We start from the raw sequence: 568,700 nt of genomic DNA, 5'->3' as shown, positions 1-568,700 counted from the left end.
CCCTATCAAATCAAACAACTGCACGAAATCTGTAGATGCTCCAACACCGGCCCTCTTGCCCAGGGCATCAAGCAGCATCAGCTCCTGCGTCTGCCTCTCGTTGGGCATCGACGTCACTCCTTGAAGCACGCAGACAACACAACAAAACGCACTGCCCCACACCAACACCCGAAAACCCTCAAACATGATCACTTTTGCCTCGAACTGGACGTGTCAAATTTTACCGCATTTTAACTTTCTGGGTGAATCGGGTGACGGAGACCGACTGAAGACAACCGAAGAAATGAAGATGGCAAGTGTACTTTGGTGTAGTTTCAACCAGACTGGCTGGAGTGTATTGTCGGAAGTAACGATAAGTGAAAGCTATCCGTACTTGGGACAATTAGATGATGAACTTTTGCAGCGAAGAGTTGCGATTCTGAGTTAGATGAAAGCAGGGACGGTGTTCTTATTTGGACTAATTTGTTATTGATGAGGTCTATCAGCGCTGGTACTGAGTAAATGTTCTTATCGTCCATTTATCCAATTATATGGTTATCAGCGAACCTCATCTTCATTAACATAAATCATCGGATTTTCACCTCTCTACTTTCTTGGAAAAAGTCGTCATTTGACTGAGTTCCTCTGGAAAGTGAGGTCAGAAAATTTTCCAAAGTTATTGGTCAGAATGAAAAAGGCATTACTGCACATTCAACAACAATAATGAGCAACAGTAATTAGTAGCAACATGAAAATTAATAGGCATGTAAGGAAAACCTTCACGATGAAGAAAATGGAGTACAAACTTCAATTATCGATTGATTCGCCAACTTCATTGCTTCGATTCAGCTACCCCTTACGACGATTCTGGTCCAAATCGAAATAATTATATATCATCACGTGACACTGAGATCCGGGTAGATTTTATTTCTTGCGTACATTCGTATTTCTTCAGCCTGTCATATCTCGAGAAATATACATTGAAAGACTATGCTGTGAAGAGCATTTCCCAGTAGGGAATAAATCCATATTAATTTTTATATTAATTCATTCTAAGAACTTTTCGAGCTCTACGAAAGTTTACTTGATTATTTTCCTCTATGTCTTATAGTTTACCCAACGCCAGCCATAAAGCGGATGAAAGCCTGAAATCAACGGCTTCATTTACGATTTGTTTATGAAAAATCGATATTTTTCGTCATATTTTCACTATACAGTATATCCCAACAGAAGTTTGACGCCGCTCAGAACACAGAAGTTTTCGAAAATAAAAAATAATTGTCAAATTCTGTTTTGAGGGAGACAAATTTCTATCATGAGTTCGTTCCGAAAAACGTCCCTTAACAAAAACCCCCAATATTTTTTGAATGAATTTTTGAAAACACATCAACAACCCCTTTCTTATTCAAAAAATGTTGTGGGTTGTTCCCACCCTCAGGTGTTTTTTTCGGAACAATGCCGTTTTGGGAATTTTTTCTCCCTAATACCTTTGAGTATTTGAAGGTTTAATGCTCAATGCTAAAACAGAACATAAAAATTTTTTTGGCTTCTAGGTTCTTGAGTTTGAACAGATTCAACTGTCTGCTCAACATCACCTTTTGACGATAAGTTCAATTATTACATTATTGCGTGAATAATGAACTGATTTTGAAAATTTTAACTGGGTTGTGTACAGGATGGGCAAAATTCGTTGTCCACTGAGGGGATCTCAAAGACTATAAGACCTAGAAGAAAACGGAAGACACATTTCCTAGATCTCTTTCAGACTAACAAAGAATGGTGAAGTTTAGCAAAAAGTGAGTGTTTGACGATTTAAAAAAGTTTTCATAACTTTTTTGTCTTTCAAGTAACAGATCTGAAACTTGAACCTTTTTAGGAGGCACTTTCATACGTAGAATCTACTGAAAATTTTTTTTTCCAATTCAAAAATAACAAACTCAATAAAAATTTGTATTTAAAAAACGAAAGTTCGCCTAATGATTCGAAAAGAAAAAATATTTTGAGTTCATCAGTGCCTATAGGAGTTTCAAGTTTCAGAACTGTAACTTCAAAGACAAAAAAGTTATAAGAACTTTTTGAAATCGTTAAAATCTCATTTTTTTGCTAATAACTCAGAAACGAAGAATCGTAGGAGGCTACGGTTCTCACCATTCTTTGTTTCTCTGAAAAAGAGAAATGTGTCATCCGTTTTCTTCTACCTCTTATAGTTCTCGTGATCTCCTCAGTAGACAACGAATTTTGCTCACCCTCTACAGAACCTAAATAACTTTCAAACTAACCAACGCTCGACATCTGTTCTCATTTCAATAAATTTTGAGGGTTGATGCCACCTTCATGGGGTGGTTTTTGCGGAACAAACTCATGATGGAAATTCTTCCACCACAAAAGAGAATTGGACCTGTTGTTTTTAAATCTTCGAAAATTCTTCGTTTCTGAGTTCTGGGGAGGGTCAAATTTTCGTTGGTACACCCTGTAGAGGGATGAGTTCCAGACGAAAACCTTCTCGAATAAATTCTCTACCCTATAGTGGAATTACCATCAAAATCAGACAGCTAGTACCAGAGACAAACATACAAACAAATAAACATACTTTTATAATAGTACTAGGTAAGGAAATGCCCAGAAATGTACCTCCATCCTTATTAGCATATTTATAAGATCCGCGGACGTTTGTACTTTGTTGATCATTGGATGTTGTGTGCTGTATGGGAATATCCCAAACTTCCAGCTTCAAGAAGAAGGAACTACTGTTCAAAATCACGCTCAATTCGAGGCTGAAAAAGAGATGGTTAAAATTGATCGAAGCCGTGATAAATTAGATGTCAGTTTCGTAAATTCGTGCAATATCTGTGCACCTCCTCAGTGTCGCAACGAGTTTCCGAAAAGGGCAGGTGAATCAACCTGAAAATCCAATAACCTTCGGTCGTTCCTCAAATTTTGATCACCGGAAGGGGAACCTCGTTATACCGAAATAAGATCTTAATGGATGTTTACGATCTGAAATTTCAGATTCCGATAGCTATCATGTCATTTAGGAAGGAGGAGACACTCCAGGGATTTGGCGTGTTCGGTGCGATTCCATGCATACGAAATTTTGCGCGCTCTCAAACTGATTATTTTCCTGAGATGAATTAATGGTGCAATTCGAGTTCATCGACTCTTTGTCGGAACAGTTTTTATGTTTTCGAAGTGGCATCCTGTACCCTGGGGAAATTCATCCGTTGAACTATACCACATACTACACAGGGTGTCCAAAAACTATTTCGATATAAACTATCTAGATATTTCTAGTGGACACTTTGCGTGAAACACCATGTAATGTCAGATTGAAATCATCTTCGAAGTTATTCAAAAACAGGGGTAGGTTCGAAATTAGGTAGATGATTTGATAAAATATGACTCATATCAAAAAATCTTTGCACTCCCAACAAAAATATTTTCTTTCAATTCTCTTGGATACTTAAAATTAAAAGAGATCTGTGAATTTTTATCGTGCTGACTCCATCCATTCAAAAATACTCCGTTGATGACGATACTCAATTCAGAAAAAGGACTCAGAAACCTTGTAGGAGTTAGAAAAAATGTTTTTCATAGAATTTTCCACCAAATCCAATAACTGCACTGCCAACGAAATAGTGTATAATTAAATAATCTCCCAAAATACCTATACAGGAGAGTCTTTGACTCGTACGAATATTTTAATAGTCGATGTTTGGGGACAAAAGAAACACTTTTTTCCTTTACCATTTTTTCCGAATCGGCTCGGTTTAAAAGATACAGGCTGTTGAAAAACCATAAGAAATGTTATTTTTAGTTCTCACAAACGGTTTTATCGAATGAAATGAATTTCGAAATATAGGTTTTCATATATTAATCTTGTTCGAACACAAGATATCACCCACGTCTTCCAGTTTTCTTATTATGACCATTACGTACCATGAAAATACCAAAAACTTAGAGAACCCAACTCTTGAAACTGAGTTGGCTGCTATCTAATGAAAGTTTGAACATTTTGTAAAATAAAAGTATTCCTCATATTTTATCGTATAATGCACCGTATTTGAGTGATCTGAAGTTCAAAAATAAAAAGTATGTGTGAAATTTGATAAATTGGGTACTTCGGCTTAATTCAATTCCTTTTAAAAGATCCACATATGTGTAGTGTCAGATTCAGCTAGTTATTCTGTAGGTAATTTTGTTTCTCCACGGCGGTCAAAGCTCATTATAAAAACTTAAAATTGCTATATCTTTTTATCAGGGCCGAATCGGGAAAAATGGCTAAGAAAGAAAGTGTTTCTTTTGACCACAAGAATTTACTGTTGAAATATTTGTATGAGTCAAAGACTCACCCTGTATAGGAAAACACTGAAAACACGTAATCATGAATCAGGGGACAAGATCTCTAAGCTTCTCATAGTTGAATTATCTCGACGAGCATAATTTCTCCCATTTCTAAGAAAATATAATTGAGCATGGCCGCGAAATCAAAATCAAACGTAAAATTAAACTTTGAACGAACAAACTTTCTACTCACAAGAATTGTCATTCATCGCTCGTCCAGATGATGGACACGATATATCTTTTATATTTACTTTCGAGTCACGGTCATCAATTATAACGTTCTCCATTGTCATTCCGTAACAGAGAATCGGAGAAATTAAATTTCTGCAAGAATGAGTTCGAATTGGTATTGAAAATGGGCGCAAAATGCAGAGCTTTATTAACTATAATTGGATGTCGTCTACTGGCCGAGAACTCTGTCAGGCAAATGTCTATTCATCTGGCAGATGGAATGATCACAAAGATGAGATTTATGAATGAAACTCATCATCTCTCTCGAGTTTTATCACAAATCATCAACAATTTTATTGCATCGCACCTACTCTTTTCAATATCATCTAACTATAAAAGCCTATTTCCAGATGGCATTAACATGTTTGCCATCTGCCCGTTAGATTGGTCTCTTTTTCAGGTTTTAGTTCTTAGTAACTCTGCATAAACCAACCATAACGTTATCTGGTGAATAGTTGGATTCATAAGCGGCAAAGAAGTGTAAGCTTTCTTTACTGGTTCAATCTGAACTTGTATCACTAGAAGTTCAGTGCCAAAGTGACAAGTCTACTTTATTTCTGATAAATGTTACCAACAGTAACACCACCTCGCAGACATTAAATGTAGGTATACAACAAATTGTCAAAATCTCGAAGCAATTCTTTTCCTTAGGATGTGGAATTTTATGTGAACATTGTCACAGATAAATATAGAGTTAGCTGCTTATATCCAAAGGTATCTTATATTTTCAATCAAGAACTTCGTGGTTCTGCGGTTGGTTTCGTCTTAACTGGTGCATAGGTAAAAGTGAAAGACACAACAAAGAACTTTCACTCGGATGAGTGCTAAGGAATGAAATCAGTGCAATCACACAATGATGACAAATTAACAACAGCTTTGTGTGGGAATTTTCCAGCTGAATCATGGAATGGAGCTACATGAAAATGAGAGTACAGCATGAAATGTCGAACTCACACCAGCAGTCAATTTAATTGTTTTCTTTTGAACCTATTTCAATCAATTGTTGTGGTTCCTACATAAAATAATATATTCCATATTGAATTTTTGTGGTAGTTTTAATATTTCTATCGTGACCTAAGCTGTAGGAAATTTAAAAACTAGTCGAACTATACAGGGTCATTCAAAACCCGAGTAGTATAATAAAGAGGCATATACAGACTTGAAATCTTGATAAAAAGTTAAAACTGAGCCAGATCCAAAAATTTTATTTTATATTATTTGTCAAGAATATCAACCTGTATATTCCCCCCAATTTTTCATCTCGAGTTTTCAATCTCCTGTATATTAATCTTTGAAACTGAATAAATTTTTTTACGTACTTACATCCCAATTCGTCAAAAAACCTCATTTTGGGTGGAGGATAAACCAACTTCTTAGGTTTTTTGGATGTTGAATCTAGAAAAAAAATCAAATGTATTCATTTCGTTCAACAATGCACAAGTTGAAATTCCGTATAATTTAATCCGTACTCAAGTTAGCAAGTAAGCTTCAGAAAGTGACTCGGTCATCATAGGAATGACGTTTTCGAAGAGTAAAAACGGTTGTTATTTGGTTGGAGAATATTTTAGTTATATCAGATTGAAATGAATCAAATGTGCTCAGTTCATTATATGAACATAATGAAAAGTTTCAGAAATTTCAGTGTTTTTTTTCGATACTTCAGTTTCCGATGAATATCTGAAATCCAAAATTTGTCGACATACCAACTCCAGAATTTAGAAAATTCATATCAATCCTAAAATATAATTCCTATTTATTCATGAAGATTTATTTGAAACAAAGGATTGGGATACCCAAAAAACGAGATTTTAACTTTATAAAACACATTTACTAGGGCACCACATAACAGAGACAATTTCAAAGCATAAAATTCGAATTTTCATTATTACCTACTTCATAACTAACGCATGTAATCTCATGCAATGAAAAGAATTAAAAACGGATTATGATGCCAAAAAGTATTGCAGTTTTCCAGTGCCGTTTTCGGAAGTAGGTTGAGTTTGTCAATTTTCAATTCACAATAAATCCAAGAGCTGGAATATTTTTGTCAATGGCACTCGATTTTTACTCAACATTTCACCGAATTACCTCTATACCGATTTCAGGAAAAAATCCTAGAATTCATACGGGCCAACAATGCAGTGATGAATTCATTTCACCAATTAGTTGAGTGGCGTATAAATACGGAATTCAAAATTACAAAATACGGGCATTACCCGTCACTCTCATTCAGCAACAATAATCCTCACGTGTAGTGTCACAACAATTTCAAAATTGGGAATTCAGCGTGAAATAACCAGAGAGACTAGCAATTAATGTTGTCAAATGTTGAATTCATAACATTCTGGATTGTGCAGAAATAATGGTTTTCCTATTAGAATATAAAATATTGTAACATCCTCAATTCGTTTGTCATGAATCCCTCATTACTATTGTTACTGAATACCTAACCTCTTATATAAGAGTTAGAACAGAAACTCATTATGAATAATATCTTCAGCATTGTTGGGTATATGGTATAGGTCGAAGAGAACAAATCATCATTATTCGAAAAATTTATTTGATTGATGAATGGTGCGAATTTCATATTGGCGTATTGTTTTCAAATCCTCTCTTGAATTGATAATAACATTCCATTTTTCGCAAAATTCTAGATTCCTGAGCTAGCCTTTGAGTCAACATCATTGGATTTATCTACATGTTTTCCCCTATTTTTGTCTTTCAAAATTAGTTGATCGAAGCCAACGGGGTTAAAACGTTAGCAAACGATTTTTTTCACGCATTTCACTGATTGGTCAAGTAGTTTTCGGGCATAAGCAGAGACTGTATAGAAACGAATATTTTTTATTGGTTTTTTGAAATCCGAATTGCTGAACAACATTAAATGGAATAATAATGGAATGATCACGCCTAAAGGCAATGAATACAATAATAAGGATAAATTCAGATGCATACCAACCGCCGATATGAATATCAACAAGTGTTACGATCTGAATTGAACTAGCCAATTTGGCATCGTCAAGGCCCCAAATGGAGTACGCCCCATCGAAGAAAAACAGATGCTGACCATGCTTTCGGTCTCATTTGACCTCATCAGAGCAAGATAGCATTTTTCTCCAATATTGAATAAAGTTCCATCAATTCCAAACGTTCTCCATCAGAGAAAAATGCTATGTTGCTCTGATGAGGTCAAATGAGACCGAAACCATGGTCAGCATCTGCTTTTCTTCGATGGGGTGTACTCCATTTGGGGCCTTTACGATGGCAAATTGGCTAGTTCAATTCAGATCGTAACACTTGTTGATATTCATATCGGCGGGAGGTATGCATCTGAATTTATCCTTATTATTAAATGGAATCTTTGTCTTTTATCCGATGCCTTGTTTAAAATGGTTTATAAAATGGTTGTATCATCAATACAAGCAGAAAATACGATGAAAAACGCAAGCTTTTCCAGATTTGATATTCTGAACTTCATTGTTTCTATCAGGTCATTTTTGTCATAATAAAATTCGCAATTTTTTATCGAATATATAAATTTGAATTGTGAGTTGTGCCTGACACACTCCTTCCTCACTTATGTATGAAAAGTTTCGTGAATTCAAATTGAAATTGAATTGTTCAAGCATTTTCCCATAAAATAATAGGTATAAATGCTTAATTTTGTGCGTTACTTTTTACTAACTTTGTATATTGGTACTTTCTGATTCTGAAATTGCCCGTAAGCTAAAAAAAAGTAGAAAATATCCGAATAAGATTCCAGTTATGTAGAGCAAACGGTTCTGAACTTATGGCTGTGATCATTGCTGATTAAAAGTGGATTTACAGCTCATGCAGATTTCAGAAATTGGCTCCCTATTTTTTCATCTATCAAATTTTGTTACTGATTTTGTTCAAATAGTTAACTATTTCTATCATTTGTGAATTTCAGATAGTATCTGTCGCATTTTTTCAAATATAGATTTCCAATTGTTCTTGGGAATTATTCTCCCAAATTAAACAATTATTGTTTGTGGAATAAATATCATATGCAAGCATAAATCTCTCTATAAAAATGAATATCCCTGAATTTCCTGAATTGGTATGGCAGTAATCAACTGAAAATCATAATAATTTTTGAAATAATACAGCGTTTGGTTTAAAAACGAAACGAGTCTCTGGATAAAGCTTTTTTTTTCATTCAAGATATGATTATTTTCAAGAAAAAACTTTTCCTATTGAAATGATAATGAAGAAAACGCACTTGTACTCGCATGCAAATAGCAAACGTAAGTTTTATTAGTTCTTCTAGCTCTTTATTCACCTCTAATCATACATTTTTGTGGTGCACACCTTCTGGTTTATTCGCAATTTTTCAAGAAATGAGCTTGGTATGAACCTTTTTGCTCTCTTCTTCCTAGTTGTGAGAGAAGTGAGATAGTTATGAAGGACCGACATAGTATTGTCTCGAATCGTAGATATCATATCAATCAAAAAATAAAAAGATAATCCCCAAAAAAATTCTACAATTCAGAAACTATTCGCCACACGATCTGAAACTTCGCAGAATCCTTCCAAACTTGATTTTAAGTTGTGTTCAAGTGCTTGGCTTATATTTCTTCAATATACGATGCCGAAAGTTCAATTTTTATGGATACATCCTATATTACACGATTTATGATCGAATATAGATTAAAAACAAGGAAGCATTTCACGTAACATGTATGTATCTCACCTTCTATTTCATTGTCAGTGGATCCCACCAAAATCAGTAGCACGAATTGAAGCACTAATTGGATGGGAAAATGTAGACGCATTTTTCTCACAAAACAATCAGACCGTGGTCTACAGTTTCACTTATTGTCTCGCACACAACTCGAAGATACTGAATCGGCAATACGAAGTCCGCACCATGAGGATCAAGAGATCCAGCCCATCGTGGTTAAAAAAAATGGGACGTTACCACGAATTCACACAAGAGATGTAGAAATGCTCTGGATGTGCTGCAGGAGAGGACGAAAGCTCACTGATAGTAAAAACTGAAAGTCAAGGTAGCCGCGGAGAAATTTAAATCTCAATTTTTAGACCAGTGGTTATCTCGAAGGTACGTGTATATATTACTTTTCGTTTTCATTATCTCCAGTTTCTCTTTCAACATTGTTATTAACGTCAGAGACGGACTACCTACGAGTACAGAGTAAATGGAGAAGAAGTGATAGCTGTCTCGTACTGAAATGAGGGCTTTCATCATCTTCTTATTTCCTCAACTTTAATCAGAAGCTGCAAGGTTTCTGAAGTTTCCTTCGACATGCTAGTTGAAAATCGAACATACAAATTTAGTCCTCGAACTGAAGCACTAAGTATAATGTGCGAAAGGTAAGAATGTCTGAGCTGTAAGAGAAAATAGAAGTTTCATCTCTTCCATTCCTGATTTTTTGAGGTTTCCCATTTTATTCATAATTCATTTCGATATTTTCAATTTTTTTATTGTGATAGGTATTACTGAAATATCGTTCTCAAAAAGTTTTTTCTTTGTTTGAAAAAACGGAAAAAATGTTTTTGAAAAAATTGAAATTAAAAACAAGAAAAATTCTACACCTTTAAATTTAAAGAGCTGTTATAGCTTCTTCTAGAAACATTTTGGGAAACAAGTTATTTGAACTTGCCCCAATATTTTCAATCGTGGAATAATGCAGTGAATTATTGACCATTAATTCTCGGACACCGTGTATAATTGATGATCTTCAAGAGTTTATTCAGGTTGATTCTTTGACTCGTACAAATATTTCAACAGTAGACTCATGAGGACAAAAGAAACACTTTTTCCTATAACATTTTATCCGATTCAGCCCTGATAAAAAAATATAGCCATTTTAAAAAATCACCTTCAGAATAACTAGCTAACTCATTGACACTACACGTCTGTGGATCTTTCAAAAAGAGTTGCATTCGGTCAAATTACCCAATTGTTCGAATTTCACAGATATTTAACATCAAATTACTCGAAAACAGCGCATTATATGAGAGAATTTGAAGAATACTTTTATTTTACAAAACCCTCAAATATTCATTAGATAGCATTCAACTTACTTTAAAGAGTTGGGTCCTTTGAGTTTTTGGTATTTTTATAGTACGTAATGGTCATAATGAGAACACTGCAAGACGCGGGTAGTATCCTGTGTTCGAAAAAAATTAATCAAATAAATGAAAAACCATATACCAAAATTCATTTCATTCGATAAAACAGAGCCGATTCGGAAAAAAAGTGTTCCTTTTAACCTCAAGAAACTTCTGTTGAAATATGTATAAGGGTCAAAGACTCACCCTGTATAACTATACACTAAACTATACAAATTCCAGAAGCTAGTACGGCTCTGGCTGTAGTGATTCCTTGTAAGTTTCTCTAACTGAAAGATTAAACATCATTGAACAAGTTCTTCGTCCTGTCATTACCATATTCTGGTCCGAACAACTTTCTCAGCTGTGATCTGCTGGATTTTGGAGGAGGGTACCTAGGCGGATATAGAAAACAAAAGTGTCTATATCTGTTGTTACGTAACATATGTTAAATGCAAGAATGAATCATTAATTTTTGAGATGGGGGGGAAGAATATCCGTAACAAAAAAATGTGATGTATAATTACGATTTTTCTTCAATTTCTGCCAAAATGATTCTCAAGAGATGTTTTCCTCATTTTTCATTTTAATAACCTTGTTGGGGAGAGACTTTTGAAATATTAACATATTTTTTCATTGTCCTTTATTAGGAATACCGCAAATATTGGACGCATAATGAAAATTTAAAAATTGTAACTTTCTGACCTGTGAACAAGCAGTGTCTCTTTGATTAATTACTGCCCATTTCAGTAAAACTTTGACTCAAAAATAAAGGATGTGAGGTAAGTCTACAATGGATTACGTGCATATCAGGGGAGTCAAGAGAATCAGCTGGAGTTGGACTCTTTCAGAGAAAAACTCTAAAAATTGCGTCTTTTATCCGAATATACAATCGCTAGATTTCAAGCTATATATTTTTATTTCGAGTGATTTTTTCCACAGAGAAAAACTGGTAAAAAAGTTGTAGTGTTGGAAAAATCATAAGATGTTGTCAAAGTTTCAGACTGAAATGAAGGAAATTCGAAACATTCACTCTTTTATGATATAAAGCATTATTTCCATTGACATCATTTGTGTTTTGCCAATCCGATAATAATTTTGTGACCAAATTTACACAAGGATTAAAATTTATCGCTAAATACCCGTGAAGTTCAGTTTACACACTATTATATGATTAATTGGCATTATTGGCTGGTTTATGCAACAACTAGGATGTCAAAATATTTTCCAACATTTTTACATACAGCGGTAGGTAACCACCATTGATATCCATGATATAAACTCAGATTTATTTATAAATCCTATATTTTACATGAATTAACAAATTTTGAAATTTTTCCATATTTTCTACATATATTATAACAACATGACTGACCGAATTTTCACACTTTCTCAAAAATTATTCCATGATTGAAATCTTTTATACACATCTTCAGTTCTTATATATACCTGATGATTCCATAGCGAAAAGTTTCATTGTTTTTATATCTGCATGATCTACATTTCCTTACATTCACTTCTTTCTCAGCACATGCAAATCAACACTTCATTATTAATAATTTCACTTGCACTAAATTTAATCCATTAAAGGAGTTTTTTGAATCAATAAATTATGGTTTATGTGTTCCACATACCTTATATGATTGTGTTTATTTTCCGAGGAAATCCTTTTGAGCATCCGATTTACATTCTCCTTCTTGTCGCATAAACTATCCAACACAATGAATGTGAATGGTTCGAAATATAAAGATATCAACTCAATAGAATAACCCTTTTTCGTTGTCACCTTTTATCAAAGGTGAATAGAAATAATCATGTTGTCATCTAATAGCAATTGGTCATATATTTCTATTCGCCTAGTAAAGAGCGTTTCCTAAACATGGCGAATAAATTCAAGGTGATTTTCTCTGATTAATTCGAAAAGTTCCTGTAGGCCTAGGTCCGGAAATGCTTCGTTTTCAAGATACAGGGCGATGTTTACAAATAAATAACATTTTGCAGGATATATTGAAAAAGGCTTGGGAAATTTCAATGAGATTTAGTGAGAATTTACGTCTAATTGAGGTGCTTGTTAAACGTTAAATATTTCATCGACGAGAACTACAGTGGCGTGCCCAACTTCCCTATTCTTAATAGTATCAACCTAGAATGGTATTACTACTGTGCAATTCAGAGCCAAAAAGGGACTCTTGTGTTTTCCACTAGGATACACAACATTTCAGTCTAAACAAAACTGTCCTTCTGTTCGAAATGAAATGGATATTCACTAAGTATTTCTTGAAAATCCGGCAAAAATTCATAACCTTATTATTCCTAATAATAAATATTATTAGATGTAAAAAGGTTTCAAAATCACGAGAAATATTGGAAATTTTCACCTCTATCTAAGATACAAGAGTCCGTTCTTCTCTTCATAATATCTAAGGCCCTGAAAGCAAAGCATTTCTGGACATAGGCCCACAGGACCTTTCGAACACCAAATCACCTATTATTATTAGTTCCTACATATTCAGAAAATAATACTCTGAATTTATTCACAATTTTCATTGATGTATAAAAAACATTTTATGACTCTTCATCAGTTGGATGAGTTCTAATATTGAGTTTTGAAAAAATGTTCCAGTCTTAATTCAAGGTGGTGCATGGTACTGAATAATAAAAAAGAAACATTTTCTTTGTTGTTATCAGCGACAATCAACAATTGGAAAGCAGAAGTACTGCGGCACGTTCAAGTGAACAGGAAGTCGACACCGATTGCTTCCGGTAACCCTAGTGATACCAAAGATTAGATACACACTGCTCTTGGTTGATACATCGGGCTCCAGTGTGCTTTCTCCAACATTCCTCTTCAGCAACCACGCAGTACCAACGTGGACCTTTCATTATGAAAGTGTGTCAACGACTTAAACTTAACCTTAACCTACACGCCAAGTCGTTAAAATTGAATTTGTATGCTGCTCTTGGACAGTCGTGATTGTTTGGGTAATATGGAATATAACAAACAACGGATTGATGCAGTGGCGTCGATGATATGGGGGCGAATAAAAGGGGCGAAAAAATTATACAGGTATATCTAGTAGCCAAGAATCATTGCATGTATTCATACTGGGACCTGACCTCAATTTCTTTCGAAAAAATCAACTGAATCCGTTTTCAAGGAAGTGAATTTAGAATGCCTTAAAAAATACCGGCATTTTTGTCTGTAAACATAAAAGAAACTAGAAACTACTAGAATCATTTTACGGGTTCTGGGTTAGAGATTTATATATTCTTGAATAGGATATCCTTCTCACATAAAATTCATAAGACTTTCTAGCCAGTGCAAAATCGAATTCGAATTGCTTATTTGGCATAATGAAAGTCTACCAGTATGATTCCTTTCTTGTCTGTCAATACATTAGCTTCAACTTGCATTCTATCAAGTTCTTTTCGACTTGTGAAACAAATCCTTGCAGGATTTTTATTCATTGTAAATTTACCTATATGTTGATATACTAAGCATGACGAGATACAAAGGCTTGCCTGTTCGTGCATCGCTGGAGCTATGAGAACATGCCCAACTATAGCACATGAGATCATCACAGATCTCACTCCTCTACATCTGGTGATAGATGGGGTGCCCACGATGACATCCGCAGAATATCTGGAGCTCGAGAATTGAAACTGAGAGAGCCTCTGTGTGTATGATTCAAAAAATAAGTATTGAGAAGACTTTAACACTATGCTATGTAAATGTGGAGAATGGGAAAAGTAATGCATACTCAAAATTCCAAAGTTAATAAATACTCAATGGTATACCTACACATGGGTCAAAAACCACGATAGTGGCTGGTGCTGGAATATATGGGGAAAATACCAAGTGTACAATATCGTTGGGCTCCTGCTCTAATGTTTTTCTGGCAGAGATACTTGCAATTCAAAGATGTGTAGACATGAACCTGGGAAGAAACTATCAAAGATTTGACATAGTGATCCATTCTGATAATCAAAACTGCTATCAAAGCACTGAACTCCTAAGTCATCGACTCAAAGCTGACTTGAGAGTGCCAAACGAAACTTAATGCAATAGGCAAGAACAACAAGCCTCTTAATTCTAAGTGACTGGTCGCTTTGGAATCAACGGAAACGAAAAGGACAACACATTTTGGACATGAAAAAAATTGCTGCAAGATGGATACCCAAATGTTTGAATGTTGACCAAAAGCGTGCAAGGGAAAAAGCATCGCGTTCGACCTGTGCTCGATTTGAAAACGATGTAGACTTCTTAAACCGAATTGTTACTATGAATGAGACTTGGGTACATTTCTACGATCCAGAAAGCAATGCAACAATAGATGGAATAGCGACACTCTGGTTCTCCAAGACTTAGGAAGTTTCGTGTCCAAAAATCTGACGGCAAAGTTCGTGCTTCAGTTTTTCGGGATTGCCATGGGGTAATCATGATTGATTTTTTGGATAAGGGCCGAACAATATCCGGAGATTACTATTCGACATTACTGACCACTCTACGGGAAAAAATTGAAGAGAAAAGACAAGGAGAGCTATCCAAAGGTGTTTTGATTTTGCAGGACAACGCCACTGCACACAAATCTCATGTTGCCATGCAAAAAATTCGTGAGTTAAGGTTTGAATTACTAGAACACCCCTCTTATTCACCAGATACCAGATTTGGCTCCATCCGACTATAATATCAGGACTTTCCTCAACTGAAAAAAAGGTTAAAAGGTCGTAAATTTTCTTCCAACGAGAAGGTAATAAAGGCTGTGTAGGTCTGGTTTGCAGAGCAAGAAGCAACATTTTTTCTTAAAGGTCTAGAGACGTTGCAGGTTCGCTGTAATAAATGTATCCAATTAAGAGGAGAATATGTTGAGTAATAAAATATTTTGCCATTGAAAATTTGTTTGCTTCTATAGTAGGCTAAGAACATTTCAATATATCCTCGTATCTGTGTTTATTGGGATGGACGAATGCTCCGCTTATGAATTTGAACAAGCTCCCGACTTCTCGTGTCTATTGTTCAGTATTGTTGCGTATAAAAACGGGAAGCGAATGAAAATCAATACGCCACTGATGAAAATTCGCGAACGACCTTCATATGGGACAAGGATGCTGCCGTATTGCAAATACCCCCGTTATTTTATTTTTGGATAATCCGGTTCGGAACTTTCTTCGTCTCACGAATGTAGGTATGTCAAAGCATATAAATGCTTCATCGTTCCATCAATTTCGCAACAATATAGAGTTGTATTAGTCAGCTTTCAGCGAAAGTTGATATAAAATCGTTTCTCATTGTTGGGAGGACCGTCGCCATTGTCAATTCGATGAGGGGATTTCCGAAATTTTCGATATAGCTTTCACCGACGAATGGTTTCACATATAAACAATAGATGTTTTATGAAAGATTCTCATATGTTTTTATGAAACAGTCTCGTCCGCTCCACATTCGATTCCATTCATTTGTTCGGAAATTTTTCCATGGTGGATCCGCCACGCCTTCATAATTGATACCATATTGACCAAGTACCAATTATGCTTCATCGATTATGTCACAGATTCCAAAATTTTTAAGTTCTCTCCATAATCAATGAAAAATTCCCAATGACTCAACAAAAAACAGTTTCACCTTCTATATTATTCTTCAAAATTCAATTATTCTAGTCTGTGATAAAGAGAAGTAATATAAAAAAAATTGCGTCAATGACTACAATTCTTCTCACTTCTATCCAATATCACCGTGTTCAAAAAAACTTATTACGATATTGAATTTCAGACAAACTCACCAAGTGTAAACTGAAGAGAAAATGGAAAAAACTGATTTAATCAATTATTTCGAAAGGAATTAAACAGGTATATGGCGAAATTTTGTGGTGTATCGACATGGTCCAACCCATCAGTTGTAACATGTTAGGTTTCATCAAAACAATGAAATATACAAGTTCAAGTACCAAGCATTTCATGTAAGAGTCATATTCTGACATGGTTAGGGTATGATTCCTAGATTCATGATAAAAAACTGGTCAACACTGTTTTTTCTCTCTTTTTTTACTGCTTCTGAGCATACCTGGGACTTTCATAAATACCTAAATACTAAATAATTGCTTGGAGCTTTAGTTTTTCAAAATCGCATATTTTTTTAAATTTTGACTTAAAACTACAGGAAATTTACTACATATTCAGGCAAAATTTTAATTCAACACTTTGAAATGATCTTTTATATGATTCCCTTGAATGAAGGACCTCTGTAGAAAGCCCCAACATTAGTCTGTCATCATATCAGAGTCCCAAACTCCTTTACAACGCGTTTTTTAATTGTATGTAAATCTTGATGGGATCTCACACTCTGCTCCTCACAAAATTGTCCAGATTTTGGGAAGCCATATACAAAAGAATAAGAAAAAATATATTGGTGTTCGTGAACCTATAAAAACCTTGTGAGCTGTAACAAAAGCTTCTGAAAAAACACGGTATAATAATATATGTTTTTTTTAGCTGGTGTTATAGGATAGGCGCTAAGGCCATGCAAAGCCTTGACCTAAAGATCTTTTTTGCAACTCCGCCCAAAATTTAGCTTAAATTTTATCGGAACTTTTATAGAGAACCCTGGAAAGTTCACGTATCATTTTGATCATTTTAGGCTCAAAATTCAAAAATCTTTTGAAGAAATCATAACGCTCTCGTACCTACGTAAAACCCATCGCGAAAAAAATGATTAGAGGGGTAGGTAGTCACATAAAAACAACCTTCATATAAATATTTTATTCACATTGACTAGAAGTAATGAGTTATCGCAATAATATCGATTTATAAATAGGAATGGCCGATACGATGAGCAATTTCAAGCATACCTACTCAAAATATAACAATAATTACATGGAATGAAGAAAATGACAAAAATGAAGTGAAAAAATTGTTTGAGTCCATCAGCTTTTTTTAATTCTTCAATGTCAACATACTCAATCTCATGTTGTTTCAATAATGGATGGAAATTATAAATATTGATGTTAGGAGTTCAGTTCCTTCGAATTTTTCAGAACGTTGATCATGAAATAGGATACTTCTTGTATTTTTTTCTTAGCAGAAGAATGCTAACTGCTAGTGTTCCTCATGAGGGAGTTTGAGCTCTTGAGGAAGATTGAATGGTGTTAAATAATTGGAGAATTGATAATGATTGTCATTCATAAAGTAACTAGATATACTTAAGTTGTAGCAAAGTACCTGTTGTGGTATCGCTGATTGGTTTGCTTCGAAGTTATATTATTAAGTCAGTTCAAATGATCTTCTAGGTTATGTCACTGTTTAGGGGGCCTAGTATTAGGCCTAGGCGATCTTCCCTCAAGAACAAAGGAAAAAAGTAAAAGCATACTCGTTCTATATCAATAAGATTCAAGTCTTCCTCAATTTTCAAGTAACCAATAATGAATTAATGTGTGGATATAATTCTCCAGTTTCTCCTCATGCAGAAACATAATTAGACCCATAGTACCTACTTCCCAATCAACGCATAATCCCATCATATCCGTTTATCTGATTCGACATGAATTTCTCGATAGTCGGTAGAAGTTTCCGATTTCAGTTAACCACCCGAACGTCAAACCCCAAACTCAACAACAGACTTGATCCAGTCCGTGGATAATGCGACGTTGTGGTAAATTCCAGGCTGATGGGGCTCGCCGCAACCGAAGCCCGCGCTCGTTATTCCTACCAGCGTCCATCTGCCGTTCTCCTGCAGGATAAGCGGTCCTCCAGAGTCTCCCAAGCAGGCATCTCGCATTCCGCTCTTGTGACCAGCGCATAGCATCTCTTCGTGAAGCTCCACTGAGATCTGCTTGACTTTGTGCCATGCTATGCATTCCTCTATATCTGTAGGAGGAAAACAACACTTGAAATGATAAAACAGCATGATTTATCAAGGGTGGCCACTGGCCGTATCTCGAAAATCCTATAATATTTACAGGGTAAGTCTCTAACTCAGACAAATATTCTTGAGGTCTCAAGAAACACTTTTTTCAAGCTCAAAGAAAATATTTTTCCACTGTTTCTCACCTAAAATCGGAACTGATGCACTCCTGAGAATGTTGGTGCCCATGAGTTCATTAGAAGGCAGGGTTTTTCCCCATCCTGCAACCACAGCGTTTCGACCCGATAGGGATATGTCGGAATCGGGGAGGCAAATGGGGGAAATATAGTAGGCGTATCCGGCTTCGGTAAGCAGCTCCAATAAAGCCACATCATAGCGGTCAGGCTGCGTTGTTCGATATTGAAATTTCGGATGAATCAGTCTTCTCCTCACCTGAAAACAAAAGTTTATTTTTACTCAGTGGTTTAGTATTTTTTCAGGATATTCATACAGAATCTGTGCTTTCTTGTCCATAACCTTCTTCATCCATTTGAACGCTCATTATATGCATTTACTCCTCGAGACAAGCTTAAAGAGGTATTAAATGTGGGCACCCCTCAAGTCAATTGAAGAGAGGCCAACATTTTCCATTTCAAGTTCCGTTATTTCAAAAATCACATTTTTTTTCACGTATGTGCATTGGTCTTCAAATCCATTGTCATATCTCCAAAATCATAGGAAGTATGAAAAAGATATTTAAAGTAGTTCAAAGGGCTCTGAAGCTCTCTAATCATATTTTGTTTCCCCTCCCTTCATCTTATTGAGAATTTTTCTTAATATTTTTATACTTATACCTCTTATAACTTCAGAGATACGCCGATGACAAGAAATGGCAAGAAAACCAACCCCTTATATTGTCAGTGTAGGTTCTTGAAACCAAGGTAATCAAAACATTGATATTCCTCTTTTGAATACTGGTTTTCTAAATTTGATGATATGACAGAAAGTTGTTTCATTAAAATCAAAATTTTTTGAAAACGCTGATAACTTGGAATGTGTTTTACAGAAAAAAAGCTCATTTTTTCATAAATATTGCATATCTTGAAATAAACAACCAATGCTAATAAACTGCTCCACATGAGTTATGGGTATTGACTTTAAGTGCAAAAATATATAGTTGAAATAAGATTTTTGTGATGAAAATTTATATTAATATGATTTCAAGTTGCAAATTAATTTTAGCCTGTAGGTCTGCAGCGTATATACAGGGTCGTTAGGAAAAATCGAGTAAAATAACGAAATTTTATTCCCAGAGAATTCAAGCATTTTAAGATTATCAATACAATGTATGGCCTCCACGGGCATCAATAATAGCTTGACGTCTTCTTTGCATACTACACACGAGGTTGTTGACCATCTCTTGGTTCCATAAACGGGGCAGAAGCTCTCTCAGATCATTTAAGGATTCTGGGGTAGGTTGATGATCATCTAATCTTCTTTGGAGCATGTGCCATGCATGTTCTATGCAATTCAAATCTGGTGAGTGCGGAGGTACCTATTGGTAAATGTGGAATACCAAGCTCCTCGCGCGTATTCTCCACTATGGCTGCACAGTGCGGTCTAGCGTTATCGTCTAAAAATTGAAAAGTTTCACCAATCGCAGCGTGACAATTTGGCACAACATTGTCAATGACATGCTCCCTATAGTGTAAGGCCGTCATATTCCCAGGACAAATGTGTAGATGTGTGCGCCCGTTGAAACATATCCCGGCCCATACCATAACACTACCCCTCGGAATGGATGGACTTCTTGGACATAGCGACGATTACGGGGTAACTATGCGTGGGATTGTCCATACTTTTATTCTTCGAGAATCTGAAAATCGTCCATATCTGGATTCATCAGTGAAAAGGACACTACGCCATTGATCGTTCCAGTTGATATGTTGCCTTGCCCATTCCAGTCTTTGACGCTTATGGTCACGTGTTAATAGAATTCCTCTTAATGGACGTCTAGAACCTAGATTCACCTCTCTTAAACGTCTTCTGGTGGTTTCGATGGAAACTTGGACCCCATCTGCATTTTGAGTATTCCGTAGCATTCTACACGTAGATGTAGGGTTTCTTCTCGCAGAAACGGTGGTGAAACGATCTTGAGCAGGTGTTGTTTTTCGTCGCCCACCAAACCTTGGCCTTTCCAACACGGAACCTGTCTCCCTGAACCTATTCCAAAGTCGAGATATCACACTTTGACTGACTTGGAGCCTTTCCGCTACAACAACCTGAGTTAGGCCATCCTGTAGCATTCCGATAGCCCTATTAGCCTCAGCGTTTGTTAATTTACGTCTTGGCATTTTCAGAAAACTCGTTTCAAATCGAAGCCGTTGATAAACTGACTTCATTTCAAAATAAGAACATTCATAAAGCATATGCAAAGAACCAAACTTCAGAAAAAAGACGACCAGATTGACGAAATGTCTGATTTTTATTGGATCGATTCAGGTTGTTATTGAGTTTTAAATGATTTTACAGCGATTTTCTCGAAGAGAACATACTTTTAAAAACGATTGAATACGATATCCCTAACTCTTGTGGAGCAGTAGCAGTAGCAGTAGCTCTATGTAATTCGATGAACAGCAGTTAAGGGATAAAGTTGCTTCAAAGCACAAATGATCACTATTGAAATCATGTTTGAATATATCGAAATAATTAGAAAAAAAACGAATCTTTGTTATCCAGTAAAAGTTATTTCGAGTCAGTGATTAATCTTTACCCTTTTCCAATATTTGTTAGTTTGTACAAGCTTACCCTGTGCAGCTCAGCTGGTGCAAGCTCTGAAACCTCCCCGGTGTCCTGGGTATCGAGCTCTCCCAAATACACCAAGATATCCTTCAATTTGGCGGTTATAATGCAATGCGCCGCCGTTGCGACATAACGATGGGACACTGTAATAAATTCAAGTTAATTCCAATCTGCCTGATGAATTGTGAGGTCGTCGTTAATTAGATTTGAGCGGTTAATGGATCCACCTAAATCAATCTAGTCTGCAAGCTCGTGCATCGGTCTATTCAACTATTCAACTATTGTCTTATTAGGACTTGCGACAAATGCAGAACACATTATTTGGCAGAATATCTTCTGTATTTGATAAATTGGAAAGATGACTGAGGAAGGGTACAGGGTATAAGTCCCCTGAGTCAAGCTTTTCAAGGAATTGAACATGTATGGGACATATCCCAATCAGGTTTGCCATTTTCATACTGGGATAAAATGGTTAAACTCATCGAATTAGAATTTTCACTAATTTTACGTATTTTGAAGACTTTAGGTGTCACTGAAGTTTCTGGAGTGTTACCTGAAACATAGCTTTTTCATACGGTAGTAATTGATAAATTATCTCAAATGAAAATGAGAAGTATGGGAAGTCCGGGACAGTTGAACCCCTTTTCACTCTGAAGACACTTAAGTTGTATCTGTAAATGGTAGCAATTTATTTCTTTGTGTGAAGATATCATGCCCAAATAGGTAACTATAGCTAATAGAAGAGTGATGGTGAGATGAACATTTTCAGTACAGCAATTCTTTTTGTAGGAACCGAAAATTGGCTTATGTCTCCATAACCTATGGGAGAGTTGAACAGGGGGCGAGAGAGACTTGACCATAAGTTTGTTTATCAGGAAAAACATTGAAAGAAAACAATTTCCAATGACCAACGATTGTTTATGTCAAGGTTTTCATCATCAGATGTATCAGCGTATGAAATACATATTTTCTACTGGAGAGTCACTCTCACTTATTTCCGAGATGTTTTTCACCTTTTTGAACCTTTGTATATTTTTATATTTATTTCTTTTATTCAATTTTCTTCTGCTCAGTGCGGGAAACGTGGAACACTGATTATGTCTCCCGACCATAGCATGGGTCAAGCACTCCCTTTTAGTCTATCCAAGGGATGTTTTCTTGAAACTTTTACAACTATGATTGAAAAGGCTCATGGTTCGTAAAACGATATTAATCAACGAAAGCATTAAAACTTAACAACACCACGTACCTATTAAACTTTTCAAACAGTGTAACAAACAAAAATTATTCAATTTCTTACTTCCTAACAACAAAATCACTTTCAACCCTCTCACTCCCGAACAGTTCTGATGGCGGCCAAAATGGAGCCGCCACTAGTTGTGCCTTGTTACGAGTATGTCGCAAGCTACTTACGATACCGGTAGCACGAAATTTGAATTGAAATATCCGAGGTGGTTCAAGTCTCCTACCTGGGAAACTCTCCCGGACTCCCCCTAGGTACAGATCTGAACCTTGAAGCACTGATTCAATTCCATTGTAAAGAGGACAAATTAAATGGTGTATTTTAACTCATTTCAACAAAAAATATACAATATACACATTTGTATTCACGTCATTGTGTGCCCTGAAGGGAGAAATATCCAGGATACGACTTTTAATGTCATACAATAAATATTCAGCCAAAAATATTCAAGAATGTATGTAAATGTAATCTCTGTGGGAATGTAATTTCGAAACTGTTCCAGTTTTGCTCCAGTCGTAATTTCATCAAAATTCGAATTGAAAACTCGTGAAGGTAACACTGATTGAACATGAACGATGAACTCAATTAAGGTTTCCATGTTTTATTAATGCGGAAATGAATTCAGATCGGAATGAATCGGCTCTCTGCGAATTTTGCAAATTGGACCGGACAGAATCGATCTGAGCTGGGAAGCGTGAAGTGTTATTAGTGGAAAGAAAATAGATCACCATGAAATATTGCAGGCCAGTTGACGTACTTCCGAGCTGAATGCTGATAATTCGAATCGTGAGGTTTCAAAAGAAGGAGAGGAAGAATGAAATGATAATTCATTAAATAAAATTGAATCCTCTAACGTTTCCACATATTCATTTCATCGATATATTTACGAACTATTATTATTACGACAAACATTTCACTACACCGCAGGTTTAGATAGTGTGAACGCCTTCATGTCTCTTTGAAGACATGAATATTTATGTATACATAAATAGCTATCAAAGATCGCATTTACCTAAAACGCCTCCGCACTGATATGAACCAATCTTTATATAGACCTGCCAAGGGTATTGCCCAAATTTAGCCTTATTACCACCAATAATCCTCTTCATGAACATTCTGTCTGTAGATATTCCACATTGTTCCTCTACTTCGTCAGTTCTTCTCTGCAAAATAGCAGTGGGAGCTACCTCTATCCTGAAAATAATTCGAGAGATGAGCTATGGTACGAAACCAAACATACAGGTTTATTTTCATTTTATGAATCGCCTACTCACTCTGAGTTCTTCTTTTCTTTCTTTTGCTCATCTGGTCGTTTTTTCTTCTGGGTAACACAGCAAGCTACAATCCATGAGCTAGCACCACATCCAGGCTGAACTGAACCACCTGCCATCCAGCAAGCTATGGATATGGTACAGGAATGAGAAATACCATGTATTTGACATTTCGCAGGATAACCAAAGAGAGTCACAAAAACTCGACCTGAAATTTTTAGATGATCAAAATCCTGAGAGATCAAAAAACGGTTTAGTGTTCGTAAGAAAACAAAAAGAGATTTTTAATACGTGGATAATTGAAAGCAATAGAATTAACATGCACCCTTGTTTTGCGAGGCAGACAATCTAAGGGAAAAGATAAAGAGCTGACTTAAATGGCGCGACATACCTTATACCCTAAGCAAAATAGAAGTTTGAATTCCTAGATGCACTCTCCTTAACAGGGTAAGGTAGCTGCAGGTTGACCGAAAGTTTTCAGCACTTTCGTCTGTTCTACTACGCCAACAGCACAAGGAACAACCTAACCTAACCTAACCTAACCTAACCTCATTCTATTCAAATGTAACTGTAGCCATCTTGATCTTCATTTTTTCCCGTACTAAAATTACAGGGAGTATCATGTCTTATGCTCGTGAATACCAGATCACCAAGCCCTAGCAACTCAGATCTGGCATATGCCAAAGCAATGCATTTGGCAGATACATCGACAGAATTATTCAACCTAAAAGTAGGTGATTTCTCTTCTTATTCATGTGAATTTTTTCTGAAACAATTACGCATAAAACATATCACCTTTGTTGACACTTAGTCGTGTCATGGTCATGATATACATCAGAAACTTAACGTCATTCATTCAACCGCCAACAAAGCTATTACATTCATCACGTAGATCCTTGACTGATGAAAACCGCATATTCACGAACCTCTATGGAAGGTGCGATTGGAGACTCAAAGGAGCCCTCAAGAGGGGTGACTGGTACAAAACGAAATACATCATAGAGAAAGGAAGAGACTGGGTTTTGAAAGAAATGAAGATATCTGAGCTACGAGGCAGAGGAGGAGCTGGTTTCCCCGTGTGGCTGAAGTGGTCCTTCATGAACAAACCGGAAGATGGAAGGCCCAGGTTTTTGGTGGTGAACGCTGACGAGGGAGAACCAGGCACCTGTAAGGACCGCGAGATACTGCGGCATGAGCCCCACAAACTTCTCGAAGGCTGCGTCATAGCCGGATTGACAATAAAGGCTAAGGCAGCCTATATTTACATAAGGGGAGAATTCTACAACGAAGCTTGTAATTTGCAGTTTGCTTTGTCGGAGGCTTACCAAGCTGGATTCATCGGGAGGAATGCTTGTAATACTGGTCATGATTTCGATGTATTTGTTCATCGGGGGGCTGGGGCTTACATTTGCGGGGAAGAAAGTGCTCTTATCGAATCTTTGGAAGGAAAGCAAGGTATCATATCAGTCAAATGTTGCTTTTGCACTAACAAATTCTTTGCGGACTTGTTTAAAGTAAAGATATCACATGTTTTCAAGCAAATATATTACATGTTCTCGAGCTCAACCAAAGATATTACATGTGTAATATCTTTGGTTTCAAGAGAGATCATATGCAGGGTGGAATGAGAGATCATATGCAGGGAGAGAATGGGCAAGTGTCCTAAAACTCCAAAATCGAATTTAAAATTATTTATGGAAACCCTTTTCCATTAGTTATAAAACACGTAAAAGATTCGCTTCAAAATTAAGAACTTTCAGAAATATACCCGAATATGTAAAAGCTTGTGACGTAGAATGCCTTTACTAAAGTCTAGTAATTTTTGTTGATTAGACAACAGTGGAACTGATTAAGAAGATATAGAATTCTATATCCACACAATACAAAAATTTTTTTCTGTAATCTGTGTCTAGACATACGATGACATTTTGTGTCATTGTTTGATATTTCTATGTACTGTTTGTTTTCCATGTCAAAAGTGATCACCAAACTTGATATTTATTAAGTCTATGATGATCATAAAACTTTCATGTCCTTTATTGATTCGACGGGCGTTGCCGGATCGTGAAAATGACGTAGAATGTTCATAAGAGAGCTCTCCTGAAATCAGAATTTTCGTAAGTGAATACAGACAAAACGCAATATGTTGAAATTCTAAAAAAATATATTTCGATACATTTGAGTTATAAGGATTTCAATGACATATATTTTGAAATTTAGGAAAATACCCCATTAATGGGAATAAATTTGGATATAGGTTAAAAACCTCAAAATAAGGCGAAAAGTTCCTCTGGATGTATGTCTGGATGTCTGGACTCTTTTTTGAAGAGTTACGTTGCTTAGAAAATGAAAATCAAGATTCTGCAGAGATATTTGCCGAATAAAGATGCACCTGACACTAATTTCCTCACTCATAGCTAGAGAGGGATGGGGGATGAGATCTCTTTTTGATTTCCTACCATAACTCTTCACAGGCTTCGAATACCATCATCCATCATTACAAATCATGCATTTGAATTACATTCAAGAACTTATCGTAATAATTAAACTGAAATCGGCCATTAAACCATTTCTTAACACCCCAAAACCAAGACGCAAAGATGTCATTCGGTTATATCCCCCTTTATGCAGGTATTCTATATATTGAATTCATTATTGAATCCCTTCTTCATGAGTTGATCAAGTGGAATTGGCTCTCGTGGTTTTGGTTCATGAACCAACTCCCACTAGGTTACGATCATTTATTGATATCAAGACTAGAACTGATTCATTTCTTCAACAATAAATGTCAAGCAAGTCTTACTCCTCTAGAACCTCAATGGAGACAACTGAATTGTTTCAAAAGCAAAGAGAAATTTCGAATATATCTCCTTGTTTTATGCCAACCGTTGGAAAGAATATCTTGATTTCAGCTAACACCATTCTCATTCTTCCAGGAAAACCCAGATTGAAACCACCCTTTCCAGCAGACATCGGCGTCTTCGGCTGCCCAACCATCGTTAACAACGTGGAGTCTATAGCGGTATCTCCTACCATCCTGCGCAGAGGAGGTAAATGGTTCTCGAACTTCGGACGTCCCAAAAACACGGGAACCAAGCTGTTCAACATATCCGGCCAAGTGGCTAAACCGTGCACCGTTGAGGAAAAAATGGGCATAGGCCTTAGGGAAATAATCGAAAAACACGCTGGTGGTGTGAAGGGTGGATGGGGCAACCTCCTGGGCGTTATACCGGGAGGTTCTTCAACGGCAATCGTAAAACCGGACAGTTGCGAGAAACTAAAGTTGGATTACGACGGTTGCTTGGAGTTTGGATCTTCGTTCGGCACTGGAGGCGTGATAGTGATAGGAAGAGATGCGGATGTCATCAAGGTCATAGCGAATTTGAGCCATTTTTACAAGCACGAGTCGTGCGGGCAATGCACACCCTGTAGAGAGGGCACCAATTGGATGATGAAGATTATGAATAGGTTCGTTACTGGGCAAGCGATTCCCGATGAGATTGATCTTTTGGATGAGCTATCGCGACAGATAGAGGGTCACACTATATGTGCCTTAGGGGATGCTGCTGCGTGGCCTGTTCAAGCATTAATTAAGAATTTCCGATCGGATATAGAGGAGAGAATGAAGGAGTTTCAGTTAAGAGCCCGTAGTTAGAAATACATATGATTTATATACATTTCATTTGTTTATCAATATATTAAGTCCTTTCGTTTGCATAAAAATTGTAGCACTTTTCTACACTCGATTTGATTTACACCAGTGTAGAGGAAGTGTAGTTAATCTACACATAGTCAAAAGGAGATGTAGAATAACTACACCTCCTCTACAATGGTGTAAATTCAATCAGCAAACGAATACTAAAATCGAGTGTAGAAAAGTGCTACACTTTTTATGCAAACGAAAGGACCTATTGATTATATTTACTGGATCAAACATACAGTTTTATTTGATGAATCGAAAGAAAAATAATACAGGGTATCTATTTTCTTAGTACTGCTCTAGCAGTATATTCTGTCGATAAATTGAAGATAGCTCTTGCTTCATAAAAATGTCTCAGAGATGCTACGTTGCGAAAATACAGGGTTTTCGAATATTTTCAGTAATTGCGACTTGAGACCAGTTTGGAAACTACCAAGATAGGTACGTTATTGTAGTCAGAAAGAATTTAATTTTGGATCACGAATTCTTCATCAATATCCTACCCAACCGTTTGAAAGAGATATTTTTCTCAAGAAAAACAATTACTTCAATTGGGAAACAATAGGTTCAATGCAATACAGTACGATTTCAAGGTCAGATTTCATTGAGTATTCCTCCTCTACCCTTTCAGGACTTTTATAACACTTTCTTGTCATGTCAAAAATAAGCTTTTTTTAAGGTTGGTGTTCCTGTAACTGGAAGTAATTCTTTCCAAATCACATCATGTTCTTAAAATGAGAATATGTGATGACTTGATGTGGCCAAAACTTGATGATAATCCTTAACTGAACTGAAGAAACACTGAATAACATGATTTTCATAGGAATGAGTCTTAGGTTACGGAGTTCCCTTTAATTGAATGCTGAAAATGTCCTCGTTTTGCTACAAACACTTCTGACAGCTTCTTCTGACAGATTCAAGATCTATTTAAAATGAAAGGATCACCCTTAACTTCTATTCTTCGGTTGGTCCAATTCAGAAAGAGGGATTTGAAGGAGGCTATAGGAAAAAAATCATATGGTTAATGATCACACGATCTTAGAGGAAATTGATGTTCGGTGAATGCCTGTTGTTGAAAATACCAGTTGAACCATTAATCAAAATTCAATTCAGCTCTGAAAGGAATGATAATTTCATCAAAAACGTTCCATCAAAGAAAATAGGTCGACAACCCAACATCGCCCTTTGACTGATGGCGCAAAAAACTCCGATTTTTGAGAAAGAGGTTACTGAATGAGAAAATTTTCTGGTTTTTTGGATGCTCAACATCCTCATATTTTGAAATTTGACATATCCAGAAAGATAAAACCAAGCTTCATAAGGAAAGAAAATTGATTCAAGTGATCAATAAATTGGTTGAGAAACCACTCGCAGAAGGGTAATCAACATTTGCAATTTACTGGTAATACTTCAATTTATAGGGTTGGCAACAAATTGTTGTCTCCTTTCAGAACCTTGTGCCAACGAAAACATCTGCCAGTTTATATTCTTTCACAACATTTTCAACATTTTTGGTTAATCATAGGTTTTTTTTTTGGTCGACCACTTCCTTTTTTTCTTTCACGTTAATAAATCGTGAAATATCGATATTTGGAATATCTGGAAATATTTGGAAATATTGATAATATAGATCCAGCAAAATGATGCATCCATAGCCTTCTTGGCAACGAATTTTTTCGACCTCATGTTAGTTATTTACTCCTAGCATTCCAACCTGGTCTCATCCTTCAAAACTATTTTCATAAAATCCCTCAGTTTGATGGTACATACACCTAAATAATTACGACGAAAAGTATTAGGATAACAATTCTAGCAGCAGTAGATATTATGGAAGTTTTTAGCATCACATTCAACGACTCATAAAAAATAGTCTGTTGGGATGAACACTCATCGTTGCTCATATAAGATCCATTAAAATTCGTTTCTCGACATGATTCTGCCGAAATCATTCTGGCTTTTTGACCGACTCTGCCACGTAGGTAGAACAATATTATTTCAGCTGGCTGTTCATTCATGCGAAATTCGAAATAAGGTAAAAACACAAACCCATTATTACTGACGAGATAAGCAGAATCGTGTTATGAAGTTTAGACGAAAAAGCCACGCAAGAGCGATATATTCCGGAAAACATAGCTAGAGGGATTTTCATCGTTTACCTAACGTATTATGGAAGCTTTTCAGCAGGAAGCTGGATGCTTGGGCCACCTTTGTTTTTCCTCGCGAAATGATGGATTGAAATTCGAGGCCGGAATCACCATCAAAGAAAATTTTGCTGAGGTTTTGATGGGTTTAACTCAACTGAGAATTATTCAGAATATCACTTTATTTTTATAAGTGTAGATAAAAATTAATTGACAGGATGGCCTTATGTAGATATTCCGCATTTTTCCATCTTTCAATTTATGGTTTCAGAATGTTTCATTAACAATTCTCTTTATCTTCATGAATAGCATAGTTTCGAAAACCTATACTCTTCACTTTTCAGTTTATTTCGATGAATTTTCATACCCTGCAATTTATGTATGTTTTTTCTGTATCTTGACGGTGTTGTTCAAAGTCAATCGAAGTTTCTATGCCTACCTGTATTTTCTAATCCTTTCGAGTGATCGTGAAAACTGCCATCTATACGATTTTCCTCCAGCCTCTTCGATATCAACTTCCACAAACTGAAACCTTGAACAACATGACCGCACAACAACAGTAACACAAATGTACGCATGTCTCGATCATCTTAAGCCACTGCTGTGATCATTTTGCCAGCAAGAATGATCTTCACCAGACTGCCAGATCTACTGTTAAAATATCTCTTCTGTTATAACCGGTTGAAGATGTCAATTTTGTTCTTTACCGACTGAAAGGCAATATTATTCTCTTATGGGGACTGTCGAATAGAATCGGATATTGGAGGAAGTGTACAAAGCAGGGCAGGATTAGCCCGATTGAAAAAAAGTTGTACAGTGTTTGATTAGAGAATTTTCTGTCTCTGAATCACATATCCCATTGGCATTGGCATTTGATAAAAACTTCCTTACCTGACACTTTGCTTATTATGCAGGGTATCCCAAACAAGACACTTCAAAACAATCCACACAGCTCATTTTCACAAAATACTCTCAATCGAAAACAAATAATGTATCGTATGACACATTTTTTCAAACATCATCTCAATCTATAGATTTCGGATTTTACGAATCGACTAGTAACAATGAAATTACCTGAGGTTCCAGGTATATATGTTCTCTTTCTCGTCCTTATCACATCCAAAATTCAATTGAAAGAGTCATTGTTCGTTAATTCCATCAGTTGATAACACATTTTACCCTGAACTGAAAATTGATGAAGGGATAAGGGTGGAGAGAAAAACCATACGAATTATCGAGAAAAATTCAACCGTTTTGGAAGGCTTTTTCAAATTTATCAGATCGAAACTTAGCGATTCTAAGGTTCGAATATTGATATTCCGATTCAAAGAAATGTGCCTGCCCTGTTATATCTCAAACTTAACAGTAAAAGAACGATGATAACGGCACCCAGCTGTCGGAAGCTGACCCACATTTAGATTACCTTATAAATACAATGAAACCGTACATTTATGATCGAAATGATCTGCTTCTTGTAGCTACCGAATTCGAATGATAAGTACCTAGGCATCTCATGAATGAACTCTTCTCTGTTAATTATGAAATGTGATTGACCAAATGCTAAAAATATTTTGTTGTTTTTTTCAGCGAACAAACCTACTCCTACGATTTATTTATTTATATGGATGACTAATACAGAATAACACCTAGTCAAGAATTTGAATACTGCAAGAAATGAAAATCATTGCTCTAATCAACAACAATTGCAATTCGATTAACAAGTATTAACAAAATTCCAAAAAATTGGCACATAACTACTTTCGTTCTCGATCAAATCAACTAACGATCTTCTTCCAGGGAAACTTGTAGATCTCCTCGTGAAAGCCAGTTGAACGTGCTTGATATCTCAAATATTTATCACGATATGAACCCACCACAAGTCCCTTGAGCAGGTTCTGAAGCTTTGTATTCAAGCTCTGTGGAAAATAATCGAATTTTGTGTTGGTAGAGCACTCGGTGGAAATTCGATTACCTTAAGTGTGTCTCTATTGTCAGTTGCTTTCAGCGAAAAAGTTAGTTGAATGTTGAGGATGATGCTTTTTTGCAGAGTTTCCAAGAGCCAGTCATCCATTCTACCTCCCTCTAAACCACCTGGAACAGGACGTGAGATTTATCAAGAGGGGGTGGGGAAACTGACCTTTCTGTATGTTGTCATAAAAAGACCATGAAATTCAGGGATTATCCAACATTGAAGCGGAATTGGTACAATAATAAATTTTTAGGAGGATTTTCATTGCAGAGGTTGAAAACTGTTTCCATTAATTAAGTAAACATGTCGATTTTTCAAGTATTAATTCAAAATATCGAATTTCAATTCGCGAGTTCTATACTACAGTAAATATTATTTTACCTTACCATATTCAGCAGTGGAAACTACTGACAACGAATTATACGAAATATTTTTAGCAGCCTTTATCGCATGCATGGCTAACTGTTCCTGAAAAAAACAAGCTTGTTAAGGATGCACACTGCCTGGAACGTTTTTCTGTTCCTCATTACGTACTGCTATTAATTAATGGGTAACAGTGAAGAGATTATTTTGAAGGTATTGAACGGGTTTCAGAATTTCTTGTTGGACAAGAATTGACAGAGGTTGACGAGGTTTGTCCAATTACATCAACAAACTCGATTTATTTATCAAGTTATTCTCTCCCTATTATAACGTTCAAAAGTGCCTCCATGAAAAATATTAAGGGCAAAACGGCTCCCAGTAGAATATACATAAAAGCTTATGCTCACCTGCAATATCCATGAATCATGTTTCTCCATAGTGTGAGCATATGGATATGTTATAGCGTCATCCTGTAAATTGAACATTATACGTTTTTACGACGTATGATTTATGCGTTATGGGAGATGAAAACGATGTTTTCAATTTCATGAAAAAACATGGAAAAATATGAAGATGAAAAAAGAGTACACTCATACAATTGACTAGAAAAAGAATAGACAAGTTTCCAACGGAGAATTAAAAACATAATAATTTGTTTTTGGTGAAAGTAAGAAGAAAACATTTTTCTCATAATAATAGTAAACGTCTGCTTTTTGTTGTAATACTTTTTTCCTTGTTGTGCAACGATAGGGACTGAAAGTTACTTCTTATATTGGTATGGTAAAAAAAATTGTTTTCGAAATAGGTACCTATACTCCATTCACATTTATTTTAGCAGTCGGTTGGCCATGAAATTTCTCAATTTTTTGTAACTAGAACGGAGTGAGGTTGGCACCCATGAAATGTCGTTAATGTCATAACGCCGTTGCCACAACTAATATCAATTTTCATTACGAAAATGCCGAAAGTAATTGAAAAAAGAGACAGGGTTTCAGGAAGTGCTATTTAGAATTCAGGTCCGCTCATTCAAATAGTTATGCCCTGATATTTTAAAATCCACAATACGTCAGACGGTAGCGAACATATTCAATGCAAGAGTATGTAATTTTTCTAAACGACTTATATTTCAGCTGAATATTTCCACAATCAGAAAGATTGTGAATGAAGAGGATGACAAAGAATTTCCTTCTATTGGGAGAGCCAAAAAAGCGGTGGCATTTGAGAATTATATGTTTGAGTGAATTAATGCGAAAAGTTTACCTAATTATTATAATTATATCAATGTATTAAGATGAACAGCCACAAATACGTGCCAGTTATCCTGTTAATTGTTTATTCATGTGAAATTTTTGTTCAAAGGTGAAGTTCATCTTGACTCGACACTTCCTTTAATTCGTTTTACTTATATTCGTGCAAGATGATTTTTGTTGAAGAATTTAACATTCCTATAATTATCTGTTGATTCCTTCGGGAAATATCCGTTCCCAACCACTGCATCATATGCATTTCATCTTCGGGCTAATATTTTTGAAATCTACAACTGATGTAACGTATTCAAACTTTAGCCAAAAAAGATAACAAACATTAACTCTCCTCAAGCTAGTGCATATTATGATATTATACTGATCTCTTGTATTTTCCATGCAAATAACTGGATTTGGTATGCCTTCAATCAGTTTGTATAAAATGCAATTAAGTTCGTCACATATTTTCCGAAGAGATTCGACATTGTGATAAAATACGTAATAACAGAAACTTTTACGTAGAACGGACAACATAGCGTTGATTTAAAACCCAAAAATGTTTCGACAAGCGTCATAACCCCACATTTTCGTACTATATAGAGTGTAATGTGTCAAATTTCCACCCGAGTGCTAAAATAAAAGTGATTCGAGTATACCTAATCCAGCATAGGTATACGTATTTCAGTAAAACAAACGAACAATGAAAAAATGGATTCATAAAAAATTTCACTACCAGCCAGTGTTCCCCAAATGTAATCATTTTTAGAAATATTGTTGGTGGGCCAATATCCTTCACATCAGAAACCATTGTCCAGATAAAACTTAAATGTTGAACAAACCTTGGTAAAACTATTTCACAGCCAAGTTACAGTTTTCAATTGATCGAATCCCTTTTGTAGAGAATTTTGTCAAAATAAAAAAATACAGGAACCCCAAGCAGCATCCGGCTAGTTCAGTACCTGGATTGGTGACCGGCCTGGTCATGAACTCGACGGAAAGCGCAAAAGCTCTTGACTTTATCCCACTGCTTCTTCCTTTCTTTCGAAGATTTGTTCACCTTCCAAAACTTTTCAGTGTAAAACGACAAAAGTCTGACAACCCAAATTACACTCACCTTCGGCGTGGAGAAGAGCAAGAATACGGCTGCGGTATTGTTTCCAATTTCCTCAAAGTACTCCCTGATAATCGCCGATTCAGTTTCCGAGAAGGGTTCATCTCCGCCATAATGCTCGTCATTTGTCTGTCTCGGAAAAGCGTCGAAGTGACTATCAAAGTTGTTTAATATATTCACGGCGTGTCCTCGTCTGAATCCTCTCATGTTCTTGAGCCACCGGAAGGCCTCGCCCTTCTGCCTCTAAAAGGAGTTTGAGGAGAAATTTTCGATCCGCCGGATGATCGTGATGTTGCTGAACTTCATAACTTTACCTTTTGATATACAAATTCGTATCCTTCCGGATTGACGAGCGGCAGGAAATGGTAGTCGTAAAGTGGCAGCAACTGAGCCAGGATCTTGGTGTTGGTTGTCCACTTGGTGAAACACTGGACCAGGGCTTGAGGACAGGCTAGGTCAGAGGCGTAAATTCCTGCAATAATATGGCATGTTCTCTTATTGGTAACAAATCCACTTATATTTGAATACAACTTGAAATCAAGGAATTCCAAATTCTTAAATAATTCTCAATAAACTCTATCTTGAATAAAAATGGTCGTATAGCAAATTTAAAGCCAAGAAGTTGTAGCTTCCAGTTTCTTGTTTTTTTATCTGATCTTCCAATTATTCTAGCATAAACGATTTTCAAGTAATCTTGAATTAACCACCGTCAAAGAACATTTTAATTTTTTTTCAGACTTTTTTTGGCTTAACCTCTGTATGGACCAGATAGCTTGTTCATTCAGCTTACGTTTATTTCCTCGAAGACCTTGAAGCGACCAGTTCTTTCTGAGCCAAAGATCTTTGCATGGAGCTATCGCACTTTGATTGGAACTGGATTATTTTGTCACTGAGTTATTGATATCTCAGTCAGCAATTCAATTCTCCATAAGATTCAGTAATCGTTTCTTCGAAAAAGTTTTTCCGTGCTTCAACTCAATTTGGAAAAGCAACAAAAAAGCGCTTTTGGCAGTTGTCTGCCTAATCAAGAGCTGAATCAAAATTATCGAGGAAACCACAAATGTTCAGTATGTCCATTACAGTTCAGTATAATCACGAAGATCATTGAAACATCCACAATACACTAATTCACAAAGTATTACTTTCCTAGAATGAACACCGAATCTCAACCGCTCTCAATGAAAACCAATAATTGATTCATAAAGCAGAACTATCTCGAAATGATCTCAATTATGACTGGCCGCTCAATATCGAACATAAAATATATCTTGTACAAAATGGCGAATGCGCCTATATTGCTCAAACGGATAATTGATGTTTCTTCCAGTTTTAAATTGGAATGAGGCAGAATTTCCAACAGCTGACCCACAAAAATGCGAAGTAAGGGATATTTCCCTTGCTTCTGCTTACCTCCAATGAAGACAATAATAGGCTTAGAATATCCAGATGTCAAAACAAGATCATAAATGGGATATGATTCTTGACTATCTATCGATTCAGTTCTGCCGATTTCATATAGCGTTGCAAAATAAGAATAATTCTTCGTGAAAACCTTCAGATAGTTTTCTAGCTGAAACAGATCAGCGAGGCGTTAAATATTCAATTATTCTTGTATCTTATACACCAACATACTTCTTTGAAGTTTGGTACTATATCTGAAAACTCAGGAACTATGGTTTTATTTTCAGCTACACTGAAATGAATTAATTCTGCCTCGAATATCAGGCTCTACTTGGAATAATATTTTCAGGCTTACCTGACATATCGCCCCTCAGTGTATTGTCCAAATTTCAGAAATGGGCAAGGCAGAAGGAGAGCTGTTATTGTTAAACAAATGTTCATATAAACATATCTTCTCTTCATGAATGTGAATATTTAATCTACTCTATAATATGGAGGTGATAATTATTATTTCGATTGACGTGATTGGCACTTGTCATTTCTGAAGTCAAGAATAGGCTTTTTCGAATGATTTTTGACAAGTGCAAAGCTGTAGAGCCAACATATCAGTTAAAGTTTTTTTTTAACAAAGGGAGCCCCAATTTATTTTTGTATTGATTGTTCTTATAAGAAAAAGAAAGTTGTTGAAGAAGAATAGAATCTGATTTAAATAAACTCTCCCAGAAATTTAGTTTTTCTTCGCAAATGATAGATATTTTTTTATAATGATAATTACAAGCAATCATTTAGAAGCTTATTTGATGGCGTTAGAAATGGGTGCTCTCAAATGTTGATGATGTACTTATGATATGAAAACACAGGTTTTAAATTTTGGGCAAGTCTGTATCACGAAATATTAAATATAAGGGGTAGATATTCAGTCCTTAAGAAATCTCCCTTTTCACTTCAGTAGAACGCTATAACGCAGTATTGTTAGTAGCATAACCAAAAGCTGTCTGTATTTCATGTTTTGAAGAAACTATGGGGAACTTTGATAGACATAATATTCGATTGAAGTCTGGAAATTCTTCAAAAACAACAACTATGAATTTTTTTGAAGCTCTCCATGAAAAATTGTATTTTTGGCAGGATGACAACAATTTGGGATATTGAATCATTTATTCATTAAATTTACAGATTTAGTAAATCATACATCAGTTCATTGAACTAACGGATGGAAACTCTATAAAAACCAAAGAGATAGCTTCATCCCTTACACCTTCATTTTCAATTGAAAGTGTACCATTGTGTTCTCCAAATCCTGAAGAAGGGTCCTTCGGAAGAATAAAAGTACGAATTCGTTGGCGTCTGTGGAAAAATCCTACGTGGATATGGAAAACTCACTCTTCGAGGTAAATATGTTTTCGAATCTGGAATTATTTTTGGACGTCCACCATTCTGGAAGAGTTGAGATATTTTTTGTTAATCTTAACTGAAAAACTTAAAATATATCTACCATCAACCAAGCAAAAAAATAAAGTTATCTCTCGCACTATTACTTGTCAATAAATATTGAATTGATATTGCCGATAATTGATGAAAATTCATAACTGAAACAGATTTTCACAAATATGAAGTTTTAAAACAAGTTTACATTCACCCACCTGAAGATATGCTTTCGTGATAGCGAAACACGGGTCGTGATTTAAAAACTCATATTTGTAGAAATCATATAATCTGCTTTCAGTTCACTTGTCAATTGATTTGATATTTTCAATCGTCACCCGAACTTGATTTTCACCAAAAATTCTTATTTTTCTTAAATATGCATTTCAGAAAGAATAATACTAGATCAGAAGGAAGAAGTTTATTCCAAGATATTATGAAGATGTAAAGGAATAATAAATATGAACTATTTCGGATCTGTCCATTTAAACCAATGTTTCACGTAGAAATGTTCATTTTCCTCTTGTTTTACCTTAGGCTTAGGTGGAATGTAATTCAATGGATGAGGGTTTGGTTTCAAATAAACTGGGTTTACTGTCCTTGCCATAATATCTATGGGAAACAGGGTTGATTCCCTGCACTTTCCAAAGACCTCAACCTCGGATGAATCGTCGAAGTTCTTGTCATATTTGTCTATCGTATAGGCAGTTGTTGGCTGAAACAAATAATGGATAGGTCAAAAATCATAGTCGTACAATTTTCTTCATCAGAAATGAAAAGGTAAGTTTCAGCCAGTTCCTTATTAATTTCAAATTCTCTTTAATTCCAATGCTCCTTTAGGGGTTTTTGAAAAGTTTAGAAACTTTTTATGAAAAAATTGTCTGTAAGTTTGATTTGATATAAAATACTGTGCCTGACTTATTGTCGCTTCAAAAGTTAACTCATAGTCATTAATTATTTTCGGGCAGATTCTCAACAGATATTTTTAATATGAAATGAAAATTACCCCATTAATATTGTATTGCCAATTATAAGTGTGCAAATGTGTTTTTCATATCAAATATTGATTAAGAAATTGATGGTAATATAACTACTCACCCCCAACACCAGCAAAACAGGCATAAATGCCAAAAGAAGTTTGAAGTAAATCGTCATTACCAACATTTCCGATTGGATCAATTGATTCTGAGTACATCCAGTAAGTCCTATTTATACCTAGGTAATATGTTTGTTTTACATCAAAACGTTCACTTCTGTATAAACATAAGAAAAAAACATAAATATTTTCATTCGACTCTTCCTTATTTTGTCTCTTCCGGTAACTTCAAATAGAGAGTTCAATGCGCGATCTATCTCTTTTATAATGAATTACTCCCCAATTTATGAAGAGATACAGGCTGTCTAATTAGCTGCCTATACAGGGTTTTTAATAAATGACCTCTCAGTGGTCGTCAATTTTGAATGGCTATGATATTAAATTCAAAATCCGATAAGGAGCAGCATAGAACTGCAACGTGATTTGTACAGGCCCATCAGTAGTTCCCCATTGATTATTATCGATGTTTTTTTATAGAAAATTCAGATGAATGATGAGAAATATGTTCACCTTTCGAAGAAAACCAATCGAATTCTTTTTCGTAAGCAATAAGATTAATACTTTTCTGACTGTTTCTCTCTCAACTAGCTCTTATTATTTACTAGATCACTAACTTTTATTTATTCTATAAATATGTTGAAATATTGAAAACTTTCACATATCTGTAGATATTTGTAAGTTAAATCAAACACAGATCTTCATGAAAATCTGAATTTCAAGTACAGAAACTCTCCAGAGGAGTTTTTGTGACCATAGCTACTGATTATCCTGAAAATTTCTGCAAATTTTGAAGAGACTCGATTCTACTTTTCGACGTTGATAAAAAAAACAAACAAATAACTTTATAATGTTATATTCGAGAAACAAGCTCTTTCGTTCTCATCAATATAGAATAATAAAATATTTATTAAATAATTACAAAATAAATAAAAATATCACGAACTCGAACTCGAGTATCATCATTTAAATATCCTTCAAATAAAAGTCCTCTTATTCACACTTCATCACGATGTTATAGCCCTATTGATCCACTCTACCGTATGGGCAACCCTGTGGTAGATGCCAGGTTGACCAGGCTGAGCACACGAGTACCCTGCCGACACTATACCGATCAGATACCACCTTCCCTGCCTCTGCAGCATCAACGGTCCCCCAGAGTCACCCTGGCAGCTGTCTCTACCTCCTGTTTTGTAACCAGCGCACATCATCTCGTCATAGATGGTGACTCCGATTCCTTTGCTCCTGTGCCACCTCTCGCATATCCTGTTGTCTATCACCGGGACTTGGACGGCTTGCAGGGTCTGAGGACGCAGCCTGGAACCGGGACTGAGGGCACCCCAGCCCGCTGCAACCCCAGTTTCTCCTAGAAAAGTCTCTCCTCTTGGGGGAAGGCAGATGGGGGTGATGTGCGGTAGCTGGTGGGCGGTGCGATCTAAGCGCAACACAGCTACGTCGAATCTGTCGGCTTGGGGGGTGAATTTGAAGAAGGGATGCACCTGAGGAAAGTAAGAGTATCAGAATGGAAGAAATAGGGAGGGTTTCTACAGAACTACGAGGTCGTCTGAAAGGTGTAGGGCGAGGTTGTCATAATTGTAATTGTATAAGAAAGTTTGGTATAGGGGGTGTTCCAAATTGTTTATCTTTGTCTGTTTGTCAAATATCTTGGTCAGATAGACAAGAATTTTGATCACGATTTTCATAAAAACTCCCTAAGAGACAACCATTTTCGGTTATATTCATCTTTATTTTAGATATTTTGATATTTTTTCAATTTCGGAAATGTGGTATAACTTTTCTATTCTTTGATAAGTATATCCACTTTCTACAGGCAATGTTTTCATTTTACGAGGATGTATTGATATCTATAATAGTTAGCCTAGACTAGTTTCATGCATAAAAAAAATATTGCGTTACCATAGCAACGAACAATAACTCATTAGAAGTGTCAGTGTGAAGTTCGAGGTCAAAAATGTAAACCAGAGTTACGCAACAAATTAAAAGAAAGAATGTGTCCACCGAAATTGTGAAAATCGAAAAATTGGAGTATCGAGCCATCATCAAGTACCTGTATTTAAATGAGTTAAGAGGTAAGCACATTTACGAAGATATGGTTAATAACCTCGGTGATCAATGTCCTTCGTATGCGACCGTGAAAAATTGGGCTGCAAACTTCAAAAGAGGTAAATTTTCCATTGAAGATGATGACCGATCGGGAAGGCCAGTTTCTGTGTCAGTCCCCGAAAATATCTATGCAGTTCATGACATGATTTTATCAGACTGTCGAATTGGGCTAAAACGGATATTTGAAGCACTGAATATTTCATACGAATGCGTTCATTTTATATTTCACGTCAATTTGGACATGAGAAAAATTGCTGCAAAAAGGATCCCCAAATGTTTGAATGTTGACCAAAAGCGTGCTAGATTTGAAAACGATGTAGACTTCTTAAACCGAATTTTTACTATAGATGAGACTTGGGTACATTTCTACGATCCAGAAACAAAGCAACAATCAATGAACCCTCTGGTTTAACAAGACCTAAGAAGTTTCGTGTCCAAAAATCTGTTGGAAAAGTTGTTGCTTCAGTTTTTTGGGATTGTCATGGAGTAATCATGATTGATTTTTTGGATAAGGGTAGAACAATATCCGGAGATTACTATTCGACATTACTGTCCACTCTACGGGAAAAAATTTAAGAGAAAAGACGCGGAAGGCTATCCAAAGGTGTTTTGTTTTTGCAGAACAACGCCCCTGCACACAAATCTCATGTTGCCATGCAAAAAATTCGTGATTTAGGATTTGCATTTCTAGAACACCCCCTCTATTCATCAGATTTGGCTCCATCCGACTATCATCTCTTTCCTCAACTGAAAAAAAGTTTGAAAGGTCGTAAAGTTTCTTCCAACGAGGAGGTTATAAAAGCTGTGAAGGTCTGGTTTGCAGGGCAAGCAGAAACTTTTTTTCTATATATCCAATTGAGAGGAGAATATGTTGGGTAATAAAATATTTTGACATGAAATTTTGTTTGGTTCTATAGTAGGCTAAGAACTTTTCAATATGTCCTCGTAGGTATAGGGTTCATTTAGGTAACGCCTTTCTTTCTTACGTACATAAAATCGACGAAGATAATGAAAAATAAAGAGTGTCATGAAAATTTTGAGAGACCAATCTAATTGGTAGATGGAGTGCATCTTTCTGCCACCTAACCATGAGATTGCATAAACTCACCACAGCTGTTTACTATTTAATAGTAGGTATTTCTTTAAAAGATTTGCAAGGTGGATTTTCTTTCCCAATATTCCTTCCTATTTAGCATCGTAATGAAGTGGAATAATTAGCATCGAAAGAAGTGGAATAATTAGAAATGTCTACACACAAAAGGTTAACTATGAAATTTTGTAATGAATTTAAAAATTTCTCCATGAGTGTTCCTCATAAACCCTTCTTCTAGCCTGATAGATTATGGTACATAGGTAATAACTAACCATAAATGTTCTAGGTAATTTGCATTTTTTTTTCAGTTCTATGAATGTTTTGTGGAGCTTTTCACCAGGAAAAAACGTAACTGAAAAATTCAGTTTAGCCTTCGAATTACACCCATCTTCCAAGAAACAGTCGTTGCCAACATTACGAATTCCTGCTTTCCGAACATCTTGCGGAATTCAATTTCCCCATCCGAGAAACGAAAATAACTCCATCACACATATTCCCAGATTTCGTCCCCCGCATTTCAAGGGGGTTCATAAAATTTCCTAGTTTCCGCGAAGTTTTCGCTGAAATTCCCCAACAGAATTAGCCGCTCTGAAACGATAAAATGAGCTATAACTCCGAGTTTCGACGCGCAAAAAGTTATAACCGACTAATGGAGGATGATTCGTTGACAGCGCGCTACCAACTTTCGTTGAAATAATTCATATCCTTCTAGTCATTTACCTCCCTGAATTTGCCGATGTCGGGAATTCAGAAAGTCGTAACCCCAATCGGAAATGAAAATTCCGACGATTTCATTGTGATAAATCAGATGAATCCGTGAATAATTGAGGAAGTTTTCGAGTGGCTTAGGTCCAGGCTATCCATAATCGGGAAAAAAGGGTCAGAAACCCAACTTTGTATATAATTCAGAATTTCTGTGAGAAATAAGGGAGAGAAAAGGGTGGGCAGAAGGTAAAAATATACTGCACAGATAAAATCTGACGGTTTGCGAAAATTTAACCTGAACTATTCAGCCATTCATTACCGTTCGATCCATAAATTCACCCTATCTTTTATGGCGAATTACCGTTGCTACCATAAAAATGGTAATATTGTTCCTAGAAATGCCAAAACCTTGTCTGCACTTGGTGAAGATTCGTATCATATTGCACATTGTTCCATAAAGCATAAAGACATGTCATATATGTTGAATCCCATTGAAAAAGCTAGAATTCTCCCAACAACTTTTGTTGTCATGATTCCTGTGCAATAGGGACAAGTACCTTTATTACGAACTTGTCTTAAGATTCATCAAGTTAATGAACAGAACGATTAATTTTTGTGGCTATAGGTGATTATCCGTGTTCGTTTTCTGCCAACGCTTTTTCACTGTAGAATCAGAGACTATACTTGATTGGAATTACTGGACATGTTTAGTTTATACATGAATGTATTAGTAGAATAAGCATTCTTCATTCAGGGTGTTTTAATACAATGCAGTTGCCTCAGTTTTTCTCAGAATATAGACAGCCGGTAGAATCAATTCAAGCTCTTTAGTTGGGGAGCCGACGATGCTAAATTAACGATGGGATTAACTCGAGCTTCGTGGAGACCTAGTAGATTTTGAAGATTGGACGAAAAGGTTCTATAATGCACTTTCAGCGGTGGGGAAGAAAACGTCTTCAGGTTTTCAAAGATGTAAGAAAAAATCGTCAGGTAAACATACTCGAGAGTGTCAGATACGGTATATGCCCTATGTGTCTATGATAATAAATTCATGTTAATCTGACAGTTTGCATGGTGGGGATGTCCTTACGGAAGAGTTGAAACTGGTAATAAACAAAAATTTCCAGCGTGTCCTTTGAAAATGCAAAAAAAAATCGTTACTTGTACATAACTTGCTTGTTGTTGTCTAACAAGCTAGTTAGATTTCCATACAGATGGTTAATCTCGGTATTGCAGACGTGTTGACCCATTATTCTGACACTAATCAGGGGGTTTTCTTAATCTGACAGTTTGAAGTTGATAACAATGCATTTTTTAAAATATCTCCCTTCCTGTACGTCTAATCGTTTCTGTGTTTATTATAAAAGTTGTAGATAATAAAATTCCATATAACTTTTGTCTGAAGCAATTTTTCATACCCTCAATTATTTTCGAGCTATAGGGTGATAAGGGCGAGGAGCTTAGCCACACACGCCAAGGTCGATGTAGAAACCCAGTTTAATGTACACTTCTCCTCAAATATCTCAAAAACGTTCAAACGTAGAAAAAATTGCTTCGGATGAAATTTGTAGGAAATGTTATGCTCTACAACTTTTATAATGAAGGCAAAAACAATTTGAAACCCAGAAGTGGAGATAATTCAAAAAAACTGATTTTTGTGACCGTTATGGCCAATTCTTATTGTTTCGGCTTGCTGATGTCAGATTATATTCTTTCCGGTATTCTTGAATCATTAGTTTCAAATTAAGAAAAAGATCCACCGCGCTCGAGAATGTACACGTGACGTTTTTTTTGCCCCCACACATTTTCGTCAAGCTTAAACGACTGTCAGATTGAGAGAATGTATACTATTCAACATGTAATTAATCACATGTATCAATCTGACACGCTCGAGTATGTACCACGATTTTTTCTTTTACTATTCTGACAGGCTGTCCTAGACAATTCCCCCTATATACAGGTGTAATTTTTGATAGAGGTACTCTACAGGGCTAAGGTATCTCCCCTTATATTAATATGAAACGCTCAGTTCTGGCGCGACCACAAAAACACGACACTCAATAGTCTCATTATCAAGGCTCGATTAGATTATAGTATTATCGATGCATTTCTCTCGATTAGAAACCAATGCCAATGTCGTTTCCGCGTTCATAAATCCAGACAACCAACTCGTAATATCAGCAGCGATCGGACAACACCTGTTTGACTGACGTGAACGAAAAGGAAAGTGAACCTCTTACCTTGGCCAAACATGGAATAAGATTCTCGCCGATAAACTTTCTTGGCGTAATAATTCTCCGTATAATAGTGACGATACTGGCGTCACTTTCACCTCTTCCTATTACAAAAGCATCGCGAACACTTAATACTTCCTTACGTCAAAAACAAATAATTAAGACATTTCGCAAATCACGCTTCGGTTTAGAAAGCGCATTGGATGGACATGAATATCAATGCATCATGAATGGTTATTGATGAGCCTCCTAAATATCCTTTCGCTTCCTGTGGGGGAGATGAAGCAGGGGTCTTTAATCGTAGGATGAATAAATTTCGAAGAAAATTGGTTGATATTATTGGTGGACTTAATTTTATGAGGTTTTGAATTGAGGCTCAGTTGTTCTATTTCAATAAGTTCTATGAAAAACAATGAGATACCAATCAACTCTCAGTGAACTCAGCTTCGAAAGTTCGACTGGAATCTGGATGGTTCCATAAAAAAATATTGGAATTTTCAAGATGAAACTCTATCTAACAGTTACGTGGACACCATCTTAACAATACGAAATAAAAGAAGGGTTCACTAAAAACCCGTTGAAGAAGTTGTTGAAGAAGTTGATGAAGAACAGACAAAGCCTTAAAATGAAGGCATAAGGTGTTCAATGAACTGGCTGACGAAATATAACTTATCCTGAGTGAATCATGCCAACAAAATGGAATTAATTTAACCAAAACTGTCAATTTTTGCTTGGATAAGGACATTTTTCAATGTGGATCTCAATTCCCGAATTCCCCAAAGAGTGGAGAGACATATGCTTTCGAAGGTTTTTCAGATTTGAGAATTGATATTTTGTTCAACAAATTCTACGAAAAATTCAAAAGGCACATGAATGATGATAGCAAGATTGAAATAAAGACCTTCGGAATGATGAGATTTCCGACATATTCTTTATTCAGAAACTTCAGAGGGAAGTTTTGGAGTATGTGTCCATTTCAATAGGGTTAATGTCGATCTAGTTATTCGTCTTGAAATAGTCAAGTTCAGTCAGACCTTTCAGCTATACTAGTCGTTCGTCGAAGATACTTCAACAATTCAAACCTGAATTTGGGAAACTCCGAAAGTGTAGGCAGGTAGCGGTTCGACAGCTGAATTGATGACGTAATCTCCGAGTGTGACGTGAACCTGTCTAGGTGTCGCTCTTGCAACACAATGACCTGCAGTTACCACGTGACGTCTACTGACTAGAGATCCTCCACATCTGCAAAATGAAAATCAATAATTACATCCTAACTAAAAACTTAGACGCTGCTACATAGGTATAATTTTCATATTCGCATTCATGATGCAACATGCGTCCCTTGTAGATAAAGAAATTCTGATTATTGACTATGGGTCTTAACTCAAAATCAGCGTTCATAAAGTTGATTGCAATGGGTTTTTCTCACTGATAGATAGTTCAAAAAGAAAATTTCTTCTTCGGCCTAGCAAAATGTATTGAGAAAATAATTGGGTAACATCTAGCATCATTTACAAGGACAGTGGAACACCGTTTTTTCAAACTTTCGGTGAGGAGAGCCTCTCATCACCTCTAAAAAAGTTTCAGAATTTCAGTTTTCGTAAAATTTTATAGTTTTTCAGATGTTGTTTTTTTATTACTGAGACTACATCATTTCTTTGAAATCTTCTTTTTATATCCTGAAAATCTCCACATATGTATAGGGTGGGCAAAATTGGTGATACCTGAACTACAACTTTTTAACCCAACGAGACAGAGAAAAATGAATGTACCATTCATGTCGTTCATTTTTCGAGAAACTAATAATGCCATCAACTGCATTCCTCTATCTTCTTTTATTTTTGAGTTTAGGCCAAAATTTAAATTTGGGCAATTTCAACTTTGGTCATTATCTCCGTTTCTGTTTGTGCTAAGATGTTGAAATGAAGACTCAATAGAGACACTTTTTTGATAGCAATTCAGTGGCGTACTATGATTTTTGCCTACAGGTTTATTTGCTGTGCTCTAACATAAAGTTCTGTTTTTTCTTATGAAAACAGTAGTTTAAAATGACTTAGAAAGAATCGCCATTTTGTTTACCGTTTCAGAAATACATATATTATACATCACCCTCAGTCTTTCTGAGTCATTTTAAATTTTCATTTTTCAGTTTTCATTAGAAAAATGCATCTTTATGTTATAGCACAGCAAATATACCTGTTATAATGACTAAAGTTGAAATTTTAATTTTGACCTATAACTCGAAAACAAAAGAAGATAGAGTAATGCAGTTGATGGCATTATTAGTTTCTCGAAAAAAGACGACCGTAATGTGCCATGCATTTTCCACCATCCCGTTGGGTTGAAAAAGTTGTAATTTTGCCCATCCTGTACACATAAGTATTTCGAAAGGAAAGTGACTTTTCTGAAGAGAAAACCAAACTAACTTTTGAGGAGTGGGTTATTTCCACACACTCTGCCTGAGAGTGTTTGGTCATCTTCTGGTTCAGATAGGGTATCTACATGACTTATGAAATCACTCAGTATTTCACAGAAAAAAAATTATCATAAAATGTTCATTTTAACATTGTTGATAAAAAAAGGGACAATATGAATAGATAAGGCTGACAGCAAGTTTCATGATCAATTAAACCTATCAAATTTAAAGTTACTTCATAGATTCTACTGAAAAGATGAACTGAAGGAGGCTGTAAATTGAAGGGACTTTATAATTTATTATGAAATTACAGTTTACACTTAGGTACATGCCAGAAATTAAGAAAGGTGTTCGATTTTATGAAAGTAATGAATGATTGCTTATGCTAGAAAAAAGGTAGAGTCTTTGAGACTGCTATTACTACATATATGTGTTTTTAACTCTTACTTCATCGTGTCATGGTTTTTACGAGGTAGCTCTTTTCAATCAGATTTTTATGTTTGCTGAGATGTTCCACAGATCTTGGCGATTCTGCGAGTATTCTGTGAAAATTTGTCGCCCTGAACAGGGAAGTATCTCTGACAGAATCTCTCCAAATTTTCGTTATGGTCTATCTATATGTATACAGAAAGCACAAATGTTCAACTTTAAGGATGCCATGGTATCGTCTACCAATAGATTTCCAATAAAATTTCACGAAGAACCTTGTGTTTGCAAGAGTACATTCAACTTTTTACGGGTGTATTCCACAAGTATATCCCATTCATGAAGTACGGTTCACAAATACGGAAATAATAACTATTTCCAATTCTTGTCGCATCATTCATGTCAGAGGTTATTCGCAGAAAGTCGGCAATGGCATAAAAATAAACACATCATTCCGGGAAAGCACTACATGAAGCTCGTTGAACTTTAACATTGATCCAGCAGGCGTGGAAAGAGAGAGGAGCTGCGCCGCCTCTTCCATTAATCAAGTTTATATTCGCTCCATTTCGGGTATAATAAAAATTTTACGCGCCAAATGACCCTTTCAAAAAGTCGTATATCACATGAAGGAACTACTGTGAAGAATAATGCTGGAGTCATTACTTATGATAGCATAAATTATTCTCGTCCGAGTTTCTTACTTTCAACTTTTACTCGTATTTCAATGCAGAAGTGAAAATGGTAGCTGTATTTACCTTGAGGAGCCGATCCTGATGTAGGCTTGCCAGGGAAACGTCCCAAAACCCGCTTCTTCACCTCCAACTATTCTCCTCTGGGCTTGTTGTCTTGGAGAGGAGATGCCACAACCTGGAAGATAAGTTTTTAGTTGAAATAGGTGAAAAATTCGTTCAGGAGATGCCAAAGGCAGAATTCTGATCTCAGGATGTAACTTAGGTAGGTATAGATATGGGGAGTCTTAGAGAGTTGAACCCCTTTTTACTCTGAAGCCACTTAAGTTGTATCTGTGAATGGTAGCAGCTTATTTTTTACTTGAAGATATCATGCTCAAATAGGTAACGATAGATAACAGTAGAGTGATGGTGAGATGAACTTTTTGAGTACAGCAATTCTTTTTTTAGGAACCGAAAATTGGCTAATGTCTCCCTAACCCATGGGAGAGTTGAACAGGGGGCGAGAGAGACTTGACCATAATTTTATCTGGAAAAACATTGAAAGAAAACAATTTCCAATGACCAACGATTGTCCATGTCAAGGTTTTCATCATAAGATGTATCATCGTATGAAATACCTACATATTTTCTATTACATAGTCACTCTGACTTATTTCCGAGATGTTTTTTACTTTTTTGAACCTTTGTATTTTTTTTTATAATTATTTCTATTAATTGAATTTATTTTTTTTGGAGCAAACTATTATTTAAGCTCAGTGTGGGAAACTTGGACCACTGATATGTCTCCCGACCATAGCATGGGTCAAGTCTTCCACACTCCCTTTTAGTCTATCCAACAGATGTTTTCTTGAAACTTTTACAACTATTATCAAAAACGCTCATCGTTCGTAAAACGATATTTATCAATGATAGCAATGAAACTTAATAACACCACGCACCTATTGAACTTTTCAGACAGTATAACAAACAAAAATTATTCAATTCTTTACCTCCTAACAACAAAATTACGTTCAATCCTCCCAATCCCGTACTGTTCTGATGGCGGCCAAAATGGAGCCGCCACTAGTTGTGTCTTGTTACGAGTATGTCGCAAGCTATTAACGATACCGGTAGTGCTAAATTTGAATTGAAATATTTGAGGTGGTTCAAGTCTCTCTACCTGAGCAAATCTCTCGAACTTCTTTACTATTTGTCTGTAATTTTCAATTTTCTGTTTTTTTTTTAGTTTTTTGGGATATCTGAACCCAATGTTTTAAATTTTCATGTCTGACTGTTTGTCTAGGGTGGGTGAACCCCTTATTATAAGTGGAGGAGGGGAATTCTCCAAGGGTGGTTTTAGACTACAAAAAACGTGCAGTACAATAAAATTAAGTGGAGCGGAGTAGAGTAGGGTGGAATGGAATACAATAGAGTAGGGTAGAGTAGAGATACAAAAAAATTCATGGCGCCCAAAAAAAGTTTAGTCGTTCTACCCTACTACAAATTTCACGTTTTATGTTTCCACGTTAACTACAACTCAAAAATTGTTTTAATGTTACACACTGTAGGTTCATTCTTCTGGAGCAGTGAAAACGGTGACAGTTTTTCGTAGAGAGCTAGTGTACGATTAAGACTTTTCAACGAGAGCACAATCAGATGCCACGGTTAGTTACCGCCAAAATACAATAATTTTCCATCAGAAACCACAGAGGCAGATCATTTCTATTATAAATTACACACTGTATCATGCTAGTTGAGCGAAAGTGGTTTGGCTGTCTCATCCGCACCCGACTGTACTTTCTCTGCTAGGCTCGGATATTTTTTACGGAAAATCACACAACAGAAAGCGAAACTGGATGACATTTCGAAGAAGTCATCCTTGCGTAATGGGCCCGTTTGGGAGACCCCAACTATATCGAAATGCTGTAAAATGTAGTGGAGATAGTAACCTGATAGGTGGAATAAGAAAGTAGATTTATTCAGCGTGACCGATTGTCTAAATGACGATTAATCACATGAGCAGGTCTGCGAAATGCACTGGGTGTTTTGGGTGTTTGGGAAAATTACATTTCTCAAAAATTACAATGGTAGACGATAGTATACTAGCTATAATATGCGAGTACAGAATGGGCAAAATTCGTTGTCTAATGAGAGGATCTCGAGAACTATAAGAGCTAGAAGAAACCGGATGACAAATTTGCAAGCTTTTTTTCAGAGGAACAAAGAATGGAGAAAACCATAGCCTCCTACGATTCCTCGTTTTTGAGTTATTAGCAAAAAATGAGATTTTGACGATTTCGATAAGTTCTTATAATTTTTTTTGTCTTTGAAGTTACAGATCTGAAACTTGAACCTTCTGCAAACACTTTTTTACTCCCTGGGAAGCCCACGTAAATGGAATTCCACTATAAACTTGTTTTTTCTTAATGTTGTGGTTATCAGAAGACAAACAAGGATTATGGAGAGATTCTGTGAGATTTTATATGAGCCCACCAATGTATATGTTTCCGTTTGAAAGACAGAAGTTGGATTTGGTAGCCGCTTAGGGGTTGAAGTAAGTCACTGAATTTTATTGCTATTCCCAAGTCTAGTCCCAATTTTCTAATTGGGGTGATTGAAAATCTAGACTTGGAAATCTAGACTTGAAACTCGGAGTTTGAAGTTCAGAAACAAAATTCCGAATAAAAGTTCAACTTTTCGAGTCACTGTAGGTTTTTTATCACTTTTTAATACATTGACTGAAAAAACTGTAGGTACTACGGAAAAGGATCGATCGTTACGAATGTATCAATTAACGTTTGAATACAAATAGTGATTTCAGAGAAAACATCGTAGTTTGCATGGTTAGTCAAGAGAATATATGAAGATATATTTTTTTTTGACAAGACTGAAAGATCTCCTAAGAGTAAATTTCACGATAGAGTAAGAGTAGTACCATGTTTCTGACAATACTTTTTTATTTTACTTGAAAGAAGATCAAAAATTGTTCGAAACCTAAATGCATCAAGTATCCTTTCAAATGAATAATTTCAAACATTCGATTAAACATGTGCGTTGAAATAGTTTTTGATTTTTAAATATCCTCCTTCTGACAACCCATTCTTTCAACATCTACCAACATTATATCTAATTAAAATCCATTTTCTGTTATAAATCCACGAAAACCTTTTGTTTTTTTGTTAATTAAACGTACAACTTTCAAGCTGCATCTTCGGTATCAACAAACTACATATATTAATTATATAAACTTCGTAATCTCTTTCAATAATACACACGTGATTACGAGTTTCGAATTTTAATATATTTATGCACTTTCTCGCTCGTTTAGAGAAGCTCATTATGGAAATTAGAAACGTGAAAAATTATTATCGACAGGAACCACTCTCACTTATTGTCAGTTGATGCTGACCTATCGTAACATGATAATGAAGATAGTGGATTATAAATTGGGAGGAAGAGTTGTCCAGACCTATCGCTTAATCATGCAATTATAATATTATGGGTGGCTGTTATGTAAAGAATAGAAAGTAATCTATCAGTTTTTTAATGTATTCTATTTATCATTATGGCTTTCAGGGGAAACACACACAAAAAAAAGTTCATTCAAAAGTCTCACAATATTAGCTGGTTACCTATAAGAATGAAGTTTGCAAACCTAGACGATCTTCAGCTCAATGAATCATTGGATGAATGAAGCTAGTGTCTTTTTAAAAAATGTTCCCAGGAATATATTGGAAAAGGTTGTCCCTCAATAGAAAAAGAAAAAAAGAAAACAACAATTTCATTGTTGCACTAAACAACTTGTGAAAGAGCATGAAATTAATGTTCCTATTTTGTTGAAATCTGATACGAATAATCCACATTTTTCAATTCACTATCCATTTTTTTTCGGATTGCTTCTGATTCAGATTTGGCAAAAATTAATTTATTAATTGTCGAAGTAAAAAGAACACTATTGTAAAATTTTACCCTATATGGGAAATGAGCTGAACAGCCCAAAAGTTGCCTAGTTCTGTTTAAATTTTCATCATTGGATTAATTAATACTACAATATCATGAAACAGAAAACAATGAAGAAAATTATGAGTTCTATTATTGCCATTTTGAAATTTCACTGCGAATCAAATGACTCAGTCATTTCATATCAGAAACCAAATTAAATGGCAACTATCGCACATTCAATGAGTGGAATTCACTAAATTAATTGTTCGTAGCAATCACATTCGAGCTAATTGGAAACGTTTCTTTTGTAATTGAATCATTTTAGCAGTTTCAGCTGATACTGAGAAGAAAACGGATCCATAAGCGAGCATGAAATTGGTTACCTTGACCAACCGGCCTTGAACGTGAAAGCTGGAAACATTTACGAATCAATTCAGCCTCAATTATTGAAGTTGTGTAAGCCAATTGAATTCGGACTCTTGTACAGATGCTGGAACCAGTGCAACCCTTCAATTCGGAAATACTGCACACCAATGAACTAATTCAGTCTGTGAAAAATATTATGTAGAAGGGATTGAAAGAGGTTTAATCTCGTGGATTATATACTATTATTTACGTTTTGGTAAAATCTTGGGTTCTGGGTGGTTCTAAGGCCAGCCCTGTGATTATACAATTCATTTCATAGTTTCAACTCCACATGAATATTTTTAAAATCACATCGCATCATTCTTATGATTTTATAGATAGAAGATAGAACTTCCCAAAGAAAAGTAAAACCATATTGAATCATCGTTTGAACGAACGTGTGAAACTTTTCAAATATGGACAGTCCGATTCTCGTCATCCTGAGGAAGTTGTGTAACAAGCCAATAAAAAATAATTGGTTATTTCGTAAACGGATACGTTTGCCAGTTTCTCTTTTCAATATAAGAACATCGACATCGACGAAGAAATTCAAGCATGAATAAGAGAGGAAAACATGCATTAGACAACTACAAACGTCGTATTATAGGATGAGCACTCAACAAGGGACAACGAATTCAGATTATCGCGACTGCTATTGGGAAGATAAAAAGCAGTAATGTCATTGTTGCGTACAGTCACTATAAAATTTTTTTGGGAGGGCCTGGGAAACTCAATGTAGTTTTATGCTTATTCGAAAATTTAGTAGATTTCAGTCTCTGGGAGGGAGAGGCACATAGAATTTTGTAGGAGGCAATGCCTATCCTGACCCCTACCTATCCCATTAACCATAAACTTGTGACAATTATTCCACAATTGATACTACACATGAGTGGCAGTAGCAGCCCATTGTTGAACCTACGGACACCTACAAGAAATGAGTTACAATCAAGCCATTGAGTGTTATGATCACCATATTTTGTGTGTTAAGAAAAGGAAGTTTTCTCTATGAAATTTTAGGTAGTATTGCTATATGATGTGTCCTGAAGAAGAACATACATTCAAGAACAAGAAAATGAAGATATGAAATACTTCAATGAATGGGAGAAAAAAATAAATCGTAATTGAGTTGAAAGAGCTTCACCCCAACGTTGAATTATTTCTGTTTAATTTAACGATCAATAAATGAATTAAATTGTTCCATCCAAGAATTTTCCAATCGAAGGCAGCCAAATTAAATTTCGAAAAATAAATAAATGAGAGAGGAAGGGTATATACATGGAAGGACTCGTAAGTGATATGAAAATAGAGCTTTCACAAACTCTGTCCTTGTTAGCCCAAAATCTACAGCCCAGCATATTACACCCACTTTCACCAGAAGAAATTTAAAAAGTTTCGAACCCATGCTCTTCTCATGCCACTTACGAGTATCATCGAGGGTAGTGACGGACTTTGCACTTTCTCTAGGGGCTTCCAGGGTGCCCACGGCCAGAGAGGGACTCTGGCCGGCTTTAGAGGCCCCTTTCTGACAGCATCCTCTCAGGAAACCATCGCACGGGCTCTCTAGCTGCCCTCCGGACAGCCAACAAGTCAGGAAGAATTCGCAGGAAGCTCCAGATATGCACATAAGGTCCGTACCTGGTTTCATCAAAAATTTTGGTGTTAATGAAGTCGTTTGGCAATGTGAAATTTTGATTTTTTGAAGCTTATGCAGCCATTTAGGTACAACAGGGGTAATTTCGGGTTTGATATTTTTTCTATTGTACAGGGTAAGGTACCAGTGATCGATTAGTCGATCTGACGTAGGCCACATTTTGAGACAAATATCATGTTTCTGATGGTTTCAACTAGAGGTCATTTCTGGAAAACTCTTTGAGTAAAATTTACGATTTTTTAATGAATTCCCAAAGAGTTTACCAGTCCTCTTCAGTTTTTTCGATTACTATATAGGTGGTCCGAAAGACACTACGATTTTTAGAAGATTCTATCAAAATGAAGACCACCTACTGGGGTATCCAATACACACAAAAAGTTCAGGGCATACCATTTGAAAAAATAAAGTTATTGACGTTTCTTTATCAATTTCATTTTCGAAAAATTGAAGTGTCATTTCATTTCAGATGGTTAAAGAAGTGAATAGTATTTTTCCATAGATCCTTATGCTGGTGGGCTGGGCATCAGATTAGGGAAAACAAGTGATAAATGACAGTGCATCCAATTAACTCCACATGTATCTGATACTTTTGAAATTAGAAAACGTGAACACTAATTGGTGGTAATAATTTATTCAATTTCAGTAGGAGAAGTGTTCGTTTTAATAGATTATATCAGGAAGTAAGACGAATGAGGCGTGTAATAGACGGCGGAGATATTCTATTACGATAGGAGTATCAGAATCTCACTTCATCAGGTTCGGTCATTTTTATAAATATTGAAAATCATTGAAAGTTTCGAGATTTTTAAAACTGGTGAATGAAGTATAAAATTCAACGATAAAATCTTAATTTAACATTAAACTTTCGACGCAGATATAGGCATGTCTATTTTTTTGAAATATTCTCAATTTGCTACCCCTTTCGGTTAAACTGTCTTACGAATTGTACGTTGTATGCTGGAGCTATCACTCCGTTGTCCTTCGTTTTGTTGTTTTGGAAATATTGTCAACCAATATTTGAGCAATGATTCAAATGTTTGAATGTTGACCAAAAGCCTGCAAAAGTAGAATCATCGCGTTCGATCTGAGATCGATTTGAAAACAATGTAGACTTCTTAAACCGAATTGTTACTATGGATGGCTTGGGTACATTTCTACGATCCAGAAACAAAGCAACAATCGATGGACTGGCGACACTCTGGTTCTCCAAGACCGAAGAAGTTTCGTGTCCAAAAATCTGCTGGAAAAGTTTCAGTTTTTTGGGATTGCTATGGAGTAATCACGATTGATTATTTGGATAAGGGTAGAACAATAACCGAAGATTACTATTCCACATTACTGACCACTCTACGGGAAAAAATTGAAGAGAAAAGACGCGGAAAGCTATCCAAAGGTGTTTTGTTTTTGCAGGACAACGCCCCTGCACGCAAATCTCAAGTTGCCATGCAAAAAATTCGTGATTTAGTGTTTGAATTACTAAAGCACCCCCCTTTTTCACCAGATTTGGCTCATCCGACTTTCATCTCTTTCCTCAGCTGAAAAAAAGTTCAAAAGGTCGTAAATTTTCTTCCAACGAGGAGGTAATAGAAGCTGTGGAGGTCTGGTTTGAAGAAACTTTTTTTTTTGAAAGGTCTAGAGACGTTGCAGGTTTGCTGTAATAAATGTATCCAATTAAGAGGAGAATATGTTGAGTAATAACATATTTTGACTTTGAAATTTTGTTTGGTTCTATAGTAGGCTAAGAAGTTTTCAATATATCCTCGTATATCTCTTTTAGTTCTCTACGATCCTAATGCCTGTTTAGGTAAATTACCCTATACATACATGAACACATTCTTCATAAAAAAAGTCATGGGAACTAGAGATATGAAAATTTAATTTTCATTGAATCACTTTGGACTTCTGACAAACGAAACTAGAAAAAGTTCATATATTTTCTCATTAGAATAAATCTTATTGTCCTCTGGAGAAAGCATGTCAACACGAACAATCTCGACGTAAAACACAGGAAATTTTTCATCTACGTCTAGAAATTGATTTCGAACTAACAATTCTGGAAATTCATGGCTCCATGAATGGAATAAGAGCCTCATGAATTATGAAATGAACAACAATTTCCGGTTCGAACAGTATAAATTGAATGTACAATACTACAAATGTTTATTGAGGAAGCCTGTAATGGGACACCGATTTCCAATTCAAATGGCTTTGTTCAACGCTCAGAGTGCTATCGCTCACAACAATGGAACCATGAATTAGATTCGGATCAACAATTGACTGTGTTCACTGTTATTGATGGTGGGCGAACTAGGGAATAACCAATCCACCTACTCTCATAATAAAGAAATTTTTTTTGGAAAATTGAATATGATCTAGGCTAAGTCGTAGGCTCTGGAATTTGGAATTGATGTAGTCCATACTTCACATGGTGTTTACTGAAAATTTCGTTCAAGATCCTACACAATCTGATTCTTTCCTAGGGCCTCATTTGAAGAATTCTGTTTTTCCAATACCTAATTCTGACTTGAACTAAACGAAGACTAGCATAACTGAAAAACACTCGTCAAATTAACAATTATCCTTTCATAATAACCCCCTTAGGAAGCAACTAATGAGAAGGAGTCTAGCAAAAACTGATGAGTGCAGATTCTGTGGGAAAAAAAACATTCTAGACCATCTGGTGACGGAATGTCCCTCCACTGCAAGACAATGCAAAAATTTTTTTGGAAGGGAAATTGAAGTCAATTGAAGTGCAATACAACCTCCCTCAAATTCTTCAAGAGCAATCAAGACGTTGTGTGGCACAATGTACCTATGTATTCTCTATGCTCTGTCCACTGTGAAAAACTCTGATGATGACGCAGGTAAAGATTATAGAGTAGAAAGATGATTGATGATGATTGTCTAATATCTTGGTGATATTATTGTAAGGTGAAGAACTGTAGATCAAATGAAATGGATTTTCCGAAATTGAGTTTTTTCTTATACTTTACCTACTAAGGAAAATGGAAATATAAGTACTAAAACTCATAATACGTGACTCGGTCATTCATTGATTTTTATTTTCAGTGCTCCGAAGTGGATAAAATTTTCAGGGCGCAAAGGCCTGCAAATACTACTGAATACATGATGTTCAGTGAACATTCTACTGCAAGTCAATTGAGAACTGTTCATCCACGTAAATTGTTGTATGCAGAAAGCATCCCTTGCATGAAGGGCCCATTTAGGGAAATTTATTACTTTTAAACGTCCATTCGAAGATAATCAACTGCTACTCCTTCAATATATTCAGAAATGCAAAGGTTCTATTGATTTCGATTTGGGAATCGAGTGACTGTTAAATTTTTGCTTCGAAAGTCAAAGTTTTATGAAACTTGCTGTGAGTATTTTGTTCATTCATTGATCCATCTGTATATTGTGACCATACCGTGAAGAAATCATAAAAAAAGCATAAAGAAACTATACTGACGGGCTTACATACAATTCTTGTATTTATACCTCTGTAAGGTTTTTTAATTATGGTTCTGAAAATTCTGAAAATAATATGTAAGTAACTGAAAGGTGTATGCTATGATGATATATTGAATATTTGTTCATATTAATTTCTGATATAAATTGTACACATTCAACTAAGTTTATTAATTCAAAACAACGTATTGCACAGAATTAACACCTTTGACGTAATAGCAGATCACCATATACTCCTGTGTCCTAATCAGAGCTCTATTCGTTGTCCATAATTTTGTATTTTTGTAAATTTTTAATAAATTCCAAATGAAAATATAGCACATCCGAATACATTATATTATTGATATCAATTGATTCCAAAGGATGTTCAGAAAGAAAACTAACCTCCTGGTCACGAAACAAAACCATACTTTTGTTTTGTAGCTCAGGATGTTTGTTTTCTGGTCTCAACAAAGTCGATATTGAAATTCAATACAAGGAATAGGAATTCGTATTTCGCGCCCCTCAATTCTAAAACAGAAAACTGTTATTATAGACAGTTCGTTTTCAGCGCTATCTCATTGTCTAATGTGTTTTCACTGGCCAAAATGTAGTCTGTTTTTAGTATTAGACATATGAGGACGTTTCCTATCTTTCTACGCTGCAGTGAGTCCTGTTGAAGTCACTGTATTCTACTCGTAGATAGAGGAAGTGGAAGATAACGTAAACAACAAGAAAAGTGTGTCAAACATCTCTATGTTTTTGTTGACATTTACTGTGCATCTACTCCATGTTTGTTTACGTTTACCCCAATATTTGAATGTTTATTATCGTACTTGTGTTCGATGTAATAGTGTTTTGTGCGTTTTAAGTCTTGAGTATCAAGAATTTCGGTGTTGACATGCCAGTAAATTGTCTAATTTGTGGAAAATATGCCGAAAAAGATAGATTCGGATTGGGGTAAACGTAAACAAAAACAAGTTGATGTTGGACACAGAGAGCTCTCCTTCGTAGCTGCGCAATGCGGTATCTTCTCTTTCCTCTATCTACGATTCTACTCTATAATCTTTGCATATCAGTTAGGATATTCATTTACTAGATTTGATTCCTGGAATTCTAACATAGCGAAAAATAGGGCAGCAGATAAAATCGAGAAAAAATATTAACGAAATCAACTTCGCATATTTCGGAATCAGCCTATAGCAACGATTGGGTAAGTCGATTCAATCGCGGGTGAAAATTCTACCCATCTAATTGCGAATTTCTCATCCGCTAGCAGTTTCCACACAGGCGGAATGATTTAATTTCTAATTACAGGAGCCGATATGATCCTCTAATTCAATTTCTCATTTTTATATTCCACGCTCATTGACGTTCATCATGAGTTGTTCGTACCCCGCCAAACGAGTTATTTGTAACGGAATAAACGATGGACTAATCGATTCAAATGTGATAAGCTGTGGATTTTGAAAAGTGAAAACTTTGTTGCAGCTAATATGAGGCAATGGAGTATGAGATAGATCGGTATAGAAACTTAAGAATGAGATTAATGGGATGATTCCATGTCTGGTTAATTCGGAGTTATGGGAACAGTTCTTCATTGAACATGAATTGGTTCAATCAACCTCTCGAGCTTGGGTTGTTTGAAAATAATTAAAGTTGTATTAGAGACATGGTTAAATAACAATCAATTGTAAACTTCCACAGCCAACCATAAGTGCGGAAAAGAAGAAAAAACCCACAGTAGTCACTTGAGCTTGAAGCCTTAACAGTCATTTTTAGTAAGGTTGAAGGAAGCTCTAAAATTAAAGGGTTTGATTATGGAACCGACCGTTATCTGAGAAAATATGCGTTTTATGCGATTGTAAAGGTTTTTCAAGGGGCTTGTAACGTTGGTCATTGTTTGTGCAAGTCCTAGAGTGTCCCTCCTGACCTGACTCCAGAGGGATGTCCTCTTGAACAATTCCCACTGGAGAAAATATATGGTGTTCTTTTGTAACCCCACAGAAGAATACTGTTCTTTCAGGAAAGATAACTACTGGAAATCGTATCACCAAAACATGATGAGTATTTCATATTCACAAGGATGTGGTTTTGACATATTTTTCTAAAAGTATTTTAAGTATTGGTTAGGTTAAATTTGTTGTAAGATAGGGAATAAAATATAATAATAAGACTTGAATCAAAATCCAGTATTGTTAGAAGAAAATTTAGAAAATTCACTAATGAAAAAACAAGCAGAAGATTCTACAGATGTTACGTTCTCAGGAAAATTGATTTCGTAGAAACCTAAATGGAGTTTGATATACGTGTTTGTGATATTTAAAATGAAATACACTCTGTAAAGTTAATTTTGGGAGAGGCGATGTTTTCAAGATCCGTTTCGTATAACAATTCTGATTGTTGTAATATTAGTTTTTATAATGTCTACCAAAGTCTTCACAACCTCTCTCACTCTCTTCATTCTCAATTCATAATCTTGACGATATTGAAATAGGTGATAGGATCTTAGTCGAATAAGAAGAAAAATTATCCCGCTTCTTATTGCTCTGCCAATTTCTACACATGTTATTCCCATGATTGCACAGCCGTGGAATATTTCACTCTTCTGAGCTTGCCAGGAACAATTCATTTGAATATTTCCAATTTCACTTGTGAAATAAGAAAAACCCGTTACATCTTTCCGGATGTTGGCCGGTATTGGATAAGAGTATGTTTGAGTTCACGAAATTCATGAAGTGCTGTTACCTCACGTTCTTCTAAAAGGTGACTGACCCTAGATGCACATCTGAAAGTGGACTACCAAACAATGGCAGCAGAAAAGGCTGCTTCTTGAATTGAAACGACGCTCGAAATGAAAGTATTGAAAATTGTTCGGTTTCAATGGTTATCGGTGCTAAATATATTTGCAGACAGAAACGAATTATTAATTTTTACAGGACCTAACTCGCTTCATTTCAAATTTAACGATTTCAAATATTTTTTCATTCCTGCACATATAGATATCTAGATATTATATTTTCGAACAGATTTCATGTTGTAATTCCCGGAAGGTATTGAAACCTACTATATTTCACTTGGTGTCTGTGCTAAAAACGTGAATCCATATATTTTACTGTATGTAATGACCCTTGTAAAATGACCTATTAATTTATGGTATTGCGAATGACCAAGACTCGACTGACCATGGCTAAAAAGCCTGGAAACTTCCCGTCAACGTATTTTGATAACTGACACATACAGGATGGTTCACGAATAACTTTACATGGTCTTACGCCACTAGAAGCAATATTTTTCTCTTAGATACAGGGTTATATATTGCCTTGGGGTTTTGGTGAGCTTTTACTCCCGAACCTTACAATGAATTCTTTTCAAATTTGTCATTTATTGTCATCCCTTTATATCAAATTCTTCGTATGAACTATACATTTTGTGATACATCATCATTTAGTGCGCATTTAACTTATAAGGGAGCAAGATGTATATCATAAGCTCCAACTTTCGAATATAAGAAAACTTTTGATTACTGAATCCTATTTCAAAAAAATCCCATCACATATATTTCAGGGCCGTTCTAGTGGGCAAAAACAATATTTGAAGGATAAATCTACCCAGAATCAGATGATATTATTGATATTATGGCCTGTACTTTTTTGGCATGGTTCATACGAAGAGTTTGACGGTCTGAGATGAGAATAACTGCCAAATTTGAAAGAAATGTGTTAGAGTTTGCTCATGTCTACTTGTTGTTTTCTTCCTCTTGTAGATAGTCACCGTAAAATCATGTAGAGTTATTCGTGGACCTCCCCGTAGGTATATACCAAACTTGGCCCTTAAAAGTCGACTGATGAACAACAGAAATAACGTCGAGTGTCTGAGCTAAGCTCGTCTATTGTCAATACTACCAAAGAAAAAACGCTTAAAGGAGCTTAAACACACAATTAAATTTTCACTGAGGGTTTTTTCCAATGGAAAATTATGTGGAGACTTTCATCTGCACTTCCTTAACTCTTCCTTCATTGTTGTTACAAATCCCCAAAGGTGGAATCATGCTCAATTTTCTTCGCTAAGGAAAGTGGAACTCACCTCTTTCCCTGATATCAGGTTCCTGTAGATCCTGAAGCGCACTGTCGGCGGCCAGCCAGTCGGTTTCATCCTGAGCTGCACTCACAGGATTCGAGTCTCTAAACGCCACAAGATCCGTTGGAAAAATCACTTTCGGTTTTCTCGAACCAGTCCAACCGTTTTGCCACCTAGTCGAAGGATCGTAGAAGGCATCTCTGCCAGTTATTTGAAAACCAGGAAAAGAGTCACTGAATCCTCTAAGTCTCCTGGGCAGACGGTACCCAGGGATCTCACTGTTCGGTGGACCGATTCTAATACTACTAAACACGTTTCTGGACTCTTGTTCGTTGATAGAACCCTCGTGAAGGTCTGAAGGGTAGATGTACTTCGATCTGTCCTCCCTATTGGAGTCGAATCCTTCGTAGGAGATGGACGTTGGCTCGTACTCCGGCCTGAATCTATCTCTGGGAAAGGATATGGGCTTACGAATCACTTTGTCACTCGTGAAAGGAGACGGTACGAAGCCAGAGTCGTATTTTCTCGAACTCCGATAACTTTTCCTTTGGACGTTGATTAATTTGGGATGAACCCTTCCTCTGTAATTATAAAGCATCGAATGGTCCCTGCTGAAATTCGGTGGTAAAATTTCGCCTATATGCTCATCTTTTGTATCCTCCTCCAGGTTATCATCTCTCCTACTGAATTTTTGCGCATTCTCTGATATGGCCCCATCTGGGTTAGCACTAGGTTCAGTCTTGCTGAGTTTCAGGTCTTCTAAATGTTCGATATTGCTGTTCTTCTGCAAATTCTCGTGGAATTTATCTGTTTCATGAATCAACAGATCGAGTTCCTCCCTAGTCAAAAATTTTTGCGACTTGTTCTCATAGTCCTCCTTCGATATCCTGGAGTTATTGGTGAAATTGCCGATTACGTAATCCGGACTTTGGTAGCCTTTGCTCTCGTAAAGTTTCAGAAGAGGTCTTATGAAATCCCTTTCCAATAATTTCTCATATTCTGTTTTTCCTTGTCTCTGTAGGAAATCGTTTATTACATCCTGTTGCTTTGCCGGTTCCTTGGGTTCTTGTACTTCGATGGATTCTTCTGCTCCAGTTTTGTCTCTTTTCTTGATGTTTTTGAGATAATGGTGAAAAACTTTGAGGTTTACGTGCTCCTCCTTGAAGTTAGGGTTGTTAGATTCTCCAGTTTGGTCGTCTAACAATAAGATTCTGCCATTGTACTGAGGTGTCGTGGTATCTTCTGGATGAGCATTTGAGGTTTCTGGAGGTTGGTCATCACTTCTTGCTTCTATACTTGTCACCTGGCTACTCACTGGTAGATAGTTTACTATTGTGTATGGAAGAAAATTTGTGTTTCTCTCATATGGCGGGTCTGCAGCTTGAATCAAGAAAATTCCTAAGACAAGAGCTAAGATACCAGAGTGTATTTGGTTCATTCTAACGAAATTCCATCTATCTCAGTCGGAACTATTCTTTTTCATCGCGAACGACGTACACAATTCAAATCTTTCAGTTTGGCCCTGTCGAAATGATTGAGTTTATCTATTAATCTGAACTGCCACTAACACCAAGAGCTGATGTTATACGTACAAGTTGAAGGTGAATGATTTCGTCTTCAGTCTTCAAAGGTCGGCAAGGACGATAAACAAAACACAATCACCATTTCACTCACAAGCACCGTTGATCATCGCAAGCCGACTGTTGGTTTGGAGATGTCTTCCATGCTAGAGAGTTAAAACTTTCACACAGGCTTATTCACTCACTTTCACTTTAACTTCTTCGAGTCCCCGTATAAACAACTCGAGGTGGAAATACACTCGTGCTTCTTGGGATACATAATAATTAATTATACATACAAAAAACTCACTGCCTTACACTACAAATTACGACAGGGCGTTCGGCATATTAAGATCTTTTAAATGTTGCCGTGACAGACATGACTGTACACCAAAAAATCATTCAACCTTTTCATTCTATAATTATGCATATGTAAATGCATAGTTGCGAAAAAATTCAAGGGGTGATTCCTTTCCAAAAATTAGTGTGGGTCTTCCACATAAAAGTTTTGAGCAAGTACTGCTCCCTGAAGCAATTTTTTTTTCTTAGAAACCAGAAAACTGAGAATCAAATTGAGCAGACAGGTATATTATGGAAGCGGGCTGGCAATAAAAAATGTTGTGGTGGTGTTTTTCTAATGTTGTCCCGAAATGAAACGAAATTTGGTCCAAAAATAACCAAAATTTGGTACACAGAAGTTTTTGATATGAGAAATCTCATAGTTCTACCAATTTTGACGATGGATGTCGGCCACCTGCATAAAATTCCATACGAAACCCAAATTTTTCTCGAATATCTTTCGTTTCGTGAAGAAATAGCAGGAGACAAGAAAATGTTTCAATTGAGTGGGCTTTCTAACGGTTTAATAATTTTAAGGAATTCACTTTCAGTAAAAGCTCATAGGAGGCCTTATTTGTTCGAAATGGATCAAGCTGTCAAAAATGGATTTTCCAATGGCATAATCTGAATAAGAAGAAAAGCTTATTTCGAAACAAATTTTAGGGGTGGCTTCTTCAACCCTTTGCAATTTTAGGGAAACATTACCAAAATAATGAATAGAACACGACGAAGAATATTTTTGAACACACGTCATAATACCTAACTCAGGATTCATTTTTATTGTGACCGAGTCGATTTTCTATGTACACTCAAATTTGACAAATATACGTCACAAACCCGTAATATTATTCAGCGTAATCCGTAGGAATAAAATGTCGATAAATTTTTTATTTATTTTGTCCTTCCTTCTCATCGAATCCTCACAATCTCTAGACGAAGACTACTTTAAGGTCCCTGTGAAACCCGAGCACTACAATATAACAATTCTTGTTCTTTTTAATGAATCAACATTTGAAGGATTTGTTGATATATTGACAGAATGCAAGGAAGAGACGAACAGTATAAAATTACATGCCCAAGAAATGGTTATCGATAAGGATAAAATCACAGTGAAAGAAGTGGAAGCATCCATACCAGTACCGTTGTCGGGTGTCGAAATAGATGAAAAAAATCAGACGGTTGTGATGAGCTTAGGAGAAAATTTGAAGAAAGATGTAAAATATGTGATTCACATCGAGTATAAAGGTATTTTTCACGTTTTCACTCATATCATTCCATTCGAGAGTACAATTTATTCACAATGAATTAAATATCGCCTTTGTATATTTCATACCCTACTATACTTCGATGATTTTTGTGCACGACAAGCCTTATCCTATATATCTAAATGAGCTCAGTTCAATGAATGTTGTTTGTAGCTTAGGAAACCATTATTTCAAAAGCTACGCCACTTCGAAAAGTTAAATCTATTCTGGAGGCCATTTTTGATCAGTGCGGTGAACAAATGAACAAATATGTAGATGCGTAGTCCGGAGTTCCTATGTGAATATTCTTCAGTGTACAGACAAGAATAGTGCTCAGACCGCACTATGCAACAGGAACCTCTTTGGTTGAATCAAGGTCCACAATCCGCACTCCAGTCCCTGTTGACAACACAGAGCCATCGGTGAACCAACTGAGACCTTCAGTCTCTTTGGAGAAAGACGCATTGGCATCCTTCGCTATCTTCAGAGCAACAGAGGATTTATAGCAATGTAGTTATACGAGCAAATGCTCTTGACTCATAAATGTCATCCAGGCAGACTAAACATTGGAATCGGAGGGGCGTAACTTTTGAATCAATGGTTCCCTAAAGTTAAATGGACTTTTTCCAAACTCAGTTGTCCAAATGGAATAAATACGAAAAAAACAAGAAAAAATCGCCTTCCATCAATTGAATTGGAGCTCAGTAATTAGTTGAAGATATACTAGAAAATGAAACATTAATAGAAAAAACAATATAAATAAAAATAAAAAAACAAATCTGTATTTGAAGAACTACCATAAGGGTGTTTGAAATAACTTAAATTCTGTCTAATTCTTTCTGCCTATGCCTATTAATTTATTGAATATTCGCCTTTACAGCTAATCTAACACAGTCACCATATGGATTCTATAAAAATTGGTATATGAATGCAGATCACACATACGGCACCCTTGCGAACACACATTTTGAACCGACCTGGGCTCGAAAGGCGTTCCCATGTTTTGATTTGCCGCACATGAAAGCCACATTCCAGTTAACCATGGGACACGATGAAAAGCTTTTCGCCCTGAATAATATGCCACTACTGAGCTCCGAGCCTGTAGAAGGAAGAGAAGGATACGTTTGGGAACACTTTGATAAGACTTTAACCATGTCTACTTACCTGGTGGCATTCGCAATCCTAGACCACGGTATGAAAAATATAACTTCAGGCAAGATCACGTTTTGGTATCCACCTCTATCGAATATTCCTCATGAGTACGCATTGAAGAAGTCAGTGGAAATGTTGAGCTATCTCGAGGACTACTTCGAGATGAAGTACGAACTTCCCAAGCTTGACTTCCTGGTGGTGAATTCCTATCCAACCTTCGCAGGTACTATGATCATTTACATTATGTCTCAAATTTTATGCTTCGTTTGATCCGATTCGCTGATTTTCATGTGTATGAAGCCTGGGGTCATCTCAGATAGAGGTACAGATACTCAGAGCCTTAATCCCAAATGTCAGCTGATCAGAAATACCCTATAGAAGAAGATATAACAAATGAGGTGCAATACCGTTTGAAGCCGATCGGAAGGGTAATTACGTAGGCAAAGTCAAACTCACTGACAGAACTAGTATTAGATGTAGCGTAGCTTTTGGACAATGGGTGAAGTTAGATTAAAATGACTTCAACTTTTGTGCGAAAATGTCTATACCATTGGAAGTGCTGAAGACACTTTAACGAGTTAGTCAAGTTAGTGAATCAGGAGTAAATCATTTAAATTTATTGCACGGTACCACCTAATTTCACGAGAATGCACGTAGTGTGAGGTGGCGTATGGCGCTACTGAAGAAACCCAAGTACTTCCAATCTGATATTGCACCTTCTTTGCTATATCTTCTTCGACGAAGATGCGACCCACTTAGGCTGGCCAGTTCTGAAGATTAGCATAGTGTATGATCGGCTGTTAATATAAGTCTATAATTTTTTTTCCGCTGACAGGCTCATGCCCACAATGACCTGAAGCTTACGTATTGGCATTTGAAGGAGCTTCTTAGTGTTGAGTTGATTCTACGAAAGTTTTTCTTGCGGGAGTCCTGGTATTAGCCTAGCTTGAAACACTGTGGTACGTGTGAGTTGGCCTGTTGGCCTTCTTCGTGTGCCATTAGCTTTTTCGGTCGTCTTCTCTGTAATCTGTACTGTCAACACACACTCATTGACGTTATAGCAGTGCAATAAGACGGCCAAGGTAGGAGAAGGAGTATAAACATAAAAAAAAATCAGCTCGAATGAACCGGTTTCTCCGCCAAAAAACCTGAGACAAAACTATGATATTGTCGAAAAAAATTTATATATATGAAAGACTTTCTACTTGAAATGTCTCACCTACCCGATGACTCATGAAGTCATTTGGTAAATAAATTCAACATTACCATTAAAAATCAGAAAAATCATAGGCACAGTAAGTATGACACTGTGTTTGAACTTTATGTGTTTCAAGTCATAAGATGCTACCTAGATCTTAGTTATTGGTTATTGGGTGTCAACATTAGTATGAGTTACTATAACCATTTCGGAAATTGAAACTGAATTAAATGATTTTCACTAGCATGGGTGAATTCCACTATAACTGGGTATTATAAATTACTCGATGCCACTGAGCTTCTTCAGATGGATGAAGGTGTATCTTCAACGACCTGAAGATGTTATTGTGATAGCGAAACACGTGAAGTGCTTAAAGAGTCACCTAGTGAAAATATATGCATTTGGATTAATTCAAGTACCCATTGGCCACGTCAATTCAATATAAGCATTTTGCTTTCTTCCAATGGATCCTAAAGCTTTGTTATTACCTGATCACCTTAGCTTCAAAAGTACCGATAACATAGGTACTTTCCGTAGATTGTAGAGACTGCTATTTCATACAAAAGCTTATTTTTTAATTGGATGAGTACTGGAGTCAAACTATGGACGCATATTCTGCAGGCTCTGCTTCTCACTAAGGCAGCATGGAATGAAAGGAATATTGTTCTGAACAATTCATCAAAAGTAGTGAAACTTCTGGTGGAAAAGTGGGCTGAAATCGATGTTACATTGTAGTGAATTTTCCTAATTTGAATTCTCTAATCCTGAAAAAAGGATGCAACCATCTGGGCAAAGAGCAGCCCTGTTTCAACTAGTTGGTTATTCATTTTCGGTAGGTTAGTCATGTCCGGTTCATCCTTCTTGAGATTTGAAGAATCTATCGAAAAAAAATAAACGCTGAATGAAGAAATCTTAAAAATAAAATCAAAGAGAAATGGTCGTTCTTCGAGAATCATGCGACATTAATTAGTATAACCTTCTGGATTCCAAAACTCGAACTATGAATAGGAATAACTCTGGCCCCATCAGTTCGTTCTGATCAATTCTAATTTGCAGGTGCTTGTGAGAATTGGGGACTTATCATTGCCGAAGAGAAAGCCGTACAGGAAGATCAAGTATTGCAAATTGTTGCTCACGAGTTGGTTCATATGTGGATAGGAAATGTAATAACTATGAAATGCTTTTCAGAGGTGTGGCTCAAAGAGGGAATAACAAATTATCACGATAGTATTCTGACAGATAAATTCGAAGAAACCACAAGTAGGGATTCAGATATTGCAGATGAGTTCACGCGTATCATGGGTCAAACGGATATTGGACCACTGAGCCTCGAACATTGCCCAACCGATGAAAGCACAATTTTGAAAGCTTATGGAAAGGATACTTATTTCAAGGGAAGTTTATTCACTAGAATGATACAAATGACACTTGGCTTGACGAATATGAAAAAGCCAATACAGCTTCTTCTGAACAAATTCAAATTTCAAAACTTCGATGAAGATGACTTATGGGAGGTTCTGAAAGAAACAACACCTCCTGAAAATTTTCCAAATCACCTAAGTTTCCATGAAGTCTTCAGATCATGGACCAAGCAAAAAGGATACCCCATAGTTGAGGTAACCAGAGATTACACTAGCGGAACCGCAACATTGCAACAAAGAATATTTCACTCTGAAGAACCAGATAAAGATGCGGGAATCTGCTGGTGGATACCTATAACTTACAAAACAAAATGTGAGAAAAACTCAAAGAATACAGTAGCGGAAATATGGATGACTTGTCCCAAGCAACCTCTCGTTATAAAGGAATTGAAGTCTTCGGAATGGATATTAGTCAACCTTCAAACCATGGGCATGTTTATAGTTAAATATGATGACGCCAACTGGAACCTTATAACTAAAACTCTGAGTGATAAGTCGCGCCTCGAAGACATTCCATCTTTGGATAGATTCAAGCTCATCCTGGACGCAAATCAGCTCACACAGTTCGGACTCCTTTCCCATGAATCATTGCTGACAACTCTTCTATACCTGCAACACGAAACAAACGCACTGGTTTGGTCCATTGCTCTAGAATATTTCAATCATCTGGATTGGTTATCGAAGGACATAACTGTATTGAAGGATGATTATATGAAAACTTTGGTTCAGACCCATTTTTCTGAAGAAATGTTCCAGTTGGGGGGTTTATCCGAGAAAGAACAGGATTTCAGGGAACATATTGTAAAAACAGCTTGTAATTCTGGTATTGTAAAATGTATCGACGAGGCTCTTAGACTTTTCAACGAGTTCGTAAATTCTTCCCAGACAATAACGCTGAAGGATAGACCTACTCGGAGGCTGGTTTTTTGTCTCGCCAATAGACATGGCCCAGAAGAGAATAGTATGATTCTCATGGATTTATATGACAAATATTCAGGAGGGGATGTAGGAAATGACGCATTGTGGTCCTTGCATTGTAGAGAACAAAAACCTGATACAGCAGCAAGAAGAATGTTTTCCAAGAATTCCAGGAAAATAATAGAATTATTCACTACCAGAAAGATGAAGATCAATCAAGTATCAAGCATAATCCAGGATATCGAACCCGTTCTGCGAGAAATTGACGGACCCAAGATCTTCGTTGATGGAATCCTCGAAATGTCCGATCGAATTCATGAAAAGGAAATGCTCAACCACTTGGAGAGTCTATTTGAAAATAAGATGTTTCTAATTGACAAATGGAAGACAAATCGGATCTTGAAGAGGATCAGAAGCAATATCGAGTGGAAGAAAAAGTATTCGGAGGAGATAAAATTGGCATTGTTGAAAATTACAGGGAGAAAAAATCAGAGTGAGGAAAGTTCCACCAAGCTTATCCCCGCTAGGAGCTCCAAACCAGTTGAAACACGAAGAATGTCTTCAAGATCTTCTAAATTATTTGGCAGGAATTGTTATTGGTCTGCATTGTGCTTAGTTTTCTTCACTTTATTCGAATAAATTATCGATTGTGGTAGTTAATAATCCATTCATCGCATCCTGGATGCGTTTTGAGTTTTCCTAGAAAATTCCCCTAGTGTCATCCCAATCACTCTATGAACACCAGTTATTTTTATGAAAGTCTGGCATGTCAAAGGCATGTTCGATTTTTTTGGCCCAAAAAAAAACAGCGATCGGAATAATTCATTATTGTTTGTGATATTCGAAATTTGCAATTTCGCTGTTCTGTGTAGATTACGCCATACATCATCATTTTGTTGTCCAGACCAAGGGATAAGCTGAGTCAATATTTCAAGTCACTTCCTATCATATTATAGGGTGCGGCAGAACCCATTGAAGAATTTCGTATTGGAAAGGTCATGCTCGGGCTGTGGTGAAGGCAGGTAGGTCCGCAAGAGCTCTATGTGTTCCTTAGGGTCTGTAGTTCTTAGTCGTCACCATGATTTGGACCGAAATGTGTCGGAAAATAAAAACTTTTTCAGTAGTGATGACTCGATGAGGCACATTTTCGAATTTCCATTACTGGCTGCTGTTAACCCTCGTCAACTCCATGAAAATCCAATTCACGCACCTAAAGTGGAGTGGAGTGATAGGCCCTCACTTTTCCGAAAAGAACAATGTTATCGTCACAGAAAGTTCTTAGTGATACATATACATAGCTCGAATTTCAATCTCTGTTTTGAGGCAGATGTTAATGGGGCGAATGTTCTCACTGAGAAGGGACATGGTTTGCTCATTTGCGACTTCTTAGCTATATCGTTTTAAAACTTGAGTACCAAAACTATAATGATATATATAATGATAAATAAAACCGTTTTTCTCCAACTCTCATCTTTTTTCATGGCATTTTGAGACTCGTAGATCCGTTCAGTCGTATCCTGTATATAATATGATAAAAGGTTTCACTGTGCTCCTGATAAGATTGACGCAGCTTTTGAAAACTTGTCCTTATTTGGTCTGGCCAAATGTGACTGCAAAGAATCATTCTTGAAAAACCATCTTAGCTGATAGTTCTTACCTAGTTCATATTCATCATTGTTGATGGAATATGTGGTGAAGGAAAAGGTCATTATAAAAAAATAATTTAATCTCTCAAGAGTGAGACTCATCAGTATTGGATATACACAGTTCCAAATTCGCCCAATGAATAAATATAATACCTGGAGACGATGACGTGTAATAATTCAGAAAATACGTAGTGAAAATCATATAGTTCAGTATCGGCCACATCTATTGTTGATAAAATAAGGTTCATTCGATTTGCTTTGATGATCTCTAATCTCCAAAATTTGCAGGTGCAGAAGAGAATTGGGGACTTATCATTGCTGAAGAAACAGCAGTACATAGTAAAAAGGCGGTCTTGGGTACTATCGCTCACGAGCTGGTACATATGTGGATTGGAAATTTAATGACAATGAAATGTTTCGGAGAACTTTGGCTAAAAGAAGGACTAACGACGTACTACACAAATATCTTGAAAGACGAATTTTATGAAGAGCAAATTGGGGATTCCGTTATCGCAGATGATTTCATCACCCTCATGGCTCAGTTCTCTACTACAGCACTGAGCCTAGAATATTGTCCGGATGATAAGGATGTGCTTATGGATATGTATGGCCAGAATACCTATCATAGGGGTGCTTTGTTTACAAGAATGTTTCAAAAGTTTCTGGGCATAAACGATCTCAAGAAAACGATGCAGGTACTTCTGAAGAAATTCACGTATAAGAACTACGATGAAGACGATCTAGGGGCGGCACTCAAAGAAACATCGAAATCAGAAAATTTCCCGGAACAAGCTGACATACATGAGGTCTTCAGCTCGTGGACCAAGCAAGTCGGATACCCTCTGGTTGAAGTTAACAGAAATTACGATACCGGATCAGCAAAACTGCAGCAAAGGAGATTTTACTCCAGAGACGAGGACAGCTGCTGGTGGATACCTGTATCTTACACTACGAAATCTGAGAAAAATCACGACCATACAGCCGCCAAAACTTGGTTGAAATGTCCAAAAGAACCGCTTGTTATATCTGACTTAAAGCCATCAGAATGGATCCTAATCAACCTTCAGTCAGCTGGTATGTTCATAGTTAAATATGACGATACCAACTGGAACCTCATAACGGATACTCTAACAAATGATGAGATCTTTGAAGTCATACCATTTTGGGATCGATTCAAGCTTGTACTCGATGCATCTTATCTTTCACATTTCGGACTTCTTTCACATGAATCAGTGTTGACAACTCTTCTGTTCTTGAAACATGAAACCAACGCAGAGGTGTGGAGGGCTGCTCTGACATACCTCTCCAAGCTGAATTGGTTATCAAACGACATAATTGAATTGAAGAATGAATATATGAGAATATTGGTTCAACGCCATTTTTCCACAAAAATTTTCGATTTCGAGTGCTTATCAAAAAAAGAACAGAATTTCAACGAACTAATTATAAAAACAGCCTGTGAATCCGGTGTTCAAGTGTGTACAGAGGAGGTTTTTAGACTTTTCGATGAATTCAAAACTTCTTTCCCGAACGTAACACTGCATGAAGATCTTCGAGCACTGGTTTTCTGCCTTGCAGTAAAATATGGTCCGGAAGAAAACACGAAGTTTATCTTGAATTTGTTGAAGTCAGTGGACTTGGGAATGGATTTATTGCCTGACCTCCAAGCCAGTTTTTTGTGTCTTAAAAACGAACCTAGAATTGGAAAATCTACTGGTAGTATCTTCCGAAATGATACAAATCAAATATTCGAGCTTTTAAAAGCCGAAAGCTTGGCGATAGATCCAGTAGATAGCATAATCCAGGAACTCGAAAACATTCTGCAAGATCGTTATGCAACTGCAGTTTTCGTAGATTCAATTCTCCTACTATCCAGTCAGATTCATGAGCCTAAAATACTGAACCGTTTGAAAGGTCTGTTCGAAGAGGAGAAGTTTCGAGTTTTCAAACAGAAAACGGATATGATCGTGGAGAGAATCAATAGTAATGTGGAATGGAAGACGAATTATTCCGAAGAGATCAAAATGGCGTTATTGAAAATTTTACGGAGCAAAAATCACACCGAAGAAACAACCACAACTCGTGTTCCAGGACAAACTGATAAGCCTGTGAGAAAACCTCCTTCTTCCTGTGAATTATTCGATGCGAACTATTATTTCACTGCACTGTGCTTTGTAATCGTGATTTTTTTCGAGTAAATTATTGATCGCAGAAAAACTTTTTATTTTAGAGTGGGAATTATAACATAGGAAGGCGTAGAAAGGCCACAAAATATTTTGAAAATATTTTTTTCACTCTCTCGTGATTTCAACTTATTTATTCATAGAGGGAAAGCTTCTATCATCAAGTAGAATACTCGAAAAAGGAATATAAAAGAACAACCCTTTTACATAAAAATCACATTATTTGTACATGTGGGAACCATAATATACAATTCGTTGAAACAGCAACGAATATACAGGGTCTTTCACGAGGAACCTCACCCATATATTGAACGAGTCAGAAATGCGTTCAGGTTTGTTTAGATTTTTAGATTCATAGTTTTGAAACTCAATTTGGTTTTTAAACACTTTTGCAGATCTCTTCCTCCCGATGAAATAAGAAGAGCAACGCACGAAGCATTCCTGAGACGTATAAATAAATGTCTAGAAATTAACGGTCAAAACTTTGAGCATCTTCTCTAGTTATAACTGCGAGAGCTTGCCATGGTTCTCCTAATAGTAACTTGAAGTCGGTTTCAAGAAGGGGTGAAAAATCTACAGCATGGTTCAAATAACAGTTTCTGAAAATTTCATCTTTTTGGCGTGAAGGGAAAAGAAATAGCTGAAAATTCAAGACGAAAAACAGTTTTTTGTGAATAACTCAGAAAATATCCACCTTAGGGCGAGGGTGTGATGCATACACTCACATTATTTTTTAATGTAGATTCAATATCTGCCATAAAAAAATGGGGTTCTAATTTGAAAAAATTGATTTTTCACGATTTGTCATCCCTAACTTTGAAAGCGATTTTTTCACCCCCTGTATCATGAATCGCGATTTCGATTTTTAAAGTGGATACATCAATCTTACATCTTGAAAAATCCCAAAAATGAAAATTTTCCATCCAAAAACCTCGAAGTTTTTCTTGTTTCAGCGGAGCTCTATTTTCGATTTTTTTTTCGAATTTTCCCGCTCAGAGAGAATTTTTCAACCAAAACTGAAAAATGTTACATCAAAATAACTTGAAATTTTCTAAGGAATCTATTTCTGCAATAAAAAAATGGTGTTCTAATTTGAAAAACGGAAGTTGACGTCATTTCCGGAAAAACCGGAGGTGCTCATGCCTTGAAAATATTTTAGATTTCATCAGCATCGTGAAATACTTATAAGTGCTGAATTTCATGAAAATACGTTCAGTAGTTTCCCGTATAAATATGGATGAGGTTCCTCGTGAAAGACCCTGTATATTACGTCCTATCATTAATGCTTCTGCTTATCGGAAAATGATATATTTCGGCATAGAAAACCCTATATTGAGTAGACACTGAATAGAGTTTTTTTTTTAATGTCGGAATTGAGCAAAACATATTTTTGATTATATTGTGGCTCTTCCACGCTTTCGTAAGAACGAAATCTTTTCAGTAGAAGATCTTTGTACTGTAATACAATGAAATTAAAGGCATCTAGGAAATGAATGAATTTTCTTCTTCACAAACGTAATCAGTGAAAAAGTGAAACAATTCGGGTGAGAGTTCCTTGAAAACTAATTCGATGAAAACTTGGGGACTAAATCTCGCTTATAGTTCTATTGATTCTACAATGAAAAATAGACAGTACAGAGTATATAGCTTCTTGAATAAGAGAAAACTCATTCAACTGCTAGTTACAGCATATTCCTTAAAAAATGAGGAAGGCATTACGAAGTGACGAGCTTTTTCATGCTTATTCAATTTTATATCCAGACCCATCTTAACTCCTTCAACCAGGGCTTAGTACTCCCAAAAAAAATTCATTAATATTGAGTGAATAAATAAAATTGACTCTAGGCCCTAAAATAACATCTTGCAATATTTTATTGTCATCCAGCGAATAGCTCCTGAGAAGTAAATTTTGTTTGAACTTTTCGTTTTATTTCCAGTGATACGATTATGACAAAATTCTGCAATATTTGTATAGGTACTCTTCAGGATCGATATTTTCTTTCATAGGGAACAAATCGAAGCAATATGTAACTCCGAAACCATCAAACGGATTCCTCCCATTGTCAAACTTAACCGACTCATAAGGAACCCAAATCAACCCTGAAAATTCATAGTTTGTAGCTTTCTTCCTTCGGAAATCAGAGTTTTGTCTTAAGAACAAATGTGCGAAAAAATCGTAAATATAATGAAAATAAGTTCAAGTTGATTTTTTCTGATGATCTCTTATTTCCCAAATTTGCAGGTGCTTGTGAGAATTGGGGACTAATCATTGCTGAAAAAGGTTCTATGGGAAAAAAAAGGATATTGTATATTATTGCCCATGAATTGGTTCATATGTGGATTGGAAATTTGATAACTATGAAATGCTTTGCAGAACTTTGGCTGAAAGAAGGAATAAATAACTATTTCACGAGTATGTTGAGAGAAAAATATGGTTCTGAAAGGAGAGATTCAATTATAGCAGAAGAGATCGAGAACACCATCGATCAAAAGTTCTCTTACCCGATAAGCTTGGATTATTGTCCGACAAATATTTTCCATACTATGCAAATGTATACTGATGGAACCTATGAAAAAGGAAATTTATTAACTAGAATGATACAAATGTCCCTGGGTATGAGAGATTTTAAGAAAACGATCAAGTATCTTCTGAACAAATTCAAGTATCAAAACTTCGATGAAGAAGATCTATGGGTAGCACTAAAAGAAACAACACCACCGGAAGATTTTCCGAAAGATCTAGATATCAGTACAGTATTCAGCTCGTGGACCAAGCAAAAAAGATACCCCATAGTTGAGGTAACCAGAGATTACATTAAGGGAACCGCAACACTTGAACAAAGAACATTTTCTCACAACAAAATAGAAGAGAAGGATGAGGGTTGCTGGTGGATACCTATATCTTACACAACAAATTGTGAAAAAAAATTCAAGAATACAGTCCCGAAAATATGGATGAAGTGTCCCAGGGAACCTCTTGTTATCGATCAATTGAGGTCTTCGGATTGGATTTTGATCAACCTTCAGTCAACGAGTATGTTCATAGTTAAATATGACGAAACCAACTGGGAACTCATAACTGAAACTTTGAATGATGAGTCGCTTTTCGAAATGTTACCCTTCTGGGACCGCTACAAGCTCATCCTTGATGCAGGGCATCTAGCGTACAATGGTCTCCTCTCACACAGCTCAATGTTGACAACTCTTTTATATTTGAAACACGAAACCAACCCAGAGGTGTGGAAAGCTGCAGTGGCGTATTTGGAGAAACTAGACTGGTTATCATGGTCCATAGTTGGATTGAAGGAAGAATACACTAGAATATTGTTGCAACCCTATTTTTCCGAAGAACTTTTCGAGTTCGAAGGTTTATCTAGGAAAAAACAACATTTCAGGGAAATAATCATAAGGTTGGCCTGTGATTCCGGTATTCTAGGCTGTATGGATGTGGTACTCGAACTTTTCAAAGAATTCAAAGATTCTTTCCCGAACCTTACGCTGAATGAAGATATACGAGCATTGGTTTTCTGCCTGGCCGTTAAAAACGGTCCAGAAGAGAACGGTCAATATCTTTCAAGCCTACTGGATCAAGATGTGAGCAAAGACTTAATTGAGGACCTAAGGGTCGGTTTGCTGTGTAAACCCTCAACAAAAACCGAATTCCCGAAATCTGTTAGAAGAATATTCCGAAATGATACACGAGAACTACTCGATTTATTGAAAACCAAAATGATGCTGATCGATTCAATACCGAGCGTTATCCGGGACATCGAGCCTGTTCTCGAAGAGCCCGATGGATCAGGGGTTTTCGTACAACAAATTCTCGAAATATCCGATCAACTGCATGAAACGCAAAGTCTAGATCACTTGAAGCAAGTATTTCAGAATGAGATGTTCCAAGATCACAAAGAGAAGACGAATCTGATCTTGGAGAGGATCGCAAGTAATATAGAATGGAAGAAGAAGTATTCGCAGGAGATAAAATTGGCACTGTTTAAAATATTACCGAAAAAAGCGGATATCAGAGAAATTTCCACAACTCGCTTGCCCGTGAGAATTTCAACACCGTCGAGGAAACGAACACATTCTAAAAGTTGTAAATTATTCGATAAGAATTATTATTATTTTGGATCGTTGTATTTCGTACTAGTTATTTTATTCGAATGAAATGTTGAACAAAATTTTATAGTTTGATTTTACTTCGAACTTTCCAGAAAATTGTATCTTCTAGGGGGAGTCCGCAAGACTTACTCAGGTAGGAGACTTGAACCTCCTCAAATATTTCAATTCAAATTTCGTGCTACCGGTATCGTAAATAACTTGCGACATACTTGTAACAAAGCACAACTAGAGGCGGCTCCATTTTGGCCGCCATCAGAACAGTTCGGAAGTGTGAGGGTTGAACGTGATTTTGTTGGGAACTAAAAAATTTAATAATTTTTGTTTGTTACACTGTCTGAAAAGTTTAATAGGTGCGTGGTGTAATTTAGTTTTATTGCTTTCATTGATTAATATTATTTAACAATAGATGAGCCTTTTTGATAATAGTTGTAAAAGTTTCAAGAAGAACATCTGTTGAAATAAGGAAGAGTGACTGAAATATACAATGCGCAAAAAAATTAACGCACATTATGGAAATCTCAGATTTATTCTACAACTGAAGGTGTTCTCAATGATAATTATTATTATCAGAATTATGCATGCATATGTTATCCACTTTCAACGGTTTTCTTCAATCCAGATGTTTTTTACCAGCAGGAATAAAAAAAGATGATATTATCAGATTTTGAATGTATTGGCCCCATTCTAAAATCAGTTGTTCTCGATCAATTGTAGTGATCAATAATTTTTCTTTCGTTTGATTTTCTACACTCGATCGCTATGCAACGCGAAACACGCAATTTGACCCAAAAGGAATGTGCCCAAGCGGTAGTTTTGCGAGAAGAAGGGTGGACATACACAAGAATTGCAGAAAGGTTTCCCATACGAGTGTGTCCAGAATGTTGCAGCGATTCAGGGAGACAGGTATGAATGTCCGAAGACCAGGACAGGGTAGAACACGGGTAACAACTGCCATTCAAGAACGTTACTTGAGAGTTTCTTCGTTGAGACAACGGTTTGCAACCGCTCGCCTCCTTCAAATTCAGCTTGAGCAAACTCATGAGGTGCAAATTAGCACTCAGATAATAAGAAATCGCCTCAGAGAATATGATTTAAGGCCTCGTGTCGCGGCAAGAGGCCCAGCTCTTACCCCAACCCATCTAAGGGCGCGTTTGGATTTTGCGAGAGAGCATATCCATTGGGAAGAGGCCGATTGGGAAAGAGTTCTCTTCACAGATGAGTCTAGATTCTGCCTCTACCATTGTGATCGACGTTCCCTTGTATACAGACGTCCACATGAAAGATATGCTCAGTGCAATTTCCTGAATACTACTGGTTTCGGGGGAGGATCGATTATGGTATGGGGTGGAATATCTTTGACTGCTCGCACAGACCTAGTGGTCGTTGATAATGGAGCTATGAATGCTGATAAGTATATAAGGAACATTCTTCAAGAGCATGTAGTGCCATTTGCCCCATACATTGGTGAAAATTTCATTTTTATGGACGATAATGCCAGACCCCATCGTGCGCGCATCGTTCAGGAGTACCTTGAAGAGGTTGAAGTCTCTCGAATGGAATGGCCAGCAAGAAGTCCAGATCTCAATCCGATTGAGCAGGTTTGGGACAACCTCAATAGAAGGCTGAGAAGTTCAGAAAATCATCCAGCTACCCTTAATGACTTATGAATCCAACTCGGAGAAATCTGGGAAGGATTAGATCAGAACATTTTAAGATCACACATTTTGAGTATGAACCGTCTTTGCCGAGCTGTAATTAACGGAAGGGGTGGAAATACCAAGTATTAAATCACTTATCAGCATTTCAGTATTTTGAAAATTGTTCATTTCTCTTCTTTCACATAAGATTCGGTGAAATCCTGAATTTTTCTTCCATTTAATGTGTCTTGTTTCGTTCAAAACCTTCCCGAGAGAACATAAAAAATAAGGTATGAAGTCAATGTAGAGTAAACTTTCATTAAAATTGATATTTTCGGAATGTGCGTTAATTTTTTTGCGCAGTGTATATATTTCATACGATGATACATCTGATGATGTAGACAATCGTTGGTTTCAATGTTTTTCCTGACAAACAAACTTATGGTCAAGTCTCTCCCGCCCCCTGCTCAACTCTTCCATGGGTTAGGGAGACATGAGCCAATTTTCGGTTCTTAAAAAAAAGAATTGCTGTGCTCAAAATGTTCATCTCACCATCACTCCACTATTATCTATCGTAACCTACTTGGGCGTTATATCTTCACGTAAAAAATGAACTGCTACCATTTACAGATACAACTTAAGTGGCTTGAGAGTGAAAAGGGGTTCAACTCTCTCGGACTCCCCATACATGCTCTCTATTTGAGGTTTTCATTTTAGTTGAAATATTTACAGAAAACATTTCTTTCCCCAATACAATACGTATTGGAACCAAATTCTCCTTTATTTGGTGCAGTAGGTCAATCGACAAGTTACAAATTACTCAACTTGGAATTCACTAACAATTTCGTTGATTTGGAATTATCGCTAATCTACTTATGCAACGTAACATTATATCAAAGAAGTATTCGTTTCTTGTGTTCTAGAATCCATTTGTAGGTACATCCTGGAATTATATAATTTTCATCTTATCATTCAGAGCCTCTTAAATCTTTGCTGTGACCATAGAAAGAGGTCTAACATCGCTGTTACTTTCCTCCATTCCTGTTCAGAACTCAATAATCTGATGAACGATCAAGATTAATATTCAGGTTGTTAATGAAGAGTTATCACTGAAAAATGATTTTTTGACCTCAAAATAAAAAAAAAAATTCGGATTCCTTATGAAGTTAAATCTTCTGTCGTAGAATCAGCAACTTAAATCCGATCTTTGAGAGCGTAACGAGCCTTGAGAGAGGAATCGCACATAAAAGAATTGCGACTTCTGCTACAATTAGTGGAAAGGTCACACTTTCATCATTTTCGAGCAATTTTCTCGGTTTGTTTATTGAACATTTTCACGGAACAAGTCGCGCGGATAAATGAACGTGTTCCAAATTAAAACAGCGACGCATTCATTTCTGCTACAGTTGCAAACAACAATGGTTTTCTGGTAGTTTCTTCTCGTGGCGAATTTGGGTAGGTAGGTACTCTCTGTTTTTTTATGAAAATTGCCGCGCTTGAAATGGTGGAATTGATAGGGAAGAGAAGTGCGAACGAAAATGATGCTTATAATGCGGAAAATTGATGCAATTTTTTAATTTCATTATTATTCTAGCTCACATTCCGATCAACATTTTTGCACTAATGTATGAGATGTTAAATTCATCAAATTTCGAACAGCACTATTCCTACTAACATTATGATATAATATTTCGTTATCTCTCATTGGGCCAGTCCATGTGAAAGCGATCAAAACGTGAAGCAAACTTTCTGTAAACTAATGACAGAGTCGCTACTTAAATATCAACAAATCAAATCAAATTATTTTACCAATAAACCATTGAGTAAAATAGATTTCTAAAAATACACCCAATGAAACCTATGGCTTAACAATTATTATTATATACAAGATGACTCATTGGTAAATGGGTGGAAGCTAAGGGTAGATAGAGGACACGAAGGTGCGTCACCCTATATTTAAAGGGTCTCTCTATCTTTATCATCAAGATACAGAGTGTTTTATTGATTGTGTAAATTTATTCCATTACCCATAACTTTCGAACCGCCCTATACAGGGCGAGTCTTCGACTCGTACAAATATTTCAAAAGTAGATTCTTGAAGTCAAAAGAAACACTTTTTTCCTATACCATTTTTTCCGAATCGGCTTGGTTTAAAAGATACATGCTGTTGAAAAACCATAAAAAAATATTATTTTAGTTGTATCTCACAAACGGTTCTATCGAATGAAAGGAATTTCGGAATATATTTTTTCATTTATTTGATGAATCTTTTCCAAACACAAGTTATCACCCACGTCTTCCAGTTTTCTCATTATGACCATTATGTACCATAAAAATACCAAAAATTCGAGCAACCCAACTCTTGAGTCTGAGTTGGACGCTCTGTAATGAATATTCGAAAGTTTTGTAAGATAAAAGTATTCTTCATATTTTCTCGTATAATGCGCCGTTTTCCAGTAATTTGAAGTTCAAAAATAAAAAACATCGATATTCGAAAAATTTGGTACTTTGGCTGAATGCAACTCTGTTTAAAAGATCCACATATATGTAGTGTCATAGATTTAGCTTGTTATTTTCAAAAGAATTTTGTTTCTCTAGGGGTGGCATAGCTCATTATGAAAACTTAAAATGGCTTTATCTTTTTATCAGGACCGAATCGATAAAAATAGTATAGGAAACTGTGTTTCGTTTGACATAAAGAATTTACTGTTAAAATATTAGTAAGATTCAAAGACTCAACCTGTATATTTTGATGATAGTTGGTGTGTTTATTCTTTGCAACAACTAGTTCATACTGACATATGGTCACTGAATTAAAAAAAAACACCCTGTACCTATATTTTAAGATTCCTCAAAATTGATAGGATATTCGAAAAAGCCAAAGGTTTGTCTGAACATTCAGATTTGACTTGTTATAGCTTAGGCGCTGGTGGAGTCGATTCCGCCAAAGTTTGAATCATTCTCTTAGCCCAAAATTCATCGACCGATAGAGCTCTATTGACTCACCCTGTATACTATTCAATTAGGAATGAAATTCGCACGAAATATTTTAACCCCTTCATATTCGAGCATTCTCTGACCCCCACTCTCTTGCGAATTTCTCCATTCGATCGTAAGAATGATACCTAGTTCGGAATATCCATTATTCTCATAATTTCAACTGAGATTTCGCCAGCAGGTTTTTAACGACGCGGAACGCAATACCTGAAAATACATGAGTGCATAATTTCGTTATTATTTTTGGTAAATACGAACAAAGCCAACTAGTTCAACGTTCGTCTTTCAACGCAGGTCATTAAAGAATTTTGTTTAGTAATATTCAATTAATGTCTTATCCTTGAAGAACCATATTGTGTATCATTCTTTCTTGTCCTGACTCAATAGGTTTTGTAATATCAAAAATGAACCTGAATATAGCCGCTTTGGTGGATGATCATTGATGTCAAATATGATTACTACATAATCCAGAAAATACTGCCCATTCTTTTCCGTTTTCTCAATATAAAGATGGCAGTTTTTAATCAAATCTATACAGAGTTTTACAAAAAGAGGTAAAAGTGATTCCCAAGGCACTCTTAAAATAACTAGAAACATAATTACATTATATTCACTAGCATGTTATTTAACAAATACACGTGTTTCGATTTCATTTGCAAGAGGGTGGAAGTAATTATATACCGTCATCCACCAGAAGATAATTTTATGATAGTGAAACATTTGTAGTTACCATTTTGTAGAAAAATACTCGTTATGCATCTCTTCCTCTACTAGGGGTGGAGGGTGAATGGCAACCCAAACTTTTTGTGTTAGAAATGGACAGACCATTTGTTGCTGAGGATGCTTGATGGGGTTTGGGGTTTTTTTTATTATGAGGATGAACTATTTAAACTTATTGAATGCTTTTTGGAGGTCAATAGCCAAATAATCCTCAGCAACAAAGGGTCTATCAATTTCTGATATAGTTATCGTTTGTTTTAACAAATTTCAAACACCCTCAAACTCTTCAATTATTCTTAAAACGTGGCGTAATTTATAATGAAAATGGACTTGATCCAGCATTCTTCTACATAATAGTGAATATCGATTTTTAGCATACTTTTCACTGAAATATGCGGGAGGAAGATTTGAATAAATTATCACATACTTATGCCGAAAATATCTTAGAGCCTGCTCTGTCCTTCGAAATCCGTATTCCGGCGTACGAATATTAAGAATCACGTGTGATGTTATTTTTTTATGTGTATATTGGAGGCTGGAGATGAAGACAATCGAGAAAGTTTTACTGGGTTGTTACCAAAAGTGAGTGGCAAGGCCGACCAAGGATCGAAATTACCTTCTTACGTAGTTCGTGTATATCCGTGATTGAAAAAAGAAAAAGAAATCATGTTTTGGTGATTGTCTTCAATTTCTAAAAAAAAACAGATCTTACGCCCGGATCTTGAGTGGGAGGATGAGAAACGAAGATGGTTATTTGTGTGGTGTTCTCCTGCGAGGCTTGAAAGTTGGCTGGAAATTTTCAGCGGCGTAGAATGTAGTGGGATAAGAGATTTGATACCACAATATGAAGAATCTTTTGCTTCGTCACCCTATCAACCATGTGTTTTTTTTTTCAGAAACGCTTACTATTGTCGATTCAAAATTGAATCTTATTATCAACTCATTAATTAGGAATCATTTTGTGACAACCACCACAATTATCTCCGCTACTGGTTATCACTAAACAATTTTGCTTATCCCGCATACTGAATATATTTCTGTTTCTGTTTTAGGGTGTCACAATGGAGGTGACCATCTCTATAATACCGTCCTGAAGTAAAACAACGTTAAATCAGTCACTCCACACTCCATTTATTCACATAAAAAAATGTTATACACTAGGTTCATTAGGGAAAATGCGTCTGATGGGAGAATGAAATTAATTAATTTCGAATCAAAAACATCGCACCTGTCTATTTGTTTGATATTCAAAGTTATTCTCTGCCATTTATACTGCAATGCCATTTATTCGAACTTATTTGATATTCCATCCTACTTATCTGTTCTAGAGGTTCTACAACAACAATATATTTGCGGAATTGTGACTTGTAAGTAAGTTACAAGTAGGTGGGTTAAACTGAGCTCATTCATCATCAGTTTAATTCCGTTTCGAAAAACGACATTGAATTATTTCGTTACAGTTTCGTGACTTATTCCAGCACTTAATTTGGCAGTCGTGCTGTTTACCATTAGCCTAACAACTGTGGGAAATTTTGAAAGAGAAAATGGAACAATAGAACAATTCATTGTTGCTCGCTCACACAAATATTTGCGATTCTTCGTAAAAAGATTTTTAAATATTTCATTCGTAGTCATGAATTATGATAACAAGACATAAACAGTTAGAGAGGTCATTATTGACAATTTTGTAATAACCGGATATATTTTCTGATGGATGAACCTTATTTAAATGGACTTGTGCTGAGTGTAGGGAAAAGTGCAAGAATCTGGAGAATCTGAAGGCCTTGGGAAGTCACCTACCTATGAGTGGGATCAACTTACCAGAAAATAGGGCTTGAATAGAGTTGGCTACTTTTCTCAAAATTCCAATTGAAAAACAATGCTAGTGACAGTAGTTTGGTTTAGTTTTTGAAGAAAAATTTAAAATCAAGAAAAAATGCTCTCAGTAGACACATAATTGAAATTTTATACCAACATAGAGTAGGTACACGATTAGAGCCTGAAATACTCTGAATTTGAGGATTGAAGTGAGTACAGAAATAATAGCATATGATTATCATACACAGTGTATAAGTGAGCTTTTAAAGCACACGCAAAGTTGCAAGTGCTTTGAAGGTATTTATACAGAAGTATCATAGATATTCTTATCACACCTGCATCATAACTGCAATAGGTACCAGTGCTAGAAATGAGACTCTCAAATCACAATAATATTTCTTATATTTAGACACATCTAATCAGGTATGTTATCTTATATCATATAGCATGGATTTATTCAATTTGTCGTCTACAAGTTTACATTTTACATGATTGATACCTATACTTATGAAGGTTCAAACTGGAGTTTCTAATGTTAGCCGATCTGCTGTATCACAATTGATACCAGGAAATTCCAAAAAATCTTGTTACAAAAATTTTTAAAAGGTGCTGGTAAAGAATTGAAAGAAATTGTGAATGAAACAGTAATGCTAAAGTATGTGATAGAAATGTCTAAGAAATTAAAATCTTCCACACTTTGGTGATCTACTGAAAAAAATTCTGCATCTCAGAAATCATTCGTTCAATTTTTGGCAAACCTTCAAGGTAAACGCCTAGACTTTACCCTTATAGCATAAAGTTATGCTACCTGTAGCTCACAACTATCGGAATCACTTCACACGAAGTTGAATTTTGGAGTACCGTCTAATTCATGATGAATATAAGGCTTGGGAAGCATATGATGAGGATGGGCTTATCAGAAACCGACGAGTGTGGATTCTGTGGGCTAGAAGAAGGAAGAAACTCCTGTTCACATGGTTACAGAATGCCTCTCAATTGCAAGCCTGTGCAAGAAATGCCTTAGGCTAGAAATTATACGAGGAATGAGTACTTAGCCTTTTTGGAATCCTCTCAGCAGATACTAGAGTTCGCTGTAACTCTGGAGCTGGAAGGCGCAACTGTGAGAAGATCTCTGATGGGGAGCTGACCTTAAGATCGAACAGGAATGTAACCCCAATACCGAACTATAAAACTATCCATTTGAATAGTAGAGTGATTTCCAACAAAATATCACTTTTTTCCTTCCCTCACTGTAACCATTTACAGGATAGAGAATAGGGTAGCATTTTCAGTTTCGTATGCAAAACAATACTTCAAATAGTTTCGAATCACCCAGTACGAGCCAGTACATGCGGAAAAACACACAAATGAGCTCCTCCATCTCTGCCAATCAAGAGCGTATTCGGAGAAATTCGAAAGATGATCAATCTTAATCTTCTGGTACCCGGTGCCAGTAGACACCTGAAAAACTTTCATGCAGAAATACCGGAAACGTCCGGTACCATTGACAGCGGAAAGTGGGATGGCGCCGAAAATTGAAGATACGGCGCTGATCCTCCCAGCTGCCAGGACCTAGCAGACGTCCGACCTTGAGAATAACAATCATTATAATCGTATAATAATAAAGACAGGGAGCCACAAGTTCTAGGGCATACTTTCACATACACTTTCTTTGCTTCTCCTCCTCATCTCGTGGCTAGTACTGAACGCGTGGTCCACTCCGTTTATGCAGAGATGGAGTGAATTCTTTCCAAGAGATATTTAAATATAGGAGCAGTTTTCGACAATTTGGAAGTTTAGATCCAAAGGGGTTTTGCTTTTGCAGGACAACGCTCCTGCACACAAATCTCATGTTGCCATGCAAAAAAATTGTGATTAAGGGTTTGAATTACTAGAACATCCCCCTTATTGACCAGATTTGGCTCCATCCGACTATCATCTCTTTCCTCGCAACTGAAAAAAAGTTTGAAAGGTCGAAAATTTTCTTCCAACTAGGAGGTAATGATAGCTGTGGAGGTCTGGTTTGCAGAGCATGAAGAATAATTTTTTGAAAGGTCTAGAGACGTTGCAGATTCACTGTAATAAATGTATCCAATTAAGAAGAGAATAGGTTGAAATTTTGTTTGGTTCTATAGTAGGCTAAGAATTTTTCAATATATCCTCGCATATCTCTTTTAGTTCTCTACGATCCTAATGCCTGCTTAGGTGAATTACCCTATACATACATGAACACATTCTTCATAAAAAAGTCATGGGAACTAGAGAGAGCTATAGAGGCGTGGTTTTTTGAAAATTAAGGTGATACCCACAACTGGAAATTCTTGTCAAAAAACAGAGGGTCTAATTTACGTTTTGCAACTCTTCTGAGATATGGAGTCGCTTCTAAAATAGGGACTTTTCTAACGTTGCTATTATTACCTATTTTGTTCTACGAAAATAGTAGTAGTAGTAAACTTTATTGAAACAATGTTTCAAAGGGCTAACGACCTAGGTCTTCCTGCCCTCTACGAAAATATAGGACTGTGGGTTAACTGTGTGAGTGAAATATGTACGTACTTTTGCGTAGTGCAGATTATGTCTACCAACCTTCTCAAATTTTCACGATTTACGAACGAAATACGAAATACCACCTTATCCATCTGCCGTGACGAGGTTTCGTGCGGAAAAAATGTAATCAAAATACTATTAGGAATTTTGCAACGATTAAAAATGATTAGTCTAGTCATTATGCAAATTATAGATTTGATATGGTAGTTGGGTAACCCTTCTCCCCATTCGAAGAAATAGGCTTATTAAGGACCCATTCATTCACTTGTTGCGAAAGTGAAAAGAAAAAAATATTTTAATTGGAGTAAATAAAATTTGGAGACTCGGAATGTGTACTTTCCACTTATTTTGATGAAAAACTCGATGCAGCATCAGAGAAAAACCTTGAATTAACTTGTTGAATGCTAGGTCAGTTTAAATATGAATCAAAAAGTACAATTATTGTACTAGTTTTGGTTTAATCTCTTTACCCAATACTTACATTATTTTCTTGATAGATATCTCTTCTTCCTCAAGATTTCTCACAAATCCAATTAATTTATGAGCCAAAGCAGAAGATCTATAATTATCCAAAATTGATGTTTCTCAATGAAGAAGGAGAACAAACAATTTGTTTTGTTTTGTTATCATATAACAGATAAAGTGGTGCTTAATCCTTTGTCCTTATTATAATTTATTAAATTATTATCCTTCACACCTCTCATCAGTATCTGCTTATCTATTGTTGTTAAGAATTCATTCCAGCTGGTTTCCCATGATGGAAAAGAGTATATATAATGCGGATATTAAGAAGATTGAATAATGTACCAAGCAAAATGCAAGAACTAATTCAATATCATCTCCAGAATGAAGCAATATTTTCGGCACAAACTTCAACCGATTTTGGGTGGTCTGGATAGATGTGGAATCTCTTCAGTTGTCTCTTCTCTGATCGTTCTTTAATCGTTTGAAGGAATTGTTTTTTAAATTTTTTTTTATAAAAACAGCATTTCTGTGCGTGAAGTGGTGAACAATTTTGTACATAAAAGTTTTCATACTTATTATCCCTCCACAATATCTTCACCATATTAATTTCAAATTCTCTTCTAATCTCTAAATAACTATCCATCTGAAAACGAGACGTTTAACACCACGTTTTATAACATCGGAATCTTCATGGAGTGTCGGTGTTGAATAAATGAACATCTCTCATAAATACTCTCGTGATGTTTCTAATAACATTTTGAAAATCTGTATAATCGAAAGTGAACGGTTCGCAGTTTCGAGGAATTCAAATGGCGATCCCATTATAATAGAAATTATACACCACTCTTCGATGAGGTGATTCTACACTGGCGTAACTACGTTAGGGGCATGGCAGGGGCCAGAAAAACTACTGAGAGTAGAAACTATTTTTTTTCCCTGATGCAATCTAATGCTTTCAAATCTCCAAACTGTTCGAAATGTGGCTGAATGAAATGACGAATTTTGAGTTTTTCGCCAAACATAGTGAAATGGAATGTCCTTTCTCGTATATCAATTGCATAATGGAAGAAGGCATGCTTATTTTGAGAATTAAAACGCAAACGCTTCGTTTTTTATCTACAGAATATTCGAATTCCAAGATCCTTATACTTAGGTATGTATTTTTTGAGATATTTTTCAAATATGAATGTCGTTATTCTAACTGTAGAAAAATTTCTTTCCAAACCAATTATTCCCTCTAATTTCTCATATTATCTTCAGATTAATATGTATCATATATACCTACCTTCACCCACTTGAAAAAGCTATAAAGTATTCTGTCTCAGAGACTTATTTTTTGAATGAAATAATGAGGGATCTTCAAACTTTCAGTACAAATACCTACTACAGAGTTGTGTCTTCAGTTAATTTTTCAGAATCCGAGTACTTATTTCAAAAAACATCTCTGAAAATTTTATTTTTAGCACAGCTGTCTTCAGAGACTGCTTATATTAATTAATATTTCTTCAACCTTCGACCAAAAACTCAAAATGAGTTTTCGAGTAATTGGTTGCATAAATGATCTTATTCCAGAGACTTGTGATGCCCAAATCTTGTATATAGACTATCACCCAAAGTGAATATGCGTCCTTCTATCATTTTTTTTTCAATTATGAGTAAAGTAAGCATTTTGTGTTTTAAAATGATCCAATTTTTGTTTCATCACAAAAAATTACATACAAATAGGCAAACTGAGGGGTTACATATTGAGATAATGAAAGGTTCAAGAGCAAAATAGCTCGATTTCTTTAGGAAAATTTCTAGTGGATCAAACCCTTATCAGAAAATCAAGTTAGCGCGCCCCTGTCGCAATTCGACGATGGTGAAAAACGCACGAATCGACTCTTGGGCACGGTACGTTAGAAAGTGAACGCGAATTCACAAACAATGGACGCTCTCAGCATTTCAAGAGAGCGATTATAAAAATTTACCATACGCCATCGAAGTGAAAACAACATGCAACATATGATGTGATTTAATTTTTGTAGCACAATCATTCAGAGTGGAAATGATAATGAAGAAAGTATTGAGTAACATGGAAATTTTTGTTTTCGATTGTTTCTCTTTTCTACGAACGAGCATCTCGTTAATTCGAGGGAAGAGAAAATGTACAGGTTTTTATTGGCGTCTACGGCATTCGATTATGAAGTATTATATAAATTAATTATATCCGAAAATTGTTCGTTTATCATGGATAAATCAATATGTAGAAAGGGATATGAAGATGTTTCGAAAAACCAGTGTTAAAGGGAATAAACTGCACATCCGGCACAACGTGTATACATCGAAAGCCGGCATTTTTTTGTTGTACGCCACTGATACATTCCAAAATACGAAATAAATTACTTTTTTGTCGTCCTCAACAAAAAAGGACATTTCTAGATACTAAAATATGCGTTAAAAACGAAATAGTCGACTATTTTTGAAAACAAGATAGTATTTTTCACCTTTTTTGTCATCCTTGAACTTGAGAGGAAAATTAAAATTTCCGCACTTGATAGGAAAACACCTATTTTCTACCCCAGTGCGTTTTTATCTACTATCCCATACCTCACTCATCTCAGTTTTGAAATTGTCAAGCCCGTGCAGTAAAGTCAATTTCTGCCTTGCTATTAGCTAAAAGCACAGAGCAGACAAAAAAACCGATTGTCTCTGGTTGAAAGTGATTTTTCCCGCACTGGGGGGAAAGTGATACTTTAGAATCTGAAATTAGTGAAGGAAAATGGGGAAGAAAAAGTTGTAAATTATATGTTGTCAACACATTGTAAAAGTATCCCTTTCGCCCTGGTTAGGAAAATATCATTATTTAAATAATTCAAAACTTTGAAAATAAAAGTTGAAATTATAATCAATTGAATATTTGGCTGTGGACCCAATAGTTTAGTTCAGGAAACTGCCACTTTATAAAACCACCTCAATTGATGATTGAAAGTTAAGGAGAATGAAAAACAAATCTTTCATAAATTGAAATTTATTCTGGAAAAAAGTGAAACTTAAAAATAATCAGCCTTACAAAAAATTGTTCACATATCAGTCTAATTTGTTAAATACAGTTTTAATCATTTCCCTCTTGTTTACCTTTCCCATAGTATTTCTTGGGATAGCCTCTACAACTTTCAAAACAGTGGGAATACTATATTTTGGTAACCTGTTAGATGCCCAGGTCTTCAAATCTTCCACAGTCATTGTTTTGTCGCCATTCAAGACAACAATTGCAGCAATCCTTTCCCCCCATTTTTCATCGGGAATACCAACTACTGAACATTCTTTGATATCTCCATTATTCAACAATTCCGTTTCAATTTCTAGGGCACTTATTTTGTAACCACCGGATTTGATGATATCAACATTAGCTCTTCCTAAAATTTTGAATAGATCTTTTTCAATATCATATTCACAAATATCTCCAGTTATGAAAAAACCATCATCTGTGAATTCCTTCATTGTGGCTTCAGGCCTCTCAAAATATCCTTTGAACACTCCATTACTTTTTACCAGGAGGAGACCAGATGGGTTTCCTTTTTCTTCTGATCTGTTTTTTACATCAACAGTTATTTTCCCATCAATATTACAACTTTCTACCAAAATTTCAGATTTATCGTTAATATCCTTCCCCTCAATCTTCACACATACACCAGGTAAAGGTTTTCCTACATAACCAGGTTGCCTCTTGGATTCATAAGGATTTGAAAGGCACATTCCTATTTCAGTCATACCATACCTTTCTAATAATTCATGACCAGTTATCTCCAACCACCTCTCAAATATACTATTTGGTAATGGTGCTGATCCACTAACCATGAGCCTGACTCGTGATTTCAATATGTTAAATATGTGTTCTTTCATTTTCGGATCTTTACTGAATACTCTATCATATTCTTCTATTAATTTTGTGTACATTGTAGGAACTGCCATAAGGACATTAATTTTTCTATCACTGAATTTTGGGTTAATTCCCAGTAGATGTGACCAAACACTGTTGGCATCAAATTTTGGCAACATTATCATTTTAGCACCCACTGTTAGAGGGCACAACATTGCATTTACTATTCCGTGAACATGATTCAAAGGCAATGTATGAAGTAGTAAATCTGCAGATGATAACTTCCAAGCTTCTACGAGCATATTGACTTGACTACATAAATTTTTATGACTCAAAATTACCCCTGCAAAATTTTGGATGCTTTAATTCTCATTCATTCAGCTAAACCTATGTAAATATTCACCTTTTGGGTGTCCTGTGGTACCACTAGTGTATAATATTAATGCATCACTATTTTTATAGAATAGATCAGACAATCCACCTTCAAAATCACTATCTTTTTCAGGAAAGTTTTGGGCACAATTAAGTTTCATTTTATCACTCAGTACTAACATTTGTGTATCAGTATTTTTTGCCACCCTGTGACTCATTTCCTTATATTTTGGGGATGTTATAAGCATTTTGGGTTTCGCATCACTGGCATAATATAAGAGAAGATTTTGTGGATGAAGTGGGCTCAAAGGAACCGCTGAAATATAAAGAGGAAAACTTATCTATTAACCTGAACTGCAACCTTCACCTACTCTTATTTCCAAATATGTGTAAAAAATGGTACAATGCTAGAGTCCCACATAATATGCGAGTTGAGAAAAACATTGGTAAAAAACATTTCAAAATTACCTATTTGACCAGACATCCAGATCGCCCATAATGTGATGATATAATTCACATTATTAGAACATAAAAATAGTACTCGTTCACTTGTTTTGCCCATCATTTTCTGTGTAATTTCTTCCGATAACTTCTTTGCACTCAAAAAAATATTTCCATATGTATAACTACCAACTGAATCACATAAAGCTATTTTGTCTGAAAAATTGACAACATTTGTGAAACAAGGTGCATCATCCTTCAAATTTATAGGAATTTTTGGACAAGGTTTAGACTGCAAGAATCTATAAAAAGTCTTCAGTTGTTTAAAATCTTTTTTATATCTGAAAATCATCTTCCAGCTGACTGAAAAAAAATTAATTTTGTAGTCAAATAGTGTAGTGCATTAAATAGAAGACTACCTGTATATTCCAATGAAGCCTGTTAAAATTTTCGAAGTTAAAATGTTTATATGCAAATATTTGATCAATTCACTTGACTTTTTGCGTTGTCTAATTGCTTAGCGCTACCAACAAAATAAAATATAAAAGTCCAGTGACAAAAAATATCATTATTCACATAAAATTCAATAAGTTACTCATTTATCAACAAATTTTATCTTTGCATGGCACATATCTGTTCTTTGACTTCCTCGATCTGACGAGCAGAATTTTCAATTGAATTCTGTTGGTAACCAAGATGAACTACCAACAATTGCATTTTCTTCAGATTTTTCTCACTGTTTTCCATTTGTTGTTCTTGGACCGCAAAATTACGGGCGGAATGCATCAATATCTGGGGGATGAAATTATGGTAGTTTTATTGCAGTCATCATTTGAAATGAAACCACAACTCACCTCGTTACTTTTAGATCCCCTGGTAATCTGTCTAGCAAGTGAGCAAATATTGTTTAAATTCATTTGCACCCTATCTGCCAATCTCATTTTCGAATCATCAAAGAGAGTTTTTGCACTTGTACTACTAGCTGATGCCATTATTATAAGCGAATAAAGATTAAATAAGTTAAGAGAGCGTAAGCGACATATTCTTTCATCAATATTTGTTATATACTGGAGGAAAATAGAATAGAATTTGGACTTCAACGTTCAAGGTGACTTATTATTTAACATGCAGGAATGATAATTTTGCAGAATCAATCATTTTTTTAATAAATTAGGCAACGAATGTATTGAAAGAGAAAATAATCGAAAATATCAGATGATTATACAGTGGCGTGGGCGTGAAGCAGAGACAACTCTGGCGTGAAGTGAACAAAAGAGACTTGTCTCTGCAAACAGCTGTCGCGCAGCCTGCACCACAGATCACATGGACGTGAGAACTTCAGGAATCCAGCTCAAAAACAAATAAACGATAATATAAAACGTGGAAATTGCAAATAACAGTAGATATAGTTATAACCAACAAGTCCAACAACACATTAATGGATGAATGTGCCAGCAACTCCATTTGTGCATCGATAGTGAGTCCAGGTAAAAAAAAAACAACGTTTGATAGATATGTTCTATTTTCTGAACTAATTTTGGGGTTAGGTAGAACGTCAAAAACGTTCAAAACAGATTGGAACAAGAATTGGTATTTTATATGAAACGGTGTGAAAATAAGCAATTATTTGAGAAAACGTGAATATCATTGTTGAAAAAGGTATAATACATAAGTACACAGTATGATACAACTTGAATATTTTTAGTTTGTTCAAAAACACTTGTTCAAAACTTGAAATTAATGTAAGTATATTTGTAACTTCTAGTGTTCATACATATATAATTGTTCTGAATTATTCAATAATATGAACTTCCTTTCCATTAATTTCGTTTATAGGTCCATACCCATTTGAAATTTATACTCCATCGTAAAGTTTTATATATGAGGAACTGATATTGAATCAATTATGGGGAAATCAATACAACCAAAACCCTTGCAAGTATTTCCTAAAAAAGGGATTTTGAGAAAAAATTCTCAATGCAAAAAGACTGACATAATAACTGTGTTACATAAAAAACCAGATATAATTGAAAATTACTTACGTACATTGTCGAATAATTTTGGATCTAATGTCACAAGTTCAAGTACTAAAAGAAAACGCGATGAAGAAGAAGTAGAAGAAATTGCAACGGTCAAGAAGCCCAGATTGGTAGAACGTTATGACGAGAGTATTGAGCACAATATACATATTTATAATACTAAGGATGATATAAGATTCGAGCATTTAACCAATCATTTAGAATATGACGATGAACTGAAGGATTTATTCCATATTGATGATGCAAAAAGTAGTAATGAGCATACATTTTATGTTGATTGGTTGCATCAACTTTGCGACGAAATAAGTTTGGAAGGGTTAGATGGTATAACTGTTGAAGGTAAGGAAAGCTGATTTTATCAAAGGAAGTGATTACTCAGATAACCCATTCTATTGAAGCTGATCTCTACCTCTCTATGCTATAGTCATTATAATTAGCATAATATTATTGTATACAGTTATCATATTGTGCTTAGTAGGTATACATTCAATACAGCCTAATTCATTTTTTTGCAGCTTTGTGGTCAAGAATAAAAAGTAATTCGACGCATCCTGTATTAATCGAAGGAAAAGAAGAAATATTCTGGAATTTATTGAAATCTATTGATCAAATCCAATTTTTTGTTTTGGAACAACCTCGAGGGAATTTGATGATTTACGATAAAAATAATTATGTATGCCCAGAAACAGGAATTGTTTTAGAACCTGTGAGTAAGAATGCCTCATGAAAAATTAACACGCACTAAATAGCACAATTTTGATTAAGTGGTCTTGATCCTTCACTTTTTTATTATTTATATATTTGAACTTTTTGGTATGTTATATTTTACCTCAGCTTGATACATGAAGAATCTCCGAGATTAAATTAACTTTCTTGTTATGAAATTTGTCTCAGATTACTAGATTACTAGATTACTGCATTATAGACACATAGCTAGTCTTGCAAAGGAATACAGCACATTTAAATGATGGATTGTTTTTTTTAGATGATAGATTATGGAGAAATATATCCATATGCAATGGTTAATAGAGATGGCGTAAAGGGGTCATGTGAGACTTACCATACCCGAATGGAAAATTCTGAAGTCGTTAGAAGACTTGGCTTGAAAGAAGTCTTGAATGTGTAAGTAAGAAAACTGAAGATCTATAGATAGTTAGTTTCATGGAATAATCAAACTCACTTTCTTCCACAAGAATCCCCTAGATCTCTATTAAAAAACTTATATTTCAGCTATGGCAATCGCTTAGTGATTGTAGCAAGTCAAAAAATGAGGGAACATGCCATTATAAGCGAAATTTCTGACCCAACCATTGAATTATTGGATAATGAATATGGTCTTCTAGAGAGAGTAGGCCGTGCCAGAGGATTTGGTGAATTAACACAAGGAAAAGTATCTGTACTCAACATGATTAAAGATTCCAGATCGATATTTCATGTGAGGAAGAGTCTGGAAGGAAAGAAACTTCTCAAGAAGCAATTCTTTGTGCTTAGAAACGCATCTTCTGGGCAAAATAAAACAGGAAAACTTTTACATCTTCCAAGATTTTATAGAATCCAGAAAAATAAGTCACTTTTACTTATTGAGGAAATTGTCGAGCTTCTTAGACAAAAACCAGGGTTCTCTCTAGAGTTCGCAGAGTTTAGAAAATATTTTCCACGTTCAACAGGAGTCAACAAAGTTTGTAAACTTCCAGAATTCACCAAATACATCAAGACAGATATTGTGAGTAGATTTTCTCTTTTTTCTTCAAATAATTTATAGTTACCTAGTACACAGTATATCGGGCCTCAAAATTGATCAAATGTAACCTTCATTAAAAGCATGTACCCCTATATAAGAAAAGATCTTGTGATATAATTCCATGGAGTCCCTTGGTTGCCCATAGGCTGCCTAATGTTTGAACTTCCCTTATTAGAAATTCACATTAAACATTTTTCAATTTTTATGAATGATACATCCAAGTTTGTTACCATATTTCTGAAATTCTTGTTAGTTTCATCCTTACAGATTTCTTTATCCTAATGCAACTGTGCATGAATGGAAATATAAGAAGAAGAATAAGGAAAAAAAATTGAGAATATTCCAATTAATTGATCCAACAGTTAACGTAACAGCTACATGGAATGCTGCAGATAATGAGGAAAATTTGGAAGATGAATTAGTAGGTAAGTTTTCCACCAAGTCACAGAGCTTGTTTTGTTCAGTTTATTAGACTTTTGTGTTGGCTCATTGAGAGGAAGCTAAAAATAATCTCAAATCATCCTGGTTATCCCAAATGAGTTGAAATCTGATAATTTCAGATGACTAGAACAAACCCAGTGGTTACTGGGCTGAATTTAAAGTTCTTTAACTTCTCGACAAATTGAAAAGTGTTACTCAATTATATGATTTTTGTTAAATGATTTTGATAAACCATTTGTGTGAGCCATCACAATAATGTTTTCATGTTGGTGTTTCTTTGCTTCCTGAAACAGTGTTTTGTACTATTAGACTCTCATGTTTCTTTAATCTTTGCTTTCAGAGGATGAAGGTCAAGGAAGTAAGTTCCTCAATTGTGAGTTTCTAAAGGAGGTGTTTTCATTTATTTTCAAGACAGGCAAACAAGGAACCACCCTGCAGGAGCTTGTGAAGAAAATTAGTTTTGACTACTATACAATACGATCGGCTATACGAAAACTGCAAGCTAAAAATGTTATTGACTGTTACAGAACTGAACAAGGAAAGCAAAGGCACATATAGTAAGTAAATTTTGAGTATTATTCAGAATGATTTCTATTGGTTTCTTTGTCTACCATTTTTCAGTAGTTCTGCCATCTACTAAAAACTCTTATTCTTGCTTGTGTAAAGCTTAATTTTGCCATAAAAATACCACCCCAAACCTTACAATCAATTATGAAATTTACTGTATAATGGGCATATCTCAACTTTATTTTGGTCATGTAAAATATTAGTGCAAGAAATTTTGGGTCTGAAGAAGTTGCATATGCATGATATTCTTCATTTAAAAGCAAAGCTTCATTAAACTTTTTCGAATTAATCAAGTTCAAAAATTGTCCGCATTATCTAACTTTCAATTTTGTTTTACAGTTATTTCGCTAGGTGTTTTCATTCGAAAAATGTGCCGATACCAGAGAAAAAAGTCACTAAAATTCCGGACACTTTACTTCAAAAAATTCTGAGAGACAAAAAATCATCCACCAATAAAATAAAATTTAATTTTCCGATTATGATAACTGGTGGAAGGATAATAAGAGATTCTTCGTTAAGTTATCCCCTTCACAGTCCAGCCCTCATCAAGGAGAAAACTTTTATAGATACAGAAATGATAGCTGATAAATGTGCCACGAATCTGAAAAATTTGAAATTTTCCTCCAACGGAATGACCATCAACCTGCCGGATATAAGAATAATTCCGAAATTTTGCGATGTGATATATGAGCATAAAAAGAAAGTTTGGAGTTTCCGAGAACTTGAAAATATCATAACTAGCTATAGCAATTTTAATACAGCAGTTAAGGTTATTCTCTTGAAATCAATGCTAATGGGAGGCAAAATTGATGTGAATAATATGCTGCAAGGAAACAGCAGCGAAAATGTTCGTATGGAAATGTTTGCTCTCGATTTTGAAGCAGCAGCAACGACCAGCAAACATATTCCATCAATTTATTTAACGAACAAAGATTTTTTACTGGGACCAAATCCTATTCAATTGAGTCACGAGAGGACTTCGGAAAATATGGAAATAACTATAACGCAATCTACACCACCTGATACTTATATCTATGAATACCAAACATATGTTTCCTTCGATAAAAGTATAACTACAGTCTCATTGGCGCGATCAAATATCATTTTGGAGGAGATAAATAAGCACCTGGTTATTTGTGATACCCACAAACTTCAGAGAATCATAACAGGTGTAGAAGTAGCTTCAGATAAAAAGAGGGAAGGTCATGGTAAAATAGACAAAAATACATTGTATCGTATCTTAGTTCGTTTATTGAATGAAGGCTATATTAAAATTTTCAAGATCTTCATGTTGTGGAAAGAAAAATATAAATCTCAATGGATTGTTGCACATCCATCAGTAGAAATAACCCATCCTTCGTTGTTATCAGCCAAAGAACAGTTGGTAGTTAAATTTTTTCTTGGTATGGATAAAAGAAATATTGCTTGCACAGAAAAATCTCCACCCAAAAAAGCATTAGAAAACACTTCCCCTTTTGACAGTCAAGAGGCAACATCCAGTACGCAAACATTGAAACAAATATCAAGAACCAAATCAACAGTTGTTTATAAACAAAATAGATTTTTTGGAAGAATCTTAGGTTATCAACCTAAATTTGTCAGAATGCAGTTAGTCCATGAACTGCTTTATTATCTTATTTATGATTATACTCCTCTAGATCAAATGTCTCGAAAGGACATTGCTGAAATATACACTCATTTCAATTCTGAAGAGCGTCGTGAAATACCACCTGTTTATCGAAAAAATATAGATTGGAAAATGTTCATTCCACCCCTACCGGTTCATAAGAATTTCCCAAGTGGATGGGCTCTACTTTGTGATGTAATTCTCTCAATTCCACTTTCTCTGTGGGTCAAGATATTCCATGTAACTATAGAATGCCCCAAATTATTCTCCTACTTGGAACATCCTGTGAGACAACATTATTTGATTAAAGACATTCCGTTGGAATTTAGACATGCCCTTATGCACAAGAGGAGATATTTATTTTATGCTGTGGAAATAATATACAGGTTATGTTTTATTGGATTAGTACAGTTGGGCCCTCAGTCTGCGGTAGTGAAAGATCAAATATTTTTATACCTAAATAGGAAAGCAGGTCTGCTTGATACTAGCTCTAGTGGTCCAAGCTATCACATGATAACCCAAAAAGAATATAAACAATTATCATTTACTTTCTCATCAAGCGCAGATGTTGAGAATTACTGGTGTCAGTTATGGTCAATAAGTATGAACACTGCGCTTGGTCAAAGAAAAGTTATGGAGGGAAAATCTGTGACAATTGTATCACCAACTTCTAAAAGTATACTATTGGATTCTTTAAAATCTAAAACGCCTAGTGAGGCTTTAGCTAATGATAACGGACAGATTCCAGGAGATAAAAGAGGTGCCGCTGGATTAGATTCTAGTATGTGGGGTCATATAAAGAGAAACTGGTTATGGTCCAGCAAAATACCAAAAAGTAAGGCTACTTCTGATTCAAATCCTGCGAGCACAAGAGCAGCTAATATTGCTTCCATCAAGCCAGTGGCAATAAAATATAAAGAACTTATGAGTAATAGTAGGAAAATCTTCATGACAAATAATCGCAATAAAAAATTTCCACTTGCTCAATGCAGACAAAAACAAAAACACAAAATAATTCATATGCCGAAAAAGGCCACTCCCAAGCCGAAGAAAACTGAAATTGATTTAAAAGATAAAGCAATAATCAAGAAGGTGGGACGAGCTTTCAGAGCCAAATTCAACAAAAACGAAGATAAGATGTTATATATTTTCAGAGCCGCAAATTATTTCCTCTCTAAAAATAAGAATATTTTCAAGGCATCTCGATTCCTCATACGAGATTTATTGCACATATTATGTCCAGAAAGTCAGGATAAAACGAGTGGAGCTTGTGCAAGAAGATTAACAAAATTGGAACGTAGTGACTTAAATATGAAGAGATTGAAAGAACATGTTTACGAATTGATTAGTTTAAAGGATTTATCAACACATTTCGCCCCAATTATTTTCAATCTCAATAAATCAACTCTGGCAGATACTTACAGCTCGTACAGTATTATGGATAAAAATGTAGTTTTTGTCCATGCAGTGTGGTACATATACAAGAACTATAATATAGTTGAAAGAATTCTTTCAGGTGAATCAAAGCATGTTGACTATTTCAGTCCAAATAATATAGAAACTTTCAATTCACTTCTTGTAAATTATGAAAATAAGAAATCAGTGTTCAGCAGCCCTTCCAGTCAAGAAGATATCGAAAAAGAAGCAGTTAAATCAGTACTCATGAGTGCATTGAATTGTTCAAAATTGGGACAGAATATTTCTTATCAATTTTTCCAAATCTGTAAAAAATATTCTGATACAGCTATAAGATCAGCAGTGACTAGTTCAAAAGGTTATCAAGCTATTTCCATCAGCAAGAAGTCAGGAAAGAGTGGAACAAACATTAAAATGATTCCCTTCCAGTTATCAATCACCTACAATCATATGCAAAAATCTACATTCAGTTGTTTGAGTATTCATACAATATATCAACATTTTCTGCACATTACTAAGGAGACGCCACTATTTGCAGATGTAGTGAAAACGAGGAATATTTTTAAATATAGTAGACTGTTGGCAAGAAATGAAGTAGCAACAGTTTGGCCAAGACATAATATCACATTGAATATTCCAGAGGCAACCTATGTTCTGAGTGAACAAGTCGATAAAGAATCTGTCCTAGTTATCAAATTAGCAGAATTGTATCAGAGATATTTGAAAGATAGGGTGAAAGATATTCATAATCCTTTGAAAAAAATAAAAAGGCCGAATAAAGGGATATCAATGAATATTATCGAACCCTCCATGATTTCCAAACGATTTATTGCTCTTAAGACAAATATAAGGCAACTGTTTTCGAACCTTCCCTGCTTTAATAACGAAACAATTAATACAAATATCCCATTATTCCTTGAATGCACTGATGAAGATCAAATTACCAAATACTTGAAGGTATTTTTAGAAGAATTATTGAAAATTACTTTGAACCTACTGAGTACAGCTCCTGATGGTCAAGAATTCTTGCAACGTTGTATCGGCAAATTTTATAGAAATAAAACAATAGACACATTGTTTAAAGAGTTAGAATTCAAACTCTTCAAATTAGGTTACATTGTGAGGGCATTCCTGATGCACCATCACTCGAACGACGTTATCGATTGTTTTGAAAATAAGGGTCTTGAGATCGATGAGGATCAGAAACAAATTATTGAGGCTTGGCTGGAAAAATCAAAAATGAAGTCTCTACCAACGAATACTACTGAGGAGAACAAACCTACTCTGGAACACAAGAAAATAAGCAGTTTTTTCAAATACAACATGGATAAAACAGATAATGAAACAAGAGTTATAACAAATGTAGACGATGTTCCTAAAATTGATGAAATCATAGATGGCATGCTGGAACCCAATAAAAATTTCAAAAGGGATATACCTCATGTCAGCGATGTTGTTTGCCTTTTGTCACAAGAGAAATGTCCGGATGCTGAAGATGAAAAAATATTAGAAGAGCTAAGGGAGAATTTAGTGGTTGAATATCCAACTCTAGATAAATTTGAAATTGAAGATCTGGATCAATTCAAAAGTTCGTATGAATACTTATTCAGTGATGAATGGTTACCAGATCTGGAGAAAATGGTTAACAGGTAAGTTTGAAATAATTTGATTCATAAGTAATTCTCGTGAAAAATGTTCGATTGGGATAAATTAACCCTTTGGGTGGAGGACATATAATTTATGACTTATATGTCTTATGTTCATATAGTGAAAAAAAAATGTAAATGTAAATATTAGTTATTGGGGAATGTTTGGTTAATAATTAATTTTTTCACTTAAAACTGAGCCATTTAAATTATATGATATAATTCGTAGATACTGCCACATCCAGGAATGTGACACTTTGGGAATGATACAAAAAATCAAAGATCAAGGAGGAACTAGTGCTGACCATTTATTAGCAGGAGAAATTATAAGTTATGTATACAATCAGAAAGTAATGGGCGTAACTGGATCACAAATTATGGTAAGTATCAAATAATATCTCCTTTTTCTAGTGACTTACAATTGAGGAGGTGAAGAACAATAACTTTAATGTTGTTTTCATTTAGAGAGATGAAGCTTGATTGGGAAAATGTTTACCTCCATTGACAAGCACCATTGCTAAAAAATTCTCAGGCCCTTCTGCATTAAGTCACATAAGGTGCCCTTCAATATTTTTTTACTATTTGAGGACCACAAGGTGCATTACTTACATTGAATTCTGGGAGAAGGGGTTCTTCAAAATTGCTGATAGAAATTTCTTCCCTCCTCCAGTACTCAGATGGAAAAAGCGCTTGACCTGCAATCTCGAGGTCTTGGGTTCGAGTCCCGCCGGGGGAGTTCAAGAATTTAATAATTTGTCACCACAGCGATAATTTTTTTCTCAAAAGGTTTGTTTTCAGAATACCTTCCTCTCGAAACAAAAAAACTTGGATCTCCATGTCATCGTTGAAATAGTATGCGATAGTAATATTTTACTGGAGGTGGGAATAACTGAGAAAATATTTGTTCATGTGGAGCAGAGTGATCCTTGGTTGGTTGACACCTTCCATTTGTCACCCCACGAAAACCATCTCCTTCATGCCTCTGTTAACGATGAACTACAAATTCTGCAAAAGAAAATAGCATCCAGGATTCAGTAAGTAATATTTCTACCTTTTCATTTACGATTGTATCGAAAAATAAGGAAACTATCCTCATAACATACATTACAGTGATTAACTGAGTGTTAAGTTGAAAACATAAAATCAATTTATTTCAGATCGGCGAAGCCAGTGAAGGTGTTAATGATGCCTTGGTTGCATCTTGATGGAACATTGAACCGTCCCCTTCTGAAAAGATGGTTAACCATAGTGTTATCTTATTGTTTAGAAACTTACAGCTGCTCATTTGAGCATATCATTGAAAGATTTCATCTTGTCAAACCAATGGAATTATATGTATTGCTCAAGGTGAGATCAATTGATTATGAAATTTTGTTGATGATCCTAAAATTATTTTTTTTATAGATTTTGCAAAGATTGAAGTGCTTGGACATTTATATTCTTGATTATAAGTCTGAAGATCTTTGGAATGATACAGTTGAGGAATGTGAAAAGCGTGAGTTAAAATTTTGCTTTTATATTTCATTTCCAGGTACAATAAAGGGTAGATAGTATTTGAAGAATCATAAAAAGTATGATTCAATTTAGATGGTACAATATTTTTTCTCATACATCTCGAGGTATATTGAATGTAACCGTGTTATATTGGAAATAATAATAATAATCTAATCATTTTATTGTATATTCTTACAAAATTTTCATCAAATTGCTTATGCTCTACTTTTTGCGAAAATATGCCAATATGTTTCAGGGATTTACCTGTATAAAAAATAACTCCCATGAAATAGGGATAGTACATAGTTCATTGAATATAACTTTCATTCGCTTTTTCAGGTCCAGCAACTATTCTAGATAGCTTGAGAAAAATGGCCATTGAGGTACAACCACTTGCTGCTGTGAGTTTGGGTCATTTACTGAGTAAAGAAAATATTGAGATCACTTAAGTTATGTTGTATATTGATTGTTGATAATTTTGAGAGTAACTTTTATGTGTAAATAAAGAAGGTTGTATATTTTTTTCGCGTATTATTTCAATGATCTGGGAAATTCGTAAAACCTTATAAAACTGAAACATAAAGGGACAAAACAACCGATGATGAAAAAGAAAGGAGCCTTTATAGGGTGGGCAGTTTCCACTCCATTTTAAATGAAAGAATGAAAGATATGGAATGCGTATTTCATGCTCGAAATATTGGCGGGAGGCATCGCTCTATTTTCAGGTCTTCCTTTGTAGACATAAAAAGGAAGCTGCATTGCAATGCCACAGGTGACTTTCAAGGCAGTCAAGGCCATACAGGGCCATAAAACTATCCAAGCATCAAAGTCCAACAAAGTCATTTTTGTTCGAGTACCTGCCATCTAATGTACTGAAAGGAGTAATATATTGAATAAGCTTTGTAAGAAAAATAACATTTATTGCGCCAAGATCCTCACTTGAAATGTCGTTCTCGATGAAGATGAGTAAACAATTCTCCTCGGTAAAACTTAATGAAAACGGTGAATAGAGCTGTTTTCCTACTGCAATAATCTTCCTGAACTTATTGCATATATTTGAACGAAATAGTTCATCTAATTCTCTCCGTTTCAATTTCAAACAGCGAAGACAAATCGCAGGACAAAGTTATATTTGATACGATATATTCAACGGAGGTTAATACTCAATGCTACCGGACATCCTCAAAGGCCACTTTTAGGCACTTCTGTCGTCTGTCGTGCAGCGATAAAAATCGCGGCGTTAAAGAAGCGTTTTGATTGTGAGTCCTTACTGTTGCTTGTCGTTTGCTTCTAAATTCCGAGCATAAGATGCCAAATACCGACATAAGCGATAAAAAACGCGCTGTATTATAAAGGTCCGATTCAAATCTGAGTGTACCTATATATTCAAAACGTCTTCGTTGCGTTCTATTGTTGCAAGTCACCAGAATTTCAGAACGCCGTCTAGTAATTGGCGACAGCATAAAAGCGAACAGATATAGAACAATATGTGCACAGGACGCAAATCGACAAGCGGCGAAAAACGCGTGTCTAAAACAGAGATATGGTATAAAAGATGCTTAAAGCAAATGTTAATCTTTGGCTTAAAGGACCATAATGAATGCGCAGGGACATGGAGTAAAGAAAAGCCAGTATTGGTTGTCATCCATAGATCTAGCGGATAACGTTTATGCCGCGTCCATACCGAAGCTTGAACGGAAACTCTGTCGAGAATATGCGTTCGATTGTTCGAACTTCGGTGAGGACGAGTGGCTATGCCTAGTTTAAGTACGACGTACGAAGTATCCACTTGATTAAGCGATATAATGATATTTTGATAACTACGAGAAAATATAACCTAACTCAAGCTCAGAAAGGTTTAAACAGAACTCTACTGTGTAGATCAGTGCATTTACTAACCGGCCTGGAAAGTAGTACTAAAAACATAGTATCGCAATGCATAAAGCTGCATTCACAATCAATTTGCGGGCCGAAGTGCACTTCGGCACGGAAGCTCAGCAGATGGCGTTCTCTCTTACCATTCGTAATTAAATTCATGACTAGCACGGAATTAAAAATTGACAAAATTTCTTGCTAGCTTCGTCAAGGAATTTTGTGCCGGTTATGGATGATGCTAATGCTTATGTTTTGATCAGTAACATGTTTAATTCATTTGAGTATTTTGTCAGAAGTTTATTGCGAATGGTAAATTTCGTGGCCACTTTCGTGCCGAAGTGCACTTCGGCCCGCGAATGGATTGTGAATGCAGCTTAAGCCTGCAAAAGAGCGCTTAACAAAATCAGTTAACCAGTCCTAAATATCACAAAAATAATAATATATCATGTATTATTCAACTAAACTGGTATCTAGTTTAGGACAATGATTATAGACTTAGTTAACCTAACCTGCTTTGCATCTCCTTTGCTTGGCTTGCAGCAAGGTTTTCAATTCTATTCGTGGTGAAACATGTGCCAGAAAATCTCGGAGCTGTTGAAGTGTTAACGGTTGTGGCCTGTGAACATCAAGAGCTCTGTGTAATTGTAATTGGTTCCAAGATTGATCGATTGGGTTAAGATCAGGGTTTCTAACAGGTAGGTAATGCTAGATGTGGAATTCCCTGCTTTTCTTCAGGTAATCATCTGGTGGGATCTACGTTAGGCTGTCCATTTATATCATCCAGAAAAACGAAATTTTCGGATAAATCTGCGTGCAATAGCGGCACTACTCCACTCCGATGATGAGTGATATATGAGCAATATATTATGTTTGAGAGTCCATTCTCTTGGAAGTAGTTCTAATAAATTAGTTCTGCCATCAACTTATTCAACAGAGCGCCGATTTCCTCGTATATGGAACGGTCCACACACTCGTCAATCAGAAAAATGCCTATATCACAACGCCAACGCCATTTCTTAAAAAGCGTCTCAATGCTAGATTGACTTCATGGAGACGTCTTCTGACTGTACTGAGGAATAATGAAGTTCCTGTGGCCTGTGGCACCACCAAGAAGTGGATTTGCTGTCTACTCATCGTTAGAGTTGTTTGTGTAGTTTGGTGTTATAGAAAACGAAGTACAGACTGAGGAGAAAATCATTTAACTGTGCATTTCTGGATATAAAATGATTGAATTTGATGAAAACTTGCTTCACGATCAACCGGAAGATGTTGGTATATATAATGGTTATGAGTTTGTGTGATTGAAAAAAATATTAGGATGATATGAAAAATATACCTCATCGGAATACACACATATCGTCAACTTTTGACGAGTAGTTTTATTACTGTGATCACTGATTAAGTAGACCTCCCTCTAAGTAATTTTGAAATCGAATGAATGAAAGTACGTACGGAGGCAACGCAGATCCATCCTGTTACCCGAAGTTTATTTTTCAGAGGAGAGAAAGATATATACAAATCGGGCCTTCCATCAAAACTCCAACAGATGAAATCTACGATTCTGTTGAATGGAAAAACCGTTTTTCCCTGTGCTGATGCCGTTCGAATGAACTCTGTACAGAGTGGGCTCGATCAATACCAAACTGTTACACACTCGTGAAACATAAAATGGAAATGGTGAATTTGAACGATATGTGATGAAATAGACGAAAACAAGATCATTTATTAACAAATAACAGTGGATAAGGCAGAAACGGTGCGACAGGTAGTAGAATGAGGAGCGCCGCCGCGACGGCCTGCGCCCTGACGCCGGCGTCGCTCGATAGCGACGTCCGCTAGTGCCGCACAAATTCTCCCGGCGTCAGGTTCTCATCCGTTTGACAGGCAAAAAGGGTAGCACGCGACTCAGCCTAACAATTTCTCCCATGGTAATAATTCATCAGTACAGGCCAAATTGTCAAACAAACGTCGATTTTCTCGACACGAGCAGGTTGGTAACGGGGTTTTGCCGAGGTTTCACAACGATTTCCATCGACGTATGTGTCTGATCCGATCCACGGATCGCTCTAACGAGGTAGGCGCGAGTGTTGGTGATTCTGAGTGATCGTGCATTAGGAGATGTATTAGGAGGGAACGTGCTCTAAACGGGGCCACGTGTGAAAGGGGAATTACGCCAGACTGCCTCACGGTGCGGGTTCCGGCGGGCCTCGTAGCCAAGGCCGGACATGTGCCACCAAATGGGGGAACCACCTCCGAGGAAAAGGCTTCAATTCCGGTAAGGAAGTTAGGACCATACCTGTAGGATGTTGCTTTCTTATGTATGTCTTGTCATACTAGGCTTATCAGTTTGTTTGATTGCTGCTAACCTCAACGGTAAGCAGCGAAACAACTTGTTTGGTATGAGCCAACAATTGGTTTTGAATGAGGAGCTTACCGCTATGACCACATAGGATTACGGAATATTGTCCTGATCTTTTCAACACACTCCTAATACGGATCAACAATATTTTAGAATAAAAGGTACTTGATTCCTTTCAACCTCAGCGAAAGGTAGCAAAACAACTTGCTTGGAATGAATCAACTGTTGGATTACAGTTAGAAGACTAATGTGGATATGATATACTTATTCAGGGATGAAGATCTCTCAAATACACACATTTAAATTTACTATTTTTGACGTGATTGCCATTAACCTTAAAGGAAACTAGCAAAACAATGGATGGTTTTATTAGGAAACGTACTCTCTGGACAATGGGGAATTATAGAATATCTTCCTGATCTTTTGAATAAACGAATCAATAATGTTTAACAATGAGTTTACTTGATTAATCAATGCTGAAGAGTTTTTGCACAGTGACTGCTGCATTTAAAGTGCAGTTTGCTGTACAGTAGTTCTTGCACATTGACTACTGGATTTAAAGTATAGCGTGCTGTACAGTTTTCCCACAGTGACTGCTGCGCTGCATTCAAAATGCAGCTTACCGTACAGTTTCTACGCAGTGACTGCTGCACTTAAAGTGCAGCTTACTCTGTACAGTCTTTGCAATGCGACTGCTGCATTTAAAGTGCAACTTGCTGTATAGTTTTGGCACAGTGACTACTGGATTTAAAGTATAGCGTTCTTTACAGTTTTTGCTCAGTGACTGCTGTATTTAAAGTGCAGCTTGCTGTAACTTTACAGCAGACTGCTTTGCAAAGTGACTGCTGCATTTAAAGTGCAGCTTGCCGTACAGTTTTCGCACTACTGGACTACTGGATTTAAAGTATAGCGTGCTGCACACTTTTTGAACATTGACAGCTGCAATCAAAATGCAGCTTGCCGTACAGTTTCTGAACAGTGACTGCTGCATTTAAAGTTAAGCTTGCTGTATAGTTTTGGCACAGTGTCTACTGGATTTAAAGTATAGCGTTCTGTACAGTTTTTGCACAGTGACTGCTGTATTTGAAGTGCAGCTTACTGTAACTGTACAGCAGACTGCTTTGCAAAGTAACTGCTGCATTTTTTTTTTTAGTGTACAGTAACTGTACAGTTCTGCGGGACATATACGCACCGTTTTGGTACAGTTACTGCATTATACCATCGCTGCATTCAAATGCAGCGATGCTGTACAGTTTTTGTATAGTGGCCGGATTTCACTAATTACTTCAATCCTAATGGAAGGTAGAAGAACAACTTGTGACATCCATACAGAACTAGAAAACATCATCGTTGATGTAGCAATTTGTTTGATTGTTGTTAATCTCAACGGAAAGCAGCATAACAATGTTGGGTATCAGTTATCAAGTAAATTGTAATTGTAAGTACTATACAGAATTTTAGAGTATTGTCCTCATCTTTTCAATACTCGTCATGTGTAAGAACGAACAATGTTTTACAATGAGGTAGCTTGTTTCCTGTCAACCTCAACGGAAGGTAGCAAAAAACAACTTGTTTGGTGCTAAGCCAACAATTGGTTTGTAATAGGAGATGAACTGCCACAGGTCCATACAAAATTAAAGAATATTATCCTGTTCTTATGAACGCACTCGTTACCAATCAAAAATGATTCACAATGAGTTTTCTTCATCTGTCAACCTTATGGAAAGGTAGCGAAACAACTTTCAGTTCGGTTAAAGAATATCATTTTTGAATATAGGTACTCGTCGAACAAATATCCAATGCTCAAAAACAAAGATTCCATTTCCATTTCCTAACAAGCCCACACATGATATAAGTATATTTTCATTTGGAAAACAAATAAGAGTTGCATGGCGGTATAAAACGTACCTACTGTATAGATCAGATAAAATATTATATCTCCTTAAGTATATATTCCCAATTTCAACATAATTTCATCATTTTCATTGATTGCCATCAAAAAAATCGAAAAATATCAAAATAAGTACCTAGTAAGATAACATATTTCGTGTTGGAATATTTGTTCTTATGTAAAACTTAAAAATTACAATTGACGTTGGATATTGAAATAAAAACAACTTCTACAATTTTTTCTGTAGTGCAGTCAACCCACTGAGCAGATTTGTATTGGGATACCAGGACAGCATTCTTGAGAATCTTCTAGTCTAGTCCTATGTAACTCCAGATAGATTTGTTCGGATAGGTTCAATTTGTTTTCGAACATGAATCTCAATGGAAAGTAGTGGAAACGAGGTGAAACTCTGAAAAGGAATTATTCTACCAGCAGGAAATGGAGCAGATTATTTCCTTATAAGCAGATACTCTAATCCCTTATATAGACTCATAAATGGATGAAGGTACCTATACTGTAGTGTGTAGTATCTTCATCCGCTTATATGAGTCTATAACATGTTATTGCTATATACCATATTCCATTTGATTGATGATCATACGATCGTAAACCTCAACGAAACGTGACGTATATGAAATAAATTGTCAGGGCTTTTGAATGCTTTTTATTCCGCTAGGTACTTGTTACAAAATAATTGTGTCACATTTTAATAGATAATACCTATGCCCATGTGGTGCTCAGCAAGATTTCAAAATATAACTCTTTTTCATTGAGAGCAAATATCTACTTATGAAATTACCATAAGCAGCCTAGTTAGGTATCTTTTTCATTCGATAAAATGCATCTTGCATACCCTTTTGCGGTTTATAATTTTGCAATTTCATGGACTTGTCAAATAGATAATGAGTCTTTAGTAATATATTACAATACCCAAAGAGAAACTGTTTGAAGACAGTTAGATAAAGAAAAGTTCAGTTAATATCTGTGAAATCAATTCTTAATTTTTAGTAGGTATCTGTTCTACCTATAACCTACAGGCTAAGATAATTTACTGTTGTAACGCCAAAATTTGTCTGTTCCCAGAATTCCTGATCTGATTTTGACAAACAGATGGACGAACTTTCCATTTTCGCCTTCCTATTCCTCCTTCCTCTATATATCAGGGAGACAAAACAATAACATTATTCTTCTCTTCAATCAATGACAAACCAATCACCAAATTCAATCGAATAAAGTGAAACATCTGAAAAACCCACTGACAATCTATTTATTTTGGCGTGTAGCCCAAACAAATGGGTATAGTGACCTAGATTGTTCAGATAACTATGACATATCTGCCTGTTACTCTTCATCCAACTGAAACATTCATTATTCGCCGAAATTTTTGAACAGTCAGGTTTGTGGATTGTCACTAAAAATACCAACATATCGACACTTAGAAATACTGGAAAAACAACGATGAAACATTCAAATTTGATGAAAATTTGTTGATAAATCATAGTCGCATTATGACGAAACTAGATGTAATAGTTATTTCATCATGAAACTCTGCTTCGCATCGTTCGGGAAAACGTTTTTTCCCTTTACCATTTTTTCCTATTCGGCACTGTTGAAAAGATACAGGCTGTTGAGAATCCATACAAAATGTAATTTCCAGTAATATCACAGAAGCGATTTTATAAAATAGAATTATTTTCGAAATACAGTTTTTCATTGATGTGCGATGAATTTTCTCCGAACACAATTAAAATGCCACCAAAGTTTCCATTTTCTTTATTACGACCATAATATACCATAAAAAACCCAGGAATTCAAAGATCCGAACTTTCGAAAGTGAGTTGGAGTGCTATTTCTTGATTGTATAGAGTATAGAATGATAATAATTATGAGTTCTTCACAACTGTTCATCTGCATCTCATGGAATGAATTGGGGACACCCTATTCATAAAACTCACCCAGATATTCCCGATAATGAACTCAAATACGACGGTGCGAGTGATCCACGTCGAAATCAATATTTTCTTTTCTGCTATTATCTGGATGGAAATTGCATTTCGAACGAGAAGAATCGAGAAGAGAAATCCATCTCCGGATATATTCTGCTAAAATTAACCCCGCTTTAATTCCAGAAATGATGGATCTCGCGACAGAAGCAGGGATGAAAATAGATGCGCGCGAAAATTCATTGAATTACGATTTTCCTGTTTGGCAAATGGAATATTCGTGTTGTTGAGATTGCGTTATTTCATGTTTTCAGCAAGAAAATTGCCATTTCTACTGAATCGAGCGTTGGATGGGAAATGAGAATTTCGTGGATTTTCTGAGAATTTCAGCAATAATACAGGGTGACTCGTCATTCGATCTATTTATCGATGGGCATTATTAAAAAAGTTGGTAAGGAATAAGGGAGAGATGATGATCTATTATAGTCATCTTCCAATCTAGAACATTTCATTGAGTTGCAAAGGTTTCATTAACTTCAGCAGCTGGAATCGTCGAATCCTTCATGATTTTGTGACAAACAACTTTTTTTTAGTGTATGAGGATATATTGTTTTTAAGCTATCCTATATCAGTCTCGTGAATGAAGAATAAAGTTTATAGTTTAAAAAGGAGTTACAGTACACTTGGACATCAGGGTATATTGTACATTGTACCCCTTTAGCTCGAAAGCTCTAATGATCCTCCCAGCCATTTTTGGACTCTTTTGGCTATGGTGGAAACCTTGGCAACGGATATAACAGGAGATATCGCAGTTTGAAATTTAAATTTTTAAAAACTGGCATTTCAACGATGAAAATCTTAACGAAGGGGTATAGGCCCACGAAATTGGTTGGAATTAATTCAGCGTACTTGAAAACCTATATTTTCATACCAAACTTTCGGGTATCTAACACTGTTTACGAGAAAATCGAATTTTTTTTTTCCACATTTCATTTTCGAGTTCACTTTGAGGGGGTCACTGTAGTGCAATTCTCTATTGAAACAAAAACTGTTTAGTTTTCTGGATTCTATAAAAGTTTCTACGCACTCCATATCCCAAGACAGTATTAGAACAACCCGTTTTTCCAACAGAGGAGCAAATATGTCATTTTAGGGAGGTCTAACCCCTTGCTCATTTTTGACCCAAAAAATCGTGATTTTCGGTCTTGACGAATTTTTAACTGAACCCATCTTTTTCAGGATTTTTCGGAGGTCAGCTTTCGAGTCGTTTATTTCTCGAAAAAGGTAACCGTAGACGGAAATGTGATACATAATCTGAAAGAGCAACTCTTCTAGTAATAAAACTGAGAATTTCATCCATCTCGGCGCAACCGTTCGGTCTTCACGAATTCTCTCGTGAAATTTGCAATTTATGAATAATGCCCTTTCCAAGATGAAAATCTAAACAAAGGGAGATAGGCTTTCGAAATTGATTGGAATAGATTCAGCGTATTCGAAAACCTATAGTTTCATAGCAACCTTTTCGGATATCCAACACTGTTTACAAGAAAATAGGATTTTTTATTTTTCCACTTTTCATTTTCGAGTTCAGTTTGAATGGCTCTCTTTTAGTTCAATTGTGTATCGAACCGTGAACTGTTTGGTTTTCTGGAATCTACTAAACAACTTCTATGCACTCCATATCCTAGGACAATAGTTAGACAGCCTAATTTTTAGGCAGAGCTGCAAATATGTCATTTTTGGGGGGTCTAACCCCTTGCTCATTTTCGACCCAAAAAATCGAGATTTTCGAAATCGAGTTTTTCTGCTTGGGTGAAAGCCTTGGCAATGCTGATTATAAAACCGGAAATCCCAATTGGATCAGACGAATAAATCAGGAGATATCGCAAATTGAAATTTGCAATTTTTGAAAAAATGCCATTTCAACGATGAAAATCTAAACGAAGGGAGATAGGCTCACGAGACTGATTGGAATAGATTCAGCGTATTCGAAAACCTATAGTTTCATACCAAACTTTCGGATATCCAACACTGTTTACAAGAAAATAGGATTTTTTATTTTTCCACTTTTCATTTTCGAGTTCAGTTTGAAAGGCTCTCTGAAGTTCAATTGTGTATCGAACCGTGAACTGTTTGGTTTTCTGGAATCTACTAAACAACTTCTATGCACTCCATATCCTAGGACAATAGTAGGACAGCCTAATTTTTAGGCAGAGGTGCAAATATGTCATTTTTGGGGGGTCTAACCCCTTGCTCATTTTTGACCCAAAAAATCGAGATTTTCGAAATCAAGTTTTTGTGCTTGGGTGGAAGCCTTGGCAATGCTGATTATAAAACCGAAAATCCCAATTGGATCAGACGAATAAATCAGGAGATATCGCAAATTGAAATTTGCAATTTTTGAAAAAATGCCATTTCAACGATGAAAATCTAAACGAAGGGAGATAGGCTCACGAGACTGATTGGAATAGATTCAGCGTATTCGAAAACCTATAGTTTCATACCAAACTTTCGGATATCCAACACTGTTTACAAGAAAATCGGATTTTTTCTTTTTCCACTTTTCATTTTCGAGTTCAGTTTGAATGGCTCTCTGAAGTTCAATTATGTATCGAACCGTGAACTGTTTAGTTTTCTGGAATCTACTAAACACCTTCTATTCACTCCATATCCTAGGACAATAGTAGGACAACCTAATTTCTAGGCAGAGGTGCAAATATGTCATTTTTGGGGGTCTAACCCCTTGCTCATTTTTGACCCAAAAAATCGAGATTTTCGAAATCGAGTTTTTATGCTTGGGTGAAAGCCTTAGCAATGCTGATTATAAAACTGGAAATCCCAATTGGATCAGACGAATAAATCAGGAGATATCGCAGATTGAAATTTGCAATTTTTGAAAAAATGATATTTCAACGATGAAAATCTAAACGAAGGGGGATAGGCTCACGAAACGTATTGGAATGGATTCAGAGTATTCGAGAACCTATAGTTTCATACCAAACTTTCGGATATCCAACACTGTTTACAAGAAAATAGGATTTTTTATTTTTCCACTTTTCATTTTCGAGTTCAGTTTGAATGGCTTTCTGAAGTTCAATTGTGTATCGAACCGTGAACTGTTTGGTTTTCTGGAATCTACTAAACAACTTCTATGCACTCCATATCCTAGGACAATAGTTAGACAGCCTAATTTTTAGGCAGAGCTGCAAATATGTCATTTTTGGGGGGTCTAACCCCTTGCTCATTTTTGACCCAAAAAATCGAGATTTTCGAAATCGAGTTTTTGTGCTTGGGTGGAAGCCTTGGCAATGCTGATTATAAAACCGAAAATCCCAATTGGATCAGACGAATAAATCAGGAGATATTGCAAATTGAAATTTGCAATTTTTGAAAAAATGCCATTTCAACGATGAAAATCTAAACGAAGGGAGATAGGCTCACGAAACTGATTGGAATAGATTCAGCGTATTCGAAAACCTATAGTTTCATACCAAACTTTCGGATATCCAACACTGTTTACAAGAAAATAGGATTTTTTATTTTTCCACTTTTCATTTTCGAGTTCAGTTTGAATGGCTCTCTGAAGTTCAATTGTGTATCGAACCGTGAACTGTTTGGTTTTCTGGAATCTACTAAACAACTTCTATGCACTCCATATCCTAGGACAATAGTAGGACAGCCTAATTTTTAGGCAGAGGTGCAAATATGTCATTTTTGGGAGGTCTGACCCCTTGCTCATTTTTGACCCAAAAAATCGAGATTTTCGAAATCGAGTTTTTGTGCTTGGGTGGAAGCCTTGGCAATGCTGATTATAAAACCGAAAATCCCAATTGGATCAGACGAATAAATCAGGAGATATTGCAAATTGAAATTTGCAATTTTTGAAAAAATGCCATTTCAACGATGAAAATCTAAACGAAGGGAGATAGGCTCACGAAACTGATTGGAATAGATTCAGCGTATTCGAAAACCTATAGTTTCATACCAAACTTTCGGATATCCAACACTGTTTACAAGAAAATAGGATTTTTTATTTTTCCACTTTTCATTTTCGAGTTCAGTTTGAATGGCTCTCTGAAGTTCAATTGTGTATCGAACCGTGAACTGTTTGGTTTTCTGGAATCTACTAAACAACTTCTATGCACTCCATATCCTAGGACAATAGTAGGACAGCCTAATTTTTAGGCAGAGCTGCAAATATGTCATTTTTGGGGGGTCTAACCCCTTGCTCATTTTCGACCCAAAAAAGCGAGATTTTCGAAATCGAGTTTTTGTGCTTGGGTGAAAGCCTTGGCAATGCTGATTATAAAACCGGAAATCCCAATTGGATCAGACAAATAAATCAGGAGATATCGCAGATTGAAATTTGCAATTTTTGAAAAAATGCCATTTCAACGATGACAATCTAAACGAAGGGAGATAGGCTCACGAAACGTATTGGAATGGATTCAGCGTATTCGAAAACCTATAGTTTCATACCAAACTTTCGGATATCCAACACTGTTTACAAGAAAATAGGATTTTTTATTTTTCCACTTTTCATTTTCGAGTTCAGTTTGAATGGCTCTCTGAAGTTCCATTGTGTATCGAACCGTGAACTGTTTGGTTTTCTGGAATCTTCTAAACAACTTCTATGCACTCCATATCCTAGGACAATAGTAGGACAGCCTAATTTTTAGGCAGAGGTGCAAATATGTCATTTTTGGGGGGTCTAACCCCTTGCTCATTTTTGACCCAAAAAATCGAGATTTTCGAAATCGAGTTTTTCTGCTTGGGTGGAAGCCTTGGCAATGCTGATTATAAAACCGAAAATGTCAATTGGATCAGACGAATAAATCAGGAGATATCGCAAATTGAAATTTGCAATTTTTGAAAAAATGCCATTTCAACGATGAAAATCTAAACGAAGGGAGATAGGCTCACGAAACTGATTGGAATAGATTCAGCGTATTCGAAAACCTATAGTTTCATACCAAACTTTCGGATATCCAACACTGTTTACAAGAAAATAGGATTTTTTATTTTTCCACTTTTCATTTTCGAGTTCAGTTTGAATGGCTCTCTGAAGTTCAATGGTGTATCGAACCGTGAACTGTTTGGTTTTCTGGAATCAACTGAACAACTTCTATGCACTCCATATCCTAGGACAATAGTAGAACAGCCTAATTTTTAGGCAGAGGTGCAAATATGTCATTTTTGGGGGGTCTAACCCCTTGCTCATTTTTGACCCAAAAAATCGAGATTTTCGAAATCGAGTTTTTCTGCTTGGGTGGAAGCCTTGGCAATGCTGATTATAAAACCGAAAATCCCAATTGGATCAGACGAATAAATCAGGAGATATCGCAAATTGAAATTTGCAATTTTTGAAAAAATGCCATTTCAACGATGAAAATCTAAACGAAGGGAGATAGGCTCACGAAACTGATTGGAATAGATTCAGCGTATTCGAAAACCTATAGTTTCATACCAAACTTTCGGATATCCAACACTGTTTACAAGAAAATAGGATTTTTTATTTTTCCACTTTTCATTTTCGAGTTCAGTTTGAATGGCTCTCTGAAGTTCAATGGTGTATCGAACCGTGAACTGTTTGGTTTTCTGGAATCAACTGAACAACTTCTATGCACTCCATATCCTAGGACAATAGTAGAACAGCCTAATTTTTAGGCAGAGGTGCAAATATGTCATTTTTGGGGGGTCTAACCCCTTGCTCATTTTTGACCCAAAAAATCGAGATTTTCGAAATCGAGTTTTTGTGCTTGGGTGGAAGCCTTGGCAATGCTGATTATAAAACCGAAAATCCCAATTGGATCAGACGAATAAATCAGGAGATATCGCAAATTGAAATTTGCAAATTTTGAAAAAATGCCATTTCAACGATGAAAATCTAAACGAAAGGAGATAGGCTCACGAAACTGATTGGAATAGATTCAGCGTATTCGAAAACCTATAGTTTCATACCAAACTTTCGGATATCCAACACTGTTTACAAGAAAATAGGATTTTTTATTTTTCCACTTTTCATTTTCGAGTTCAGTTTGAATGGCTCTCTGAAGTTCAATGGTGTATCGAACCGTGAACTGTTTGGTTTTCTGGAATCTACTGAACAACTTCTATGCACTCCATATCCTAGGACAATAGTAGAACAGCCTAATTTTTAGGCAGAGGTGCAAATATGTCATTTTTGGGGGGTCTAACCCCTTGCTCATTTTCGACCCAAAAAATCGAGATTTTCGAAATCGAGTTTTTGTGCTTGGGTGAAAGCCTTGGCAATGCTGATTATAAAACCGGAAATCCCAATTGGATCAGACAAATAAATCAGGAGATATCGCAGATTGAAATTTGCAATTTTTGAAAAAATGCCATTTCAACGATGAAAATCTAAACGAAGGGAGATAGGCTCACGAAACGTATTGGAATGGATTCAGCGTATTCGAAAACCTATAGTTTCATACCAAACTTTCGGATATCCAACACTGTTTACAAGAAAATAGGATTTTTTATTTTTCCACTTTTCATTTTCGAGTTCAGTTTGAATGGCTCTCTGAAGTTCAATTGTGTATCGAACCGTGAACTGTTTGGTTTTCTGGAATCTTCTAAACAACTTCTATGCACTCCATATCCTAGGACAATAGTAGGACAGTTTAATTTTTAGGCAAAGGTGCAAATATGTCATTTTTGGGGGGTCTGACCCCTTGCTCATTTTTGACCCAAAAAATCGAGATTTTAGAAATCGAGTTTTTGTGCTTGGGTGGAAGCCTTGGCAATGCTGATTATAAAACCGAAAATCCCAATTGGATCAGACGAATAAATCAGGAGATATTGCAAATTGAAATTTGCAATTTTTGAAAAAATGCCATTTCAACGATGAAAATCTAAACGAAGGGAGATAGGCTCACGAAACTGATTGGAATAGATTCAGCGTATTCGAAAACCTATAGTTTCATACCAAACTTTCGGATATCCAACACTGTTTACAAGAAAATAGGATTTTTTATTTTTCCACTTTTCATTTTCGAGTTCAGTTTGAATGGCTCTCTGAAGTTCAATTGTGTATCGAACCGTGGACTGTTTGGTTTTCTGGAATCTACTAAACAACTTCTATGCACTCCATATCCTAGGACAATAGTAGGACAGCCTAATTTTTAGGCAGAGCTGCAAATATGTCATTTTTGGGGGGTCTAACCCCTTGCTCATTTTCGACCCAAAAAATCGAGATTTTCGAAATCGAGTTTTTCTGCTTGGGTGGAAGCCTTGGCAATGCTGATTATAAAACCGAAAATCCCAATTGGATCAGACAAATAAATCAGGAGATATCGCAGATTGAAATTTGCAATTTTTGAAAAAATGCCATTTCAACGATGAAAATCTAAACGAAGGGAGATAGGCTCACGAAACTGATTGGAATAGATTCAGCGTATTCGAAAACCTATAGTTTCATATCAAACTTTCGGATATCCAACACTGTTTACAAGAAAATAGGATTTTTTATTTTTCCACTTTTCATTTTCGAGTTCAGTTTGAATGGCTCTCTGAAGTTCAATGGTGTATCGAACCGTGAACTGTTTGGTTTTCTGGAATCAACTGAACAACTTCTATGCACTCCATATTCTAGTACAATAGTAGAACAGCCTAATTTTTAGGCAGAGGTGCAAATATGTCATTTTTGGGGGGTCTAACCCCTTGCTCATTTTTGACCCAAAAAATCGAGATTTTCGAAATCGAGTTTTTCTGCTTGGGTGGAAGCCTTGGCAATGCTGATTATAAAACCGAAAATCCCAATTGGATCAGACGAATAAATCAGGAGATATCGCAGATTGAAATTTGCAATTTTTGAAAAAATGCCATTTCAACGATGAAAATCTAAACGAAGGGAGATAGGCTCACGAAACGTATTGGAATGGATTCAGCGTATTCGAAAACCTATAGTTTCATACCAAACTTTCGGATATCCAACACTGTTTACAAGAAAATAGGATTTTTTATTTTTCCACTTTTCATTTTCGAGTTCAGTTTGAATGGCTCTCTGAAGTTCAATTGTGTATCGAACCGTGAACTGTTTGGTTTTCTGGAATCTTCTAAACAACTTCTATGCACTCCATATCCTAGGACAATAGTAGGACAGTTTAATTTTTAGGCAAAGGTGCAAATATGTCATTTTTGGGGGGTCTGACCCCTTGCTCATTTTTGACCCAAAAAATCGAGATTTTAGAAATCGAGTTTTTGTGCTTGGGTGGAAGCCTTGGCAATGCTGATTATAAAACCGAAAATCCCAATTGGATCAGACGAATAAATCAGGAGATATTGCAAATTGAAATTTGCAATTTTTGAAAAAATGCCATTTCAACGATGAAAATCTAAACGAAGGGAGATAGGCTCACGAAACTGATTGGAATAGATTCAGCGTATTCGAAAACCTATAGTTTCATACCAAACTTTCGGATATCCAACACTGTTTACAAGAAAATAGGATTTTTTATTTTTCCACTTTTCATTTTCGAGTTCAGTTTGAATGGCTCTCTGAAGTTCAATTGTGTATCGAACCGTGGACTGTTTGGTTTTCTGGAATCTACTAAACAACTTCTATGCACTCCATATCCTAGGACAATAGTAGGACAGCCTAATTTTTAGGCAGAGCTGCAAATATGTCATTTTTGGGGGGTCTAACCCCTTGCTCATTTTCGACCCAAAAAATCGAGATTTTCGAAATCGAGTTTTTCTGCTTGGGTGGAAGCCTTGGCAATGCTGATTATAAAACCGAAAATCCCAATTGGATCAGACAAATAAATCAGGAGATATCGCAGATTGAAATTTGCAATTTTTGAAAAAATGCCATTTCAACGATGAAAATCTGAACGAAGGGAGATAGGCTCACGAAACTGATTGGAATAGATTCAGCGTATTCGAAAACCCATAGTTTCATATCAAACTTTCGGATATCCAACACTGTTTACAAGAAAATAGGATTTTTTATTTTTCCACTTTTCATTTTCGAGTTCAGTTTGAATGGCTCTCTGAAGTTCAATGGTGTATCGAACCGTGAACTGTTTGGTTTTCTGGAATCAACTGAACAACTTCTATGCACTCCATATCCTAGGACAATAGTAGAACAGCCTAATTTTTAGGCAGAGGTGCAAATATGTCATTTTTGGGGGGTCTAACCCCTTGCTCATTTTTGACCCAAAAAATCGAGATTTTCGAAATCGAGTTTTTCTGCTTGGGTGGAAGCCTTGGCAATGCTGATTATAAAACCGAAAATCCCAATTGGATCAGACGAATAAATCAGGAGATATCGCAAATTGAAATTTGCAATTTTTGAAAAAATGCCAATTCAACGATGAAAATCTAAACGAAGAGAGATAGGCTCACGAAACTGATTGGAATGGATTCAGCGTATTCGAAAACCTATAGTTTCATACCAAACTTTCGGTTATCCAACACTGTTTACAAGAAAATAGGATTTTTTATTTTTCCACTTTTCATTTTCGAGTTCAGTTTGAATGGCTCTCTGAAGTTCAATGGTGTATCGAACCGTGAACTGTTTGGTTTTCTGGAATCAACTGAACAACTTCTATGCACTCCATATCCTAGGACAATAGTAGAACAGCCTAATTTTTAGGCAGAGGTGCAAATATGTCATTTTTGGGGGGTCTAACCCCTTGCTCATTTTTGACCCAAAAAATCGAGATTTTCGAAATCGAGTTTTTGTGCTTGGGTGGAAGCCTTGGCAATGCTGATTATAAAACCGAAAATCCCAATTGGATCAGACGAATAAATCAGGAGATATCGCAAATTGAAATTTGCAATTTTTGAAAAAATGCCATTTCAACGATGAAAATCTAAACGAAAGGAGATAGGCTCACGAAACTGATTGGAATAGATTCAGCGTATTCGAAAATCTATAGTTTCATACCAAACTTTCGGATATCCAACACTGTTTACAAGAAAATAGGATTTTTTATTTTTCCACTTTTCATTTTCGAGTTCAGTTTGAATGGCTCTCTGAAGTTCAATGGTGTATCGAACCGTGAACTGTTTGGTTTTCTGGAATCTACTGAACAACTTCTATGCACTTCATATCCTAGGACAATAGTAGAACAGCCTAATTTTTAGGCAGAGGTGCAAATATGTCATTTTTGGGGGGTCTAACCCCTTGCTCATTTTCGACCCAAAAAATCGAGATTTTCGAAATCGAGTTTTTGTGCTTGGGTGAAAGCCTTGGCAATGCTGATTATAAAACCGGAAATCCCAATTGGATCAGACAAATAAATCAGGAGATATCGCAGATTGAAATTTGCAATTTTTGAAAAAATGCCATTTCAACGATGAAAATCTAAACGAAGGGAGATAGGCTCACGAAACGTATTGGAATGGATTCAGCGTATTCGAAAACCTATAGTTTCATACCAAACTTCCGGATATCCAACACTGTTTACAAGAAAATCGGATTTTTTCTTTTTCCACTTTTCATTTTCGAGTTCAGTTTGAATGGCTCTCTGAAGTTCAATTGTGTATCGAACCGTGAACTGTTTGGTTTTCTGGAATCTTCTAAACAACTTCTATGCACTCCATATCCTAGGACAATAGTAGGACAGCCTAATTTTTAGGCAGAGGTGCAAATATGTCATTTTTGGGGGGTCTGACCCCTTGCTCATTTTTGACCCAAAAAATCGAGATTTTCGAAATCGAGTTTTTGTGCTTGGGTGGAAGCCTTGGCAATGCTGATTATAAAACCGAAAATCCCAATTGGATCAGACGAATAAATCAGGAGATATTGCAAATTGAAATTTGCAATTTTTGAAAAAAATGCCATTTCAACGATGAAAATCTAAACGAAGGGAGATAGGCTCACGAAACTGATTGGAATAGATTCAGCGTATTCGAAAACCTATAGTTTCATACCAAACTTTCGGATATCCAACACTGTTTACAAGAAAATAGGATTTTTTATTTTTCCACTTTTCATTTTCGAGTTCAGTTTGAATGGCTCTCTGAAGTTCAATTGTGTATCGAACCGTGAACTGTTTGGTTTTCTGGAATCTACTAAACAACTTCTATGCACTCCATATCCTAGGACAATAGTAGGACAGCCTAATTTTTAGGCAGAGCTGCAAATATGTCATTTTTGGGGGGTCTAACCCCTTGCTCACTTTCGACCAAAAAAATCGAGATTTTCGAAATCGAGTTTTTGTGCTTGGGTGGAAGCCTTGGCAATGCTGATTATAAAACCGAAAATCCCAATTGGATCAGACGAATAAATCAGGAGATATCGCAAATTGAAATTTACAATTTTTGAAAAAATGCCATTTCAACGATGAAAATCTAAACGAAAGGAGATAGGCTCACGAAACTGATTGGAATAGATTCAGCGTATTCGAAAACCTATCCTCAATGAACTCGCTATTAATAGGGACAGGGTTGTGATATGTGGAGACTTCAATGTTAAATTTAGCGTCAACCGAGATGTGGATTTTGTTTCGGACAGGGAGGCGAAAGTGGTAGTCGATCTCTTGAAATCCTATGGTTTCAAACAAAAAATATTTGAGCCCACCAGGAATCAGAATTGTATAGATAATATATTCACGAACTTTGATGCACCTGGGGAATTGGCTGGAATAATAGACACTGAGTTCTCGGATCACGAAGCACAGTTTCTTCGCGTAGGAACCTTGAACAAGAGTTCGAATTACGTTCACAGAGCATTTAGACCACTAACACAGGCAGGATTCAACGAGATGCATTGTAAACTTGAGAATACATGTTGGGACTTCATAAATGCTGAGCTGGATGGTGCGGAATGTTTTGTAGAATTCCATAACATTTTTGTTGATATATTCTCATCATCTTTCCCCAGGAGGATGAAGAGGACAAAACTCATACAACGGTATTGCGGATGGTTCTCTGAAGAACTTCGAGAAATGAGAGAGACATTACTTTTGGTTCGAAATTTGTACTCTAAGTATAAAACCGAAAATCTTCTTTTAGTGCGAAATGACCTTACCAGGAAATACAGGAAGGCAATAAAGAAAGCTAAAGTTTCTTATTATGACGGAAAAATTGAGTCTTCAAACAATAAATGCAAAACTACTTGGCAACTCGTGAATGACCATCTGGGAAAGAATAGAGTATCACCCCCTATAAACATTGCTCCCGACGTATTTAACAAACATTTTTCCACAGTGCCGGAGACAATTAGAACACGGCTTGCCTCATCGCAGATGGAGTTCGGTCAATCATTTAAGAAGAGGGTTCCACACAACTTAGAATTTGTATTCCGCGAGGTGGGATTCATTGAGGTGCGTGAGGCAGTGAAGAGCTTGAGGAATAGCAAATCCACGGATTATTATGACCTTTCGGTGCAGATAATTAAAGCTAATATTAGCTCAATCATTATGCCGTTAACTAAACTGATTAATAAATGTCTACTGACAGGAAAATTCCCAAATTGCTTAAAAATCTCTAAAGTGATCCCAGTTCATAAAAAAGGAGATCGTAAGGATAAAAACAACTATCGTCCCATTCCAATTGTACCGGTGTTCTCCAAGATTCTTGAAAAAGTAATCGCAGGCCAGATAGTAAGCTACTTTGAACAGAATAACTTGTTCTCAGAAAATCAGTTTGGATACCGAAAAGGCAGAAGTACGGTCGATGCTATTATTCACTTCATTGACTTTACTGTCGATTGTTTTGAGCAAGGTGAACATTGCTTGGGATCATTCGTTGACTTGTCAAAAGCCTTCGACTGTGTCGATCGGAATAAGCTGCTTTTTAAACTGGAGAGATACGGATTCAATTCCACAGCCCTAAATTTGATCGATTCATTTTTGAGCGATCGTAGGCAAGCGGTTTACGTGGATAACATGTATTCGGATACGACAGACTTGACCCTTGGGCTGGCACAGGGATCAAATTTGGGACCTGTACTTTTCATAATATACATTAACGATCTGCCCGAATATGTACCTGAAGTAAAGACAACCCAATTTGTGGATGATACAACATTTGAGGTTAGATCACGTGACCTCGAAGACTTGGCCGAGAAAGCGCGGGTGGCTCTGTCGGGAGCTCTGGAATGGTTTACAGCAAATGGTCTCAGTATGAATGAAGATAAGACACAATCTCTGACCCTGAGTTTGAGAAAGAGATGTGATGTAGACAATGACAGCACGGTTAGGTTCCTGGGAGTGTATCTGGACGCTTCACTTACCTGGAGTACCCATGTTGATGAGCTGACATCCAGTCTGAGTAGAAATATATTTGCCCTGAGGGTTCTTTCCTGTTCGCTGTCCGAGAAAACACTTAGATTGGTCTACTTTGCTCTCGTGGAGAGTAAACTGAGGTATGCTGTCATACTTTGGGGCAACTGTGCTCGACGCGAATCAGTCTTCAGATTGCAGAGACGTGCGATAAGGATTTTGGGAGGATTGAGTTATAGGGAGAACTGCAAGCAAGTTTTCGAAAAGTTGAGAATTTTAACTTTTCCATCAATCTTTATTCTAGAAAACTTACTTTACATCCACGGCAGTGACAAGCATTATCCTTTGCAATCCGACGTACACGAATATGACACAAGAAATAAATCCCTAATCAGAAAAAATTTCTTGAGACTGAAAAAATCCCAAAGCAACCCGGAGTATTGTGCAGCGTCGTTATATAATAGACTGCCTGCCGAGCTGAGAAACCTTTCACATGTCAAGTTTAAAAAGCAAATTAAGGAAATATTGTTGGACAATGTTTTTTATTCGATTGATGAGTTCAATTCGTTCTGGAAGTCATGAGATTGTAAACTTTGTTTATCTTATTTGTTAAGTTTCAATTTGTCACGTCCTGTCGTTTTTTACAATAAGTGTGTATATTTTATATAAAACTGTGTAGATGTAGATGTGTTGATGTTTACCTGACTTGTGGAAACAATTTTTACAATTGTAGATACACCAATAAACCATTCATTCATTCATTCATTATAGTTTCATACCAAACTTTCGGATATCCAACACTGTTTACAAGAAAATAGGATTTTTTATTTTTCCACTTTTCATTTTCGAGTTCAGTTTGAATGGCTCTCTGAAGTTCAATGGTGTATCGAACCGTGAACTGTTTGGTTTTCTGGAATCTACTGAACAACTTCTATGCACTCCATATCCTAGGACAATAGTAGAACAGCCTAATTTTTAGGCAGAGGTGCAAATATGTCATTTTTGGGGGGTCTAACCCCTTGCTCATTTTCGACCCAAAAAAGCGAGATTTTCGAAATCGAGTTTTTGTGCTTGGGTGAAAGCCTTGGCAATGCTGATTATAAAACCGGAAATCCCAATTGGATCAGACAAATAAATCAGGAGATATCGCAGATTGAAATTTGCAATTTTTGAAAAAATGCCATTTCAACGATGAAAATCTAAACGAAGGGAGATAGGCTCACGAAACGTATTGGAATGGATTCAGCGTATTCGAAAACCTATAGTTTCATACCAAACTTTCGGATATCCAACACTGTTTACAAGAAAATAGGATTTTTTATTTTTCCACTTTTCATTTTCGAGTTCAGTTTGAATGGCTCTCTGAAGTTCCATTGTGTATCGAACCGTGAACTGTTTGGTTTTCTGGAATCTTCTAAACAACTTCTATGCACTCCATATCCTAGGACAATAGTAGGACAGCCTAATTTTTAGGCAGAGGTGCAAATATGTCATTTTTGGGGGGTCTAACCCCTTGCTCATTTTTGACCCAAAAAATCGAGATTTTCGAAATCGAGTTTCTCTGCTTGGGTGGAAGCCTCGGCAATGCTGATTATAAAACCGAAAATCCCAATTGGATCAGACGAATAAATCAGGAGATATCGCAAATTGAAATTTGCAATTTTTGAAAAAATGCCATTTCAACGATGAAAATCTAAACGAAGGGAGATAGGCTCACGAAACTGATTGGAATAGATTCAGCGTATTCGAAAACCTATAGTTTCATACCAAACTTTCGGATATCCAACACTGTTTACAAGAAAATAGGATTTTTTATTTTTCCACTTTTCATTTTCGAGTTCAGTTTGAATGGCTCTCTGAAGTTCAATGGTGTATCGAACCGTGAACTGTTTGGTTTTCTGGAATCAACTGAACAACTTCTATGCACTCCATATCCTAGGACAATAGTAGAACAGCCTAATTTTTAGGCAGAGGTGCAAATATGTCATTTTTGGGGGGTCTAACCCCTTGCTCATTTTCGACCCAAAAAATCGAGATTTTCGAAATCGAGTTTTTGGGCTTGGGTGAAAGCCTTGGCAATGCTGATTATAAAACCGGAAATCCCAATTGGATCAGACAAATAAATCAGGAGATATCGCAGATTGAAATTTGCAATTTTTGAAAAAATGCCATTTCAACGATGAAAATCTGAACGAAGGGATATAGGCTCACGAAACGTATTGGAATGGATTCAGCGTATTCGAAAACCTATAGTTTCATACCAAACTTTCGGATATCCAACACTGTTTACAAGAAAATAGGATTTTTTATTTTTCCACTTTTCATTTTCGAGTTCAGTTTGAATGGCTCTTTGAAGTTCAATTGTGTATCGAACCGTGAACTGTTTGGTTTTCTGGAATCTTCTAAACAACTTCTATGCACTCCATATCCTAGGACAATAGTAGGACAGCCTAATTTTTAGGCAGAGGTGCAAATATGTCATTTTTGGGGGGTCTAACCCCTTGCTCATTTTTGACCCAAAAAATCGAGATTTTCGAAATCGAGTTTTTGTGCTTGGGTGGAAGCCTTGGCAATGCTGATTATAAAACCGAAAATATCAATTGGATCAGACGAATAAATCAGGAGATATCGCAAATTGAAATTTGCAATTTTTGAAAAAATGCCATTTCAACGATGAAAATCTAAACGAAGGGAGATAGGCTCATGAAACGTATTGGAATGGATTCAGCGTATTCGAAAACCTATAGTTTCATACCAAACTTTCGGATATCCAACACTGTTTAAAAGAAAATAGGATTTTTTATTTTTCCACTTTTCATTTTCGAGTTCAGTTTGAATGGCTCTCTGAAGTTCAATTATGTATCGAACCGTGAACTGTTTAGTTTTCTGGAATCTACTAAACAACTTCTATGCACTCCATATCCTAGGACAATAGTAGGGCAACCTAAGTTTTAGGCAGAGGTGCAAATAGGTCATTTTTGGAGGGTCTAACCCCTTGCTCAGTTTTGACCCAAAAAATCGAGATTTTCGAAATCGAGTTTTTTTACTTGGGTGAAAGCCTTAGCAATGCTAATTATAGAACCGGAAATCTCAATTGGATCAGATGAATATAACAGGAGATATCGCAGATTGAAATTTGCAATTTTTGAAAAATGCCATTTCCAAGATGAAAATTTAAGCGAAGGGAGATAGGCTTTCGAAATTGCTTGCAAATTGCAACTTTTTGAAAAATGGTACTCGCAATAGGTTTAACGTGTTCGAAATCCTGTATTTTCATAACAAACTTTCAAATATCGGTCAGTATTCACTGGAAAATTCATTGTTCATTTTTCAATGTTTGACTTGCATGTTCACTTTGAAGGGCCCTCTGCCTACAATTCTTCATTGAATGATAAATTTTTTTTTTTCTTAAATCTACAAGACAACTTCCTTGCATTCTATATCCTAAAACAGCAACACTGATTTTACACAGAACCATTAAGTGTGAAGCTCATAGGGCAAACGGTGGAAATCGAACTTGCCTAATATCTGCTATACATGGCTAAGCTTGAATAAAAGTTTGTTAATCAGCAGAGTAGAATTACTTGCTTAATATTAGTAGTAGCCTGCAGTATTGTTGCAAACTAGTTTATGAAAGAGCAGATCTAGTACTTCTTGAGAAAGTTCAAGTGATCGAAGTCATGGGAGTCCCACTGACTCCAAAATGAAATATAAAAAACTTGGTAGTCGACATATATTTCATCTTTCGGAAATAACAACATTATAATTGGAAAAATATTCAGAATTATCCCAGGTCTTCAGAATATGTTACTAATAAGCATATTTGTACACATGAAAGCTACACCTGTAACAAACTATACGATTGTGGTTTTCATCTCAATTTGAGCTCATTTACGTTCTTTACAATGAATCTACCTATCCATCGTTTCAGATACTGAAGATAGAAAAACCATCTGATTTCGTTTCTTTATGATATGTCTGCAGATATGTTTCAGAAGAGTTTTCTTCATCGTTAGTCTTAGGTGGACAGATGGATAGATAGTTTATTGAAAAACCACCGTTAAATATTGAAAGGACTGGATGTACGTCATTGTCGTAGAATAAATACATTTTTCATGTTATCATAAAAAATGGGTTCTTTTCAGTATCAAAGTTGAGGATGAGAAGGATGGTCTTTGCACTTAGTTCCATGACCATATGTTCCATATTTTTCAAGAATAAATTACAGGGTTTCAGTGCATGTTCGGAGTAAGTCTGGTATATCCTTCACATATCCCATTTTTACTCCATCGATATTCACAACGTTACGAATTCTCGATGGCCGGATTGAACATCCGGGCGAAGGTACCTATCACGTGACGAATGATATTCTGTGCACATGTTGGGGATGGGGATGCAAGCGTGAATATATCCAGAATTGGAGAGCTTGCGTTTACGACCGAGTCAGCCGGGAAAGGTATGAATAATTCAAGTATCCCCTATTCGACGTCTATGCCGAACTGAAATAAAGGTCGTTAGAGTGTTTGCGAAAGTATGAGCTATTTTCCATAAACATATAGCGTGGAATATGCTTATAACCTCGTTTTCGTCGGTACTGTTTTTGCTGGAACGGACTTGAGATCTGAGAGCGCCTTAATTAGTCTGGGATTTTTTTTTCCGAGACTTTATTGAAACAATGTTACTGCGCTGAGTGATGCACTCTTGTGAGGTACCCGGAAATACCGAGCTCCAAGCACTTTTTTCATAAAATGCTCGTGATTACTGAACACTCTCGAAAAGTAATTCTACCAGGCACTTTTCGAAAAGAAGTGCTGTGTGGACATTAAACTAATGGTGACAGTTTTCAAGAATTTCTGTGAATAATTTCGACCGATTTCATTGGTGAGTTTTTGAGTTTGTATTTTTAGTATTTTATTAAACTGGTGCTTCCCAAGGTGAGCCGATCTACCCATATTGAAAGTTTTAAACAGAGTGTCTCCTTGACTTGTATAAATATTTCAACAGTAGATTCTTGAGGTCAAAAGAAGCACTATTTTCCTTCATCATTTTTTCCGATTGGGTTCTGATAAAAAGATATAACATTTTCCTAATGTGCTTTGCCACCCCTGGAAAAACAAAAACCTTCTGTATAATAAGCTAAGGCCCGGTACTTTCACCTTCGAATAAATTTTATTCACTGTCAATTAGTATCTGCCAAATAATTTCCTATCTGAAGGATACCTTATTTCGGTGCTTTCAGATGAAATTATTTGACTCATAACAATTCTATGAAAGCACGGTATACTACTTTTCACTGATTAATGTAAAATGACACACCGCATTGTAGAAATTGTCATAATACCAACTAGAAAGCAAATATTTCGTGAAAATCACAAAAAGAATAACCATACATCAAGAATTTAAAAAATTCAACCAATAATGACGTACCGACATTCGATCTATGACAAATAAACTCTTATTATTTAGTTTCAATGACAGATTTATTCGATGAATAACACTATCTGAAACTGAAAAGACAGCATTTTTACTTATTCTATGAATAAGACTTATCTATCGAATAAATTTATTTATTCGCACGTGAAAGTACCGGGCCTCAATCTGTGATACTACACATCTGTGGATCATTTAAACAGAGTTATATTCAGCCAAAGTACCCAATTTTTCAAATTTCGCAGATGCTCTTGAATTTTTGATCAAAAAATTACTCGAAAACGGCCCATTATACGAGAAAATATAAAGAATACTTTTATTTTACTCAGTTTTCAAAAATCCTATAGATAGCTTCGAACTTAGTTTAAAGAGTTGGGTTCTTTGAATTTTTGGTATTTTTATGGTACGTAATGGTCATAATGAGAAAACTGGAAGACGTGTGTGATATCTTATGTTCGAAAAAGATTAATCAAGTACAGGTATAACTATATCTCGAAATTCATTTCATTTGATAAAACCGTTTGTAAGATAGAACTAATTATAACTTTTTTTTGGTTTTTCAACAGCCTGTATCTTTTAAACTAAGCCGATTCGGAAAAAATGGTAAACGAAAAAAGTGTTTCTTTTATCTTCAAGAATCTACTGTTGAAATATTTGTACGAGTCAAAAACTCAACCTGTATAGGCGATTTTTGGTGAAGTTTTGACCAGCCCTTCCTTCTGTTGAAATGAAAGACCAAAAACATAGCAGGGATAATTCGACTACGAATCAATCGCTTGTGTTGGCATCTTTTGCATCAAGTTGGCGGAGATGCATAAATATAACAAGTTTCTTTAGTAGCCGAACTTCGCGAAAGAAAAAAACATCATTAATATTCCCGCAGATCGCTCGAAAGATTCGCCCAATGCTAACGAGAAAATGAGAAAGTTATGATGAGGCAGAAATTGTCGTAATTCCATTGATGAAAAACTCTTCAAAGGTAATAATCAAAGAGCTTAATCGAAAGAACGAAATAGGTATCCGGAAAAGTTTTTCGCATATACTCATTCCGAGGTGCTCCCTGGATCTCATCCTATTTTGCGAATGGGTAAAGTCTAAATTCGGATCGATTTTATGAGGAAGACCGATTCTGTAGCAGCAGATTGCGAATCGCTAACTTTAAATGAATCCTTTATTTGGAAACTCCAACTACTAATCGCAAAAATTTCAGGTTATGGAACTGTTAGGAAACTCTTTTTCTGACTAAATTGAACATTTTTTTTCGTGATTTGCCTCCGGAGAGCCGGGTACGACAGCCGTGGAACTTTTTTCATAACCTCATGAACTTGATGGTCTCAATATGGCAATATGGCCTAGCAGAATTGTTTTCTTTTTTCAGACGTGATGTTCATTTTTCGAACATTGTTTCAGGAAAAGAACAACAGGTCAGCGAGTGTTGAAATATAACTGATACAGCAAAAATTCAGTATGCCAAGTGGTGCATTGACAGCAGGATTGAAATTGATGCCGATCTACGTCAAATTTTGTTTTCCAATATGAATTGTCTTTGTTGTATTCAGTTTATTAGTATTTGTTCTTTTATTTCGCATCAAAGGATCTATGTTCAACTAGTAAGTCACCAGCGAGGTCACCAGTCTCAAAATGGCGTATGCGCCAGTTAAATTCATTTTATAGTCCGAGTAACAGCTGAACTTTATTCTATTTTTGTGAGTAAAATTGGCATTGTATGGCTGGAACGTCTTTGTATCGAATGTGAGGAATGAAAACTTCAAACAATCGTTATGGAAGAATTATAGTCTATTATTTTATTTGAATGTGATGACTGCTTAATGCTTGTACACAATGCTAGATACCTATTCCTTTCACTATTCTCATTCTCACAATTCTCAGCTAATTGCCTTGAAACTCTAGTAGTTTGGTCTTATAACTTCAAATGTTCAACCCCTATTTGTTGCATTCTACATTCGATTTTCGAGTAAATCCTTCTAATTACCTGTGCGTGGTAGTAAAATCAGGAATATATACAGCAAATGAATCGAATATCGAGTTTCTTTGCACATTACTGACTAAAAACAAACAAATACCTATGCGAACTACAACACTACAATTCCTGAATAATCTAGAACCTCCTTCTATCAATTAGATGATAACCCCTCTCCATATAATTGATAGATACCAAATTGGCCATCTATTATCCATTAACTGATTAACGTTTATCGTTACCTTGTGGTTTCCACGATAAACTACAGTTTGATTGTGTTCGATGCGGATCTAAATCAACACTAGAACTCGATATGTGTCATCAACTGATTTATTGTCATTATTAGCAGTTGAAAGAGGCATTCAGCCGCGGTTCTTCCACCTGGGGGCGTCTCCATGGCTTCTATTCGACTACTACGATCTTCAATCTGAAGATCTTGAAAGAAAGTCTTTGAAGTCTAGATGTGGTTTGCAATCAGTGAAGGAAATATGTTTGAGTGAATATTGGATGAAGAGAATATATTTTCAGATTATCTATATCATTTATTTTCACGATTGTTTCACGAAAAATACTACAGATTGAGTAATATACAATGTGAGTCTCTGACTCGGAATAATTTGAGTAAGTAAATCAAATTAAATTCGTGGTAAATATGCTCGTATAGTTCGATTAGTATTTTAAACTGCGTTTTGAGATTTGAGATATGACGTCATCGATCTATTTTTTTTTAATGACAAGGGCAAGAGGAAAAAACCTTATCTCCGGGTTTCATAAAGCTTGATCGCTGAATAAACGCTTGATTGACGAATAAACGTCAATTTGTTTTCAATCGATAATTCAGTCATGATCGTTCAGATCATCATTCTCGCATCAAATTATGATGTTCATACATCCATTCAATTATTCTCAATTGCTACTTCTTCAATATATTCAGAAATTAAAAGGTTTCAGTGATTTCGTTTCAGAAATCGAGTGACTGTCAAAGCGTTGATCGGACAAACAAAGTTTTATGAAACCCGCTGTATAACTATCAGGTACAAGGTTACTTTCCAGATCTATAGAAACTTGTCATGAATGAGAACCGAAACATCTTGTCGGCTTAGGAATAAGAATGTGAGATATGCCATTATTATTACATAGACGAAAGTCTCAGTGTGAATAGTATAGATTATTAAGTATGATAAAAAAATTCATATCTATGGTAGAGGGACATCTTTATTATGAATCAAGATTCACTTCTAGCAAGTTTCCTCCAAATAAAATTTATTTTTATACTGATTTCTGAATAGACGTTGTTGTGAAGATATTTCAGATCATTAACTTATTTACAGAAGCTATTTTAGTATTTATGGTGATTCACTTTCCTTTTACTATTGGAATATAAAACCACAGAGAAGACTTCATTTTATTTTTATATTACTCGAGAACTCTGAGAAGTGATATGTTTTGTACAGTGAACTGAATTACATTTTTTTCATATGACAAACTTTATAAAAATGCAACTCAGAAAGATTCCTGAAAGATCTGACAGATCAGAGTCAGAGTAGGTATAGGGAATATGAAAACAATGAATTATTCATTATATAGTGGAGATAAGTATATGTATTTAGTGATAATATTTATCAGCCAATGTGCATGTCTTGAGATGCTGAAGCCTGCAGCATGGTGAATTGTGGTGTGTTGTGCACCCTTACGTAAATCACCTCCAAATATTGTATCTTAGTGAATAATCGCAGAGTAAAACAAAAATAATGTTATTTATTTTCGTTATACTCTAGCACTCGATACATGGCTATTTATTTGATTCCTCTGTTTAGGACGATAGATAAGGGTTGATCATGGTTTCTGAATTACAGTTGGTAATTTTCTGATTAACATTTCACTTTTCAATTGAGTAATCTGTATTACAAATCACACTTTCTTAGTATCATTCCACCAATCTGAATTTTACTATATAACTTCAGCATGAAGAAGATATAATTTTTAATGCTTTGACTTTGATTTTCAAGCCATGAGTTGGTAAAAAAACATTGATAAATTTCGAACTTGATATCAATGTAGAATTATTTCTTCCATTTTCGCAAATGAATAGAAAATAGATTGCTTCCAACGAAATACCTCAGTGGCAGTGCTAACATTTCTATGATAATTCTTGACTATTTCGTAAAGCTTTTTTTCTCCTGGCGTTTCTTATGAGTTCTTTATTTCTACCATGTTATTTTGTGATTTCAAATATCTATTCTGATCTTTTATTGCACACATTAGGATAGAATTAGAATGCTTGTAATAACTGCTTTTACGAAAAGGAAAAGTTATGAAAATAAAGCTCGAATTAAAGCATTTTGATTGACGGATTTTGAGCTCCACTTGTAGAATCCTAAACGTCGTATTTCTGATCTCTCGAATTTCGTCTTTCGAGTGAAATCTGTGCCTGTTGATTGAAGCATCATTTGTTTAGAAACACCCTCTTTCGAGGGTGGTTCACCAGAAAAAGTGAGCGTTTTGAAATGGGAGTATTTGTCGGATTTCCTCGTATTGATAAAATTTACAGCCGCACGCAACCTATATTATATTTCTGATCCGATGCCAAGAGTCTTGCATTCATTACAACACTGAAGAATGTGTCTTGAAAGATAGCAATGGCACGTATCCAAGTGACGCGACGACTTGAACAAGGAGAATGCGAATTTCAGTTAATCACACCGCTTGATTTATGCCTTCTGAAGAACTTTGAGGAGCTCCATTATGTATACATTGTAGAGGTATGATACCAGTGAACATCACTAATGACACAAAATTACGTTCTTGAAAGCCAAATTGCGAAATGGGCTAATTGAAAAAATAAATCATGTATTTATAATCGAGAAAAAAGTTTGAAGGTTACATTCTATAAATCATCGCGAGAGATAGTCATGATTTCCAACAAACTCATAGGAGTCAAGTTTAAGCTCATTTTACAGGATTAAATGCTAAGAATTTCATTTGAATTTTCCTATAAGCGTTCAGTAAAACTGCATTTCATATTTTTCCGAAAATATCTCCCAATTCATGAACACTTTAAGATTCGAAGATAAGTCCTGGGGATTTCTTCAGAACAAAATCAGCTCTAGATAAATTCTGAAGTTTTGGAGATATAGGCATCTGAATTTTCTGAAAATTCTTATCCAATGGACTCGAATTTTCAACTCGATGGAGCCAAGCATCACAGACGGGTTCAGTATCTGGATGGGTGATCGCACTGATTTTGAATTTAACAAGCGCGTGGAAGCTTCTGAGTTTATGCTGATGTTTTTCTCGATTACATTTGTATTCATTCTCAAATATCTCGTTTATACTCAAAAAAGGTAAATATTCCATAATCGATGGGCCTTTTGCATTCTGCAAAGACTGTTCCCCCAATTTTCATGAATAAATGCACCTTCAAAATAAAAATTCACTAAATCACACCATTCCCGTTTAAATGCCGAATAATAAATTATCATTCAACTCAACGCCTCAATAATTTGAACTCTTCCACATCACATTTATCAGCGGATGCGAAACTATCATAAAACTTCCATTTTTTAGAAGTAATAAGTGGCCAAAATGATTCATTTTTATTCGTGATGTTATGTTTCATTTCCTGCTTTCAATTTAGTACAGCATCTGGTATATTTCTTTTATTATTGAATCAATATAGTTTCTATGGCATTTTTTTGTAAAATTTTTTTACTGATCACCACTAAAAATTCAGTGTTGTGGTAATGAAACAGAAATAACTTAAATTCTCATATAGAAAGCATCGGTCCAACATTAATTATTATATGTGAGGAATTTCTCAAGTCTAATCTATTAAATCTTATGGAAATGATTAAAAAAACAGTCAATAAATGGGTTAATGAAGATGAAGTGCTTAGTATTTGCAACAATGTGAATATATGGAGTTCCATTAAACAATTCCACCTTAAGAAATAGGATCAGGACGTTATAATTATTATTAAGTTTTCTATATCCTTCAACATGGAAATTCTTAGGAACATTCTGCCAAAATGAGTATCACAAATTTTCCGTTTCAACATGGCCTGCCGAAAAGTCGTGAAAATTCCATCGAGCTCAATTTGCCCCGGAGTTGACAGAAGTTTTTCCTTATACAAGGATTATATTAAGTTGAAGAAATTAACTTGAATCTACTGAGTATGCTAAGAAACTTTTCAGTAGAGCTAATGTAAGCGGAGTACACCTCGGGAAAACTTGCGCTGGGAAATTGAGAAAACTTTGGTTTTTCTCGATATTCAGCAGGAATATTCTCAAGCGAGAACTAATATAATTATACACAGTTCGCGAACTTCAGAAAGTTATTGAACTGGTTCGGTATTGGGCCTGGGTAGAATGTGGATACTTTGACTTTCGCCCATTGTAACAATTGGTTTCGCTCCGTTATATGAAATTTCTCGATATGAATCCGGAAGTATTTATTTCCTGAGAGCACTTCTGATTTTGATGCTGTCCTAAATTCATAAGGTCGCATTGATGTTGTTCAATTTTCATTTAGAGAATGATCTCAAGTAGTTTATTGTTAAATATCCAATGGCTGGAAACTGAAATATTTTAACTAACAAGGAAATAATTAAGATGGTCTCACAAAACTACAATTGCAACTTCAGTCAACCTCGAGTCAAACACTCCTAACCTTAAAATATCATTGTGAAATTTGCTACGTTATTCAAAAGGTTTGAATGGCAACAAATTTCAACTTTCCCCATGTAAATACTGCGAAATTTCATGTAGTTTTTCCATCTCAAATGGTACCGAAATGCAGAAAGATTCCTAGAGAAAGAACATTCACCTCCTTTGACGTCATTGATAAATAACGTCAGGAGACGTTTAGTCATATCGCCAAACCTATTTTGGCAGCGATAAATAAGCATAAAGCATTGATGTTGAGGCTTAGATAAATAACACGTTGTGATTTAGTGAATTGTAATGGGAAAATGAATCATTTCAATGAATCTTCCAAGAAGAATTGGTAATAAAATTGGGCAGATCCTCTACAGATATTCGAAATTTAATTAATTTGCAGCCCGAAATGCAGTTATTGAATTTATGTGCTAGAAATATAGAGAATCCAATGTTATAAAGCACGTGTCTCTTCGAGATGAGGAACTGATTGTTCTATATTCATCAAACCTACTGATTTATGAAAATTTGTTCGTAAGTATGTAGAAGAAAGAATGACAAGTCCAATTAAAACATTCATGGATAATTTTTGCTGTAAATTCGTCCTCAAAGAGTAGGGGTTCTTTGTTGACCAAACATGGATTGTTTAATCCATTCTTTATGAATGTGGACAAATTTTATGTTGCCATATCAGCATTGTTTAAGAGCCACAAACAAAAATCCCTTCTTGGAAAATAGTCTTCCAATTGCAATTCTTGTACCCTTCGATAGTGTCTAAAACTGTTCTATATTAGTGACTAACTTTCACTACCCTTGATCTGTATTTTGTGCTTCTTGTTGGTTAGGTAGGTCATCCCTTTGCTATATGCAGACATTGGTAATCATTTCGTCGTCAATCATTCGAGTTACGTACTCCGCTAATGTTCATTCCTCGCAGGTTCCAAAAATAAACAAAAACACAGATAATAATAATTTGACGCAGCTTGCAAGTGTGTGTGTTGGCAAAGCGCAACGCCGGTATGAGTCAATACACAAGGTTAATGCTGTCGGCATAAACGGGTTGCTTTTTCCGAGAGTTACGTTAATTCGAGTTAACAGTCCGCTATGTCTAACACCTGTTTCACGAACGTGTTTTACGAGTATCCGCATTGGTATAATTGCCTCTATATAACGCGTTTTTCATGTCCGGAAGAATTATGGCATATATTGCTGCTATGACAAAGTGAATAATTTATATTTCAGCCGGAGTATCGAGTCAGTCCAAACGATTAAAATACATACTTTTCATCAAATTTTCAGGCGTTTACTGTCTGCTCTCGGAGGATTTATAGAGACCAAGCAGAGATTCAAGCTTTCTCTTGCAGGAAAAATTTATTTGTTAGTTACTTCATTGATTGAATAACAAAAATTACTATCTCGCACATTGAAATTGACGCATTCGCCAATTTGCAATAGATACTTTCCTGTCATCATTAACATTTGTACCTTACAAGGTTCCAATACTACTACCCTACGCGAAATGTTCATGTGGAACCGTTTAAAATGATGCCTAACGGGGTATTCAATGTGAACTCTTTTTTCGTATGTTTCACACCTTTAAATATATCTAAACTCTTCATTCTAACTTTCATTCAAATGTTAATATGGGCTTTCTCTTCTCAGTTTGAGATAACTGAATACTTAAAACGCCAAATTAAATACTAATGAATCAAAGCTCAAAAAAGGGGACATAATATATGTTGTAACGCTTCTATGTTGTATAATAATTTTATCATATTTATCTTATTACTGATATAGATACAATATAGGTACATATACTTTTTATTGTTGGAATGATTGAATCAGGACAAATTGAATTTGTTTTTAGTATTCATAGAGAGTTGTCCCATTACTCAGAAGATGAACTTAGAAAAATTCGACGATTCAGCTTATATCTGAATTACGTATTAAATTTGCATTATCACACTTGTTAATACTATACTATTGAGCTATCGCCAAAAACTTCGTATGAAATGTTAATAGTTGAAAACTAATATTATTACAGATATGATATCAAATAGTGGCCAAGAGAATTTCGATAATTTGTTTCAAAGTAGGTGCGGAAACCATTATGGAAAGGAATTCGGTGTAATGTCAGCAGAGCCGTTACGCTCCTATATGCATATTCTACAGCAATGTCAGCAGGATATGCGAATAGATTAGAATTTCACCCTCTTATTGTCATAGATGAATGCCATGGGAATCAGCAAATTACTAATTGTTAATGAATGCGCCATTTGCACAAGTCTACCTAGGGGATTAGGGGTTGAATTTCCATGGAGACATGGATCATGAGGGAAAATTTAGTTTTTGGATGGATCCATGGGTTACACTTTAGATATGAGAGTTAGAGCTCTACATCCATTCGAGAAGATAATTTCTAATTTTATTTCCACACTTCAAAAGCAATGATATATGTATACAGGGTGTCTGTAAACAAATGCGAAGGATTTAGGGAGATGATTCCTCGATGAAAATCAGGAGGGGTATTTATTAATTAAAAACTGTCAACTTGTCATCGCCTTCCAAATGCTGTATATTGGAAGGGAGGTCGATTTCTAAAAAAATTTACAGAAACTACACCTGCTTCTTTTCATCGAGGAATCATCAACCTAAGTCCCTAAGTCCTTCGCATTTGTTTGCAGACACCCTGTACATATTCCAGTATATATAATTGAAAAATATAGATTTTTCATTAATACTCATTCGGTAGATAGTTTGGTAGTCATATAATATTCTGATGCTATACTCTTGTTGAGTATAGCATTAACCTCAGAAAATGGGGCTGGTATATTTATGATTATTTCTGCTTTAACCTTATACACAAGTTTAAAAATATAGAATTATGAATACATAAGTGCGTTCAGATTATGAAATATTGTATAAAAGCACTTGCATACTACATACTACTTTGTGCCAACTTTGAAGTGGTTATATATAACCGTAAAGAAAGTATGCAAAGACTGACTCAACTGCAAACGAATCACCTTATCGGGCAAGTGAAAAGCGCAATTCAAATTTCTTTTATGTGTTGTTGAAACACTGTAGCCAAAATACCTTTCCTTTGTGGCAACAGATAGGTCGATCATACAAGATAATTTCCGTTGCTGTAACTGTTTTCGAACAAAAATGGTCCAATAGTTCCAGCAGACTATAAGGCCCTTCAAACATATGTATGTTCTGGATACCTACATGGCATGCTTAACTTTTCCCGAGAATGGTGTTTACAATCAGGATGCGTTGTTCTATCGTGTAACATTCAATGTTCGCCAACTTTCATATGTTACTACTTGATCTGACATATAAGTGTGTCATTATGCCGGTCAAAATGGCGTACATTCAAATCTTGTACCTTGAAGGATATACTCTTTTCAATCTAGACTGTGATCGATTCATTCTATACAGTGAGAGTGGGCCACAAAGAACTAGTCCTATTTTGTGTGAGGTACATTTCTATTGGATATGCTGAGTTTGCTTCTTCTTTGAAATCGTACTTTTACATCAATTATGCACGGGAGAAACCGGTAGAGGAGAACGAGGTACTGATCGTTATGTTGAATTTGAATACACCGAATCTTCATTCTGCCATCATCCTCGAAACGGAGATATTTGTGAGGGAATGTGGATGAGGCAAATAAGATGTATCTCGACATGGAGTAGAGGATAACAAGGCACCTTTGACATCTCCTATCATTTCTCAAGGGATTATTCAATGAAAAACGCATCCCAAAATGGCAGTATATCCTTTTATTAATCACCAGTTCCAAAGGAGAGCCCGTAGAGGCCCCTATTCAGTTTTCCGTAAATAGAATACGTCTGAAAAGACTCGGATCCAATAAAACTCCTCATAATTCTTCCGAAATCATTCGTTCAATAGTGGGGTAAACACATTTGGCCTACTTTTTGCATCTTCGAATATGCTCTTTCAGCCATTTGTTGTTTTCACCGCCACAGTCGCATTCGGTTCTGGAACAAAGCCAGTGCGATTTTTCCATGAGGCAAACAAATAGGGGTTTCGGCTGGAAGGTGAAAATCGTGGAGGATGGTTTATTTTCCCATAAATTTTCGAGCGGCTATTTGTGAAAATTCCTCATCTCGTTTTTCATTCGATCCCTTTGATGAGGAGGATTACGAGCATGTGCAAGATTTAGCCCGGCATTTGATTACAAAGGATCCCATCGAAAAATTGCTAGAGCTGATGTTTCGCCGAGGAAAACGAGTTTCAGTTTATCTCGACGGTTTTCTTTGCGGATGAGGATGCAGGGGGTGGGAGAAATTATGTGTGGATGAAGTTCTCGGAGTGTATCGACGGAGATAAGATGAACCGAGAATTGCTCGCTTTTTTTAGATATACTAAGTGACACTGAGAACAGAACACCCAGTATTAATTAATTTATTACGGTTATTTTGTGTTCTCATCATATCATAGTCTAGCGGATTCTATGAGGAGGACTCTAGATAAACTGGTGCTGGAATTCCTCGCCATTTTTAGTCAATTCAAAAATGCTTTGTTACCTCCTTTAAACCATCCCAGATACTTGCGAGTTCATTAGCTCTTGGACTGGATGGCGAGCTGTACACAACATAGCGAAGAAAACAGTTTTGAAGGGGGTACATTAGATTTTAACGTCCAGTGCAACGAAACCCTCTTCAAAATTCACAAATCGAAGTTAAAGTTCAGCTGTTCTTTGCACCAAGTCAGGGTACGACTTCAAAGGATGGTTTCTCTCGAAAATAAAATGATTTGGCTTCTCAGAAACTATGCGCCAGATGACACTTAAATAGTACACGATTCTGATATACTCCATTCACTTTTATTTTAGCACTCGGTTGGCCATGGAAATTTGACACATTTCACGCTGTATAGTACGAAAATGTGGGGTTATGGCGCTTGTTAAAATATTGTTTGGTTTTAAATCAACGCTATGTTGCCCGTTCTACGTAAAAGTTCCTGTTATTACGTATTTTATCACAATGTAGAATATCTACGGAAAATATGTGATGAACATAATTGTAGTTTATACAAACTGATTGAAGGCATATCGAATCCAGTTATTTGCATGGAAAATACAAGAGATCAGTATAATATTATAATATGCACACAACAGATAATTACAAGAATGTTAAATTCTTCAACAAAAATCATCTTGCATCAATGTAAGTAAAAGGAATTAAAGGAAGTTTCAAGTCAAGATGAACTTCACCTTTGAACAAAAATTTCAGATGAATAAACAATTAACAGGATAACTGGCGCCTATTTGTCGGTGTTCATCGTAATAATTTGATATAATAATAATAATTAGGTATTTATTGGTACCTTCAGACATTTACAATGTATAGGACAAGTCAAATGAAAAATTGAAAAATCAATTTTCGGGAACTTATTCTACGATGACATTCATCGAAAATCCTATAGTAAACTTTTCGCATTATTTCACTCAAACATAAAATTCTCAAATGCCACCACTTTTTTGGGTCTCCCAATAGAAGGAAATTCTTTGTCGTCCTCTTCATTCACAATCTTTCTGATTGTGGAAATATTCAGCTGAAATATAAGTCGTTTAGATTCAGATGAAACATTATATAAATTCTCTTACATTGAATATGTTCGCTACCGTCTGACGAATTGTGGATTTTAGAATATCAGGGTATAACTATTTGAATGAGCAGATCTGAATTCTAAATAGCGCTTCCTGAAACCCTGTCTCTTTTTTCAATCACTTTCGGCATTTTCGTAATAAAAATTTATATAAGTTGTGGCAACGGCGTTATGATATTTCATGAGTGCCAACCTTCCTCCGTTCTAGTTACAAAAACTTGAGAAAATTATTTCATGGCCAACCGACTGCTAAAATAAATGTAAATGGAGTATACATGATTTGAGAGGCAAGTAGGTCCTAGATTTTTTTTGATTGGATGAGGAATATTAGGAAAACTAATTGTTTTTCCTGGATGGGCAAGTTTAGTTTTAATTCCAATAGTCTATGCAACGTGGATAAACTTATAAACAGTTTGTTCAATAACTATTGTTTTCGAAATAATGAACATTGGTGAGAAATTGAAGGATTTTTAGTTCTGGGTTGACGACAAGACGATGAGAAAGTATGTACGTAGGATTGAAGAAGAAACACTGCGAGTAAAACTTGTAGTGGAATCCTCCATCGCTAATCCTGGTTTTAATCTCCAATGTTTCATGAATGTTCGGAGATTCTCCCCAAAGTAGATTTCGCATTATCGACAGAAATTGTTCGAATAACTATCGATTGAAGTTGGAATTATTTCCGCTCCGTTAAAACTCGACGCTTGTACCAAACGGCTTTGACGATAGCTTCTGGATCCTCGTTCGACTGATTTTGGGCCAGGCAGGAACTCCTTTTGTCCCTAATATCCCCCGATGCAGATTATCGAAACTTTTTGGATTATACGACCGAACTTTCGCCTATAATTAAAAATATTCCGTCTTAATAGAGATGCCTTTCGCTTTGGGCATTAAAAACTTTATTATGGCGTTAAGGAAGAATGCGAGCCAACTTTTCCAATATTGTGTTATTCTAGGGGGAATTTGAAGGAAGTAAGGGCGGTAAACATTTCGATTTGTAGAATCGGGAATTATTTCGATAAACACCACAACTACCTTATTGTCATGTGAAATGGCACATGGTTCTTATCGCACCACAGACGATTCAGTTGTAGAAACAAGCGAGGAAGATCAAGCAAGAAAGTTTCAGATTCACTAGTTGAAGTAGTGGTGTAAATAAGCTGTTCAATGCGACCGACGCCTATTATTTTGTTTTTCTTATTATACCCCACCCCACCACAATGTTTAATTGAACAATGAGAACCATGTTGCACTCTATTTGAAACTTTGAAATTTGCTGGTCGAAATAATGCATCTAACTACAGTAGTAGTTGTTAGCGAACACATTACTGAGATTCGTTTAGCAATTTGAGAATTCAAAATGAGTATACGAGTAAATTAAATCTTCCTTTTTCATGTTTACGAATAATGTACATTTTATACCCACTCAAACAAACAAATTACAATTAGCAGCTTCATATATGGTGGAACTTTTCACTCTATTTGTTGACCAACAGTAAATACAGAACTTTTAAATGACGATTATTTCCCAGAATGCATTTGAATTGAACATAGTTCATAGGGAGTGGAAAAGTGGAACTTTTACACTCCACACTTGCACTCTTCGGGTGTTGATTTCGCTCGCTAGGAAACTCCTCGATTCTGGTACTGTGCATGAGCTTATAAAGGGTTTTTTAATCATGGCGGATCGAGGTTGAAATGGGAGTAAACAAGCTGTGTTTGAGGTATTAACGAATATTAATTTTTTATTGGAAAGCTCCATCTATGGCATAGATATAGATCAATTTAAGAGAAGATCTGGTTTTGTTCACTTCGAGAGCATTGGTGTTAATCAGGTATTTAATGGGCTGAGAATTATTCGGTATAGTCTAAGGACCGTATTAATAGTCAGATCTCAAGTATTGAGAATGTCTTAAGTAGCGTCTTGAGACATCAGTCTGATTAATAAATTTGACTTGAGACTCTGTCAAGATGACGTCTCAATCGGCGATCTCACTAGAGTAGGCGCTTATTAATAAATGTGACTCAAGTACTCGAATGATCTCAAGATAGGTTTTGGGAACGTCAAATTTTGAGTATGGTCGAACCCTGACTCAAGATGATCTCGAAATGAAAGTTGGGTTAGTTTGCTTTGTGGACTGACAGTAATTTAATTGTCTTTTGTGCTTCCAAAAATCGGCATTATTAAAGTCAATATGGAATCCATGGAAGATGTGGTCAACTACTACGACGAAATCGATTTCATGAAGTTTATCGCAACAGAAAATCAGACTTTTCAATTAATGTCCAAGCCATTGTTGGGCCTAATACAGAATTTTTGGGTATTGTAACAAGATGGGCAGGAAGCATGCACGACTCCAGGATCTTTCAAATGTCCAGAGGAGTTCACATGAGGTACACACAACGTGTATTGGATGGGCGATCGAAAATCCTGCTTCGTCACATTTTATTGTGAGTCACAGTATTGAAAAATATCAAGCAAAAATAAAAATACTAATTTCTCTTTTCGTTTTGTAGTCTCAAGTATATCTCAAGACCATTACTCAAGACATTTATAAGTTGAGTTTCAAGTCTCGTTTCTTCAGATAGTATCAAACTGACAATGACTTGATATGCGTTTATTAATAAGCCGTCATCTTGAGATGCTGTCACTATCTTGAGAAAGTATCAACTGAGATAGGTCTTGAGACCCGTTTTGAGAACTGATTATTAATACGGGCCTAACTTACGATGCTTTCGGTGAGATCAGGCTCATAATTTCTTAGGGCTACTTGCGACTGTATGCCCTCCTGTGACTGAATAAACCCAAACGTGACCTACATATCCTCCCATTCCGGGCATGGATAGGCACCAACCAGATCTGGCCGCCGCTGTATTCTTCTCGAGTCTCCATTATAACTGTGGACCAAAGACCTCCACTGTGACCTGTCTAACGCTGGTTGTTCCAGGTATGATTGGCATTAACTTATTTTAGGGATTGATGCAGTATATTCTTAAACCGCTTTTACTGGCCTCCTGGTTTCCAAGCTCCCTCTGTGCTCCATCTTATGTGCATTATTTGTCTTAGATGACGTTGTTTACGTTTGTTCAAGCTGTTTAATATGTCGCCTGTAGTGCGTCCAGCTTCCACTTCCGTAAAGAAGCGTTAGAAAGACCACTGCTTTGTAAACAGCTGTCTTGATCTTCAGATTGAGGTCGTGATTTTGAAGCACTCTGTCCTTTAGCTTCCAGAATGCCGTGATTTCCGTGTCCAGGTTAGCCCTAGTATTTATGAAGATTCCCAAGTATTTGAACTGCTCGACCTGTTCTAGAGTTTCATCCTCCAGGCTGACATCTCTTTGAAGGCTTTCTGGCAGACTTACCAGGATTTTGGTTTTGTCATTATTGAGTTTAAGACCTAAAGCTTCGTATATATGTTCAAAGGTATCCAACATTATCTGTAGATCCTCTGAGCTGCTAGCCTTAAGTGCGCAGTCGTCTGCATGTTGGAGTTTCGTGATAAACTCTGTACGGGCTTTTGCTCTGAGACGCTTCAGGTTAAACAGGCCTCCGTCAAGAATCGCTACGATCAGTGGAGTGGTAGAGCGTCTGTAGAAATTCCTGTTCTTGTTTTTTTTTTCTGATGATATTGGGATACTAGCAGAATACTGTTTCGTTATGTATTTTTTTGGTTGCATAGGTATTTATCCCCACTCTTATTGTGATTTGATAATAATAAATTTAACACATAACCATTATACATAGTTGTGTTTTTATTTACTATATACTCTAGTATTAGATTTGATAGACGCCGCCAGAACAACATAATCTGCTGGTATTGAAGTTTTCCTTTAGGAAAATAATTTGATTGAACTACTTTTCATCTAGGATAAGTCAGTAAATTTCTACCACCTTTGAATGTTGTGGTTGATACGACTGGTATCACAGAGCTTATACCAACTAAACCAGAGTTATTCAGAAAGGATATTGCTTTATCTTGCTTTATTCATGTGATACTCTGGATGCTCTGCTGTAACGTCAGTACATAGTGTATAGCCTCAAGCTAGATTTGTGGCAACCTGACAACGATAATTATAATTCCCGATTCAAACAACAAGTCAGCGTCGCAACATCCTTAGTATCCGAATAGCGAACACATTACGCGACTAACGTCATATCAGCGAATTTTATTGCGGAAATTGAAGGTGTGCGACGTGACATGTTACCAGAGATAATGGGAAGAACAAAGGACGTCACCGTAATTATATGCTTTTGTAAAATAGGGGGAGGACGGAATAAATGTTAGCTGTAAGCTATTAACCGACTCGGCTCCAGAGGAGATAGGGTTTGTGAAGTATTGGATCATCATTTAGACCCGTGGCGACTGCGTAATGAACTAATGACCCATGTTGCTTCCGGCTATCTCCCATGCCTCCATGCTCGCCTTATCGAGACTTCTGATAAAATTGCTTTCGGGTCCATTCGAATGGGCGTATAGCGGCGACATTACGCTAGCGGATGATTTATTCCGATTCGAATTTCTGATAATTTCGTGCTATATTCTCTGGTGGACACTGCTGCGAGGGTCAACTACAGGTATTGCCACCGACCTTAGATCTTCAGGGGATACAGTCATGAATTTTTTGTCAAGGGGCAAAGTTTACGATATCTATAATGAAAGTATTTTTCCAACGGTGCAATGCAACTCTAAAGAGACTTCGTATGAAGAAATGTTTTTCAGTAATATTTTTCATTATACAAGGTGAGTCTTTGACTCCTCGTACGAATATAATAGTAGATTCTTCGGGTAAAAAAAAAAAAAAATTCCAATACCATTTTTTCCGCTTCCGCCCTGATAAAAAGATATAGCCATTTTAAGTTTTCATAAAAAGTATGCTGTGCCACACCCGGAAAAACAAAATTACCTTCAGAATAACTAGTTGAATCTGTACACATCTGTGGTTCTTTGAAAGTGTTGCATTGCATCCAATTTTTCGAATTTCATAGATATTTTCAATTGTTGAACAAATTACTCGAAAACGGCGCATTATACGAAAATTGGAAAATACTTTCATTTTACAAAACTTTCAAACCTTCATTATAGCGTCCTACTTAGTTTCAAGAGTGGGGTTCTTTCAATTTTTGGTATTTTTATTGTACGTACTGGTCATAATGAGAAAACTGGAAGACGTGGGTGATTTCTTGTGCTCCAAAAAGATTCATCAAATAAATGAAAAACCATAATACGAAATTCATTTCATTCTTTGAAACCGTTTGTGTGAAAATAACATTTTTTTATGGTTTTTCGAAAGCCTGTATCTTTTAAACCGAGTCGATTGGGAAACAACGGTAAAGGACAAAAGGCTTGTTTTCGACATCAACAATCTACTATTGAAATATTTATACGAGCCAAAAACTCAGCCTGTATTTTCTTTATAGCAATTTTTTTTTATTTCGATCGTTCGAGGCTCCAACATTCTACAATCCCATTTGTTCCGATTTTGGTTTGTTATTTCCTGTGGAATCATAGACAAAGTCCTTGTAGCCTGTATATTCAGAGAAATAAAAAAGGGAGGGTAGTATTTTACTTGAATTCAATACCATATTACATCAAGTTACCTTCAGTGGTTCTTTCGAGACCGCCAAAGTGCTATAAATTAACAAATCATCCTTGTGGTAAAGAGAAATGGATTGTATATCCTTCGGTTGGAATATTTAACGCTACACTGTACTGATGAGTGGACAGTGATCCCAAAACCGGTTTACGGTTGCGTTTAGTTTAGACTGTCTGGGATTTCCTAAGCTCGTTCGTCTACCTGTAATTAACCACATACGAGGATGTATTGATATCTAGTTCGCCTAGACCATGCATAAAAAAAATATTGCGTTACCATAGCAACGAACAATAACTCATTAGAAGTGTCAGTGTGAAATTTGAGGTCAAAAAAGTAGAGTTAAGTAAGAGTTAAGCAATAAATTGAAAGAAAGAAGATGTCCACCGAAATTGTGAAAATCGAGAAATTGCAGTATGGAGCCATCATCAAGTTTCTGTATTTAAAAGGGTCTCGAGGTAAGCAGATTTACGAAGATATGCTTAATACCCTTGGTGATCAATGTCCTTCGTATGCGACCGTGACAAATTGGACTGCAAGCTTCAAAAGGGGTAAATTTTCCATTGAAGATGATGACCGATCGGGAAGGCCAGTTTCAGTGTCAGTCTCCGAAAATATCAATGCAGTTCATGACATGATTTTATCTGACCGTCGAATTGGGATAAAACGGATATCTGAAGTACTGAATATTTCATACGAACGCGTTCATCATTTAGTTCACGTCAATTTGGACATGAGAAAAATTGTTGCAAAATGGATCCCCAAACGTTTGAATGTTGACCAAAAGCGTGCAAGGGTGGAAGCATCGCGTTCGATCTATGGTCGATTTGAAAACGATGTATACTTCTTAAACCAAATCGTTAATATGGATGAGACTTGGCTACATTTCTAATATCCAGAAACAAAGCAGCAATCGATGGAATGGCGACACTCTGGTTCTCCAAGACTTAAGAAGTATCGTGTCCAAAAATCTGCTGGTAAAGTTCTTGCTTCAAGTTTTTGGGATCGAAATGGAGTAATCATGATTGATTCTTTGGACAAGGGTAAAACAATAATCGGAGATCACTATTCGACTTTACTGAACACTTTACGGAAAAAAAATTGAGAAAAAAGACGCGTAAAGCTATACAAAAGTTTTTTTTAGCAGGACAACGCCCCTGCACACAAATCAAATGTTGCCATGCAAAAATTCAAGATTTAGGGTTTGAATTACTAGAACACCCCGCTTATTAACTAGATTTGGCTCCATCTGACTATAATCTCTTTCCTCAAGTGAAGAAAAGTTTTGAAGGTCATAAATTTTCTTCCAACAAGGAGGTAATAAAAGCTGTGGAGGTCTGGTTTGCAGAGCAAGAAGAAACATTTTTTTTGAAATGTCTAGAGACGTTGCAGGTTTGCTGTAATAAGTGTATACAATTAAGAGGAGAATATGTTGAGTAATAAAATATTTTGACATGGAAATTTTTTTTGGTTCTATACTGAGCTAAGAATTCAATATATCCTCGTATATCTCTGACACAGTCGAGTGAGCAAAATGATCGATTTTTTTCTTACTATTCTGACAGGCTGCCCTATATACAGGTCTTTTTGGTAGAGGTACTTCGCAGGTCCAAGATATCCTATAAAGGAAAATGAAAATTTCAAGAGAAGTAATAAACTAATAGCAGGTACTGTATCTTTGTTAACGTTAAAAATGCGCCATCGCATTGAAACAATCTCACAGTGAAAAACGAAATTGGCAAAGCCCGACGTCCCATATACTTTTGTCATGTTTTACTGATACGAAATCAACGATTTTATAATAAGATCGCGGTAGATTTCCTTAAAACTTCTTGGCAGAGTTCCCATATATTCCATAACACTGGCTCTCCCATATATCACTGGAGTTGATTCATCCAGATTTAGCCACGTAGTAATCGAGAAGAGTGATTCTTTGCATTTTTCACGCCAGAAATTTCGTATATTTCGTGCATATTCGAATTTTGTTGGGGTTCAGGGTCATGTGATATTCAAATACGTAATATCATGGCTTGGATTCCACAATATTTTGATCTTTGATGCTGGTTGTTGGAGTGATTGATGTGGTGCATTTTTCGTAGGGTTGTAATTGATATCAGGTGTAGGAAATTTTGATGCTATTTCAGATAATTCGTTAATAATTATAACGCTTCGAAAAAGCCATGTTTTCGACAACAATTTGAAAACATCACTAAGTAACAAAAGGTCTCTCCTAAGCTACCCATCACCTCTTGTAGAGAGTGCATGTAAACTGAAAAGTTGCACAATTTAACATAAAATTTGTGTAGTGCGACTGAGTACTTTTATTGAAATTCTTGAATTTGTTGTGAATGAAAGATACGTTCTGTTTCATCACTTTTTTTCAAGATACGACCAGAAATTGTAATCTGTCTGTGTGTTGGCAAATAAGCTTGAAATTGTTACTTTGATAGAAAAGTAAGTCGCATAAGTTTAATCTCATCTGACCAGCTGTTGTATCGAATTATTTCTAGCTATAATTTTCCGTGGCCAGTGCATCACTGAAGAGAATCCCGACATTCTTACGCCATTGTTAGTCGGTCCATGCCAACTTTCGACATCAGAGAACAGGTGATCACAATAAAGCAGAAAACTAATAATAAACTTTCGAAGTTTTCAAGCGGCAACAATAGAAATCTTTTCAGTTAATTATATCCAGCATAAAACGATTAATTGTAAACGGTCTACATAATGAAAAATTTACATAAGTTCTGGACTGTGGAGCGGAAAGATGTTCAGTACAATAAATTCACGTTACCTAAATAAACGGGTCTCACTTATTGATCAGTACCCTACCATTTCGAATTGATGTTATTTTTGGACAGAAAAGATCTCGTATTCCCTCGGATGCGAATGGATGTTTGTTCTGATGATAGGGAAATAAAGTTTCATTATTGAACAGTTTTTATCCATCTTCAATTTTGAACTGCACCTATACTCCATTCACATTTATTTTAGCAGTCGGTTGGCCATGAAATAATTTTCTCAAGTTTTTGTAACTAGAACGGAGTAAGGTTGGCACTCATGAAATATCATAACGCCGTTGCCACAACTAATATAAATTTTTATTACGAAAATGCCGAAAGTGATTGAAAAAAGAGACAGGGTTTCAGGAAGCGCTATTTAGAATTCAGATCTGCTCATTCAAATAGTTGTTATACCCTGATATTCTAAAATCCACAATTCGTCAGACGGTAGCGAACATATTCAATGTAAGAGAATTTATATTATGTTTCATCTGAATCTAAACGACTTATATTTCAGCTGAATATTTCCACAATCAGAAAGATTGTGAATGAAATGGACGACAAAGAATTTCCTTCTATTGGGATACCCAAATACCCAAAAACCCAAAAAGTTTACTACAGGATTTTCGATGAATGTCATCGTAGAATAAGTTCCCGAAAATTTATTTTCCTATTTTCCATTTGACTTGTTCTATACATTATAAATGTCTTAAGGTACCAATAAATACCTAATTATTTTATTATTATATCAATGTATTAAGATGAACAGCCACAAATACGCGCCAGTTGTCCTGTTAATTGTTTATTCATGTGAAATTTTTGGTCAAAGGTGAAGTTCATCCTGACTTGAAACTTCCTTTAATTCCTTTTACACATATTGATTCAAGATGATTTTTGTTGAAGAATTTAACATTCTTGTAATTATCTGACAATTCTTTCGAAAGATACCCATTCCCAACCACTGCATCATATGCATTTCATCTTCGGGTTAATATTTTTGAAATCTCATCTGATGTTACGTATTCAAACTTTAGCCAAAGAAGATAACGAACATTAACTCTCCTCAAGCTAGTGCTTATTATGATATTATACTGATCTCTTGTATTTTCCATGCAAATATCTGGATTTGATATGCATTCAATCAGTTTGTATAAACTTCAATTATGTTCATCACATGTTTTCCGAAGAGATTCGACTTTGTGATAAAATACCTAATAACAGAAATTTTCACGTAGAACGGGCAACATAGCGTTGATTTAAAACCCAAAAATGTTTTGACAAGCTTCATAACCCCACATTTTCGTACTATACAGAGTGCAATGTATCAAACTTTCATAGCCAACCAATTGCTAAAATAAAAGTGAATAGAGTATACATAGATTGATGAACAAGTTCAGGCAGACGCGAGTGCTTCCGTAAAAAATAATTTAGGTCTTGTTTCATTCAATACAGAAAGGTTGACCTTTCACACAAACCTGCTTATTATTCACGTATCCTTAAAAAATAATTTAAGAGGTGTTGAATCTGAATCTTAGGCTTAAATTTTTTCCACACATAAGATCGTTAGTCCATAAACATGCTCCATGCTCAATTTCTCCCCATAGAAATTTATTGAATTGGTGTTTTGGCGCGATCTGGTCATGTTACAATTCCATTTTCAAAAAAATAAAGCCCGATGATCCGCCCTGTCGAAAAACCACACCAAACAGTCACACGCTGTGGATAGAATTTACAATTTTACACTTTGGACCAACGAGATTTCAATTTTGTTTCGAGAATTCCCAGAATCCAGATCGGTATTTCATTGTAGCGTTGTTTATAATACGATCTGGTAATTCATTATTGATTTACGTTGATGGCTGTTGTCCAAACTCAATATTATTCATCTATATCGTATTACCGATGATGGCAGCGTTGAATATTTTGTTTTGGTACCGAACGAAATGTAATAGTTTTAGGAACATTAAATCATTTTCCAAACAGAATTATTCGGATATCAAAGGATGGAGTGCTTTCGAGAGGCCCTGGTTCGACATAGGACATGAAATTGTTGGAATTATTGATATGCGGAAATTAAACAATATTATTTTTATTGCCTATTCATTATTGGTGGATAATTTATGTCTCTGATAACAAATATGATGGAAATTTTTTGTGTCATAATGATAAAATGGTTGTTTAGAAGTATTTAGATTATTTATTCTATGTTGACCATCTAGAAATACACTGTTTTCCAACATTGAACCATTCACAAAGAGTGGGAATATTGTCTGTTAAATTAATCTAAAAAAAACTATTGTAATATCGAGCTGTAGCTTGAAATTTAATGATTCGTGATACTCTGAGGAAATCCACTATTCACAACTTGTCTGTAAACAAATGCGAAGGCTTAGGGAGATGATTTCTCGATGAAAATGAGTGGGAGTAGTTGCTATAGTTTTTTTTCGAAATCGACCTCCCTTCCAAGATACAGCCTTTGGAAGGGGATGACGAGTTGTCAGTTTTTGATTTCTTTTACGGGTTCTAAAAAACACTGAGTCATAAAAATACCTAATATGAAGCACTAAGTAGACGTTACTGACACAAGTTTTTTAGATTTCATAACTTTATTATCAGGGGTTGAAAAAAACAACCCCTTATGATTTTTTTTCAAGTTTTGGAGGAAAATCATAAGGGGTTGTTATTTTCAACCCCTAATAATAAAGTTATGAAATCTAAAAAAATTGTGTGAGTAACATCTACTTAGTGCTACATATTATGTATAGTTTTATGACTCTATCAACTTGCCATCGCCTTCCAAAGGCTGTATCTTGGAAGGGATGAGGTTGATTTCGAAAAAAATTTATAGGAACTACCCCTGCTTATTTTCATCGAGGAATCATCTCCCTAAGTCCTTCGCATTTGTTTGCATACACCCTGTATAAAACACAACAAACAAGAGAGAAATTTTTTATTCTGACAAGTTTGAAAGTATACTTCATTTATTTGGGTGTGAATTAGGATCACTAATTTGGTGGATTTCAAACAGATCTCAACAAGTGTAACAAATCACCCTGACTGCCAACATCCGGCACCTCGAAATTACCGAATAAATTTGGCAGACTACAACAAAAAACCGTTTAAAATCAATTATCCTCAAGGAACAATCAGTTCTATAATTTGTTATAAGTTTTTTAAATATATTCGATGTAGAGTACTATTCAGAGAATTTCAGTGGGTTTAATCTCCTTCTGTTGTTGGGATCAGTTACTTCTCCAGCAAGAATATCTTCTTAACTCGAGTTGGATAGTGGTTCTTTAGGAAGAACAACCAAATCAGGGTGAAAAAATGCACATAAAAATATTTTTTTAGAATGAACGTTAGTAGAGGGCGAGGAGCTTAGCCACACATGCGAAAGGGCATGGTCAATGTAGAATCCCAGTCTAATCTATATTCATCCAATTGTCAAAATGACAAGCTATTTCTATGATGATAATTTCAGTCTCTGACTGAACCTTAGAATGTGCTATTTTCCAACGAGTGAATAATTTTCGCTTCAGCATGTATCGCTTAAAACCTCGCATTATTCGCCATATATCTCAAAAACGTTTGAACGTAGAAAAAATTTTGGGACAAAATTTGTGAAAAAATGTTATGCTCTACAACTTTTATAATGAATGCGAAAAAGATTTGAAGAACAGTGGGGAGATAATTCAAAAAAACTGATTTTTGTGGCCAATTTTAGTTGTTTCGGCTTTCTAAAACTGTCAGATTATATTTTTTCCGTTATTCTTGAATCATTAGCTTCAAAATAGAAAAAAATGCTACCGCGCTCGAGAATGTACACGTGACTTTTTTTTTGCAACTTTGGCGCCCTCCCACACATTTTCGACACGCTTAAGTTGTCAGATTAAGAGAATATATTCTTTTCAACATGTAATTAACCACATATATCTTAATCTGACGCTCGAGTATGTACAATGATCGTTTTTTTACTATTCTGACAGGCTCTCCTAGACAATGCCCCCTATGTATATACAGGTCTAATTTTTGGTAGAGGTACTCTACAGGATCCAAGGTACATATGTCCCCTTCGGCTCCCCCACTATTATAAATCCTAGGTTAAATTTCAAATTTGCTATTAAAATTAGTAAAACTTGATATTTTCCTTTTCCAGTATGGAAAATTTTTGTAGTGCTTGGTTCTGAAGAAACGGTCTGAAAATATTTGCATGAAATCTGTAATTCCTCGATTTATCTATTAGAAGAGTCCTCTGTTTCATTTTTTTATGTGACAATAGCTTCCAAGCTATTATTTTGGATGTAGGTTCATCTAATTTTAAATGAAAAGACTGATTAGTTGGCGAGGTCATTATTTTCCACGTTCCCAAAGGAAAAGCCAGTTGAAATCATTGCCTGTCTATCAGGAGCGAACCTGCATTCGACAAATCATCGATCCAGCTCGACTGCAGGTATAACAATCTCATTGATGGGGGAGAACTACAACAAAATTGTTGCTTTACACTCCATACACTGAACCAAAATGCATCATATTATTGTTATGCAAATTTGGCCGTATCAAATATGCAGCCAGCGACCGGGTCTCATGCCCTGCATTGAATGTGGAAACGTGCTCAGTGATAATTGCACAGAATTGACCTATTTCAATTCTACTTTCAGCATTATACGACCGTGTATTATTCCCTGCAAAATTCTCTGCAATTATGGGAACTGAATCCGAACTGAACATTGGCTGAATGGAGTGCGTCCATGGTGTTGAAGCGAGATAGTAATCCTTTAAAGTGTACGCGGACCATTACCGGTATGAGCATAATGGATCTTCCTATGGTATAGGTCCATGATTTTATCGTTCAACGAGATTGTGTTTGTTCCTGGAGTTCGTGTACTGTTTGTATTTCTTATGCATCTCTCTATCGGTGGGTTCATTTTGCGAGAGTTCACGTTATTATTACGATAACAACATGTACAACCGAGCCTTTTTATTCGTGAAGCTTGTCCCGAATTAATTTGATCGTGCTGTATAAGTAATGAGATGGTGTGCGGGCTTTCAGACAAACTTCAGTCCACTTTACGTTCTGGCAGTTTTGGTTTATTACTTGCAATAATAAACCACGTACAAAAACCTTATATTTTGAAGTTTAATGGACTCGACCATCATGAATTGAAGAAAAGAAAATACCGGTGAATTGGATTATTTGATAATTGAAATTGGGATAAGGTTTTGATATGACCTAGGTGGCCATATACAGAGCAGCTATAAACCAAAATGGTAACCTGTGATTCTTGTTTTGTCCCATAAATGTAGCATTCAGAGCTCAAACATACATGCAGCTATGTCCTCTTCAATGAAAGAACATATCTCCTTTCTGAAAATAACATCAATATAAAAAAGATCATTTCATGAATGGTTGAGTAAACAATTATAAAATTCTTCGAACCAATATAAAATGACATATCTCTTTCACGATAAAAAGTATGCAGATTCAAAATAATAATACGGAAAAACAAAATTTCCTATTTCTGAAACTCGAAAACTGTGAAATTATTGTATATTTGAACTTTCTATCCGGTTCTGAATTCTAAGTTAAATCGAGGAGCCTCTAATGCTCATAACGAAGAAAAAATCAAGATTCTTTCACTATGGCCTGAAAGGTTTCATCCTTCTTCAATCGAATGATCTCAAAAATTAAGTGAAATTGCCAGCATCATTCAGGATTCTGGATATGTTAGTTGAGATGACTGGTTGCATCCCTAATCCGGTACAACTGTTTCAAGTAATTGGTTCTACTGTTCAGCGGCAGTTAACACTGATTTAGAACATGTTTGTGTTTGATTAAACTGAAGTGGAAACGTATGTGTGCTTTGTTGAATTACGTCATGGCTGTTGTGGTAATCTGTCTTACATTCCTAAGCACATTCTGGGAAATTCTCCGAGAGCCATACCTGGGTGTATTGAGAAGCTTACTGTGGAGCTATTCTGTTTCGAGCTGTTTCATCGAGAGAAACTTTGACAATTCTAAATGGAGAGCGAATTCTCAGCAATTTTGATAAAAGATGGACACTCAATTAAACTTACTATTCGTGGAATAAAATACATTCTTCTTTCTTCAAATAACATTCAAGCTCCAACAATTCTATTCTTAGAGTTACTGTTTCTGGAAAATTCACAGGGAAACATTCCAAATCCACATCAAAATCTGAGAGGAAACAAATCGTTCATGTTTCAATTTGATGTCAAGACACTGTGTTAAGTTTTACTTTTTGAGATTCAATAGGAAATATCATCTTTCTGAAAATAACTCGAGAACACCTATTACCTTAAGGATATAACCAGCTTCAGATTATAAGAAAATGGATCAAGGAAGCGATACCAACGATTCATTTGATGAATCTGCCATTTTCGATCTGAAATGAAAACGTTCTGCCATTGTGACTTTGAAAATAGTTGAAATGCCTCCTTCACATAGTATTATATTACGCTGTTTTGAATTTTACACCATATTTCTGCTCAAATCCTCCTAAAATAACAACGGAGTTTGGCTCATTTGCAATAACCACATCTTAGTGCAGTTGAGAATGACACTTCATAAATAGAATGAAACACATCAGCAGTCACATCCATACGAACTGTCTTCTAGAGCACAACAAGTTACATTTGTAGGTACTTAAAAATAAAATTATTCTCCGAACGTTTTAAAATTCCAAGGGTTAGGTAATGAATTCATTCTGGACAGTTATGCCAAAAATTACTGCAGAGTATATCTATAAACGTAACACGATATCATGCACAAAAGAATTGGATTACTTATAAAATCGATATAATCTATAGTGCAGTTTTCTATTGAACCATCTACTACTTATTTTTTTTGGGAATCTACAAAACGACGCCCATTCACTTTCCATCCTAGGATAGTTTTTAAACTCCCTCTGTCCTCTGTCTCAGACAGAGGTTGAAATATATGATCTAGCCACTTGCTCACAATGTTGTCAATTGCATAGTTTCCTTTGAAAAATCGTTTTTCCTTTCAAGAAAGAGCTATTTACGTGAATTAAACTGGAAAATTTTGAGAGAAGGTCAGGTTTCAAAAACTCATTTAAAGACCCATCATTGCGTCACTAATTACCTCCACAGGGTGTTTAGAAATTTATAGGAAATAGCAACATTCAGTTCTATCCTGTATATCATCAAATTCTATTGAAAATCCTGCAGACTCGACACCAGGTGATAAACTAGATGAAAAAGGCTAGAAATAGACAACAACATGATCAAAATCTATACACACCTTAAAAAGTTATTTCGAAATGAATTTGGTGAAAAAAATTTTTTTCCAGGAGTGTATTTTTTTCCCTTTTAAAGAAACACAAGTACTGTGAAATCACCTCAGGATGACTTTACGTTGAGGAGAAACACATCATGCCTTCAGTATTTCGCGGCACACTGATTTTTTCTACTAGAATCAAGGGAACTCTTATCTGTTCGCTCTACTATATTTGTTGGCGCTGAAAGTTGTACTCCGCACGTTGACGTATATCGCGAAATAGAAAAACTAGGTCAATTTATTTTCCTGTTGACATATTTCCGGAGACTAGATGAAAACTTCAGCTTTGATTCGAAATCCCCCATTGATAGACGCCAGGCGATAATTAATTACAGTCGTGTCGAAAACAATTAATATAACAATGGGGGAGCGATTCGTTTGTTCTGAGAATAGGGCGCAAAAAGTGGTTTCCGAAGTGTGAATAAATCATCAGACAATACCTACCTACATTCGTCGAATTGAACAGAGAAATCGCAAAAAAAAATCGTAGAGAGCCAACAGAGGCGGATCGCAGTCGGATCGACAGTTTAATTGATACTTCAGGCGTCGTAGAGAGGAATTGTGAATTTTTTTCTACAGAAAAGGCGAGCACATAGATGTTCTATTTTATGAGACCCACTGGAAATGAAACTGAAGTTGGAAAAGGCCGGTTTTTTTTGATCGAACGTATAAAAATGGTTTTTTTCTTCTCTTTTCAGGATGATATCGATTTTGTTTGAAATTTCCCTATAATCTTTGAAGAATTGAATATTGTAATGCTTGAATTGGGTTAACTATTTTTGCTCTATGAATAATGATAATAAAGATTAACCATTGGCTATATATGCTGTACTATACTATACCATACTATAATATACTATACTATACTATTCTATACTATACTATACTATACTATACTATACTATACTATACTATACTATACTATACTATACTATACTATACTATACTATACTATACTATACTATACTATACTATACTATACTATACTATACTATACTATACTATACTATATTGTCCATTCAGGAATGATTGACATCTTGGGTGGCTATGGAAAATTGAATTTGAGTTGGTAATAGGCCATAAGTTAAGATTTTGTGTTGCGGAATTCAGGTTGGTATTGTAAATGAACAGTGATTAATTATAAGTGAATCTATGCACTGAACCACTGACTGACGATAATTTGAATTTTGTACTGCTGTTTATGTCCTTAATTCATTCGTACAAATTAGAAACATTATTCTATGAATTCTGAATGCAGATTAATATGCTCTGAATTGGAATATTTCTTCTTTTCAAATGCTTTTCTAGGTTATATTTATTTATTCCAATTCTGTGATTAAAACTGCAGAAATTCTTGAAGCTCTTTCATGAGCTGCGTCTGGACTTTCAAGTCCAACTGTGATGTCAATCATTTTTGAATGGACTATACTATACTATACTATACTATACTATACTATACTATACTATACTATACTATACTATACTATACTATACTATACTATACTATACTATACTATACTATACTATACTATACTATACTATACTATACTATACTATACTATACTATACTATACCGTACTAAGTTTAGTTTAGTATAGTACAGACACCACCAATCACCATTGGTGACGTCTGGTCCATAGAGGACAAGAGGATTTGAGAGCTTCAACCATTATTGTAGACATTGACTCAAAGATTGTGTTTCAAAAAGATTGCCATGCTCAATAGTTCGAGAAAACATAACTTTATTATGCCTGTAGAAGAGTAGACATTTTGACTTATCATTATGAGAAAGTATGCATATGGTCAGGGTTATTTCAAAAATAGTAAAGCCGTTTTTAGGAAAAGTCGGTCCTTTTATGTTGTTAATGACATTACTTGCAAAAGCTGTTTTCCTTCATATAAGTAGTTTGCTTTGCAATCATTTTGATTATCGTAACTATTCTATTCTTTTCTTACTATATGTACTATAATTTACTAGACGTGTAACATTGTTAATGTCTGACCTACAGTTCAATAAAACAGGATTTTTGAGCTCCAGATATTTACTTTTCTTTTCTTATGACCTCTTCATATTTTCTACTTTATATTCTGATTGGGATAAGTTTCAAAAAGCATCGCAAATTCTACAATCAAGGTTTACCTCATCCGAAGTATCTTCAAGATATTTCCACATTCATATTAATTGGGGTAATAAGTCTATGGGCATTTCCGTGCCTGCTTAGAATAGACCGATTAAATAACGGTCAAAGTGGTGACGAAAGAGCTCAACTGAAATAAGAATTTTTGGTCGAGTAATTCCCAAGAGTGGAGATCAAAATTTGTTGTAGAAATGGTGCAATTCAGCATCCTCCGACTTTGGTGAGCGGGACACTTGTGAAAGGGGAGATTTATGCGATCTCATTTTCAGACATTTGAAGCACTCAAAGCCGATTTCAAATGGAATCCTGAAAGTGCAAAAATGCAAATCGAATTCTTGTGAAAAGGCCGGTGAATATCCCTCCATTCATTGATGTTGCAATCTATTCACTGGCACTGAAATCTAGTTTGGTTGTTTTTCATGAGCCAATTCATACAAAATAATTATTTAGCTCTGTTCTAGTGACAACTCTGCCTCTGCTCTGTTAATTTCTCGACGAAAAACTTTTCTACTAAATAAATTACACCTAGTTTATTGACCATTGACCTTTCTACAGGGTGAGTCCTTGACTCGTACAAATATATTAACAGTAGATTATTAAGGTCAAAAGAAACAGTTTTTTTCTTCACCATTTTTTCCGAATCGGCTCGGTTTGGAAGATACAGGCTGTTGAAAAACCATAAAAAATTTTATTTTAGTTCTATCTCACAAATAAAACGCTTTCATCGAATGAAATGAATTTCGGAATATAGTGTTTCATTTATTTGATTAATCTTTTTCGAACACAAGATATCACCCACGTCTTGCATTTTTCTCATTATGACCATTTCGTACGCTTTGTAAAATAAAAATATTCTTCTTATTTTATAGTAGAATGCGCCGTTTTCTTGTTATTTGATGTTCACAAATTAAGAATTATCTGTGAAATTCGAAAAATTGGGTACTTTCGCTAAATACAAATCTGTTTAAAAGATCCACAGATGTGTAGTGCCACAGATTCAGCTAGTTATTCTGAAGGTAACTTTGTTTTTCCAGGGATGGCACAGCTCATTATGAAACTTAAAATGGCTATATCTTTTTATCAGGGCCGAATAAAAAAAAATGGTATGGAAAAAAAGTGTTTCTTTTGACCTCAAGAATCTACTGTTTAAAAATTCATACGAGTCAAAGACACACCCTGTATAGAATCTTGAGTTTATAACTTGTCAGCTTTATATACTACTGAAATTTCATTCACATTCTCTTTCTCTTACAGAATGACAGCGTAGTGGATACTAATCTTGCTTCAGAAGAAATGACAGCAGTGAACACGGTGAGTGAAAAAATTTCAAATGATTACAAACTTTTTTGATCGGGCCAGTGTGAGTTACATTGAGGACACCTGGAATTTAATGATGAAGATTCTTGAATGAAATTGTGTGGAATTTCAGAACGAAGTCAATCTCCCCTTTCAACTCATCATTTTTTGATAATTCCGAGAAGTGAAATATCTGCCCCTACCTGATCCTGAAAGTTTGGATGAGTTATCGATTTCCAAAAAAGCGTGTGAAATATTCCATTAACCGACCGAATATAGCTCGCTGTTTCACGGCGGGACTCGCTCCTTCATTAAAATATTCCTAAATCGGCGTAGAAGCCCTCGAAACTTAGAATATTGAACGTCGAAATTAAAATGCAAATGAAGAATATAAAACTAAACTTCATCCCCACAAACTTCAAAATTTAGACATCAAATTTTATGCTTCCATAAAGGGTCCAAATTAACTACATAAAGTGGGTGGAAATGGTCCGGGTCATAACTGAGTTAATATTTTAAACGACAATGACAATAAAGTTCTTCTCTGCATAGTAGTTGATTACGTCAATTGCATAATCTAATTCGAAGACCATAAACCGAGGGATTAGTATGGTAATATACAGAGCGAGCATTATTACAGCTGAGAAATTCCCATGTTGAATATTGTATCATATAAAACAGATGAATTAGTCTACTGAGTAGAATATAAACTGTATATGACGTCAGAACGTTGAGAGACGTACAGAATTGTTCGAAATAAAAAGTTCCTGAATCCTTAGAGGTCTTGTTTTGGGACAAGCATATTTCCAAAAAAGCATTGAAAAGATCCATTTGGGTCTCTGAATATGTGCTCAAATTCCAATCAAATTATACTATAGAAAAAGATGTTTGGACTTAACAAATTACACCTGAGTACATGGGTCAGAAATTGGCGAAGGTTACAATTTTTTTCAATCCATGGTTGAGTAAAATATGGAAAACTTCAGGAATGTTTTTGAAAGAGTGTAATATTTGCATCATTTTTTATCGGATTCAATTGAAGATCCTTTTCGCTAGAGATTTGGAGAGGATTGAAATATTTGCTTCTCCAACATGATAGCATTTCATAAATGCTGTATTTCCGAAATGAAGCAAAGATTCTTCCTCATATCTTTGACCAAAAGGTATACAGGGTATTTTCAAAGGTAAGGCTTTTTTTTCGACAGAAGATAGAACTCATCAAAATAAGTCGTTTAACCAAAAATTTTCTATATCAGGGGTTCCCAACCTTTTTTTACCAGGGACCTTTTTTATATTATTCTTGTTAGATAATAAATCTGAAAATTTTATGGAGCTCGAGGCAGCCGTTCGATCTTTACGATTATTTAATTGATTCCATCTTTTCGGAAATTTTTTCGAGTGGATTATCTCTCAATAACAATACCGCAGATGGAAATGTGATACATATTCTGAGAGAGCAACTCTTCTTGTAATAAATCTGAAAATTTTATGGAGCTCGATGCAGCCGTTACGTCTTGACGATTATTTAATTGATTCATTTTGGAAATTTTTACTTATAATCACAATTGAAGTTTGCAAATAAAAGATCGAAGGTTATCTTCAAAAATGAATGAATTTGCGACGTCCTCTAATTTTTCAGCAAGTTTGTATTGACTGTACTACTGATTCTATTCACTAACGCCATCTATTAAACAGTAGTTGGGAACCACTGGTCTATATAAAATATCCAAGATGGCTGAGATACAACCCCTAGAAGTTCGACAAAATTTCATTGAATTTCTAGTACGGGACTCGGGGACTGTGGAAGGTGACTCCGACAACGCAAAAACGAAACAAAACATAAACATATGGCTGGACAATGAATGGTTCAGTACCAAGTTCATCGGATTAGATGCATCAGGTCACTTTTGAGAGAATCATAATTGTTGTATCGTGCAATTTAGGGTGAATGAAAAATGTTGAGAATCGAGGCAGTTTCTTCAATGTGCTTGTCTTAGTTGTGTTGAAAAAGTGTTATGATGTTTACACATTTCATCCCATTTTTACGAAGATTGTTGGAATATTCGAACAAGAAGATTGTGATTGTGTCTGTTCTGTCAGTTGGTATCGAAATGAGCCATTTCATAAAATCGTGTAAGTTACTAAAAAGTAATGAGAACAATTCGGCAATCCTGAGTGTCCATTTTCATTACCACGTAAATATCGAACGGGCCAATATCCTAAACGAAACCACATGGTCGAATCAGGAGATTTTCCCACTGCTTTGCGATAATTCAGCTAACAAACGATGTAAGTTCGTATTAGGATTTATTTCAGTAATCATTCTCAATTTTTTTTTCAATTTTGTCATTTTGAAACGCTGCATTATGACCAGTTCTAGCTTCTGTTGAAAAAAAAGCTTCACCTTCAAATACACCCTGTATGTACCAAATAGTTCTGTGGGTAAATAGAAGCATTTTTTCAGGAAATATATTTCTCAGTAGATTCTTAACATTTGCGAAGCAGAAAGTATGTCATATGATGTGAAGCTTGTGGTGTAACACCACCAACACCAGTAACAAGTTGTTACTCTTTGGTAACACCTTGCCATTTTGCGAATTGAATATTGATCAGATGTGGACCTAGCGTTGGATTTCCCGGAAAGGCGACAAGAAATAGGAAGTCCGGGAAAAATATATAAGCGAACATTCCGTCTCCTCTCGTTTTCCCGAAACAAACTCCCCAACAAGAGCTAACCGCCAATCAGCAACATGAGGACAATTTTACGATGTTGACCGAGTAAGGCATTATTCCTATTTTCCTGGCCATCTGATACCCCAGCTGGGTACACTCTACGAAATGGCCAACGGCGACGTATCGAATCTACGGATGCTTTCATTTCCGAATAGATGAAATTCAATCTGATGTCGTCTTCCATTTATATTGTATAGCGGTACGTTTTGTTTATTACACGGTATCATTTCGATGAAATATGGGTGGGTTAGAATCAGTTCACTTAAGTATACTCAGATATAAGGCTCTTCTATACAGACCTGCTGTTAAAGGATTTTGAGATTTATTTTATCGTTCTAACATTATTGATAGTAATATTGCATTTCATTTTCTTGTATACAGATTTAGGCTTATTTTGTTTTGTTCATGACATGCTTGACACATATTCTGTTTATTATGCTTGTTGAATCATGACGTCATCATTTTTAAGATCATGAGAATTTTCACGGAAATACTTACATAGTTTATCAGGCTACAAGACCTACAAAGGGTACGTTCATTGTATCCGTGGAAAAGTATAGTTACAATCAAAGATTATAAAGTAGAAAGATGGGAAACGAAGGGACTGAAGTGATGTGAGCGCCATCTGTGTGTCAAATGTGTTACTAAGACCCCGAGACTGCTTGAAATATCAATTTGAGGGCCATTTGCAGAAACCTATGGAATTTGGTAAGATTTCAGATGCCCACTTTGATAAAAGAGGTTTTGATTGACTGTTTTGATTCTCGTAGTGCTTTCTGTTTATCTAGGACCATCTAGTTGTTAATTATTACATTTTTTGTCTGATTTCTTGGTGAAAACCTCCGAATTTCGTTCGAAAATTATTGCATGTAGAAGAACTGTGGATCAAATATAATGGATTTCCCGAAATTAAGGTTTTTACTCCACTAAGGAAAATGTAAATGTGAGTATTAAAACTCGTACCATGTGACTCGGTGGGCTCCGAAATGGATACAATTTTCAGGGCTTAAAGCCAATGATTTGAGCAAACACGACTGACTACACGATGTGCAGTGAACATTTTACTGCAAGTCAACACGTCTGATCACAAAACAAAACCATACTTTGGTTTTGTCGCTCAGAATGTTTGTTTTCTAGTCTCAGCTAAGTCCATATTGAAATACTTACAAGTAATAGAATTCGAATTAAGCGCCCTTCCAGTATAAAACAGAAAACTGTTGTTGAACAGTTTCCTGTATAGACCGAACTTTTTCAGCGCCATCTCATTGTCAAATGTGGCAAAAAGGCCGAAATGTAGTTGGTTTTTAGAACAAGAGATTTGAGTGCGTTTCCTATCTGTTTCCTCTATAATCTTTGGTTACAATAAATCGCTGCCATAGGAAATTAATTGCGATCAATATAAACAGATATACCTAAAATGTTTTGTCAGTTGAACTCAAAACAAAAACGAGAGTTGAGATCGCTTTATGGTAGAGAACACGATATTTCAACATCGAGCGATACTAGTTTATATGAATCTTAAAATAGTGGAACCTCAGACCTTCTTATGAACCTAAAAACAGGTGTTTTGCTGCCAAATCTAACATCTCTACCTGTCAGTGACTGTCACCTTTCTTACCGTTGAAAAATTGGTTATGAAGATATTTGTCATATCATCTGTTGTGAAATTGTGCTGAGAAAAGTTCTGTGAAGTTATTCCCGATATTTCTCCATTGAAAATGGAAATTGGATTATCTAGCCATCATCAAATACCTCTATTCAAAAGCGTTAAGAGGTAAGCATATTTACGAAGATATGCTTAATACCCTTGATGATCAATGTCCTTCGTATGCGACCGTGAAAAATTGGACTACAAGCTTCAAAAGAGGTAAATTTTCCATTGAAGATGATGACCGATGGGAAGGCCAGTTTCTGTGTCAGTCCCTGAAAATATCGATGCAGTTCATGACATGATTTTATCAGACCGTCGAATTGGGCTAAAACGGATATCTGAAGCACTGAATATTTCATACGAACGCTTTCATCATATACTTCACGTTAATTTGGACATGAGAAAAATTGCTGCAAAATGGATGCCCAAATGTTTGAATGTTGACCAAAAGAGTGCAAGGGTAGGAGCATCGCTTTCGATCTGTGCTCGATTTGATAACGATGTAGACTTCTTAAACCGAATTGTTACTATGGATGAGACTTTGGTACATTTCTACGATCCAGGAACGAAGCAACAATCGATGGAAAGGCGACACTAAGGTTCTGCAAGACCTAAGAAACTTCGTGTCCAAAAATATGTTGGAAAAGTTCTTGCTTCAGTTTTTTGGGATTGCCATGGTGAAACATAATTGATTTTTTGGATAAGGGTAGAACAATAACCGGAGATTACTATTCGATATTGCTGACCACTCTACGGGAAAAAATTGAAGAGAAAAGACGCGTAAAGCTATCCAAAGGGGTTTTGTTTTTGCAGGACAACGCCCCTGCACACAAATCTCATGTTGCCATGAAAAAAATTCGTGATTTAGGGTTTGAATTACTAGAAAACACCCCTTATTCAACAGATTTGGCTCCATCCGACTATTATCTCTTTCCTTAACTGAAAAATAGTTTAAAATGTCGTAAATTTTCTTCCAACGAGTAGGTAATAAAAGCTGTGGAGGTCTGGTTTGCAGGGCAAGAAGAAACATTTTGTTTGAAAGGTCTAGAGACGTTGCAGGTTCGCTGTAATAAATGTATCCAATTAAGAGGAGAATATGTTGAATTTAGACCAAGTTTTGTTGGTCAATTTTCATTTGTGCCTGTGTACAGGAGCACAAATGAAACTCCTGCACATATTCTGTTACCCTATTGAAACCTTCATAAGCTGAGGATAATACTCTCAACATCAACTCGCGGTAGTTTTGTCTCAGTAGAGACCAGACTTGCAGAAGTGCAAAGGAACAATAGATCTCATGGCCTCCATTCACCCTCTAAATATTCCCGTGCAAGAACAAGACAAATAAGCTATCTGCCATGAGTTGATCTTTGGTGTCTCGTGGCTCTACTGTTGAAATCAGTAAAGCAGACTAGCTCACTAAAAAGAGCTCATTGGGAAGAGTTAGGAATCCTCATGATAAGGCAGCCTAGGCTTCTGAGGACAACGTCAGATGTTAACTTCATAGACGATCTTTTGAAGATTGATTGAGTAGAATATTAGGAAAAAGACAAAATCGACCACAATCTCAATCTAATCAACGAGTCCAAAACGAACGACAGATCCAGCTCCTGCTCTTTAGGACCCGACAACCCCAACAACAAACATCCCGCATTCCACCTCCATGATCGATAAAACCATATTCAAAAGTCCCCCGCCCGCAAAACCAAGAAACTTCAATTGATAGCGAATACAGGACGCTGCCGGCATTATTCTAATGAAGACAAACGAGCGGGAGATAGATTATGCCCCCCCACAGGTTGCAGGCAATGAAAAGGGTAGAGTATAATGAGAGAAACTCTGACATGACATATTAGGCGGTTTTCCTAACTGCCGCAACGTGGGGCGCTCCCGGCAAATGAATGAAAGTAATCAGGGGTCTGGTCGATTTGGACGTTTCAAAATGGCGCGTCGCGACGCCCGCTATCGGACTCCGAAGGCTATCATAATTATTCGCCACGTCCGTTTTTGCTACGCGCTCTTCGATCAGGGGAATCACGAGCGCTGTCATTGCTGAACGTTAACTGAATTCGCTTTATTATTTCCGATAACGGAAACGTGGCATGACTGGCTGGCGTGGGCGTTGGGAGACCCCCATTCCGTCTGACTTTCAGACTTCGATGATTCTGATAGAACGAATTATAAACGGTGGGATATCTCTTGTTTTTTGTCATTTTTTTTTCAATATTGGCAGCACTGTAACTATTGACATATTGACACTTAAGCAGAATTGAATTTTTCAATTGAGAGATGAAAACTTTTCTACTGGGTGGTGGAGCGATTTGTCTGATTGAATCTGAACCCTTTTGACTTTAGACTTTAGGGGTGGGTTTTTACTATCTGAGTACATTATATTATTCCGGTTAATTCCAAGATGCCATTGCTATAGTGGTCCATTCGCTCTAGCTTTGAAAACATTCATTGGAAGCACTCTTGTGGGTTTAAGAGGGCATATCAGATATAGAGAGGGTAACTAACCTTAAAATCAACCATAATCTACAGATGAAATATAGACAGCTAAACTACTAAAATTTTTGGGATACCTAGCGGCAACATTTAAGTGAAAAGAGATTCTGGATACTGATCTTTCAAACTGACATACACTACTCAAAGTTTACGAAATAAAAATATATGAAGGGAAAAAAAAACAGTATGCATTAAGATGAGTGTCTGCCTACGGATAGCCTGCCTGAATTGGCAATAGAAAGCAAGACTGCTTTAGAGTGACGACGTAGTAGAAAAATGAACAAAATGAAGTTCTAGCTCTTCGTGGTTCTCTTACCGATTCGACATTAATTTTATCAATGAAAGTTGAAGGAAAGTTTTGGCAAATGGCACTCAAGACATTGGCTAGTTGTTGTAATGTCTGCGGTGGGTCAGGTGAGCGGTGTGATTGCTGTGTCATTGCAGACAATACAATTTCGCTCTCGATTTTTTGCGTCAAAAATGAGCAAGGGATTAGACCCCAATAAAATGACCTATTTGCTACTTTGTCTAAAAATCAAGATGTTCTATTACTGTACTAGAATATAGTGTGCATTGAAGTTGTTTTGAAGATTCTAGAAAACCAAACAGTTGATGATTCAATGGAGAATTGCACCCCAGACAGCTTTTCGAAGTCAACTCAAAAATGAAAAGTGGAAAAATAAAAAAAAATTGTTTTCTCCTAAACAGGGCCAGATATTTGGAATTTTGGAACGAAAATTATAGGTTTTCGAACAAGCTGAATCTATTGCGAGCGATTTCGAAAGCCTATCCCCCTTCGTTTAGATTTTCATCTTGGAAATGGCATTTTTCAAAAATTGCAAATTTCAATCTGCGATATCTCCTGTTATATTCCTCTGATCATTTGGGATTTCTGATTCTATAATCAGCGTTGCCTAAGCTTCCATCCTAGCACAAAAACTCGATTTCGAAAATCTCGATTTTTTGGGTAAAAAATGATCAAGGGATTAGACCCCAATAAAATGACCTATTTGATACTCTGTCTAAAAATCAGGATGTTCTATTACTGTCTTAGAATATGGAGTGCATTGAAGCTGTTTCGCAGATTCTAGAAAACCAAACAGTTGATGATTCAATAGAGAATTGCACTCCAGAGAGCTCTTCGAAGTCAACTAAAAATGAAAAGTGGAAAAATAAAAAAAAATGTTTTCTTCTGAACAGGGCCAGATATTTGAAATTTTGGTATGAAAATATAGATTTTCAAACACGTTGAACCTATTGAAGGCAATTTCGAAAGCCTATCTCCATTCGTTCAGATTTTCATTGTGGTAATGGCATTTTTCAAAAATTGCAAATTCCACTTGATAGAAGACACCTGATCAAGACCGAACGGTTGCGCAGAGATGGATGAAATCTTGAGATTTATTACGAGGAGAGCTGCTCTTCCGGAATATGTATAAAATTCGGATCTACGATGATTTTCCTGGAAGATATGTGACTCTAAAGTTGACCTTAGAATGATTCCCATAAAGATGAAATTAGTTGAAACTTCCTCGAGACCGAACGGTTCTGCCGAAATGGACTAAATTCTCAGATTTATTACAATTTTTTTCAGAATATGTAGCACATTTAGATCTATGAAAATTTTCCTGGATGATCAGTGACCTTCGAAAATTCCCAAAAAGTTGGGATCAGTTAAAACTTCCTCAAGACCAAACGGTTATGCCGAGATGGATTTTAGAATGCCTTGTATGGAAAATCATATACGAATGGCTGCCGCAAAAGGAACAAAACTATATACCGAAATATTTTCATTCAAGATTATTACTCATATAGAAATTCGGCTCCACACTTGAACACTACGAAATTAGAGAATTCCCTCAAACACGTAGGTAAGAAAATTTAGGGTCTTGAAACTTCTCGCAACTTCTGAACGTGAAAGATTGAAATAGTCTGGGGAAATCTGGGGCAATTCATGGAAGGAAAGCCTTCGAATTCTGCACGGAAATGGGTATTACACAGAAATCCGTCTCCCTGTTCACGTACGTATTCACAAAAGATCTCGTAGGAGGAGAAGGAAATTACTGCTTTTTGTTATTCTGAGATTGAAAAGGATTTTCACCGGCGGTAATTCGATGTGGTACTTCAGCAAGTTATTTCCAGCTGAACTCGAAAAAGTGGGGAATTGAATAAACGACTGTCTCGATTACTTTGTCATTTGGGAAAAAATGACTTGCCGACCGAAGTTTTAGGTTCGTAAGTTGGCAATACTGTGGAGTGTACGGGGAATTATTCAGATCGAGATGGCTCAGTATTCATTGATGGTAGATGCGGGTGATAAGGCCTAGCTAAGGATGGATCGAAAACTATGAACTTCAATCACCAAATTTTATTGTCAATCAAACTGAAACATCAAATACTCTCAAATAAAAACAGAAAAGGCAACTTCTGCTGTGTAGTAAAGCAATGTTGAACATTTTCAAAAGCCTTGTCAGTGGGCCACATACATACAAGGATATATTGGAAAATTCTTAGTCTACTAAAGGACCAAACAAAATTTCTTTATCAAAATATTTTATTACTCAACATATTCTCCTCTTTTGGATACATTTATTCCAGCAAACCTGTAACGTCTCTAGACCTTTCAAAAAAAATGTTTATTACATCCTCGTTGGAAGAAAATTTACGACCTTTAAAACTTTTCTTCAGTTGAGGAAAGAGATGATAGTCAGATGGAGCCAAATCTGGAGAATAAGGGGGGCGTTCTAGTAATTCAAACCATAAATCACGAATTTTTTGCATGGCAACATGAGATTTGTGTGCAGGGGCGTTGTCCTGCCAAAACAAAACACCTTTGGATAGCTTTCCGCGTCTTTTCTCTTTAATTTGTTCCCGTAGAGTGGTCAGTAATGTCGAATAGTAATCTCTGGTTATTGTTCTACTCTTATCAAAAAAAATCAAACATGATTACTCCATGGTACTCCCAAAAAACTGAAGCAAGAACTTTTCCAGCAGGTTTTTGGTCACGGAACTTCTTAGGTCTTGCAGAACCAGACTGTCGCCATTCCATCGATTGTTGCTTTATTTCTGGATCGTTGAAATGTACCCAAGTCCCATCCATAGTAACAATTCGGTTTAAGAAGTCTACATCGTTTTGAAATCGAGCACAGATCGAACGCAATGCTTCTACCCTTGCACGCTTTTGGTCAACATTCAAACATTTGGGGATCCATTTTGCAGCAATTTTTCTCATGTCCAAATTGACGTGAAATATATGATGAACGCGTTCGTATGAAATATTCAGTGCTTCAGATATCCGTTTCAGCCCAATTCGACGGTCTGATGAAATCATGTCATGAACTGCAACGATATTTTCGGGGACTGACACAGAAACTGGCCTTCCCGATCGGTCTTCATCTTCAATGAAAAATTTACCTCTTTTGAAGCTTGCAGTCCAATTTTTCACGGTCACATACGAAGGACATTGATCACCAAGGGTATTAAGCATATCTTCGTAAATCTGCTCACCTCTTAACCCTTTTACATACAGGTACTTGATGATGGCTCGATACTCCAATTTGTCGATTTTCATAATTTCGGTGGACTTCTTCTTTCTTTTAATTCATTGCGTTATAGTATATAGTGAGAAGGGGTTACAGTTCACTGCGACCTTAAGGTCTATTGTGCCCATTCATTGCGTTACTCTGGTTTACTTTTTTGACCTCAAACTTCAAACTGACACTTCCACTAATGAGTTATTCTTCGTCACTGAGACCAATACCTACCTTACTCATTTGTCAAGAGTTAACTGAAGTTCATCTCTACCTCGGCACCTCATCTCATAATTTTGATGATTTTACTAGCTGATATGCCCAAAATCTCCTGGAAATTGATTTGCCCAACACTTTTTTCATATTTTTATTCTATATTAGGAATCCTCAAAATAATGGACTGGAATAACCCAATCTCTCATTTTCATATTTTTTTTTATTTTGACTGAGGAATCTCTTCGTACCCTGTATTTTTTCCGGCTTGGTTCCAAACGTTCATTAATTCTGATAATAAACCAAAAATCAAATTGGAAACAGGTCTGTAAAGTTTATACTACAGTTCGGGGAATAAAGTAGAGCTGCCATCAAATTTTCCCCCGGACTTGATCTTCCCGGGATGGATTAATATATCCGAAGCCATTAGCGGGGCAAAATTTCGGCGAAAAGCTGTAGTTGAAATGGACATAATATAGTTATCTGAGCGTTCAGTGAAAAGTATCAAATTAACTTGTTTCCCCGTCGTAAAGCCCGTTCAAACCTAATCCGGCACTATCATCAAACACGGCCATTTATTTCGAGCGAAAGCGCCTCAGCCAACCTACATTTTCCCCCCTTACGACTTTGTTTTGCAGCTCTCCCCCGAATAAATTCGGTATCCGAAGAAATAGAACGCGAGATAAAGCTGCGCTCGCGAATGGCGTCAGTCATACCGGCCTGCATACGCTTTCCCTTCAGACTTTTTCGGAACCTCTCGGCGCAAATTATACTCAGTTACGTTAAAAGTGTTACAAACACAAGAAAACTCTTCTAACTCTTCATAACAGCCGGGTATGGACTGAAGAAGGCAGTGTACGTGGCTGAGGAGTTTGAGATGGTCGGCTATAGGTATCGCAGCATCTTGAGTTCGAAACCAGAGCTAAAGGGGAAATTTTTTAGTCCAAATGTTCTGTACTGCCTCTTACTTTTTGGTAAGGAATTGCGCCTAAGGTGTTAGGGCACAGTAACGAAGCCTATGCGGAAAACAACTCAGCACAAACTCTATAGTTAGATGCACAACATTGGTTCCTAGTAGAATCGAGATGATAATAATGCATAATAACGAGGATACTAATACATAATAAAGAAGGGAGAAGAACACAAAGATGACCAACCAAGGCATACCACAATCCCCCAAGAGAGTACTTCAGATATATGGCACTAAGCCAAAAAACTTTTTCATTGATGACCCTCATACCAATACATGGAACTCAAAGGACTTTGTGACTATGTGTGAACGAATTGAAAGTGGACTTCTTTACGACCCTCAGGAAGCCGAGATTTGCAGGGTGAGTTATGCTAAACTGGAGATTTCAGGAATATATACTCCATAACACTAAACGCTCACTCAGACACTACGAAAATCTCAGCTCCGTCATTGCAGATATTGAAAGAAATCACAAGGTCTTCAGACTAAACTGCACACATCGAGGGAGCAACATAAAATTAGGCAGAGCTCCAAAAGCTGCCGTTCATATTGGTAGGTACTCGTGGTTTTGATCAGAGTCATCTTCTTTCAATATCCTCTTAAACAACATCCATTATGAGACAAAGTAGCAAGTAACCTACAATGCTGAAAGACAGCAAATATTCTTGCTTATGTCCGGCATTGGTTTTCTTCAACATAGGATGTCTCATTGAGAGAGAAGTCATCGTTTTGATGCAAGCACATGGCCCAAACTTGTTCTGTCTTTGTGAAATATGATACAACATCCATCCTGATAACTAATAAATTCCCTTCATCCGAGGCAGTAGAACAGTTAAGAGATAATTTGATGATGAATCACTCTACTGCCATATACAGGGTCTATTTGAAGGTGAGGCTTTTTATCCAACAGAAGGTAGAACTGGAAAAAATGCATTTCACCAAGAATCACTTATACAAAACTTTCAAAATGACAAAATTGAAAAAAAAAATTTAAAATGATTACTGAAATAGATCCTAATACGACCCCAGACCGTTTGTTAGCAAAGCAGTGGGAAAAAACTTATCCCTGATTCGACCATGTGGTTTCGTTTAGGATATTGGCTCGTTCGATATTTACGTGGTAATGAGAATGGAAACTTAGGATTGCCGAATTGTTCTCATTATTTTTTAGTAACTTACACGGTTTTATGAAATGGCTCATTTCAATAACAACTGACATAAGAGACTTAGGACACAAGTGTAAAAAATAGAATAATACTTCGAAATCGCACCAATAAAATCCGTCTAAATTATTCACGAATTTTCTCACATTGGGCATCACAATCTTCTTGTTCGAAAATTATAAAAAACGTCGTAAAAATGGGATGAAATGGGGAAACATCAAAGCAATTCTTTAACATAACTAACTAAGCACTTTGAAGAAACTGCCTCGATTTTCTACATTTCTTTTCACCCTAAATTGCACGATACAACAATTATGATTCTCTCAAAAGTGACCTGATGCATCTAATCCGATGAACTTGGTACTGAACCATTCATTGTCCAGCCATATGTTTATGTTTTGTTTCGTTTTTGCGATGCCGGAGTCACCTTTCACAGTCCCGTACTTGAAATTCAATGAAATTTTGTCGAACTTCTAGGGGTTGTATCTCAGCCATCTTGGATATTTTTTATGGACAATTTTTGGTTGAACGACTAATTTGATGAGTTCTACCTTCTGTCAAAAAAGCTTCAGCTTTGAAAACACCCTTCATCCATGACCGTCTACTTGCCCTTTATCAGCAAGACCACGAATAATTCACCGGATACAAAACCCATCTAACGGAGGTGGAATATCATGGGTAGAAGACTATAGTCAGACAGTATAGCACATCTAATATGTCACAGAGTATATGTGAACGGTCTACTCCGGTAAATTATAACGGCCCGCTCTGGATGGAAGTCGAGGCAGAGGTTCCTGACACACGACAGGGTTGCCATAAAATGAATCCCCTAAAATCTATTTTCTCTCCTCATTGAATTGGAAATTCCATTTCCTCCATCTCTTCGAAGGTGTCCCGGTGATACATATTTCATGACAGCGGGCGGTCACATAGCGAGCCGCGTGCAGTTTCAGAGTAGGTATTTCAAAAATTGAAATAACATTGGTGGTTTTTTGTTTTATGTCGGGCCGTGCAGAGGATTCCTATCAACGGTTAGTCTACGAGCATGACGTTTTTCGCTATGCGCGATTTTCTGTGAATTTTTCATTGCCCGACACTACTATCTGACCGGAGATTTTTTGAAGCATGACTACCAAGGATAAGGCATCGATCTGTTCCCTGCTTGGTGAATTAGTAGTTTCCAAAAAGTTGTTATCAGGGAAAAACATAAAACGCATCACGCAGATATCTGTACCCTGAAGGAAAGATAGTGCTCGTTTAAAGAACGAAATGAGGTGATCTATCTGCAATATTAACATCTCCTATGCAGGTACCAACGGAACAAACTTAAATTAGTCATTTTTTCGATTTTGAAGTGACTGCCAATCATTTGTTAGGGCTGTATAGACGCTTAAATGCGCTTGTTCTGCTGAATAATGTATTTTGTGTTTTACGAGGTTGTATTGATATCCAGTTAGCCTAGACCAGTTCCATGCATAAGAAAAATATTGCGTTACCATAGAAACAAACAATAACTCATTAGAAGTGTCAGTGTGAAGTTTGAGGTCAAAAAAGTAAACCAGAGTTACGCAATAAATTAAAATAAAGATGTCCACCGAAATTGTGAAAATCGAAAAAGTGGAGTATGGAGCCATCATCAAGTATCTATATTTAAAAGGGTTAAGAAGTAAGCAGATTTATGAAGATATGCTTAATACCCTTGGTGATTAATGTCCTTTGTATGCGACCGTGAAAAATTGGACTGCAAGCTTCAAAAGAGGTAAATTTTCCATTGAAAATGATGACCGATCGGGAAGGCCAGTTTCTGTGTCAGTCCCCGAAAATATCGATGTAGTTCATGACATGATTTTATCAGACTGTCGAAATGGGCTCAAACGGATATCTGAAGAACTGAATATTTCATACGAATGCGTTCATTATATAGTTCACGTCAATTTGAACATGAGAAATTGCTGCAAAATGAATCCCCAAATGTTTGAATGTTGACCAAAAGCGTGCAAGGGTAGAAGCATCGCGTTCGATCTGTGCTCGATTTGAAAACGATGTAGTCTTCTTAAACCGAATTGTTACTATGGATGAGACTTGGGTACATTTCTAAGATCCAGAATCAAAGCAACAATCGATGGAATGGCGACACTCTGGTTCTCCTAGACCTAGAAGAAGTTTCGTGTCCAAAAATCTGCTGAAAAAGTTCTTGCTTCAGCTTTTTTGGATTGCAAAGGGGTAATCATGATTGATTTTTTGGATAAGGATAGAACAATAACCAGAGATTACTATTCGACATTACTGACCACTCTTCGGGAAAAAATTAAAGAGAAAAGACGCAGAAAGCTATCCAAAGGTGTTTTGTTTTTGCAGGACAACGCCCCTGCACACAAATCTCATGTTGCCATGCAAAAAATTTCGTGATTAAGGGTTTGAATTACTAGAACACCCCCCTTATTCACCAGATTTGGCTCCATCCGACTATCATCTCTTTCCTCAACTGAAAAAAAGTTTAAAAGGTCGTAAATTCTCTTCCAACGAGGAGGTTATAAAAATTGTGGAGATCTGGTTAGCAGAGCAAGGAGAAAAATTTTTTGGATAGGTCTAGAGACGTTGCAGGTTCACTGTAATAAATGTATCCAATTAAGAGGAGAATATGTTGAGTAACAAAATATTTTGACATTGAAATTTTGTTTGATTCTATAGTAGGCTAAGAATTTCTCAATATATCCTCGTATATTCCAAATACACGACGTGAAAGTATTTTGTTTTTCGTATGACAAATACATTGGAGAAAGTATTTCGTAATTTGTATTTCAGTTGGAACAAAACATGTATTTTTCCCAGCTCTGTGACTACTAAAATCGTAGCAGTTAATGTTGGCTACTAGAATAGTTTGTTTAGAGAAACTGCCACAAAACGTACAGAAAATTCACAATATGAGAATATTTCGATTCTATATAAACATTTTTGGTGTCACTTCTCATCCGCCATTTTGCAGCTTGCGTATTAGGGTTATATGTTCAGCAATTTATTTTGTAGCTCTTTTGAATTGAATTTCTGGTAGAAAACTATCAGAATGCCTACGTATTATAAATGCAGGCCAATCGTTTCTATTTATATATACCTCTCTTGAGTCTCGCAAATCCCAGGTCCCGAAGAATCAGAAACACAATCAGAAAGATCTATGGCGGTAATTTCTCCCGCGTTTCATTTCGCACTTCTCGAAAGGTGGTTGGTAAAAAGGCGCCGAGACGCCCGCGGCGCATAAAACAAATATGCAAAGTTCCATATATCAGGCGCAGTCATGCTCTTGTCACATTTGGGTATCAATGGATTTGGGGCTTTCCGCCATCCACGTAATTTTGAGTTATGCCACTCAGGGGACGCCAACAAAGAAGAATGTTCGAGAATTGCGATATAGGTCCAAATTGGAAAGCTCCTCGGCGCCGGATAAACGTAGGGATATACGTCAAATTTCCGTTTATGAGGTGAAAACTAAATTTACGCAGCTTGCGGCAGTTCGTTGGAACACAAAAGGTATTCGATGCATTCGGGATTAGGCGACATAGTGGAGGAATTTTTTATATATTTGACTAGGTTCAGCCGGAGGCTTTGGTCTCTTATTCTAAAGGTCGAACGACGAATTATTGGCTGGAAAAACACAGCCCCGGATCGATGATTTTTTCGCAAGGGGGCTGAAACTTGATAGAGGCGCCTCCTCTTTCCGATAATCAAAACATTTACGATCTTTTGCCTCAGCATTTTTTTTCTCCCATCTCTCTACAGCAAGCGTGATTCCTCTCAGAAACTTCTAAGAGCCTGTGGAGCTTTTTTCACCACATTTTTAAGATTGTTGATTAATATTCCATTTTCGTCGAGTTGTGAGTTGTGTTGTTGCGAAGGACAAGGTCGAATGAGACCGAAACAATGGACAGCATTTACTCTTTCTCGACGAGATGATATACTCTGTTCGATGATGGTTTGCTGGTTCAATTAAGATCCTAACGTTTGTTGATTTTCAATGAACGGGTATTATGTATCTGAATGAATTTCATTTATTTATATTTTCATGTTACCCTTTTGAAGGTAGCTTCATAATGCTTTGATTCCTATTGTTGAAAAATTCTTGTTAGTAATTCGCATAACCTTCTCTTGCTGCCAATTTCTTGTTACTAAGGAAGTTTGGCAGTGCAAGAAAAGCATGGTAGTTGCTTAGCGCAGGGTTCAGATTATATGGTAGACGCATAAAAACTTCTGGCGAGTCACTATGGACGTGTCTGCTCTGGCGCCATGCTGATTTCATAGTTCTGTTGGCCCATTCTGATAAATCGCTAGTTCAAACTGTCATATTGTTCACAGTAGAGACTTGAATTCAGTGTTTGTCCATTTGGGAGCAACTAGTGCCACCAAATGGATACAAGAACCTTCCTGGACCTGTTTTGGCCCTAGGGGTCGGCAAGACTTGTCTTGATGACAAACTTGTCTTGGGAAAAATATGAGAAATCTATAAAAATCTTGTCTTGACGTTTTCTTGACATATTAAATCTTGTCTTGACTCAAGAAATTTCAGTGGTAGTCTTAATTTTAAGTGACGTTGACTCTTCAGTATACAGAACGTCTGTAGAGCCATTTAGCAGCGATTCTGCATTAGAGAGAAACGTAAGTTTCAGTAAAAATTTAAAATGATTAGTGAAACTAAAGCGACTTTGACTACCGGCAGATTCGGGTGACTTGGGACAATACCCCAACTGCAGATTTCTTTGTTTTTCACCATTCATGAGTGAAGGGACAAACTTATAAGATTGTGTAGCGTCTTTTCGGTTTCCAATTGCAGTTTCAACAAGATTATCATTAATTATTTTCACTACACATTTTTTAGCAAAGGCAAGATCTCGAAATTTTCAACATTTAGAGTCATTCGGGGCAACTGTGCGTACTTTTGCCTATCAAGCCATACCCTGTTTCAAATGTTGAAGCTAGGAAAATTAAAAATATTCATAAGATAGAGAATTTTCTAATCTATAAGAAAACATCAAAAAGCAAACAAACAAAAACGTTTTTTTTTCGCAAAAAAAATTTAATAGTGAAAGTCGGAGTGCGTTCACATGCCCCGTATTGCGGGTAAGTGTGCGCACCCTCACGGGGTAAGTGAACGCAGTGCTTAGTGAACCACACAATCAAAACAAATTACAAAATAATGTCATCAAAATGTTACAATATCAGAGAAATGCTGTTTATTGTCAATATAGAAGCGCCTTTTTATAAGCACTGCATTATTGTTCGTGCCACAATTCCTGGTGAACACAACACTTAATACATTACCCTGTTGGTGGCTCTTCATATTTTTCCGAACAAATAGGACAATATCGATCGAGTCTTAACAAAGAAAATCAACAATGTCATAATTCATTCCTCATTGAACTAATGCCCATATAATGAAGCTATGCGCAGACTTACACGCGCACACTTTCCCCAGTAAGCCAAAATTTTAATTGACATTGTTATAGAGTTGAGCAGCTAAAATTTTTTATTATATATTTAGATTAATATGCCCATGATCGAATAAAATATTGTTTAACAATGTCGGACTCGGAACTTGGACCTGGCAGAATTTGCAGAAATGCGAAAAATTAACAAGAAAAATAGTGAATTTGATTGATTGCAAATAAAAAGTTAACGAAACGTCGCACGGTGCACTCCTATGAAAAACTAATTTGGTGATTATGTGCCCTTGCTTCACCCAAATGAACCCCTTTTTCATACATTGCATAGTCGAGATATATGCACTGCGCACACTCACCCACTGCGCTCAATTACCCCGAAAGTAAAAATTGCAAATATAGATTCCAATTGCAGTTTCATCAAGATTATCATTAATTATTTTCAATATACATTTTTTTATCTAAGACAAGATCTCGAAATTTTCAACACTTATAACTAAATGGACCAAACAAAGAACAGCAAGAGGATTGTTTTATTGCGAAATGTCACTTTTTCAACGAGCATGAATTTGAAATTGTTCGATAGATTATTTACAAGGTATCTATCCAGCACTACATCCAGCATCTACCTAAAAAATAATGGATCTCTTACTCCCCAACCGAATACATATATCCATTTATACTTTTCCTTCGTTTTGATCTCAAAAACGTTTATACCCACAGTCTGCAAACCTATGTATGTCCAGGCGGAGCACTCACTAAGTGCCTTCTCCTAATACATATTTTATTAATGGAGAAAACTGTAATCGTTCGAAGCAGTTGGTGAGGAATCCTCCTGAAGACCATTACTACGTGCAGTTTAACTTTCAGTCTGATATAGATTTCCCTGTTCAGTATCCGGAGCTCGAGGGTGTAGGTATAAGAGCTTTCGAATAATATATGAGGTCGACAAATACAACTTTAAGCTGCTTCAAGAAGGACCGCATTAGCTGTGTGGGAGATGCCAGCTGTGTTCCCCATAAACACTGACGAAATACACGCTAAGAGTCTGGCGCTTGCATAATATTTTGCCTCTCGCAAATTATTCTCCTTTTCTCCAAATTCGAAGGGAGGCGAACAATCTGCTTCATAAACTGAAATTGCTTTCGGTTTATTATTCTCGATAATAAACCCCAGGGGTCGTGCGCGAAAAAAAGGATTCTACCCTTATTGACATTCTCATAGCTAACGTTATGCATATTCCGGAAATGAATAAAAATCCATTGCATTGCTTCATCCCAAAAATCATACAGAGTGAGTCTTCGACTCGTACAATTGATTCTGCAATAGATTCTTCAAGTCGAAACAAAAGCTTTTTTCCCTTGCCATTTTTTGCGAATCGGCTCGGCTTAAAAGATAGAGGCTGTTGAAAAACCATAGAAAAATGTTCATTTTTGTTCTATCTCACAAACGGTTTTATAGTACGAAATGAATTTCGGAATATAGTTTTTCATTTTTTCGATTAATATTTTTCAAATACAAGATATCACCCACGTCTTCAAGTTTCCTCATTATGACCATTGCGTACCAAAAATACCAAAAAATCAAAAAACCCACCTCTTGAAACTAAGTTGGACGTTATCTAATGAATATTTGAACGTTCCGTTAAATAACAGTATTCCTCATATTTCTTTGTATAATGCGCCGTTTTCGAGTAATTTGATGTTCAAAAATAAAAAATATCTGTAAAATTGGATGCTTCTGCTGAATACAACTCTGTTCAAAAGATCTTCAGATGTGTAGTGTCATAGATCTTGTCTGAAGGGAATTTTGATCTTCCAGCTATGCTTCCAGAGGCGGCATAGCACATTATGAAAACTTAAAATGGCTATATCCTTTTATCAGGGTCGAATCAAACAAAATGGTGTGGGAAAAATTGTTTCTATCGAATTTCAACGTTTATTTATTGAAAATTTCTATGTACCTACATATTGCATCATTCGAAAAAGCCTCGTAGTGTTTTGTCGACAATTTTTTCATCTTCCTGATCCTGGATGTTCTGTTTAGGTGATAGATGAAACGGTTTATTTTGTGTTCCACCTTTTGCTAGAAAAAAGGTTCACAATTAAAAAAACTCCGATACAGGGTGAGTCTTTGACTCCTACAAAAATTTTAACTGAGAAATCCGATTTGGCCCTGCGGTAAAAAGATAAACTCATTTTAAGTTTTCATAATGAGCTGTGCCACCCCTGGAAAACAAAATTATGTTCAGAAAAATAAGCTGAATCTGTGAGACTACAGATCTGTTGATCTTTCAAACAGAGCTGTATTTAGACAAAGTACCCAATTTTTCAAATTTCACAGGTACTTTTTGATTTTTGAATATCAATTTACCTGAAAACGGCGCATTATACGAGAAAATTTGAGGAATACTTTTATTTTACAAATCGTTCAAATATTTATTAGAGAGCATCCAACTTAATTTCAACAGTTGGGCTCTTTGAATTTTTGGTATTTTATGGTACGTAATGGTCATAATGAGAAAACTGAGAGACGTGGGTGATATCTTGTGTTCGACAAAGACTCATCAAGTAAATGAAAAACTTTATTCCGAAATTTATTTCATTCGATAAAACCGTTTGAGAGATAGAACTAAAAATAACAGTTTTTTATGATTTTTCAACAGCCTTTTTTAATTTTTTAAGTCGAGCTCGGAAAAAATGGTAAAGGACCTCGAGATTTTAGTCTAGAAAAAATTGTACGAGTCGAAGACTCATCCTGTATGCATTGAGAAGTAGGGCTATGGATTCCAATCAACTATTATTTACATTTCTGTAACGACTGAATTTTTATAGCTGCTGTTGAATTTCATTCTGTTTTTCTTCGTTCATGCATGTTATGAAATCCTGTTCCTAAGGGTTTATAAGGATCCAAGATGGAGGTATTCTTGTGTTCCATTAGAATTAAAAGCTCTCCACACTAGGTTTAGTATATCGAGGAAGTATTGAACTTTGCGAAAAGAGCTGTATGAAGTTGGAAACCATAATGAAAATACCTTTCAGCATACAAAACTGTAATAATCATATAATAGGGGTTTCCAGATTTGTCAGGTGAAACCTTTCGAAGTTCCCATTCCATACACGAAACCGCCGGTTATTAATAACTTTACTGAAAGTCGCTCGCGTTCCTCAGAGATTACAGTCAGATATCTTTAATGTAATGAAGAATGGATGGAATGAATGTACGCTCCCCCTAGGGCTGAGAGCCTTTCCGCTAGGTTTCGACGGGCCTGAATAACCTCAACCAATTCAATTAAATGTTGAAATTCAAAAGAAACGCAGAATGAGATACATATCGATTCGGACAAGTTGCGTTATTTTTGTTCGCGAGCAATTTCTTCGGTCCTCGTTTATCACAGGGGGGAATTCATAAAGGAGATAAATCACAAAGAACGTTCTTAATATAATTAGAATTTGGCCAGAAGGAGCCTCGGGTCGTGAAGGAAAATAAATTTGTTGATGTTTACATCGCTTTCGTCGGAAATAAAGTTTGTATCTTTCCGGAACCACAACACAGGGAATATATTTGAAGAATGGGATGTGGGATGAGAAGAGGATCTAGATACGTCTCTTCCAGTTGTTTTGCGGTGGATGGATATCGAATTCGCTGTGTCTAAGCCGCTTCTTCGCGGGGATTTGTATTCGAGATGGTTTTGAAATATTTTATATCACAGGTATAACGGCGGAAATGAAATATTTTCGACACGGTGTGTATTCAACAGAAATACGATTTTTCCTTTCATTTTTGTCGCATGATGGATGAGATATATGTGTGAGACTCGTCATGGAAATAGTTTTCTGAAAATTGGTTCACAGGGGCTTTCTAAGAATTTGCATTTCATATAGCACAGGAAATTTAGGATGATGGTGAGATTTTGAATGGAAGGAGTAATTTTGTAACTGAAACACTCCGTATTCAATGCTCACTAACAGTGCAAGTGGAAATCGATTTTTATCAGACATTCAATTAATTCTTAACGTCCATATTTTACTGAAAGAGTCATTTTTATTCCATTCGATTACCATATTGTCCATAACTGCCTCAATTCCATGCTTTGAAATGCAGTATTCAGAATAAAATTATTACCATGAAGAGATTTTAACTCACCAACTCACAGCTCGTACGATATTCAATCAATTTCCTTTTCCAAATAAATATATGTGGAGTTTTTCATGTTCGAATAATAAGAATCTCAAGAAATTATATATTTACAAGTAAAAAAACAATATGTCGTTGAAAAGAATAAGAATAACAGGGTGTATTTGAAGGTGAGTTTTTTTTCAACAGAAGGTAGAACTGGTCAAAAAGAAGCGTTTCACCAAAAATCACCTATACAAAACTTTCAAAATGACAAAGTTGAAAAAAAGTTGAAAATGATTACTGAAATAGATCCTAATACTACCCTAGACCGTTTTTTAGCTGAGTTATATCGCAAAGCAGTGAGAAAAAACTTAGCCCTGATTCGACCATGTGGTTTCGTTTAGGATATTAGCGTGTTCGATATTTACGTGGTAATGAAAATGGAAACTCAGGATTACAGAATTGTTCTCATTATTTTTTAGTAACTTACACGATTTTATGAAATGGCTCATTTCGATACCAACTGACAGAAGAGACTTAGGACACAAGTGTAAAAAATAGAATAATACTTCGAAATCTCACCAATAAAATTCATCTAGATTATTCACGAATTTTTTCACAATAGGCATCACAATCTTCTTGTTCCAACATTCCAACAATCGTCGTAAAAATAGGATAAAATGGGGAAACATCATAGCACTTTTTCAACATAACTAACATAAGCACTTTCAAGAAACTGCCTCGATTTCTAGATTTTTTTCACCCTAAATTGCACGATACAACAATTATGATTCTCTCAAAAGTTACCTGATGCATCTAATCCGATGAACTTGGTACTGAACCATTCATTGTCCAGCCATATATTTATGTTTTGTTTCGTTTTTACGATGCCGGAGTCACCTTCCACAGTCGCGTACTTGAAATTCAATGATATTTTGTCGAACTTCTAGGGGTTGTATCTCAGCCAATTTTGATGAGTTCTACCCTCTGTCAAAAAAAACCTCACCTTTGTAAACACCCTGTATAATATAAGGTACTCTGAAAATTTCAAAAATTCTCAGTTTTATTCTCCCTCAATAATCTGCTTTCCTACAAATTATTTGGAAATATGGCCTTTCAGGGGAATCCAACACCTTACACCTCATTTTTCAGGATTTTTTTTTGGTTTGATGTCTGTCTCGAGAACAACCTGGGTTTTTTCCGATCGTGTTAACCGCAAATTAATAGTCATGTGAAATTGAAATTTTCCCCAATCTTCTGATCCGTTTAGAAAATTTCCACGGTTTAGGTAACATTCCATTTGCTGCAGAGTTAGGTTAGACAACAGAAAATTTGTACGTCTTGGCAATTTATCTTCGTCACCACCTCGGCAGATCCGGCCTCTAGTTCCTGCGTTTTTCAGGATGGAGTTGAAGTGGTTACATTGTTTCCTTTAGCTGCCCACTTTGAACTCGTTATGATTTTGACGAGGTCTGTTCGCGTCCTTTTGTTGCGAAATGATTTATTTAGGGAAGGAGGGTATTCTTGAATGAGATTAAATTTTTTCTTCCTTCCTTTTATTGGGTAACATTCTGTTCCATCTAAAACAAACCGGATTTCGCCGAAAGGTAATATCATTCAGTTGACGATATTTGAATTTCATTGTTTAACTGAGGGATCCCGATTTCCTCCATTTGTTTGAAGTATTGGTATTCTTTCGAATTGAAGTTTTTCGTGGACTTAATTCTGTTTCATAATCTGGTTGGTATACAGGATGTGCCGAAATAAAGGTAACAAATTTCTGGTTATAGATTCTCCGAAAAAAATTCAGAGATCCTATTTCTGATTTTCACCAGGAGGCCTCCCTTTGGGAGATACATCCTTCTGATCTTCAAAATAAATTAATTGAATTTTGCTTTGAAAACCTGTTTTAGATTTACTGGCCCATTCTATACTTCTTGTGTAACGTTCGAATCTAGATAGATAGTTTTTCTTCTCGAAAAGAAACTCATTGGAGGCTTTAATGAGACAGCATTTTTCTGAGAAATGCTTAACAACTTCTGCTAGACGAAGCGTATGTCCTGAATGAGAAATTCACGTCGAGTATGCAGCAGTCTGCACTAGCTTAATTACCTAACCATGTCCTCCCTCTCTCATCAGGATCATTCGATCTGTTCTACGACAGATGGAGTTTCAGGATATGTAGGTTCTTGTACGTTCAATAATTAATTAAATCACGCAACGGAAACAACCATCGAGCCTCCTATACAACGGACCAATTCAAATTGTTTTGATGATGATCGTATTTGCTCTATCATAATTCAGTTGATTATGATTATTTGACTCGCCTTCTGCATTGCCCTCGTGAAAAGCATTGGGTGCCCTGAATACGTATTATATACCTATTTCTAAAAATAGGAGTCCTGCCTCAATCCTACGGTTTCAAATTGCAAACTGTGTTCGATGTTACTGATTTCATCATTGTCATATCATATGTGCAGTTCAGATAACTATTGTCGGATAGTTATGGATCTGGGTGCCAAAATTTTTATATGATTCATTGGTGTGGCAGACCTTATTCATATCAATGTTCGTGCCATAAAGAACGTTCAGGACCAAGTGTGCCGCCATGAGAGACATTTATAAAAAGTATGCTAAATCACTAGTCTTCGTGTCTGCCACTTGGATTGATCTTTAAAAAGATGAAATCGAAGAGGCAGACATCTAGACCTCAACACTTTTGTTAATGGTGCATTTTGAAAGTTTGCCTGGCAGACCTAAATTGTTCGAATAAATACGATGTGATTGTACACGTCTTCAATTGGCAACGCTTCAAAAATGTGAGAAAAACGATGGGCTAAACAATTTGTTCGTGTCTGCCACTTGATTTGTGTCTTTTTCAAGGCCACAGTGTGGTCTTGTAATGCAGTTTTCGAAAGTTCAGCAAGTTTTACATTCCTCTTGATGCCACAGTGCCCCATAGAAGGGTCATGATGTGGCCTTTGGCTGGTTCCAGTATTTCCAAGTCAGAATAGTGTTCTGGCAGTTGATTTCTAGAGCTGTTAGTGTTAATGCGTACTTCTTTGACGTTTCTTTACGAATTCTAGTGCTGCTAGATCCTAATACGATCCTAGACCGTTTGGCTGAATTATCGCAATAAAGCGATGGGAAAAACTTATTTCCTGATTCGACCATGTGGTTCCGTTTAGTATATTGGCTCGTTCGATATTTGCGTGGTCATGAAAATGGAAACTTAGGATTGCCGAATTGTTCTCATTACTTTTTACTAACTTACACGATTTTATCAAGTGGCTCATTCGATACCAACTGGCAGAAGAGACTTAAGACACAAGTGTAAAACATGGAATAACACTTCAAAATTTCACCAGTAAAATTCGTCCAAATTATTCACGAATTTTCTCACAATGGGCATCACAATCTTCTTATTCGAACATTTCAACAATCGCCGTAAAAATGGGATGAAATGGAGAAACATCATTGCACTTTTTCAACATAACTAACATAAGCACTAAGCACTTTCAAGAAACTGCTTCGATTTTCTACATTTTTTTTTCACCCTATATTGTACGATACAACAATTATGATTCTCTCAAAAGTGAACTGGATGCATCGAATCCGATGAACTGGGTGCTGAACCATTCATTGTCCACCCATATGTTTATGTTTTGTTTCGTTTTTGCGATGCCGGAGTCACCTTCCACAGTCCCGTACTTGAAATTCAATGAAATTCTGTCAAACTTCTGGGGGTTGTATGTCAGCCATCTTGGATATTTTATATAAACCATTTTTAGTGAAACGACTTATTTTGATAAGTTCTACCTTCTTTAAAAAAAAGCCTCACCTTTGAAAACACAATGTATAGTCAGAAGATTCCCTATCTGTTCTCATCGAGGTGAGAGTTGTGTTGCTCTGACTAGAGCAAAGAAGATTAAAAACATGGTCAGCATCTACTCTTCCACCATAAGACATTATTTCTTTCGGCAACCTCCATAACATTTGCGGAACATTTTCTGTCTACCCATCTAATGAAGAAGTGACAGGTGTACAGGACGTCTATCCTTGGTATTCGTGTTATTACGTCTCTGACTAGACCAGGCTGATTTCTTGTGGTTCATTCAGAAAATGCCTGAAAATCTGAAGAATGTACAAATTTTCACTCACTTTTCCGCATTAATTGCGGAAAAAATGGAAAAAATTGTGTTAAGGGAATTGAAACCAAGTAGGAAATCGAAAGAAACATATTAGACATCCTTATCAACAATGGCTGACGGGAAAAGACAGTTCTCCATGAGAAAGCCTCATCTTCTCCAAAGTAGCTATTAAATTTTTCCAATTACAATGGATATAAAATTACACACGGTTAGGTTAGCGTCTGAATCCAAATAACTCGCAACAAAAGGAAGGAATTCCTGAATTCCGCCATGAAAATAAATCATCCGACGCATGGCGGAAGAAATGGCGCTCTCCTTTGTACTCGCTGGATATAAATGATATGAGAACATTTGTTTGTAAATTGCATTACTCTCAGACACAGCGATGCCAGTTTCGCTTCCTACCGCGGATGGTTGTAAATTCCAATTGCTCTCTTCATTACCATCATATTGTGCTCTGTATGAATGTATGAATTTTTCTCGCTGAACCAAATTGTCTTTGAAGTGAAGTATACTGGCGAATTTCAGTGCGACTAGTTCATTCTTGACGCTCAGGAAGCACGTAACGCTCAACGTGTTATATCGGGGACGTCACTAGGAGGTAGACGGTTGCCTAGGGCGCCAAATTTCGGGGGAGGCATTTGGGTTTAGTTAACAAAAAATTGGCATGTGTAGCAAAGTACCGAATGAAAATGCAATTTGGTCAGAATCAAGGGGAATGTACAGGGTGGGCAAAATTCGTTGTCTACTGAGGGGACCTCCAGAACTATAGCAGCTAGGAGAAAAAGGATGACACATTCTGGAGCTCTTTTTTAATGACTAATCCAAATCTGAAAACAGATCCAGCCTAACGGTCATAGATTTCGAGTTATAAACAAAAATTGAGATTTCGACGATTCCGAAAAGTTCTCATAAGTTTTTGTCTTTTAAGTTACAGATCTGAAACTTGAACCTTCTTAGGCACTTTCATACGCAAAATCTACTGACAAAATATTTTTTCCATTCAAAAATAACAAATTCGATAAAAGTTTGTATTTAAAACATTGAAAGTTCACTTAATGATTCAAAATGCAAAAATATTTTGAGCTCATCAGTGGATTCTACGTAAAAAAGTGCCTGCAGAAGGTTCAAGTTTCAGATTTGTAACTTCAAACACAAAAAAGTTATGAGAACATTACGAAATTGTCAAACTCAAAAACGGAGCATCGTAGGAGGCCGCGGTTTTCACCATTCTTTGTTTCTCCGAAAATAAGCTCGGAAATGTGTCATCCGTTTTCTTCCGAACTTTGCCCACCCTGTATACCGACTGATCTAAAATCGTGAAAGGTGCTGATGCATTTCACTGTATTCATTAATATGGCTGTAGCCTGTAAATTCGGCCACTTCAGAGGAGCTTGTTCACGAGCTATTTATTTTAAAGCGTGTCAAACTTGTCGGCTTCTCTTTGATAAATGTCACCAACGTTGATCGCATTTTCGTGTGACCCATTGGTATTTCATTTTCCGATTTCCAATCGAAATTCAGAATGTTGATTCTGAAGAGACTTTCCGCCTTCAAAATACTTCAGAAAGAAGTCTAGTAGCTAACTAGTAGCGTAGTTTTCGGTTATTCTTTTTTGGAACATAACTTCAATCCAAAATACTTAGAAGTTAAGCCGGATTCCTTGCTGAATGTCCTACTTGGAAAATTTGAAATGAGGTAGATATATATTTAATTCCAAATAAAACTGAACTGAAAGATTAATTACATGATTTTCATTAACAAAGTGTTATTCAACCACGACACGTGTTTCGATATCACAGTAGCATCTTCAGGTGGGTGAAGGTGAACTACACATAAAATATAACTGCAGAATGAACAAGACACAGTTTTGTAAAAAATGGTTGACCTTATTGGTGATTCTTTTCATCCGTTGAGTACCCTCGAAACCAATAGAGTGATTCCACTCACTATGTGACACGTCACGTGAAATTATATACCATATATTACGCACGAGAGCGGGGATTATTTCCACCTGAGTGGTAGTGAATATTAATGCAGATGATGGACCAATAAATTGAATAGTTATTTGCTTTAGTCAGATCGATAAATATATAAATAATTCCATCGGAATCAGTTGTTCAATTTATTTGCGCGTATTTCGAATGAATTTTATGTGTATAATAATACAGTGTGTTACACATAAGCGAGCCATTGGGTTTTGTGGCTAAATTAAAAAGTGAACCATCATTATGATTGTGTTTCAATGTCAGAATGTGCTATCGAAAAACCTATTTAACAAAGACATAGCTATTCATGAAAAATCGTTTAGCAACATGAAATATATTCTGCTGATTTGACTGATTTTCGAAATCACATGGATATTTTTTCTTCATTTCAACTTCGAATTCGAATAGAAAATCTATTGAGCATTCAGAAAATATGAGAAACATTTGTCTAAACATATTGTACTCTGAAGCTAGGTTTTCGTGGAGATCTCTGACGGTTACTGAGAGATTCAACCACATAGCCCTAACTCTGCAAACCTTCGAAGTATTTTATAAGTTTGGACAAGGCATAAAGCCTTTTATGGTTCACCAGGAGGTTTTTATGTGTGGATGAGGTGTTTCCTTGCCAAAAGAAGCATTTCCATTATCAGCTTCACTTTGAACGCTGATTTTGCTCAGAACTCAGTAGTGTCTACGTCTTTTCTGATCCATATAGAAATACTCTGTCCGCTATTCTGAGAAGAGCACATTTTGTCGTCCTTCAACAATGATTAACGGTCCCAAAATGTAAAAAACCAAGCAGGCTTTGAGGACCAGTTCATCTTCAACAAGAAGGTGTTTTGGAGATTTAGATCCTCGAGTATGGACTCAGAGACACAGTGTTCTGTTTCTTGATAGCAAGGACTATTATCGATCGAACTGTACTGAGTTAGTAGTGTCATGAAGCGTTTATGAAATCAACTGAAATTCTACTATTATTGAGATCTTAGGAACAGATATAGCCAATAAATTAACTCGTATCCTCACAAGAAAACTCATCGAATGCCATGTTGTAAAACGTTTTCTTTTAGTATCGATTCAGATTGAATAAATATCCCTCCGATTTTTCCCTTACAGCGTCTCGATAATAATTCAGTGTGCTACCCCTGCAAACGAAAGAGGCATTAAATGAAGAAGAAGGAATTCTGCGAAATTTATTGTAATTCAGCGCTAGAAAATAACTCGGGAAGATAAATTGCCCGGGGATGATAAAAAAGTAGGACCCGTGGAATTGCAGATTGACGGGCAATTTGTATTCTTTGATGGAGGAATTTTTCAGGATCGGGGATTAGTACATTTTATTATCGAAGTATTTTTTCACGTAAATCTCTTTGAATTTCCCGAGACGTATTTCGATTTCACGGCATCGAAGGTAATGAGTTCCAGGGGTGATGAATTGTTCCCTTCATTTATTTTGAGTGGATAGCGATGAAGCGTACTGGACATGGTCGTGATTGGATGAATGGCCTTCATTTTATTTCCGCTTCGAAGGCTTTTTCATATGTATGTTATCGACAATGAGTATAGTATTCTCTACAATACCTATATATGGAATGGTGTCAAAAAGACGAGAGCAGTATAGGGGGAGACGAGAGAGTAGAAGGTCATGAGGTTTTTGAGAAAAAATCTGTATTTTCTCATCATTGTGCTCCAAAAGTAGATATCTCTAAGAAGTGTGGGAAATACATTTCACACATTTGTTGACCTAATAACTTTTCTACGGCCTTTGTGTATCTATTTTCTTCCAATCTTTTCAATTTCTGAAGTATAATTTTCTTTCAATAGCCGAATAGAAATTATTTACTGAAATGACTGAGTGTAATTCAAATAAATACCACAGAATTGTAGCCGAAGTTTCAGCTTGTGAAAAAGTTTTATTTTATTCTATTTTGGAGGGCTTACATGCCTTCATTAATCTTATCAATAATTCTGACATTGATCAAAGAGATTGTGGAAGCCTTCATTCGTTTGTCTGTGACTGCAATTACGTACCTCAACCGTGGCATAGTGCTTAGCAAGAAAATATATGAATATTTCAACAGTAGATTCTTCAGATCAAAAAAAAACTTTTTTCCTTTATCATTTTTTCCTACAAGGCTCGGTTCGAAAGAAACAGGCTGTGGAAAAATCATAAAAAAATGTCACTTTTAGTTCTAAGTATATCTCACAAACGGTTTTTTCAAATGAAATGAATTTCGGAACATAGTTTTTCATTTATTTGATTAATCTTTTTCGAACACAAGATATTACCCACGTCTTCCATTTTTCTTCTATAATGACCCATACGTACCATAAAAGTACAAAAAATTCATAGAACCCAACACTTGAAACTAAGTTGAACGCTAACTGATAAATATTTGAGCGTTTTGTGAAATAAACGTATTCATTCATATTTTCTCGTATTATGCTCCGTTTTCCAGTAATTTGATGTTCAAAAATTAGGTTTATGTGAAATTTTAAAAATTGGGTACTTGGTTGAATACAACCCTGTTTGAAAGATCCACAGATGTGTAGTGTCACGGATTCAGCTAGTTATTCTGAAGGTAATTTTGTTTTTCCAAGGGTGGCACAGCTCATTATGAAAACTTAAAAAGAATATTTCAACAGTAGAATCTTGAGCTCAAAAGAAGCTCCCATACCATTTTTTCCGATTGGGCCCTGATGAAAAGATATATCCAAATGAAAAGATTTTCCAAAATGGAAAAAGTGTTTCTTTTGAGCTCAAGAATCTACTATTGAAATATTTGTATATACTTGTCAAACTCTCATCATGTATATTCCCGAAACTTTATCCTATGAAGTTTTTTAATGAAATAGATCTGACAATCGCCCCAAAATATTGGATTGTCTTCAAAGATTACCCCAGTATATAGGTAGTGATAAGGATTTTTAACGAGTAGGTACCCTAATACCCCTCATTAACTAATAAGGAAAAGTGTCCACAATGTCCACAATATTCCTGGTCATGTTGAAAAATTCGAAAAATGTTGAGGACCAATCTCTACTGTCTACTCTTTACTAGGAAGTAATGCATTTCTTTGAAGTTACCACAGTTATTGTATCATTCAAGATCCGTTCGTTTGACAAAGCGATGCCTCTGGTAATTTCTGATAATTGGAATGGTTGGGAGGTTGCTGAAGGGTCCTATTCAACGAGACAGTAGCATAGTTACGCACAGATTTACTGGAGCGTGTTATGAACTTCTCGATAGATTAGGGAAAGTTAATTTTTGATTGAATATCCGAACAATGACGGTCTTGTAATTGAAATTCGAAGGATCAAAGGAACCCCCAACTATTGATGTACACAATTTCGCAAAATCTTGTCAGTTTAAACTTCGCGGGGGATGAGGTTAAAATTTTACCAGCAGTGCGAAGACTGAATATTGGTGCGCGCAAATTGTGATCTAATTTAAAAATTAGATTTTGACTTTGGTCAATTTCAACAAACTGATATATGTGAATCTAACGTTTTATACATAATATGTATACAAATATGTATGTATGTTATGCAGGGTGAGTCTTTGACTAATATAAATATTACAACAGTATATTCTTGAGGTCAAAAGAAACACATTTTTTCTATACCATTTTTAACGATACGGTTCTAAAAAAAAGATAAAGCCAATTTAAGTTTTCATAATGAGCTGTGCCACTCCTCGAAAAACAAAATTACCTTCAGAATAACTAGCTAAATCTGTGACACTACACATCTGTGGATCTTTTAAGCAGAGTTGTATTCAGCCAAAATACTCAATTTTCCGAATTTAACAGCTATTTTTTATTTTTGAACAAATTACTCTAAAACGGCGCATTACACGAGAAAATACGAATAATACTTTTATTTTACAAAACGTTTCAATATTCATTAGATAGCTTCCAACTTAGTTTCAAGAGTTGGGTTCTTCGAATTTTTGGTATTTTTATGGTACGTAATGGTCATAATGAGGAAGCTGGAAGACGTATGTGATATCTTGTGTTCGAAAAAGATTAATCGAATAAATGAAAAACTATATTTCGAAATTCATTTCATAGGATAAAACCGTTGGTGAGATAGAACTAAAAATAACATTTTTTATGGTTTTTCAACAGCCTGAATCTTTTAAACCGGGCCGATTCGGAAAAAATGGTGAAGGAAAAAAGAGTTTCTTTTGACCTCAATAATCCACTGTTAAAATATTTGTATGAGTCTAAGACTCACACTGTATACGTCGAGCTCGATTCCTTCATATTTCACTTGTGCACTTGCAGCTTTCTGATGAGAATGCTGAATTTCCTGTGGATAGTGAGAATTCTAATTCAAAAGATAGTTGCGTTTATCAATATAAATTTCCAGGACGGAATGAAACTGCGATTAAATGCAGCATTTATTGTTATTATTAGATATTTTAAATGAGAAAAATGGCCATGTTGAGTTTTCTGGGACACAGTGCAACTCCCTTTAAAATCTAGAATCTAGATGTCTCAGCTAATGTAGCCCCCATTAAAATTAGAGTTCGCTAATAAGTGATGACCATAAACATGAACCAGCACCATTAATATGGGATTATTCAAATGGTTTCAATCGGGCACAAAACTTGAAGAACGTCTAGAGAAAATCAATCGAATGCTAGGCAACCAAGAGGATTTTCTACAACAATGTGACCACCGGTCACACCACCTCCAGGTTTAGTACAAGAATGGGATTTCTTCCATCATTTTCTTCATTCTATCAGCACCCGATCAACCGTGAGAGAGAGTTGGAGAAAAATGCACAAAACCCAACATGAATGCATTTCCCATCACGAGGTGAAATTCCCGAATTTGTTCGAGTTTTCCCCACTTCAAAATGCGGCAGGCGTAATCCGGTCGATGAAAGAATGGCGTAGGAATAAATTGGGGAGAATTGCCGGACCAGAGGCTGAAATATCAATCCTCCGGCCAATTTGAATTTAAGGCACATCGCCCCAGGACCCTCCTAAGGTTAGGTCAATATTTTTTCGAACGTGTAAATCTCTGAATACGCGATGCGAACTCTCCGTATTTGCATAAAGTCCTTCTACAAAAGGACCGGCAACTAAATCTTTCCCTGGGGTTGACAAGAACCGGAATACGCAAGCCATTCCAACACACGAGCGCCAATAGCCACTCTGCATTCACAACGGTAGGGAAATTCGGGAAAAATGGATTTATCATTTTGGGCGATTCGCAGAATTTTCGTATCGACCCGACTGATGGCGGGAAACCTTAGGGGATGGAGTCTTCGTTCGGTTTTGGAACAATTCGTTTTCTTTTCAATTCAATTGTTGGCTTTGGCTGAACGCGAGACAGAAAGAGGATGTGAGGAAAGTTGAAAAGTATTGTTGAAGTGCGTGATTTTACATGGAAATGGAAATTGTCGTCATAAACGTCAAATACTGTTGGAACAACATTTGATGTCTTGAAAGTGTTCGCTAATTTTCTCCACATTCTCTTTTATATGGAAGAGATATCGTTGCATTATGTAAAATTAATTCAGATACATATACTTCATTCAATTTTATTTTAGCAGTCGGTTGGCCATGGAAATTTGACACATCTCACTCTGTATAGTACGAAAATGTGGGGTTATGAAGCTTGTCAGAACATTTTTGGGTTTTAAATCAACGCTATGTTGCCCGTTCTAGGTAAAAGTATCTGTTATTACGTATTTTATCACAATGTCGAATCTCTTCAGAAAATATGTGGCGAACATAATCGAAGTTTATACAAACTAATTGAAGGCATACCAAATCCAGTTATTTGCATGGAAAATACAAGAGATCAGTATAATATCATAATATGCACTAGCTTGAGGAGAGTTGATGTTTGTTATCTCCTTTGGCTAAAATTTGAATACGTTACATCAGTTGTAGATTTCAAAAATATTAACCCGAAGATGAAATGCATATGATGCAGTGGTTGGGAATGGGTATCTCCCGAAGGAATTAACAGATAATTACAAGAATGTTAAATTCTTCAACAAAAATCATCTTGCATCAATATAAGTAAAAGGAATTGAAGGAAGTTTTAAGTTAAGATGCAACAAAAATTTCACCTGAATAAACAAGTAACAGTGCAACTTGCGCGTATTTGTGGGTATTCAACTTAATACATTGATGTAATAATAATAATTAGGTATTTATTAGTACCTTAAGACATTTACATTGTATAGGACAAGTCAAATGAAAAATAGAAAAATCAATTTTCGGGAACTTATTCTCCGATGACATTTATCGAAAATCCTGTAGTAAACTTTTCGCATTAATTCACTCAAACATAAAATTCTCAAATGCCACCACTTTTTTGGGTCTCCCAATAGAAGGAAATTCTTTGTCATCCTCCTCATTCACAATCTTTCTGATTGTGGAAATATCCAGCTGAAATATAAGTCGTTTAGATTCAGATGAAACATTATATAAATTCTTTTACATTGAATATGTTCGCTACCGTCTGACGTATTGTGGATTTTAGAATATCAGGGTATTTTCGAATTTTCGTAATAAAAATTGATATTAGTTGTGGCAACGGCATTATGACATTAACGACATTTCATGAGTTACTTCGTTCTAGTTACAAAAACTTGAGAAAATTATTTCATGGCCAACCGACTGCTAAAATAAATTTGAATGAAGTATAGGTAACATCTACTGTTATGAAAATCTACAAATGCTTCATCTAGGAAGAGTAAATGCTAACCGTCGTTTCGGTCTTATTCGACCTCGTCAGAGCAACTCAACTGACAACTGGGGAGAGTGGAAAAGGAAAAAAATAAAATCTTGAAATCTAAGGGAAGATGATAGTTATTCGATAACATCGATAACTCTGAACGTTTCAGGAAATTACCAGCTCTAGTCCGATTTCTACCTGCCCCAAAATTGCTCCGAATGTTCTGGAAACTATCATTCCCCCCTCAAGATTTACACGATGCTTGCTTTTACAGGATGAGTCTTTGACTCGTACAAATATATCGCCAGTAGATTCTTGAGGTCAAAAGAAACACTTTTTTTTTCACCATTTTTCCTGAATCGACTAGGTTTGACAGATACTGTTGAAAAATCATGAAAAAAATGTTATTTTTAGTTTTATTTGACAAACGGTTTTTTCGAATGAAATGAATTTCGGAATATAGATTTTCATTTATTCGGTGAATCTTTTTCGAACACAAGATATCACCCACGTCTTCCAGTTTTCTCCTAATGACCATCACGTACCATAAAAATACCAAAAATTCAAAGAACCCAACTATTGAAACTGAGTTTTACGCTATCTAATGAATATTTAAACGTTTTTTCAAATAAAAGTATTCATATTTTCTCGTATAATGCGCCGTTTTCGAGTATTTTGATGTTCAAAAATAAAAAATATCTGTGAAATTGGATATTTTGGCTGAATACAACTCTTTCTAAAAGATCCACAGATGTGTAGTGTCACAGATTTAGCTACTAACTCTGAAAGTAATTTTGTTTTTCCATGGGTGGCACAGCTCGTTATGAAAACTCAAAATGGCTTAAAATATCTTTTTATCATGGCCGAATCTGAAAAAATGTTAGAGGAAAAAAGTGTTTCTTTTGACCTCAAGAATCTACTGTTAATATATATGTACGAGTCAAAGCCTCAACCTATTTATTTCGTTCGGTACCTACCAAATATTTCAGTTTACCTTCACCCACCTGAAGATATTATTGTGATAGCGAAACTCGGGTCGAAATTCATTTTTGTGAAAATCGTGTAATCTGTTTCTATCGTCTCTCTTCTCTCTTTGCGTAAAATTATAAATATCGCCCCTGCGTTTTCAACACCTACGCGAACCTTGAATTATCCGTAATTCTACCGGAATTGGGAGAGATGGGGCAGAGGGGCCGGGAGCTGAAATCAAATTAGCAATGTTTCGTTGTAAACTACGAATGAGCACATCGTAGGCTGTGGACGGGTGGCAGCGGCCATCATCGTCGTGTACGATGGGCCTTGGTACGCTTCGTAAACCTCCTCGCTCTACAGAATTAACCCGTATCTGAAACAAATTCGCCTCCTAATTCTAATTCCTGCTCCGTAGGTCCCAGTATAACTGCAGAACTCAAAAGCGGTTCCTATTAGATTACCATGTTCATGTCATGTATTAATCTTCGTTAGGGGTCCATATGTTAATGCCATTCCTCTACACTATTTCGTTTCAACCTACATCTCCGTTTGATCTTTGCCCTTCGAGTTATTTCAACGGAGTTACTACAAGTTGGGTGGGTATGGTGTTTCGTATTGGAACACTGAGCTCATGAATGTGTGAAGTATCATACGAACTTACATATTTAGAGGCAAGTTTCAAGAATCTTCATCTGCCAACTTTCCATGCGCTTTGTGAAAAACGCTGCAAGTTCCCATGCATCTAGAACAGGCCTTCCTCGTGTAAGGTATGAGTATGAAAAGAGTTATCCGAATTCTGCGAAAATGGTTACTCCTTACGTGTGCCTATTAGACCTTTATAAAAAAATCACAATTTTGTTCTGAAAATTTACATGTTTGGGTTTTCAACTTTCCTTGAATATTTTCAGGCCTTGGAATCTTGCGGTTATACCGGAATATATCTTCAGATAACTGATTTATTGGCGAATTGAACAGTTTGGTTATAAAGTCAACGGTATATTAATAATTGGGATTCTTATGAAAAAAATTGTGAAAAAATCACACTTTATCGAATATTTCTGCTCAAGATTTTCAAATAACACCCTAAATTTTTCATTATTTCAGACGATTCGACTTAAAAAAGAGGAGGCCTTGCCTAAATAAACCCTAAACCTGAATTCAAAACTTTCAGAGTTCATCATTATCAAGGAAAGACTTGAAACATGGAAAAACAGCTATTTCAAACTGTATGCCACTTCCTGAAACCTTAGGTGGTATATAAAATTCGATGTTCCGATTAATAATTTTTACATTTCATTAATAAGGCCTCATAAATTGAAAAATTCATGAGCAATGGACGAGTTCAGAAACGATTGCCAACCTTGTAAATATTCGCCTAAACACTTACAACGAAAACGTTGAAAACGTTGGATTTGAAAGCCAGCGACATTCCAAGGATTATGAAATGATGAAAGCAACCGAAAGGCACAAATATAATTTGAAAAAAATACGTTCCTATTGTAAGTGTTCAGCCGAATATTTACAAGGTTGGCAAACGTTTCTGAACTCGTCTATTCATGAAAGGTGAAAACTATTCATCGGAACTTCGAATTAAAAATTTGATCTGTGGTTTACGCAAGTCAAAGACTAATCAAGTTTTCACTTGATAACCCTTCAATTTGTTTTTAGAGTTAGGGTTTTCTTTTTCCCCTAGTATCGACTAAAATTATAAATAATATTAATTAATTATATTAATTATATTAATATATAATATATATAAATATAAGTTGTAATTTGAAAATCTTGAGTTCTCATGAATTCATTTGCTTGATGATCTTTTTGAAAACAGCTTGTACCTACATTTTCCATCTGAACATAATAGTGTGTTTCGTGTATTTCTCAGTGTGGTGTAATCTACACTGCACTTTAAATCAGCTGATATTCAGTGTAGTTGCTCAAACGAATGAAAAAAACACTGGCGTTAGGTTATCACGCTCACAGACGAATAATTTTGATTCAATAGGTAATATGGTTACGTTTCTTAGAAGATTTGTTACTTTTTCATCCTCTTGTAAAGTGCGAACTTATCGCAAATTTTAAATTTAATTGTATCCATTTTGAAGCAGATTACTGTGGCGTCCGTGACATTAACTTCAAATTTTGTATTTCACACCACAGAACAATAATATTACACCTCTTTTTGACAAGGTGTAGATAAACTACACCTCCTCTACACTGTTGTAAATCAGCAAACGAAAACTAAAATCGAGTGTAAATTACACCGAGTGTAGAAAAGTGCTACACTTTCTATGCAAACGAAAGGACCTATAGTTTTATAACTCTACATAATATCAAAATTAAAAATGGTAAATATTTATTCGAAAAAACATCTCCAGCAGAAATAATCATAAAAGTATGAGGGCAGAGAATTTTGAGAAGAAGCTACGAATTTCGAAATAGGTTCCAAAGACAAAGTGGCCCAGTTAAAAGTGTGTTCATGGGGTCCATCGCTAAAACAAATAGAATCATAAGATATCGTATGTCATAAAGATCGTATAAACATATTCAGCGATATCGATTGAAATTTATTTTGGGAGGATTTTGCATCTCTTCATAAACTTTTTAGGGTTTTCACTCCCAATCTCTGAAACAAAATCAATTAAAAATGAAATCAACGATTTGCTCCTGCGTAAATTCTTGTTGACAATTAATGTCAGACAAAAAGCGACAATTCAGAAGATTTTAAAAGTAGATTTTTCCGTCTGATGAAGGAGTCTGATATAGACTCCGAAACGTTACGAAGAATTATAATTTCAACGTTATTTATTTTGAGTTCATTGTCAGGCAACAATTTTTTCTAGTTAATTTGCTCCTGACAAATTAGTGCAAGAATTTACGCAGGAGCAAATCGTTGATTTCATTTTTAATTGATTTTGTTTCAGAGATTGGGAGTGAAAACCCTAAAAAGTTTATGAAGATATTCAGCGATGTTCGTATAACTAAATTCTGGAATGAAAGGAGACGCGTGCTGGCAACAATCAAAAATAGGGGTCGCCTAATTTTGTGAGGATTTCTCAATAAATTTTGTTGCATTGATAGCGGGGCACCCTGAATTGGATCCCTATCATGGGTATTAGTTAGGTATAGATCGATCTATATCATCGAAATCTAGAAAAAAAAATTTCAATTGGAATTGAATTAACCGAAGTGCATCTAGAGCTCAGGTAAACGTGAATTTCCGAACCGTCCGGTCCTGATATTCCCGCCAATCGATAACCCAGAGATCCATTAATTTTTTCTCATTCATCATCCCATCTTCCTGGAGATTCGTTCGGACTAAAATGTGTGCGTCCACAGCCCGGAAAGAATAATTCCACCGTTTCTTGCGAGTTTCAAATCCCCTCGTATCATTAGGAATGGCGACCAAGCATTAAATCCAAATCTTCTCGAATCATCCTCGGCCTGGCCCGAATGCGTTCACGGAAATGGATCCCCAAAAAGGATTCCGCGCATAATAGAATCCTTTCAGACGTTGAAATGCACTTAAATTCTGCCTGTATGTACGACATATTATAATGCGCATAGATTTCATCCTAGGTGCACATTTTTGACGTGATTGCCGGGAATTTAAATTGGATCGGATGCGGATTTCTAATGCCGCTGCTTACGCACTCGACAAACTGACATGGCCGCCATTGCTGGATAAAGACTGACAACCCAGGTCGAGCGCACACGGTGCAACTGTTTTGTGACAAGGGTTGCAATCCAATTTCACTCTGCAACCGTTTTTCAACTAGAATGCAACTTTTTGTCACACATGGATGATTGCTGATCAGATTTATTACTAGAAGAGTTGCTCTTTCAGAATATGTATCACATTTCCATCTACGGTTACTTTTATAGGGAGATAAACGACTCGAAAGCTGACCTTCGAAAAATCCTGAAAAAGCTGGGTTCAGTTGAAAATTCGTCAAAACCGTACGGTTGCACCTAGACGGATAAGATTCTCAGATTTATTACTAGAAGAGTTGCTCTTTCAATATGTATTGCATTTCCATTTACGGTAACTTTTATAAGGAGTTAAACGACTCGAAAGCTGACCTTCGAAAAATCCTGAAAAAGCTGAGTTCGGTTAAAAATTCATCAAGACCGAACGGTTGCGCCGAGATGGATGAAATTCCCAGATTTATTACTAGAAGAGTTGCTCTTTCAGACTATGTATCACTTTTCCATGTAGGGTTACTTTTATCAAGAGGTAAACGACTCGAAAGCTGACCTTCGAAATATCCTGAAAAAGCTGGGTTCAGTTAAAAATTCGTCAAGACCGAACGGTTGCACCTAGATGGATGGAATTCTCAGATTTATTACTAGAAGATTTGCTCTTTCAGAATATGTATCACAATTCCATCCTTACTTTTATCGACAGATAAACGACTCGAAAGCTGACCTTCGAAAAATCCTGAAAAAGATGGGTTAAGTTGAAAATTCGTCAAGACCGAACGGTTGCGCCGAGATGGATGAAATTCTCAGATTCATAACAAGAAGAGTTGCTCTTTCAGAATATGTATCACGTTTCCATCTCCAGTTACTTTTATCGAGAGATAAACGACTCAAAAGCTTACCCTCGAAAAATCCTGAAAATGATGGGTTGAGTTAAAAATTCGTCAAGACTGAACGGTTGCGCCGAGACCGTTTTCTCAGATTTATTACTAGAAAAGTTGTTTTTTGAGGTTTGAGAGCTTGATAATATCGAAACATGTTTCGAAGTAGTTTTCTTCCAAACATAGCTTATATAACAATTATAAAGATATACCCATGTTTTATCAACGAACACCTCACAGAACTTCAAATAAATAATTATGCCATCCCCCCAAAACTCACCCCTGGAACCGCCACTGATACTGCCCTCCTAAAATCAGAAGCCGTATCTATAGAGAAGGTCAAGACGACAAAATTAAGCATGAGCTTTGTTCATAGCCTTCGGTTAAAAGTAATGTTTTGTTTCCGATATTTTACGGTATTTTACGATATTTTAGCTTGGTAGAAATATCTAAAAAATTGAAAACTGCCAGTTGTTTGGGGGTTCAAATGAAAGCAGAACCTTCAATTCATCATTTATTTCCAACAAAATCATCAGGGTCACCCCTACAAAGCAACGGCGTCAACATACATCAATTCTGGTGAAGCCTGAGCTGTGGATGCCTCTTGAACAGCTCCTCGAATTCGGAAACATTGTCGCAGTCTTTTCCAGCGCCCTTAACACCAGCACAGTGAACTTCGCCCAAATCCAACACCATTTGTTGTCCGTTAACTGTGCATTTACAGCGTGGAGGTTCTGGCTCGTTGCAATCGAAGAGTCTCTTGTGTTTCAGCCCTCTGCAATGATAGTGGTCGACGTGAAGTTCGGGTACGAAGTCCTCCCAGCATTTGCAGTCGGCCTCATCGTCCACGGCCTCGGTGAAGGCCACCGCGAGGATCAGGAAAGCTGCGATAAGAATCACGATTTTCCTGAAAGGAATCAGTAAATAATTGTTCTGATAGTTTCTGATATGATGAATATTGAAAATATGCAATTTATAGAGATGGAACGATGTATAGACTTCAATGATGAATGGAAATGATTGAAATTTACTTCAACAATGCCAAAAATGTCTGTTAAACGTAAACCTAAATGTTTTCTCAGGCGTTGTGAAGCATATTCTCGGCCAGCTATGTGAAATTGTTTAAAAAATTTGAGCTGATCATGTGAATAGTTGATCTTTGAATAGGTATGGCCTCTGTAACCCAGTGTGGGGAAGCTACGCTGTTCTTTGAAATTTGGCATTTCGTGAACAACTCTACACCGGATAAAGCTTCAGATAATGCTAATGGATCAATTAACACAAGACCTTAGGCTTGCCGACCACCAACAGCGTCGTGCGTTTACTGATTTAGAGTTGGCAATGCATGAAAATAAACCTGAATTTCACTGAAAAATCATTATGAGCAATAAGGCAAATTATCACTGGAGGCTTCGAGATGAATAAAAATCTATCCAAACTACTTTTTTTCGGAATGCACGTTACTACTAATCTAGTTATTTTGAGAAAATGGATCGGTATGAATGCTCGAAATTGAGACAGAAAAAAAGTGAACACTATACTTACATGGCTGCGTTATGGTTCAGGTGAATCTGTGTACCGGACAGAAACAATAATCCCCCTTTTATACGAAATCAACAAATGCTAAAAAGGTATTACGCGGCAGTCAACAATAAAGCGGAATAATTATTTCCATGGAAATCGAGGCTGTATAAGTAGCATTCGTGCGGAATCGATCAATGGTTAAACCCCAGCAGGTGCTATAAATAATACAAACATCTTGGGAATACCGAGAAGTGATTTATGGAGCTCCATTTTCCTTCCATTTTTAGATATTAGATTTCCGAGAGGCGTAATGAATTGATCGATTTTTCGAATTGATGCATTTCTACACGCATCGCACAAAAACGAGCCTTATTCTTACGGAATTTGTTTCGTCGACAATTTTCGAATTGATGTAGTGTTTTTCATTTTACGGACTCAGGGTCCGCTAATGCGGAAACCGAAGAAAATCGATGCGGAAAATCTTTTTTTTACCTACAAATCAGTTTTTCAGCTGTGAAGGTCTATAAATTCGGAATTCTCAGTTTTTTTGGTTAGAATAGAATAGTAATTTTGCAGACTCCAGATCAATTTACGTAGGTAATAATTGTCGTAATGTCTTATGGTAAAATTCACGGTAAAATGAAAATTAACCTAAACTTGTAGCGAATAAGCAATACATGAAGACATACTTAGGTATAGCCAACATTTATATGCCCTGAAATATTTTATTTTGTTCCTTATTGAAATTAGCGTTTACTGTTAATGTTTGAATTTACACTTTATTTTATTTTTTATTATTTAGTTCAGAATATTGCAATAAAGTTTTTACTTTGTCTTGAATAACTTCAAGGGTTGTAAATCTTTGATGATAACAGATGAATTCAGAACGTTTTTACAACGACGTCATAAACAACAATTTTCATCCAACGTTTCGATCTTATGTTTTTCAAAATACTCGCTCATTTCTTGATTTTTTTGTCGTAATCGGGATTGTGGTGAAGTAAAAAAGTTTTTACTTCCAAAAAAGTAATTCCGTGTTTCTAAAACCTTTTGTGCGTATCGTAAAAGAAAAGATAATTAACATTGTCTGAAAAACAAGAATAAATCCAATAATTTGGTTGAATCAACTCGAGTCGAATCAAGCTCTTTTAGCAGACAGTTTGACAACTTCTAGATTTCTCTATCAAGCAGCCGATCTTCGATGGAAGATGTTGAACATATCCTTTGTGGTGTCTTCATCCCAAACATGGTTGACTTCCTATATTTCTTCTTATGTGGTTCATCTTCAAACCTCGTACTTCTTGTTGTTTACTTCAGCATGCTAAATATCAACTTTTCCCATAGAATTGCAGTTTAATCTTCAGAATAAATTCTCATTGTCGTGACTATTGTATATGCGAATTGTTTCGAGAAATGTTATGTCTATTGTGTCTCCAATAGAGTATGCAATGAAACCTAGTCGCAGCTAGAACTTAAAAAATTTATTGCACTATTGACTATATTATGAATAATGGTATCAGGGATGCTTTCATTATACGCAATCTATTCATATGAACATTCATGAAGGCATAGAAAAATAGGGTGGATATTTTTTTCATCCATAGGATGAAGAGTGTAGTTGTCCTTCATGTGATACCCAAACCCAATTAAAAAAACATAAACAGACATTATTCCCCATTTCATTAATTGTTATTCATAAGTGCAATAACAAAGGTGGACGTGCTTCATTGGTGTTATATAAGGTATCGCGAGATTTTCCGAGAACGTAGTGTTTGCTGGAAAATCGACATAAAAGCGCAAGTTTTTTCAACTATTCATCAGTTCATCTTTGACAGTCGAGCAAACATAAAAATGTAAGTAGCTAACACAATAGGTACTTTCTGACAATCTGGATTAAAGGAGTGATATTTTAGACAATCGGAAACAAACTTAAATCCTAGAACTTTTATTTGGCTGATGCAAGATGTAGAATAGTTCGATATATGCATAACGCAGGGTGTTAACGAGTGTAGTTGAATTTTCCATTTACTTTAGCCTAATGAGAAGACCATGAGCTGTAAAATTAATACAGGGGTTGTAAAGCGCTGTTTCTATGAAGTAGCGACCCTTAACCCTTTCATTCAACAAAATCGGGAACCGTAAATAATTGTTCCTTTTCGAATCAGGGATGAAATATGAGATACCCCAGTACAGGGGATGTTATACTGTAGCAGCACATGATGGAAGATAGTGGCCATGTAACGACCTCTCATTATATTCACTTTCGTATTTGAGTTTGTGGCTTTATCGAATTTTTTCGATACACTACCATTCCTTGTTGCATGAAAATTGAAATCTTAATTTGAGGATTTTGAAATCGAAATTATATGATTTTTGTGTTCGTAATAATTATCACGATGTGTTGGTAGAACTCGGTAAAATGTTAATTGATGGTGGCTTCTTGAAGATTACTTAACTGTTATAGAGACACAGACTTTTATTACTCACTGTGTTTTATGTGGAATTTTGTTTTTATTTCCAATTTTTGAGAAACGTTTCATGATGCAAAATATTTTTGTCTTGAAATTTTTTCCGTCCAGCTGTGAGAGTTGGGTTGGTTAACAAACTGTCGAGGCCATATGTTTTTTCAACTCTTTTCCTTTTGTATAAAATAATAAAATCGGGCATTTTATATTAGTTGTAGCCGTATTCCTGGTCCGGTATTCGAAGATTTTCTTGTGAATTCATTGATACTTCCACACTGGAAACTATATCAAATTGAGAAAAATTGAGGGTTTCAGAAAAAAATGAGAAATAACTGCTCAGGGCCTCATGAATGCAAGTAGGCCCTCAACCACTGCATGTTGAAACTCATCTATTGACAGCAACAGATTTTTGGATTGTTCAAAATATTTTCACCATTTTTTTTTATTTGTTGGACATTCGGAATATGATGTTTTGACCCTTAAGCTACTTAGGACATACTCTCCTCGAGAATACAGTATTTGTACGTGCGTTGTAAACTTTTCTCTTGAAAATGTTGCCAGTTTACAAGTAACAGTAAAATTCAGTTTAGTGGTAGTAAAAACAGATAAGTACTATTGAAGCCAACTCGTTATAAAAAACCAAAAGCCACCTCAGACAGCCTATAGTATTTCAAATAGAATATTGAGCAAGAAGAGGCTGTTGAAAAACCATAAAAAATGTTATTTTTAGTTCTATCCCACAAACGCTTTTATCGAATGAAATGAATTTCGGAACACACGTTTTCTCATTATGGCCATTGCAACTTGAAACTAAGTTGGACGCTATCAAATTAATATTGGAATGTCTTGTAAAATAAAATTATTCTTCATATTTTCTCCTATAATGCGTCGTTTTCGAGTAATCTTATGTTCAAAAATAAAAAATATCTGTGATATTCGGAAAATTGGGTACTTTGGCTGAATGCAACTCTGTTTAAAAAATTCACAGATGTGTAGTGTCATAGATTTAACTTGTTATTCTGAAGCGAATTTCGTTACTCCAGGGGTGGCATAGCTCATTATGAAAACTTAAAATAGCTATATCCTTTTATCAGGGCTGATTCGGAAAAAATGGTGTGGAAAAAAGTATTTCTTTCGACCTCAAGAATCTACTGTAAAAATATTTGTACGAGTCAAAGTTTCACCCTGTATATCTTGTAAAGTATTAATATTTTTATAAGGCTCCTTTAGCTAAATTTTCATATGATTTCCTAATCAATTTTAAAGTTCCTTTAAATTTAAAGCTATCTCTAGTTTCATTTTTGATGAACTGAAGGAAGCTTGAAAATTAAAGGGAATTTGATTATGAAACTGGCTTTAGGTTTAGTCTCTGAATGCCCTTTTATTAGTTGCGACTCATTCTCTGATATTTGCGTTGAAACATTGCAATAATTGATCACAACCTGTGTTTGAGAGGCATAATTTTGTTTCCTATAGGGGTGGCTTTTCATCTCATTCCAACCGTTTTGGAAATACAAGTATGTAAGTGCACAACTAAAATTCGATCACAAATCATGAGCCATGAATTAACTGAACCAAATATATAAGTTCTATTCTAACGGAATTCCCATTCCAGGAAATCCATTATCCTCCTCGCTGCTGTGGCGGCCCTGTACTTGGCTGGCGTTGAGTCTATCGAAGACAAGGATAAGTGTAAATGTTGGCCTGAATTCGAACACGAACTTCTGGATGGCCATTGGCATTGTCGGGGGATAAAGCATCAGCGATTGTTCGAATGCAACGTTCCGCAGCCCCCTCTATGCAAATGCAAAGTTAATGGAAAAGAAGTTCTCCTAGATTTGGGCGAATCTCACTGCTTGTCCGTTAAGGAGGACGGGAAGAAGTGCGAGAATCACGACGAGTTCGATCAGTTCTTCGCTCAGCACCCTCACTTGAGAATTCACTGAATTGATGCCGGCGAATTTTAGGATGATTGAAAATGTGTCGGATTCCAAAACTGTGTCCATAAGAATAAAGTCAATGTATACTATGATGATTTTCTTTTTACCTTTGTATATCCATTTATAAAATGTATAGTATTGGAATACTTAATGACTTAATATACTCCTGGACAAAAAAACCTGACAGAAATTTTTTTTACCAAATTCATTTTGAATTAACTTTTGAAGATGTGCATCGATTTTGATCATTTTGTTGTCTATTTGTAGCCTATTTCATCCAGTTAATCCTCTGATGTCGAGTCTGAATTTCAATTGATTCAGATGGTATACAGGGTAGAACTGAAAGTTGCAATTTCCTCTAAATTCTGAACACCCTGTGGAGGTAATTAATGACGCAATTATGAGTCTTTGAATGAGTTGTTGAAGCCTTATATTCTCTTAAAATTTTTCTGTTTAATTCATGTCAATAGCTCCTTCCTGAAAGGGAACTATGCAGTTTATAACATTTTGATCAAGGAACACGGTTATCCTGTTGCGTAGCAACGTTATGATCAGTGTTTATGTAATTTATCTTGTCAGTTACAGTTCTCTGGAATTCAGCATTGCATTTAGCAAGTGATTTTTTTGTTATGCGATCAGAAGAAATTGCGCAAGCAGTTGTCCATGTAATCCATCGATTAGATAGGCCTCCACGTAGTCCCGATCTAAACACAATTGAGCATGTGTGGGACATGTTAGGGAGGCTTATTCGCAACCGGAAACCATCACAACTCTCAAAACAGCTCTTCTTGAAGAATGGGAAAACGTTCCACAACAGGCAATTGCCAATTGTATTGGAAGCTCAAATTGTAACTTTCAGTTCTACCCTGTATACCATCAAATTCAATTGAAATTCTCGTAGACTCGACATCAAGTAATAAACTAGATTGAATAGGCTAGAAAAAGACAACAAAACGATCAAAATCGATGCACACCTCAAAAAATTATCATTTTAACTTCCTGAAATGGTCACATCTCCAGCCTTCAATAAGGAGCGCTGATGACAAATGCTAAGTCTACAGAGTTTCCTTATGAATCTGAATCACTATAATCTCAAAATCAGATTGATATAGTGCACTTTGATTTAATTGAGCGTGATTTAATTAAATTGAGGCATGAGGTCGTGTTTTACATCGACAACTTGTGGAGAATCTGACATGCGTTAGCATCTTGGGTTTGTTTTTGTATTTTTGCACATCAAAAAATCTCGATATAAGAATCACCAGAATGAAATCTCCCCTTTCCTGTGTCTTTTGACGGGTTTTTTCTTATTTTAAAGTCACACCTCAGATTCAAGAAGTATATCTGACACTATGATGGTGTTGGATTTTGTTATCCGCAACTTTAAAAAGTTTTCTTCGTCTGTAAGCACGCGAGAAGCAAGCTGACGCGTATTAGTTCATAAATTGGGCCTACTGAGTTGGTGAGGATATTTATGTCGTTTTGTGAGAAACAACGTTTGTTAAAAAATCGTCCTGGCATATTTGCAAAAAAAACTATCCCTGATTCACTGAATTTATTTCACGTTAGACACCCGCAGTGTATACAAGGATATATTGAAAAATTCTTAGCCTACTATAGAACCAAACAAAATTTCAACGTCAAAATATTCTACTACTCAACATATTCTCCCCTTAATTGGATACATTTATTACAGCGAACCTGCAACGTCTCTAAACCTTTCAACATGAATGTTTCTTCTTGCTCTGCAAACCAGACCTCCACAGCTTGTATAACCTCCTCGTTGAAAGAAAATTTACGACCTTTTAAACTTTTTTTTAGTTGAGGAAAGAGATAATAGGTGGATGGAGCCAAATCTGGTGAATAAGGGGGGGTGTTCTAGTAATTCAAACCCTAAATCACGAATTTCTGCATGGTAACATGAGATTTGTGTATAGGGGAGTAGTCTTGCAAATACAAAACACCTTTGAATAGCTTTCCTCGTCATTTCTCTTTTATTTTTCTCATGTCCAAAATGACGTTAACTAAGTATATGATGAACGCGTTCGTATGAAATATTCAGTGCTTCAGATATCCGTTTTGGCCCAATTCGACGGTCTGATAAAATCATGTCATGAACTGCATCGATATTTTCGGGGACTGACACAGAAACTGACCTTTCTGATCGGTCATCATCTTCAATGGAAAATTTACCTCTTTTGAAGCTTGCAGTCCAATTTTTCACGGTCGCATACCAAGGGTATTAAGCATATCTTCGTAAATCTGCTTACCTCTTAACCCTTTTAAATGCAGATACTTGATGATGGCTTCATACTCCAATTTTTCGATTTTCACATCTTCTTTCTTTTAATTTATTGCGTAACTCTGATTTACTTTTGTGACCTTAAACTTCACACTGACACTTCTAATGAGTTATTGTTCGTTGCTATGGTAACGCAATATTTTTTTGTATGCATTGAACTGGTCTAGGCTAACTAGATATTAATACATCATCGTACAGTTATGAATTGAGCAGAACAGTGCAGTCAATGCCTACTGGGTCACGTTATCTCCAAGTAGTTTCCTCTTTTTCCTTCGAGATTGAATACGTTGTCCAGTTCTCGGAATTAATTCTAATAAATTGTGTGCGAAGGGCCATTTCGCGTCTGCACCGAACCTAAATGTCCCCGGAGGGTCAAATATCCTCTATGAATCAAACGTCATTACTACAATATCGAATAAGGCCAAAACGTACCGTTTCTTGGGTCGCATGATCAGGGAATACCAAACCTCTCCGCGCTATTTATGACCAGGAAATAAATTTTTACGATATTCGACCGTTTCCTGGCGAACGTGGATCCTTCGGATCGTAAAATGTAAAATTCGATCCAATCTGATAGCGCAGTAACGTTGGGAATTTATCCTGTTCGTTAAGTTGGGATAAATTTATCACCAGCTGTTTGCCTAATATTTCCATGCTGGGTATATTGATGCGATGATGAATATGCGATTATGCCCTTTTGCAGAAAGGAGAGATGGACTGGGATTCAGAGCCTTAGTAACTAATCTGACGCAAAATTAAAACTTAAGCGATGGTTTATAATCTCGAGATGAAAAAACGAAGAATAGAGTTGATGCTCTTATTTCGCACGTGCCATATATTTTTTCATTTTCAAATAATCAGTTATTTCTCAGTAGATAAAGCTTTTTTTTTCAGAAAAAATTGTTTAATAGGGTATGGAATTTTGAAGGTTGATCTTGATTTTCCCTGAATTAATTTCATGTTCACAGATTGAAAACCTGTAAACATAACTGACACAAACTTACATTATGCATGGTAATTTATGTGAAAAGGCACTTTTGCAGGAAAAATCTGAGGCCAAATTTCATCATTTTTCATCAATATGTCGAATACATCTTGAGTGAATCCAAATATTATGTTTTCGCACTTTCAGTATTATGATTATTGTGAAGCAAGAATCTTCATATGTTCAATTCTCTATAAATACACTGCGCAAAAAAATTAACGCACATTATGGAAATCTCAAATTTATTCTACAACTGAAGGTGTGATATTATCAGATTTTGAATGTATTGGCTCCATTCTAAAATCAGTTGTTCTCTATCAATTCTAGTGATCAATAGTTTTTCATTCGTTTGATTTTCTGCACTCGATCGCTATGCGACGCGAAACACGCAATTTGACCCAAAAGGAATGTGCCCAAGCGGTAGTTTTGCGAGAAGAAGGGTGGACATACACAAGAATTGCAGAAAGGTTTGGAGTTTCCCATACAAGTGTGTCCAGAATGTTGCAGCGATTCAGGGAGACAGGTATGAATGTCCGAAGACCAGGACAGGGTAGACCACGGGTAACAACTGCCATTCAAGAACGTTACTTGAGAGTTTCTTCGTTGAGACAACGGTTTGCAACCGCTCGCCTCCTTCAAATTCAGCTTGAGCAAACTCATGAGGTGCAAATTAGCACTCAGACAATAAGAAATCGCCTCAGAGAATATGATTTAAGGCCTCGTGTTGCGGCAAGACGCCCACCTCTTACCCCAGCCCATCGAAGGGCGCGTTTGGATTTTGCGAGAGAGCATATCCATTGGGAAGAGGCCGATTGGGAAAGAGTTCTCTTCTAGATTCTGCCTCTACCATTGTGATCGACGTTCCCTTGTATACAGACGTCCACATGAAAGATATGCTCAGTGCAATTTCCTGAATACTACTGGTTTCGGGGGAGGATCGATTATGGTATGGCGTGGAATATCTTTGACTGCTCGCACAGACCTAGTGGTCATTGATAATGAAGCTATGAATGCTGATAAGTATATAAGGAACATTCTTGAAGAGCATGTAGTGCCATTTGCCCCATACATTGGTGAAAATTTCATTTTTATGGACGATAATGCCAGACCCCATCGTGCGCGCATCGTTCAGGAGTACCTTGAAGAGGTTGAAGTCTCTCGAATGGAATGGCCAGCAAGAAGTCCAGATCTCAATCCGATTGAGCAGGTTAAGGACAACCTCGATAGAAGGCTGAGAAGTTCAGAAAATCATCCAACTACTCTTAATGACTTAGGAATCCAACTCGGAGAAATCTGGGAAGGATTAGATCAGAACATTTTAAGATCACTCATTTTGAGTATGAACCGTCGTTGCCGAGCTGTAATTAACGCAAGGGGTGAAAATACCAAGTATTAAATCACTTATCAGCATTTCAGTATTTTGAAAATTGTTCATTTCTCTTCTTTCACATAAGATTCGGTAAAATCCTGAATTTTTCTTCCATTTGATGTGTCTTGTTTCGTTCAAAACCTTCCCGAAAGAACATAAAAAATAAGTTATAAAGTCAACGTAGAGTTAACTTTCATTGAAATTGAGATTTTCAGAATGTGCGTTAATTTTTTTGCGCAGTGTATATTGAATTGTAGTGTCCAATACTTGATGAAAATCCATAACTCAACTAAAGAAACTGAAGTAAATGATTTTTATTAGAATGAGTTTCAAGTTTGAGGTCTCTATAATTGAAGTAGTTGCTGAAAATGTCCCCATCTCTGCTCCAAAAACTTTGCACATCCTTTCATTCTGACAGATCCGAAAACGTTATTTGAAATAAAAAAATAATCGTTAGTTTAATAAATTTTTTCAATTATTTTAGTCCACAGTTGGTCCAAATTAGAAAGTGTTATTTGAAAAATACAGTTCTTCAAATAAGACAACAGGAAAATAACATGGTGTAAGATCACATGATCGAAGATAATCATCATTATAAAGAAAATATGTAGTATAGATTTAACTCTCACTCTATGTGTGATGTTGATGGTCAAGCACGTTCATTTAAACTACGAATGTGAAACTGTAAACTTTAATATGCAATTAATTGATTGACACCTTGAAATACTGATGGAATTGTTTCCTCTTGGACATTTGGCTCACAATCTCAATGATACAACCTGCGACTAGGATACCTATTGAAATATTGCTCCCAAGCTTCTTTGGGTTCACAGTATACACTATCATATTGTTTTTCCGGGGCAGTGCAAGAAGTTTCGCCAATATCCATAACATCAACAATGCCGCCACGGCGACATTGACAAATTGGAGGTTTTTCTTCCCCACATCGAAAAATTCTATAGTGCTTCACTCCCCTGCATATCTCCTCTCCATTTTCTTTCTCGACCTGGAATTCCTCGAAACACTCACACTTTGCGTTGGTGAGAGGGATGACCTGTGACATTGCACAGAAAAATAACAATAGCAGCTCAGTTTTCCTGAAAGGATACGAAGAATGAAAAGATTTTTTCGAAGTAGAAAGTAGTCAATAAATAAATAAATAAATCTGATTTGCTTCTGACAAACAAGTGAATTAGAATTTACGTAGCAAATCAATTATTTCAAATTTTTAATTGATTTTGTTTCAGAAGATTGGGAGTGAAAACCCTAAAGAGTTTCAGAAGATGCAGAGTCCTCCCAGATTGAATTTCAATAGATATCCGAATCAAAAATTAATTAAAGCATATAATTGGTAGCCATTTGGAGGAAATTCCTTGAAGTTTGATCGGCTGTATCTTGTTTAATCTTGGGGAAATATTTAGGAAGAAGAAATTATAGCAAATTTGATACTCTTCAGCTTTGAACATGAACGTTTTGTTTGAGAACCACCTTGTTCAGAAGTCATGAGTGAAAAGTCGAAAAAGTACGAAATTTGGAAATGCTCTGCACTTCCTAAGTTAACACTGGGTCCTCGAGCTGAAAAACTTAACCGAACCTGCAGAACCTGCCTAGTTCCATTAACGTGAGGAATTTTTTACAGTCGATCCCCCTTTTTTGCTGTCTACTGGACTGCAATTCCAAGATTATTTCAATAGAAAGGGTGCAACTTTTTCATTATTTCCTTGTCCTGTACAATATCATTGAGTATTCAACCTTATTGATTACTATATTTACCAAAAATTCAATTTATTCTGTGTGTTTGGGATTCATACTAGGAAGAGCAGAAAAATTATAATTTAATTCAGATGTAGTTTGGCTCGAAAATAACGTTGTAAATGAGGGCTCATGGCTGGTTTGCGAAATTCAAATCAAATTTTTGGTGGTAACTCCCAAATCCCAGTAAAAAACCATTTTTGTATGAAAAATAAACTGTATCATTAATTCTATCAGTTTACGGCACTTTACCCCACATAAACCATTTCATACGGAATGAGGAACGACAGTTTCATCCCATGACAACGCAAAGTTTCCTGGACTCGTTTGTGGCTAAAATCCCAAGTGGGAGCTCTAGATGGAATACTGATGAATTTTTTACGGTGACGCGTCAGGAAAGAAAGAAACCCAACGTTGGGCTGAAATATATCCCGAAACTCCATATTTTCGTTCGAATTCAGTTCTCCGTAGGCAGAATGCACACACATATCGTATTTCATTGGTCTATAAATGAACAATTTGTAGTACGTTCAGGCTTTATTTTTCACTCGGAAACCCGATAGAGGTCCGAAATGTTGTGAACGTTTCGTGAGTGAAATGGATATTTGTAGGTAATGAAAGAGTCGTGTTACACAGCACGGTATGCAGAAATTCATCAAAGCCAGTTTTCATTGATAAGGCTCTATCTAATTCGGGCATACGAGCATATTATTCATTAATTTACAATGCAGAATGAGTTGTGTCCCAAATTCTTCTCATATTTATATATCATAGGGTTAAATCGAATTTTGATGATGATGATTTACATATTTCAGAAGATGAAAAAATCAAATGTTGAGTGTCTACTCGTGCAACAATATTACACAGGATGTTCACTTAAGCTGAAGCAAAAATGCAATACGGTATTTCTTACCGATGACATTATTATTTGAGGAAGAAACTTGGGACCAAAAATGCACCTTTCCTGAGATAGGGGGTATCAAAAATGAGCATTTTTTCAACGTTTTCGTTGATAAAATTGAGATAACAAGCCATATTTCGTTATCGTTTTCGATATATTAATAGCCCTTCATCATTCTAATGAAAAATCAGTATTTTATGCTTTTTCTGACTGTTATTCTTTGAAACGGTTAGATTTAGAGCATAAGAGTTACATTTTTGGCGACAAATCCTCCAGGGTTTGAGAAATTGAGGTTTGCAGATGTAAACTGGCATCACGCGAGAAGCTAGGGTGGTTTACACTAAAAAGGAGTTATTTTTCTGAAAGCCTTTCACATTTTAAAGATGAAAACGTGACTATAGTTTTTATTTTTGTGAACCTGTATCTCAAAAGGGTTGCATATTTGATGTTTTCTTCTCTATTTTTGCCTTATCGGTGAACACCGTGTACTATTTCATTGTCACAACCTTTGAGGTTCCATTGGAAGACAAGTCCTTAATGGTGAATTCCTAATAAATAATTCACCTCTGTGCTTTATGAACATAATTCTTCAATGTATGGAGTACCACGAGTGGATGACAATTATTCAAATGAAAATATAATTTAATCGATTTTTCATTTCGTTTCAACAGTATTGATTTTTCTTATGACTATTCAGGTTGCAAACCCTTGACTTGAGAGCGAATTCAAAATAAAAACTTCAAAAACCAATTCAAGAAGAGCTAATACCTACTGGTTTCGGCAAATAGAATGAATTACATATTATTCATCTAAATTTTTTTCGACTCCAAATCATTGAAGAGCTATATTTTTCATTCATTTGTCCATCAAATTCACAAGCTGTGTCATAAATTATCAAAAGTGAATAAATATAGTTTATTTTATATTGTTCATGCCTGTTATTATTATTTCGGGATTGTTATTGCTGTCATGTTCTTGCTGTCCCTGTGTTGTTTACCTGTTCATGTGTCAATGAAAAGAAATGTAAAATATGAGATATTTCAGGCTTATGACCATAGTAGTCGATGCCTTGACCATAAAAGAAAATTAATTGATAAGGAAATATACTCTTATTTTATACCGTGGAAAACTAGATACTTATAATAGTATAACAGTAGGAAACTGACTAAGTGGATCAGAATATCATAAAATAGTTATACTTTCGAACTCACATTTTTGAATGATGAAAGATGATAACTTCAACTTGTTTCTTTGGTCAATATTTTTCTAACATACGTGGGATTTCTTCGCTTCTATTTATAAATGTGAAGAACGTCTTGACCTTTATTCTCACTGTTTACTTTTAACAAACCGGTAATGAATTTAAATAAGTATTTCTCATCGAAGATAACTCATTTGAATAGTCAGGCAATATTTACCGATTTTCAAAGCATATACACTAACAGTTAGGTACTGGATATTCATTGGAAACAATTGTTTTGAGGATTGTATTTTTTCTTGTTCTTGGGTGATTAGAAAATCAACAAGAACGTGGCACTAGAAAATAATTACATTAATGATGAATTTTTTATGAACTCTACTCTTTTTTAAAACTCTAACCCTGAATGACGTCCGAAAAAATATCTTCAAAAAATAAATTTCGTTACGTATCTACATAAATTCAGAAATCCGATTAACCCCACCGATGTTCAGGAATGATCTTATTCATCATGTCTGAATTTTTTAACATAATTCCTCAGATAAACAGGGTGGTTCGAAACGAGAGGAAAATCCAGAAACAGGAGATACTTTACATACCTAATTATATCATGATAATTTTAGCAGTAGAAAGCACAGAATATTGACAGCGGGGCGAAGGTTGTTTTGAATCGCCCTGTATGAATATTATTAATGGGCATGATGTAAGTTTCTAGATCTAGTTCACTCGTATGAAATAATTTTATATCTATTTAAAAATTTACGAACAAGATATCACAGTCGATTTTTCTAAATGTTATCTGAGAGAAATCTAGGTTGTCTCGTTGTGTTGAATCTTGTATGTCATTAGTGTGCAAGTTATTTTCGATAACGATCTATATTTATGCAACATACTCTACTGTTTTAACGTTCTTCCGAATAGAAGTGTCCCATTTGTACTCACCCCACTCCCAAACTGAGCGGAAATATTTTAAAAATAATCACGAATTACCAAATTATTTTGGACGAAAGGAATTCCTAAATACGTATCAGTGAGGAAAGCTTATTAAACAATTTGCGATTCGAAAATACGTACTTACAACAATTCCAAGATATGATCACCCCACAGTTCGAAAGATCATCATTTTGTGTTTTCATCCAAGTGTGATACAACGAGTTTACTGTTCTATATTTTCGATTTGGAGATATTATAATGTGAGTATAGGTACTTTTTCCTTATAAGTATTCGATTCTCTTCTTCTTATAGATGTAGTAAAGAAGGAAAATAATAGACAAATCGCAGAATTGGCGAGTTTTAAGCAAACAAAAAATGGTTCATTTTTTCTTTCATATAACTATGAAAATTGAGAAGGAAATCTAAGAATTGAGTCTCAGAGATCTATGTATGATTTTCGACTGTTGCTGAATAATTTGATTAGGAACGAATCATTTCATTTTTCCACTGAAAGCTAAATTATATTCGTTTCTGAAATACATACACATATATTCTTGTGATTGTCTGAAAGCATAACTTTGTGTTAAGCAATAATAATTACATGAAAAACGCATGATTCTGATAGCAGGATAAGAAGTCAGATTTGAAGCTACTGATCGTGATGTTGACATTGAAATAAGTTATTCACCTATGATGGTGTATTTGAATCAAAAATAAATTTTCTTGCTGACTATATCAAGTGAACTGTAATAAACCTCGCAACTGAAAAAAAAAATTTTTCTATTAATCCTTTCAGTACCTTTCTCCATAGTGAAAAAATGTGTGGACAATTATTCCTCTATTTATATTTCGCCAGAGTTCTGGAAATTATGATAGTACATTCGATTGAAAAATTTGACCTCCTCATTCTTATTTTTTCTTTAAGTGTCCCTCCAGAGGGACAAAAACAGTGAAAGGGTTAATGAATTGTTATTCTTTGAGATGATGCCTTTATTATAATCGATGTTACGAAATATATTCGAAATTCGAATATGGTCCATCTTGATAAAGTATCTCAGAATTCGAACAAAATTTTTCATGTGAATTACCTCGATTATCAAGTTAGTAGTCTGATTATCCTATTAAGTATAGTTTTGACTAATATTGACGTCAGCATGGATAGAGCCATATCGTTTTCGCTTAGCTATCAGAGATAATAGATCGTCTGTATAAATTTTTATGCATTTATGAAAAATATAAGTTACTCTTAATGAAAAATTACTAAAAACTTGAGAAAAATTCAGTCTCTATGTCTCTTTTACAATTTCCAACAGTGTTACCACCCTAAGGTTGTAGGAATAACTTCATTTATTTTTCAAGGCCGCAGCTGAGCCTCTTCGTCCCTTTACTTCTGACCTGCATTGTAACCAACACTCAGGCCCTAAACAATTGCAAATGTTGGAAGGATTTCGAAGTGGTTACGAATCCCTTCGGCGATGTCTTCTGTCAGGACAAGAAGAACAGAACATTCAACTGTAACGAGGAAGAGCCGCCTTTGTGCCTCTGTACGCATAAAGGGAAAACTGTCATTTTGGATTTGGGGGAGTCCAACTGCCAGTCAATAGATCCCACCAGAGGCTCTTGGTGTGAAAACAGAGAGGATTGGGTGGCATATTTCGATCGACATCCAGAGTTTCTGATGCTCGATTGAGTTTCGAATAGAATCATGTTTGTGATCTTGTATTTTGTGATTTATTGGTGTATTTTATGTTATTTGTAGATTTATGTTGTTTTTATTCTGTTAAGTTTGAATATTTATTGGAATAAATAATGAAGAATATGACGTCTATGGAAATAAATATAGGTAGACTGTTAAAAGGCTACTCCAGCCACAAAATCATGTAGCAAAACTACAGGCAAATTCCCTGTAGAAACACTCTGTCGAGATAACTAGTACATCTTATACATTGCTTGAACTATCGAGTATTAACAAAGCTCACACATAATATTTCAGTGTTGAAGTGCTGAAAGAGTTTGTTCATTTCCATTAGAATTATTCGTACTGCACCTAAAGAGCTGAAGATTTCCTTCTCATTTACATGCACAAACTAATTTCATTAGCGTTTCTCAATTACAGATTCCAGAATGAATTATATCAATGAATATCTTCCAGTAATCTATTTAGGTCACCTTCATTCAGTTTCGTTATCCAGACAACGTAATAACAGAGATGGTTCAGAAAAAATGGGTTCATTCAGTCAAGGTTGAAGATAAGAATATAAATAAATATGAGTAAACAAGAGGAGCATCGACGAGACCTAGAAACAAATCTAAATATACAATAATTAATCACATCAATATCAATAATAGATGTACGAGGACTGTTTTCTCTTGGTCCAGTAAAGTGGAACAAACAATTAGTATAGTCCATTCACTTTTATTTTAGCACTCGGTTGGCCATGGAAATTTGACACATTTCACTCTGTATAGTACGAAAATGTGGGGTCATGACGCTTGTCAAAACATTTTTGGGTTTTAAATCAACTGATTGAAGGCATACCAAATCCAGTTATTTGCATGGAAAATACAAGGGATCAGTATAATATCATAATATGCACTAGCTTGAGGAGAGTTGATGTTCGTTATCTTCTTCGGCTATTCATCTTAATACATTGATATAATAATAATAATTAGGTATTTATTGGTACCTTGAGACATTTACAATGTATAGGACAAGTCAAATGAAAAATTGAAAAATCAATTTTCGGGAACTTATTCTACGATGACATTCATCAAAAATCCTGTAGTAAACTTTTCGCATTAATTCACTCAAACATAAAATTCTCAAATGCCCTCAGTTTTTTGGATCTCCCAATAGAAGGAAATTCTTATCATCCTCTTCATTCACAATCTTTCTGATTGTGGAGATATTCAACTGAAATATAAGTCGTTTGAATTCAGATGAAACATTATATAAATTCTTTTACATTGAATATGTTCCCTACCGTCTGACGTATTGTGGATTTTAGAATATCAGGGTATAACTATTTGAATGAGCGGACCTGAATTCTAAATAGCACTTCCTGAAACCCTGTCTCTTTTTACAATCACTTTCGGCATTTTCGTAATAAAAATTGATATTAGTTGTGGCAACGGCGATATGACAATGACGATATTTCATGAGTGCCAATCTTACTCCGTACTAGTTACAAAAACTTGAGTAAATTATTTCATGGCCAACTGACTGCTAAGATAAATGTGAATGGAGTGTACCTATAATTAGGTGAGCAACTTATCCTGAAAAGATCTAGATTGAAATGAGACAAAATATTTTTGCAGTATATTTTATCGAGTAAAACAATTAGCAATATTAGGAATTTTATATAGTTTGTGAGAATGAAGTGAAGATCTTAGTTTAACTTTTGCCAGGAGGGAATTATTGCCTAAAATCTTAAAGAGAAAACTGAAATAACATTTGTATACTCAAATATTTATTTTCAGGTATTTTTCAGGAAAATTTATGGTTTAAAACAAAGTTAACTTCAAATAGATCGAAAGATTCGACTCCTAAATTCAAGGAATAGGTCCTAGTTGAGAGCCACTAATATTATCTTATCGTAAAAACCTATGGAGCTGATCAGTTGAAGTCCGGGTATCTTGCGAAAAACTCGTCCCAATCCCTGGTGTTCTCACAGGGCCACCTCTTCAGTTCCTTCCCGTTCTTCATGGTGGAGCACCAAGTTCCCGTTCTGTCCTTCAGGATATTGTTCACTTCTCCGGTACACACGCATCTGGGGGCTCTGGGCGTGTTACAGGGCATGATGTGCATCAGTTGAACCCCAAAGCACTCGGGGCCTTCTTTTGAAATATGCGGTTTGTAGCCGTCCCAACATTTGCAGGTAATTGCCTTTCCGCTGGTGTACACGAGGCTCAGGAGTAACGTTGATGTGGTCAACCACAACCTGAAACAAGTGGAGTGGTGTGATTCGTTAAGGTCAGGTGAAATAACGAGGAGGATGTGATATATATGATGAGATTTTCGAATTGGATTTTTTGTGCTACGGTGGAAGCCTTGAAAATACTGATTCAAGAACCGGAGATCTCAATTGGATCGAAGGAATATTATAACAGGAGATATCGTAGATTGAAATTTGCAAATTTTGAAAAAATGCCACTTCAACGATGAAAATCTTAACAAAGGGAGATAGGCTCCAGAAACTGATTGGAATAGATTCAGCGTATTCGAAAACCTATAGCTTCATACCAAACTTTCGGATATCCAACACTGTTTACAAGAAAATCGGATTTTTTCTTTTTCCACTTTTCATTTTCGAGTTCAGTTTGAATGACTCTCTGAAGTTCAATTGTGTATCGAACCGTGAACTCTTTGGTTTTCTAGAATCTACTAAACAACTTCTATGCACTCTATATCCTAGGACAATAGTAGGACAACCTAATTTTTAGGCAGAGGAGCAAATAGGTCATTTTTGGGGGGTTTAACCCCTTGCTCATTTTTGATCCGAAAAATCGAGATTTTTCGAAATCGAGTATTTGTGCTTAGGTGGAAGCCTTGGCAATGCTGATTATAAAACCGGAAATCCCAATTGGATCAGACGAATAAATCAGGAGATATCGCAAAATGAAATTTGCAATTTTTGAAAAAATGCCATTTCAACGATGAAAATCTAAACGAAGGGAGATAGGCTCACGAAACTTATTGGAATAGATTCAGCGTATTCGAAAACCTATATTTTCATACCAAACTTTCGGATATCCAACACTGTTTACAAGAAAATCGGATTTTTTATTTTTCCACTTTTCATTTTCGAGTTCAGTTTGAATGGCTCTCTGAAGTTCAATTGTGTATCGAACCGTGAACTGTTTAGTTTTCTGGAATCTACTGAACAACTCCTATGCACTCCATATCCTAGGACAATAGTAAAACAGCCTAATTTTGAGGCAGAGGTGCAAATATGTCATTTTTGGGGGGTCTAACCCCTTGCTCATTTTCGACCCAAAAAATCGAGATTTTCGAAATAGAGTTTTTGTGCTTGGGTGGAAGCCTTGGCAATGCTGATTATAAAACCGGAAATCCCAATTGGATCAGACGAATAAATCAGGAGATATCGCAGATTGAAATTTGCAATTTTTGAAAAAATGCCATTTCAACGATGAAAATCTAAACGAAGGGAGATAGGCTCACGAAACTGATTGGAATAGATTCAGCGTATTCGAAAACCTATATTTTCATACCAAACTTCCGGATATCCAACACTTTTTACAAGAAAATCGGATTTTTTATTTTTCCACTTTTCATTTTCGTGTTCAGTTTGAATGGCTCTCTGAAGTTCAATTGTGTATCGAACCGTGAACTGTTTGGTTTTCTGGAATCTATTAAACAACTTCTATGCACTCCATATCCTAGGACAATAGTAGGACAGCCTTATTTTTAGGCAGAGGTGCAAATATGTCAGTTTTGGGGGGTCTAACCACTTGCTCATTTTTGACCCAAAAAATCGAGATTTTAGAAATCGGGTTTTTGTGCTTGGGTGGAAGCCTTGGCAATGCTGATTATAAAACCGAAAATCCCAATTGGATCAGACGAATAAATCAGGAGATATCGCAGATTGAAATTTGCAATTTTTGAAAAAATGCCATTTCAACGATGAAAATCTAAACGAAGGGAGATAGGCTCACGAAACTGATTGGAATAGATTCAGCGTATTCGAAAACCTATATTTTCATACCAAACTTTCGGATATCCAACACTTTTCACAAGAAAATCGGATTTTTTATTTTTCCACTTTTCATTTTCGAGTTCAGTTTGAATGGCTCTCTGAAGTTCAATTGTGTATCGAACCGTGAACTGTTTAGTTTTCTGGAATCTACTAAACAACTTCTATGCACTCCATATCCTAGGACAATAGTAGGACAGCCTAATTTTTAGGCAGAGGTGCAAATATGTCATTTTTGGGGGGTCTAAACCCTTGCTCATTTTTGACCCAAAAAATCGAGATTTTCGAAATCCAGTTTTTGTGCTTGGGTGGAAACCTTGGCAATGCTGATTATAAAACCGAAAATCCCAATTGGATCAGACGAATAAATCAGGAGATATCGCAAATTGAAATTTGCAATTTTTGAAAAAATGCCATTTCAACGATGAAAATCTAAACGAAGGGAGATAGGCTCACGAAACTAATTGGAATAGATTCAGAGTATTCGAAAACCTTTAGTTTCATACCAAACTTTCGGATATCCAACACTGTTTACAAGAAAATAGGATTTTTTATTTTTCCACTTTTCATTTTCGAGTTCAGTTCGAATGGCTCTCTGAAGTTCAATCGTGTATTGAACCGTGAACTGTTTGGTTTTCTGGAATCTACTAAACAACTTCTATGCACTCCATATCCTAGGACATTAGTAGGACAGCCTAATTTTTAGGCAGAGGTGCAAATATGTCATTTTTGGGGGGTCTAAACCCTTGCTCATTTTTGACCCAAAAAATCGAGATTTTCGAAATCGAGTTTTTGTGCTTGGGTGGAAGCCTTGGCAATGCTGATTATAAAACCGGAAATCCCAATTGGATCAGACGAATAAATCAGGAGATATCGCAGATTGAAATTTGCAATTTTTGAAAAAATGCCATTTCAACGATGAAAATCTAAACGAAGGGAGATAGGCTCACGAAACTGATTGGAATAGATTCAGCGTATTCGAAAACCTATATTTTCATACCAAACTTTCGGATATCCAACACTTTTTACAAGAAAATCGGATTTTTTATTTTTCCACTTTTCATTTTCGAGTTCAGTTTGAATGGCTCTCTGAAGTTCAATTGTGTATCGAACCGTGAACTGTTTAGTTTTCTGGAATCTACTAAACAACTTCTATGCACTCCATATCCTAGGACAATAGTAGGACAGCCTAATTTTTAGGCAGAGGTGCAAATATGTCATTTTTGGGGGGTCTAAACCCTTGCTCATTTTTGACCCAAAAAATCGAGATTTTCGAAATCCAGTTTTTGTGCTTGGGTGGAAACCTTGGCAATGCTGATTATAAAACCGAAAATCCCAATTGGATCAGACGAATAAATCAGGAGATATCGCAAATTGAAATTTGCAATTTTTGAAAAAATGCCATTTCAACGATGAAAATCTAAACGAAGGGAGATAGGCTCACGAAACTAATTGGAATAGATTCAGAGTATTCGAAAACCTTTAGTTTCATACCAAACTTTCGGATATCCAACACTGTTTACAAGAAAATAGGATTTTTTATTTTTCCACTTTTCATTCTCGAGTTCAGTTTGAATGGCTCTCTGAAGTTCAATTGTGTATCGAACCGTTAACTAATTGGTTTTCTGGAATCCTCTAAACAACTTCTATGCACTCCATATCCTAGAACAATAGTAGGACAGCCTAATTTTCAGGCAGAGGTGCAAATATGTTATTTTGGGGGGTCTAAACCCTTGCTCATTTTTGACCCAAAAAATCGAGATTTTCGAAATCGAGTTTTTGTGCTTGGGTGGAAGCCTTGGCAATGCTGATTATAAAACCGAAAATCCCAATTGGATCAGACGACTAAATCAGGAGATATCGCAGATTGAAATTTGCAATTTTTGAAAAAATGCCATTTAAACGATGAAAATCTAAACGAAGGGAGATAGGCTCACGAAACTAATTGGAATAGATTCAGAGTATTCGAAAACCCATAGTTTCATACCAAACTTTCGGATATCCAATACTGTTTACAAGAAAATAGGATTTTTTATTTTTCCACTTTTCATTTTCGAGTTCAGTTCGAATGGCTCTCTGAAGTTCAATCGTGTATTGAACCGTGAACTGTTTGGTTTTCTGGAATCTACTAAACAACTTCTATGCACTCCATATCCTAGGACATTAGTAGGACAGCCTAATTTTTAGGCAGAGGTGCAAATATGTCATTTTTGGGGGGTCTAAACCCTTGCTCATTTTTGACCCAAAAAATCGAGATTTTCGAAATCGAGTTTTTGTGCTTGGGTGGAAGCCTTGGCAATGCTGATTATAAAACCGGAAATCCCAATTGGATCAGACGAATAAATCAGGAGATATCACAGATTGAAATTTGCAATTTTTGAAAAAATGCCATTTCAACGATGAAAATCTAAACGAAGGGAGATAGGCTCACGAAACTAATTGGAATAGATTCAGAGTATTCGAAAACCTTTAGTTTCATACCAAACTTTCGGATATCCAACACTGTTTACAAGAAAATAGGATTTTTTATTTTTCCACTTTTCATTTTCGAGTTCAGTTCGAATGGCTCTCTGAAGTTCAATCGTGTATTGAACCGTGAACTGTTTGGTTTTCTGGAATCTACTAAACAACTTCTATGCACTCCATATCCTAGGACATTAGTAGGACAGCCTAATTTTTAGGCAGAGGTGCAAATATGTCATTTTTGGGGGGTCTAAACCCTTGCTCATTTTTGACCCAAAAAATCGAGATTTTCGAAATCGAGTTTTTGTGCTTGGGTGGAAGCCTTGGCAATGCTGATTATAAAACCGGAAATCCCAATTGGATCAGACGAATAAATCAGGAGATATCGCAGATTGAAATTTGCAATTTTTGAAAAAATGCCATTTCAACGATGAAAATCTAAACGAAGGGAGATAGGCTCACGAAACTGATTGGAATAGATTCAGCGTATTCGAAAACCTATATTTTCATACCAAACTTTCGGATATCCAACACTTTTTACAAGAAAATCGGATTTTTTATTTTTCCACTTTTCATTTTCGAGTTCAGTTTGAATGGCTCTCTGAAGTTCAATTGTGTATCGAACCATGAACTGTTTAGTTTTCTGGAATCTACTAAACAACTTCTATGCACTCCATATCCTAGGACAATAGTAGGACAGCCTAATTTTTAGGCAGAGGTGCAAATATGTCATTTTTGGGGGGTCTAAACCCTTGCTCATTTTTGACCCAAAAAATCGAGATTTTCGAAATCCAGTTTTTGTGCTTGGGTGGAAACCTTGGCAATGCTGATTATAAAACCGAATATCCCAATTGGATCAGACGAATAAATCAGGAGATATCGCAAATTGAAATTTGCAATTTTTGAAAAAATGCCATTTCAACGATGAAAATCTAAACGAAGGGAGATAGGCTCACGAAACTAATTGGAATAGATTCAGAGTATTCGAAAACCTTTAGTTTCATACCAAACTTTCGGATATCCAACACTGTTTACAAGAAAATAGGATTTTTTATTTTTCCACTTTTCATTCTCGAGTTCAGTTTGAATGGCTCTCTGAAGTTCAATTGTGTATCGAACCGTTAACTAATTGGTTTTCTGGAATCCTCTAAACAACTTCTATGCACTCCATATCCTAGAACAATAGTAGGACAGCCTAATTTTCAGGCAGAGGTGCAAATATGTTATTTTGGGGGGTCTAAACCCTTGCTCATTTTTGACCCAAAAAATCGAGATTTTCGAAATCGAGTTTTTGTGCTTGGGTGGAAGCCTTGGCAATGCTGATTATAAAACCGAAAATCCCAATTGGATCAGACGACTAAATCAGGAGATATCGCAGATTGAAATTTGCAATTTTTGAAAAAATGCCATTTAAACGATGAAAATCTAAACGAAGGGAGATAGGCTCACGAAACTAATTGGAATAGATTCAGAGTATTCGAAAACCCATAGTTTCATACCAAACTTTCGGATATCCAATACTGTTTACAAGAAAATAGGATTTTTTATTTTTCCACTTTTCATTTTCGAGTTCAGTTCGAATGGCTCTCTGAAGTTCAATCGTGTATTGAACCGTGAACTGTTTGGTTTTCTGGAATCTACTAAACAACTTCTATGCACTCCATATCCTAGGACATTAGTAGGACAGCCTAATTTTTAGGCAGAGGTGCAAATATGTCATTTTTGGGGGGTCTAAACCCTTGCTCATTTTTGACCCAAAAAATCGAGATTTTCGAAATCGAGTTTTTGTGCTTAGGTGGAAGCCTTGGCAATGCTGATTATAAAACCGGAAATCCCAATTGGATCAGACGAATAAATCAGGAGATATCGCAGATTGAAATTTGCAATTTTTGAAAAAATGCCATTTCAACGATGAAAATCTAAACGAAGGGAGATAGGCTCACGAAACTGATTGGAATAGATTCAGCGTATTCGAAAACCTATATTTTCATACCAAACTTTCGGATATCCAACACTTTTTACGAGAAAATCGGATTTTTTATTTTTCCACTTTTCATTTTCGAGTTCAGTTTGAATGGCTCTCTGAAATTCAATTGTGTATAGAACCGTGAACTGTTTAGTTTTCTGGAATCTTCTGAACAACTCCTATGCACTCCATATCCTAGGACAATAGTAAAACAGCCTAATTTTGAGGCAGAGGTGCAAATATGTCATTTTTGGGGGGGTCTAACCCCTTGCTCATTTTCGACCCAAAAAATCGAGATTTTCGAAATAGAGTTTTTGTGCTTGGGTGGAAGCCTTGGCAATGCTGATTATAAAACCGGAAATCCCAATTGGATCAGACGAATAAATCAGGAGATATCGCAGATTGAAATTTGCAATTTTTGAAAAAATGCCATTTCAACGATGAAAATCTAAACGAAGGGAGATAGGCTCACGAAACTGATTGGAATAGATTCAGCGTATTCGAAAACCTATATTTTCATACCAAACTTTCGGATATCCAACACTTTTTACAAGAAAATCGGATTTTTTATTTTTCCACTTTTCATTTTCGAGTTCAGTTTGAATGGCTCTCTGAAGTTCAATTGTGTATCGAACTGTGAACTGTTTGGTTTTCTGGAATCTATTAAACAACTTCTATGCACTCCATATCCTAGGACAATAGTAGGACAGCCTTATTTTTAGGCAGAGGTGCAAATATGTCAGTTTTGGGGGGTCTAACCACTTGCTCATTTTTGACCCAAAAAATCGAGATTTTAGAAATCGAGTTTTTGTGCTTGGATGGAATCCTTGGCAATGCTGATTATAAAACCGAAAATCCCAATTGGATCAGACGAATAAATCAGGAGATATCGCAGATTGAAATTTGCAATTTTTTAAAAAATGCCATTTCAACGATGAAAATCTGAACGAAGGGAGTTAGGCTCACGTAACTGATTGGAATAGATTCAGCGTATTCGAAAACCTATAGTTTCATACCAAACTTTCGGATATCCAACACTGTTTACAAGAAAATAGAATTTTTTATTTTTCCACTTTTCATTCTCGAGTTCAGTTTGAATGGCTCTCTGAAGTTCAATTGTGTATCGAACCGTGAACTGTTTGGTTTTCTGGAATCTACTAAACAACTTCTATGCACTCCATATCCTAGAACAATAGTAGGACAGCCTAATTTTCAGGCAGAGGTGCAAATATGTCATTTTTGGGGGGTCTAACCCCTTGCTGATTTTTGACCCAAAAAATCGAGATTTTCGAAATCGAGTTTTTGCGCTTGGGTGGAAGCCTTGGCAATGCTGATTATAAAACCGAAAATCCCAATTGGATCAGACGAATAAATCAGGAGATATCGCAGATTGAAATTTGCAATTTTAGAAAAAATGACATTTCAACGATGAAAATCTAAACGAAGGGAGATAGGCTCACGAAGCTAATTGGAATAGATTCAGAGTATTCGAAAACCTATAGTTTCATACCAAACTTTCGGATATCCAACACTGTTTACAAGAAAATAGGATTTTTTATTTTTCCACTTTTCATTCTCGAGTTCAGTTTGAATGGCTCTCTGAAGTTCAATTGTGTATCGAATCGTGAACTGTTTGGTTTTCTGGAATCCTCTAAACAACTTCTATGCACTCCATATCCTAGAACAATAGTAGGACAGCCTAATTTTCAGGCAGAGGTGCAAATATGTCATTTTTGCGGGGTCTAACCCCTTGCTCATTTTTGACCCAAAAAATCGAGATTTTCGAAATCGAGTTTTTGTGCTTGGGTGGAAGCCTTGGCAATGCTGATTATAAAACCGAAAATCCCAATTGGATCAGACGACTAAATCAGGAGATATCGCAGATTGAAATTTGCAATTTTTGAAAAAATGCCATTTCAACGATGAAAATCTAAACGAAGGGAGATAGGCTCACGAAACTAATTGGAATAGATTCAGAGTATTCGAAAACCCATAGTTTCTTACCAAACTTTCGGATATCCAATACTGTTTACAAGAAAATAGGATTTTTTATTTTTCCACTTTTCATTTTCGAGTTCAGTTCGAATGGCTCTCTGAAGTTCAATCGTGTATTGAACCGTGAACTGTTTGGTTTTCTGGAATCTACTAAACAACTTCTATGCACTCCATATCCTAGGACAATAGTAGGATAGCCTAATTTTTAGGCAGAGGTGGAAATATGTCATTTTTGGGGGGTCTAAACCCTTGCTCATTTTTGACCCAAAAAATCGAGATTTTCGAAATCCAGTTTTTGTGCTTGGGTGGAAACCTTGGCAATGCTGATTATAAAACCGAAAATCCCAATTGGATCAGACGAATAAATCAGGAGATATCGCAAATTGAAATTTGCAATTTTTGAAAAAATGCCATTTCAACGATGAAAATCTAAACGAAGGGAGATAGGCTCACGAAACTAATTGGAATAGATTCAGAGTATTCGAAAACCTATAGTTTCATACCAAACTTTCGGATATCCAATACTGTTTACAAGAAAATAGGATTTTTTATTTTTCCACTTTTCATTTTCGAGTTCAGTTCGAATGGCTCTCTGAAGTTCAATCGTGTATTGAACCGTGAACTGTTTGGTTTTCTGGAATCTACTAAACAACTTCTATGCACTCCATATCCTAGGACATTAGTAGGACAGCCTAATTTTTAGGCAGAGGTGCAAATATGTCATTTTTGGGGGGTCTAAACCCTTGCTCATTTTTGACCCAAAAAATCGAGATTTTCGAAATCGAGTTTTTGTGCTTGGGTGGAAGCCTTGGCAATGCTGATTATAAAACCGAAAATCCCAATTGGATCAGACGAATAAATCAGGAGATATCGCAAAATGAAATTTGCAATTTTTGAAAAAATGCCATTTCAACGATGAAAATCTAAACGAAGGGAGATAGGCTCACGAAACTTATTGGAATAGATTCAGCGTATTCGAAAACCTATATTTTTATACCAAACTCTCGGATATTCAACACTGTTTACAAGAAAATCGGATTTTTTATTTTTCCACTTTTCATTTTCGAGTTCAGTTTGAATGGCTCTCTGAAGTTCAATCGTGTATTGAACCGTGAACTGTTTGGTTTTCTGGAATCAATTGAACAACTTCTATGCACTCCATATCCTAGGACAATAGTAGGACAGCCTAATTTTTAGGCAGAGGTGCAAATATGTCATTTTTGGGGGGTCTAACCACTTGCTCATTTTTGACCCAAAAAATCGAGATTTTCGAAATAGAGTTTTTGTGCTTGGGTGGAAGCCTTGGCAATGCTGATTATAAAACCGAAAATCCCAATTGGATCAGACGACTAAATCAGGAGATATCGCAGATTGAAATTTGCAATTTTTGAAAAAATGCCATTTCAATGATGAAAATCTAAACGAAGGGAGATAGGCTCACGAAACTAATCGGAATACATTCAGAGTATTCGAAAACCTATAGTTTCAGACCAAACTTTCGGATATCCAATACTGTTTACAAGAAAATCGGATTTTTTATTTTTCCACTTTTCATTTTCGAGTTCAGTTTGAATGGCTCTCTGAAGTTCAATTGTGTATCGAAACGTGAACTGTTTGGTTTTCTGGAATCTATTGAACAACTTCTATGCACTCCATATCCTAGGACAATAGTAGGACAGCCTAATTTTTAGGCAGAGGTGCAAATATGTCATTTTTGGGGGACTAACCCTTTGCTCATTTTTGACCCAAAAAATCGAGATTTTCGAAATCGAGTTTTTGTGCTTGGGTGGAAGCCTTGGCAATGCTGATTATAAAACCGAAAATCCCAATGGCATCAGACGAATAAATCAGGAGATATCGCAGATTGAAATTTGCAATTTTTGAAAAAATGCCATTTCAACGATGAAAATCTAAACGAAGGGAGATAGGCTCACGAAACTGATTGGAATAGATTCAGAGTATTCGAAAACCTATATTTTCATACCAAACTTTCGGATATCCAACACTTTCTACAAGAAAATCGGATTTTTTATTTTTCCACTTTTCATTTTCGAGTTCAGTTTGAATGGCTCTCTGAAGTTCAATTGTGTATCGAACCGTGAACTGTTTGGTTTTCTGGAATCTATTGAACAACTTCTATGCACTCCATATCCTAGGACAATAGTAGGACAGCCTAATTTTTAGGCAGAGGTGCAAATATGTCATTTTTGGGGGGTCTAACCACTTGCTCATTTTTGACCCAAAAAATCGAGATTTTCGAAATCGAGTTTTTGTGCTTGGGTGGAAGCCTTGGCAATGCTGATTATAAAACCGAAAATCCCAATTGCATCAGACGAATAAATCAGGAGATATCGCAGATTGAAATTTGCAATTTTTGAAAAAATGCCATTTCAACGATGAAAATCCAAACGAAGGGAGACAGGCTCACGAAACTGATTGAAATAGATTCAGCGTATCCGAAAACCTATAGTTTCATACCAAACTTTCGGATATCCAACAGTGTTTACAAGAAAATCGGATTTTTTCTTTTTCCACTTTTCTTTTTCGAGTTCAGTTTGAATGGCTCTCTGAAGTTCAGTTCTGTATCGAACCGTTAACTGTTTGGTTTTCTGAAATCTACTTAACAATTTCTATGCACTCCATATCCTACGACAATAGTAGGACAACCTAATTTTTAGGCAGAGGTGCAAATATGTCATTTTTGGGGGGTCTTACCCCTTGCTCATTTTTGACCCAAAAAATCGAGATTTTCGAAATCGAGTTTTTGTGCTTGGTTGGAAGTCTTGGTAATGGTGATTATAAAACCGGAAATCCCAATCGGATCGGAGGAATATAACAGTAGATATCTCAGATTGAAATTCTTCAATTTTTGAAATATGCTATTTCGAACATGAAAATCTAAACGAAGGGAGATAGGCTTTCGGATTTGCTCGCAATAGCTTCGGCGTGTCTGAAAACCTATACTTTCATACCAAACTTTCAAATATCTGACACTGTTTACGAGGAAATAATTTGTTTTGTTTTTCCATTTTCCATTTTCGAGTTCACTTTGAACGGCTCTCTGAAGTGCAATTCTCTATCGAATCATCAACTCATTCAACTTGAATCTTCAAGTCGAAGTTTATGTACTTCATATTTTAGGACAATATTTTATTGGAGGCTCTGATTTTCAGATTGACATTGGCAAATATGTTCATTTCAGGGGTCTAATCCCTTGCTCATTTTTGTGAGTTTTTGTGCTAGTGTGAAATTCTTTGGGAACGCTGATTATAGTGAAAACGGGAGTCCACACTTGATTGAATATTTCTTGAGACGTTTTAAAAAAAATCTTCACCATGCTAAATTTTACCCTCATATATTATTTTAATGTTTGCTGTTTGGGCCGAAAACGTCTCAGAAAATCTATAGAGCCAGAATCCTATATGTCAATTATAATACTGTTTACCGTGGATTCAACGAAGGAATGTTACTCATAGTAATTTGCAAAAAATCTTGGTGGGGATCGACAAAATTTGAAATTAGCTAATTGCACCTTCACCACCTAAAACAACTGCTGTATGTTTCTTGTAATATAAAATGTTATTTATTATAACTGGATAATTGCAGTGAAAATCAAAAGAAAGCTTTCCTTAAAATCTTGCTAAACAATAAATAACAAATTTCAAGGCAAAAAATTTAAATTTATCAAAACATTTTCTGAGTATCCAGCAGTAGGTAGGTTCTGAAAGCATATTCGTGAAAAATACGAATCTAATCATTCAAACGATTGCAATTATTTCTGCTATTCGTCTGATCGCCAGAAAATTGAAATTCCACTGAGATAATTGGGAATAAAATGATTATTTTCCCAGAAATCAAATATCTTTCTCACCTACACAATGCCGGCATTACAAAGAAGGCGCTTATCATATTTACTCACATTTCTATCGATTTCAGGCACTGGTAAAATGCATAGATGTCAGCGAGACACGACAAGACGTTAACGCTGTTCAAACACTGTTAATTTCACCTAGGTATTTGCAAGAGCTTCTCGTCCACTGGCATTGTCATGAAGACGCCGCCGCCTTGTCGTTTAGAAACAGTTATCGAGAAACGTTACTTGTACCATCAAGAAAAAATAAAAGAGAACTTGTTTTAAAGAAGATGCAGTCAACCATACCAACGAACTATGTGCAGAATTAGGTTCTTGTGCCTTTACGCTGATAGAAGGAACTCGGGAATTATTCATTACCTTGTGGAGGAAACAAAGGTGTTCGTCTCAGTGGCGTAACGTGCTGAATTTAGTCGTGAAAATTATTTCAAGGAATGCAAAAGCTTTTCTCTTTACGTCAGAAATATTTAAAATAGATTTTATCTATACTGCCTATGTCAAAAGGTATTCTTGACATTAGTATTCGCTTACCTAAGCTTATGTCATTGACCTCAAAATACGATAATAATTATAGGGTATCCCATTTTGGGCACTTTTACGAGAGGTATTTTCCTCATCTTTAGAGGAAGAGGATTGCGGCTACCGCAATAGTGGGATACTTTTTTACGAAATTAAAAATGGCGTTACCAGAATTTTGTTAGCTCTTTTGGTTTTTGAGAAACAGGGCCGAATTGAAAAGTATCAATATTTAGGCACCACTCGTATCTCATTTACCTTTAAACTTATCGAAGAAGTTGAAGCTAATTCTGATAGAATTTTTTTCGTGGAATACAGTGTCATAGTTAGATTTTTCCTCACATTCTTTGTTTTTCAGTTATGAAGCAAACACGTTATTTTTTTGAATAGAACGCCCTGTATATTATGTTGGATTGATCATCGACTTGAAGGAATTATTTTTGTGTATAAGTTTTTATATTTATTGGGCGTGAAGTGGGCTTTCCAAAGATATATAATTGTATTCAATTATTTTCAAAAACAGAATTTAAGATTTTCTAAAATCTTCTATGTTGCCTTTGTAAATATAATTCCAAAGTTTTGAGCCTTATTTTTCCTTAGATTGTATAGAAAAAAACCATCATATCATACTTCTCATTATTTTTGTAAACCGCCATTAATATTTGATATTGTGTTGTGAATAAGAAATACCGAAACAGCAGAAATATTGCACTTATAATCAGAAAATTACAAGAGCGCGCTTTTGACATGTTGCTTCTGGTTCAACCCGAATTTGCCATATTGTAATTGGACAAAAAGAAAATTTCAGAGAAAAATCTTCTTTCTGAGCTTGATAACCTTTGATAACCAAAGAGTGCTCAAGCTTTTTGATATTCTGTTGTTTTTTTCTGAGATAGAAGATGAACCTTATTCTGTAGCAAATTTCTATTAGGAAATTCAAATTTTTCACAAAATAATGTTTTTGCTCCATGTCCAAGATAACAGAACAACTAGATAGGTAAAAAGTTTTTCGGATTCTAGAGAAGAAACCAGTTATGGTAATATACTCGAGTTTGAAGATCCATGGAATTTAATGAGAAATCATTTTTTTAGGTTTCAAAGTAATTGTAAGTCGCTATTTGCATAATTCTTACTTATATTTATATTACTGGTTTTGATCTCTTCTGTGGATATCATCTGATTTGAAAATAAACAAAGAATTTTTTTCCACCCTTAGTACAAGAGATAAAAACAAGTTGCTTTGGGATGCAATATACAATGATGTTTCCATGTAAATTCTATGAGAAGTTTTAGCTCGACTATCTGACTTTAGAAGGGATGAAATTATTCATCATTGAGACTATTTCTCAGTACGGATTTTTCCTCTAGAATGTAAAAAAATTGTTATTCAGTTGGTACTTTTTTGTGCATAAAGAAAAACCACATTTTTGTAGAAAATTTTCTTATAAAAATTCCTTATAAATTTTCCAAAAGGTAAGGCTTATGTTTTATCCCAGAAAAAACTTAAAAATATTAAAAAATTATATGCAAATGGTTTGTGCACTTTATGGCTCTCATATCAAAAGTTGCAAGCCTCGCAAATAGCAGACTTCATTGTGACCCACGTATTTTTTTTAAACCAAAAGCTGGGAGATTTTATAGGGTACCATCTTCCTGATGGATAGACCTTATCCAAATGGACCAAATTTTAATCAGGCAAAGATATGAAGATGAATTAGTAGTGGTCGACAAGAATAAGATGAAAATATATACAGAAAATAGATAAATCAAAGGATCTCCACCAATGTCTCGCATCAGCTCTCAGGCCGATTTTCCGAATGAGTAGTTTCGGCAACAAACCACCGACACCGTCTCCTTTTCTCTTTCCGGACATCTCAGTAAGCCGCGATAAAACTGGATGGCTATTGTTTATGGGGTCGTATATCGTATTTATACGCGGAGTCGAGGGAAAACGTCTATTGTCCGCGCGAGGCATTTGCCTCATCCGATATTGGTCCCGGAAAGCTGTGATGTATTAATATGCATATCAGATGCTTTATGGTGGTTACCTAGCTACTCTTTCACGTGCAACTTCTCGGGGGATCTGGAACTCCCGCAGTTTATCCTTGCCTCGGTCTTTTCCGAGCCAGCGGAGACGATAAAAGTTTGGGGGAAAGAATAAGTTTCGTTATAATTCAATGGGAGCGGAGTTATCATTGACACGTCTACTCCTATGTGGATCATGCGCCACCCTTGCTGTTTGAGATTCTGGAAAGATGAAAATAGCGAAATTTGGGATATTTTCATTCATTACTGTGTGATTTTCAGTCATTGGCTTAGGTCCAAACCGAGAATACTCATATTAATAAGTTGGATTTCTTTGCATGTTTTCATACAAATACCTATCTTTCTATATGTCAAATTCTGAATGTGGATGTTTATCCCACTAGCTGATCATTTTCTTATCACTATAATTTCCGAAAATATTTTACAATCATTAAAGTCTTCCTTGTACAGGGTGGGCAAAATTGGTGATACCTGATTTACAACTTTTTCAACCCAACGAGATATAGCAAAATGCATGGCACATTACGGTAGCCATTTTTCGAGAAACTAATAATGCCATCAACAGCATTCCTCTATCTTCTTTTGTTTTCGAGTTATAGGCCGAAATCAAAATGTCAACTTTGATCATTTTCTCCGTTTCTGTTTGTGCTAGGATGTTTGAATGAAAAAATTATACAGACGCTTTTCTTATAGCAATCCAATGGCGTGCTATAATTTTTTCCAACAGGTATATATGATGAGCTATAACATGAAGATGTATTTTTTCTTATGAAAACAGTAGTTTAAAATGAATTAGAAAGACTGAGGGTGATGTATAATATAACCCTGAAATGGTAAAAAAATGGCGGTTCTTTCTTAGTCATTTTAAACTACTGTTTTTATAAGAAAAAACAGAACTTTATGTTATTGCTCAGCAATTATGAAAAAATCATAGTACGCCACTGGATTGCTATCAAAAAAGTGTCTGTATTGTGGCTTCATTTCAACATCCTATCACAAACAGAAACGGAGATAATGACCAAAGTTGAAATCGCCCAATTTAAATTTTGGCCTATAACTCAAAAACAAAAGAAGATAGAGGAATGCAGTTGATGGCATCATTAATTTCTGGAAAAAAACATTAATTTTCCTCTATCTCGTTGGGTTAGAAAGCTGTAGTTCAGATATCACCAATTTTGCCCACCCTGTTCAGGTCTATAAAAATCACTGATTCAGTGATATTTTTCCTGAAATATTTCCAGAACAAAGAAAGTAATATTCTTGAGCTCTCTGATGACAGGAATGGTGGTGTACTATTGATAGTTGTACTGGGAAAACTAGCTATGAAACCGAAGGCTATCGAAACGGAAAGTTATCAGCCAACCTAGCACAGACATTCTTGGCAAAGAATGAAGAATAACAACTATTGTTCAGCACCCAATGTCCAATGTTGAAATTCAGAACAGTTGGCCACTATTCATAAGGATTCTTGAGTGATTTACTATTACAAGATTTTTGTTGCATGATCTAACCCACAAGGATATCAAAGAACCCAATACTGATAATTATCTCTGATGATAATCATTGTGTTTGTTGCAATAAACCTGGTTAATGTGATATTTATACTTTCATAGGCACATGAGACTTATAATATTCAAAGTATTTGGATTTTTATGTGAGAACTATTCAAGGGTCAAATGAACGTTATTTTTCAAACGAAGAATGTCTATTAATTGGAATATAATTGTTGAAAGCATAACTGATCTTCTCAAAACCTTTTCTATCCGTTTCAAGTCTTCCATGTTTCAAAATCGATAAATTCAACTATAAGTGAGACAGAAAGCAGATCACCCAGTATTAATAAACTCAGTAGAAAGAATTTCTAGGAATATATTTGTTTGAATCAGAAGTGGCTATTGTGTTATGGTCTGTTTCCATACCAGATAATAATTGTATTTTCTAGGTATAATAAGTTGCTTTAATTTGTTTATCATACATGTTAAGAGTGGGAAGACGAGAAAATTTTCAACAACTTAGCGGGTTTGAAAGGGGCGTAATAGTATGGGCTTACGTTTGTCCTTTAGAGTTGTACCTGCGATTATGCACAGAAGTGTAAACGTTAGTTTATTGTAGAGGTACAGGATGTGTCACAAGAACGAACCCATTTCAAGATCGTCACCTTAGACTCTACGAAACCACTTGTCCGCAAAGTCAAATGTGGACCAATGGTTTGAGAGCATAACAAGAAAATTACAGTGCAAACTGTTCATCAAAGGATCAGAAGTTTTCGACTTTCTCCAAGTTTGTCCTATCTAAACACAAGTGATCGACTGGCTTGGTGCAGAGAATGACTGAACTTGGAACAGAATTACATATCTTGCAAGGGTGATACTCGAGACCCACAATTTTTTGTGGAAAGGCATATGCACCATACTATTGAACCTTTTCCATAGGATAAGCTCCCATGCTTATTCTGGCATGCAGCCAGAATAACGTTGGCCCATTTGGAGCCTTGGAGATGTAGGGCATCTTCCGATCTTTCACCCTTAGAAAATGTCTGGGGCATCATGGAAAGGTATGCCTCGAAGTATTCCTGAGTACATAAGGCACATGTTTAACAAAAATTGGGTGTTCTATCTTACTTTGTATGTCTTGACTCCTATAAGAAAATCTGAAGAATGACTCGAAATGGAACAGTAAAATGAGATACGAATGACGAAACGCCAAATAAACTCTCGAGTTGTCCGAATATTGTCTTTCATATTTTATGACCTAACAATCATCCCAGCAGCATGAACTGATAAAAAGCCCCTCACTCTGGGGATTCGCGAATCTGCGATGCTCACACCCGCCTACTTCATTATTTTCGTGAAAACGGAGAAGGGAGAGCGGTGTCGGGAACTAGAAACGTCGAAACTTCATAAGAAATATACTCCCAACTCATGACCTGGATACGTCTCATTTAACTTTCTAAAAACAGGAGGCACCGTTTGTTTCATGTTCCGAACTTCTCTCTAAATGTCCGCCAGCTGAAACGAACTCGCCTCCAACTATTAATTTTGTTATGTAACAACTCTTTTTCCAGTGTTTACATTAATATACAAAAGTAGCAGCGTAGTCTTCTTCAATTCTTGAAACGCCGGAAGTTTCCTGCTTCGAATGCTATGTATATTCATTAGTTCTATGCCGGGGGACAGTTTCGGGCGACCCTAAAAGACAAATGAATTCTGCTGCTCTTCCGTCGAAATGGACTTGTAACTCACTAACGAAGAAAATTAAAATGGTCCTATTTAGTGCCGAATACTGTTTGTCCCTTCTTCGGAGCTGGGGGGGAGTTTTTTGGCCGTTTATAATTTCATTCCCAATTCTGCTCGGCTCAACCCTTCTCGGCTTCATTCGATTGGCGAATTCGACCAGCCGGATCATTTGGTATTCCAAATATAGAATGAAAACGAAATATTGAGTTATAAAAGCCTTCGTTATCCAGATTGTTTCACGGTCGAGGGAAAATGCTTGGATTTAGGGGTAAAGGACGTCTGGAATACAGATAATTCGAATAACTTCAAAACTCCTACTGTTTCAAGTTGACTAAAGTTTCATGCCACCTGCAAAGATAACCATATCCGCTTCAAGAATAATTAACATCGAAGCAGGCCTTGAAACCCAAGGAGATTAGTTAATAATTTCTCTAGTTTCAATCATAGAAATAGGAATAAAATTGTAGGCAAGAAAAGCATTGAACTGAAAAAAAAACTCGAATTGATGTGAATGGTGCATTGGTCAATTTTTACTCTGAGAATAAATATCTTATTAAATGGGCTCTATTACCAACATAATTACGATTTTCCCATAGCCTCCCCAGATGTCAATAATTCTTCGTCTTCAACTGATATCTAGGGGGCTATTACTATAATGACAAAATTTCTCGAAGATTCCCGATGGTTTCTTTCCCGATTAATACAACAGTTTTTTTTATAATCAATTCTACATTTATGTGTTTATTCCATTTCGAAACTTATTCTGAATAAACAAGCTCTTATTGTGGCAATAAAAAATTTCTATAATACAAAAGACATCAAATGTTCAAAAAGTGAATATGTTTCAAAACATGAAGAGAGCGATATTGAGATATCATAAAACCAAAACAGAGCTATAGATATTCTAATTATAGATATTATAAAACATCCAATAATAATCTTCTGATGTAAACATGAAAACTATTGGAACACCAAAATATTGAATATTTCCGACTTTCCAAAATGATCCCCAATATTTTTTTTGCACCTGCATCATAAATATATTATTTTCCATCTTCCAAATATTCATTCATATTTTGAGGATGATCATCAATATTTCGCTTAAGATTTACAATACTATGAGCCAAAAATACATCACTGGTATTGGGATTCATCATTATTCAGTATTATTATTATTTCTTAGTGAACCCATTGTCAGTTCCAAATCCTTAATTGAACTCATTGTCGATTGTCAAATGCCATATGTTTAATTTCTTCTGGTCATTGCCTCAAGAAGACGGTAAGAATTCCAGTAATTCTGCATCCTACTGAAAAACTGTTCTCAGAAAACTGTCGCATCCACGAAAAATTACAACGCAGATAAATTTTCATTGCCCAATAAAATCATTTGTTGTTTTGTTTTTATCGACGACAGTATGCTTAATGGATAGTTATTCAGGCTATTTCTATCGACGATGGAATAAGATAAAATGTGGTATTTTAAGGATTACACGATTTATGAGATTCTTCTTTCATATTGAAGTTGTTTTTTGATGTGAAGTAAGTATAATAAGTAAAATGAACTGTTTGGACATAAAAGAGTATTTTCATGTTTGTAATCTATATATAGTTGTACATCGAATGAGCATTTTCTTCGATCAAATTTGGGTTTTTGAAATGCCATACATATGTGCTGGCGCTGATCAATAATTTCGGTAACTGCTATAGCGGTTTTTGCCTTTCTGATTCAATTGGAATGAAATGAAGTCTGGATGCTACTCATACAACATTCTTTTTTCTTCAAGTGTTGATGAAAAACAACGTTTGTCTATCTATTTTTCAGTTCTAGCTCCAAATCCCAGATTCTGCCAAAAAGCAGAATGGCCGAGCCATACGAAGGGGTAAAAGCCCACAGCATAATTTTATTTTCAGTCCCGAGCGAAGTCAGTTCAGTTCAGTTGTAGTCTACTGAAGATGTAAAGATAGTTTCACTATGCCTAATGAAAATATGATAACATCTGTCTGAATGAATTACCTCCTCTCTTGGTCCTATCGCTTTCTTTCGATTCTTTGGCCCAGTTATAGTGTTCAAGTTTAAGCTGAGTTTAAGTTTGAACCCAGACCAACTTTGACAATTCCCTTCAATTTTGACAAGTTTAACCCGGCTCGAATTTGAACTGTACAACCTCGTAGGTCACAATAGTTATGAATCACCATGTATATTATCATTGAGTGGTAAGAAACAAAGTTTCCTGAATAATAATAAGAATAACTGCCTCTAGGATATCGTCAACAAGTCTTAGTCCTTATTCCACCACACTTGAAATATCAAGTCTCGTCTCGAAAACGAGACGAGAGCATCTCTAATGAATTTGAAGAATGCTTATAACTTATTTTGGAATTTCTGGACATAATTTTCCTAGCTCATAACATGGGGTAGATGTAGTGCTAAAGCAGAATGATGCACTATAATTTGTTAACGTAAAGAACTTTCAAGAACACAAAAATTTCATCTAGATAATGCTCAGACTTATACTGTTACTCGAATAATTTGAATTCTCAGAACATAGAAGTAAGAGGCCACCCGCCGTAGAAGCCAGACGAAGCATCCTCTGTCTTCTTATTTTCACGAGTTAAGGAGCAGTCGATGACTTCAAGAATAACCAACTGCAGTCGAGAAAAGCCACTGTAGAGGAGAATATTAATTTATAACATACCTAATGAATGTTTGTGAATAAACTGTCTTCAACTTAACTGGGCCCGGTAGAAAGAGAATGGCTAACGTTTTTCCCAATATTCGCGGGGCTTGAGCTGCAGAAATTGCCTCCACCTCCCCCCTTATATCTGCGCATATAACACAAAATTAAATCAATTGTATTCCTAGGCGTTCGCGATACTACCTTCAGGTTGCTCCACAATCTGAAATCTGAGACATTAGTTTCCCTCATAATTGCTCATACCGCTCGCTGAACTACCGAGCAGAACGGAGTGAACCGCCTAGCTCGGCATATCCTATATCGGCATAAGGTGGCTTTCATTTCCGCTTCCGTTCCAGACTGTCGCTTTAATAGACCCCCGTTTCTTCCCCCTCCAGGTCGGATCAAAAATGCGAGCTCGTTTTTTTTTTCAACGGCATAACGAAAACCGTAGTAATTGCAGAGGGACGCAGTTTTACTACCTGTGGGATTTAAAACGTGCAACGATGATAATTTCTCCATTATGAATTTTTACGCCGTTTCGGAGCTTTAGCTTTATTGTTTACTCGAGTTACGACCTTAATTTCAGTCACCTTGATGAGTTTGCGTTACGAAAAGGCTGACACGCGAAAGTGTCTACTAGAGAGTAATTCCATCTCGCCGAAACCGGAAGAATTTTTTTTTTTTCGTTTTCAGGCCGCTGATGGATGGCGGCATTTGCATACATTTTCTGCTGGGGAAGATGGCGTGGGAGTGGGGTATAAAAAGTCGTTTTTGTGTCGGAATATTCAGATGATTCAGAGGACTCAGTCGGGAAGTTTAAATGGGTTACGTAAACTAGAAATACTGGCGCTGCTCGATCAATTTTTTCATAGTATTCACTGAGCTCGGATTTCCTTCTCAAGATGAATTCCAGTCATTTTGTGAGGGTGCATGGAGACGGGAAGTTGAACCATTAGGTACTTAGCGTCTTTGGTTATAATTAACAAAGTTAATGTTGACTAGAAAAATTTTCATTTTAACATCCCTAAAACCCATCTTACTGAAGTGTATATGTAATTCAAAACTTCAGTTTAAAGGCTCAACAAATTTATTCACACAACATGTTTCGGCAAGAATGCCATCATCAGGTTGTGTGTGGTAAAATTGTGAAAGTGAAGTTGTTGAAATAAAACATCAATACAACAGAAAAAATTAATAGGATGCCCTGTTTGAGCTCAACAACCTGGAGTCTAGACTCTCCAATAAAGGATACAACGATATTCAAACAAACTCAATTGTTGGAAACTATATGAGAGTAGAGTGAATAGTTGTAAAAAGTTAAAGTGAAACACTCCAAGTAAGCGATGTAATATAATCACTTGAAGAGCCAAATTTCATATCAGAAATCCAAAACATATCATGCGAAAGGCATCAACTTCGGGATGTCTCTCATACCCAAATCTCAAGGTACTGGAGAAAATCATTCATTTTTCTCAAAATTGACTCAAAGCTACACTTTAATGAATTGTTATAACATTCTCATAACAAAGATAACAGGAATGAAAATTGTAATATCCTCAGACGTCTATTTCTAGATTCAACTTGCTGTCTAAGTTGATCAGTATGTTTCCCAGGTAACTTCAAAATCGACTCTGACAGTGGAACACGAAAAAATTTAACATTTAAAACAAAACACCCCGTATTTTGATAGATCATTGGATGGGACACTCTACACCCAAATCTGAAGATTTTCGGGACCTTATAAAGCTTCGGAATGTTATTTTAGAGCCAATTACTAGATTTCAACTGGGTCGCATCTATAGTTAGGAAATATTGTGAAAATAAAGCAAGCAGCGTTCGTCGATTCCAGTACCTGGATGGGTGAACGCTCTGCAATTTTCACTTTTTCATTTTTCTAACACAGATTCGTAATCTCAACTTTAATAATTCTCGAAGACTCTCTTTGAAGGATTATGGACGGATATCAAATTTCTGAATTGTAACTTGACAGGAAATTGATAATTTTCAATCTTGTTAAGTCATCCGATTTAGGTGTCTCAAATTAGTGGTGTCACTAAGCTTCTGAACTTTCTTTGTTCTTTTTCATAGCTTACGCACGTATATTCGTGGGATATTTGCAGCAAAGTGAGCTGGAGGATCAAATTTGAACATCAATCATTTTTGATAGATATGAAGGTAACTTCCAATTAAGAAGCTAGGGCGTTGCTAGGTGAAAACTTACTCATCCATCGATTGTCCTTGTATACGTTTTGAGTATCCTCGCCTTATTACAGACACTGATGAAGCTCATTCAACTCCAATGTAGTATATCTACGTATAGGGCAATTTCGACAAGTTGAAAGTTATTTTATTTTTATTGATATGCCATAGACAAAAAGAGAGATTCGTTGTCTTATTATACTGGTCAGAAATTTTCACAGGTATTGAGCATCCAGGTCTTCGGAATAGTAAACTGCTTCTATCCCGTTTTTTTTTTTTGGTTCATATATCATTCCGAGATGAAGACATTCAAATTTGGAATGTTATTGGAATTTTATTCCCATGAAAATATACCCTTCACGAATAGTTGCTTATCCTGTAAACAGCTTCAGTATCAATGAACTAGATACTTTCGGGGAGACATATCATGTCATAGAGATCATATGATTTCTATTGAAATATATTGCTCTCACATAATATCCTTGATAGCAGATTTGAACAGAGCTTGAATGAGTTTGCCTATGCCATCGCTTTTCCACTAGTATGGCATGGCATTCCCAACTCTGAAGGATTATTATTTACCTTCACTTAGGAGTTGAAGTCACGGAAAGACTGAAATTCTCTTTCTACAACTCGAGTCGTTTTATTTGTCACGTTGTCCAATATCGAGGATCATTTCCTCATGACTAGTCCGTTTCCTTATCTTCCGATCATCCTGTATCATCAGAAATACGGTTTTAGACCGCTCCAGTCAGACCTCCAGACAATCTAGGCCAACAACCCTAACCAAATCTGGCAACCGAGTAACTATGTGGATTTGCGGCAGCCTGATACAACATTCAGATTAAATTAAAAACTAGATTTTAAGCTCCCAACTGTGCGCATTGTTTGCATGTGAATTATTTCGGGCTGGTTGGACCATTTCACGGATTCTGCAGGAATAATCACACCAGCAATCAAAACTTAATTATGCTAAATGAATTTGGGATGGGTGGAGCGGAACCTGGTGCTGGATTTATGGCGATGATACTGAAATAAATGGAATAGAAGGCAATCTCTGGATTCTAGGCAGCGCTATACATTAAATATTCGTTGTTCTGTCGTTACCAGTTGTTTTATGGCGGTATAAAAGATATAACTACTTTCGGATGATGGATAATAAAAATTTTAAGCAAACCACTGGAATCACGGAATTTCATAATTGGGATTCTTTGAGTAGTGGCTCTCATATAGGATAAGGGATTAAATCACTTTTAGATCCTAGAAATGATGGCAGTAAACTTGGGAGGTATGCGCAAGGCGATCAAATAAGAAGGGAAACCGTGTATAATCTTAATCCCTAATCCTGCCAATAATCTTATTAAGTTCAGGTAATCCCATGCGATCCATCAACCCTTTCAGTTGGGGTGATGAATAGCCACTAAAACTAACAACACCCTTTCAAGACTAGGAAAATTTTACATATAGGCATCCAATATGTTGACGCACGGCTTAATTCTATATGAATATTCGAAATTTCTGGGTTTTGAGCCTGTGATCTGATGAAACTTCCAGAAAAATTGATTTATGGTAGCAGTCTACAGGTGACTCTAGTAGATGTATTGATATCTAGTTAGCCTAGACCAGTTTCATGCATAAAAAAATATTGCGTTACCTTAGCAACGATCAATAACTCGTTAGAAGTCTCAGTGTGAAGTTTGAGGTGAAAAAAGTAAATCAGAGTTACGCAATAAATTATACGAAAGAAAATGTCCACCGAAATTGTGAAAATCGAAAAATTGGAGTATCGAGCCATCATCAAGTATCTGTATTTAAAAGGGTTAAGAGGTGAGCAGGACTACGAAGTTATGCTTAATACCCTTGGTGATCAATATCCTTCGTATGCGACTGTTGAAAATTGGATTGCAAACTAGTTCACGTCAATTTGGACATGAGAAAAAATGCTGCAAAATGGATCCTTAAATGTTTGAATGTTTACCAAAAGCGTGAAAGGATAGAAGCATCGCTTTCGTTCTGTGCTCGATTTAAAAACGATGTAGACTTCTTAAACCGAATTGTTACTATGGATGAGACTTTGGTACATTTCTACCACCCAGAATCAAAGCAACAATCGATGGAATGGCGACAAGACCTCTGGTTGTCCAAGACCTAAGAAGTTCCGTGTCCAAAAATCTGCTGGAAAAGTTCTTGCTTCAAGTTTTTGGGATTGCCATGGAAAAATAATGATTGGGTTTTTGGATAAGGGTAGAACAATAACCGGAGATTACTATTCGACATTATTGACCACTCTACGGGAAAAAATTAAAGAGAAAAGACGCGAAAAGCTATCCAAAGGTGTTTTTTTGCAGGACAACGCCCCTAGACATAAACCTCATATTGCCATGCAAAAAATTCGTGATTTAGGGTTTGAATTACTAGAACACCCCCTTTATTCACCAGATTTGGTTCCATCCGACTATCATGTCTTTCCTCAACTGAAAAAAAGTTTAAAAAGTCGTAAATTCCCTTCCAATGGGTAGGTAATGAAAGCTGTGAAGGTCTGGCTTGCAGAGCAAGAAGAAACATTTTTTTTTAGGGTCTAGAGACGTTGCAGGAGTAATAAAATATTTTGACATTGAAATTTTGTTTGATTCTATAGTAGGCTGAGAATTTTTCAATATTCCCTCGTACATGCATCAGAAGAAATGGTTGGAATTTTTTTCGTGCCTGATTACAAATCAGAAAGAGTCTTTCCCACAAATTAAAATCAAATTCAAGTATCGTGTCCTCCAACCATTTACCTCATGCTCCATCATCGATATCTTTGACTCAAACTATGAACCATTGAAATCGGTGTCGAAGAAAGTTGGCCATCATAAGCACGAATATTCCCCAGAGGCTTCCTCGAGGAAAAAAAATTTGGAGGACCAGCACATCCCACAAAAGTTCACCGTGGTCCTGAAACTTCTGGAGAGACTGCATATCCAACGCTTGAACTCCTAAAAAGAAGAAATAACCTCAATATATCTACCGAACAGAACTCCGAACCGAATAGAACGTTCATATCCAGAAAACATGTTTCCTCTCTGGACGCAGTAAACTTATTACCCAGGGCGAATAAAAAGTTAGGAAAAGTCCAGGAATTGTGACACAAAAGGAAAGCCTTTGAGCCCAGGCAGCGGACGTGTGTTCGTATCACGGCAAATACGTTACTTCCTACATAATTGGGGGTCTCTGCTACTGACATGTTGTATTTTGTGGAAAAACTGCCGTCTGTGGTACATTGTGGCGATTATTTGAAATTATGCATTCCGCTTAAAACGACAGTATACGTGTCATGTCCATTGGGGAGTTTTGTGAAGGTTAAAAATAATGAATTGGGTCCTAATTCGAGAACGTTTTCGTTTTAAATTCTACTTTTCAGATGGATGTAAAAATTTTCTTTTCAGATTACTATTTTGTACTCAATTTGATTTCTACAAATAGATATGCTCTTTAGGTTCAATATATCGAAGAGAAATCACCATCATAGTTCAGTAGGATTGTTAAAATTTGAGGAGATATCCTTGTGAGCTAGCCAGATGCCCCAAGATAAATCAATATCGATGTGCGGTTAATGAGGACAAAGAATTTCATTTTCCCACCTTTTTCGTTGATGAAGTTCGTGAAAGGTGTGAGAAAATAGGTGTAATGAAACATGTGTGGTATATTTTGCTTTCATCCTCCAGATGTTCCATTGAAACAAATTTCGCACATCCTTCACGTTCTATCCAAGCTATTCTGGACATGCTGGAATATTTCACTAGTTCTTTATCGTCGATCGGATCAAATACATAGGGAAGAAGAATCCTTGGTCAATCTATGACACATTTGTAGAGTACAGAACTGTTGTTTGGGAGCAAATTTTAGAAATTGGCAGTATTTAAAACTTCACCGAACAAAAAATACATCGGGTGTACGCTGAAGTGAATCACACTGAAAATTACTCTACGAAAAGTGCGAATGAATTATTATATACATTGATAAAATATTCATATTTCCATAACTCAATCATTAGTTGAGCTTAAAGGTACACAATCTGAAATAACCCTACATACTGCGACAAATATTCCAGCAACATTGAAGGTTACTGTAACTGCATATTCGCAAGTTCTTATATGGTGGGTTTGAGAGTAAGAACTAACTTTTGAGAGGAAGAACTAAAGAATGATATCATTGGAAGATAGCGTTCACGAGATCGCTGTCTGCAAATTAGATTCGTAAATCGTTCAGTTCGAGTCAAAGACTCGAAGAGTAACAGACAGTTTGGAAATGTGGTGATGCAAATCTAGGTTTTCGTCTAGATGAATTCCAAGAAACTTTGCTTCGCTTTTTCATGGTAAATCATATCCAGTAAGTTTCAATATCTACAGATTTTCCAAGCAAGGGTGCGTGGTCTTTAATAATTCTGCTTCCATCTGCGTTCAAGGAAAGTCTATTTCTATTGAACCACTCCGTGATTTCCTATTGAAATTCCGTATGAGCTAATGAAGACACTAGTATCATCACTATCATCGTCATCATCATCGATAAAAAGCAGTGGACCTATGATGCCCCCTTGAGGAACTCCAATTTCAGTTGGTTTGAATCAGAAAATGATGTTTGGTCTTCTTGTTTTATAGTTACAACTTGCATATGGTCACTAAAAAAAGATCTTATCATTTTGATAATAAGACATTAATGACTGGAATACAGCTCTTATGTTTTGAGTTACTAAAGCAATTCCTACAATTTTTTCTAGACTCTAGGGAGTCTAGAACATTGAAAAAATTATCCTTCCAGCCACTATGACACTTCATACACTTCCACTCAACTGCTATTTCAGCTTTCTTACTTTTGAGGAGCCAACAAATTGTTGAACACACTTCCCTTCAATTTGTTTGTAGCTGGTTACAATATGCAAGTCTTCAAAAGAAGATAAATGGATCTCAGGGCTTCCTTTTTTGCTTACAAAAAAAGACGTACGGACTTGTATGATGAATTACAGTTAATCGACTTTGCTGGCCAACCCTACCCTAGCTTCTATTTCTCCTGTAATATTATCAATATTCGACCTCCTCAGGTAAATATTTATGTATGTTTTCCTGATATCAGTTAGATTTCAGAAGGAATAAAATGAAATAACTTTTCTCATAAACATGCTAATATTTTCCATATCCACATCCCATCATCCGTCAAACAAACTCCGGCCCCCTGAATTGAAGGGAAGAAACAAAAGCGAAAAACTTGAGACGACCGTTATTCCATTTTACCGATTGCAAAGAAACGCAGATGATTCTGCATTATTTCAACAAGAGAAGTTTGGCCAAACTTATTCGGTTCGGAGTTTTGAAAACTGTGTTACTTTGTGATAATCTCGAAGATTAAAATCATCATCTGTTTTTTGTTCTGATTGTCGATATGAAAGATATAGATTATGCTTTTTCAGAGCACAGTTGTGATCACAGCACTTTTGATGAATTGAATGCTAGTTAACTTGGCTAAGAAAAGAATAAGAGGAAGCGTTAATTTGGAAACATAAAAGTGTTTCGATGGAACCCGATATTGATATTATTCAGTCATTTTTGTTGAGACATTATGATTTTTCCTGTTATTTGTTGTTCATGGACCTATCATGCATTTCCATTTATTACGGAAAGGGGCCTCGAAATTTAGGTTTTGTAATAAACAGAATATTAAAATTCAAATTAAAAATCAATATAAAACGCGTTTGCCTGTGGACATAAAGAAGTAAATTTCTGGTATGACAATATATTGTTGATGTATAGTACAATATGATCCTGCATGGGTTGTGAACTGTAACAATAATAATTACTTCCATGCAATATGACTCTGACATATTTCATTGTAATAATGGACGAAATCAATGATTGGGAAGAGACCTTTGTAACACTAATCATGACGTGAAGGGTGAAATGGACTGTAGAATCACACTGAATCCCTTTCAAAAACAATTAATAACGAATGTTGTAGATCGAACACGTAGGTAATGATTCATTTATCCGCACCTACAATTTCAATATCTAAAGCTATAAAGATACTAACGTATAAGCAACCTAGGTTTTGATGAAAGATTTATTTTGGTATGGGCAAATATTTCATGTAACCGTTTTGTGAATGGTGCTTTCGATAAAATTTCATTTTTCCGATTAATTTTCCTGAAAACAGGACGTTATTTCTACCATAAATTTATTTCAATTTCCCTAAAAATCAGTACACTATTGTGAAGATTGTGTTTTGAAATGCAGTAAACCGAAAATACGTAGTAGAATTCATTCGACTAATAGTTTGGCTTATTCTGTCCAACGTTTCAGCTTGCAGTTGCCAACCGTCTTCAGGTGTTGCTATGTTTGAAACCAAGAAGGTTTTTTCTTCCCATTCACACTTCATTCGGAGTTTTTTTTGAAAGATTTTACAGTTTTTCTGAGGAACCATCTATGAATTTGATTTAGTTCAAGTGGAGGTTGGATTTTTAGTTTGTCTTCTCCTTAAATGTTCTTATTATTCGAGCTTTACTTGAGCCCTTGAGGATGCTGAAAAGTAACGCACTAAGTATTGCAATTTTTGACTATTCAGATAATAAACATCGAAATATTGAAGTTGATCTAGTTATCTGGTGCCCGTTGATGCTGTGAATTGACGAATTTGAAAATCAGTGTACAAAAGAAAGTGTCGTGAAAGTAAAAGCCAAACTTCACCCCCTGAAGATGCTACTGTGATAGCGAAACACGTGTCATTGAGCAGTTGCGGACCACTATTCATACAGGGTGACAATTTGAAAACTTGCCAGTCCAATTATTTCACGACAAGGATGTTTTCAGAGAAAATGCCGGAACAGGTCATTTTCCATTCGTAGGGGGACATTTTGAGCAGAATTGTAAGCCGAAATCTCCTCAACCCTAGGTGTAGGAGCTATCACCCCTAAATTCTCCATAGGGAAGAGGGGTGAGCTTCACCTCAATTGAAAGATCACTTGACCCTCTACATGAATACTATGGTTTGTAAATTTTTATTGAGTCCTTGAAGTAGTTACAGGGGCTGACAATTTGAAAACTTGCCAGGCCAATTATGTCTCGACAATGATGTTCTCAGAGAAAATGCCGGAACCGGTCAATTTTTATTCGGAGGGGTACATGTTTCTAGCAGAATTGTAAGCCGAAATCTCCTCAATCATAGGTGTAAGGGTTCCCACCCCTAAATTCTTAATAGGGAATAGAGGGTGAGCTATACCTCAGTAGTATTATTTAGAGGGACATATTGTCTTCCAATTGAGGTTTAGCTCACCCTCTAGTCCCTATGAGGAATTTAGGAGTGATAGCCCCTACACCTGGGTTTGAGGAGATTTATGCTTACAATTCTGCTCAAAATGTGTCCCTCTTCCTTTAAAAATGGACCTGTTTCGGCTTTTTATTTGAAAACATCCTTATCGAGACATAATTGGCCTGGCAATTTTTCAAATTGTCACCTCCTGTAACTACTTCAAGGAATCAATAAAATTTTGCAAACCATAGTACTCATGTGATCTTTCAATTAAGGTCAATCTCACCCCCTATTCCCTTTTAAGAATTAAGGGGTGATAGCCCTTACACCTAGGGTTGAGGAGATTTCGGATAACATTCTTCTCAAAATATGTTCGCTTTTCAATAAAAATTGACCTGTTCCGGCATTTCCTCTGAAAACATCCTTGTCGCGACATAATTGTCCTGGCAAGTTTTCAAATTGTCACCCTGTATGCAAAATTTGGCTGAAAACAATGAAACACAACACACTGTATGATATAGATATGATAAATATGATAAAACATTAAAAATAAAGAATCTTCTACTGAACATACAGTAATAAGCATAAATTCTCATTAGTAGCTACTCGAATCAAGCTCTCCCCAAACATTTTCTGGCAAATCTGTTGGGAAATGGACGGGAAAAAACGGGGATAATTAAGACACTTTCAACGTTGAAAGAACACCTTCAATGTAGATGAGGACGTAATGGTCTTCCGGCCACCAACCAATTCAATATTTAGGCCTTAGGTGGCTATTCAGCTGAAGGGCGTCCCATCTCTGTCAGGAATCTCATCAAAGGCGGCGTTGAAAAGCCACCACGTACACTCTCGAAAAACAATGGCCACTCTCGTGGTATTGAAGCCTTATAAAATTAAAATGCAATATTCTTGTGAGCCACAATGGGTAGATCTAATCAACGTCATCCCCGTGACGCTCTGGATACGTCCAACAAGTGGATGGCTGGAAAATTATTTCTGATCTGTGCATACGGGGATTCTCTGTTCTATCCGCAGACGTTGAATCCCATAAAATACGGTTAATGGACTTTTGAGCGGAATATTTTCCAGGGAATAAAGATACAGAATGTCCTTATTCGTCATAAGATTTGAAATGGACGAATTGGGGAACTTTTCCAACCTTGTGAATACTTGGAAAATTTATATGCCTTGAAGCATATTTTCTCATTATTTTGTATCTGTGACTTTTGGTTGGTTTTGAGGCAACCGAAAGAAACAGATGGAATTGTAAAAAATACCTCAGTTTCATCGTTGAACTAGTTCATCGTAAACTTTTTTCAGTTTTTGTTTTTTATTTCTTTCAACGATTTTAGTAGATCATATTTCTTATTCAGAAGGGCTGCTTTTTACTCCAAAAATGTTCGTTATTTCCAATAAATATGACCAAATAATCTTTTTCTTCTCTCAAGAAGAATTATCCATGCTTGAATTAAAATAAATTTAATACTCCAAAAACATAATTCTTTTTTCGTATCGATAACTGAATGGGGTATTTTCCTAAATTTCAAAATATATGTCATAAAAATCCTTATAACTCAAATATCTCGAAATATATTTTTTTCGAATTTTAACATATTGCATTTTGTCTGTATTCGATTACGAAAATTCTGATTTCAGAAGTGCTCTTGTGAACATTCTACGTCATTTTTACAATCCGGCAACGCCCATTTGTGTCAGTAATGGTCATGAAAGTTTTCTGATCACCATAGATGTAATAAATATCAAGTTTGATGATCACATTATTCTCATTTGACAAGAAAAACATACAATAACACAAAATGTCATCGGTTTTAAGAAGGTAAAGACACAGATTACAGAAACAATTTTTTGTAATCTGTGGATATCTTCTTGATCGGTTCCAGTGTTGTCGAATTAACAAAAATTACTATACTTCAATAAAGGCATTCTACGTCACAAGCTTTCACATAGTCGAAGTTTCGAAGGGTGTATTTCTGAAATGTCTGAATTTTGAAGCGAATCTTTTACGTGTTGGATAACTAGTAGAAAAGGCTTTCCATAAATAATCTCAAATTCGGTTTTGGAGTTTTAGGAAACTTGCCCATTGTATAAATTATACAGGGTGTCTGTAAACAAATGCGAAGGACTTAGAAAGATTATTCCCCGATGAAAATAAGCAGGGGTAGTTCCTATACATTTTTTTCGAAATTGACTTCCTTTTCAAGATACAGCCTTTGGAAGGCGATGACGAGTTAATAGTTTTCAATTTTTTTTACGAGTTCTAAAAAACACTGGACCATAAAACGATACATAATATGAAGCACCAAGTAGATGTTATACTGACAAAATTTTTTCATATCTCATAACTTTATTATTAGGAGTTGAAAATAACAACCCATTATAGTTTTCCTTCAAAAATTGTTTTCGTGGGATAAATTTTCGAAAAATAATATTCTCTCACGGTTTCTCATTCAATTCTGGAGGAAAAAAGTCCGTTGCAGAATTTCGATACAGTCGATACTTTTCTCGGAAAAAGTAAAAACTTACAAGCAGTATACTACTCTAAGAGGCAGAGAGTTGATGCATGTATTTTAGCGGGAGGTAGTCATTCTATGGATCACTTATACGATGAAATAGAATGAACAGTGATCATAACTGCTTGCAAGTTTTTATTTATTCCGAGAAAAGTATCAACTGTATCGAAATTTTGCAAGAGACTTTTTTTCCCCAGAATTGAATGGGAAACCATAAGAGAATTTATCCCACGAAAACAATTTTTGAAGGAAAACTACAAGGGGTTGTTATTTTCAACACCTAAAAATAAATTTATGAGATCTGAAAAAATTGTGTGAGTAACATCTACTTAGTGCTTCATATTATGTATCGTTTTATGGCCCTTCCAAAAGCTGTATCTTGGAAAGGTGGTCGATTTCGCAAAATTTTTATAGGAACTACCCCTGCTTATTTTCATAGAGGAATCATCTCTCTAAGTCCTTCGTATTTGTTTACAGATACTCTGTATTTATACCTATATCATAATTCCTACTTCCCTGCAAAAGTGCGAAAACCAAATCTCAAGTATCTGTACCTAAACTTCGAAATTCCATTTCGAACAAAGGTCTACTGGACGAATTTCAATGATTCTTTCTTTCAGACCAATCATGAGTTGACCAGTGTCCGTTTACCACTCCAACCTTACGCGGGAGGTCATGCAGTTTTTATGTACAGTACAGCTGCTGATGGAAATGTCACACTACAACTGAAGGAGCCTGATGACTTGGACAGGGGCAGCCTGGCTGCCATGTTGGCTAGGCTACAGGACGACGCAACTTTTTCCATTTCATATCAAGATACGGACATTTTGTCTGATGGAAGCATAGATGTGCTACTGGGAACGGGAAACGCTAATTCTGGTAAGTGAAAGTTTTGCAAAATACCACAGTATGTGCCCAACTCTGTGTGTTTGAACTGTCAAAATATAGACGAGGCTTACACCCTTTACTCCCTTGTATATTTTCTTGTTGTTGTATTTTAATTTAGCTGTGTATCGAATTCACCCTATTTTCTCAGCGTCGAGAAAGTTCATTCCAAAAATAAACACCCTTCGCGAGTCTGCGAGCAACACAGAGCATACTGACAGACTACAAACGAATGAATTCATATTACACCTATCAGCGAGCATGCATATTCGGCTGTTGATTAATATGCAAATCGGGAAAGAAGAAAGCCTTCACAGTCAGAATTCAATTCCCAAGCTTCAATTCCAAATGTGAATGATGTAGCGATCCCAAATGAACTGTCTGTAATAATACTCCAGTCCTCCATTCGAGCTCTTGACGTATAATTTAGTCAAAGTGGAAATGTTGCATGCAAATTTCGTCCGAATATTAGGTTGAATGGTGGGGAATTAGAGACAATTCCTAGTATTTTCTGGTTCGCAGAGCCATAGAAACTACACATATAGGCCTTAGAGTGGTTTGAGCATTCCGTGAATTCCCAGCGGTGGAGATCAAAAATTAGTGTAATTAGTGCTTAATGCTATTCGAATTCATGTAACTGAAACGGAATACAAAAGAGACCTGGAATTGTTGATGGCGCTGTATGCACGTGCATGACAATAAGAACATTAATTCAAATCTAAAATGAAACAGAATTAAAAAGACAGCAAGATTTAAAAAAAACAGAATATAATTCGAAGACATTGTGGTGAGTTCACTCTGCCAGTGAAACTTCTGATAATTGAAAGTAAAAGAGTAATCGAAGTGATAAGAGAATATAAAAATAAAAAGTCTTTAGGTCGAGATCAATGAATCTAATACATAGTATATAGGGTATCACCCTATGAGACAAAAATAAAGAGGTTTTTTGTCGAAAATTGTACATTCCTTGAAGGAACATGGAGTGAAATATGCAGCTCACAGATTACAGTGAAAAACATACAACATGACTTAAAAAATTTCATTCCTTCAACGTTAAATGCCAAGTACCTAGCTATGATAATCATTATGGTCATCCCAAATAGGGAATATTGTGAAAATATCGTTCGCAGTTGTCAGTATGATTTTTGTCTTTTGAAATTTGTTTGTTATATTTGAATTGTTCGTAACTGCGTCTGTTCACTTATGTGACGTTGTATTCTTTTATTTTCTCTTCGGTATTATTTATCTCTTATGGTTCTATATTATTTTGATATTATTTTCTATATCTATTATTTTGTACTTTATTACAATAAGACCAATAAGAAACTTTCCATTATCGTGTTTTCACAACGCCTTACGAACTAACCGAATCATTTTTCTGAAGTATACTCTATCTAATAGTTTTGTAGTTGAGTTATACAATAGAAAAACCCCTTCATTCAGAAACATTGTAGCTGGCTCGGTAGTCAGTGTATCTGACTAGCACTGCTGGAGCCCTGGGTTCGAGTTCTGGCTTGATGTGGTTATTTATGTTGCCTAAAAAGTATAAATAGGAACTGAAATTGATGAATAATTAGATTAATGTCAACAGATGACAATACCAGGATGAATGAAAGATTTGAATGGATTGATGGTTAGTAAAATTAGCCGACTTAAACTTAAGAAACATTATTGTACAGTCTAGAATTCGTATCTCAACAACGTAGTTTATTGCTGTTAAACTAGTATGAAAATTATTTCCTCACAGCCTTTAGCCCTTTATTCCCAACGTTTTTGTGTTTATTGGGTATCTTCAATATTTGCTTCAAGGTCGTATTTCGAAAAAAGAGTCTTTCCCAATATCGGTTCAGCTTGAACAAACGCAACAACGTCATCTAAGACAGATAATGCACATCAGATGGTTCCACAAAGTTTCGAATGCAGATGTCTTGAAGCGCGCGAGTTGTACAACAATTGAGACTCAAGTAACGAGGGCCAGACTCAGATGGAGCGGCCACATTCTGAGGATGCAAGACACAAGACTTCCCAAAATAGCTCTATATGGCGAATTCACTGAGTGAGCCCGGAAACCAGGAGGCCAGTATAAGCGGTACACTACATCAATTTCTAAAATCAGTTAGTGCCAATTATAACTGGGAACAACTAGCTTTAGACAGATCACAGTGGAGGTCTTTGGTCCACAGTTATAATGGAGACTCGATAAGAATACAGCGGCGGCCAGATCTGGTTGGTGACTATCCATGCCCGGAGAGTGGTAGGATATGTAGGTCACGGTTGGGTCTCTACAGTCACAGGAGAGCACACAGTCGCAATTAGCCCTGAAAAATTATAAGTCTGTTCGCACTTTTTTTTGCCTTTTTTTTTTGTTTTTTCCCTTTTTTCGTCTTTTTGTAGATTCATTCCCGGCAACGAGATACAGTAATGAATGAATGAATCATGTACTTTTCGTCCAATTTTTTGACCTAGAATGCACAGGATGTCCCAAATTGGATATACAGTGGAGGGATCTCACAAACTAGAATAGCTAGAGTAGAATCGATGACACTTTTTCGAGCTTTTTTTTACAGAAACAAAAAATGGTGAAAACTACGATACATTCTTTCTGAGTTTTTGATAGAAGATCAGATTTCGATGATTTTGAAATGTTCTCACAACTCTTTTGTCTTTGAAATTACAAATCTGAAACTTGAACCTTCTACAGACACTTCTGTTTTTCATGCAAACTTTTATTGAATTTGTTATTTTTGAATTGGAAAAAGCGTTTGTCAGTAGATTCGAAGTATAAAATTGCCTATACAGGGTTGAAGTTTCAGACCTATAACTTCAAAGAAAAAAAGTTATGAGAACTTTTCGAAATAGTCAAAATGTCCATTTTTGCTAATAACTCAAAAACGAAGGATCTTAAGAGGCTACAGTTTTCACCATTCTTCTTTTCTCTGAAAAAAATCATGTCATCGGTTTTGCCCCAGCTGTTTTAGTTTCCGAGATTCCCTTACTGGATATCGAATTTGGGACAATTTTTGTACAACCTAAACCTACCCTTGCAGCTGGAAACTGGAACCAAATGCCTATGCACTTTGCAGGATTTTCACACAAATCCAATGAGTCATTCGGGGTAACTGAGCGCAGTGGGTAAGTGTGCGCAGTGCGTATATCTCGACTATGCAATGTATGAAAGAGGGGTTCATTTGGGTGAAGCAAGGGCGCAGAATCCCCAGATTAGTTTTTCATAGGAGTGCGCCGTGCGACGTTTCGTTAACTTTTTATTTGCAATCAATCAAATTCACTAGTTTTCTTGCTAATTTTCAGCATCTCTGCAAATTCTGCCAGGTCCAAGTTCCGAATCCGACAGTGTTAAACAATATTTTGTTCGATCATGGGCTTATTAATCTAAATATATAATAAAAAATTTTGGGTTATCTTAGCTGCTCAACTCTATAAGAACGTCAATTCAAATTTTGGCTTACTGGGGAAAGTGTGCGCGGGTAAGTGTGCGCATAGATTCATTATATGGGCATTAGTTCAGTGAGGAATAAATTATGACATTGTTGTTTTTCTTGGTTAAGACTCGATCAATATTGTCCTATTTGTTCGAAAAAATTTGAAGAGCCACCGACAGGGGAATGTATCAAGTGTTGTGTTCACCAGGAATTGTGGCACGAACAATAATGCAGTGCTTATAAAAAGGCGCTTCTGTATTGACAATAAACAGCATTTCTTTAATATTGAAACATTTTGATGACATTATTTTGAAATTTGTTTTGATTGTGTGGTTCACTAAGCGTTCACTTACCCCGTGAGGGTGCGCACACTTACCCGCAATACGGGGCATGTGAACGCACTCCGACTTTCTCTATTAAATTCTTGTTTGCGGAAAGAAAACGTTTTTGTTTGTTTGCTTTTTGATGTTTTTCTATAGAGAAGAAAATTCTCTATCTTATGAATATGTTTCAATTTTCCTAGCTTCAACAGTTGAAAAAGGTATGGCTTGAAAGGCAAAAGTGCGCACAGTTGCCCCGAATGACTCTACTGGACATCAAATTTGGGACAATTTTTGTACAACCTAAACCTACCCTTGCAGCTGGAAACTGAAACCAAATGCCTATGCACTTTGCAGGATTTTCACACAAATCCAATGAGTACTAGATGTGCCTTTTCACATTAGAAGATAGTAATGAACATTCCATACTGCAAAAACTATCGATTCGTCGAAGAGAGCACAAAATCCAACGTCCAATCTACACTTCAAAGGACTGCATGCGCCAAAGTTGAAATCACGCGCGATCGGGCATGAATCGAAACAGCTAAAGCGAAACCTGATCGCACAGGCTATAACGCCGATCCTCTCTGGACCAAATCGCATAAATCGCCAGCACGAATTCCATTTTTTAAGTAAACGCTCTCTGGAAATTGCCGTCTATATATGAGGTCCGTCGCTCGAAATCGCTTTTTACGACTGTCATTTGTCACAAAGTTTTTACGGTAGACTACTTTATTATTCGATCCAAATTTGAAATATTATGTAGAACGGACGCGCGTCCATTAAAACCGATTCGACATGACGTTTTAATTGCCACGGCTAATCGGATCGTTGAGGGGGAAATATGGGTAGTTTTGGGTATTATTTCTGTGATCGAAAGCTATCGGTCATTATTTGGGACCGTTAGCAATAATCTGTCAGAAGCTTCTCGGCATAAATGATCAGGTTATTTTTCTGTTAGACCAGTTCACGTATTTTTTACTGAATCATTTCTCTTATTCTCTTCTTCTTCGAATGAAAATGATAAATGTTCAAACAAAATAAGTAATGAGTTACGTCATTACCGATTTACCATTCGGGCTGAAAGCCTTGCTTCGAGAGCCTTTTGTTTGAAGCTGAGATGTTGTAGATGTAAAGTTTATTGAGCTATTTCATCATTTCGAGCAAGAATTCACAAGCTTTTTTCAGAGAGTTGGACATTTGGTTAATTTATTTCTTTTCTTGAGAAATACCAAATTTTCTTTTGAAAAATGTGAAGTTTTTCAGGTAAGATTCATAAGATTACCAAAAAAATGATGTATTCGCAATAACAGTATAATAGAATATTTGAAACAGTGAAAATTTTACTGAAATCGAAAATCTGAATATTTTTTATACTTATAGTTACATTCACCACCACGTGCATCAAAAAGTTGCTTAGTATTTTGCATATTTCATAACTCTAAATGAAAACTCTGAAACCCGTCGATTGATTCTACATCACCCTCATTTTCTGGCAAAACAATGGAGTGTTTTCTTTGAGAATTCAACCAAAAGGTGTTTTCCATCAACCCCTTAACCGCAAACCAGTGGCGGCCCCAAAAATCTCGGTCAGCAAAGATGTGAAATCTCCCTTGTGTCTCACCTCTGCAAAATTGCCTATAGAAATTCTGAACATTACATAGCTCTCAATCAATTTTATAAAAACTCAACAATTCGAGTACATAAGTATATATATAATATTAATAAGAATAATAATTTATTAATCCCTTCAGACATACACTTATGTAGATATGGGACAAGTCAGTTACAATTGCTACAAATTTATGTAGACAATATACGCTCATCTCAAATATACAAAGACCGAGAGACGAAAGCGCCCCCTATAGAAACTTTCGGAGCGACCGCTCGTTCAGGTACCATTATACGTGACTTGGCACCATAAATAAATATATCAATGGAGCTTAAATATCAGTCATATTTCGTTCAGATTACGATAAAAATTAGATTCGCCTCTTATTTAATCTTTTTCTACTAATATCCCATAGTTGTGCCCGACAAACAGCGATCTGCCTACCCTACGATTTGAGATATCTCGATTTGCTTCCTCATGTTAGCGCTCGAGATGAGTTCGTTTCTCACCCAGCGTCCTTTTTAGTTCAAGTCACATCTGTTGTTATTTCTAAATAAAACGTTGTTTTCGTTTCTCTGACGCGTTTTGATCGTTTCCTCTAGGGTTATTTTTTTGCATCTTGTTAAAACCTGCACGTATATACTGGATTTGAAATTTTTTAAAAACGTGCCAAGACCTTGACCGAAAAATAGGTAGTTTAGTGCATGTACAGGGTGAGTCTTCAACTCGTACAAATATTTTAACAGTAGATTCTTGAGGTCAAAACAAACACTTTTTTTTTCATACTATTATTTCCGAGTCGGCCCTGACAAAAAGATATATCCATTTTAAGTTTTTATTATGAGCTATGCCATCCCTGGAAAAACAAAATTACCTTCATATTCAGAATAACTAGCTAAATCTGTGACACTACACATCTGTGGATCCAATAAACAGAGTGGCATTCAGCCAAAGTATCCAATTTTTCAAATTTCACAGATAGGTACTTTTGAATTTTTGAACACCAAATTTCTCGAAAACGGCGTACGTTACGAGAAAGTATGAAGAACACTTTTATTTTATAAAACGTTCAAATATTCATTAGATAGCGTCTAACTTAGTTTCAAGAGTTGGATTCATTGAATTTTTAGTATTTTTATAGTACCTACGCAATGATCATAATGAGAAAACTGGAAGACGTGGGTGACATCTTGTGTTCCAGAAAGATTCATGAAATAAATGAAAAACTATATTCCGAAATTCATTTCATACGATGGGACCGTTTGTGAGAGAACTAAAAATAACAGTTTTTATGGTTTTTCAACAGCCTGTATCTTTTAAACCGAACCGATTCGGAAAAAATGGTAGGGCAAAAAAGTGTTTCTTCTGACCTCAAGAATCGACTGTTAGAATATTTGTACGAGTCAAAGACTCACCCTGTATAATACCTGACGTTTCCTTATCAAATTGAAAATTTTCCATATCAGACTCCCTCTCGGCTGACAAGCTCCGCATCACCAGATATATCCTTTCAGAGCCCGCATCGTTGGACGGAATGCAACCGTTCCGAAATTGAATAATATAAACGTCGATCTTTCAATGAACATGTAGGTGGAAAATATCTACCCCGATACAAATCGATTAAACGGCGCTTGTCGACCGATGCGTGAATATCGCAAATCGTAAATGTGCGACGCTGTTGCTGCTGCCATAGTATCTGCCACATCAAGCGTGCCATGGAGCCGAGCACCGAACTGCGGCAACTTAACTTTACGAGCTCCTTTAATTTAATGCCCATAAAGATGGACCGGGATCTTTAACTTTCCGCGTTTTGATATCTTTCGGTGTCAAGGAATCCCTTTTGTTGCTTTTCCCAGCGAGCATGATTAAACTTTTGCCTTTCCTCTATTCCCTTTGTAGCGTCGTGGCCCTGGACCCTTAGGAGCTATTATTTCTCCGCCTCTCCTTTGTTCCTGATGTCTATCATAGCTGTGCAATAAATGGGTAATTCGTTTTCTGAATGTCACACCTTGCAGATCCCTCTAACCTTATCTCCCGAGAAATTTCAGGTGATGTGTGCAAACTGCCGAAACTAGGACGTCGATCGCTGAACCCCTCTCAAATTTTGGTGGGGTTGAGAGGTTTGTTATCTGTCAAATTTTCAGTATTGCTTATGATACTATATGGAGTGGCGTATATTTTCGTATTACACACACAAAATGACACTTAAGGCCGTATTCACTCTTTAAACGAGATTAATTTCTTAAACTTCTTTTTCTCTTTTTCATAGAAATTCTATGGTTATGGTTAAAAATCTTTTAAAAGCTTAGTCTTCGTTTAATGAAAAGATTAACTCGGCTATTGATTGCGAAATTAAAAAAAATCATGGGAAATTCATTTCATGAAATTATACATTTTCTCGCATAATACTGATTATAAAATTTGGCAGTTTTATAAATGGTTGATATGCAAAGAGACCTTTTAAGTGTCAGAGAACGTATTTTTCTCTACTACTGTAAATAGTTGAGGAGCCCAAGAGATAAATTCGGAATTTACTACAGCGTGTCAGATTAATATAAGGGGAGATACCTAGGACCTGTAGAATAGCTCTATCAAAAATTAGACCTGTTTATAGGGGGAATTGTCTAGGACAGCCTGTCAGAATAGTAAAAATAGATCATTGTACATACTCGAGCGTGTCAGATTAAAATATATGTGGTTAATTACATGTTGAAAAGTATACATTCTCTCAATCTGACAATTTAAGCTTGACGAAAATGTGTGGGAGGGCGCCACACTTGAAAAAAAAAAACTTCACGTATACATTCTCGCGCACAGTGGATTTTTTCTTATTTTGAAGCTTATGATTCAAGTTTAACGAAAAACATATAATCTGTCAGTTTCAGCAAGCCGAAACAATAAAAATTGGCCATAAAGGTCACAAAAATCAGTTTTCTTGAATTATCTCCTCTCCTGGACTTCAAATTGTTTTCGCATTTATTATGAAAGTTGTAGAGCATAACATTTTCTACAAATTTTGTCCGAAGCAATTTCTTCTACGTTTGAACATTTTTGAGTTATATATGGCGATGCATGTACATTAGACTGGGTTTCTGGATTGACCTTGGCCTTTCGCATGTGTGGCTAAGCTCCTCGCCCTCTGACACGAAAACAGTTAAGAGTATGTAAAATTGCTTAAGACAAAAGTTATTTAAAATTTTATTATCTACAACTTTCATACTGAGTACAGCAACGATTAGATGTATATTTTGAAAAAATTAATAGTTTTCATCAGCTGTCAGAATGAAAAACAACCCTGATTAGTGTCAGATTAATGGGTCAATACGTCTGCAACACTGAAATCAACCATCTGTATGAAAATCTGGCACGCTCGAGTATGTACAAGTAACGATTTTTTTTTGCATTTTCAAAGGACAGCTGTGACCTTGCGTCACTTCCGAATTGTCAGTCTCTTGAAAAATAGCTTCCTTAGGTTCCAATCAACATATTTTCTAAATATCTGATACGCTCGAAAAAATATTTTTTCAACATTTTCAACTCTTACGTACGGTCAGCCCCACCACGCAAACTGTCAGATTAACATGAATTTATTATCGGAGACAAGTAGGGCATATACAGTATCTTAATCTGACACGCTGACGATTTTTCTTACGCCTCTTGAAACTTGCTGGTGCTTTTCTCACCTCTGAAAGTGCATACATCATATAACCTTTTTTTCTTTCTACCATCTAATCTTCAAAATCCACTAGGTCTCCACGACGCTCGAGTAAATCCCGATATAGCATCGTCGCCTCTCCAACCAAAATTCTTTCATCAAGAAATTTCAGGAAATGTTTAGTGCGAGAGAAAAGAACAAAATGCTGTGGGTGTATACGTAGCTCAAAGCTGGAGGAAACCTGTATGGAATTAAAGCAAAATATTTATGTTAGACCAACAAATATTACTTTGTTCCCTAGAAGGTTATTTTCAAAGGCTTTCTTGCCCAAGTGGTAGTCCACACCTCTCTCATATGCATCAACTGAAGTTCCCTCTCCCACTCGTAACAGGAGTGAATAAAATAGCGTTTCCTGAATCCTGAATTATGTAAATTCGCTCCACATTCTATGAGAGGAATATTATTGATTCACTCTGAAATCAGAAATCGCATAAGACGATTCCATTACTGATTAGATCTACTTGCTGAAATTCCATCTGTACATAAACCATATAATTACTTATCTCAGGTTGGGCTGGAATTGAAATTTCACTTTGAGCTGTCGGTGTTTTCGTGTTTGGAGTTCCAGTCTGTGAAAGCTCGGTTCAAATAAGTATGGAAGGGCTTGAATAAATAGTGATAATGTTTGATATACGGCAGGAGATTCAGCGCAGACAATGTTTACCGGGATTACATTGGCTTTTGCTTACTATATTCACAAAAATAACAACGATTAATTATTTCGGTCGCGTTATGTTGATTCATTGTTTCGCTCACTGCAGTTCCACCGTCAGACGTCCTGTTTTTCGGAAAGTACAAATATTAAAACGCCGTAAAAACGGGACAGGGAAGGAATTATTCATGTAGAGGAACGAGAGTGCTCGTTCTGGGAAATGAGAGATTAAGTACTTCATTTCTGGAATATTCATTTCGACGAAACAATCGAGTGCAGTGGGGGAGTGCCTCTGAATTAAAAAAAATCTATATACAGGCTGATTGAACGACGAAACGAAGAGAAATAATGGATAAATGGATGTTCAAGGTTACCACCACCATAGTTTTGATGCTCACACAGTCTTGCCTATCGTGAAAATGGCATGAAAATACGTTAACAATTGTATAACTTTGACTGCGAATAATTTCATAAGAACAAGGTCGGCTCGTCAAAGGAGGAAAGGGAGACTAAGCCGCCTCATACAGCCTATCAACAAAATTAATGAAGATCATATATAATTCTGGCCTATTACAATATTCGTAAGGAATTAACGAAAAAAAAATTTTAGACCAGCAACATTGGCGTTTTCAACGACGTAATCATGGAAACAGACAATTTGTTACTGATTCAAAATATACAGAGTGGGTCTTTGACTCGTACAAATATTTTGACACTCTTGAGGTCGAAAGAAACACTTTTTTCCTTTACCATTTTTTCCGATACGGTCCTGATAAAGAGATATAGCCATTTCGAATTTTCATAGTGAGCTGTGCCACCCCTGGAAAAACAAAATTACCTTCAGAATAACTAGCCAAATTTGTGACACTGTGGATCTTGTAAAAAGAGTTGCATTCGATCGAAGTACCCAATTTTTCGAATTTCACAGATATTATTTATTGAACATCAAATTACACGAAAACGTCGCATTATACGAGAAAATATGAAGTATACTTTCAGTTTACAAAACGTTCAAATATTCATTACACAGCGTCCAACTTAGTTTCAAAGGTTGGGCTCCTTGAATTTTTTGTATTTTTATGGTACGTGATAGTCATATAGACACAACTGGAACACGTGGGTGATATCTTGTGTTCCAAAATTATTAATCAAATAAACAAAAATCTTTATACCGAAATTCATTTCATTCCATAAAATTGTTTGTGAGATAGAATTAAAAATAATTTTTTTTATGGTTTCTCAATAGCCTGTATCTTTTAAACCGAAGCGATTCAGATAAAATGGTGAAGGAAAAAAGTGTTTTTTTGAACTGTTAAAATATTTGTATAAGTCAAAGTCTCACCTTATAGAATGTAATCTAAACCCTTTTCGATTATAACATGGGAAAAGTATATAAATTTTCTTCTAGTTGAAGAGGTTTTAGAACTTATATGTATTTATTTAAATTCGAGTTCACAAAATTTTCTGAGAGTGATGCATTGAATATTGAAATTTTTTTAATCTTTTTACAAACCTATCCGAAAAGAAAGTTCAAAGACTGTTCATCAATGAATATAACCTGCCAAATTGTCCGAACAGGTTTTTGAGATTTTTTATTGGGAGAATAACTCAATTTTATATTCTGATTAAGACAATAATGTAGTAGGTACTGAGATATGGAAAAAAACATAGATTCTATATAATATAAGTCATGCACTATTGAAGAAATCTTCGACAACGCCACTGTAATCTACATAAAAAATGCCTGTAGATTTTTCGATATTACTGAATCTTTACGAGATCCCTATCTCGCACCAATTTGAAGAACTAAAAAATGAGTTTTCACTCATCTCTTGATAACAAAGAAAATAGGGAGATGCGGGTTTGTCCATTATCCAACTTTAAAAAATCAATAAAAGTGTAATAATTTCATTGAATGATGATAGCTTTGAAGGATTTCAAAATTTCATGGGAATCATTCGTGAAATAAAGAAGATATAAACAATTTTCTCATCATAAATCTAGAACAAAAGAAGAAATTCAGATTCGAAGGACATCACGTCGCAGGAACTTTTTTGATATGATATAATTTGAATGATAGAAGTGCTGAGCTTCGAATTTGTCTCCATCCCTGTATATAAAGTCTCTAGCCTTGTTGTCATATCATCTTACCGGAGATTCGGAGTCGATTGGGATATAACCCATTTATTTAGATGTCTAGAATTCTGAACCGTTCAACGTTTTTCTGGAGCGAAAGACATAAAATCAATCGGTCGCCCCGCATACATCGCCGTTTCATTTCGTATTCCCGATGCAGAGTCGGGATTCTGGATTTTTTCAATTGGGACACATCCTCCCGCTCTGCTCATAAAGATGTGCGGCTGGTAGATTCGAGCGGGAGGAAGACGTTTATCTGAAAATTTAAGCAGCGGTAACAATTTCCTGGCCCTGAGAAGCCGAACCTATAATATGAGGTGAATGATAAGCAATGTAATTTCCGCGAGGGGGAGTTTTCGGGCTAACTTTCCGATGCCTCTGTATCAACCGACCGGTAAGGATGGAAAACTGAATTATTTATGGATACATAACTGGAGGCGCATTTTGGTGCCGCAATGAAGGTTGCTGAAAATATTTCAAAGTGCAGAAAGTTAAAGTCTCTTGTCGAGAGTACACCTACTCTGCGTATAAGAGGGTAGAAAATGGGTTACCGTTTCATATTTTGTGTGATCATGAAGTTAACTAGTGAGTTAGGGGTTCAATCCCGATATACATAATAGAAACTATTCTTAAAACCCACCCCAGTAGTTCCAGGATTTTATTTATTCATCAACAAACTATCCTTCAAGTGCGATAAATTCATTCCAACGCTTTTCTCACTTTTCGATTTGTCTATGTTCTCAAAGTAGACCTCAGTTTCGATAATCACTTCTTCAGTTTAATCAAATTTCTCTCCCTGCGGGGCATCTTTTACACGTCTACAAAAATCAAGTAGTCCCTGGGGAGATTATGGTGGGTGAAGGACCAATTCGAAGCTTAATTCATTGTTTTAATTGACCTGTGTCATGGGGAATTGTCCTGGTAAAACAGCATCCTCCTTTTCATATAGAACCGTTTTTTCTTGTTTTATGATAAATGGATCCAAAAATGACGTGTAATATTCACTATTGATAGTTCTGCCTCTCACAAGATAGTCAATGAACAATATTTCATGTACGTCCTGAATATGAAGGCCATAATCTACTTTGGATTGGTCCAGCTGTATTTTCAGCTGAGTATTCTTTGGATTTCAGGTGTATAGTGGTGTATCCATGATTCACCACAAACACAGAGCACTATAATGAAAACAGAATTCCCTTCAGAATAACCAGCTAAATCTATGACACATGTAATCTGTAGAGTTTCATTCAGCCAGAGTACCTAATTTTTTGAAATTCACAGATATTTTTCATTTTAATATCAAAATATCAAAACTTATTTTTGACAATCGAGTTCTTGGAATTTCTGGTATGTAATGGTCGTATTGATGTTGGGAGATGTAGGAGGAATTTTGTGTTCGAAGAAGATTTATCACATCAATGAAAAACTATATTCTGAAAGAGATATAACTGAAAAGTACCTTTTTGATAAATTTTGAACAGCTTGTATCTTTTCAAATATGCCGAATTGGATTAAATGATAGGGAAAAGTAGTGCTTATTTTATTCGCAGGAATATTCTGTTATTTCTGTTAACGTACCGGGTGAGTCTTAGACTCACCATTTTTTCCAAATAGGTTCAGTATAAAAGATACAGACTGTTGAAAAACCATAAAAAATGTTAATTTCAGTTCTGTCCCACAAACAGTTTGATCGAATGAAATGAATTTGGGAATATAGTTGTTCATTTATTTAATGAATCTCTTACGAATACAATATATCACCCACATCTTCCAGTTTTCTCATTATGACCATTACGTACCATGAAAATACCGAAAAAACCCAACTCTTGAAACTTAAGTAGGATGCTTTCTCATGAATATTTGAACGTTTTGTGAAATAAAAGTATTCTTTATATTTTCTCGTATGATGCGCCGTTTTCGAGTGATTGAAAAATTAAGTATCTATGAAATTTGAAAAATTGGGTACTTTGGCTGAAAACAACGCTTAAACGTTTAAAAGATTCACAGATGTGTAGTGTCACAGATGTAGCTAGTTATTCTGAAGATAATTGTTTTTTCTAGGGGTGGCACAGCTCATTATGAACACTTGAAATGGCTATATCTTTTTAGCAGGGCCGAATCGGAAAAAATGCTATAAGAAAAAAGTGTTTTTTTGACCTCGTGAATCTACTGTTAAAATATTTGTATGTGTCAGTTCGAGGGCTCTTTTTATGTGATATAGTATTACTATCCTGATTCTTCTAGGTACAGCCTATTTAAGCTCACTTGAATAATGTGAAAAAAAAAACATTTTATGTTGCACCTTTGGAGCCCTCACAGATATGGAGAGCAGATTCTATCTTTCAGTTTCTGTGGGTGGCTTTACCGTCGTTTGGGGTTCAAATCAAAAGCTCCACCTGTTTTTTGGAAGCAAACGAACACACGAACAACAAGAAGCATTTTTTATGGTTTGTGCGCACTAGAAGAAATCTAACTGATGACTTCAAAACTATGTCACTCACAAACATCAGTCACTACCTAAACTCGCAAAAACTGGACTGAAATATCGGACAGAATTTGTTAGAGATATAACTGCTAGAAAACTGAAAATCGCCCCCATTATCGCCCCAACCCAGAACGATCCATCCAACTCATCACGAATCAATTGTCCATCAGAAAAGGAACGTCCAAACTTTTTCAAGATAGCTGCAAAAGTTAAAGTTCGCCCAATGAATAATGAAACAAGTTTCTGCGGGTGCGAAGTTCGTGGGACGTCCCGATAAGTAATTCATCACCTGCAAGCTACAGAACAGAACAGGCACCAACATGTACCACACCACTAACGAGCCGGCTATTAATTGGGTTTCGTCCGTCCCCTCCCCTCCATTTGCCTCGTTAGCTGATTGAGGGATCCAGGGGATGGGGGAGAATTTTCATGAACGGCCAGAAAAGTTGTGCGGAAAAAGAAGAGTTCGCCTATAGGGAAATTAGATTAGTTATCGTGCTGGCCCCTGAGATGGTGCTCGTGATCATCCCCGTGATGGCTCGCAAATCGCTGAGTCTTGTTGGTGGAGACGAGAGTGAGCTTCTTTTCTGTCAAAAATGCGAGGGGCAAGTTTTTATTCGGACGTGGTAGGTTCAGATAAGATGCCCTCTCTCGTTAATGCCAAGGGGGATGGAGGATTCATCCCAAGCTATACCCAAATCTGTCGCATCGTGATTTACGAGAAGAATTGTCGTTAATTCCAGACTATAACTTCCGATAACTTGAACATTACGCGTAAATCATCGTTGGACAAGTTTTGGTATTGTTCTGGTTGTCATTTTCAAAGCACCATCGAAATGATGGTACGTTTCTCTTTTTCTGCTTCGCATCTTTCGGGCAACGGCAGTTTCGTGCGTTTCCACGCTTATTAGGAAAATAACTACACTCCTGGACAAAAAAAATTCATCAAGTTAATTTTAAAATAAGTTTTTAAGGTTTGCATCGATTTTGATCATTTTATTGTCTGTTTGTAGCACTTTTCATCTAGTTTTTCACCTGATGTCGAATTCGCGGGAATTTGATTTGAATTTGATGGTATACAGGGTAGAACTGAAAGTTGCAATTTCATCTGAAATTGAAAACTGCCATCCCAAAAAGGCCCATCATGCGTTACTAGTTCGCTGATGTTCATGCAGAAATTTAAAGGAAATAGCAACTTTCAGTGCTACTCTGTATGCTATCAAATTCAATTGGAATTCCTGCAGGCTATCAGGTGATAAACTATACTCCATTCACTTTTATTTTAGCACTCGGTTGGCCATGGAAATTTGACACATTTCACTCTGTATAGTACGAAAATGTGGGGTTATGAAGCTTGTCAAAACATTTTTGGGTTTTAAATCAACGCTATGTTGCCCGTTCTACGTAAATGTTTCTGTTATTACGTATTTTATCACAATGTCGAATCTCTTCGGAAAAAGAGTATGTGACGAACATAATTGAAGTTTATACAAACTGATTGAAGGCATACCAAATCCAGTTATTTGCATGGAAAATACAAGAGATCGGTATAATATCATAATATGCACTAGCTTGAGGAGAGTTAATGTTCGATATCTTCTTTGGCTAAAGTTTGAATACGTTACATTAGTTGTAGATTTCAAAAATATTAACCCGAAGATGAAATGCATATGATGCAGTGGTTGGGAAGGGGTATCTTCCGATGGAATCAACAGATAATTACAAGAATGTTAAATTCTTCAACAAAAATCATCTTGCATAAATATAAGTAAAAGTAATTAAAGGAAATTTCAAGCCAAGATGAACTTCACCTTTGAACAAAAATTTCACATGAATAAACAATTAAGAGGACAACTGGCGCGTATTTGTGGCTGTTCATCTAAATACATTGATATAATAATAATAATTAGGTATTTATTGGTAGCTTAAGAAATTTACATTGTATAGGACAAGTCAAATGAAAAATTGAAAAGTCAATTTTCGGGAACTTATTCTACGATGACATTTATCGAAAATCCTGTAGTAAACTTTTCGCATTAATTCACTCAAACATAAAATTCTCAAATGCCACCACTTTTTTGGGTCTCCCAATAGAAGGAAATTCTTTGTCATCCTCTTCATTCACAATCTTTCTGATTGTGGAAATATTCAGCTGAAATATAAGTCGCTTAGATTCAGATGAAACATTATATAAATTCTCTTACATTGAATATGTTCGCCAGCGTCTGACGTATTGTGGATTTTATAATATCAGGGTAAACTATTTGAATGAGCGGACCTGAATTCTAAATAGCACTTCCTGAAACCCTGTCTCTTTTTTCAATCACTTTCGGCATTTCCGAAATAAAAATTGATATTAGTTGTGGCAACGGCGTTATGACATTAACGACATTTCATGAGTGCCAACCTCACTCCGTTCCAGACACAAAAATTTGAAAAAATTATCTCATGGCCAACCGACTGCTAAAATAAAAGTTAATGGAGTATATATGAGATACTCTACAAATAGACAACTATAAATGATCAAAATCGATGCACACTTTAAAAAGTTATTTGAAAATTAATTCGGTGAACATTTTGTTTGTCGGGTTTTTTGTCTAGGAATGTATTTCCACAATGTAACCTATTTTTTCATGTCTTATTATAGAATATAGTCCGTATGATAACGTGAGCATTAGATTTTGACAATTTGCAACGCTGCTTGTGAGAGATGTCTGACGTCATTACCTTGCTGAAATAAATAGATTACACTCCATAATTTCTTGTCGCTCTTGCTTCGTTATTCTCGATTTCTCTCGCAAATACATCCAATCTCGAAATAATGATACCTTCATCGCGACGTAAACGTTGAACAATGCTTTCCTCGTAGCACAACAAGATTTCAGCCCTACATTTATCCGACGTCAGGATTTACTCTTCCTAGACCTCATTATAAACGACAGAGATAATCCCCAATTCTTTCGGGATTCTCACACGTCGTATTATATCGAGAAATTTCCCGTCCCCCTTCACGGATCCCTGAATAAAGTAAGATCGAGATACGGCAGCAGATTATTCTGTCTTATTTCGTTCGTCTGACCGGCTTCGTACTTAGAAACGGAATTGGTAATTTGCAACCCACCTTTAAAGCCCCATGACCTAATGAATACTTCAGATTCGATTCTTTGAATTATAGAAACAGACATTCGCCGAGAATTGATGTTCGGTGCTCGAGTCGGGATTAAGTTTCCAGCTTCATATTTAATTCCTTGTTATGTCGAATATTCAATTTCTCCCTTCCTGGAAATGTGCTTATAGATATTGCCGAGTTTCGCAAAAATCCAGCTCTATATTCGAGAGGAGCTGCCGAATGCTGAGGCTTAGTAATAATCGATAGATTCTGCGAAACTCACATTATGTATATTCATGAATTCTGATCCGTTAATGAAAACAGATTTGGAGCAAAATGGCTTCCTCAACCCCATAAATTCAGTTGAGTTCATTCCTGGAGATGTTTTTATGTCCAAGGAAACAAGACAAACGTATTTTAATCAGTAAAACAAGATGACAATGAGTTTCCGAACAAAAGGTCAATTCTTGTTCGATATAGTAGAGGGATTAATTTTACACGAGTTCACGAGAAACACTCTGAGCTCAAAAGGCATACTTAAACTCAATCTTCTGAAATATTAACAAAACGTTCAAAAATAGACACGAAGTCACTCAGATCAGGTCAAGAATTCAGTCGAATGGCTGGGCTTCAGCCTTTCTCGATCAAGACTATTCCTGCCTAGGAGTCTTTAACTCCTACCAGCAGAAACACTCTTTTCCTGTACCATTTATTCCGACTCGGACCTAATAAAAAAATATAGCATTTTTAAGTTTTCATTATGAGCTGTGCTACCCCTGGATAAACAAAATCACCTACAGAATAACTAGCCAAATCTGTGACACTACATATCTGTGGATCTTTGAAAAACAGTTGCATTCAGTCAAAGTATATGAAGAATACTTTTATTTTACGAAACGTTCAAATATTCATTAGATAGCGTTCAACTTAGTTTCAAGAGGTTTCTTCATTCAAAGACTTCTTTGAATTTTTTGTATTGTACGTAATGGTCCTGATGAGAAAACTGGAAGACGTGATTGATATCTTGTGTTCGAAAAAGATTCATTCATTCATTTATTGCTGTATCCCGTTACAAAAAGACATAAAAAAAAGGAACAGACTTATAATTTCTTAGGGCTAATTGCGACTGTGTGCCCCCTGTGACTGAAGAGACCCAACGGTGACCTACAGATCCTTCCACACTCCTCACCAACCAGATCTGGCCGCCGCTGTATTCTTCTCGAGTCTCCATTATAACTTTACACTACTGTTCACCATAGACCTCCACTGTGACCTGTCTAACGCTAATTGTTCCCAGTTATGACTGGCATTAACTGATTTTAGGGATTGATGTAGTGTATCCTTAAACCGCTTATACCGGCCTCCTGGTTTCCGGGCTCCCTCTGTCAGTTCGCCATACAGAGCTATTTTGGGGAGTCTTGTGTCTTGCATCCTCAGAATGTGGTCGCTCCATCTGAGAAGGGCCCTAGTTACTTTGTCTCAATTGTTGTACAACTCGCACGTTGCAAGACCTCTGCATTCGAAACTTTGTGGAACCATCTGATGTGCATTATCTGTCTTAGATGACGTTGTTGCGTTTGTTCAAGCTGTTAAATATGTCGCCTGTAGGGCGTCCAGCTGTCGCTTCCGTAAAGAAGCGTTGGGAGGACGACTGCTTTGTAAACAGCTGTCTTGGTCTTCAGATTGAGGTCGTGAAACACTCTGACCTTTAGCTTCCAGAATGCCCGTGATGCCGAATTGATACCGTTGTGTATTTCCGTATCTAGGTTAGCCCTGGTATTTATGAAGCTTCCCAAGTATTTGAATTGGTCGACCTCTTCTAGAGTTCCATTCTCCAGGCTGATATGTGTTTGAAGGCTTTCTGGGGTACTTACCAGGATTTTGGTTTTGTCGATATTGAGTCTAAGGCCTAAAGTATATATGTTTATAGGTGTCCAGCATTATCTATAGATCCTCTGAGCAGCTAGCGATAAGTGCGCAGTCGTCTGCATATTGAAGTTTCGTGATAAACTTTGAACGGGTTTTCGTTCTAAGGCGCTTCAGGTTAAACAGTCGAAAAAGATTCATCAAACAAATGGTAAACACTATTCCAAAATTCAATTCATTTGATTGAACCGTTTGTAAGATAGAACTAAAAATAACATTCTTTATGATTTTTCAACACCCTGCATCTTTTAAATCGAGCCGATTCGGAAAAAATGATAAAAGAAGAAAGTGTTTCTTCTGACCTGAAGAATCTACTGTTTATTTAGAACGAGTCAAACACTCACCCTGTATAGTCTGTACTTTTACTCTATGGTGTTGACAACTCTGGAGAAATCCTCAGGATCAAGACGATGATTCATATCAATGATAACCACTTAAAGTGATACCTAATTCAATATTTAAAATGTAAGGATATGCTTCGAGGACAAAAAAGTTAATTTATTAACAGCTTGTGGTGGATCTATATAAACTATAAACTTCCAACTTGAGGACTAGAGATGATATCTTTTTATCTATCGAATATCAGAAGATAGGGAACTATTTATGAGACCTGCTCTGCAATACTCGAAAAATTGGGTCAAGAGGAAGACGTATAAATCAAAATTGTTTCAGCCCCCAATCTCAGCACTATCGAGAACCCTCGTGTGGCCGGAAGTCTAAAAACTTATTTTCGCCAGAGAAAACTGACTGAATTTCAGTTACGGTCGACGGATTCCAATATATCCGATTCCTTCGGCATCGGTGCTGACACGGTATAAAAACAGCGGGGAAAGTGTCAAATCGACAATAGCGGGAATACTTTGAATCATATGTGTCAAACCGGGACAACACAAAGAAAATGCCCCGGATACGTGAAAACCGAGAAACCTGGCGTGGAAAAGCTTCGTCTCATATTAGTTGCACGTTCGCCAGAGCTCTGTTTTATATTTGCGGCACAAACGTGGGGGCGAAACATTATTTCTTCGCGGCGTATTCGATGTCGAAAAAATCAATCTGTTGAATTGCAGGCGTGGAAAATGGAATCTCACGGCGAATTCATTCACTGATTCACGAAATAATGGGGTCCTGATTTTGGTTGATAACGATCTTTCCCAAAAAAGTCCAATGTTTTCGATTTGGGATAGGTATGTTGATTGAAGAAATTTCATTCAAAGCAGGGAGATATATCTCCTTGATTCAAAGATTCGCTTTTTACAAACAGAGCGGTGGTGTAACAGTATCCGAATACTCTACTCTCGAATACATTTCTTGTAGGTGTTCTGTGTAACCTGAAAAGTTTAAATTTTCGAAAAAGTACTCAGTACTCGTATATGTTCGTATCTCTTGTGTGAAAATAAACGATACTTGCGTCCCTTTATGCTAGTACTTTTTATACATTACATATATTGTAACGCATTATACAAATACCAACCCAATAAACACAGGTACGTGGGAAAAACGTTGCATTTTTGAAGTAACGCTATTTATCGTTGAATCAACGTTAAAATGTAATTGGGAAATACGTTTCATCCTAGTTTCATTGCAACGTTACCACCTCACGTTGATTCTAGGTTTGTTTCACGTAGCAACTAACCTCTTTGAAACCAAAATTCAACGAAGAAATAACGATGCAAATTATTTTCGAAATCACTTTTTTGAGAAGCGAATTCAACAATGTTTTTCAGTGAGGTTATTACCCATCAATTGAATCATATTTTCCATTCATCTTGGTTTTGTTATTTATTATTATTTGACATTAACCATGAACTACACCCTCGACAACCCCCATACCAGTAGCCAGGTACACCGACTACTGGTGAAAGTTCGTACCTATACTATACAGAAAAATGATTCAGTTACGAGGATGTATTGATATCTAGTTAGCCTAGACCAGTTCCATGCATGAAAAAAATATTGCGTTACCATAGCAACGAACAATAACTCATTAGAAGTGTCAGTGTGACGTTTGAGGTCAAAAAAGTAAACCAGAGGTAAGCAATGAATTAAAAGAAAAAAGTTGTCCACCGAAATTGTGAAAATCGGAAAATTGGAGTATCGAGCCATCATCAAATACCTGTATTTGAAAGGGTTAAGAGGTGAGCAGATTTACGAAGATAGTATGCTTAATACCCTTGGTGATCAATGTCCTTCGTATGCGACCGTGAAAAATTGAACTGCAAGCTTCAAAAGAGGTAAATTTTCCATTGAAGATGATGATCGATCGGGGAGGCCAGTTTCTGTGTCAGTCTCCAAAAATGTCGTTGCAATTCATGACATGATTTTATCTGACCGTCGAATTGGGCTAAGACGGATATCTGAAGCACTAAATATATCATACGAACGCGTTCATCATATAGTTCACGTCAATTTGGACATGAGAAAAATTGCTGCAAAATGAATCCCAAATGTTTGAATGTTGACCAGAAGCGTGCAAGAGTAGAAGCAATGCGTTCGATCTGTGCTCGATTTGAAAACGATGTACACTTCTTAAACCGAATTGTTACTATGGATGAGAATTGGGTACATTTCTACGATCCAGAAACAAAGCAACAATCGATAGAATGGCGACACTCTGGTTCTCCCGAACCTAAGAAGTTTCGTGTCCAAAAATCTGCTGGAAAGTTCTTGCTTCAGTTTTTTGGGATTGTTTTTTTTGTTAAAGGTAGAATAATTACCGGAGATTACTATTCGACATTACTGATCACACTACGGGAAATAATTAAAGAGAAAAGACGCGGAAAGCTATCCAAAGGTGTTTTATTTCCGCAGGACAAAGCTCCTGCACACAAATCTTATGTTGCCATGCAAAAAGTTCGTGATTTAGGATTGGAATTACTAGAATACTCTACTTATTTACCAGATTTGGCTCCATCCGACTATCATCTCTTTCCTCAACTGAAAAAAGTTTGAGAGGTCGTGAATTTTCTTACAACGAGAAGGTCATAAAAGCTTTGGAGGACTGGTTTGCAGAGCAAGAAGAAACCTCTTTTTTAGATCTATTTAGAGACGTTGCAGGTCGCTGTAATAAATGTATCCAATTATAATTTCAACGTTATTTATTTTCAGTTCATTGTCAGGCAACAATTTTTTCTAGTTAATTTGCTCCTGACAAATTAGTGCAAGAATTTACGCAGGAGCAAATCGTTGATTTCATTTTTAATTGATTTTGTTTCAGAGATTGGGAGTGAAAACCCTAAAGAGTTTATTAAGAAATGCAGAATCCTCCCAGAATAAATTTCAATGGATATCAGAATATGTTGAGTAATAAAATATTTGGTTAAGCAAGCTTTTCATATTATCAGCGAACTATAAACCGATACAACGCACTTCGTTGGCCCATTACCTTGTTATCTATGAGCAACGGAATTATTCGAAGCGATGAAGAAGTTTCTTGGCTCGAATCGATAACAAACCGACCAGGAAAATCCTCCTGGAAACTTTGTTCCTTTGCAGAGGTGCCGAAATCGGAAAAACATCCTATCGACGTTACAGTTGGATTTTTATGACGGTTGGGGTGACCTGGAACGTCAGAACTTTTAGTTCTCCAGTTCAACAATGAAACTCCCTCCCGACAATGTTGTCTTTCCTCCGCTGATGGCCTCGAGGAGTCGACACAATTTGTGAAATGTTGTAATTTCTGTGGATGTCCTGAAATAGTGTTTCTGCCATGGCTGTGTGTAATATAAATGTTCATTGTTGAACGGCATTGTTTGCTGATAAGAGTTAATTATGCCCTCGAAACCGGAATCCTAAGCCCCGCGCACTTCAGTCTGATGTTTTATCATAAGTTAGAATACCAAACCCTTCTAGTTTGGGAGGAACAGTAAAGGGCGAATCCGTATAAGGGTGCCTACAGTGCAATTAAAATATTGTTCTCCAGAAATTATTCCATTACGGACCATAAACAATGGAAACGGAACCAAATATTAAGTGGTAGCTCAACAAGGGTAATAGGAAAGTGATATTTCTTTGGTGGAGAGCTATTATTCAGACCCTACTCCTGACCCTGAAGCTCAAAACATTGAAACGGATTATGAAAATACGATCATTGATAAAACATATACAGAGTGTCTGTAAACAAATGCGAAGGACTTAGGGAGATGATTCCTCGGTGAAAATAAGCAGGGGTAGTTCCTATAAATTTTTTTCGAAATCAACCTCCCTTCCAAGATACAGCCTTTGGAAGGCGATGACGAGTTGGCAGTTTTTAATTTTTCATACGGGTTCTAAAAAATCTGAGTCATAAAACTATACATAATATGAAGCACTAAGTAGATGTTACTCACACAATTTTTTAGATCTCTATATTATTGGGGATTGAAAATAACAACATGTATTTTAGATTTTCGAAAAATAAAATTCTCTTATAGTTTCCCATTCAATTCTGGAGAAAAAAGTATCTTGCAAAATTTCGATACAGTCGATACTTTTCTCGGAATAAATAAAAACCTACAAGCAGTTCTGATCACTGTTCATTCCATCTCATCGTATGTGTCCCATAGAACGACTACCTCCAGTTGGTATTTTCAGTCCCTAATAACAAAGTTATGAGATCTAAAAAAATTGTGTGAGTAACACCTACTTAGTGCTTCATATTATGTGTAGTTTTATGACTCAGTGATGTCAACTCGTCATCGCCTTTCAAAGGCTGTATCTTGGAAGGGAGGTCGATTCCAAAAAAAAATTATAGGAACTACCACTGCTTATTTTCATCGAGAAATCATATCCTTAAGTCCTTCGCATTTGTTTACAGACACACTGTATATTCCTGATGCTCTAGACTACTCTAGAGTCTAGAGTACCTCTTCATCTCTATAATTGTTCAGTTTGGAAAAAACCGATTGAAATGATGAGAACGAGCAAGTAAATTACAAGTAAAAAAGTTCAATTTCGAAGGACCAAGTGACTTGACTCTTTGTGTTTCATCCATCAACGTTTCAAAATTTGTGGAGTGGGATAGACCTTTACGATAATAAAAAAGGGAGCAATAAATTAGCTATTATCTTATTCATTACAGACATAACACTCTCTTCTTGATTTGCTAATCCTTTTCTCTGAATTGTGGTATGAACCCTATGAAGCCAAAGTTTCGACACATACTGAATCAATTAGAATCGATTTTGGTGCAAGGAATACGTCAAAGAGCTAATGATAAACTTCCCAAATTGTTGATTGAAATTCCATTCACATCAATGAGCTAGGGCCTTTGTAGAAGCTCGAACTATAGGATCCAATATCTTGATCCTGCTTGTTACTTTGAAGTTAGCTCTTGAAGAAAAGCTCGTGTATATTTTCTTCAACGAAGTTGTGGAAACAGCTCAAATGAACAATTTAAAGGACCGTAATAACAAAAATGGGATTTCAGAAATTTACATCCCCGGAATTTGAACAAAACCTAGTATTTTCATGTTATTATTCATGATATATTACATATATGATAAAGCGATGACTAGATTCATGTCGACTTACCTATAAAATTGAAAACTGTGCCAGCAATTCATCAATAAAGTCGAATTCTCATATGAAAATAGAAATAAAGAAGGATAAATAATCTTGAAGATACAATTTCTTTGAGCACTCTAAATTCAAACATAAATGCATAATTTTTAAAGAGTATTGAAGATTTTTATCGCTTGATTTCTATAGGTGGAGGAAGGCATTTCTCCAATAAACTTCCTCCATGTTATTGGTGCAAATTTTTTGCTTGGTTTCAATTTCATCGAGCAAATGCATCAGTATTAAAACTTATAAGAAATGGTTGTTTCACCAAAATCATTTTTGTGTTATTGTGTCGGATTATAATGGACAAGTAAGTAGATGAGATACACTAAGAATGAATTGTATTCATACACGTTTCCTGAGATCAACTGACATTGAAAATTCTCTTGAATGAGGTGAAAATATTCCTTGGAACTCATCAACGAAAACAAAAAAAGTTTTCCATTTAAGTTCTCCAATAACTATTTTCAGCACTACGTGCAACAGCACCCCCAAAGTTCAATTCATGCCTGAATTACAGTAATGAGAGGAGGCCGGAGGTGAATGGACCAAACTCCTGAACAGTAATTCGCAAACTGGAGGCGTGAATGCATCTGAGGGTTGTTCGAGATAACTTCAGCCTCAACTCTGATACATGTCTGAAAATTAATGAAATCTTCAAGATTTTTCTTCGGAATTGTGGGCGAAGAAAAGTTTGTGAACTGTCCGTTCTAAGTTATGGCTATGGAATTTCCTAAATTGCACTTTTTTTCATCTTGATAAATAACGTCCAACACGAAATTTATAAGATCATATTGGGTTGATTCATTTGCCGATCAGCAACTGAAAAATTTCATAACTCAACTCATCTGATTTTTTTACGAACAAACATCTTCGATGATTGGAAGTCAGGATGAAAACCAAAAGTGTATTGAAGAATCGATTGAATGATTTGTACTGCCAATATTCTTAGACATAATCCTACATTCACGATATAAAAAAATTACCTACCTCCAGACAAATACACTTCAACAAGGAACAGAAAATTCATATCGCCAAACTTCAATTTCAAATAAATAACTGCTTCGTTTTATATTTTCCATTGAACAAGTCAAGATACCGGATTTCGTTGCTGGTCGAAACAATTTTAATAATCATTAAATTATTTATGTTTCAAGGACGAAAAACAGTTTATTATAGTTGAGCCTACAAAATGTTAGCAAGCTTGACAATAGAAAGTTGCATGGTAGACTTATTCGTCGATTTCTACATATCTTTATGAAAGTAAGAACTCACCTGTTTGCTGGCCTCGGCTACGTCGCCGTATTTCCCAATTCCCTCAGTTCTTGAGGAGTGTTAATGACTTCTGTGTCTAACACTTACGAATAACTGAAATATTCAAGTTCAAAACAGGGACAGCGTCTGTGAAGGGCCATATTTAACGTCAATAACAGCTGATATCTCTTACCTCTAACTTCTATAACTTACGGATTATGCTGAGGGATGTGGAGAATGATTTTCTGCTATTAGTGGGCGTTTCCAGGTTGGTTTCGTATAGAAAAGGAGGTAGGTTCTCAGGAATAAGAAACGTCAACAGGCTCTAGGTAAAGCTGGATGCGTTTACATTCGCGTTGAAAACTCTTTTTTTTCTATGGGGTCACCTGAGATCCAGATTTACGCCACCCAGCCTGAGTCATTCCAGCATTTGATAAACTAATTACTAAAGTGAAGACTCTTTCACTATTTCACCTGTCATTTCGTTATTAATGGAAATTTTTAAGCGAAATTTCAGGATCAGATAGTACTTGATGAGATCTTCAACATGAGGTATCGCAACACCCCTTGTAACTATTCAAAATCAAGGGATTTTCCACATTTTCATGTGATAAGTTTTCGTTGGACCTAGCTCACTGTATACCATTTAATAGTTACAATTTTTTTTGAGGAAATGGGTTCCCTTTCCCAATCTTCTTTCCTGCTCAGAATCTTGGTGAATGTTTTCTGGATGCTCGTTTTGTTTATCGTTACGTCACTGGAAAGATTAGAGCGAAGTTAAAGGCTCGCACTGTATATTTTATCTCTAATATAGGAGAAATTGGTCATTCGGCCAATTCTACTTCATTAATATCTGTTGCATCTCAAAATCCGACTCGCAAGTCAAAATTCTGACTGGCACTGGCACGATTTCGTAAATTCTTGATCGAAATTTCGACGTCATATAAAGCATAATGAATCCTCAGTGAAATTCCAATCTCTGGATGGCTTTTTTTGTCTCCGAAAATTGCCGCATTCTGTAGACGAATAAAAATTTATGAATCCCGGATGTAATTAAGTTGAATATTTTCGCTCATGAAAAATTCCATCTGACGACCGTGGTATATAAGTTCGGTGCATGTTCTGAGAGCTCCCTTTCATGCTTACCGAGGCAACGCAAGCCCGAGCCTCTCAAGAATGAACGAGAACATAAATAAGTATTCAAATTTCTATCAGGAAACGATTACTTCTTATTTCGAAGAAAGTCGAACTTCAAAGCAGCTACCGACGGACCATTAAGCCCCCGAAATTGATATCGAATTCATTCCAACTGATTTGGCCCCTACGAATAACTTGCCTTTCGCACTCCTCTCGTGAGCGAAACACAAGTGGACCGTAATAAGATGAAAAGCGCCGGGCTCAAGGAGGGAAATTCTGAAGATGCAACGACCTGTGCTAATTTGGAACATTAGCGCAGATAGGTGCGATTCCTGTGTCAGCGGGTTTGGATCAGAAAATTGCCGCAGGGTGTTACAGTTACTTGCCGTGATTTATACGCCGTGATTTGGGAGAAATCGCTCTCGATCGAAAAAATAAGGGCAAACATCATTTTTCAACGAGGCGGCAGTATGCGGAGTTGAAAAAGCTGCGTGTGTGGTGACTAAGATGGATTATACGGGTGAAGTGCACATAATTTGCAGTTTTTCCCGGATCCATACCATTTTCGGGGATAAATTAAACATTATTCAATACTGGCTTAACACTATGGAAAACTCACAGTAAAACTTAGTTCACATGGAAAACAGAACATCCAGTATAAATGCATTCATTAGAAAGAATTCCAGGAATATGATTTTCTCAAGTGAAGATAAGGCATGATGTTTTTCAACCATATCTACAGAGTGGGATGATTCATGTCCATTCTTGATAATATTGAATTTGAGAATTCGTGGCTATATTGGACTATGTATACTGGTAAAAGGGGAATTAAGCCCAGTTGAATTTTGTCGTCGTTTCGGACATTTATTGTTTGATCACATACAAAACAATTGGGTTGTCCTTAATCATGACTAGAAAGCATTTTAACATCTGCTGCTTTCTAGTCATGATATAGTATGTGATCAAACAATAAATGTCCGAAACGTCGACAAAATTCAACTGGGCTTAATTCCCCTTTTACCAGTATACATAGTCCAATATAGCCACGAATTCTCAAATTCAACATATCTACAGAGTTGTTTTTGTGTTATCGTCTGCTCTTACAAAAAAGTGTATATGTAAGCGATAATTGTATTTCTAGCTAAAATTTCCATTTGTCTTCGTACGAGATGAAAAATTTTGAGCGTACTATAAAACCAAACAAAATTTCAATGTCAAACTATTTTATTACTCAACATATTCTCCTCTTAATTGGATACATTTACTACAGCGAACCTGCAACGTCTCTAAACCTTTCAAAAAAAAAAGTTTCTTCTTGATTTGCAAGTCAGACCTCCACAGCTTTTATTACCTCCTCGTTGAGAAAAAATTCACGACCTTTTAAACTTTTTTCAGCTGAGGAAAGAGATGATAGTCGGATGGAGCCAAATCTGGTGAATAAGAAGGGTGTTGTAGTAATTCAAACCCTAAATCACGAAGTTTTTGCATGCCAACATGAGATTTGTGCGCAGGGGCGATGTCCTGCAAAAACAAAACACCTTTGGATAGTTTTCCGCGTCTTTTCTCTTTAATTTTTTCCCGTACAGTGGTCAGTAATGTCGAATAGTAATCTACTGTTATTGTTCTCATCTTATCCAAACAATCAATCATGATTACTCCATGGCAATACCAAAAAACTGAAGCAACAACTTTTCCAGCAGATTTTTGGACACGAAACTTCTTAGGTCTTGTAGAACTAGAGTGTCGCCATTTCATCGATTTGGTGCTTTGTTTGTGGATCGTAGAAATGTACCCAAGTCTCATCCTTAGTAACAATTCGGTTTAAGAAGTATACATCGTTTTCAAATCGAGCAAACATATTTGGGGATCCATTTTGCAGCAATTTTTCTCATGTCCAAATTGACTTGAACTATATGATGAACGAGTTCGTATGAAATATTCAGTGCTTCAGATATCCGTTTTAGCCCAATTCGACGGTCTGATGAAATCATATCATGAACTGCGTCGATATTTTCGAGGACTGACACAAAAACTGGCCTTTCCGATTGGTTATCATCTTAAATGGAAAATTTACCTGTTTTGAGGCTTGCAGTCCAATTTTTCACGGTCGCATACGAAGGACATTGATCACTAAGGGTACCTATTGAGCATATCTTCGTAAATCTGCTTACCTCTTAACCCTTTTAAATACATCTTGTTTCTTTTAATTTATTGCGTAATCTGGTTTACTTTTTTGACCTCAAACTTTACACTGACAGTTCTAATGAGTTATTGTTCGTTGCTATGCTAACGCAATATTTTTTTTTATGCTTGGAACTAGTCTAGGCTAACTAGATATCAATATAACCTCGTACATTAGCAAAGAGTAGAGTTGAAACCCTTTGACAATACGTTGTGAAGAACATCTTTGAATTATTCATCATGCCAAGAGTGAGTTAGCGAAAAAATTCTCAACAGCACACTACTCAAACAAGCTGTTTGTTAGTTTGATAGTTTTGATAGGCTAGTATGGGCTTACGCGGGGCTGGTTTGTCCTTTATGGAAATTCCACGAGGATGCACTTAAATAGTTATACAATGAAGCAAGTGCCAGAGGCCATAAATACTCCACTATATATACCAAGGCACTGTGGTGTTGAAGGAATTGAAAAAGCCGATGAACATGCAAAAAGAGCATCAAGGTTGATATCTGCTGGAACTGAACTTTTTTGTGGGCAATATAAAGCAGCGGTCGAACAATGGAAGTTGAACAACAGAATAACCCTCTGGGGAAACACTCCAGGACTTACTCAGTCAAAGAAATTCGTGACGATTTCACCGACCTACGCCAGAAAGCTGCTGAAACTGTCACGAGCTGAGCTTTGGGTGATGGTGGAACTGCTGATGGGGCAGCAGATGAGATTTATTGGCTCTCGGGATCAGAAGCAGCAACAGCTGAACACATGGTATGTAAGTGTCCAGAGCTGGCTGGCCTAAGAACCATTTATATAAGGAAACTGATCCTGGATACTCACGAGGAGCCAAGGCTCCTAAGGATGTTGTCGGTTTTATCAACACCATTGACGACTTTCTTGAGTGTCTATGAATGAGGAGGGTGGAGAACAAAAGATGGTCGCAGATCCTGGAAGGCTAACCGAGCCATCTGTCTTCTTTTCTTTCTTCTTTAACCTCTAGATATCCACTCCTGTACATAGGCCTCTTCCAAAGACTTCCATGCCGACCTTTGCATCTTCCCATCTCGCTTGAAGTTTTGAAGGAGAAAAATGTTGAAACCTATTTGCTTTTTGTGAGTGAACGTAGGTCGATTCGTACACCTCATAACTTTCAATTAAGGACGCGACAATCGTCCTCAAATGGTTCCAAATCTGTTTTATCGTTCACACAAATGAAACATTCCGAACGATTCAAGTTTGACAATCAAGTCCCCATCGATGGAGAATTACTTTATCACGAGTGTCATATTTACCACGTCCGACTGAAACAAAGGGAATTGATGGATTCATTGTTCCCTCCCCGTGTACAACGTCGAATCGAACTCATCGGGAAAGAGCAAACAAAAGAAACAATTTCGGCTTATTCGGTTATTGTAGAAAAAGGGAGCTGGAAGAGACATTGTCATCCTTGCATTCAATCATCGGGACGGGGGAACGGAAGAGGTTCGATTGTTTCTATGATTGAGCGGGTTCGAAGGACGACGCAATAATTCATGATTTCGAGTTGAAACGCCATAAATTACGGGAAGGATTTTCGGTGGGAACCGAAACGTGGACAAGTGAACCTAATCACGATATCTCGATTGAGGCTGTTTCATCCCTTCTGGAAAGGTGGTGCAGAAGTGCGATTAGGTTTGATTTATTTCCCCATATTTCCTCCGAATCATTTAGGAAAATGATTACGAACTCCGGCACCGGTCTGAAGAAAGAACTCCAGGTTTCTTAATGGAATATTGCTCTATCTCACGACAGTCACATTGGGAAGTCAGTGAAAAGTAGAGAACCCTTCAGAATTTTGTTGACCAAACAGTCCTTGACGAACGAGTAAACTAGTCTCTTGTAACAGAATGGCTAACAAGACGCCATCATATGGCTAAACTGCCCCCATACACTCGTCATGGTGCGAAATTTAAATTTTGTTTGATTTTCTTGGTTTACCTCAAAATTTTTCAAATTTTCTTTCGATAGGATCCTTATACAATGTATTAGAAGAGTTCAGGGTGCTTGATGCGATGACAACACGAAACAGAGCTCTATATTTCTTTATATAGATTTTAATAAGAATACTTCAGATGCATACCAGCCGCTGATATGAATATCAACAAGCGTTACGATCTGAATTGAACTAGCCAATTTGTCATCGTCATGACAACATGCTGACCATGGTTTCGGCCTCATTTGACCTCGTTAGAGCAACACAACTCCTTCTCCGATGAAAAACGCTTGGAATTAACGGACCCTTGTTGAGTTGTCAGTGGTTTGTAGTATCGGCTATCATTAATTGTCTTTATGTGAAATAGGTAGGTACTCTATGTTTCGTTGGTTTGCTTCAAGAGAAAATAATCTTTCCGGAATAATCTCATAGCTTTATCCTTAATCTTAAATTACTTATGAATCAGAACTGAGTATTTTGAACTACTCCGAAATCGACGCTTGTTTGAGGATTTTTGCAGACTTGCGATACCGTTTCTACTGCCATGTTTCAACAAGATTTCGGATATTTTCGTCGTCATATTGAACTGAATTCAGTTTCGAGTAGTTTATCCCTCAATAAAAGAAACATAGATAGAAATGTGATATATATTCTGAAAGAGCATTTCTTCTAGTAATAAATCTGAGAATTTCATCCATCTAGGTGCAACCGTTCCGTCTTGACGAATTTTTAACTGAACCCAGCTTTTTCAGGATTTTTCGAAGGGTCAGCTTTCGAGTAGTTTATCTCTCAATAAAAGTAACTATGGTTGGAAATGTGATACATATTCTGAAAGAGCAACTTTTTCAGTAATGAATCTGAGGATTTCATCCATCTAGGTGCAACCGTTCGGTCTTGACGTATCTTTAACTGATCCCAGCTTCTTCAAGATTTTTCTAAAGTCAGCTTTCGAGTCGTTTATCTCTCAATAAAAGTAACCGTAGATGGAAATGTGATACATATTCTGAAAGAGCAACTTTTTCAGTAATGAATCTGAGAATTTCATCATAGGTGCAACCGTTCGGTCCTGACCAATCTTTAACTGATCCCAGCTTCTTTGAGATTTTTCGAAGGTCAGCTTTCAAGTAGTTTATCTCTCAATAAAAGAAACAGTAGATGGAAATGTGATACATATTTTGAAAGAGACTTCATCCATCTAGGTGCAACCGTTCCGTCTTGCCGAATTGTTAACTGAACCCAGCTTTTTCAGGATTTTCGAAGGGTCAGCTTTCGAAGAGTTTATCTCTCAATAAAAGTAACTGTGTTGGAAATGAGATACATATTCTGAAAGAGAAACTCTTTTAGTAATAAATCTAAGAATTTCATCCATCTAGGTGCAACCGTTCGTTCTTGAAGAACTGACGAAGGTCAGCTTTCGAGTCGTTTATCTGTCAATTCTTTTCCGATATCTCTAAAACGGTGCCTGGACAAATGAAAAAAAAAAAGATGAACAAACATGGACCTACGATGGACAAACTACCCTGAAATATTTGTTTCAAAATTCGCATTTGGGGGTGCCAGCTTCACCACAGCCGTCTATAGAGACGCTGTGCTGAGAGAACTCTGTGGCTTCACATAGCTCAAATACTGCCCACATAAATTCCAACCATTTCCAAATGTCGGCTGTCTCAGCGTCCGACAATGCTGCATGGTCATAAAAGTACCCCGTAAATACCTCATTTAGTTCTACAAATTTCGAAACGAGAGTAAATTGAGATTTCGCATACTGAAAGGTTATGACCGTTACAAATACTTTACAATTCCAATTCACAGCATTATGCTTAAGAACATCAAAAGTAAATGGGATTGCATCATTACTCAAATCATTAAAATGTATATTGTGATTACGAAGAATTCTAGAAGTCGCTATAAGCTGATCTATAACCAGAATTGTTTCATATCTCCCTTTGCAATCGATTCTTCAACCTTACCACCACACCACGAATTCACCTTCCAGGGAATTTAAGACGCTGAGGCGGTTCAGCATGGTTTGCCACAGCATCTGGATTCCAAGGTCGTAAAACTCTAACGCATAAATTCGTTGTATGAAGCAGCAGCTCAAATTACAACCGCGTGCTGCCTTCTCTTGATAAAGCCACATGCTCGTAAAATGGTAAAATTCGGGCCCTACTAAATTCGACTTTCTCCGTCGAAAAGCTCTTATATCTGCCTCGCCTTCCCTGCACTTGAGGAAGGATATTTCCACGGAAATTAACGAATTCCTATGTTTTTGCTGGGCTATTCCATCATACCTGCGCGAATCACGTTAGCGTTAATTGAATGAGTTAATTGAATTACATAAGTTGTGTTATGGGATAGTGAGTTTATTGAAAGGATGAAGAATGAAGCTCTTGATGAAATATTATGCCATAGACATAGACCACACGTCTTGATCAAACACATAAAAAACTAGTTCAGAGTTATAAGTGCTTATTATTCTAGAAATATTGTGAATATTTCATCCATTTTCCTGCTTCATATAATTCTTTTTTATAGTTTTTCATAAGTCCAACTTCTCATATTACGTGAAGGAAGGTCATAAGTTATAACGATCTCCGGACTTGTTTAGATTTCAGCGAGTAGTACAGAATTCAAGCAAATTATAGGGTATAACGTCCATAATCACTTAAATTTGTTAAAAATAATGATCTCACTTGAAGTTCGTAGTGAGAAATAATGTTCGTCACCTTGTGAATCAAACGAATTACAGCCACAAGTAGACTAGCCATTTTTGCTGCCAAAACCTCACTCTGACTCTTTAAAGACATATCCATAGGTGATATGCAAGAGTAAAAATGATAGAACAACATTTGCTGATTGTTGAACACTTTTATTGATTTATGAGAAAGCCATGCATCCAGAAGGTGTTAATGTTTGGTTTGCATTTTTCTTCTAATATTATGGCAATTATGAACGTAGCCGTTCAAACATAAAGCAGAACATTATGCCTTGTCTTATTGAACTTTTGTATCTTGCAGTTTTATTGAAACACCTTCATAACAAATCAATCGGAATATTTGAAAATTGCACATTCTTCAATGGCTTTTTGACAGTTCAAAAGTTCGAATTAGTTGATGCAATATGTCCTCAACGGACAGCTAAGCAGAATTATCGATTTCGAATTGTCTTGCACTTAACCCTATTCATTGGGGTATGAAAAGCGTAATAAACGTCAAAAGTTGAAAGTAAACCGAATGATTTATCATGGTATTATTTCACTGTTGAGAAATGAAGCGGAACTAACTGGGAAAAATGTGACAAAAATATACGAATCGCTCCTAGAACGAAAACAATACGACTCATGGGGTAATTTGAAGGGCTATTCGAGCTGTTTTATACAGACGATAAATTTCTTGTCCCCGTTATATTTCCCTCTGACTTGAAAAAACAACAGCAGTATTCTTCCTTGTCTTCTGGTGGAATCCAATTCAACTTTGAGAAACTTGGAGTTTATAGGCAACCAAGTATTCGGCATTTTGAAGGTGAGGTTGTATCTATTTTTCAACACTGAATTGATGGAGATTTGATAGAGGCCTATTTAAGCCCAGAGGATCTACAGATGATGCTGGACACCTATAAACATATATACGAAGCTTAAGGCCTTATAGACTCAATATCGACAAAACCAAAATCCTGGTAAGTCCCCCAGAAAGCCTTCAAACACATATCAGCCTGGAGAATGAAACCCTAGAACAGGTCGAGCAGTTCGAATACTTGAGAAGCTTCATAAATACTAGGGCTAACCTGGACACAACAGTATCAATTCGGCATCACGGGCATTCTGGAAGCTAAAGGTCAGAGTGTTTTTAAATCGCGACTTCAACAATCTGAAGACCAAGACAGCTGTTTACAAAGCAGTCGTCCTCCCAACGCTTCTTTACGGAAGCGAAAGCTGGACGCCCTACAGACAACATATTAAACAGCTTGAACAAACGCAACGTCATCTAAGACAGATTCTAATGCACATCAGATGGTTCCACAAAGTTTCGAATGCAGAAGTCTTGCAACGCGCGAGTTGTACAACAATTGAGACTCAAGTAACGAGGGCCCGACTCAGATGGAGCGGCCACATTCTGAGGATGCAAGACACAAGACTCCCCAAAATAGCTCTGTATGGCGAACTGACAGAGGGAGCCCGGAAACCAGGAAGCCAGTATAAGCGGTTTAAGGATGCACTACATCAATCCCTAAAATCAATTAATGCCAATCATAACTGGGAACAACTAGCGTTAGACAGGTCACAGTGGAGGTCTATGGTGCACAGTTATAATGGAGACTCGAGAAAGATACAGCGGCGGCCAGATCTGGTTGGTGACTATCCATGCCCGGAGTGTGGAAGGATCTGTAGGTCACGGTTGGGTCTCTTCAGCCACAGGAGGGCACACAGTCGCAATTAGCCCTAAGAAATTATAAGTCTGTTCTTTTTTTTTATGTCTTTATGTAGATTTATTCCTGGTAACGGGATACAGCAATGAATGAATGATGTTGCCGATACTTGATAAAAATCTATAATCAATAATGAATAATGATAATAATACTTTCGGTCCCTCGGACCCCTTTCCATTTTAGGGGTTGCTACGACTAACCGTATAAAATGTCTCCCAACAAATTAAATTTTAGCTCTTTTTTAGAAGATTCTTTCGATCAATGAAATTCTTGTCCACAATTCATTGCTGAATTCAGTCTATTGCGAATATCTTTCAATTTACTGAAAGAAAACTGGTTCAAGGTGTGATCATTTGGTTCAAGTAATGCTCCTGCCCCATATCAGTGAACAGAAATGAATATATTAGGAATAACTGCATTCATGCGAAAAATTGGGCAATAGAATGTTCAAAAGTGCCTTCTTCTGAAGTTGCATACTTTTTCCCATGTTCGTTGCAATGATATCCCAGCAGATGCTCTCCATAATTCGAAAGAAATTTCGCTTGGAATTCTGGCTCGATATAACCTCTTATTTTCCCCAGCATACCGGCTTGTTTTATGGCCATACTGAACTCTCTACGAGGGGGTGTTATGAACAGCGATGTTCTCATAAATTGTGAACTGCTGTAGACGATTATCCAGGGACTGCACTCCAGATATTCCAAGGAATATTCTTGATACAATGTGTAGATAACGACGATCCTGGGTGTCTCGTTATTACATTGTTTCTGAACTCAATCGATCGATCCTTTCATTTTGTTTTGGAAGAAAATTACGTTCCTCGGCGTCTTTCCAATTTTCAGTGATAAATTCATGTTGAAATTGGAACTTTTTTCGACCGAGCTAAGAAAGGTTTTATACGATGTTGATCACTTTTTGAGTATCTCTCAACGAATAATGAAACTTTCAACTGCATTTTATTTTCTTCTTCAATCTATCCAGGTTAATGCTAATTCTACCGGTTCTGATCAGCAAATTTAGCATGAATTGACAAGCTATTCAAGAATGTACAAGTACCTACAACTACAATTGAATAATTTTCCTACTGACCCACCAAAAAATAATACAACTTAACATAACGACTTAATAATCAATATGGAAGACAAGAAGTCTTCTTTCTGCAGAAATACACCACTGGAGAGTAAAATAAATTATATCAGACACAAAGGAAAGAAGGGAGATTCAATTCTTTTTTTTGGTCCTCGGTTTCTTGCGGTTGAAAAACATACATGTGAAGGAAAGTTCAATAGGAATGAAGAAACTGACAGAGTAAAAGAGAACCTGCTCGAAAGGCCTGCCAAAGTTAGTTGGAAACTTGGGAACCAAAAAAGAACTATTGAATTTTTCTCGATAAAAAATGCCCTCTCCAATCGAGATAAGGCAGACAGAGTGCAGATCTAATCATTGCGGTGCATCCACACGCTGAGAGCTGTGCAGAATAGGTTTGTGGTTAGTATATAAACATTCACGAAAGACAGTGTAGTAAACTACTGTTGTTTTTATTGGATGCTTTGTTGCTTCCTCCAAACAATTTAATGAAGAAATGACGAATCAGTAGGCTCACCGTACAAAAATCATTTGTGTGATGTATTTTTGTTTTATACTTGAGGAGATAACCAACTGGTTGAATAGAAAACAATGTAGCCTATCTATACCTATGGTTGTAAAATAGTCTATATTATGTGAGGGATGTGAGGTATTTGAAGGGTTCATCTATGTTTCAGAAAAAGATACTTCTTAAGCAGATTTCACCCAGAACAGTGATTGTGGGGAGTAAATTATTGTCAAAAAACATGTACGAGTTAGAATCTCAGTTACATGATATGCTGATATAGCGTAGGATTGGACCGAAACGAAATTCCCAAAATAGCTTCCCGCTATGCACGCAGATAGCTTATTGACTGGAATTAAATTGAAAATGTGACAGCAGTTATGCTGCTGTAGAATAACAATGCTGTTATTCAACACTGATTGAAAATAAATGAACGTATGCGGCAACAGATTGTGGCATGCATATTTTGCTATTCCAATTCCTGAAATGATCGAAATTGTCATTTTTTTTCTCCCGGATCAGCAATATATGGATAGTTTCACGGAGCTAATTCTTTCTTTATGCTGTATTCTTTTAAATTTAAATTATCGACAATTTCGAAGTCATCTTATGACCGTTCTCAATTAACTTTCCATCCATCGTTTCAGTTACTGACAGAGAAAACTATTCTAAAACCTTTCTACAGATAGATGATAGGAAATTAATCAAACGGTTTTTCAATCTTCAGTATGGGGATTCCGGGAGAGTTGAACCCCTTTTCACTCTGAAGTCACTGAAGTTGTATTTGTAAATGGTAACAACTCATTTTTTTGCGTGAAGATATCATGCCCAAATAGGTAACGATAGATAATAGTAGAGTGATGATGAGATGAACATTTTGAGTACAGCAATTTTTTTTTTTGGAACCGAAAATAGGCTCATATCTCCCTAACCCATAGGAGAGTTGAAGAGGGGGCGAGAGAGACTGGACCATAAGTTTGTTTATCAGGAAAAACATGGAAAGAAAACAATTTCCAATCACCAACGATTGTCTATGTCAAGGTTTTCATCATCAGATGTATCAGCGTATGAAATTCATATTTCCTATTTCACAGTCCATCTCACTTATTTTCGAGATATTTTTACTTTTTTGAACCTTTGTATATTTTTTATATTCATTTTTTTTTTGAAGCAATCTATTTTATCTAAGCTCAGTGCGGGAAGCTTGGACCACTGATTATGGCTCCCGACCATAGCATGGGTCAATTCTCCCGCACTCCCTTTTAGTCTATTCAACTTCGAAAAAAAAGACAGGGTTTCAGGAAGTGCTATTTAGAATTCAGGTCCGCTCATTCAAATAGTTATACCCTGATATTCTAAAATTCACAATACGTCAGGCGTTAGCGAACATACTAAATGTAAGAGAATTTATATAATGTTTCATCTGAATCTGAACGACTTATACTTCAGCTGAATATTTCCATAATTAGAAAAATTGTGAATGAAGAGGATGACAAAGAATTTTCTTCTATCTGGTGGCATTTGAGAATTTTATGTTTGAGTGAATTAATGCGAAAAGTTTACTACACTATTTTCGATGAATGTCATCGTAGAATAAGTTCCCGAAAATTGATTTTTCATTTGACTTGTCCTATACATTGTAAATGTCTTAAGGTACCAATAAATACCTAATTATTATTATAATATCAATGTATTAAGAAGAACAGCCACAAATATGCGCCAGTTGTCCTGTTAATTGTTTATTCATGTGAAATTTTTGTTCAAAGGAGAAGTTCATCTTGACTTGAAACTTCCTTTAATTCCTTTTACTTATATTGATGCAAGATGATTTTTGTTGAAGAATTTAACATTCTTGTAATTATCTGTTGATTCCTTTGGGAGATACCCATTCCCAACCACTGCATCATATGCATTTCATCCTCGGGTTAATATTTTTGAAATCTACAACTGATGTAACTTTAGCCAAAGAAGATAACCAACATTAACTCTCCTCAAGCTAGTGCATATTATGATATTATACTGATCTCTTGTATTTTCCATGCAAATAACCGGATTTGGTATGCCTTCAATCAGTTTGTATAAACTGCAATTATGTTCGTCACATATTTTCCGGAGAGATTCGACATTGTGATAAAATACGTAATAACAGAAACTTTTACGTAGAACGGGCAACATAGCGTTGATTTAAAACCCAAAAATGTTTCGACAAGCGTCATAACCCCACATTTTCGTACTATACAGAGTGAAATGTGTCAAATTTCCATGACCAACCGACTGCTAAAATAAAAGTGAATGGAGTATAGGTTCTAGAAATTCACCCTGTATCTGCAGAGCCGACGTCACTCACTCCGATCATTTAAAATTGATAAAACCCGTGGGTGCAGAATACATCGGTGCGAATCCACAGGGCATTAATATTCCACCAGATTCGCAGGCTCACGGACAACAAAACTCCATTACTTTGCGCACAAATCACGATTGAAAAACTGTCCTACCGGTGCGAATGGGCGAAATATTTCAATATTAAATGCGGAAAATGCAGCAGAGATAATCTATAGCCGAAAGTGGAATATTCCTGGTCGATCCACTACTTTATCGTCGGACATTTTGCCGAGATGGTAATCCGAAGGACCGTTATATCTGCATTTTCTGCTCCGTGCCAAATTTCATAATGGATGTGGATTTTTCTTTCGCCGTTATTTTTCGACGTTTTACCCTTTTTAGGATGCTGCCGGCGCGGTTGGATTCGGTATTTTCATCAATAATGTAAACTCTACTGCGTAATCCTACGGATGGATGAAGTAACATTCATTTCGCATGTAGATTTTTTCGCGGTATTTGTTCCATTCTGTGTATGATACAATGATACATGCTGTGGGATGATGCGCAGGAATTTTTAATTTCGTGATCGTTTTCTGGAAATTCCTTCAAAATCATTTTTTGTTCTGTTCAGCTATTAATAGGAAATTCTTAAAAAATAATTTCCTTCAAGACCAATAATTTTGAATACCATAACATTTTTCTCGAGATAAGATTACCTACCTACTATTATCGATCAGTAAATTCCAATTATTCTGGTATTTTCGTATAACACTAGGATTTATTGAAAAATCTTAGCCTACTATAGAACCAAACAAAATTTCAATGTCCAAATATTTTGTTACTCAACATATTCTCCTCTTAGTTGAATACAATTATTACAGCGAACCTGCAACGTCTCTAGACCTTTCAAAAAAAATGTTTCTTCTTGCTCTGCAAACCAGACCTCCACAGCTTTTATTACCTCCTCGTTGGAAGAAAATTTACGACCTTTTAAACTTTTTTTCAGTTGAGGAAAGAGATGATAGTGGGATGGGGCTAAATCTGGTGAATAAAGGGGGTGTTGTAGTAATTCAAACCCTAAATCATGAAGTTTTCGCGAGGCAACATGAGATTTATGTGCAGTGGAGTTGTCCTGCAAAAACAAAACACCTTTGGATAGCTTTCCGCGTTTTTTCTCTTTAATTTTTTCCCGTAGAGTGGTCAGTAATATCGAATAGTGATCTCCAGTTATTGTTCTACCCTTATCCAAATAATCAATCATGATTACTCCATGGCAATTCCAAAAAACTGAAGCAAGAACTTTTCCAGCAGATTTTTGGACACGAAACTACTTTGGTCTTGCAGAACCAGAGTGTCGATATTCCATCGATTGTTGCTTTGTTTCTGGATCGTGGAAATGTACCCAAGTCTCATCCATAGTAATAATTCGGTTTAAGAAGACTATATCGTTTTCAAATCGAGCACAGATCAAACGCGATGCTTCTACCCTTGCACGCTTTTGGTCAGCATTCAAACATTTGGAGATCTATTTTGCAGCAATTCACCTCATGTCCAAATTGACGTGAACTATATCATGAACGCGTTCGTATGAAATACTCAGTGCTTCAGATATCCGTTTTGGCCCAATTCGACGGTCTGATAAAGTCATGTCATGAACTGCATCGATATTTTTGGGGACTGACACAGAAACTGGCCTTCCCGATCGGTCATCATCTTCAACGGAAAATTCACCTCTTTTGAAGCTTGCAGTTAAATTTTTCACGGTCGCATAAGAATTACATTGATCACCAAGGATATTAAGCCCTTCTTCGTTAATCTGCTTACCTCTCAACCCTTTCAAGTACAGGTACTTGATGATGGCTCGATACTCCAATTTTTCGATTTTCACAATTTCGGTTGACATCTTCTTTCTTTTAATTTATTGTGTAACTCTGGTTTACTTTTTTGACCTCAAACTTCACACTGACACTTATTGAGTTATTGTTCGTTGCTATGGTAACGCAATATTTCTTTTATGCATGGAACTGGTCTAGGCTAACTAGATATGAATACATCCTCGTTCATTTATTTGTATCTCACAAAATCATAGTAGGGCACTATACCCGCAAGAGGCAAGTATATACCCCTAATTACTTTTGACGTTATGTACATGATATACATATTGCATTATCCAATATTTTCAAATGTAGCTTTTTAAGTGGGGTATTTATAGTGCTTCTCCGTTGTAGGACCTAATTCCACGGTTTATAAAATCATTCCATCAATTCATATATTCGTGGGCGCACACAGAACCTGGCTTTCCTGATAGGTCTGCATCTTTAATGCAGAATTGACCTCTTGTGTAGCTTGCAATCTAATTTTCACGGTCGCATAAAAAGGATATTGATCGACAAAGGCATTAACTACATATTCCTTTGTATGTATGCATACCTTTTAACTTCAAAACAGATAGTTGATAAGTTGATTATGTCGGGTTTTACATTCTGAGGTAAAATTTTTCACTGGCACTTTTAAAACGTTTTTATTTGATACAATGGATAACCGCAATAGTCTTATTATCCATGGAACCGATATTAGCCAACTAGATAAATAACTAAGTGACATTAAAAAAAAAAACACTGAGTATAAATGAATTTATTAGTAATAACTTGCTTTTAAAAACTTCTGCATGGCTCACCATATGAGCCTGTACCATTTTTTTACATTATAATGGTAACTTCACGGAGAAGTTCAAAGTTTTTGCATATTAATCTGGATCAATTGCTTGATAAGGAATTTCTTGATTTTTTAGTAGGTAGGTTTAAATTCGAACACCAACAATTTCATGACGAAGCTCTCGATAATGAATGCCAGCCAGAAACTGCAGAGAATTGATGTCCTCTTGTTATTTCCGATAGCATTTTATTGTTTATCGAATAACTGGTGCTCGAGAACAACGACATACATTCAAATAAGCAATCTGCCGAAGCCGATAGCAGAATTGAATTGCTGTTTTAAATTATTCATTCTTTCTGACTTGATTAGTCGATCTGTTATGCAGACTCGAAATTGAAATTGAGACTTCCCATTTTGGATGGTAATTTATGCGAGATGAGATTGGATGTCATTGCTTAGGAAAAAAGAGCGGAGTCTTCTTTTTCAATTAGGTAAAATAACTCGGGGAGTACTGATCTGACTTTCAGATAAATTTAATTTCGTCCGGTGCTCTCATATCTACCTTACTTTCCGAATATGCAGTAAAAACTTCTGCGGAAATTATGAAATGATGTTGAATTATGTAATTTCCATTTCTATTGTGCTTCAAAATGATAAAAACCCCACTTTTGTTCTTCACTATACCTCTTTCTACCCGAGATTTATTGACCTATACCATTGCATGTTTCAAGGAAAATTTCTGAAATCTGTAATTTAAAACGATTCATAGGAAAGTCAATTTAGTTAGATCCATTAAATTTTGATTACTTGATTTCCTAAGGACGAACTATACTACTATTGTAATTTTGTTCTCTTTCCCCCTAAAGTAAGTGAAATTTGCAATGAGAGAATCTTTTTACAGAACTACGAAACACATATAATCAATAGTTTTTCTTTAAAAGTCTGGGTTACTCACAGAAATTTCTTTAATATCATCATCCCAGTCTCACAATCTTTATATTTAGCACCTATGCTCGTATGGACCCTCTTTCTTTGTGATAATATGAAATTACAGCCTGACAATTGAGTTGAATTCAAGTTTCGAACGAAAAAGGTGCTGAAATGGAGGGGCCAATAAACTAATTCGATAAAGTTATTGACATTCTGCGAAAATCGATGAAGCTTGAGACTGAGACGAGTTGGATTATACCCAGTATCTTCTTCGTGAATCAATAAATATTTAACTCTTCATTTCCTCTTCGGATCGTACATGATCTTTCGATGAATCTCGAAGCTGAAACTTGTGTTTGAGGGAATTGGATACTATTCAAGCTCGTTGGAGTAGAACTGCAAGATACCTCTGAAACTCATGGTGAAGACGCTGAGACACCAGCGGGATCGATGAGATACAGTTTCAATTCAATTACACACAGATACTTGTGTAAACCAGTATCAGCAACGAATATGCTACATTGCTATCTAACATAACACACTGCACTCCTTGGAAGTTTGAGCTTGTGATCTCATCGAATGTTTACCGTCACTGGCCTGAAGGGCTTGAATATTTAGTTTCTGAAAGTGAACGCCCTGCTATTACACTACAGATTGGAATACTTGGAAAGTTCAGGTTCATTTACAGAAAATCAGACATCGGCATGTTGTGTGTTGCTACTTGACAAGGATTGACGGACTGGAAAACCATTTATGTATTCAGATTGTCAATCTGGCCGAACAATTCAACCATCATGATGAAAGTGTTTTATTGAATAGAGGTACAAAACATTCACAATGAGGTGCCGCATTTGCGAAGCTTATTACTTTTGATAGGAGAGCCATACAGTGCTCAAATCTTCTGCGTAATAATCCGTATACCTATCATCAAGTTTTTATCGATTTCAAAGGTTAGCCTTATCTTATTGAAAATTGTTCAGAAAATTCAAATTTTTGGACGAAAAAGTCCAAGATAAAATAATGACTAGATGAAAAAAATTTCAGATTATAGAGAGAAAACAGTAATAGTAAATGGTTTTAGATACGTGAGATCATCGCCTTCAACAGGAAAAAATCGAGTTAAAAATTTCACATTATTTCAAGCTGCTATTTGCTTAATTCACTGTTTTAAACCCTCCTGCAAGCATAAGATAATTTTTTTGCTCATGTATTTATAATCACGAAATATTTGCACATGTTTCAATTGTAATTCGCGGTAAAATCATGTATTTCAGACCACTTACTGATTTTCTTCTCTAGAATCCGAAAACAAACAATACTCATTTATACTCCATTCACTTTTATTTTAGCACTCGGTTTGGCATGGAAATTTGACACATTTCACTATGTATAGTACGAAAATGTGGGGGTTATGACGCTTGTCAAAACATTTTTGGGTTTTAAATCAACGCTATGTTGCCCGTTCTACGTAAAAGTTTCTGTTATTACGTATTTTATCACAATGTCGAATCTCTTCGGAAAATATGTGGCGAACATAATTGAAGTTTATACAAACTGATTGAAGGCATACCAAATCCAATTATTTGCATGGAAAATACAAGAGATCAGTATAATATCATAATATGCACTAGCTTGAGGAGAGTTAATGTTCGTTATCTTCTTTGGCTGAAGTTTGAATACGTTACATCAGTTGTAGATTTCAAAAACATGAACCCGAAGATGAAATGCATATGATGCAGTTGTTGGGAATGGGTATCTTCCTAAGGAATTAACAGATAATTACTAGAATGTTGAACTCTTCAACAAAAATCATCTTGCATAAATATAAGTAAAAGGAATTAGAGGGAAGTTTCAAGTCAAGATGAACTTCACCTTTGAAAAAACATTTCACATAAATAAACAATTAACAGGACAACTGGTGCGTATTTGTGACTATGCATCTTAATACATTGATATAATAATAATAATTAGGTATTTATTTGTACCTTGAATACATTTACAATGTATAAGACAAGTAAAATGAAAAATTCAAAAATCAATTATCGGGAACTTATTCTACGATAACATTCATCGAAAATCCTGTAGTAAACTTTTCGCATTAACTCACTCAAACATAAAATTCTCAAATGCCACCACTTTTTTGGGTGTCCCAATAAAGTGAAATTCTTTGTCACCATGTCATTCTCTTCATTCACAATCTTTCTGATTGTGGAAATATTCAGCTGAAATATAAGTCGTTTAGATTCAGATGAAACATTATATGAATTCTCTTACATTGAATATGTTCGATACCGTCTGACGTATTGTGGATTTTAGAAAAACAGGGTATAACTATTTGAATGAGCGGACCTGAATTCTAAATAGCACTTCCTGAAACCCTGTCTCTTTTTTCAATCACATTCGACATTTTCGTAATAAAAATTGATATTAGTTGTGGCAACGGCGGTATGACATTAACGACATTTCATGAGTGCCAACCTCCGTTCTACATACAAAAACTTGAGAAAACTATTTCATGGCCAACCGACTGCTTAAATAAATGTGAATGGAGTATGGTTGTTATCATTTCCTTGGACATATAGAAAAGCCACGTTTTTGTGGGAAATTTGAATTTTCTCATCAATTTCTTATAATATAGGGGATTAAGGATAAAAAGAATAACGTGCAATAGGTTTGAGCACTCTAAGGCTCTTCCATCAAAAATCATAAGCGACGCAAATACTTCATTGTGAACCATCCTGTATGCGGTGTGCAAATTATCTCTGGCCAAAATTCAGAGTGATGCTACAGGCAATTATTGAGTACCTACGGTCGAATAATTTTGCTTTGTGAAGTTATTCAAGATTCTATCATTATGTAACAACAATTTTCCCACTAAAACATAGCATAACTTGAAAACAATCAACTCAATCATAATTTATTACCGATTAGGATTATTATTAGGGTTCAAGATTATAATATGCGTTGTATAGAGTACAAAAAAATGGGAACTTAACAAAATACATATAAGAATGTTGAATAACTTCACACCGGAAGCAAATTGAAACCTACTGCTGAGAACTTTTTTGTTGCAAATAACTTGCACACCCTCTATGAGTCAACGTTCTGTGGGGAACTGCAAAGAGATTTACTTCTCGTTTTTCCAAATTGTTTCCACTGAACTTCGTCGAGAATTCATATTTTAAAATTTGCAAAATATACAGGGTTTCCCATTTGCATGTATAATACTGCAAAGTGTGTAGGCAAAAAGCTCTATCTAATGAAGCGTTGTTAATGTAAATTGCAAATTCAAGGCTTACTCGGGGCCAAAATTATTCCTTTCAATTACGATTTGAAATGGTCGAAATTGATAATATTCCGTAGACGTCGGAGATATAATAAACCTCGATTTCCATCGTTCTCGGTTCACCTTAAAATACAGATCAAATACAAATAATATATTCGTTTGTTGGTATTGGAAAAATCATACCGAGTTTTTCGGTTCGTTTCTGCGGAAAATCGCGGCCCAGGTGTTCCGAAACGAAATGCAAATATTTGTGCGAAATCTATGAGAGACGAATATAAACACGAATCTGCTTATTCGGAAATCTCCACTTGCTGCGAAATACATTCGCCGTCGTTGAATCAGACAAAGGCGAGGGCAAAATCGATACGGTAAAGAAACAACAAGCAAAGCGGAATTGTGGATTGTCAGGATCACCGGGAAGGTGAATATTGCACGCACAAAAACGGCTCGTAGGACTTTTTGTTCGACCTGGTGATCTGCTTAGGTTGTGGCTGATGCTGTTCACGCTTCCATTGAATTTGATAGCCCTTCGATTTCCATACTGAAGCATCTAGTTTGCGCTAGATGTTACTCCTATGACAACTTTAAAGAGCTGTTATACCTATCTAGGCACATACAGAAGCATTCGAATACAGAGAACAGCTATACAGGGTGTTCTACAAGCTCTATGACAAACTTTAACAGAAGGTAGATGTGCTTCTTTTGACTATTTTGTTTCCTATGAACATAGGTCCGATTCGTTTTCGTTTAAGAGTTACAAGCATTGGTTTTTTTTCATGTTTGGATTAGGTAGACCGACAGAAAATATCGGTTGATATGGTAATTGACGTTATTTCAATTATTCATTTGACACTTGTTTAATTGAGGATGGTATCAACAGTATCCATTATGAAAATTTATGGTCACTGCAGAATCCATATGTCATTAGACAAAGACGATGTCCGATGTCAGCAACGTTTCAGGGTTTTCATGTTATAAATTATCGTTTAAATTCAGATTTGTATACAATTGATAACTTAGAGCTCAACCTTGTTGGAAATTTGTGGTATCAGCACGATGCTGCACCACCACAAAGAGGGGGAGACAAGTAGTCAGTTGGCTGAATGAACATTTCCCGAATAAATGTATAGGTCAAGGAGGACCAATATAATGGCCATCTCGTTCTACTAATCTAATAAATCCCTTAGATTTTTATTTTTGGGGTCATATAAAGGAGCTTGCTTATCATGTTGAAAATTAATCTCATTCACATTTACTTGATAGAATTCAAGATGCTAACCAAATACGAAACGACCCAAATCTAATCCGCCGAGTAACAGCATTTTTAGTTCTTCGATGTGAAGCTTGCATTCAAGCCGAAGGTGGACAATTTGAACAATTTTTGTAGTCCCATAAGTTCCATTGATTATTATGATTTGAACATAAACAATATGATTTTTCAATTGCTTGTATCTTCTAAACAAAAACGAATCGGCTATATATTCATAGGAAAAAAAATGTTCAGAATAAGCACAGCTACCTGCTGTCAAAGTTTGTCATAGAGCTTGCAGAACACCCTATATACAGAGTGAGTCATTGACTAGTACAAATATTCTAACAGTAGATGCTTGAGGTCAAAAGAAACACTTTTTTCGTATATCATTTTTTCCGAATCTGCTCGGTTCAAAAGATAGAGGCTTTTGAAGAAGCATAAAATAATATTGTTTTTAGTTCTATCTCACAAACGGTTTTATCGAATGAAATGAATCGTTTTTCATTTATTCAAAGAATCTCTTTCGAGTACAAGAAAAGCACTCTTGTCTTCCAGTTTTCTCATTATGACCATTACGCACCATAAAAATACCAAAATTTCAAAGACTCTTGAAACTAAGTTGGACGTAATCAGGGTCTAATCGGAAAAAATGGTATGAGAAAAAAGTGTTTCTTTTGACCTCTAGAATCTACGGTTAAAATATAGCAGCGTATAGCTAGCGTAACGGGGTACCATACAATTTTACGTATGATACAAGAGCTTAGGGAAAAACCCCAGTAAAAATCCCTCCCCCCAGGAGTGAAGTAAATTGTTCACAAAATAAAGCTGAAATATTTGAATTTGAAGGGCATCTCGCACTGCAAAAATTGATCTTACCCTCGAAAAAAAAACCGAGGAGTTTCCTCCAAGTAAACAGAAAATTTCATCTGAATCAGAAAAAAAAACGAAATCAGAAAAATGTGAGATAATAGAATTAGGTTATTATATTATAATATGTCAGTTTGACCTAAAATTCAAAACCCAATTAAAAAAAAATTCAAAAACTGCACATAAAGCCCTAAATCCATCCTGAAATTTATAAATGGGACAGTGAAACCAGATGATTTATGGTTTCTTCTGGTTCCCCTCATTCACAACTAGGGCTTTCAACTGAAATCTATCGGAAAAGCATACTATTGCAACGTCCGTGACCAGGAACTCTTTTCGAGGGATCACTAACTAATTCTTGGTTGAAAATGGTGCACCTATTCCATTCAGACTGACAAATGTCCTTGTTCCTGACATTAGAATTAAGAAGAGAGTTGAACCATAAGGGCTTACGCTACTTGGAATCATATTTTCTGGAATATAGGGCAGAATTGGAAATGAGTCGGGAAAGGAGAGATAGTTATTTCAAGAATTTATATCTGCAGTCTGTCAGTGTGGGGCGGTGCTGTGTTTCAAAGAACTGGTAATCATGGTTACCAGTTAATATGCATATTAAGGAGGTGAAGATATAAAAGTTTCAGTTATAATTCTCATAGAAAGATGCAGCTATGCATCAATTTTTTGCAAATGAGCACTATTAACCCAAACTGGGCAACAATATTCAGCAGCTAAACAAACCAAACCTTATTCGAACAGCAGTATTATGTTATGTAGGTAAAGGTAATTTGCTCGGCGGTGTATCAAGTCTTTTGGCGAACGCTTTGGCTCTATAACCGTTGGTATGAGAACAGACAAAAAAATGGATGCCAAGAACTGCATCTGCTTATTCTGGAGTATCCACTTACCGCCAACTTTATCCGCCGTTTATTCAGACAATGGCGGTATGGGGGCAGAATCGATACTGCAAAGAAACAACAAACAAGGAGGGAACATTGGGGCGGCTTCGAAACATCCAGAATGGATAATATTATTGGAAAATAATTCCGGAAAATCTACTTTGTCGGAGCCGCTCGCGTTTAATGTTTATGCTGAATAAAATCCGGCTTTACTCTCATGGCGGCCGACCTGGCCTTTAATGGCGGCGAAAACGAAAAGGGAAATACGGCGGATCTTCGAATCGACTAAATGCATATTGAATTGGCTCCGAACCCACGGTTCCGCCGCCTATTTCCTCTATTATCTGTCGATTCTTATTCTCGTATATAATTCGGCAGTATTATCTGGATCCAGGACGAAGATGCCATCAGACAAGTAATGGCGATTCGAACGTTGGCTTGTAATTATTTGGTTCTTATTGTCGAGGGAATTCGTTTGGTAGGGAGAAGCTACAGAAGCTAATTCAAATTGAAATGGGGTAAAAAAAATGTTTTACTTGTTTATTACTGCAGGGCTATGCCAATAGTTGGGGAGCCCAAGAAGGAAATTCGGGACTTACTCAAGAGTGTCAGATTAATATAAGAAAAGATAACTTGGATCCTTTAGATTACCTCTACCAAAAATTAGACTTCTATATACATATATAAAAGGAATTGTCTAGGACAGCCTGTCATAATGTTAAAAAAAAAATCATTGTACATACTCAGCGTGTCAGATTAATATATACATATGTGGTTAATTTAATGTTGAAAAGTATATATTCACTCAATCTGACAATTTAAGACTGACGAAATCGTGTGGGCGGGCATCAAACTTGCAAAAATAACTTCACGTCTACATTATCGAGCGCGGTGGCTTTTTTTCTTATTTTGAAGCTAATGATTCGAGAGAAATGGAAAAAAATATAATCTGACAGTTTCAGCAAGCCGATACAATAAAAATTGGCCATAAAGGTCACAAAAATCAGTTTTTCTGAATTATCTCCTCTCCTGAGCTTCGAATTGTTTTTGCTTTCATCATAGAAGTTGTAGAGCATGAAATTTTCTACAAATTTTGTCCTCAGCAATTTTTTCTACGTTTGAACGTTTTTTAGATATATGGCGATGAATGTACATTATAATGGGTAAATACATTGACATTGGCCGTTCGCATTTGTGGCTAAGCTTATCGCCCTTTAACTCGAAAACGGTTAAGAGTATGTAAAATCGCTTCAGATAAAAGTTGTATAGAATTTTATTATCTACAACTTTCATAATGAATACATAAACGATAAGAGGTACAGGAAGGGAGATATTTTCAAAAAATGCCTTTTTGTCATATTCAAACTGTCAGATTAAGAAAACCCACTTGATTAGTGTCAGATTAATGGGTAACACGTCTGCAACACCAAGATTAATCATCAGTATGAAAATCTGATATGCTCGAGTACATACTAGTAACGATTTTTTTTGCATTTTCGAAGGACCGCTGTGACTTTGAGTCACTCCTGACAACTGGCAAGTTTCTTGAAAAGTAGCTTCCTTTGGTTTCAATCAACATACCCTCTAAAAATCTGACACGCTCTAATTTTTTTTTAACCATTTCCAACTCTTCCGTACGGCCTGCCCCACCACGCAAACTGTCAGATTTACATGAATTTATTATCAGAGACACGTAGGGCATATACAGTATCTTAATCTGACACGCTCGAGTATGTACACCTGACGATTTTTTTTTACATCTTTGAAAACCTGCCGACGCTTTCCCCACCGCTGAAAGTGAATACATCATAGAACCTTTTTTTCTTTCTACCATCTGATCTTTAAAATCTACTAGGTCTCTACGACGCTCGAGTAAATCCCGATTTAGCATCGTGAGCTACCCAACTAAAAAACATTGTGCTTAGTGCTTGTGAAACCACTTGAAGTATTTGATGCGTTATTTACTTATTTCTTATTTACTCCCTATATTATTCATATTAGTTTTATTCCATTGACGTTCATTTTGAGAGCAAAAGTAATCATTGAGCCCTTCATAATTCAACAGATTCATTCTCCTATATATATATTTTCTGAATTAAACATAATATGTATTGATAATCCTGCATTGTTGCGCATATACCAATTTTTTTTTCAATTCCAGAGAACTACACTCATAATTTTTTTTATTACATTCAATTTTTCCAGGCCAGGTTGATTCACAAAAGTTAATTGATGAAATGTTCACGTAGATCCTCGTATATCCCGTTGAAAAACTGCCCACATGATAAAAATGCCCAACATGGCCTATTTTCATCAATATCTATTCAGATGGTTTGCTCATCCAACACATATTAGAGGTGCAATTTGATGGGTTTGTTTTTCGAATGGGCAATACTGTTTCTGGCTGAAAATAATGTGAAAAATAACGTTCGGATGAATGATTTATGATGTTTGTTCCGCTTCCGGGTAGCAGAATAGAGTGGTTTTTCCACATTTTTTGTATCATTAATGATTTTCAGCCTGAAGTTTTTCAATATAGTTCTAATTTTGTTGCCTGTGGAAAAAAACTGATACATACAAAGGAACCCTTTCAAACTCTGAATCGAGGGGATTCTATTTCTGGAATGGCTTCATAATACAACAGGAACTATGGATACTCCTGGATATACAGGGCGTTTCATCATTGCTTCAAATAACTCACAGATCAATACCCTGAATTTGTTCGCAATGGTTATGAAAACACTATACAGGGTGTCTGTAAACAAATGCGTAGGACCTGGATGAAAATAAGCAGGGGTGGGTCCTATAATTTTTTTTCGAAATCGACCTCCCTTCCAAGATACAGCCTTTGGAAGGCGTTGACGAGTTAACAGTTTTTTAATTTTTTTACTGGTTCTAAACAACACTGAGTCATAAAACAACATAATATGAAGCACTAAGTAGATGGTACTCACACAATTTTTTCAGATCTCATAACTTTATTATTAGGTGTTGAAAATAACCCCTAATGATTTTCCTTCAAAAATTGTTTTAGTGGGATAAATATTCGGAAAATAAAATTCTCTTATGGTTTCCCATTCAATTCTGGAGACAAAAAGTCTATTGCGAAATTTCGATACAGTTGATACTTTTCTCGGAAAAAGTAAAGACTTACAAGCAGTAAACGTATAGTATGGGAGAGAGTTGGTGCATGTATTTTAGCGGGAGGTAGTCATTCTTTGGAACACTTATACGATGAAATGGAATGAACAGTGATCATAACTACTTGTAAGTTTTTATTTGTTCCGAGAAAACTATCAACTGTATCGAAATTTCGACTCTTTTTCTCCCGAATTGAATGGGAAACCATAAGACAACTGTATTTTTCGAAAATCTATACCATGAAATCAATTGTTGGATGAAAATCATAAGAGGTTGTTATTTTCAACCCCTAATAATAAAGTGAGATCTAAAAAAGTTGTGTGAGTAACATCTACTTAGTGCTTCATATTATGTATGGTTTTATGACTCAGTGTTTTTTAGAACCCGTAAAAAATTAAAAATGTCAACTCGTCATCGCCTTCTAAGGACTGTATCTTGGAAGGGAGGCCGATTTCGAAAAAAAATTATAGGAACTACCCCTACCTATTTTCATTGAGGAATCATTTTCCTCAGTCCTTCGCATTTGTTTACAGACACCCTGTATACGATATACTTACATAATTTCGACGGGAAATTGGATCTTCTAATTGTCCGTCACAATCATCGTCAGATGTCATAGACACTCGCTTAAAAAGATGATTTTGGGTTATGGGAAATACTGATATAAGTGTAACAAGGAAATGCGAGCTTTTCCGCAGTACAGTTGAGGTTTTCCCCTCTAAAATTGATTATCGTTATATTTCTAGTCAAATGAATTATGATTTTTTCCTTTCATCGTTTTTTCATAAAATTCAAACGTTCAGTGAGGGTGAACATTTTTTTTTCTCAATCGTTTCCGCACACTGAGAAAACAATTTATCAACTATAATGCATATTTATTAATACGTAATATGGGCTTTATTCGAATATGGCGTAATGAATCAGAAATAAATGCTTTATTGGATTTCCTTAAATAAATATTTCTTATTTATTAATATATTGAAATATATTTATTACTAATGAATTGAGTTTTTCGTTAATATATAATAAGCTTCGTTATTAGTAATAATGAACTTTCTTAATAGTTATTATCAGGTTTGTTGAAAGATGAACCTATTGAATTCAGTCCATTAATAAAAGGATCATCAAAACTCTCCAATGAAATACATTTATTTTTAATTTATTATTAAAGATGACAAATTCGAAAAAGCTTGACATGTACCATTATCATTATCACTCAATTTGAAAAAAAAATAACAAAAAAATACAAAATAAGTCATAGTCATATCATCAGCACCATAAAAATAACCAACCTTTTCGAATGGGGTAATCCTTCCTCCTCTAGAATGTTCTCCACATAATTAAAAACACTCACTGAACCCACTTCACTTCACTCTACTGCCTCCACTCACTCTTTTTAACACCATAGACAAGAAATTATTTGTAGAAACCGCTCTAATAAGCTTGTTCAAACTCTCAAGCCACAAGAAAAAAAATCAGGGATCTATAATATTCAGATTAATCTGGAAATCTCCCTGTTTTGCATCAAATTTCAATAGTAGACTGAATACTAGAACCGACGCTTTGCTTTACCAATAGAGACGCTTGCTATCTATTGGTCGACAAGATTCGACAAGTCGTGAATGATTTCATAGCTGGCAAATAAATATTTTTTTGATGTTTACAAAAATAAATAGATTATTTATAAACTATATATTTCTGGGAAATAAAGGTTCAGACTAAGATAACAAAACGATATTCATTTCTATCAAAAAAACAATATTTGGACCAAATAAATTAGGCTTTAATAAATTTCTCATTAACTATGAATAACTGAAATTTTTGAATTTCTTTGAAAGAAATCACGTTTATTTATTATTGGCTTATTAAATTTATAGTGAATAAATTCGGATTAAATAAATATTTATTAAATGTAAACCATATCATTTTTCTCAGTACAGGTTGATGTTTGGAAGTAATAAAACCCAAGACACAAGTATTTCAATATCCGGCAAAATTTCACGATACCGCCCACGAGTATGTCATGACCAACTGTTCAACTAAACTGCCACTCAAATTAATCCCCTATGCCGCCCTCTCTCCCCCCTCCAACCAGGATATTCAAGGATAAACTGCTAATCCGATGCTCTTGCAATTTCATGTTCAAACTCCGAATTTATTCCGGTCTCAAATGAATGCCGAAAACTCTTCATTCTGCCCGAAACAAAAAGCGCCCCATGCTAAATAGGTAATACTGTTATTCAGAGCTCGAGTTTTGTGGGAACCGTTCGAAACTTCGACAATTCCCAAACAAACAACTAGGTACATATTGCATGATGGTCCTAATTAAGGACAGATGTTGTCCAATGAATTTCCGAAACCGCAAATTCGCATACTAAACGGCCGAGCCTCTCTCAACTCTGAACTTCGCTGTTGGCGCAGCTTTGAACGTCCATTCTTTCGATGGGGATTGTCGGATTTGTTCCATAATGCACGGAATTATGGAAGTACATACGAGGACGCCCTGTGATTTTTATGCATTCAAAACATGTCAGTATATTATGGTATATCATTATTCCACAACATGAACTGGAAGGGAAGCATCAACAGAAATAAAGCGTGGGCTCAACTATTCGCTTATGAAATATTGACCAGTCTTCAAAGAGAGCTGCACACACTGCAATGCTGAGGAGGAAGAAAGACTATGACAGGGAGTCATCCACCTAAACTTGAAGAGAGATACTTAGATATACGAGGAAGAACTGATATCTAGTTAACCTAGACTAGTTCTATGCATAAAAAAAAAATTGCGTTACCATAGCAACGAACAATAACTCATTAGAAGTGTCAGTGTGAAGTTTGAGGTCAAAAAAGTAAACCAGAGTTACGCAATCAATTGAAAGGAAGAAGATGTCAACCGAAATTTTGAAAATCGAAAAATTGGAGTATCGAGCCATCATCAAGTACCTACCTGTATTTAAAAGGGTTAAGAGGTAAGCAGATTTAAGATGATATGCTTAATACCCTTGGTGATCAATGTCCTTCATATGCGACCGTGAAAAATTGGACTACAAGCTTCAAAAGAAGTAAATTTTTCATTGAAGATGATGACCGATCGGGAAGGCCAGTTTCTGTGTCAGTCGCCGAAAATATCGATGCAGTTCATAACATGATTTTATCAGACCGTCGAATTGCATACGAACGCGTTCATCATATACCTAGTTCACGTCAATTTGAACAATTGAAAAATTGCTGCAAAATGGATCCCCAAATGTTTGAATGTTGACCAAAAGCGTGCGAGGTTAGAAGCATCGATCTGTGCTCGATTTGAAAACGATGTAGACTTCTTAGACCGAATTGTTACTATGTATGAGACTTGGGTACATTCTACGATCCAGAAACAAAGCAACGATCGATGGAATGGCGACACTCTGGTTCTCCAAGACCTAAGAAGTTTCGTGTCCAAAAATCAGCTGGAAAAGTTCTTGCTTCAGTGTTTTGGGATTACCATGGAGTAATCATAATTGATTTTTTTTTTTGTTCTCCGGTAGAACAATAACCGGAGATTACTATTCGACATTACTTACCACTCTTCGTGAAAAAAATAAAGAGAAAAGACGCGGAAAGATATCCAAAGGTGTTTTGTTTGTGCAGGACAACGCCCCTGCACACAAATCTCATGTTGCCATGCAAAAATTCTTGATTTAAGGTTTGAATTACTAGAACACCCCCCTTATTCACCATGGCTCCATCCGACTATCATCTCCTTATTCAACTGAAAAATAGTTTGAAAGGTCGTAAATTTTCTTCCAACGAGGAGGTAATAAAACTTGTGAAGGTCTGGTTTGCAAAGCAAGAAGAAACATTTTTTTTAAAGGTCTAGAGACGTTGCAGTTTCGCTGTAATAAATGTATCCAATTGAGAGGAGAGTATGTTGAGTAATAAAATATTTTCACATTGAAATTTTGTTTGGTTCTATAGTAGGCTAAGAATGTTTCAATATATCCTCGTATGGTTCAAAGTTCAAAAACCCCGACAGGAGTTGGAGCTGGAGTATTTCCTTTTCACTGGCAACCTTGCAAGGTACTGCCGCTTCACGAAGCACCTGATAAGAGTAGGTGTAGCAGACACTAACGAGTGCAGATATTGCCATTGGAACACCCTTCAGGGGAATCTTCGAGTGAAGTTTTACAATGTGGATTGAATCTCCCCACCTAGCTCTTTATTGATGAATTAGCAAAAAATGTCTTGAACACTAAGCAGTTCTTATTTGGTTACCTAGACAGGATTATCCTAACAAACTCAGTAATTCTCAACAGCTGTCCTGAATCGATGAAGAAGAAATCATAATCTTCATCTCCAAATGTTTCAAACCTCTCATCGCAAGCTTCCAAAACCTCATACCCACGCTAGACTTCTTACACCCTTGTGTCTCCCAATATGAACGAGGATGTTCGTTTAGTCCTGTATAGGAACCCTTTTTTGTGTTTACGTTCAATGAGTTTCCATAAGGACCTTTGGAATTTCATGACAACAAAGTTGAAAATTATTTAATCATCTTCACTGTCAAGAGATCAATTCTATGATTAGGGAATAGTCCACAATTTTCGAAACTATATACTTGGCCACAGCAGAAAAGAGGAGAGCATCAAAATCACCACTCTAAATGCACCAGTTGGGTCGAACTAATGGGAATAAATGAATCTTCTTCCGCAACTGAAAAGTTCATTCGGGCGTCAAAAGATATCAAACCTAGATAGATATGAGGTCTCAAGCCCAGATGCTCCAATCCATTATATTTCACCTCTTTTCTATTAACACACCCAAATAATGGCCAGCTGTGCTGTTTTCTCGAAAAGATGGATTAATAAGGATGGCATTTGGAAGAACCGCCTTCGGAGGAAACGCTTCATCATAGTCGCTAGTGTCCGGTCCAAGTTCCAAATTACTTCCATATATCATGTAACGCGTCTTTTGCACTTGTTCCATAGGAATGAGCAAATGGAAATGGGGAGGGTACTGTGAGAGTCGAGTATGGATGGCCGGAGGTGATTTTTGGATGGTATTGATTCCAGGGTGAGCCGGTATTCGGGAAATTAATTAAGAACTAAAAAAGAACAGAGGGGGGAGGTTCGATCATTTATTCATTTCGTTAATTAAGACGGACTTGCTCTCATTGAGAGAGAAGTTTCATTTATTTGAATGAATTGATTCTAATCTACAGAAGGAGGAAGCATCAGTGAAATGTTGATGTCGTAAGGACTGATTGTAGTTAACCCTTAATAACCTGAGTTATGATCACAATTCTAATTGAATAAAAATTCTTTATAGAGTGTACAAGACAAAAACAACTCAATTTCTGTTTGAAAATTGTATGGTTTTTGTTTGAGAAAAATGGTGTTACATATATGTAACGCTAATAGCTACAGTTACTGAGAAATAAAATAGATTTGCCAGTGAAATTTGCGTTACATATGTGTAACACTAGGTTATTATGGCTTAATATAGTCAGTTAGGTGGCAGAAATTTGCAGAATTGGTATGCATTCAAATAAATGAAGACCCATTCTTTAAGTTCTCAGTATGTATCACCTTTAAAGCTACTATGATTTTTCTGATAGATACCTAACTCTAAAGTTGAAAAATGGACAAATTGAAAATTTGATTTTCTGGTAAAGAGTGTAAGATATCCGAAAGGTTGGTGAGCAAATATAGGTTTTCGAAAAAGCTGAATCTGTTGCGAGCAATTTCGAAAGCCTATTTCCATCAGTTTGGGTTTTCATCTCCAAAATGGCGGTATCTCGCGTTATATTCGTGTGATCGAATTGGGATTTCCGGTTATATAATCACCATTGCCAAGGCTTCCACCCTAGCACAAAAACTCGATCTCGAAAGGAGAGGCAACTTCCTATCCAATAGGTCAGTAATAGAAGAAAGACATTTTTGAAGGCATTCCTCATGCGAAGGGTTGAAGTTACAGAAATAAATAAGACAGAGCAGATAAGTTGCTCTCCTAGGAATCAGAAATTGACGGTGAAATCATTTTTCCTTGATTCCATTCTGACAGAATGGTTGGGAAAATTTCTTTGGCCCGTCCTGTATAATTCGAATGGTGCCGAGGAGGAGTTTTATATCATCCTCAGTATCAACAATGGATGAAATTTTTCTTCGAATCTCGGAAGGAGAATATTTCTCTCTTACAAGAAAGGAAAGATTCAGAATATATGCAGATATGGATACGTTATTTTTCATTTCCATTTCACAAGAGCAATTCATCTTTTTCCGTGCGAATGTTAGGAATGGAAGTGAGAAGTGGAAATGAAATATTCAGAACATAAGGGAGTTCCATTAACGTATTGTATTCAGTTTCGAAATAAGTGATTGATACATTGTGCGCTTGGGGAAAACTCTCCGATGAGAGTGTCAGTTTCATCGCTCTTCTCACTTTGTGTATGGAAATATTTCTATTTCGCTACATTGAGCTATAATGCCCCAAGGGAGATCCATAACGAGTACTCTAGAATATTCATTAAAAATTCAGTCTGATCATATGAAGTCTCAACTGGAAGAGAAGCCCTCTTATAACAAGTCAAACAATAGAGAAGATGTTGTTTTGGATAGTCGTACTTCTATCTAGTGATAAATCTCGACCCCGGCGTAACCGTTCGTTCTTGAGGAACTTTTAACTGAACCCAACTTTTTGGTAATTTTTCGAAGGTCAATTTTCGGGAATTTTGTTCTTCTAGGATAATTATCGTATTTCTAGATGTGATACATATTCTGAAAGAACAATTCTTGTAGTTATGAATCTGAGAAGTTTCTCCATCTCGGCGCAACCCTTCGGTTGCGAGATTGGCTCGCAATAGATTCAGCGTGTTCGAAAACCTATATTTTCATATCGAAATTCAAAATATCTGGCCCGGTTCAGGAGAAAATAATTTTTTTTGTTTTTCCACTTTTCATTTTCGAGTTGACTTCGAAGAGCTCTCTGGAGTGCAATTCTCTATTGAAGCATCAACTGTTTGGTTTTCTACAATCTTCGGAACAAATTCTATGCACTCCATATCCTAGGATAGTAATGAAACATCCTGATTTTCAGGCAGAGTGCCAAATAGGTCATTTTAGGGGTCTAACCCCTTGCTCATTTTTTACCCAAAAAAAACGAGATTTTCGGAATCGAGTTTTTGTGCTAGGGTGGAAGCCTTGGCAATGCTGATTATAAAACCGGAAATTCCAATTGGATCAGACGAATAAATCAAGAGATATCGCAGATTGAAATTTTCAGTTTTTGAAAAAATGCCATTTGAACAATGAAAATCTAAACGAAGGGAGATAGGCTCCAGAAACTGATTGGAATAGATTCAGCGTATTCGAAAACCTATAGTTTCATACCAAACTTTCGGACATCCAACACTGTTTACAAGAAAATCGGATTTTTTCTTTTTCCACTTTTCATTTTCGAGTTCAGTTTGAATGGCTCTCTGAAGTTCAATTGTGGATCGAACCGTGAACTGTTTGGTTTTCTATAATCTACTAAACAACTTCTATGCACTCCATATCCTAGGACAATAGTAGGACAGCCTAATTTTTAGGCAGAAGTGCAAATATGTCATTTTTGGGGGTCTAACCCCTTGCTCATTTTTGACCCAAAAAATCGAGATTTTCGAAATCGAGTTTTTGCGCTTCGGTGGAAGCTTTGGCAATGCTGATCATAAAACTGAAAATCCCAATTGGATCAGACGAATAAATCAGGAGATATCGCAGATTGAAATTTGCAGTTTTTGAAAAAATGCCATTTGAACAATGAAAATCTAAACGAAGGGCAATAGGCTCACGAAACTAATTGAAATAGATTCAGCGTATTCGAAAACCTATAGTTTCATACCAAACTTTCGGATATCCAACACTGTTTACAAGAAAATCGGATTTTTTCTTTTTCCACTTTTCATTTTCGAGTTCAGTTTGAATGGCTCCCTGAAGTTCAATCGTGTATCGAACCGTGAACTGTTTGGTTTTCTATAATCTACTAAACAACTTCTATGCACTCCATATCCTAGGACAATAGTAGGACAGCCTAATTTTTAGGCAGAAGTGCAAATATGTCATTTTTGGGGGGTCTAACCCCTTGCTCATTTTTGACCCAAAAAATCGAGATTTTCGAAATCGAGTTTTTGCGCTTCGGTGGAAGCTTTGGCAATGCTGATCATAAAACTGAAAATCCCAATTGGATCAGACGAATAAATCAGGAGATATCGCAGATTGAAATTTGCAGTTTTTGAAAAAATGCCATTTGAACAATGAAAATCTAAACGAAGGGCAATAGGCTCACGAAACTAATTGAAATAGATTCAGCGTATTCGAAAACCTATAGTTTCATACCAAACTTTCGGATATCCAACACTGTTTACAAGAAAATCGGATTTTTTCTTTTTCCACTTTTCATTTTCGAGTTCAGTTTGAATGGCTCCCTGAAGTTCAATCGTGTATCGAACCGTGAACTGTTTGGTTTTCTATAATCTACTAAACAACTTCTATGCACTCCATATCCTAGGACAATAGTAGGACAGCCTAATTTTTAGGCAGAAGTGCAAATATGTCATTTTTGGGGGGTCTAACCCCTTGCTCATTTTTGACCCAAAAAATCGAGATTTTCGAAATCGAGTTTTTGCGCTTCGGTGGAAGCTTTGGCAATGCTGATCATAAAACTGAAAATCCCAATTGGATCAGACGAATAAATCAGGAGATATCGCAGATTGAAATTTGCAGTTTTTGAAAAAATGCCATTTGAACAATGAAAATCTAAACGAAGGGCAATAGGCTCACGAAACTAATTGAAATAGATTCAGCGTATTCGAAAACCTATAGTTTCATACCAAACTTTCGGATATCCAACACTGTTTACAAGAAAATCGGATTTTTTCTTTTTCCACTTTTCATTTTCGAGTTCAGTTTGAATGGCTCCCTGAAGTTCAATCGTGTATCGAACCGTGAACTGTTTGGTTTTCTATAATCTACTAAACAACTTCTATGCACTCCATATCCTAGGACAATAGTAGGACAACCTAATTTTTAGGCAGAGGTGCAAATAGGTCATTTTTGGGGGGTCTGACCCCTTGCTCATTTTTGACCCAAAAAATCGAGATTTTCGAAATCGAGTTTTTGTGCTTGGGTGGAAGCCTATGCAATGCTGATTATAAAACCGAAAATCCCAATTGGATCAGACGAATAAATCAGGAGATATCGCAGATTGAAATTTGCAATTTTTGAAAAAATGCCACTTCAACGATGAAAATCTAAACGAAGGGAGATAGGCTCCAGAAACTGATTGGAATAGATTCAGCGTATTCGAAAACCTATAGTTTCATACCAAACTTTCGGATATCCAACACTGTTTACAAGAAAATCGGATTTTTTCTTTTTCCACTTTTCATTTTCGAGTTCAGTTTGAATGGCTCTCTGAAGTTCAATTGTGGATCGAACCGTGAACTGTTTGGTTTTCTATAATCTACTAAACAACTTCTATGCACTCCATATCCTAGGACAATAGTAGGACAGCCTAATTTTTAGGCAGAAGTGCAAATATGTCATTTTTGGGGGGTCTAACCCCTTGCTCATTTTTGACCCAAAAAATCGAGATTTTCGAAATCGAGTTTTTGCGCTTCGGTGGAAGCTTTGGCAATGCTGATCATAAAACTGAAAATCCCAATTGGATCAGATGAATAAATCAGGAGATATCGCAGATTGAAATTTGCAGTTTTTGAAAAAATGCCATTTGAACAATGAAAATCTAAACGAAGGGAAATAGGCTCACGAAACTAATTGAAATAGATTCAGCGTATTCGAAAACCTATAGTTTCATACCAAACTTTCGGATATCCAACACTGTTTACAAGAAAATCGGATTTTTTCTTTTTCCACTTTTCATTTTCGAGTTCAGTTTGAATGGCTCCCTGAAGTTCAATCGTGTATCGAACCGTGAACTGTTTGGTTTTCTATAATCTACTAAACAACTTCTATGCACTCCATATCCTAGGACAATAGTAGGACAACCTAATTTTTAGGCAGAGGTGCAAATAGGTCATTTTTGGGGGGTCTGACCCCTTGCTCATTTTTGACCCAAAAAATCGAGATTTTCGAAATCGAGTTTTTGTGCTTGGGTGGAAGCCTATGCAATGCTGATTATAAAACCGAAAATCCAAATTGGATCAGACGAATAAATCAGGAGATATCGCAGATTGAAATTTGCAATTTTTGAAAAAATGCCACTTCAACGATGAAAATCTAAACGAAGGGAGATAGGCTCACGAAACTAATTGAAATAGATTCAGAGTATTCGAAAACCTATAGTTTCATACCAAACTTACGGATATCCAACATTGTTTACAAGAAAATCGGATTTTTTCTTTTTCCACTTTTCATTTTCGAGTTCAGTTTGAATGGCTCTCTGAAGTTCAATCGTGTATCGAACCGTGAACTGTTTGATTTTCTAGAATCTACTATACAACTTTTATGCACTCCATATCCTAGGACAATAGTAGGACAACCTTATTTTTAGGTAGAGGTGCAAATATGTAATTTTTGGGGGGGTCTAACCCCTTGCTCATTTTTTACCCAAAAAATCGACATTTTCGAAATCGAGTTCTTATTCTTGGGTGGAAGCCTTGGCAATGCTGATTATAAAACTGGAAATCTCAATTGGATCAGACGAATATAACAGGGGATATCGCAGATTGAAAATTGCAATTTAAAAAAAAAAGCCATTTATGAGATAAAAATTCAAACGAAGAGAGGAAGACTTTCGAAATTTCTCGCAATAGATTCAGCGTGTTCGAATAACTATATTTTCATAACAAACTTTCGAATATTTGACCCTGTTAAGGAAAAAATCATTTTTCTTTGTTTTTCCACTTTTCATTTTCGAGTTGACTTCGAAGAGCTCACAGGAGTGCAATTCTCTATTGAATCATCAACTGTTTGGTTTTCTAGAATCTTCAAAACAAATTCTATGCACTCTATCTCCTAAGATAGTGATAGAACATCCTGATTTTCAGACAGAGAAGCAAATATGTTATTTTAGGGGGGTCTAACCCCTTGCTCATTTTTGACCCAAAAAATCGAGATTTTCGAAATCGAGTTTTGGTTAAAGGATGGAAGCCTAGGCAATGCTGATAATGGAACCGGAAATCTCAATAGGATCAGATGAACATAACAGGAGATATCGCAGATTGAAAATTTCAATTTTTGAAAAATGCCATTTCCAGGATGAAAATCTAAACGAAGGGAGATAGGCTTTCGGAATAGATTCAGCGTGTTCGAAAACCTATATTTTCATACCAGAACTTCAAATACCTGGCCCAGTTTAGGTGAAAATAGTTTTTTTTGTTTTTCCACTTTTCATTTTCGAGTTGACTTCATACGTACGTCATAAAGAGCTCTTATTTTTTTTAGAATAAGGAAAGCTACCAACATAGCAAAAATTTTTAAGGAAATGTCTTTCGCTCTTTCATGTTTCCAAGGGAAAACTTGAAAAAAGTGTTTAAAAATTCCTGCATTGTTCCTGCAGCTTAAGCAAACGCCCTGTACCAATGCGAAATCCTGTCTTTTCGAAGTTTCATCCACTCGCGTTCGTCCACATCCTCCCTAACGATATGCAAATAGCGAATCCTCCGAAACAATGTTTCCCCAGCCCTGTTGCATGCTTCCATCCAATTTCCATCATCTCACGGGGCCTTTTCTTGCAGGTGGTGGAGGCGGCGCCGAGGCAGTCACGGCCACTTTCGACTTATTCGACTCGTCGAGCGGTCCTGACCTCACGCTGTCCCCGCAGACATTCACCAACTCCACGGAGACCTTCATCAACGACAACTCCGATAGCTTGGGGGGAGTCCCGCAGGATCAAGATGCAGGTTGGTGGACTGATTTCAGATCTGACTGGCGTACGCCGTCGGGGATATAGGCATGAATATATTGTGTGGCGAAAACTTTTTTCATTTTATAGTCAATCTGGCGACGGGAAGCAAATTCATATTGATTTTTGTCATGGATATGTTGTCTCGAAAAAATTCCCCTCCAGGTGCACTATCTCTCTTTCCAAAAGACTAATTCGGAATACCTAAAAAGTGCACTAGTAAAAGGTGGAATTTATGAAATTTTCCAAAAAATAATTTCTTTCCTGACAGACACCGATGGTCACAGAAATCTAGTCATTTCGGATTGACCTCAAACGGGCAAACGTAGACATAGAGACACGGACTGAGCATAGCATGAAATATTCTATTGGCGAATCCCTTAGAATATAGAATAACAGGAAGGAGCATATTGCTCATTTCAATTTGACCGGAATAGAGGAGAAATATGGCCGATTTATATTTCCGTTTCAACAGTGGCGTAGGACAATGAAGTTTCCAAAAAAACAACTTCAATAGTCAGTTGATTCTGATTAATCAAAAAAATTAGGAAAGCACTGACGTAAAGTCAGAAGCTTTTTCAAGCTAGTTCAAATTGATAATCGAAGCGGAAATTCACCCCGCCTAACAGTGCTTGGTTAAATACTTAATGGTATTATTATAAGGTCTATGACTTAACATCACCTACGCCCATGGAGTGTTATTGTCATAGGATAATCTTGTTATGTTATGAAATTCAGAAACTTACAATTAATACCTGATATTCAGCTTAAAAAATCACCTACCTATGAAGTGTAACACTGGAATTTTCATTTTTTAATGTTGAGCAATAGCCACAAGCAGCACAAGTAACCATGTTTTCCGATTTTGTAATATGATGTAGGAATACTTAAAAGGATTATAACACTGACTTTACTAGATTAAATACCAAATATTCACGATAAAATATCCAAAATCCTTATTTCCAGCAAATTTCAAGAATCCAAATTACCAAAATTAAGTTGAAACATCACTTTGTTCATTTGACTTCCAAGTCTGCCACTTTTCAAATCAAAATTTGGAAGACCAATATGGCCGTTTCCGTCGTACAATTCCCGTCACATTTATTCGAAAAAGGTCCTTCCTGTTATTCTAGGTTCTAAGGCGAATCCAAAAATCTAGACGCCCTCTGCCGACTGAATTACGAAACTACTTTGTCAGTACTGCAAAGTCAAAATAAGTTCCTTATGTTTTTTCTTATCTCACGTTTTCCAACAAAGTATTATAATTATTTTTTGCAGAAGTTATATTGGGATTATTGTCTGGGTTTCTGAATAGAAATATTAATTCCGAAAAAATATTGGATAATGTGTTTATACCAGTGCTTTCAACTGGCAGGAGTTCGGTTAAACGATTTTTCTTTGCAAGAGTTTTCTGCTAAATTCTATTGACGATTTAGAAATACAATTTCATAATTTTCATACTTCCAAATGAATGCTCTTTCTCATCTGTAGAACTTGTTCCATGAACTGAATCATATTTATGTCTCTTGAGATTTCAGTATAAGGAATACCTATATCATAACATGGAATTGAAATACTTTAAATAGAAACTTCACAAACTTAGTATATGCTGCCTCAACATTATTAGCTAGGTTTAATTCAAAAAAGAATCTGTGAAATAATAGGATTTTGTGTCTAGGTACAGTGGATCACCAATATCATCGCTCGATTTTATTTCACAATTCATCCTTTTCATTCCAAAGAATGTTGATCTTTCTTTACGAAACTAAATCAATCAATTCACTTCCGATAAATATCTTGATTTTCTAGAAAAACTCTCTTAGGCCGTACAAATCTCGAAAAGAGTACTGACAAACGTCAAAGTTTGTTTTCATTTCGCAGCGCCCTCAACGGTAATTGGATTCGCGAATTTTATAAAAAGAAAGAAATGATCGTCGGGCCAATTCCTGTCTCTTTTCTGTTGGCATAGAGGTGAGTAAGGACCAATCAAAATTCTAGAAAAAGATAACTAGCAGGCCCGATGTCCAGTTTCTCTCTGTCCCTTTTTTTGACAGTATTTCATGCACAGATAGGAAGGGAAGCACAGTACATGTCTCTATGTCTATGGGGGCAAACAAACCATCTATGGAGAATAGAGAGAAGGAAAACGATCGCTGCTTTGAGACCATAGATTTTTTGTCCCCTAAAATATGTACCAATAGGGTAGTTCATGCTTTTGCCAACAGGCGCGCTGGCCATCACGGGATGGCAAAATTTTGATTCAAACTAATTGTAGTTGGCTGAGTGAATTGTCTTCCTGGTGACAGATGATTAGAATATTATTGTTTTCAATTTTTGATAAGAGAACAACCATGGTGAAATGTTGAAGAGTGTGCTAGTGTAAGAGTGTTTTGGCATCGGAAAGAAAAGAAGAATAAAATTTCCTAGTGCATTTTTGAGAGAAAATTGGAAAAAAACCTTCCTCGAGAATCGACTCGGAATCGATTTGGGTGTCAAGAGCACTTTTGCGATGAAGATATCAAAAAGCTGATGGATTCATTATGAAAGAAATCGAAATTGTCATCCCTCGTGAGAAGTGGACTCTTCTGAATAAGAATATCTAACCAATAAAACTACACGGTTCAGAAGTAGATATTCTTGAAGAATTTTGTTGGCATAACATATCGTTTATAACGGTTCTCAGTTGAGTATTGGAAACAGAATCTACTCTAATACCTAAGTTTCAAATCTGAGATTGATACCTTTTGTTGTCTTGATGTGTACTACTCCTCAATGCGAATTTATATAATTTTGAAGATTACAGTAAACCAACTAACAAACCTGTTTTCAATAAACAATGATAAACAAATGTAGGTAAAATTGTTTTCATCAGTGATTTCTTTTGAATTTAATTGATTTCGTCATTTATTATGAGTGAATAAAGCTCATAACATAGTCCCCTTTATAATATGACTTGTATTTTATTGCATATAATTCAGAGAACTCATATTAAATATAGATTTGAAGAAAGATATTTGAAAAATCATCAGAAAAACCACTATGACACATAACCTAAAATAAAATGAAGGCTATTCATTTAAAATTGACGCTAAAATCCCCACCCCTTATCGATAAACGTAGCGATCGCAGCGACTCCTAGCCTACGTTCCCTGTTTTCGGGGACACATTTTTAATACGGCGATCGTTCTCCTTCTCTCTACTCTCCATAAAACCATCCATGATATTTATCATCGCAAAACATTAAATGGCACCTGTCAATATTATAGAAAATAGTAAGTTTTCTGTCTTACCTAAGTTGCACGTCACCTCTGAAGCATAAATAATATTCACTGAAGGACATTTTTTTGGTAAACTTACAAGTATTAGGTAATAAAAATCACTCGAAACCACAAAAATATAAACCCAAGCAACACTTGTTTGCCCATAGACATATGATTTGTGTGTGCCCCTCAACGGTCCTGTCAAAGTCAGCTGATTCGAAATGACCTATTACATGCGCTTTGACAATCGGTCAGACTAAGGTATAAAGGGTGAGTCTTTGACTCGTATAAATAGTGATATCTTGAGTTCGAAAAAGACTTATCAAATAAATGAGAAACCATATTCCAAAATTCATTTCATTCAATAAAACCGTTTGTGAGATAAATTTTTTTTATGGTTTTTCAACAGCCTGTATCTTTTAAATCGAGCCGATTCGACAAAAATGAGTGAGTAAAAAAGAGTTTCTTTTGACCTCAAGAATCTACTGTTGAAATATCTGTACTAGTCAAAGACTCACTCTATATAATTTAGTCAGTTTTATTTGTTTGCTGAAACTTTAACCTAAACCAGCCAATCCACCCTGCCAGAACCGAAAGTCTACTAAAATTTGTTGAATTTTTTCACAATTTATTACAAATTACAACAGCCGTGAGCTTGAGCGAAATTCTTAAGATTTCCATAACTTCCAAATGGTTGAAGATAAACTAGTTAAAGGCATATAAAATTGAAGGAATTCATGCATTTCGAAATATGGAAATAACGTTTGTTTTCACAAGTTAGCTTCTAGCGCATAATAGTGAGCAAAACTACCTATTAATGTATAGAATTTTGAAAAAAAAAAGAGATTAGGTTCGGTTCCACGAAGAAGCCTAGTTGTAATACTTTATCAGGCTCGATACCAACGATTCATCAGCGCTAAAATAAAATTACCCTCCTTCAATCAAACATGAAAAATATATCAATTTGTGGTCGGACATTCGAGCGAGGATCTGTGCAGCCAGTCGAGATATCATCGAGGCTTAATTATAACAGAGCAAATAATAATCTTCGAATCAATATTATTCAACAACTGGCGCTCCTAAAATCAATAGAGAAATGTTCGTCTCCTAATGGAGAGAGGAATATTATCTCCTCCTTCCATTGGATATTCCTGGTCTGCCATCGAAACCCTGACTTCCATCTATTACCGGAAAAACTTGATTTCTTGGGCTATTTACTTGTAATTCTACTCAAGTAGGTTCCGATCCGGTTTGGAAATTATTTGGAGGACTTCTTGTATAGTCTTCTCTTATTTTTTGAGGCTTTACCTGTTCAGATTGCTGTAATCCTGTGTTGACCTAATTGATGTTGTTTTTAGAGCCTCGATTATATCGAAAAATTAAATGGAAAATATTATCTCAGAGAGGAAACAAAATACACGATATGACAGAGGGAAAAATCTTAGCTCTCAAGATTCTCCCAAAATTTTAGCGTCGTCCGGGAAACCGTTTCTGAGACACATAATGTTTTTTACAAGATGTACAGGTAGTTGCATAAAGTCTTTTGGATCGGTAATTTTTTTATTTCCGATACCTCTTACAGACATAACTGATTTGGAAGAAGAATTCCTTTTGGGTGAGTCCAAAGCAATATTTTATTCCTGACACTTCCGCTCTCATTCCTAGCAACAAGCAAGCAGGAACTGAACTAATATTTCAATTTTGCGTTAATCTGAAACTTTATCCACGAAAGCCAAACTTAATATCAACCGTGTATTGCGAGAAAAGTTTTTCTGAATGGGTTTTGCAAGTGCCCCTCTTTGAAATAATTCTCTGGTAATTATTTCTCATTAAATTTCAATGAATGAATTGCAAATTATCCGACGAGCATATTATGATGGTTATCTTTCACGCGGATGAACTTAGTTAAGTTCTTTGGTGAATAAATCATCTATGTGAATAGTGTTATAAGTGTAGAATACCATACTTTAACGATTGAAAAAAAATTATTCCTGAAATCATATCATAGATTATTACTTTATGCAGTGGTCGTGAATAAAATTTGTTTCATATAAGGAACATTTTCCATAACCTTAAAAATAACTTCTGGATATTATAGAGCAAATAAAGACTCATTGATCATATTATTCAGTAAACAGGGTGTTTCACCGGTAACGGTTACTGAAGTAGGTATTTCTATACATCACAAACAGTTAATTGTCAAATAATAATTTTGTTGTGATACTCACACAGTATTTTCGTTCCAAACCACTAGCTCAACAAGTTGCCAAACTTTTCACAATTGTTATAGATCAACCTACATGTCGAAACCATTAAGAAAGCCCGTAAAATCTGTTAAATTTATAAAAAACTTTAAGAGCATTTTTTTTCTCACATCGGAATAGATTTTATGACATCATAAAACTCCGCAATCCCATATGACTTCGAGCTCTTGTGAAATTTCGTAAGAGAGGTGAAACAATTTGGGAATTGCCATTTTCGTTTGTCGATGTGAGTGAATTTTTATAAATGGCAAGTTGATTCCCTTCGTCTTGAATTGCACGAATTTTGCTACCTATTTTTCATCTTAATACCATTTCATCCACTTCAATGTTGATCCTATAATATTTGAAAAAAAAATCACATTTCCAACGAACTGTTAGTTGTGTGAGGATTACTACTCTTCGAGTAAAGATATCCTTATAATTGCAATATGTGTTCAAGTGTTTCGTGCAGAAGATAACTCTCTTATCAGCCGCGATTCGATTAAAATGAATGTCGTCAAATTTCCCACGAAATTTTATACATCGTTAATTATTCCTCCAAAGTATTGTTCAGCTGAACCTGGTGTGAATGGAACAGCTTGTAATCAGAGTGAGGAAGTTTAATATCGCTGAAATTAACCGTATCCCATTCGGGACAAAGTTGGAAGGGTAAAATTTGTTGAGTCATTAATTTTACTAATAACGATGTTCGAAGAATACACCGTAACAATGTTTACTTCGGGCAGAAGCATGAAATATGCGATTTCTGAATCGGAATATGCAGCACTGTGCCTGTTTCTTAATTGGTTGGTTAACATTCTTTTCCAATATACCATAGGGTCACTAATTTTGCAGCTTCTTGTTGAGTTGAACCTCGTTTGACTGATACACTGTATTATGTCTACAAATATAGGCTACTGACACTGAGATCAAAGACACATGTCTTGATATAACATGTTGCATTTTCTTTAATAAGTACCTAGTACTTATTTTCGAGGAATTGACCTTTTCTAAAAGAGAGGCATTACTGGATGACTGATAGAAGAAACCGTTTCTGAATTGTCCCATATTCCCTAGCGAGGCATAACAACATCTACAGATTTATCGTGTCTGGAGAACAAGCCTCACTTTTGAATTCACCGAACACCGAACAACAGAATAACAAGACACGTGTGACATAATTCCGCTTGAAAGATATGTTCACTCCGCCCCAAATCCCAAGGAAAAAGAGCTCTGATTTTTCAATCATACAGAACTCCAACAAAAGCAACAAAATGCCTAGACGCGCCGGGTCAGAATTTTTTTTTCAATGAAGAAGGATTATGGCAAATAATTCCCGGATTTGATATTCTGGTCATGAAAAGCCACAATGGCTCTGAGCTTCAGGATATAAGACACCAGCCATGTCACTGCCTGACTGAAATAATGACGAGAGGACCATTCTGTGACCGGACTCGACAATATCGTCTGTGGACAACCTACAAGCTTTTATGAAGTTCTTATAATAGTTCATTTTGGATGTTGGCAGAAATAAGGACTTTTTTATTTTGTTGCGTCGCTTCCAGTTCGAGGTATACGTTCACTGAATGAATGGAGCTTTTTATGAACGATTTTTTTCACGTCGGAAAATCAAAACAAACCCAATTCATTCCACAAATTATTACAAACAAATGGTTTCAACAAAAACAGTGAAAAAATTGTTTAGTTATGGATTTTTACTGAACTCGTGCATTCGTGAATACAGTAATGACATTAAGATGTCAGAAAACGTCTGGTTTTAAACCAGAGAAAAGTTGACTTCGTCCGTCAAAATATTGCGTTACCATAGCAACGAACAATAACTCATTAGAAGTGTCAGTGTGAAGTTTGAGGTCAACAAAGTAAACCAGAGTTACGCAATAAATTAAAAGAAAGAAGATATCCACCGTAATTGTGAAAATCGAAAAATTGGAGTGTCGATCCATTATCAAGTATCTTTTTTTTTTATTATAATATGTATTACAGGCAATCAGAATAATCATTCTATGGGCTCATTTGCTGGCTTTAAAGCTAGATGCTTTCAATTGTCGTGATAAGGTCCTGTCCAGAGGCAGTTCCAACTCAAATCTCTTTCAGATCTGCTGGCCGTTAAGTATCTGTATTTAAAAGGGTTAAGAATTAAGCAGATTCACGAAGATATGCTTAATTCCCTTGGTGATCAATATCTTTCGTATGCGACCGTGAAAAATTGGACTGAAAGCTTCAAAAGAGGTGAATTTTCCATTGAAGATGATGACCGATCGGGAAGGCCAGTTTCTGTGTCAGTCCCCGACAATATCGATGCAGTTCATGACATGATTTTATCAGACCGTCGAATTGGGTTAAAACGAATATCTAAAGCACTGAATATTTCAAACGAACGCGTTCATCAAAAGTTCACGTCAATTTGGACATGAGAAAAATTGCTGCAAAATGGATCCCCAAATGTTTGAATGTTGACCAAAAGCGTGCAAGAGTAGAAGCATCGCGTTCGATCTGTACTCGATTTGAAAACGATGTAGACTTCTTGAACCGAATTGTTACTATGGTATGGATGGCGACACTCTGGTTCTCCAAGACCTGAGAAGTTTCATCATGAGTAATCATGATTGATTTTTTGGATAAGGGTAGAACATTAACTGGAGATTACTATTCGAAATTACTGACCACTCTACGGGATAAAATTAAAGAGAAAAGACGTGGAAAGCTATGAAAAAGTGCTTTGTTTTTGCAGAACAACGCCCCTGCACACAAATCTCATATTGCCTTGCAAAAAATTCGTGATTTAGGGTTTGAATTACTAGAACACCCCCTTTATTCGCCAGATTTGGCTCCATACGACTATCATCTCATTCCTCAACTGAAAAAAAGTTTAAAAGGTCGTAAATTCTCCTCCAACGAGGGCATAATAAAATCTGTGGAGGTCTGGTTTTAAAGGTCCAGAGACTTTGCAGATTCGCTGTACTAAATGTATCCAATTAAAAGGAGAATATATTGAGTAATAAAATATTTTGACATTGAAATTTTGTTTGGTTCTACAATAGGCTAAGAATTTTTCAATACCTATATCCTCGTAATTCTAGTGTCATTTATTTCAAATCACCCCAGTAGGTACATCCAATAATTCCAACGGACATCAATCAGGGTATTTGTGTACTCATAATTGTCATTCCATAGCTACACCCAGCTGTGTGATTATACTATTTGTATTTTCTACTGCTGATAGTTCAATAGTTCATCAGTAATCCTCGCAGTGGTAGTAAATCAATATGACGGAAGAGCAAATCACATATACGGTCGAACATTTACATGTGCCTGCTATCCCTATAACATCACTCCTTCAATAAAAGCAGTTATAAATGCGAGTTAGAGAAATATAAATCAATACTTCGCCTTGTTGGGGAGGTCGCATCCTCTGAATGATAAATTTCTCGTTCGTTTCTTGGATGTGGAATTCGTGAAAAAATACATAAATATTGCGAGCGCGTATTAATATTGCATGAATAATGCATTGTGCCCCGATGTTCAGTCGGTTTTTGCGACTTTTTCGAGGTTATAAGGCGGACAATGAAAGCGCCAAGAACATAAAGGAAGAAGAGATTTCCCATAATACTTAAAAATTAAGTGGCCTTGCGAAAATGTACCCAAAACATCATCGGGAACTGAGCCAAGTCCATTTTGATTTATTGTTTTCATTCGATAAACCTCTGTTGTATTTTCTAACTGAATCATTTTCATTTCATAAACTTCTGAATTTTCCAACTGAAGCTCCCAATTACATGATTTGCAGAATGCATTTCAAATTTCACTGTTATAGTATCAAATTCCTTCGATTGAATTGTTTTGTAGCTTCAGGACCGGTCAAAAAAATCTTTTTCAATACTTCTTAAATATATATATACTAAATATTATATAGTAGAAAGATGGGAAACTAAGCGACTGAAGTGATGTGAGTGCCATCTGTGTTTCAAATGTGTTTCTAAGACCCTAATACTGGTTAAAATATTCATTTCAAGGCCACTTGCACAAACAAATGGAATTTTGTAAGATTTCAGATCATTTTGTTCAAAGAGGTTTTGAATGTTTTGATTCCTTTTGTTTATCTAGCTCGTTCTAGTTGCGGATTATTGAAATTTATTGTCTAATTTCTTGTTGAAAACCTCTAAGTATCAAATAAAATGGATATTCTGAAATTAAGTTTTTCACTTTAAAAAGTGAAGTGGAAATTTAAGAATTAGAAGTGGTAATATGTGACTCGGTCATTCTTCGATTTTTATTTTCAGTGCTCCATAGTGGATAAAATTTTCAGGGCGAATAGTCCTGCAAACTCTACTGACTATTCACCATTTGCAATGAACAAGTCAATAATTGAGAACTATTCATCCACGTAAATTGTTGTAGGCAGGAAGCATCCCTTGCATGAGGAGCCTATTTAGGGGAAATTATGACCAATATACGTCCATTCAAAGATTCTCAATTGCTACTCTTTCAATATATTCAGAAACGCAAAGGTTTTATTGATTTCGATTTGAGAATCGAGTGACTGTAAAATTATTGTTTGAAAAGTTTCATGAAAACACTCACGGTTTTGTTAATTCATTAATCAATTTGTATATTGTGTCATAAAGAGGCCATGACATGAAGAAATCATAGGAAAAGAATAAAGAAACTACCTATAATGAAGGTAATACAGGTCTTGTATAATGTTTTTTTCAATTGTGGTTCTGACAATTCTGTGAATAATATGCAAGTAAGTGAAATATGTATGCTATGATGGTACATACATTGAATTTCTTTATTTCAAAACAATGTTTAGCACAGAAATAACATTTTCGACGTAAAGCAGTTCACCATATACTCCTGTGTCCTAGTCAAAGCTTTATTCGTTGTCTATAATTTCAAATTTTTGTAAAATTGTCATAAATTGCAAATGAAAATATAGCACATTTGACAGCGTATTTCATCGATATCAATTGATTCCAAATTCCAAACAATGTTCAGATGAAGACTAACATCCTGATTCCTGGTCACAAAACAAAACCATACTTTTGATTTGTCGCTCGGGATATTTGTTTTCTGGTTTCAACGAAGTCGATATTGAAATTCAATACAGGGAATAGAATTCGAATTTCACGCACCTCAATTATAAAACAGAAAACTGTTATTGAACAGTTTTTCTGAATTAACAGTACGTTTTTAGCGCCATCTCATTGACGAATGTGTTTTCACTGGCCAAAATCAGTTTTTAGTACCAGAGAAATTAGGGTGTTTCGTATGTTTTAAAGAAGTTTACATATGTTTCTTCAATTATACTCCGTTTCAATCTAATCCAGATTTGAATATCCAAGTTTCGTTCTTCCAATTTGAGATGAAATTTGAAATTTGTATTTTGATCGGAAAAATCTTATTTCTCAAAACTTCGAATTACCTTCACAATAAGCTTGGAATCGAAATTTGGAGGCACCTCTCCTCTCGTTCTCAATGCTTAATGCTCCAAGCACTTTTTTAGTGCTTGGCACAGCTCTGATAACAAGCAATACTACAAGGATTTTATTATTTGTTGTCGGATGCAGAAATGTAAAATTCTTCTCGTTTTTTATCGATGGATACCCTTCAATTTCTATATGAGCAAATAGCCGATATTCGGCTATTTGCATCAAATTAATGCATACTTCTTCATTGAATTCGCGGAGAATCCTCGGGAAATTTTAATTTCCCACTCGCCGAATACCCCGAATGTGCAAACCAGGCGCGGTATTTCTCCATTACCCCCGTCCGTTAAAACCGCCAAAGAGCACCAACAGATTTTTCCATGTTCTCGGACTAATTTACCTACTTTGGAGTGCCCAGGGCTGAAGAAATCGAAAATTGGTGCCCTATCCCGGGCATTTATTGATATTGACGCACGACGGCAAGTAATGGAGTGCTCGAGTTAGGGCAAACAACTTATTTCCACAGGGAATTGTCAACAGAAGACTTCATCTCATAACTCAATTTTTATACCGTCCCCTTATCACAACAACCTGCTGAGTGCGATTTCTGCGCGTCAGCCATTGGCGTGCACCGGCTATCACTTCTGGGTATACGAGGATATATTGAAAAATTCTTAGCCTACTATAGAACCAAACGAAATTTCAATGTCAAAATATTTTATTACTCAATATATTCTTCCCTTAAAGGGATACATTCATTACAGCGAACCTGCAACGTCTCTAGACCTTTCAAAAAAAATGTTCTTCTTGCTCTGCAAACCAGACCACCACAGTTTTTATTACCTCCTCGTTGGAAGAAAATGTAAACTTTTTTTAGTTGAGGAAAGAGTTGATAGTCGGATGGAGCCAAATCTGATGAATAAGCAGGGTGTTCTAGTAATTCAAACCCTAAATCACGAATTTTTTGCAAGGGCGTTGTCCAGCAAAAACAAAACACCTTTGGATAGCTTTCCGCTTCTTTTCTCTTCAATTTTTTCCCGTAGAGTTATCAGCAATGTCGAATAGTAATCTCCGGTTATTGTTTTACCCTTATCCAAAAAATCAATCCTGATTACTCTATGGCAATCCCAAAAAACTAAAGCAAGAACTTTTCCAGCAGATTTTTGGACACGAAACTTCTTATATCTTGGAGAACCAGAGTGTCGCCATTCCATGGATTGTTGCTTTGTTTCTGGATCGTAGAAATGTACCCAAGTCTCATCCATAGTAGCAATTCGATTTAAGAAGTCTACATCGTTTTCAAATCGAGCACAGATCGAACGCGATGCTTCTACCCTTGCACGCTTTTGGTCAACATTCAAACATTTGGGGATCCATTTTGCAGCAATTTTTCTCATGTCCAAATTGACGTGAACTATATGATGAACGCGTTGAAATACTCAGTGCTTTAGATATCCGTTTTAGCCCAATTCGACGGTCTGATAAAATCATATCATGAACTGCATCGATGTTTTCGGGGACTGACACAGAAACTGGCCTTCCCGATCATCTTCAGTGAAAAATTTACCTCTTTTTAAGCTTGCAGTCCAATTTTCTACGGTCGCATACGAAGGACATTGATCACCAAGGATATTAAGCATATCTTCGTAAATCTGCTTAACTGTTAACCCTTTTAAATAGAGGTACTTGATGATGGCTCGTTACTCCAATTTTTCGATTTCCACAATTTCGGTGGACATCTTCTTTGTTTTAATTTATTGCGTAACTCTGGTTCACTCTTTTGACCTCAAATTTCACATTGACACTTCTAATGAGTTATTGTTCGTTGCTATGGTAACGCAATATTCTTATTTGCATGGAACTGTTCTTGGCTAACTAGATATCAATACATCCTCGTAATATAATTGATTATCATCACATAATATAACTAAGGTTGAAATGTGAGAAAATCAAAACCATTTCAGGAAACTGTGGCACAAGGACCCTTGTGCCACCCCCTTGCTACGCCACTCTGGTATCTGTACGACATTTGACCCAATCTATCGAAAATTTCATCTTCCCAATTAGCCAGATTCTTCAGTAAATCAATTACAGACGGGCTTGTGTTCTTTCGCTTCATCTTTGAAGCCGATTTAAGTTTGTTTTCTTTCAGGACGTCGAAAAATAAATGAGGTTGACAGCGAAAGGACTAAAGTTCGTTAAATGAGTACGTTTCGGGGTAAAAAGACACACGCGAATTCTTTTTGACTGATGTTTCTCCTAACAGGTCGTATGTACCGACAATTCGATGATTAAAGTCACAAATATAAGGAGTTTGGAAAAGTTTTCTTAACTTACCAGTTGGAAGGTTACGTATAACTGTAATAATATGTAAATAATGTAATAATATGTAAATAAATGACTCCATGAAGCTAAAAATATGTCCTTGATGGCACAAGGGCTTCAACAACGGAGAGGAATTATTGTTTGGGAAAGTCAGAACTTTGACATTGCAGAAATCAATGAATTCACGCATTCGAAAACCGAAAAGGTTTCGCCGTTATAATCTTGGAACTATTTATGTTCTAAGGTTATAATAATATAATACCTTGATAGGATTCTAAAATCGAAAAAATAATTCAAATTATTCAGTTGAACTGTGAGTTTCTCATAATATTCAAATATGTACTCTTAAATTTCAGTATCAACGACAACTGACGAAAAGAAAATCGGAAGTACAACACCGGATGTTGTTAAACTAGCTGTTAAAAGACAAAGACCCAAAGCAGCATCGCCTAATCGTCAAGGGCCTCAACAATGCCAAGTGAGTATTCAAAATAATAAGGTTAATCGATTATATTATCCACAAATCAAATAACTCTCATATCAGACATTACCCACAATTTTTTATTATATTATTGACAATCGATAGATTTAATAGATGAATAACAGTGGACGCATACAGACTTGAAATGTCAGAAGATTATTTTTATGGAAACGTAAAGTGTAGACACAGTTCCCGACTTCTAAGGAACAAAGACAAGCTTCTCATCCTAGACTTCAACAGTTAGTAAAATTTCATTTATACCAATACATAAAGACACAAATGCAGGATCCCTCACAACAAGATCCTGAAAAAAGCTTACTGAAACGACATAAAACACTACGCTCTGAATGAAAAACATCAGACAGATCTCCAATTTATACGGCCATCAATTAGTCATGCGGAAAATGAAATGGGAAAAGAGATAAAATGGAGTTTCCAATTATCCCAACGTCACAAAAGTATATGCAGAATGACGGTAATATTTCTATTAAAACAATAGCAATATAGAATTTGGGAATGAAGGAACTTCGTGAAATAAAGTCCCCTTGACTAAAACGAGGTTCATTTCCTTGTCAGAGCAGACTTATTGATGATGATTGCGTCATAAGGCAAAATCCCTCTTCATCGTAGAGGAACGTTCTCGAGGTTAATGGTTGAAAAATTAATCACGTGAATAAATATACCATTTCCCGGAAAAAATTTAAATTTTCCTGTGGAATCTCGGGGTCAGTTAATGAAGAATAATCGCATCCTTATTTCACCGACTTATACGAGGTGATTCCCACAATTCAAATACGTATTGCAAATTCTACAAAGGAAGTAGGAATTTTGGGCATCCAGAGAAAATAGTCATTTTTCTAACATGTACGATCGAGTGCGGTCAAAACACTTTCCGCAAATCAAATTTGATTTGATTAATGGCCATATGCACCGTTTCATTAAACGAGATTAATTCCTTAAACATCCTTTTTTTCCATAGAGATTCTATGCTTAAACGTCGTTTTAGAGCTTAAGCTACGTTCAATCAAACGGTGCATACGGCCATAATTCATATAGGTTATAATAATAAAAACACTGTTTATTCATGTATAAATTGGGTATTTTCAAAGTTGGGCCTTTTCTATTGACAGAAGATATAAGTCATCAAAATAAGTCATTTCACCAAAAAGTGTTTGTATAAAGTCTAAAATATTTGATAGCGACTTGAAATGTCGGCGGAAAAAAGGTTGAACGCGCACTCTTGTGAAAAACATCATTTTAACCACTCTAACTCCGGGTTTCATAAAGCTTGATCGGGGAATCAACGCTTGATCGACGAATAGACGTCAATTTGTTTTCAATCGAGAATTCAGTGATGATCTTTCAGAATATCATTCTCGCTTCAAATTATGATGTTCAAACGTCCATTCAATTATTCTCAATTGCTACTTCTTCAATATATTCTGAAATGAAAAGGTTTCAGTGATTTCGTTTTAGAAATCGATTGACTGTCAAATCGTTTATCGGACTATAATAAAAGTTTAATGAATCCCGCTGCAAATGTGTGTTTTATTATGTTGAAGAAGAAAAATATGTGACACTCGAGATTAATTCACTTACTTATGTATTCTCAATTCTCTCAGGACTCTCAGGTTCATCTGTGAAGCTGAAGGCTTTGTGGAATTCTTGCGCTTTCGCCATATTGCAGTCATGTCCGATCAACGCGCAAGTAAAATACATATTAAAAAAAATATATTTTTTGGAGAAAACACTCTACGAAACAAGTTTTCTCAGTAAGGTGTTGATTTTTCTATAGTCTGAATGATTCCCAAACCTATGTTTGCATGCTTGCAATGGAAAAATAATCAGCTCAATAGGAAATTTCCTTCAAATATTTATAGCCTAGTCAAAGCAAAATTTTTTGAACACTACACCCTATCCCCTAGGATAGGGAAGAAGGACCTGTCCTACTTCATCATAATGGAGTAGAGGGTGAATTTGTTGACTGTTCCCCATCAACAACTAGGCATAACTGAAAAATTTGGCATACAAGAATGCAATCCTGAATTCCATTCGTACGATTTTCAGCGTAACAGCTCGTTGTTCCGTTGCGAGGAAACAGCCGATGTTGAATCTACATATTTAATGAAATTTGTATTCAATTTCGGCATGAACGAGTACATTCAATATAGGTGTAATTATTTTGCGGATGGTTTGGCGAAAATGCAATCAAGCGAATTGGCAGTGAATTCAGCGTTATATTTGATCGACATTTTTCGAATGTTTGTTCATAAATATATAAATCTGCCGCGTCATCCTTGCATCGGACCGTTATCAGGGCATGGATTCGAGTACAATTTTCCCTGAATTATGGCTTTCAGCAAATGAAAATATAGTCATTATCGACCATGCGCCTAGGCTTGTCTGTCGCGGATCTTTCTGCAGTGATTCAGACATGATGTTTTCATTTCGAACAAATTTGATCCTGGGAATCGATCGCTAATATGCGTTATTTGAACTTGATTCTTCGAATAATTAAGAAACATATTATTCAAGCTATATTTCAAGAACTTCTCTTCTTATCTACAACACAAACCCTCCAGCACCCAATGTCTCTTCAATAGGAGAAATGTTGTTTTATCTCCTGATTGAAATTAAATGAACTAACTTATGCAATTATTGAAAAATGATTCATTTTTTACGAGTAAAGTTCATGTCTACACAAAACAAGAAACAAGACCAATGCATTTATAAAATGTAGTCGAACCAAAAATTTCTAGAGTTTCTACTTTCAATTTTCTCACTAAGAAAGGTCTGATGGGAAAATAAATTCTTCAGAAAATTTAATATACACTGCGCAAAAAAATTAACGCACATTATGGAAATCTCGAATTTATTCTACAAGTGAGGGTGTTCTCAATGATGATTATTTTTATCAGAATTATGCATGCATATATGTATATGTTATCCACTTTCAACGGGTTTCTTCAATACAGATGTTTTTTCCCAGCAGGAATAAAAAAAAAGATGATATTATCAGATTTTGAATGTATTGGCTCCATTCTAAAATCAGTTGTTCTCGATCAATTCTAGTGATCAATAGTTTTTCTTTCGTTTGATTCTCTACACTCGATCGCTATGCAACGCGAAACACGCAATTTGACCCAAGAGGAATGTGCCCAAGCGGTAGTTTTGCGAGAAGAAGGGTGGACATACACAAGAATTGCAGAAAGGTTTGGGGTTTCCCATACAAGTGTGTCCAGAATGTTACAGCGATTCAGGGAGACAGATATAAATGTCCGAAGACCAGGACGGGGTAGACCACGGGTAACAACTGCCATCCAAGAACGTTACTTTAGAGTTTCTTCGTTGAGACAACGGTTGCAACCGCTCGCCTCCTTCAAATTCAGCTTGAGCAAATTCATGAGGTGCAAATTAGCACTCAGACAATAAGAAATCGCCTCAGAGAATATGATTTAAGGCCTCGTGTCGCGGCAAGAGGCCCAGCTCTTACCCCAGCCCATCGAAGGGCGCGTTTGGATTTTGCGAGATAGCATATCCATTGGGAAGAGGCCGTTTGGGAAAGAGTTCTCTTCACGGATGAGTCTAGATTCTGCCTCTACCATTGTGATCGACGTTCCCTTGTATACAGACGTCCACATGAAAGATATGCTCAGTGCAATTTCCTGAATACTACTGGTTTCGGGGGAGGATCGATTATGGTATGGGGTGGAATATCTTTGACTGCTCGCACAGACCTAGTGGTCTTTGATAATGGAGCTATGAATGCTGATAAGTAATATAAGGAACATTCTTGAAGAGCATGTAGTGCCATTTGCCCCATATATGGGGCAAATGGTGAAAATTTCAAGTTTATGGACGATAATGCCAGACCCCATCGTGCGCGCATCGTTCAAGAGTACCTTGAAGAGGTTGAAGTCTCTCGAATGGAATGGCCAGCAAGAGGTCCAGATGTCAATCCGATTGAGCAGGTTTGGGACAACCTCAATAGAAGGCTGAGTAGTTCAGAAAATCATCCAGCTACTCTTAATGATTTAGGAATCCAACTCGGGGAAATCTGGGAAGGATTAGATCAGAACATTTTAAGACCACTCATTTTGAATATGAACCGTCGTTGCCGAGCTGTAATTAACGCAAGGGGTGGAATACCAAGTATTAAATTACTTATCAGCATTTCAGAATTTTGAAAATTGTTCTCTTCTTTCACATAAGATTCGGTGAAATCCTGAATTTTTCTTCCATTTAATGTGTCTTGTTTCGTTCAAAACCTTCCCGAGAGAACATAAAAAATAAGTTATAAAATCAATGTAGAGTTAACTTTCATTAAAATTGAGATTTTCAGAATGTGCGTTAATTTTTTTGCGCAGTGTAGTTTGTCAACAATGTCTAGCTGTAGTCAGCCTACGTTTCTTTCTGTTGTACGGAATGGGAAAATACAAATGACTGCTCTGAACAATTTGGAAAAATTACTCAAGTCAAAATTCACAAAGATTGGGGCTTTTTGATAGAAACTGGGCCAATTACTACCCTTTGAAAAACAGGAATCACTCCTTCAGTGTATGTATTTGATAAGTTGAATCATTTCATCAGTTTGATAGAAATAGGGTTGATACAAACCCCATAAATAACAATATGGTCCTTAGAAACAAAAGCTCTATCTATAACTGGCACAAAAAGTTAAGGTTGCCGTTTGAAAAAACTGAACAACTGAACTTACTTCGAGTAAATAGCGAAGATATGAATTTTGTACCTTATTTATCACTCACTCTGTCTGAAGTCATGTTGCATAAACTTGAATTCCTGATTTTCCTCATAGTATCTGTCAACATTTCATCATTAATACTTCGAACGATCATTATAAAACTAAAGTTTTCGCAAAAAACCTTCAGTAACAGACTTCTCATTCAATTCTTCAACATGAACTTTTTCTCGCTGTGAAATCCAGGTAGCTTCAAAATCCACTCACAGTTGGTGCATCTCGGGGACCGGACAGGTTTGTGTTCAACGAATGCATTGTTCGCAATACTCTATAGTCTGTTTAGTTTCTGTCGAGTGGCCCTTGCCATCAGAAAGTCCAGGCAGACATCGAGAGTGGAGGCTGGTTGCTAACCAACAGCTCTGCAGATATTTCATTACTCCGATAATAAAGAGAGAACGGGGAGCTCTACAATGTAAATACAATTTCACTGGAACTTCTCGCTACATAATAAAACAAGGAATTTTTCATGTAGCACCGATATTAAATTCGAGAGAGTTTCTCTGTTCGTTCGCTGATGCGAGGGTGGAGGATTTTTGTGTTGCATTTTAAACGTGGTAATAATGGCATATTCCCAATTCTTATACGATGTCTAGTTTTGAAAGAATACAGGAAAAATAACGCATTGATTATTCGAACGATATAATAATGGAGAAAATGTATCAATTTCTCTCCTCGTCTATGCTTTTTGTTGAAGATTGAAGTTTTCGGAAGTTTTCACTCAGATATCTCGATAATACGAGGATGTATTGATATCTATTTAGGCTAGACCATTTCCATGCATAAAAAAATATTGCGTTACCATAGCAACGAACAATAACTCAGTAGAAGTATCAGTGTGAAGTTTGGGGTCAAAAAAGTAAACCAGAGTTACGCAATAAATTAAAAGAAAGAAGATGTTCACCGGAATTGTGAAAATCGAAAAATTGGAGTATCGAGCCATCATCAAGTATCTGTATTTAAAAGGGATAAGAGGTAAGCAGATTTACGAAGATACGCTTAATATCTTTGGTGATCAACGTCCTTCGTATGCGACCGTGAAAAATTATACTTCAAGCTTCAAAAGAGGTGAATTTTCCATTGAAGATGATGACCGATCGGGAAAACCAGTTTCTGTGTCAGTCCCCGAAAATATCGATGCAGTTCATGACATGATTTTATCAGACCGTCTAATTGGTCTAAAACGGATATCTGAAGCACTGAATATTTCATACGAACACGTTCATCACATAGTTCATGTAAATTTGGACATGAGAAAAATTGCTGCAAAATGGATCCCCAAATGTTTGAATGTTGACCAAAAGCGTGCAAGGGTAGAAGCATCACGTTCGATCTGTGCTGGATTTGAAAACGATGTAGACTTCTTAAACCGAATTGTTACAATAGATGAGACTTGGGTACATTTCTACGATCCAGAGACAAAACAACAATCGATGGAATGGCGATACCCTGGTTCTCCAAGACCTAAGAAGTTTGGTGTCGAAAAATCTGCTGGAAAAGTCTTGCTCATGTTGTCATGCAAAAAATTCGTGATTTAGGGTTTGAATTACTAGAACACCCTCCTTATTCACCAGATTTGGCTCCGTCCGACTATCATCTGATTCCTCAACTGAAAAAAGTTTAAAAGCAGGTCCTAAATTTTCTTCCAATGAGGAGGTAATAAAAGCTGTGTAGGTCTGGTTTGCAGAGCAAGAAGAAACATTTTTTTAAAGGTCTAGATACTTAGCAGGTTCGCTGTAATAAATGTATCCAATTAAGAGGAGAATATGTTGAGTAATAAAATATTTTGACATTGAAATTTTGTTTGGTTCAATTGTAGGCTAAGAATTTTTCAATTTATCCTCGTATGTTGTATTTGTTAAATGTTTCTAGATTCTGCAACAGCTCATCTTCCTTTAGAGTAGTGTTTTGAAATGCTTCCATAATCCAATAACATTACAAGATATAAAAAAGGTGTATCATGTTTCGTTAAAAAAATGTTTGGTGTTGTAGTTTGGTTTCTTTGATTCAAAATTGTCAGCATTTCAGTACCTATGTGTTTCCGCATAGATTGGATTGTGTTGTTTTTATTTAGAAAACAGCTCCAAATTGAGTAAGTGTAAAGTGTGGCTTAAATTCTGGGTCATGGTGGACTGTGATCATGAATAAAATTCCATCGCATTTCCATACATTGAACATTCGAATATACTCTCAATTTGTTAAATCCAATTATGTTAATTGATATCTGTAACAACTGACTCAAAATCCTTGAGACTAATACTCACTGAACCTCTGCCAAGTTAATGAATTTTTCCGCCATAGACATAAACCCAGAATATAACTCTTCCTGATCGATTATGAGCAATTAAGAGTCGATTTATTTTTTCATTCCAGATATGTGCCAAAGTGTTCGGAAATGCCTCGGCCTTGGCGAAGCACAAACTAACACACAGCGATGAGAGAAAATACGTTTGCACCATGTGTGGCAAGGCCTTCAAACGACAGGACCACTTGTAAGTTTTTTTGTAAGAATCGTTTGATCGACGTAATGAAACGAAATACAGTGGAATGTTCCTGGCAGACCCTCAAAAGAATTCCTGAAAGTTATCCCGAGAAAAGTACAAAGACTTTTCTAAGGCGATTGCTTCATTTCGATTATGTCACATTCGGCATGGCGGTTCTATAGATTTCGAGTGGTTTCTGCCGAATTATCTCGGTTCTCGTTCAGAAACTTCGAACCATTGAGATTAAGAATAATTCAACGAAGTTTCAAGATGTGAGAAAACTGAAAGAAAAGGATTAAGATTTAGGAAGTTCACAGGATAAGTTCAGGATCTGAATACAACGGTTGACTGGGCTGAATCCGCCCAACGGTTTCAGAGCTATAGGAATCTAAAAAAAAATTCTCAATATTCAGAAAATACCGAGCCATTTGAATTGACACTCAGTCACTAGTTTCGGTGTAGCGTATGGGAGATTTTTGCAAAATTTCGTGGTATAGTTTTATTTGAAAATGAAAAAACAAGTGAAAAACTGTATTGAATTCAGGAAATATTCTTCTGATTGCTGTCGAATTCCGCACTTATCTTTGAATCGGTGTTTTAGAACCGAATACTGTAGCTTTCAACCCTATCAGATTTGAAAAAGGCGATCTAAATTAAACTTCATGTTTCGCTTTGTTATTAAAAGTCCAAATTTCGAAAAAATTTGTTTTGATATAGCAAAAGAAAAAGCTTGGCTGAAACGCATGAAATATGAAACTAAACAAAGGCCTTAACGAAATGATAGCTTTCTTATAGTGAGGTTGTCATAACACATTCTATGAGTGCTGCTTCGTTTCAGCCATAGAAACTGAAATGTTTATAACGTGCGTTCAAAAAAATTCGTCGTCAAGTAGGCTATGGAATTTTGAACGTCGATATTTCGTGCCTAAACGTAATTCTTAGCTCGTGCTATACTATTTTCCAGGTGAACTGTCATTTAAGCATTTTTGATTGTTGTTGAATTAAAATTATCAGCAAATTATAAAGATGGTTTTCACGGACGTGTGAAAGGCTTTTACTATTGAATCCTACTTCAAAATTTGAAAGAAAATTGAAGAAGAATGGAAATATTCTGTTCCGGCGACTTCATAGAAGCCTATGTTGCTGTAGATTATTAAGTATGAATTTTTCCATTGTATTTTTGCGATGTGTTGACGAAACAGGTATGTTCAAACAAAAAAGGTGTCGACCAAAGAGGAAAACTCCAGAGTTCAGCAATAATGAAAACATCATGACAGAAGCTCGACAAACCTCTGTTCAGGTTTTACCTCAAGTGGCTGGAGTATCCGTTGGCATATGCCACCCGATTTTGAAAAAAAGATATACATTTGTTTCCATAAAGATTGACATTTTATCAGAAAACTGAAAAGGTTGTGATTACCTAACCTTGTAACATCCAAGAAAAATTGGAGTTCAGTATGCATCAGTCAAAGGCAAAATGTAGACCTACTTTCTTTTATCGAACTTTAATAGCAGAACGTTATGAAGGAGAAAGCATCATGCCTTTTTATAGCTGAATTGAATTTTAATAAATTGTCCAATAGCTATTTTCGTGTAATTCAGTTCTTTTAGTTTAGTCATGGATTTTCAGTAATGACTGAATCAATTCAATATTTATAGAGAATTAATGAACATATTATTGAGATTCTTACTGTGATTTATTCATATGACTGAAGTAGCTAGAACCTTCTTACAAAAAAAACATAATACCACGATCAATTCAAGATTCATGTCTCTTACGTATGAAAATAGTGGACGGTTAAAATTTTTACGAAGAATTTTTCTAACCGCCTCCGATTGTTTGGATTCTTGTCATTTTACTCAATGAAAGAAATGCTTTTCGAACGTTGGGTGAAATTTACAGGTAACTTTTTCTAAAAAGTGCCTTTCCGTACAAAATTACGATATATAGGTTAATGTCATCATTGTTTACATTTTGGGAAGATGAAGTAATTCAAGGAAAGACATACGTTCAGCCACCGAACATCAGCCTTCAAAATTTCATAGCCTACTTGACGACCAATTTTTTTGAACGCACGTTATTAACTGGTCCATGAATTTTCATATTATTCGTTTCCCATTCCCTATTCTCCTATTTCTTCTATTTTTGATCAATCTGTACAAAAAAAACCATGAAGAAAACAATTTTAGTGAAATACAATCGAATGGTATAATGTTAAAAGAGGCTTATCCTCCCCCTTTTTATAGTAGGATAAAGTTAATGCAAACATGGTCAGTTTGCACAAAGTAGAGCTATATCCTTAAATTAATTTATGGCTATATCTCACAAACTGGACCTGCTAGAAGTAAATTGATATTATGTAGATTGGAAATTAGTGACCTCGAACTAGCAACAGGTCATGCATCAGAAAAAAGTGAAGCAATGTGTAATGTGCTTTTTTCTTCCTTCCTGCTTGAAGTGCTTGAATGTGATAGTCTTATAATTTTTCGTGTAATGAATCGTAGGAGATCTTTACATTGTACCATATATCACAAAATTCATCTAGGACCCTGAACGATGTCTATAATGCCTTGTTATAATCTTCCTACCTATTTTAAGGCTTTATTGGCGTATTATAACATACACATATTTTGGAGCGTTCTTAATTCCAATTTATATGAAGATCTGTTCTTGCTCAGGTCATAGCGCACCAACGAAACAAGGACCGGATTAATAGCGCAGTGTATTGTATTTTTCTGAAATTCTTTAGGTCACAGTCTCTGAAACAAAATCAATTAAAAATCGAAATAATCGATTTGATCCTGCGCAGGCCTTCTTCCTTGAACCAAAATATTCATTCACAATTTTTGCCACACCGGAGTACTAATTTTTGGCAAAAAAGGTCAGTGTTTTTCATAAAAATGTTCTATTGTTCTATTTTGCGATGGTATATTCCGGATGAACTGCGTGGGCCCTGTGTTTCAGTGAAACGGCACTATAGAAAAAAATTGTTTATGTTTCCTGTCCAACCGAGCAAAAAATGGAAACTGAAACTAAAATTCCCCCGCAGAGCGTCATCCGCCGCGATTTACCAAAACAAACGAATCCCGTTTCCACTTTTCCCAAAAAAAATATTTCACCGAATCTAGTCCCGTTTAATTAATAAGTTGGATGGGAGGCAGAACGTTTCGGATAAAAATACAGAGCAAACACTCCGGTTGCGGGCTGGGATTTCGCTGCGGCAAACGCCATAAAATTTTTACAGTCGGACAGGGTCTGACATCTCGTTATAAGGATTTCCAACAATGCAAGGCAAGAATGGATGCGTTAATCGCGGTCGGCAAAAAGTACAAGGACCGAAATTGGCCACGGAAAAACCGCGCGGATTCAAATCATGCGGAAAAAGTAGCGCGCGGGAAGCGTCATAAAGGAGATTGCAAATTATACTTCTTGCCGGGAAGGTGTGAATTATTTGCGGAACTGAACCAACTGCGATTCGGCGACGATGCTCGAACTTGCGGATGTTTGTGTCGAGTTCCAAACCGACCGAATTCAATGACTGGGCTTATAAGGAATTCAGTAGATAAAGCTCAGTCAGATGAAATTTAATTCAATATCAATCTATTTGAGGTGTAATGAACATATACTAAGCGACTGAGCATACTATACCTATACTCCATTCACATTTATTTTAGCAGTCGGTTGGCCATGAAATAAGTTTTTGTAACTAGAACGGAGTGAGGTTGGCACTCATGAAATGTCGTTAATGTCATAACGCCGTTGCCACAACTAATTTCAATTAATATTACGAAAATGCCGAAAGTGATTGAAAAAAGAGACAGGGTTTCAGGAAGTGCTATTTAGAACTCAGGTCCGCTCATTCAAATAGTTATGCCCTGATATTCTAAAATCCACAATACGTCAGACGGTAGCGAACATATTATTCAATATAAGAGAATTTAATATATTGTTTCATCTGAATCTAAACGACTTATATTTCAGCTGAATATTTCCACAATCAGAAAGATTGTGAATGAAGAGGATGACAAAGAATTTCCTTCAATTGGGAGACCCAAAAAAGTGGTGGCATTAGAGAATTTTATGTTTGAGTGAATTAATGCGAAAAGTTTACTACAGGATTTTCGATGAATGTCATCGTAGAATAAGTTCCCGAAAATTGATTTTTCTATTTTTCATTTGACTTGTCCTATACATTGTAAATGTCTTAAGGTACCAATAAATACCTTATTATTATTATTATATCAATGTATCAAGATGAACAGCCACAAATACGCGCCAGTTGTACTGTTAATTGTTTATTCATGTGAAATTTTTGTTCAAAGGTGAAGTTCATCTCGACTTGAAACTTCCTTTAATTCCCTTTACTTATATTGATGCAAGATGATTTTTGTTGAAGAGTTTAACATTCTTGTAATTATCTGTTGATTCCTTCGGGAGATACCCAATCCCAACCACTGCATCATATGAATTTCATCTTCGGGTTAATATTTTTGAAATATTCAACTGATGTAACGTATTCGAACTTTAGCCAAAGAAAATAACGAACATTAACTCTCCTCAAGCTAGTGCATATTATGATATTACACTGATCTCTTGTGTTTTCCATGCAAAAAACTGGATTTGGTATGCCTTCAATCACTTCAATTATGTTCGTCACATATTTTCCGAAGAGATTCGACATTGTGATAAAATACTTAATAACAGAAACTTTTACGTAGAACGGGCAACATAGCGTTGATCTAAAACCCAAAAATGTTTTGACAAGCGTCATAACCCCACATTTTCGTACTATAGGGTACTCTAACGATTTGTCAAAATCAGCTGACCGTTCGTTACCGTGGGGCACACTAAGCTTTTTATTATCACTGTAAAGAGGCATTTCTGAGAAAGTGTTAGTCTAATCACTTTAATCTAACGTTGGAAACAACATTTATTCCAAAAACATGCACAAAACACAATACTTCACTGAAACAGCATGCGAATCAATGGAGGGAAAAGCTTGTGTGCTGGATTTTGACAAATCGTTAGAGTTCCCTATACAGAGTGAAATGTATCAAATTTCCATGGCCAACCGACTGCTAAAATAAATGTGAATGGAGTATAGTGGTATAGGAAGAAGAACACAAAGTATTAATGAATAAATTACAACAACTTTTTGTATACATATGTGTGTTATGGTTGGGTAAGTGATTGATAAAAAGTTGAGGAAAACCCAACTGCAGGAAAAAAGAAACAATCAATAATGTGCTTGGCCTACATGATGTCTAATGCACTCAGAAACACGTCGGGGAATACTCCTATTGAGACTGTCGATTTACTCTCACAAGGTACCATACGAAGCAACTTGTACCTCATTCTGAGTGTCTCTAGAGACTCTAGAGTCTGTGGAGAATGAGGTAAATGGAGTAATCTTCTACCCATAATGTTCCAGACATGTTCTATTGGTGAAAGACGGGAAATTCTTGGGGGCCAAAGCAAAAAAACGATTTGATTGTCTTCAAAACGAGCCAACGTAGTTTTGATGCATCATCTTGTTGTAAAAGTGGATTGGACAGCGTTAGAAAGCAAGACAGAATAGCAAGACAGTGGTTGCAATGCACGGTGGTATAATGTTGCCTCTGATGAATCACAAAAGTGACCTACTATCATAAGCAATAGCCTCCCATACCAAAATTCTGACACTGTGGTGCACATGCTTTCCACAAGAAAATTAAGGATCTCGTTTTTCACCTCACCATTGCATTTTATGGTTTCGTCATTTTAGTGCCTTCCACAGACATGTAGAGTACATACGGTACACAGATGGCTCAAAAACAACTGAGGGTAGGCAAAATTCCTTGTCTACTGAGGGGATCACGAGAACTATAAGAGCTATGAGAAAACGGATTGCCCATTTCCGAGCTCTTTCTCAGAGAAACAAAGAATGGTGAAAACCGAAGCCTCCTACGATTCTTCTTTTTTGAGTTATTAGCAAAAAATAAGATTTTGACGATTTCGAGAAGTTCTCATGACTTTTTTGTTCTTGGAGTTGCAGATCTGAAACTTGAACCTTCTTAGGTACTTTCATACGTAGAATCTACTGACGAGTGATTTTTTCCAAATCAAAAATAACAAATTCAACAAAAGTTTGCATTTAAAAACGACAGATCGTCTAAAGATTCGAAATGAAAAAATATTTTGAGCTCGTCAGTGCCTCGAGAAGGTTTCAAGTTTCAGATCTGTTATTTCAAAGACAAAAATGTTTTGAGAACTTTTCGAAATCATCAAAATCTCATTTTTGCTAATAACTCAAAACCGAAGAATAGTAGGAGGCTAGGGTTTTCACCATTATTGGTTTCTCTGAAAAAGAGCTCGGAAATGTGTGTAGTTCTTATAGCTCTCGAGATACCCTCAGTGGACAACGAATTTTGCCCAGCCTGTACACTATCGTATGGCTTCTGTTCGAGTGTTTTCAGGCAAAAAACTGAAATTTCTAATTGATGGCACCCTCTTCCTCACACTCAGTTTCGAAAATATCACTCGCACGCATAAGAGCACTAAAGAGATTTTTACCGAGGTTTATCGTGAAAGAATCGTATGTAGTATGTAGAACTAACGTTTTATCAGCGGAATACCAGTAAATAAGCTCAAAGTGCGTTATTAGAAAATCAGTTTAAGAGTAAATTTTCATTGAATCATCAAATTTTGATAAAGATCGAAAAATATGGCATCAGGAGGAAGTCCTCCAGAGAAATATCCACTAGGATGGGAAAAACCCTGAATCCTTCACTGGATCCTCGTTAGGTAGGTTTCCGAAAAACAAGATAATGTTCAGAGGATATCGCTGCAGAGCCAAATAACGCGAAAGGGTGACTTCCACTAGAAAGATTGCGCTAAAGATCTTATAAGTATCCCCCTTCTTTTTCCTTTAATCAGAGGAAAATCATGTAATCAGAATAAGTGATTAAACTGAGATACTTAAGAATTTATGGCCATAATAAGAATATCCAGAGTGTTTCACGAACATTGCGAACAAATTCAGGATATTAGTCTCTGATTTAGGGTTTTGTAGGCTTTTTTCCGGAAATGTTTCGTTTTCATTGTTTCCAAGATACAGTGCGTTATATTTCTCCACAATAAATATCGAATTTCTCGATATCTTCGAGTATCTTAACTGGAGGCGGCCATTCTTAACAATCCTTGTCATTTGAAAAGCTTTTTAATGATTGTTCGATTGACCTACTCGATTTTTCTTTCAAATAATAAATAGTAACATTTTCACTGAAAAGTGGTACATCATAGGGAGAGAACGCGGAGAAATAATCACCTAAATGAGGTGAAAAATATCGAGGAATTCGCTATTTATCACCAAGTGTAACGATCTGAATTGAGCTAGCCAATTTTCCATCATTAGAACAACTAAGCAGTGAACGTTCCACCGAAGAAGACTAGATGCTGACTATAGTTTCGGTCTCATTTGACCTCGTCAGAGCAACAAACCTCCTTTTCTGATGAAAAATGCATTCTTTGTTCGTAATGTTTATAAAAATACCATTTTTGAGTGCGTGAGCTTGAACACCCTTTGAAAACGTACAATGTATTTCCTTCCAACTCTCACCATGGACTGCAGTGGTAAATCGTCTGCTCCTCGCATTCCAAAACTCATTTCTTCAGCTCCTCCGAAATATCGAATAATTTATGTCATTGCTAATGTTGGTAGAACTGTTCTATAAACACCTCATTGTTCGAATAAAAAAGTGTAAATTTCCAGAAACGGCCACATGCTAACGCATCGCAATAAGAAGCCCTACGAATGCAAGGCGGAGGGATGTGGAAAAAGTTATTGCGACGCCAGGTCCCTGAGGAGGCATACCGAAAATCACCACAGTTCGACAACTCTGAACACGGCAAGCACCACCATGTCCCCAGCACAGGGGGCGGCTTCAGGAGACGCGGCCTCGCCACATGGTTCCAGCTGTATTCAATACGCACCATCTCCCACGTCAACGTCAGGGGGCAAAAGTCAATTGCAACAACTCCTTTCTTCTGAACCAAAAGTGAGTGCATGTATTTCAAAAGATTCGTCTGTTTTCATGAAATAAACTGTAGGGTGAGTCCGAGACAGTTGCTCAGGTAGGAGACTTGAACCACCTCAAATATTTCAATTCAAATTTCGCGCTACCAGTATCGTAAATAGCTTGCGACATACTCGTTACAAGGCACAACTAGTGGAGGCTCCATTTTGGCCGCCATCAGAACAGTTCGGGAGTGAGAGGGTTGAACGTGATTTTGTTGTTAGGAAGAAAGAAATTGAATAATTTTTGTTTGTTACACTATCGGAACAGTTTAATAGGTGCGTGGTGTTATTAAGTTTTATTGCTTTCATTGATTAATATTGTTTCACAAACGATGAGCCTTTTTAATAACATAAAGTTGTAAAAGTTTCAAGAAAACATCTGTTGAATAGACTAAGAGGGAGTGCGGGAGACTTGACCCATGCTATGGTCGGGAGACATAATCAGTGGTCCAAGTTTCCAGCACTGAGCTTAGATAATAATTTGCTTCAAACAAAAATTGAATAATAGAAATAACTATAAAAACTATAAAAAGGTTCAAAAAAGGAAAAAACATCTCGGAAATAAGTGAGAGTAGTAAGAGTATTTCGTACACTGATACATCCGATGATGACAACCTTGACATAGACAATCGTTGGTAATTGGAAACAAACTTATGGTCAAGTCTCTCTCGCTCCCTGTTCAACCCTCCCATAGTTTAGGGAGACATGAACCAATTTTCGGTTTCTAAAAACAGAATTGCTGTAGTCAAAATGTTCATCTCACCATAACTCTACTATTATCTATCGTTACCAATTTGGACATGACATCTTCACACAAAAAAATAAGTTGCTACCATTTACAGATACAACTTAAGTGGCTTCAGAGTGAAAAGGGGTTTAACTCTCCCGGACTCCCCATAATATCTCAGTGAATACTTATTCAATTTGATCGAAATAAGCTCCATTTACATCAGTGCACTTTTGCCAACGTAACATAAGTTGAATAATTCTGTTGGCATTAAAATTGCCAATTGCTTGAAAAAATGTTTGTCAGTTGGCACGAATTTTATGTTTTAGGCATTGAAATTCGTAGACCACTGTATGAGGTCCTTATACGATGTTCAAAGTGTTCGATGGGAAGTATAAACTCGTATACCATTCCGAAGGAACAGTAAACGTCTAGTCTCCAATGATGTATTTTCAACATGCCCCGAAGTTTTTATTACGCTTTTATTACTAACTACTTTTGTTAGAATCGACTCATTCTCAGAAAAACAAAACTGAGATGATTGCATCATTACAGATTACCAATGTTCCTACAATATTGTTCATATAGGTACACTAATTCAGAAGGTCCAGGAGGAAAAACAATCTATTGTAGATTGGCACCATCTTACAAGGTCTCCCTTTGAGGGCAATCCACCGAAAACAAATCTTACACTACATGAAAGTGTGAAATATTGTAATCTGCTTCAGTACTCATCCACAAAGATACTTGGATCTATGTATATACCCAAAGTACTGCTATAGATAGTACGTCATGATTGTGAGAACAATAATCACTTATGGTGCAACAGTCTGGCATGCCAATGAAGGTCAAAATGCACTGTTCAAAAAAGTACGAAGTCTCGTCTGCATGTGCTTCACTGAAGCTTCGAGAATTTACCCAACTAGGGCACTTGAGATCATTATAATTATATATATCAAGTTCGAATACTTGGAAAGCTTCATCAATACTGAGGCTAACCTGGACACGGAAATACACAACTGCATCAATTCGGCATCACGGGCATTCTGGAAGCTAAAGGACAGAGTGCTTCAAAATCACGACCTCAATCTAAAGACCAAGACAGCTGTTTACAAAGCAGTGGTCCTCCCAACGCTTCTTTACGGAAGCGAAAGCTGGACACCCTACAGGAGACATATTGCACAGCTTGAACAAACGCAACAACGTCATTTAAGACAAATAATGCACATCAGAAGGTTCCACAAAGTGTTACAGCGCGGGAGTTGTATAACAATTGAGACTCAAGTAACGAGGGCCTGACTCAGATGGAGCGGCCACATTCTGAGGATGCAAGACACAAGACTCTTTAAAATGCTCTGTATGGCGAATTCACAGAGGGAGCTCGGAAACCAGGAGGCCAGTATATGCGGTTTAAGGATATACTGCATCAATCCCTGAAAACAGTTAATGCCAATCATAACTGGGAACAACTAGCGTTAGACAGATCACAGTGGAGGTCTTTGGTCCACAGTTATAATGGAGACTCGAGAAGAATACATCGGTGGCCAGGTCTGGTTGGTGACTATCCATATCCGGAGTGTGGAAGGATCTGTAGGTCACGGTTGGGTCTCTTCAGTCCCAGGAGGGCACACAGTCGCAAGTAGCCCTAAGAAATTATGAGTTTAATCGCACCGATAGTTTTGTTTTTGAGTCTTATTGTAGATTTATTCTCGGTAACGGGATACAGCAATAATGATGATGATGATGATATATCAAGCCTCTTCATCTAGTAATAAAGAGATTAGCCCATGACAGCATTTTCAGAATATTTAGGCAGCAGGTGACTATATAACCCAGAAAATAAGCATCGAAAAAACCTCAACTGCTATGCAGGAAGGAAGAGTGTAAAAGGAGATTCATCGCCCAAAAATTCAAAAGAATTACCATTACATGGTACACAGATGATGAACGCTGCAGTACTCGAGGCCTGACTAGATGCTCACTCTTATGGTCATGCTCACATAGCAGTATAACCGTCAAAACAATCCACAATCCTTGAAGTTGTTTGAATGTATATGTCGGTAATACGCCAGCCCTTTGGTATCACAACTGTCTATCTTATGACCATACTCAATATTCAGAGAGTGAAGGATAACTAAACAGGATCAGAAAAAAACAATTAAGCCATTAGTGTCCTATTAATTAAGTTTCATTATGTGAACATAGGAGTAAGGGTGGAGAAATGGAATTTTCTCGGCTGCATAATATATCTCCAAGACTCGAAAGAAAAAACTGAAATTAACAATTCTCCTTCGACAATTCCGATTTCCCGAAACGCTGAAAGATGTTGATTCAGGCGAGATGGAATTACTGGTGGCAAATTGAATTGAACCTTGCGACCTTTCCCGACTACGCGAGTGAAAAACGCGAAGTGATGAAAAGTCATTTCAACAGTTTGGCGTTTTTCCCGTATTCCCCTAATTTAATCTGTCGGGATATTCCCTGAAAGCAATACGTCTTTCTTGGAGGATCTTCCTCCTCAATTCCAGCGGGTCTAACTAGATTACGTGTAACCAGCTTTGATTTTCAGAGCGGCTCAGGCAACAATGACGGGCTGACCAAACAACAACTGGATCTGATTCATCAAATAATGGAACAAACCCAGCGACAATCTCAATCCACCAGTAAGCCTATTCCGAAACCGGCCTCGAAACATGTCAGCAAAACCCCTGCGAAGGTGCAAAGAACATGGTCTTCTCCGGTGAGTAGAAATCGTCTAGTAGTTTTACTCCAGATATCCAAAAAAAATATATTAATACTCAACATATTGTCCTCTTAATTGGTTTCCTACATTTATTACAGTGAACCTGCAACGCCTGCAACGTCTCTAGACCTTTAAAAAAATGGTTCTGTATTATATGAATGTGTCTCTATGGTTGTGTATCGCTTAGATCTATGTTCATGTCAATGTCAATCAATAATAGAATGGCCGCTAGTGAAGCCACGCTTGTATTGTTGTTGCTGAATAGAAACTAGACTTAATCCTTTAGTTTTATTAATGTACCCTTGCATCATACATGGTGTCAGGTGTTCAGGTGTGTATTTCTGTAAAAAGTACGTGAATAAACAAATAGTCTGCTTGAAAGACGAACGACTAGACGAGAATGGAGTCATTCTTTAGATCACCAGAACCGCTGCTTCTAGACGGCAATATATCAGAAAACTGGAAGAGGTTTGAACAAAAATTTAATGTTTTTCTTGATGCCACTGGATTAAAAGACTCGCCAGAACCGAAGAAAATAGCTGTATTCTTAAACTTGGTGGGAGATGATGGATTGGAGCTGCACAACAGTTTCACCTACAGCGAAGCTGAAAGTAAATCTTTAAGTATGATAATGCTCAAATTTTCAGATTACTGTTCCCCAAAAACAAATGAAATCTTTGAGCGCTATAAGTTCAATAGTATTTATCAAAAGGAAGGTCAAGCGTTCGATAGCTTCCACACTGACCTGAGAAAAGCAGTAAAGACCACAGGATACAAAGAACAGAATGAAATGATAAGAGACGGGATAGTAATGGGAATTCATGACAAAACCACGCAAGAAAGACTGCTACGAGAATCAAAATTAACACTGACGAAGGCAATTGAATTTTGCCGAACTGTGGAAGTAAGCAAACAACAGTCGAAAACATTGCAAGAAGGTGGTGCAGATGTTCATTTAGATGCTGTAAAGCACAAGAAGCCAAATATGTGCAAATATTGTGGTTACAAACACGATTTTAAGAAAAAGTGTCCAGCATTTGGAAAAACGTGTGCTAGTTGCCAAGGAAGAAATCATTTTGCGTCTGTTTGCAAAAGCAGAACAAAGATACACAACCATAGAGACACATTCATATAATACAGGTTCTTCTTGCTCTGAAAACCATACCTCCGCACAGCTTTTATCATCTCCTCGTTGGAAGGAAATTTACGACCTTTTAAACTTTTTTTCAATTGAGGAAAGAGATGATAGTTGGATGGAGTCAAATCTGGTCAATAAGGCGGTGTTCTAATTAGGGAATACTCCTTCTGACGAAAATGATGTATTTTTTATGAAATATCTTTGAAACGTCACATTTGGGAATAACCATTTCAACCGTTTCCAAAAAAAATGGTTTTAAGCTGTTAAAAATGAAAAATAAAAATGGGTATTTAAAATTCAAAGTGTTTCATGTGGATTGCACAAGTTGGCAACATCGACTGAAATATGCCTTGATAATAAAGGACAACAAATACATTATCTTGATGAGATAGACAAAGATAACTGTCTATGAAGTCTGTGACGAACGAGGAAGGTCGTAAAATTTTATGTGATTTTTATGGCCGGTTGCAGTTGAAGCTCGCCAGTAAGTAGGCGCCTGTAGATCAACAGTTGTTATTTTATAAACAAGCTGATCAGACATTGTTCTTTTCATTGTCTTGTATGCGCTGTTGCCAAATGGTAAACTCCGCACAAAGCGATTTGAATTTTAAAACCCCATATTTGAAGGATGATTTTGAATAGTTTCCGCGGTGAATTTGAAAATTTCATGAATGAAACTCATAATTATTCAGTTTAAACTTGCATAATATGCAGTGATAACCCAAATTGAGGAGAATTCCCCATTCAAACCCTTAATCGCGAATTTTTTGCATGGCAACATGAGAATTGTGTGCAGAGCCGTTGTCCTGCAAAAACAAAACACCTTTGGATAGCCTTCGCGTCTTTTCTCTTAAGTTTTTTCCCCTAGAGTGGTCAGTAATGTCGAATAGTTATATCTCCGGTTATTGTTCTACCCTTATCCAAAAAATCAATCCTGATTACTCCATAGCAATCCCAAAAAACTGAAGCAAGAACTTTTCCATGAGATTTTTGGACACGAAACTTCTTAGGTCTTGGAGAACCAGAGTGTCGCCATTCCATCGATTGTTTTTTTTTTGGATCATAGAAATGTACCAAAATCTCATCCATAGTGACCATAGTAACAATTCGGTTTAAGAAGTCAACATCGTGTTCAAATCGAGCACAGATCGAACGCGACACGCGATGCTTCTACCCTTGCACGCTTTTGGTCAACATTCAAACATTTTTTCAACAATTGCAACAATTTTTCTCGTGCCAAAATTGACGTGAACTATATGATGAATGCGTTCGTATGAAATATTCAGTGCCCAATTCGACTGTCTGATAAAATCATGTCATGAACTGCATCGATATTTTCGGGGACTGACACAGAAACTGGCCGTCTCGTACAAATATTTTAACAGTTGATTCTTATTGAGGTCAAAAGAACAATTTTTTCCATTACCATCTTTTCCGAATCAGCTCGCTTTAAAAGGGGCAGGCTGTTGAAAAACCCTAAAATAAGTTATTTTTAGTTCTCACAAACGGTTTTATCGAATGAACTGAATTTCGGAATATAGTTTTTCACTTATTTGATTAATCTTTTTCGAACATAAGATATCACCCACGTCTTTCAGTTTCCTCATTATGCTCATTACGTCATAAAAATACCAAAAACTCAAAGAACCAACAACGCTACATTTGAACGTTTTGTAAAATAAAAGTATTCTTCATATTTTTTTGTATAATGCGCCGTTTTCGATAATTTGATGAAAAAGCGTCTGTGAAATTTGAAAGATTATATACTTTGGCTGAATACAACTCTGTTTAAAAGATCCACGGATGTGTAGTGTTACAGATTTAGCTAGTTATTCTGAAGGAAATTTTGTTTTCCAGGGGTGGCATAGCTCATAATGAGACCTTAAAATGGCTATATCTTTCTAACAGGGCCGAATCGGAAAAAATTGTATAGGAAAAAAGTGTTTCTTTTGACCTCAAGAATCTACTGTTGAAATATTTGTACGAGTCAAAGATTCACCCTGTATATCAACCACTAATAATAATTTCATCTCCAGTAACGGAATAAAAAAGCTAGAAAATCGTCTTTCCTTCTTTCATTTCCACCACCAATTTGGGGCCTCGGGCTGATTCAAGCTGACCAAATTAAAATTTCCCATTCCTCCCCTTACATAATCTCCACCCACCAGAGAACGTTGTGTATTAGGCATCTCCGCCTAATTCAAATGAAGTTGCTAATTGAACCTCACGAGAAATGTAAACACCGAAACCATTTGTGGCTCCTGAACGTCGCATTTTATAAAGGCCAGAGGAATGATTATTTGGGAATCTAAAAAGTTAAACCTGAAAATGCCCGCGAGGTTTTTGTCTGATGAAACATGGCGGAATAAAAAGAGTATTCTAGAACTGGGGATTTTATTGGATAACGAACTTCGCAGTGCTGCTATTCGCGAAAATGCGGTTCCGAACTGGGTAAAAAGGAAGAAATAACATACTGAGCATTGGGGCTCGCATGAAGACCTTCATTTCGGTCTGCTCGTTTTCCTTCGTTACTCGTTAGTTCCAAATAGATATTGGTTTATCGTTAACTAACAGATGCTACAGGCTCCCGCGGACATTGATATTAAAGAATTCCTTTCCGATTGCTTGAAAAAACTCGTTCGACTGTAGTGGAGGAATTCATGAATTTTCTAGAATTTCATAAATTAATTCGGTATCGATCGAGCTAGGGTGAAGTAGTATATACAGGGAGGGCAAAATTCGTTGTCCACTGAGGGGATCTCGAGAACTATAAGAGCTAGAAGAAAACGGATTACACATTTACGAGCTTTTTTCAGATAAACAAAGAATGGTGAAAACCGTAGCCTCCTACGATTCTTCGTTTTTGACTCATTAGCAAAAAATGAGATTTTAACTATTTCGAAAAGTTCTCATAACTTTTTTATCTTTGAAGTTACAGATTCGAAACTTGAACCTTTTAAGGCACTTTCATACGTAGAATTTAGTGACAAGTTTTTTTTTATTCAAAAATAACGAATTCAATAAAAGTTTGCGTTTAGAAAAACGAAAATTCGCCTTATGATTCGAAATGATAAAATAATTGAGCGCGTCAGTGGACTCGACGAAAAAAAGTGAATGTAGAAGGTTCGAGTTCCAGATATGTAACTTCGAAAGACAAAGAAGTTATGAGAACTCTCCGAAAAACTTTTCAATTCTAAAACATTGAGTCCCTTCAAATTCGAAGCTTTCTTTAGTGTCATTTTCAGTAGAGTTAAAGGAAGCTTCAAAATTGAAGGGAATTTTAGTTTGAGTATGAAACCTGCCTTAACGTCCGGTTTCATAATCAAATTTAAAGTCACTTTAAGCTTAAAGCTTCCTTTAGTGTCATTTTTAGTAGGGTTAAAGGAAGCTTTAAAATTAAAGTGACTTTAGGTTTGATTATGAAATCGGCCGTAAGTCCTACTAGAAATGACACTAAAGGAAGCTTTAAGCTCAAAGGGACTTCAAATTTGATTATGAATCTGACCGTAAGTCAGATTCAGATGAAACATAATATTTATTTACTCACATTTATCTTCCTATAAACGATCGATTTAAAAATATCAGGGTTAGTATTAGAATAAGCAGATTTCAATTTAGAACAGCAGTTGCTGATTCTTTTTTGTGCCTTTTGGAAGCGTAAAAAAATAGGAGTTTGTAAATGATTGTTGCAACGCCGGTTTGACATTGCATGTGATGTGTGCCAACCTTACTCCGTCCTAGTAACAAAAACGACTGCTTTTATAAATGTGAATGGACTATAGTTTATATCTCATCTCTTTTCTTACGATTTCCATGATAGGGCTTTCTGTTAAATTTCCTTTTAGAATGCTGGATTTGGCCTCCCCGGCAGAAGTCTTTTTGGGTACATACACTCGTCAGTTTCTGATAAACCCAGTCTCAGCAGATCCTTCCTGAGGCAACAATGTATGCTGTAGGCTGTAAGAAAGCTTGTGATGAGATTTAACTTGTTTCTACTGAGATTACCAGATACTTTGGGGATCTTGCAATTTTAAAATTCCGAAGCAACTTTTTGTAGTTATCCATACCTAGAAGATTCCGCCATCAATTTTCTTGAATTTATATATTGTCCGAAAATATTGCCATACAATTCAGCACACTTGGTTTACAGTTTAGACCGAGTAAGTTATTTCAACTACGCCGAAAATGTCTGTTGAATGTTTCCCTTGCAGTTTCTGGTACAATATGGACCGCTCAAAGTCTGTATTCGTCTGTATATAGGGCAATAAACTGCCTAATGCCGAAGGTATAGGTATCTATATTAATTTGAACTGAACAGTATCCACTCGGAAAATATTGAGTGGCTAAATATAATCTCCCTTAACGAATATTATCCAGAGATTCGAAATGTTCAATCGAAGCAATATAAGCTAATCGCGCTAGTGAGCTAATTAGTTAGATTATCCAGATTTACCCTCTGAAAAGAGGTGAAAGCGGAAGATTAGCCATTCGAAACTTTCCTAATAGAGGCTTTAACGAAAAAATTCATAAGCTCATAACTTTTCATACGGAATTTCTGAATACTACTTTACTTTGATACTTTTGTAACACCGGACGGTTCCAAATGTTTGAATGTTGACCAAAAGCGTGCAAGGGGAAGCATCGCGTTCGATCTGTGCTCGATTTGCTTCAAAAGAGGTAAATTTTTCATTGAAGATGATGACTGATCGGGAAGGCCAGTTTCTGTGTCAGTCCCCGAAAATATCGATGCAGTTCATGACATGATTTTATCAGACCGTCGAATTGGGCTAAAACGGATATCTGAAGTACTGAATATTCCATAAGAACGCGTTCATCATATAGTTCACGTCAATTTGGACATGGGAAAAATTGCAGCAAAATAGATCCCCAAATGTTTGAATGTTGACCAAAAGCGTGCGAGGGTAGAAGCATCGCGTTCGATCTGCGCTCGATTTGAAAACGATGTAGACTTCTTAAACCGAATTGTTACTATGGACGAGACTTGGGTACATTTCTACGATCCAGAAACGAAGCAACAATCGATGGAATGGCGACACTCCGGTTCTCCAAGGCCTTAGAAGTTTCGTGTCCAAAAATCTGCTGGAAATGTTCTTGCTTCAGTTTTTTGGGATTGCCATGGAGTAATCATGATTGATTTTTTGGATAAGGGTAGAACAATAACCGGAGATTACTATTCGACAATACTGACCACTCTACGGAAAAAACTTAAAGAGAACAGACGCGGAAAGCTATCCGAAGGTGTTTTGCTTTTGCAGGACAACGCCCCTGCACACAAATCTCATGTTGTCATGCGAAAAATTCGTGATTTAGGGTTTGAATTACTAGAACACCCCCCTTATTCACCAGATTTGGCTCCATCCGACTATCATCTCTTTCCTCAACTGAAAAAATGTTTAAAAGGTCGTAAATTTTCTTTCAACGAGGCCACGAGGCGGTAATAAAAACTGTGGAGGTCTGGTTTGCAGAGCAAGAAGAAAAAGTTTTTTTGAAAGGTCTAGAGACGTTGCAGGTTCGCTGTAATAAATGTATCCAATTAAGTCCAATTAAGAGGAGAATATGTTGAGATATAAAATATATATTTGAAACTTTGCTTTTCGAAATGATGGAACAGCTATACGGCGAAGAATTCAAAGCTCGCTCTGTTGTTATGAAACAGCCGTCAGAAGATATAGCGACCGCAACAAACGCAACCGCAGACGTCTCAAAAACCGCACATTATAATCTGCATGTACCCTTAAACCCCAACAGAGTCGCCGCCGTAACACTGGTCTTGTCTCACTTTTCAATTAGTTCTGTACGCTCGAATTTCTCGTGATTAATTATGCTGCCAAGTAATTACTTACATGCAAAAAGTTCTGCGACGAATCTCTCCTAAACGAATGTTCCATTCATTCCGGGTAGTCAAGTTCACTCTTTTTGTTGGGGCCCCGCTCCCCTTCTACGTAGATGGATTCTAACTCGAAACTCACTCCGAATTCGCGCAAAGTTTATGTAAAGAAGAAGCATTTCTTGTCGTGAGTGAAGCTTTCCGAGCGAAAATCTCCTCGTATAGTTCCGTCAAGAAATTTTTATTCATTCCGCACAAGAACGTTCCCTAAACGTTTCCCAACAAAACTATGTAGTTGGTAGTTTTAACGCTTCGACTTTGACTTGTTTCTCTGGTATCCAAGCCTGGGATCGAACTACTTTCTCACTGAAATGGTAATGGTCTTACATCCCGATTCAGATCCAGACAAGGGAAAATTGTAAAGTTTTTTCATCCGTTATGTAGTGGAAATTGTCTTCGCTTATCACCAAAATTCACTGTATTCGAATAAAACTCTAAACAGGGTGTATTTGAAGGTGAAGTTTTTCTTTCATAAGGTAGAACTGGACAAAATGAAGCGTTTCACAAAAATCACCTATAAAAAACTTTCAAAATGACAAAGTTGAAAAAAAATTGAAAATGATTACTGAAATAGATCCTAAAACGACCCTAGACCGCTTGTTAGCTGAATTATCGCAAAGCAGTGGGAAAAAACTTATCTCCTGATTCGATCATGTGGTTTCGTTTAGGATATTGGCTCATTCGATATTTACGTGGTGATGAAAATGGAAACTTAGGATTGCCGAATTGTTCTCATTATTTGTTAGTAACTTATACGATTTTATGATATGGCTCATTTCGATACCAACCTACAGAAGAGACTTAGGACACAAGTGTGTACTTCAAAATCTCACCAATAAAATTCGTCTAAATTATTGACGAATTTTTTCACAATGGGCATCACAATCTTCTTGTTGAACATTCCAACAATCGTCGTAAAAATGGGATGAAATGGGGAAGCCTCAAAGCACTTCTTCAACATAACTAACATAAGCACTTTCAAGAAACTGCCTCGATTTTCAACATTTTTTTTTTCACCCTAAATTGCACGATACAACAATTATGATTCTCTCAAAAGTGACCTGATGCATCTAGTTCGATGAACTTGGTTCTGAACCACTCATTGTCTAGCCATATGTTTATGTTTTGTTTCGTTTTTGCTATGCCGGAGTCACCTTCCACAGTCCTGTACTTGAAATTCAATTAAATTTTGTCGAACTTCTAGGGGTTGTATCTCAACCATCTTGGATATTTTATACCTACTGATAATTCGTGGTTAAACAAACGACTTATTTTGATGAGTTCTACCTTCAAAAAAAAACCTCACCTTTGAAAACACTCTGTATATTATACAGGGTGATTCCAAATTAGACGTGAACCTTGGAGAAGATGTTATGATGTATGACTCGTTTGAGCCATATTTATTGATAACCGAAAATCTGTTTCCCACATTAGTTGAGTTGAGGTAGTTATGTATAGAGTATATAGAAAATTATGAACAGTTTTTTGAAAAAATATGCTTTTCGACCAGGTTTCCTTGATCAACAGACGCAAAATCATTTTTCAACAGCATGGGTGACTTGCACACTGTGAGCTAAACGTTCGTATCTATGTTTTTAATGAATTGCTCCCTAATCGGTCGATAGTAGGGTTAGACCTATTTCGTGGCCAGCGAGAAGTCTGGATCTGACATTTTTAGATTTTCATGTTCGGGTCATTTTAAAGGAAATGTCGTGAAAGATAGAAGATAAATAAATATGGGGTAAAATTTGAATGGTATGAGATATCCTTTCACTATAGTCTATGTTTTTCAAGCATATCATTCAGATGGTTTCGAACATTTCATTGCTAATGAGAAACACCTCGAGAAACACCTTGATCCCTCAGCAATACAATAACTCCAAATATTGCACCCGTAGAAACAGTATAAATCGTTGCCACAAAAAGTGGAAACTATTGTCATTTTCCCTGCATCGCATTTCATTTCCTTTTGATTATCGTTTAGAAACAGAAATCGAAAAAAAATTCTTCTCTTTTCTATATTATTTCTTTCTCATATCTTTCTTTGGTTTGAATTGAGATGAAAAACACTTTTTCCAGAATGGTGGCTGTGAAAAACTCTTTTATGGAAAATCATTATAACCTAATAAGATTTCCAAAATTCAGTAAGTACATTTACCATGTTTGACAACCGAGCTGTTTCCACGAAATAACAAAAGACGTCCCATCTCGAATTATGAAAATTCTCTCTTAACATTGAAAAGAATGGAACGTATCTGGATTATAAGGAATTCGAGTTTCAGCTCCAATAAACCGAAGCAGAATTGAGCATCTCAAATTCTACAGCGCCATGATAATAATAAGTGCACCTGTGGCTCCAAATTTAATTATTGAGCTTTGCGCGACATCTCGAGCGATCCAAATAGAATATCTCATAATCTCAATTCCGAGAGGAGAATGAGCACGTTCAAGTCGATATTAGAATCGTTCGTTCTTGTGAAAACTGAAAACCTTAATAATTTCTAGATCGACAAAGGGAGCATTGGGATCGGAGCGGAGCACATCGCAAAAGAACTCTCATTAAAAATACGCCTTTCAGTGTGAAAGAGGAATTAATACTCCCCCTAAATGAAATCTCCTAAATGTAGCGGAAAATTACCACGTTTTTCAGCGCTTACCAGACAATCCCTATTAATGGCGGAAATACATTTCGAACTAGAGAGCTCTCTGGATTTAATCACTGGTGAAAAATGCTGGATATATCCATATGGCCATTTTAAAGATTGCACAGAATCCTTTGGAGAGCCCTCAATTGGAAAAACTGTGATTTACGTATCTGGATTTACTTTTTCCGAAGTACTTTCCAGATATTTCCCTTCATATTGTTGCACATTGAAAATTTCTAATTAAAAGAAAATTAAATCCAGATGTAAGATTCAGAAACCAATTAACAAGCAGGCAAGGTATTTCAAGTAATAATCTCTATTGTCCCCTCTCTGTGAGCTGACTGTGAATGGCTTGAAATTTACAGCTGCTCCTACAGTCCCAAATATATCCAAAAATGAATGGATATATAAATTATGTATTCATCCCAATGTTTTACAGCTGCCACAAGGATCTGCCAGTAAAATCACTTCTTGTGCAAGTTCATCACAAGCAAAAGTGACGACTACAACCCCATCAACATCTAGTCCTGCCTCATCCACCAAGCCAGAACCTAAACCAGTGGAGTGCAACCTGTGCCATAGAAAATTCAAAAATATTCCTGCGCTCAACGGTCACATGAGGCTTCATGGTGGATATTTCAAGAAGGTAATTAGACCATGAGCAATGTTTATCTCATAATGCGATTTCTGGTGTTTTTGCAGGACACTGACAACAAAAAAACGGAGAGAAAAGATTCAAACGCCCCGCCACTCCAAACTGCCAGCGTCAGCGTTCGGGCACTCATCGAAGAAAAGATCATCAATAAACGTTCAACGTCCACCAATCCCCAACAACCGTCGCCAAGAACATCGGAAGAATCTGTAAAATCCTCAAATGCTCCCCCACTATTTCCATTAACCGTGCATTCCACAACCACATCGACTAATTTGGATTCGAAGAATACCTCTTTCGTGGTGCCAGCGCCTCCTCATCAACCGACGGACAAATCCAGAAGACATTCCGAAGCTGACTCCTTCGTCGGTAGTAGAGCAACATCAACGACACAAGAGGCTGACACCTTAGCGGACTTGATATTGAAGAGGGAGAAGGTGTCACTTAAACGAGCGACTTCGGATCCTGGTCATCAACAGCTCATCCAATTTCAGGCTTCTGAATCTTTCACTTTGACTTATCAAGGAGACGACGGGGGGTACCTGTCGCCACCTCTTCAAGAAGACGTGTTCACTCAGGTTCAAGACAGTATGCTCCTTCAGGGTGTTGACACGCAACAGCTAGCCTCGATACAGTTTCAAGCTGATTCTCTGCTACAAGATCACAATGACCAACATATCCACGATATGGGTTTGGATGATTACGCGTCGATTCAGAACGATTCACCGTCGTACCAAACAAATCATTCGGTCAACCAAGATTTACAGGCTGTTCTGGATTCTCCGCTACCAGACAGTCTGGCAGATTTCAGCACTTTTCATTCGAATTCCGGATTGGATTTGCCTTCTCCTAGTTTTCAGAATCAATCACCAGCTCCTTTCACCAATTCTCCGCACGCTTCAGTGCCAACTCCTAGTCCTTTACAGAGTCCGTCGATACGTCATGATTCTCCAGGTTTTGCTTATCCCACGCCTCCGGCGAGCCACGAGGCTCGCAGTCCGTGCTTCGGGCAGAACGCCTCACTTCCACTCGTCTCTCCCAAACAAAGTGATTTCGGTCAGGTGCCAGAGAGAGGGATCGATGAACCACCACAAGTTTCTTCCCCGTTATCGGCCGCGTTTTTCACATCGACCATGTCGAGTTCGGCTGCTGTTGAGGAGGCCCTGGAAGAAGTTCTACCAGGAGAGAGCATAGCAGCTGACGATATCTACCCGCTGTCGGATTCCCCTGATCCCTCTTCGCCAGTTCCTGTAGGCCTAACCCCTTCACCGTCCCCTTTATCGAATATGCCTTCAACTTCGAAACCAACGACTCTGCCGAACACCTCGAACAGTTTCAGTGTTTCCCAGAACTTCATCAATTTTTCGATGTCCCCCCAGTACACTTTCCAGTCACAGATGCTGCCCAATTCTGACGACCCGCTCCTGTCGAGCAGCCCCAAAGACTTTGTCACGAAGAAGAGGATAGAATTGAACGGGGTTCCTCTGCGATTGATAAGCAACCACGGGCTGATCGACTTGAACGGTGGCAACTTCGCCGGTATTCTGGTGGATACAAACGGCGAAATCAAGCTGATTCAGACCGGAAGTACGCCGATTCAGCAGAAAAATTTCGTTATCACGAACACTTCTATTATACAGAGTTCGGAAGTGAGCAGTGACGAGAGGAACAGTCTGAGTGTGCAAAAAATCCTGAAAGGTGTTCAGTGTTCAACGAAGCAAATAATCATGAGGCCTAAGCAAATAACCGAATCGAAGAAGGAAGAGAGCAACGACGTATTCCTGAGTCCTACAACGTAAGTTATTTTCAGGTTTTATTATAACTAGAATTTTGTGATTTCTGAGCCTTCCTGTATAACGTCTTCAATCCATCTTCGAATTAGATCGAATCGTCTAAAATGATCGTCACCAAGCATGCTGTACCAGTTTGAAAAATTGTAAAGTAGAGCTGGGCTTGTATACCAAACATTTTTAACGAAATTAATTCAGATGCATATCAAATAGCAAACCATCATCACTCAAAGTATTAACAGAAATACCATTTAATCAAGAAAAAGTAGATGCGGTTTCGGTCTCATTTGACCACGTCATAACAACACAACTCATACTTCGACGAAAATGTCGAATGTTTCCTGTCAGGTGGCACTAGGGTTTATTCCTTCACCATACCGCTTACTGACATTGAATAAAGAGACCCTCAATTCGTTTTGTTTTCGTCGAGGTATGAGTTGTGTTCGTGAATTCATTTCCGAGGCAACAGACAAGGGTCTTTTTTCTAGCCATCCATCAAATATATACTTCATTCAAACTTGATCGTTAATGTATGAAAATTACACAAAATAACAGTAATGTTTTTCGAATAGGATAACCGCAAGTCCTGCAAAAGTTTCCCGTAAACGGCCTAGATCAGAAGCTTTACAGTTGCCTATTTTGCATCAATCAAAATTACGAGCAAGTAGAAGTAAGCCTCAAGGTTGTCAAACCTACACTCCTCAACCTATTCTTAGCCCCAACAGATGTGGCACAGGACTTTATTGTAATATTAAAGCTAAAAATGGTGAGTACAAAAATGGTTACATATTTCCTGTTATAACTAGACTAAACAAAAAATTGTTTTATAATCTCTTCGACCCCCATTCGGTATTCCAGAAATTCGGATTTTTTTCAGATGATGAAGTGAATTCCTGGAGCAATGAGCCAATTCCTGAAACTGATTCCACTCCACACATAAACATCGGTTCTCAATTTCAATGTCGGATTCCTCCCTTCATGGAGATGCCCGACAGATATTATAGAGAAAGGAAACATGAGTCCTTACTATGGGATCCTGGCATTAATAAAAACACTGAGAGTGAAGGTAATTGAGCTTATCTGACTGGGTATACCAGGTTCAGCTAAGTTAATTTTACAACGGATGATCTTGAGTAGATTGAATTCCCACGAATCTCACTATATCAAGTCATTTGGGGAATAAAACTCTTTCAACCTCTTGAAGATTGTTTCTTTTTTTTTTCAGTCGACATGTACCTAGAATTTGCATGTTGTGCAGCAGTTCCTGGTGGGGGAAGAAATAAAGAATACGCTATGCATTTGCTCAATATGTGTGGGGGCAACATTCACGTAAGTTCTCGCTTAAAGCTACAAATTATTTTAAAGGTCTGGTGTGGTTCCACATTATCTGCAAATATTGTCGAATAAATTCAGGGTCTCGAAGAAATTTTGATTTATAATTCTTTATTAGAAGGATAATTTGGTCACTATTGATGGTTAAGCATTGAAAATATAAGATTTCAGTTTCTTAAAAAACACGATTTTTCATTATTCTGTTCTCATAGACCTAACTGTTTATTCCAGGAGGCAATGTTGAAGTTAATGCAGCCGATACCGAGGTCACAATTGGATCAACCTCCGTCTTGCTATCAGAACAGCGAAAGTGACAAATGGTCTGCGGCTGAGACCGAAGTTTTCTACAAAGGCCTGCTCAAATTTGATAAAGACTTCCAAAACATAGCTCAAGAGGTAATTTGTCCGATGTCAACTCGCAATTATTAATAATTATGAAGGATAAGATTTACCACAATGGAGCTTATTTGAAACGAATGAGGTTGACGAATGTCATAACCAGAGAACAGTTGACATTCAACGAAAATTACGAGGGATAGTCTATTCACACAATTTTCCAGTAGTTTATACAAATTTGTTGAAATAGAAAATTGAATATCAAAGAAATTAGAACCCCTAGGTTTTTTATGGGGATATAATATATAAAATAAAGTTCAATTTTGTTAATTGTGATTTTTATCTCAGACAATTCATCAATTGACCTACAAAATAGGCATATTTTCCATAGCACTTCAATAAACATCAATCATTTCTAAAATGGACCTCAAAATATATAAAAAAGTAAAAGTTCGAATTCAATAAATTCAGCAACCATTTCTCCCTATGAAGAAAAAGTTTTCTGGATTTCTGGCAAAAAAAGTTAGAAATGCTATTTACAAAAAATTCCGCATTATTTTCCACTCACTCCGTATAACACTCCAATGTTGAAAAAAAAATTTCCTCTGGATTTCTACGATTCAATAAGCTGTGAGATTACTTTAAAAAAATTCTTCCCTCTTGTCCACATGATAAATGAGATTTATGGAAATCCGTATTTTTTTCAGATCGGCACAAAAACGATAAAGCAATGCGTTCAGTTCTATTACTTTTGGAAGAGGGTGTGCTTAGATGAATACCGAAGATTCAAGCAGATGAGAGAGCAGAAGCAGAGCACTAGAAATAACATGATGGATCTCGATTTTGAGGACAAACTATTTCCTGATGCCAAATTATTGGGGGTGAGTGCCGAACAAAATATCCTCTCATATTTTTCATTTAATCTCTTTCCAGATCGTTGAAACTGGATCCCCCATGCCAAATCAAGAAAGTAGAAACTTCATTTGTGAATTCGCGGATTGCTCTGCTGTAAGTAGCGGTATTTAATTTTTGCATAGATTTTTCAATCACTGATGAATTCTTCTCCTTCTTTTTGTATGTGCTTGGAAGCTACTACCATCTACATCTATGAAATGATGCGATTTCACCCAAATGAATCGTTTCATATATCTTCCCTAGTTACTATGTAACTTGTTATCAATTATACCTTTTCCATAATCTTGTGAAGGAAATATGTTTCTGTGACGCTTTTGATATTCCTAAGAATTTACTAGAATAAAAGCCAATATCTTTCCGGAAATTTTTCGATTGTCACCTTTCGAGTGGATTATCTCTCAATAACATTAACCGTAGATGGAAATGTGATACATATTCTGAAAGAGCAACTCTTCTGGTAATAAATCTGGAAATTTTAAGGAGCTCGATGCAGCCGTTCGGTCTTGACGATTATTTAATTGATTATATCTTTTCGGAAATTTTTACATATAATCACAATTAAAGTTGCAAATAAAAGCTCGAAGGTTATCTTCAAAAATGAATATATTTGCGACGTTCTCAAATTTTTCAGCAAAGGTTTGCTTCATAGGAAATTCACATTCAAGTAGAGATTTTCATTGCTACGCTGCACTACTGATGATACAACAATAATACCGAAATCGATGTGCTCTTACTGCAATTTTCTATCATTGCGGCGTTTTATAAGACTTTCTGCAAGTTCAATGAAAATACCCTTTTTTTCAGAGTTTCAATTCCCGAGCAGCGCTGAACGGTCACATACGGATACATGGGGGCACCACAAGGAATTCGCCAACCTTATCTTTTCTGTCGCACGAAAAGAGGTCGGTATCATCGACCTCTCTGTGTCATCCGGACTCGACAGAAGATTATCCTTGTAAGATTTGTGGGAAGTAAGTGTAGTCCATTGCCAAATTCAGCATAAACAATAAATAAGGTAAAGGATCGATGTTGGTTCTATGCTTACGTGCTATAACTATCGAATTCTACTCAAAACCCACTGAGTGGACCGAAGCATCTATTAGTTAGGTCTTGACCCACCTTTCCACGACGCTTTATTTTCCTGTTCTACTCAAAACGAAGGCAAAATTTGTTTGTTTTCTGAACGTATTAATTGATTCAAAAAATATTATAGATGGAGAGCCGTACATATATTCGAAATTTACTTCAATGAACACATCACTCAATTAGTCTCCGACCTAACTTTTTCAGAAATTCTACTTTATTCATCAACATACCTACTCTCCAAAGCTTTTCTCACTTTTCGATATCTTTTTTAAGCGACTTGTCTTTATTGAGAAAATAGACAGTTTATGCTGCCTTTTCCTCATTTGAGCCAATAAAATATCTTCTTGGGTCTGTATCAGACTTATCGAGTGACTTAGTACACATTATACACATATATTTGAATAATAAACAACCCTTTATTAAAGTGGGAGAATCATTGTACTGCCAGGCTCTAATGTTATGCATCGTATACACTTAACAACCATTGGTAGACACTAATGAAATCAAGAAATCAGGATCAAACGAACTCAGACAAAATTTGCCTTTGTGTGTCACTTTAATTTCTCAGCATGATCCTGTTTCTTCTTTCCTTTCCTACATGCAAAGCCTTCTGCTAAATCTCGAGCAACTGTGTGTTAGACGAGAATGTTGAGTGCACCCCTGATTGTTGAAATCCTCATGTTCAACAGTATAACATAGATATAAGATCCATATCATATCCTAACTACCCTTCAAGACAAACTAACAAGCTGAACACAAAATGTGATTTTTCTCATGCACGTGAGCAAGATCAACTTCTGTCCAATTCTCTAAATGCAGGGTCATCAAATGAGGAAAATAAACGTAACAATATTCAGTATTCAAAATCTCGCATGAATCCACAATATTTATTATTTCGTTCAATAACAGATCCCATTATTATGCTAATACAGATTTCTCTCTACGGTTGAATATGTTATATATCGAATATAACTATGTATATTTTCCCCTTACCTATATGAATTATATATGATTCATTGCAGGAAGGCCAATTTATAAAGGATAATTATTCAAATTGTATCAACGTGATCAAATTTCAATTAAAAAATTTCAAGTTTGAAAAATGTAAAAATACCTTGATTTGATGACACTGCAAGTTTTCAGTTTCAATCAACAACATAATGGCAAAATTTGGAGTGATTTATACCAACTATAAGATTAGACATTTTCAGAGCATCATAGATGCTGCTATGGAAATGGTTGTCTCCCCCATTTTTTCGAAAGATTTACCTTTTCAAAAGTACCCAGCGAGCACAAAAACATCACAGAGATGTTAAAAGTAAGAGATTTCGAGACATTGAACATCCACTGCGATGTTCTGTTTATACATGAATAGAACTTTTATAGAACATCCAATGTCCGCCGCAGGCGGCTATTATATGGATGTCCCTGGGATGTCACAAAAAGAACTACTCAGAAGTTTTTTTGATAGCCTTTTCATGTACAGAATAGAACATTTCTAAAGCGCTTTGCGCACACGAAATCGCTGTTTGTAAGACTTTATATGAAATTCTTTTGTGAGGCCTTTTTTCTTTCATTTGAATGTTTGAGGATACCACATTCTATTTTAAATGAACTACAAAGTTTTTAAATGAAATACAGAATACTATATAAGAATAAAAATATTTTAATGATACTTCAACAGGTACAAAAGGAAAAGAAATCACATTTCACATAAAAAATTGAACAACAAAAAACAATTGATAAATATTATACTACAGAAAGGGAGAATAAACAAAAAAATATATCACATTCAATAAAACAAACATAAATAACCAAAAAGAAATATCACATTTAACATAAAAAAACAGAAATAATAGAAAACAAACTGATTATAATTTTAGATGCACCGAAAGGGAAAATGAAAAAAGTTTATGAAAAATTTATTTTCCCTTCATTTTATCGTCCCTCCTCCTCTGCCTAATATGCCTAAACCAATCTGTGGCATAGAGTTCGAATACTTTCCTAGTGATTTGGAATTTTTTATGGATCACATCTACAAAATAAAAACAATTCAAACAATTAATTCACAAAATATATGAAGGTTAAGATGATTTTTTCCAATTAAAATAACAGAGAAAATAGCTGCATGAAAGGATCTGGAAGATTTGAGTTGTATATAGCTCCTGACCAGGTTGATTTGCGAAACGATTTTATTTATTTAATTATTTGTACTGGTGTTTAAAGATGGAACAATTTAAAGGAGTTTTCAAAAACAAGAACTTTTCTGGGACAATTTGAATTATTTATTGATTCACAAGTGATGAATGATTATTATCATCGTCGGAAGAGTAATCTTACAAAATATTCTGGGAATTATCAACGGCAGAGATAGATTATCGAAATATGTTGAAATCCTCGATGATATGGCTTTAAACTTTATAAAGTTATTTCTTGAATAATTATAATAACTTTCCATATACCATTCGATTATTCCAACCAAAATACAATGATCTCTTACACCAAGTCCCAAATACACAAATAATATTAACCACGCAGCGTGGATTCTTTTGAGGTTATATGTATGTTTCTGGACATTATACTATACATTTAATTCATGTAATACTTACTTATTAATTGTATTTGGTTACTATGAAGAGATCGATCCTAAATTCACAATCAAAACCAACACAGAAGTAGTTAATATTATACAAATCACCAAACAACTTTCAACTCCGAACAGTCCACAGTCCAAACTACGAAGAAAGTGGAAATGGCGGCAAAATGAAATAGGTGAATTGTATATTGTTTATTTGGAATAAACCTCCCAAGGCAAACTATGCGACGCCAAGAGAAGATATCCACACGTTTACATTTTCAACACGACAGTACCTCTCAGTAGGTAGACGAAGAAATGCCACAGATGGCACAGATCAGAACAAATAAAGATTTCCAATAGCCTTCGGAGACCTCTTTAGGAAGTGCATAATACGTTTCAAAGAAACATCCTCATGCCAACATTTTCGAAACATCCCAAAACATCCCAGGGATGTTTGTGCTCGCTGGGTATTTGAATCAATTACCTTAATTTTCCTCTAGTTTGCCAGTATGTCGGTGAATAATTTCACATTTATTTTCATAACTGAGAATTCATATTCTGGACAGAAAATTATCTTGTCTTTTAATATACACACCACTGTCTCAATATTTTCAAGAAAAATCTTTTTTAATGAAAGAAATATTCGAATATTCCAATATAAAAACAATTCGCAACTGATCGCACTATTTGAAAAGCTACAAAAACAAAATCGCGTATCATAAAGATTACAAACTAATATTTCAATGCTAGGAGGGTGTAGAACTATAAGCGATTTTCATAAAAGAATTTAACTAGGAAAAGTGAAATTGAAGATGGAAGTAAAAGCACCCAATTGTATTTAAAATACACTAAGCAGCAAATAAAGTGGGACATCTGAAAAATTGCCAGAGCCAGAACTTAACCAACGATAAAAATTCATTTGCTGATTAGTTTTTCTGAAAATTTCTTGGTGTACCTTAGATGTTTCTTTTACTACTGAAAATCGATATCGAGCCAAATGACCTTACAGCTTTTCACCAGTAGTCATCTTTTTATTAAAATATAGCTCAGACTTGAAGGCTCAAGTTAAAGTATACCAATATTCCAAATTTTTGAGGTCCCTAATCTGTTCTTCCAGGATATTCTCAAAAATCAAAAGCCGCAGCGCCCACATGAAATCCCACAGACCAATGGATGCAGATCCCGCCAAGAGGAAAGAAAAAGAGTTGCCTTCCACACCTAGTGCAACAAACATTGATAATATGTCCGTGCCAAACCAGTACATTACCTAGTATCACTGATAACACTTCGTTTCATGTATAAAAAGACTCCGAGTCTTGAAATCATTCCACGAATTTATTCTCAACTCATCCTTGATTCTTGAGAAATCGACTGAATTCATATATTCCATTTTCCCAAATTAATCGTATCCTGGAACATTAAAAGGAACCAAATCAATCAATTTTAACGTCTTAGGTGGAGAAGCATGTTTATTTTTAAGCCTACATTCCAGTGACTTCAATTCTTATATGGAACTAACAATTTTCTTCGGAGAATGTATGAATTCAGTGAGATCGAATTGGATATATTTAAGATTTTATTAATCGGCAATCAAAACAATTTCGAAAAGCTTGAGTCAGATCAAATCAAACTTTTTTCAGAAGCATGTAAAATATGCGGAATTTAGAGAATGTAGGTGAAAAATTCTAGTTATAATAGTTGTACAAATTTCAAATTCACATATTAACAGAGATTATATATTTAATATTAAAAATAGGGGTTGTGTTACGTTAACGCCTTCAATGCGTGACGTTAGTGCCTTTCGAAAGTCGAGTGAGACAAAATCGGTCGTCAAGCGGCCTAATCTAATACATACATACCAAAGCTTCCTGGGACTCTTTGGTTAAACCATAAACTTTCATCAATCGTTATTCCTCTTGAAATGATAAGAATATGCCATCAGCACAAAGCATATCTGTTCTCCCCGAAGATACGGGAAGAATACGTAGGTAGCAGTTAGAAGTGGAGAAATTTTGAAAAAATGGGACAATCAACTCAACTCAAGCAACATACCATTTAATTTGTAAACCAAGAACCTAAATTGTATTCTACTTCTACATCAAAACAAGTCATTGAAAGTAAAAACTTCGACAGCTTCACACTATAGTTCCTTACCTACGTCTCAAAATCGGGCCAGATTATATATTGAAAAAAGATAATAAAAATTGTAGAACGTGATGTAATAGATCAACAGAACCTATTGGATATCATAGAGTGTTTCATGAGGAAAGGATCTTTCGGAGGGTAAAAATAATTTAGGAAAATAGCTGGGAAATTTTTCGAAATCAAAATCATCATATTAGTATTTCATTCACTTGTATAGCCACCTCAGATGTGGAAGAATTAAAGAAGAAAATGTTTTTTTTCCATCAAAAGATATCCATTCTGATGAACCCAGAGTTTGTTCATTTTTATTCTTCTGCCGAACCAGAGTCCTCTTCAATAATAACAGTTCCTTCAAATTTTGTATCGTTACTATTGTCATCTGACTCAATGAATCGAGAAGTATTTGGAAATTTATGATTTGAGGGAGAATCCCAGGCAGCTCATGATTCGATAAACAATCGAATTTAGTGCTCATTAAAACACTGTATCATCAAAAAGGTACGTATTTTCTTAATAAAGTGAGCAATAGATCTGAACTCAAAATAATCAAATATCATAATGGCCATAATTACTATAGAAAATTAATACGTATTTTTCATTGGTGGGCCAACACCTCAGTGAATTGTTTCCATTTCTAGGATGTCGTGAATTGCTCAACTTTGCAACTTTCTTTACCCTCATTTGTGATTATTATATGTAGTTGGGGTAGTTGAATATTATAAACTGGTGAACGAAAATCATAATTGCTAGAGTACTTGGCCAGAAGTATCTACTTGGAATTATTGTTGAGTACTTATACCGTTACCACATTTGAGCTGAAGTGCTTAATGATGAGACCAACATAAAAATTCGAAGTTACAGAATCATTTTCGATATATTTTCGATTTCCAATCCACATTGTTTAAGGAAGAATCGGGATTTCATAAGATTCTTATACTTCTATATATTCTTTTATTTCATTTTTTCTCTTCCGTGATTTTTCAATTGAAATAATGTATATAAAATGATTTTGGGAAATGGTTACTTTATGAATAGCCATTTCGAGTAATCTTGCCTTTTATTTGTTCAGTGAACAACTGCCAAAACAAAATCTCCTGAAAATAATAATTTTCCCATCAAAATTCTTATATAATCGAAACATTCTCAAAAATTCCATTCCCTATGAATGTATATTCTACCAATTCAAAAATATCCTTTTATAATCAAAAATCATAATACATGTATGAATACTAAAACAGAAAAACTATTCGACGGACAGCTCAGCTTCAACATTAAAGTTTTTCTTGATGGAGTATCAAATTAATGATGATGGCAAGAAGACAAATTCACACCAGCCTAATAAAGATTCGGTATGTGTTTGAATGTTCAATATTAAATGTTTTCATAGTCATTTTTTTTTAATTTCAATATAAGTTCAAATGTGGTTATTAAGTGTTTATAGTGTGATTATATATCTAACAATTAGTTTAGAACGAATTAGGCTAGACCAAATAGATTTGTGTATAGAAAGAAAAACTAATGTGCCATAAAGACTGAGGTGTTGAGTTCATTATTGTTCTACTCCTTATCTCTATATTTCGAGATATATTCAAATAAGATTTGACTCTGTGTTGTGATCTTTTTAAAAATCTATTACTATGAATCTATCTATATTATTACCTATTAATAAGATATTTGTACATGTTGTTGTATGTATAATATTAGATAATTTAGTGGTGATCGTACAAACCAAGTAACAAGAGCTTCATCATCTGCAGTAATATAAATTTCGAATGAACGGTAACGTGAATGTTAAGAATATTTTTTTTACTTCAAAATTTAGACCAATTTTTACAGACTTCCATGGAAATGTACTAACTTTGGCTTTTTTTGCTTTGTTTTAAATGATTATTATTTGAATCGATATAACATTCAGAGACTATTTAAGTTATTTTGGAAAATTTTCATCGACTTTCATCTTGCAGCTGGTTTTAATTTTTATGGTAATTGAGGAATTCATCTGTCTGTTTTTTCTCAAAAGTACTACTCATTTTCAATTCAATATGAGGTATTTCCATCGAGTATCTGCTGTTCCCTAGCATTTCCATTAGAAAAATGACAATCCACTATCATTTTATTGTCATGTGTTGGTGTTTTCTGTGTGTCTAGGAACACATCATCTAGGTTAGGTCGCTTTTATCATTCATGAACACTTAGTATATATCGAATTCACTGTTGAATGTTTTGACATGTTGTATGTTTCATATTAAATATAGGTTTAAGAGAGCTAGACTCCATACTGGTTTCTGCGATTCACCTATCCAAATAATAGCGGGCTGGTTTTGTTAGCCCGAAATATCAAGTGCTGAGCACTTAAATTAAGTGTTATCAATGTTACCTTCCCGATTGGCAGATATTTTTTGAAGATTAAATTTAATTTTTCCTCAAAAATTATGTCTCAAAGATAAAACTTGAAAATAAGAATTAATTTCTCTGTTGCATCAATTCAAATAGAAATGATGGTTGATTTCAACGATGTCAATTAATGATTACCTAACGAAAATAAACTCTCCCACCCATACGCTACCTCTATATCACTGAAATATCTTTCAATAATCATCTCATTCGAACTTCGATTTTCGAAATCGATTTTAACGAGAGTAAATATTCTTATTTCCATTTTTAATAACGTTTGCGGTTTACGCATCTAACATGTATATATCCAGCTGATACTCCAAATATTGGTCAGTTATTTCCATATATTTTCCCCATAAAACCTGAAACTTTTATTTGACAATTGCATTTAGCATTCAAAATCCTTTGAAATCTCACCAAAATTTCTCAAAATAAATACTCAAAATTGAGACAATCATAATGATATGATAATAAGGAACTCGCCTAATAAAGAAAAAATTGTCGCTATGATAATGAATAGGGATTCGAACGTTTGTAATAATGGAAAAAGCTCATTCAATCTAAGGAATAACGTTGCATGGTAAGATTCTATATATTATCAGACAAACCTATGCCTGTTCCTCACCAATTTTCTGGAATTTACAGGGTAATTATTTATCTGAAAAATTGTTATAAGCAAGATTCAAATTCTTCAATCTTTCGAGAAAAACGGTGATCTTGTTAATGTTGATATTATTGTGGTACCTAGTGTTTTTATCTTATTTATATGGAAATATTTTTACAAGGTGAATTGAATGCTCAATACACGTGAGAATAATCTAATTATTTTCAAGCTTCATTTGTTGTGAATCGAGAATAACTCTTCTGAAATATCTGCCAGTTGATTTTTATATCTATCGGCAAATTTTCCAGGAAAATAAAATCTTTGAGGATGTTCTTATGCTATGATTTTATGTGAACTCTGTTGTTGAATGTAGAATATACTTCGAAACGTAATAATTAAAGCTTTAAATCTGTTATGTTGCTCAATATTATTTCTTAGTAATAAGCGAAAAAAACGCACAATTATGGAAGTATATACTTCCAATTCCTGGAAGAACTAGTATCTAAAATTTTTTAATCTATCCACTAAAAACCAATTTGACAAAAGCAATTTTATCTGAAAAATATTTTTAATGGTAGACTCAAAGGCATAATTCTGAAGTATATACTTGCATAATTCATTGAAACAACCTAATTTGTGCCAACTAATTGTTATATTATCATCGAAAACATAATATTCAAAAGTATATAACACACACCGCTTGTAAATTGTATATATTTATATAAGTATGTTGCCTACTCTTTGAGTGTTCGTTTTCAAAGACTGTCAATTCATATATGATGATATTTGGAATTTCAGTATATTCATTGGACGTCCTATAATTTGTTTAATTTCCCAGTACTCTTTAATTCCGAATTGTTCGGATTTATAGTGCTCTCCTATCTGAACTAACTTCTTTTTTGGAGAATAAATACATGTGATACTTTTTGTGAAACTCTCAAATTTCTTTGCTCCATTTCAGAAGGTTATTTCATATAGCACTTTCGGACACTCATTAGCACTTAATGAGAAAATAAGCCGTTCCCTTACTGTACCTGATATGACTATTTCAAAATGTTTATTGTATGTTTTCTGACAAATTATTTGCAAGAAAGCATGTTTTTCTGAAATTATTGCAATTGACATCTGAAATATTCTGCTCATCGGATTCGTGAAATCTTATCGGAAAAAGGTCAATACTCCGTAGCTCAATTTTTATATTTTTTTCAAATAAAATATTACATCTATATAGATATATGACCATGTCATGACAGAGTGTGTTCATGTTGATATTTCCACACATTTACCAGAGAGGTCATTGTGGAGTAAGTAATATTTGGAGCAATGCCATCAAATTTTGGACAATCTTGTAGGTTTCGGGTGACTGGGTGGAAATTTTTTAAATTGTATAAAAAGCTTAACAGTACTCTATTTTAATGCATTATGTTATCTTTGTTACTTCCATTGGTCGTATTTGTGTTGGTTTGACCATTGTTAAATTATGTCCATAAATTTCCTAAACATATGTTTAAAAGAGTGTATATGTATATACCTGTATTATTGTATGCACAATACATTATGGCGTTGTGATTTTTTTTCTTTGACCCCTCAGAAATCCTCATAATAATACGAAAATCAATCATTTTTAATGTTTCACCAAAGACTAAAAAGTAACAACCTCTACTCTTTGATTTCACTGTTGTACTTATGGGATTATGACTCTTTTAGAGAAGCTCATTATCCCTATAGAATAACAATAACTTCACTTGTATAAAAACAACTCAGGACTTCATAAAAAAAAATTGTTTTAGTATGTTTTAATCTTCAATTCAATTAATCAATTTTATAAAATATCGAGTATATCACTCTTTATCTATTGTAGCAGCATTCAAACTTTTTAGAGCCATTTCTATTGCTCCTTCTTTTGTTTGATTACCTCCAATGAAGCCAGTAGAATGACAGAAAACGCAGTCTTTTATTCCAGCCACATCTGACAAATCTTGGTCTCTCACACCTCTCCAACTTCTATGAAGAAAAACCCTGAAAAGAAAAATGAAAGATCCATCACTTCAAGAACTGAACATGTTTTCTACCAATACCAAAAAATGTCATATTCATTTCTAATTTATCTTGCTCCAGTACTATTAGATTATTTGATTGAGTTTTGCACTATTCAATTCAATACCTGCAAATAAAACTGTCTGGTTGTACTGGAATTCCTTGCACTCTCCAACTGCCCGACATATCATGAAAAACTACAAATTTGAGTTCACCCTCAATTCCTAACTCTTCTTCAATTGCATACAAATGATCTTTCCATGGACACCTGTCTTCTAATATGAAAATTTCCCCTGAAGGATGGATCTCCTTTCTCTGTTTGATAGATTTACGAACAATTTCTCTTGCTGGCCACCAGTCTGTTGCAGCCTTGAACAATAAAATTTTCAAATACATTACTGATTGAAATACCATCAACCAAGTTCATAAATTATATAATATTTAATACCTCTAATACACATTGCTGAAATTCCGCTCCGACATAAGACATTGCTTTGTGGAATAAACTATCAATGCTTGATAATTTTTCAGGTTCATTCCATTTCAGATTCATTTTTCCTACACGTGAACTTAGATTTGTATTGATTCTATATAGCGGTTTTCCTTCTGGATACATTGGTACACCATTATCAATAGCATCCATTTCTTCAACAAAGATATCATAAATGTATGTAAATAAACATTTCAGTGAGGCAGAATCAAGGCAAATATCTTTAGTTTTACATATTTCTGCTATAACTTCTAAACCATAGTGGGCATATATCAGTCCGGCTGAACTTAACCTAAAATGAGTTATAATACAGTAAATGATCATTTTGAATAATTAAATTTTGAATTACTTGATGAATTTATTCTTAACTAAGTCGGGTCTGACTGAAGATAAGGTTTCATTAAAACTTCTCTGATGATGATCAAAACGATGTGTTGAGGGATCATACACTGCTCCTACATCAACCACTATATCACAAGTTGAAAGAATCTGAAAATTCATATGAGGTTTTCACAGTTTGGTATAGCAGAGACTATAATTTCATGTTTCATATAAAGTGCATACCGCTTCATCTCTAGTTCTTATAATATCAGCATCTCTATACAGGGGTAACTGTTTCAACATAAAACATGCTAGAACTTCATCACAATGGAAGACACCACTGTGAGTGCCTATTTTCTTCGACATCTTTAAACACTTTTCATTTGTTGCCATTATACTGAAACTGAATAAAATGAAGGGTATGAATAATATCTGATTTATCTAGTGCCTACCCTTGCCACACATCATCCAATACTTTCACTAATGAACTAGATTTTTGAATGAGACTATTTCTCAGAGCCACAGCCATAAGAATTTTGAGGTTATAATTTATAACCTTAAAAATTTTCCCAACATTTGAACTATTTTTCATAGATCAACAAAATTCTTCACACAAGTTGCACTTATGCACAGAACAGACCCATGACTTACTTTATGGCACTTATGCAATGAAATATTTCATATCTATGGACGTTGGACGAGGAGTTCACACAAATGTTACTTATGTTCACAGCACAGCCAAAGATTGTAGAGAATAGATATCATGGTGGAAGAAAACACCATGATAGAGATTATAGATACTCTATAATCTTTGGCTCACAGTATACATCTAGAAGATATAGCCAAAGATTCCTATTTTTTATAGCTATAACTTCTTGGTATGGAGTATGCAGGTACCCTGCCAAGAAGATATAGCAATATGCTCTGGGTACCCTTCATGCTCACACAACATAACAATGATATCAGAGTAGAGTAGAATGATTGCTTCGTAGAGATAAATATATTAACAAAGGTTAACCTCTTTGATATTAAAGATTAAGATCCCCTTATTTGTTGATACTAATCTCCGTGGCATACTATCCTTTCACTTCTTTATTTGTTGTGTTTGATATCTAAAATGGTGCGAGCCTGGTATATGGATAATGATTCGTCAGATCAGCGAGAGGAACATCACAGGAATCCTCCAAAAATAATTTCATTGAGTGATCTTCATGCTGTATCAGGCGTAGAATATTTCAAGGTTGATATAACCATTTCTGCGAACTCAACTTGAATATCAATTCAGAATAACTAATGTTTTTCAGTTGAATGTTGAGTCTTATGATACAGATGGCATTCTGGAAAAATTAAAAAAATCGAGAGGATATACTTATGAGGATGAAATCACCTGCTCCAAAGAATGTTTGCCCAATTATGAAGAAAAATTAAAGAGTTTTTTTCAAGAGCACTTGCATACTGACGAAGAAATACGCTTTGTAGTAGATGGTTCAGGTTATTTTGATGTTAGGGATAAAAATGATGAATGGATTCGTATTGAGGTAATACCAGGCGACTTGATAATAATTCCCAGTGGTATTTACCATAGATTTACTCTGGATACAAAGGTAACTTGATACCTTTATCACTACATGAATAGATTTGATCAAATGTGAACTGTTATTCAGAATTACATCCGAGCTAAAAGGCTTTTTATTGGTGAACCTGTATGGACCCCCTATAACAGACCAGTGGATGAAATGGATTGTCGAAAAGAGTACCTTAAAAAATTGGAAAATGGTGAATTCAATTCAGCCTAACAATTCAATGACTGAAGCTCATAAAGGATTATTACTCCTGGTTCTCTTACTGAGTATATAACTGCAACAATTGCAGAAAGTACACTAATTATTGGAAAAAAGAAATATTTTATTCTTTATAATTATGTTATTATGTTTGAATATATCATTTATATCTTTCCAATCTTTTATTCCCACATGAACAGCAAAAATGTAGAACAGCCACTTCTTAAAGAAAATATCCAGCAGTTCAAAGGGCCAAAGGCTAATTGAACTAAAAAATAATAGTCATTTGTACCAGGTTAATAGTATTTCTAATTTGGAATATAAAAACCCCTGAAGCTATCAAGGGGTATGGAAAGATTAATTTAGGTTGCCTTTTTACCATCAGTTTAATTTCAATGCATTCCTGTTTGAAAAAACTTCTCCTCTGTTTCAATGAATAAAGTTTCTTTTCAAAACTGTATCAATCTGTAGAGTCTAAAAACTTCTAATGATGAAAACAAAATGAAATTCGTATTTCCTTCTTGTTGATTCATCTTTTTTTCCTCAATTCATAAAATTGTAATATAAGTTGCATACTTTTATTTTTTAGGAGCCAATTTGCGGCTTGTAGGATAGGCATATTTTTGCAGATTAAAAATGGAGGTTGAGTAATAGGTCTTGATTATTTGAACAATTTACTTTATTATCAATAAATATGACACAAATATTCAACAATAAAAACACTCAAATCAGATATACAGATAAATACATTCATTTTTGTTAATTTACATGTCAGGCATTCACGTGTATAACCTCAAAAGACCTCTTTTCGAAAACTGAATCCATATTGATCGCATTTAACCCTAAGAATCCTTGCTAATTGTGGCGGGCCACAGTAAAATACGGTAACTTTTCCCTTCTTCTGGTCTGAAATTTGTTTGAACACCTTGTCCCAGTTGGGTCGGCCAGCGTTTGTTCTCGTCTTGAGACCGGTGATCAAATCTCGCTTTTCCTGTTTGAAAATAATAGATTTTCTCTAATTTTTTCGAATAAATGGACAATTACCTTCTCATGGAGGAGATCAAGGGCCAACTGCAGACCTACTGCTTTCATATCGGTTTTTTGCAAAGCACTCGTTATATACATGTGCATCTCTAAAAATCTCTCCATGGCTCCACCAAGTTCAGCTTGTTCGATCTCTAGCTGAGATAGCAAGTTGACGAACCATTCGAAGGATCTCTGATCTCTGTTAATCCAGAAAAAGTCCACCTGAAAAAGGGAACAAAACTAATGTAGAAACTGGAAAAAACGGATAACTCGTTTCAAATTTTATTTTTGGTCCAGCCATGTTAAGATAAATATCGAATGCACACAGGAAATGCTGAGGTTCAGACAATTTTGCAGTTTTTACCGAAGACAATGAACAAAATTTTGGTTTATAGTATATGTTCAATTGTACTTGCCTTTCTCAAATTCATCACGCTAGCGGGTATGTCACTAGCCCAGGAAAATTTACATTTAGGACAAGTATGCCTGGCTTTCCAATATCTGTGCATTACTGATTGCAAAATGGAGGCAAATGGTGTGACTCCAATGCCTGTGGCTATAAGAACCGCATGCTGTGCCATGAATATGTGGCTTGATGGTGCACCATAGGGTCCATCTAAGAAAATCTAATGGGGAATGTTTCGGATTAATGAATCTGATTCTAAGTGATCAAATGAAGATGTTATTTTATTTTACAAAAGCTAGGAAAAAAAATTTCTATTTGTATGTTGATGGGATAACATGCTAATGAGATATATTATTGGATTAAGCATTGTTCATCATTTATGAATCAAAGATTCAACTTCAACGAGCGATAAGCAAGAAATATCTAGAGAGTTTTGATTATCACTGACATAAAATGTCCTCTGCTTTTCTGTTCTTTCATAAGTTTAAGGGGTGTTTGCACCAATAGATTCTTTATTCCTTATCCTCTACTCAAGCTCAAAATGTTAGTGAAGCCATCTAGTATCTATCTAGATAGTAGATTTATACTTAGGTAAAGCATACATAAAACATGGCTATGAATATCTAAAGGCGATAATTAGTGTTCAATTTTAATTCAAAAAGAGGGTATGAAGCAGTACTATGAGGCTGCAAACCCAGTCAGATGATAAAGTAGGGAAAAACAACAAAGATAATGAATTCTTTCAAGTTTCCAACCATCGTACTGTTCGTTTACATCGCCTATACATGTAACGTGGGCATTGTCACCTCACGTTGCTTGCAGCCTCAGTTTAGGTTCATCAAGTCTAACTTCTCTACTTTTTCCTCTTTCTGAAAGTTTTGTTATTGAAGCGTTATAATAATGCACCTCATTTACCTCCGTAACCGTACCACCATAAAGCGTTTGTTGACGTCTTGAACCATGACGTGATCTACGCAGTTGCTGTGCCTAATTGTCAATTATATTTAGATTTTGCACTAGACTATGCATATTTTCATACCTCTAAGGGTTTTCCCACGGGGTAGTTCATCGGTGTAACTTTGAGGGTGGGGGTGAATGGCACTCTACCTTGTTCAGCCTGGCTCTCTGGGTCAAGATGCCTCACCTCGTTCTGATAAGCTTAAACGAATATAAAGGAAGATTTTATAGACACCAATTGTAAGACATTCGAATTTTTTTCATTTCTCTTCATAAACAGTTAGTGTTTACTTACGAACTGTTGAACCTATAGAGCTCGAGGAATCCCTTTGTTCACAATTCTCTAGACTGGGTGTTTTGAATGCAATGATTGTTGGCTTGTTTCTCATGTATCTGAAACTCTGTGCCAGAGACTTGTTTTGCGGACTGAGGTAAGCCAATCCCAGTGATTTCATCCTGGCCCTTCTCATTTGTTGTTGATCGAAGCTTTTCTCTGATTCTGATCGCATATAGTCTCTCAAGCTGAAATTGGAAAAGGGCATTCTTTGGAAGATTTTTCCAGATGAGCTATATTGCTCAACGAGAAGCTGATTTTTGGAAATTCAGAATTTGGTATCATTTTATTTCGTAAAATGTCGCTTTTGTGGGGTGGAGGTGATTTTCTCGAGAACGTATAGCTGCCAATTGAAGAGATATTGTATAACATTCAAAATTAACTCACGCTAAAATTCTCTCCTTATTTTTTGCTTTCTTCTGCATATCAGGAAGAGATAAGGATTTCTCCAGTGGAACTTTACTAGCCATAAGCAATCTCTGGAGCCTCTTTTCAGGCGTAAGCCTTCTACCTCTATTTGCACTGAGATCTGGAAGGAAATTTGAAATTTCAGTTTCCAAGAATGACAACAAATGTCTCCAATACACTCAATCTATTACCTGTGCTACTGCACGGGGAAGAACTGGTTATTTCTATGGTGACTTTTGGATTTCCCAAGTCAACCTCTTGAAAAGCATCATTCGAAAAACCTACAAGTTGTACGTCTGGCTTCTTATCTCTCGTCGATAGGGTGCGCATGATTGAAGACCGAATTTTGGTCAGTGAATTTTGATTATTATTTCCAGAATCTTTCGAGTTCCTCTTTTTCGTCGGAACTGGTACACCCTGTATGTCTCCGTTATGGAGTCTTTCCTGCTCTTTTTCGAAATATTCGTAAAGCCTGTTGGTCCACTCACCAACTCCTCTGATATGAAGCCACATGTAATCTGTAAACTCAAGTGCAATTTAACCGTTACGAATTGTTTAGAAGTGCTTTTTTTCAGACATGAACGCAATATGGCAATAATTCTTTGGGATGAAATTATTCGAACCTTACCTTCTTGTTCTGGAGCACTGCTCAGGGTAAAAGGATGCCATTCATATTTGGCTATTACTGGAATATTTACGAAAACATAATCTCCAGCGTGGAAGTGAAAATTCATTGGTCTTTTTATCACCAGATGAGTTACTTTGGAAGGAAGCAAGAGACCTGAGCTGATGTAAGTTTTTCCACGGTCCGGACAGTATTTCATCCAATAGAACCTCATCAACCGTTCGATAATATAAATAATGCCAGGTAGAGCGAACCATTTCCAAAAATTCGGTCCATGAATAAGAAGGAGTATCCAAAATGGAATATACATCAGATGAGTCCAATAAAATATCTTTGGAAAATTAAACAATTATAGATTTCCACATTTTGAACACAGGCACAAATCAACACAAAAATTAACAGAAGGAAGTTTTCAAGAAATGAGATTTTGAGTTAGAGTTATCAACTCCAAATTGAAAAAAGAATATAATTTACTAGGAATTTTCGGTGGAACTACATTAATAAGCAAGTCTCAAAAGGTGCAGACTGAATTGAAGCCTTTTTCCCCTTTTGAAAGTGACCACGTTCATTTCAAGATTTAATGATTTCACTGGAGGAAATTGAGATACAATTCATTTTTACCTCGAAGCATCCTCCTCGTCTAACAAATTTTTGGGAACAAGGAACCATCAATAGTAAAATGAAGACCAGTGCCACACCTGTAGGGTTAGCCCATCCTCCGATAAGTCCAAACAACCCTGGCTTTGGTGTAAACAACCATTCACTAATCGTATAGTTATTCTTATTTATGACAGGATCGTTCACAACAACCATAGCTGTAAAAAAATTAGGATGGGACATAAGTTCCAGTTATCCATTCAATCAGAACATATTGGGGATAAATCTTGAACAGTTCTTTTAAAAGTTGTTGAAAAGATCATCATATTATCAGCCTTCTCTCTACTCAACATGTATCAATGAAAAAAACGCTGGTAACATAAAATACTTACAGAAATTGCAACAATGCATCACCGTATGCCACAAACTCAGGAGGGATATCAGCATTCCAGTTACCTTGTGGAAATAAATGTGTTGATCTAATGGAAGTATGGAACTGAAACCTCTGGTTCTTAAGAATGTGATGCATTTTCGAAGCATCAGGACCAATACAAACATGCAGTCGAAATTCAAACACTGTCCTGAAAATAACGAGTCTTTGATTGTTCCGAATCTTCCTTTAGCTGAATAAGATAATCAGAATTCATTCAGAAGCATATCACCCTCTGATATGATTATCGAGAAATGTTACGGTTTGAATCGTATTAGCTAACTTGCGATAGTTCATCAGACCCAAACGGAAAGTACTCTCTTGTTGTCAGTTTGGCATTTATCCTTAACTTTTTCTGCATTTAAGAATGTGAATGATGGCAAATTTGCCGGTGTTTGATGGTCGTAAGATATGCATCTACCAACAAGGTTTATAATTTGGGCTGGAGTCATCATTGGGCTATACCTATTTCCATATGAAGCTGGTCAAGCAAAAATTGTTACTGGAGCATGAATTCGACATGACAAGAGAGTTTTTCCTGCCTGAGCAGGATATTGATGGGTTCCAAATGTAGCTGATGCCATAGAATGTTTCCTCCTCTTTTTTCCTCATTTTTCTTATCAGAATTGATCCCTAGGTCATACTATTCAAGAACACTTTCATTTATGAATAATTTTGGGAAACTGTAGTTCTTTTCAAAACAAAAGGATGTGCCTTCTACTACGAGAACTCACTTGGAAAATCTCGAGTGTTCCGAAAGCTTTCGACAAATTATGCCAAATCAGTATTCATTAATTATGGAACTACTGTGTAGCTCTGCAACACGTTATTAAATTCTAAGTAAGAGAACAAGTTTTCATCGTCGTGAAGGCTCACATAACGTGTCAAATTACTCACACCTGATATGCAATTTTGATGCTAATACGACAAGAGGAGAGAATATGCATACATATAATCCTGCGAGCCTTGTAATTATTGCTGAATTAGTGCCTCAGTCAAGTGCGAAGTCCATAATTTCACTGTCACGTTGAGTGCGAGGGGGTTAAACGTACTGTCAAACGCAGAAACTTGATTATCTTACAGCATCCTGTGCAACTTTGTACTCACCACAAGCTCGCGCGAAGATTGTGTACCAATTCGATTTCCTGTATTGATAGGATCTGGTAATGAAGAGGACTGCGTTGACTAACACGAAAAACGCCAGGAAAATCAAGTACACTTGGTTGTTTTTGAAATATGGCCAGGTCAGCTGGTAAGGCCTCAGAGAAAGTAGTCTTTTCACGAATGATGGCGATGGTGGCTGAGGCTTTGGTGGTATGAGCCATCTGTCGATGCTGAAAGGCATTCAATTTTTCAGTTGGTATCAGTTTGGTGAGGTATCAGATTGAGAGGATTAAAGATAGAGACTGTTCTTTGTAGTTGGGGAGCCAACGATCGGGATTTACTCGAGCTTCGTGGAGACTTAGTGGATTTTGAAGATTAGATGGTAGAAGGCAAAAGTTTCTAGATGTATGCACTTTCATCGGTGGGGGAAGCGTCTGTCTGCAGGTTCAAAGATGTGAAAAAATTGATATTGTATATGCCCTACGTGTTTCTGATAATAAATTCATGTTAATCTGACAGTTTACGTGGTGGGGATGGCTGTACGCTAGAGTTGAAAAAAATTTTTTTTCGAACGTGTCAGATTTTCAGAGGATATGTTAATTGGACCCAAAGGAAGATACTTCTCAAGAGACTAACAATTTGGACCTAAAGCAAGGTCACAGTGGCCCTTTGAAAATGCAAAAAAAATCGTTACTTGTACACACTCGAGCGTGTCAGATTTTCATACAGATGGTTAATCTCGGTTTTGCAGACGTGTTGGTCCATTAATCTGAAACTAGTCAAGGGGGCTTTTCATCATATGACATTTTTTTCAAATTTATTCCTTTCTGTACCTCTAATCGGTTTTGAATTCAACATGAGAGTTGTAGATAATAAAAATCTCTACAACTTTTTTCTGAAGCAATTTTACATATTCTTCATCTTTTTGGAAATACAGGGTGATGAGGGCGAGGGGCTTAGCCATACGTGCGAAAGGTCTAAGTCAATGCAGAATCCCAGTATTATGTATATTGATTTTCCTATTTATATCTCGAGAACCTTTGAACGTAAAAAAAATTGCTTCGGACGAAATTTGTAGAAAATTTTATGTTCTACAACTTTTATAATGAATGCGAGAACGATTTGAACCTCGGAAGAGGAGATAATTCAAAAAAACCCATTTTTGTGACATTTATAGCTAATTTTCAATGTTTCGGTCCGATGAAACTGTCAGATTATATTTTTTTCCATTATTCTTGAAACATAAGCTTCAAAATAAAAAAGCCATCGTTTTTTTTTGCAAATTTGGCGCCCTCCCACACATTTTCGTAACGCTTCAATTGTCAGATTAAGAGAATGTATACCTTTCAATGTAATTAATCACCTATATCTTAATCTGGCACGCTAAAGTATGTACAATGATTATTTTGTTACTATTCTGACAGAATTCCTAGATAATTCCCCCTATATACAGGTGTAATTTTTGGTAGAGATACTGATACTCTACAGGGTCCAAGGTATCTCCCCATATATCAATCTGATAAGCTCGAGTAAATCTTGAATATCTCTCTTGGGTTCTACAACTGATGAGAAAAATTTCGAAAAACTTCGAAAAAAGAAAAATTTTCATAAATGTTTTTCTGGTGAAAACTTTTCGAAGTTCATCGCACCTGATGGACAAATTCTCTAGGAGACCGCCATGCTTTTCCAGTTGGCTCTTCAGGGCTTCATATGTGATGGCACCCCTGTTATCCGTATCAGCATCTTCGAACATGGCATGTGTTAAGTCGTCTATTTGTTCCTCGCTGAAATGCATACCGTTTTCTTCCATACATGCCCGCATAACATGTTGAAGTTCCCTGTGCTGTATCAGACCATCGCCTGAAATACAACATTGCGTACATAATATAGTCCATTCATTTTAGCAGTTGAAAAACGTATCCGCCATAGAAATGCTAAGAAACTATAGTCTGAGTTGTCGGTCCTTGAAAATATGATATGATATTGGCAATTTAGGTTATTTCATCATTTCATTAACTCTTTTTAAAGATATGTTTATTGGTTTATCTTTGTGGAACTACATCTACAAGAAAAATAAAAGTTTGGATTGAAATCAATTAAGAAAGTTCTTGCTATGCTTTCTGGTTTCAAGACAAGTTACGAAGAAGGCAAAAATATCTTCAATTGGATTCTCTAATTCACGTTAGACTTCCTGAATAAGCAATGCAAATTCAGTATTTGTTTTGATCTTTTTTTGGTTCAATAAGAGTGTTTTTGTTTGTATTTATTTGATCTGTTATAATCTATTGGCACATTCATCCATAGATACGATCGTTTCATAAAATAATCATCTTCTTTATCAATTTTAAACCTTTCAAAAGAATAAGCCAATCTAAAGAGAAAGTTTCAGGGAAACTCTAGTTTTTTGCATAGTACCTATTTATGTGAATCCACAGACCTTATTTGTTGGAAATGATTAACCATAAAATGATATACCTATTATTTTATAAAGATGTCGAAACATCAGAGATGAGCTGTAAAAAGGCTCATACGTCACATCTCCAATATTGGACGTAAGTATTAAGACAATAACCAATAATATTCAGCATTCAGCTGGAGCTTGTTTTTACGATTTCATGGTGTACGAGCGTGGCAATTTCCAGGTGAAGAAACACACGTACATACAAATTTATGATACAAGTCAATTTCTAACCGCCTATGTAATTGTTTCTTCGACTAATTGAATCAGCTGGAGCTTCTTCGGTCTGCTTCGGGTTTTTATTCATCCTGAAGTAACGATCATAAAAATTCTGGCGTAAAATTTAATGTCCCATTTTTGCGCTTATAGTATCTTGTAAGCCGCTCAACGTCGATAGATGCGCTTGAAATATGGTGCATAAAATTTTATTACCTGGGTACTGAATGTTGTCCAACGTTTTGGAGTCTTAGGGGTACTTAGATAGTAATGTCAAGTGGTCAATTACAATGTTGTTATTTCATTCTGGCGAAAACGACATGAACAATTGATTTAGGTCATGTGACCCACAAAATTTTGATTTCCTTAAATTCAGGATTTTTTTTATTCAATATTTTTTGCGCAAGTTTTTGGAGAGCGAAGACGAAAAAAACAGAAGACGCCAATTCTATGGCTTCCTGACGACTCGGTTTTAGATAGACAAATTGCAAGAAATTATTTATATTTTCTTCATTTTCTCTAATTTATGTGTTGTTGAACTCACCATCTAAATCATATACTTTGAATAGAAAACGGATCTTAACTTCTGGACTTTGACCGGCAAACTGGTGCATCGCATCTAAAAATTCTTGCAAGGAAATCGATCCAGAATTGTCCTTATCGAAGATTTGAAAGACTCGTTCAATGAAGAAAGGCTGAAAATAATCTACTAATGAACAATATTAAAAATGTACTTCCTTGAAAGTTTTTTTTCAATTTCCCCACAGATGTAGGATTTTCCCCACGATTTATAGTTGATTTCACTCCAATTACTCCCTTTCTTCCAACAAATACTCACATTTTTCGAAATCACTATTTTCTTGAAGTCTTCAATTTTTATTTCCTTCTCGTTTCCAACTGTTTGCCTGAATAATTTTTCTAATCTTTCTAAGCTGCCTTGATCGAAACCACTCCTAGGCCTACAACATGACAATAATTAACTGGATTCTCGATCTTAAAAAAATTGATTTCGAAAGCTCCATTGCAAAAGTAGAGCTGAAAATTAAAAAAATGAGAGTTTTCAGCCAAAACCTCCAAGAATGATCCAAAATTATGGCAATAATCCAATGAATACTATAATGGTTATGAACATCCAGCCAATCCCACATTTTGCATGAAAACTCATTGTCTACTAGGCTAACAGTAGGTAAGTAATATTCTCTGATAGTGTAGAAGCTGTCTAGTTTCAATAAATAGTTTTTATGAAAAAAAAATTTTGAACTAGATATATACCTCCACTAAGCTAGGAATTATTCATGTTGTTCAAATATAATGGTTCAATAATAGGTTTTCGTCAATGTTTATTCTGTTTTGATACACCTATACACCTCATATTGTTGCAGCAATTCTAGTCAGAATTGAAATATCAATTGCAATGGAAACAAGGTCTTCAAGAACTAAAATTCCTTTCAACACATGTTTCGATTTGTGGCTATTCTCTGGAAGTCGTTAGATAAATTATTTGTTGACTTCTATTTCTATCGCGCCAATCTAAACATCTATAACATTCTGGAGAACGGTGTGGAATAGCCTACTCATAATATTTAGATACATGCAACAGCAGGTGGTATGTTATAGCCTATTTTCATTCATACGACCATTATCTCAACGAATCTGAATAAATTTCGCACAGTACTCACCTGTTGTTTGTTATTGTGGCTAGAAATTCCATGATGGTTTCTGCCGCTATGGATCCAGTGTTTTGATGGTCTATTACTCTGAATAATTTGTCGATTATCTGAAAAAACGAATTGAATTCACCTCCAAGAAAACTGAGGAAAAAAATTCCCTCTAATCTAAAACTTATACCCCATATAATCACACCATAGTAGTACATTTATCTCATATCTTCAACTACATTGAAAATTGATCTGTGATTTGAAAGGATCTTCATTGTTGAATATGTATTTTTTATCGTGCAGTCCATTAAAGAATCTACTCACCCCTCTCGTGTGGAATATTTGGTAAAATTGATTTAGGTTTATGGGACTTTCGCCACAAAGGCAATAAGCAACACTCTCCAATTGCTCTGCAAAATCAATTTGTTTTTCATCCCTTAAAGTTTAAGAACGATATACTCAATCTGTAAGACCTTTCTTAATCATGACTTACCTGAGTCGTTGCTTCAAAAATTCCATCCATTTTTCCTGTTCCAGACAGAGGTCACCTTCCCGGTCGAATAGATAGAAGATTTGTTCCAGTAGAGACTGAAAAGAGAGAAAGGATCGATTATTGCTGAAAATTATCCATTTTCACGTTATGAAATTCATTGAAGTATCTATTCTCAGAAGAAATTATTCAAAACAAGAAGCTGATGGATTCAGCTATGTGAACTATTGAGCGCTATGGAGAAAAGATCAGTTGTTGGAGTGCCCCAAGGCTCAGTTCTGTCACCCACCCTCTTTCTTCACATCTTCAGTTTGCCTGATGTCTCTTTTGACTCTTTTCACACATGACAGTGAAATGAGGTGGCCGATGCTTGATGAAAATCCTTAATCGAATTAAAAACTGATTTGCAGACCTGATTTTCACTAGAATAAATTAAATTTGACCACTACAAGTATTTGTAACGCTGTAACCATAGCATCTATATGTGGCTGAAGCTGAAGAAGTTGGTTGAATAATTCATTTAAGTCGAATTCGGGTAATTCAGTTCCAAATTTAATTATGACCACCTCAATTCAAAATTCATGAACCCTATTTCTTTGGGTCAATGACGTTGTAACTATTTTGCGTGTTATTTTCACAGGATGGCTTTAGGTGTTCTCGGTAATGCTCAGGGAAGGTGGATTGTTTATGCCGTTTATGCGGTAATACATAAGAAATAAACTGTTGGATTTAGCAATAAATTGGCCATTGCGAGAAAATGTTCACATCGACAGTTATTGTATATAACGTACAAGCCAAACAAGAATATACGCAATATCTCCTGTGTTTCTGAGATGCTAAATGTGCGTTTGGCATCGTAAATTCGATTCTCAGGTTTATTTTGTAGGTGGAATGTTTGGATTTGCCGTGAAGTTATTCGAACCTCCTATAATCCTGAAGCGATCAGAAATTAAGAAAACTTGCACAGCTGTGTACAGCAGGCGCAGGCCTGCCTTCAAAGGTTTCCGATCATTGTCATGCTCATGCACGACATCTCAGAGAAGAGAAATGTTCATTTTTAGATGTCGAGCAAGTACCATCGTAGAGTGAGGAAGTACTCTAAAATATTTACAGAGCAGCCTTGGTCTTTATACAATGGCTCTTCTATAACGTGTTTATGGATTATCCATTCATTCTGAGATGATGAGATGGTATGAAAGTTTCTTCTGTCACAGCTTGTTTCTTTTCAGGGTAATAATCAAATTAATTCAGATGCATAACATCCGCAGATAATGAAATCAACGAATGTTACGATCTAAATCGAACTAACAAACTACCATCGCTCGAAGTATTACCAGAAATTTCATTTCGTCGACAAAGAGTAGATGCTGACCATGGTTTCGGTCTTATTTGACCTCGTCAGAGCAACAAAACTCGATTCGTCAACGAAATGCTATGAATTGCCGGCTCCCTTTATTCCATATCAGTAGCGGGTATGGTGTATAAATACATCGTACCGAAATCTGACAGAGAAACGGGAACCAACCCAATTCAATTTCCTAACTCCCAGAGCGAAGATAGCAGTATGCATCCATATGCTTTATTCCCATATTGCAGATATCGTATATTACGATAATTAAGCAAGGGAAAAAGCGCGGAAAGGTTCGGATCATGGCAGTAACCGATCTGCCGCGGACATGGAAAAATAAGAAATGGATCACGCCTTCAACAGTAAGGCAGGTAAATAATAATCAAATTAATTCAGATGCATAACATCCGCAGATAATGAAATCAACGAATGTTACGATCTAAATCGAACTAACAAACTACCATCGCTCGAAGTATTACCAGAAATTTCATTTCGTCGACAAAGAGTAGATGCTGACCATGGTTTCGGTCTTATTTGACCTCGTCAGAGCAACAAAACTCGATTCGTCAACGAAATGCTATGAATTGCCGGCTCCCTTTATTCCATATCAGTAGCGGGTATGGTGTATAAAAGCCAAGATAACACAAATTTATTTCACCAATAGGTACATATTTTGTTATCAGTATAAAATGAAGTGTGAAGTACTAATTAACTTATATTATAGAATTGTTGTTTTCGATATAGAAACCATTAATATTACCAGCGAAATACCCCTCATAATTCACCTAATTCAATTAATATTTAATTCATGTTTTCTACTTACCGAAATACGAGAAGGATACGCATGTATGCTGAATTACCTGATAATAACCCCATTCCATCAGAAAAACAATTAAGGTCCGATTTTAGTCTGACAAGAGCTGAACCGAAAACCTGTATAAGAACACATATAAAGATGATTTATGATGGACATACCAATTCACCGCGAAATCGCAATTTGCCCATTATTGTCGATATTAATTATTTAATAATACCCACCGAAGCTCTCAAGTGTTATTATCATGACTATAATAATATTTATGAATTCCTTGATGTACAGAGCCGACTAGATTATCTGAAGCCCGAACAAGCCATTAAAATTGCATTACGAGCTCTGATGGCGATTTTGTATATAAATTGAAGAAGATATCGTTATTTTACATGCGATTCTCTTCACACTGACTTTATTACATATAGCGGTAATTTTTTTTGAAAAGAAGAAATCATCACTAACAAGAAAGATTTAATTAAATTTATATACAGGGTGAGTCTTTGAATCGTACAAAGATTTCAACAGGAGGTTCTCGAGGTCGAAAGAAACACTTTTTTCCTTTACCATTTTTTCCCACTCGGCTCGGTTTAATAGATACAGGCTGTTGAAAAACCATAAAAAATGTTATTTACAATTCTATCTCACAAAAGGTTTCATCGAATAAAATGACTTTCGGAATATAGTTTTTCATTTATTTGGTGAATCTTTTTCGAACATAAGATATCACCCATGTCTTCCAGTTTCCTCATTATGGCCATTACGTAGCATGAAAAAAAGAAACACTTTTTTCCTTTACCATTTTTCCATAAATGCTAGGTTCAAACTGTTATTTTTGGTTCAATCTGATAAACAAACGGCTTTATCGAATGAAATGAATTTCGGAATAAAGTTTTGCACTTATTTGATTAATCTTTTTCGAACACAAGATACCACCCACGTCCTCCAGTTTTCCCATTATGACCATTACACACCGTAAAAATACCAAAAATCGAAGAACTCAACTCTTCAAACTAAATTGGGCGCTATCTAATGAATATTTGAACGTTTTGTAAAATAAAAGTCTTCTTCATATTTTCTCGTATAATGCGCCATTTTCGAGTACTTTGATGTTCAAAAATTATCTGTGAAATTTGAAAAATTGGGTCCTTTGGCGGAATACAAGTCTGTTCATAAAAATCCACAGATGTATAGTGTATAATGTCACAGATTAAGCTAGTTATTCTGAAGGTAATTTTGTTTTTCCAGGGGTGGCACACCTAATTATAAAAACTTAAAATCTCTTCAACAAAAGGTGTTTCTTTGGACCTCAAGCACCTGCTGTTAAAATATTTGTACGAGTCAGAGACTCACCCTGTATAAAGTGGTCAATTTGAATGCTATGCTATATATGTTGGAATTTATCAGGAGATGAAATAACTCATTGAAAATACTTGTGTAATGGAGATTGAATGAATATGATTGAAATTCTCTTTTTTCAGAATGTTGAATTAGAATTTTTCTTCATAGGTGTGAATGTCACATTATTTTTTCCCAAAATATGAGCTTTATACTGAGTCTACTCTCAGACGAATTCACACTGAAGTCTTACAAATGAAAAGAAAATGATATTTACAATAAACTTCCATTTGAACGCCTTTCAATATTGAACTCTTTCTCTTCTTTAAAAAACGACCATTTAGAGTTTCAGTCAAGAATTTCATTCCTCTCGAATATTTCGGTTGCATGGATATATAGGTTTTTTGGACATGTCTAGGGTAGCTCTGTGAAAGAGCCTGTAGATCACAAAACGAAAAATGAGCAGTAAAAAAGCCTACACAAAACACAACTGGTTCTCTGAACTCGTACAAGCTCACACAGCTTCTGAGGGATACTTCGGTACCTAAGGAGGATCAGGATAAAATAATAAAAAATAATAATAACCTAGTAGTTGAGGGTTTATTTTACCTCAATATGTGAACGTTTTCTAAATTCTAGAAATTTTTTAAAAATCCCGCATATTAACTTTTCATCGTTGACACCCTGTATCTCGAAAACTAGTCATACGATTTTTTTTGCCCATAAAAACTATTTTCGGAGATGTCAAAATTATACCAATTTTTGAGGAAATTTCCATTCAAATGGTGCAGGGTCTTTTAACCCAAGGAAATTATCCATAAAGGATAGTATGAAGCGGAGTCCTTCATCAGTTCGTTTCGGCTTTTGCAATTCTTGAAAAATAAATATTTGATGGTGGGTGGGCCAATGTTGGGGTCGTTCATTTCAAGATTAACGTTATACGAACATCGAGAAAGTAATATGTACCGACTGATACTTCTTTATGCCCACGGGTGGACAGCAGCGTATGTGGTAAAAAAAAAAACGTTGCTCCGGATTACAGATTATCCAACCTCGAATTGAATCGCGTCGACTGTAAACGGTTCATAAAAGCCTCTTAATTGTCTCCTTTCAAACCTCGAGTTATTTATCAATTCCCACTCGATGTATCGGATTATTACATGCCCGGACTCAATGGGCAGAATTTCACTTTCACTGTTATTATTGGCTACCCTTCCAACTACCGACGTTCATGGTGGTCACGATGGTAATTGCGAGTTTTACCATAGGATCATACGATCCCCGGTCCGGACTCCGGCCAGAAGGACCAGTTGGTCGGATGTAGGTGAAGGAGGACGGTTGAACTCCGTAGTGAGCAGTGGAAGAACGAGAATGAAGACGTATTTTAACATTGAGATTTGATTTACGACGATTACGTTTTTATTTTGATACATTCGCTTCAGAAATGGGTCAATATGATAGCTGTAACTAGTGGGGCAACCATTGGGTTGAACTTTTTTAAGAGTTTTCATGCACGAACGAATTATATTTGTCGAGAGAACTATTCGAATCAAATTTTTTTATGCTAAGACGCCCCTCTGCGATGATATGTACCACCAAATGGTAATCCCATAATTCAGTTTTCTTGTGATAAATTCCAATAAGCTCAACCAATGCTGAACTTGAAACAGATGATTCAATTATGGGTTTTCATTAAGTATCGGTAACATTAATTCAACCAATTCTGTTTTTGATTTTGGATTTGAGTCAATGAATTATACTACTGGGAGTAGGTATGTCTTGGTGCTTGTGTTCAAAAGAAGTTTTTCTTTGAAAACCACAAAGCATTAGACTGCATCAGAAAATCAATGTGTTTCCCTACAATAACAACAAACGCGAATCAGCGTCTTCCACTGTCTTCTTGATTTGAATCCCCTTGGTCCTCAGCCTCCAGCATCGTTATCAAATTCATCTTAATTGTGTCGTTCGAGAGAATTTTTACCTACTGATAGTGTTGACTGGGGTTGTCCTGGAGAACACACACTTAGTAGAAGGGCTCAGCAAAAAACTCTGATAAAGTTTTACTTCCTTGATGCTTTTGTAGCATTTTGCACTACTTCCTTTTGATGTAGTCCACCTAGTTTTGGCCGACTATAAGATTGATTTTGGGTTTAGGAAAAGTATTGTAGTAAATTCAAAGCAGTACAACTTCGGAACTCCAAATTTCAAATGAATGTTGAATGAACATTCAATTCTGTTTGATTGATATTTTAATGCTCCTTGCATTGATGTTCATATAAACATCTATATTATAAGATAAAGTTGATTAACTGACTTCGTTGACTCCTCACAAGTCAGTTTTCGATTTTTTTTCAATGTACTTCCTCAATAAAACTAAAGAATCAACTCAGTGGCATCAGAAGTCCATTACATGTCTCCATATTTTCCCACATTTGGAAAAGATTCTGTGTGACTGGAGCCATAGCTGAACCAAGATACATTTGGATTCCAGCTTCCTAGCTGATTGTTTAGATGGAGAATTTCAATATTATGCTTTTATGTGGCAAATAATTTTGATATTTCCATCCATCAAAAGTGGTTTCAACTTCTCTTCCGACCCATCGAAAGAATTTGATTTATTGGTGGCTTTATTTTGGCTAATCATTCCTAATAGGTAACTGCTCCATTTTTGCCCAATGAACCTTCTAAGTCCTATATTACTTGAAACTCGTGTTGATATCTATCTTTTCGAATTGCCTGGCCAATTAATTCTTTACCTGAACGAGAATCGGATAATTTTTAAGAGCTTCATTGAGACAGCTTAGTAGGAGGATAATTTAACTGACCATGTCAGTTATTGGGTAGCAGATTACTTGAGAATGATGTAGCTCACAATCAGTCAAGTATTTTATGACTGTCACGTAGTAAACAACAAAACAACTAACAAAAAATTGGTTGCATTTTGTCTTTATGACCAGAATCAAGTACATTTTCCGAAAATCGTTACAAATACATCAGAAGGGCCAATAAGTTGAATAAATATCATCTGGTCTTGAAGGTTATTCACTGGCCAGTCCCAATGTAATTGAACAATTGTTCGAACTGAGACATTATAATAACTTACCATTTTTATGAAGCATCGTGAAGGAATGAAAAGCGTTGCATTACCTTATAAAGACACTATTTTATGTATTTATGATGGCTCTCAAGTCTTTATGCACGACCAGTCTACGACAAGGGGGGTATTAGCAAAATCGATCCAGAAGTTAACAACTCGGTAATTTACCCAAATTACCCCATTACTCGACAGGTTCTTCGGCGATCTGATTAGTAATCGCGTGAAATTTAAAAATGTTATTGAAGCTATCGCTTACTTATTTTATTGCCTGGAACAAGCTGTACTCCAGTCCCTATTTCTGGTAATGTCCAGGCGGTTGCTTTTCGATCAATGACGGTTCTCAGGCCCGGATCTAGGGGGGGGCAAGCGGGGCGCTTGCCCCGGGCGTCAGCTTAAGGGGGCGCCAAAATCAACCAGAGGTTAAAAAAAATTAATTTCCTAGTGCTAAAATCGAAACTGTAGAATGGAATCATGATAAACCATCATTATGCCAAAAAAATTCAAAATCAATGAGGGATCAAATAACTGTAAATGTAGTCATCTAGGAATGATCGCCACACTTGGGTGAAATAGGTTAAAAGATAGGATATGTCTGTCTACAATGTGTCGCAAGCATAGAGCCAGTAAGTTCCTTGCCTGGGGAATTACCGACTAATCCCCATTTCATCTGGAACTAAGGGTCAAAATTTCCGATTTTTTATATAACTTAAAAACTAATCCTTTCAGCAGAATTCTGTTAGCATATTCGTAATCTACGCCCTCGATTTAGTAAATACACCAATATTGATGGAAATCGCACAGATCGAAAATTTTTCAAATTTTCCATACTGTATGGATTTTTAAAAAAATATTTTTGGTCTCCGATCAAAACCAAATTCTTACTGTACACTAATACGAGGGCGTAGAACACGAATATGCAAACGGTAATTTTTAAAATTAAGTTAAGTTATGGTCGATTGAATATCGGAAATTTTGGACCTACGCGGAAAAAATTATAAAATCTGAACTGTTAGCGGTAGATTAATGAAGTGTGGTTTTTTCCATTTGCAGAGAACCAATCTATCACAAAAAATCAGCATATGACTAGTGCTTTTTTTCTGGCTGCTACACCTCCTCAAAATTCTTCGAAATTTTGCACTAAAAGTGATTTATTTCTCAAAATACTGATCCTACAAAAAATCAAATTGGAAAAAATTTTTGATTTTTTTCCTAAAATACTCATTATAGGAAAAATCTAATTACATATTCGTGATCAACGACCTCGAATTAGTGAAAAAAATAACTCGGGTTGAAATCGCGATGACGAATATGCAATTATATGTTTCCTAAGAACCTTAGAGGGGGGGGGCGCCATCATGAATTTTTGCCCCGGTCAGAAAAAATCGTAGATCCGGGCCTGACGGTTCTTTTCACTGAATTCTTATCTCAAACAGGGTGTCCCATTACAAAATTCAAACCGAAATATTTCGATTAAATTTAAGTTTTGAATAAATTCTGGAAACATGTCGTTCGTTGCTTTGAAGGGTAAATCGATTCATATCTTCACTTCGTTTATAGAATACATTGTTTAGAAATCGTCCTATGTCAAATTTCCTAACTTTTTATCTACTTCTGTTTGATATTTTTGAATATACAGGGTGGGTCTTTGACTCGTAAAAATATTTCAACAGTAGATTCTTGAGGTCAAAAGAAACACTTTTTTTTACAATTTTTTCCGAAACAACTTGGTTCAAATGATACAGGATGTTGAAAAATCATGAAAAAATATTATTTATTTCACAACCGGTTTCATCGAATGAAATTAATTCGGGTACGTAGATATCAGCCACGTCTTTCAGTTTTCTCATTATGATCTTTACGTACCACAAAAATACCAAAAATTCAAAGTACCCAACTCATGAAACTGATGAAAAATATGAAAGGTATTTTGAAGACGTCCAAACATTTCACACCTGCTTCTTTTGAGGAAAGCATTTCAACTTGTCCAGACAACTTAAACGTATGATACATCACTCCCGAGTGTGCAGTTGTACATGGCAAGAATTTCAACCAATTTCACATTCCTCTGTGATCCTTCATCCCATATCGATAGCTATATTTCTTGATCCGATTCCATTGGAAATTATTCATTACGCATTGCGAACAAAGAATCGTAATTGATCGTTCAGAAATGAATTGAGATTACTTTAATTAAAACCATATAGGGCGATAGTTCTTGCGCCGTATCACATAAATTATGACATGGTACCACATTGATAGAAAACATAACTAATTATCTTCATCGATACAATCATATCAATTGCATGACTTGATAACTGAAGTAATGCATTTGTAGATTTATTCATTATGAGTGTATCAGCTATATCGAGTGTTAATTTGAATATGTCTAACAGTTTAATACTTTGGTGAGGTAATGGTTGCTAATAAAATGAATATTAATGGGGTCTTGGTATTGATTGATACGTTTCAATGAAGATTGAGACCGAATTGGAATTTTGGATGGGGTTTCTTCAAGGCTCTCAGAATGGCTTACTTTCAGGTCGGAAAATTTGCAATTTTTTCCTCCATTTCTTGGCATTTCGTTTTAAAACATGATTTCATAATTTTGAATAACGTAATTAAAAAAAAAAACGATATTTACCTTTGGCATCACTTCAGTATTGATAGAAAAAGGGAAAAATTTAGAATTTGGATGCATTAAGCCTAGAATTCTTCTTTTTCTTCAAAAAATGACTTCCAGCTCAAGTTTGATCAGATAAGAAAGTGAGAGTAGAGATGCTTTTTGTGCAAGCATCCTGAATTTCAAGAGGAGATAAAATTAAATGGGTTTATCGTTTCTTCATCGATCCTCTGGCTATTTCAACACTCAACAATAGCACGTGTGTAAAATTAATTAAATCAATCGTTGGTGAAGGAGATATCCGACAAAGCTCCCTGTCAACCGACAAATAAATATAGTTGTTTCGAAATTAATAACTGAATCGTGAATTTCATTTCAGCGAGAGCTTTACAACTTCAGGTTACAATTCTGTCGAAAACTCTTCAGGGCCTGGAATAACAAACTAGCCGACAATCAATTATCATTAAAACATGATATTTTCATCGGTACAACCTTATCTCGCTATTTAGCGGATTAATAATGATGCATGCTTCAACGGTGGTCCACAAGTAACATGCTGGTAATTAGTCTCTTACTGTGCTGTGCTTCATGAATAGAAACGTGCATTCTTGACTTGAGGCACGCTACAACTTTTTTTTGTATACGTCAGAACCACGTCCAAATGTAGCCAACGACTGCATGAATATACAAATCATTATATCTCATGAATCTACGATCCTTAATAAATTACATTAATTAATTTGAAAATATTTGGATTATAGTGTTTGTTTCTACTGCAATTGACGTTTTTTCGCATTCAATTTCTTTCAGGGTGATTGAAATGCCTTTTCGAAGTCGTTCTGGAAGATCAACTATAATTTTCAGTGTAAAGGGTGAAATATCAAGTTGGTTGTAGAAAATTTGATGACAAGTCTGGAGAAGAAGAAGGCAGAGTTCATCCCTCAGAACCTTGTAGTGATTCATGCAGTTTCTCAGGAATAAACAGGATTCATCACTGCACCCTCAATGCTAGGAGCGGAAAATTTAAAAATAGTGTAAACTATTTCAAAGTAAGTAAAGGATATATCTTATAACTTATTTTTTATGTTCTCTCGGGAAGGTTTTGAACGGAACAAGACACATTAAATGGAAGAAAATTCAGGATTTCACCGAATCTTATGTGAAAGAAGAGAAATGAACAATTTTCAAAATACTGAAATGCTGATAAGTGATTTAATACTTTGTATTTCCACCCCTTGCGTTAATTACAGCTCGGCCACGACGGTTCATACTCAAAATGAGTGATCTTAAAATGTTCTGATCTAATCCTTCCCAGATTTCTCCGAGTTGGATTCCTAAGTCATTAAGAGTAGCTGGATGATTTTCTGAACTTCTCAGTCTTCTATTGAGGTTGTCCCAAACCTGCTCAATCGGATTGAGATCTGGACTTCTTGCTGGCCATTCCATTCGAGAGACTTCAACCTCTTCAAGGTACTCCTGAACGATGCGCGCACGATGGGGTCTGGCATTATCGTCCATAAAAATGAAATTTTCACCAATGTATGGGACAAATGGCACTACATGCTCTTCAAGAATGTTCCTTAAATACTTATCAGCATTCATAGCTCCATTATCAACGACCACTAGGTCTGTGCGAGCAGTCAAAGATATTTCACCCCATAGCATAATCGATCCTCCCCCGAAACCAGTAGTATTCAGGAAATTGCACTGAGCATATCTTTCATGTGGACGTCTGTATACAAGGGAACGTTGATCACAATGGTAGAGGCAGAATCTTGACTCATCTGTGAAGAGAACTCTTTCCCAATCGGCCTCTTTCCAATGGATATGCTCTCTCGCAAAATCCAAAGGCGCCATTCGATGGGCTGGGGTAAGAGCTGGGCCTCTTGTCGCGACACGAGGCCTTAAATCATATTCTCTGAGGCGATTTCTTATTGTCTGGGTGCTAATTTGCACCTCATGAATTTGCTCAAGCTGAATTTAAAGGAGGCGAGCGGTTGCAAACCGTTGTCTCAACGAAGAAACTCTCAAGTTACGTTCTTGAATGGTAGTTGTTGCCCAGGGTCTACCCTGTCCTGGTCTTCGGACATTCATACCTGTCTCCCTGAATCGCTGCAACATTCTGGACACACTTTTATGGGAAACTCCAAACCTTTCTGCAATTCTTGTGTATGTCCACCCTTCTTCTCGCAAAACTACCGCTTGGGCACCTTCCTCTTGGGTCAAATTGCGTGTTTCGCGTTGCATAGCGATCGAGTGTAGAAAATCAAACGAAAGAAAAACTATTGATCACTAGAATTGATCGAGAACAACTGATTTTAGAATGGAGCCAATACATTCAAAATCTGATAATATCATCGTCTTTTATTCCTGCTGGGAAAAAACATCTGTATTGAAGAAAACCGTTGATAGTGGATAACATATGCATGCATAATTCTGATAAAAGTAATTATCATTGAGAACACCTTCAGTTGTAGAATAAATTTGAGATTTCCATAATGTGCGCTAATTTTTTGGCGCAGTGTAGTTTAGCACACATTAGTTCCATATTCTTGCACAACTTCTTTCTTGTGTATCCGCACAGATCTTTCCAATATAAGCGTATCTTAAGAACGAACAATCCGACACGTATGCAATCCTATCTGGAAGTAATATCATTAATTAGTAAGATTCGATATAAGGTCTACAAGAAAAACCAGACATCCACTATGTACAATTTCAATTCCACATCAATTCCTATGTCATTGTCCCCGTAACAAAAACAGCCTATCCGTCGGCTAGAGTCCGAGCCAAATCTGAAATTCAATTACAATTTCAAAGGTAGTAGTCTTATTGCAGCCATCCAAGAACAGCTAATTAATCGCCTCAATTATTAGTCCCGGGATGATCGTTGACTTTTACGCAAAAGTGAATGAATGCTCGAGTAAGCCCGCGTTTTTCCTCCCGGTAAGGAAGCCTCGTTTCTTCTAAACGGATAAAAAGTGAGCTGTCGACTGCCAACTATGATGTAATGATTCTAATGATGATAAAAGGAATCCTGGCCGACGGCCGGCCAAATACGGCATATAATCCAATTCCGATAAAATTATCTTATTATCGGAGCTATATTGTGCTTTGCACACTGGTCTCTGGCCGCAGATGGTTAGATCATTGTTACCGTTTCTCCTCTGCGACCTATCGTTTTCTTGGTGATTCATCACTGAAATCAATCGTTAAATTCAAAGTCGGACAGTTTAGACGTCGATGAAAACTTTTTTGAAAGGGAAACTGCCAAATGATGTTCGTTAATGGATTTTCGAAGGTGCAGAATTATTTATCTAAGAAAAATTGAATGAACGATGTCTATCTATTGATGCTTAATGATTTCCATAAATACACAAAACCAAACTTTAACTGCACTTGTCAATATTGCAGGAGAGATGTCTAAGAAAGGAACAATCTCATTGGCGGATCACTATGTGTCGATTACGAGGGTATATTGAAAAATTCTTAGCCTACTATAGAACCAAACAAAATTTCAATGTCAAAATAATTTATTACTCAACATATTCTCCTCTTAACTGGATACATTTATAACAGCGAACCTGCAACGTCTCTAGACCTTTAGAAAAAATGTTTCTTTCTGCTCTGCAAACCAGACCTTCATAGCTTTCATTACCTCCTCGTTGGAAGAAAATTTACGACCTTTTAAAATTTTTTCCAGTTGAGGAAAGAGATGATAGTCGGATGGAGCCAAATCTCGTGTATAACTGGGGTGTTCTAGTAATAAAAACCCTAAATCACGAACTTTTTTGCATGACAACATGAGATTTGTGTGCAGGGGCGTTGTCCTGCAAAAACAAAACAACTCTGGATAGCTTTCCGCGTCTTTTCTCTAAAAATTTTTTCCCGTAGAGTGGTCAGTAATATCGAATAGTAAAGTCCGGTTATTGTTCTACCCGTATCCAAAAGAACAATCATGATTACTCCATGGCAATCCCAAATCACTAAAGCAAGAACTTTTCCAGCAGAATTTTGGACACGAAACTTCTTAGGTTTTGGAGAACCAGAATGTTGCCATTCCATCGATTGTTGCTTTGTTTCTGGATCGTAAAAATGTACCCAAGTCTCATCCATGATAACAATTCGGTTTAAGAAGTCTACATCGTTTTCAAATCGAGCACAGATCGAACGCGATGCTTCTACCCTTACACGCTACTGGTCAACATTCAAACATTTGGGGATCCAAATTGTCCAAATTGACGTAAACTATATGATGAACGCGTTCGTATGAAATATTCAGTGCTTCAGTATCCGTTTTAGCCCAATTCGACGGTCTGATCAAAACATGTCATGAACTGCATCGATATTTTCGGGACTGACACAGAAACTGGCCTTCCCGATCGGTCATCATCTTCAATGGGAAATTTACCCCTTTTGAAGCTTGCAGTCCAATTTTTCACGGTCGTATACGAAGGACATTGATCACCAAGGGTATTAAGCATATCATCGTAAATCTGCTTACTTCTCAGCCCTTTTAAATACAGGTACTTGATGTAGCTCGATACTCTGGTTTACTTTTTTGACCTCAAACTTCACACTGACACTTCTAATGAGTTATTGTTCGTTGCTATGGTAACGCAATATTTTTTTTTTATGCATGGAACTGATCTAGGCTAACTAGATATCAATACATCCTCGTATTTTAGTTCCTTTCTTAAGTATTATGGTGAGTACTGAACAAATGATCTATCTATATGATCGCAGTTCCCAGAAGGTTAACCGAGCCAGAACGACACCTGTTCAAATAAACAAATGATAAATATGTCTTATAGTGCCTAGGAACTCTGCATGAACCCTCCATGAGAGAGCTCAACGCCCTTCTTTCCAACAACTGGCACCATTCTCATCAGCGTGTCCTCAATTTCAAGTCTCACTAGATTAAACTCCCTAGAAGGCATGAAAAAAAGGCCTCATAGTTAGGCATCCAGCCTAGTTTGAGCTCTGCTGAGAAGAAGAACTAGAAGAAGAAACTAATGCAATGTTAAGAGCCCCGAAATCTGAAATTCCATAACTAGTTTTATGTCAACTTGGGAACGCGGTATTGAAGGTGACGAAGCTGAGGTACTTGCCAAGAGGCCAGAAATGAGAAAATATCCTGCGAATATTACCAGGACAGGCTAACCCACACCTCGGCGAGTGAAATTTACAAACACCATAGACCATAGAGCTCCTGAGAGCTCATTGAGCAGATAATGAGAAAGAACGATTAAAAATGGTCTGAGTTTTCAGTTCTTCTAAGATATTAAAACTTATTCAATAGGATTTTTTCTAGATACTTTTTAGCAACCTTGCTTGAATACCAGTCGAAGGCATCTAAAATGAGCCTACCAATAATTATGATGAAAAACTTGCCGAAGATCTTCTGATAAAATGGCCATACCAGACCAGAGTCAGCTACGATAATTGAAAGGAAATCTGTAAATTTTCCATCTCGGTGAATCATCCGGTACATGGGACAAAAATCGCCTCTCGAATGACCTCATAAAATGCAGCCTTGTGCTTGAGGATATTTATGGATGGGGGAGGAGTTGTTGACAGGTATCACGATCGACCTTGTCGATGGAAATATGTCCTTCTTGTCTTTCTCATTCGTGCATCACGATGCATTTTCAGGATTCAATGATGATGTGACAAGTATATCTTGTCGAATACACTATAACCATTATAAAAATACAAATATGCGAAAAGTGGATCGTTTGTAGTTTCAGGATTGGGAATTTTTTCATCTATTTTCTTCATAAAATTTAGAAATTACTATGAGGATTGTAGAAAGGTATACTATTCTATTTGTAGCTATTTTGTCGATTAGGTTTGGAGATAGGGATGCAAAACGTCCCATTGAATTGAACATATGTCTAGGGTCTGCAATGTCACAGCAATTACACTGCTTACCTGACCCACCGCAGACATTACAACAGCTCGCCAATGCTTTCACGTTCCTCAAACGTTTATTCAGAACCTCATGGACACCATGACGAATAGAGATAGAGGAGGCCTCATTCGATATTGAGGGAGAGATAATCACGATGTAAAATTCTGGCAAGTCCAGCTGTGGATCCAATGATATTTTTCAACTGGCATATTTCGAGCTGAACTTGTAAGGTGAGTAATGGCTCTCTTTGTGATCCGAATTTAATCACGGACCCTATTAAATCGCACAATGTACAAAGCCGAAGGAAACACGCCGTATAATCCACCGTGAAAAATATCCGAACATCTATAATGATGTCAGATCATCGATTATTTCAATTTCTCTCCGTATCCCGATAATGAAGTTGCTAGGCCGTGTGGCTTATAATTTTAATCCACGTAACAAATTGTTCACCTTCTGCGTTCAATCCATCTTAACAGAAGAAGATTCAATTAGAGTCGAGGTTCAATTGAGTGGATGTAATCGTCTTTGCTATGGGTATTGGACGTGCATTCCTTGTATGCAATTTGTTTTCTGATTAGAATAATTACTTCGTTCCTGCTTTGAAAAATTTTCAGCCGATTAATTCGAAAATTGCGGAATTATGTAGGTACGCCAATTATCGCTGAATTCTTAAATGAGAGATTACAGTTCCGGAGAATGATTACTTCTGGACGAATAAACGTTGCAATTTGAAGTAATGATTCTTGAAGTATTCCAGAAAATATGTCTCTTCCCATTTCTTTTCAAATAATCTATGAAAAAAAGCTTCCAAATCCTTCATCTATTCTAATCGACGGCTTCCACCCTATCTAATTCTATAGAATTAGATAAGTGTAAACACTTTTAATCTGCAATAAATAGATAACAGATCATTCTTTCATTCTAATATTTCTAACGTGCGTCAGTTTTCTAATGTTTCAAGACGTTTTTCTCAGAAAACGTTTGAAAAATAACACTAAGACCCGTTTGCACCAAACGCACTTAGTGTTAAGTGTCCCTTAAAATGAATCCTTAACTTAAATTTCGTTGCACCAACTGTTAAGTGACATTCAAATGGCTAAAGCTAGCCTTAAATTTAAGCGCTCCTGTAATGACCACTTAGGTATTTAAGGGCGGGATTCTAACCTAAAATAATTTGTTGAACTCATAAACTGGCTACAGAACTGCTGTGGTTTTTCTAATAACGTCAAGTACCTTTTATTTGACAATCCATTTCATAATCAATAATAATGCTAATTCAGCAACAAAAAGTTGTCATTCTTTGATAATAATATAATAGTTTACTTGACAGTGACTGACAGGACAATAAAGTTAGGTGAAATGACAACTACATTGAACTAAAGAAAGTTTTCTTTCTTTCTTTAGTTCAATGGACAACTATCATCTTCAACCGGCCAACCAATGAAAATGCTTTATTGGACTAGAATGAAGTTGCACCAAAATAAAAAACTGAAATATCACTAGATATCAAAACTTAAGGGCCCCTTACTTAAGATTCTGTTAAACCGCAGTCGTGCAACTGGAAATAAAATTAAGGGTCCATTAACTTTAAACTACGCTTAGTTAAGTACCTACTCATTTTAAGGGGGATTGGTACAAACGGGAATTTGCATCTTTCGAGAAATAATGTGAATAGTTTAATGGGTTTCAACCCCTTAAAACACCAATAAAAACAAATAGTGTACGAATGACCCCATATTTTCGTTGATTATGAACGAATTTTAACAATTTCAACGAAATATCACTTGAGAAACATTCAAATGACACATTTACACCGGGTTTCATAAAGCTTGATCGGGGAATCAACGCTTGATTGACAAATAGACGTTAGTTTGTTTTCAATCGATAATAATTCAGAATATCATTCTCGCATCAAATTATGATGTTCATACGTCCATTCAACTGTTTTCAATTGCTACCGCTTCAATTTATTCAGAAATGATAAGGTTTTAGTAATTTCGTCTTGGAAATTGAGTAACTGTGAAATTGTTGATCGGACAATCAAAATTTTATGAAACCCGCTGTATATCTCATTTTTGCCGCATCTTTAGTCAGCACCCTACAAAAAATAAGTTTCTTTAATAATAAAAAGAAAACATGGAAGAAGTCTTAACTGTCATCTGCCTAACAGTCATAATTTTTGACATTTGCTATTGATATTAATAGTATGCACAAATTTAAAGGTTTTCTATGTAATTATCCTCGAATGGCAGATATACGAAAAGAATGTTAAACCAGATCTTCTTTCGTACGGATCTGCACGTAAATATTAGCATTGTTCGTATGGTGGACCCAATTACAATCGTTCTGGGCCAGGGCTTATCTCTCCGCTCTATCTTGATGCTTTCGAAGATGCTCCATCATTGCATTCCTCTTTCTTACGTCCACTACTTCTGCATTTCATGATGTAGCAACTTCTGTTTGGCCGACTTGTGAATTGAAAATCCCGGCTGTCGGTTGAGATGAATGGCTTGCTCGAAGAAACAGGTTGAATTGATGTTCGGGAGGGCAAAGAAAGCAGTTGTTTTGCAACTTTTTCTGTTGTTATTTAAATTGATAAATTCTCCTTTGTCACTGTGATCATTGATTATGGTTAATGCAAGGAATCTCATTGAGGTTTCGCAGAATTTTGCTTGATGACTCGAAGCTTGTGCTACCTTCTTGTTTGAAAGCAAGGAATGATGTTTTATAGTTGATTACTATAATGCAATATAGCATTGATCAGATAGTGGCTGCTCAAAATTATGAAGAACTATTTTCTCATCCTATATAATCAGCAAACATCAAAAAGTGTGATTTGGAAAAGTTAAAATTTTTTATAGAAGTCTCCATAAGACAAGCACTATACTTCTGTTTCCTTGATCTACACAGAATGAAGAATGTGAGTCTTTCAAAAGGAAAAAAAGTTACACATAACTTGAAACGTCAAGCTCTCATGTTCCCATTCATGATTTTTTTGTACAGGAAACGAAAGCTTTTGTGCACAACACTGAAACAACTATTTACTAAACTTAGCAAGTCGATCTTTCATTACAAAGAAAATTTCTTCGAGTAAAGAAAAACTTTCTGCAATTTTTCTGTCAAATTCAACTTTCCACGGAATGGAAAAAAACGTTTCATTGGTGTGATTGCTCATAACTATGTACCTACTATAATACGCAGGTGATTCTGTAACATCCCAGATTGATCGCTATCAGCAAGTCTGAGATTTTAAGAAATGAGAAATTATCTTATAATAACTTACTTTGTATACCTCTGGGTTAAGATTGAACAACCGGAGGAAGCTAATCTTATGTTTACCGTCAGTATCTTTCATCTTTTGCATTCATTAAACAAGTTCACTTAATTTAACGAGCATAAACGCCATAAACACCTTATTATACCTGACAATAACACATTAATTCGATGATATGATTATCTTGCAGTTGGCGCAGTCATGCAGAGAATCTTCATTTTAAATAAGTTCAGGACAAAGTATTGAAATTATTCTGTTGCACATCTCCAAATGTGATAAAATAAGTTAATTTATAGAATAAGTGTTGAGATAAATTCCGTTAAATCGATTGAATCAATATACAGATTGTTTCACAAAGTGCGTTTCATTGAAGAAGAATTTATCCTAAACCAACCTAATTTCCAACAATAAGTTATCACACTATTAAATGATTCTAAATATCCACTCACCATTTTTAAAATCATAGTAATGGTAAAAGAGATTTCTTCATTTCTTGTTCTTCGTAAGATTCTTCAACCTTGATCATCAGATTTCAGTATTCTGAATATGTTTCAAATATATAAGCGAAACTAATGTAGATTTAATTTTGAGAAATTATTCTAGTAAGTTTGATTTTCCTGGCAAAGAAAATTACTCACCTTCATCTTCAAAGAAAATCAATCTGGGAAACTATTGATTGACTGAGAATACTTGAACCCATTACTCGGTTTATATAACCGCGTGCCGCCACTGCTTATTGGTCCATCATATAATTGTATTAGGTTTTTTGACTTCATATTTGTACTGTCTAATTTCGATATATTCAAGACACTTTCGCTAATAAAACGAGTAGTAGTAATTAATTATTTGCTGTTATCTGTTGCTTCTTAGACCTTAATCTTCTAGAGGCCTCAAACCAATGATAGCGGCAGAACCGTCTACGCATCACAATCATTTATCCCGGTAAAGGATTGTGATTTAATTGTCTAAATTTCACACTTTTTATGAAGATCTAGTAGGGGGAGTCCGGGAGACTTGCTCAGGTAGGAGACTTGAACCACCTCAAATATTTCAATTCAAATTTCTCGCTACCGGTATCGTAAATAGCTTGCAACATACTCGTAACAAGGTACAACTAATAGCTGCTCCATTTAGTCCATTTTGCCCAAATTCAGAACAGTTCGGGAGTGAGAGGGTTGAACGTGACTTTTTGTTAGGAAGTAAGAAATTGAATAATTTTTGTTTGTTACACTGTCTGAAAAGTTTAATAGATGCGTGGTGTTATTTAGTTTCATTGCGTTCATCAATATTTTTTTTAAACGATGAGCTTTGTTAATAATAGTTGTAAAAGTTTCGAAAAAACATCTGTTGAATAGACTAAAAGGGAGTGCGGGAGACTTGACCCATGCTATGTTTAGGAGACATTATCAGGGGTCCAAGTTTCCCGCATTGAGGTTTGATAATAGTTTGCTTCAGAAGAAGAAAATTGAATAATAGAAATGAATATAAAAAAATATACAAAGGTTCAAAAAAGTAAAAAACATCTCGGAAATAAGTGAGAGTGAGTGACTCTGAAATAGAAAATTTGTATTTCATACGCTGATTATATCTGATGATGAAAACCTTGACATAGACAATCGTTGGTCATTGGAAATTGTTGTCTTTCAATGTTTTTCCTGATAAACAAAGTTATGGTCAAGTCTCTCTCACCCCCTGTTCAACTCTCCCATGGGTTAGGGAGACATGAGCCAATTTTAGATTCATAAAAAAAGAATTGCTGTACTCAAAATGTTCATCACACCATCTCTCTACTATTATCTATCGTTACCTATTTGGGCATCATATCTTCACGCAAAAAAATGAGTTGCTACCATTTACAGATACAGTGGCTTCAGTGTGAAAAGGGGTTCAACTCTCCCGGACTACTATACATTTCTCTATGAAGATTGAGTAAAATCTGGTGAGATGTGCTACTCATTCAATTAGATGGTTTGTGAGGCCGACTCGAAATGATTATCTGATGCACTCTGTATGATTTATTATTCAGTTTTAACAATGAGGGTGATAAGATCGCAGAACATAAAGCAATGTTTGTAAGAGGTAATCAATATTTCCAGGCGTAATTGAAAAGGTGACCGTATCTGATCTGGTGTCGATAAGACTCTATCTTGATCACCTTTCACGCGGTTACTGGAAAAGTTGTTCGTTACCCGATATCTTGTATGTCCTTAGACGGTTAGGAAATCTTTGATTGTATCAGATAGCCCAGACCGTAACAGTTTTATGATGAAAGATCGATACCGTTTCCAGTACTTCGTGTCGGAATCAATTGAAATGGAATAGATCCCATTTGATAGCTCCACTAGCCAATACCAGTTTTTGGCGTACCTATATCATATTCGTGATGTTTACGAGTCACGTGTTCGATAAAAATCTTAATTTGGGTGTTTCGACAGCGCGATAGAATCTAATCCGAAATTGACTTTAAGTTATATCTTAATCAGGTTTCCAGTATGCAATTGCCCTGAATTTTCTGGTTCTTTGATACAATTTTCTACTTCTACTAAGCCATAGACAAGAAATTACTATTCAGTTCTTCTTTGGGATATGTATTCTAATAAAATAGTTTCCACTATACAGTGCACTGTATCCAAAATTGCTCGAATCATTTTTTACAAGATATTTTTAGAAGCTGGATGATACAGAGTAATGTTTTTGCGCTTCTGTAGAATCTACGTGAAATACATTATGTCTTATTTAGCAAAAAAGGATGATGATGCATAATAATGAGGACAATTGCACTGAAATCATAAGTGAATGTTCTTTTTGAACTTGAACTGATTGATTTTCATAATAGATCGAATTAAATAGCCGAAACTGCTATAATTTTGGTAAATCAAGTCCCCTCTGTAACTTTCTAATATAAAAGTCATCTTCATATTAGGCTGAAGGTGTAAATTTATACAAGTAATGCATTTAAACTCTAATGAAAATGGGATAAGGCCTCAATAGTGCATAAATGCAATAACAAGAATCAATTCAGAAAGTTAGTACTCGTCGTAACCTTTGAAGACAATAACATCTATAGATTCGCTTTTAACCTCTTCAGAGCAACAAAACGACCACGAAAAACGATGGAAAACGCTTAGAATTGGGAGATTCTAAATAAAAGAGGAGACTGTGAAGTATTAAGTACTTCAGCGCCATCTAATTCCACTGCAGACACCCATCTGGAAAATATGTTCAGCAAATTCGATGGAATCTCCAATATCTTTTCTGTATGTTAGAGTCTTGGTTTTTAAACCATTTTAGATGTTATTATTATACAGGGTTAGAACTATTTAGAGGCTGACTATAGGAATATCGAAAACCGTTAAAAATAAAGGGTGGCTTAAATTACAAAAAAGTAGTAAAGGTACACCAGTATAATCGCTATATAGGATTATGACTACAAAACGAATTTCGTATAGTTATCTCCAAAAACAAATGAGTTATGAAGCAAAAACGATAATCTTGATTTTCAGTTTTTTCGAGATATCTCAGGAACCATCAGAGATGTTTGGAAACTGTTTACACCCACCCACTCATCCTTGAATAACGCAAATTTTTCGTGATTTAAGCTACCCTGTATTTCTAACGGTTCTCGATATTTCTAACCCTGTATATAATTATAGCTGTTTCTTTCTTTTTATGAAAAGAAAAAAAAATTATGGCACTTATTGATTTTCTCTTCAGAAAATAAAATTCTCGAAAGCTGAATTCGCAATATTCTTCAACGTAGATATCATCTAAGTATCACCGCCAATAAATAATATTCATAAATTATCCCCGAATATCAAATATTGAGAAAAAACATTGTTATATCGAGTCACATCGAATGAAGCTCACATCGAAAGCGACAGATTCGTGTTTTATACAATTATAGCCGGCATTTTCTGTTCATTCTCTGTAAATTGGCATCTATAAAAACTCATTGCTCCAGCAGCGTTGATTGTTTGTAAAAGAGCGACATCGATAAATAATTCAGTAGGTAGCGTAGTCATTTCAAAATGTGTTATAATAATTGGCACCTCGATTCAGTTCTAATGGGCTTAACTCAGATGATAAGGTCTAATCATCAGATTACATCTCATCTAATATTTATTCCGACCAGAAAAGAATTTTGGAATGAGTCCTTAGCGCATTCGAATAAGAAAGATCAAGATTATGAATGAATAATTGGGACCGGTCCATCGGAATCCCTTTAAGAATTAAGCCTGAGTAGCTGTCAGCAAACTCCTGGAGAAATACATCCCCTCCATGGCAAAAAACCAGAGACATAGTGACCGAGCTAGTTGTGGAAAATATACAGAAAAGTATGAGAGAGAAAAAGTTGACCATAGTTGCCTAATTCTAACATTCCAGAAGCCCACATCACAGCTAAAACCTTTCGTTCGAGACTACCACAAAAGAGATGAGCAGAGGCTGCTCAGTTGCATTGTCTCTTTTGTAGAGAGCTCGAAATTGGGAGGATAAAACTCAGAAAACTCAGTCTTTAAGAGAAGGTGTGGTAGAATCTAGATACATATATGGAGTGGAATTAGAATTATAGTAGTAGTAACAGTCGTTTATTGCAAATATAAGCATATAAGCAATTGGCCATCGATCGTAGGCGTGCCCGCTATATTCATTTCTGCAAATCGTTCCTTTGGGCACTAACACAAAATTCAATTTCTTTCGATCGCCTGCCCAGGGTTTTATGTGTGACCATATTTTATTCAATCTGCCAATTACTTTTTCATTACTTCGTGATCGTTTCATTGCACCCAATGAGGAGAGGATCTTTATGGCAATGCGATCACCACTCAATTTCACTCTTGGAATTTGCGTAATAAAATCGAGAAATAAAAGTTTTTTATAGTGAGTATAAACAACAATTATTTTGGGTAGACACGAGATCAGGGAGGTCAAATAAATTTGCCACAATTCTGGGGATTTTTCGTATTATTGTACAAGACTCTTATGGGTTTATTTTTTACAGTCAAGTTTATTGAGGTGTGAATAATAATGAATTTGGAGGTGTGTAAAAAAACATTCGATTCTCATAAAAATCCTGGTGATGAAAAAGGTGATAAGTATCTACAAATGATCCCAACGACATTTATTACAATAACAAGGTACTTGAAATATAATAAAAAGATGGAAATTACCTTGTCATGAAAGAGGGTTTGCATAGAGCTTTATGGCAGAGCATCTAGATTCTGATCTAATATGTCGGGAAGTTGAAGATGTAGGTATAGATAAAAAACAAAAAACTGTCATTATGACAAAGCAGGTACTTGATAAAGCTAGAAAAACCAGGGTAAACCAAATCAAACTACAGCCAATTAGGCATCAAGTGAGAGGACTTGGCACTGGCAACGGATATAATGACATATATATTGATATATTCAATAACACAAGATAATCTGATTATTCTGATTTGGATGAAGATATTCCGGAGAAACTCCCTACACAAACAAGATAGCACCAAATAATAGCTTGACAAAGAGTTGCCCACAAATTTAAGCTAGACCATAGGATTGAAGAGGCTGAAGCCTGAAGCTTCCATAGTATCGAAGGAACAAAGACTCTAACGAAATTCAGAAAGAGGCAGAAACAAATTCAATGGTGATTCGATAAACACAAAGTGTCAGATCTGACAGTTTCCTTTAATGAATTTGACAACGAGATACGAGTTGGCATAGCTTGCTGAAACTTTGGAAAGAATAAGCATTATAAATCCTACAACAATAATCATCTTTTCTATGCTCGATTCGAACTCTCGTCAACGTATGGGAAAGTTCTATATAGAAGTACTCTAATAAAATACGTCATCTCGAATTGGACATCAAACGATATTCTTTGAATACCTTTTGCTGTTACCGGAATGCTGAATGATCGTTGATATTCTGCAATCGAACAGTTTTCTCAAATACTACACAATAAACAATTTCCTACTCCACTTCGCGTTCAGATAAAAACAATTCTCTATTCTCGGAACCTCCACAGAATGTGTAGCGCTTGTGAGAAACTGCAATAACACAAATATAAACCAACCACTTCGGTAAAAAATACTGGTGCCATTTAGAGATCTGGAGCCCATAAAGGAGATGGTCGCTTGACAGCTGCACGACTTCATCATTTGAATATTTCTCCAACGGTTGAACAAGTACATACCAGATAAAACTCTACGTAATTGACAGTCACGAGTTTTCTGTCGGGAAAATCGAATAACGAATGTTTTGTTGTGTGAGGCGAGGAGTGGTAGAAGAGACGTAGAGAATTTGCGAGGTTGATAGATTCTCACAAGAATTGAGGAGAAGACCGTTTCTTAATTCTTCATGTGCTTGTTCTTTTTTCGAGTTAAATATTGTACTTCGTTTGAAAAATCAGATAACAGCGTGTTTCACAATTTTCCAATTTAGTAGGAGATAGGGTTTTTGAAATAAAAGTTCTCGGCATTCTCCTGTAATCCTAGTGCCTTCATTGATCATTATCATTGGACATTAAATCAGTCGTATTATAGTTTTTCCCTGAATTGAGACACAAACTTTCAAAAGAAGCTCTGTTCTAAATGTGTTCTTATTTATTATCTGTTTTTTTTATTCCCAGCGTTTTTTCATCAGAAAAAGAGCTGTGTTGCTCTGACGAGGTTAAATTAGGCCGAAACCATGGTCAGCATCTGCTATTTTTGGGTGGAACATTTTCTATTTTGTTGTCCTGACGATAGCAAATTGGCTAGTTCAATTCAGATCGTAACACTTTTGGATATCGCCTTATAGAGAATAGTCTTGAAATGAATTGACTTTTCTTTATTTCCTTAAGAACATTTTTTTCTTCCTTAGATGATGAGTAAAATCAAGAATCCTTTCAATATAAAAACTTTTAATTGATAATCAAATGGATAAAATATAATATAAATAAGATTAAACCCATAAAATTAAAATCATAAAACATATCATCTATGACAAGCTCCTCTTATAGTCGAAAAAGTTGAATAAGCATCCTTGTATAACGTCAAATCCTCCTTCATCCTCAAGCTGTAAGGCACATTATGCATGGTGTTCGAATTCAACAAGTGAGATCCAGTAAGAATCTTTTTTACCAGTTTTCTTTTTTTCACCTCCCACTGCCTCCTCTGGACGTACTCATTCAAAATCCTCTGCGCGTTTGGTATCTTCAAATTGAAATGGGACACAAGTCTCGACCATATGTAAGCAATATTTCTCTTGTACAACCAATAGTTGGGAAGCAGTAGACAAATGGTGGTGGAAGGAGAAGCCTCAGCTATCACGAATCTATTTCTCAAATTCTCCCCAATATTGAAGCAGCCTAGTTCGTTCACCGTGTAAATTTTGATGAAACTGGTATGGATCTCTGGGGGTAAACTCTTCACCATTTCTAGCTGAAAGTAGTCAGTCGCCGGAGGATGTGTTTCCCATGGGTATTCTTTAGCGCTGAACTCGTCATCCAAGGCTTTTATCGCAAAATCGGTCTTGTCCAGTTTCTTCACGAAGTAATCGTTTTTTGGATCGGAAAAAGGATCGTAAAGCTTATATCTATTCCTCTTCAAGACCTTGTCCCACTGTACTGTGAACATCAGGTGATGGATTATTCTCACATTGCCTCTAATCACGAAATAGGCGTAGTGAGGGTAGCCTACATCATCCCCTAGCACCAATTCATCGTGTTCGTACTCTTTCACCTTGGCTACCAGGCAAGCTTCGATCAGCTCTTTCTGATCGAAGGACTGAAAGTAAGGAAGCTTCTTCACGTAGTTAGTTATGATGTTGTAGTGGTGCATGACTGTTCTACGTATGATGGCATTGAAGGCATCTTTCTCTATGGTCAGGAATTCGCAGTGGGCTGTTGTTACGATTGACCTATTTCTTGCAGTGCCGTGTAACATGGAGAATTCCCCAAAGGTGTAACCTGGAATGAGGCAGTGGCTTACTCAGGATGTTAAATTTTATATAAAGCTTATCACAAAAGAGGTGTTAGTTATTAACTCAGAAGACATAATAGTGATAGTGATGCCCACCTTTGTAGTAGGACTCCACCTCTACCACTTTCAGTCCATCCACAGTATGTTTCATCTGCATCACACCCACTTTTCCTGCAAGGATGTAATACCATGCAAAGGGCGGATCACCCTCCCTCAATATTGTCCGGCCAGGTGGATAATAAGCGAACTGGCCTACCCTCGCAAGATGTCTCCTGGTCTTTTCAGGATATCGTTTGAAACATCTCATGCCTCCAAGAACTACACTAAGATAACGCCTCTCCGATTCAGTTCTATGTTCCTCACGTTTATTCAAGATCGCTTTCTGCTGGAGATTGATCAAACTGTCGATTTTTTTCCGAGTGGTTATCACGCGCACGTTCTTGAGAACGGAAGAGCTGAGGGCATCAGGGTCATACTCTTCCAGCCAGTATGCGTTGAAGAAAGCCAAGCGGATGAGGGATTTTATTCTTCTTCTTACTCTCACTGCCCTACGGACCGTGCGGTCTTCGTTATCTCGAAACATATTTTTGAGATTATGAGATATGTGTTTTGACACGATCTAATATACTTGTCAAGGTCATGGATTCCTTTTTTCATAACCCTCATATGAGTGAGTCAGTATTATGTTAACAGTTTGTCAATCATTCGAGTCCACTGTGTTGTGAGTGGTTGTTGATGTTTTGACATAATGCAATACAAAGATTATAGAGTAGAAAGATGGGAAATAAAGAGACTAAAGTGATGTGAGCGCCATCTGTATTTCAAATGTGTTTTCAAGACTGGTTAAAGTATTAATTCGAGGGCCATTTGCAGAAATGATGTAAGATTTCAAATGGCCATTTTGATCAAAGAGGTTTTGAATGTTTCGATTCTCGTACTGCCTTTTGTTTATCTAGCTCATTCTGGTTTTTTGTCCAATTTCTTGGTGAAAACCTCTAAATATCGTCCAAAAATTATTTCATGGTGAAGAAGTATAGATCAAATAAAATGGATTTTCCGGAATCAAGGTTTCCACTTTACTAAGCAAAATGGAAATGTGAGTATTAAAATTGGTAACATGTGACTCAGTCAATCAGTGGATGAAATTTTCAGGGCATAATGGCCTATAAACACTAGTGACTATACCATGTGCAGTGTACATTTTACTGGAAGTCAACTGAGAACATGTGAATTGTTGTATGATGTATGCAGAAGGCAGCCCTTGCATGAAGAGCCCATTTTAGGGAATTTATGTCTTGTATACGTCCATTCAGAGATTCTCAATTGCCTTTCCTTCAATATATTCAGAAATGCAAAGGTTTTATTGATTTCGATTCGGGAATCGATTGACTGTCAAATTGTTGTTTGGAAAGTTAAAGTTATATGAAACCTGCTGTGAGTGTTTTGTTCATTCATTAATCAATTTTGAAATTGTGTCATAAACAGACCATACCATAAAGAAATCATAAGAAAAGCATAAAGAAACTATACTGACGAGCTAACACATACAGGTCTTGTATACCTCTGTAAGGTTTTCTTCGATTGTGATTCTGAAAATTCTGTAAATAATATGAAAGTACGGTGACTGAAATGTGTATGCTATGATATTATATTGAATATTGGTTTATATTAATTTCTGGTATAAATTGTAGACATTCAACTGAGCTTGTTAATTCAAAACAATGTATTGCACAGAAAAAACACCTTTGACATATAACAGATCACCATATACTCTTGTGTCCTAGTCAAAGCTCTATTCGTTGTCCATAATTTCAAATTTTTGTAAATTTTTTATAAATTATAAATAAAAATATAGCACATGCAACAGCGTATTTCATTAATATCACTTGATTAGAAACAATGTTCGGATGAAAACTAACATCCTGGTCACAAAACGAAACCATACTTTTGTTTTGTCGCTCAAAAGGTTTGTTTTCTGGTCTCAACAAAGTCGATATTTAAATTGAATACAAGGAATAGAATTCGAATTTAGCGCCCTTCAATTATAAAACAGAAAACAGTTATCAAACAGTTTTTGTTTATTCACATTACGTTTTCAGCGCCATCTCATTGTCAAATGTGTTTTCACTGGCCGAAATGTAGAGATATGAGGGCGTTTCCTATCTTTCTACTCTATAATCTTTGAATGCAATATTTTGCTGTAGCGTGTCCGCTAGGATCATAGACATAGAGACATGGACTGTGCCTTCCCTTTATATCTATGCATGAAATACGGTCAAAAAAAGTGACAGAGAGAAAAACACGTCGGGAATGCAGTTGTCTTTTTCTAGAATTTTGATTGGTCTACACCCACCTCTATGTGAACAAAAAAAAGAAAGGTAATGTCCCGACGAGCTTTTCTCTCTTTCTAATAAATAGCCAATTTCATGCTGGCATTGCTCAGTCCATGTCTCTATGTCTATGGCTAGGATAGATACCTGTAACCTGAACCTATTTGATCCACGACCAAAGGTTTGCCTACTGCACCTAAATAGTCATCAAAAGTCTCTAGATTTCTATAATCGCAATGTTGTTGTTGTTTTGATGTCGAAACAGAGTATGCTTCTGTATTTTCAGGAAAGTCATATAATCCATTTTTAGTGGGTGATTTATTTAATTGTCAAAGTTGAATCATATTATAAACGAACGATCAAATCTGAACAAAATTGTACTGTCTTATTTAGAAAACAAAAAATACTTTTTCAACAATACAACTCTCCCTTCTGAAATTTAAGCATAACGAAATACTTTCATCATAGAAATCGAATGCGAACTGTAAATTTATTGCCTCCGCATCTATTTGTTCAACGTGTTCATTCTTCGTGGATTGTGTTATCTAACACCTATATCTCCCGAACCATCCTTAGGACTCAGGAGTGTTCTTCGCATAATTTAATAAGTGTACATTCCACGGAGAGCACAAAATTATACGGTGTTTACCCGCGATTACAGGTGGAACGCAAACTAATAATTTTATGATGCACAACGAAGAAAGTGTGTCAATGTCCACGAGATCGTGGCCGTTTCGAAATAATTTGAGATTTAATTAAGTATCCTTTCCGGCAATTTCTGAATCATTCAATGATACCGTGCGGTCTCGAAAATTGGTTCAACCTTTGTTTCATAACGCGAGATTCTGAGAAGAGCAGTTGCTGCATTAGTTGTCCGCTAACTTCTCAAGAAACCACGTGAGACCATTTTCGTGGAACTGAAAAGGTATTAGTTTAGAGAAACCTGATATTTAGAGAATTATTAAAACAGTTCTCAAACTCTATTTAATTTGGTACAGAAATCTAGTACCTCCAGGAAATAATCTCCTCAGAATAAGTCAGATCATTAAACTGTCAAAGCAGATTCATAAAACTCTCCATTTCATACGTCAAAACTACACATCTGACATGACAGATTGATAGGTGACATATGGAAGTTGACATGTGTTACACCATAGAACAACGCATCCAGATTGTCCAACCTTATTATCAAAATGGCCAAATGATTGCTACAACAACGTTCCATATTTGAAATTGAAATTACAATAATCCAAAAACAAATTTAGTGAAAGCTTGTATCAGAATTATCAATGAGATTGAAATGTACACGTTATATCTAGTTCAACTCAATTCAATGCCTCTCGAGCATTTTCCGGACATAACATCGGCACAAATACGCTTTGGTTTTTCAACATTGTAGATCAACCACTTGATCAGTAAGTAAATGCTTTCAAAGATAATTCCGAGCTTTATATCTACGAATATACTTGCAAAGAAACAGCGGACAAGTTTTTGAGCTCGAGTTGCGAGCGATAAATAGTCTTTGATTGATTTTATCGATAAGTTTCATACGGAATGATTCAAACTGATATACGAGCTGGTGCTGAAAGATTTCATTTGGCATTTTCGCCATCAACGATACAATCACGTAGGGAATATGTGTGCCAGAAAAAGTTTCTATGTCAGGCCGCGGTTCTAAATGATAAAAAACGACTTACGATAACTATTATTCGAGAAACACAATTCAGATATCGATCTATTTTGAGGGAAATAAATATTTCATGAACATTCTTTTTGTTACCATGGAATGTGTAGTCGGTTAACATCTTAGGAGAGAATTTCTAGATTCAATGTGTTTTCTCAATATAGGTATGATCAGAAAAGTTGGATTTTTTATCTAGAGTACCAGATATGAATAGCACTTATTTGCCTTGAAATTCACGCTGAATTTTTTTTTTCAATTTTCTTCCTTGGAAAAGTTGATAAAACAAGCGCCTCGAAACATTTGGAGTAAATACAGGGTGAGTCTTTGACTCGTACAAATATTTCAACACTAGATTCTTGAGGTCACAAGAAACACTTTCTTCTTTACCATTTTTTCTGTGTCAGTTCGGTTTAAAAGATACAGGCTGTTGAAAAAGAATAAAAAATGTTATTTTTAGTTCTATCTCACAAACGGTTTTAACGAATGAAATGAATTTCGGAATATAGTTTCTCATTAATTCAAAACACAAGATATGTATCACCCACGTTTTCCAGTTTTTTCCTTATAATCATTACATACAATAAAATACTACAAATTCAAAGAAACCAACTCTTGAAACTAAATTGGACGCTATTTTATGAATATTTGAACATTTTGTAAAATTAAAGTATTCTTCATATTTTCTCGTCCAAAAATTTTATGTCCAAAAATTAAGGAATTTCTGTGAAATTTGAAAAATTGGGTACTTTGACTGAATACAACTATGATCCACAGATGTGTAGTGTGACAGATTTAGCTAGTTATTCTGAAGGTATGCAATTCCGTTTTTCCTGGGGTGGAACAGTTCATTATGAAAATCTAAAATGGCTATATCTTTTCACCAGGGCCTAATTGGAAAAATGGTATAAGAAAAAAGTGTTTCTTCTGACCTCAAGAGTCTACTGTTTCGAAAGTCTGAGACATCAGTCCTTCAGAAATATAACATTTTTTGAAATGCGTGTAAAATTTCAAATTTAATTTCCACCAATTTTCAGTTGACAACATATATCAACAACGTTAAGCAAGATTATTTTTATAATATAGAATAGTTATTCTATATTCAAAGATCGCAAGAAACTAGGCATAGGTTAATTCTTTCATCTATTTCTGAAAAACTACAAAAATAAATTGAAATTTAGCAAAACGACTGAAGAGTCAGGACTTGTTTTATTCGTTTAAATTTCATGACTACATATTTTGAAGAGGATGCAACTTTTAATAATGTATTCAATTTACATTTAAAGCATATAATATACTGAGTGGAAAGAAACGAATCACTCGGTACAGTTGAGAAATCTAATTCTAATAAGGTAATTTATAAGACAAATTTTAATGAATATAGGTCTACGCTTGAAGGAATTAATGTATTCCTATATGCAATGAAAAGTTAATGGTGATTCAATGTGCATACAAAGTAATTGAAGTTGATTGGAGCCATATAAAATGTGTAAAATATCGTTTCTCAATTAACTGTTTCCATTTTTTCATCAGTCTTTGTCGGAATTGGTAGGACAGTTGAGTTTAGGTAGATATAGGTTAATTATTTATTTTTTGTGAATCTTTCTGATTGGCGTTCGCAGAATTTATAGAATATGATTGATTAAAATTGACGCTATGTTAGTTATGGTGTATTTATCATTTAATTTTCGAAATGAATTTTTTGGCACATTGTAAAGATGGGAGGAAACAGCTGGCGAAAAATTGCTAATGCAAGTTGCTGCAGACATCGAAATGTCGTGAAGTGACCATTGGGAGAGGTCCACATAAATCAAGTTCGACACAATCAGATATTTTGTTAATTATGAGGTCGAACAGACTGGCTATGCATTAAATGCACATACATAAGAATTGAGATTATCAGCATATCGGGCCGCAGGCTTTGCAGAGTATCTTTTTTGGTAATTATTTATAATTGGCTAATAAATCTTCGTGGCATTGTTATTAACATTGAGTAACGAGTGCGTCGGGTGAAGTGGAACATTATGCCTCCCATCACGATGTGGCACATAAAAAACCTGCACATACTTCAGTATTCTGGTGGCTCAACACGATCTAGAAATATGAAGAATTTCAAATCATCACCGAGCGATATCAGCTTTCCCTGTACTGTATGGTAAAGACCACCCAGGGACAGCTTTCAGAGAATTCAATTCTTGGGGTATACAAGAAGTTTTCGCGATTTTCCTTCAATATTATACGAGCATATATCGAAAAATTCTTAGCCTACCATAGAACCAAACAAAATTTCAATGTCAAAATATTTTATTACTCAACATATATGCTCCTCTCAATTGGATACATTTATTACAGCGAACCTGCAACGTCTCTAGACCTTTCAAAAAAAGAGTTTCTTCTTGCTCTGCAAACCAGACCTCCACAGCTTTTATTACCTCCTCGTTGGAAGAAAATTTACGACCTTTTAAACTTTTTTTCGGTTGAGGAATGAGATGATAGTCGGATGAAGCGAAATCTGGTGAATAAGGGGGCTGTTCTAGTAATTCAAACCTTAAAGCACAAATATTTTGCATGGCAACATAAAGATTTGTGTGCAAGGGCGTTGTCCTGCAAAAACAAACCACCTATGGATAGCTTTCCGCGTCTTTTCTCTTTAATGGTCATTATTGTCGAATAGTAATCTCCGGTTATTGTTCTACCCTTATCCAAAAAATCAATCATGATTACCCCATGGCATTCCCCAAAAACTGCAAGAACTTTTCCAGCAGATTTTTGGACACGAAATTTCTTAGGTCTTGGTGAACCAGAGGGTCACCAATTCATCGATTGTTGCTTTGTTTCTGGATCGTAGATATGTACCCGAGTCTCATCCATAGTAACAATTCGGTTTAAGAAGTCTACATCGTTTCCAAATCGAGCACAGATCGAACGCGATGCTTCTACCCTTGCACGCTTTAGCTTTTGGTCAATATTAATGCATTTGGGGATCCATTTTGCAGCAATTTTTCTCATGTCCAAATTGACGTGAACTATATGATGAACGTGTCCTTATGAAAAATTCAGTGCTCCAGATATCCGTTTTAGCTCAATTCGACGGTCTGATAAAATCATGTCATTAACTGCATCGATATTTTCGGGGACTGACACAGAAACTGGCCTTCCTCGATCGGTCATCATCTTCAATGGAAAATTTACTTCTTTTGAAGCTTGCAGTCCAATTTTTCACGATCGCATACGAAGGACCTTGATCACCAAGGTTATTAAGCATATCTTCGTAAATCTACATACCTCTTAACCCTTTTAAATACAGGTACTTGATGCCTCGATACTCCAATTTTTCGATTTTCACAATTTCGGTGGACATCTTCTTTCTTTTAATTCATTGCGTAACTCTGATTTACTTTTTTGACTTCAAACTTTACACTGACACTTCTAATGAGTTATTGTTCGTTGCTATGATAACGCAAAAAAAATTTATGCATGGAACTGGTCTAGGCTAACTAGATATTAATACATCCTCGTATACATTATTGGAAAATAGGTGCAAAGTAAAGTAATTCATATGGCCTTATCGTATTCTCAAGAGTGAAAATTTCACAAACTATTTTTTCAGTCCACAACTGCAATTTCTCGATTCACAATGATAATTGGCGAGTCGTAGAGAATAATGGACGATTCTGATATCAATCTGATCAGTTTCTCCGATAGTATCTCGCTCCCAGAGCCTTCCTAAATAGGCCATCAATTTTAACTTCCCAGTCTGTCGGGCATACCTGACAGGATTGTTTCGATGACGAGCAAGACCACAAAAATACTTGAGCATTGCTCCCATCGAGATGTTGGTGAATCTGATGGCAATAATGATTTTTTAAACATTGATCGAAAGAAAGAGAGAGAGTCTGAATTAGCAGTAGTATCTGTATTTGTTTGCCGCTCACCAGATGGGACTATTTGTCGATTAACACTCAAAGTAATGGGCACAAATGACCTTCGGACAATGAGGAGAGAAATTTGAACATTTCGATTGATAAAAGGCAATTCTTTGAAGCCTAATCTATTCTTCATGCGGAACTTGAACAATGTTCACTAATTACACCAGCAGATAGGAGTCATCTGGTGTAGATGCTTCTGTTTCGAAGACTCTTATTTCGTCAGATGTTAGTTTTCGGTTACATCAACCATATGAAGTATCGTCTACATAGTTATCATTATATTATATTATTATCATTTTATTATACTGATTCACCTTAGGTAACGAAGTACCCCTCAGAAGCTCTGTGAGCTTGTACGAGCTCGGAGAACCAGTTGTGTTCTGTGTAGGCTTTGTTACTACGTCCTCATCGCCTTATACACAGAACTGTTAATTTCAACCCAACAGCAAACCTTACTAGTATCGACTAGAAAATTTCTTCTCTAGCTACATAGTTCTCATCTTCTTCTACATAGTTATGTACGCTTTCTTATAGAGCTGTTACAATTCTTCAACAATTTTTACATACTTATTCACATTGCAACTGCACAACTTAGAAGGACCAAACTTTGCAGCAAATGATTTTTGTTTCCAAGGAAAATAAAAAGATATGAACATAATGAAGGTCTGATCTACCTCATTAGTTTCTACATGCTTTTAAAATGCATTGATTGTAGCAGATTATGTAATCACCCTCTTATCTGTCTCTCTTTGTGCATCAAATTCATTTGAAACTTTTTCAATTGTGTCGAGAACACAAGGAAAGTTATGTTGTGTTAAACCATGAGAATATGCATAATTTTCAGAGTTATTGGGTCTTTCAACTGTTGAAAAATTGAGTTTTGATCTACAAACCCCTAGCCATTCACATTCCTCGGTTGAATTGAACGTCAAAGGTGACGTAATACATACCCCCCCTACTGTGGCTCTGGCTGTTGAGCTGTTAGTCGTAATCATCGTGGACAACAAGACAACAAGACATAAGCTCAGATCCACTCTACTCTGTAATCTGCTCAGATCCTTCTGTAACCCTTCATCGACTTTAAAGGGTTGACTAACCTTTGAAGAACCCGAATAGAAGGTTATGAAAACAAAACAAAAATTTTTGAAATATAAGCAGAATTAATAACAAAAACAGAACATATTGTGAAACAAGTCAGCTATTATATGGAAATGAAACTACACTGAGTTACTAATTCTTTGCGATTTTGTTACTGAAGAAATGACTCTTTCCACTGGAATACCCAGTAATACCCTGTATATTTTAGGTAGCCAAATATGGAAATTGATACATTTTATGAATTGTCGAAGCGATTTAAATATCAGATAAACAATATTTCGGCTTGAAAATGATTGGAAGTACTTATTTCGAACTCAATATATATGCAAAACAAGCTGTTGATATTAAAGAGCGGTACCAAATATGTGAACTAGTTCGTATATCACCGTAAAAAGATATCTATTAAATTCGATTAAGACTCTTTATGCACAATGTTTATTCACAGGTTTTATAATCCTAAAAGAGATATCTGGTTGGGTTCGAGTATTTTGATTTCAATTAAGAATCGATTAATGAAAATGCTAATCTAAATGGATAAATTCTCGGCAATTAGGAGAGTGGTAGCTCAATATGGCGACTCTATAGTTCGATGCCATGTATACACTGTCGGTTTTTCACGCCTTTTTCTAAGAGATTGTACTTTCAGTTTGCCTAGAAACAGCGAAGCATTTTGAAACCATGTGATCTGGAGTTTTTTTGCTCCTCGCTACAGAATCTGTGTCAGTTTCTGTTACGCCTATTTTTTTTAGGAGCTTGCCTTGCAAGGCAGCCAGTAAGATTTGTAGCTTACATTTACTGAGATTCAGGATCCAGATAATTTTCAGATCCCACAGAATTCAAGTTATGGTCCAGACTATGGAGAGTAGAGAGAAGGAGAACGATCGCCGTACTAAAAATGTGTCCCCGAAAACGGGGAACGTAGGCTAGGAGTCGCTGAGATCGCTACGTTTATCGATAAGGGGGTGGGGATTTTAACGTCAATTTTAAATGAACAGCCTTCATTTCATTTTAGGTTATGTGTCATCGTGGTTTTTCTGATGATTTTTCAAATACCTTTCTTCAAATATATATTAAATATGCGTTCTCCGAATTATATGCAATAAAATACAAGTCGTTTTATAAAGAGGACTATGTTATGAGCTTTAATCATACATAATAAATGACGAAATCAATGAAATTCAAAAGAAATCACTGATCAAAAAAATTGTACCTACGTTTATTTATCATTGTTTATTGAAAACAGGTATGTTAGTTGGTTTACTGTAATCTTCAAAATTGTATAAATTCACAGTGAGGAGTTGTAGTACACATCAAGACAACAAAAGGTAGCAATCTCAGATTTACAACTCAGTTATTAAAGTAGATTATGTTTCCAATACTCAGCTGAGAACTGTTATAAACGATATATTATGTTATGCCAATAAAATTCTTCAAAAATATCTACTTCTGAACCATGTAGTTTTATTGGTTAGATATTTTTATTCGGAAAAGTCCACTTCTCACGAGGGATGACAATTTCGATTTCGTTCATAATGAATACATCATCTTTTTGATATCTTCATCGCAAAAGTGCTCTTGACACACAAATTGATTCCAAGTCGATTCTCGAGGTAAGGGTTTTTCAAATTTTCTCTCAAAAATGCACTCGGAAATTTTATTCTCCTTTTCTTTCCGATGCCAAAACACTCTTACACTAGCGCACTCTTCAACATTTCACCATGGTTGTTCTCTTATCAAAAATTGAAAACAATAATATTCTAATCATCTGTCACCAGGAAGACAATTCACTCAGCCAACTACAATTAGTTTAAATCATTATTTCGCCATCCCGTGATGGCCATCGTGCCTGTTGGCAAAAGCATGAACTACCCTATTGGTACATATTTTAAGCCGGGTCCAGACTATGTAACAAAACAGGATATATAGCAAAGTTATATAACTTGTTAGAGAAATTTAAGTGAAAAAGTTATATAACACAATGTTATACAACATTTTTCTTGCTATATAGCAAATTTTATGTTATCCGTTGGGTGTCGGTAAAGATCAAAAAAGTAATATAACTTTGTTACAAAACATGCCGCAACTTGTCCACACTTGTGTTATTAAACATTTACTGCAGCGCCAATCTTTCTTTTACTGGTATTGCATCTCGAAATGTCGTGTTTTTTTTGCCTATTTTATGGCCGATTTGATTTATTCGTATTCGAAATCAGAACTTGTCATACTTAGGAAATTTTTAAAACTACCCTCACATTTAATGTCCCCTGTCAATGGGTCTTTGTCATCCATTGCTAGATACTTCAAAAGAGTTGTTAAACTATAATGTTCCTCTAGCTCTCAACGATGAGATTTCACTCGTCTACATGAAATCACGCAAGCTGCTGCTGCCAAAATGACATCCTCTACATTTGAGGACATTTTCAATGCTACAGATGCCACTGCTTCCAGATGAGCACTTTTGTTTAGTTTTATTCTGTTACAAAGTCTGGATGTCTCTGCTATTTTATAACAAGTTATTTAACAAAGTTGTATAACACATTTGTTGTATAACTTTGTTAACAAAATGTTTTGTTACATAGTCTGGACCCGGCTTTAGGGGACAAAAAATCTATGGTCTCAAAGCAGCGATCGTTCTCCTTCTCTCTACTCTCCATAGTCCAGCACCAGAGGATTCCGCCAGAGAATTTTTCTTTCGTTAACTTCCTCCCCTTGAAACGCTCTCTTGATCGCTGTCATATAACTGTCATATACTTCCTAGTCGACGAATGTTAAGCATCTGAATATCATTTGTATAAATCACATCACGTTATATAATAAGGTTCCTTTAAAAATTTTGTTAGTCTTAGTTATAACAATAGATTTATTTCGCATCATTCAGCATAATCTATACCTATCAATTTCAAACGCTGACAAATATTCGATCTCGCTCATAAATCTCGAGTATTCCTTATTCAATCTATCATTCCACGTCTTCTGGTCGATTGAATAATGATTCAGTCACGCACTTTCTTTGATAGTAGCGGATGAGCGTCCTCTCACAAAAAATACCCGAAGATAACATCCGAAAAACAAGCTCACAAATTTATGGCATCACTGGTTCATTACACAGGCATTCCTGAATAAGTTCCAACGTGGAAATCTTAATTGATCCTTTCCAAAGGAACCGATAGGTGCGGTGTGGATGAAACAGGCAATTTCGCTACTTCACTCTCAAAAGAATCCCATTGATTTAAATGCGTTCAGTAAACCCCAATACAATAATTACAGTGAGTGTCACAGAAATTTTGTGATCAAGCAAGCGAGAGTGAGTTCTTCATTTGGTAGAATGAGAATCAGAATATTTTTCATATCTAATACATTCAAAAATATTTCCTTAACGAACCCAGATTTTCGTCATCTAAATTCTGTTTTTATTTTAATTTCACATTGTTCGGAGGAAACCATCGTTTTCATCCATCTCAGAATTATGTGGGTATTGTAAAACATTTCAGTCGTCTGTATGAAAACTTTACCAGGAAAATAAACACGTTTCAAAGACTCAGCACTGCAACAATATTTCTAGAAAGTAGGTATCCAGTTTGTTTGGAGCATGAAATTTTCGCAGCATTTCATTTTCATTTCATTGCTGTAACCCGTTGTCGGAAATGAATCTACAAAAAGATCAAAAAAGGAAAAAAAAGAAAAAGAAAAGAAAAAGAAAAAAGAAAGGGAAAAAAAGAAAAAAGAAAAAAAAGTGCGAACAGACTTATAATTTTTCAGGGCTAATTGTGACTGTGTGCTCTCCTGTGACTGTAGAGACCCAACCGTGACCTACAGATCCTGCCACATTCCGGGCATGGATAGTCACCAACCAGATCTGGCCGCCGCTGTATCCTTCTCGAGTCTCCATTATAACTGTGTACCAAAGACCTCCACTGTGATCTGTCTAACGCTAGTTGTTCCCTGTTATGATTGGCATAAACTAATTTTAGGGATTGATGTAGTATATCCCTGAACCGCTTATACTGGCCTCCTGGTTTCCGGTCTCCCTCTGTGAATTCGCCATACTTAGCTATTTTGGGGAGTCTTATGTCTTGCATCCTCAGGATGTGGCCGCTCCATCTGAGTCGGGCCCTGGTTACTTGAGTCTCAATTGTTATACAACTCGCGCGTTGCAAGACTTCTGCATTCGAAACTTTGTGAAACCATCTGATGTGCATTATCTGTTTTAGATGACGTTGTTGCGTTTGTTCAAGCTGTTTAATATGTCGCCTGTAGGGCGTCCAGCTTTCGCTTCCGACCATTGCTTTGTAAACAGCTGTGTTGGTCTTCAGATTGAGGTCGTGATTTTGAAACACTCTGTCCTTTAGCATTATGCTTTGCTGCTTCCATCAAATATTTGTTTATTTGCTTGCTTCCAACTTTCGGCTATCCACATTTGGAATTGTTCAATGACCTTGTCACTACAATACTTCAATTTGAAAAATTGTCGAGACCCACACATGTGGTCCTATAGATACAGTTTAATATTGTCATTCTTAGCTACTGGTCTAACCAAATCCTAATCACCAATATGTTTTTACGACATCTCGATGATATGTAAATCAATTTGTCCAATTCTTTTTCAACGCCAACAACGGATATTGTAATAACACCTGTGATGTAGAGATGTGAAAAGCACATCCATACCTGGAAACTTGAGTGTTCGAACAAAAACGTCCCAAAAGGAAACATTCGTTCTCTACTAGAATTAATATATCACGAAAACGAGCTCGTATTTAAGATGTAGTATCTTGAACATGTGTTTACTGTTGTCCCCCTTGTTAGGGCTATTTTATACAAGGATGTTGTCCTTGGTATCCTAGCGGTATCGAGCCATCAATAACCATACGCTATTGCACCACACGTCCGTAACGTATCATATTTTGTGAACGGAAAAGAAAATGATGCGGTCAGATTAGAGAGATAAGAACCTGTTATTGGCGATGAGTTGAAGACGAACAATGAATTGAGAGGAGGATACGATTTTTTGCGAGTTTATGCGGGAAGGTTGGTATAATTGTGATTGTGAAATACCTACAATGATCCTTTCACAAATACACGAGGACCTTCGTCTATATTTCATTTTGTCCGTATAGAATGATTTATTAGATTCAATTAATATCATGTAATAGTCACTTACTGACCATCGGAAAGAAAGGAATTTCAGTATTTTAGATTATATAAGTTATGATATCCCAACACATATGCTCATCTTGGTTGGGAAATTATATAGGTACATGATCGTCTAGAATAAACTTAATATTTCTTCAACCAAAAGCTCAAAATAAAAAGGCTGAAACCCGTCAATTGATTTTTAACTATCCTCATTTTCTGGCGATAGAATTTAGTGTTGGTCTTCAACTCCTCAGCCACAACCCCATCCAACTTGCGGAATGCGGAAATATATACCATGTGTAAACTCGTTGAAAAGCTCATGAAAAATTGAATCTCACCATAATATTTGTTTTTATTTTAGTTTCGCTGTGATTAGAGGAAAGAAAGGCCTTTCAAAAAAATTAAATTAATACTTTTTCAACCAATAAACATGCTGATTATCACGACACTGAAATAAAAATAAAGACTAGGGTAAGATTCGTTTTTCTTTGATCAGCTAGGAAAAGTTTCATTGTCATGATTTCTTTATTAGTTGAGAAACTATTAATTAAAATTTTGTTTTCAAGAAACTTTTGTGTTTTTGCTGATAACTATAAAATTACTCTATTTTCCGTGAGCCTTCTAATGAGCCCAGACATGGCGTATGTTTCCATTTGAAAAATAAAAGTTGGAACCATCCAACACCAGTTGCCTCTAAGGTATTGAAGAAAAACTTTACAATTTTAATGCTAGAAAATAAAGAGTGGGTAATTGCAAATCAATTGACGGTTTTCAGCGTATTCATATTGAGTTATTGGTTGAAGAAATATTAATTTTAGTGCACACTTATACCCAAGCCTGATCAACTGCACTTAAACCTTTTGACAAAATCATCGGATGTTATGCCAATCACCTTTGAAACAGTCATAGCTGACCGTCCTAGTACAATAAGTTTCGTAAATCGCCTGGACAAAAAGTAATCAGTTTACTGATGGATCAAAATCAGAGAGGGCCACCGGCATTGGCGTGTGTGGACCTAAACTGGGTGTCACTAAAGCCCTGGGAAGGGAACCTTGTATGTTGCAGACCGAAGCACGAGCTGTTTACGTATGCGCTCAGGAGTGTCTTGAAATGAAAGGCGCGCATATCTATATCACCACGGACAGCCAGGATCTCTTGTATTTTCCATGCGAATAACTGGATTTGGTATGCCTTAAATCAGTTTGTATAAACTTCAATTATGTTTGTCGCATATTTTCCGAAGAGATTCGACATTGTGATAAAATACGTAATAACAGAAACTTCTATGTAGAACAACATATCGTTGATTTAAAACCCAAAAATATTTTGACAAGCGTCATAACCCCACATTTTCGTACTATACAGAGTGAAATGTGCCAAATTTCAATGGCAAACCGAGTGCTAAAATAGAAGTGAATGTAGTATAGGTACTTTTGTTCCTTGTGATACAGATGTTGGAAGCGAAAACCCATAATGATTTGAAAGAAAAATGGTATGTACTGCATTAAAATATTCGATTTTCTGTTCAAAGAACAGATTTTCTCCTAGTTGATTTCTATTCCAACGTCACCTCCAATAATTAACTCTAGGCTTTGACTTAACAGGAAGAGAGCATTCCGTCAAAGAAAACGCGTAGATGGAATAAGAGTATGTCCTACCATATTGGGTTTAAATAGCTTCCGCAGACTAGCACGTTTGAAGAGTTGAAGACCTGTTCAGAGTACGCTTCTTTGGCGCGTTGGACGTATTCCAAACGTCCCAGAATTAATTCATTCCGTGGAATCGAGAGTCATTCCGCAAGCTGACATCGGACGCGTTGCATAATGAATTATTCGAAGAATTCGAATATTTGCGTACATTTCTGAGTATTAATTGATAGGGAAATAATTCTTCGTATTTTTCTATCGGTTTGTTTTGTCATAGTGGCAGAGAGAGGAGAAGAAATCTAGATTATTTCGGAGATTCCAACATCAGGTCAAGCGAGTAACACAATAAAGAAGAGTAGATAATATAGTCATTCGGGGTAACTGAGCGCAGAGGGTAAGTGTGCGCAGTGCGTATATCTCGATTATGCAATGTATGAAAGAGGGGTTCATTTGGGTGAAGCAAGGGCGCAGAATCGACAAATAAGTTTTTCATAGGAGTGCGCCGTGCGACGTTTCGTTAACTTTTTATTTGCAATAAATCAAATTCACTAGTTTTCTTGTTAATTTTTAGCATCTTTACAAATTCTGCCAAGTCCAAGTTCCGTGTCCGACAGTGTGCGCATAGATTCGTTATATGGGCATTAGTTCAGGGAGGAATAAATTATGACATTGTTGATTTTCTTGGTTAAGACTCGATCAATATTGTTCTATTTGTTCAGAAAAATATGAAGAGCCACCAACAGGGGAATGTATCAAGTGTTGTGTTCACCAGGAATGGTGGCACGAACAATAATGCAGTGCTTGTAAAAAGGCGCTTCTGTATTGATAATAAACAGCATTTCTCTAATAATGTAACATTTTGATGATATTATTTTGTAATTTGTTTTGATTGTGTGGTTCACTAAGCAATGCGTTCACTTACCCCGTGAGGGTGCGCACACTTACCCGTAATACGGGGCATGTGAACGCACTCCGGCTTTCACAATTAAATTTTTTTTTGCGGAAAAAAAACGTTTTTGTTTGTTTGCTTCTTGATGTTTTTTTATAGATAAGAAAATTCTCTATCTTATGAATATGTTTTAATTCTCCTAGCTTCAACATTCGAAACAGGGTATGGCTTGAAAAGCCAAAGTGCGCACAGTTGCCCCGAATGACTCTACCCCCCAAATATTCTGAGCTTGATCAACTGCTGCTTACGTTGTACAACTGCTTCCTGCCCTCGTGCAAGTATTGGACAATGCAGTAAACCATCGAACGATCATTTTACAACAAGATGGCGTGTCTTTTCCTTTATTTCAACCGGTGCTTCAGTTCTTGGATGGAAATTTTCCTCACGCCTGGATTGGAAGAAGGGGTCATATTGAGTGGCCACCTATATTACCTGATCTGGCTCCACTAGACTTTTTTCTATGGGGTCAACTGAAATCCAAGATTAACGCTACCCAGCCTGAGTCACTGGATGATTTGCCAACTCGGATCATTAATGAATGCCGCCAAATTACACCAAAAAAATTGAGTAATGTACGTGAAGGCTTCCAGCAAAACTCATTTTACTGCATGGAAGTGAATGGTCCCCATTTACAGCATTTAATAAACAAACCACAAAAGTAGGTATTCTTCCACGCCATATTTCCAAAGGGTTGTGTTGGATGCTGCCAAGAGAGATGAATTAATCGTGAAAAGTTGTGGATATCTCACAGAATTAAATTGCTCTTAACTGCTGTGTAACGTTTACGGTCATACCACGCTGACAATGCCAGGTCACGTAACGAACACTACCGTATAACGCGGTTGGTCATTTAAAGTGTTATTTGGAGTCCTATTCGTGAGTGAAATAAGCAGATATTGGGGCTTTTCGGAGAAAATTCATTGAATTCCTTCTTTTTAAAACTTTGAAATTGAGACTTTGTGTGAACGAACTGATTATTTAAGTTTGGAGATAAGAATAATTGCTCTTGTCTTCTTGTGCTGATTAACTATTCATGATTAGGTTGAATGTTCCAAGTTTATTCTAGATCTGTATAGCATAAAGGTCAAATGAATATTTTCTAAAAGTGCCAGTTGCAAAATCTGTGATTCCTTCTACAATGAGGAAGATATTTTTGTTTAATTTTTTTGAATTTCGTATTTATGTTTTTCCTGTAAATGGGTCAATCTGTTGGACAATAAATTTATTATTATTATCAACACTGATCCTACGATGCATGAATCCTTGTTCAAAACACCTCCGAGGGTTATATCACATCTATATTTTTTTTCGCTCATCAATTTCGAGGATTTCTCAATAATATTCGGAGGTATACAACGCCATCCGTTATCAGATCGACCGAGGACAATGACTGCCATGCCGAAGGAGCTGCCCACCACTTAATCACGAATCCAGCGATCACTTTCTAGAGGCGAAATGATAAATCAAAACCGATGCTGGGGAATACATGTATGGCCACATTCGTAAAATGACGATTGCACAATGTTCACACTACAAATCTACCTTCTCCAAGACGGTGATTGGTGAACAAATACTTGAATTGTAATTGGTTGGTCGACATTCTAATGTGGTTACCCTTCGTGGTGTTCCAGATTAATTTTTTTCCACGCGGACTATCGAGAATACATTTCGAATGGACGAAATGACGGTTTGGTACAATCAATCAGTAGATATGTGTAGAAGTCGTTTCGTCATGCATGATACCTATAATTATTGGGAATCGTGAAAACTTTCGAACAATTCTCGCGTTGCACGGAATAACAGGAGTTAATGCAATGTGTTGCTGAATTTGGTATGTTTGAAGCGTTAGAGTAATGATGTGATAATTGCAGTAATTAATACTCATTCTAACTGTTGAGATCTGAATCCAAATACTTCGAGGCAAAAACTGTTGGAGAACGTATCTTTTACAAAATAAAGTTTAGCTTCACCTTGATATTTTTTCCAGTAACAATCTTTCAAGGATTTTATACCACTTGGGAGTAAACACAGTGTTTCTTTGGTAGTATTTTTTATCTACCGAACTATAAACTAATGAAGTTTTGCTTTGCAGTTCGAAATTTCAAAAATATTCAGAGATAAGTGCCTATATTTTTAGATTTTTCTAGGAACGGACAATTCCACGTACGTTTCAAAGAACTGGTAAAAAGGGAAGAAAAACCGAAAAGTTTCGCAGAAGAAGTAGTCTGTCTCAGCTATGTACCAGCCTGGGAAGGTTTGTGACTTCATTTCACGCTCGAATTTTCGCCACAAATCATGTGATTTGGTTTCTCTCGACAAGGGCGAAAGGGGGATGGGCTCAAACTCATTTGGGTGTCTGGAAAATTTGGCGAGGTACCTTGGACCCTGTAGACTGTAGAGTATATCTAACAAAAATTAGACCTTTATATAGGGGGAATTGTCTAGGACAGCCTGTCAGAATAGAAAAAAGCCGAAACAATAAGAATTGGCCATAAACGTCACAAAAAGCAGTTTTTCTGAATTATCTCCTCAGCTGGGCTTTGAATTGTTTTCGCCTTCATTATAAAAGTTGTAGAGCTTAATATTGTCTACAAATTCTGTTCGAAGCAATTTTTTCTACGTTTGAACGTTTTTGAGATATTTGGCGATGAATGTACATTAGACTGGGTTTATACATTGACCTTGGCCTTTCACACGTGTGGCTAAGCTCCTAGCACTTATGGCCCTTTAACTCTAAAACGGTTGAGAGAATATAGAATTGCTTGAGACAAAAGTTGTATAGAATTTTATTATCTACAACTTTCATAATGAAAACAGAAACGATTAGAGGTACAGGAAGGGAGATAATTTCAAAGAATGGCTCATTATCATTCTCAAACTGTCAGATCAACAAAACCCCTCCAGATTAATGGGTCAACACGTCTGCAACACCAAAATTAACCATCTGTATATGAAAATCTGGCACGCTCAAGTAAGTAGAAGAAACGATTTTTTTTGCATTTTCAAAGGACCGCTGTGACCTTGCGTCAAGTCCGAATAGTCAGTCTCTTGAAAAGTAGCTTCCTTCAGGTCCGATTAACATAACCTCTAAAAATCTGATACGCTCGAACAAGAAAATTTTTTTGTAGGGCATATACCTACAGTATCTCAATCTGATACGCTCGAGTATGTACACCTGACGATTTTTTTTTACATCTTTGTAAACCTGCAGACGCTTTCCCCACTGCTGAAGGTGAATACATCATGGAACCTTTTTTTCTTTCTCCATCTGATCTTAAAAATCACGGATTTAGCATCGTCGGCTCCACAACTAATTGGGATAACTTGCAACTAGAAAAAATATTATACAGAAACTAACCTATGGTGCTTCATGTGGTGCCAGTGGTGCTGATCTGCTGATACAACTCCAAGTACTCTTTTTACTCGTACTTGTAGCAGTACGAGTATCCGTAATGTTTGTACTCTAGCTAGGTTTTTTTTTGACACTAAATATAGTTGCCCTGTTTGTGTCAACAGTGTTCATGTGCAAAAAATCGATGCAGAGCTTAATTGCCTATGGGAATTTTTACTGGAACCATTAGATATTCGTCGAGTTCTTCTGACAGGTTTCTCAAGCCATGGCATAATAGAGGTCAGCACCAAAGGACATTTGAACAATGAAAGATGCATTTCAGTGTAAGACGAGACGAATGAGCACGTCATTTGGTTTCGCATATCAAGCGAAATTAACATGCAGTCATACAGTGTGGATCACCTTCTTTACGCCTTGATGGTCTTGATTTGTACGACGTATTTTTTCATCATGCTCCACATGATACGCCGAAAAATCGCATCTCAAGAATCGGTGCACCCATTTGTGAAACTGGCGCAATCGAGATACACTTTACTGCCATTTTCTGATACGATGTCGTATCTCATTGGAGCCATTTTTAATGAAGTGATCAGATCGGTTTCTTATTGCCGGTTCGGAACGAAAATATGATGCAAATTGGGGACAATTATTATGAAGAATGTTGATGATGCGAGGGAACCGAATTTATCAAAATGGGCGGCCTGTTATCGGCGGATGTTTTCATTTTTAAATCGTCCGAGATCAGATGCAACCATGCCCGTTTAAGGATGATCCAATTGTCACTCGGTTCTCGACGTATCGCCTTCCAATTAAAAATGGAATGGTTGTTATGAATTCGTCGAATTTATGTTTATATTTCCGGTTTCCATGTTCGAAACTTTCATGTCAGCAGTGTACGTTTATGGTAGTCGAAAGATGTAGATTATTCAGATGAAAATTTTACAATTATATTAGAATGCTACATGCCACTGAACTAATTTTGCAATAAAAAATGAGAGTGCAGAAAAATACGTGTAATGGAAGGTAGATTGTTTATCAATGAATTTCATGGATGCAAGTACATGAAATCATGATATATGTATAGCTTCTTTATTCTGCAATTTCTTCCATCATCAAAGACAAAGAGAAGCTACCAAACCAATGAACACTTCTCGAGTATATAAAAAAAACAGCTCCCTCATTGGTAAATCCATAGTCATCATGATCCTCCTTTCAATCTTTTACCGCCAAAAATAAATTGAGTTTTTCACTGAAGAAAAAGGTGGGCAACATGTAGACAGAATAAGTGAAGCACTCACTCGAGATCTGGGTATTTTGTCCGATACAGGGTCTTCGTCTGTTCGGCATATTTCAAGGGTTGTGTTCGATGCTGCCAAGAGAGATGAATTAATCGTGAAAAGTTGTGGATATCTCACAGAATTAAATTGCTCTTAACTGCTGTGTAACGTTTAAGGCCATACCACGCTGACAATGCCAGGTCACGTAACGAACACTACCGTATAACGCGGTTGGTCATTTAAAGTGTTATTTGGAGTCCTATTCGTGAGTGAAATAAGAAGATATTGGGGCTTTTCGGAGAAAATTCCTTCTTTTTAAGACTTTGAAATTGAGACTTTGTGTGAACGAACTGATTATTTAAGTTTGGAGATATGAATGATTGCTCTTCTGTCTTCTTGTGCTGATTAACTATTCATGATTAGGTTAAATGTTCCAAGATTATTTTAGATCTGTATTCATAGCATATAGATCAAATGAATATTTTCTGAAAGTTGCAAAATCTGTGAGATTTTTAAAATTTCTTACTTATGTTTTTCCTGTAAACGCTTCAATCTTCAATTCATCAATTATATTAGAATGCTACATGCCACTGAACTGATTTTGCAATAAAAAATGAGAGTGCAGAAAAATATGTGTAATGGAAGGTAGATTGTTTATCAATGAATTTAATGGATGCAAGTACATGAAATCATGATATATGTATAGCTTCTTTATTCTGCAATTTCTTCCATCATCAAAGACAAAGAGAAGCTACCAAACCAATGAACACTTCTCGAGTATATAAAAAAAGCTCCCTCATTGGTTAATCCATAGTCATCATGATCCTCCTTTCAATCTTTTACCGCCAAAAATAAATTGAGTTTTTCACTGAAGAAGAAGGTGGGCAACATGTAGACAGAATAAGTGAAGCACTCACTCGAGATCAAAATAAATGAAGACGTTTACCATTAACAAACAGTCGTTTTTTCGTTAATTGCATATAAACCAGTGCTGCAGATACGGAATCACTCTGAAGCATTGCTCCAATTTTTTTTCATTGACCTCAACGGTAACTTTAGACGTTGCCACTCAAGCCTTTCGAGTTCTTTTAAGACACATCAATTAGCATCGAGTTCCTCAGCCATTAAATGTTGCCCGAAGAGATATACTTATAAAAAAGGGCAATGTTGTTCTCAGGATATTTCAGCAATTATGTAAATTAGCCAACATTAATGATAGGAGACCGATGTATTTTGTCTTCTGAAGTGGGTGAACGTATTCTTTCAAGTACTTTGTTGAAACAAAACTGGAATAGTAACACGAAGAAATTGATTGAGCTTAGAGAAGTGATAACGAAATCAGTAATTTCATCCTCATCAATTCGAAATTTCATGAAGTGAGCTACTAAGCCATTGATGTTGCTTAGTTTTGAGAAAAACAACTTATTTGTTGTTGTTGATGGCACAAACACACCTCCTTGATAATAATCATGAATATTTTTTAGCTCATTCTATAGGTACTTTTTCTTGTAGAATGCAGTGGCGTAGTCAAAGATTTTTTCAGTCCGCCACTCCAGTTATATAGTGGTAACTTTAATATTTTTCAATATAATCCCTGTGTTATTCTTACATATTCCAGTCCCATATTCTTTTCTGATTCAGAATATATAACATACGTCGTCCTGTTATTGTTTCTCCGATAAAAAAAACTCAAAAACTAGATCGGTCTAGTTGGCAGGTCGTTTCATTGATAATATGATGATGTTGATGTTCATGCTATCATGTTAGTAAATGACACAGGCTTTGCCTTTAGTGGATTTCCTTAGGTTTATTATTCAGATTTTAAAATTGTAACAACCTTGTGAATTAAAAGAATAAACCTCATTACTATTATCAATATGAGAGACTTTGAAGATCACTTTCATTCCGGATATTTGAAAGGATGAAATATTTTCCAATATAGATTGAATCACTTTCAGGAAATTTTTTAAACCTGGATTCAACTGAATAAGTTCCGAAACCTTTTCAACTAGTAGATGATCTAAATGCCAGTACCACAACCTTTTCAAACACTTTCACAACTTAGGCTGTGCCACTACTAGTAGGGAATAATTGGTAAATATGAAGTAGTCATGGAAATTCTCATAATTTCCTCATTTCCCGAGCATCTTCTCGAATATCCGGAATGAAAGTGATCTCCCACTTCTCTCATCACCTGACACAACATAAGAGCATAAAGTTCATTATCATATTATCAATGAAAATGATCTGCCAACTTGACCGAACTCTACTTTGAGTTTTTTTATTGGAAGAACAATTAGAGACACAACTTATATTATATATTCTGAAACAGAAAAAAATATGGGACTGGGATATGTAAAAATAACATAGAGTTTATAGTCAAAAAAAAATTAAGTAACCACTATATCACTGGAGTGACTTTGTATTTCGAAATTGAGACAAAATCCACATGAAAAAAGAATTTCTTCGAATATTCGAGGCATCAAATGTGCCGATAACTTCTACATCCGTTTCTTCACTCTCCGGTTCATATCCCGTTGTGACGAGGTGAATAGTGAGCATTTTAGTAGTCGCTTCAACCTTTTTTATTTTACTTTTATCCAGTCGTCAGCATCGAACGAAGTTGCGAGACTGCTGAGACATTATTTTAAAAGCAAAATAACTCCACACGACAATGTTTTGATCACCTAGTCGATCCGAACACGATGAATGATTTATAGTCCGTTCAATTAAGGATCTTTTTGTTAATTGGATAACATGATAAGATTCCTATTAGTCTGTTATTTCCAATTAAATGTACCTTATATGTAATTACAGTGAAATTACTTACCCATCACATTCATGATCGTGTTGGGTCATAACGGCTTACCTGTGAAGAGAAATTAAGAATTACTAATTATATCATAGGGTATTTCCTTTCTAATCACGAATCGGTTATGGACACAGGTCGTCACTGATTAATGGTCCGGCTAATTAGGCTGAGATAGATTTGAATGAAGGACCCAGTCGCGTATGGTTATGTAGTTAAGAAAAATCCCGTTGAGCATTTCGTGTTGTCAATCAAAATTATCAACGTAAGGATTTCTCAACTCACTAATCGCATACAGAATATTTTTCAATAAGTGCTGTTTTTGTTCCACTTCCTACAGTCAGGATCTAAGCAGTACCAGCAATAATTTAAGCAGAAACTTCCTTGTCAATACATCAATAGGCACATTAATTTCTAGAAGCTACGTCAAAATATAAGGGTTTTTCTTCATGTTAATTTTTTCTCAAAACTGAATAATAAGGAAGTTACCACGCTTTGAGGGAAAGCATTGAAAACCTGATTTTTCTGAATATCTTTCAAACGGATTTCACGAAGGAGTTCCAATTTTGGTAGTGATTACAAGACGTTAGGATAATTAATTTTATGATACCACCTATTCCATGCCTTATGAATCACTATTATGTTTCACACGTTTAGGAATTGTTGTAAAAAAATTTCAGCCAGAATGTTATAAACTTCTTTGATAAGCTCGAAGAAAGTATAGTATTCCCTATACAGGATATGAAAATATGGATGTTACAACAGCAGTTGTAGTTGCATTTATGGGTGGAAGGAGATGACAAAACTCTATTACACCCAATAAATGCCAACTATAGTCATTAAAATACCTACTGAGTGCTTATAGTACTAGTAAAAATTTATATCATTAGGTATATATTGTTGCTAAAGAGGCAATGAAATGTTGCTTGACTAGGGTGCTCTCTTCAGAAAATACTTGTCTTCGCAATATTTCTTCTTCGTTCAACTCTTTCTTCTTTTCTTTTGTTTTACAATTTCTTGTAGGTACATTTTTTCATATCCTTCAATATGTCTCTTGGTGAGCTATTAGCTATACTCAAACCAGACTGAGTTTGTTGGTCTCTCCCAGTTGAGAGGTTTCTTATAGTTCTAAATTGTTTTTATTCGTCATATTTCCGCATGTGCCTTATTTGTTTGGTACTTTGACTTTTCTATTGCCCTAATAGGCAAACCTGTCTGACTGGAAAACCTTTACACTTTAACCTTGAATTGTTGTGAGGAATGTGTACATAATTACGAAACATGTTCAAACAGATGTCAGCCTGGAGGATGAAACTCTAGAACAGGTCGAGCAGTTCAAATACTTGGGAAGCTTCATAAATACTATGGCTAACCTGGACACGGAAATACACAACCGTATCAATTCGGCATCACGTTCATTCTGGAAGCTTAAGGACAGAGTATTTTAAAATCACGACCTCAATCTGAAGACCAAGACAGCTGTTTACAAAGCAGTGGTCCTCCCAACGCTTCTTTACGGAAGTGAAAGCTAGACACCCTACAGGAGACATATTAAACAGCTTGAACAAACTCAACAACGTCATATAAGACAATCCATGCACATCAGATGGATTCACAAAGTTTCAAATGCAGAAGTCTTGCAGCGCGCGAGTTGTACAACAATTGAGACTCAAGTAACGAGAGCCCGACTCAGATGGAGAGGCCACATTCTGAGGATGCAAGATACAAGACTTCCCAAAATAGCTCTGTATGGCGAATTCATAGTGGGAGCTCCGAAACCAGGAGGCCAGTATAAGCGGTTTAAGGATATACTGCATCAATCCCTAAAATTGGTTAATGCGAATCATAACTGGGAACAGCTAGTGTTAGATAGATCATAATGGAGGTCTTTGGTGCACAATTATAATGCAGACTCGGGATGAATACAGCGGCGCCCAGATCTGGTTGGTGACTATCCATGCGTGTGGAAGGATCTGTAGGTCACGGTTGGGTCTCTTCAGTCACAGGAGGGCACACAGTCGCAATTGTGCCTCCGTTTAAAATTTAATTAACTGGGACGTTAATGTTGAATGAAATCGGCTAGGTGCACTTTAGATTGCGGTGTCAATTCTACTTCCATTTTCAGTTTCCTGTAATGATGAATAAATGGGTTAACACTGCATATGAAAGTTCAAACTGAATAATTATGAGTTTCATTCATGGAATTTTCAAATTCACCACGGAAACTATTAATAATCAATCTTCAAATATGGGGTTTTAAAGTTTAAATCGCTTTGTTTCAAGTTTACGATTTGGCAACAGCGCCTACCAGAAAATAAAAAGTACAATGTCCGATCAGCTTGTTCATGAAATAACAACTGTTTATTTACAGCCGTCATAAGGCGCGTACTTACTGGCGAGCCTCAACAGCAACCGGCCATAAAAATCCCATGAAATTTTACGACCTTCCTCGTTCGTCGCAGACTTCATAGACAGCCATCTGTGTCTATCTCATCAAGATAATGTATTTGTTGTCCTTTATTATCAACGCTTTAAATTTTAAATACCCATTTTTATTTTTCATTTTTAAGTACTTAAAATAATTTTTTTGGGAAACGGTTGAAATGGTTATTTCAAAATGTTACGTTTTAAAGATATTTCATAAAAAATACGTCATTTTTGTCAGAAGGAGTATTCCCTATTAGAGTCCATACTAAGGAATAATTTCATCTGGGAAAATGAGAATCCATTTCCATAAAATAAATACACGTAGCAAAATTAAACCATCACGATGATTATTTTTAATGGGCTATCCAAATTTTGCAAATGCGACTGATTTTCCAGATTCAATGCTATAGAAATGATTTCTAGCATTTTCGTTTCATTTCAACTTGAAAATATCAATATTTTTCATTGACTTCGAAAATGTTTTGATGCAGAGATTTTCATTTACGATCTCTTTCGAAAGGCAGTACAAAGGTGATTTGTGTTTTGATCGAGTATTTAAAAGGACTCTATCCTTTCTACATTGGTTTCCTTAAATACTCAGGGATTCGATTCAAGTTTGGTTTTGTGTGCGGAACAATGAACCACCATAAAGTCCAGCTTACCGATCTTCCCAAAATGTTATCTAAATTCCCCGAAAAACCGTGCTCTTCGAATACCGTTCCTAAATTAAATTTCTGCCATTATCCTTGCGGTACCTTTTACTCCACGCAGTTGTGCAGGTCCGATTGAACATTTAACCGAAAAGTATGCATACCAGCGGCATTCCCCAGAAACAAATGTGCTGTAAACATGCTGTCTCGAAATTTTTAGCGACATTGTCTCTGCCGTTTTACGAGATCCATTTGTGAGATTACAGTCGTATTTCAGCTATTGTGTCAGGTGTTCAAGGATAACATGGATGGCATCGAGTGTTCAACTATGATGAACTGGGTGGTCATCACTGGAGTATGTCTATTCGACTATCCCTTTTTTGCATTTTTCAACAACTCAACAACTTCACAAGCTCCCACATTGATGAAAAGGCCATACTATGGAGGGTATCATCCATTGTCATACCTCTTTTTTTTCTCTGCACAAACCCTAAAGGACCTTTTCGAACCGGAAGAATAATATCCTGAATTTGTTCCCGATGTTAGCGAAACACCTTATATATTTGTCTTTCACTCGTACAAATATCTTAACAGTAGATTTTTGAGGTCGAATGAAACACTTTTTTTCTACACCATTTTTTTCGAATCGGTTCGGTTTGAAAGATACAGGCTGTTGAAAAACCATAAAAAAAAATTATACACAAGATATCCCCCACGTCTTCCAGTTTTCTCATTATGACCATTACTTACCATAAAAATACCAAAAATTCAAAGAACTCAACTCTTGAAACTAAGAAGGACGCCGTTTTCGAGTAATTTGATGTTCAAAAATATCTGTGATATTCGAAAAATTGGGTACTTCTGCTGAATGCAACTCTGTTTAAATAATTCACAGATATGTAGGTAGGGTCATATATTTAGCTTGTTATTCTGAGGGAAGTTTTGATTTTCCAGGGGTGGCATAGCTCATTATTATGAAAACTTAAAATGGCTACTTATATCTTTTTATCAGGGCCGAATCGGAAAAAAATGGTATAGGAAAAAAGTGTTACTTTTGACTTCAAGAATCTACAGTTGAAATATTTGTACGAGTCAAAGATTCGCCCTGTATACTTCCGAGGTGCCCGGTTGGCACTTTGAGGAGTACCGTGTATTCCATTTCCACATTATTTCCTGACCCAATGTGGTCTAGCGAGCGAACCCTCTTGATACTCCTGGAGTCGCTTGACGAATTGTTGAACATGAGTTGACTGCAGGTAGTAGTTAAATCTGGCAATCATGAATGAGTGTGTAGGAGTCTGCAGTGTAAGTGAGGTTTGGTTCAGTATTTGCGGGACAGGTGGCGCATCGTGATGAGATTTGAAAATATTTCTCAAAGCGGCCCATCGGTTTCGGTTAAGGCTGCATCCTCCGCTCCGTTTGAAATATCTTACTCTATACTACGCTATTACTACTAGGTTCACAAATAAGAATCGAAATGAAAAGCATGTTCTCCCTTACGAAGATCTGCCAATCTTTTCAAAAGATATGAGCAGTATCCAGTATCCGAGTTCTTTCATTAATTGAAAGTGTGAACTTAAATAATGAACACACAATTCTAAAGAAATTCTATTGACATAAGAATGAGCAGACGTAATAAGAAATTCTATAATAAGTTACGGCAGTTAGACGATGTCGTCGATGTCATCGCCCAATATCATGAGGAAGGAAGGAACACATCCAAAAGAAAACATCCAAAATTTCCACTATTAACTCAACTCAGAAATATTCAATAGAGAGATGTAAAATATTTAACTGTCAGTTTTCACCATAAGCAATATAATTGATGTACTAAAAATTGTTAAATTTAATTAAATGTACCAAAATTGTAAAATACAGGCTGAAGGACCGCTGGTCGATGGCCAATTGCATGGGCAATGAAGACATTCAATAATAATAATAAAGAAATTGTAAAAATAAAGTGCAGGGTTTTTTACTTTTATTTCCAGCAAAATTAATCACAATCACAGTATTCTGTCACAATGTGAAATACTATGAATTATTATAAGGTTTTGTACCATTGTCTCAAAAAGATAGCTAAACAAAACATGTATATGTAAGAACTATCACTCACTGGTGTTTTTATAACATAAAAAAACAATTTTATCGCAAATACTGTACATAATAATGTTTAATAAAGTCTATCTCTCTCTCTCTCTCTATACTGCATTCGGGAGCATTTAGCTCCCGAAAAGTTGAAAAATTCTACGGAATTTTGTCGTTCTTCAATTTAATTCGTACCACTTGTTTGAATTACGTTACGAATACGTGTTCACCTGTGATGGATCAAGAAATATATCACAGCATCATCTCTTCGTATTAGTGTTCGTATTCGGGCAGATTCTGGTTTGGTTAAGTGCTGTTCAATGGTTTTGCTACTGGAGTAGAACACGAGATCCGTGCTATGACGATAAGGATAATTAATACAGGTTGGAGCGTCGGAAGATGGACCAGAAGATACCTGCTGCTTGTTTATTCATTTCGACCAGCATCCGTTACCTTTGATCACGCACAGTTCCATCAGGAATATTCCTCGAAAGCATCACAAAGTCCAGTGAAAATCACGATATTTGTATCGACAGCGACATTTTTTGGACCCAAAATCACGGAAGTACCTATCTCTGCGAAACCTTATAGTGTTGTCTAAGTTGGGTTACGGATTAACAGTTTTTTATCCATGTCTTGATTCTGTCGAGAAATATGTGTTGCAGAAAATACAGAAATACTAAAATAAATATTTCATCTTCAATAAATTTTTATTTATTTTTTCCATCATAATGAGTCCTCACTTGACAAAACTCAGCATAAGTATTTATAGGGCGGCATAACATGTATTGCACACGAGCGATCAAACATATGGGTTCAATGGGTTCATCTCAATTATGTGTGGATACATTGAATCATCCACCGTGATAGTATGCGATCCTTCTCGATAAGTATAGGCTCTGAAAATGAAGGAAATGAATTCATGCCACCGAAAATAAATTGTTACGAAAAAACGATAACTTTGTTGGAATGGAAATATTATCTCATTTTTTTTAATGCAGATATTGTGTTTTAACCTCAATATTCAAAGGTACAGATTAGATCGAATTTTAATACCCAAGAATAGAAATCTATGTTCGTACGAATATAACTAAATTTTTCTCGAAGAACTAGAGGGCATTTCTAGCTAATAATTAAAAACCTACACATAATTCCATACCCATAGAAATGAATGTTCCGAATCGTACACCACGATAACTTATTCATATCTATAGAACATATTTAGGACCATCCTCAGCTAATTAAGAATTGTGTATTGTTGCTCAAATTATCACATAGTTATCGATAACCTCCAATGATTTCAATTTCTACGACAGTCAAATTCAAAACTAGTCATTTCATGTATAGAATTTTCTGAAATTTGTTTTTATAATGTACAATTTCCTAGAGAGATTCTTCTTAAAAATTTCGTTTATTCATATTCGACAATAATGGCGATATATTAAAAATAAGGGATATAATAACTTACGCTGCAATGACTGCGAAGAAAAGATATACTATCTGTTTCAGTTCCATGTCTTTTAACGAATAAACTCATTCGGAAAAGTTCCTTAAATACATTCAAAGCGTTTTCAATTTCATTCTAATCATTATTTGATGTGCCAGGATCGTAATGAAATCGTACATTCAATAATTGATAGAATAGTTTTTATGTTTATGGAACGTTTTATAATGTTTAAAAATGCAGTAACCATTTCATATTTCGAAATCATTCATATTATGTTCACGCATTGAAGCTTTTCTCTTTTAGTACCAAACAAAAAATCTCGCCATAATATTTCGGTGAATTTTCGTTGTGGAACCGAATGAAATAGGGTAGCTATCACATTTATCAAATAGAAACGATAAAAAAAAGGTTAAGCAATCAATACTACCAATACTTGTGTTTAGCCCATATAAAAGCACAAAATGCTTTGGTGAAACTCTGGAAAACTCTGCTATTTGCTGTAAAAAACATCACAATGTATTTCGATGCGTACGATCGCATATATTGCGAATGCTCGAGAATACCAGTCCTGGTTTTTATGCAACCATCTGCAGCTGACTATATACCCTTAATCGATTTCAGAGAGCATGAGCTCGATACGGTAAAAAAAAGGATGTGATAAAAACAACTTAAAGTTTCTTCCCAAAAGAACACACATGTATAACAGTTGTTCCAGAAACTCAGAAAACAAACGAATAGAGATAAATTTATAAGTTATCCCCATCAACTGTTAAACATAACAATTGGAAACTGAGTAAAAAAGGTCAACTAAGAAAATATTATTCGAAAGAATTAATTTTATTGACAGATGTATCGACTTGAACCGAAACGTAACCATAATTATAATAGATATCCTTGCAATATTTCCGATTTGACATCGATATATCCATTGGGACCATTACATTGGATTCGAAAGTATCGAAACCATAAGTTGTAATTAGAGACGATTTATTATAATTCGTGTTTGGTAAAACATTGTAACCTGGCGTACTTGTCTTCAAATGAAAGCAGTAGATGGCTCCATTACAATAGGACCTATTCCAATAAGAAGCGGAATTTTCCAAGGAGATTTGCTGACCCTCTATGGTTCTGTATGGCCCTGAATCACTTGTCTCATAGATTGAATTCTACGGATTTGCCATCAAAAGCGACAGTAGAACTACGATGAGACTGAGCATCTCCTTTACATGAACGATTTGAAACTTTTCGCATCTACCAAAAAACAAATGCAACTGATGCTGAAAATAGTGGAAGGATTCTCGGAAGACATCAAAATGAAGTTTTGACTTGAAAAATGCCGACTGCTGAATATAACCAGAGGGAAAATAGAAGATGGTACGTTCAAACTTAAGGAAGGTGCAGAAATTGGAGCATTAAAGGAAGGAGACACATACAAGATCTGGGCATAAAACAGGCAAGAAAAATCAATCAGAGCCAGGTGAAGAAAGAATTAACGGAGGAGTTCACCCGAAGATTGAGAAGGATAATGAGATCTGGCCTTAACAGCAAGAATTTGATGAAAGCGATCAATACCTACGCTTGCTCGACGCTGAGCTACTCATTCGGTATAATCTCTTGGACCACCACCGATTTAGCAGCCTTACAGAGAAAAATAAGGACGATGCAGAGTAAACACAATAAACATCACCCCAAAAGCTCAATAGAACGGACAGAGCTGCCAGCTGCCACGACATCTTAGGGGTAGAGGAATTATGTTGATAAGGATAATTAATACAGGTTGGAGCGTCGGGAGATGGACCAGGAGATACCTGCTGCTTGTTTATTCATTTCGACCAGCATCCGTTACCTTTGATCACGCACAGTTCCATCAGGAATATTCCTCGAAAGCATCAGAAAGTCCCGTGAAAATCACGATATTTGTATCGACAGCGACATTTTTTGGACCCAAAATCACGGAAGTACCTATCTCTGCGAAACCTTATAGTGTTGTCTAAGTTGAGTTACGGATTAACAGTTTTTTATCCATGTCTTGATTCTGTCGAGAAATATGGGTTGCAGAAAATACAGAAATACTAAAAAGAATAATTCATCTTCAATAAATTTTTATTTATTTTTTTTCATCATAATGAGGCCCTTTTTTGACAAAACTCAGCATAAGTATTTATAGAGCGGCATAACATGTATTGCACACGAGTGATCAAACATATGGGTACACTGGATGAAAACCCATTAAATCATCCTTCGTGATTATATACGGTCCTTGTCGATAAGTATAGGTTCTGAAAATGAAGGAAATGAATTCATGCCTCCGAGAAAATAAATTGTTAAGAAAAAACGATAACTTTGTTGGAATGGAAATATTATCTCATTTTTTTTAATGCAGATATTGTGTTTTAACCTCAATACTCAAAGGTACAGATTGAATCGAATTTTAATACCCAAGAATAGAAAACTATGTTCGTACGCATATAAATAAATTTTTCTCGAAGAACTAAAGAGCATTTCTAGCTAATAATTAAAATCCTACACATAATTCCATACCCATCGAAATGAATGTTCCAAATCTTACAACACGATAATTTATTCATATCTATAGAACATATTTAGGACCATCCTCAGCTAATTTTGAATTGTGTATTGTTCCTCAAATTATCACATAGTTATCGATAACCTCAAATGATTCCAATTTCTACAACAGTGAAATTCAAAACTAGTCACTTCATGTATAGAATTTTCTGAAATTTGTTTTCACAATGTAGAATTTCCTAGAGAGATTCTTCTTAAAAATTTCGTTTATTCATATTCGACAATAATGGCAATATATTAAAAATAAGGGATATAATAACTTACGCTGCAATGACTGCGAAGAAAAGATATACTATCTGTTTCAGTTCCATGTCTTTTAACGAATAAACTCATTCGGAAAAGTTCCTTAAATACATTCAAAGCGTTTTCAATTTCATTCTAATCATTATTTGATGTGCCAGGATCGTAATGAAATCGGACATTCAATAATTGATAGAATAGTTTTTATGTTTATGGAACGTTTTATAATCTTTAAAAATGCAGTAACCGTTTCATATTTCGAAATCATTCATTTTATGTTCACGCATTGAAGCTTTTCTCTTCTAGTACCAAACAAAAAATCTCGCCATAATATTTCGGTGAATTTTCGTTGTGGAACCGAATGGGATAGGGTAGCTATCACATTTATCAAATAGAAACGATAAAAAAAGGTTGAGCAATCAATACTACCAATACTTGTGTTTAGCCCATATAAAATCACCTAATGCTTTGGTGAAACTCTGGAAAACTCTGCTATTTGCTGTAAAAAACATCACAACGTTTTTCGATGCGTACGATCGCATATATTGCGAATGCTCGAAAATACCAGCCCTGGTTTTTATGCAACCATTTGCAGCTGACTATATACCCTCAATAGATTTCAGAGAGCATGAGCTCGATACGGTAAAAAAAAAGGATGTGATAAAAACAACTTAAAGTTTCTTCCCAAAAAAACACATGTATAACAGTTGTTTCAGATAACTCAGAAAACAAACGAATAGAGATAAATTTATAAGTTATCCCCATCAACTGTTAAACATAACAATTGGGAACGAAGTAAAAAAGGTCAACTAAGAAGATATTATTCGAAAGAATTAATTTTATTGACAGATGTATCGACTTGAACCGAAACGTAACCATAATTATAATAGATATCCTTACAATATTTGCGATTTGACATCGATATATCCATTGGGACCATTGGATTCGAAAGTATCGAAACCATAAGTTGTAGTTAGAGACGAATTATTATAATTCGTGTTTGGTAAAACATTGTAACCTGGCGTACTAGTCTTCAAATGAAAGCAGCGGATGGCTCCATTACAATAGGACCTATTCCAATAAGAAGCGGAATTTTCCAAGGAGATTCGCTGAACCCTCTATGGTTCTGCATAGCCCTAAATCACTTGTCTCATAGATTGAATTCTACGGACTACGGATTTGCCATCAAAAGCGCCAGTAGAACTACGATGAGACTGAATCATCTCCTTTACATGAACGATTTGAAACTTTTCGCATCTACCAAAAAACAAATGCAACTGATGCTGAAAATGGTGGAAGGATTCTCGGAAGACATCAAAATGAAGTTTGACTAGAAAAATGTCGACTGCTGAATATAACCAGAGGGAGAATAGAAGATGGTACGTTCAAACTCAAGGAAGGTGCAGAAATTGAAGCATTAAAGGAAGGAGACACATACAAGATCTGGGCATAAAACAGGCAAGAAAAATCAATCAGAGCCAGGTGAAGAAAGAATTAACGGAGGAGTTCACCCGAAGCTTGAGAAGGATAATGATATCTGGCCTTAACAGCAAGAATTTGATAAAAGCTATCAATACCTACGACAGCGACATTTTTTGGACCCAAAATCACGGAAGTACCTATCTCTGCGAAACCTTAGTTTCTAAGTTGAGTTACGGATTAACAGTTTTTATCCATGTCTTGATTCTTTCGCGAAATATGGGTTGCAGAAAATACAGAAATACTAAAATAAATATTTCATCTTCAATAAATTTTTATTTATTTTCCATCATAATGAGCCCTCTTTTGACAAAACTCAGCATAAGTATTTATAGAGCGGCATTACATGGATTGCACACGAGCGATCAAACATATGGGGGGTCCACTATGTGTGGTTCCATTAAATCATCCTCCATGATAGTATACGGTCCTTCTTGATAATAATACTTTCTGAAAATGAAGGAAATGAATTCATGCCTCTAAGAAAATAAATTGTTACGAAAAAACGATAACTTTGTTGGAATGGAAATATTATCTCATTTTTTTTAATGCAGATATCGTGTATTAACCTTAATACTCAAAGGTACAGATTAGATCGAATTTTAATACCCAAGAATAGAAAACTATGTTCGTACGCATATAACTAAATTTTTCTCGAAGAACTGAGAGCATTTCTAGCTAATAATAAAAAACCTACACATAATTCCATACCCATCGAAATGAATGTTCCAAATCTTACACCACGATAACTTATTCATATCTATAGAACATATTTAGGACCATCCTCAGCTAATTAAGAATTGTGTATTGTTCCTCAAATTATCACATAGTTATCGATAACCTCAAATGATTTCAATTTCTACAACAGTGAAATTCAAAAAAAGAATTTCTGAAATTTGTTTTTATAATGTACAATTTCCTAGAGAGATTCTTCTTAAAAACTTCGTTTATTCATATTCGACAATAATGGCAATATATTAAAAATAAAGGATATAATAACTTACGTTGCAATGAGTGCGAAGATAAGGTATGCTATCTGTTTCAGTTCCATGTCTATTAACGAATAAACTCATTCGGAAAAGTTCCTTAAATACATTCAAAGCGTTTTCAATTTCATTCTAATCATTATTTGATGTGCCAGGATCGTAATGAAATCGTTAAAATTAACATTCAATAATTGATAGAATAGTTTTTATGTTTATGGAACGTTCAATACATTTCCCTGCTTTTCGATTCATTGTTGAATTTTCAGTAGGCTGGCGTAACCATAGCGACCGTTGAAAAAGCATTATCATTCGTGAACTCATCATTCCTATGTGAACTCAACCTTCAGCGATAGGAAGAATCACCGACTGACGAATAATTATTTCTTTTATGTATCGATATCGAGATCGATATCCTTTTAAAGAGAGTGAAAGATAATTATAATCGTCTGATTATTAAAGAAGAAAATTTAATCAATTATCGTTTTTCTATTTATGAAAGAAACTTCAAGAGTCAGTAATATTATAAATAAAATACGATAGCCATCTATAATTATAATTTTTACAGAAGTAAGAAGTAAGATGATGAAAAATAGGTACTTCTGTCAACGATAGTGTTCGAATTGTGGACCATCATAAGATAAGCCTGCCAAACATCGCGAGAACAAACGATGGCAAATTAATCATCGAAATATTTATTCAGCAATCCGTGATTTCAATCATAGATCCTCAGGTTCACAAAATATAATGCATATTCAACGGTTGCTATGGTAACCCAGCCTACTTATAAATCAACAGAGAATTGAAAAGCAGGGAAAAGTACTGAATTTTTTCTCGTGTAACATTCATGTGAATAGCAACATGTGATACATTTTTGAAATCAGCAAAAAAATTTCAGCAAGGTGAAACAACTTTCAACTATAGTTTACATTTGAAAAATCAGAAATCCCTGTCGTATCTCGAAAATGACTGGATCAAAAAATTTCTTAATATCATATTCGAATTCCTCATAAAAAAGTGCCTGTAGAATGTACCAACGGATTTCGAGTACAAGTTCAAATAAGCGAGTTATTCAGCTTCATTAAAAATGACAATTTCTCAATTTTCGTTCATAACTCAAAATCTGTGACCCTTAGGCTGGATGTGTTTCCAGATTTGGAATAGTAAGGAAAAAAGAGCTCGAGAATGTGTCATCCGTTTTCCTTTATACTCCATTCACTTCTATTTTAGCACTCGGTGGGCCATGGAAATTTGTAAAATTTCACTTTGTATAGCACGAAAATATGAGGTTATGACGCTTGTCAAAACATTTTTGGATTTTAAATCAACGCTATGTTGCCCGTTTTACGTAAAAGTTTCTATTATTACGTATTTTATCATAATGTCGAATCTCTTCGGGAAATATGTGACGAACATAATTTAAGTTCATACAAACTGATTGAAGGCATACCGAATCCAGTTATTTGCATGGAAAATACAAGAGATCAGTATAATATCATGATGTGCACTAGCTTGAGGAGAGTTAATGTTCGTTATCTTCTGTGGCTTAAATTTGAATACGTTACATCAGTTGTAGATTTCAAAAATATTAACCCGAAGATGAAATGCATATGATGCAGTGGTTGGGAATGAGCATCTCTCGAAGGAATTAACAGATAATTACAAGAATGTTAAATTCTCCAACAAAAATCATCTTGCATCAATATAAGTAAAAGGAATTGAAGGAAGTTTCAAGTCAAGATCTTCAAACAAAATTTCACATGAATAAACAATTAACAGGACAACTGGCGCGTATTTGTGGCTGTTCATCCTAATACATTGATATAATAATAATAATTAGGTATTTATTGGTAGCTTAAGACATTTACAATGTATAGGGCAAGTCAAATGAAAAATAGAAAAATCAATTTTCGGGAACTTATTCCACGATGACATTCATCGAAAACGCTGTAGTAAACTTTTCGCATTAATTCCCTCAAATATAAAATACTCAAATGCCACCACTTTTTTGGGTCTCCCAATAGCAGGAAATTCTTTGTCATCTTCTTCATTTACCATCTTTCTGATTGTGGAAATATTCAGCTGAAATATAAGTCGTTTAGATTCAGATGAAACATTATATGAATTCTATTACATTGAATATTTTCGCTAGCGTCTGACGTATTGTGGATTTTAGAATATCAGGGTATAACTATTTGAATGAGCGGATGCCAACCTTACTCCGTTCTAGTTACTAAAACTTGAGAAAATTATTTCATGGCCAACCGACTGCTAAAATAAATTTGAATGGAGTATAGCTGCTATAGTTCTCGAGATCCCTTCAGTAGACAACGAATTTGGCCCATTCTGTATAATGAAAATGAATTATGGTTGGTGGTTTGTTACAACCAATTATTTCACATTCCCTTCTCCCTGAGGATCCTTTCCCGAACGTTCTTTGTCACCGACAGATAATAATCGAACAGAAATCGAAGGAAACGTTACAACGGTCGAAGAAATAACGCCAGAATAGGACGGCGAGTCCGGCAATTCCATAAATTCGAAATGCACGACCGAAATTAAGATAAAAAGTGACAATTATACTTATTCGCACTAATTCGAGCCGCATAACTCCTACACTTTATATCACGATTAATCAGGGTCGAATTTTCCAACGCTAACAACAAGAAAGTTTAATTAGAGCCGTGCCCGTTACGTTCTTTTCTTAACGACTGCGAATAACTCGGGCGGCGTTTTTGGTACGTACACAGAGATCCGTGTAGGAGGGTCCTGCTCGCTCTCTGCTTGTTGTTATTCCTGCTAATTGGCTTATTATTTTTAATGATGGACCGAAATTGTGCCGATATCGGCCAGAAAGTCGGGTACCGCGACCACGGTGACATATATTAATTCGTGATTAAATATTGCGTTTTGCGGGCAGGGTCGCATCTCGAACATTTGCCGGTGAAAATGTCTCGTTTTTTTTGTGAGTCTTTGACTTGTACAGTTAACAGTAGATTCTTGAGGTCAAAAGAAACACTTTTTTCCTTCACCATTTTTCCCGAATCGGCACCGTTTAAGAGATACAGGCTGTTGAAAAACCATAAAAATAATTATTTAATCAACTAGGTTATTAATGAAAGCGATTAATGTTCGAGATCATTAATCGCTCAATTAATAAACGAGTTGATTACAAGATTTTTTCGTCGACCACATTTCGAATTGAATGTGAATTTTTGATTGCAAAAATTTTCTATCGATACCTAGTCGAATTTGACACCTTATAATATATACAGGGTGTTCCTAAATTGAACGTACAAACGAAAAGGGGAGATTCCTTAAGTGAGTTTAAGAAAAAAATGTCCCATAAACATGGGGTCGCAAACGTTTCGTTTTCGAGATACAGAGTGTTGAAGTTTGAATTTTTTTCAAGTTTTTTCTCATAGTATCTACACTTCACAAGATATTCAACTGAAATTTGGCATAGATATTACATTTTAGAGTTCTCACCACGTGACCTGACAATTTCGATAGAAGATCTACAGGGTGATACACTGCCACCTGTTCTTCTGCAGAACTTTTTTTTGGTGAGCAACTGTTAATTTGAAAAAATGTAAAAAGAAGCTTTGTTCTTATACTAAACTTTCCGGTGTCTTGTAGTTTTGTCGTATCTACCAACGATTTCGAGAAAAAAAATTTTGCATTTTCACGAGGATTTCGAGAGAATCGTTCAAAATTTTTTTTCTCGGAATCGTTGGTAGATACGTCAAAACTACAAGAGACCGAAAAGTTTAGTATAAGAACAAAGCTTCTTTTCACATTTTTTCAAATTAACAGTTGCTCACCAAAAAAAAGTTCAGAATAGGTGGCAGTGTTCCAGAAAAAATATCACCCAGTAGATCTTCTATCGAAATTGCCATGTCGCGTGGTGAGAACTCTAAAATGTAATATCTATGCCAAATTTCAGTTGAATATCTTGTGAAGTGTAGATACTATGAGAAAAAAACTTGAAAAGAATTCAAACTTCAACACTCTGTATCTCGAAAACAAAACGTTTGCGACCCCATGTTTATGGGACTTTTTTTTCTTAAACTCACTTAAGGAATCTCCCCTTTTCGTTTGTACGTCGTTTTCGTAGAGACTGGAATTATTTTCGACCTTAAATTTTTTCATTTAACGGATGTCAAGTTGACATTTTTTTTTAAACTGGTACAAATATTAAATATATAATAACTGAACGAACAATTTCAATTTTTTTTCTCAAAAACTGTGAATTTAAGCAAAAAATTACAAGAGACCATATTCGGAATAAATAAAGCTATCCAAAATAACTTTTTCTTTGCAAAATATAAATATATATATAATATAATTCTTGCGAAACAAGGTTTAGAGGTGGCTTTTTCTACCCCTTTCAATCATAGAACACCTTCAAAAAAAATTTGGAAAGCCTTCTCGCTCCCCCTATAAAATATCAATATGAAAAACTGTTTTGGCTTCAATTCAAAGTTGATTTTCTTGATGACATATAACTGTCAAAAAGCACGCCCGAGAAAGAATAAAACTGCGACTACGCACATGCTTATGGAAATTCTGGTGCCTATGCTATGACTTGGATGTCGCTTGTGAAACACCCTACGCCCAACAAAGTTTTCAACCCATCCTTATATATCTTTTCCTCCTAATTCAGATCTTGCTCATACCGTAAGCAGAATTCAGGGAATTTTCAACATCTACATTGAAATTCCAAGCTCGTTAGCAATTGTAAAAACTATTGTACAGAAAGCGGGTAATTCGTAATTATACAATTATAGTAATGTCAGGGTAGAGAACATTCACAGAATGTGAGATTTATTTATTGTCAGCTCAACTCAACAATAAAATTTATTACACAAATCGCCATATACAATGAAGGCTCGAAAGATAACTAAAATGCCGAGAAGTGTTTCTCACTGAATAGGCTCGAGTTTGAGTTCTGGCCCAATTAATGCTAGAGGTGAATAGATGAATCAGCAGATTTATTATACTTGTTGGAAATATAAACACTCTTATCAGGGAACCTTTAGAATTGAAGGATATAACTGTTATTTATTGTAACCATATTAATGATGCGCCACAGTCTTATATGTATCAACACCTCATCATATCCAATTACGATCAAGCAAGACTAGCAAGAGAAAATCCATTTCAGGGTACAACAGTATTTGCGTTTGTATGACTATACATCAGACTTGATGCAACTCAATAATACTTCGAAAACCAGAACAAAAATTTTTCTCGAAAAATTGAATTCCTTACTTTTGACTTGTTGATGAAGAATCAGGTACATCTTTGGGATTCTCTCTCGAATGCATAAGGTATTAAATAGCTCCTCTTGTATATTCGTATACTTATTATAGTTAACGACGATAATCCTCATAACGTTTCACTGAACCAAGCAACCATGACAAAAATAGCGGATTATGATACTGAGATTACGAACGAATTGTATAAACGTTATTCTTCAGCGTTAAATGATCATTATCAACTTCGTCTGATTAAAATTTATTAACCAGATTTCGATTAAACGCTCCATTACGTTAATTCCCTATGCGATAAACTTTTCTCAAATGTCTTCATAGAAACGCTGCGGTTGAGATATTCCCCATTCGAAAAGAAAAATTTAGATTTACTTGGATAGATCGTCTGATATCTTGAAGGTTTTATGATTCGGCATAGGTTCTTGGCGATCTAGCTGACTAATTAAGTAGTTCTTGATTGCAGGATTTTTTTATTGAAGTCTAACATACTTTGATTCGAATTCTCTTACATTGAAGCATTAATACGTTTCATGAATGTGTTCAGCTTATTAAAACGGGCAGTAATCTAATTGTTTGAAAGCGTTCATTATGAAATAAATACTATAAAAAGGTAATTATATGAGAAATAACATACCTATGCATTATTATTCATTATTCCTTATAAAAAAGCTTAGTTTTCCTGATACGTCCCATCAGCTAACTCCCCCATTGATTAGTTTACATTAATTACCCACGCCTATTCTTTTCTCTCAAGAATTCATCTGAAAATTTCAAAAATTTTCACCTCTTAACTGTAATTTTTGAGATAATCAACTACAGTTTGAAATATATGCTTACGTCGAATTGAGAGAAAATATTTATTTTCATTTTTCTTTCTGAACTTTATGGTGGTGAGCTTACAAAATGAATTTTTCGTTTTGTTTGAAAAATGTTTGGAAAATGAGTGAATGCAGAAAGTTTATTCACAATTTATGTGAAATACAGGAACAGGAACTATGCAAACAAAATGGAAAAGGAATCGCTAAATTTCAACACAGCGTTTTCGGTTCATATGAATTTTAAGAACCAGCTCCTTGAGAATACAATATATTCAGTGACACTCCGTATAAGAAAAGCTTTCCTTGAAATGCTGAATTCAAGGCATTTCCATGTAGTGTGAAGGGGACTGCCAAAAAATAAACATCAACCGATTCGTCCAGCGCTATCCGTGAATTGCAAATAGTTATAAATCTCAGTCATTTACATAACATGTCATAAAGTACAGAAACTACACCAATAAACTTCCCACAGACTAATATAAATAAATAATCTTTTAGCCATTATGTCTTCACAGTTTATTTTAAAGAATGCTTTTATCGATTTGTAATTCGAATGAACCATAGGAATAATTTTCCTCCTTCCTCGAAACTTCATCAAAACCGTTATAAAAAGTTGTGAGGGTAAACTCCTGGCCAAAATAAGTAAGACTTTCTGTATATCAATATCTATGCAACACATCACAACGAATAGGTAGACGCATACTTCTGACCAGACAATGTGACAAGCAGAGATCTATTCCATTTTGCCGAAACAATAAAAACTGGCCATAAAGGTCACAAAAATCCGTTTTTTTGAATTATCTCCTCTCCTGGGCTTCAAATTGTTTTCGCATTCATTATAAAAGTTGTAGGGCATAACATTTTGTAAAAATTATGTCCGAAGCAGTTTTTTCTACGTTGGAACGTTTTCGAGATATATGGCGATGAATGTACATTAGACTGGATTTCTACATTGACCTTGGCTTTTCGCATGTGTGGCTGAGCTCCTCGCCCTCTAACACGGAAATGGTTAAGAATATGTGAAATTGCTTCAGACAAAAGTTGTATAGAATTCTATTATCTACAACTTTTATAATGAACACCGAAAGGGTTAGAGGTACAGGAAAGGAGATATTTAAAAAAAAAGCCTTGTTTTCATCTTCGAACTGTCAGATTAAGAAAACTACCCTTAATTGTTGTCAGATTAACTATCTGTATGAAAATCTGATACGCTCGAATATGTACAAGTAACATTTTAACGTTTTTTTTGCATTTTCAAAGGAGTGCTGGGACCCTGCGTCACTTTTGCAAATGTTGAAGCTAGGAAAATTAAAACATATTCATAAGATAGAGAATTTTCCAATCTATAAGAAAACATCAAAAAGCAAAAAAACAAAAACGTTTTCTTTCCGCAAAAAAAGATTTAATAGAGAAAGTCGGAGTGCGTCACATGCCCCGCATTGCGGGTAAGTGTGCGCACCCTCACGGGGTAAGTGAACGCAGTGATTAGTGAACCACACAATCAAAACAAATTACAAAATAATGTCATCAAAATGTTACAATATTAGAGAAATGCTGTTTATTGTCAATACAGCAGCGCCTTTTTACAAGCAGTGCATTATTGTTCGTGCCACAATTCTTGGTGAACACAACACTTGATACATTTCCCTGTTGGTGGCTCTTCATATTTTTCTGAACAAATAGGACAATATTGATCGAGTCTTAACCAAGAAAATCAACAATGTCATAATTTATTCCTCACTGAACTAATGCCCATATAATGAATCTATGCGCACACTTACCCGCGCACACTTTCCCCAGTAAGCCAAAATTTGAATTGACGTTCTTATAGAGTTGAGCAGCTGAGAGAACCTAAATTTTTTCATTATATATTTAGATTAATATGCCCATGATCGAATAAAATATTGTTTAACACTGAGGGACTCGGAAATTGGACCTGGCAGAATGTGCAGAGATGCTGAAAATTAACAAGAAAACTAATGAATTTGATTGATTGCAAATAAAAAGTTGAAGAAACGTGGCACAGCGCACTCCTATGAAGAACTAATATGGCGATTCTGCGCCCTTGCTTCACCCAAATGAACCCCTCTTTCATACATTGCGTAGTCGAGATATACGCACTGCGCACACTTACCCACTGCGCTCAGTTACCCCGAAGTGTCACTTTTTGATTATATGCAAATTCAATTTCTCCAAATTAACGCATTGCTACCATTTTCAGCCATATTGGCCAAAGAATACGCCCCTGGATTCCCCAAACCATATTAATGGTTTAATTTCGGAATACATTTCAACAAATCATCAGAATTTTCCAGTAAGCACCGTTAATTCATCATCGCAAGCGCGGTCCATTAAGCAATTTTGATAAAACCACTCACGTCCGCGAATATCCAATCCTCTCTTGTACCTTCCCACATAATTTCTTGCATTAAAAATCCATTATTTTTTTGTGTTAGCATCGAGAGGATGCGCTCCAAGAGTTGCACTCAACCTCCTGCTCCGTTTGATTTCGGAATTTGGTCCAGGTGATGACTTACGTGTACTACCGCCTGTGATGGATGTTCTCGAAACACGCGATCCAATTTTATAAAAAGATGCAAGAGATTTCGTGATAAGTGGTGTTTCATCTTCGATATATTATCGATAACTGCTTGTGTTTTGAAAACAGGCTCTCTAGCACGCCGATCATGATAGGTGGGAAATTCCATGGAGTGTACTCCTTGTATACTGCTCCACCAAAGTTCAGATATTTTGTGACCGCTTTAAAAGTTGCCGATTCTTGTCCACCAAATGTTACTTTATGAGACATCGAAAGTTTTCTCTATTAGATCTGAATTTTCAGTCCCAGGCAAGTTCTTAACGTTTGCTTTTCTAAAAATTTCGGATCAGTTATTGATTTAAGTTCTTACGATCAACTCTTGTTTTGCAATACGAGGGTATTTGAAAAATTCTTAGCCTACTTTAGAACCAAACAAAATTTCAATGTCAAAATATTTTATTACTCAACATATTGTAACGTTTTCTTCGCTTAATTAAAACGTCCAACTTATTAAAATTATTTATTTACACTTAATACACTTATAACTCACAACTTAACTATGTCACAACTATTTATTTCCACTCATATTTATTTGCACTAGTCGCTTGCACTGTGAACTATATCTGTACTTGTACTTACTTACCTACTCCTCCGCTGGGCTTATATAGGCGCCGAAAACATTCAGGTACCATCGCGGTTGTTCTAGAAGCTCGCAAACGCTCTGGTTCTCGAAAGGTCCGACCGCAAGGGCCGGACTGGTTACAATATTCCCCTCTTAATTGGATACATTTACTACAGCGAACCTGCAACGTCTCTAGACCTTTTAAAAAAAATGTTTCTTCTTGCTCTGCAAACCAGACTTCCACAGCGATCATGATTACTCTATGGCAATCCCAAAAAACTGAAGCAAGAAGTTTTCCAGCAGATTTTTGGACACGAAACTTCTTAGGACTTGGAGAACTAAAGTGTCGCCATTCCTTCGATTGTTGCTTTGTTTCTGGATCGTAGAAATGTACCCAAGTCTAACAATTTGGTTTGAGAAGTCTACATCGTTTTCAAATCGAGCACAGATCGAACGCGATGCTTCAACCCTTGCACGTTTCTGGTCAACATTCAAACATTTGGGGATCCATTTTGCCGCAATTTTTCTCATGTCCAAATTGACGTGAATTATATGATGAACGCGTTCGTATGAAATATTCAGTGCTTCAGATATCCGTTTCAGCCCAATTCGACGGTCTGATAAAATCATGTCATGAACTGCATCAATATTTTCGGGGACTGACACAGGCTTTCCCGATCGGTCATCATCTTCAATGGAAAATTTACCTCTTTTGAAGCTTTCAGTCCAATTTTTCACGGTCGCATATGAAGGACATTGATCACAAAGGGTATTAAGTATATCTCCGTAAACAGTATCAAAATATCTAAACTTCCTGCTTTGGTGTAGCAGTATATTTTATTAAAATTTTAGGTATTTTCATACAAAAAATACAACTCTTTCTCTTCTTTGACTTGTCTTTCTGCATTAGATTTGTGATGTGTTCGAACAAAATCGCACAAAGGGTATTATTTCAGTAATCCGCACCTGACCCACTTATTTTGATTCGAAAATACAATTGACTGACAAGTCTCTGCGATCAGAATGATCTACACCTTCGCTTTGATACTGGAGCAGACACATGAATAGGATCAGTTGTCGGATTGAAAGGTAGTATTTTCCTATTGAGATGTTTCGCCACAGCATGCCATCAATCTCGAAATATAATTCAAATGAATAGAGTTCCACCTGTGAAATCAAACTCGTTCATTATGTGTAAATATTGACCATTCAGTGTTGAAAAATGAGAGTCAGAAATGTATTGGATCATTAAGGTTGTGTCAGTAAATCATGTCTGATATTTGGAGGTTTGAAAAATCTAGTTAAGTCGACATCTCATCGATCATAGATTAAAGTGGTCCCTCTACAATAAGAATAGAAATTATATTATTCTCTTCAGGACAAAGGTTGAGTGTTCAGTTATCTGCTGAAATTGCTCTTGCGAAATTATATGGAGAACAATGTTACTCATTCTTATTTTCTGGCATTTTCAGTTTAACATATATTGTCTTTGACTCGTGCAATTATTCTAACTGTAGATTCTTGAGGTCAAAAGAAACACTTTTTTCTATATCATTCTTTTCCGATTGGGACCTGATCAAAAGATATAGGCTCTTTCAAGTTTTCAGCTGTGCCACGCATGGAAAAACAAAATTACCTTCAGAATAACTAGCTAAATATGTGGCACTACACATATGTGGATTGTATTCAGCCAAAGTACCCAATTTTTTAAATTTCACAGATTCTGTTCAATTTTTTAACATCAAATATCTCGAAAATATGAAGTATACTTTTATTTTACAAAACATTCAAATATTCATTAGATAGCGTCCAACTTAGTTTCAAGTGTTGGGTTCTTTGAATTTTTGGTATTTTTATGGCACGTTATGGTCATAATGAGAACACTGGAAGACTTGGGTGATATCTTGTGTTCGAAAAAGATTCATCAAATAAGTGGAGAACTATATTCCGAAATTAATTTCATTCGATAAAAACGTTTGTGAGATAGAACTAGAAATTAGATTTTGTATGGTTTTTCAACAACCTGTATCTTTTAAACCGAGCCGATTGGGTAACAATGGTTAAGAAAAAAAGTGATTCTTTTAACCTCAAAAATCTACTGTTAAAATATTCATACGAGTAAAAGACTCACCCTGTATAGCATATAGTGTTTATACATTTTTCTGTTATGTCAACTTTCAAAATATGAGGATCTGGAGCAAATCAGAAAACTTCCCATGTTTCCAAGTGCAATGACTCAAATGCCCCTTCTGGCACTCAAATTATTCATTCGCTTCACTGCAATAGATCATATATAATTATGCTCCAACAGTTTCAAAATATATTCCGACGGCATTGTAGGTGCTAAATTGTCGTAATCGTATTTGAATAACAATAGCGGACCACTTCGATTTGAAGTATCATGCTTACAGGTAGACCGCGCCTTTGTCGAAATGGATCAGAATATGAATAACTAGATATACCGAGAGATATCGAATTCCGGAGGCAACAGATGAAGAAAGCCTTCGGACAGATAATGGACGTATTGGAGCATAATGTCTGATTGGATCTAGCTAGTTTGAGGGTCAATGGAACTGCTTAGGGAACACCTGTTTCTTCGAATGTCTCATTATCAGATAATCGTTAAATTTCTACTTAAATTGTAGATATTCTGCGAGGATATTTCCGATTCCAGATATCTAGGATGTCAAAAGCAAGGAGTATCAGATTCTAAATGAAATTGAACTGCCCTGAAACAGTTGAGCACCTGGTCCAGATGGAATCTATGCTTGCTTCTCAGAAATTTAAAGAATTTGATGGTAACACAAATCATCAAGTCCTCTGGACAACTCTGAATTGAAGAGTTGCAGAACAGCTTCCCTTACATCAGCCTTCGTTCTTTCTGGTGTTGTATTTTCTATCTCACCGAGTATTTCAGGATTTATGTTGAAATCATCTCAGCAGAAATATTCAGCATATATTGAGTAGAGAGGTGCCCTTAGGTTCGCTCCAATTTTCTTATGATTATAGGTGCAGTAAAAACCTGACTCATTGTCAGTATAATCGCCCAAAACAACAGTAGCTACAACCTATTTCCTTCCAGATAACCGATACCGTTTCGGAGATGGTCCACAAATTGTATACATTCCAATACATACCGCAATCCTGCTCCCCAATAGGATGTAAGTATATATTCCAAGAAGTTAAACCATTGTCGGTGAAAGCTGAGACGTAAGGTATTTTCGAGTTGATTTTCAATTTCAGCGATACAATCCGTAACCATTTTCGACAAAGGAATTATCCTAAATGAGCTTTGATCATATGCAATTTACCTCGAAATATCTGTGTTTAGTGATCCGCTTTACTGAGAGATTTCCTAAAGGATACCGCTTTTTATGACACTTAATATCGGTTGTTGAAGAGGATTTCTTCTGTTACGTCGCGTCGTGACAGGAGATCTTGAAAATTTCAGAGTACTCAGTTAATAATTTAACTCAGATGGGGATCTACTAATGATTTACCCCGTTTGTTTGTACAGGGTGAGTGATTTGTGACACGTTATTCGAATGAAATTGAAAATATCATTTCATTTTTTATGAATGACTTTGTGTATTCTGAAAGCTTTCAGTAAACACTAAACCAAAGAAGATTTTCTACTCATTTGGCATTTCTTTCATTTGAATATATTATCATTTTCAAACATGATAATTACTCGTCATGTTTTATTCATCAAGCAATGTTGTGGGAATGATATAATCGGGTGTAGGTAATAAAGGATATGAATGTAAATTTTTTAACTATAACTCTAAAGCGTTCGATTCATGTTAATTCATACAGTTTATTCGAAGTTTATAGCATAATTTTGACAGTGTGTTATATGTACATCCTCCTTCATCAGGTTCTTTGAATATGTCATCAATATATTAGAAATTCTTGCTTTGCGAACACTAAGTAAAGTATCCAAAATGAAAAATTTTTTTCAGAATACTAGAAAAGGAGTTTTTTGCTTTGACTTGGTTGAATATTGTATTGCGGGTGTATGACATAAAAGAGTAGATATAACTCTCATCAAGATTAAATCTCGGAGATAGAAAAACACTTGACTTTATATGGACAGAATATTGTACTAATAAATATAATATGAGGATTATGAGTACTGTAAATAAATCATCATATGTTCAAGCTTCACTAAATAACTTCATTATTGATCTTTCGCTTACTTTTTCCTAGAAACAACAACATTTTGATCAAATTCTGTCTGTAATTCAGGAATTTCCAGCTAGAAATGATGTCAAACCAATGGGGGTACTCATTGATGAAAAATCCGTTGTTAACTTGTCAAATTCAATTATTTTCGTTATCAGCAATTATTTGGAATTGCCTCGTACCTCGTTTACATGTAAATACTAATAACTCCACCCTCTTATGAAAATCTTTCATAGGATTGTAATGTAATTCAAGTCTTGGGTGTAAAGTTACTCGCATACTTCTTTCTTCACCACAGGGGACTTGAAATGTCGGTAGCTAGTCCAGATACAAGTGTTAAGATAAAGAAGCTCGATTCATATATGTGGAATGGCATGTGATGAATAAAAGATTGTTCACAATCATATACTGATGATATCGGGCAATATCGTATAATAAATATGATATGAACATCTCTATCTTTATACCCGGTGTCTATAGACACATAAACATGTTCAGCAAAGGAAACAGATTGATAGAAGATAAAGAAATCCATTGAGTTCACTGAAATTTCACAGCAGGATGTTGTCACTCAAGCAGAAAGGTATTTCTGAAATTATAATGTGTCGAGAAGAATGTGTTTTTATGTGCTTGCCATAAATGTCGAATCTTATGGTGGATTGTAATGGTGCTCAACGGAAAAAACTTCAGTCTTCAATATGATTTTAAAAAATTTCATAGCAGACTATGTGTGGAGAATCGATTAAGTGGAGTAATAAATAAAAAGTTATGAGATTCCAGAAGTATAGAATGCTTTATTTGGTGATAGAATTCTTTTCTTCATTTTTCAGGGCAATACAGATTTCACCATACAGGTGAAATGGAATTCTAAAGGATACTTTAGTGCAGTCATTTGGGTGTTATAAAAAACCTTCACATATGAGCTCCTCTTTATACAATTAGTAAAAAGAACTGAATAAAACTACTTTTATCTTCTTCTGTATTTACCATTTCGTAGGTATATATACTGCAATGTTCATTTCAAAGTACTCAACCTTTTTTCATCTCAATTAGAAAAACTCCATGCCAACCTCCCCAATTACAACTCTAATCACCTGTTTTAACTTCTACAAAATGCTAAAGACCGAAGATATGAATTCTACTCACTCTGTATGAAAAAAGTTTCTGAAATTCATAACTCACCATATGTATCATGCGAGATATTCATATATTCAAATTACATTGTTCTAAAATAACGGTCCTCAATAAATCTGTTCGTCATGTCAGTCCATATTGACAAGGTTGTTGAGTGTATTTGGGTTACTACAACACCTGTATCTAATAGTTTGGCACTTGAATATGGAATAGAATAGAGTCAGTCAAAATAGCGCTTTGTTGACTCTCTCCATATTAGCTAAACGATTTGAAAAAATAGGATTATGGTGAATGTAATGTGGCAAAATACAATTTTCCTGGAATCAGTCGATTTTTTTCTCTATTAAACCGTAACGTAAACCACAAAATGATGAAAATACCGCTTAGCTACTGTTTATTGCTAAATATTTTCATATTGCTAAATATTTTCATATTGCTAAAGGTCTGCTATTTTCGTTGGACTCATTGATGAAAAATGTACCAAGATAATTTATGTATCTTGCTAAGTCTGTCGTGGGTGTTGAAACTAAGTATTTAACAATAGCGTACAAAATATTTATGACTGTATCGAAACTTGAAACAATATTTTCAATGTGTTATAAGTTAATTATATTTGGTTGCATATGGGTGACTGGGAAAAACAATGGTGTGAATTATCTGGTCTTTAAAAGACCATGGAAGCTCTCATATTTGTACTGTATTCATTAAACCTATTGAGTTCACAATATGATGTAAAGAGTGAGCAAAATTCGAAGAGCTTGAATAGCAGCTCTGTAACCATAAAAGCTAGGGAGAAATAGATGGCAGATTTTCGATTTTTCAATTTTTAAAAGATGTGCAGAGGCCAAAACCATATCCCTCTTCATTTGTTTTCAAGTAATGAGTGAAAACTCATTCATCAGTTCTTCAAATTGGTGTCCTCATCTAGTAGAGTTTGAGTTATATATAAAAACAAATGTAAGAAGACAGATTCCATTTTTCATGTAGAATTCAGTGGAGCAATCAAAGATTTTTTTAGTCCATCACTATTCGAGAAAAGCTAGGATTATATGACTGAATAGGTGGACAGAAAGAAAAACTTTGAATACGTCACTGAATTCTGCATTTAAAAGTGACTTTAGAATGTTTCATTTGATCTTCGACATAACTAAAATACATATAGGAGTACCGATTTGAAGAGCCGGAAAATGAAAAATGCGAACAAGAAGAAAAAGTAACAAGTAACAATAGTGAATAGAAAGATGTGGTTTTGGCCAGCACAGATCTAAGGGAATTGAGGAAAAAAAAACCTTTGGATATTCAGTCATATAATTCTAGCTTTTTTCGAATAGTGATGGACTAAAAAAATCTTTGATTGCTCCACTGAATTCTACATGAAAAATGGAATCTGTCTTCTTACATTTGTTTTTCTATATGACTCAAACTCTACGAGATAATGCCACCAATTTGAAGAGCTGATAAATGAGTTTTCACTCATTACTTGAAAACAAATGAAGAGGAATATGGTTTTGGCCTCTGCACATCTTTTAAAAATTGAAAAATCGAAAATCTATTTTCCCCTAGCTTTTATGATTACAGAGCTGCCATTCAAGCTCTTCGAATTTTGCTCACTATTTACATCATATTGTGAACTCAATAGGTTTAATGAATATAGTACAAATATTCCTTATCCCTGCGCTAATAGACCTGCCATTCAATACTATCGAATTTTGCCCACCCTGTACATCACCATATCTGATCAACGATTGCAGAGAAAAATACTATTTCATCACATAGTATTCAATTCTGAAACGCAATAAAGAGCTACAGAGATCATTCCTGAATTATAAGAACGTGAATAGAATGATCAGTATTTTATAATATTCACAAATAGAGAAGAAATGAGATCGCCTTTGCCATACTGTTTCCAAATATTTAAACTCACTTTCATTTTCGAAACACAACCAGACAAGCGAGTTTATAATCTATGTCGAATTATGATTGAACCGATCAAATGTTAGTCAGTCAAAAATAGATGTTATAAACAGTCAATCCCGATGAACCTATTTTCAAAATTGTTTTTAGAGCATGGTCAATATCTTTTCCAGATTTCAAAGCAAAATTTTCTTTATGCTTGAAGACAAACTTGAGTTTAAAATCGAATGAAAAAATCCCTGGAGATGATTCCAATCTCACCTTATTCATAAACAACCTCTTAAAAGTATCCCTTGTGTATCTCTGTTCCTGTGACACAAATTCGGCGCATTTTTTCAGTTGAGCCACGTGCAACCTTTCCCTCAAATTCTCCTCCTCCATGCTCGACATCGGTGTTTTCCCCAACGGAACACTCTTCACCACCACTGGATTCTCCGGAGTTATCTTAGGCGCGAAGATTTTCCCACTCGACACTGTATCCACATTTTCCGACGACAGTTTTTCGTCAGCATTTTCACGATTTTCCGTTTCGCTATCATCGATCGGGGTCGAGCATTCGACTATGAGATTGTCTAACGACATATTTGAATATTCATAAGAGCATTACTCGATAAAAAAGATTAAGACGGTCCTTATTTACGGTTGGGTATTTTCCGGAGGAAATTAAAGTAAAATCGAAAGTGACAGGGCGAGATACGCGTGCGTCCCGAACGGTATCTTTATGACTTTAGAAACTAAGACGGATCCACTTGAAGATTAGTTCTTCTACACTTCATCACCGGTGAACTGGCATCAAGATTCAGTCTTCTTAGCAGTTGGTCCACTGTGGCCACTCACTTGCTTTATGGGGTGGGATTGTGACACAACGTTTTACTAAATCGAAACGTTTTCATTACTCACGAAGACTATCGAGATGAAGGTTCCGCGGATAGAACAGGTGGATTTTCGTCTTCCCCATGTTGGAAGTTTTCGATGTGCGAGAAATTTTATTCCATTAAATTCGGGTGATTCTAAGATACTCAGTACTCCTTGATGAAGTGATAATTATAACAAGATGTTTGGCCATCAATGTTAACTTGCAGTGTACAATGTGAATAACAGAATTACCTGCGGAAAACTTATTTTCACAAAAAAATCTGGAGCATGATATTCCGTGAGAATTATAAATTATCGATAAACGGCTCATTAAAATTAAATGAGAATATCACATATCCAAAAATTCCCTAGAAGAAAGGAATACCAATTCTCTAAAGAGTCGATGAAAGAGGAGAGCTTATTGAGGGAAGAAACTAATCTTCAGAAAATAGTCTTTCAATTTTAAATTATAACATCAATAAAGGCAAGTTCAGAAACATATTTTTCCTGGAATATTCTTAAATCCTCGATAAATATTCCGAACTGTATATGACCCTCGAAATTCAAGAATGAACTGATGAATAATATACGGGGTGAGTCTTTAACTCGTACAAATATTTCAACAGTAGATTCTTTAGGTCAAAAGAAACACTCTTTTTCTATACCATTTTTTCCCACTCGGCCCTGATGAAAATATATAGCCATTTTAAGTTGTCACCCCTGGCGAAACAAAATTCCCTTTAGAATAATAAGCTGAATCTATAACACTAGGTACACATCTGTGGATCTTAAACAGAGTTTAAGTCAGCCAAAGTACCCAATTTTCCGAATATCACAGATTTTATTTTTGAACATCAAATTACTGGAAAACGGCGTATCATACGAGAAAATATGAAAAATACATTTATTTAACAAAACATTCAAATTCTCATTAAAAGACGTCGTACTCAGTTTGGTTCTTATGGTCATAATGAGAAAACTGGAAAACGTGGGTGATATCTGGTGTTCGAAAAAGATTCATCAAAAAAATAAAAACCTTTATTTCGAAATTCATATCATTCGATAAAACAGTTTTTGAGATAGAACTAAAAATAATATTTTTTTATGGTTTTTCAACAGCCTTTATCTTTCAAACCGAGCCGATACAGAAAAAATGGTAATAGAAAAAAGTATTTCTTCCTTCTGACCTCAGGAATCTACTGTTGAAATATTTGTACGAGTCAAAGACTCATCCTGTATAATACAGAATGAAAGTATCGCCAGAATACACTGCTGAAAAAGTGGATAACCGGAAAGATCACGCCTAAAGGCAATAGATATACAGGGTGTCTGTTAACAAATGCAAAGGACATAGGAAGATGATTCCTCGATGAAAATGATCAGGGGAAATATAAATAAATTTTTTTCGAAATCGACCTCCCTTCCAAGATACAGCCTTTGGGAGGCGATGACGAGTTGACAGATTTTAATTTTTTTACGGGTTTTAAAAAACATTGAGTCATTAAACGATACATAATATGAAGCACTAAGTAGATGTTTCTCACATAATTTTTTTAGATCTCATAACTTTACTATTAGGGGTTGAGAGTTGGTGCATGTATTTTAGCGGGAGGAAGTCATTTTATGGAATACTTATACGATGAAATGGAATGAACAGTGATCAGAACTGCATGTAACTTTTTATTTAAGCCGAGAAAAGTAACGACTGTATGGAACTTTTGCAAGATACTTTTTTTTCTCCAGAATCGAATGGGAAACTATAAGAGTATTTTATTTTTCGAAAATCCATCCCACGAAAACATTTTTGAAGAAAAATCATAAGGGGTTGTAATTTTCAACCCCTAATAATAAGGTTATGAGATCTAAAAAAAATGTGTGAGTAACATCTATTTAGTGCTTCATATTATATATAGTTTCATGACTCAGTGTTTTTCAGACACCGTAAAAAAAATCAAAAACTGTCAACTCGTCGTCGCCTTCCAAAGGCTGTATCTTAGAAGGGTGGTCGATTTCGAAAAAAAATTATAGGATCTACCCCTGCTTATTTTCATCGAAGAATCATCTCCCTATGTCCTTCGCATTTGTTTACAGACATCCTGTATATATAGTGGATAACTTAGGTACATGTAATCATAAATAAAGGGAAATAAGAAACTATTAGGCGTAAGGTCAACTTGGTCAGAATTGAAGCTTTTTTTCGCTGAAAAACTCGGCATTCTCTCAGCTTTCTTCATATTATTTGATTAAATGGTGTTCTAATAAAATAGGAAACGAAATTCTCCATCATGTTTCATGCAAATCGATAGAAATCGATCTCGAATTAAAATCTCAGTTTTCTCCGTTTCCTGTTCTCAACACATCCTCAAGCATTTTCGAATAAATCAACCTCTCACATGGAACACATGGATGGTCACTCTCGGCCAACCGATGTTCAATATGAATCGGAAGGTATTCATCAGTGGGGATTAGCGATTAATTCTGAAAGGTACTCAAATGCTGGAGTTGGTTTTGGAGAAGCGATATTAATCATGTCCATCAGACAAAGTACCCAGTTCATTTTTCATCCAGTCGATTTACTTTCGGTGAACTGGTCTCCGAAGCTGACTGAAGAGATATTCGTGATGGATATCTGGGAAAATTTCAAAATCGCCTTCGCATGAAGATAGAATTTATGCACATTACGAGATGTGGAAGTCTCATTTCCACATTTGAGAGGAATATATGTTCTTTGAGAACATAAAACCGCTGTTTAGTAGGCTATAACCATGGCACATTATGAAAACAAAATGGTAGTACATCACCATTTTAACTCTAAACCAAACTAAATTTTGAGTTGGTCTAATAAAAAACATTTTATAGCGAATATCATATATTTTCCAGGAAAACTGAATCATTTGCTTCCAATGGCTGCCACTTATCTATTAAATCTTCAAATGTTTTTAATACAGAGGAGCAAACAGATCATTTTGGGGGTCATTTTTGAAATGAAAAAATATTGGGATTTTCGAAATAAATTTTTTTTGCTAGCTGGAAACAAATTTTTTCGTTTTTCCATTTTTCATTTTCGAGTTGACTTCGAAGAGCTCTCTGGAGTGCAATTCTCTATTGAATCATCAACTGTTTGGTTTTCTAGAACATTTCAAACAACTTCTATGCACTCCATATCCTAGGATAGTAATAGGATACCATGATTTTTAGACAGAGGAGCAAATAGGTCATTTTAGGGGGGTCTAACTCCTTGCTCATTTTTTACCCAAAAAACGAGATTTTCGAAATCGAGTTTTTATGCTAATGTGAAGAAAGCCTTGTCAATTCTGATTATAGAATCGAAAATCTCAATCAGATCGGACGGATATAACAGAAGATAAGGAGATTGAAATTTGCAATTTTTGAAAAATGCCATTTAACGATGAAAATAAAAACGAAGGGAGATAAGCCTTCGGAATTGCTCGAAATAGATTCAGCGTGTTCGAAAACCTATACTTCCATACCAAAATCTCAAATATCTGGCACTGTTTCGGAGAAAATAATTTTTTTTGTTTTTCCACTTTTCAGTTTCGAGTTGACTTCGAACAGCTCTCTAGAGTGCAATTCTCTATTGAATCATCAACTGTTTGGTTTTCTAGAATCTTCAAAACGAATATCATGCGCTCCATATCCCAGAACAGTCGTAGAACTTCCTGATTTTTAGACAGAGTAGCAAAAAGGTGATTTTAGGGGGGTCTAACCCCTTGCTCATTTTTGACCAAAAAAATCGAGATTTTCGAAATCGAGTTTTTGTGCTAGGGTGGAAGCCTAGGCAACGCTGATAATATAACCGGAAATCCCAATTGTATCAGACGAATATAACAGAAGATATCGCAGATTGAAAAATTGCAATTTTTGAAAAATGCCATTTTCAAGATGAAAATCTAAACGAAGGGAGATAGGCTTTCGAAATTGCTCGCAATGGATTCAGCGTATTCGAAAACCTATATTTCCATACCAAAATCTCAAATATCTAGCACTGTTTTGGTGAAAATAATTTTTTTTGTTTTTCCACTTTTCATTTTCGAGTTGATTTCGAACAGCTCCCGAGAGTGCAATTTTCTATTGAATCATCAACTGTTTGGTTTTCTAGAATCTTCAAAACGAATATTATGCGCTCCATATCCTAGAACAGTAGTAGAACTTCCTGATTTTTAGACAGAGTAGCAAAAAGGTGATTTTAGGGGGGTCTAACCCCTTGCTCATTTTTGACCAAAAAAATCGAGATTTTCGAAATCGAGTTTTTGTGCTAGGGTGGAAGCCTAGGCAACGCTGATAATATAACCGGAAATCCCAATTGTATCAGACGAATATAACAGGAGATATCGCAGATTGAAAAATTGCAATTTTTGAAAAATGGCATTTTCAAGATGAAAATCTAAACGAAGGGAGATAGGCTTTCGAAATTGCTCGCAATGGATTCAGCGTATTCAAAAACCTATATTTCCATACCAAAATCTCAAATATCTGGCACTGTTTCGGAGAAAATAATTTTTTTTGTTTTTCCACTTTTCATTTTCGAGATGACTTCGAACAGCTCTCTAGAGTGCAATTCTCTATTGAATCATCAACTGTTTGGTTTTCTAGAATCTTCGAAACAAATTTTATGCGCTCCATATCCTAGAATAGTAGTAGAACATCCTGATTTTTAGACAGAGTAGCAAAAAGGTGATTTTAGGGGGGTCTAACCCTTGCTCATTTTTGACCAAAAAAATCGAGATTTTCGAAATCGAGTTTTTGTGCTAGGGTGGAAGCCTAGGCAACGCTGATAATATAACCGGAAATCCCAATTGTATCAGACGAATATAACAGGAGATATCGCAGATTGAAAAATTGCAATTTTTGAAAAATGCCATTTTCAAGATGAAAATCTAAACAAAAGGAGATAGGCTTTCGAAATTGCTCGCAATGGATTCAGCGTATTCGAAAACCTATATTTCCATACCAAAATCTCAAATATCTGGCACTGTTTCGGAGAAAATAATTTTTTTTTTTTTCCACTTTTCATTTTCGAGTTGATTTCGAACAGCTCCCGAGAGTGCAATTCTCTATTGAATCATCAACTGTTTGGTTTTCTAGAATCTTCAAAACAAATATTATGCGCTCCATATCCTAGAACAGTAGTAGAACTTCCTGATTTTTAGACAGAGTAGCAAAGAGGTGATTTTAGGGGGGTCTAACCCCTTGCTCATTTTTGACCAAAAAAATCGAGATTTTCGAAATCGAGTTTTTGTGCTAGGGTGGAAGCCTAGGCAACGCTGATTATATAACTGGAAATCCCAATTGTATCAGACGAATATAACAGGAGATATCGCAGATTGAAAAATTGCAATTTTTGAAAAATGCCATTTTCAAGATGAAAATCTAAACGAAGGGAGATAGGCTTTCGAAATTGCTCGCAATGGATTCAGCGTATTCGAAAACCTATATTTCCATACCAAAATCTCAAATATCTGGCACTGTTTCGGAGAAAATAATTTTTTTTGTTTTTCCACTTTTCATTTTCGAGTTGACTTCGAACAGCTCCCTAGAGTGCAATTCTCTATTGAATCATCAACTGTTTGGTTTTCTAGAATCTTCAAAACAAATTTTATGCGCTCCATATCCTAGAACAGTAGTAGAACATCCTGATTTTTAGACAGAGTAGCAAAAAGGTGATTTTAGGGGGGTCTAACCCCTTGCTCATTTTTGACCAAAAAAATCGAGATTTTCGAAATCGAGTTTTTGTGCTAGGGTGGAAGCCTAGGCAACGCTGATTATATAACTGGAAATCCCAATTGTATCAGACGAATATAACAGGAGATATCGCAGATTGAAAAATTGCAATTTTTGAAAAATGCCATTTTCAAGATGAAAATCTAAACGAAGGGAGATAGGCTTTCGAAATTGCTTGCAATGGATTCAGCGTGCTCGAAAACCTATATTTCCATACCAAAATCTCAAATATCTGGCACTGTTTCGGAGAAAATAATTTTTTTTGTTTTTCCACTTTTCATTTTCGAGTTAACTTCGAACAGCTCTCTAGAGTGCAATTCTCTATTGAATCATCAACTGTTTGGTTTTCTAGAATCTTCAAAACAAATTTTATGCGCTTCATATCCTAGAACAGTAGTAGAACATCCTGATTTTTAGACAGAGTAGCAAAAAGGTGATTTTAGGGGGGTCTAACCCCTTGCTCATTTTTGACCAAAAAAATCGAGATTTTCGAAATCGAGTTTTTGTGCTAGGGTGGAAGCCTAGGCAACGCTGATAATATAACCGGAGATCCCAATTGTATCAGACGAATATAACAGGAGTTATCGCAGATTGAAAAATTGCAATTTTTGAAAAATGCCATTTTCAAGATGTAAATCTAAACGAAGGGAGATAGGCTTTCGAAATTGCTCGCAATGGATTCAGCGTATTCGAAAACCTATATTTCCATACCAAAATCTCAAATATCTGGCACTGTTTCGGAGGAAATAATTTTTTTTGTTTTTCCACATTTCATTTTCGAGTTGACTTCGAACAGCTCTCTAGAGTGCAATTCTCTATTGAATCATCAACTGTTTGGTTTTCTAGAATCTTCGAAACAAATATTATGCGCTCCATATCCTAGAACAGTAGTAAAACTTTCTGATTTTTAGACAGAGTAGCAAAAAGGTGATTTTAGGGGGGTCTAACCCCTTGCTCATTTTTGACCAAAAAAATCGAGATTTTCGAAATCGAGTTTTTGTGCTAGGGTGGAAGCCTAGGCAACGCTGATTATATAACTGGAAATCCCAATTGTATCAGACGAATATAACAGGAGATATCGCAGATTGAAAAATTGCAATTTTTGAAAAATGCCATTTTCAAGATGAAAATCTAAACGAAGGGAGATAGGCTTTCGAAATTGCTTGCAATGGATTCAGCGTGCTCGAAAACCTATATTTCCATACCAAAATCTCAAATATCTGGCACTGTTTCGGAGAAAATAATTTTTTTTGTTTTTCCACTTTTCATTTTCGAGTTAACTTCGAACAGCTCTCTAGAGTGCAATTCTCTATTGAATCATCAACTGTTTGGTTTTCTAGAATCTTCAAAACAAATTTTATGCGCTTCATATCCTAGAACAGTAGTAGAACATCCTGATTTTTAGACAGAGTAGCAAAAAGGTGATTTTAGGGGGGTCTAACCCCTTGCTCATTTTTGACCAAAAAAATCGAGATTTTCGAAATCGAGTTTTTGTGCTAGGGTGGAAGCCTAGGCAACGCTGATAATATAACCGGAGATCCCAATTGTATCAGACGAATATAACAGGAGTTATCGCAGATTGAAAAATTGCAATTTTTGAAAAATGCCATTTTCAAAATTAAAATATAAACGAAGGGAGATAGGCTTTCGAAATTGCTCGCAATGGATTCAGCGTATTCCAAAACCTATATTTCCATACCAAAATCTCAAATATATGGCACTGTTTCGGAGAAAATAATTTTTTTTGTTTTTCCACTTTTCATTTTCGAGTTGATTTCGAACAGCTCCCGAGAGTGCAATTTTCTATTGAATCATCAACTGTTTGGTTTTCTAGAATCTTCAAAACGAATATTATGCGCTCCATATCCTAGAGCAGTAGTAGAACTTCCTGATTTTTAGACAGAGTAGCAAAAAGGTGATTTTAGGGGGGTCTAACCCCTTGCTCATTTTTGACCAAAAAAATCGAGATTTTCGGAATCGAGTTTTTGTGCTAGGGTGGAAGCCTAGGCAACGCTGATAATATAACCGGAAATCCCAATTGTATCAGACGAATATAACAGGAGATATCGCAGATTAAAAAATTGCAATTTTTGAAAAATGGCATTTTCAAGATGAAAATCTAAACGAAGGGAGATAGGCTTTCGAAATTGCTCGCAATGGATTCAGCGTATTCAAAAACCTATATTTCCATACCAAAATCTCAAATATCTGGCACTGTTTCGGAGAAAATAATTTTTTTTGTTTTTCCACTTTTCATTTTCGAGATGACTTCGAACAGCTCTCTAGAGTGCAATTCTCTATTGAATCATCAACTGTTTGGTTTTCTAGAATCTTCGAAACAAATTTTATGCGCTCCATATCCTAGAATAGTAGTAGAACATCCTGATTTTTAGACAGAGTAGCAAAAAGGTGATTTTAGGGGGGTCTAACCCTTGCTCATTTTTGACCAAAAAAATCGAGATTTTCGAAATCGAGTTTTTGTGCTAGGGTGGAAGCCTAGGCAACGCTGATAATATAACCGGAAATCCCAATTGTATCAGACGAATATAACAGGAGATATCGCAGATTGAAAAATTGCAATTTTTGAAAAATGCCATTTTCAAGATGAAAATCTAAACAAAAGGAGATAGGCTTTCGAAATTGCTCGCAATGGATTCAGCGTATTCGAAAACCTATATTTCCATACCAAAATCTCAAATATCTGGCACTGTTTCGGAGAAAATATTTTTTTTTGTTTTTCCACTTTTCATTTTCGAGTTGATTTCGAACAGCTCCCGAGAGTGCAATTCTCTATTGAATCATCAACTGTTTGGTTTTCTAGAATCTTCAAAACAAATATTATGCGCTCCATATCCTAGAACAGCAGTAGAACTTCCTGATTTTTAGACAGAGTAGCAAAGAGGTGATTTTAGGGGGGTCTAACCCCTTGCTCATTTTTGACCAAAAAAATCGAGATTTTCGAAATCGAGTTTTTGTGCTAGGGTAGAAGCCTAGGCAACGCTGATTATATAACTGGAAATCCCAATTGTATCAGACGAATATAACAGGAGATATCGCAGATTGAAAAATTGCAATTTTTGAAAAATGCCATTTTCGAAATGAAAATCTAAACGAAGGGAAATAGGCTTTCGAAATTGCTCGCAATGGATTCAGCGTATTCGAAAACCTATATTTCCATACCAAAATCTCAAATATCTGGCACTGTTTCGGAGAAAATAATTTTTTTTGTTTTTCCACTTTTCATTTTCGAGTTGACTTCGAACAGCTCCCTAGAGTGCAATTCTCTATTGAATCATCAACTGTTTGGTTTTCTAGAATCTTCAGAACAAATTTTATGCGCTCCATATCCTAGAACAGTAGTAGAACTTTCTAATTTTTAGACAGAGTAGCAAAAAGGTGATTTTAGGGGGCTCTAACCCCTTGCTCATTTTTGACCAAAAAAATCGAGATTTTCGAAATCGAGTTTTTGTGCTAGGGTGGAAGCTTAGGCAACGCTGATTATATAACTGGAAATCCCAATTGTATCAGAAGAATATAACAGGAGATATCGCAGATTGAAAATTGCAATTTTTGAAAAATGCCATTTTCAAGATGAAAATCTAAACGAAGGGAGATAGGCTTTCGAAATTGCTTGCAATGGATTCAGCGTGATCGAAAACCTATATTTCCATACCAAAATCTCAAATATCTGGCACTGTTTCGGAGAAAATAATTTTTTTTGTTTTTCTACTTTTCATTTTCGAGTTGACTTCGAACAGCTCTCTAGAGTGCAATTCTCTATTGAATCATCAACTGTTTGGTTTTCTAGAATCTTCAAAACAAATTTTATGCGCTTCATATCCTAGAACAGTAGTAGAACATCCTGATTTTTAGACAGAGTAGCAAAAAGGTGATTTTAGGGGGGTCTAACCCCTTGCTCATTTTTGACCAAAAAAATCGAGATTTTCGAAATCGAGTTTTTTTGCTAGGGTGGAAGCCTAGGCAACGCTGATTATATAACTGGAAATCCCAATTGTATCAGACGAATATAACAGGAGATATCGCAGATTGAAAAATTGCAATTTTTGAAAAATGCCATTTTCAAGATGAAAATCTAAACGAAGGGAGATAGGCTTTCGAAATTGCTCGCAATGCATTCAGCGTATTCGAAAACCTATATTTCCATACCAAAATCTCAAATATCTGGCACTGTTTCGGAGAAAATAATTTTTTTTGTTTTTCCACTTTTCATTTTCGAGTTGACTTCGAACAGCTCCCTAGAGTGCAATTCTCTATTGAATCATCAACTGTTTGGTTTTCTAGAATCTTCAGAACAAATTTTATGCGCTCCATATCCTAGAACAGTAGTAGAACTTTCTAATTTTTAGACAGAGTAGCAAAAAGGTGATTTTAGGGGGCTCTAACCCCTTGCTCATTTTTGACCAAAAAAATCGAGATTTTCGAAATCGAGTTTTTGTGCTAGGGTGGGAGCTTAGGCAACGGTGATTATATAACTGGAAATCCCAATTGTATCAGAAGAATATAACAGGAGATATCGCAGATTGAAAAATTGCAATTTTTGAAAAATGCCATTTTCAAGATGAAAATCTAAACGAAGGGAGATAGGCTTTCGAAATTGCTTGCAATGGATTCAGCGTGATCGAAAACCTATATTTCCATACCAAAATCTCAAATATCTGGCACTGTTTCGGAGAAAATAATTTTTTTTGTTTTTCTACTTTTCATTTTCGAGTTGACTTCGAACAGCTCTCTAGAGTGCAATTCTTTATTGAATCATCAACTGTTTGGTTTTCTAGAATCTTCAAAACAAATATTATGCGCTCCATATCCTAGAACAGTAGTAGAACTTCCTGATTTTTAGACAGAGTAGCAAAAAGGTGATTTTAGGGGGGTCTAACCCCTTGCTCGTTTTTGACCAAAAAAATCGAGATTTTCGAAATCGAGTTTTTGTGCTAGGGTGGAAGCCTAGGCAACGCTGATAATATAACCGGAAATCCCAATTGTATCAGACGAATATAACAGGAAATATCGCAGATTGAAAAATTGCAATTTTTGAAAAATGCCATTTTCAAGATGTAAATCTAAACGAAGGGTGATAGGCTTTCGAAATTGCTCGCAATGGATTCAGCGTATTCGAAAACCTATATTTCCATACCAAAATCTCAAATATCTGGCACTGTTTCGGAGGAAATAATTTTTTTTGTTTTTCCACTTTTCATTTTCGAGTTGACTTCGAACAGCTCTCTAGAGTGCAATTCTCTATTGAATCATCAACTGTTTGGTTTTCTAGAATCTTCAAAACAAATATTATGCGCTCCATATCCTAGAACAGTAGTAGAACTTTCTGATTTTTAGACAGAGTAGCAAAAAGGTGATTTTAGGGGGGTCTAACCCCTTGCTCATTTTTGACCAAAAAAATCGAGATTTTCGAAATCGAGTTTTTGTGCTAGGGTGGAAGCCTAGGCAACGCTGATTATATAACTGGAAATCCCAATTGTATCAGACGAATATAACAGGAGATATCGCAGATTGAAAAATTGCAATTTTTGAAAAATGCCATTTTCAAGATGAAAATCTAAACGAAGGGAGATAGGCTTTCGAAATTGCTTGCAATGGATTCAGCGTGTTCGAAAACCTATATTTCCATACCAAAATCTCAAATATCTGGCACTGTTTCGGAGAAAATAATTTTTTTTGTTTTTCCACTTTTCATTTTCGAGTTAACTTCGAACAGCTCTCTAGAGTGCAATTCTCTATTGAATCATCAACTGTTTGGTTTTCTAGAATCTTCAAAACAAATTTTATGCGCTTCATATCCTAGAACAGTAGTAGAACATCCTGATTTTTAGACAGAGTAGCAAAAATGTGATTTTAGGGGGGTCTAACCCCTTGCTCATTTTTGACCAAAAAAATCGAGATTTTCGAAATCGAGTTTTTGTGCTAGGGTGGAAGCCTAGGCAACGCTGATAATATAACCGGAAATCCCAATTGTATCAGACGAATATAACAGGAGTTATCGCAGATTGAAAAATTGCAATTTTTGAAAAATGCCATTTTCAAAATGAAAATATAAACGAAGGGAGATAGGCTTTCGAAATTGCTCGCAATGGATTCAGCGTATTCCAAAACCTATATTTCCATACCAAAATCTCAAATATATGGCACTGTTTCGGAGAAAATAATTTTTTTTGTTTTTCCACTTTTCATTTTCGAGTTGACTTCGAACAGCTCTCTAGAGTGCAATTCTCTATTGAATCATCAACTGTTTGGTTTTCTAGAATCTTCAAAACAAATATTATGCGCTCCATATCCTAGAACAGTAGTAGAACTTTCTGATTTTTAGACAGAGTAGCAAAAAGGTGATTTTAGGGGGGTCTAACCCCTTGCTCATTTTTGACCAAAAAAATCGAGATTTTCGAAATCGAGTTTTTGTGCTAGGGTGGAAGCCTAGGCAACGCTGATTATATAACTGGAAATCCCAATTGTATCAGACGAATATAACAGGAGATATCGCAGATTGAAAAATTGCAATTTTTGAAAAATGCCATTTTCAAGATGAAAATCTATACGAAGGGAGATAGGCTTTCGAAATTACTTGCAATGGATTCAGCGTGTTCGAAAACCTATATTTCCATACCAAAATCTCAAATATCTGGCACTGTTTCGGAGAAAATAATTTTTTTTGTTTTTCCACTTTTCATTTTCGAGTTGATTTCGAACAGCTTCCGAGAGTGCAATTCTCTATTGAATCATCAACTGTTTGGTTTTCTAGAATCTTCAAAACAAATATTATGCGCTCCATATCCTAGAACAGTAGTAGAACTTCCTGATTTTTAGACAGAGTAGCAAAAAGGTGATTTTAGGGGGGTCTAACCCCTTGCTCATTTTTGACCAAAAAAATCGAGATTTTCGAAATCGAGTTTTTGTGCTAGGGTGGAAGCCTAGGCAACGCTGATAATATAACCGGAAATCCCAATTGTATCACACGAATATAACAGGAGATATCGCAGATTGAAAAATTGCAATTTTTGAAAAATGCCATTTTCAAGATGAAAATCTAAACGAAGGGAGATAGGCTTTCGAAATTGCTCGCAATGGATTCAGCGTATTCGAAAACCTATATTTCCATACCAAAATCTCAAATATCTGGCACTGTTTCGGAGAAAATAATTTTTTTTTGTTTTTCCACTTTTCATTTTCGAGTTGATTTCGAACAGCTTCCGAGAGTGCAATTCTCTATTGAATCATCAACTGTTTGGTTTTCTAGAATCTTCAAAACAAATATTATGCGCTCCATATCCTAGAACAGTAGTAGAACTTCCTGATTTTTAGACAGAGTAGCAAAAAGGTGATTTTAGGGGGGTCTAACCCCTTGCTCGTTTTTGACCAAAAAAATCGAGATTTTCGAAAACGAGTTTTTGTGCTAGGGTGGAAGCCTAGGCAACGCTGATAATATAACCGGAAATCCCAATTGTATCAGACGAATATAACAGGAAATATCGCAGATTGAAAAATTGCAATTTTTGAAAAATGCCATTTTCAAGATGTAAATCTAAACGAAGGGTGATAGGCTTTCGAAATTGCTCGCAATGGATTCAGCGTATTCGAAAACCTATATTTCCATACCAAAATCTCAAATATCTGGCACTGTTTCGGAGGAAATAATTTTTTTTGTTTTTCCACTTTTCATTTTCGAGTTGACTTCGAACAGCTCTCTAGAGTGCAATTCTCTATTGAATCATCAACTGTTTGGTTTTCTAGAATCTTCAAAACAAATATTATGCGCTCCATATCCTAGAACAGTAGTAGAACTTTCTGATTTTTAGACAGAGTAGCAAAAAGGTGATTTTAGGGGGGTCTAACCCCTTGCTCATTTTTGACCAAAAAAATCGAGATTTTCGAAATCGAGTTTTTGTGCTAGGGTGGAAGCCTAGGCAACGCTGATTATATAACTGGAAATCCCAATTGTATCAGACGAATATAACAGGAGATATCGCAGATTGAAAAATTGCAATTTTTGAAAAATGCCATTTTCAAGATGAAAATCTAAACGAAGGGAGATAGGCTTTCGAAATTGCTTGCAATGGATTCAGCGTGTTCGAAAACCTATATTTCCATACCAAAATCTCAAATATCTGGCACTGTTTCGGAGAAAATAATTTTTTTTGTTTTTCCACTTTTCATTTTCGAGTTAACTTCGAACAGCTCTCTAGAGTGCAATTCTCTATTGAATCATCAACTGTTTGGTTTTCTAGAATCTTCAAAACAAATTTTATGCGCTTCATATCCTAGAACAGTAGTAGAACATCCTGATTTTTAGACAGAGTAGCAAAAATGTGATTTTAGGGGGGTCTAACCCCTTGCTCATTTTTGACCAAAAAAATCGAGATTTTCGAAATCGAGTTTTTGTGCTAGGGTGGAAGCCTAGGCAACGCTGATAATATAACCGGAAATCCCAATTGTATCAGACGAATATAACAGGAGTTATCGCAGATTGAAAAATTGCAATTTTTGAAAAATGCCATTTTCAAAATGAAAATATAAACGAAGGGAGATAGGCTTTCGAAATTGCTCGCAATGGATTCAGCGTATTCCAAAACCTATATTTCCATACCAAAATCTCAAATATATGGCACTGTTTCGGAGAAAATAATTTTTTTTGTTTTTCCACTTTTCATTTTCGAGTTGACTTCGAACAGCTCTCTAGAGTGCAATTCTCTATTGAATCATCAACTGTTTGGTTTTCTAGAATCTTCAAAACAAATATTATGCGCTCCATATCCTAGAACAGTAGTAGAACTTTCTGATTTTTAGACAGAGTAGCAAAAAGGTGATTTTAGGGGGGTCTAACCCCTTGCTCATTTTTGACCAAAAAAATCGAGATTTTCGAAATCGAGTTTTTGTGCTAGGGTGGAAGCCTAGGCAACGCTGATTATATAACTGGAAATCCCAATTGTATCAGACGAATATAACAGGAGATATCGCAGATTGAAAAATTGCAATTTTTGAAAAATGCCATTTTCAAGATGAAAATCTAAACGAAGGGAGATAGGCTTTCGGAATTACTTGCAATGGATTCAGCGTGTTCGAAAACCTATATTTCCATACCAAAATCTCAAATATCTGGCACTGTTTCGGAGAAAATAATTTTTTTTGTTTTTCCACTTTTCATTTTCGAGTTGATTTCGAACAGCTTCCGAGAGTGCAATTCTCTATTGAATCATCAACTGTTTGGTTTTCTAGAATCTTCAAAACAAATATTATGCGCTCCATATCCTAGAACAGTAGTAGAACTTCCTGATTTTTAGACAGAGTAGCAAAAAGGTGATTTTAGGGGGGTCTAACCCCTTGCTCATTTTTGACCAAAAAAATCGAGATTTTCGAAATCGAGTTTTTGTGCTAGGGTGGAAGCCTAGGCAACGCTGATAATATAACCGGAAATCCCAATTGTATCAGACGAATATAACAGGAGATATCGCAGATTGAAAAATTGCAATTTTTGAAAAATGCCATTTTCAAGATGAAAATCTAAACGAAGGGAGATAGGCTTTCGAAATTGCTCGCAATGGATTCAGCGTATTCGAAAGCCTATATTTCCATACCAAAATCTCAAATATCTGGCACTGTTTCGGAGAAAATAATTTTTTTTTGTTTTTTCACTTTTCATTTTCGAGTTGACTTCGAACAGCTCCCTAGAGTGCAATTCTCTATTGAATCATCAACTGTTTGGTTTTCTAGAATCTTCAAAACAAATATTATGCGCTCCATATCCTAGATCAGTAGTAGACTTTCTGATTTTTAGACAGAGTAGCAAAAAGGTGATTTTAGGGGGGTCTAACCTCTTGCTCATTTTTGACCAAAAAAATCGAGATTTTCGAAATCGAGTTTTTGTGCTAGGGTGGAAGCCTAGGCAACGCTGATAATATAACCGGAAATCCCAATTGTATCAGACGAATATAACAGGAGATATCGCAGATTGAAAAATTGCAGTTTTTGAAAAATGCCATTTTCAAGATTAAAAACTAAACGAAGGGAGATAGGCTTTCGAAATTGCTCGCAATGGATTCAGCGTGTTCGAAAACCTATATTTCCATACCAAAATCTCAAATATCTGGCACTGTTTCGGAGAAAATAATTTTTTTTGTTTTTCCACTTTTCATTTTCGAGTTGATTTCGAACAACTCCCGAGAGTGCAATTCTCTATTGAATCATCAACTGTTTGGTTTTCTAGAATCTTCAAAACAAATATTATGCGCTCCATATCCTAGAACAGTAGTAGAACTTCCTGATTTTTAGACAGAGTAGCAAAAAGGTGATTTTAGGGGGGTCTAACCCCTTGCTCATTTTTGACCAAAAAAATCGAGATTTTCGAAATCGAGTTTTTGTGATAGGGTGGAAGCCTAGGCAACGCTGATAATATAATCGGGAATCCCAATTGTATCAGACGAATATAACAGGAGATATCGCAGATTGAAAAATTGCAATTTTTGAAAAATGCCATTTTCAAGATGAAAATCTAAACGAAGGGAGATAGGCTTTCGAAATTGCTCGCAATGGATTCAGCGTATTCGAAAACCTATATTTCCATACCAAAATCTCAAATATCTGGCACTGTTTCGGAGAAAATAATTTTTTTTGTTTTTCCACTTTTCATTTTCGAGTTGATTTCGAACAACTCCCGAGAGTGCAATTCTCTATTGAATCATCAACTGTTTTGTTTTCTAGAATCTTCAAAACAAATATTATGCGCTCCATATCCTAGAACAGTAGTAGAACTTCCTGATTTTTAGACAGAGTAGCAAAAAGGTGATTTTCTAACCCCTTGCTCATTTTTGACCAAAAAAATCGAGATTTTCGAAATCGAGTTTTTGTGCTAGGGTGGAAGCCTAGGCAACGCTGATAATATAACCGGAAATCCCAATTGTATCAGACGAATATAACAGGAGATATCGCAGATTGAAAAATTGCAATTTTTGAAAAATGCCATTTTCAAGATGAAAATCTAAACGAAGGGAGATAGGCTTTCGAAATTGCTCGCAATGGATTCAGCGTGTTCGAAAACCTTTATTTCCATACCAAAATCTCAAATATCTGGCACTGTTTCGGAGAAAATAATTTTTTTTGTTTTTCCACTTTTCATTTTCGAGTTGACTTCGAACGGCTCTCTAGAGTGCAATTCTCTATTGAATCATCAACTGTTTGGTTTTCTAGAATCTTCAAAACAAATTTTATGCGCTCCATATCCTAGAACAGTAGTAGAACATCCTGATTTTTAGACAGAGTAGCAAAAAGGTGATTTTAGGGGGGTCTAACCCCTTGCTCATTTTTGACCAAAAAATCGAGATTTTCGAAATCGAGTTTTTGTACTAGGGTGGAAGCCTAGGCAACGCTGATAATATAACCGGAAATCCCAATTGTATCACACGAATATAACAGGAGATATCGCAGATTGAAAATTTGCAATTTTTGAAAAATGCCATTTTCAAGATGAAAATCTAAACGAAGGGAGATAGGCTTTCGAAATTGCTCGCAATGGATTCAGCGTATTCGAAAACCTATATTTCCATACCAAAATCTCAAATATCTGGCATTGTTTCGGAGAAAATAATTTTTTTTGTTTTTCCACTTTTCATTTTCGAGTTGAATTCGAACAGCTCCCTAGAGTGCAATTCTCTATTGAATCATCAACTGTTTGGTTTTCTAGAATCTTCAAAACAAATATTATGCGCTCCATATCCTAGAACAGTAGTAGAACTTTCTGATTTTTAGACAGAGTAGCAAAAAGGTGATTTTAGGGGGGTCTAACCCCTTGCTCATTTTTGACCAAAAAAATCGAGATTTTCGAAATCGAGTTTTTGTGCTAGGGTGGAAGCCTAGGCAACGCTGATTATATAACTGGAAATCCCAATTGTATCAGACGAATATAACAGGAGATATCGCAGATTGAAAAATTGCAATTTTTGAAAAATGCCATTTTCAAGATGAAAATCTAAACGAAGGGAGATAGGCTTTCGAAATTACTTGCAATGGATTCAGCGTGTTCGAAAACCTATATTTCCATACCAAAATCTCAAATATCTGGCACTGTTTCGGAGAAAATAATTTTTTTTGTTTTTCCACTTTTCATTTTCGAGTTGATTTCGAACAGCTTCCGAGAGTGCAATTCTCTATTGAATCATCAACTGTTTGGTTTTCTAGAATCTTCAAAACAAATTTCATGCGCTCCATATCCTAGAACAGTAGTAGAACATCCTGATTTTTAGACAGAGTAGCAAAAAGGTGATTTTAGGAGGGTCCCCTTGCTCATTTTTGACCAAAAAAATCGAGATTTTCGAAATCGAGTTTTTGTGCTAGGGTGGAAGCCTAGGCAACGCTGATAATATAACCGGAAATCCCAATTGTATCAGACGAATATAACAGGAGATATCGCAGATTGAAAAATTGCAATTTTTGAAAAATGCCATTTTCAAGATGAAAATCTAAACGAAGGGAGAACGGCTTTCGAAATTGCTCGCAATGGATTCAGCGTATTCGAAAACCTATATTTCCATACCAAAATCTCAAATATCTGGCACTGTTTTGGAGAAAATAATTTTTTTTTGTTTTTTCACTTTTCATTTTCGAGTTGACTTCGAACAGCTCCCTAGAGTGCAATTCTCTATTGAATCATCAACTGTTTGGTTTTCTAGAATCTTCAAAACAAATATTATGCGCTCCATATCCTAGATCAGTAGTAGAACTTTCTGATTTTTAGACAGAGTAGCAAAAAGGTGATTTTAGGGGGGTCTAACCCCTTGCTCATTTTTGACCAAAAAAATCGAGATTTTCGAAATCGAGTTTTTGTGCTAGGGTGGAAGCCTAGGCAACGCTGATTATATAACTGGAAATCCCAATTGTATCAGACGAATATAACAGGAGATATCGCAGATTGAAAAATTGCAATTTTTGAAAAATGCCATTTTCAAGATGAAAATCTAAACGAAGGGAGATAGGCTTTCGAAATTACTTGCAATGGATTCAGCGTGTTCGAAAACCTATATTTCCATACCAAAATCTCAAATATCTGGCACTGTTTCGGAGAAAATAATTTTTTTTGTTTTTCCACTTTTCATTTTCGAGTTGATTTCGAACAGCTTCCGAGAGTGCAATTCTCTATTGAATCATCAACTGTTTGGTTTTCTAGAATCTTCAAAACAAATATTATGCGCTCCATATCCTAGAACAGTAGTAGAACTTCCTGATTTTTAGACAGAGTAGCAAAAAGGTGATTTTAGGGGGGTCTAACCCCTTGCTCATTTTTGACCAAAAAAATCGAGATTTTCGAAATCGAGCGAACAGCTCCCTAGAGTGCAATTCTCTATTGAATCATCAACTGTTTGGTTTTCTAGAATCTTCAAAACAAATATTATGCGCTCCATATCCTAGAACAGTAGTAGAACTTCCTGATTTTTAGACAGAGTAGCAAAAAGGTGATTTTAGGGGGGTCTAACCCCTTGCTCATTTTTGACCAAAAAAATCGAGATTTTCGAAATCGAGTTTTTGTGCTAGGGTGGAAGCCTAGGCAACGCTGATTATATAACTGGAAATCCCAATTGTATCAGACGAATATAACAGGAGATATCGCAGATTGAAAAATTGCAATTTTTGAAAAATGCCATTTTCAAGATGAAAATCTAAACGAAGGGAGATAGGCTTTCGAAATTGCTTGCAATGGATTCAGCGTGTTCGAAAACCTATATTTCCATACCAAAATCTCAAATATCTGGCACTGTTTCGGAGAAAATAATTTTTTTTGTTTTTCCACTTTTCATTTTCGAGTTAACTTCGAACAGCTCTCTAGAGTGCAATTCTCTATTGAATCATCAACTGTTTGGTTTTCTAGAATCTTCAAAACAAATTTTATGCGCTTCATATCCTAGAACAGTAGTAGAACTTTCTGATTTTTAGACAGAGTAGCAAAAATGTGATTTTAGGGGGGTCTAACCCCTTGCTCATTTTTGACCAAAAAAATCGAGATTTTCGAAATCGAGTTTTTGTGCTAGGGTGGAAGCCTAGGCAACGCTGATAATATAACCGGAAATCCCAATTGTATCAGACGAATATAACAGGAGTTATCGCAGATTGAAAAATTGCAATTTTTGAAAAATGCCATTTTCAAAATGAAAATATAAACGAAGGGAGATAGGCTTTCGAAATTGCTCGCAATGGATTCAGCGTATTCCAAAACCTATATTTCCATACCAAAATCTCAAATATATGGCACTGTTTCGGAGAAAATAATTTTTTTTGTTTTTCCACTTTTCATTTTCGAGTTGACTTCGAACAGCTCTCTAGAGTGCAATTCTCTATTGAATCGTCAACTGTTTTGTTTTCTAGAATCTTCAAAACAAATATTATGCGCTCCATATCCTAGAACAGTAGTAGAACTTCCTGATTTTTAGACAGAGTAGCAAAAAGGTGATTTTAGGGGGGTCTAACCCCTTGCTCATTTTTGACCAAAAAAATCGAGATTTTCGAAATCGACTTTTTGTGCTAGGGTGGAAGCCTAGGCAACGCTGATAATATAACCGGAAATCCCAATTGTATCAGACGAATATAACAGGAGATATCGCAGATTGAAAAATTGCAATTTTTGAAAAATGCCATTTTCAAGATGAAAATCTAAACGAAGGGAGATAGGCTTTCGAAATTGCTCGCAATGGATTCAGCGTGTTCGAAAACCTTTATTTCCATACCAAAATCTCAAATATCTGGCACTGTTTCGGAGAAAATAATTTTTTTTGTTTTTCCACTTTTCATTTTCGAGTTGACTTCGAACGGCTCTCTAGAGTGCAATTCTCTATTGAATCATCAACTGTTTGGTTTTCTAGAATCTTCAAAACAAATTTTATGCGCTCCATATCCTAGAACAGTAGTAGAACATCCTGATTTTTAGACAGAGTAGCAAAAAGGTGATTTTAGGGGGGTCTAACCCCTTGCTCATTTTTGACCAAAAAATCGAGATTTTCGAAATCGAGTTTTTGTACTAGGGTGGAAGCCTAGGCAACGCTGATAATATAACCGGAAATCCCAATTGTATCACACGAATATAACAGGAGATATCGCAGATTGAAAATTTGCAATTTTTGAAAAATGCCATTTTCAAGATGAAAATCTAAACGAAGGGAGATAGGCTTTCGAAATTGCTTGCAATGGATTCAGCGTATTCGAAAACCTATATTTCCATACCAAAATCTCAAATATCTGGCACTGTTTCGGAGAAAATAATTTTTTTTGTTTTTCCACTTTTCATTTTCGAGTTGAATTCGAACAGCTCCCTAGAGTGCAATTCTCTATTGAATCATCAACTGTTTGGTTTTCTAGAATCTTCAAAACAAATATTATGCGCTCCATATCCTAGATCAGTAGTAGAACTTTCTGATTTTTAGACAGAGTAGCAAAAAGGTGATTTTAGGGGGGTCTAACCCCTTGCTCATTTTTGACCAAAAAAATCGAGATTTTCGAAATCAAGTTTTTGTGCTAGGGTGGAAGCCTAGGCAACGCTGATTATATAACTGGAAATCCCAATAGTATCAGACGAATATAACAGGAGATATCGCAGATTGAAAAATTGCAATTTTTGAAAAATGCCATTTTCAAGATGAAAATCTAAACGAAGGGAGATAGGCTTTCGGAATTACTTGCAATGGATTCAGCGTGTTCGAAAACCTATATTTCCATACCAAAATCTCAAATATCTGGCACTGTTTCGGAGAAAATAATTTTTTTTGTTTTTCCACTTTTCATTTTCGAGTTAACTTCGAACAGCTCTCTAGAGTGCAATTCTCTATTTAATCATCAACTGTTTGGTTTTCTAGAATCTTCAAAACAAATTTTATGCGCTTCATATCCTAGAACAGTAGTAGAACATCCTGATTTTTAGACAGAGTAGCAAAAATGTGATTTTAGGGGGGTCTAACCCCTTGCTCATTTTTGACCAAAAAAATCGAGATTTTCGAAATCGAGTTTTTATGCTTGGGTGGAAGCCTAGGCAACGCTGATAATATAACCGGAAATCCCAATTGTATCAGACGAATATAACAGGAGTTATCGCAGATTGAAAAATTGCAATTTTTGAAAAATGCCATTTTCAAAATGAAAATATAAAAGAAGGGAGATAGGCTTTCGAAATTGCTCGCAATGGATTCAGCGTATTCCAAAACCTATATTTCCATACCAAAATCTCAAATATATGGCACTGTTTCGGAGAAAATAATTTTTTTTGTTTTTCCACTTTTCATTTTCGAGTTGACTTCGAACAGCTCTCTAGAGTGCAATTCTCTATTGAATCATCAACTGTTTGGTTTTCTAGAATCTTCAAAACAAATATTATGCGCTCCATATCCTAGAACAGTAGTAGAACTTTCTGATTTTTAGACCCAGTAGCAAAAAGGTGATTTTAGGGGGGTCTAACCCCTTGCTCATTTTTGACCAAAAAAATCGAGATTTTCGAAATCGAGTTTTTGTGCTAGGGTGGAAGCCTAGGCAACGCTGATTATATAACTGTAAATCCCAATTGTATCAGACGAATATAACAGGAGATATCGCAGATTGAAAAATTGCAATTTTTGAAAAATGCCATTTTCAAGATGAAAATCTAAACGAAGGGAGATAGGCTTTCGAAATTACTTGCAATGGATTCAGCGTGTTCGAAAACCTATATTTCCATACCAAAATCTCAAATATCTGGCACTGTTTCGGAGAAAATAATTTTTTTTGTTTTTCCACTTTTCATTTTCGAGTTGATTTCGAACAGCTTCCGAGAGTGCAATTCTCTATTGAATCATCAACTGTTTGGTTTTCTAGAATCTTCAAAACAAATATTATGCGCTCCATATCCTAGAACAGTAGTAGAACTTCCTGATTTTTAGACAGAGTAGCAAAAAGGTGATTTTAGGGGGGTCTAAACCCTTGCTCATTTTTGACCAAAAAAATCGAGATTTTCGAAATCGAGTTTTTGTGCTAGGGTGGAAGCCTAGGCAACGCTGATAATATAACCGGAAATCCCAATTGTATCAGACGAATATAACAGGAGTTATCGCAGATTGAAAAATTGCAATTTTTGAAAAATGCCATTTTCAAGATGAAAATCTAAACGAAGGGAGATAGGCTTTCGAAATTGCTCGCAATGGATTCAGCGTATTCGAAAACCTATATTTCCATACCAAAATCTCAAATATCTGGCACTGTTTCGGAGAAAATAATTTTTTTTTGTTTTTTCACTTTTCATTTTCGAGTTGACTTCGAACAGCTCCCTAGAGTGCAATTCTCTATTGAATCATCAACTGTTTGGTTTTCTAGAATCTTCAAAACAAATATTATGCGCTCCATATCCTAGATCAGTAGTAGAACTTTCTGATTTTTAGACAGAGAAGCAAAAAGGTGATTTTAGGGGGGTCTAACCCCTTGCTCATTTTTGACCAAAAAAATCGAGATTTTCGAAATCGAGTTTTTGTGCTAGGGTGGAAGCCTAGGCAACGCTGATAATATAACCGGAAATCCCAATTGTATCAGACGAATATAACAGGAGATATCGCAGATTGAAAAATTGCAGTTTTTGAAAAATGCCATTTTCAAGATGAAAAACTAAACGAAGGGAGATAGGCTTTCGAAATTGCTCGCAATGGATTCAGCGTGTTCGAAAACCTATATTTCCATACCAAAATCTCAAATATCTGGCACTGTTTCGGAGAAAATAATTTTTTTTGTTTTTCCACTTTTCATTTTCGAGTTGATTTCGAACAACTCCCGAGAGTGCAATTCTCTATTGAATCATCAACTGTTTGGTTTTCTAGAATCTTCAAAACAAATATTATGCGCTCCATATCCTAGAACAGTAGTAGAACTTCCTGATTTTTAGACAGAGTAGCAAAAAGGTGATTTTAGGGGGGTCTAACCCCTTGCTCATTTTTGACCAAAAAAATCGAGATTTTCGAAATCGAGTTTTTGTGCTAGGGTGGAAGCCTAGGCAACGCTGATAATATAACCGGAAATCCCAATTGTATCAGACGAATATAACAGGAGTTATCGCAGATTGAAAAATTGCAATTTTTGAAAAATGCCATTTTCAAAATGAAAATATAAACGAAGGGAGATAGGCTTTCGAAATTGCTCGCAATGGATTCAGCGTATTCCAAAACCTATATTTCCATACCAAAATCTCAAATATATGGCACTGTTTCGGAGAAAATAATTTTTTTTGTTTTTCCACTTTTCATTTTCGAGTTGACTTCGAACAGCTCTCTAGAGTGCAATTCTCTATTGAATCGTCAACTGTTTTGTTTTCTAGAATCTTCAAAACAAATATTATGCGCTCCATATCCTAGAACAGTAGTAGAACTTCCTGATTTTTAGACAGAGTAGCAAAAAGGTGATTTTAGGGGGGTCTAACCCCTTGCTCATTTTTGACCAAAAAAATCGAGATTTTCGAAATCGAGTTTTTGTGCTAGGGTGGAAGCCTAGGCAACGCTGATAATATAACCGGAAATCCCAATTGTATCAGACGAATATAACAGGAGATATCGCAGATTGAAAAATTGCAATTTTTGAAAAATGCCATTTTCAAGATGAAAATCTAAACGAAGGGAGATAGGCTTTCGAAATTGCTCGCAATGGATTCAGCGTGTTCGAAAACCTTTATTTCCATACCAAAATCTCAAATATCTGGCACTGTTTCGGAGAAAATAATTTTTTTTGTTTTTCCACTTTTCATTTTCGAGTTGACTTCGAACGGCTCTCTAGAGTGCAATTCTCTATTGAATCATCAACTGTTTGGTTTTCTAGAATCTTCAAAACAAATTTTATGCGCTCCATATCCTAGAACAGTAGTAGAACATCCTGATTTTTAGACAGAGTGGCAAAAAGGTGATTTTAGGGGGGGTCTAACCCCTTGCTCATTTTTGACCAAAAAATCGAGATTTTCGAAATCGAGTTTTTGTACTAGGGTGGAAGCCTAGGCAACGCTGATAATATAACCGGAAATCCCAATTGTATCACACGAATATAACAGGAGATATCGCAGATTGAAAATTTGCAATTTTTGAAAAATGCCATTTTCAAGATGAAAATCTAAACGATGGGAGATAGGCTTTCGAAATTGCTTGCAATGGATTCAGCGTATTCGAAAACCTATATTTCCATACCAAAATCTCAAATATCTGGCACTGTTTCGGAGAAAATAATTTTTTTTGTTTTTCCACTTTTCATTTTCGAGTTGAATTCGAACAGCTCCCTAGAGTGCAATTCTCTATTGAATCATCAACTGTTTGGTTTTCTAGAATCTTCAAAACAAATATTATGCGCTCCATATCCTAGATCAGTAGTAGAACTTTCTGATTTTTAGACAGAGTAGCAAAAAGGTGATTTTAGGGGGGTCTAACCCCTTGCTCATTTTTGACCAAAAAAATCGAGATTTTCGAAATCAAGTTTTTGTGCTAGGGTGGAAGCCTAGGCAACGCTGATTATATAACTGGAAATCCCAATAGTATCAGACGAATATAACAGGAGATATCGCAGATTGAAAAATTGCAATTTTTGAAAAATGCCATTTTCAAGATGAAAATCTAAACGAAGGGAGATAGGCTTTCGGAATTACTTGCAATGGATTCAGCGTGTTCGAAAACCTATATTTCCATACCAAAATCTCAAATATCTGGCACTGTTTCGGAGAAAATAATTTTTTTTGTTTTTCCACTTTTCATTTTCGAGTTAACTTCGAACAGCTCTCTAGAGTGCAATTCTCTATTGAATCATCAACTGTTTGGTTTTCTAGAATCTTCAAAACAAATTTTATGCGCTTCATATCCTAGAACAGTAGTAGAACATCCTGATTTTTAGACAGAGTAGCAAAAATGTGATTTTAGGGGGGTCTAACCCCTTGCTCATTTTTGACCAAAAAAATCGAGATTTTCGAAATCGAGTTTTTATGCTAGGGTGGAAGCCTAGGCAACGCTGATAATATAACCGGAAATCCCAATTGTATCAGACGAATATAACAGGAGTTATCGCAGATTGAAAAATTGCAATTTTTGAAAAATGCCATTTTCAAAATGAAAATATAAAAGAAGGGAGATAGGCTTTCGAAATTGCTCGCAATGGATTCAGCGTATTCCAAAACCTATATTTCCATACCAAAATCTCAAATATATGGCACTGTTTCGGAGAAAATAATTTTTTTTGTTTTTCCACTTTTCATTTTCGAGTTGACTTCGAACAGCTCTCTAGAGTGCAATTCTCTATTGAATCATCAACTGTTTGGTTTTCTAGAATCTTCAAAACAAATATTATGCGCTCCATATCCTAGAACAGTAGTAGAACTTTCTGATTTTTAGACACAGTAGCAAAAAGGTGATTTTAGGGGGGTCTAACCCCTTGCTCATTTTTGACCAAAAAAATCGAGATTTTCGAAATCGAGTTTTTGTGCTAGGGTGGAAGCCTAGGCAACGCTGATTATATAACTGGAAATCCCAATTGTATCAGACAAATATAACAGGAGATATCGCAGATTGAAAAATTGCAATTTTTGAAAAATGCCATTTTCAAGATGAAAATCTAAACGAAGGGAGATAGGCTTTCGAAATTACTTGCAATGGATTCAGCGTGTTCGAAAACCTATATTTCCATACCAAAATCTCAAATATCTGGCACTGTTTCGGAGAAAATAATTTTTTTTGTTTTTCCACTTTTCATTTTCGAGTTGATTTCGAACAGCTTCCGAGAGTGCAATTCTCTATTGAATCATCAACTGTTTGGTTTTCTAGAATCTTCAAAACAAATATTATGCGCTCCATATCCTAGAACAGTAGTAGAACTTCCTGATTTTTAGACAGAGTAGCAAAAAGGTGATTTTAGGGGGGTCTAAACCCTTGCTCATTTTTGACCAAAAAAATCGAGATTTTCGAAATCGAGTTTTTGTGCTAGGGTGGAAGCCTAGGCAACGCTGATAATATAACCGGAAATCCCAATTGTATCAGACGAATATAACAGGAGTTATCGCAGATTGAAAAATTGCAATTTTTGAAAAATGCCATTTTCAAGATGAAAATCTAAACGAAGGGAGATAGGCTTTCGAAATTGCTCGCAATGGATTCAGCGTATTCGAAAACCTATATTTCCATACCAAAATCTCAAATATCTGGCACTGTTTCGGAGAAAATAATTTTTTTTTGTTTTTTCACTTTTCATTTTCGAGTTGACTTCGAACAGCTCCCTAGAGTGCAATTCTCTATTGAATCATCAACTGTTTGGTTTTCTAGAATCTTCAAAACAAATATTATGCGCTCCATATCCTAGATCAGTAGTAGAACTTTCTGATTTTTAGACAGAGAAGCAAAAAGGTGATTTTAGGGGGGTCTAACCCCTTGCTCATTTTTGACCAAAAAAATCGAGATTTTCGAAATCGAGTTTTTGTGCTAGGGTGGAAGCCTAGGCAACGCTGATAATATAACCGGAAATCCCAATTGTATCAGACGAATATAACAGGAGATATCGCAGATTGAAAAATTGCAGTTTTTGAAAAATGCCATTTTCAAGATGAAAAACTAAACGAAGGGAGATAGGCTTTCGAAATTGCTCGCAATGGATTCAGCGTATTCGAAAACCTATATTTCCATACCAAAATCTCAAATATCTTGCACTGTTTCGGAGAAAATAATTTTTTTTGTTTTTCCACTTTTCATTTTCGAGTTGATTTCGAACAGCTCCCGAGAGTGCAATTCTCTATTGAATCATCAACTATTTGGTTTTGTAGAATCTTCAAAACAAATATTATGCGCTCCATATCCTAGAACAGTAGTAGAACTTCCTGATTTTTAGACAGAGTAGCAAAAAGGTGATTTTAGGGGGGTCTAACCCCTTGCTCATTTTTGACCAAAAAAATCGAGATTTTCGAAATCGATTTTGTGCTAGGGTGGAAGCCTAGGCAACGCTGATAATATAACTGGAAATCCCAATTGTATCAGACGAATATAACAGGAGATATCGCAGATTGAAAAATTGCAATTTTTGAAAAATGCCATTTTCAAGATGAAAATCTAAACGAAGGGAGATAGGCTTTCGAAATTGCTCGCAATGGATTCAGCGTATTCGAAAACCTATATTTCCATACCAAAATCTCAAATATCTGGCACTGTTTCGGAGAAAATAATTTTTTTTTGTTTTTTCACTTTTCATTTTCGAGTTGACTTCGAACAGCTCCCTAGAGTGCAATTCTCTATTGAATCATCAACTGTTTGGTTTTCTAGAATCTTCAAAACAAATATTATGCGCTCCATATCCTAGATCAGTAGTAGAACTTTCTGATTTTTAGACAGAGTAGCAAAAAGGTGATTTTAGGGGGGTCTAACCCCTTGCTCATTTTTGACCAAAAAAATCGAGATTTTCGAAATCGAGTTTTTGTGCTAGGGTGGAAGCCTAGGCAACGCTGATAATATAACCGGAAATCCCAATTGTATCAGACGAATATAACAGGAGTTATCGCAGATTGAAAAATTGCAATTTTTGAAAAATGCCATTTTCAAAATGAAAATATAAAAGAAGGGAGATAGGCTTTCGAAATTGCTCGCAATGGATTCAGCGTATTCCAAAACCTATATTTCCATACCAAAATCTCAAATATATGGCACTGTTTCGGAGAAAATAATTTTTTTTGTTTTTCCACTTTTCATTTTCGAGTTGACTTCGAACAGCTCTCTAGAGTGCAATTCTCTATTGAATCATCAACTGTTTGGTTTTCTAGAATCTTCAAAACAAATATTATGCGCTCCATATCCTAGAACAGTAGTAGAACTTTCTGATTTTTAGACAGAGTAGCAAAAAGGTGATTTTAGGGGGGTCTAACCCCTTGCTCATTTTTGACCAAAAAAATCGAGATTTTCGAAATCGAGTTTTTGTGCTAGGGTGGAAGCCTAGGCAACGCTGATTATATAACTGGAAATCCCAATTGTATCAGACGAATATAACAGGAGATATCGCAGATTGAAAAATTGCAATTTTTGAAAAATGCCATTTTCAAGATGAAAATCTAAACGAAGGGAGATAGGCTTTCGGAATTACTTGCAATGGATTCAGCGTGTTCGAAAACCTATATTTCCATACCAAAATCTCAAATATCTGGCACTGTTTCGGAGAAAATAATTTTTTTTGTTTTTCCACTTTTCATTTTCGAGTTGATTTCGAACAGCTTCCGAGAGTGCAATTCTCTATTGAATCATCAACTGTTTGGTTTTCTAGAATCTTCAAAACAAATATTATGCGCTCCATATCCTAGAACAGTAGTAGAACTTCCTGATTTTTAGACAGAGTAGCAAAAAGGTGATTTTAGGGGGGTCTAACCCCTTGCTCATTTTTGACCAAAAAAATCGAGATTTTCGAAATCGATTTTTTGTGCTAGGGTGGAAGCCTAGGCAACGCTGATAATATAACCGGAAATCCCAATTGTATCAGACGAATATAACAGGAGATATCGCAGATTGAAAAATTGCAATTTTTGAAAAATGCCATTTTCAAGATGAAAATCTAAACGAAGGGAGATAGGCTTTCGAAATTGCTTGCAATGGATTCAGCGTGTTCGAAAACCTATATTTCCATACCAAAATCTCAAATATCTGGCACTGTTTCGGAGAAAATAATTTTTTTTGTTTTTCCACTTTTCATTTTCGAGTTGATTTCGAACAACTCCCGAGAGTGCAATTCTCTATTGAATCATCAACTGTTTTGTTTTCTAGAATCTTCAAAACAAATATTATGCGCTCCATATCCTAGAACAGTAGTAGAACTTCCTTATTTTTAGACAGAGTAGCAAAAAGGTGATTTTAGGGGGGTCTAACCCCTTGCTCATTTTTGACCAAAAAAATCGAGATTTTCGAAATCGAGTTTTTGTGCTAGGGTGGAAGCCTAGGCAACGCTGATTATATAACTGGAAATCCCAATTGTATCAGACGAATATAACAGGAGATATCGCAGATTGAAAAATTGCAATTTTTGAAAAATGCCATTTTCGAGATGAAAATCTAAACGAAGGGAGATAGGCTTTCGAAATTGCTCGCAATGGATTCAGCGTATTCGAAAACCTATATTTCCATACCAAAATCTCAAATATCTGGCACTGTTTCGGAGAAAATAAGTTTTTTTGTTTTTCCTCTTTTCATTTTCGAGTTGACTTCGAACAGCTCCCTAGAGTGCAATTCTCTATTGAATCATCAACTGTTTGGTTTTCTAGAATCTTCAAAACAAATTTCATGCGCTCCATATCCTAGAACAGTAGTAGAACATCCTGATTTTTAGACAGAGTAGCAAAAAGGTGATTTTAGGAGGGTCCCCTTGCTCATTTTTGACCAAAAAAATCGAGATTTTCGAAATCGAGTTTTTGTGCTAGGGTGGAAGCCTAGGCAACGCTGATAATATAACCGGAAATCCCAATTGTATCAGACGAATATAACAGGAGATATCGCAGATTGAAAAATTGCAATTTTTGAAAAATGCCATTTTCAAGATGAAAATCTAAACAAAGCGAGATAGGCTTTCGAAATTACTCGCAATGGATTCAGCGTATTCGAAAACCTATATTTCCATACCAAAATCTCAAATATCTGGCACTGTTTCGGAGAAAATAATTTTTTTTGTTTTTCCACTTTTCATTTTCGAGTTGATTTCGAACAGCTCCCGAGAGTGCAATTCTCTATTGAATCATCAACTGTTTGGTTTTCTAGAATCTTCAAAACAAATATTATGCGCTCCATATCCTAGAACAGTAGTAGAACTTCCTGATTTTTAGACAGAGTAGCAAAAATGTGATTTTAGGGGGTCTAACCCCTTGCTCATTTTTGACCAAAAAAATCGAGATTTTCGAAATCGAGTTTTTGTGCTAGGGTGGAAGCCTAGGCAACGCTGATTATATAACTGGAAATCCCAATTGTATCAGACGAATATAACAGGAGATATCGCAGATTGAAAAATTGCAATTTTTGAAAAATGCCATTTTCGAGATGAAAATCTAAACGAAGGGAGATAGGCTTTCGAAATTGCTCGCAATGGATTCAGCGTATTCGAAAACCTATAATTCCATACTGAACTTTCAAATATCTGACACTATTAACGAGAAAATTTTTTTTTTTGCTTTTCCATTTTTCATTTCCCAGTTCACTTTGAAGGGCTGCTTGGAGTGCACTTCTATCTTGAATCATCAACTGTTCGGTTTCATAAAATCTACAGAAAATGTTCTATGCACTATATATCCTAGGACAGTAATGGAACACTCTAATTTTTAGACAGAGGAGCAAATACACATGGGCCATTTTAGGGGGGTCTAACCCCTTGCTCATTTTAGAGCAAAATCGAGATTTTCGAAATCGAGTTTTAATGCTAAACTGGAAGCCTTTGCAATGCTGATGATATAACCTTAAATTTCAATTCGATCAGACGAATATAACAGGAGATATCGCAGATTGAAATTAGCAATTTTTGAAAAATGCCACTTATACGAGGAAAATCTAAAAGAAAAGAGATAAACTTTCGAAACTCCTCAATTGAATATAAAAGTTGCGTGATTCGAAATGAAAACTGATCCGCTCGACCATTTTTCTACAAAATAGTCAATACTAAAAATATGAATTTTGTTCCTTATCTTGGCCACGCTCTGTATTGTTAAAAAGAATAGTGCTGGCCATTCGATATTGATCTTTTTTCATCAAAATTAGTCTTCATTATCCAAAATAAAACTGCGTACAGAAACTATTAAAACTTATTAAACTCTATGAGTCGAATCTTCCTACCTTATTCAAGAGTAACATCCTGAAAGTGACCATTGTATAATAGGGCTGCTGCGACACAATCTCTTTACATTTCTTCAAGCATGACACGTGTAATTTTTCCCTTAAATTCGCTTTTTCCATACTAGACAACGGAACTTTCTCCTTATTAGGTGAGGTCGCGTTTTCCGAAAAGTTTTCTTTAGGCACAGCCGGTTTATCCATTGGAGATAACAAATTTTCACTTTTTGGACGCGACGCCGATTGGGGAGGAGGAAAAAGAAGAATATTTTTGGACACCATGGCTGCGGGGGGATTTGTCTCGTTTGGAACATCTTCAAATTCCGACAAAAGTTGTTCGATAAGATTGTCCAGGGACATTTTACAATAATCAGGAGAAAAAGAAAAGAACTGATTCAATCAACTTTGCAAAGGTGTGAGAAATGTGTCCCAATTTCCTCAGCAGAAGTTTAAAGTAGGAAAGGAAGTTTTAAGATATAAAATACATGCGCAATAATATGTGTGGGTCTTGTGAAATTGAAACAACGAATTTGGAAATCAGTTCGTTTTCAATAGAAATGAACTGATTGAAGTGCTTCTTAAAATAGACTAGAAAATGAATACGTGTATAGGGTCAAAACATTTACAGCTTTATTAAAAAATCTAACTAATGTTGGTACTTAATGGAGAACCTATATGCGCATACAGCATACAAAAAATTTCAGTTATCTAACTGATCGATAAACTTATTTACATATAATCCCAAAAAAAAATGTGAACGTTTCTTTTAATCGAAGAAAAAATCTAAAAAGGTGACATGTATGACCAAAAGCCTAAAATAATTTGTATCCTATAAACGACAAGGAAAATCTTTTGCTTCTGGGTAAAGATAACTTTTGATGACGAAACTAAGATAGAAATTAACATTTCCGTTGTCATAACGTTACAAAACATAGCAGAATGGAAAATCTTTGTGGTTAGAAGTTGCAGAACGACGTAAATACAGTTCGAATTATATTTGTAACAATTAACTGATATGAAATCTTGCATTTCTTGTTCTCATTAAATTATAGAGAGAGAAATTGTTGTTTCTCTTTTGACTTGTCCCATGCATGTATGCACATGTCCTAAAGAATCAAATCAAAAAACAAATCCATTTCCAGCAGGAATATGATGAGAACAAATGAAAATGAGAAGCTAGTTTTTCTTATTGAAAAACGCAGCAAAGATGTGATCAAGAAACGGCTTTTTCTGCAAGCAAAACTCAACTTTTTCAATTCCTGCTGTGAGAGAACCTCTGAATAGAATTTACGTAAAATTTCAGGATATTTCATCCAAAATACGAATAAACCTCTGAAAAACAATTAACTCTTCCACATTCTTCATCACACTTGCATACACCATTTGTAGGTACCTAATTGTATGTCCAGCAGCAATATTGAGAGTATAATTCATTTTCGCTCGTTTTTCTAAGACAACGCCTCAATAAATAGCATCTGGCAATCTTTCCATTTGCATAAATCAATATTCAATTTAAATTCTGCATAAGTACTGTTTTCTCATGTTTAGATTATCGGACGATGGGCATATTAATGTCGATAGGAAAATATCATTCTAGGAAACATAATTCTCAGATCTATCAACGAACAACATCCATTTCATGTCACAGCATATCCTCTCATTCAATCAGACCAAAAATTTCCCACTTGGCGATTTCAACATCCCCTTGTTGAGTGATACCTTGTGCTACTTATTAAATTGTCACAATTTCATATCCTTTTAAGACTGATCCGTCTCAAACGAGCACCATTAACGTTTTATGGTATATATTTTCGTGTAATAAATATTGGTATTAAAGTTGTTTAGGAATTTCAACCGGATCAAGAACGTTCGAACATCTGTGGCTGATGATAGCATATTTCAGGAGTAGTATGGGCAAAACGATTAGCTACAGGAGCTTCAGATATCTTTGAACACGATAGTGAATGATGCTTTATGGTGGACAACAGGTTTCGGTCATTGGTAGCCCATGTTGACCTTTTTGAATTCCGGAATTGACAACTGCGAAAAGTGTCGAAAAATAAAGGTTTCAATGAAAATGAAAGTTAGTTTTCAATCAAGATATCTTCCCTCCCTCCCTCTGAAAGATTCTTATTAGATTGATTATGACACGTTCGTTAAATTGAGTTAAACATTCGTACAACAATTGTCTTCGAATCCTAACAAATTTATTGCGTGAAGATATTTTTGTTGGTACCACTCATTGCACCTACTGAAAGTGATTTCCACGAAAATTCGCCTTTACGAATTCGAATAACAAAGTCTTTTGAAACAATAATATAGACAGTGTCCCATTCAAATTGAAAAAGCATATTTCTAGTGAAATAAAAATTACAATAGTGACGAAAAATATTGATCTTATGAAAAAGTGCTCGAACGATTGAGTTGGTTCAAGAATTTCTAATTCTGTACATCCAAAGAAAATCTCATAAGGAAGATAAAGACGTAACTGCTAGCTCTAGTTAGACGAAATCGTCGTTTTGATGACTTTATACTTTAATGCCTTATCAATGCTCTTATGAATTTTATATCCCCCCATCAAATACAAATTCCCTACTGCTAAACTTACAACACACCCATATAAAACTTAACTCCTTACTATGTATCCGTTCTAGCGATAAAGCCCATCAAAAAAAAGTACATATAAAACGGCTTCAGCGGTATCCAGTCCAAATGAATTTGTGTAGGATGACTACAACCGAATACAACTAGAATTTCATTACTGGTATCTCGTCAATTTATTTACTTTTCAGCGGCTGCCGAGTTTCATAATTGCTTCATGCTAACGGTATAAAACTGGTTATAATCAATCTATTTTTTTTTACATCGGAACCATTAGATACTTTGTTGCTCCTTTTTTCGATATCAAATTTAATATGAGGTTCCCGGTAAGTAGCCATAATCATAATATAAAAATCCGTTCACTAATTTGTTTTCAATTTGTTTCAGGATCTTTACAAGCCAAGGATAAAAAGCGGAACTAAAGACTTGGATGGATTAGCGCAATATGTTAAAGGATCTGAATCTGAAACTCATCTAATAACAGCGGCGTGTTAAGCAATTTGGTTTTTTCTTACGGTCTGATTGAATATCACCTGAATACTCTACTTTGCTATCGGAGATCCAAAGCAGTCTTCTGAACGTTTCAACTTCAGTCGAAGAATTCACAGAGAAAACAAAGACAAGACTAGAACAAGAAGATAAAAAGAACAAGTAGACAAGACTATCTTGAAATACGTGTATCAAAATCATTGAGAGAGACAACTGAACCTCAATGAAAAATCAGGGGTGAATCGAGCTATAGAAACACTGAGTGACTGCCACATATTTCCACTCAATTTACATTATTGCACTAAATATTTCCTGTGAGTTTCAAATACTTCGAATGATCCGCATCTCAGATGGTCTACGTCCTCAATCTATAAAAAAAATTTGTCGCTTATTGAAAGTGAAATATGAGGTGGTAAATCCAGATTTATTATATATGTATCTGTGAATCTGCAGACTGCCATATCTCATAGTGAGCGCTGTGAAAATGCGGCATGAGGATATTTCAAAAATTCCACTTCTGCGAAATTACATCGATCATATATATTCCCATCAAGATGAAATAACTGAAGTTGCCTTGACTGAACGGGAATGTCAGTCGACTGTACAACAGAGGGCCTAAAGGCCGTGTTGGTAGCAAAAACAATGTAGATTTTCTTAAATAATTGGAGAATATCGTTATTTTAAATTTTTTGAGGAACCAAAATCATTGTTATCCTCAGTCATACCTGAACTACTGACAGACAATCAGCTGAAAGTTTACTTAACATTTAGTACTTGTTTATACCTATACCTCCTTTCGTAGTGTGTTTTAATTATTAAATACAGGGATCAAAGGAATCTGTGACCAAATTTGGTTGCTTTAATTTTGGGACACCCAGCATGTTCTTCAATTCTTGATCATGCAATAAGCTGATATAATCCTGAAATTATTTTCATCATAATGACTGGATTATCAGTAGATGGCGAAAGTAACTTATTGTTAAAATTTTAAGATCAGAGAGTCGACAATAACCAGTAACAGTTTGATATTATGTCAAAAATTATTTCTTCATTTTTTAGAAATATCCAAGTTTAACTATCAACCTTCGATAGTACGAACTTGAAATTTTATTGAGTACCTACAATACGCAAATTGAACTACTATAAGTATCTGATCATCCCTTTATCACAACTCATATACCTACACAATTTCAATAAAATTTATAGATATATGTAAGTAGGCAGGTATTTTTATTCATATTATTTAAATTTTTTCTTTATCCAGGTATTCGAAATTATTCAAGCAGCAAATCCCGAAGTAAATTTCAGATTATATGCCACTTTTATTGTTTAAAACCATATGTGCTTTTAAATTATTATTTTCGTTAATATGCCACAATATTTTTTTTTGATTTGTACCCAAAATTTGTTGTGTTCGAAAACTACATATTTACATGTAAAAATTGTTATTGCATATTGTTCCTACAATGGCCTTAATAAAATTCATTTCATTGAATTGTCTTCATAGAAAGTGCTGTGTCAATTAATCATTAGAATGAGCATAAATCTCTTATTCCATAAAAAAAATGAATTTTTAATTGTAAAAATCTTCACCAGAATAAAATTTCATCAGAATACTCGTGACGTCAATGAGAAATCTGTAATATCAGATTGAATAAACAAACATTGTACCAGATAATAAATAAACATCATATTTGACACACTAAAAAAATTAGTTAACTAGTTAATTAGAAGAGAAAAGAGCTCGAATATTTCGAACTGATGCACTTACCTATTTTTCAGATCCGGAGAGAAACGAAACAGTTGATATAGTCACGATTATTCGTTGAAAGTTTAAAATTTCGTACTCGTATAAACACGAACATGTTATTTCGTAAACTGATTCGAAATCGTAAAGAAGGTTTCCATCTGTTTTTATCGGAGATCAATTTCATCGTTTATGATTCAGAAAAACTCCAATGCAATTTTCGTTTATTTTTCATCTCTGAATAGAGATCGCTACAAAACTGGAAATTAAATAGTCTCATTCTATCTTTATATTATGTAGGTAGGTATAATCGAGTCATATTGTCCGCGTTCAGGTTCAAAATTGTTGAATTAAACTTAAAATTTTTATAAATGACATAAATGAAAACATATCGAATTCAATTTGTATTCCAGAATATTTAATTCTTAATTCAATACATGCTGATGCTAGATAGAATAGAAAAAGACCAAAATATAATATAATGGAGAAAAAGCAGCTGTGAACACGTTGATATGAATCAAAGAATTCCGTTCAAAAAGGCGAAAAGTTTTATTTCATTTCATATGCAGCAGAGCACTCCCCTAATAAGCTATCGTTTTCAAACTTCCAACTTTGGCACGTTAGTCAAAGCAACGTGTGATTTGATAGCAAATTTCTCATCAAAATCATGACAATTGAACCCAGCAGAGTCAACAGACAGTAATGTTGAAGCATATGTACTTTAACTATAGGGACTACTACCGACTAAGCGATAGAGAAAATACGGAGTATATCCTCGAATTTGTAGCATCAGCATTTACTTCGTGTCTATTCATATCACCCACTATAATGTCCCATCAAAAAATGTCATAAGTTCCTCGATCGCTAAAAATGACACAAATCTTTTATTTGACAATTGCTTTTACCTACTTTTTTAATAAATTTAATTTTTCTTATGATTTTTGGTCGATGTTATTTTTCTCTTAGGGCTTTCAAAAGAAAAATCATCAAGCTGCTGATTCACACGAAAAACTTCTTGTCACTTTCCTACAAAATGCATAATGATAGCCAAAAGTTGAATTTCCAATGCTATTTTCTGTTAGTTACTGGTTCGGCTGATGATGAATGATGAATAATTATAAATGATTTGAAACGAATACTCACTGCTGAAAATCTCATAAGTATTGCCCTCTATATTCTGAAATAGAAACCAGACATGTCCAGTTACAGAATTCTGAACAGAGAGATGTTCGTCAAAGACTTTTATTGTATGATGTCCTCTTACAATACAATAATAATGAAATGATGATAATGTTGAAGTTCTTGAAGAGCGTCAGTTGCGTCTGTCAAATGAATTATCATCTTTCAAAAAGGCCATATAACTCACGGCTCTAATCGTCTAATCTATAATCTTTCTTTGCCATTATAGAAATAATCCTGCAGGAACACAGAGGCACAGAGGCCTGTCCATTCAAAGAATTGGATGTTCACCCATCCAAAAGACAAACTATCGACCTGGGACAGGCCTCTGTGCTTTTGGAAGGGTGAACATTCAAAGAATTGAATGTTCACCCTTCCAAAAGACAAACTATCGACCTGGGACAGGCCTCTATGCCTCTGTGTTCCTGCAGGAGCTGGAATAAGGCAGGAACCAGGAATTTCATTTATACTGGGCGCAAAGATCCATGCTAAGTCCTAAGTCTATGCTTACTCTCTTCGACCAGGGTTTTACTTTTGGTAAAGGGAAATCATATGGTAGGAAGAAGAAAAACTCATGGTCTTTCTCCATCAGAATTAGGTCATGCTTGGAGACTGGGAAGGTGAAGAAAGATGAATGCAACATGAATCCTCAGTGCAGGCTCAGTCTTTACTTGAATCTTTTAATCGGATAAACGAAAAAAACAATATATTAAATAATATCTATATTTCATTAACTTTATGGCTTCATATGTCGTAGTATCCACCCCATATACTTAGAGACTCTCGTATAAACCCCTGGCCAATCCTTAATTCCACAAGGCACTGGACCATAAGACACAATTCCTGCTAGATACCAGTTAGCATCGCCATTTTCGTCCACACTTATGCACATCAATGGTCCTCCACTATCGCCCCTGCAAGAATCCTTGTTCAGCTGTCCACCAGCACACATTTGTTTTTCGGTCACTTCTTTGTTTGCCTCACTGTAAAGAGTCTTGCAATCTGAATTCGACATAACGGGAACCTGAAATACACCGCCAGTGATTTAATGTGTTGATCACCTTACTTCTACTTTAGTTTTCTTACCAACAATTTTAATTTAATGCTACTGGATGATCTGTTTTCAGTCTGCCCCCACCCTGCGACTGTCAGATTTAGTCCACTGTAAGTTCTTCGTCTTTCCTCTGCGAGCAATGGTAAACATATTGGTTTGATATAATCTGTAAAAGTACATATTCTGGTTAACATATCAGAAAATCAATTTTTTGAATGGAGAAGTGAAGCCTCCAAAACGATTGGCCATAACATTGCTTGCCATGTTTTATTATCTGACTCCAAAATAGTACCTTTGGACGCAAATGGTCAGGCGTCATAAACCTACATCAAAAATCCTCAGCCAGCTAATACATTAAATGATCCCCAAAATGAAAGTCTATGAAAGCAAAGATGGAAACTCGAACTAAATCAGTATCCTTGAGTATTAACTCAAAGCTATGATAAAAGTGTGAAATTCTAAAGTCTCTTTCAAACGCATTGGTATCAGAAGACTGCGGACAATGCGGTGGTTGTTTGACGTATCGATTGACGGATGAATTTCAAATATACATCAGTATCCATTGGTCAGGAATAATAGCTAAATTTGTTTTATTCGGGTGTACTGTGTTACCTGTGTATTTAACTTTTTGGCTTAAGCGCAGCAGAGCTATGTCGTATTTCTGATCGTCATCATATGGATCATACTTCTCATGGGCAATCCTCTCCTCGACTGTAACGTTTATCGGCGGAGTCTTCAAACACGTTTTTGTGAAACCATTGTTAACGCAATCTTCATCTGAATCCTTGTTGTATTCACCAAGTCGAACAGATTTTCTGGAATATCAAAAGAGTTCATTAAAAAACACAACTGATTGTTCTGGAGGTACAGTCTCGGAACCAAAAAGTATGATATCTTCGGCTATATTTTTCCTGAACACAACCTGAACTATACCTATGCATACTATAGTTACAAAGCAAACGATTAAGGGTGGATAATTTTTTTCTATATCTTCTAGATTTTTTGAAAGAAGCGGTTTGTGAGAACTATTTTTTGTTTGTACCATCGTTCACTTTCGATTATATTCATTATATATAATTATTATTTGTTCTTGATTCTTTAGTTCATTTTTCGATATAACTGAAAAGTATTTAGAACTCACAATCTCCAGAACTTTGGCAAACTCTTTCCCTTCAAACAATGAGCAGCTGTGAGAACATATCTTTCATTGATGAGAACACCTCCGCATCCAAAATCCTGCTGTCCACTAGCTGAAATTACGAAATAAAAGCTCAGAACTGACGTGTTAAACGCCAACAAATGAAACAAACAAAACAAATGAATAAATTTGGAAAATTTTAAAAAAGTTTAGTCATTTTCCTAACAAATGCGGAAAGTAATACTTTCCTGCACGGGGGAAAGATACTTCCACTTGAGTTAGCAATATTATTTTTGTACGAAGAAGATCACCTGTCAGAACAAGTCTGGTAATGTGACAGTTTCGAATCTGGAATGAGTGAGGGAAAGTAAGTAAAAACTCACGACACGAGAGTAGAAAAAATTATTTTTTGGAAGAGAAATTTAAAAACCAAGGCACATACGTAGTTCATAAATAATTAAGGCCATCCAAGGGAATTCATCCAACTCGGCTACAGTTCCACCAATGATTTTTCTTCCAAAATCTACACCACAAACACTCGTACTGGGTAACAAGGCATCTTGCAATGGTGGAAGGGCGTCATCATCTGAAAAATTGAAAATCCAAAAATATAGTTTGATGTCCATCAAAGGAGAAAGATACATATATTCTAAATATAATGCACATTTCCAACTACTTTTGTGTCATCAAAAGATATTTTCATTTTACCTGGAATAGATTTTTCAGTTTGGCTCCTCATCGTAAGAGTGTCCATAGGACAACAAACTTTGGGAATCTCTCCTTGAAAGCCACAATGAGATCGTTTTAATAGGTTTGTGTTTTCAACTGGAATTGGCCTCACTCTCAATAGAGCGTAGAGTGATGGACAATTCTTGATAATAATACATTCTCCAGGTCGTTCATCATGTGTTCTACAGGTGTCATTTTTATCTGTAGAAAAATAATAATATGAAGGCGGTTTCTTATGGATTCAAGAAAGACTGGAGCACTTTTGTACAGATATAACATTACAGATTGTGGAAAAAAGTTTTCTATATAAATGATTGTAACATCGCAGTTGCCTTAATTGGAAGAATTTGAATGTCCTTTTTCGAGTTTGAAAGCAAATTTTGTATTAATCCTGTTTTCCCTATCAGATGATACAAATGAGTCCGTAACCCCTTTCATATATGATCCACGAAGGCCTGATGAGCTCCACACAGCTTGTTGAGCTTTTCTCTGTTTTGTTTATAATTTCTACGAGCAATGTTCTCTTCTCTTTGCTCTTCACCGTCTTATGCAAATATATAGCTTAAGTATCAAATTTGTCATTTATTTTTCATGCCTTTCTGTCCACAATTTATTATTTTTCACCACCAAGTGGCCATATACCTACTCATTATTGAAATGGAAATGTATATTCGCAACCTGTCATTTGGAGAAAACTCCGAAAAAATCAGTTCATGATCTATTTGCAGTTTCTCCCAAGTCTTTTCGCCTAATTTTTATGCATTTCAACTAGTTTTTGAATGTTATTGTAAGATATTGCACAAATCTTTCATCTGAATACACATGATTCACAGAGCATTACTCAGAATCCGCTACTGGTAGATGAAATACAAGATGAATTATTAATTGACTTAGTAATACCTCAAACTAATTCTTTTCAATGCGTTCGTCTTGATTATTGAAATTTTCGCATTAAAGCTATCATCATACTTTTCATTCTTGTCATCATTGTGATTCACTGTATATGTTTAATCGTGATTGTAGCTATTAACATATAATACTTTATTAGGATTAATTAGTTGAACCGCAAATTTTTCATCTTTCCTATTGAGATGATCTATCGAAAAACTGATTGATTAATGTGATTTATGACGGTATCGACTGAATTATTCCCAACACAAGCTCCATTTGTGATTCAAATACAGTGGAACCTCGATATAACAAAAAGGTAACAAGGAAAAATTCGTTATATCAAGTAATTCGTTAAACAGAGGTTTGTTATATTGAGGTGAAATTGGTCTAAAATTCGTTATATCGAGGTTCCACTGTAGTATTATTATTCACCTCAACCTCATCTTGTTTTAGCAAACAACTTCTACTTATAAATGAATTCTCATTTTTATCAAATCTATGTATCTACATATTTTCTATTTAAAACTGTAGTCAATGTGCTTGGGGGAATCCCGAATTTATTAGCTATGTCTAATTTTTCCATCTTAGGATTATTGTCAATATAATTAATGATGTTTCGCTATTCTACAACTGATAAAGAACATCTTTTACGTTTCTGTTTCTCAGCCATTGCAACTAGACGACCAGTTCTGTTTACCTTACTTGCCATCAAAAAACTTTGACTGTTTTACGAAAAAAACGTGTCGAAACCTATCGCGACTGAATTACATACTTAAGGTCATATTGGAGAGAACGTTATATAGAGGTTTTGAGTTGACAAAATTCGTTAATTAGAGGTATTTACACTTTTACTTGATAGTTGAAAATTCGTTATAACGAGGTTGTTCTTAAACAATTTTCGTAATGTAAAGGTATATTTTACATTGACTGTTATGGACAATTCAAGGGGATTAGGAAAAGATTCGTCAAATCGAGGAAATCGTTATATTGAGGTTCGTTATATTAAGGTTGCATTGTATTGGCTTCTTTTAAGTAGCCAAACGAATTCGTCAATGTTATTTTTCGAATAATAAGGTTTGAAGATCTCGTTTTGTTAAAAGTTCTTGTTTATGCTGAAATAAAGCGGAAAATTCGTTTAAATTGTATGAACAATCAAGATTGTGCATTAAGCTTGCACAATTTTCTTACGGTAAAATTCGCGGTTTTGGCGTAATTCCTCAAACCAAAGGAGCAATAAAGTATGTATATCAATTCCAGAAATTGAATTCCTGAGAACTCAATTAGGACATAAATTTCAGCTAAAGCTCAAATAAAAATGTTTAATCAAATATGCATTTTTCCTGCAAAAATGTCATAGATTACAAAGAGGCAATATTTGATATCAGTAATACATTACTCATGAGTGATGAGAGTATAAAGCGTGTCACATTGAAATGGAAACAGAGATCCCTACTAAGTGAAAATCAAGTTTCTGAAAAATTGCTCAGATATAAAAACCATCATCACATCCCTATTCGCAACCCTTCAAATTTGAATAGGTAAAATGTATCGTGATATACAGGGTGAGACTTTGAAAAGTCAAATTTACCTAGACAAATTGGTAATCATTTTATGGATTACCATAATTTCAAAGAGACAGTGCATGAAGACTACCAAGAAAAAAATATATGAGCTCAAATCCTCAAATAGTTATTATGAAGACTAATTTAGGTGGAACTTTTATCTGTACCTACCTATTACTCTTCTTGGGACTGCTTAAGGAATATTATTGTTTTCAAGGAAAAACCTGAATATTGGAAAATTCTATTTTCCTTCAACAGTTTGAACTTGGAACAGTCAATTATTCAGAAAATAATTGAAATTGAGTCGTAGAAGGTGAAACTGAAAAATAATTCTCCTGTCCAGGTAGTATTGAAGGCGTGTTAATAATATGTTATGGGAAATTCTAATAATATTGCATTACATATCGAATATTCTGAAAATCCTGCTTTATATTATCATGTAAACAGATAGATACTTAGATCTCATTATATTATTTTTAATTTCAGTTTTCTGGTTAGTTAACCAGAGCTATCAGAACTGGTCAATTCAGTTGAATTCATAACTACTCTTATTATATGTCGAATGTGTTCATTTGATATTTTTATGGATTTTGACGACAAATGAAGTTTTAATATTTTTTTAAATAAATTCTTCATTTTATGCACATTACTGATTATATCCTCTCTCTACCTACTCTAAATGTATATATATTTTCTTCCTGAAAAAGTTTCCACACACAGTACTTGAATGTAGGTTTTCATAATGGAACTATTGGCATCTATGTATAGCTCTATTTTCGTCGATTTCCGAAAAATTTGAGTGTGAATTATTTGTGAACATTGATCCATCAAAAAATACATTTGATAATAATTTTTCAAAAAGATCAGATGAAAAATATTTGCTTATACCTATACATATATATTAAAATTTAATGAATACTTTCACATATATAATATATTATATATTCTCTTTCAATATAATAACAATCATTTCTGAAAATGATGACTGAAGTTTGAAAACTAGAAACGTACAAATCGTTATCACTACTTCACTCTGTTCTATCAAAGTACTTACCAGTCTTTACCCCATAGAAATGGAAAATAGTAAGAAGTAACAACAAACTTATCAATTTCATTGTCAACGGTAAACAGTTTGGTAAACTTCATTCGGGTAATGAAGATAAGCTGGGAAACTATGCGTGCTCCCAGTATACTCAAAGCATCTCGACTGCCTTGAAATGTTATTCTCGACTATACAGAAACCCTATGCTTATTAGCCTCTGCGAACTTGGGAAACATAACAAATTAGCAGTATGCACATAGATAATCTCCAACCTATGTGAAAAGTGGGAGAAAGCAATGAATAAAAGATAAGAATTATAGTTGTTATCATACAACATTTTGGAATTCGAAGAAGGCCAATTTTAGATTGTCCGAAGCATCTTTGATTATTTTTCCAAAGTCCGCTGGAAGAATCTTGTTGCACCGGAAGAGAAGTTCAAAACACATTTTCTAATTTCAGTTAATTTGTGGGAGTTGCTTTGATGCAAAAATTAATTTGTTATGGCAAGAAATACTGAATCAATATCAACTTCCAATGAATTTTACCAACAGATCCTTCAACATTCCACTAAGAATGGAAAAGTACTTTATTTGCCAAAGTACATATTCGATTTCATATGTCCTAAAGTGAAGTCATAAGAGTTTGAGTGGTCTGAACTGATATATTTCACCCCAACTTGGGGAAAAATAGATAAAGCATATTGGGTTCGATAGGACATAGTCACACCTCTTTAACACAAAAGTTTCAGTGAATATGTTCTGTCCAAAATTCAGAAAAGGTGAGCAAGCAACTGGCCCAATCTGGGAAGCAATAAATCATGTCTGCAAGAGCTATTAGGAGGCCATACATGCCCTTGTCTGCTTGCCAACCTTGCCAATCCTTGACTTTCTGCGTGTTTTAATATACCAAATACCTACCCAAAATTGAAGAATTTCAATAAACATCCACCATCTGTCGTAGGTAGTCAAAACCGCTAAAACCGTATAGAGATGACCCTGCATATGCCCACAAACCTACAATAAAGGAATCATCTAATGCTTCCTAGATTTACCCAGGAAGCATGGTGCGAGTAGCGGGATTATATTAGATTCTCTTTAAACCTTCTGATTCTTATGTCAGAGGATTTCCTTGGTTTTTTCTAAAAGATGTCGTTCCTCTCTGATCACATTTCTCCTCACTTACGATATATCTTGGTTGGAGGAGATAAATCAACAATAATCATAGATTGTAACCACATATCAATGAACTAGGTACATACATGAAAAACAAAAACAATTATAAGACATTTCAAATTAAAAATCCTGTTATTGGCATGAAAAATCCCACGCTGTGGAATCAGCTTTCGAAGGAGTGAATTATTCCACAGATTCGGAATCTCGAATTTGACTATTTTCTAAATATACAGGGCGAATCTTTGACTCTTACAAATATTTCAACAGTAGATTCTTGAGGTAAAAACAAACACTTAGATATTTCCTTTACCATTTTTTTTCGAATCGTCCCGGTTTAAAAACCATAAAAGAAAGTTATTTTCAGTTCTATCTCACAAACGGTTTCATCGAATGAAATGAATTTCTGAATATAGTGTTTCATTTATTGGATGAATCTTTTCCGAACACAAGATATCACCCACGTGTTCCAGTTTTCTCATTATGAACATTACGTACCATAAATATACCAAAAATTCAAAGAACCCAACTCTTGAAACTAAGTTGGACGCTATCTAATGAATATTGGAACGTTTGTAAACAAAAGTATACTTCATATTTTCTCGTATAATCAGCCGTTTTCGAGTAATTGGATGTTCGAAAATAAAATATATCTGTGATATTCGAAATATTGGCTTTGGCTAAATGCAAGTCTGCATTCCACAGATCCACAGATGGGTAGGTCATAGATTAAGCTTGTTATTGTGAAAGGAACTTTGTTTCTCCAGGGGGGGGCATAGCACATTATGAAAATTTTATATCTTTTCATCAGTGCCGAATCTTCTTCTTTTGACCTCAAGAATCCACTGTTAAAATATTTGTACGAGTCAAAGACTCACCCTGTATTTGTTTATTATAAATGTACAAGGATGTCCTTATACAATGTGAATATCTGAGATTCTACACTTTTACCAACTTCTTCTTTCTTCTACAAATGTTCCTTGTTTACGAGATACAGGGTGTGAAAGTTTTTTTTTGCAAAAAACCTAAAATTGTTGTGATTGTAATAGTTCTGGTACTATCAACAAAAAAATCGATACCCAGGGTTTTGTTCGATGGAAAATCGGATATGTAACTCATTGTTAATGTAACTCATTGTTAATGAAACAATTATACCTACATGAAAAAACGTGAAGAAAACTTGGACCTTTGCACAATATCATAATTTTTAATTGTTTTGAGATATTTATTATCAAAGTTTAACTGCATTTATTAAAATTACATTTCACATACTGAAATGTCCGAGATGACAAAACCAAATTTTCCCAAAAGATTCTTAGTGTGGCACGAAGTCTGTATATCTCAAAATGTAGAGTAAGAATTTTTTGAATTTTTTTTATCGAATTCGATAGTTCATCATAGAAAATAATGGGGTTCGATATTAAATACACAATTAACTCACTGTGATCATAATCAAGTAGAAATAAGGATACCATTTCATAAATCATATTTTTGGGAGATTTTCAAGGAAATTGACAAACAAGGTTAACAGTAGTGATCTTGAAATCACAAACAATAAACACACATTTAAGAATTGGGTTTTTTATTAACTACGGCTTAAGTTTACCAACTATCCATGTAACATATTTGGACACTCTTGTATAAACACCAGGCCATCCTTCCATCCCACATGGTGAAGGTCCAAACGAAACGACACCAGCGGCGTACCAATTGACCTCCCCATCCTTGTCAGTCGAAATGGTCATTAAAGGACCACCGCTGTCACCACGGCAGGAATCTTTACCTTTTTCTCCACCGGCACATAGCTGACTCTCACCAAGGGTCACTCTGGCAGCGCTATATATCGAATTGCAAGTTTCTGGAGGCTGCACAGGTACCTAAATTCAGTAAATGGATTAATTAAGACATATACTAATAAACCATAACTTTTAGTGAAACACCAATAACTATTGGAAGGACAAATACGATCGATCCGTTTTTTAAAAAAATAATAATAACAAACGCAATTTATTGACCAAAAGGCCAAATGGCCATCGACAGTATTAGTCCTACAGCCAGGTAAATTTATAATAATGAAATGTGAGATTGCACAATATTTGGAGATTGATTGTTTGAAAATTCAACATTTGTACAGATCAAAAAAAAAAAAAAAAAAATACAAACTCAATATATATATACTATATTATTTCTTTTTGAAGTGGTTGAAGTGGTGGTCATTGATCGGCATCTTGCATGCCGATGAAAATTGTATTTTTTAGAACAAAATCAATGAACAGGCCATTCAAAGTATTCACCATCGCTTTTATCTTCTTTAACAGCTCTTTAATCGCCTTTCACATATCAGAGACCCTTCAACCACTATTTGATAGCGATGTTTTTTGTGAAGAGCATGGAGATAAATAGATAAGTAATATCATTTGATTTTTGAGAAATACCTTTAACTAATTAATAACAGTTATCGGTTGGGCATTAGGGCATTATTAATGTACCTAGTGAGGAATATGAGAAGTCTCGGGCACTGTAAATGAAACAGATGTCTTGTCGTGTCAATACAACATACCTGAAGTTTCAATTTTATACTACTCTCAGAACTATTCTCAGTTTTACCCCATCCTGCCACGGTGAGTCTGTTGCCATTATACGTCTTTGATCTTTCCTCTTCTGCTAGTGGTAAACAAATCGGTTTGATATAATCTGAAAAAAAACGCATCATCAAAATCAGGTTTACTTCATCTATGGAGATTCGAATTGCAATTTGAATGAAATATACTGGACTATTTTTAAGGGAAAATAGCAAACCTTCCCTGGTAGCTTCGAGTCAATGACAAAGTTCAGCGGTGTCTGGCGTGTTAGCGACAACCAGTGAAAGTCAAAATCAAAGTACACGAATATTGCTTGTCGACTCGTAAAAGGAAACACAAGAAGGTACTATTACAACATCCTTCGAAAAGTGCAATATAATGGATTGAACAGAAACAGTAAGTAAAGACTTACTTTCAAAGTTTTTGCTCGGAATCAGATACAAGTAACAATATAAAGTGGTGAATTTACGGAGTGAAACGGACGTTATGAAAAAGGAGATCCGATCTCAGAACCTAAGACTCACACTTAACAGACAATGGTGTCGGAACTCAGCATGGTTAGGGTTTGACGGCACAGACCTACGACGATTCACCCCACGGGTATTCACACCAGCAGAGTATCGTACTAACAGTAGGGGTGTACACTGGAAAGTTAGGGAAAATTAAGGAAAGGCAGCCACCCCGAAGTGCTTTCTGCGCCCTCCGGGTATCCACACCAGCAGGGTATCGTACTAACAGTAGGGGTGGAACTAAAAATGTTGCACAGGACGGGTGAGATTGGTGGCTGAAGTTCCAAGATAATAATACCGATCAATCAACGATTCCTCAAAGAATTGTTACAAATTAGTATTTTGCTCGTCTGGTCTGTACTTACTGGTGAATTTAACGTCTTTTATAAGCCTCAACAGTGCAATATCATGGAACTGGTTCATATCGTACGGATCGTACTTCTCATGAGCAATTCTTTCTTCAACAGGAACATTTACAGTAGGGTCACTACATTCAGTAGTGAAACCATTGTTGATGCAATCCCTGTCTGTTTCTGTGTTATATTCTCCCAAGCGAACACTCACTCTAAAAAAACATCAATCAGTTTATGGATGGAAGCTTTTTTGTCATTAGAAATCGCTACAAATTCTACACATGTCAAAAAATAAGAGAATGTACTTTTAACACGATTTCCAATGTTCTGGTACATTATTTTTGGGGATTAAAAATCCATTGCTTTATAAAATGAAGTACCACATAATATAATGGGCAACCTCTAATTATAGTCAGCCGAAAGATTTCCTGAGAAACTATTCCGAATTTCCCGTATAAACGGAAGTTTAGACTTTTGCAAGTTGAAGAAATGACTTAACTCAACCATACTTAGTTGACCACAATGAATATTATGTGTAGCTTATCACTGAGCTGAGTTTTATTTCTTAATTATTTCCCAATTGAGATTGTTAGGAATATGATGGATATTCAGATGCGTTATTTTTCGAGAATAAGTCTCATACAGACTGATTCATAACGAAAGGAAGCCAATTGTTCGATTTCTGCGGAAGAAGTAAGCCAGTAACTGCCAAATCGTTCTGCATACGTCGGACCAACCAGTAATTAGAAGGGGCAATGTCTGAAGAATGTAGCAGGTTTGGTAAAATGATTCACTTGAGCGTTTCTGAATATTTTACGAATTTTACGATATGAGGCCGTTCAACGTCTCACTTGTTTCAGAATCAACCTGTATATTTAACACTGAAAATTTTTTCAACAGATCTTTTTAACACTTACAATTGTAATGTGATCCATGAAAACCGTATATGAACAAAAAACTTTAAGTGAGGATGATTTGATGAATTGTAAATGGAAAATTACTGCGAATATGTTAATCACGATAACTAATAAATATACATAATTATGATACTACTCACAATTTCCACGTTTTGGGTAGATCCTTGCCTTTGAGACAATGGGAAGCGGTTAAAACGTATCGCTTACTAATTAAAACGCCCCCACAATAAAATCCTCTTTGACGGTTAGCTGAAAAATTTAATTGATATAAACGATTCATTATATTCTTCACGGAAGAAACTATTGTTTTCATTTATGGCGTTTCGAGATCAAGAATATCTATATAATATATATAATTATGAAATTTCTGCTACCAAAATAAACAGAAAATTCACTACCGAAGAAGAAAATTTTGTCACAAGTCTTAAAAAATTACTAAATTTGATACACAGGAGATTTATGACACGCGAAATCTGATAGTGATGCCTATTTTGCTATTTTGGTGATGGATCCTCTTAAGACAGAGACTTTGGAACCACTAAACATTAGTGTAGGATTTAAATTCCTTGAAAATTGTTAAACCGTCGCTTAATTTTTTCTGGATAACCTGTGACCAAATATAATTGCATTAATTTTGGGGCACTCGTGAAATTCCAATCTCTTGACAGACAGGCAAACCTAATAATCGATTAGAAGATTTCCGTAGTCTAAAATAGTGGAATAACAACATTTTTACATCCTTCTCCGATATTCACAGCAACTTCATATGATTTTACTCACGCTTTTCATATTCTATCAAGGCCATCCAAGGAAATTCATCTAGTTCCGCTTTTTCACCGCCATAAATCCTGTTATTGGTATCTTGCCCACAAGTTAACTTATCGGGGAGCAAATTGGACGTTGGGGTATCCTCTGTAGATCAAATTCCTACTCATAATTAAATCAAATTCACAAAAATTCACAACTATTTATAAACAAAAGCTATTCTCCTGAAAAATCGGCAATCGATAACAATAAAAGACCACTGCCCATTAAAGCTCCTTAATGTTCAAACAACTATGACTGGGTTATTTGATTGGATTATTAATCAAATAGAATCTTTTGATCAAATAAAAATTTTGTAGCAGTCGCTGTCCACGTTCCCTGTAAAGCCCATGATTGTGCTTAAAAACACATGCTTATCAAGTACCTAACCTGAACATACATATGTATGTATTAATACAGATTATCCTAAAGATTATTCCTAGTCTTCGAGGGCTAAACTTTAATAGTTGGTGAATGAACATGTGGTCAAATATGCACCCTTTCTGAGTCAAAAATGGAAACTTTTCTCATGTTTTCAATAATGATCCATGTAGGTACCTATTCCACTTATTAATTTGAAAGAATGATAGTCTACCATGATATCTTCTTCTTTATTGTTTAGATTGAAATTCTTCAATCAGTAGGATATGTTATTAGTTGGATAATTGATGAAAATTCCTTCATTTTTCATTAAAACACATGTACTCCACATTTACTCTTACCACAACATACTGCTGCAGCTGCTGCAACAAGATGTGCTCTTACCATTGGATTTTTCTGTATTTACAGGTAGACTTGTGAATGGCTTCGGGGTAGGGGTTGGTAGAGTTGGTAAGGGTGAGGTTGTAGGGGGACAACAGACTTTAGGAACAACTCCGACAAATCCGCATTGCGATTGCCTGAGAAAATTGGCATCGGCTGATGTCAGAGGCCTCTTCTGCAGAATGGCGTATAATGCGCTACATTCTTTAATGATTATGCATTCTCCTATATCGTTATTTGGTGTCCTACATGGTGGATCTGGAAGAAATAGAACTAGGAATATATCACGGTGATATCCAATATGTATAAAATGCAATAGGTAACTATCAGTTTTCGGATTTTGTATCAATTTTCATCAAACAACTTTGGAACATTCTGATCGAGTATAGGAACTATTTAACATGACTGAAACTTTCAGCACCCGAAGAAGAATCAAGACAGATTAATTCCGATTGACAAATCAAAAAATCCTAACTTTTCTGAAGAAAAAGCACCACCAAACCTCATCGGTCTAAAACTTTCTTAAAAAACTCAAAATCATTTCAATGGACCATTAAATTATAATCAGCGGATACTTGATGACAATCCATAATTAAACAAGACAATGAATTACGTGATTTACCCACTACGTGTGTTTCGCTGCAATAGCATCTTCAGGTGGGTGAAAGTAAACTTCACATGTTAAATGTCTAATCCTAACGAAAATCATGTACCTAATTTAGTTTCTTGACTCATAATGGCGTGCTATCTTGTGTAATTTCCGTAGGAAAAGTGAAGTACCTACTCATCTTACACGAAATGTGTAAGGCGAATGAAATCAATATTCTCGAAATCACTGAAGATGAAAACTCAGAATATGTATCAACACAACGTCACCACTTTCACCGCATATATTTGCTCAATCAATTTTCGAAAATAGAAGTTCAAACACTTTACGAATGATGTGGATTTCATCAGAAGTTTGGATCTAACTCAAGACTGAAAGCTCAGACTAATAAAACAAGGTATAAAAATGAAACACATTAGCCAATGCTACAATAATGTAAGAACTTTTGGGCTCAGTATTTGAAACATTGACTAAGGCTACACAAAGAACCACCTCCAGAAAATGGAGATCTGAAAGTTTAAAAATAAAGCAACTTCACTCTTTTCGAACTGGTTTATGCATTTCCCAAAATATTCAAAACTTCGATAACAAATTCAGAGAAAATATTAAAGACTCTAATCGATTCGTTTCTAACCATGAAGGGCATCAGATAAGTGAGGATCAAAACGATTACTATAATTGATTCATATTTATCTGTTGGAAGAATAATATTTTGAACTGAAAGTGCGTTGTATTATTCAAGAAGAATCTAAAAGTATCCAAGATAGGAACCTCAATATATGGAAGTATTCGGTGAATTCCAAGATCGATTTTACTCTAATTACTCTCGAACTTTGATCGCATCAATGAAAAGTTCCATTACAGATGAATATATCAAAAACTGAACATATTTCTGGCTTACCTGCGTTAACATAATCCTTTAGAATCAGAACAAAAAATGACACTGATATAATCAATGGGTAATATGAAGCCATATCTGATTGTCATTGACACATCACAACTATAAACTATATTTTTAATTTAATTAGAATTACCGCAGTCAGCAAAGAAAACACTGACCCATGCTGCTGTATAGGAGTAATATCTTGTCTGCCTTGGAATTGTTATATCACAGCTACTCCGTAGAGTGTAACTTCGCCACTGTTTAGTGGGAATCACCATACATTCGAAGCGGATATTCCATTTTGATGGGAGAAGGGAGGAATAATATCAATTATTTTGTTCAGGAATAGGAATATTCATGACCGAAATTTGCAAACAATTTGCCGAAAAAAACAACTTGAATTTGGAATCTACAGGGATTCTAAGACAAAGGAACATCTAGAAACATGGTTTTTAGGCGGGCATTTAAATGCCATCAGAGAAATTCCAACAATTAGAGAAACTTACCTGATTCAAAATGATGTTCTGACAGTTATCATGAGAAACAATTGGTCGCGATATTAAATCTTTGTTAGGTATACCTACGTTGATGTCTGAAATCTCAAAACTCAATATGTTTCAAGAGAAAATATAATTTCTTAGTTCGTGCTTGGTCCAAAGGTCTTTTGAAAAAGAGTTTAAAAATGAACAGGAACACAAACACACAAGACTCATGGCCATTGCCTTGTTTTCGATCGACCAAATAATTTGCATCTTGAATTCGAATGTCATTCCTGGCTAGCAGAAATGCAGCTGCATGGACCTAAATGGAGTGTTATCTGAAAGTGCAATTCTGGAATGGTTCCAACTCATTCTTGGTCCAATAATAAACTATAAACTGCTCGTCAAAAGTTAAGGATATTGAATTAATTTTTGTTTACTCTTTACTCTTCAGAACACCCCAATTTTCATTTGAGCCTCAAATACAAATTATGATCTCCAAATGCATCAACAACTGCTTTTGGCATCATCACTGCATCCTGCTTAATTTTTGTTGTAATCGACCAACATTTTAGTTGTACTTACCTGTTGTTTCTTGTTTCTTCATTATTTGGATATGCATTGTTTGTTTTCATGTAAAGCTGAAGAAGGAGAGCATTTTAATGAAATAATGAAATGATTATCGTTGGAAAGAGCACTAATGATATTGTTCTTTAGCTTGAAAATTATTCAAATGGATATTGTTTACAAATTGTTTCCAATCAAAGTATGGAATGGTCTGATTGAAATCATGTTTTATATAATGCGCCATTCAACCCACATTTCTCTTTCAAATGCTCAGGAATGTGGCGAAAGGAGTAGGTACAACCTAACAACTACTCATCACCGAAAAATGTTTGGCAAAAAAAACAATTTTTTGGCCAGTTATGGAAGATGGAGTGTTTTAGTTAGATATCCTGTGCATCTTATTCATCTGCACAACTGAGAGAACCCAAAAGGAGACTTTTCTTTCAGTAGCATTCAAAGGAAAAATAAAATAATCACAATTTCGGTTTAATGCTCAGTTCTCCTATTTCAACACATTGTTCAGTATCCAGTTCCAGTGGAAATGGACCGATGTGAATATCCCAGGCACCCCCACTCCGCATTTGGTAGAGCCGAAAGAGATGACCCCTATCAAGTACATCCTGGGCCCTTTCTGGAAATTGTACACGTTCATGAACGGCCCGCCACTGTCTCCATTACATGTATCCTCTCCTGACTTGCCGCCAGCGCAAATGTAATTCTTCGATTTGAAGTCGGACTTGGGAAAACGTTTTTTGCACTGCTCTCCGGGGATGACTTTCATCGTGAGTTCTTTCAGACCTTCTGGTCGCTCTCGAGTGATGTAGTTTTCCATGCCGAATCCTGCAGCGATGCCTTCTTTACCCTCTTCGGCTAGATGGCGATTTATGAGACAGATCGGACGCACAAAGGCTGAAAGATGGGGTAACAAATAATAAAAAAAAATTACACAATAACTTGTAGCACTATTTCTGTATTAACAGAAAAGTAGTTGTTCGCATTCCAACCAATCCATGAACTGTTGATACATGTGATGAAACAATACCGATATTTCAAGTTGGAGATCCTATTAATATTATGAGAGTTGCTCCTGCGCGATCAAAACCAGACCGAGAACATATTGCGCTTGTCCCTTTCAATTGCAATTAGATGGAAGCGCATGCTCTTTGATATTTAATTTATTATATGTAGAGTCATTCGGGGCAACTGTGCGAACTTTTGCCTTTCAAGCCATACCCTGTTTCAAATGTTGAAGCTAGGAAAATTAGAACATATTCATAAGATAGAGAATTTTCTAATCTATAAAAAACATCAAAAAGCAAGCAAACAAAAACGTTTTCTTTCTGCGAAAAAAAAATTATTAGTGAAAGTCGGAGTGCGTTCACCCCTATTGCGGGTAAGTGTGCGCACCCTCACGGGGTAAGTGAATGCGGTGTTTAGTGAACCACACAATCAAAATAAATTACAAAATAATGTCATCAAAATGTTACAATATTAGAGAAATGCTGTTTATTGTCAATACAGAAGCGCCCTTTTACAAGCACTGCATTATTGTTCGTGCCACCATTCCTGATGAACACAACACTTGATACATTCCCCTGTTGGTGACTCTTCATATTTTTCTGAACAAATAGGACAATATTGATCGAGTCTTAACCAAGAAAATCAACAATGTCATAATTTATTCCTCACTGAACAAATACCCATATGTATAATGAATCTATGCGCACACTTACCCGCACACATTTTCCCCAGTAAGCCAAAATTTGAATTGACGTTCTTATAGAGTTGAGCAGCTAAGAGAACCTAAAATTTTTTATTTTATATTTAGATCAATATGCGCATAATCGAATAAAATATTGTTTAACACTGTCGCACTCGGAACTTGGACCTGGCAGAATTTGCAGAGATGCTAAAAATTACAAGAAAAAAAGTGAATTTGATTGATTGCAAATAAAAAGTTAACGAAACCTCACACGACGCACTCCTATGAAAAACTAATTTGGTGATTCTGCGCCCTTGCTTCACCCAAATGAACTCCTCTTTCATACATTGCATAGTCGAGATACTTATACGTTCTGCGCACACTTACACTCTGCGCTCAGTTACCCCGAATGAAATGTATTTTTATTATCATCGCCATTAATACAGAAGTTAATTAAACGTAAATAAGGGTGTGCATTTATGGCGTTCTTGAGTGAAGAGTGGTTGACAAGGTCAGTAATCACTATGGATTTATATCGGAATGGCTTCAGTTCTTGGCTTAGAAACTAATGATGTACTCGTAGGTAAGAATAAAGCTCAATATCATTCGCTATTAGGTAGCTAAGAACCGTGAAATCGGATATTCGAATCAAATGGAGTTCAATTAATGGCTGAGTGGCTTTCAAACATGAATCCGACGCAAATTTCATACATATATGAGTCCTCATTTCAAAAAACTATTGAACCTTTGATTTTCGAACCCCCTTCAAGTTTCCCAGATAGAGTTATAGCGAGAAATATCATCTATCCAGACTGAATATTCATGAATATTCAGAAGATTTGTTAAACTGTAGTTTTACATCAATTATATTTCTTCACTGCATCAGAATTCAATCAATGATATGCAAAGGTTATTTCGTTGAAACATCTTCGTTTTTATCAAATACGCGACAAGTGAAGTTTTCCTAAGAAAGAAGCAATTAAATCGGACAAGGGGTGCGTTTTATGGAGAGGTCAGTGTTGACATGTAAGTAAGTTCGGTAAGGCATGGTTGCCTTACCGAACTTAGATCCATACAGCAATTTTTTCATAAACAGCTCTTTCAATATCCATCATAAAATAAAATGATAATTTTTCCTTTGATTGTGACCGTACATCAAAAAATAATGAAGGACTTATAGAGGGATTATATGGTCGTCATGAATTAATATTGAATTTATAATTAATATAAGCTGATGTTGGACCTCAACGATCTCAGTTATTTTATATATATGTATACTACCTGTATATTTAACGGGATGTCCTAACTCCAACAAAGCTATGTCGGCAAAACCAGTGGATGTACTGAATTCTGGATGTTTGTATGTTTTTTTTACGAAAACCTGCTGAACTCTGGGATCTTCACAGCTGGGTGTAGCACAATGAATCGTTGTTTCTCCCAAACGAACAATTTCTCTGTAAATATACGGGAGGTGTGAAATCGACAAAATTTAACTAATAAAATGCTTGAATGGGCCGCGCCTATAACATTCACCATCATAAATGTAATCCATATACTCACAAGGTTTTGTCCTCGTACTCTAGGCAATGTGCCGCAGTTATAATGAAGTCCTTATTTATCAAAGTACCTCCACATAAATATAAATATCGTCCCTTTGTTTTAGTTTTATACCCCAAACGAGCTATCCAGGGATACTTTGCACTATTTGCCAACGAGCCACCGACAATACGGTAAGAAAAGGCCAACCCACATTTTCCCTCATTCTTCCATTGCTTTCCATAGGAAAACTTGGGATCTGGAATTTTGTTTATTTTCATACGAATTTTATGCAAATCCATCAATGATGATTGATAAAGTTCTGAAAAATCTTGAAACGAAATAAAAAAGGAAGATGGAATACACAAGAAGCAGAATCACATTGCAATACTTGAATAAGGGATCGGATTGCTCAATGAGTTTATTCATCACCTCAATTTTGAATTATTTTACATATTTTTAGATGAGTGTAATATATTTTTTGCGAAAAGTATGACGTTAATGATTTGAATATGATTTAAAATGGCCAACGAAGAAGAAAACCATCATTTTCGCAATTTTTTCAGTTCCATATGGTAACTATGCTATAAGTAAGTACCAAACTACCTACTTATCACATCAGTTATTGAATATTCGTGATTTTCCATGAATAATTTTTTTAATTTAGGTTGAGCTCTCTGCATGTTATTTATTAACATTTTACTGACAATGTTGCAAAAAAGGCATAAATTACTAAAAACAAACGGGCATATAGTCCGATTGAACATTTGCAGAGCTATAAATCTTTCAATCTCCCTTTGAATTCAGCTCTGGTTGAAAATATTTCTATTGTATAATAAAAAATGCACTGTATACAACTTTCTTTGGTGGGTGCAGTTCACATTAAAGAAGATAAGTACCTATATGTACTTACTGAAAATTAAACCAAAAAGCAACAGTGAAAATATTATCATTGCAGTTCACTCTTTTCGGTAAAACTGAGTTATTTTTAATGCAGTATTATATATTATTGAATAGGCCATTAAATTAACCAAAAATCAATAAATAAAGATAATGTTTGTTTGATTGCTTCGATTGCAATTTCATACATGTTTTAGGGTGATCTCAAAATACGTTCTACAACATTGAGAAAAATCTCTTTTTGATTTCCGTTAGTTAAGTGTATCGGCAATATCGGCATTTTCAGTATATACTTAGGTATAAACGTGTCTTCAACATATGCAAAATCTTCAAATCTCAAAATAAGTAGTTCTAAATACTGCTATAATATGAGCAGTGAATATATTAATCATCCAATTTTCGTTTAGGGATGGAAGATGGAGTGTTCACGAGAATGTCAAAATAATAAAAGACATAAATCATACGAAGTTCAATCCCTAATAAAACGATGTTACTACTATCTCCTCTTTGATGTTGGTTGGTATTATTGGCAGATATAATATCATAAATAATGGAATAAGATGTTGCTGAGGAAAATACAGAAATAGAGGTGTTGGAGAATAGTCTCCTTTAGAATATCTGCCTATTCTTTCTAGGAACTCAGGAACTCCGTATTAAGAACACTACATAAACCAATTTTAAAACGCATTTCAAAAATTCATGATAGATGGCTCCCCTTGTAAAATTGGTTGGATAAACTTACCTATTTCCACTCTTTCTATGGACAATATCCATTTGAAAAGAATAATTGCTCCTTGTCTCATCTTCCATTATCAGTTATGAATGATAGGTAACAAAGGATTTCAATTATAAAATTTTTAATTTGAACTATATAATTTCATTTCATGTGCTCCAAAAATGTAATGGAAACATTGGTTGTTATATTTGCTGTCCTTATCCCACAACAATTGTCTGTTTTCTATTGAATTCGAATTTTTCTGAGATCAAATATTGTTTAATTTTTCGAGTAGAAGTCACATAATTTTGAAACTTTCAGGGTTCTAAAATGAAATTATATTTCGACCTTTCATAAATAACAATCAATGCGGTCGAAGCATCGATTTAGTAGTTATTAGGCTATTCCCATCATTTTAAATTTATTTTCACGTTTCTGCAAACATTCGTCAGCCCTCTTTGGGGATTCTCTTGTTTGTAAACCAGGACATTCATTTATCACTAAAAAAAACCCAAAACTTAATTATTAGAAAACATGTAGAGCCTCAATGTTTTTGATTGGAATATTTTTCATTGCAAAGACTCAGATGGGTTCATTTTTTAAATTTTTAATCTAATGTAGAAGTAGAAAATTTTTGTTCAAAAAAAGCAATGTGACATTTTTTTTTCTTTTCTCACAGATGAAGTACTTCAATAGCTTATTGAACATTCTTGAACTCGTCAACTTCATGGAAATTGAATGGGTACTAGGAAATAAAAACAAGTTATAGTTTATACATTTTATACATTTATACATAATATTTACAGAGAAATTAAATGACAAAGTGATCCACATTCAATAGAAATAAAAACTTCATTCTCAAACAGCAATCAACTTTGCATCACTTTTTTCCTCCTCAATATCGTTTTCAGGCGTTGAATTTTCTGATTTTTCTGCTTCATCAATCTTCTCAGAATCAGTGCTATCTTCATCTGATGAACTTAATTCTTCAAGATCATCATCGAGCCTACAAAAAAGAAAATTTTTCATCTTAAATTTGAAAAATTGTATTTTTTTTCATCTTACATAACCAAGTTAACACGTTGAGCGCCATTAAAATATCGATATATTTTCTTGTGGGGCCAAATTTTAGGTGTCGATATTTTGTTTTACTCTTATATCATATAGATAATCCCTTTGGTCAGATTTTCCATAAAAGTGCAATATCGCCTGATATCAAGAATATTGATGAGCGGTCCCACGGGACCGCTCTGGTCCTCAGAAAAATAGAAACGCACAGCAGATGCCTTACAGGTGAAATTTGTCGAGTCCAATCTCCTTATTATAACCATAACAACAACTGTTAAATTTTTTTCGAATGAAAATTCGAAAAAAAAATACTACTAGAAAGTAGTCGTAAATTCCAAGACAGCGGTCCCTACGGACCGCCGTGGCCCTACAAGTAAGACTATCAGCGGTACCTATGGACCGCTGAGGCACTCAATGTGTTAATACATACTTGATAAAAAAATATATTGCTTACCATAACTTTCTCTTCTTATTCTGCTTTTTGTTATCATTTTCTGCTGAACGTTTCGAGCTACAAGATGCTTCAAGGCCTTGAAGTACTGCGTCTTCAACTCTTTTCGGTAATTCGGAAAGTTCTTTGAAATAAGCATCATCCTTAAATTCATGCTTAGGTTCTTCACACATCTTCTCCAGTTTCTTCTTTTTTCTAGCTGCTGCTTCTTTTTCTCTTTCAGCTTTAGAAGCAAGCCAATTTTTCAATCTAGAATGAAATAATATGTTGAAAATGCTCACTGGTACTTCTATACTTGTAACTGAAACCACTTTTTATTTATTTATATACCTTTGTTCTTCATTAATATCCCTCAGTCTTCTACCGCTTAAATCTCTGCAAGCCTCCCTATTTGTTGTTTTCTCAATCTGGGCCCCAATAGCTCTAAGCATAGATCCGAAGCCTCCTTTACCACCATTTAATCGTAAAATAACTTTCACATCTTTTGTATCATCAATGACCGCATCAGTACTCAACTTCTTCCCATTTTGTTCCAAGTAAATATCATCCCTCGACAAATTCTGTAATAACAAAATATGTATTATATTTCCATGATACTTCCGAAGCAAGAGAACTCACCAAAAATTTCCATACTTTCTCGTGAATATCTTCGTAAGTTGAACACTGTCCTGATTGGAAAAGTATATTTTTATTATACACTACGAACATTTTTTCGAATAGGATCTAGATCCTAATAGACAAGAAAATTCACGGTTCAGGAAACACTTCTTCAATTTCTGAATAGAAAATTACAGAGAGGTATCTTTGAAAACAATATTTATATTTATGTACATCAGCAGCTAACCTATCTTTGACAGTTGCGACCACAGAACACACTAACAATCACAGAACACGAATATACAATACTGACGTTAGCGACATTGACATTTTTTGGCTCGTTGAGACTACTCATAGAATCGTCTACTTATGCTTCTTCTTACCATTGTGGATCTCAGCTTGTTGTGTTAGTCTTCACCTGTCTAGGAAGAGGAGAATAATGAGAATATTTCAGTTTGAGAGAAAATAACGGGAACTTGGACGCAATTTATTCTCTAGAATCCAACTACATAGCCGACGTTTCGAAGGGGTTTCCCTTCTTCTTCAAGGGCTGGGATGGAAATTTCTAGAAACTACGGTCATGCGATGCATGTGAGTAGTAAGTCAGGGTGAAAACGATAAAAGGAAAACGAGAAACAGAGATTTTCCTCCCACAACGCAGAATTCGCCGATGTTGGTATTATCGATCAGGTCTAGAAAATTCTTGAGGTGTAGATCAACGCAAAGTATGCAAATGCAACAATTATTCACATCGATGTAGCGAAGTTGAAAAGGTTAGAAAATGATCATCACAGGCAAAGAACTGAGTTCTTTGCCTGTGATGATCATTTTCTAACCTTTTATGGTCGTAGACTTCAAAGTCGGAATTTTACTAAATTCCGACTTTGAACTCGGAATTTTGTTGAATTCCGACTTTGAAGTCGGAATTTAGTTAAATTCCGACTTTGAACTCGGAATTTCGTTAAATTCCGGAATTTAACTAAATTCCGACTTCAAAGTCGGAAATTAAGGAAAAATATTTTTAAAATATTATGTGGCCCTTCTACGCCTTCGTAGTTTCTCGTTTTCCTTTTATCGTTTTCACCCTGACTCACTACTCACATGCATCGCATGACCGTAGTTTCTAGAAATTTCCATCCCAGCCCTTGAAGAAGAAGGGAAACCCCTTCGAAACGTCGGCTATTAATTGTACTAATTGTAGTTGGATTCTAGAGAATAAATTGCGTCCAAGTTCCAAGTTCCCGTTATTTTCTCTCATCAATTATTATGGATGTTACACCAGTTCACAATATTTCAGTTTAATAAGTTTATATTATGATTTTTCAGTTTAGATATATTGTTAATTATACGCGATATTATATAAGTAGAACAAATTCATCAGATGTAGTCAACTTGAAAGAATTATTAACTGTACTGATGAGGACCGAAAGCCAGGAACACCTCTCTACGATTGTAATATTTTATCTATATTATATAAATATATGTATTGAATGATGTCACATGCAAATAATAACATCTACCAATTTTCTTTGGAATAATATATGTAAATGTATCTCGAAATTTTATCTTCAATACGTGCTCATTCATAAAAAAATATTGGAATGAATTGAAAGTTTTTGTGTATTATAAATTTTCAATTCGCATCAGCATAGATTGTATGAAAATGTTGTGAGCGGCTGGAATTGTGTTTATTTTCATACAAATTTTATGCAAATCCATCAATGATGATTGATAAAGTTCTTAAAAATCTTAAAACGCAATAACAAAGGAAGATGGAATACAAGAAGAATCACATTGCAATACTTGAATGAGGGATCGGATTGCTCAATGAGTTTTTTCATCACCTCAATTTTGAATTATTTTGGTTTGAATTGAAAAAAACATAGGTATACATATTTTTAGATGAGTGTAATATATTTTTTGCGAAAAGTATGATGTTAATGATTTGAATATGATTTAAAATGGCCAACGAAGAAGAAAACCATCACTTTCGCAATTTTTTCAGTTCCATATGGTAACTATGCTATAAGTAAGTACCAAACTAGCTACTTATCACATCAGTTATTGAATATTCGCGATTTTCCATGACGTGGTCACCTCGGAGAATACTTATCTCGAGCGCCAGCTATTCTTTTCACTAGGAAGAATAGCAAACCTACCAGAGTAGCTGCTAGTCGGAGACAGAGTTCGCTGTTATCTAGGGTGGTAGCGACGAAGTAGTCAATACAGGAAAATACAGAAATAGAGGTGTTGGAAGAATAGTCTCCACAGATTACAGAGTAGAATAGATCTGACACTCACGTTCTACGATGCAAAATACAGTTTATCCCGCCCTCAGCGCCCCCATGCGGCTGCCACCCAACTAACCGGTAGAAATGTCGGTATAACTGGAAACTGCAATCGCATGGCGCGAAATTTAAATTAGCCCATTCACTGGTATTTTAGACGTCGATAGTATAATATGGATTATTAGGGCGAATTTTAAGGAGAAATAAAACTTGTCATGAAAAATATACATATATTGATATACCCAGCACAGGAAAAAAAAAATGGAAATACATAAGCTATAATTATGGCCATGAATATATGAGCAGTGGTAAAATGTCAATAGGGTCACATATTTTCGTAAGACAATAATTATAATAAACAGTAATAATATTAATAAAGAATGATCACGCCTAAACAGGGAGGCAATGAATAAAATAATGAGGATAAATTCAGATGCATACCACCCGAAGATTTGAATATCGACAATCTGGCTAGCTCAATTCAGATCGTAACACTTGTCGATATTCATATCGTCGGGTGGTATGCATCTGAATTTATCCTCATCAGTAATAATATTGTTCATATTAAATGAGGTTGAAATTATTATATGTTCAGAAATCTTCAACATTATCCAAAAAGGACACAATGTTTGTTGGGAGTCGGCAATAGAAATCAAAAACAGCATGCCAAAGCTTAGAATGCATGAATAATTCGGAAAAGAAAAAATTAGTTGCCCAAAGACCTTTGTGGATTTTATATTTTCCTGCAGGAAAGATTTCAAAGTCTCTAAACAACGACTCCCTGTTTTATCTTCCTCACAGTTAGATCACCAGGAATGCACCGACATGAAATTATTAATAACTAAAGTTTTGAATGATGAAATAAAGTGTTCAACATTTGGGTTAGTATTCCTTACTCCATGTGCTCTAATGTACCCAAAAAAGTTTACTAAACAATCTTGATTGAAAGCCCCAGTGAGAATATATTTAAAGTGATAATCATTGAACAGTTTTTGAGTAAGGTAAAGGAATGCGTTCAATGTTGTCACTATATTCTTCAAAGTGGGCACCACAATGGATCTTTTCTTTCGAGGGCAATAAAATGAAATACTGTTGAAAATTTGTATCGCCTGCTCCCAAACAACATTGTGTTCTGTTTGAATACTAACCGTCTTCTTTAAGAGTTTCGCAGTGGATGTCCAAGCTCTGGATACATTCAACGAATCAAATAACTCATCCAAGAATAGTTATAACGTCAGCAGTGTCGATAGCCTCTCTGTGAAGCTGAAGCGGATGCTTGATTTCTAAAAAGGAAAATAGTAAATTTTGGTATTATTATGTTTCAAAAAATACTTACCCCATTGAGAAATGAGCTTCATCATTGACCCCACGGAGTGGCTTAATAACTGACTACACAGTTTGACTTTCATTTCCATTAACACAATTTTTAAAGGGTTTGGTTGGATTGGTTTAAGTATAAACGATTAATGTTATAATTACGTGGTTCTTTGAATCAAATATTTCTTACAAGAAAATTGATTTCCTGATAAAACTGTCGAGTTCAATAAATGGGTATTTTTAATTTACTCTCGTATAAGATCTCGTTTGTAAACAAGAATTTGCATTAAAGCATATTGACATTGACACTGTTGGAGTTCACAAATCCAATATGTCAGAATACAGTAATCTGTGGAGAATATGATATATATTTTCGTATGCAGAGCCACATAGCGATTGATTGCAGAACTAAAAACCGTATTTGGGGTGGGGGTAAGGAAGTGTCAAGCCCCTGATAGTCTCCTTTAGAATATCTGCCTATTCTCAGTGTTGCCAATTTAGCGACTTTGTCGTTAGAAATGACGACTTTTGCTTATGTCTTAGCGACAAGAAAAAGGTTTTAGCGACAAAAATAATTTAACGACTTATCTAACGACTGTTTGAGTATAAATCAGAACCGATCTATGCAATGGCTAACGAGTACGTCTGTTGGATAGGTCGCTGTAAATTACTCTATATGAAAGAATAAGGTGAATCTTCCCTTGCAAATAGGCAAAGTGAAACCTCTTGTTGATACTCTTTGTACAATGGGGTTCAGACTTAAACTTGTTTCGAACAAAAACTACTATACAACAGGGCCTAAGTGATGACGATGAAGTGATGTTTGGTCGATTATAATTTAGATACCTATTGTTGAAGCCATTTCGATGACGCATTTTTATGGTTCATTTGATCACTTGATATTAATGATATTTTTATGTATTTAAAAAGTAGTCTGGGAAAATAGTTGTAATTTTTTGATTGATTGTCAAAAGAAGGCAGGAAAATAAATAATTGTGAAAATCGTATTTTACTTGCTTTATAAACTGTTAAAAATTCGTACACCTATGTTAAGTGATAATTCTATATCAATTACTTTTCACATGTCCTTTCTGCTCCAGACTGTGATTCCCCTTTTTTCAAATTGTTACTAGCCTTAAAACAAAATTCTGTACCCGGACCTAGAAGTCAGTTAGCGACTTTCTAGCGACTTTTGACGTTGAATCTAGGGACACGGAATTTTTGGAGTTGGCAACACTGCCTATTCTTTCTAGGAACTCCGTATTAAGAACACTACATAAACCAATTTTAAAACGCATTTCAAAAATTCATGATAGATGGCTCCCCTTGTAAAATTGGTTGGATAAACTTACCTATTTCCACTCTTTCTATGGACAATATCCATTTGAAAAGAATAATTGCTCCTTGTCTCATCTTCCATTATCAGTTATGAATGATAGGTAACAAAGGATTTCAATTATAAAATTTTTAATTTGAACTATATAATTTCATTTCATGTGCTCCAAAAATGTAATGGAAACATTGGTTGTTATATTTGCTGTCCTTATCCCACAACAATTGTCTGTTTTCTATTGAATTCGAATTTTTCTGAGATCAAATATTGTTTAATTTTTCGAGTAGAAGTCACATAATTTTGAAACTTTCAGGGTTCTAAAATGAAATTATATTTCGACCTTTCATAAATAACAATCAATGCGGTCGAAGCATCGATTTAGTAGTTATTAGGCTATTCCCATCATTTTAAATTTATTTTCACGTTTCTGCAAACATTCGTCAGCCCTCTTTGGGGATTGCAATGTGACATTTTTTTTCTTTTCTTACAGATGAAGTACTTCAATAGCTTATTGAACATCCTCGAACTCGTCAACTCCATGGAAATTGAATGGGTACTAGGAAATAAAAACAAGTTATAGTTTATACATTTTATACATAATATTTACAGAAAAATTAAATGACAAAGTGATCCAAATTCAATAGAAATAAAAACTTCATTCTCAAACAGCAATCAACTTTGCATCACTTTTTTCCTCCTCAATATCGTTTTCAGGCGTTGAATTTTCTGATTTTTCTGCTTCATCAATCTTCTCAGAATCAGTGCTATCTTCATCTGATGAACTTAATTCTTCAAGATCATCATCGAGCCTACAAAAAAGAAAATTTTTCATCTTAAATTTGAAAAATTGTATTTTTTTTTCATCTTACATAACCAAGTTAACACATTGAGCGCCATCAAAATATCGATATATTTTCTTGTGGGGCCAAATTTTAGGTGTCGATATTTTGTTTTACTCTTATATCATATAGATAATCCCTTTGGTCAGATTTTCCCTAAAAGTGCAATATCGCCTGATATCAAGAATATTGATGAGCGGTCCCATGGGACCGCTCTGGTCCTCAGAAAAATAGAAACGCACAGCAGATGCCGTACAGGTGAAATTTGTCCAATCTCCTTATTATAACCATAACAACAACTGTTAAATTTTTTTCCAATGAAAATTCGAAAAAAAAATACTACTAGAAAGTAGTCGTAAATTCCAAAACAGCGGTCCCTACGGACCGACGTGGCCCTACAAGTAAGACTATCAGCGGTCCCTATGGACCGCTGTGGCACTCAACGTGTTAATACATACTTGATAAAAAAATATATTGCTTACCATAACTTTCTCTTCTTATTCTGCTTTTTGTTATCATTTTCTGCTGAACGTTTCGAGCTACAAGATGCTTCAAGGCCTTGAAGTACTGCGTCTTCAACTCTTTTTGGTAATTCGGAAAGTTCTTTGAAATAAGCATCATCCTTAAATTCATGTTTAGGTTCTTCACACATCTTCTCCAGTTTCTTCTTTTTTCTAGCTGCTGCTTCTTTTTCTCTTTCAGCTTTAGAAGCAAGCCAATTCTTCAATCTAGAATGAAATAATATGTTGAAAATGCTCACTGGTACTTCTATACTTGTAACTGAAACCACTTTTTATTTATTTATATACCTTTGTTCTTCATTAATATCCCTCAGTCTTCTACCGCTTAAATCTCTGCAAGCCTCCCTATTTGTTGTTTTCTCAATCTGGGCCCCAATAGCTCTAAGCATAGATCCGAAGCCTCCTTTACCACCATTTAATCGTAAAATAACTTTCACATCTTTTGTATCATCAATGACCGCATCAGTACTCAACTTCTTCCCATTTTGTTCCAAGTAAATATCATCCCTCGACAAATTCTGTAATAACAAAATATGTTTTATATTTCCATGATACTTCCGAAGCAAGAGAACTCACCAAAAATTTCCATACTTTCTCGTGAATATCTTCGTAAGTTGAACACTGTCCTGATTGGAAAAGTATATTTTTATTATACACTACGAACATTTTTTCGAATAGGATCTAGATCCTAATAGACAAGAAAATTCACGGTTCAGGAAACACTTCTTCAATTTCTGAATAGAAAATTACAGAGAGGTATCTTTGAAAACAATATTTATATTTATGTACATCAGCAGCTAACCTATCTTTGACAGTTGCGACCACAGAACACACTAACAATCACAGAACACGAATATACAATACCATTCTGTATTCTACTCTGTAATCTGTGTACAACAGAGACAACTCTTTCCCTTTCTCTATGGTGTACAATACTGACGTTAGCGACATTGACATTTTTTGGCTCGTTGAGACTACTCATAGAATCGTCTACTTATGCTTCTTCTTACCATTGTGGATCTCAGCTTGTTGTGTTAGTCTTCACCTGCCTAGGAAGAGGAGAATAATGAGAATATTTCAGTTTGAGAGAAAATAACGGGAACTTGGACGCAATTTATTCTCTAGAATCCAACTACATAGCCGACGTTTCGAAGGGGTTTCCCTTCTTCTTCAAATGCTGGGATGGAAATTTCTAGAAACTACGGTCATGCGATGCATGTGAGTAGTAAGTCAGGGTGAAAACGATAAAAGGAAAACGAGAAACAGAGATTTTCCTCCCACAACGCAGAATTCGCCGATGTTGGTATTATCGATCAGGTCTAGAAAATTCTTGAGGTGTAGATCAACGCAAAGTATGCAAATGCAACAATTATTCACATCGATGTATCTCTGGTTGAGACTACTCATAGAATCGTCTACTTATGCTTCTTCTTTCCATTGTGGATCTCAGCTTGTTGTGTTAGTCTTCACCTGCCTAGGAAGAGGAGAATAATGAGAATATTTCAGTTTAGTAAGTTTATATTATGATTTTTCAGTTTAGATATATTGTTAATTATACGTGATATTATATAAGTAGAACAAATTCATCAGATGTAGTCAACTTGAAAGAATTATTAACTGTACTGATGAGGACCGAAAGCCAGGAACACCTCTCTACGATTGTAATATTTTATCTATATTATATAAATATATGTATTGAATGATGTCACATGCAAATAATAACATCTACCAATTTTCTTTGGAATAATATATGTAAATGTATCTCGAAATTTTATCTTCAATACGTGCTCATTCATAAAAAAATATTGGAATGAATTGAAAGTTTTTGTGTATTATAAATTTTCAATTCGCATCAGCATAGATTGTATGAAAATGTTGTGATCGGCTTAGATGTTCAATTCTTATTAGAATCGATGATTGTTTTAGAGCCAGAATGAAAAACTGATATACTCTCTTGAAATTTTACTGATCACATGATTTATGGCGAATGGCATCAGTTGAATATTTTTATTTTTCAATATTTTTGTCCATGTGAGCAAATGTTAAATGCTTCACGAGACAACTTGGGAATCACAATAAAATTCATGAAAGAAAGTTCGAAATAAATCGTACTGTGGGATTAGATATCAAAGCTTATACTTTTCTCCCGTATCAGTAAGAGTTGTTGAAACTTTAAAAAACTCATTTGAGAAGTATGCAAGTAATGTGACAAGTTTTGATATGGTCAATAGGAATTACTGAATAGGTTCGAAATTAGTCTGGATGAAACTTATTTCCCAAAGAGAGCTACCAAAAGATATGAAGATATTTTTTGTGTAATAGCGAGTGCAAGCTTCAGCGTATTAATTTTGGTGGTAGTACTTATTTAATAAATAGGTACCTTCGAAAGGAGAGGTCTATATGTTTTATAAACTTCAGATCGAATGCATTTTCTGACAGAATTTCATATTTTCATCTTCGTTATTAGAAAAAATTCTATGAACATTCGCACAGGCGAATGTTTTTCTCAATTAAGAACTTTACTTGCATATTGGAAATTCTTCATTATGGCCTCACAATGTTTTTGGTTTAGCACTAACGAATGATCGGACTGAACATGTTGAGCGTCAAATAGATGTAAAGAAATTTGTATCCACCAAAATTTAAAAAAAATTACTTGTGCATATCAAGTCGTCAGGGTGACAAAATATTAGATCTGTCAAAAGAAATACCTCAAATTTGGCTGCAACAAATTATTGTGTGACAAAATTTCCTTGTATCAACAAAATAAACAGTACTACTAGAAAATCCACGTTTAAAATGAAGAGTTGATTTCCCCGGATGGACGATATAGATGATTTTTTCCACATACTTGAAGTTCCAAGTTAATTTGAAGTGTTATCTAAAGTATCCGTCACATGGCGGCACGTCTAAGTCCTCGGAACTCTGAAGTGAATGCCTTGGAACAACGGGGGTACCTCATAGGAAAGAAAATCGGCCAAGGTTCATACGCCACCGTCCACTTGGCCGACTATGTGGACAGTTCAGGGCCAAAGAAAATGCGCCTAGCGTGCAAGATTTTCGACAAGGAAAAAGCCCCTAAAGATTTTCTAGAGAAGTTTTTTCCCCGCGAGCTGGAAATTTTAACAAAGATTGAAAATCCACACATCATTCAAGTACATAGTATACTACAGAGAGGTCCCAGAGTTTTTATTTTCATGAGGTAATTATTCGATTTATTCTGACTCAGTCAATATAAACTGTGAATATACCAATATACAAAAGGTTCTCCTTCAGAGTTTGCAAAGCCATCAGCGAAGCTTATGATTCCCAGTGGTCCAAGCTTTTTGGTGTCGTAAACTCGAAGTACTGAAATTTGAATCTATTTGTCACATATGACATTCAAATTTCGACGTTTAACTACTGGAATATTTTCACTCATCGATTTTAGTTTCCACAAACAAAGATAAACTGGTTCACCATTACTCTTTTATGTTTGCTTCATAAATGCCGAGTATAGGTCTCTACGATCTAGGCAAATTTTAAGTTCGATGATGATTAAAGTGATAGATTACCGTCAGTTTTTTAAATTATATTGATCTAGAAACACAGTTTTTTCGCCTAAAGAAGCTTCATTTGTAACGGTCCTTTAGTTCTGTTTTCCAAATTGTTATCATAGGCGAGTCGTTCCGATTCCATGAAAGGAGAGATATTGCGCCTATATTTTTCAATTACTTTGAGAAGCCAATAATGCTCTCTGTCAGATACACTAAAAGTAAACGATCCATACTCCGAGATTCGTTCAAATTGCGTATATCATGCAGCATATTATAGGTATCAATTTAGTCCGAAAGGTTTCACGCTTTACAATAAAAGAAAATTTCGGACTTAGGAGCTTCACTATGCCGAAAACATCGTAAGTGAACTCTTGAACGGAAATATACAATAATAACGTTTTATTCCTTCCAGATATGCGGATAACGGCGACCTCCTCGACTTTATCAAGCGGAATGGAGTGATCCCGGAGTCTCAGGCGAAGATATGGTTTCGCCAAATGGCCAGCGGACTCCATTACCTCCACGGAAAGAATGTGGCTCACAGAGATTTAAAGTGTGAGAACATTCTGCTCTCGAGAAAATTCAACGTTAAGTTGGCAGATTTCGGCTTCGCGCGTTTTTGTGTAGACGGAGAAGGAAGGAGGATACTGAGCCAGACCTATTGCGGCTCGGCTGCTTACGCGGCTCCGGAAGTGGTTAGCGGCAAACCCTACAACCCCAAGCTGTCTGACGTGTGGTCCCTGGGGATAATACTGTTCATCATGCTGAACGCTTCGATGCCTTTCGACGATTCGAACCTGAGGAAGCTGCTGAAGGACCAGATGACCAAGAACTGGGTTTTTAGGTCGAGGGTCAGGGACACCCTGTCTTCGAGCGCCAAGAACTTGGTGCGACACCTCCTGGAGCCCGACCTGACCCTTCGCCTTACCCTGGATCGGGCGCTTCAGCACGACTGGACCAAGATCCGAAAGGAGAGGTCCTCTCTGCTAGGACGATTGGTGCATTCCGCACCGCAGACCACTAGACATGGGGGTGTGCCAGCGCAGTACATCGAAGATGGTCAGATCGCTGGGGATTACGCGAACCCCGAAATGAAGAAAAGCGAAATGAGGATAGCAATGGATAATACGTAGTATATAATTTTGTCACACATTTCCGAAATTACCGCATCGTGATGACACGACGTAAGTTTCATAGTGAACGCGTTCTATGTAGTGATTGTGATGATTCTTTTCACTGTATAAAGATGGTTGAAATTCTAATAAATATTGTGCCTACTTATCGTTCGTTTCTTCTCGAATGTCTACCGTTGGAATACTGATGCCCAGAAAATGAGACATTGCACGTTGCTTTTGATTACTATCTCATCAAGTACTCAAACTTCATTTTTGGTACAATCAATCCCCAATCATTCCAAATTTAAGATAGTAGCTATGGATGCCTGAGGAATAGAGAAAGTTGAAATAAGACCCCATCCAAAAACTATCAAAGGTTTCAGAAATTCATAAAAAGCAACTTTTCAGAGTTCGGATGCTGCCAAACCTTAAATCTAAACCCTTTACAGGAAAAGAATTAGGGCTGTCGATGTATTAACCCGATGCTGTCCCATTAAAATACCCAAAAATCGTTGCTTTTTCTCTAATTCATTAATTTTTCGTAACGATCCCAGAATCAATTGGATTGGACGTCAAAAAGTTGATCAAAGCGAATAGAAATGCTCAACGCGTTTTATGAAGTACCTACATACATATTATTAGTGCATATTGCGTTCAATACATTAATTCAATAAAGAAGACGAAGATCTTGACTTACCATTTTTTTTAGTGAATTCCAGAGAAACTATTGAATAATTCATAACACCTTGATCCAAAATTCAGAATTAAAACAGACTGCATGTCGCCAGAATAATTTTAAAACTGAATTTAGAATTCACAAAGATTTTATATTGATAAAATGAATGAAATCATAGAGAGCAAACTTTGTTAACTGATTCCAATGAGAAAAATTATCCTCTGCAATTTATAGTTTTTTCGACTGAATGTAAATTGCCATGCATTGATCGAAAAATTGATTCAACAGAATGAGTATAATTCATATTTTCCAGATATGCTGACAACGGCGACTTACTAACATTCATCAAACAACATGGAGTTATACCAGAAAATCAAGCCAGATTTTGGTTCCGTCAAATAACAAGCGGCCTACATTATCTTCACAGTAAAAACATTGCGCATCGTGATTTAAAATGTGAGAACATTTTGCTCTCTCGAAGATTCAACGTTAAACTAGCAGATTTTGGGTTCGCACGTTTCTGCGTAGATCACGAAGGTCACAGGGTACTCAGTGAAACCTACTGTGGTTCTGCTGCATATGCTGCTCCTGAAGTTGTCAATGGAACTAGATATAATCCGAAATTATCCGATGTTTGGTCTATTGGAGTCATTTTATTCATCATGCTAAATGCTTCAATGCCATTTGACGACTCTAACTTGAGAAAACTATTGAAGGATCAAATCACCAAAAATTGGGTCTTCAGATCAAGAATTCGTGACAAGATTACATCAGCTGTAAAATCTCTAGTTCGTCAGTTGCTCGAACCTGATGTTACACTGAGATTAACTCTAGACAGAGTAATTCAAAACGAATGGGTTAAAGCGAAGAAAGAGAGGCCAAATTCATTGATAAGCTCTTTATTCAATACCAATGGTAAAGAGATAACTTCCACAGAAGAAGAGAAGAAAGCTGTTGTGGCAGGTGATTTTCGCAATGCAGAACATAAGAAGAGTAAGCCCAAAATAGACACTACTGATAACCCTTGAATGTAAACATCAAAGCTCATTAAACGATGGATTTTAGAGGTAATTTTCTTTATAGCATAAAAACAAACCAGTTGGAAATAAAATAAGCAAAATTCAGAGAATTTAAATATTGAAATTTTCGGTTAGGATGAAAATATACATCAATTAAGGATATAAATTATATTCTATGAAAAAATATAGAAATATCATTCAAAGTATATCAATCTATATAAAATCATATTTTAAATTGTTCTACATACTCTAGTTCTAAGGGATGAAGTGTAGGTCCTGCAATAACCATACAATGTAAAGGAGGACCTAAATCAACCTCTGCCATTTTTTTAAGTGAACAGGCTATTATACTTTCTTCATCGCTTCCAACTCTTGCAAGCCCAATACAAAGGCTTTCTTCAGTTATTCCTAAAAAATTTGAATTAATATGGTCTTATATTCAAATGTAAAGCTCAAGTTAGACAAACCTGATTCATTATTTTTCTGATCTCTTAGTATTTCTAATAACTGCCTTGAAGCCTCTTTAACACTCATAAACAGGGGTGGCATATATTCTCTCTTTTTCTTTGTTAAACTTTCCAGTGTAGGTTCCTTAACCTTTATATCTGGAAAATATCAAATTAATTCGTATTTTGACGGATCTGATTTCTGGTGGCTAGTTAAAGCTTATGTACTGGGAGACTTCAATATAAGATATATCTCTCTACCTAACAGACATAAAGTGTGAAGATTCCTTTTGTAATTTCCAATAATTTTCTCAAAAAAACTATCAGGTTTCCATGTATCAGTCCAATAGGGTATGGATATAGTTTCACCGAAAGTATATAACTGTAAGCCACAGCATCCAACTGCATTCATGATGGAGGCATTATGTATAACTTTAACTTTAATTCCATTCTGTTTAGCTCGTAAAATAAGATCAGTATGTGTTGTTGCACCGAAAGGATCTCCAACAACCAAAAATGCAATATTTTTTTCATTTGCTCCTTCTAAAATCACTTCCGCCTGTTGTTCAACTAATTCTCTATCAGCTATTATGGGTTTTTGACCATAAAATTCTTCCTGTAAATATCATTCAGCTAATTTCGAATTTGTTGAATTAAATACTCAAATTCTACCAATTCCTCTGCCGGACAACTTAGAATAGAAGTGTACGACTCGAGATATAGTCGATCACATTTTTTTATTATTTCTAAGCCCTTCACAGTTATGTCCTTACAATCGCCCAAACCTAGTCCAATAACATAAAACATTTTCAATCAGCAAATCTAAACTCGGGTTTGTATTTTTTTCAAAAAAGTTGGGTTAAGTTCAACGTCAAAATCCAACATGGTTAAGTCACTGAAAATATAAATCAATTTCATAGAACTTCGTCACAGTTTTGCAGACTTCGGAATTTTTACTAGTACTGCTGACTTACAGCTCTTGACAAATTCACATTCTGATTATGATGAATCTCGCTTCCGACGATTTGAGTTTTTAAATTTTTTTAAATGATTTACCATTTCAGACAGTAATGCCATCTGTGGAGTACTAGTAAAACAAGTGAGCTCTCTCCATCAGGATTCTATTTACCGAAGAGTAATTATTTTTCATCATATATAGATGGCTATTACAATATTGTGAATATTGCATTTTCCATATATTTTATGTTTATAGGCTTATTCTAAAGAGATATAGACGATATATTTTATATCTTCATTGGAAAATTCGTGGTGTATCTCATTGAATACATTTCAACAAACATACATCATCATACATATACCTATCCTTTCACTAGTATATATATATTATACTTATACTATTATTTCTCGTTTCTAATGTTGCTTGATCTTGACAAACATCAAGGGTGTTTGAACTATATCACTGCATATTTTGTTCATCGTAATATTTTCAAATAATTAATAGAAATTTCCTTTGGTGGTATTATGAGATGAAAAATGAAGAATCAGTTTTTCATCAGTAAAGTATAGTGGTAGATACATGGTCACTCGTAATATGTCAGCGTAGTCTAAGCGACACTACGACTGCCCTGAGGAGAACCTATAAGCTCGAAACAATGTGCTCTATAACGCGTTTATTGTCTCAGAGGATTTTTGTGCCCAACGTATTTTTCTCATATTCCTCCTCATGCACTCTCCGAGAGCAATTTTCCTCATTCATGAATAAATCCATCCGAGATGTACGCTTGTCTTGGTCTCATTTCCATCTGTACATTATTGCTGAACAATTTGGGGAGTGCGATATAAATACAAATAGAAGTCAGTCAGTCAGGGGGTGCCATCAACCACTTAGAGCTAGAACGTCGGCCATCTCATTTCCATAATTCGACACAGAAATTTACTCCCCGAATAATTTAGGGTAGGACGAGGGTGCATTTTCGCATCGCCCGAGCTAAATGTGCCATAATACATTTAGTCACTAAATTGAGAACGGGATTAATCTGGGCTTTGCTTTGTTACTTCATCGTTACGCTCTTCAACTTCTTGATTTAATTTTTTGGTTTTCAAGTCGGAGTGGGCTTGGCGAATTGTTTTGAAACGGGGGGGAGAGAGAGGAGCACTGGCGATGGCGATGCCATGTAGTTAGATAGGGTGGGCAAGATTCAATGTTTTTATAAGGTAACTCTGTAGCTTTCAGTGGCACACAAAAAAAGTTGCACTACGGAACAGTTAGGTAAAATTAAGTTTTTTACATTGGCATATAATAATATATTAGTACATGAAATTGAATACAAATACCTAAAGGACGAGTCTTTGACTCGTACAAATATTTTAACAGTAGATTCTTGAGGTCAAAAGAAACACTTTTTTTCTATACCATTTTTTCCGATTCGGCTCTGATAAAAAGATAAGTAGCTATTTTAAGTTTTTATAATGAGCTGTGCCAACCCTGGAAAAACAAAAATATCTTCAGAATATGTAAATCTATAACTCTACACATCTGTGGATCTTTCAAACAGAGTTGTATTCAGCCAATTTTTCAAATTTTCTAGATGTTTTTATTTTTGAACATCAAATTACTCGAAAACGATGCATTAATACCAGAAAATATGGAGAATGCTCTTATTCCACAACACGTTCAAACATCCATCAGATATCGTTCAACTTAGTTTCAAGAGTAGGTTCTTTGAGTTTTTGGTATTTTTATGATACTTAATGGTCATAATGGGAAAACTGGAAGACGTGGGTGTTATCTTGTGTTCGAAAAAGTTTCATCAAATAAGTGAAAACTATATTCCGAAATTCATTTCATTCGATAAAACCGTTTATGAGATAGAACCAAAAATAAGATTTTCATATTTTTCAACATCCTCTATCTTTTAAACCGAGCCTATACGGACAAAATGGAAAGGAAAAAAGTGTTTCTTTTGACCTCACGAATCTACTGTTAGAATATTTGAACGAGTCAAAGACTCACCCTGTATAACTGAATTGAGTTTATTAGGTTGCTGTTTTGTAGGTCTTTGTTCGTGGCTTCTAGTGGTATACACTTGTAAGGCACCTGTAAGGCAAGTTTTCATTTTCTTCTTAGAAATCTGAAAACTGACAGATATAAAATTGAATTAACATTCTCTTCGAGCGACGCACGTGGCAATCTGAAAAAAAAATTGGTGGTACGCCACTGGAATTTATTAGGATGTTGAAAGTCCTTTATTGCCGCAAATGAACATTCCAAGTTTTATCCAAAACAGCCAAAATGTTTTGAGCAATTCTTTTTTCCAAAAACAATGACACTTGGTTGGTATCTCGAAATCGAAGCAAGTTGAAGACATCATAGGTTGAACATTGATATCTCATTTTTTCCTGATAAAAGAATATTGAACGTTTGACCAAAGAGTATCAACTTGATACTCTTCGGTTTGATGGTGAACCTGGGTCTATTGAGTTAACACTCCTCAGAAGGCCCATTGAATAATTTTCCGGCGTCCTCGAGAACCGATCACGAATCTATCTGGACCAAACACCCCATATTGTTCCCCAAACCATCGAAACGTAACCCGATACGACCGCAATTCCACCAACAACCGTCTCCGATCCATGAAATTGCCTTCCTTTCGCCATCGAATTCCCAAGCGGCGGTAGGCGACTATAGCGGCGCGTTACCGAATCTGCATATTAATTAGCCGCCCAAAATCTGTCAAACAAGCCGCTTCCGCTGCAACGGAGCCGTCATAAGTTACGCCGCAGTGTCGGGGGAATTGTTGGATTACTGCACGCCTCCGACGTTGTACACTCATTGTTTTATTGCTATCCGTTTTCATTGTGATAATGTCACTTGTTACAGACGGACCCGAAAACAATGAGCGTGGAACGGATGAATGGGCAATAAATTTCGAAAAAACAACATCGGTTATTATTTGAAAAATCTATATTAATGAGCGTTCGAAGAGAGAAGAAAATTCTGCTCTATGGAAGGACTTGGGTCAGAGTTGCCAAACTAAAAATTTTGACATATGGAAATTTCATAGCGAATTAATCATATTGATTTTTTTATAAATATCCCTAGATTGCGAATTATGTACCTGAATTTGGCGCTCGAGGCGAGAGAATGGTTTCTACATCAGCCAAATCCCTCTGTCAAAATAAAACCTGAAGCATAGAACTATCTATTTTTATTACAATTCTTTACACCAGGTCAAAGATTAGAGAGAAATCTCTAATCTTAGCACCAGGTCGAAGATTATGGAAAAATCTATAATCTTTGCACCAGGTCTTATTAAACTTGCCATTCCCCAGTTATGACTTATGACTATTTGAGGTTCGAGGTTCTATTCAGTTCTAGACAGACCCACACCACCCATTTGTTACTTTTGAAGTAATTGTGATGGCGAATGGGATTTAGACATTTGGATTGGAATTTATTATAAGCTTATTGCAACTAACTCTTCAATGCAAATTCCAACTTTGATCTTTCTAAGGACGTACCACAATCGATTCAGTTTGAAAAAAAAATGAAATTTTGTATTGGAAAATCCCTCTTTTGGCTGAATGAGTCTTTGACTATGTATTACAAATATTTCAACAGTAGTTTCTTGAAGTCGAAAAAACAGTTCTTTTTTATACTATTTTTTCCGATTCAGCTCTGATTAAAAGATATAGCCATTTTAAGTTTTCATAATGAGCTGTGCCAACCCTGGAAAAACAAAATTACTCTCAGAATAACTAGCTAAATCTTTGACACTTCACCTTTGTGGATCTTTTAAAAAGGGTTACATTCGGTCAAAGTACTCAATTTTTCAAATTTCACTGATACTTTTTAACTTACGAACATCAAATTACTTGGACACGGAGCATTATACGAGAAAAAATAAAGAATACAAAACCAAGTATCAAGAGTTGGGTTCTTGAATTTTTGGTATTTTTATGATTCGTAATGGTCATAATAAGAAAACCAGAAGACGTTGGTGATATTTTGTGCTCCAAAAAGATTCATGCAATAAATGAAAAACTATATTCCAAAATTCATTTCATTTGATAGAGTTGATTTGTGAGAACTGAAAATAAATATTTTTTATGGTTTTTCAACAGCCTGTATCTTTTAAACCGAGCCGATTCGTAAAAAAAAAATGTTTGTCCTCAAGAATCAACTGTTCAAATATTTGTACGAGTCAAAGTCTCAGCCTGTATATACGAAATGGATGATTTTTCGGTGATAAATTAACATCATTTTTCTCAAGACGAATGGTTGATAATCAGAAATAGCACATAATACAGGGTGCTGCGACCGTTCAGCAACATATATGGTTTGGTGTAATAAAATATTTCACCATGTTAATAGTAGCTCTTCGAAATCTTGGTAGAGGTCGGTACGGAAGATCAAAACTGGGATTTGATAGGTCAGTTGTGATGAATGTGTAATAAATTCTAATCCAAATCCCATTTCAGTATCAAAATTACCTAACTAGTGGGTGGCGTAGCTTTATAGAACCTACACCAAACAGGCATTACTCTGGAATGAAAAGTGTAATCAAATTCAGACCTGATGTAATGAAAATTCCTACTTATTAGGTAGGATCGAAAAGTTGTCAGTAATCGATAAGTTTGTGGGTGTACTCTGCTCCAGAAAAATTCGACAACAATGTGATCGCAGCTCAAAGAGACATTGTTCCATTTCCAGATGCCCATAAATATAATTCTATTTAACGAAAGTGCTCAACCGAAAACTCAGCAGAATGCAGACTAATATTTATTAACAGGGTAGTTAGCAGCAAGGAACGGCCACATGCTCGCCATGCTGCATTTTCAGCGGTCACGCCTGAACTCGCGTCACTTTGAGATACCGCATGTGTTAACCGAACCGAAAAACTGACAAATTTTAATGGCAATCGTAAATTTCAAGATTTAACATTCTACCGATCCTACAATTTGTACTCACTTATTTAGTCATCCGTCTAGGTATAATTAGCCACGAAGTGTCTGTGGATATTGCAACAAGGCGGTCCCGATAAAAATAAATCTTTTTTATTTTTGGAGGGCACTGCTCAAGGAAAAATAGAGAACGACCACCAACTAGAATGTGAAGAAATTATGTGTCACTATATTAACAGTTAATTGGCGACGGTTAATTAACTAGCGACGCTCATGTGTTGATTCGTCTGCTGGACAATCTTGATGATGAATGAAGAAAGATGTTGCTGATTCGTGAGACGAAACAGCTATTCAGGAAAACTCAATTTTCAGTAAAGTTTGGCAAACCATTTTTCGTAAATATGCAAACAATATGTGAGATTTAGAAACCTTCATAAAACAGTGAGGCTGTGCTCTCAGTCAACTTCAACTTCCTGTGTTTTGGAAGTGAATAATAGTGTCAGTAGGAGGTTTGCAGGAAATTTATTTTGATTTCCATCTGTATCATCTACCCTATTAGTGTATCACACCTTCTGTGGGACAGTGGACACCCTGTAGGAGCAGCAATCGACTAACTGAATCATTCTCTAATTGACTCCCATAATATTCATAATAATAACAAAGCTAAAACCATAAATAATGGTAGTGGAAGTCTAGACCATCCCACGGCAATGCACCACAAATGAACAAAGTCGCAGTTGCGTCTGAACAACCCCCGTCCATATTTCATTATCACCAAGGGAAACATATTTATGAAATTAAATCGCGCAAAGTTGAAATTAAAACCATTTGGAAAATTCGCGGCGGCCAGATCCAGGGGGAGATTATATAAATAGGAAATTTAAAGAGGGTCTAATTGGACCACAATGCCCGGCTGATGAATACACTGAAAATCACTTAGGACACCGGCAGCGCCATTACAACCCCGGTTCACCCTCGTCGACAATTGGATTGACGCTTCGTTAGCATATTTACCACTATACAAATTAAGCACTTAATTCGAATGGATTTCTGGTTGGGATCTGAATTAATCACTGGACAACTTTTGCGCCATCCACTAAATTGACCATGGATACTGGGATCGTTGTTGCTAGGTTGGAGTATAGGGTTTCAGCCTAGAGAGGGGGTACAAGGTTCTAATCCAGATTATAGGGTTCTAGCTTGAAGTATTCGGTTCTGGTCAAGAATATAACTGGGTGTCAGCTTAGAAATTATTAATCTAGCTTAGAGTATGAGGTTCTAGTGTAGAGTATAGGGTCCTAGTGTAGAGTATAGGGTACTAGTGTAGAGTATAGGGTCCTAGTGTAGAGTATAGGGTCCTAGTGTAGAGTATAGGGTCCTAGTGTAGAGTGTGGGGTCTTAGTGTAGAGTATAGGGCCAAGCTTGGAGTATATGGTTCTAGCAGAGTGTATAGTATTCTATAGCCTAGAGTCTAGGATACTAGATTGTCTAGACTGCAGTACAGAGTTCTAGCTTGGAGTATTTGGTTCTGCCCAAGAATATAATAGGGTGTCAGCTTAGAAATTATTAATCTAGCTCAGAGTATGAGGTTCTAGTGTAGAGTATAGGTTCCTAGTGTAGAGTATAGGGTCCTAGTGTAGAGTATAGGGTTTTAGTGTAGAGTATAGGGTCAAGCTTGGAGTATATGATTCTAGCCGAGTGTATAGTATTCAATAGCCTAGAGTCTAGGATTCTAGATTGTCTAGCCTGCAGTATAGAGTTCTTGCTTATAAAATGCGGTTTTATTCTAGATTATATGTCTGTAAACAAGAGTATAAGCTTCACAAATAATATAGTAGGTACCACACTAACGAACACGATCACTTGACACTATGGAAATAGGATTAGGATAAGGAAAATTATAGTAGATTTAAACGTGATACATATTCTGAAAGAGAAACTCTTCTAGTAAATCTGAGAACTTCATCCATTTCGGCACAACCGTTCGGTCTTGAGGAAGTTTTAACTAAACCTAACTTTTTGGGAATTTTTCGAAGGTCATTTTTCGAGTCGATTATCTTCCAGGAAAATTATCGTAGATCTTAACGTGATACATATTCTGAAAGAGAAACTCTTCTAGTCATAAATCTGAGAACTTCATTCATTTTCGAGTTGACTTCGAAAAGCTCTCTGGAGTGCAATTCTTTATTAAATCATCAACTGTTTGGTTTGGTGGATTCAACAAAGTAGGTATTATACACTCCATATCCTAAGACAGTAGTAGGACACCCTGAATTTCAGGCAGAAGAGGAAATAGGTCGTTTTAGGCGGCCTAACCCCTTGCTCATTTCTGACCCAAAAAAACAGAGATTTTCGAAGTTGCATTTATGCGCTGAGGAGGAAGTATTATCAAAGCTGATTACGAAACCGAAAATCCCAATTAGATCAGACGACTATAACAGGAGATCTTGCAGATTGAAATTTGCAATTTTTGAAGGATGCTATTTCCAAAATGAAAATCTAAATGAAGGGAGATAGGCTTTCGAGAATGCTTGCAATAGATTCAGCGTATCCGAAAACCCATATTTCTATACCAAACTTTCAGATATCTGACACTGTTTAGAAAAAAATCGAATTTATTGTTTGTCCATTTTTCTTTTTGAGAATTTTTCGATGGTCAACTTGCGAGTAGTTTTTCTTCCAGGAAAATCATGGTAGATCTAAATATGATACATATTCCGAAAGAGCAACTCGTCTAGTAATAAATCTGAAAATTTCATCCATTTCGGCACAACCGTTCGATCTTGACGAATTCTCAAGTGAAATTTACACTTTTTGGAAAATGCCATTTCCAAGATGAAAATCTAAACGAAAGGAGATAGGCTTTCGAAATTGCTCGCAATCAATTCAGCGAGTTCGAAAACCTATATTTTCGTACCGAAATTTCAAATATCTGGCCCTGTTTAGGAGAAAATAATTTTTTTTGTTTTTCCAATTTTCATTGTCGAGTTGACTTCGAAGATTTTCTAGAATCTTCGAAACAACTGCAATGTACATTCTAGGACAGTAATAGAACATCCTGATTCTCAGACAGAGTATCAAATAGGTCATTTTAGGGGGGTCTAACCCCTTGCTCATTTTTGACCCAAAAAATCGAGATTTTCGAAATCGAGTTTTTGTGCTGAGGTGAAAGCTTTGCCGATGCTGATTATAGAACTGGAGATCTCAATTGGATCGGAGGGAATATAAAAGGAGATTGAAATTTTGCAATCTTTGAAAAATGCCATTTCAACGATGAAAATCTAAATGAAGAGAGATAGGCTTTCGGAATTGGTCGCAATATATTTACCGTGTTCGAAAACCTATATTTTCGTACCAAACCTATAAATATCGACACTATTTACGAGAAAATATTTTCTGCGTTTTTCCATTTCTCATTTTTGAGTTCCTTCCTTGAAAGCCTGTCTGTAGTGCAATTCTCTATCGATTTCTCAAGTGTTTGATTTTCTTGAATCTACACAAACAGACTTCTATGCCCTCCCTATCCTAGGACAGTAATAGGTTACCCTGGTTTTTAGACAGAGCAGCAAATCTCATTTTAGGGTCTATCTTAAGAACATAATCAAAATAATTTTCCAGCCGTTCTTTATATTCTCATAGCCTAATAGCATGAGAAGAAAGTCGTAGGTATATAAATGAAATTTTTATATTGGTCCATTACCGCCGCATGTTTTTCTACACTGACAATGTCACATCCGTTACAGTTAGATACCGTTTGTTGAAAACCCTGCTCATATGAAAAATTACATTCACAATTTGTACCGAAAGAAGTACATAGAAATTAAAGAATTACCCATGCAGTTATTACCCTGAGCAATGAAGGTAGGTACTTCAAATGGCTCTGTACTCCAGCAGTAGGTATGCGAATTTGCCTCAGGCCAAGTCATACAACATATGCAAGATATTTTTAAAAACTTCAAAAAGCACCAGTTGGTACCTTCTTTACCTTTAATTATACCACAATCCGGTTTACCGTTGAATATTTCATTTTATGCACCGTACGTCTAGCAAAATATCGTTATTAGGAAGATTGGTCTTTCTTTGCTTCCATTCTACAACTGAAAATTAATAATTTTTCACCACCTAGTTCCAAAGACATTTCAAACGAATATCTACAACAGCATTGTACGCACGAAGATGTAGATATTCTCACATAATAATCGCAGTCGGATATATTTTTGTCTCGAGCTCATAAACCAAATCCAATTGAGCGTTGAAACTATTAACTTCAAAGCTAAACATCTGTATTCAGTTAATTAGATAGGAAAGCTGGACTGACACATTATCCAATTGCACGACTATATTTATGGGCTGTATAGTTCACACCGCTGTTAACGCTGGATTTATTTCGTTAATTGTGTGATTGATTGAAAACCTAAATTTCAACTGGAAAAATTCGAATGACAATAGTTGAGAATATTAGATATCCGACACAAATATAGAGGAAAAATTTTCGAAAATTAAATATCAGTTACCTACATGAAAGAGTTATAATAGCAAAATCGCATGGCAAAATATTGCAGACCATCTTTCGAATATCAAGAAAAATAATATACAATGTATTCATCGTATTCCTATGAAACTACAATCCCAACTAGTCCCAAAACTAGTGAATCAAACGTCCCACCACGAAACAGTAGACCCAATACTGTCGAATGACATTACCAACATTAGTTCAGCGAAAATGCACCGTTTCCAAAATAATTAGAATTTTATGACAATTGCTGATTTTTGAATTTTTTTTTGATTTTTTCAATCACAGGGCCAGTTTGTGATTAAGGATATCGATGTTAGCTCATATTAATAGTAGATTATTGTATTATCACCCCCAATTAAAATTATTCTGAGTAATCGCAAACCTCGGTATTTTTTTTACATTATTTTCATTACTCAGAGTAAACCCCCTTTATTCTGAAAAAATCATAAAATTTTTTCTCAATTCTGAGTAATAAAAATTATGTATAAAAAAAATTGCTTGAATTTTTATTTACTGAGGTTTTCGATTAATTTCTTTGAATAATTCAAATTAGGGGTGATAATACAATCTATAGTATGGGTGAAAAACACTACCCTTAATCACAAATTGGCCCTGTGATTAAAAAAAATAGTTCGAAAATCGAAAATTTTATTTTCATAAGATTCAAATTATTTTGGAAAACTTTTAGGGCTGATATCTCGAAAAGGGGCGGCCTGAGGAAATTTTGTTATAGGTAAGACCCATCTCAATTTCATACGAGCAATCACCTCCTGTATTTTCTCGCATGAATTTATGAACACCCTGTATATCACCCCTTGAGTGGGTGTTAGAAGGGTTTCAGAAAACTACTGACCGATTATGGTAGTTTGTCTTCTCAAAAATCTAAATGAACGATTAAGGACTTATATCGATAAAATTACCACACAAATCACATTCGGGCTACCGAATTTTTGGTCCATCGGCTCCGGATCGGGTTTCCTTGTAATTTGTCAACACCCCGTAACGAGATGCGGAACACGCGGCACTCCCAAGGCGTGGCTGCTTCAGCAATTATCAACGCCGCAGGAGGCAACCACCACCGACCGTTTCTATAATCAGGGTCAATCTCCAGGTCTCCGTGGGTGTTCCGAACACGGCCATTTGGCTCGCTCATTTATCCGAAATTGTAGACGAAGGAGTGTCTAACGGATAATTTGGATAATTCTGGATAAGCTGATGCTGAGCTGCAGAGATCAAGAACTGATTATTCCGAAGAAACTTTGATATTCTGGACTGATTCAATACGGAAAGTGGTAATGGTACCTCTACCTCTTGTTCTTCACCTGGCCTGGCAGAATTATCTGTCTGTGGCCAGTTGCTATATGGTTTTATCACAGATTCACGTCATTCTTAGGTTGGAAGTAAACTATGGCTATGAGATTTTAGGCTCCTAGAGTGGTGTGGCTGTACTTTGTAGGAACTGTAACAGTATGTATGCGCCCCTCTTTTAGGCAGTTCTAATCACATATGTATTACACAATCAGCTAGTATTTCTGCCTTCAGAACAGGTAGGTAACGACATAAGGTCTTGGATAACCTCACTTTTTGACCGAAAGCCCCTATGCTAGTACCTGTCTCTAATTTTGAGCCAGCTGGTTGATTTGCTGACAAGTTGATTCAAGAAATCCACAGCACGTTCTTAATAGGAAGACAGCATCTTTAAGACATCCCTATAGACCGTAGATAGAGGAAGGGGAAGATAACGTAAACAACAAGAAAAGTGTGTCCAACATCTCTATGTTTTTGTTGACATTTACTGTGCATCTACTCCATGTTTGTTTACGTTTACCCCAATATTTGAATGTTTATTATCATATTTGTGTTCGATTTAATAGTGTTTCGTGCGTTTTAAGACTTGAGTATCAAGAATTTCGGTGTTGACATGCCAGGAAATTGTGTAATTTGTGGAAAATATGCCGAAAAAGATAGATTCGGATTGGGGTAAACCATAGACTTATAATAACATGGACTCCGCCTGTGAGAGAGAGGTCGGTAGGTTGAATAAGATGGATAGTTTGTGGGCAAGCTGTCAAAAGGTTATAGGATACAAGTTTGTGCGAAAAATTTCTTTAATAAATTTTCAACAAGCTTCCGAGAAGACATACAGGAATTCCATAGCAATCAAGCATTCCTTCGAAATGAATTTATCAAAAAATATGCGAGTTTCACTCAAGAATAGATGTAATGAGAATAATAATCAACACCTTGTTGGCAAAGTCTGCGAAAATTGTAAAAATTATCCATAATAAATGTTCAACACGCTTCCGAGAAGGCAAAAAGGAATTCCTTAACATTCCTTCGAAATGGAAAATATAAAAACTATGTGAGTTTCATTCAAGAATAAATATAATGTAAATAATACTCAATATATGAACACCTTGTGGGCAACGTCTTCATCACATATGATTTTGATATTGCCCACACGGAATCAGTTCATCTCTTTCTTATTCGATTAGAACGCTCTCTCTAATGCACCCAACCTTTCGATCTACTGAAAAGTCACGTGACAGTGAGTCCATGTATTATAAGTCTATGGGGTAAACGTAAACAAAAACAAGTTGATGTTGGACACAGAGAGCTCTCCTTCGTAGCTGCGCAATGCGGTATCTTCTCTTTCCTCTATCTACGCTATAGACGGCCAGAGACAACTGTCTCTGTAGACGGCTGCCGTAGAACAGGGTAGTGTCAAAGAACCATTATAGAAGGGTCTATCAAGAGCAGCATCTTTAAAAATTTAGGTTTCATCCAGACCCTCATGTTTTCTCAGAATGCTGTCTTTCGAAATTTTATGAAAAAAGGTCTTCTTTCGACCTCAAGAATCTACAACATGTTAAAATATGTGTACGAGTCAAAGAATCCCCTGCATATTATGTTAAAATTTCAGATATGATTTCATTATTCTGAACAAAAACATAAGGTCATCTGCCTACTGTTTGTTTAGTGGTGTTTTCAAAGATGCAAGATGCATATTGGCAGATGAAAACCTCATTCTCTGAAACCTTAGAGTGTTCGTCAATATGGATATTTGGGAATTTCAAAAATTTATACTTACTTCAATCATCATTCACCCTCAGTACAAATAATACAAAATATGAAGTGTGACACGTGGCATCTCTTCTGTATATGCTCCAGCATTCGGAAAAAAGTGTTTCTTCCGACCTCAAGAATCTTCTGTTAAAATATTTGTACGAGTCAAAGACTCTGTATACCGAAAAGAGGTCGAAATCGACTACATCAGTCTATTGCTGCTGAGGGCCGGCATCTTAAAGATATTGTTTTCAAAACCGTTGTTTTTCGAAGGTTTACCATTTTTTCAAAGCCCTTTGGAACTCATCAATAGGCTCTGTCGCACCCTGTATTTTGTCAGATCTTCCAATCCAATCAAATTTTTTTATGCCGGTCCTGCCACCCAATTGTTTGTATTTCAAGCCTAGAACCATTTTCGAAACGCCACAACACATTGATAAACGACACAAACTACCAATATCGGGTCCATAACCGTGGAGAAAATGTATAAGATTCGCGTAAGATGCCATAATTCATGAGATAAGTCCGCAAATGCATTTGACAAACGGACCGTCTACGCCCATCCGAAATATACTATCTATTATATGACAAAAACATGTGTCCTCTGAAAATCTTTGACCCCGCCCTGCCCCCTTCGCTGACCACATCTCGGCAACTGAAATGCGGAGATTTAATATGAACTGAGTTCGATCCTCTCCACTTCCGAGCGAATCAGAAAAAGAGTCGGTCTCGGGGTCTTATTTATGGGAATGCGTCGTTCCCAATTATTCTTTTGGAGGTTATTGTGCGATTTATGGAGCTACGAACTGGCCGAGACTGAAAATTGGCGAAAAAATTGGTTCACCCATAGTTCAATATCCATAATGGAGCTCAGCAAATTAGTAGTCCATTTCAGAATCGTTAAATCGAGTTCCCAAGTTTGTGTTGACGTTCCCAAGTTTGTGTTGAGTTTTCATCAAGTAATCATCCATGCAGTCAGAGAAGCAGACATTGATGATTTTCAATAAGATCCACGCAATTAAGATTAAATTGACATAATGTCAATACAGGATTTATCCGATGACGATGCCAACAGTTGGGATGCCTGAGGCTGGTTGACCACAAGTGCAATCGGTCAATTTCTTCCTTATTGGCCAAAGTGTGATCTCAGTATTTTGCTACTGGAACTGTTCGTTAAAGATTCTGTGGCAGACCACATACCATGACGTCAGTAAAAGACTCTTATTAGCTCTTTCGGTGAGAAGGCAGAATTTGAAGAATCGCAAGACAACGTCTCAAGCCTCAAGTACTTCAAGTTTCCTAACTACAATCAGAATCCATTATGTCCATTCCACATTGAGATCCTAGTTTAGAAGAGTTCCATAGAGCGGTCGATGAATACGTAGATACTCTTTTGTGACATTTTTCTGATAGAAGACGAGTACAAGTCCACTAAAACAAAAGAATCGCTGCTCTGTTCAAGAAGTCCATAGCTTTTCGTGGATAAACAATTGTAGTATTTCCAAGTTCCAATAACGTAAATCCAATAGAGCACTCTAGGGAACTATTTAAAAGAACCCTTGAAGACCAGAGACCATAGCCGGAAACGTTTCAACGGCCCCGAGATCTTTTGCCACAAGTTTGGCAACAAATTGAGCAGAATATTCTCAATAACTTGGTGGAGCAAAAAAATCGTTACCTACTTGTACATACTCGAGCGTGTCAGATTTTTACAGATGGTTAATCTCGGTGTTGCAGATGTGTTGACCCATTAATCTGACACTAATCATGTGGGGTTTGCCTAATCTGACAGTTTGGAGATGATAACAATGCATTTTTCTTAAATATCTCCTTCCTGCAACTCAATTGTTTCTGTATTCATTATGCAAGTTGTATATAATCAAATTCTATACAACTTTTGTCTGAAGTATTTTACATACTCTTAACCGTTCTCGAGTCAGAGGGCGATAAGGGCGAGGAGCTTAGCCACACATGCGAAAGGGCAAGGTCAATGTAGAATCCCAGTCAAATGTACATTTATCACTACATATCTCAAAAACGCTCAAACTTACAAAAAACTGCTTCGCACGAAGTTTCTGGAATCTACTAAACAACTTCTATGCACTCCATATCCTAGGACAATAGTAGGACAGCCTAATTTTTAGGCAGAGGTGCAAATATGTCGTTTTTGGGGGGTCTAACCCCTTGCTCATTTTTGACCCAAAAAATCGAGATTTTCGAAATCGAGTTTTTGTGCTTGGGTAGGAGCCTTGGCAATGCTGATCATAAAACCGAAAATCCCAATTGGATCAGACGAATAAATCAGGAGATATCGCAGTTTGAAATTTGCAATTTTTGAAAAAATGCCATTTCAACGATGAAAATCTTAGCGAAGGGAGATAGGCTCACGAAACTGATTGGAATAGATTCAGCGTATTCTAAAACCTATAGTTTCATACCAAACTTTCGGATATCCAACACTGTTTACAAGAAAATAGGATTTTTTATTTTTCCACTTTTTATTTTCGAGTTCAGTTTGAATGGCTCTCTGAAGTTCAATTGTGTATCGAACCGTGAACTGTTTGGTTTTCTGGAATCTACTAAACAACTTCTATGCACTCCGTATCCTAGGACAATAGTAGGACAGCCTAATTTTTAGGCAGAGGATCAAATATGTCATTTTTGAGGGGTCTAACCCCTTGCTCATTTTTGACCCAAAAAATCGAGATTTTCGAAATCGAGTTTTTGTGCTTGGGTAGGAGCCTTGGCAATGCTGATCATAAAACCGAAAATCCCAATTGGATCAGACGAATAAATCAGGAGATATCGCAGTTTGAAATTTGCAATTTTTGAAAAAATGCCATTTCAACGATGAAAATCTAAACGAAGGGAGATAGGCTCACGAAACTAATTGGAATAGATTCAGAGTATTCGAAAACCTATAGTTTCATACCAAACTTTCGGATATCCAACACTGTTTACAAGAAAATAGAATTTTTTATTTTTCCACTTTTCATTTTCGAGTTCAGTTTGAATGGCTCTCTGAAGTTCAATTGTGTATCGAACCGTGAACTGTTTGGTTTTCTGGAATCTACTAAACAACTTCTATGCACTCCATATCCTAGGACAATAGTAGGACAGCCTAATTTTTAGGCAGAGGTGCAAATACGTCATTTTTGAGGGGTCTAACCCCTTGCTCATTTTTGACCAAAAAAATCGAGATTTTCGAAATAGAGTTTTTGTGCTTGGGTGGAAGCCTTGGCAATGCTGATTATAAAACCGAAAATCCCAATTGGATCAGACGAATAAATCAGGAGATATCGCAGATTGAAATTTGCAATTTTTGAAAAAATGCCATTTCAACGATGAAAATCTAAACGAAGGGAGATAGGCTCACGAAACTAATTGGAATAGATTCAGAGTATTCGAAAACCTATAGTTTCATACCAAACTTTCGGATATCCAACACTGTTTACAAGAAAATAGGATTTTTTATTTTTCCACTTTTCATTTTCGAGTTCAGTTTGAATGGCTCTCTGAAGTTCAATTGTGTATCGAACCGTGAACTGTTTGGTTTTCTGGAATCTACTAAACAACTTCTATGCACTCCATATCCTAGGACAATAGTAGGACAGCCTAATTTTTAGGCAGAGGTGCAAATACGTCATTTTTGAGGGGTCTAACCCCTTGCTCATTTTTGACCAAAAAAATCGAGATTTTCGAAATCGAGTTTTTGTGCTTGGGTGGAAGCCTTGGCAATGCTGATTATAAAACCGAAAATCCCAATTGGATCAGACGAATAAATCAGGAGATATCGCAGATTGAAATTTGCAATTTTTGAAAAAATGCCATTTCAACGATGAAAATCTAAACGAAGGGGAAGGGAGATAGGCTCACGAAACTAATTGGAATAGATTCAGAGTATAATGTTATGCTCTACAACTTTTATAATGGATGCGAAAACAATTTGAATCCCTGGAGAGGAGATTATTCAAAAAAACTGATTTTTGTTACCTTTATGGCCAATTTTTATTGTTTCGGCTTGCTAAAACTTTCGAATTATATATTTTCCGTTATTCTTGAATCATTAGCTTCAAATTAAGAAAAAGCCACCGCGCTCGAGAATATACACGTGACTTTTTTTTTGCAGGTTTGGCGCCCTCCTACACATTTTCGTCAAGCTTAAATTGTCAGATTAAGAGAATGTATACTTTTCAGCATGTCATCGACCACATATATCATAATCTGATACGCTAGAGTGTGTACAGTGATCTATTCTGACAGGCTGTCCTAAACAATTCCCCCTATATACAGGTCTAATTTTTGGTAGTGATACTGATACTCTACAGGGTTCAAGGTATCTCCCCTTATCTATGCTGAGTTTATGCAGAGTAACTAAGAACTAATACCTAAGAAAGGGACCAACCTAATTAACAGATGACGTTCACGTTCTTGCCATCTGCTCATGAGATTGGTCCCTTTCTTAGGTATCTATTAGTTCTCAGTTACTCTGCATAAACTCACCATCATTCAAAACATATCTTTATTGACAAAAAATCGGCACTATTCTGTAACTTCAGATCGAATAGAAATTAGAAATGTACCAGATATCTTTTGTCTGCTTCTATTCGATCTGAAGTTAAAGAGTAGCGTCGAATTCCAGCATTTTATTTGCTCCTTATTATCTGCAAGAATATGCTTAAATTCGCCACTAAATTTCCCATGGTCAGAAACCGCGGAAACCCTGTCCAATAAATCTGACCTTATCGGTATACGTGCATCGAAAACGCTAATTTTCGAATTGACGAATTGTCTCGCCACCAAAATAAAAGAAAATAAAAAACGTATCGCTTCCGCGAAACGATTCGAAATTCCTGCCGAATAAAATGATAATATTCGCCGTGAAAATAGTGTATCAATATTAAATTTGTTCCAACGGTACGGAGGCGCATTGGCATTGGTCGCACATATCAATAATAAATGGACGCCGCAATTAAAATGTAGACAGCGAAGGTTCGGCACAATTTATTTCTCTTTGAGTACGCCTAACTACCTTACATCTAATCAGATATTCATTAAGAACTCATTGTTACCTGGAATACACGAAACCGTGGCTCATTGAACGCCGATGCACGTCCGTGGCCTGTCTAAAAAAAGTATTTAATCCTATTGACGGCATAATAATCACAACACCGTGATCGAGTCAAATTTTTAACGATTTCCGAACGTTCAGTAGGATGCCGGCCTTAAGAGCTCATTGGCGTTACTCGGAATCGGTTTTACAATCGTCTACGTACCGTGTTTATTAATTTAGGCGAGATTTGGTTTCTTCGAATTTTGGTGGAAACGAGCGGAGATAAAAGTTCCTCTGCAATTTCTCACGGGAATAAAAAAAAATTTCTCTCGAAACAATTTCAGTGTGGATTTTAATGCATAACTTCCCAACTTCTTCTCAGTGGCTTGAATAGGTACCCTACCACATTTTTCCTCTGAGAAAATTTTTGTATACACTTTGTTCGTCGATAACGCAGATTTTTTTTGAATATCTTTAAATATACACGTTGAGTCCTTGACTCTTAAAAATTTTTCAAATTTCAAAGATACTTTTTAAACATTACTCGAAAACGGCGCATTATACGAGAAAATATGGAGAATACTTTTACTTTACAAAACGCTCACATATTCATTCTATAGTGTCTAACTTAGTTTCAAGAGTTGGGTTCTTTGAATTTTTGGTATTTTTATGGTACGTAATGGTCATAATGGGCAAACTGAAAGACGTTGTTGATATCTTCTGTTCGAAAGAAAATGATTCATCAAATAAATGAAAAACTGTTATCCCGAAATTCATCTCATTCAATAAAACCTTTTATGAGATATGCTTAATACCCTTGGTGATCAATATGTCCTCCGTATGCAACCGTGAAAAAATGGACTGCAAGCTTCAAAAGAGGTAAATTTTCCATTGAAGATGATGACCACTTGGGAAGGCCAGTTTCTGTGTCAGTCCCCGAAAATATCGATGCAGTTCATGATATGATTTTATCAGACCGTCGAATTGGGCTAAAACGGATATCTGAAACACTGATTATTTCATACGAACTCGTTCATCATATAGTTTGAACATGAGAAAAATTGCTGCAAAATGGATCCCCAAATGTTTGAATGTTGACCAAAAGCGTGCAACGGTAGATGCATCGCGTTCGATCTGTGCTCGATTTGAAAACGATGTAGACTTCTTAAACCAAATTTTTACTATGGATGAGACTTGGGTACATTTCTACGATCCAGAAACTAAGCAACAATCGATGGAATGGCGACATTCTGGTTCTCCAAGACCTAAGAAGTTTCGTGTCCAAAAATCTGCTGGAAAAGTTCTTGCTTCAATTTTATGGGATTGCCATGGAGTAATCATGATCGATTTTTTTGGTAAGGGTAGAAAAATAACCGGAAATTACTATTCGACATTACTGACCACTCTACGGGAAAAAATTAAAGAGAAAAGACGCGGAAAGCTATCCAAAGGTGTTTTGTTTTTGTAGGACAACTCCCCTGCGCACAAATCTAATGTTGCCATGCAAAAAATTCGTGATTTAGGGTTTGAATTACTAGAACACCTCCCTTATTCACCAGTTTTGGCTCCATCCATCTCTTTCCTCAACTGAAAAGAAGTTTAAATTTTTTTCCAACGAGGAGGTAATAAAAACCAAAGATATTACACACCTTCTTATCTTTGATAAAAACTGTGGAGGTCTGGTTTGCAGAGCAAGAAGAAACTTTTTTTTTTGAAAGGTCTAAAGACGTTGTAGGTTCTCTGTATTAAATGTATCCAATTAAGGGGAGAATATATTGAGTAATCAAATATTTTGACATTGAAATTTTGTTTGGTTCTATAGTAGGCTAAGAATTTTTCAATATATCCTCGTATGTGAGTAGCAGAGCACCTATACAAGCATGTGTACTATTTGGCAAGTGTTCCAAAATCCCATGATATCGTGCGTCTTTTGAGCATGTGTATAAGAGAAACAGTAGCTTGAGTAAATCTCTTGTCCGTGACCCCTAAAATTATTCATTGACAAATTGTCAATAAAGTGTCAGAAGTTTTTTGAATTTCTTCCCCGTTTTTTCAATTTTCTACCGAATAACCACTGGTATATCTATGGGAGATGTTTCCCCAATATAAGGGTCCTGTAGCGTTCCTCGAACAACTGAAGAATAAAAGAATCATCACTTGGAAGACTGGACCTGGTCGAAAGAACCTCCTAGTCAGAAGCAAGATTTATCTATTATTAATTTGAGTACTGAATGCATTTCTAATGACGAGGGTGATCCTCCACCAAGATCAGCAGAAGATTTTTTACGCAGAGATGATATTCCTCCCAGTGCAATTATTGAAAAACAGGTTATGTACCTATGATTATTTATATTTCTCTTCAGTCATCATCAAGTCAAGAATTAGTTTGGATGAAGGCTTTATTATTAATTTTTTTTTTCTCGTTTTCTGCTTTGTTTCAGATATTATTTCGAAATGGAAAGAGGATCAAGTAATTTTTATGTCAATGGAGGAAGCCCTTCAGTATTACAAGCTTATTCTGTATACAAATTTCTCATCACTGCACTACTCACGGGGAGATAGGGTTTTTTACTGAGGTTTTTCCCTAAGCTCTTGTATCATACTCCAAATTGTATGGTACCCCGTTGCACTAACCTTTGCTGAAATTCATACATATGCTATATTGTTTGAAAACTAAAAATGTATTGCCGATATTCAAAACAATATATATATATTATATAAGTCATTCGGTGTAACTGAGCGCAGTGGGTAAGTGTGCGCAGTGCTTATATCTCGACTATGCAATGTATGAAAGAGGGGTTCATTTGGGTGAAGCAAGGGCGCAGAATCGCCAGATTAGTTTTTCATAGGAGTGCGCCGTGCCACATTTCTTTAACTTTTTATTTGCAATCAATCAAATTCACTAGTTTTCTTGTTAATTTTCAGCTTCCTGCACATTCTGCCAGGTCCAATTTCCGTGTCCACCAGTGTTAAACAATATTTTATTCGATCATGGGCATATATTAATCTAAATATATAATGAAAAATTTTAGGTTCTTTTAGCTGCTCAACTCTATAAGAACGTCAATTCAAATTTTGGCTTACTGGGGAAAGTGTGCGCATAGATTCATTATATGGGCATTAGTTCAGTGAGGAATAAATTATGACATTGTTGATTTTTTTGCTTAAGACTCGATCAATATTGTCCTATTTGTTCTGAAAAATATGAAGAGCCACCAACAGGGGAATGTATCAAGTGTTGTGTTCACCAAGAATTGTGGCACGAACAATAATGCAGTGCTTGTAAAAAGGCGCTTCTGTATTGACAATAAATAGCATTTCTTTGATATTGTAACATTTTGATGACATTATTTTGTAATTTGTTTTGATTGTGTGGTTCACTAAGCACTGCGTTCACTTACCCTGTGAGGGTGCGCACACTTACCCGCAATACGGGGCATGTGAACGCACTCCGACTTTCACCACTAAATTTCTTTTTGCGGAAAGAAAACGTTTTTGTTTGTTGACTTTTTGATGTTTTTTTATAGATTAGAAAATTCTCTATCTTATGAATATGTTTTAATTTTCCTAGCTTCAATATTTGAAACAGGGTATGGCTTGAAAGGCAAAAGTGCTCACAGTTGCCCCGAATGACTCTAAGCATACAAAATTCTGAACTCATTTCTAAGCCGTTTCAGCCAATTCCGTAGAGTGGAGGCCCAAATGATCGTAGACGTTCCGTGCTGGGAAAATATTCATACTCGAATAAACGGTAATTTAGAGGGACTAATGTATACTTACATCGAGTTTGTTGTTAATGATAACGGCGATAGGCGTGCCCCCCCAAGAAAGGGGGAACTGTTTGAATTGGCGCACACGATCAATTTGCATGAGGAATCAACTTAATACCGGCTAATGCCATATCATTACGGCCTAAACGTACCGGAAATGCACAAATGCTCCCGGTTTCGGTAACCTCGAACGGGCAACAATTAAATATTCAGATTATTGGCTGGATACGTTCACGAAATTATCGAATATAGAGGAGTATATATAGTCAATTACGTGTTCATTGCAATCAATGCCGATACGAAACGTGTAATTTCGTTTTGTCGAATAGATTATTATTGATCGGACAATCAGTTATATCAACGATGAGTTTCTTCAATCTGAAATATTGCGGTTAATCTCAGGTTATTTGTTATCACCTGAAACAATTCTTCAGTTAGCTTTTTGATGATATAGTAGTAACAATCATTTCAGAAGATGTGGATGTATATGTTTAAAAACTTGCCAGGCCAATTATGTCGCGACAAGGATGTTTTCAGAAAAAATGCCACCGGAACAGGTCAATTTAGGGGGACATATTTTGAGCAGAATGGTAAGCCTAAATCTCCTCAACCCTAGGTGTAGGAGCTATCACCCCTAAATTCTCAATAGGGAGTAGGGGTTGAGCTATAGATACCTCAATTGAAAGATCACTTGACCCTCTACATAAATACTATGGTTCGCAAATTTTCATTGAGTACTTGAAGTATTTACAGGTGCTGACAATTTGAAAATTTGCCAGGCCAATTATGTCTCGACAAGGATGTTTTCAGAGAAAATGCCGGAGCAGGCAATTTTTATTCGGAAGGTGACATGTTTCAAGCAGAATTGTAAGCCAAAATCTCCTCAATCTTAGGTGTATAGGGGATGTCACCTCTGAATTCTTGATAGGGAATAGAGTTTGAGCTATATACCTCAATTAGAAGATAATAGTATTATCTATTATATATATATTAGTATTATAGGGACATATTATCTTCCAATTGAGGTTTAGCTCAACCACTACTCCTCATGAAGAATTTAGGGGTGATAGCCCCTACACCTCGATTTGAGGAGATTGCGGCTTACAGTTTTGCTCAAAATATATCCCCCTCCTTTGAAAATTGACCTGTTCCGGCTTTTTCTTTGAAACATCCTTGTCGAGACATAATTGGCCTGGCAAGTTTTCAAATTGTCAGCCCCTGTAATTACTTTAAGGAATCAATAAAAATTTACAATGCATAGTATTTATGTAGAGGGTCAAGTGATCTTTCAATTGAGGGATAGCTCACTCCTTATTCCCTATTGAGAATTTAGGGGTGATAGCTCCTACACCTAGGTTTGAGGAGATTTAGGCTTACAATTCTGCTCAAAATATGTTCCCCTACGAACAGAAATTGACAATTATGTCGTGACATAATTGGACTGGCAAGTTTTCAAATTGTAACCCTGTATGTTTATTAGCTGGAAAATGGCATGTGAAATAAAATTTGTATTTTTGGTGTTATAATTTGTAATGAAAATATAACAATTTCTGTTTCCGTTTTTGGCAGAGTGATTTGGCTGCTTTAGCTTCAAGCTTCAAGTCACTAAAATTAATAGTTAAATTCACTACAAAATTTTTACTCAAAATAACGGAGAAAAACTGACGGCAAATGGTCATAAATAAAAAATTTAACATTCTTATGTAGAATTGAAGCTTCAACTCAAATATTTTTCAATCTTTTGTTATTATATCTCAAATATCCCCTCATTCAAGTGGAGAATTGAAAATAGGAAATACATACACCTTTAAAAAATATACAAAAAGATAAACGCTAATACCTGAATATACCATCAGTCCTGCAAAAATTCTATAGATATTGATTGAAGGTTATTTGATGTATTGCCTGCATATCTTCCTTGAATATTGTTATAAAACTCAATGCTCCAGATGTTGGGAGGGAAAACCAATAACAATTTTCAAAGTAAAGAATTCTAAGAATCATTGATTTATCTCCAAATATTTCGATACACTGTGGCCATGATTATAAACTCTAAATAATACCTTCTGTTTTCTATTAGGTATAAATATAATCATATAATATATAATATTATTTCATTTTTTCAGTAAAAAATAATACAGACTTCTGAAATATCGAAAAAAGTTCAATGTATACATAGAGTCATTCGGGGTAACTGAGCACACTGAGCACAGAGGGTAAGTGTGCGCAGTGCATATATCTCGACTCCGCAATGTATGAA

At 35.8% G+C, this 568,700-nt stretch overlaps 23 protein-coding genes and 5 long non-coding RNA genes across 39 annotated transcripts; 8 read left to right on the top strand and 20 right to left on the bottom strand.

Moving 5' to 3' along the window:
- Positions 1 to 17,422: 17,422 nt before the first annotated feature.
- LOC123306901 (serine protease 27) lies at positions 17,423 to 30,334 on the bottom strand. Its single transcript, XM_044889094.1, has 6 exons — positions 30,081 to 30,334; positions 23,804 to 24,008; positions 23,542 to 23,723; positions 21,293 to 21,429; positions 18,691 to 18,937; positions 17,423 to 18,507 (listed from the first exon to the last, which is right to left on the bottom strand). Exons 1-6 carry the CDS (start codon positions 30,217 to 30,219, stop codon positions 18,236 to 18,238), a joined length of 1,182 nt encoding a protein of 393 aa, XP_044745029.1. The 5' UTR covers positions 30,220 to 30,334; the 3' UTR covers positions 17,423 to 18,235.
- LOC123306900 (NADH dehydrogenase [ubiquinone] flavoprotein 1, mitochondrial-like) lies at positions 24,550 to 27,578 on the top strand. The gene is made up of 2 exons (XM_044889093.1): positions 24,550 to 25,255; positions 26,737 to 27,578. Exons 1-2 carry the CDS (start codon positions 24,619 to 24,621, stop codon positions 27,453 to 27,455), a joined length of 1,356 nt encoding a protein of 451 aa, XP_044745028.1. The 5' UTR covers positions 24,550 to 24,618; the 3' UTR covers positions 27,456 to 27,578.
- A 984-nt stretch (positions 30,335 to 31,318) lies between the features above and the next one.
- Positions 31,319 to 36,256, bottom strand: LOC123306902 (carboxypeptidase B-like). 2 transcript variants are annotated; one of them, XM_044889095.1, is made up of 9 exons: positions 36,085 to 36,255; positions 35,961 to 36,021; positions 35,739 to 35,898; positions 34,643 to 34,800; positions 34,332 to 34,571; positions 32,381 to 32,443; positions 31,997 to 32,078; positions 31,614 to 31,732; positions 31,319 to 31,557 (listed from the first exon to the last, which is right to left on the bottom strand). In XM_044889095.1, exons 1-9 carry the CDS (start codon positions 36,189 to 36,191, stop codon positions 31,417 to 31,419), a joined length of 1,131 nt encoding a protein of 376 aa, XP_044745030.1. In that variant the 5' UTR covers positions 36,192 to 36,255; the 3' UTR covers positions 31,319 to 31,416. The 2 variants fall into 2 exon arrangements, with proteins under 2 accessions (XP_044745030.1, XP_044745031.1); XM_044889096.1 differs by lacking the exon at positions 31,319 to 31,557 and having other exon boundaries at positions 31,674 to 31,732; positions 31,992 to 32,078; positions 36,085 to 36,256.
- Positions 36,257 to 36,868: 612 nt separating this feature from the next.
- Positions 36,869 to 38,512, bottom strand: LOC123306905. The gene is made up of 3 exons (XM_044889099.1): positions 38,253 to 38,512; positions 37,687 to 37,869; positions 36,869 to 37,166 (listed from the first exon to the last, which is right to left on the bottom strand). The coding sequence occupies exons 1-3, from the start codon at positions 38,316 to 38,318 to the stop codon at positions 36,996 to 36,998; spliced, it is 420 nt and encodes a 139-aa protein (XP_044745034.1). The 5' UTR covers positions 38,319 to 38,512; the 3' UTR covers positions 36,869 to 36,995.
- A 575-nt stretch (positions 38,513 to 39,087) lies between these two features.
- On the bottom strand, positions 39,088 to 63,386 carry LOC123306898 (serine protease Hayan). Of its 2 annotated transcripts, XM_044889088.1 has the most exons (5): positions 61,448 to 63,386; positions 53,686 to 53,898; positions 48,001 to 48,112; positions 45,486 to 45,645; positions 39,088 to 39,746 (listed from the first exon to the last, which is right to left on the bottom strand). In XM_044889088.1, exons 1-5 carry the CDS (start codon positions 62,877 to 62,879, stop codon positions 39,255 to 39,257), a joined length of 2,409 nt encoding a protein of 802 aa, XP_044745023.1. In that variant the 5' UTR covers positions 62,880 to 63,386; the 3' UTR covers positions 39,088 to 39,254. The 2 variants fall into 2 exon arrangements, with proteins under 2 accessions (XP_044745023.1, XP_044745025.1); XM_044889090.1 differs by lacking the exon at positions 53,686 to 53,898.
- Positions 63,387 to 64,162: 776 nt separating this feature from the next.
- Positions 64,163 to 77,268, top strand: LOC123307169. Its single transcript, XM_044889386.1, has 6 exons — positions 64,163 to 64,584; positions 65,464 to 65,958; positions 67,990 to 69,909; positions 71,207 to 73,112; positions 75,039 to 75,076; positions 75,344 to 77,268. Exons 1-6 carry the CDS (start codon positions 64,212 to 64,214, stop codon positions 77,266 to 77,268), a joined length of 6,657 nt encoding a protein of 2,218 aa, XP_044745321.1. The 5' UTR covers positions 64,163 to 64,211.
- A 13,133-nt stretch (positions 77,269 to 90,401) lies between these two features.
- LOC123307725 (malonate--CoA ligase ACSF3, mitochondrial) lies at positions 90,402 to 92,648 on the bottom strand. 2 transcript variants are annotated; one of them, XM_044890143.1, is made up of 4 exons: positions 92,502 to 92,648; positions 92,110 to 92,445; positions 91,673 to 91,957; positions 90,402 to 91,612 (listed from the first exon to the last, which is right to left on the bottom strand). In XM_044890143.1, exons 2-4 carry the CDS (start codon positions 92,432 to 92,434, stop codon positions 90,477 to 90,479), a joined length of 1,746 nt encoding a protein of 581 aa, XP_044746078.1. In that variant the 5' UTR covers positions 92,435 to 92,445; positions 92,502 to 92,648; the 3' UTR covers positions 90,402 to 90,476. The 2 variants fall into 2 exon arrangements, with proteins under 2 accessions (XP_044746078.1, XP_044746079.1); XM_044890144.1 differs by having other exon boundaries at positions 92,110 to 92,441.
- An 18-nt stretch (positions 92,649 to 92,666) lies between these two features.
- LOC123307726 lies at positions 92,667 to 93,328 on the bottom strand. The gene is made up of 2 exons (XM_044890146.1): positions 92,937 to 93,328; positions 92,667 to 92,874 (listed from the first exon to the last, which is right to left on the bottom strand). Exons 1-2 carry the CDS (start codon positions 93,072 to 93,074, stop codon positions 92,695 to 92,697), a joined length of 318 nt encoding a protein of 105 aa, XP_044746081.1. The 5' UTR covers positions 93,075 to 93,328; the 3' UTR covers positions 92,667 to 92,694.
- Positions 93,329 to 93,629: 301 nt separating this feature from the next.
- On the top strand, positions 93,630 to 103,574 carry LOC123306619. The gene is made up of 13 exons (XM_044888701.1): positions 93,630 to 93,824; positions 93,919 to 94,460; positions 94,637 to 94,827; positions 95,107 to 95,243; positions 95,352 to 95,844; positions 96,116 to 96,287; positions 96,644 to 96,860; positions 97,210 to 101,562; positions 101,789 to 101,939; positions 102,358 to 102,593; positions 102,717 to 102,906; positions 102,964 to 103,054; positions 103,393 to 103,574. The coding sequence occupies exons 2-13, from the start codon at positions 93,989 to 93,991 to the stop codon at positions 103,500 to 103,502; spliced, it is 6,813 nt and encodes a 2,270-aa protein (XP_044744636.1). The 5' UTR covers positions 93,630 to 93,824; positions 93,919 to 93,988; the 3' UTR covers positions 103,503 to 103,574.
- Positions 103,575 to 106,710: 3,136 nt separating this feature from the next.
- On the top strand, positions 106,711 to 372,201 carry LOC123306258. 2 transcript variants are annotated; one of them, XM_044888158.1, is made up of 18 exons: positions 106,711 to 107,203; positions 161,107 to 161,163; positions 254,336 to 254,594; positions 319,154 to 319,318; positions 332,955 to 333,076; positions 340,209 to 340,327; positions 348,070 to 348,355; positions 351,672 to 351,842; positions 361,976 to 362,182; positions 362,239 to 363,983; positions 364,551 to 364,744; positions 364,856 to 365,044; positions 365,204 to 365,307; positions 365,542 to 365,706; positions 366,354 to 366,527; positions 366,580 to 366,654; positions 367,366 to 367,532; positions 371,343 to 372,201. In XM_044888158.1, the coding sequence occupies exons 2-18, from the start codon at positions 161,146 to 161,148 to the stop codon at positions 371,494 to 371,496; spliced, it is 4,314 nt and encodes a 1,437-aa protein (XP_044744093.1). In that variant the 5' UTR covers positions 106,711 to 107,203; positions 161,107 to 161,145; the 3' UTR covers positions 371,497 to 372,201. The 2 variants fall into 2 exon arrangements, with proteins under 2 accessions (XP_044744093.1, XP_044744094.1); XM_044888159.1 differs by having other exon boundaries at positions 367,366 to 367,576; positions 371,343 to 371,416.
- Positions 202,355 to 203,557, bottom strand: LOC123306259. The gene is made up of 2 exons (XM_044888160.1): positions 203,399 to 203,557; positions 202,355 to 202,760 (listed from the first exon to the last, which is right to left on the bottom strand). Coding segments are annotated over exons 1-2 (339 nt in total). The 5' UTR covers positions 203,401 to 203,557; the 3' UTR covers positions 202,355 to 202,423.
- LOC123306262 lies at positions 213,116 to 217,225 on the bottom strand. The gene is made up of 2 exons (XR_006536893.1): positions 216,303 to 217,225; positions 213,116 to 213,535 (listed from the first exon to the last, which is right to left on the bottom strand). It is a non-coding gene; the product is annotated as an uncharacterized LOC123306262 (long non-coding RNA).
- On the top strand, positions 217,271 to 219,041 carry LOC123306260. Its single transcript, XM_044888161.1, has 2 exons — positions 217,271 to 217,482; positions 218,582 to 219,041. Coding segments are annotated over exons 1-2 (333 nt in total). The 5' UTR covers positions 217,271 to 217,480; the 3' UTR covers positions 218,913 to 219,041.
- On the bottom strand, positions 220,674 to 233,540 carry LOC123306261. Its single transcript, XM_044888162.1, has 2 exons — positions 233,280 to 233,540; positions 220,674 to 221,163 (listed from the first exon to the last, which is right to left on the bottom strand). Coding segments are annotated over exons 1-2 (327 nt in total). The 5' UTR covers positions 233,282 to 233,540; the 3' UTR covers positions 220,674 to 220,838.
- A 4,948-nt stretch (positions 372,202 to 377,149) lies between the features above and the next one.
- Positions 377,150 to 378,823, bottom strand: LOC123307255 (MYG1 protein). 2 transcript variants are annotated; one of them, XM_044889488.1, is made up of 6 exons: positions 378,669 to 378,823; positions 378,460 to 378,619; positions 378,245 to 378,384; positions 377,854 to 378,187; positions 377,533 to 377,774; positions 377,150 to 377,387 (listed from the first exon to the last, which is right to left on the bottom strand). In XM_044889488.1, the coding sequence occupies exons 1-6, from the start codon at positions 378,806 to 378,808 to the stop codon at positions 377,210 to 377,212; spliced, it is 1,194 nt and encodes a 397-aa protein (XP_044745423.1). In that variant the 5' UTR covers positions 378,809 to 378,823; the 3' UTR covers positions 377,150 to 377,209. The 2 variants fall into 2 exon arrangements, with proteins under 2 accessions (XP_044745423.1, XP_044745424.1); XM_044889489.1 differs by having other exon boundaries at positions 378,460 to 378,613; positions 378,669 to 378,775.
- Positions 378,824 to 379,230: 407 nt separating this feature from the next.
- On the top strand, positions 379,231 to 380,170 carry LOC123307420 (1,2-dihydroxy-3-keto-5-methylthiopentene dioxygenase). The gene is made up of 3 exons (XM_044889712.1): positions 379,231 to 379,456; positions 379,521 to 379,820; positions 379,881 to 380,170. The coding sequence occupies exons 1-3, from the start codon at positions 379,334 to 379,336 to the stop codon at positions 380,010 to 380,012; spliced, it is 555 nt and encodes a 184-aa protein (XP_044745647.1). The 5' UTR covers positions 379,231 to 379,333; the 3' UTR covers positions 380,013 to 380,170.
- Positions 380,171 to 380,658: 488 nt separating this feature from the next.
- On the bottom strand, positions 380,659 to 507,045 carry LOC123307283 (NADPH oxidase 5). 5 transcript variants are annotated; one of them, XM_044889529.1, is made up of 20 exons: positions 506,909 to 507,041; positions 441,282 to 441,320; positions 390,710 to 390,804; positions 390,541 to 390,652; positions 390,238 to 390,335; positions 389,397 to 389,517; positions 389,103 to 389,253; positions 387,534 to 387,744; positions 385,888 to 386,114; positions 384,743 to 384,931; positions 384,375 to 384,568; positions 383,757 to 384,084; positions 383,320 to 383,646; positions 383,108 to 383,249; positions 382,682 to 382,908; positions 382,469 to 382,587; positions 382,345 to 382,416; positions 381,440 to 381,649; positions 381,042 to 381,245; positions 380,659 to 380,988 (listed from the first exon to the last, which is right to left on the bottom strand). In XM_044889529.1, exons 3-20 carry the CDS (start codon positions 390,733 to 390,735, stop codon positions 380,791 to 380,793), a joined length of 3,156 nt encoding a protein of 1,051 aa, XP_044745464.1. In that variant the 5' UTR covers positions 390,736 to 390,804; positions 441,282 to 441,320; positions 506,909 to 507,041; the 3' UTR covers positions 380,659 to 380,790. The 5 variants fall into 5 exon arrangements, with proteins under 5 accessions (XP_044745464.1, XP_044745463.1, XP_044745459.1 ...); XM_044889528.1 differs by lacking the exon at positions 441,282 to 441,320 and having other exon boundaries at positions 506,909 to 507,045; XM_044889524.1 differs by lacking the exons at positions 441,282 to 441,320; positions 506,909 to 507,041 and adding an exon at positions 502,051 to 502,473.
- LOC123307284 lies at positions 416,048 to 417,685 on the bottom strand. Its single transcript, XM_044889530.1, has 2 exons — positions 417,150 to 417,685; positions 416,048 to 417,040 (listed from the first exon to the last, which is right to left on the bottom strand). The coding sequence occupies exons 1-2, from the start codon at positions 417,634 to 417,636 to the stop codon at positions 416,067 to 416,069; spliced, it is 1,461 nt and encodes a 486-aa protein (XP_044745465.1). The 5' UTR covers positions 417,637 to 417,685; the 3' UTR covers positions 416,048 to 416,066.
- On the bottom strand, positions 447,122 to 448,029 carry LOC123307287. The gene is made up of 2 exons (XR_006536967.1): positions 447,891 to 448,029; positions 447,122 to 447,321 (listed from the first exon to the last, which is right to left on the bottom strand). It is a non-coding gene; the product is annotated as an uncharacterized LOC123307287 (long non-coding RNA).
- Positions 449,955 to 452,000, bottom strand: LOC123307285. Its single transcript, XR_006536965.1, has 2 exons — positions 450,720 to 452,000; positions 449,955 to 450,148 (listed from the first exon to the last, which is right to left on the bottom strand). It is a non-coding gene; the product is annotated as an uncharacterized LOC123307285 (long non-coding RNA).
- Positions 452,431 to 453,602, bottom strand: LOC123307286. Its single transcript, XR_006536966.1, has 2 exons — positions 453,179 to 453,602; positions 452,431 to 452,624 (listed from the first exon to the last, which is right to left on the bottom strand). It is a non-coding gene; the product is annotated as an uncharacterized LOC123307286 (long non-coding RNA).
- Positions 507,046 to 508,709: 1,664 nt separating the features above from the next.
- On the bottom strand, positions 508,710 to 523,343 carry LOC123307168 (transmembrane protease serine 9-like). The gene is made up of 14 exons (XM_044889385.1): positions 523,084 to 523,343; positions 521,579 to 521,833; positions 520,790 to 520,921; positions 520,150 to 520,258; positions 519,105 to 519,304; positions 518,209 to 518,342; positions 517,242 to 517,525; positions 512,527 to 512,597; positions 510,964 to 511,185; positions 510,698 to 510,841; positions 510,259 to 510,367; positions 509,730 to 509,932; positions 509,150 to 509,283; positions 508,710 to 509,087 (listed from the first exon to the last, which is right to left on the bottom strand). Exons 1-14 carry the CDS (start codon positions 523,154 to 523,156, stop codon positions 508,800 to 508,802), a joined length of 2,358 nt encoding a protein of 785 aa, XP_044745320.1. The 5' UTR covers positions 523,157 to 523,343; the 3' UTR covers positions 508,710 to 508,799.
- Positions 523,344 to 524,581: 1,238 nt separating this feature from the next.
- LOC123308654 (CLIP domain-containing serine protease B9-like) lies at positions 524,582 to 528,400 on the bottom strand. The gene is made up of 4 exons (XM_044891413.1): positions 528,263 to 528,400; positions 527,374 to 527,608; positions 527,095 to 527,267; positions 524,582 to 525,020 (listed from the first exon to the last, which is right to left on the bottom strand). Exons 1-4 carry the CDS (start codon positions 528,300 to 528,302, stop codon positions 524,614 to 524,616), a joined length of 855 nt encoding a protein of 284 aa, XP_044747348.1. The 5' UTR covers positions 528,303 to 528,400; the 3' UTR covers positions 524,582 to 524,613.
- LOC123308658 lies at positions 527,084 to 529,833 on the top strand. Its single transcript, XR_006537153.1, has 5 exons — positions 527,084 to 527,173; positions 527,477 to 527,543; positions 528,657 to 528,765; positions 528,885 to 529,078; positions 529,644 to 529,833. It is a non-coding gene; the product is annotated as an uncharacterized LOC123308658 (long non-coding RNA).
- On the bottom strand, positions 529,731 to 531,368 carry LOC123308656 (replication stress response regulator SDE2-like). The gene is made up of 4 exons (XM_044891415.1): positions 531,102 to 531,368; positions 530,814 to 531,043; positions 530,487 to 530,732; positions 529,731 to 529,970 (listed from the first exon to the last, which is right to left on the bottom strand). The coding sequence occupies exons 1-4, from the start codon at positions 531,189 to 531,191 to the stop codon at positions 529,823 to 529,825; spliced, it is 714 nt and encodes a 237-aa protein (XP_044747350.1). The 5' UTR covers positions 531,192 to 531,368; the 3' UTR covers positions 529,731 to 529,822.
- On the bottom strand, positions 529,731 to 538,220 carry LOC123308657 (replication stress response regulator SDE2-like). Of its 2 annotated transcripts, XM_044891418.1 has the most exons (5): positions 537,955 to 538,220; positions 537,667 to 537,896; positions 537,340 to 537,585; positions 536,654 to 536,827; positions 529,731 to 529,796 (listed from the first exon to the last, which is right to left on the bottom strand). In XM_044891418.1, the coding sequence occupies exons 1-4, from the start codon at positions 538,042 to 538,044 to the stop codon at positions 536,680 to 536,682; spliced, it is 714 nt and encodes a 237-aa protein (XP_044747353.1). In that variant the 5' UTR covers positions 538,045 to 538,220; the 3' UTR covers positions 529,731 to 529,796; positions 536,654 to 536,679. The 2 variants fall into 2 exon arrangements, with proteins under 2 accessions (XP_044747353.1, XP_044747352.1); XM_044891417.1 differs by lacking the exon at positions 529,731 to 529,796 and having other exon boundaries at positions 536,593 to 536,827.
- A 1,832-nt stretch (positions 538,221 to 540,052) lies between these two features.
- On the top strand, positions 540,053 to 543,769 carry LOC123308652 (testis-specific serine/threonine-protein kinase 3-like). Of its 2 annotated transcripts, none has more exons than XM_044891412.1 (2): positions 540,053 to 540,580; positions 543,019 to 543,769. In XM_044891412.1, exons 1-2 carry the CDS (start codon positions 540,276 to 540,278, stop codon positions 543,731 to 543,733), a joined length of 1,020 nt encoding a protein of 339 aa, XP_044747347.1. In that variant the 5' UTR covers positions 540,053 to 540,275; the 3' UTR covers positions 543,734 to 543,769. The 2 variants fall into 2 exon arrangements, with proteins under 2 accessions (XP_044747347.1, XP_044747346.1); XM_044891411.1 differs by lacking the exon at positions 543,019 to 543,769 and adding an exon at positions 541,327 to 542,195 and having other exon boundaries at positions 540,057 to 540,580.
- A 108-nt stretch (positions 543,770 to 543,877) lies between these two features.
- On the bottom strand, positions 543,878 to 545,061 carry LOC123308655 (diphthine methyl ester synthase). Its single transcript, XM_044891414.1, has 4 exons — positions 544,843 to 545,061; positions 544,432 to 544,786; positions 544,192 to 544,329; positions 543,878 to 544,132 (listed from the first exon to the last, which is right to left on the bottom strand). Exons 1-4 carry the CDS (start codon positions 544,975 to 544,977, stop codon positions 543,948 to 543,950), a joined length of 813 nt encoding a protein of 270 aa, XP_044747349.1. The 5' UTR covers positions 544,978 to 545,061; the 3' UTR covers positions 543,878 to 543,947.
- Between the last annotated feature and the right edge of the window lie 23,639 nt (positions 545,062 to 568,700).

The sequence above is a fragment of the Coccinella septempunctata genome, chromosome 2 (assembly GCF_907165205.1).
Source record: "Coccinella septempunctata chromosome 2, icCocSept1.1, whole genome shotgun sequence".
Lineage (NCBI taxonomy): Eukaryota > Metazoa > Arthropoda > Insecta > Coleoptera > Coccinellidae > Coccinella > Coccinella septempunctata.
Note: the sequence above shows the minus strand (reverse complement) of the source record. Positions and strands in the feature narration are given on the sequence as shown.

What these genes read in the sequence shown, in the direction of transcription:
- LOC123306900 (XM_044889093.1), top strand. Translation starts at nt 24,619, where the DNA reads ATGGTCATGATATACATCAGAAACTTAACGTCATTCATTCAACCGCCA. An exon ending in ATCTTTGGAAGGAAAGCAAG is followed by an intron (nt 25,256 to 26,736) that starts GTATCATATCAG and finishes TCATTCTTCCAG; the next exon opens with GAAAACCCAGATTGAAACCA.
- LOC123306901 (XM_044889094.1), bottom strand. Translation starts at nt 30,219, where the DNA reads ATGCGTACATTTGTGTTACTGTTGTTGTGCGGTCATGTTGTTCAAGGT. An exon ending in CACCAGCTGAGCTGCACAGG is followed by an intron (nt 18,938 to 21,292) that starts GTAAGCTTGTAC and finishes TTTTGTTTTCAG; the next exon opens with GTGAGGAGAAGACTGATTCA. An exon ending in TGCATCAGTTCCGATTTTAG is followed by an intron (nt 18,508 to 18,690) that starts GTGAGAAACAGT and finishes TTCCTCCTACAG; the next exon opens with ATATAGAGGAATGCATAGCA.
- LOC123306902 (XM_044889095.1), bottom strand. Translation starts at nt 36,191, where the DNA reads ATGAAGAGAAGATATGTTTATATGAACATTTGTTTAACAATAACAGCT. An exon ending in TAGTACCAAACTTCAAAGAA is followed by an intron (nt 35,899 to 35,960) that starts GTATGTTGGTGT and finishes GATCTGTTTCAG; the next exon opens with CTAGAAAACTATCTGAAGGT. An exon ending in ACGAATTTGTATATCAAAAG is followed by an intron (nt 34,572 to 34,642) that starts GTAAAGTTATGA and finishes AACTCCTTTTAG; the next exon opens with AGGCAGAAGGGCGAGGCCTT.
- LOC123306905 (XM_044889099.1), bottom strand. Translation starts at nt 38,318, where the DNA reads ATGTTGGTAATGACGATTTACTTCAAACTTCTTTTGGCATTTATGCCT. An exon ending in CTGTTTTGCTGGTGTTGGGG is followed by an intron (nt 37,870 to 38,252) that starts GTGAGTAGTTAT and finishes TATTTGTTTCAG; the next exon opens with CCAACAACTGCCTATACGAT. An exon ending in ACATTCCACCTAAGCCTAAG is followed by an intron (nt 37,167 to 37,686) that starts GTAAAACAAGAG and finishes CAACTCTTCCAG; the next exon opens with AATGGTGGACGTCCAAAAAT.
- LOC123306898 (XM_044889088.1), bottom strand. Translation starts at nt 62,879, where the DNA reads ATGAACCAAATACACTCTGGTATCTTAGCTCTTGTCTTAGGAATTTTC. An exon ending in ACCTGATATCAGGGAAAGAG is followed by an intron (nt 53,899 to 61,447) that starts GTGAGTTCCACT and finishes TGATGAAACCAG; the next exon opens with GTACGGACCTTATGTGCATA. An exon ending in ATCAGGATCGGCTCCTCAAG is followed by an intron (nt 45,646 to 48,000) that starts GTAAATACAGCT and finishes TTCATTTTGCAG; the next exon opens with ATGTGGAGGATCTCTAGTCA.
- LOC123307169 (XM_044889386.1), top strand. Translation starts at nt 64,212, where the DNA reads ATGTCGATAAATTTTTTATTTATTTTGTCCTTCCTTCTCATCGAATCC. An exon ending in GATTCACATCGAGTATAAAG is followed by an intron (nt 64,585 to 65,463) that starts GTATTTTTCACG and finishes TCGCCTTTACAG; the next exon opens with CTAATCTAACACAGTCACCA. An exon ending in GTAATCGTGATTTTTTTCGA is followed by an intron (nt 73,113 to 75,038) that starts GTAAATTATTGA and finishes TTTTATTTCCAG; the next exon opens with TGATACGATTATGACAAAAT.
- LOC123307725 (XM_044890143.1), bottom strand. Translation starts at nt 92,434, where the DNA reads ATGATTTTCAGATATAAAAAAGATTTTAAACAACTGAAGACTTTTTAT. An exon ending in CTGGATGTCTGGTCAAATAG is followed by an intron (nt 91,958 to 92,109) that starts GTAATTTTGAAA and finishes TTTATATTTCAG; the next exon opens with CGGTTCCTTTGAGCCCACTT. An exon ending in TACCACAGGACACCCAAAAG is followed by an intron (nt 91,613 to 91,672) that starts GTGAATATTTAC and finishes AAAATTTTGCAG; the next exon opens with GGGTAATTTTGAGTCATAAA.
- LOC123307726 (XM_044890146.1), bottom strand. Translation starts at nt 93,074, where the DNA reads ATGGCATCAGCTAGTAGTACAAGTGCAAAAACTCTCTTTGATGATTCG. An exon ending in GGGGATCTAAAAGTAACGAG is followed by an intron (nt 92,875 to 92,936) that starts GTGAGTTGTGGT and finishes TTCATCCCCCAG; the next exon opens with ATATTGATGCATTCCGCCCG.
- LOC123306619 (XM_044888701.1), top strand. Translation starts at nt 93,989, where the DNA reads ATGGGGAAATCAATACAACCAAAACCCTTGCAAGTATTTCCTAAAAAA. An exon ending in CAGGAATTGTTTTAGAACCT is followed by an intron (nt 94,828 to 95,106) that starts GTGAGTAAGAAT and finishes TGTTTTTTTTAG; the next exon opens with ATGATAGATTATGGAGAAAT. An exon ending in AAAATAGCATCCAGGATTCA is followed by an intron (nt 102,594 to 102,716) that starts GTAAGTAATATT and finishes AATTTATTTCAG; the next exon opens with ATCGGCGAAGCCAGTGAAGG.
- LOC123306258 (XM_044888158.1), top strand. An exon ending in CTGATGCCAAATTATTGGGG is followed by an intron (nt 366,528 to 366,579) that starts GTGAGTGCCGAA and finishes ATCTCTTTCCAG; the next exon opens with ATCGTTGAAACTGGATCCCC. An exon ending in AATTCGCGGATTGCTCTGCT is followed by an intron (nt 366,655 to 367,365) that starts GTAAGTAGCGGT and finishes CCTTTTTTTCAG; the next exon opens with AGTTTCAATTCCCGAGCAGC.
- LOC123307255 (XM_044889488.1), bottom strand. Translation starts at nt 378,808, where the DNA reads ATGAAAAATAGTTCAAATGTTGGGAAAATTTTTAAGGTTATAAATTAT. An exon ending in TTGGATGATGTGTGGCAAGG is followed by an intron (nt 378,620 to 378,668) that starts GTAGGCACTAGA and finishes CATTTTATTCAG; the next exon opens with TTTCAGTATAATGGCAACAA. An exon ending in TTCAGCAATGTGTATTAGAG is followed by an intron (nt 377,775 to 377,853) that starts GTATTAAATATT and finishes TTATTGTTCAAG; the next exon opens with GCTGCAACAGACTGGTGGCC.
- LOC123307420 (XM_044889712.1), top strand. Translation starts at nt 379,334, where the DNA reads ATGGTGCGAGCCTGGTATATGGATAATGATTCGTCAGATCAGCGAGAG. An exon ending in CAGGCGTAGAATATTTCAAG is followed by an intron (nt 379,457 to 379,520) that starts GTTGATATAACC and finishes AATGTTTTTCAG; the next exon opens with TTGAATGTTGAGTCTTATGA. An exon ending in GATTTACTCTGGATACAAAG is followed by an intron (nt 379,821 to 379,880) that starts GTAACTTGATAC and finishes ACTGTTATTCAG; the next exon opens with AATTACATCCGAGCTAAAAG.
- LOC123307284 (XM_044889530.1), bottom strand. Translation starts at nt 417,636, where the DNA reads ATGTTTCGAGATAACGAAGACCGCACGGTCCGTAGGGCAGTGAGAGTA. An exon ending in GGTGGAGTCCTACTACAAAG is followed by an intron (nt 417,041 to 417,149) that starts GTGGGCATCACT and finishes GCCTCATTCCAG; the next exon opens with GTTACACCTTTGGGGAATTC.
- LOC123307283 (XM_044889524.1), bottom strand. Translation starts at nt 502,407, where the DNA reads ATGTCCCTGGACAATCTTATCGAACAACTTTTGTCGGAATTTGAAGAT. An exon ending in GACGAGGAGGATGCTTCGAG is followed by an intron (nt 384,085 to 384,374) that starts GTAAAAATGAAT and finishes AATTTTCCAAAG; the next exon opens with ATATTTTATTGGACTCATCT. An exon ending in TTCCCCGTGCAGTAGCACAG is followed by an intron (nt 383,250 to 383,319) that starts GTAATAGATTGA and finishes ATTTCCTTCCAG; the next exon opens with ATCTCAGTGCAAATAGAGGT.
- LOC123307168 (XM_044889385.1), bottom strand. Translation starts at nt 523,156, where the DNA reads ATGGCTTCATATTACCCATTGATTATATCAGTGTCATTTTTTGTTCTG. An exon ending in AAAGGATTATGTTAACGCAG is followed by an intron (nt 521,834 to 523,083) that starts GTAAGCCAGAAA and finishes TATTTCTTCCAG; the next exon opens with ATCCACCATGTAGGACACCA. An exon ending in CTACCCAAAACGTGGAAATT is followed by an intron (nt 519,305 to 520,149) that starts GTGAGTAGTATC and finishes ATGTTTTTTTAG; the next exon opens with AGTGAGTGTTCGCTTGGGAG.
- LOC123308654 (XM_044891413.1), bottom strand. Translation starts at nt 528,302, where the DNA reads ATGATAATATTTTCACTGTTGCTTTTTGGTTTAATTTTCA. An exon ending in GAGTACGAGGACAAAACCTT is followed by an intron (nt 527,268 to 527,373) that starts GTGAGTATATGG and finishes GTATATTTACAG; the next exon opens with AGAAATTGTTCGTTTGGGAG. An exon ending in ACATCCCGTTAAATATACAG is followed by an intron (nt 525,021 to 527,094) that starts GTAGTATACATA and finishes CCCATCTTTCAG; the next exon opens with CCTTTGTGCGTCCGATCTGT.
- LOC123308656 (XM_044891415.1), bottom strand. Translation starts at nt 531,191, where the DNA reads ATGTTCGTAGTGTATAATAAAAATATACTTTTCCAATCAGGACAGTGT. An exon ending in AGAAAGTATGGAAATTTTTG is followed by an intron (nt 531,044 to 531,101) that starts GTGAGTTCTCTT and finishes TTGTTATTACAG; the next exon opens with AATTTGTCGAGGGATGATAT. An exon ending in AATAAGAAGAGAAAGTTATG is followed by an intron (nt 529,971 to 530,486) that starts GTAAGCAATATA and finishes TCTTTTTTGTAG; the next exon opens with GCTCGATGATGATCTTGAAG.
- LOC123308657 (XM_044891418.1), bottom strand. Translation starts at nt 538,044, where the DNA reads ATGTTCGTAGTGTATAATAAAAATATACTTTTCCAATCAGGACAGTGT. An exon ending in AGAAAGTATGGAAATTTTTG is followed by an intron (nt 537,897 to 537,954) that starts GTGAGTTCTCTT and finishes TTGTTATTACAG; the next exon opens with AATTTGTCGAGGGATGATAT. An exon ending in AATAAGAAGAGAAAGTTATG is followed by an intron (nt 536,828 to 537,339) that starts GTAAGCAATATA and finishes TCTTTTTTGTAG; the next exon opens with GCTCGATGATGATCTTGAAG.
- LOC123308652 (XM_044891411.1), top strand. Translation starts at nt 540,276, where the DNA reads ATGGCGGCACGTCTAAGTCCTCGGAACTCTGAAGTGAATGCCTTGGAA. An exon ending in AGAGTTTTTATTTTCATGAG is followed by an intron (nt 540,581 to 541,326) that starts GTAATTATTCGA and finishes TATTCCTTCCAG; the next exon opens with ATATGCGGATAACGGCGACC.
- LOC123308655 (XM_044891414.1), bottom strand. Translation starts at nt 544,977, where the DNA reads ATGTTTTATGTTATTGGACTAGGTTTGGGCGATTGTAAGGACATAACT. An exon ending in TCACACTTTATGTCTGTTAG is followed by an intron (nt 544,330 to 544,431) that starts GTAGAGAGATAT and finishes GATATTTTCCAG; the next exon opens with ATATAAAGGTTAAGGAACCT. An exon ending in TCAGAAAAATAATGAATCAG is followed by an intron (nt 544,133 to 544,191) that starts GTTTGTCTAACT and finishes CAAATTTTTTAG; the next exon opens with GAATAACTGAAGAAAGCCTT.